General features: G+C 41.0%; 3 protein-coding genes across 7 annotated transcripts; 2 read left to right on the forward strand and 1 right to left on the reverse strand.

Annotated features, from left to right (window-relative positions):
• The first annotated feature begins 77,068 nt into the window (after positions 1-77,068).
• On the forward strand, positions 77,069-118,388 carry LOC132828277 (SAM pointed domain-containing Ets transcription factor). The gene is made up of 5 exons (XM_060845250.1): positions 77,069-77,516; positions 100,585-100,782; positions 110,201-110,248; positions 116,405-116,545; positions 118,210-118,388. Exons 1-5 carry the CDS (start codon positions 77,069-77,071, stop codon positions 118,386-118,388), a joined length of 1,014 nt encoding a protein of 337 aa, XP_060701233.1.
• A 31,512-nt stretch (positions 118,389-149,900) lies between these two features.
• pacsin1b (protein kinase C and casein kinase substrate in neurons 1b) lies at positions 149,901-454,469 on the reverse strand. Of its 5 annotated transcripts, none has more exons than XM_060845548.1 (11): positions 454,385-454,469; positions 267,104-267,227; positions 223,079-223,235; positions 192,804-193,039; positions 191,648-191,803; positions 189,240-189,415; positions 173,241-173,361; positions 169,387-169,508; positions 160,087-160,191; positions 156,776-156,975; positions 149,901-156,458 (listed from the first exon to the last, which is right to left on the reverse strand). In XM_060845548.1, exons 2-11 carry the CDS (start codon positions 267,161-267,163, stop codon positions 156,349-156,351), a joined length of 1,443 nt encoding a protein of 480 aa, XP_060701531.1. In that variant the 5' UTR covers positions 267,164-267,227; positions 454,385-454,469; the 3' UTR covers positions 149,901-156,348. The 5 variants fall into 5 exon arrangements, with proteins under 5 accessions (XP_060701531.1, XP_060701533.1, XP_060701535.1 ...); XM_060845550.1 differs by lacking the exon at positions 454,385-454,469 and adding an exon at positions 410,626-410,781; XM_060845552.1 differs by lacking the exon at positions 454,385-454,469 and adding an exon at positions 304,501-304,519.
• Positions 454,470-541,278: 86,809 nt separating this feature from the next.
• rps10 (ribosomal protein S10) lies at positions 541,279-559,588 on the forward strand. Its single transcript, XM_060845172.1, has 6 exons — positions 541,279-541,348; positions 543,129-543,278; positions 549,990-550,164; positions 553,892-553,960; positions 558,149-558,204; positions 559,504-559,588. The coding sequence occupies exons 2-6, from the start codon at positions 543,129-543,131 to the stop codon at positions 559,540-559,542; spliced, it is 489 nt and encodes a 162-aa protein (XP_060701155.1). The 5' UTR covers positions 541,279-541,348; the 3' UTR covers positions 559,543-559,588.
• Positions 559,589-568,200: the final 8,612 nt, after the last annotated feature.

The raw sequence follows: 568,200 nt of genomic DNA on the forward strand, positions 1-568,200 counted from the left end.
GTTTGACGGTTCACTGGAAACCAGATGAAACCCAGTGCTGATGGTGTCTACTGCGATCTGCCATCACCTGCCATTCTCTGGATGTAAAATGCTACTGCAAAATGGCTGGGCCAATGCCCAAGGTGGGAAAATTCAGTATTCTTGGATCAGTGGGGAGAAGCCATAGCCTGGGGATTTAAGCACAGTCAAAAGACGCTGGCTTTGTGATAAATAAGCCTGGTGGGCAGAAATCACATCAAGTCATACCTCTACTTAACGTTAAAAAAAAATCTAAGATTTCTTCAAAGGACAGGGTGGGGGAGGAGGAACAGAATGGATGGTGGGTTTTGCAAGGACTGAACTTCCTAATGCCCAACCAGATGACTCTTTCAGTCAGTGAATTGGTTTGATCCATATTGTGAAAAGGCCTGGAGCCTAATTTACTCCAGTAATCGTTGTGGTGCATCATCTATATATAGACCTGGTTTAGGCTCTTAAGAAATCATTCCATGGTTAGACAGCAGTTTTTAACAAGCAAACAAGACCCCCAGTCTTTCCAAAATATTTCCAATTTTTGAACTGTTAAAAAGCCAAACCAGGGACTCATACAAGTCAGAAGGAAATGATTCCACGTATCATTGTTTATGCTGGCTCTTGGAAAGAGTTATCTCAGGAGTTAGGTAAAAACAATGACTGCAGATGCTGGAAACCAGATTCTGGATTAGTGGTGCTGGAAGAGCACAGCAGTTCAGGCAGCATCCGAGGAGCAGTAAAATCAATGTTTTGGGCAAAAGCCCTTCCTGATGAAGGGCTTTTGCCCGAAACGTCGATTTTACTGCTCCTCGGATGCTGCCTGAACTGCTGTGCTCTTCCAGCACCACTAATCCAGTATCTTAGGAGTTTCCCTAACTATGCAATATTTCTCTCTCCATCATTTACCCAATTTGTTTTTGAATCTGTTTTCTTGATCAGCTAGAGTAATATTTTTGTGAGGAAGAATGAGAAAAGGAAAAATAAAAGGTGCAATTCTAAAGGAACGAAGAGAAAGGGGGACCAGGGATTATATGTTTAATCTGGAATACTCTGCTTGATGATGACATGGAGACAGATTCAATTATTGCTTACAAAAGGGAATTGAATAATTAACCAAAGAGAAAAAATTTGCAAGGCTTTGTGAAAAAGGTATAGGAGTGGGACTCACTGAGTAGCTTTTGCAAAACACTGGCCTAAACTGGTGGGCTCATTGGCATCTTCAATGTTGTGACCATTCTATAATGCTAAAAGATCATCACCCTGAATGTATAGAAGCTGTGATAAAGAAATTGCAGAATTTGTAGCTATTCGGCTCAGGATCTTTACTTATCACTCAAGAATACAGAAAGTAAGAACTGTGTACTGGGATGTGGTCTGGAGGAGGGGTGGGGCTGGAGTTAATCCTTCCCTGGTTGATGCTCAAGTTCTGGGTGGGATCCTAGGATCAGGAATGGGGACCCTGTCAGATGTCCTCACTTTCTAGCCCAGAGGTAAGACTAAGTGGAGAATTCCTGCCCAATTAATGTCAACTAATCTAGAATCTGACATCTTCCCAGTTTGCAAATCTTAAGTCATATTACAGGAGTGGCCATGGTTTTTGCGCTGGCGTATCCAATGCACTTAGAAAATAAATGTTGAGGAATTGAATCCAAGTGTTCCAGGACAATAAGCAGATGTTTCTGTTGAGTGTGCTCAGTTGGTGGAAGTACATGCAGCAATCTGCAATAAGAGACTTTGCATCGCTATGTCATTTCCTTACAACCAGTATTGGCTACTTACATAGAACATAGAATATTACAGCGCAGAGGCTCTTCAACCCTCCATTGCGCCGACCGGTGTAATCAATCTGAAGCCCATCTATCCTACATTATTCAATTTTCATCCATATGTTTAGATTAGATTAGATTCCAGACAGTGTGGAAACAGGCCCTTTGGCCCAAACAATTCACACCGACCCGCCGAAGAGTAACACACCTAGACCCATTTCCCTCTGACTAATGCACCTAACACTATGGGCAAATTAGCATGGCCAATTCACTTGACTTGCACATCTTTGGACTGTAGGAGGAAACCAGAGCACCCGGAGGAAACCCACACAGACGCAGGGAGAATGTGCAAACTCCACATAGACAGTCGCCCAAGGCTGGAATCGAACCCAGGTCCCTGGTGCTGTGAGGCTGCAGTGCTAACCACTGAACCACCGTGCTGTCCTCTGAGCCACCATGCCATTTATCCAATGCCCTTAAAGTTGGCAAGTCTACTACTGCTGCAGGTAGTGCGTTCCATGCCCTTACTATTATCTGAGTAAAGAAACATTTATCCTATATCTATCATTCCTCCATTTCAAGCTCTGTCCCCTCATGTTAGCCATCACCATCTGGGGAAAAAAGCTCTCACTATCCACCAAAATTTACTAAGTTCTGCCCTGCAACTTCACAGATGGAGTGCACACATTTTCTATTTTATAGAATTAAAAAGCAGTCTGTAAAAGTTGCTCATGCATCTATGCACAACTTTATATCTGTTGATTAATGCAGTTCTTAGCCAATGTTACCAGAATAAACATGTTCTGTGTAAATGAGCACTGTTCTGCAGCCTTTTTAATAACGTGTTCAATGATTAACGTCAAGTCAGCTATCGCTACGTATTTAAATGGTAACCTTTTATAAGACTAACCTTATTACATCAGTATTCTTTGTGTTCTTTCTCAATCATTCTATTACAGTGCAATACACCATTAGATTCAACAACAGCTTTTTGCCTCTCTTTTCTAAATAGTTTAAATGTATCAGGAGGTGTACAATCAATAATGTATGATGTTGTGAAGGAATATTTGCCATGAGAAAGAGGGATGCTGTAATGGCTTGGTGAGATTAAGAGGCAGTGAGAGTGCAGAGAAATGGAGGCTGTAAATGGGGAAGAGAGGGTATAGAAGGCAACCACTATGGAGAAAAAACAGTTTTATATAGATATTTTTATTGGGAATTTAACATTTTGACAAATTTACAAAAATAAGCAGAATTTTCAAGCACAAACATTAATATAAAAATAGATCTTAAATATATAATCATCAAAATTCAACTAATCCACAATCATCCAGAGTGTATAGTTGAGTCGCTTACATCCTTCAAATAAGAGAAAATGTTCTCTAATACACTCATAACAGTATGATAAAAAGGAAGTTATTTCCAAACAATAAGAACAAAAAAAAAATTAAACATGTTTGAATGGAGATCTTCCCCCTTGTTCTCAGGGGGCCTTACTACCTTTCCAACGTTCCACCATATCCTCTCCCAAACAGTGTCCCACCCTCGACCCGGGCGCTCCTTAATAGGATTTAGATATAATACCGAGCTAGAGTTAACAGTGAGCTCCGCACCCCCACCCCTCCCCACCCATACCTGAGTATATCTGCTAGCATCAATGCCACGTACAAACACACATAACTATAAAATTACAACTCCAACAGATTACAGTTAAGTATAATAACATAGCAAGGAAGACAACCCCACTCCCAGAGGCAAAAGTAAAGTAGAATAAAGTATCCATTTCTCCCCACGGAGTGTGGGAGAGGCAAGCCAACATAAATTGTCTCTTACGATTTATTTAACAGAGTCTAAAAGTTTCTTGGCCTCTTCCGATGATCTAAAATTATACTCGGATCCTTCGTGGGTAAAGCATAACGTCGCTGGGTAGCGTAAGGTGTATTGAATATCTAAGTCCCTTAAACATTTCTTCACCTCATCAAATGCCTTCCTTCTTCGTGCCAAAGCCGGGGAGAAGTCCTGAAATAACATAATCTTGGATCCTTCATGAATCATAGCTTTAGGATCCTTTCCAAGCTTTCTGGAGGCATCCAGGAGTATCTGCCTCTCCCTATAACTCTGCAGCCGGAACAGGACCGGGCGTGGGCGCTGGTTTGGGCCAGATCCGCGTACTGCGACCCGGTAGGCCCACTCCACCCTTACCCGGTCAGTTTCAGCCCCCAGGTTTAAAAGCTGGGGCAACCATCGCTCCAGAAATACTACTAACTGTCCCTTCTCTTCTTGTTCAGGGAGGCCCAGAAGACGGATATTCTTTCTCCGATTTCTATTATCCAGGTCATCCATGTAGATTTCAAAGGCCCGGACTCTCTGCTCCAGAGCTCGCACCTGTTCTGCAGCTGTTTGTGCTGCAGCCTCGGAGGTCGTGGCCTTTAGCTCCGCCCCCTTCATTCGGCCCTGTAATTCCTCGAGAGCCTGGCTGTACTTTTGTAACTTTTCTTCGAATGCATTCCATCTCTGTCTGGATTCTACAATGAAATTGACGAGTGTCGTTTCCAGCCTGGCAATCATCTCTTCAAGGCCTGTTTTTACATCAGCTGCAGCCGGAGGAGGAGAGGAGGGTGGGGGAGGGGTCCTTGTTTTCTGAGAGCTGCGGGGTCCCTTTGATTTACTCATTATCCACTCAGTATTAGACTGTTTAAATATAATATTCAGCAGCTAATTAAGATTAAAGAAATTTTTTGGGTGGTTTGGCAAGTGTGGTGGGGGCAGGAAACCCACTTTTCCCAGGTTTTGGGAAGGGCTCTGTAGACTCAGACTTGCTGAGTCGCCGCCATCTTGGATCTCCCTCGAAAAAACAGTTTTAATTGTGCCAGCAAGGCATATGCAGCTGACAGGGAAAGTGAGGTCTGCAGATCAGAGTTGAGAGTGTGTTGCTGGAAAAGCACAGCAAGTCAGGCAGCATCCAGGGAGCATGAAAATCGATGTTTCAGACCAGAGCCCTTCATCAGGAATGAGGGGCTCTGGCATGAAGTGTTGATTTTCCTGTTCCTTGGATGCTGCCTGACCTGCTGTGCTTTTCCAGCAACATACACAGCTGTCTAAGGGCCATGAAAACGTTAAATCACTGAGGTAATGAATTCCTTACAAATGGTTGTGAAACCTCTAGCTTAAGGCTGCATATGTTCAGGAGCTGTTCCTTGTGGGAAATATAGTGGATGCTATTAAATGAATACTGAACACTGCCAATTGTTTCATTTAAATTAGAAAGTTACAGCAAAAATACTCGTCACTACCAGGTAAATCATCCAGTGCACACACAGAGGAAACACATTAGTTGCAACCTTATCAATAGGGGAAAATGTGTTTAGGGTTTATTTTGTGTGTGGGGAGAGTATCAATTATTTCATTTGAAACATGTTGTTACTTTATGTCTGATTTCTTGCTATTTTAAATACCATGGTATCGAAGAAATGAATGTGTTCCAGGTGTATTGTGGCTTTAACTTTATCGACTTGATAATTATTCAGAATATCACTGAATTTGTCTAATTCTGCTCTGTATGAATCTAAAGGCCCCCATATGGCAATACAAATGCAGAAGGTATTGTTATTTTTGTGACATCATCACTTAATAAATGTTAATGAGAATGATAAAGGAAAACCAAAAAATAGCCCCCAATTTCAAAACGTAGCCCTCAAGCAAATCTCAAGTACAACCTATGAAAAAGAATATTTTGTTTGCAAATGGTGTTAGTTGAAGAATGCAACATAGAAATAGGGATAGATAAGTAAATCCCTATAACCATTCTCCCATTCAATTAAATCTAATCAACTTGTATCTCCTGTTTTAATACTGTAACCCTTAGAATTCTTTCTGAACAAAATTTCAGGAATCATCATTATTCACTTCAAGTGCATTTAATAATGGGTGACAAATGCCTACATCCCGTGCAAAAGTATAAATTAAAGAAGCAGGGCTTGAATAAAGCTGGTATTCAGCATGGGAAAAAATTGATTCATTATCAAATCTTTTGTAGGATCTAGTTACCCAGATGCAAAGGCACATTTGAAGAGAAACAAAGAAAGACTTGCATTTATCTAGCCCCTTTCATGACCTCTGACAGTCCCAAACTGGTTGACAAACAGTGAGATACTTCTGGTACGTATTCACTATTTTGTGTTGGAAATTGGGAAGACAATTTGGGCACAGCAAGGTCTCATAAACTGCAAATAACCTGTCTTGGAAGGTCATCTTGTAATACAATGTCTAGAGTCCTTTGCTCTGAGCCAGTAGCTCTAATCTTAACCTGGATTTTGATGGCTATGGAAAATGCTCTTACATCATGTTAAAACAGGTAGATTGTCCAAGTATAGATCCTTCCAATGCACTACCGACAAATGATAAGTTTGGGATAACCTTATTAAAAGATTCCACATGCAGGTTTTTGCCATAGGTCTTACAAGCGGGCTTCTTGGTCCGTAGGATTACCATTAGAATAGCTTTTGGTGGCGTTAGCTGGGGTAAATATTGACCAGGGCACTAGAGGGAATTCCACAAGCCCACTTCCTGCTCACGTTTTATCTCCAATAACTTTTGAAGGTGGAGGATCAATGAACATACAAACCTCAGTATAGAGTTGTCACCCCTTCAGGTTTCAAGTTTGCTGGATATTGCTATGAGCAATCTGAAAAACAATCTCAAGGGTGTTTTTTTTCTTTTTCTTGTTTATTCATTGTAAATGTATTGGAGACAGGGGAAAGGCTACATGTGAGGGCTGGTGTAGTTCGAAGTGGGAGGTCACATGATGTAACCTCCAGTATTATCTCCAATCAGATTGGCCAACAATGCCTCAGTATCAAGGAGCTTTCTGACCATAGCAATGCTAAATTATTTCTCCATTTAACAATCAGAACATCTTTAATGTACTTTGTATCAGATTCAGCTCATAAAGTGGTTGACTTTATATCGAAATTCAAGAGAGACTATTTTGATGCTATGCTGTACCAACAATTACCATCTTGTGGTTGGGTTTGTAGCATCCAACCTTTTTACTTGACTGTATCTCAGGACCTACAGTGGGAGTGGAAAACTACAACTGAATCTTAATGAGAAAAGATTCCTTCTTAAACAAGATGTAGTTTATTGCATGACAACAAATTGGTAACTTAGTAAATTAGTAATGAAGATTGCTAATTTGGTACAGAATCTGACAGTTTGTTTGGCTAAATGGTGGCTACATTGGTTTTTTTCTCACTGTGAAGCATTGTGAAATCTCTCGCCATATCTCACTGAACTTGCCTTATTAACCACCGACCTTGCTGCATGGCATCTTCCTTGTCTGATTCTAGTCCTACCTTGCCATATGCTATTCTCAGAACAACTCACTACTCATTGGATATCCACTGAAAGGCTATCATCCCTGGAGCTTGAGCCAGCTTTACAAAGCTGCAGTACACCCAGACAAATCTGGCATTGCTCCTGAGTAGCAACATAACTACGCACCACCATAAAGCCATGCTGCTCATGGCTTAAAGCTGGCTTGGCTGACACTCGCTCAAATATACAATCCCTTCCTCTCACTCTCATTGCTAGTTATGCACTAGGTCACTCAGCTTTCCTACCTGTAGTGTTATGGACCAGACTAGACCCCCTCTAAAAATATTTTACGAAGGTAGCCTGGATCCTAATATTTTCTTAATCCTAAGGTAGATGTGAAGTGCGTGTTCCAGATGTGATGCAACCTGTCAAACCACACAACATTAACCAAAACACAACTTATTTAAACACTGTAATTAAAATAAAAACAAAAGAAAGGGGAATTTAGAATAACTTAACTATTAGAAAACTTAACCGAATAATAGATACTGTACCTATCACCAATTAACTGTTCCAATGTAGTAGCATCCCATAAACACACTCCTTGGCAAAAAGGTAAATTCAGACACAGATTCTTATAGGCAATTGTCCAATCCAGGAGGAAATAACATCAAGAGAGACTTCAGAGAAAGTAGCAGCTAGGAATCATTTTACAGAAGCTCCTACTCTTCAGGAACCGAAACTGACTGCTACAGCTAAAAGAAAGAGCTAGGACGCTTGATCTGTGAGAACTGGCCCCTTCCCTTCCATTGTTGCAACTGTTTATAAAAAAAACCCTAAAGCCCACCTCTGATTTTTGACTTAGGCCACCTCCAGTAGCCGCTTCGGTACCTCTGCCTTTACAACCTCTCTTCAAAAATCTCAGGACAAAATAATCTTCTTAAAGTGACAGCATCATCACAGTAGCTACATCCAGCCTAAGCACCTTATAAGTCTATCCCTTAATGCCCATTCGGGACCCACAGCCTGTCATTATCCGGTTGGGAAGTGTCACATACAGGCAATTGGACAAACACAAATGAGAGATTTGACTGACAGACACCAAAACTGCAAAACCAACAGAGGCTGCTCTTCACCCACACAATGCCAACCAAATGCTGGTATCACGACCAATGGGCAGTCCAGGATGGCCTGCTGCACCCAGCTCCCATCTACTGGAACAAGGCATCAGTCAGGTTCTGCCCGGCTTATAGCTGTCCTGATGGAACTGAACTTTGTCGTCGACAATGACAGTATCTTCCTCCCCAGTGTCCTCGTTCTCCTGTTCTCCCAGCAAGTTGCCTCGTTGCCTGTCCCAATTATTCAGGACACAGCCTCCACCAGGTGATGCAGCACAGTCTGTCTGGCCTATAATGGAGAATATTGCCAGACCAGCTCAAGTAGTGGAATTAATTTTCCACAGCTCTGTTGTCTGCTCCACCATAGTCCTGGTTACAGCATGTGAATCAACTTGGTGAAGGTGCCACATGGCTGAGTGACAAACACATTACATTTTTTTATTCAAGTGTAAAAGGATGAATGTTACAGACCCAACCATAAGATGGTAATGGTTGTCACTGTATAGCATAGAGTCAGCGAACTAATATGTGAGATGATCTTGATACAAACACTTGAATAAATCTTTGATTGTTAAATAGAGAAACAATACATGAAACATTATTATGGTCAGAAAGCTGATGCATTGTTGCTAACTCTGGAAATAATCCTGGAGGTTACATCATATGACCTCCCATCTCCTTTTGTGAGTGTCTGCTGTACTCTGACCCCTTTAGTATCCCAGATCCACATCAATCATTCAAATTATCACTGCATTCAGAGGAGTCTATACTTACATGACAGATATAAAGTGATGTTTCATCTTATTCCTCAGCATCTTTTGGATGTTTTGCAAATGAGGGGATGTTTTTAACCAGCTTTCATCTCCTTTTAAGATCATTGCTGCTAGCTCCAGCATCATTGAAATGTCATTGTCAGATTTCAAAACACCAATGGTATGGTGCAAATTGCTTCTAAATAGCATTTGAATGCTTAGCATTTTTGTTCTAGGTGCATTTCAAAAAAGTGAAGAAATGATTGGAAATGGAACATCACTGTAGTTTGTAAATGCATGCTTCATGTATTTGCTCTTTCACTCTCCTAGTGTCCAGCAGACATGTATCCATCCTCATTGCATTATCATGGCACATCCCCTATTCTCATACAATATGGCTAAAATTCCATACTGTCGGGAATCTAATCTAATCTAATCTAATATCAATGCTGCACTTTGGATTAGACTGGCGCCTTTCATGAGAAGGCTCCTGCCAGGGCACTTTGTATGCCGAGATGACCACTCAACTCACAGATTGAAACAGACTGTATCTCAGGACTGCTCACTTGATCCTTTAGCACTCAGTCATTTAGTACCTCCTTAAATGCTCACAAATGCCTTATATTGGCCTTTTATATTTTGACCCCTCAGCCAGAGCTTACAGATTTACAGTATCAATATTGTCACTTGCCTTTCAGCACAGACACAAAATCAGTCATTCTGACATGCTTGACAGCAGTTATCAGGCTAGACATATTGCTGTGAGTGACAAACACACTGCATATGCTTCAAGCTAATGGCAATGTTTCAAAGTCTAGATGTTGGATCTTAGTCAAGTCAAGGGAGGCACCTTTCCATCAAGCAGTCCAGCACAGTAAGTGAAGGGTAACCTATGATATTGATCAGAGACTTGGGCATGGTTAGTTGACCACCTGCAGTGGTCAGGGTTGGGGGTTGGGGGGAAGTTTGTCCTTCTAAACCTGGGGAGTGCGCTGCAGTCAGCATTGTGAGTTCAGTGCAACCATTTCAGGAAGTTGTGGGAATTCAGTCTGAGAGCTTTACAGATATCAGTCAGGGGTCTGGACTCATCATTTGAGTCTGTCTGTTTAAGTTGGTCAAGCGGTGGGTCATGGTCAGTCCTGGGGTTCTATCTATTAAAAGTCAAAAGGAGGTTATCAGGGGTGGATGCTTTGGGAGGGACACTGGGGAACTTAATTGTGAGGATTGGAGAGAGCAGAGATCCTTTATTTCAGGCTATTCTGTCCAATGTACTGTATATTCTGTATATTCTGTACTCAATTTTATTTTGTTCGGTCTCTTCCCAATTACAACCAAAGGTCATCTGACTCCTTTTGTCATTTTAAGAGTTCCCTGATTCCTGGTGCTGCATATTTCCTCTTTTCCATAGATATCCAGATTCTTTACATCTCCCTTTTCCACCTGGACAGTCTCAGTGCCTCAGCAACAGAGGCCAACTAATCTTCATCAATCACTATCTTCACACATTGATCAACGTCTCCTTTGACTTCACTCACTTTGTACAAAGGTATTTCTATAAGATTCTATATTGGTCTGGTAATGCGTGCACTTTTGTGGGAGAAAGGAAACATAGTTTGTGCCAGTGCCACACCAAAGCCCTTCCTCGCCTATTGCGCCACTGCATTGTTGGCCAGACATCCATGTCAGCTTTGTTTCCAATTTCCTTCTCTCACCTTCATACGGTTACTGGTAGTGAACTATCTTCTAATATTTATTATAAATCCACCAAACATGGAGTAAGCAACTTCCACTCAGGCCTCTGGTCAACTGTGTGATGACCATAGTTCATAACCCTAGATTTCCTATTCCAAGTTTTATTTTTTAAAAGAGGATTGATACTGTCAAAATAACTGTGAATGTAAATCCTCTGGAATGTCACATGTTCAAGCATCAAGAAAGCTTCAAAGGGGAAAATGTACTAGAAACCGGACTGTAATTCCTGTGAGTATGAACGTGAACAAGGACAGGATTGAAAACAAGTTTTAAACCTTCTCTGTGTGTTAGTGGCCTGACATCATGTGGTGCATGGACTGATGTGCTGTAAGGGCCACAGGTTTGAGAACAGCTATTAAACACCCCAGCAACGCAGGTGGAGAAAGGGAAAACACTTATTCAATTGCAGTACTATCAGCCAGCCACTGTTGAAAGCAATTAGGACAAGAGAATTTCAATCAGTGTTCAAAGCCAAGAATCTCAAAATCAACTGTTCAACTATCAACATCAATACCATTGGAAACAGCCATTGTAACGAGTGCAATGTTCTTCCATCTTTGCTTCACACATGACTCTGAGACTGACTTGTAATCTTTTTCTAACTTTACAGTTTTTTGGACTCAGGTCTTACTGCTAAGCTGTGTGTTGGCGTTTTACTTCTTTGCACATTCAGTAACTAACAAACTCATTCTTTTGCTAACTCAAGAAAGATTAAATTGACTCCTTTTAAAACATGGCTGAAAATGTGTTGCTGGAAAAGCGCAGCAGGTCAGGCAGCATCCAAGGAGAAGGAGAATCGACGTTTCAGGCATGAGCCCTTCTTCAGCCCTTTGCTGAAAAAGGGCTCATGCCCGAAACGTCGAATCTCCTGTTCCTTTGATGCTTCCTGACCTGCTGCGCCTTTCCAGCAACACATTTTCAGCTCTGATCTCCAGCATCTGCAGTCCTCACTTTCTCCTTTTAAAACATAAACATATTTGGTCTGGTTAAAGTAACCCAAAATAGTGCTGATCCTTTGTCAATTAACTTTTTTGTGATTAATTGAGAGAATGGTTTAATAACAAAGGGAAGTCAGTTTATCCTTCTTCATTAGAAGCTTGACAGTTTGGGGTAATTTATTTGGAACTGTAATAACTTGGGGAGCATGAATCTGGCTTGGTTGTAACATTGTTATTTTAAATCTGCCCCACTCCAACATTGACCTGACTATCCTTGGCCTACACACTACTCAATGAAACTCAATGTGAACTTGAGGAACAGCAGCTTCTTTCAATTATACATTTTACAGCCTCCCAGATACAAACTTAAGTTCAACAATTACAGATTATAATCACTATCTACACTTCATCACTCAGCAGATATTGATAATGATCCTGCTATACCTGTTTACAATTTAGAGTCATAAAGATGTACAGCACAGACACAGTGTCTTCAGTCTAACTCACCGATGCTGACCAGATATCCGAAAGGCACCTAGCATTTGGCTCATATCCCTCTAAATCCTTCCTATTCATATATTCATCCTGATGCCTTTTAAATGTTGTAATTGTAACAGTCTCCAACACTTCGTCTGTCAGCTCATTCCATACGTGCGCTACCATCTGTACAAAAAAGTTGCCCTTTAGGTCATTTTTATATCTTTCCCCTCTCACCTTAAACCTATGCCCTCTAGTATTAGACTCCCCTACTCCAGGGAAAAGACCTTGTCTATTTACCTTATCCATGCCCCTCATGATTTTATAAACCTCTATAAAGGCGCCCCTCAGCCTCCGACACTCCAGGGAAATCAGCCCTAGCCTATTCAGCCTCTCCCTTTAGCTGAAACCCTCCAACCTGGCAACAACCTTGTAAATCTGTCCTAAAGCCTTTTAAGTTTCACAATATTTTTTCTATAGCAGAGTGACCAGAATTGAATGCAGTTCTCCAAAAGTGGTCCTGTACAGCCGCAACATGACCTCCCAACTCTTCTACTCAGTGCTCTGACCAATAATGACAAGTGTATCAAACGCCTTCTTTGCCACCCTATCTACCTGCAACTCCGTTTTCAAGGAACTATGAACCTGCATTCTAAGGTCTCTTTGTTCAGCAGCACTCCCTAGGACCTTACCTTCTTTAGGCCCATATTTTTGTTCTTTTACTTGCCTGATTACCATCCAGTTTTGCCTTGCATTATCATCTCTTCATTTTATCTCTCGTGCTTTTCACCCGATCCTTTTATTCTTTCCCTCATCCTTCATTTTCCTGCCCCAGTACTTGCTTAAAGCCTGTAAAATCTCCACCATTTCCCAGCTCTGATGAAAGATCATTGATCTTGAGCATTACTTCCGTTTCTGGCTCTTTAGATGCTGCCAGACCTCCTGAGCATTTCCGGTATTTTCTGTTTTTATTTCATCCAAACTGGTCACAGTTGGTGATCTCAAAGACTTTTATTATGTCCTATTACAGCTTTCAGAAATATTTCTAAGTGCTTCACATATGATGCATTCCTCTATAGTGCAGAGACTGTTTCCAATGTAGACATGTTGCTCCAAGTCAGGGAGCTTGATTATTTTCAGCAGCTGCACCTGACCACAGGGAAAATTGAGCTCATTCTGCTTCTCCTACAGCCATGCAGTCACTGTTAGAATCTTGAATGCCTCTTTAAATACCTCCAAGAACACTGTGCACTGCTAATGATCATTATGTGTTTGAGTTATACTTTACACTTGTGAATTATTATTTCTGCACTATTTTGTTCAGACTCTGATATAACAGTACTGCAGCCAACAAAAGGTAACAATCACACCCATAACATAAAGCAAAGCAGCGAACCAATACATGTTCTGTGCTTTATAAATAAATCATTCACTAGAAAAGCTACTCAGAGTTTCTCAGATTGTTCTACTGTGTGGATCTCAATCATTCTCTGTAGGAAGAAATTGGTGTTACAATGAGGACGCTTTGTTTAGGACCTAGGTTGGTGAGAAATCCTTTTTCTTTCTTGGAGCTTGTTGGGTTAGTAATTCATCACTGGTCTCCTGATATAGATCTGTTGCCAGAGAGCGCATTAGATCTCCCATAATGGAGTCATTGTCAGCTACAGCTTAGAACTAGCGCCTTCATCTCAAAATCTTGTTTGTTCAAGTCCCACTTCAGAGTCTTGAACACAAAATAACTAGGCTGAAGCTCCAGTGCAGTACCAGGCAACATTGTACTGTTGGAGGTGCATCTTTGAGATTAAACTAACGTCCTGTTGGTCTCTCAGATTGATATGGAACATCCTGTGCTACTATTTCAATGAGAATGTCTTGCTCAATATTATTCCCTCAACCATTCAATGGGGATTATATGGTGATCATCATATTTTGTTTGTGGGCTAGCTGTATATAACTTGATTATCAGGATTTGGGCATTACAACAGTAAATACACTTCTAAAATCCCTGTGATTGATTGTAAATTTGCTCAAGAATGAGGAGGAATCGATTTTTAATGCCCCTGAGATGCGATAGCCAGCACTGAGATTTACATGGGAATTATTTCAACAAACCTCAGGGAGCTAAGTCTCAGCATGTGTCAACGGCTTCAGGAGAGGAGGGTGAAGAAAAATAAGTGACATTGCCAAGGTCAGACGAGTGAAATACGTGCTTCGTTATAATGATGTATACAATTAAAGCAGATAAGGAGGGCAATATGACCTGCTCTTAAACCTTTGCCAAAGGTTTTCCTTCTTTCCTACTTGGGATTCTCAGGTGAGAAAGTGAGGACTGCAGATGCTGGGGATCAGAGCTTAAAAATGTGTTGCTGGAAAAGCGCAGCAGGTCAGGCAGCATCAAAGGAGAAGGAGAATCGACGTTTCGGGCATAAGCTTTATTCTCAGGTGAGAGTTGACCTTGCTGCCACTGACTACTCACAAGCAGGGGCAAAGGCGAATAGTATCGAAATTTAGGCAATACCCATGGAAAGCATGCCTATTTCTGTCCTGCCCGCTCTATCACACATTGCTGTGTGGCAGAACTATGGGGGACATTGAGTGTGTCACCTACCTATTGCTCAATTGATGCACGTAAATTAGTAAAGAAAGCCTACATTTTTTGTATTCACTTGTGGGCGTTGCTGGCTCAGCAAGCATTTATTGCCCATTCCTCATTGCCCTTGAGAAGGTGGTGATGAGCTACCTTATTGAACAGCTGCAGTCTATTTTCTGTAGGTAGGGCCATAATGCCCTGAAGGCAAGAATTCCATGATTTTGACTCAGCAGCAATGAAGGAACACCAATATATTTCCAAGCAAGGGTAGTGAATATTTTGGAGGGAACTTGTAGTGATTGGTGTTCCGATGTATCTACTGCCTTTGTTCTTCCAGGTGGAGGAGGCCATGGGTTTGGAAGGTCGTATCTAAGGATCTTTGGTGAATTTCTGTAGTGCAACTTGTAGATAGTACACAGTGCTGTTACTGAGTGTCAGGGTTTGGGGGGAGGGGGGAGGTGTGGGGGTGTTGGGGGGTAGAGAATGCTTGTGGATGTTGTGCCAATCAGGTGGGCTGCTTTGTCCTGGATGGTGTCAAGCATCATGAGTGTTGCTGGGGACAGGCTTTGGGAGTCAGGAGATAGGTTAATCACTGCAATCTTCTTAGACACTGATCTGTGCTTGAAGCCATTGTATTTATAAGATGAGTCTAGTTGAATGTCTGGTTAATGGCAACCCCCAGGAAGTTGATAATGGGGGATTAAGTGATGGCAACACCATTGAATGACAAGAGGTGGCTTCTGGTTGGCCAGTAACTACTCTCTAGGGGAAACACCCTCCTGGAGTTGGCCAGAAGTCCTGCCTCAAACCAATTAAAAGGCCAACAACCAACAAATTGAAGCTCACCCACTTTTATCATTTATGCGAGGGTGTGGGGAAACCATCCCCAGCATATAATCCAGCCCCTAATTACTGAGAACCATTGGAAAGTGCAGATTGTCCACTAAAACCATTTGGTCCTGTGGTGATCTGATTCTGTCCAAGATGGATGACTTTCAGGGTAGTTTTTGTTATGAGAGTGACATTTGTAGTTAACACCCCATTCTTGTTTTGATTGGGTGTTGCAGCCCACTGTATTGCATTACAGCACTTGTTTGCTGAGTTGATCTTGGATCTAAGTATAGAGCTATTAACCATACGTACAATACCCTACTTCAGTGCAGCACAAGACAGAGATCTGTTATGAGCAGCATTTGTTCTTTCTTAAGCCTAGTTGAATGATAATAGTGGAACCTTGAGATTAAATTCTCCTGCCTGCATCGTGGATTGGTTTGTTGGGCTTCTGGCACTAATGAAAGAAGTAGTGAGCATCAAGAATAGGCTATCAGAAAGAATGCTGTAAAAACTAAATGTTAATTGTTCAGCTATTTACAGATATACTTGGCAGGCTTCCCAATGCTTCCAACCAGGGGTAACACTATGAATATAAAACACATGTATTCATTTTAGTGGTGTTGGGTTTGCTGGTTTGAATGGTTTAACATACTGGTATCAAATTCCTCAAAAATAATAACCCAATTCAAATCATAATGCTTCTTCCAAGCTGACAGTACGAGAGGGAAACCATTTCTTCCACAGCTCTGGATGGCTGCTACAATAATGAATACTGCTATATGTGGACTAGTTAATAGTTTGACTCACAGCTCTTTCCTAGGAGGGCTGATTAGATGGAAGATGGGGCATTTCTCCCCTCCAATCAGATACAAGTGTCCCACTAGACATCAACCCAGTGATGAAAAACTCTTCCCTCAGCAAGGAATAATTAAATTCACAGCCTTTCAACTCAGAAGAGAATGCTACCCCTCCACCCCGACCGCTGTCAGAGTTTGCTCACCCTAATATCTGTGTTAATGCAGAATTATCTACAAATTAAAGCAGGGAAGCAGGTTATTTAGTGACCCTTCATTGCACCAGCACCTTGATAGTGAATCAGTTATCACCCTATATCCTCCAAGAAAGGGTTAGCAATACTTTCAGGACTTTATGCAATATGACGAGGTAACATGCACTTTGTTGGTGTGCCTAACATCCAGTTTAATGGAAAAATGCAAATATATTTGAGGGAAAATAAGATGAACATTTGAGGAGGAAGTGAATAGATATTTGTGATGGCAGATTTAAATGGACTTGTTAAGACCAAGTCATATTTAATAATTTTAAAACAACATAAAGGGCTGATGAGGATAATGCAGTTGATTTGATGTACATGGACTTTCAAATAAGGTATTTCATAAAGTGCTATACAACAGTTTTGTGAGTTCAGGGAATTAAAAAATAACACTATGTTTGAGACTGGAGAAAGATTCTGGAGGTCAGTTCCAGGTCCCCAACTGTTCCTGACGTAAATTACTGAACCTCAATGTTGCTGGAGAGGATACAATTCCAAATTCTGTGGCTGACATAAAACCTCCATCAGTATGTAGCAGTGGTGAAGCACTGTTTGCCACCAATCCTCCTTTGTTTTAGTGATGAGTAATAGATGTGTTCAGGCGTAAGTACTGGGACCATAGGGATGTGGATATATTTACAAATATACCCTCTCCGTCCAAATGTTAGAGTAAAATTCTTAGTTTCCAGCCATGGGCTAAGTGTAACATCAGTAAAATGCTTGGAGTGAACATTAACTCTTCAGGACCGTGACTTTATCCAACATCTCCCCTCCCTGGTATTTCTGTCACATTAAACACATTACACAAGCATATATACAAATGGGGAGAATGTACTATTATTCCATCTGAACCATGCCCCCCACCTCATCTCTCCAGTCCCCCTTCACAGTGCGTCCTGTCTGGGTATTTCCCACTTTTTACAGATTGCATTCTCTTTGGCCTTGGATGAATGATAGGTATGTCGCTTATGGACGTTGGACCCTAGTCTGACCTTGTCTGCTGGAATAAACTTTTCATATTCTCAATGTTACTGGAAGATTGATGCTCATTCAGCACGACTTCTGTCACTGACATTGACTGTTCTGTTTTAGAAGACACATGATTGAACATTTCCACTAGTCATGTGGAACCTGTGACTTCATTAATGTTGATATCTCTTAGACCCACATACTTGATTCTTTAATAAAAACAGAAAGAACTGTGGATGTTGTAAATCAGAAACAAGACCAGAAATTGCTGGAAAAGCTCAGCAAGTCTGGCAGCACCTGTGAAGAGAAATCAAAGTTAATGTGTTGGGTCCATTCTGAGAAATGGCCACTGGACCTCAAATGTTAACAGATGTTGCCAGACCTGCTGGGCTTTTCCAGAAATTTCTGCTTTTGTTGCTTTATTTTTTCTTCTCTTTGGATTCCACCAGGAGTCCAGGAAGCTCAGTGATTTTTTTTTAAAATTAGTTAAACATGACTTGCCCTTAACAAATGCAGTTAAATCTGCCGTCACAACCGTATATTCACTTTCTCCCTCAAACGCTCATTTTGTTTCTACTCAAATGTATTTACATTTCTCCCTTAAACTGGACATTAGGTATACCCACAAAATGCATGTTACATTGTCATCCTGCATAATGTCCTGAAAGTATTGCTAACCCTTTCTTGAAAGGGGGATTTGGGAAAAAAAATACTTTTTTCACTTAGTGGATGGTAGGAATCTGGATAGTACTGCCTATGGAGGTAGTGGAGGCTGGAAACCTAACAACCATTAAAAAATAATTTGAATGAGTATTTCAAATATCATAACATTCATAGAAATTGCGATTAGCATGCTTTTAGTGATAGTTACGTCAGTGCAGATGTGATGGGCCAAAGGGCCTTTTCTGTGTCAAATTAATTGTTTAGTCAGCCTATTTTATTTATGGTCAAGTTGTTCTCTGGGAAGTTATTGATTTTCTTTAACTTTTCTGATGTCACTGGGATTGAGAAGTCCTCGCAAGCTTAAAAGTGAAGTCAGTTGAGTGTGAAGGTAATGACCACAGATCAGAACCTTGAAGTACTGTTTTCTTTTAATTCATAATTCCAAAATGTTGATGTACAATGAGTGGCTGTCTGGGTAGAGAGGAATGTCACACCTAAAGGTGCAAAGAGGATTTCAAATACAAGCCCCAGCAAAGGGGGAAGAGACAAGTCAAAATCGACTGAACTGTGATATCTTCTGACTCCGTAGATAATGAAAGGATGGTAACATTCTTCTCAATAGCAAGTCAGCCTCTGTGGATTATGTCCCAAACTGCAGACACATTTTATATGTTTCACTTTGAAGAATAGGAGTTAGAAAGTAAGTTTTACATCTGCTGGAGCATACTATTGGCACTAAACATTTTAGTGTGCACCAGCTGGGTTTGAGCATTTGTGTGTTGTCAAGTTTAAAATCAAAGTACTTTCCCATAGTCACTGAAATATCTGCACAAGGGCCGAAATCCCGTCATCAAGTTCCTCTTTATTTACTTGTCAAAAAGTGTGGTGCTGAAAAAGCACAGCCAGTCAGGCAGCATCCGAGGAACAGGATAGTCGATGCTTTGAGCAGACGCATTTCATCATTCCTGATTAGATTACATTAGATTCCCTACAGTATGGAAACAGGCCGTTTGGCCCAACAAGTCCACACCGACTCTCCGAAGAGTAACCCACTTCCCTCTGACTAATGCGCCTAATGCTATGGGTAATTTAGCATGGCCAATACATCTGACCTGCACATCTTTGGACTGTGGGAGGAAACTGATGAAAAGCTTATGCTCAAAGCGTCGACTCTCCTGCTCCTCGGATGTTGCCTGACCGGCTGTGCTTTTCCAGCACCACACTTTTCGACTCCGATCTCCAGCATCTGCAGTCCTCACTTACACTGTACAAAGTATACTGGTTATGGTCAGCCAGCTCAGATCAGTCCCCTAAACTTAGGAGATTCTAAATCCCCTGTTTATATTTTATAATGCAACTATTTTTCTGAAAACATCAGTTGCACTGGTGTTCAATATCAGACAAGAATTCAATTTTCTTATTTTTGTACAGTGGTAAATAGGAATGCAGTGAGATCTTGCTCCAGAACTGGCAGTAACATGAGCATCATTCACATTTTCAACATGTGTGTAAAGTATAGCATTCTGGAGATAGTAAGAATTGCAGATGCTGAAGAGTCGGAGTGGAGCTGGACAAAGCACAGCAGGACAGGCAGCATCAGAGAAGAAGGGGAATCGATGTTTCAGGTCGGAACCTTTCATCAAGACACTTATCACGTTCCTATGTTTCTGGCAGTTACTCCACCTACATCATGTTGTTTATCTCTATCGGATGTAATTTCTGCCTCTTTGGCCTTGGTAACCAGTCTGATGGTTTATAAACATTTACTCCTGCATCAAACCAAAGTCTACAGACTGTATATTGGTTTAGACAAGCTGTGTCTCTTCTGCTTCAGCTGTATTAGTTAATTCATCTGGGAAAACATCTGGTGCCTTCTCCAGTGGAAATATCTTGTGAATTGCAGGTTTAATCTTGAATGGTCGTTGGTATTTATTGTACAGACCTCTTTACAAATTGTGATTGCTAGTACTTTACTGTGTCTTACTTCTGCACATTTTCTTGAAGTGACCTATAGTTTTGCAAATCTAGTCCTCCTTAATGATGACTTGAGATTGTGCCTGTTAGCCTTGTTGCCCCAAAGCACCGACAATGTTTGTTTTTATTTGGCTTGTTGCCCATGTAGGCTTCTCATGTTCCTCTTAAGAGTGTCCATAACTGAAAAAATTAATAGATGTTGTTGCCCTCTTGAGGTAGTGTCAGTCACTTCCTGTCATGGTCTGTCGATGAATCACTCTGACTCCTGCTTCCAGTATGCTCTGAATCGTTTTCCCTAAAGTTCAATCTTTCTTGTACTGTGAAAAGTCTGACAAAGTTTCATCAAAAGATCCAAGCATAGCTTTGTCTTGTATGAATTCTGATTTCAAAGCTTCATTTTCACAGTGTTCCATTAATCTGTAGAGGTAACTAATGAAACTGTCTATGGATTCTCCAGGATGCTGAACTCATCTGTTAAATCTTGCTTGTTCAAGAATTTTCTTAAATTGAAGTAATTATCAAAAGCCTTTAGGACATCTTCAAAAGTGCAATTCTGAAGAAGAGTCATTGGACCTGAAATGCTAACTCTGATTTCTCTCCACAGATACTGCAAGACCTGCTGAGGTTTTCCAGCAATTTACATTTCAAGGTATTCTTTCTTTGATGTTTTACCTGTTAATAACAATCTGAAATCAAATCTACTGAACATAGTGGTCTATTAACTTTCTCAGCTTCAGTCTTAGCTTTTAATTTTGAGGTAATGATATTTCTTAAGAATTGTCACCTCCTGAAACTCAGTCTTGTATTCTGTACAACCATTCACACATCCTGAATCTGTTAGGAAGTGTTATCGCTTTCCCATTTCACTTCATGTCTCTAGAGTTTTCATATTGCTCAGCATCAAACTGCAACTCAGGCCCCAATTCATAGGCACCGGTCACATGTGCCCTGTATTCACAGACATTGGCATCCGACATTTGACAATCCTTCATGACCATTGTTTAGTACATTGGCAGGACACTTAGGAAGGATGGACCTACATTGTAGGGTGCACCAGCAACCGGCATTGAATGCCCACAGCAGAGATAAACTCACAGACTGGAATAGGTTGCAGCTCAGGGCTGTCACTTCCTCACTTAGTGATCATTCGTTTAGTACCTACCTGTATTCTCACAATACCCAGGAGTTGCTGTACGTATTAGCCAGAGCTGTATCAGCTGTATTAATGTGCTGCTTTGTGCAGACATATAGACAAGCTGCTTGACAGTAGGGATTTGTGTAGGGAGGGGGTCAGGGTGGTAGAGGTCTATAGTGTTGTGTATCATAACAAGACTTCTGTTTAACACCTACAGCATGTGCCAGCTGCCTGCACAGCGAACACACTGCACGTGTCATCAACCAAATGGCCATGTCAGAAACTGGGTGGGAGATAGTCCTCAGTCCAGTTAAGTGAGGAAGCTGTTGCTAAAGAGTCTCAGTACTGTCAGTCACAGACATTGTCCGCTCACAGTCAGGGGCTTGGCCACAGTCAGTTGTCTGCTTTGATTACTCATGCTCAGGGGGTCAGTCTGAGGAGAAGACAACAGACCAACAGCAGCAGGGCAATCACTTATCGTCACTCAGGGAGCTGCACTGATAGAGGTCAGGTTTCTGGTTAGTCATATCTTGACTTATTGAACTCAGTGAGAGGTAAGGGGTGAAAACAATCCTGGAGGTTCGTCTGTCAATCTTTAAGGAGGGTGCAGGGAGGGCCTGTAGGGACAGCAGGGGATTTCTGCCAAAAGGTTTGGGAGGGTCAAGGCTGGGGATGGAAGCAGAGGCCTTTGTTGAGGTGGGGACATGGATGGAGATGAAGGGATGGGGTTCACAGCCTATGGGGGAGGTGGGACATCATCGAAGGACATTGTAGGCTATGGGAGGGGGTTTCTGGCCACCACTGTAGGCTCTACAGGACAGGCATAGAGAAGCAGGGTGGACAACTTGAGTTGTAATGTCAAGGTTCAGGGGCCAGTGAGGACAATTAGAGATGAACTTTGATTGGGTGGGTCTCCATAAAAGGGTGATGGGTAGAAATGGGCAGTTGGGGTAGAGCGAGTTAAAAGGGACATGGAGACTTGGGCCAGGAAGATGGGGTGAACCATGACTACCAGGCAGGGCCCAGTGCCGATGGCGCCCACTATGAGCTGCATTTCCTGCCATCCTTTGACATTTTCTAGATGGGAGAAGCAACTGGAAAGTGGTTAGGACAATGCCCTGAATGGGCAGAGCCAACTTTGACAAGAGAGAGTGCCCATGTCTGTTGGACACTATGACATTACGGGAACAAAAACGTGAAGCAAGCATTTGCAAACTGCAGCTAAACTTCATTTGCAATTTTGTCTTCACTAATATGCGATTCATGTGGAGTGAACATGTTAATGAGTCAACTGCTGGCCAAAGGTGGATGGCAGCATGCCATTGGTCCTCGTAAATTTAACATTGTCCTCTGAGTGATGGAGAAGTTAGTGGCAATGACTTTGAAGAGGTGAATACTGACCAAAAACATCTCATCACTTGTGGAATTTCCAACGCTGTGACTTCAATAGAATGGGCTTAGCCAACGTAACATGAAAATTAACACATTCCTGATGAAGGGCTTTTGCCTGAAACATCGATTTCGCTGCTCATTGGATGCTGCCTGAACTGCTGTGCTCTTCCAGCACCACTGATCCAGAATCTGGTTTCCTGCATCTGCAGTCATTGTTTTTACCCCATGAAAATTAACATGATCAGAACCACAACCTTGAGCAATAGCTAGATGGGCAAAATTATTTTCATGCAGTGCATGGTTAGGATCTGGAATTAACTGCTTGAAAGTGTAGTAGAGGTAGTTTCAATTGAGGCATTAGAAGGAAATAATTTATTATCTGGTGTTGTAGTTATTCTCTTGAAAAGATGAGAGGAGACTTGTGTACCATAAATAAAATAGCACGGACTGGTTGGATCATGGCCTGTTTCTGTGCAATGTATCATTTGTAAATCTATCTCATCTGACTGTACTTCCAGGAATAATTTGAATTAGCATTGGTGATACCAGATTGAAGCCAACATTTCAATAATCCCTTTTTTGTAAGTTGGATTTCTGACACATTTCTATCTCTAACAGAGTCCACTGTCCGTCAGTAACAAGCATCAGACATCCCAACTCCACAAGGTCTGAAAGGATCAAGTGTCAGATTGTACCGTACCCAAAGCACTAGCCAGCTATTCTGTTCAAATAAGCTTCACCAAAGCGCCTGTTTATTTATAAGCGGAGTAATCAAAGCATGTGGGCAGCGATTAATTTTCTGAAGTAAAAACACTCAACAATTCTGGCAGCATCTGTGGAGAAAGAAACCGAGTTAATGCTCACGTCAATGACCTTTCATTAGAACTAAATTCACTTTTTTTTTAAAGTTATCGGTACAGAATAGCCAGTCCTGCTTTGCTGCACCCTTATTCTAAAAGATTTATGGGGACATTTTGCTCCTATTGTGAGACCTTCCTGCAAATTTTTCCCTCCTGTGAGAATCAAGTTATTCAGCTTGATTTGCCATTTAAGTAGAGCACTTCTGATCTGTAATCAGAGTTTTCTGCTATGTCTTTTTAACTCTATGTTGCCCCCCCAGGATTTGCAGCTGATTTCATGATCGTTTTAAATAAACATTGAGGGTATCTGGCACAATCTCAAGAAAGACTTTGTGAGTTGCAGTTTGCTGTGTATAACAGTGGATGATTCATACAAATGTTTGACTTGGTCAACAGCACTCCAGAACAGGTTTACTGCCCCTTCTCCCAATAGTTCAAAGGCAAACGTGGGGCAAGATGGATGAAAAGAAGAGGAAGTAAATTAAAAGTCCTAAAGTTTACCCTGTCATTTCTGACATAATCTCCAACAAGAGAGAATCTAACAATCTTGGCATTACCATCACTATCAAAGTCATGGGGGATACCATTGATCAGAAGCTAATCCGTTGTTTACAATTGAATTGAATTGATTTGAATTTATTGTCATGTGCACCGAGGCACAGTGAAAAGCTTTGTCTTGTGAGCAGTACAGGCAGATCACAGAGTTAAATAGCTCAGAAAGTAAATAATAGGTAAACAGCTGAAAAAAACAAAACAGTGGGCAAGGTGAATGTTAAGAGTTTGCAAGTCCATTCAGTATTCTAACAACAATAGGGTAGAAACTGTTTCGAAACCAGCTGATGTATGTGTGCTCAGGCTCTGTATCTTCTCCCCTATGGTAGAGGTTGTAGAAAAACATTGCCAGGGTGGGATGGATTTTTGAGAATGCTGGCGGTCTTTGCTTGACAGAAGGCCTGGTAGATAAATACTTTAGACCCGGTCAGAGGCTAAGAATCCTTCAACTCCTTCCTTTCAAAAACCCGTGCAGATGACTTACAAGGCACAGGTCAGAAGTATAATGGAATGTGTTCTACTTGCCTGGCTGATTATAGTTCCAACAACACTCAGCAATATTACATCTTCCAGAACAAAGCAGTCCACTTGATTGGCATTACATCCAATCACTTTCAGCATTCACTTCCTTCATCAACAAAGTACCAGTCAGAGGTCGCAGCAATGTGTACCATCTACAATATGTACTGCAGCAACCCACCAAGTCCCCTTCAACCTGACCTTCCAAAAACAAGCCATATGACCTAGAAGATTAAAGGTGCAGAATCATAGGAACCCCACCATGTGCAAGTTCACTTGCAAGCCACTCACCATCTCAATTTGGAATTTTTTCACTATTCCTTTCCTGTTGAGAAAGTCAAAGTCCTGGAATCCCTCACTAACAGCATTTTGGGTATAATTAAGGTACAAGGACAGCAGAGATTCAAGAAGGTAGCTTACCACAACCTTTTAAAGGGCATTTAAGAATGAGCTGTGTATTAATAAATAATTAGCCAGTGATGCCCATGACCCATGAAAGAATAAAAGTCATCTGACTCTGAACTCAGGAATATTGAGACAACAACAATGTTCAGCATTTTTAAAATCGCAAACAAAATTCAAGGAATGAATTTCTGAATGACTTTGAACAGAGATACAACAAAAACTCTCCCTCAATTCCTCTGTCTCTTCTTTTCTTCCCATTCTGTACAAAATCTCTTATTATTTATTCAGCTAAGAAATGGTTTTTTTAGCAAGTTTTGTAGTTCAGATTGAAGTTCTGGATTTATGTTTGCTCACTGAGCTTGAAGGTTTGTTTTCAGACATTTTGTCACCATACTAGGTAACATCATAAAGAGTGGGCCATGCCACCAGTGCTTCACTGGAGGCTCACTGATGATGTTGCTTAGTACGGTGACAAAACGTCTGAAAACAAACCTTCCAGGTCAATGAGCAAACTTACATCCAATTTTTTTTGTCCACTTCTTGCATCATGATAAGTTGAATTGTAATCTTAGCAGAATGTGCAAGATTCACATTCCAACTCAAAATAGCAAATTGGTTCAGGTCAGGACGTTAAAAGTTGCAACATCTTGAATGAAATGTATTTGTCCTGAAGGGAGAGGAACTAGAGAGATGGCTTTATTTTCAACACAATAAGACTGCACGTCTTATGTCACATCTTGGCTAAGCCAAAAGTTTTAAATTACAAAGTTGCCTAAAGCATTTTGCGTGGTTTCATTGAAATTGTGAAGTTACCCCAAAGATTTGGCTCACCTCAAATGTCAGTAAAATTTTTATTTATCCCCAGCGGGAAAATATGTTACAGTATGATAAGTAAATCACCGAATGGTTGCAATCCCAACAAAAGCAATACAACTAATGTCAAGGAACTGAAAGGAACAACAAGGAACTGAAAGAGTCATGAGGAAGATGTACTAGAAAATTAAACTCTATAAAATGAGAAAATTGAAAATTCCATCCATGACTCATCCTACTTGGGTGGATTCTAATTCTCACTGGTCAATAGCAAAGTGTGTTGCCGAGAGATTAGGGTTGAGGTTTTGGAAGGTAGAGTTAGAATAAGAATCATATTTCTTGTGCAGTGATATGACTCCTTTTGGATCCACTGAAATTACTTTCCAGTTTTGCCCTTTTTGGCAGTGGCTTACACAATACCCAAATCCTACAATGACAATAGGGATCCTACCAACACCATAGAACCCAAATTTCTGTATCGAACAAAGCCCCAGTATCCTGAACTACCTGGTTCTCCAGCTGCTGAATGGTCAAGACAGTTGAGAGTGAAATAAACTGCAGTAACTTCAAGGGTCCTTGCATCCAGTTTCTGCTTATCAAGAACCAGTGAAACACCTTCTCCCAGTTTTCTTCCAAATTTACTCTATCCTAGGAAAGTGTAAATTGTGGAACTCCTTACTGAGCTCTTTGTTCCTATGTTCTCGGTTTTTAAAGGCCCTACTCAGGTTGCAATTAACTATTTCTTTACAGTTTTACTTGCCTCCTCACCCACTTTTTTCCAGCTAGATACTTAATGACAATCTGCTCTTTCAGCCCATTTCATTTAAAAGGAATTTCTCCCTATTTATACATTTCTTGATGCTCTTAGTGAGTTTTGAGAAGATTCGTTTGCTCAGTGAGCAAGCCTACTTCCAGAACCTCAACCTGAGCTACAAATCTTCTCAAAACTGGCTAAGACCTATGGGCGCAATACACTAAAAATGGCCCAAAAATGGGAAACAAATGCCACCCACGAACAGCTGTACTTCCTGCACGAATGTCAAAGAAAACAGATTGGAAATGAACCTTCCAGCTCAGCGAGCAAAGCTACATCCAGCTCTTTCAGTCTCCTCTCCTGCATGAATTACTAGGTCTCTAAATTCAGTCCACTCTTATTCATGCTTCTCCTATGTAAATTGATAAGGAGACACTGGATTGCCCCAGTGAGATCAGAAAAGCATAAGTGTGTCTCTTTTAGAGGGTTACAACTGATAAAGGACTAGAATTTCCCACATTACAACAGTGACTACACACTGAAAAGTACTTACATAGAATCGCTACAGTGTGGATTTAGGCATTTGACCCATCAAGTCCACTTTGGGATCCTCCAAAGTGCATCTCACCAAGACCCATCCCAACCTGGTAACCCTGCATTTTCCTGGCTAATCTACCTACTCTGTACAGGCCTGGACACTATGGGCAATTTAGCATGACCAATCCACATAACTAACACATTTTTGGACTGTGGGAGGAAATCAGAGTAACCAGAGGAAATCCACGCAGACACGGGGAGATGTGCAAACTCCACACAGTCACCCAAATGTGGACTCACACCTGGGTCCCTGGCACTGTGAGGTAGCTGTACTAATCACTGAGCCACCATGTCACCACTTTGTTTACTATAAAACAATTTGACATATCCGGTCATCATAAGACCCGGAGATACAGAAGTAGAATTAGCCATTTGGTCCATTGAGTCTGCTGTGCAATTTGATCATGGCTGATGTGTTTCTCAACCCAAACAAAGAGACCTTGGGGTGTAAGTTCATAGTTCCTTGAAGGTGAAGTCACAAGTAGACAAGTTAATGAAGAACTCCATTCACCTGGACACCCCACGCTGGCCTATTCCCCATCCTCGACCTCTTCATTTCCAACTACCCCCCACTCCAACCTCTCACCCTCACAACACGCAGCCCTCCACTCCCTCTGCTCCAATCCCAATCTCACCATTCAGCCAGCAGATAAAGGGAGTGCAGTGGTAGTTTGGCACACTGACCTCTACACCACTGAAGCCAAACGCCAACTCAAAAACACCTCCTCCTTCCGCCCCCTCAACCATGACCCCACCCCCCCATCACCAAACGATCATCTCCCAGACCATACAGAACCTCATCACTTCAGGAGATCACCCACCCACAGCTTCCAACCTCATAGTCCAGGAACCCTGCACTGCCCGATTCTACCTCCTTTCCAAGATCCACAAGCCTGACCATCCCAGCCAACCCATTGTCTCGGCTTGTACCTGCCCCACCGAACTCATCTCCACCTACCTCAATACTGCCCTATCCCCCCCCTAGTCCAGGAACCCCCCACATACGTTCGAGACGCCACCCACGCCCTCCACCTCCTCCAAGACTTCCGTTTCCCCGGCTCTCAACATCTCATCTTCACCATGGACCTCTACACCTCCATCTGCCATGACCAGGGCCTCCAAGCCCTCCATTTCTTCTTCTCCCGACGTCCCCAACAGTACCCTTCCACGGACAGTCTCATTCGTCTGGCTGAACTGGTCTTCACCCTTAGCAATTTCTCCTTCGAATCCTCCCACTTCCTCCAGACCAAAGGGGTAGCCATGGGCACCCTTATGGGCCCCAGCTATTCCTGTCTCTTTGTTGGCTACATAGAACAGCCCACCTTCCTTAGTTACAGCAGCACCACTCTCTACCTCTTCCTCTGCTACATTGATGACTGCATTGGTGCCACCGTGCTCCTGCAAGGAGGTTGAGCAGTTCATCAACTTCATCAACACCTTCAACCCCGACTTTAAATTCACCTGGACCATCTCTGACACCTCCCTCCCCTTCCTGGACCTCTCCATCTCCATTAATGACGACCGACTTGACACTAACATTTTTTACAAACCCACCAACTCCCACAGCTACCTGGATTACACCTCTTCCCACCCTACCTCCTGCAAAAATGCCATCCCGTATTCCCAAACCTCCGTCTCCACCGTATCTGCTCCCAGGAGGACCAGTTCCACCACAGAACACACCAAATGGCCTCCTTCTTTAGAGATTGCAATTTCCTTTCTCACATGGTTGAAGATGCCCTCCAACGCATCTCATCCACATCCCGCACCTCTGCCCTCAAACCCTACCCCTCCAACCGTAACAAGGACAGAACCCGCCCCCCCCCGGTCCTCACTTTCCACCCTACCAACCTTCGCATTAACTACATCATCCACCGACTTATCTGCCACCTCCAAACGGACGCCATCACCAGAGATATATTTTCCTCCCCAACCCTTTCTGCTTTCTGCAAAGACCATTCCCTCCGTGACTACCTGGTCAGGTCCACGCCCCCCCTACAACCCACCCTCCCATCCTGGCACCTTCCCCTGCCATCACAGGAATTGCAAAACCTGCACCCACACCTCCTCCCTCACCTCCATCCAAGGCCCCAAAGGAGCCTTCCACATCCATCAAAGTTTCACCTGCACATCCACCAATGTCATTTATTGTATCCGTTGCTCCCGATGCGGTCTCCCCTACATTGGGGAGACTGGACACCTCCTCACAGAGTGCTTCACGGAACATCTCCGGGACACCCACACCAATCAACCCCACCACCCAGGGGCCCAACATTTCAACTCCGCCTCCCACTCTGCTGAGGACATGCAGGTCCTGGGCCTCCTCCACCATTGTTCCCTCACCACCCAACACCTGGTGGAAGAACGCCTCATCTTCCGCCTCAGAACGCTTCAACCCCAGGGCATCAATGTGGACTTCAACAGTTTCCTCATTCCCCTTCCCCCCAACCTTGCCCTAGTTCCAACCTTCCAGTTCAGCACTGTCCCCATGACTTGTCCTACCTGCCAATCTCCCCTCCCAACTATCCACTCCACCCTCCCCCCTGGCCTATCACCTCCATCCCCACCCCCATGCATCCATTGTACTCTTTGCTTACTTCCCCCACCCTCCCCTCTGACCTATCACCTCCATCCCCACCCCTAATCACCTATTGTACTCTTTGCTACCTTCTCCCCAGCAACAACTCCCCCCCCCCTCCAATTTATCTCTCCACTCCGGAGGCTTCCTGCCTCCATTCCTGATGAAGGCCTTTTGCCCGAAACATTAATCTTCCCGCTCCTCGGATGCTGCCTGACCTGCTGTGCTTTTCCAGCTCCACTCTGATCTAAACTAAGGTAGTGAAGAAGGCATTTGCTATGCTTGCCATTATTGGTCAGTGCATTGAGTACAAAAGTGGGATGTCATGTTGTGGCTGTACAAGACATTAGTTAGGCCACTTTTGAAATATTGCATTCAATTCTGGTCTCCCTGCTATATGTAAGATGTTGTTAAACTTAAAAGGGAGCAGAAAAGATTTCCAAGGATGTCTCCGGCCTTGGAGGGTTTGAGGTGTAAGGAGAGGTTGAATAGGCTGGAGCTGTTTCCCTGGAACATCAGAGGCTGAGGGGTGACCTTATCGAAGTTTATAAAATCATGAGGGGCATGGATAGGGTCAATAGCCAAGGTCTTTTTCCCAGGATAGGGGAGTCCAAAATTAGAGGGCATATGTTTAAGGTGAAGGGGAAAGATTTTGACTATAAGAGCTAAGACTGTATAAGGCTCTGATCAGACCGCATTCGGAATACCGTGAGCAGTTTTGTGCCCTGTATCTAACAATAGTTGTGCTGGCATTTGAAGCGGTCCAGAGGAGATTTACAAGAATAATCCCAGGATGAAGGGTTTGTCATATGAGGAGCCATTGAGGACTCCGTGCCTGTACTCGATGGAGAGTTGGAGGATGAGGGGGATCTGATTGGAATTTTCAGAATATTGAGAGATCCAGATAGAGTGGACATGGAGAAGATATATTCCTAGTAGAAGAGACTAGGACCCTGAGGAGTGAATGGACAATCCTTTCGAACTGAGATGAGGAGGAATTTCTTCAGCCAGAGGGTGGTTAATCTGTGGAAATCATTGCCACAGAGGGTGGGTTCTAAGGGGCGTCTTTTTCACGCAGAGGATGGTGTGTGTATGGAATGAACTGCCAGAAGAGGTGGTAAAGGTTGGACCAATTACAACATTTAAAAGGCATCTGGATGGGTATATGAATATGAGGAGTTAAGAGGGATATGGGCCAAGTGCTGGCAAATGGGACCAGATGAATTTAGGATATCTACTTGGCATGGAGGAGTTGGACTGAAGGGTCTGTTACCGTACTGTATAACTCTATGACTCCTGCTTCTCCCTACAACCCTTGATCCCCTTACTAATCAAGAACAATCTATCTCTGTCTTAAATATACACAGACACTTGGCCCCCACCCTCTGTGGCAATGATTTCCACAGATTACCCACCCCTCTGGCTGAAGAAATTCCTCCTCATCTCAGTTCTAAAGGATTGCCCATTCATTCCTCAGGTCCTAGTCTCTGCAACGAGGAAAAAATCTTCTCCATCCACAAAACTGCTCACTGTATTCTGAATGTGATCTGATCAGAGCCTTGTACAGTCTGAGCTCCTATATTGTAGCCCTCTTGAAATGAATGCTAACATTGCATTAAACTTCTTAACTGCTAACTGAACATGGTAATATTCATAGAAAGAACTTCAGAAATACAAATATTTAATTTCAAAATATTAATTAAGACTAGTATTGACCAATCGTAATATTATTTGATAGCAATACTATTTCCCATCCTTACTGCTCAGTCCAGTTCCTGTTGAACCCATTGTCTGGGGAAAATGCCAGAAATGGCATGCTCCCCCTCCACAACCACAGTAGGGTGTAAGCATAACCACTCTAGTCAGAGGGACCACCCTCATGGATCATGTCCAATCTAAACCTTTGGACTGCTGTCTTTGCCTGGGGCAGACCCACAAGGAGGTCACCTTAATTACCCCCAACCCATCAAAGGGGTAAAGTGGTTTTCAGTTTCAACTTGCTTTCTTGAGTTAAGCAGAAAATGGATTGAAGAGTTAATCACTGGCTGGAATACACAAAAAGTCAACTGATGCAAGCCTATTGTGTTTGTACAGGTAAACAATGTGTGATTATAAATTCAGCCACTGCCTACAGCTGCTATAACCTGACAGGAAACATCAGTACAAGGTGTATTGTGGAGCTGTACCAGATAGTCCTCAGCCAAGCAATCTGACGGCGGATACAAAGAATTCTTTTATTTTTTTTCACAACGGGAAAGGTGCTGAGTGGAGGTAAGTCTGATGTCTATCAATATCCATTCATGAAATGAAGTTAAACTTTATTAAAGCAGCTCAATATAATATGGACCTGAAGCGATTTTAAATGCAATAGATTAGGAAGGACAGAGTGTTAACTGGCAGAACCTGTTGGATTATTTTGCACTGTATGTTGCAATTTTTTAATACTCTTCTGTCTTTTGTATTGATCAGAATAAATTATGTACAGACTTACACTTTGTCTTAAACTGCTTAAGAGTAAGTTGGTCTGTTCAAAAGTGTCTGAATTTATAGATTGTATAAATCAAAAGAAGGACACAATTAGAAGATTTAAGTGGCATTGGTTTAAGTGCCAGTAGTGGAGGCCATTCAGGCTCTTTGAAGGAGCTACACAATTTGTGCCCCTTCTTTATTTCATTCTCATTGCACAGCATTACTTTTCCTTTTTCAGTTTCTACACAACTGAAAGCTGCACACTTGCCAAAACCAAAAACAATGAGGTTGTCTGAAGTTACAAACTGATTGTAACTAGAAAAACGTGCCTATTTCCTGTGTTTCCCTTTACAATATTGCATCAAATCTGCAGACATGGGTCACATTTTATTCCTGTTCTCCTACACAATTAGGTGAGTCCCATTGAGAATAAATGCAATGTGGACAGGTGTCGTAAGGATGCATATTTAACTTGTCTTTACCATATCTAGTGTAGAATGTGTGTGCTATTTGAAACTAGTAGAAGTTAGCTGACTGTTAGTTGTGCAAATGTGAGCTTCTCCAGTGGATCACTGGACATGGTATAAGAGCCCACGAAAGTCTTTGTTCCAATCCTCAGTCTGTGTTGTGTTTGACTGATCTCAGTCAGAGTAGGGACATGATCATGTGGCCGACTGGTATTGGAAAGTGCTGGAAAGCATGTGTGCAGTTGCATCACACAAGGAAAGGATTCAGTTTGGCTATGATGCATCACATAGATGAATAACTTGTTGATGCCAACTCTCAAAGCTCACCCATACAGGCATTGGCTAGGGATACAGGAACCTAGCTGACAGTCAAAGTGTCAGTACCATATATAGGGGAAAATATGGGGAAGGTACCTGGCTGTCCTAATGGAGACCATGCAGATGCTTTCATATGTGGCCAACATAGTCTTTTCCTGCAGTTCCACTACAGTTCTTTCTGGAGCACAGTTAATACATACTATGCTCAAAGTTTCCCATAAAGGTGGGGTTTGTGTTCTGAGGAAGGGTCACTTGACCTGAAACGTGAACTCTGATTTGTCTCCACAGATGCTGCCAGGCGTGTTGAGCTTTTCCAGCAATTTCTGTTGTTGTTGTTGGTGTCCTCTGTTCATTGGTCAAGAGCTTAAACTTACTGCACTTTTAGATGGGGTGCAAATGTTCTATTCCAGGATTTCATGGGGTCAAATCACACTTTGAAATATCTCATTGAATTTCCAGAAACACCCGATACTAAATGCTTTGAAAAAATAAGTTCCAAAACATTAGACTGAATTAAAGTTGCATGTCTAAGTCAAACAGTCATTATCAGTCAAAGTACACAGGTTCAAATGATTATTAGACAAATTTAAGATTGATGAAGGATTAGAAAAAAAATTGACATCAAAAGTTCTTCTTACTAAGTCTGATTGACACTTGGAAATGAATGCCTGGATAGAGAGGTGGGTGAACTTTCCTATCGAGTGTTAGGTGTAGAGGCTGGAGTGGGCGCATGGTTTAGTTCAGTTGCATGTTCATGTCGAATGAAACGACACCACGGCCAGAAGCATACCCATCCATCCAGCTCTGGGTGACTCCCTTGATGTTGGCACCTTGTGTTTCTGTCATGCCCGAGAAGCACCAGTAAACAGTATGCAGTTTCCTTCTATAAGGGCTGATCTATGGGATTGTATCCTGATCACATGACAATTATGAAAACGGTAGGCCATTTGGCCCAACTTAATTCATCTACTGGCCTATCCCAGGGGGCTACTTGAATGTTGACCAACTTTTGTGTGAAAAAAGAATGCCTGATACCAATTCAAAATATTATTTTGTGCTCATTGACCTACTTACACAATTGTGTTTATAGAATTCTTTTCAGTGGCATGTGTTAAAAGGTCACCTATTGGACATCTCCTTTCAGAAAGGAAAGACTAGATACCAATTGTTGTCTGAAAGCACCGGGGGGGCTACCACCATCTGCCAAACCCCCTCCAACACTGGACTTTTAACTCTGGAAGACAATTCAGTAACATGGCCATAAGTGACAGAAACTATGTCTGTACTTCCCTAACCTCAGATAGTAATTTCTTACCCACTCAGGTACTGAAGTTCCAGTTAAACCGTTCCTCACTGTACCCACATGAGGAACAGAAAAACTTAGGTTCACTTTATATGTTGGCTTACTTACAATGTGGAAACAGGCCCTTTGTCCTAACAAGTCCACACCAACACGCAACCCACCCAGACCCATTCCCTTACATCTAACACAATGGGCAATTTAGCACGGCCAATTCACCTAACCTGCACATTTTTGGATTGTGGGAGGAAACCAGAGCAGCCAGAGGAAACCCACGCAGACACGGGGAGATGAGGTGGGAATTGAACCCAGGTCTCTGGTGCTGTGAGGCAGCAGGGCTAACCACTTGCCACCGTGCCACACGTGAAATTTATGTGTCCGTGAAATATAAATACAGAGAATCTCAATTATCTGGCATTTGATTATCCGAATATCGGATTATCCGGCAAGATTACAAAGTCCCCAGTGCTTGGCTAAATGATATTATCTGGCATTCGATTATCCGGAATTCGATTAACCGAGCAAAATACTCCCCATCTGTGTCCTTCAGATAATCGGAATAACTCTGTGGTTAAAGTGGATTGAAGGGACTGGGAGAGAATACAGATCAAGGTGAATTGGCAGGGTCTGAAGAGCTGAACCAAGAGATCTTGGGGTACAGGCTCATAGTTCCTTGAAAGTGGAGTCACAGGTAGATAGGATAGTGAAGAAGGCATTTGGTATGCTTTCTTTTATTGGTCAGAGCACAGAGTATAGGAGATGGAAGGTCATGTTGCAGCTGTACAGGACATTGATCGGCCACTTTTGGAATATTGCATGCAATTTTGGTCTCTCTGCTATAGAATGGATGCTGTAAAACTTGAAAGAGTTCAGAAAAGATTTAGTAGGATGTTGCCAGGGTTGGAGGGTTTGAGCTATAGGGAGAGGTTGAATAGACTGGGGCGGTTTTCCCTGGAGTGTCAGAGGCTGAGCAGTGACATTATCAAGCTTTACAAAATCATGAGGGGCATGGATAGGGTAAGTAGACAAGGTCTTTTCCCTGGGGTGGGAGAGTCCAGAACTAGAGGGCATAGGTTTAGAGTGAGAGTGAAAAGATTTAAAAGGGACCTGGGGGCAACTTCTCCATGCAGAGGGTGGTGCATGTATGGAACAAGCTGGCAGAGCAGTTGTGGATGCTAGTATAATTACAACACTTAAAAGGCATCTGAATGGGCAATTGAATAGGAAAGGTTTGGAGTGGTATGGGCCAAGTGCTGGCAAATGGGACTAGATTAATCTAGGATATCTGGTCAGCATGGACAATTTGGACCAAAGTGTCTGTTTCTGTGCGGTACATCTCTGTGACTCTAAGTAGCAGTCTTTTCTTTTGCCTTTGCTGAGTTGGAAGTGAAGCCCACTTATATCCATATTGCTAAGGGTCCAGACTAGACCAAATCCTTGAAAAAGGTGTTGTGTCAGTGTGCATTTGAATTGAGGAGAGGATTACACTCAAGTGTGATGTCTTCAAAGTTCAGTTACTTTCAGCCAAATACAATTAACATTTATAGATGGCTACTTGCTTTAACAGAAGAATTACTCCATTGCACTTGAACCCTTCAGGAAAGATGAGGAGAACACTACAGAGGAGAAAATACCATGGATGTGTGCAAATCAAATTTTATGCTTTCTTTCATGGGATGTGAGTGTTACTAGCTGGGCCATGCATTTATTACCAATCTCCTGATTGGCGGTGGTGGTGAGCTACTTTGGTGAAACACTGCAATCATTGTGGCCTGATTAACCTCTTACTCACACTGATAGATTTTTAAGGCAGGCTTTGGAATTTATTTTGGATAACAATGTAAAAACAACTAGCTTTACGATAATCTGTTCTGTTTATCAGAGTGATCACATTCATTATCAATGATTCATCTTTTTTATCACTAGGTAACTGGGAGAGAAAGCTCCTCTGTGATAAAAGATCAATGCAATTGATTATTAATTTTCAGATATGGACAGGGTTATCCTTAGATTGATGGAGACCTGTGTCCATTTCATCTGAGTTCACATTTCAGTACCTGAGTTTTGTAGCTGAAGGGTTTGTTATTAAAATGGAAATAGACCATTGCTTTAAAAAGGCGTGTAATAGGATTGTTTATTTTAGGGTGTTCTTAGAGTAGGCACACAGTGTTTTACAGTTATGGCCTTATCCCAAGTGTTTTTAAAAGTTGGTAAGTGCAACACTGAATTATTGCTATTCCAATCTGTTTGTATAGCTAGTCCAGCACAAATGAATTTTTGTGAGCAAACTCTGCTCCCAATCAACATTGTTTGAAGAAGTAAACATCAAAATATGTTTGTCACTGCATTAGGCCATGCGCCCTGTCACCTTGGAGTTGACCCAGAAAGCTGTTCAGGCTGACCCTATTAATTGACCTCATCTCCTGTCAGCCAGCATAGTGATGACCATGATAAAGCCTTGAGACTGCAGCATGCTAAACATGCCTTCAAGAGCATGACTGGTTGGTATGGATCCTTTTGGGCCAAAGGGCCTGTCTCCGTGCTGTAGGAATCTATGAATGTATGACTGGGACAAATCCAGACCTGTAGAAATGGCCTTTAGGCCCCACAACACAAAGGTAGCACAGTGGCTCAGTGACTGATACTGCTACCTCACAGAGCTAGGGACCCAGTCTTGGGTGATTCTCTGTGTGGAGTTTGCACATTCTCCCTTTGTTTGTGTGGGTTTCCTATGGGTGCTCCAATTTCCTCTCATAGGCCATAGATGTGCAGGATAGATGGATTGGCCATGGTAATAGTGTGTCCGAGTAGAATGTTCTTCAGATGGCTGGTGCTGAGCTGATGGGCTGAATGGCCTCTATCTGTATTGCAGGGATTCTATGATTTCGGGGAAGGCAGCCTGGTGGATGTATTGTCACCATTATGAATGGTTCATAGTAAGCTTCCTCCAGACTTTGCGATGAACTCTGCTGGAATACAAGGAAAATTTCGAGAGATTTTGTATCATTTTCTTTGTCTTCTCTGGAACACTGGCCATTTGAGAGTTGAGAAAGAGCTGGTGGGGGAGATGCTTTTTGACTGACCAGATGCCATGTCCAGTTGACAGCAACTAATTTCACAAGAGTTCTAAGAATCACTGGAGCACACAATGGCTTTCCAGGAAAGCGAAATGAGGACTCAGAAAGGGAATGATTAAATTGGAAGAAATTAAAAGCAACTTCAAATTGTTCTGAAACAAACCCTGTGATTTGCAAAGTGATCTTAATGGCCATTCTATTTTTAGCATAAATCAAACATCGTTTCACCAAATAACTTGAAGAAAGGGGTTGCACCCAGTGCCAGAAGATATGCAGGTGACCTTACTTTTTTCATCACCTCTACTGAAGGAGTAGACACAGCGTAGAAGCTACGGAGATAGTCAAAGCGCACAAAAACACTCAAACCCCATTCTGCTGTAAATATAGGTTGCCAGGCAAAATGCCAATGTGAACATTTTACAAATCAGTCAAATCCTCTAGAATCATAGAATCATAGAGATGTACAGCACGGTCCATCTCGTCCACGCTGACCAGATATCCTAAACTAATCTAGTCCCATTTGCCACTTGTCCCTTATCCCTCTAAACCCTTCCTATTCATATATCCATCCAGATGCCTTTTAAATATTGTAATTATCCCAGCCTCCACCACTTCCTCTGGCAGCTCATTCCATACACATACCACCCTCTGCATGAAAAAGTTGCCCCTTAGGTCCCTTTTAAATCTTCTCCATCTTACCCTAAACCAATGCCCTCTAGTTCTGGACTCCCCCTGAAAAGAATTTGTCTATTAACCCTATCCACGCCCCTCATGATTTTATAAATCTCTATAAGGTTACCCCTCAACTTCCAATGCTCCAGGGAAAACAGACCCAGCCTTTAAATGTCAGTCAATTTCCTTCCATCATGTCATTTTACTTTGACATCATATCAGCAAGAAGGAGGAGGACTTGATGTCTGTTAAATAATTCTGCAATAGTCTAGATACATTTTAACAATAACCTTTAATCATAAACTTGAGTAACCCATGGTGACCATGCTCCAGTTGTTGAGATCAATTAACTCAGAGAATCAAACCAGAGACTTTTTATACTCAATTGATTCTTTCGTGAATTTAATAGCTATCATATTAAAGTTAAACTTTGTTCCCAAGACATGTTTCAGCCTCTTGTTGGTGTGTTGTTTACAGCACCGGTTTGCGTTGGTAATGGCTGCAGGACATTTCCCAAACACTCATGATTCTTGAATTCTAAGGCAGAACCTCATTATCCGGCAGCTAAGAATTACAAAGGCAAGCTCCTGAGGCAGGAAGTGAGATATGTCCCAGTGCTGACAAGTTTGTGGTGTACAATTCCTCTGAGCTGACATGATGATGATAACTTAGGCTTTAAAAGGCAAAGTCATAAGGACGTAAGAACTAGAACAGAAGGAGACAGTTCAGCTCCTTGAGCCTGCTCTGCCATGAAATACAATCAAGACTGATCTCAGCTTCAAATCCACTTTCCTGCCTGCTCCATAACCTTTCAACTCTGTCAATCTCCTCCTTAAATTTGTTCAGTACGCTGGCATCCTCCACACTCTGGGGTAGTGAATTCTACAAATTCATGACCTTTTGAGAGAAGTAATTTCTCCTCTGCTCTGACTTAATTCTGCTCTCCATTATCCTAAAACTACAACCTCTCTTTCTAGAAAATAGTTGTATACTACTTTGACAAACTATTCGAAATCTACATTTTATCTTCCTTTCACTTTAATTTCTAGTTTCTTTTTCTCTTTGTTTACAATGACCTCTGACCTGTGCAGATTTTGTTTCATCCATGTATGTCTGATCCTTTCACCACTTCAATCATTTCAATCCCTGACCGGTTACTAAGATATACAATGGTGAGAGTACAAATTAATGGAGGTTAACCCTATTTTCCTTCTTCCTCCTCATATACACTGCAGCAGGGATAGGATGGCATAAAACTGTATCCAAATATGGAAGAACCCACAGTAAACTCCCAGCTTTTTTACAGATAAATAGAGCTGGCAAGATTCGCCAATGGTTGACCATATTCCTAAACTACTGTGTCATGCCACAATTACCAATTACAGATTGATTATTTACTTCAGGATTTTTTAGAGATGTTAGGTGGAATCTGTGCTCCTAGTTATGACAAGGCGGAGTGTCAGGAGTGCAACTTACTTCAGGTGGGGGAATGGTGTATCTAAATCGGCCACCTTTGGAAAACCCTCAACTTACCTGCCCTGCCACCAACCGAGACTTTTGTGTGGTTGTTGACCACTTAAAGGTCTCTTCTCATCATTGCTGGGCAAACCCAGCTCCAGATAGGCCTATCTGCAAGCAGTCTGCATGAATGGCCAAAGAGTGGAGTCCACCTGGCAGCTGGGACCAGTGAGGGGTGGGGAGAATCCCTTAAAGACCCTCAGAGTCTGATCAAGAACATAGACATGGGGCAGTGAGGTGCCCTTTGACAGCCACACCCTCTGGGCCTTTGCTTCTGACTCTCCATGAGCCCCAATTCCAGCATCTTTCTTTACCATTTGCTCCACATGATCTTGGTCACCTTTCAGAGAACAGCAGTGGCACACCTGAAGGGGGGCGGGGGGTGGATTTGATGGCCTCCAATTGTCCAGCTGCTGTCAGTGGATTCAATCGCTGCCCCCAGACTTGATGTCAGAGGGAGGCCCAACTGATGTCCTCTAAGCTGCCTGTTTGGAAGAAGACAGAGCTAGCCTTTCTCTGAAGAGTCAGCGCATGTGTCTCACCTTCTTCCAAGAGTGAGTGAGACACCTAATGAAAACAACAGATTCCATACAATGTCTTTGAAGAAATTTGTTCTGGATGTAGGAAGCTCTAATGTGGTCTGGTGGTGACTAGCTGGTATCCAAAGCCTCACCCAACTGGTCCAACTGGACAGTCTATGGCCTTTTTGATCATACAGTCAAAAACAATTCACATCTTATGCTTTTCAGAGAGTAGACTTACCACTTTGTATCAAATTAATGCTAACACTTAAATAACACTGATAAGAAAATCGAGGTTCTCAATATCCATATTGAACCCCTGAATTATGGGTTTGAGCGGAATTCTACACTGCATATCTGAATAGTTTCTGTATATTATGAGGATACTGTCCGATGTGTCTCATTGAGTGTTATTTTACTCACTGCAAAGGAGGTTTTCAACATCCAAGAGAAAGTAGCATTTAAACAATGAAGGAAATCTAGGGTAATGGGAGATAAAGAAAGAAAAGCCCTTCACAGTTAATTCAATTCATCTGCTGGTATTTTCCTCTAGGGTGGAATTACCTGAGCAAACATCACACACCTATTCATAATGTGTTTTTGGGAGTGTGCCAGGCCAGGTAGAAAATAATGAGCAAACATGAATCCACCTACTATGTAAATAAGCAGCTTACCTGCTTTGGCTGATCACCCGCAAAGTATTTCTCCCACAGAAAATTTTGCATAAATTTTAAACGGACAATTGCAATTGTATTCAGATTATTTTATGTAAAGAGTACAGGCCCTGCAAAGTGGAAAGCTGTGTGCTTTGAAATGTTAGGAGACTGTTTGTTGAATTGTTGTGTAATAAGGAACGGTTATATCCAGTAGTTATTACCTCCCCTTGTATGTATTGTATGCATATGACTAATGTGCTGACTGGCAACTATTTATTTTACCCATTCAGTTCTGAAGGAGACATTATTCCTCTCTGTTGATTTTTGAATCTTTCACAAGCTAAAGGACAATATTTTGTCAATATATATCTGCTATCATGACAACCTGGGGAAACGGTTTAACAGACGCAATAAGGTTGATGACTCAAAGTGACCCAGAACATGCCAGGTCATGTGAAATGTAGCACTTCCCTACTCAGTAGTTTCAGGGGTCCCAGCTGCATTCCAGTGACTTCAGCCTAACATTTGGCTGTAGGGTGATGCTGAAGGAATGCTACACTTTCACAGGTGCTGTCTAAACTGGAATCTCCATATTGCCCCCTTCGGTGGTTGTAACAGATTCCATGGCATGATTTTAAAAAGAGCAGGACATTCCTCACTAATATTTGCCAGTGAAACAAATCTATATGCTCATCATCTTATTTGTGGGAGCTTGAGCACAAACTGGCTGCTTTATTTCCTATGGTAGAGTGGTTACAGTTTAGAAGTACTTGATTGACTGTAAAGCTCTTTGGGGTGTTCCAGGGATATGAAAGGTGTCTTAGAAATTGAATTTGTTTTCTACGTGAAAGCTATGGGCCACAGCTTGTACATTCAGTTATGGAAATACCCAACATTGGAAAATCCTTATGCCTGAGCATAGCACTGGCAAGAGGTAGTGTCCTTGCCTAAGTCTGAAAGTCAATTTCCACCTTCTCCAATAGATTGGTTGAATATGTTTATATCTAGCACTGGTAATTCTCTAATCCTGTGTTCCAGTCAACATTCACAGCAATATGGAGTCTAAAGGTAAGAACTACAGTATTGCATATCTTTCTTTGTCCCGTTGCCTTATGCAAATAATGCTCCCAAATGGAAATTCAGGTTCATGTATTTATCCCAAGCATTCCAATACTCACATTGGAATCATAGGAAATCACAGGCATTTTGGATCTGAGTCACTAATCATTCATTTCAAAATAAATGGATAGTAACTCACAAGGTGAGCACCCATAACATCCCAAGATCAACTTTCTGTCCATTCCACTCACATTCAGGTTCTAGATCATGTTATCACCCATTCATAAGAACACAAAAAGCTGAAAGGTGCACAACTGGTGGTACAAATCTCAAGTCTGACAACACTGCGACTGAATAATGCTCAGCCTTGATTTCAAAACCCACCATGGCTCTGTCCCTCTCTGACTCTGGAATCTCCTCATAACCCTCCATGATCTTGACGCTGTTCCACTTTTGGTCTCTTGCTCATCTCCGATCTTAACCATTCTACCACTAAAGGCCAAATTACTTTCCTGCACATTTCCACCTCAACAATTCTTTCCTGCTGTAAAGCAGCTTAATGAGGCAGCTTCTATTTTAACCATGGAATCCTACTGTCTCCTTATGTGTCAAAAGGTGTGGTGCTGGAAAAACACAGCCGGTCAAGCAGCATCCGAGGAGCAGGAGAGTCAACATTTCGAGCATAAGCACTTCATCAAGAATGTGGGGGTGGGGGTGGGGGTGGTGGCCCGAGGGGGCTGAGAAATAGATGGAAGGTGGGTGGGGCTGGGGGGTAGGTAGCTGAGAATGTGATAGATAGATGAAGGTGGGGGGTGATGGTGATAGGTTAGAGAGGAGGGTAGAGCAGATAGGTGGGAAGGAAGACGGACAGGTAGGACAGTTCAAGAGGGTGGTGCCGAGAAGAAGAGTTGGGTCTGGGATAAGAGGAGGGGAGGGGAGATGAAGAAACTGGTGAAGTTGACATTGATCCCATAGGGTTGGAGGGTCCCAAGATGGAGGATGAAGCGTTCTTCCTCCAAGTGTTGGGTGGCTAGAATCTGGCAGTGGAGGAGGCTCAGGACTTGCATATCCTTGGCAGAGTGGGAGGGGGAGTAGAACTGTTTGGCCACAGTGCGGTGGAGTTGATTAGTGCGTGTGTCCCAGTCCCACTCCCCTTCCCACTCCACCAATGACATGCAAGTCCTCGGCCTCCTCCACCACCAAAATCTAACCACCCGACACCTGGGGGAATGCCTCATCCTCCAATTTGGGACCCTCCAACCCCACAGGATCAATGTTGTTTTCACCAGTTTCCTTATCTCCCCTCCCCCCACCTTATCCCGGATCCAACCCTCCAACTCAGCACCATCTTCTTGAACTGGTCTACCTGTCCATCGTCTTGCCCACCTATCTGCTCCACTCTCCAGTTATCACCCCTAACCTTCATCTACCTATTGCATTCCTAGCTATCTTCCTCCAGCCCCACCCACCTCCCATTTATCTCTCAGCTTCCTTACTGGCCACCCCCACACCCCACATTTCTGATGAAGAGCTTATGCTCAAAATGTCGACTCTCCTGCTCCTCAGATGCCACATGACCAGCTGCGCTTTTCCAGCACCATACTTTTTGACTCTGATCTCCAGCATCTGCAGTCCTCACTTTCGCCCTGTCTCCTATGTGGTTTGATATTGTATTTTGTTTGATAATCCTCTTGGGAAGAACCTTGGAACATTTTATTACTTCCAAGAGTCAATATAAATATAGGCTGTTGTTACTTTGTTGTTGAAAGCACAAGATTTACTTTCTGAGATGATCTGGGGCATGTTGTCCCAGACCAGTTTGATTTGTGATACTTTATTTGATGCACTTTCCAGAACTTTGAAGTCTATAATGGATCAGATGATTCATGTCTGCCCCCTCCACAATCCTCCAGAGTAGGTATGTCGCTATGAATAAATCATCTATTTTTAAAAATGGTTATTTGAAACAGTGAAACTAACAAGAACATTTGATCTTGCTGTTTTCTAATACAAAGGAATCTAAAAAATGTTTTTAATCTGAAGTATGACCAATTTTTAAAATAAGTACATGGGGCTGAATTTTCACCAGGGAGGTGAGAAACAGGAGTTGGAACTGTTTTTGGGTTTTTGAACCCACCTTTGGTGTGAAACTGATTAAAGTCAAAATTTTCAAGTGGGTGACCTCTTAGTTGCCATGGAGATGAATGGAGGCCCTGTCAGTTGAGATGGAGGAACAATCAGAGGACTACCAGCTTCAGAGATGCACTCAACTACGCAGGTAAGTGACCAGGAAGACTCTTCAGCCAAAAGTGACGTCTTAACAACTTTTCAAAAACTTTAATTTAAAGAGAAGCCAGGTCAAGGTGGGGATTGTTGGAGTGGGAGATTCTTAGAGTCCTAGCGACATAGAGGTGTAGAGCGTGGAAATAGACTCTTTGGGCCAACCCGTCCATGCTGACCAGATAACCTAAACTAATTTAATCCCATTTGCCAGCAGTTGTCCCATATCCCTCTAAACCCTTCCTAATCGTACACCCATCCAGATATCTTTTAAATGTTGTAATTGTACCAGGATCCATCACTTCCTCTGGCAGCTCATTCCATACACGCACCACCCTCTGTGTGAAAATTGTTCCATAGGTCCTTTTCAAATTTTTCCCCTAAACCAATGTCTTGTAGTTCTGGATTCCCCCACCTCAGGGAAAAATAAACTTGTTTACTTACCCTATCCTTGCCCCTCATGATTTTATAAGCCTCTATCAGGTTACTCTTCAGCCTCTGACTCTCCAGGGAAAACAGCCCCTCCCTATAGTTCAACTCCTCCAACCCTGGCAACATCTTTGTAAATCTTTTCTGAACCCTTTCAAGTTTGACAACATCCTTAATAAGCCAAATTAGCTGTCTGTCTTATGGGAGTGAGAAGCCTTCCCAGGACTTGAACTCACGTAGGCCTAAATGGTTAATATTGAGATCAGGATCAGGTAGCTAGTGTAATCGGGAGCCTAGTGATGTTTGTATTCCATCCACCTCTGTTCGCAGTGAGGCCTGATCTACAACTCACCGTCACATTGTATGCTGTCTGCTTTCAACCAGAGGTAGTGCATAATTAAAGAGCATAGAATGGGGAATTTTGTTTTCTCTTCCTCTCAGTTTGCTGGTGCTTGATAGCCAGGAAGCAGATACAGAGGAACCTTGATTATCCAAATGATTAAGGCAGGGAGTATTTTGTTTGGATAATCGAATGTTTGGACAATTGAATGACGGATAACACAGTTGAGCTAAGCATCAGGATCTTGTCTGGGTAGTCTGAAATTCACATAATCGAATGCCGGATAATCGAGGTTCCTCTGTATGCTCATGGAAAGAAACATTTCTCTCCAATATGGAACTGTTACAAGGCAGGAGATTGTTGTAGAAGAACATGAAAACCTGCAAACAGGACAGAAACATGCCAAAAGGCCCTTTAACATGGCTCCACTCATTAAGTAATGACTAAAAATCCATATCAATTCCATTTTCTCACCATATTTTCTTTTTCCCTTGATTCTCCTCATGACCAAAATATAATTAATATCAATCTTGAATATACTCATCAAGAAAGCATGCAAATAGCCTTCTGAAGTCAGAGCTTCAAAGATTCACAATCTGTTTAGTGAAAAAGCTCATCTAAGTCCTAAATGATTGATCTCTTATCCTGAAACTGTAAGGCATAGTCAGGGTCAACATCCCCCTGGCCTGTCAAATCCTACATATTTCAATGGGATTGTTTCTTATCCACTATATCTCAGAGAACATAGGCATAGTCTACTCAGTTTCTCTTTATGAGATGGTGCTTTGATCCAGGTATAAATCCAGCAAAGCAAATATTGTCTTTCCTTAGGTGCATTGGCCAAAACTGTACACAGTATTTCAGGTATGATCTCACTAAAGTCAGGTGTAAATTCAGCGAGAGTTCTTTGCTATTATTTTGCAGCTCCCTGCAATAAAGAACAATATGCTGTTGTCTTACTCATTGCTTACTGCATCTGCAACCGATATCTGTAACCATTAACTTTCTATGATTTGTGTGCAAGGAAATTAATAATCCCCCAACCCATTATTTATTTGTTTCTGATGTTTACCTCCTTTTGCTTTGCTCTTATCGTCGTGTCCCCATGTTGTATTCTACTTCTCTACCAATTATTTAACTAATACTGCTTTCACTTCTTCTTAGCACGTAGCTGCTGAATTTCAGTGAGTTCTTCCTAGCAATGTTCTCTGCACTAGTGTTAGTGACTAGGTGGCTAAAAAGCGCTGATACTTCAGCATGTGTTTTAGCTTATTAATATGGACCAAATGCAGTGAAATGGAGTTAGCATGGACTGACATTTTTGGTCTGCATGGACCAGTTTGGGCCAAAGGGCCTGTCTTTGTGCTGTAGGACCCTATGACTCTAATTGGATCCTTCCCTCTGAGTCTGAAGGCATAAACTCACTCCATTGACTTGAATGCAAAGCCAAGGTTGCTCCAACAATGTGGTACAGGCGTGCTACACTGTTGGAGACTCTATCTTTTTATGAAACTTTAAAATGAGGCTCTGTCTGCCTCATGGATAAATGTGAAAAATCCTATGGCACTACTTTGAAGAAAGATTGGAGTGTTATTGCTGATTTATCCAGTATTTATCGCTCAATTAGCATAGCACAAACAGACAATCTGCCTATTATTACATTGCTGTTTGTGGGAGCTGACCATGCTGTCACATTTCCTGCAGTACACCAGAGAATACATTTCAGAAGTATTTTATTGGGCATAAAGTGTTATGGGAGGTCCTGAAGACATGAAAGGCACTGAATTCATGCAAGTCCATCTTCCTTTAATGAACAGGCGCCTGTCTGCTCCTGGAACATTACTCTGGGACAGAACATCTTCTTCCTATAGCGATAACATTATTGTACTTACACTTCTCCTGGCTGAGTTACAGGAGGCTAAAGTTCCCCAGTGACTTTATTCTCTGTAAACGTTTCACTTTCCAGTTCCATTTTAATGAATAGCACAACTTGTCTGTGCTTTCATTTCAATAGTTAACGTTTGCCTTTGACACTCTCTTCTGCGTGTGATGCTATTGACAGTTAGTCAGATCCTCAAGTCCTGAACTTTGGTTTGATTTATGTTGTGCTCATTTAGGTAATGAGATGTCAGCATGGTGAATGTGACATTTCCAGTTCATTGACTAATCTAGTGACAGCAACTAGCACTCCCAGATCAGATACAACATGGTTAGATGCAGTTTAAAGCTCCTTTTAATCAATCCTATATTTATTTCAACCTACAAAGTGCAGGAGAACTGATCAGTCACACGTAAAAGGCTGTGACAATGTCTTGCATTTTTAAAAAAGAATAACACTGATGTGAGAAACCAAGTGCAGCACTAACTGAAAATTACAGTGAATATATTTATGACCACTACCTGAGGATAACTACGTCTGTAAATTTGTTTAATTATAGTGGACTTCAAGAGTTTGGGTCAGATATTGGGGATCCCAATGAAGTTTGTTTCCAGGTAAACTCCAATGGCCTGGCCTATGATATACAGAATAAAAAAATTACAATTGAAATGCCACAGAAGATAATAGATTGAATTCTAGCCAACCCCCATTAATCGTTATTTTGCTTTCCAAAATTCCATTCACCAAGCAATGAGAAATAAAATATATTATACAAAGCCCATAGTTGTAAAGCATACTTGAGTAAACAGTTCACATCCGCTTTCCCAATCATACCACTTGCATAGCATATACTAAAATAGATTTTCTAATCACATCTGACATTTGTGGTTAGAGCAAGTTTTGAATGTGTGGCAAATATCGTGTATGATACATTGCAAAGAGACATACTTGATGACAGCAGGAATCTTCTAATGCTACAAGGCAGGGATAACCTTTTGGCTTGGATTATGGTATACGTGTCCTCAATAAATGATGTGGATGAGAAAGTGAAATTGATAGAAAACCAGTCACTGCTCTTTCCTATCACTATGGCTTAATATTCTTATTTCATTATCTGGTCTCTTATCTTTGTCCCAGGGTTTGACTCACTTGATCTTTCCTCATGAGACCTGCTCATTTTCTTCTTGATTTTATATACTGCTCTCTTCTACCTCACTTTCAATCAACAAGCTCTAATTGAAGCAAACCATGAAGTAAATGTCTTGATATGCAAGTATTGACATTGTGTATAACATGGCTTTAAAGTGCATAATAATAGTGTTAAAGAGTAGTTAATGATGGCCAAAGATTAATAAATAGTGAAAATGTTTAGATTACTTTACTGCGCAATAAATTACAAAGAAAGGAAAAGTAGAGTAATTGAGTCAATGAGTCATATGTCAAAGAAGAGGCCCTTCAGCTCATCGAGTCTGTGTTGGCCCATCTATGCTAATCTCACATTCCAGCACTTGGCCATGAATATTATGACATTTCAAATATTCAGCCTAAAAATTAATATTAGAATTAGATTTAGATTTTATTGTAATGTGTACTCAAGTACAGAAGAATAGGAGTACAGTGAAAACTTACAATATCACCTCTCATTGCGCCATCTTAAAGTACAAAGTACCTAAGTACAAATCTTAGTTACAAAAAGAGGAATAAAGAAGAAAAGAAGTTGCATTACCTTACAATGATCCATAGGATAAATTAGAAATAAGACCTTGTTAAAAGTACAAACATCACAGTCAGATAAACAGACTACAGCAGCTTTCAGATTTTGGCCTGAATGGCCTTACAAGCCACTGACCGCCCACTCTGGACCCCAGTCTAACAACTGTCTCCGCTCAACTCCATGCCTCCAGCCCACTCCACTCTGGCTCTCAGCTGCTCCACACCGCTCCATACCCACAGCCCACTCCACTCTGGCTCTCAGCTTCTCCACACCGCTCCATACCTCCAGCCCACTCCACTCTGGCTCTCAGCTGCTCCACACCGCTCCATACCCACAGCCCACTCCACTCTGGCTCTCAGCTTCTCCACACCGCTCCATACCTCCAGCCCACTCCACTCTGGCTCTCAGCTTCTCCACACCGCTCCATACCTCCAGCCCACTCCACTCTGGCTCTCAGCTTCTCCACACCGCTCCATACCCACAGCCCACTCCACTCTGGCTCTCAGCTTCTCCACACCGCTCTATACTTCCAGCCCACTCCACTCTGGGTCTCAGCTTCTCCACACCGCTCCATACCTCCAGCCCACTCCACTCTGGCTCTCAGCTGCTCCACACCGCTCCATACCCACAGCCCACTCCACTCTGGGTCTCAGCTTCTCCACACCGCTCCATACCTCCAGCCCACTCCACTCTGGCTCTCAGCTTCTCCACACCGCTCCATACCCACAGCCCACTCCACTCTGGCTCTCAGCTTCTCCACACAGCTCTATACCTCCAGCCCACTCCACTCTGGCTCTCAGCTTCTCCACACAGCTCTATACCTCCAGCCCACTCCACTCTGGGTCTCAGCTTCTCCACACCGCTCTATACTTCCAGCCCACTCCACTCTGGGTCTCAGCTTCTCCACACTGCTCTATACCTCTAGCCCACTCCACTCTGGCTCTCAGCTGCTCCACACCGCTCATTACCTCCTGCCCACTTTGCTTAAGCTCTTAGCTGTTTCAAGCTAAGTTTTCTTACAAACAAAAAAACTTTAAATTCTTAGAAAAGGAAAGAAAGTAAAATGGAAAAAATTAAGATTGGAGGTGTAGTACACAGCGAAGAGGGTGACCTCAGATTACAACAGGATCTGGACCAGATGGGCTGAGAAGTGGCAGATGGAGTTTAATACAGATAGATGAGAGGTGCTGCATTTTGGGAAAGCAAATCTTAGCAGGACTTATACACTTAATGGTAAGGTCCTAGGGAGTGTTGCTAAACAAAGAGACCTTGGAGTGCAGGTTCAGAGCTCCTTGAAAGTGGAGTTGCAGGTAGATAGGATAGTGAAGAAGGCGTTGGGTATGCTTTCCTTTATTGGTCAGAGTATTGAGTACAGGAGTTGGGAGGTCATGTTGCGGCTGTACAGGACATTGGTTAGGCCACTGTTGGAATATTGCGTGCAATTCTGGTCTCCTTCCTATTGGAAATATGTTGCGAAACTTGAAAGGGTTCAAAAAAGATTTCCAAGGATGTTGCCAGGGTTGGAGGATTTGAGCTACAGGGAGAGGCGGAACAGGCTGGGGCTGTTTTCCCTGGAGCATTGGAGGCTGAGGGGTGACCTTATAGAGGTTTACAAAATTATGAGGGGCATGGATAGGATAAATAGGCAAAGTCTTTTCCCTGGGGTCGGGGAGTCCAGAACTAAAGAGCATAGGTTTAGGGTGAGAGGGGAAAGATATAAAAGAGACCTAAGGTGCAACGTTTTCACGCAGAGGGTGGTATATGTATGGAATGAGCTGCCAGTGGAAGTGGTGGAGACTGGTACAAATGCAACATTTAAAAGGCATTTGGATGGGTAAATGAATCGAAAGGGTTTGGAGGGATAAGGGCCGGGTGCTGGCAGGTAGAACTAGATTGGGTTGGGATATCTGGTCGGCATGGACGGGTTGGATCGAAGGGTCTGTTTCCATGCTGTACATCTCTATGAATCTAAGAAAAAAGCAAACAAATGGACGAGCACCGGGCTGAGGAGTCTGAATGCTGCCTCGTCTGCATCCTAAGTATCTTTTAAAGCTTATGAAGTTTCCCACTCATCCTCCCCCTAAGTCAATGCATTCCAGATTCCCAGCACATTCTGAGTGAAATATCTTTTTCCTCAAATCTCCACTAAGCATCTTACCCTATACTTTAAAACTATGCCCCCTTGTCATTGACCCTTTAACTAAGGGGAACAGCTGCTTTCCTATTCACCCTGTCCACGTCCCTCATAATCTTATATACCTCATCCAGGTCCTCTCTCAGCCTGCTCTGCTGTGAAGAAAACAACCCCAGCTTCTCCAGCCTCTCTTCATAAAGAAACTGCATCATCCCAAACAACATCTGGTGAAGACCCCCTGCACCCTCTGCAGTGTGATCCTACCTTCCTATAGCAAAATGACCAGAACTGCACAGTACTCCAACTGTGGCCTAAACAAAATTCTGTACAGCTCCGACATAACCTGCCTGTTCTTGTAATCTATGCCACACCTGATAAAAGCAAGTCATAGAGATCTACAGCACGGAAACAGACCCTTCGGTCCAACCTCTCCATGCTGACCAGATATCCCAACCCATCTGCCTACACCCGGCCCATAACCACCCCAGTAACTTGTCCTGCTGACTTCATGCCCCTGTGGATAAGCACCTGAAGATCACTCTGTTCCCTCTGAGCCCCTAGTGATCTATCATTCATTGAGCATTCCCTTGTCTTATTATTTCTTCCAAACAGTACCTTTCAAGTCTAAGCTCCACCTGCCACTAATCTGCCCATTTAAGCACCTTGTCAATATACTCCAATAACCTAAGACTTTCTTCCTCATTATTAACAACATGGCCAATCTTCATATCATTTACAACTGTACTTACGACCCTCCTCCACATTTTTATCTCCATCAGTTATGGATATCACCAGCAATAATGGACCCAGCACAGAGCCCTGTGGTATAACCCCTGGAGACACTTGCCTCCAGTCACACAAACAACGTTCGACCACCACCCTCTGTCTCCTACCACTCAGCTAATGTTGGATCCAATTTGCCAAGCCTACCAAAACCTCCAATACTTTCATTACTTCTCAAATCACTCAAGTACCTCCCAGTCCCTCTTCCTGAATTCTGTACCTACATCTTCTTTCTTCAGAGTGAAGACAGATGTGAAGTACTTGTTTAACACATTATCAATGTCCTCCCCTTCCATGCAAAAGCCCCTCTCTTGATGCCTGATGGGCTCTACTCCTTTCCTGTTCATCCTCTTCAATATACTTATCGAATACCTTGGGATTCTCCCTAATATTACCCAACAATGCCCTTTCTTTACTCTCCTACTTGCTTGCTTAAGTTTCCCCTGTACTTGCCATACGCCACTAGGTCTTTGTCGATTTGCTCCCTTTTGTAGTTGCTAAAATCTGATTCCTTTTTATCAAATCCTGAATATATCTGGGCTTATGGCTCCCACATTTCACCCTAAAGGGGAAATGTTGGGCCTGAACTCTCCCCATTTCCTTTTTGAACAATCCCCCTTCCTCCAATCTGTTCTGCTGTAGATTTTCCCAAATGTAGCTGTTCACAAACAGGCAGAAAACTAGTCACCAGGATGCATGAACTGTTCACTGTTTATGAAAGCATTTGAGAAGGTAAGGCTGGTCCAGATTATTAAGCCACATAGAATTCATGGCCAGTTGACAAGGTGGATACAAAATTATCTTGGTCAAGCCAAGGTGTGGCTGTGGAAGAGTGATTTTTCTGACTGGAGTTGAGTAACCAGTGGTGTTCCTTAAGGATCAGCAGTGGAACGTCTGTTGTTTGTAATATATAGACCTCACAGCAAGCCTCATTTACCTGTTCATCTATTATGTCTTGTGCTCGCTCAGCTTCTAGCCTTTTAACAGTCTTAGAGTAAAAAATGAGGTCCCTCCAAAGCTTCACTCTCTATATTTCTCTAACCTCCTCCCACCACTAAACCCTTCAAGATATCTGTTATTCATCAATAATAGCTTTACATGTATTTCAAATTTTAATCACTTTATCATCAGTGTCTGTGCATCAGTTGCACGGGCCTTAAGCTCTGGAATTCTCTACCTGAAACATGCTGTTTCCAGCTCTGGTTCTCACCTTCTTTAAATTGTACCTTACATCCCATCCTAATATGTCTTTTTATGGCCTGGTATCAAATCTAGTTTTGATAACAACTCTGTAAAGCACTTTGGAACATTTTACTACATGAAAGGTGCTTTATAAAGTATAAGTCGATGTTTCAAGCCTCCAGGGGAGCTTTATTTTCTGTCTTTTCAAATAGGAAGCTGGAGGTGAGTATGGGAATAAATTCTTTGTGTAAAAAAGCCCTAAACTCATATATGGTATCACATAGGAAATCTTTCTATTTGATTTTGGGTTGTAATGGGGACCACAGAAACTTCAAAACATTTTCATGCCATTTCTTAAACCTCAGTGAGCCATAATTAGTGTTGAAATACAGAAATTAATGATGCTGTTGAGGTATAAAACACTTTGTCCTTTCTAATTTCCCTGCTCAGTATAATAGTGAATGTGGTAACCTGGTGAAATAGACAGAGCTAACTGTCAGTGATGTACAAAAATTGCCAATTAATCAGTTTACACCAATATTCATTTAGTAGCCAGCAAAGTATTTATTACTTGTCTTCCATTACAATATTTGACCTTGTTTCTCATTCAGTATTTTAATAAAAAATAAAATATTACAAAATCAGGTAATGAAGTTATATATTAATCTTTGATAGATATGAATTATTCTTTGAATTGCATATGCATTTTAAAGCTTTGTTATGCAGTGGCACCAATTGACTTTACATAGACTTATTCAATTGTCTTTTGCATCATAATTATGATTCAATGACCTGAGTCTCAAGCTGCTTTGAAGCCAGCTTCTCATATCCTACTGAACCTGTTTCATGCTTTCATGTTTCAGTCTGTCAAATTGCTGAAAATGTTATTTCTAAGCAATGTCACTCTTGGCAGATTACCAAAAAACCCCTAAAGGCTAAAGAGTGAGGCAATTCTGTTTTTTTAATTAGGAACTAGATTCAGCTGTCCACCCAGAATGCTATGTAGGTCATGACTGATTCCTAGTGTCATTAACCGCAAACTTCATTCAAGTACTGATACAAAACTGCGATCTGCTGGGTTAAGGATGATTCACCTTTCACTAAAGCAGGGATTCCCATGGGGCATTGTTAAACATCGAAATGCAAGTTAAATTTCATGAACAGCAGACAGCCAATTCATTGCTAACATTTGAAAAATTAATCATAGTCTCTGATTGTCAGAATGTTTTGATTTTGAATTCACAATGCAAGTGATTTTAATCTATTCAATGTGCATCATCCTTATGAGACAGGCTATGACATTTCTTGCCTAACTGAGGTCCATGTAACTCCACACCCAGATTGCACAACACACAACCCAAGTAGCAATTACATTGCATGGATGTAAATTATGTTGCAAGGCAAACCTATTAAGTGCAGTCAGCAGGCCAGTACCCTAGCGGAGTTAAAAAAAAATCCCCAGCCCAAAATTTAAAAGACAATGGAAACTAATGACATGAGATAATGATGTCTTGTAGATTCCACAATTTAGAATTAAATACATGAGGATTAGAAAAAAATGCTAGAACTGCATGCTTTGTCTGATAGTGTTCCCAGGACTAGCTCATACTTCTCCTAAGGATTCTTAAACTATTTGGGGGCACTTTGAAAAGATCCTATATAGAAGTCCAAAATATAAATTCAAATTTCCTCCTCTTTTGTACTGAAAGCATTCTCATGGTAGTGTATGGTTTTCAGGGTTCCACTAGTCAATTGCATCATGCCCAAGTGAACTTTCTTCCTGTAGAAGCTCAGGCAGTGAATATCAACAGGGTACTCATTGATGATCATCATATCTGAACTCACACTTGTCCTGGGTGACCTGCGCACATACAATTTTCAATAGAAAGCACTGGATAAACATAGAGTGATATAGATATACAGCACAGAAACAGGCCCTTTGGTTCAACTAGTCCATGTTGATCAGCTATCCTATATAAATCTAGTCCCATTTGCCTGCACTTGGCACTGCTCCCTCCAAATCCTTCCTATTCATGTACCTATCCAGATGCCTTTCAAATGTTGCAATTGTACCAGCCTCCACCACTTCTTCTAGCAGCTCATTCCATACATGTGCCATGCTCCGTATGAAAATGTTTTCTCTTAGGTCTCTTATATATCTATCCCATCTCACCTTAAACCTATGCCCTCTTGTTTGGAATCCCCCACCCCAGGGAAAAGACCTTGCCTATTTATCCTATCCAATTAGATTAGATTACTTACAGTGTGGAAACAGGCCCTTTGGCCCAACAAGTCCACACCGACCCGCCGAAGCACAACCCACCCATACCCCTACATATACCCCTTACCTAACACTACGGGCAATTTAGCATGGCCAATTCACCTGACCCGCACATCCTTGGACTGTGGGAGGAAACCGGAGCACCCGGAGGAAACCCACGCAGACACGGGGAGAACGTGCAAACTCCACACAGTCAGTCGCCTGAGGCGGGAATTGAACCCAGGTCCCTGGCGCTGTGAGGCAGCAGGGCTAACCACTGTGCCACCGTCCATGCCCCTCATGATTTTATAAACCTCTATAAGATCACTCCCAAGCCTTCAACACTCTAGGGAAAATAGCCGCTGCCTATTTAACCTTTCCCTATAGCTCAAACACTCCAACCCTGGCAACATCCCCAGAAATCTTTCCTGAACCCTTTCTAGTTTCACAGCATCCTTCCTATTAGAGGGAGACCAGAACTGCATGCAATACTCCAAAAGTGGCCTAACCAATGTCCTGTAGAGTCACAACATGACCTCTAAACTCCTACACTCAATGCACTGACCAAAAAAGGCAAACATACCAAACTCTGTCTTCACTATCCTGTCTACCTGCAACTCCACTGTCAAAGAACTATGAACCTCCACTCAAAGTCTCTTTATTCAGCAACACTCCCTTGGACCTTACCATTAAGTGTATAAGTCCTGTCCTGATTTGTCTTTCCAAAATGCAGCACCTCACATTTATCTAAATTAAACTCCATCTGCCACTCCTCAGCCCATTGGCCCATCTGTTGTGCTCAGAGGTAACCTTCTTCATTGGTCACTGCACCTCCAATAGTGAATTAAGAGCTGAAGCTCTAGTGGTTATTTTTCTCTCTCTCTGGTGAAGGAGCACTGAGGATATTAGAGTAGCCACTCCACTGATAGATCACTGACTGAATACAATCGGAAATCCTCCTAACCCAGATGACTAAATATTATAACAAGCACTGGCTTTACCCACTGTGCCATCAGGAGAGATAACAATGCTTTCCTCAACAAGAGACCTGCAATGTTATTGTAACTGATATTGACTCAGCCTCTATGCAATTGCTAGTGATAATAGGCTTTGGAAACATCTAGCAATCATTTCAAAAACAATGGGAGAAGAAATCTAATGTTTCCTCTTCTACTCCCTTTGAACAACACCTTATAATTTTCCTATAAAATGTACGCATTCCTTTGGCAATTTAATTGACAAAAGGTAAAATTGCTAGTCTTCCACCAACTCAGACTCAAGATATTTACATAATAGATACATTCCTTTAAGGGGATATCCTCTTTAACTATAAAGGTTCACACAGGGTAATATTAAAAAACCTTTTATTAAATCATTATGCAATACAATTTATCATCATAAACTACCTGTGCACTCAGTTCATTTTACCATCTTTCTACATCATTACTGAGCTGGCAGGAAATAAAAGATTCCATCGAGCATTGACAGCTATTGAATTATGTGGGAATTTTAGTCTTTGCATAACCTTTTGCAGTGAGGTGTAATATGTGATGAATTACAACGTAAACCTGTTTAATGCTTCAGCAGCTTTATTCTTCTTGGACTAAATGTAAAAATATCCAGGGCAAAGTGACCACAAATGTTCACTCTTTTTGTCTGGCTTGGACATGCTGTTTTTCACGGGCTCCTGCACCTGTGGACTTCAGACACATTTAAGAGCCCAAAGAGCTGAAAGGAGATTTGACTTTCTGACAGCACATGGTACTACTTTATCTCTGCTGTAATCTTACTAAAGAAATAAAGAGCCTGTATTTGTATGACACATTTTACATGTTCGACACCTCAAAACTCCTTACAACTAATTAAGCATATTTCTGAAGTGTAGTCACTGTTACAGCAAACATGGCAGCCAAAACGTAACTTGTCCAAATTAGAATGGTCAGATCATCTGCTTTTTGTTGGTGATGTAGGTTAAGGGATAGATCTTGGACAAAACATTGGGGAGAAGTGCCCTGCTTTGAAGCTGTGTCACAGGATCTTCAATATACATCGGAGAGCTGATAGGTCTTTGGTTGAAAAACCTACTGAAAAGACAGCACCTCCAGCGGTGTCACACTCCAATGAAGTATCAGCTCGGATTGAATTTGAACTTATGACTTTTTGTTTCAGAGGGGAGAGTGCTACCAATGAAGTTACAGCTGACACAACTAATGTTCAATATTTAAGCAAATATTTGACCCCTACTCTAGATACTCAATACTCAAATACAACTAATTGTTGTTTAAGTCCATTTTTTATAGAATTAATGTGGTTTTGGAATCTCTTAAATTGATATTATCCACTGCACGTGCATATACATGCACACACACGTGCACAGAAAAACATACACATACACAACGTGTGCACATAAATAAAAATATACACAAAACACACAGATATGCAAAAACATACCTGCACAGACACACATGTACAAATACACTCTCATCAAGTGAAATTGTTCAGTTTGTGGAAGGCTTTCATATCTGTTTGCCTTATCAAGGAGAAGGTATATTTATTTTGATCATAGTTTGGATTAAAAGGGTTATTCCGGAAGAAATAATTTAGGGCCAATTAAAGGATAAACACTAATGAGTTGGGTTATGAGTACCTGAATCTGAACTATATGCATAGAATGAGAATCAATTAACAGTGCAGGAACAGGCCAAACTGATATATATCAATGTTTATGTTTCATATTAGCTACCTCTCATCCGAATTCCTCTGAACATAATCACCTCTTTAGCCACTAGTACCAATTTGCTGTCATCAGCTTCTGGAACCTGACTTCTGCCACTGGTGCAGCACGGTGGCTCAGTGGTTAGCACTATTGCCTCACAGCACCAGGGACCCAGGTTTGATTCCAGCTTTAGGTGACTGTCTGTGTGGAGTTTGCACATTCTACCTTTGTCTGTGTGGGTTTCCTCCCACAATCCAAAGATGTGTAGATAGGTGAGTTGGTCATGCTAAATTGCCCATGGTGTTCAGGGGTGTGTAGGTTAGGTGCAATAGTGAGGGGTAAATATAGGGTAGGGGAATGGGTTTAGGTGGGTTACTCATTGGAGGGTCAGTGTGGACCTGTTGGGCTGAAGGGCCTGTTTCCACATTGTAAGGATTCTATGATCTCTTCACTGAATCATATTTGTACATAAAGTTACTCATTAATAAGTTTCCAGAGGGTGGACTCATCAAGACTTGACTTTCTGAAGTGTATATCACATGACCGAGCATAGAGAAAACCACAATGGCCATGATGGTGACAGCAATGAAAACAAACAGATATGAGAAGATGGTGTAAGAAATCAGGTTCCAGAAGCTGGTGACAGCAAATTAGTACTGACGGCTGCAGTGATGATAGCAGTTGTGATATAAACTTTTCACTATGTTCATTGAGTATATGTGACAGTAAAGGCTATTCTATTCTATTCTATCACCTGACCTGTCTGACTGACAGTTGACGTGTTTAATTAGTGAGCAAGGCTGAAGACAATGACAGTATTGAAGGAAGGAACATTTCTGAGTTCTCACTCTCTATCCCTCTTTGTGCATCCTCACCCCCACCCCCACTCAGTGGTTAGCATTGCTGCCACACAACGGCAGGGTTTGATTCCCGCTTCAGGCAACTGTCTGTGTGGAGGTTGCACTTTCTCCCACGTCTGCGTGGGTTTCCTTTGGGTCCTCCGGTTTCCTCCCACAATCCAAAGATGTGCAGTTCAGGTGAATTGGCTTTGCTAAATTGCCCATAGTGTTAGGCGCATTAGTCAGGGGTATATATAGGGCGAGCGAATGGGTCTGGGTGGATTACTCTTCAGAGGGTCAGTGTGAACTTGGTGGACTGAAGGGCCTGTTTCTATATTGGAGGGAATCTAATCTAATCTAATCGCACACACACACACTAAGAGATTGTGGTGGTATGGTGGCAGAAAAGAACACTGGAGAACAAAAACATTTTTGACTTGTTTGCCAGCATCAGTTGATTTTGCCATCTTGATTCTTGCAAATGACAAAAATAAAGAAAAAAGAGGCACATGATGTAACAACTCTCTTTTTAATCAAATGTCACCTACAGGCACAAACCTATTAATTTTAAAGCAATAACTTATAAAGTTACAAACAGAGAAAAAGGCAAGTAAACTAATAAGCAGATAAACAGTACAGGTGGTCCCCAATTAATGAACATCTGACTTCTGAATGCTTATACGAATGAAATAGGTCCCATATTATTCTTTATTTTAAGAATTTGATGTGTGAACCTTCTATAGTATTTACAAATGGCTATTTTATATTGTGCTATATTGTGTTCTGATTTGCGTACTAATCGACTGAGAAATGTACTCAGGAACAGAACCTGTTCTTAACTTGGAACTGCCTGTACACTGAAACAAAAATCTGTACTTGCAACTTTTAAACAAACATGATCAGAATGGAAAGTAAACCTTAGAACATGGATTAGTATTCCAGTGACATTTTGTTCAAATTTCAGTTATTCGAAAAGAATCTACACTTCATTGATCAACTAGTAAAGAAAGACATGCTGCCAAATTTCTTCTTCCTTTGGGGAATAAGCATTAAGAAGAATAAGACTCTTTAGCATTTTCAGTTGATTATACAAATCCATACAAGATTTTCCAAGTTCGCAAAAACCGGGTGGAAATATTGATCAATCCATTGCCTATTTTTAATGCAAAGAACATGACTTCACCAATGCTAATCCAGCCAAAAGGATGATGGAGCTAGCCATTACCTCTACACTTACCAAATCTTTCTGAAGGGCATTTCTGGACAAACCTAAAGATTATACCATTCGCAGATTGCTAGAAGAAGGATGAATGTTTGATACAAGTTGTAGCTGGATAACAATCTCTATAGATGCTTGACTCTGTAACATCACTTGCATTAACAATAGAGTCAACAAAATATCCAAATCTTCTGTGAGATATCCAAAATATGTTCCTCAAGAGGTCATTGGGCCAGAATATACAAAGAGTCCAAGAGTTCTGAGATTATCAAAGTGCAATGTAATTCTCTGCATCATAATGTGCAGAAGGACCAACCAATGAACAATGGCAAAGATGTTTCCAAAGTCCCATTTATGGCACATGTGCACTTCAATGAAGTGCAAGAAATAACTGGAATGTTACATCCTGCAGACTCCAGTACACGTGGTTAATTTGAAATAATGCATGTATACTGTCAGAAATGTTGAAGCTTTTATTTCCATCCAACTGATACTCACCAAATGGAATGGACAATATGTGCTGTATGCCAAGTCTCATACTAGTGCAAATTCAAATTTCATTCTTTTATGCATCTTACATGTGATGTACTCAGGACACTGACACAAATAGGTGCAGTCCATATATGATAAACTAACTGCTTACGCTGGCTCTGACATCCCAGGCATTGGGGTCATCCATCTTAAATTTAAAACAGATTCTCAGGATGGACATCTGAAAGCTTTTACATCATTGAGGCAATGGGACTTACTATTATTGGTGCACCAGCATGAATAGATCTCCTAAATATTATGACCTGCCAGATTATCAAAATTACATTCCAACAGCAGAGAATATAGACTGTGGTATCAAGTCCATTCAAAATTGTTATCCATTCAAATCTCTCTCATTGAAATAAATGCAGCCAGAAAGGTCTCAGAACATATTAGCTACAGAATGACGAGTATATTGCATTTATTTCCAAAGTCCTCATGACAGCTCAGGCAAAGTATTCTAATGTAGAAAGGGAAACACTTGCTCTAGTTTTCAGATTATAAAGATTCTATATATAGCTATTCAGTAAGAATTCTGTTGTTCCTACAAAGCACAGAGGTTGGAAAGGATCTGTGAAAAGCATCTCACAAGAGCCCCTTCAGCAAAGCAACACCTACTTGTGAAAGAACAAGGGTTCCGTTTTGAAATATGAAACAAACCAGGCTCACACACGGCTATTCCTAGTTCTCACACACTTCCAAAATCTGTTAAGAAAGATATTGCTCTGGACTTACTCTGGGATAATGTTGACTCCTGGTTTAATGATGGTCTCCCCATCAATGTCATTCATTTTAGTCATAGCCAAATAAAGCCAATCCAGAAAATTATATCTGATAATGTCAAGCTGCAATTGCTCAATAAAGTTATCATTAGCAGGTGGCCTGACGGGAGTCATGTGGTGCAATGGTAATATCCCTACCTCTGAATTAGGAGGCCTGGGTCAAATCACCATCCACCTATCTGCTCCACCCTCCTCTCCGACCCATCACAATCACCCCCACCTTCATCTCCCTGTTGCACTCTCAGCTACCTTCCCCCCGAGCTGCAATCCCTCCTATTTATCTCTCAGCTCCCTTGGCGCAAAAGCCTCATTCCTGATGAAGGGCTTAATCCAGATACGCCAATTCTCTCAGATGCTGCCTGACCGGCTGCGCTTTTCCAGCACCACACTCTCAACTCTGGGTTCAAGTCCCACCTGTTCTAAAGGTGCGTAACAATGTCTCTGAACATTCGTAAATATTCAGCATGTGGCTTGGCTAGCTTCTTGTAGGTCAATGGTAATGTCTCTTCCTCTGAACCAGGGGGCCCAGGTTCAGAGGAAGGGTCCAGCTGTAGAAATGTGCAATATCCAATATGATCAGGTTGATTCAAAAATTATCACTGGGTGGCCTCAACGCAGCTACCGAGTCCCTCCCTGGGCAAACATATTGTTACTGGACAATCAAATTCAAACTTTCTAGGAATGTGCTTTTCAAAGGAAAGCATATAATCATTACATAATCTCTACATTGAGATATACACATAATAACAGAGGCCACACGGCTGCAGAAAAAAAACCCAAGGACGTGACATACAAATCTATCTACTGACTTCATATCGATGAGGACATGGACCAAGTGATCAAGTCAATGAAACATGTCAACTTCATGAAACCCAATAATCGAGATAATGTCTCATTTCTTATAAAAATTTTTCTGATCCATGGTGCAAATCCATAACTGATACTTTCAAAGTCCAAGGAGAAAACTGCATTCTGATGGCTAATTACTTCACTAAATTCTCTTTTGTGAGACAGATCAAATAAACCACCAGTGTAACCACCATATCCAGTATGTTTGATGTTCCTCAACAGGTTTTTTACAAAATGTACTCATTATTTATGGGCATCCCTGGCTAGGCCAGAATTTATTGTTCATCTTTAATTACCCACAGGGTACCTAAGTGTCAACGACATCATTGTGAGTCTGGAGTCACATTTAGCCTAGACCAAGTAAGGACTGTAGAATTCCTTCTCTAAAGGATATTAGTGAATCAACTGTATCTTTACGACAGTTGATAGTGGTTACATCATCATCAGTAAGTTAGTTTTTAAATACAGATTTTACTGAATTAGAGTTTCACCATCTGCCATGATAGGAATTGAAGCCAGATTATTAATCTTGGTTTCTCCTTTTACTAGTCCAGCAGTATTATTACGATACTGCCACCTTCCTTAAATACCCATTGTGTTTGACAATAGTCTGCAGTATGCTAGTTGATCCTCCCAAGATATGTGTGGGAAGTGATGTATCAACACATTACCTCTTCTCCTAATAGAATTATAGACTCCCTACAGTGTAGAAACAGGCCCTTTGGCCCAACAAGTCCACACCAATCCTCCGAAGAGAATCCCACCCAAACCCATTCCCCTACCTTACTACTCTGCATTTACCCCTGATTAATGCACCTAACATGCACACTCCTGAACACTATTGGGCAATTTAGCATGGCCAATTTACCTAACCTGCATATCTTTGGATCGTGGGAGGAAATTGGAGCACCTGGAGGAAACCCACGCAGACATGGGGAGAATGTGCAAACTCCACACAGGCAGTTGCTTGAGGCTGGAATCAAATCTGGGTCATTGGCACTGAGAGGCAGTTAACCACTGAGCCACTGTCCCATTGAGTATGCTATTCATATGGTGACATCCATAATCATTAGATGCAGAGCTATTTGCCAAGATTTTCAGATATCCATGAAAAACTTGCATGCTCCTACTCAAAACATTGAATTAACATCACCTGCAGCTCTCATGTTTGGAACACAGATAACACCCAACTGTATGTTGGATGCATTGTTGGAAAGAAGGAAGAAGATGGTACAAGTGTATGAGCCTGCAAACAATTATCCCAACTTGAACCAGAGCAAAGCATAATTTTGAAATCTTACTTTAAGTACCTGGATCAATGGAAACAGTGTTGTATGCTGCCCAGGTCACTCAACATTATCACAAATTATCACATTATGAAACAGGTTATACGTGGCCAACCTACAAGATGTATGGACAGAGTAAAAAAATCACACAATACTACGTTGTAGTCCAACAGATTTATTTGAAACCGCAAGCTTTTGGAGCCCTCCCACTCCTTCCTCAGGCAGTTAGTCAGAGAGGTTACATCAGACACAGAATTTATAGTAAAAGATCAAAGGGTCATACAACTTATGTGAATGTGTTGAACAAACCTAGATGGCTATTAAGTCTTTAATCAGAATGGGGGTGCGGGTTCCCATTTATTAATATGTAAACCCCTGCCCCAAGATAGTTTCAGGTTTTATCAGAATAAAGGTGACAACTGAGGTCAGACAATGCATTTTCAGTGTCAGGCCATGTTTCAAGTCTCATCCTGGAGCCTGACTGGTTTTATTTCCAAAACATGAATTTATAAAATGCCACATTGACTGACTGTCTACAGATTGTGTGCTTTTTGAACAAAGTAGAATGTACCTGCAAATTCAAATCTGCAAATGCAATTTCATCCCATAGGTTTATATGTGTGTGTATGTGTTTGTCTGAGGGAGAGAGAGTGCTTATGTGAGAGAGTTTGTGTATATATGAGTGTGTGCGTGTGTGTGTTTATGCGTGTGTGCTCTTGAGAGAGGAGTGTGTGTGTGTGTGCTTGAGAGACCTGAACCTCCATTCTAACTGATTAAAGACTTAATAGCCACCTAGGTTTGTTCAACACATTTGCATAAGTTGTATGACTTTTTAATCTTTTACTATAAATTCTATGTCTGATGTATTCCCTGTCACTAGCTGCCTGAGGAAGGAGCAGGGTTGGTGGGGGGGGGGGGAGAGGGGTGTGGGGAGGGTGGGGGGGGGGGGGTGGTTGGGTGGGGAGTGGTGGGCAGTCCGAAACCTTGCGGTTTCAAATAAACCTATTGGATTATAACCCAGTACTGTGCAATTTTTGATTTTAACCTACATGATGATTATTCTGTTATTGAAAGTATATCACAAGACAACAACCGGACATCCATTAAGCGTAAAACATGTGTCCACATCAACAGGTAACACACCACAGAGTGAAGCTACATAACCAAATTGAGATAATGATATAAGACCTAGATCTAATTACATTGTACATGTGTCAAAACATTAATCCCAGGTAAAGATAGTGTACTGATGTGTATCCTCGTGACAGAATAAGTTTTCTATTCTTCAAAGAGAAACAGGAGATTGTTGTATTATTGCACAGCTCTCAGATAGTATACCTTTAAGGCAGCTTTTTGGCATAATAAAATGACGCTGCAGTTCAAGAGATCTCCATCTTACTCTCTGTACTTTCAGTCAGCAGTTAAGCAATCAGTTAGCAGCCTGCTGGTAAACCTTTAAGTCAGCCAGTGAACCATGTATGCAATATAATAGTAACCTAAGTAGGAATATAGTACAAACCATATATGCCAGTTATATTAGTGTGTTACTATTAGTTGTTAATAAGTTTCAAAGATATCTGAATTCAGTAAGACTCTTTATGTTATGTGGGCTAACCTTGATCGCAACAAATCATTTCAGAGCACTGACCCAACATAATAAAATAAGGAATTGCATTTGCAGAGCACTATTTATGACATCAGGACCTCCCAAAACACTTCCCAGCCAACAAAATACTTACTGAAGTAGAAAATTATGTTGGCATTATATTTATTCGAATATGCATCCATCTGAAAATGATTATCTCCAGGCTTCAGTGATACAGATCCTTCCAAATATGGTTTTCCTGTTCCAAATTAGTGTCAACATACACCTGACCAGGACAAAAGGTTTAGTGACTACTGATAGAAGCAACAAGATTAGATTACCTACAGCATGGAAACAGGCCCTTCAGCCCAATCTGATCCTCCAAAGAGCAACCTTCCCAGACCCATTCCCCTACACCAAACGCTACAGGCAATTTAGCATGGCCAATTCACCTAACCTGCACAGCTTTTGGACTGTGGGAGGAAACCCACAGACACAGGGAGAATATGCAAACTCCACATAGACAGTTGCCTGAGGTAGGAACTGAACCTGAGTCCCTAGTACTGTGAGGTAGCAGTGCTAACCACCGTGCCACCGTGCTGCCCAGATGCTCATTGAGTTCAAATCTGGGAGACAACTGATGAACTTGCTGCCTTATGTTTTAAGAAAAAGAATGAACTCTGTCCCCTTAACTAAAGTATGTGGTGTTGATTTTACAAATGGAATGATTCAAAGTCTTTTTTTTTAGGCTCTTCACCTATGTATTGAGATTTGTGATCTGTGGTTACATCAACTTATAATTAGATGCATTGATTCATGGAGATTAAACGTACCAACTTTCATATGTAACTCATTTAATTACACAGTTTTGCCTCATGATTTGGAGATTGTGCTAAATGCTCCAAATGCTTAGAAATGAGGTCTCTGACTTTGAGCAACTGAATGAAACTAACCTACAGTAGTGTTATGTGGAATTCTGCGATTTTTCCAAGGTAGTTAATGCTGTTTTTGAAATTTTGCTTTCATTAATTTTTGAATAAAATTTCATAACCTGGTGACTATATCCTCAATTACTGATGTCTGAGCCAGGAATAACTGAATTTCATGCCACTGATAAAGTTCTTTTAATGTGTATCTTAGTGCAAGGATATTTATGAACTTTGCTCATGATTATTTTATCCATCTCTTATCAGAATTCATGTTGATGCTGTTCACAATAATATTCTTGATTTTAGTGCAATCTTACCCTGCCCCACTACTGAAACCTCTATTTCTCACTTGATGTCCAAGCTTATACTTTGTCTGTTTTATAAAGCTGAACTAAAAGGTTTTTTAAAGAAGTGACAAATTGACTATTGAGTCAATAACAGAAGAAATCATTGTAATTAAATAATCATTTGATTCTCCTGACTTTGCTTCTTCACTAAACACAAAATAAATTTACAAAATGAGAAAGATATTCCTTTATCTCTGCTTGTGTAAGATTAGAGAATACCTTTTAACGTTCAAGGAAGATAAAATATCTGTTTCTTAAGAAAATGCCTTTTTTGGCTCTTACAGTTTAGAGATTAGCCTTCCGGTGTTCAGAATTCATTGCTCAGACACCACTGTTCCAGAAAAAATGCCATGACATAGTTATTCAGTGATAAAGCAGACAAGATTTAACCAGGCTGTGCAATCTTTGGTCAAGTATTTCCGTGGCATTTAGCAGCACAATGATATAATTTGTTTCAGAACAAGTCCTTGCACTGCAAAATAAAACGTGCTGTGTTTTTTTTTGTATCTTATTTTCATCAGCAAAAAAAGAATGCAAGCCTTTTCTGTGTAGCCCTTTGAAATGGACACACTTTAACCCAAGCAATTCTAAGTTGAAGTGTATTGTGCTCAAACTGATTGTTTCTCAAATAATGAAGTACCTCATAGCATAACTGAGTGACAGCAATTTGCATTCATCTAATGTCAGTTAAAACCTCCTAAGATGCCTCACTGGAGTGTTATTAAATACAGTTTGACACTGGAGAGCAAGTTTTAATTGAGATTGATTATTATTTTTCCTACGTAAATCACAGTCTTGGTTTCTGTGGTTGCTGTTGGACCAATAGAAGTTGTTTGCAGGGTTTCCTGCACTAATGGATAGTCATCAAGCTGTTGCAGGATTTAAAGGAGTGAACTGCAGGGGTCAGTCCTCTAATCACTTAATCCAATCCTGGGCAAATAATGGAAAATAAAATCCCCACAGTAACACTCAGCCACTATGTGCAGCCAAAACTATGGTCTTTTAGAGATCAAACTCAGAGCGACAGACCACCTTTCAATAGCATTATTACAGTCTCAGATGTACTACCTTCAGTCACTGTGATCCACAGTAATATCCATAATCTTTAAAAGGGTGCCAAGTTTCAGCTGGCTTTTATTGAGAAAATATAATTGACATAGTTTTTAATCTGTTTCCAAAGAGCACCAGGCAACAGCTGGACATTAGCTCCAGGAAAAATCCACCCTTGCAATTCTTGTATAAATATTACCCTTCCTTTTAAGTGTAGATTTTCTCTATAATCGTTTTAGAGCTAGGAGGATGGGAGCAGTTCTAATTAAGCAGTAATTAAGGGAGTAATTTCCATGTTAGCAAGGGCAATCAGTAACCACATGCCTTCTTTGGGCGTTGTGAGGTTTTGATAATAGTTACACATTCATTGGAGATTTTAATAATGGTTAGACATTAGTGGCTGTGGTTTAATGGAGACTGTGGTATATTGCAGCTGTACAGCTGACTGTGGTATACAGAAGAAATGATGTTTTAGAGGCTTTAATTTATTGAGACTGCCTTATATTAGTGTCTATAACAGATGCTGTGATAAATCTGACTATACAGTATCTGGCTGTGTGTATCTGACTATGGTGTATCTTGTAGTGTTTCTCGCTATGGCATATCTAATTGAATCATATCCAGTTGCATTATATCTAACTATGACATATTTCGTTGTGTCAATCTGGTTATGGTAAATCTGGCTATGGTATGTCTGGCCGTGGACTATCTGGCAGTGGAGTACCTGACAATGATTATCCGGGTGTGGTATATCCAGCTGTTGAGTATCTGATAATGCATCTGCCTATGGTATATCTTGAGGTGTTTCACACTGTATGGTATGTCCCACTGTAGTATATCTGGTCATGATGTGGTGTGTGGCTGTTGTGTATCTAGCTGAGATGTAATTGGCTGTGCTATGTGTGACTGTGGACTATCTAGTTGAGCTGTATCTAGTTGACATGTATCTTCTGAGGTGTATCTGACGGTGGTATCTGTCTGTGTCGTATCTGGTTGTGGTATATCTGGTTGTGATATATCACCAGATCACAAGATAATAGATAATCCTTCCAGAATTTGCCAATGTCCTGAATTCAATCTTAAGTTTATACTATGTTTTACAAAATAAAGTAATTGCCCAGTTAAACTTTGCCATGCACTTACCTGTTTATAATATCACCCTTGAGGCCTCTCCTTTTAATACTGAAGAGGCCATCCAATTAGATTTCATCAAACATTGCTTTAATATTTGAGAGCAAAATTGTGGTTATTCTCTGCACTATCTGCCATGTGTGACAAGCTCTCATGTAGCTTAGCAATTGCAGTGGACACAGTCCATAAGGTTTAATCACATCAGAGCATCTTACTGCTTGATCACAGCTTCCTCAGACTGTGTTCTACAGGTTTGCCTAAATGGTTTCTATTTGGGAGTTGCTGCTTTGTCACATTTGGATGCATTGACTGTCAGTTATTTTTCAACTTTATTCTCAGTTATTTCTGTCCTCTATCTATTCTGTCATCTATGTTGGTGACTTGTGTGGAGCATGTTCCTACTTTGCAATATCTTACACCGCATTCCACTTCATCCAGGTACACAGACCATCAAACATTAATGTAATGGTACAAAAAGCAATCGATAAAGCTCATGTAATCTTAGCCATATTACCAAAGGCTGAATTACAAAGGACATGAAGTTATCCTCAGTTGTATGGAGCTTTGCTCAGGCCCTACCTCCAGTATTACTATCAGTTTTGGGCAACACATTGGAAGACCATAAGACCAGAAATAGAAGAGGTATTGAATTTGGAGAGAGTGAAGTACAGATTTGTCAAAAGGTTAAAATTAAATGGTTCTTTAATGAGGTTAGGTTATAATTGGTTTTAATTCCCTCAATTAAAAGGTTGAGGAGTTATTTGGTCAAGGTGTTTAAAATGATAAAATAATTCAAAAGGATATACATATATGGAGAAACTATTTCCTCTGTTTTAAAAAAAATCAAAAAGATGACAACATATCTTAAAACTAGTGAGGCCTTTTAAGAGTGAAATCAAGAGGAGTATTTCAAAGTTGAGACTCTGAAGGGAGATTACAGAGAGTTAGGTAGAATTTTAAAAAGGAGGTCCTCAAAGGTAGTAATATCTGGATTACTCCCAGGGCTACGAGCTAGTGAGGGCAGGAATAAGAGGATAGGGCAGATGAATGCATGGCTGAGGAGCCACATTTTTGGATCATTGGAATCTGTTTTGGGGTAGAAGTGACCTGTACAAGAAGGACGGATTGCACCTGAATTGGAAGGGGACTAATATACTGGCAGGGAAATTTGCTAGAACTGCTTGGGAGGATTTAAAATAGTAAGGTGGGGGGTGGGACCCAGGGAGATAGTGAGGAAAGAGATCGATCTGAGACGGGTACAGCTGAGAACAGAGGTGAGTCAAACAGTCAGGGCAGGGACAAGGTAGGACCAATCAATTAAACTGCATTTATTTCAATGCAAGGGGCCTAACAGGGAAGGCATATGAACTCAGGGCATGGTTAGGAACATGGGACTGGGATATCATAGCAATTACGGAAACATGGCCCAGGGATAGGCAGGACTGGCAGCTGAATGTTCCAGGATACAAATGCTACAGGAAGGATAGAAAGGGAGGCAAAAGAGGAGGGGGAGTGGCATTTTTGATAAGGAATAGCATTACAGCTGTGCTGAGGGAGGATATTCCCCGAAATACATCCAGTGAAGTTATTTGGGTGGAACTGAGAAATAAGAAAGGGATGATCACCTTATTGGGATTGTATTATGGACCCCACCAACAGTCAGAGGGAAATTGAGAAACAAAGCTTGTAAGGAGATCTCAGCTATCTGTAAGAATAATAGATAGTTATGGTCGGGGATTTTAACTTTCCGGACATCAACTGGGACTGCCATAGTGTTATAGGTTTAGATGGAGAGGAATTTCTTAAGTGTGTACAAGACAATTTTCTGATTCAGTATGTGGATGTAGCTACTAGAGAAGGTGCAAAACTTGACCTACTGTTGGGAAGTAAGGCAGGGTAGGTGACTGAGGTGTCAGTGGGGGAGCACTTTGAGGCCAGTGACCATAATTCCATTCGTTTTAAAATAGTGATGGAAAAGGATAGACCAGATCTAAAAGTTGAAGTTCTAAATTGGAGAAAGGCCAATTTTGACGGTATTAGGCAAGAACTTTCAAAAGCTGATTGGAGGCAGATGTTCGCAGGTAAAGGGACGGCTGGAAAATGCGAAGCCTTCAGAAATGAGATAAGAAGAATCCAGAGAAAGTATATTCCTGTCAGGGTGAAAGGGAAGGCTGGTAACTATAGGGAATGCTGGATGACTAAAGAAATTGAGGGTTTGGTTAAGAAAAAGAAGGAAGCATAGGTCAAGTACAGACAGGATAGATCGAGTGAATCCTTAGAAGAGTATAAAGAAAGTAGGAATATACTTAAGAGGGAAATCAGGAGGGCAAAATAGGGACATGAGATAGCTTTGACAAATAGAATTAAGGAGAATCCAAAGGGTTTTTTTCAAATATATAAAGGACAAAAAGGTAACTAGGGAGAGAATAGGGCCTCTCAATGATCAGCAAGGCGGCCTTTGTGTGGAGCCACAGAAAATGGGTGAGATACTAAATGAATATTTTGCATCAGTATTTACTGTGGAAAAGGATATGGAAGATATAGACTGTAGGGAAATAGATGGTGACATCTTGAAAAATGTCCAGATTACAGAGGAGGAAGTGCTGGATGTCTTGAAACGGTTAAAGGTGGATAAATCCCCAGGACCTGATCAGGTGTACCCAAGAACTCTGTGGGAAGCTAGAGAAGCAATTGCTGGGCCTCTTGCTGAGATATTTGTATCATCGATAGTCACAGGTGAGGTGCTGGAAAACTGGAGGTTGGCAAACGTGGTGCCACTGTTTAAGAAGGGTGGTAAGGACAAGCCAGGGGACTATAGATGAGTAAGCATGATTTCGGTGGTGGGCAAGTTGTTGGAGGGAATCCTGAGGGACAGAATGTACATGTATTTGGAAAGGCAAGGACTGATTCGGGATAGTCAACATGGCTTTGTGCGTGGGAAATCATGTCTCACAAACTTGTTTGAGTTTTTTGATGAAGTGACAAAGATGATTGATGAGGGCAGAGCAGTAGGTGTGATCTATATGGACTTCAGTAAGGCGTTCGACAAGGTTCCCCATGGGAGACTAATTAGCAAGGTTAGATCTCATGGAATACAGGGAGAACTAACCATTTGGATACAGAACTGGCTCAAAGGTAGAAGACAGAGGGTGGTGGTGGAGGATTGTTTCTCAGTCTGGAGGCCTGTGACCAGTGGAATGCCACAAGGATCGGTGCTGGGTCCTCAACTTTTTGCCATTTACAAAAATGATTTGGATGTGAGCATAAGAGGTACAGTTAATAAGTTTGCAGATGACACCAAAATTGGAGGTGTAGTGGACAGCAACAAGGGTTATCTCAGATGACAACAGGATCTTGACCAGATGGGCCAATGGACTGAGAAGAGGCAGATGGAGTTTAATTCAGATAAATGAGAGGTGCTGCATTTTGGGAAAGCAAATCTTAGCAGGACTTATATACTTAATGGTAAGGTCCTAGGGAGTGTTGCTGAACAAAGAGACCTTGGAGTGCAGGTTCAGAGCTCCTTGAAAGTGGAGTCGCAGGTAGATAGGATAGTGAAGAAGGCATTTGGTATGCTTTCCTTTATTGGTCAGAGTATTGAGTACAGGAGTTGGGAGGTCATGTTGCGGCTATACAGGACATTGGTTAGGCCACTGTTGGACTATTGTGTGCAAATCTGGTCTCCTTCCTATCGGAAAGATGTTGCGAAACATAAAAGGGTTCAGAAAAGATTTCCAAGGATGTTGCCAGGGTTGGAGGATTTGAGCTACAGGGAGGGGCTGAACAGGCTGGGGCTGTTTTCCCTGGAGCGTCGAAGGCTGAGGGGTGACGTTATAGAGGTTTACAAAATTATGAGGGGCATGGATAGGATAAATAGGCAAAGTCTTTTCCCTGGGGTTGGGGGGTCCAGAACTAGAGGGCATAGGTTTAGGGTGAGAGGGGAAAGATACAAAAGAGACATAAAGGGCAACTTTTTTATGCAGAGGGTGATACATGTATGGAATGAGCTGCCAGTGGATGTGATGGAGGCTGGTACAAATGCAACATTTAAAAGGCATCTGGATGGGTATATGAATAGGAAGGGTTTGGAGGGATATGGACCGGGTGCTGGTAGGTGGAACTAGATTGGGTTGGAATATCTGGTCGGCATGGACAGGTTGGACCGAAGGGTCTGTTTCCATGCTGTACATCTCTATGTCTCTATGACTCTATGCCTTAAAGAGTAGAAGAATCCTGGAGCACTTTCTCTGAAAAGGCTATGATTAAAAGATATTTTTAAGACTGAAATCAATATATTTTCCTTCATTAAGTTATTGAGTGATGTGAAGCACAGATGGAAAAGTAAAGTTGGGATAGAGGTCAATCACAATTTAACTGAATGACAGAGCAGGCCAAGAGTTTAAATAGCCTACTCCTGCTCTTAACTGTCCTGTCTCATACTCTAATTTGTAATTTCTAACTTGTTGTTTTTCCATTTCACTGTACTCCTGGCTTGGAGGACAATGGTAATGTCATTCACCACTTCATCTCCTTTCAGTTTCTGAATATAAATCCTTGGTGTGATTTAAGGTAGCAGTGGTTCTGATAGTAACGCCTGGGCACAGCACTCAGTACTTCTGCCAATGCGTCGCTATACTCAAAACTATGTCTGTTCTTTACAACCATTTTGCAAATTTCTGTTGGTTACATAATTATTCTTGGTCAGTGACAATTAGTTTTAGCTACTGTGTCACAAGAAACACCTTTGAGGGGTGCAGAGCACCTTTCGCAAATTGATGCTGAAGCCTCCTGTTAAATTGTGTTGAAACCGGTCAAATGTCGTTCAAGTTGAGGCATAGCAAAGCCAGGAGATTTTCCTCAATCTACTTGGGATGTCATTTTTCCTGAATCCATGTTGATATTGTTTGCCAGTGTAGAGTTGAAATTTGTATTATAATTCCATAGTTTCATGTCTCCATCATGTGACTGTTTTGTACTTCATGCTGTTGCTACCTGTATATCAACACCTCTCCAGTCTCCAGTGACTCTACAATAAGGTAATACTCCTTATTATCTCCAGTCTCTCTATTGTGGCAGTGTGAATATTAATTGCTGTGTCATATGCATGCCTGTTGTATGTTAATGGTTGCGACATATCAATTGCCATTGAGTAGGCCCAGACTGATCCCACTGCAGTGGCCAGTGAGCTCTATTTACTTCCTGGGGTGAGCCTGGGACCTGGCATTGGAATTGGCAGCTGTTACATGGATAGAGATGATGTCGGCAAGGTAGACCCAGTGGCAAAAGATGGCGCCTGAAGATCAGTGATTTTGTTGTTGGTTGGTCTAGTGCTGGTGGTGGCAAAGCAGTGATGGAAGGGCATCATGGCAACAAGAATGAGAGATGCGACCCTAACATTGGTTGGGTCCACCACAGATAACAGTGAGGCAGTGGCAATAGAAAATTGGCCTAGCGGCAAAAGATGGCAGCTGAAGAGTGGCAACTTCAACATTGGTTGAGTCTGGCGTAGATGGCAGTGAAAAAGAATGGAGGAGGGATGGTAGCATAGGCGTCATTGATGAAGAGTCATCTCAGGACTGATGGACTCTCTTTAAGCCATATCTTTCTTTTTTTTCTTGTTCTTAAAACTATTCAAAATGGTGCTGGATGTAGCGACAATGGAAAAGCTTTGCACTATATTTTACTGCTTTTCTCACCATAAAATATACATGACAGTAAAACCATTCATTCATTTTTAAATTTTAGGTATATCAGAGTAAAAGGTGTAGAATATGGAGGATACGTCGTTGTGACTGTCTTGTATAGCTTTGATGGTGACTAGCAGGACAATGATACACAATCCAATTGGAATCAATTATGTATTGAAAGAAGCTGTGACCTGCCTGATATTTGCACATCAAATTGGCCAAAAAACTTACAGCGTAGTAAGAAATATTTATTAAATGTGAAAAGGAATATTATGAACAGACATTTCAAGTTAAAGACTTAATTCCATCAAAACTTTCCAAACAGGTTTGAAAATTGTGATATTCTCAATTCTGCCCAAGCTTATGATTGTGGATTTTTAGATTGCAAGTCTGATATCTCTGATTATAATGGCCACAACTGCGATAACCTCCTAACTTGTATTCATTGTGTCCCTTGTGATTTGTTTAAATTCTAAATGTTAATAGTTTAACCTTCCAGCATCTACAGCTAAATTATCCATCGACAAGAGATTAAATGAACAAAACGAGTCGAGAGTTGAGAAGGTGGAGTCAAATTGAATCAGTAAAACAAATATAAGCAACTGTTCTACTTTATTTCAGCTTTGGTTTGGGACTAAGATAACTTCCTGGAACAGAATCATTGACGACAGAAAACAAAAAAGTGAGCAACCAACATCAAAGTCCTCCGGGATTCCCCCAGATCACCATTTCCTCATAACTTGTTTTCTTCCTATTTTGAGTCCTTGAATAATCTTGGTTAAGACAAAACTGTTAGTGATAGAATTGTACAGCAAAAAAGAAGACCATCCAGTCCATAATACCTGTACAGAGCTTGTAAATAGCCATTGTGCAAGTCCCAATCCCAAAGATCAGTTCCAGTTCATTTAAATTTGTTTCATTACAATAAAACTCTGCATCTCATTAGATTACTTACAGTGTGGAAACAGGCCCTTCGGCCCAACAAGTCCACACTGACCCACCGAAGCGCAACCCACCCATACCCCTACATTTACCCCTTACCTAACACTACAGGCAATTTAGCATGGCCAATTCACCTGACCCGCACATCTTTGGACTGTGGGAGGAAACCAGAACACCTGGAGGAAACCCACGCAGACACGGGGAGAACGTGCAAACTCCACACAGTCACCTGAGTCGGGAATTGAACCCGGGTCTCAGGTGCTGTGAGGCAGCAGTGCTAACCACTGTGCCACCATGCAGCCTATCTTTTGTTCTTTTTCTAATTAACTTATTTCTGTGTCCTCTGCTTACTGACTCTCACGTGGAAGCAGTTTCTCATTTTTTGTATTACTGTACTACCTCATTACATCACTAGTGGAGCCTCATGAAAAACTTCCACTAGTTTATCCAATAACTCAACCAGATCTTGCACAAACCACTCAACAAGAAAATGAATGTGAACAAAATTGAAAACCAAAGAGCCCAGGTCTGACTCTGGGTTGCTGGATGCAATGGAGGCCTTTCTGTGAGCTTAAATTTCACCATCACCAATGTGCTCAAATCTTTTTAATCTCATGCCTGTTTAATATTCAATAATTCCTTCAATTTTTATATCATTTTTAACAACTTTCATTCACTGTTTAGTCTTTTGATGGGTCCAGTTAAAATGTTATGCAATTCTGCTTGACAGACTGTCCTAGATCAATATGATATTGTGCAGTGCGTGTAACAGATTGTTCTAGATTATTGTGAAAGGATCACTAAGTGACCTGTGCACTAGCCAATAATGGATTGGCATTAAATCAGTCTCAGTGAAGCTGCAAGGTCCAAGTTTCTAAAAGCTTGCTATCTTATAGTCAGATGGTGGGGAAGAAAGGCAAGGAGAAGGCTTAAAGCACAACAGAAGAAACAAAAAGCTCTTTAGATAACCTTGCCACAGATGAAGGCATCACTTCATGTAGCAGTAAGCAATGCAGACTGAAAAATCTCTGGTTAGATATTAACTTTACTCGGTTCGATGATAAATAGACTTAACATTAAGATAGGGGATTGAGAGTAGGTTTAAACACACCCGTATTTATATCTCACCGAGATCTGTGTTTGATGGAATCAGTTTTGGCTGTGGTGCCCGCCATGGTTGAATGTCCTCTATTGGTGTTCACAGAATAAGGAAAGCCAGTTGGTTGATTCTTTAGCAGGAGTCAGCATCGTTAGGAGGGGAAAAGTTGAAGACTGAAGAAAAACTTGCAGAACCCTGAAGAGTTCTTCAAATTGTCTTCTGTGCCTTTGGTGGAAACCCAGAGAAGTAGGATAAATGGTTGAAAGTGGTGTTACGATGGAAGAGCTGGCGCTGTCTCTGCAGAAGCTGCAATGTTTAAATGACAGATTAACCAGCTGTGCTTTCACTCTTCCAGTAGTTGTGGGCGAGAGACCAATCTTAATTCTTCTAATAGCGTAAGACTCTTGGTGGTGGTAAATTGTGAATATTATGATCTTAATATTCTATTATACTAGTTTTATACAAAAATTTCTTTTCAAGTTGACCTGTGTTTTCTGTCAAGCTGCCAAACTGCAGTTACACATTCACACTGCATCATAGTTTACACCTATTTCCCTGGCTTGTCCACAGTACTGGCAGAAGATATAACCTTACTTTCACATTTGGTACTACTGCAGGTCCTGATGGAGATGCAAAAGTATTTAAGTCAAGGTTTGTAGTCTAATTATGTACGCATATAACCTAAAAGCATTCTTTAAAACTAGGTTATATTAAGCTTAAGAATGAGTAAACCTTAATTTCTAATTCTCTTTTTTTTGCCACCAACCACAATTAATTCCTATTCATTTGGTAAAAGGCAAAGACGTTGTTGTAAGAAAGAGTCGGGCCCTTTTAATTAAAGTCATGAAAAGAAAGTCAGATGTTGTCTGTTTAAGTAGCAGCTTTTCTTTCCACAAGAAAGAAACTACAGTTTGAATCCTGTATTTGAACGAACAGCCCCACTTAACGTGATCATCCATTAATACAAACTGACCCATGAGTAAAACATTCATTAAAGCTCATTCAGGACTTACTGGGATATTTAAGTGACCAACTGACCTCATAATCCCCGTTTCTAGCTTACAGCTTCCCAAAGGGTTCAATGAACAGTTTTGTTGTGAAGCAGTCAATAGTCATCAATGTATGGATAATGTTATTATACAATTAAACATTTGTCTCATCTTGTTTTGATATAGATCTGAAGAGTTTACTTGAGGTGATGGGCAGTGCTGGTCGGCGACTGACCATGCTGCAGCAGAATCGAACTGCCTTTGAGGATGCAATACTCACCAACCTGGAGAAACCCAGTCACCCAAAGGGTCTTGAGTGGACCATGGTGGAACCATCCAGTAACCCTTCAACTCCTGAACGGACACTGCCTGTCTACTTGTCCTATTTCGACATGTTGCTAACTGAAGACTATGCATGGCTATCTAAGGGGCTGGTGGAGCGGCCAGAGACTGACCACATCATGAAGACTGAGCTGCACAAAGAGCCAGAACAATGCCCCATAGTGGACAGTCAGGAGCTATGTGTACCCACAGAGCTGGACTATCAGAACAGTGTCCACTTTGAAGAAAGGTCACTAGAACAGGTTCAGACGATGGTGGTTGGCGAAGTTCTCAAGGAGATAGAAACAGCCTGTAAGCTACTAAACATTGCAGCAGGTAAATGATTCCAAAAGTAACTTAAACATTTGGGTTCAACAGCTAATCTGATCAAAATCATCATTTTAACTTTTCAAAATTAATCTAAAATATGGATTGTCTGCTGAGTTCAATCCCACAGTTATTTACTATTTATTAATTCCTTATTAAAAACATTTCAGAAATTGTCAATGAATTAATCCTCTTGAAACTCATAATTTCAATTGAAAATGTTACTGTGCAACAGACTATTCTAGTTGGTGTGAGAGAAAACAGTTGTAACCAGATTTGTTAGATTAATCGATTTATTCAATTATGTGGCACTACTGACTGATCAATGTGCTCTGATGCCCTAGAAGAGTTTGCTCCACATTCATCTGACATTGTTTCATGGCAGATTGTTCCACAATGGAATAATGTTCACTTGCTCTGTACTAGTGTGACACACTGCATTATTGTATATTAACGATAGAGATAAAGAGAATATCTGCTATTGCCCATAACATAACTGCATGCCATAGCATCTCTCCCAAGTGAGTGAATGTGAACTGATCTGCAGCACGCTATGCCTTATGATAGTTTAATGATCTTATAACATTGAGATATATTGAGCATTCGCAGTTTGGCACTAAACAATTTGATGAAGTGCACAGTAGCTCAAACAACAAGTCTAAAGTTCATTTAGTGAGGAAGGAAAAGCGAACCTTGAACAGCTGAGCGATGAAGTAACCGATTTACAACCTTCAAGTTTTGTTCAATAAAATTAAGGAGAAAAGCAATTGTGTATCATGTCATTATGCAGTATCATGTCATTATGCAGAAGGTGGGTCTGAGTACTTTACAGTAAAAGGAAGAGATGAATCTAGGAGGCACCGAGCAGGTGCAAGAGGGAAGGAAATAGTGAGGTTGGAAACAAAGGCTGAGTGAAGATGAGAGAGAGTTTGATGATGTCTGAGAGCAGGAAAAGACTTATCTAAAAAGGGGGAACTTGATAGAAAACATTAGAATGCAGGAGTAGGATGGTTGGATCCTTGTAGAGCAGAGAGAGTGAGGGGGTGAGGGTTGAGGGAAGGTTATAATAAAATAAATCGGAGGTCAAGTGAACTTTTCAGATTGCTCCTTCTTGCTTTTAGTATTTCCCTCCAAATTTAAATGCCCAATCTGGCCTATAGTCAGGTAGATCCAGCAGCTCCTTTCAGACATTTTCTCAATCCACTGAGTATATCACACAAGTTGTGTTTGCATGAAGGTATTAATTATTGTGGAGGAGACTGTACTTTAGCTCTGATCTATGGCAGTGGTCATGTTTCACTGCAATTACTCAGTAACTGTCATGCAAGTTTGTCATTGTTGTCTGGTTTGTATTTGCATGAGTTTAGTGAGTTGGACCCTGTTATTGTTTTAAAACAGAGTTTTAGACCTAACAACATGAAGCATGGCAAAAAGGGTGCATTAGAATTTTATGCTTGCTTCTCATTTTAAGTGAGGTTCATTGCAATATACTTAGTAAAGAAAGCAGACCAAAGGGTCACTGCAGGCTCTTTGAAAGAACAATCTTATTAGACCCAGTTCCCCACATTCTTCCTATAACTCTGTAATTCTGTCTCTGACAAGTATTTACGCAATTTCCTTTTGAAAAATTACTTTTGAATTGGCTTCCATCATTATTTACTTTATCATAATGACCATTTCCTTTAGAGGCCCGCATGTCATGTTAATTTGCATGTATTTAAGGATAATTTGGACTCAGTACATATAAGCGTTGACTGTGCATCAGAGTATCTGGCACATACAGTCAATTTTGATGCCTGAGCAAAGCTCAGCGTCAGGAGTGGCCTGTCTGCATTTCAGGATTGCACTGTACTAATCGAAACATAGGCTCTTTGCCTTGACTTCAATAATCAGCAGTCCCCAAGATTTGAAGGTTTAAAAAATGAAGACATAGAAACATGCTGCAGGAGTAGGCCATTCGGTTCTTCAATCCTGCAACACCATTCAATACAATTGGCTCGATGTGACATGGTGGCTCAGTGGTTAGCACTGCTGCCTCACAATGCCAGGGATCCGTGGTTCAATTCCAGCCTTGGGTGACTGTCTGTGTGGAGTTTGCACATTCTCCCCGTGTCTGGGTGGATTTCCTTCGGGTGCTCTGGTTTCCTCCCACAGTCCAAAGATGAGCAGGTCAGGTGAATTGGTCAAACTAAATTGCCTGTAAATTTAGGTAGGGGGAATGGGTCTGGTTGGGTTACTCTTCGGAGGGTTGGTGTGGACTAGTTGGGTTGAAGGGCCTGTTTCCACACTGTAGGGAATCTAATCTAAAAAAAAAGCGCTATGGCTGATCATGCAATTTCAGTATCCTGCTCTCGCTTTCTCTCCATACACCTTGATCCCTTTAGCTGCAAGGGCCTCATCCATCTCCCTCTTGCATCGATCTAATGAACTGGACCCAACAGCTTCCTGTGGGAGAGACTTCCACAGGTTCGCAATTGTCTGAAGAAATTCTTCCTCATCTCAGTCCGGAATGGAGTACCCCTTATTTTTAGACTGTGATCCCTAGCTCTGGACTTCCCCAACATTGGGAACATTCTTGCCACATCTAGCCTGTCCAGTCCCATCAGGATTTTATATGTTTCTATGAGATCTCCTCTCATTCTTCTAAATTACAGTACAAGATTAGAGTGGTGCTGGAAAAGCACAGCAGGTCAGGCAGCATCAGAGGAACAGGAAAATTGATGTTTCGGGCAAAAGCCCTTCATCAGGAATGAACCTAAATTCCATTACAAGCCCAGTCAATTCAGACTAGCCTTACACTTTTATTCCTATCTTTTTGTTTATTTTACATACTACTGAGTACACTGTTTCTCAGTTCTCTTCTTTGTACCCTGACTAGATTATATGGAAGTTAAATCATGGAGATCTATACATCTTTCTTGAATGACCCCTCCTTTATTCTGCTCAACCTTAGTGGAGGGCACCTCCCTATACAGCATGAGAATTCAATTCTCACATTTCCAATAAATAGTCTTACAGTCTTATTTTTGCTCTCTTCAAGTGAGGTCTTCAATTATTTGCTTCTTAGTTTTTAGACTGATTTTGTCCTTTGCCTCCCCTTTCATGTAATCACTATAGCTGAAAATGTGTTGCTGGTTAAAGCATAGCAGGTTAGGCAGCATCCAAGGAACAGGAAATTCGACGTTTTGGGCCAGAGCCCTTCATCAGGAATGGCTCTGGCCCGAAACGTCGAATTTCCTGTTCCTTGGATGCTGCCTAACCTGCTGTGCTTTAACCAGCAACACATTTTCAGCTCTGATCTCCAGCATCTGCAGACCTCACTTTTTACATGTAATCACTATAGTCAATATTGGATTTCCTCCATTAGGTTATCTAGCAGCCAAGTTGACAGGATATTGAACCATGTGGTGCATCATCAACAGCTTTATCCATAGCTGGCACCCTCACATTCATACTTTCAGCAAGGGTCACCAAAAAGTGACCTACAGACGGGAGATTTTGGATGGATGTGGCCTACCCATTCCAGGACATGAAACTACAGAGGAACCTTGATTATCCGAACGTCAATTATCCAAATTGTCTTTGGATACAGCTAAATGTGTTGCTAAATCCATGAAAGTTTGCCACTGGGCAGCTGTTACAGTTTATGATATTTGAACATAGTTGCAGGAGTTGACCATTCGGACCCTCAAGCCTGTTCTACCACTTAATTAAATCATAAGTGATCTGTATCTTAACTGCATTTACTCAAGTTGGTTCGATAACCTGAGAGTAGAGATATACAGGTGCTGAGGCACAGTTTATTTGAGTCTGAAGACAGGTGGCAAGCAGTATTCTACCTTACTCTCCAAGTTTCGCAATGCATCCCATCCCTTCATAAAATGTCAATCTGTTTATGCAGTGGCAAGAAGGAGGATGTACATTGCTATAACAATAATTTCTAGGTGTGGGTTAAAGACCAACATTCTGTTCAACAGGTTATAGCTAATACCCTGCATGTAACCTGTTCAAAGAGCCCAGAACAATATTCAACAGTTTCATTAACTATAGGGATTGGGAAGTGCAAAAAGAGGAACAAATGTATTCAAGGAATCAAATTAACTATTAATGAAGTTGAAAGGGCATGTGGAGTGCTGCTTCTTTATTTTCTTTATTCATTCACAGGATGTGGATATCATTGGAAAAGCCAGCATTAATTGTGCATTTTCCATTGCTCTTGAGAAGGTAGACAGCAAAGTGACTTCTGAGGATAGGTTTGAGGTAACTTAGGAGTTAAAAACATTGCTGTCGGTCTGGAGTCCCATGTAGGCCAGACCAGGTAAGGAAGGCAGACTCCTTTTTACGGCAATCAGGTTGTTTCATGCTCATCATTACTGAGTAGCTTTTAATTCCAGATTCATTTTGTTCATTGAGCAAAACAGCCGAGTGATGGGATTTCAACACATGTATCCAATTCATACCTCTAAAGACTAGTCCAAAAAAATAGCTATTATTCTATTGTATCTACTTATAAAAAGAGTTAGTACACTTCACAGTAATTTATTGTCTGAAGTACTATTCCTATCTTTCTGAGTGGGTGGCATAGTGGTTAGCACTGCTGCCTCACAGTGCTACAGACCTGGGTTCAATTCCCACCTCAGGCAACTGTCTGTGTGGAGTTTGCACATTCTCCCTGTGTCTGCCTGGGTTTCCTCCAGGTGCTCCGGTTTCCTCCCACAGTCCAATCAAAATGTACAGGTTAGGTGAATTGGCCACGCGGAATTGCCCGTGGTGTGAGATGAAGGGGTAAATGTAGGGGGTGGGTTGCTCACTGAGGGTCGATGTGAACTTGTTGGGCCAAAGGGCCTATTTCCACACTGGAGGTAATCTAATCAAGGTGGTGTATGAGTGCATGTCGATTTTCTTATCCTGGTTTGTACGCTCAGGTTTTCCTGCTGGCCAACATTCATTCCTGTTATAAAACAGAAAATGTTAGAGAAATTCAACTGGTGTGGCAGCATCTGTGAAGAGAGAAACATAACTTTCCCTTTATACTTTACATCTCTAGCATCTATAGTACCTAGGTTTTATCCATTACTGTCAATTTTTTGCTGGCCAATAGCACCAGATTAACCCTGAGCTACCCTCTAAAACAACCTGAGCAACTGTAGGCAGCTCGTATTTTCCTTCCAGAACAATTAAGGAGGGGCCAGAAGTACAGACCTTGCTCACGATACCCATGTCTCACAGAAGGCTTGCAATCTCCTTATCCCCATATTATCATCATTCCAGGATTTTAATGAACTCCAAAACAGATTTGTTTACATTTCTCAGAGTATTATCTAAAAATCATTCTGTGGCCGTAGATCACAGGTGAGGTGCCAGAAGACTGGAGGTTGGCTAACACAGTGCCACTGTTTAAGAAGGGTGGTAAGGACAAGCCAGGGAACTATAGACCGGTGAGCCTGATGTTGGTAGTGGGCAAGTTGTTGGAGGGAATCCTGAGGGACAGGATATACATGTTTTTGGAAAGGCAAGGACTGATTAGGGATAGTCAACATGGCTTTGTACATGGGAAATCATGTCTCAGAAACTTGATTGAGAACATTGAGGATTGATGAGGGCAGAGCGGTAGATGTGATCTATATGGACTTCAGTAAGATGTTTGACAAGATTCGCCATGGGAGACTTGTGAGCAAGGTTAGATCTCATAGAATACAGGGAGAGCTAGCCATTTGAATACAGAACTGGCTCAAAGGTAGAAGACAGAGAGTGGTGGTGGGTTGTTCTTCAGACTGGAGGCCTGTGACCAGTGGAGTGCCACAAGGATTAGCGCTGGGTCTACTTCTTTTCATCATTTATATAAACGATTTGGCTGTGAGCGTAAGAGGTACAGTTAGTAAGTTTGCAGATGACACCAAAATTGGAGGTATAGTGGACAGCGAAGAAGGTTATCTCAGATTGCAACAGGATCTTGACCAGATGGGCCAATGGGCTGAGAAGTGGCAGATAGAATTTAATTCAGATAAATGTGAGGTGCTGCATTTTGGGAAAGCAAATCTTAGCAGGACTTATACACTTAATGGTAAGGTCGGAGGGAGTGTTGCTAAACAAAGAGACCTTGGAGTGCAGGTTCATAGCTCCTTGAAAGTGGAGTCGCAGGTAGATAGGATAGTGAAGAAGGCATTTGGTATGCTTTCCTTTAATGGTCAGAGTATTGAGTACAGGAGTTGGGAGGTCATGTTGCGGCTGTACAGGGCATTGGTTAGGCCACTGTTGAAATATTGCGTGTAATTCTGGTCTCCTTCCTATTGGAAAGATGTCGTGAAACTTGAAAGGATTCAGAAAAGATTTCCAAGGATGTTGCCAGGGTTGGAGGATTTGAGCTATAGGGAGAGGCTGGGGCTGTTTTCCCTGGAGTGTCAGAGACTGAGGAGTGACCTTATAGAGGTTTACAAAATCATGAGGGGCATGGATAGGATAAATAGACAAAGTCTTTTCCTTGGGGTGGGTGAGTCCAGAATTAGAGGACATAGGTTTATGGTGAGAGGGGAAAGATATACAAGAGACCTTAGGGGCAACTTTTTCATGCAGAGGGTGGTGCGTGTATGGAATGAGCTACCAGAGGAAGTGGTGGAGGTTTGTACAATTGCAATATTTAAAAGACATTTGGATGTGTATCTGAATAGGAAGGGTTTGGAGGGATATGGGCCAGGTGCTGGCAGGTGGGACTAGATTGGGTTGGGATATCTGGTTGGCATGGACGGGTTGGACCGAAGGGTCTGTTTCCATGCTGTGCATCTCTGTGACTATGGCTCTAAGAAATAATCAAATTCTTTCAGCCTGTCCAATATAATTTCTCACTTTGCCTCTCTGTTCCTCATTTCTGATATACACAGGGATTCAGTGGTCTTGTATTCATAAACTATCCCAATATTAAAATCTGACCGTATCAATCAAAAACATAGGACCTGACTTTTGGTCATCAAGGTCAATTAGAAAGGAAGAAGTCAGATTGATTACAGGCTTAGTTGATTGAGCATTTTCAGGGCTGAGCCAATTGTCAAATTGGGCATCTAACTCAACCAATACAATGTTAGAATAGAGTCAATCAAGGTTGGGTTGACCTGTAAACATTAAATTGGCAATAGAGTTTAAAATGTGATAGAGTTTCTGCAATTTATGCTTTACTAATTCTACTTTACTAAATATTATGGTTTTATGTAGTAGCAGTCAATTCACCAATGTTAAAGGGTCTACAGCTGGCGCAATGGAAAGTTTGTGACAGTGCCATGCACAACCTGTTCCAAACAAACGCCACCATGTTGGCTATGGCTACAGGGCAGGTACAGGTTACACCAGATCATATCAAGTAAATGTGCTAGCACAGTGCTTTCAGCATGAAACAATTCTAAAACAGTTGGAAACAGTGCCAGGCCTTTAACATGTGCTTCCTCAGAGCATGGCACCTTGTTGATCCCATAAGCCTACCTGCTTTTATTACCTCATTCCAATGTTCACCTTGATGCCTGGGGTGCTGTTTTGAAGGGAGGGCTATGGTTCAGACATTACAGACATTCACAGTAAACATTTCTCACTACAACTAGAAACAGGAATCTCAAGAGTAGTTACCCTTCTATAACCTATAGAGTCATCATTAAAGAGATGGGCTAAGATGGCACAGATGTGGTAAAGAACCTGAATCCATATTATGCATCATTAACACTTTTCTTTGGAGTAGGGGACATGTTCAGTCAAAGTTTACAGTTTCAGTCAAAATTGTAAAAGCAAACATTACATAATGACAGCCTTGTTTTAGTCTTTCTGCCCTTGTAAGCACTTTCATTTATGAGCTGCCTGGTTCAGTGCTGAATGACAGAGAGAGTTAAGTGCACCTTCATGAAGGCTAGGCAAATGTGGTGGGCAGCTGTTGGCAGCTAAACTGATAGATTTGAAAAATTCCACCACAACATAGCATAAATATGTTTACTCTCGGTTTAGAGACAGTGGGTTTGCGGTTTTCAAGTAACCTACAGAGAGACCTAGGCCTATAATTCTCATATGTGAATGAAGTTTCCTTACAATCTGATCTGATGTCCTGATTCCCAACCCCGCCCACCAAAGTGTGTAACTTCTTGTTTGTCAGGGACTGTCCTCCACCAATAGCATTTTCACGTGGCAATTGGCCAGTTCATAAATCTGGCAAAATGCCGGGCTAGGACAGGAAATGATAATGACAACCTGCTGTTAGAGTTGTCAGGATCTCTGTAATCCTAGCATTCCTGGGATTTCACAATCATTTATCCTTGCCCACTCCCAAAAAGTCAGAAGTCACATGACCAGGTTATAGTCCAACAGGTTTATTTGAAATCACACAAGCTTTGAGAGTGCAGTCCCTTCGTCAAATTCAATGAGAGAGCAGGGCACACACACACACACAGTTTATAGGCAGAGAGATCAAAAGATCAGACAACTGATGTGTCACATAATACGTCTCTGCAGGTGACCAACAGTGCTAGACGGTGTGTAAAGCATTTATAAAGTCAATGCTAGTGGTGTACTATCATGTCAGGTTCTCGATTAGAGTGGTGCTGGAAAAGCACAGCAGTTCAGCCAGCATCTGAGGAGCAGGAAAAGCCCTTCATCAGGAATAGAGGCAGAGTGCCTGCAGGGTGGAGGGAATAAATGAGAGGAGGGTGGGGGGTGGGGAGAAAGTAGCATACTCCCTTCTCATTTATCTCTCCACCATGCAGGCACTCTGCCTTTATTCCTGATAAAGGGCTTTTGCCCGAAACATCGATTTTCCTGCTCCTCGAATGCTGGCTGAACTGCTGTGCTTTTCCAGCACCACTCTAATCTAGAATCTGGTTTCCAGCATCTGCAGCCCTTGTTTTGCCATGTCAATCAAGCAAAGTGATAGGAATATACAAGAGGTAACATCTCAGGCCCAATGAAATGATTCACCTCGTAGATTTTTACGTGTGCGAGGTGGTGGGGAGTCACACACATACTCTCTCACACACGTTTACTCTCTCAAACACACATACACATACACTTTCTCCCCACCACCGTCCAACGCTCTTTGTCACCTGCAAAGACATATTATCTGACACTCCACTCACACCAGCTGTATGATCTTCTGATATCTCTACCCTTGATCTTTCTGCCTATAAACTGTGTGTGTGCATGTGTGTGTGTGCCCTGCTCTCTCACAGCACCTGACAAAGGGGCTGTGCTCTGAAAGCTTGCGTGATTTCAAACCTGTTGGACTATAACCTGGTGTCGTGTGACTTCTGACTCTGTCCACTCCAGTCCTACATTAGCACCTCCACATCATCACTCCCCAAAAAAATCACATTATAGAGTAGGAAATTTGCAATATTTGTAATGAAATTCTGCCATTCAGCATCTATGATTTGGAGACACCGGTATTAGACTGGGGTGTACAAAGTTAAAAATCACACAACACCAGGTTAAAGTCCAACAGGTTTAATTGGAAGCACTAGCTTTCAGAGAGCTGCTCCTTCATCAGGTGATTGTGGGCTAGCGCTCTGAAAGCTAGTGCTTCCAATTAAACCTGTTGGACTATAACCTGGTGTTATGTGATTCTTAGCCAGCATCTATGTTTCACTCAATCACTTTGATAGGACACAGGAGAGAGATAGACTGGAAGTCCCAACTCTTCCTTCCCTTCTGTCCATATTCAGTGCAATGTAATTTTGATAAGACAGAAATGTATTCCCAAACCTCCATTAGCTCGTGGTCCATCTAAAAGTCAGAACCAGCATTCTTTCCTGGATGTAGTCAAGGAGCAATATTATTTAGTCACAGGTAGATAGGATAATGAAGAAGGCGTTTGGTATGCTTTCCTTTATTGGTCAGAGTATTGAGTACAGGAGTTGGGAGATCATGTTGCGGCTGTACAGGACATTGGTTAGGCAACTGTTGGAATATTGCATGCAATTCTGGTCTCCTTCCTATCGGAAAGATGTTGTGAAACATGAAAGGGTTCAGAAAAGATTAACAAGGATGTTGCCAGGATTGGAGGATTTGAGCTACAGGGAGAGGCTGAACAAGCTGGGGCTGTTTTCTCTGGAGCGTCTGAGGCTGAGGGGTGACCTTATAGAGATTTACAAAATTATGAGGGGCATGGATGGGATAAGTAGACAAAGTATTTTCCTTGGGGTTGGGGAGTCCAGAACTAGAGGGCATAGGTTTAGGGTGAGAGGGGAAAGATATGAAAGAGACCTAAGGGGCAACTTTTTCATGCAGAGGGTGGTACGTGTATGAAATGAGCTGCCAGAGGAAGTGGTGGAGACTGGTACAATTTTTAGATTAGATTAGATAAGATTACTTACAGTGTGGAAACTGCAACATTTAAAAGGCATTTGGATGGGTATATGAATAGGAAGGGTTTGGAGGGATATGGGCCGGGTGCTGGCAGATGGGACTAGATTCGGTTGGGATATCTGGTCGGCATGGACAGGTTGGACCAAAGGGTTTGTTTCCATGCTGTACATCTCTATGACTCTATGACTCTGCATACAATCGCCCCAGAAAAGCTTATTGTCAAGTCAAACACACAAGAGTCCACAGAAACGGGGAGTTTTCCTATTCTAGAGTTGAGAGTTAGCTATATTCAGAGGGCTGAGATCACAATATGGGTGGATTTGGACAGTTTCTTTGAAATAAGGACTGTTCATAGGTCATTCAGGCTGGTCCTGGTAGTTTTCACAATCAGGGCTCCAACTCCTTTGCAATTGAACTTGGAGTTTTCAGAAACAAGCTTGAGTAATCATTTAAAAGATGTAAAGTCTTTGGAAAAAGTAAGAACAACCTCGTACAGCCTACTATCTACAGCTGTGATCTTGCTGATATTGTTTTTGCAGAATGCTTCAATGCAGGCAAGGTTTGTGGTAAATGGGATTTCAAAATCAGCATATTTTCAATCACCAAATGATTGGTCATTGATACACAGTTCAAGCCAATTGAAAAATCTTTCACAATAACAAAATAGTTTCAATCAAATGATCAAAAAAAAATTAAGTATAGATAGGCATCTTTAGTTTTTCATTGTGTGTAATCAGGCTCAATAGCACTCCTTTGTTACCTGGACACACCCAGAGGCAGACAGTATTGTTCCTTTGAAGTAAAACCCTCGACAATGACAGATGTGTAATTCCACAGAAGAATACTACTTTAGATATATCCACTAAGAGTTATTTTAGAAACTTCCAGAAGCTTGAATTGTATTCAAAGAATCCCTACAGAGTGGAAACAGGCCCTAAAGCCCAACAAACCTCCAAAGAGTAACCCACCCAGACCCATTATTTACCCCTGACTAATGTACCTAACCTACACATCCCTGAAAACTATGGGCAATTTAGCATGGCCAATTCACCTAATCTGCACATCTTTGGATTCTGGGAAGAAACCAGAGAAAACCCATGCAGACATAGGGAGAATGTGCAGACTCCACACAGACAGTCACCTGAGGCAGGAATCGAACCCAGGTCTCTGGCATTGTGAGGCAGCAGTGTTAACCACAGTGCCATGTATTCCTGAGGTAAAAGTTAATTGAACTGTTAGCAATTAAAACAGAAAATGATGGAGTCTGGCAGCAGCTATGGAGACAGAGAAACACTAACATTTTGAATCCTGTGTGATTGTTCTTTGGAACTGCTAAATTTGGGTGGACACTGTCCGTTTTGGCAGAGACTGAGAACCCCATTGATTTCTTGCTTCCAAGGTCTAGGAGTAAGGAACACATCAGAATGACTGGAAACGAATTTGCAAGCAAATCAGCCAGTTATGATCCAAGTAGGAGCCAATGATTTTGGGAAGCTAAGGCCTGAAGAAGTTTAGGAGATTCGGAGACAGATTTAAGACTCAGGGAGCAATCCCAAGTGTTAAGAGTTATGACACAGAAAGAAGCTCTTCAGCCCATCATTAAATGAAAATCATTATCAGCACTAAGCTCCTGCTTTCCCCCCATACCCTTACATATTGGCTTTATCCAAATATCATCCAGTGCCCTCTCAAATACTTCCAAGTATGCTGCCTCCTCCACACTTGTAAGCAGTGCATTCCATCCCCTAGCACTGACTTAGTGAAAAAAGTTTTGCTCTCTTCACTCTTGTTTTGCCGATGACTTTAAATTGTGTTCTAGGAATGGGAAGGATAAAAAAGATTGGGGAGCCACTGACACATAATGGCGTGTTGCAAGATAAAATTTTCCAACACTACTATCTTCTATAAACTCATTTTGAGATCATCTAAATGTTACCTACATACAAACTCCCTATTAGTGCTGCCCATCCATTAACGCTAGGTTACTGAACGACATTGGCTCCCAGTCCAGCAATGGCTTGATTCAAAAATTCTAATCCTCCTGTTGAAGCTCCCCTGCCCTTTTGTATTCCTTTAGGGTGAATGGTGGCTCAGTGGTTAGCACTATTGCCTTGTAGTGCCAGAGACCTGGGTTCAATTCCATCCTTTAGTAACTGTCTACAAATTCTTCCAGTGTCTGTGTGGGTGTACTCCCACAGTTCAAAGATGTGCAGGTTAGGTGGATAACTGTGCTAAAGTGTCCAGGGATGTGTGGGTTAGCCAGCGGAAATACAGGGCTAGGGCAAGGGAGTGGCTCTGGGTGGGATGCTCTTTGGAGGGTTTGGTGTGGATTCAAGGGGCTGAATGGCCTGCTGCCATGCTGTAGGGATTCTATGATTTGATTATCTGTAAATCTAACTCCCTGCAGCCAAAACCACAGAGAGCTCTGCATTTTTCTAACTCTAGCCTAGTGTCGTCTTTTCAACTCCTTTTCCCCACTACAGGCAGCTGTGATTATAGCTGCCTCACTCCCGCTAACCCTCTCTGTTCTCTGCTGCTCCCTCCCATAACATGGCACTCCTTAAAGTACACCTCTATTCGTCACCAAGCTAATATCGGAATTTTTGCCCCAAAATCAATTCTCATCCTATGCTTGTTTTTTGGATCTTATATAACAGAATTCGTCATTATATGGGACACTAGTTCAGGGGAAGATGGGAACCTGTTTACAATGATTATCACATTTCAATAGGATGGGGGCTAATGTACTGATGACGCAGAGAGCAAGATATCCTTTATACTGCCTCACAGCGCCAGAGACCCGGGTTCAATTCCCGCCTCAGGCGACTGACTGTGTGGAGTTTGCACATTCTCCCCGTGTCTGCGTGGGTTTCCTCCGGATGCTCCGGTTTCCTCCCACAATCCAAAAATGTGCAGGTTAGGTGAATTGGCCATGCTAAATTGCCCGTAGTGTTAGGTGAAGGGGTAAACGTAGGAGTATGGGTCTGGGTGGTATACGCTTTGGCAGGTCGGTGTGGACTTGTTGGGCCGAAGGGCCTGTTTCCACACTGTAACAAATCTAATCTAAATCTAATCTATACCACATTGTCAAGGAACAGAAGGAATGAAAACAATCAGAAAAAGCAAGAAGAGAAGGTAGAACTTAAAGAGGTAAATATACAAATAAAGAACATTGGATTGTGGAAAGCATAAAGGGAAAGAGTAAGAAGAGCAAACTGACTAGTTAAATAGCAAAGACTGAGATAAAGTAATGTGGTATTACCTTGGTCACAAGATTAAAGGGAAATTAGAAGTGTTATGTAGGGTCAGAAAAACATAAAATGCATATATTGCATTGGATGCAGAAAATAAATTGAAGAATTGAGAAAATATTTCAAAACAAGCAGGAAATAATTCCAGAGAAGAATCCTGAGTGGGAAGGCCCAGGGCTCCATATTTCCAAGGGGCCTAGTGCCTGTTTTGGGGATCCATCAATATCAAACAAATGGGTCCAATGTTTGCAAGGGGACAAATGTCTACACAGTAGTAAGAACTTGGTTGACTATCGGCTAGAGGTCTCAGCTGAGAGGGAAGAATGTTGAGTTAATCAACACTGTGAAGTTAATAAAACATCCGTAACAGGAGCATCAACAAATTAAATTTGACACCATTAAACAAAGTGTTGCCAACATTAACAGACAGATTTTCATTTTCATTGCTGACAGAATGGATTTTGATTGCTCATTTGTAAAATCCTCTTACATTCCATCCCGTCAAGGATTCTGCCTGCAGTCTATTCCTCTATCTTCTCTGTCACACAATGGAATCGAAGATTGACCCCAAGGGTTCAGTTACTTACTGCAGAATTCTCAGTCTCCGACCTTATAGAACATAGAACATTACAGCGCCCTCGATGTTGCGCTGACCTGTCATACTCATCAGAAACCCATCTAACCTACACTATTCCATGTACGTCCACATGCTTGTCCAATGACGACTTAAATGTACTTAAAATTGGCGAATCTAAAGTTGCAGGCAAAGCATTCTATACCCTTACTACTCTATGAGTAAAGAAACTACCTCTGACACTGAGCTATATCTATCACCCCTCAATTTAAAGCTATGCCCCCTCGTGCTCGCCATCACCATTCTTGGAAAAAGGCTCTCTCTGTCCACCCTATCTAACCCTCTGATTATCTTATATGTCTCTATTAAGTCACCTCTCAACCTTCTTCTCTTTAACAAAAACAGCCTCAAGTCCCTCAACCTTTCCTCGTAAGACCTCCCCTCCATACCAGGCAACATCCTAGTAATCTTCTCTGCACTTTTTCCAAAGCTTCCACATTCTTCTTATAATGCGGTGACCAGAACTGTACACAATACTCCAAGTGCGGCCGCACTAGAGTTTTGTACAGCTGTAGCATAACCTCATGGTCTGGAACTCGATCCCTCTATTAATAAAAGCTAAAATACTGTATGCCTTCTTAACAACCCTGTCAACCTGGGTGGAAACTTTCAAGGATCTGTATACTGGACACCGATATCTCTCTGCTCATCTACACTACCAAGAATCTTACCATTAGCCCAGTACTTTGCATTCCTGTTACTCCAACCAAAGTGAATCACCTCACATTTGCCTGCATTAAACTCCATTTGCCACCTCTCAGTCCAGCTCTGCAGCTTATCTATGTCTCTCTGTAACCTATTACATCCTTTGTCACTATCCACAACTCCACTGACCTTAGTGTCGTCTGCAAATTTACTAACCCACCCCTCTACGCCCTCATCCAGGTAGTTTGTAAAAATGACGAACAACAGTGGACCCAACCCCGACCCTTGCGGTACACCACTGGTAACTGGACTCCAGGATGAACATTTCCCATCAACCACCACTGTCTGCCTTCTTTCAGCCAGCCAATTACTGATCCAAACTGCTATATCTCCCACAATCCCATTCCTCCGCATTTTGTACAACAGCCTACTGTGGGGAACCTTATCGAACACCTTGCTGAAATCCATATACACCACACCAACCGGTTTACTCTCACCTACCTGTTTGGTCACCTTCTCAAAGAACTCAATAAGGTTTGTGAGGCACGACCTACCCTTCACAAAACCGTGCTGACTATCCCTAATCAAATTATTCTTTTCTCGATGATTATAAATCCTATCTCTTATAATCATTTCCAACACTTTACCAACAACTGAAGTGAGGCTCACTGGTCTATAATTACCAGGATTGTCTCTACTCCCCTTCTTGAACAGGGGAACCACATTTGCTATCATCCAGTCTTCTGGCACTATTCCTGTAGACAATGACGATTTAAAGATCAATGCCAAAGGCTCAGCAATCTCCTCCCTGGCTTCCCAGAGGATCCTAGGATAAATCCCATCCAGCCCAGGGGACTTATCTATTTTCACACTCTGCAGGATTTCTAATACCTTCTCCTTGTGAACCTCAATCATACCTAGTCTAGTAACCTGTATCTCAGTAACCTCCTCGACAACATTGTCATCTTCTAGAGTGAATACTGTTGAAAAATATTCATTTAGTGCTTTCCCTATCTCCTCTGACTCCACACACAACTTCCCACTACTACTCTTTATTGGCCCTAATCTTACTCTCGTTATTCTTTTATTCCTTAAATACCTATAGAAAGCCTTAGGGTTTACTCTGATCCTATCAGCCAACAACTTCTCATGTCTCCTCCTGGCTTTTCTGAGCTCTTTCTTTAGGTCTTTCCTGGCTACCTTGTAACCCTCAAATGCCCTATCTGAGCCTTCACATCTCATCCTAACATAAGCCTTCTTCTTCCCCTTGACCAGAGATTCCACTTCCTTCGTAAACCACGACTCCTGCGCTCTACAGCTTCCTCCCTACCTGACAGGTACATACTTATCTAGGACACACAGTAGCTTTTCCTTGATTAAGCTCCACATTTCTTATGACTGGTCCAGTTCAATTTCTGCAAATCCCAGGAATATGATAGTGTGGAATTCAGTAATGGTATTGATTTTGAATATCAAGAAATGATCCTCTTTTGATGGAAATGGTCATTGCCTGGCACTTATGTGTTGTTAATATATTACTTGTCACCCATTGTGTGGTCCAGAACTTGCTGCTTACGGACATGGATTGCTGAAATATCTGAGGATTCACATATAGTGCTGAATTTTATGCAGTCATTAATGAACATTCCCTTTTGTGACCTTATAGTGGAGAGAAGGTCATGGATGGAGGAACTGAAGATGATTGGATCTACCTTGAGGAACTGCAGCAATTATTTATTTGGACTTGCGATGATTGTGCAACTACAGCTATCTTCCTTTGTGTTAGTCTTCCTTTAGGACTCTTAAAACTTCCCTTTCCTCATGATCAAAGCTTTTGGTCTTCTGCCGTCATTTCTTCTTATGTGATTCAGCGTCACTTTTTTTTTTGTTTGAAAATGCCATGTACTGCTTTTGAACACTCTGCTATATTAAAAGTGGCATATAAATTTATGTTACTGTTGTTGTTAAATGCATCAATGAACAATGATGTGTTGTGTGAAGATTACCAAGTAGCCAGGAATTTGTTGTAGGGCAGTAAAATGATAAAAGGCTCAGGGTGTAATTATAAATTAAACAGCAAAGGTTGAATGGGTTAAAGCACAATCTGAACAAAAATGATTTGCTGATGCCTTGAAACATAATCCTACATGATTTACCAATATCAGTGAATCTCATGCCGTATTTTTCACTATTAAATCAAATGAAAAATTGACAACTTGTGACATGCTACTAAAACTCCATGGCATCAGTGCCAACCTGTACCACTTCATTAATTGTACAGGATTTTATTCTCTGGATGTGTGACTGCTACAAAATGACAAACACAGATTCTTTCACATCAATGTCAAGATTAGAATGGTGCTGGAAAAGCACATCAGTTCAGGCAGCATCCGAGGAGCAGGAAAATCAATGTTCATCATCCCTGATGAAGGGCTTTTGCCCGAAATGTCGATTTTCCTGTTCCTCTGATGCTGCCTGATCTGCTTTGCTTTTTCAGCACCACTCTAATCTTGACTCTAATCTTCAACATCTGCAGTACCCACTTCCGCCTCCTTCACATAAATGTCAAGTTGTGATCTTGTGTTGGAAACGTTGGTGGTTATTTTGGACAGGTCAGAAGGAAGGCTGCTGTTTGGAAAATTGAGTTGTCCCACAGGTTCAATGAGAAGTGCTTCTCTGAGGTTGAAGTCAATGTTAATCACTGAGGGAGGATAGAATTAAGTTAGCTGCCAAGAACATCTTTTTTTCGGAGTCTCTTACCTGTGGAACAAATTGTCAGAACATGCAGTGACAATGGAGTTATGACAGCCATTCAGTATGGAATTGAATGAGTTTTTGTGAACAGTGAGAAGTCATCTCGACCTATAGCAAGTCAATGGGTTGGCTGTACAATTGATACTGGTCATTGCAGTCTCCTGGAACCTTCGCGACTTACCTTTGAGAATCAAGCAGGAGTCACCCGAAGAATTATCCCCCTGAACTTGTTCTCTTTATTGTCAATACAATCCCAGGAAATTGTATGAGATGGGTTGGCTTTGATGCAGATGGATAGTAACATGCCTGGGTGGGAACAAGTAAAGTGGATCAATTTGTCTTCTTCATGCTTCATATGTTTGCTCAATTTACCACTGCAAAGTGCCAAGTCTGCTTGAATTTGATGGAACCCTGTTACAGGAAGAATATTATTAAGTTGGATAAGGTTCAGAAGAGATTTACCAGAACGTTGCCAGGACTGGAGGGTTTGAGTTATAAGCAGAGGCTGGATAGGCTGGGACTTGTTTCATTGGAATATGACAGATTGAGGTGCGGCCTTATAGAGGTTTATAAAATCATAATAGGTGACTGGCAGGTGTCTTTCCCCCTAGAGTGAGGGATTTTAAGACTGGGGGCATATTTTTAAGATGAGAGGAGAAAGATTTAAAAAATACATGAGGGCCGGTTACGCAGTGCGTTGTTCTTATGTGGAACGATCTTTCAGAGGAAGGGATGGATGCGAATGCAGTTATGTTTAAAAGGCATTCAGATAATTAAATTAGATTGGACTACATACAGTGTGGAAACAGGCCCTTCGGCCCAACAAGCCCACACCAGCCCACTGAAGCACAACCTACCCAGACCCATTCCCCTATATTTACCCTTCACCTAACACTATGGGCAATTTACCTAACCTGCACATTTTTGGACTGTGGGAGGAAACTGGAGCAGCCAGAGGAAACCCACGCAGACACAGGGAGAATATGCAAACTCCACGCAGTCAGTCGCCTGAGGTGGGAATTGAACCCGGGTCTCTGGCATTGTGAGGCAGCAGTGCTAACCACTGTGCTACCCACAAAATTATATGAACAAGAAATGTTTGACGGGATATGGGCCATGTACATGCAGTTTTGACTAGTTTAGTTTGGGGTTATGTTCACCATGGACTGGTTGGACCGAAGTATATGTTTCCATGCTGCATCACTCTATGACTCTATAACTTATAAACATGTCAATTAAGGGAATTCGATATAGTGTCAATGATTTTAATAACTGGACTGCTTATTGGTGTGTTCTCGGTTTTTATTCTTTACGCACTGTTTATCAGGTATAATATGGAGGTTATTTTGTTGAACACTATACGATGTTCGAAAGTGCACACTGACATTTCTAATGCAGTTGATCTCCCATAGTATTGCTCACAGGAGGCTTGAGAACTTGATATTTGAGAAGGAAACTATCTTCTGTGGCATTGTCCGTGATTGGTGTGTGGATGTGTTGCTTCAGCAAGGAAGAGGAGCTGTGGAAGTGAGAAACTGTGGGAGTTGTGCATAGTTTGGGGAATGTAATGATTAGTTGAGAAATGTGGACACTTGGAGATTGGTAGGGAGTACTGAAAAGGCACGAAAGGAAATGAGGAGGACTAAACTGGGGCACTGAGCATTTGCAGTGACTGGTGCACGTTGGTGATGAAACAAAGATTACCAAGTTCAGACAAAGAAAGAAATTGCTTGTGATTAGCTGATACAATACCATGTGTCAACTGTGTACTCTCACTAATGCGTTACTAGGTTTTGGGTTCAAGACCCACATCAGGACTGAGGGAGAGCTGCACTATTAGCTGGTCATTTTCATGTATTTGGGGAGTTTGTTGTATTCAAACTGGCAGTTGACATTCCAACATGACCACCTGTCAAAGTACTTCATTGACTGTTGAACGCTTCAGGACATCCAGTTATCATGAAATATACTATTTAATTGAATGTCTTTCTTTTTCTGAAGGTTGTAAAAGGAAAGAAAGACACTGGGAGATTGGGACATTGATGTCCTGTGAAAGAATAGCTTTGAGTGGTGCAAACACAGAGAATATGGAGAGACCAACATCTGCAGCACCTTGGAGTGAGAAACAGTGAACTCTTCCAGTCCAGTATGAATCTTCTTCAGAACTGACATGCTGAGTTTCTCCAGCATTCTCTGTGTTTGGTTTAGTTTTCAGCATCCACAGTATTTTGCTTTTATTTGAACTTTGAGTGGGTTCTTGATTTCAACCCACAGATAATTCAGAGAGGAGAAATCATGCCTGGGAATCATTAAACCATACAGCACAGTAGGAGATCATTTGGTCTATTGGGTTACCACAGGATATTTGACAGAATAATCCAATTAGCCCCACCGTCCTGCAAGTTTGATTTCCCAATCTATGGCTTCATTCCTTTAGGGGTTGGAAACAAATGCTGGTCTAGTCAAGAAGTTAATGGAATGTTGGCCTTCAGATCTGCATGGTTGGAGTATAGGGATGTAGATATTATGCTGCAGTTATACAAAATCTTAGAGTAGAGTCATAGAGTCATAGAGATGTACAGCATGGAAACAGACCCTTCGGTCCAACCTGTCCATGCCAACCAGATATCCCAACCCAATCTAGCCCCACCTGCCAGTACCCAGCCCATATCCCTCCAAATCCTTCCTATTCATATACCCATTCAAATGCCTCTTAAATGTTGCAATTGTATCAGCCTCCACCACATCCTCTGGCAGCTCATTCCATACACGTACCACCCTCCGCGTGAAAAAGTTGCCCCTTAGGTCTCTTTTATATCTTTCCCCTCTCACCCTAAACCTATGCCGTCTAGTTTTGGACTCCCCCACCCCAGGGAAAAGACTTTGTCTATTTATCTTATCCATGCCCCTCATAATTTTGTAAATCTTTATAAGGTCACCCCTCAGCCTCCAACGCTCCAGGGAAAACAGCCCCAGCCTGTTCAGCCTCTCCCTGTAGCTCAGATCCACCAACCCTGGCAACATCCTTGTAAATCTTTTCTGAACCCTTTCAAGTTTCACAACATCTTTCTGATAGGAAGGAGACCAGAATTGCACGCAATATTCCAACAGTGGCCTAACCAATGTCCTGTATAGCTGCAACATGACCTCCCAACTCCAATACTCAATACTCTGACCAATAAAGGAAAGCATACCAAATGCCTTCTTCACTATCCTATCTAACTGCGACTCCACTTTCAAGGAGCTATGAGCAGATCTGGGCATCACATCTTAGTCAGGTTTTGGCCTTGGAGGGAGCTCAATGCAAGTTTGCAAAGATTAAAGGGATGAAGTTATGAGGAGAGATTATTAAAATTGGGCCTTTATTATTTAGAATTGAGAATACTAAAGGAAGATCTATTCAAGGTCGTCAGGATATTAACGTGGAAAGGCAGGGTAGATAATGATAAACCATTTCCACTTGGTGAAGATTCTAGAACTGGAGGCATTGTCTTAGAAGTAGGGCCAGGCCATTCAAGAGAGATGAAAATACTTCTACATGCAAAGGATAATAGTGGTTTGGAACTTTCTTCTTCAAATGGTGGTTGATAGTACTTCTATTGTTAAATTTAATTAGAATCTTTTTAATTAAATAGGCCACAGATTAGCTATGATCTTTGTGAATAGCAGAGCAGGTTCGAGGGGCTGAATGGCCTACTCCTGTTCCTATGTTCCTGGTCAGCACTGTCCACATCCCATAAATTAATGCATTTTTGAAATTGTAACGTTGAGGAATAGGAAATATAGTTAAGGAGAGCATTAAAACAGACAATGCTGAAAATGCACAACAGACCTAACAGACTGCATTCTCTATCCCTCCAGCTCGTGGCTCCGTACTGAACAAGTCTCTAAGACTGTCATTGACCTCATGACCTTTGGTAACCCAGAACCATCTTTGTTTCTTCACTTGTACCATTATCATGTGCTTGCTTTTTGCATCCTTGTTCCTTTTGTCATTTAATGTCTCCAGTCTTTCCCCATAACAATTGCCTTTTGCCATTTTTTTACATTACTTACAGTGTGGAAACAGGCCCTTCAGCCCAACAAGTCCACACCGACCCGCCGAAGCGCAACCCACCAATCCCTATACCATTTTCCCTGCTTGTATATTTGTTAAAGCATTTACCTCATGAACAAAATCAGTAACTGTGATGTTAACTCAATTGCTGTCTCCACCAACAGAATTCCAGAATTTTCAGTTTTTATTTCAGATTTCCAGAACTGCAGTGTAATGCTTTTCTAAAGTAAAGTCAAATGCAGCAATGTGCATTTTTTTATGAAAGCAACAGGTAGCATAAAAAAAACCTGTTCAGTTGGTGCTGAATTTAAGAATCACATTTGTTTCCTAGTATTGCAAAGTATAGTGGGAATCCGATCTGAATTAGTTCAATTATAGTCATCAAATAATGAATGTGTAGGGAGGAAAGGTAACAAGGAACCTTAAGTGTTTCCTGCAAGATGAAAGTTCTTTTAAATATGTAACCGAAAATATCAGCATTAGCAAATCCTGTAGTTCAGACGACCATACCTGACACTCACAAACTTTAATTTCCTGAGCAATGCATGGAAATAGCTCATCTACTTTACTATAGAACAGAGCAAGATAACAGATAATTCAGTTCAGATCAAGGTTATTCATCTCATTCAAAATGCATGCCTTTGTTTTCTGATGGTGACTAGGACTGATATGTTTGTCAGATGCTAACAAAATGGAGCTGAGGTAGAGAGGGTCAAGAGTGTCCAATTCCTACAATAGACGATTACCAACAATCTGTCCATGCCACCCACATTGATGCAATGGTCAAGAAGTGACAACAACACCTCTTCTTCCTCAGGAGACTAAAGAAATTCAGTATGTCCATCACCAACTTTTATAGATGCACCATAGAAAGAATTCTATCTGGGTGCTTAACGGCTTGATATGGCAACTGCTCTGCACAGTACTGTAAGAAATTTCAGAGAGTTGTGAACACAGCCTAGTCCATCACACAAGCTGAGCTTCCACCCAGTGACTCCATCTACTCTTCTCACTACCTCCGAAAGGCAGCCAACACCATCAAAGACATCTCCCACCCCAGTTATAACTTGTTCCAACCTCTTCTGTCAGGCAAGATACAGTATCAAAGCTTAAACACAAGAAACAACAGGTTCAAGAACAGCTTCTTCTTCACTGTTATTAGACTTCAGAAAGGTCCTCTGAAATTTCAAATCTCATGTTGCTCTTGCTTTTTGTGCACCTTCTTTGCAACCACAGTTTGGTAATCCTAGGTCTGTTCAATCATCCTATAATCTTTGTATGCTATGATCCACCTGTAGTGCAAGCAAAACAAAATCTTTCACTGTACCTAGGTACATGTGACAATAATAAATCATATCAAATCAAATCAAATCAAATTACTAATTCCAACAATGTTCTTGTTTCTAGATCCAATAGAATGGAGTGTGGGCAATGTTCAGAAGTGGATTCTATGGACAGAGCATCAATACCGACTGCCACAAATTGGGAAATCTTTCCAGGAGCTCAGCGGCAAGGACCTGTGCTCCATGTCAGAAGAGGAATTCAGACAAAGATCACCGATGTGCGGTGATATTTTGTATGCACACCTGGACATCTGGAAATCTGGTATGTATAAGGCAATAGTACAAGGCATGAACAGCCAATGCTCTTGTCTCCACACTCATTTAACAGGCCTCTTATCCTTCCCCCCGTTTTGGATAGCTGTAGTAGCTAAAGTACAATCCCTCCCTCGGTGAAAGTGAGGACTGCAGATACTGGAGATTAGAGTCAAGTAGGTGATGCTGGAAAAGGTCAGGCAGCATCCGAGGAGCAAGGGAGTTGACATTTTGGGCAAAAGCCCTTCATCAGGAATCCCATCCTGTCGCGCATACATTACCTATGAGTGGGTCCAGGCAGCAATTGAAGAAAGTTGTTTAACTGTGGAGGCATCACAGGCTAATATGGATTTACGTGACATCTACTTAATAGTCAGAAGCTGTTGGATCGAGATGGGAAAAAGGTTCAAAGGCTTGTTTTTCATCTCCTGACACACTGTGATCAATCTCATGGTCACTTGCTGACATTCTGTCTGAAATCAGTTCACACAACACAAATTTAATTGAACTTTCAACTCTTGCTTTATCTTTGCTTAGCTTGGAAACAGCATTTCAGGTCATCTCTCCCATCCCCTCCCCCTGCAACTTATCCTCCACCCCAGTAAATTCTGCCCACCTTGTGATTTTATTGAAGTGTCACTTTGACATTCTGGCAGAGTGAGTGGTTACCCTATGCCAACCATGATATCCATCCCATCAGACTCCTTTCACAGGGTAATGCAGGCTTCATTGCCCTGGTTACTTGTGGTGGCAGTAAGTCCAAGCCACAGCTCCAATTATGTATAAATAACTGAGCCCACAGAATTAGCAGGGCACTCTGTTCCTTATCTGGATGGCAGCTAGTGTACAGTAGCTTGGAAGCCACCATTATGAACAGAGCACTTTAATTTTATGTTGGTGATTCCTAGAATTCTTTTGCATGACTTTATGAGTAGAGTTTCACAATATAAATAATTAACATCAATTGTAATGGAGGCTGGTATCAGAGTTAAGACTTGATAAGATCTATAAAGCTTGTGGTTATAAAAACAATGCTGGTAAACCTTATTATCATAAACCCTCATTACCAGTACAGTACTGCTGTTTGAAATGCTCTCTATGTACCAACTTGCTATTACAAATATTAATTGACATTATGGAACCTTTTACAACACAGGAGGTCATTCAACCATCTGTACCTGAGAAAGTTCTCTGAACACGTTATACACGTTTTCCTGTTCTGAACTCTTTTCCACCTTTAATTTTTTTTTAGCTTTTCAATAATCTTTCTTTAAAAGCTATCAATTTGGTCACTATTTTCTGTTTGTAAAAAGAATATCACAGCTGATTGTCTTGTTCCTATTCACCTCATTGTAACCTCCCATAACTTGAACTTACTCTCCTACATTGAATAGATTTCTCTAGCCTCTCCTCATTGCAATCTTATATGCTCTTACAAAGTCACATTATAAACCCTGCCATTATTCATGCCTTTCAATATAAATTATTTTGTTAAAGTATTGCTATTGGAGCCAGCTCCATCATATTTTTATATTGCAAACCCTTTCCTTATTCTTATTACAAATCTCAGCATTATTAGACTTGTTCATTACAATCTAGGTACTGTAGATTTTCTCACCATAAACCTATACATTTAGATGGATGATAAATATTAAAATAATTGTAAGTACTTATTTATAAATCTCTATTACTTTTATTGACTTATAAGTAAAGGCTGCAGAGTCTGGGACTTTAGAGCATAGCAGGTTCATGACGGGTATAGATAGAGTGAATGGTAGGTATCTTTTCCCTAAGAATGGAGGATTTCAAGAATAGGGCCTTTTTTTTAAGGTGAGATGAGAGAAATTTAAGAACGACATGAGGGGCAATTTTTTTACACAGAGGGTGGTTTGGAATGACCTTCCAGAAGAAATGATGGATGCAGGCACAGTTACAACACTTAAAAGACATTAAGTAAGTACATGGATAGGAAAGGGTTGGAGGGACATGGCCCAGTAGCAGGCAAGTGGGACTAGATTAGTTTGGGATAGGGAACATCTCCGGGACACCCGCACCAATCAACTACACCGCCCCGTGGCCCAACATTTCAACTCTCCCTCCCACTCTGCCGAGGACATGGAAGTCCTGGGCCTCCTTCACCGCCGCTCCCTCACCACCAGATGCCTGGAGGAAGAACGCCTCATCTTTCGCCTCGGAACACTTCAACCCCAGGGCATCAATGTGGACTTCACCAGTTTCCTCATTTCCCCTTCCCCCACTTCACCTAGTTCCAAACTTCCAGCTCAGCACTGTCCCCATGACTTGTCCAGACTTGTCCTACCTGCCTATTTTCTTTTCCACCTATCCACTCCACCCTCTCCTCCCTAATCTAACACCTTCATCCCCTCCCCCACTCACCCATTGTACTCTATGCTACTTTCTCCCCACTCCGACCCTCCTCTAGCTTATCTCTCCACGCTTCAGGCTCTCTGCATTTATTCCTGATGAAGGGCTTTTGCCCAACACATTGATTTTGCTGCACTTTGGATGCTGCCTGAACTGCTGTGCTCTTCCAGCACCACTGATCCAGAATCTGGTTTCCAGCATCTGCAGTCATTGTTTTTACCAGGTTTGGGATAATACTCAGCCTAGATTAGTCAGACTGAAATCTGTTTTCGTGTTGTATGACTCTATGTACGGTGAACAAAATCCTTGCCACAATTATTTGACTCTGATTAGAATCTACAGTATTATAAGAAATGCTTTTAAGAAATCTTTGTTATTATAAACTCTGCCGTTACACATTCCTCCATTATTAAAAGGCAATTTCATGGTCTTGAGTGAAGTTTCACTGTGATGGTTAAAGGACTTCAATGAGATGAATCTTAGATTTAAATAAAAGCCAATTGTGTTGTTTCCCACACATCTGTGCCTATAAGGATGGATTATTTTTTAATTACTTCATCAAAACATGAAGGTTTTCATTTGAAAATGTAATTGAATGATCTAAGGCATCGGCTGTACTGTGCCTGTGAACTTGTAAAGGGGCAACCCATAGGACTGGCACCAACTGTGTGTGTCAGATTGACCACTCCATTGTTTTGTAACTCAAGCTACCACAGAAAGAACTGTTGGTGCGAGATGACCTCTTACTCAGTGATGAAATTGCGACTGCAACCAGCTGGTCACTTAGTTGTTTGCAAGTTTGTCATGATCAAGCAAGCAATATTGTTGGTTTCCAGCAATGGAACAGAGTGTGAGCAACTGTACACCAGAAAGCATTCGCAGTATTATACCAGGGTACATTGGCAAATTTACATCAAAGGAGGATGACTAGTTTTACATAGGGGGTGTGAGCAACTTTGCAGCGTAGCAGATGGAACTTTACAGAAGTGGGTTGAGTGAACATCTTTAGATCAAGGATTCCGAATGACTTTAAACTGGGGAGTGTGAACAAATTTACACCTGGGAATATGAATAACATTAAACCAGGGAGTACTGGTAAATTTACACCAAGGAATGCTAGTAACTTTACATCAGGAAGTGAGCAACTTTAGGGCAGTGTGGATGAGTACCTTTATACCGGATGTGGGAGAAAATATGGGTCCCGGCCTCCCCATGACATGGCCACAAAACAGACAACACAAAATGTCTGCACTTAGCCACTAAGTCTACCACAATGCCTCAAATTTTCCAAACCAGCCACCTCAGACATCACACATACCTGAGGACACGACTCATCCATCCCCAGACCAAGAGAATATACTTCTTCAGATTAACCAATAAAGATTTTCCTACTCCACAATAGCGCAGCACCTCTGATGTCCTTAGGGCACAGCTGCTCGCACTAGGAATCAAGTCTTGACAAAGGGTACCCAGACAACGAGGCACCAAAGGTACTTTGCTTGCTCCCTCAACAATACAAACACATTGATACCAGGATGAAACCCACTAACACCTCCTCCAGCCAAGGATCGGAATCTCCTGAGTCAATTAAGAAAGTCATTGTCAGACACTGGACACTTGAATCTTTTCAATGAATAAACTTTATTTCTCTTTGTTGTACAACTCACACCATTGCCCCAAACTCACCCTTCATTGTTGTTAGGGTATAAAACTCCGCTGTATTCTCTGTTCAGTGAAGAAGCTGAGGTTCCTCCTGAACAGCCGATTCAGTGACTATTTCAGTGGGGTCAAGTCTCTTCCACGATATCGCTGTTTGTTCAATAAATCCTTGTCAGTTCTCAGTCTGATCTGTGTGTTTGTGTTCTCTGATTAATTGGGCTAAATTCTCCAACACTAAAGCATAATTATTTATCAGTGATTGTTATCAACCTTACACCAGGAAGTGTGAGTTGTTTGGTACTGTATTGTGTGAATAATTTTATACCACGGCTGTTAAGGGTCTATATGGTATTTAATGGTAATTGATCTGTAATGGATTGCATTAACCTGTTCACTGATCTTTGTAATTGTGCTAGATAGCTTCAGCTTACATAGTTAACTCCACAGACAGAAAGAATATTGAGGAAAGGAGATTATATACAAATTGAAACTTGAGTAAATTGTAAGATATCTTAAGTCATGTAAGTGAAATGTTTTGGTTTAAAACTACTTCTATGTTGCCCTGACAGAAGTTAGATAAAGAAAATCTACATCAACTCAATCCAAACGTAACTAGGTTCAGGTATGTTTAACTACAATGGGATTAGAAAGAGACAGTAAACTGGGCAAATTTGTTCCAGGTAAATTGAGAAGGTGTGTGTAGACAGTGGTCACTGCACTTAGCTCTGCAACTGGAGGTCTAGATTCAAGTGCCATCTGTTATCGGGCTGTGCTATTACCTGCCTGAATGGGTTGATTAAAACTGGTTTTGTTTTAATTGGAGCAGCAATGTAACCATCATTCCTGTTGGTTCTTCATTATCATGGATAATAGGCTCAGATGCCAACCCCGATGATGAGCTTGTGCTCAAAATGTTGATTCTCCTACTCCTCGGATGCTCCCTGACTGGCTGTGCTTTTCCAGCACCACACTCGTTGACTGAGATACCAATGATAGGCTCCAGTTCTGTGTAAAGCCTCATGTCAAGCTAGAGCCAAACTTTTCCAAGTCCTTGACAGTGGTACCAGGTTCTCTGGCTGGCCTGCCAATGTATTGTGTGCAAGCCCATTCTTTCAGATTGTGACCCCACTGAAATCCTCATCCGAGTCTGTATTTGCAACAGGGTGACCTCAGCCTCTGGGCACCCAGTGGCAGTTCTGCCCCATCCCAATGCCTGGTGACTCAACAGGTGCAGATGCTGCTCCCCTCTGAAATACACGCTGTGTTAGACTCTGAGCTGCTGGCTGGAAATGCTCAGTTTTCCTTCCTTACCAGTCTCCTGTTCCTCTTGGGCTTCAGGCTCATGCACTGGTTTGTTACCAAGTGACAGCTTCTTGGTATTGGAAAGCACAAGATGGGGTGGGACCCAGGGAAGCAAAAGGTGCATCTTTAGTTTGTACACTAAAGGAGATTGTGGTTTCAGGAGAGGAGGGTTAAGGACAAAAACAAAAGGTTTGAATCCCATGTTCTTGACCCTGGCTGCACTAACGACTGTCTGTACCGGGGTGTGGGGTGGGGATGGGGGTTGGGGGGGGGAGCGGTGGAGGGGATGCAATTTGTATCTGCTTCCTGCTAGTTAGTTGCTGCTGCTTTTGTGAAGAGAAAGTGTATCAGGTGTGGTTCAATGCGTTTGGATGATGCCAGACACAGTTGCATAGCTCGGATTCTACCGCTGTTCCCTCATCATTGTGGGTGCTCCTACATCCCATGGACTACAACAGTTGAGGAAGATGGCTCAATGCCACTTTCCCCAGTGCTATTCAGGATGGGCAGTAAATACTGGCCAAGCCAGTCATAATCACAATGCATGAACATATAAAAAGAATTGTGTACAAGCTGTGAATTCTAAGTTTGAAGCTTGCAGCTATGTTAAATGTGTGAGGGTGAGGGCAGGCTAGTGAATGTTGGGGTTGAATTGAGTATGGTAGGGAGTGTTTTGGGATTTGAGATGTACTCAAAAGTGGAGAGTTTATAGTGAATTGAACTATGTGTGAGAGTACTGGTAAAAGGACATGGCATATGAGATGCATCCACTGACCATGACTGCTCAAGGTCATTGAACTTTTTGTGTAAGTGCATCCAGATTTTCAGACCTAAATATTAGCATAAACTAACTGCTCCCACTTCCTTGGCAGTGTCCCTCCCAGGACATCTTGTTTTCTGTGGAGAGAGGAGATCCATCCTGTTAATTTCCTACACCAGGGCTTCCTGTGCTGCACTGTGTGGCCCAAGGGAATGCTGTGTGGATTTTTGCAGCATTTTCCTTCTTTTTCCTGTTCATAAACTCTTCCATGAGACTTCCAGCACTTGCTGCAGACTGGATGGCCTTAACAGTGCAGCCTGGCTATAAGTAGCACTTGCCAGTTTTAAGTGGTGCTGGACCCACATGGGTAGCATCCTGACACATGAAGCCATGCATCAGCACATTGAATGCTAATGGCATGCCACTATCATTATAACGGGCAGGGAGCATGACTTTTGTCTGCTTCCTAAGTTACTTGTTAACAAGTTAATCATGCATTGCCATCTGTGGATCTATTTTCTAGGACAATCAAAGTTTAGCTGAAAGTCAGTATGTTGACTACTGATCATATCCATAAGCACCATTCATGCAATGAACTACTCAGTGTACGTAGCAACTATTGGACGTTTACTCTGCACGCTAACAGATTCGGTATTCATGATTTGGAGGTGCTGGTGTTGGACTGGGGTGGATCACCTGAAACCAGTGAAACCACCTGATGAAGAAAGCTAATGATTTCAAATAAACCTGTTGGACTATAACCTGTTGCTGTGTGATTCTTAACTAGATTCAATATTCAATACTGACAAGATTAGAGAAGTGCTGGAAAAGCACAGCAGATCAGGCAGCATTCGAGGAGCAGGAAAATTGATGTTTCGGGCAAAAGCCCTTAATTCAGTACTGACACTCAGGGCTGCACTCTGGTTTTTATTTTTTATGGTCTTATTGAGCTAAACAGTTCAGGTTACTTGACTATCAGGTTAATTTTCATGTCTCCTTACAATAGACATACACCAGACAAAGTTCAAAACTGAACAACTTCCTTGTCTACTGCTTATAATAGTCCAACAGAGCAGTTAACAAGCAGCAAAAAACCTATTCAGTATTTTCACATGAAGTAACATTTTAAAACTGTAAAACAAAGACATGACACTGAATGGAAAGGAAGAGGTGAGATGAAAGAATCATAGAATTGTTACAGTACAGATAGAAGTTGTTCAGACCATTGAGTGTGCATCAACCCTCCAAACAGCATCCTACCCAAACATAGCTCCTTACCTTGTGCCTGCATTTACCATGGCTAATTCACTTAGCCTGCACACTGTAGGGCAATTTAGCATGGCCAATCCACCTAACCTATACATTCGTGGACTGTGGGAGGAAACCCCACAGATACGAGGAGAACATGCAAACTCCACACAGACAAACATTCAAGGTTGGAATCAAACCCAGATGCCTGGTACTGTGAGGTTGAAGTCCAGAGCTTAGGTTCCAGGCAGCAGACCTGAATGAATTGTCATCAATGGTGGAGCTGTTAAAATCAGGGCATGCAAGAGACCAGAGTTGAGGGATTGCAGCCTTGTAGAAAGATCACTGAAACAGTGAGGTATAAGGCCATGGGCTATTTGAGACCAAGCATATGAATTTTAAAATCTGAACACCTCTGCAACTGGTGTCAATGCATTTCAGTGAGCATCTGGGTGCTGGGTGAGTGGATTTGGTTTGAGTTAGAGAGCTGCAGTAGTTTGTGGATTGGTTGAAGTTTATCGAACGTAGGAGATGGAAATGTCCAGTCTAGATCACAAGGTAGAAATGAAGGAGAGGTTTAGCAGCAGTTAGGTTGAGGCAGGGCCCAGCACACACAGTGAGAAATGGATGTGGACTGTTTTGATTGTCCGAGCAGAGGAAGAGTGAATCAGCAATGATGAGTCCTTGATGCCAAGTACAAAGTTCATAAGTGAGAAGACATCAGCGCTAGAAATGGCATTCAGGAAGAGTGAAAGTTGGAATATGGCATTATCCATCATGGTTCACTTTGGGAAGATCTAGCCATTATATTTTGTCAGTACTCCTAGGATGCTCGAAGGAGCTCAAAGAGTAATCCATAGACTATGTTCCTGCGTTCTTTTCTGAACACGTTGCATCAACATTCCCATTTCTCTGAAATCAGGGGTAGTTATTATCATTGCGATGCATCAGTGATAAGCAGCCAAGCTAATTCTGGGTATTAGATTAGATTAGATTAGACTTACAGTGTGGAAACAGGCCCTTCGGCCCAACAAGTCCACACCGACCCGCCGAAGCGCAACCCACCCATACCCCTACATTTACCCCTTACCTAACACTACGGGCAATTTAGCTTGGCCAATTCACCTGACCCGCACATCTTTGTGACTGTGGGAGGAAACCGGAGCACCCGGAGGAAACCCACGCAGACACGGGGAGAACGTGCAAACTCCACACAGTCAGTCGCCTGAGTCGGGAATTGAACCCGGGTCTACAGGCGCTGTGAGGCAGCAGTGCTAACCACTGTGCCACCGTGCCGCCCACTAGAGTTTGAGAAGGAGAGTCCCTCATGATAACCTCAAGCCGGTGATGGGAATCAGGAAGCTCCATTCCGAGAAAAGGTCAAGGAAGTTGGATTGTTTTTTTTCAAAACCAGTAAATGTCAAAATGATTTATCAATCTATCTATTTAATTAACATTTCCAAGCTCGTAGAAGAGATTACAAAATATAATTACAAATATAATAAACAGAGAAGGAAGAATAGATTATAATTTATGAGGTGCCAATGGTGTCCTCCTTAAGTGAGAATGTGTCTGGATCAAATCCAGCTCCAGAGTAGGTGTTGCCCTCTTTGACTTTTTGTCTTTTGAGTCAGACAAGGCTCCATTTGCTTGGAGCAGTGATACTATGACATCATTCGAAAAACAGCAGGGGTGTTCTCCTTGCTGTCCTGCCACGTGCAGCTCTCAGATGGAAATCGCTCAAACAGACTGATCATTTACCTCAGTGCTGCTTGTGATTCATTCTCTGTGTGCATGGTGGCTGTGGTTGCCACTTTACAACAGGGTCTACACTTCAAATATAGTTCATTAGCTCCAAAATGGTTTAAGACATTCCAAAGTCATGAAATATATTCTATTAAATGAATGTTTTTCTATTTTTCTACAAAGTGGAGGGGAGCTGTGGACTATGAATATTAAAGGGGATGAAATATATTTGACAAGGACTATTAAAGGGAAGGAGAGAATAAATATTGAAGAGAATGGAAGATATTGATTGGTGGATATTAAAACACAGTGCTTTTGTATTTTTCAGCTGCCTGGATGAAAGAGAAGTCATCACCAGGAGATAACAGATATAATGGCAACATGCTGCTCACGACATCTGAACGTTCTATCTGTATGTAAACTCTTCTTATATTCATTCAATTTGAGATATGCAATGCAATTGTAGCTGTGCAGGAACACTTGCAGGGAGGCCATGGCTCGGGCTGCAACTACAAAACGTAACTAGTTGGGGAACAAATGTGTGAATTATCATCTGATCAGTTTTGATCCAGTTCATTCTGCAGAGGGTTTCTCTACAGATACCCTACACTAACAGCTTGATGCAGTAACTTCTGTGGAGTGCTCTGTGCTGGAAGTGTTATGGCAAGAAGTCTTTCGTTTTAAATTTCTTATTTTACTACAAAATAAGAAAAGAAAACAATGTTTCATAAAGATTGTCCCGTTGAGGATGTTCCATATTTGCCATGGATTGAGATCACAGCTCAGCTGTAATCTTATAGAATGCTGAACAGACTTGAGGGGCTCTGCTTATATTCCTGTGGCCCAGGGAAGGAGCGGAACTGCAACATCCCTAAACAATAACTATCCAGAAAAGCCTGTGTGAAAGGCAGCCACTAGTTGCATAGAACCTCACTCTCTAACATGAAATTGGCACAGTGGCTCAGTGGTTAGCACTGCTACTTCACAACACCAGGAACCTGGGTTTGATTCCACCCTCAGGTGACTGTCTGTGTGAAGTTTGCACATTCTCCCTGTGTCTGTGTGGGTTTCCTCCCACAACAGAAAGATGCGCAGGTTAGGTGGGTTGACTTTGCCTAATTACCCATAGTGTCCAGGGATGTGCAGGTTGGGTGGATTTGCTGTGGGAAATGCAGGGTGATGGGGTGGGTCTGGGTAGAATGCTCTTCACAGAATCAGTGTGGTTTCAATGGGCTGAATGGCCTGCTTCCACACCGTAAGGATTCTGTCATTTTAATTCAAGCATAAGTACTCAATACTGCAATATACAACCATTGCTGAGTTTGAATGTTGCGTTCAGTCACGGGCATCACTGAAGAAGAACTGTATGACTGTAGTTTGTGGCCTCCCTGCAATATATTTATGTTAAGTTTCACGTTATGTGTTGCAGTAAAATTGCACTCTTCAAGAATATTATAGAGGTTTATAAAATCACAAGGGGGCTAAATAGAGTGAATAATCAAGCTCTTTTTCCTAGGCTGGGTGAGTCCAAAACTAGAGGGCATTGGTTAAAAGTAGAGGGAAAAGATTTAAAGAGGATGGTACATGTATGGAATATGCTGCCAGAGGAAGTGGTGGAGGCTGGTACAATTACAACATTTAAAAAGCATCTGGTTAGATACATGAATAGGGAAAGGGTTAGAGGGGTATGGGCTAAATGCTGGCAAATGGGATTAGGTCAGATTGTGATGTCTGCTTGATACAGATAAGTTGGACTTAAGTATCTGTTTCCATGTTGTATGGCTCTATAATGCATCCATATACATCTTCGTGTTAGGTGGAACAGACACATTCATATATATTAGCTGTGTTATGACTATTGATTTGTTTTATCTAGTTATTTTAACAACTCAACCAAAACCAATATAGTTCTGACAAAATCCCGTGCTGCCTCTTGGACCTGGGGAGGACGTATAAATAGCTTGGATCAGGAGGGGCATGGTCTCTCAGTTGGGGGTCTGTGAAAGGGTACTGTCAATACCCAGAGGAAGAAATCCCACACGAATAGGCTTCCATAGAATGTGATCTTACAAGAAGAATAAGTTAGATAAAGATTGAAAATGGTTCTTATCAATTTGCTGCTATTTTCTAATTTAACTCTCTACTCTCTATGTCTTCCTGCGGTATGTATTATATTCGTTTGGAACGTGATCTATGTGAAGGTCTTTGCTGGTGGTGTTTGCGCTGATCATTGATGGCTGCACAATGGTGACTGGCTCTCCACTGTTCCTTTCTTATTGTGATTTCCAAACCTTTACTTTCTGCCTTTCTTTAAATACAAGGCAGGAACTTAACACTTGATAGCTATGGACCTTGCAGCACTAACATGTGTGTCATTGTCCCAATCCCAATTTAAGATCTCAGAAGCAGTGGGGTCTCATGTCCATTTACTGTGCCTCAGACACGTGGTCCTTGCCCATTGTGTGCCTGTGCTCTAGTTACCTAATGAACAGCAGCATTCACAGCAACCATATAGATTTGTCCAGTAATCCTGACGCTCCTCACAGTCCATGGAAAAAAAAGATATGAGATAATTGCATGTAAAGAGAAGTCTTTTTCTAACCAAGCACTTTGATCATCAACCTCTTAGAAGGAACTAGGATTAACAAGTCTTTACAAAGTACTCAGGTGAAAGGATTCTCTGTTTTTTTTTCCTGGACTATACAATGTTGTTACTGAAAGCAGTTCCAACTTTGATGTGCTGCTGTACTTTAAATGATTCTTTGTCCTCACCAAGACCTATATTCCGGTCCACGATGGTTCGATGGTTAGCACTGCTGCCTCACAGTAACGTGGACCCCAGATTCAATTCCACCCTTGGGTGACTGTGTGGTGTTTGCACATGCTCCGAGTGTCTGTGTGGGTTTCCTTCGGGTGCCTTGGTTTCCTCCCACAATCTAAAGATTTGTTGGCGTGGTAGTTTAGCCATGGGAGATGCAGGGTTAGAAGGCTAGGGTATTGGGTCTGGCTGAAATGGTCTTCGGAGGGTCAGTATGGACTTGGTGGACAGAAGGGCTTGCTTGAAGCTGAGGGATTCTATGAAGTACTTTCCCTTAAAAAACAATAAGACAGTGATGCTGATAGGGAGAGACTGTCATTTATTCAACCCTGAAGAAAACTGAGTACTCAACTTGCAGTACACTCTCTCTTTTGCTGAACTGTGTCTTTCTCCCTCTCACAACTATACCTCCTCAACCTCCACCAAGAGAGTTAAGAATAAAGAAAGGAGACACAAAATGTCAATGACTGTTCTGGAATGCTGTACTTCAACCTTTCCATTTTCCTTCTCTCTCCTTCAACTCTTTTCTTGCTATTGCTCAGCATTTGCCTTTGCCCACGTGAAATAGTTGTGGGTGGTAAAGGAGTAAAAGGAGTAAACAAAGTACAATGTGAGAGGCAATGGACATGCTCTCCATGAGATCTAACCTTGCTAATCAGTCTCCCATGTGGAACCTTGTCAAATGCCTTACTGAAGTCCATATAGATCACATCTACTGCTCTGCCCTCATCTATCTTCTTTGTTACTTCATCAAAAAACTCAATCAAGTTTGTGAGACATGATTTCCCACGCACAAAGCCATGTTGACTATCCCGAATCAGTCCTTGCCTTTCCAAATACATGTACATCCTGTCCCTCAGGATTCCCTCCAACAACTTGCCCACCACTGAGGTCAGGCTCACCGGTGTATAGTTCCCTGGCTTGTCTTTACCGCCCTTCTTAAACAGTGGCACCACATTTGCCAACCTCCAGTCTTCCAGCACCTCACCTGTTACTATCGATGATACAAATATCTCAGCAAAAGGCACAGCAATCACTTCTCTAGCTTCCCACAGAGATCTCGGGTACACCTGATCAGGTCTCAGGGATTTATCCACCTTTAACCGTTTCCAAGACATCCAGCACTTCCTCCTCTGTAATCTGGGCATTTTGCAAGATGTCACCATCTATTTCGCTACAGTCTATATCTTCCATATCCTTTTCCACAGTAAATACTGATGCAAAATATTCATTTAATATCTCCCCCATTTCTGTGGCTCCACACAAAGGCCGCCTTACTGATCTTTGAGGGGCCCTTATCTCTCCCTAGTTACCCTTTTCTCCGTAATATATTTGTAAAACCCCTTTGGATTCTCCTTAATTCTATTTGCCAAAGCTATCTCATGTCCCCGTTTTGCCCTCCTGATTTCCCTCTTAAGTATACTCCTACTTTCTTTATACTCTTCTAAGGATTCACTCGATCTATCCTGTCTGTACCTGACATATGCTTCCTTGTTTTTCTTAACCAAACTCTCAATTTCTTTAGTCATCCAGCATTCCCTACACCTCCCAGCCTTCCCTTTCACCCTGATAGGAATATACTTACTCTGGATTCTTGTTATCTCATTTCTGAAGGCTTCCCATTTTCCAGCCGTCCCTTTACCTGCGAACATCTGCCTCCAATCAGCTTTCGAAAGTTCTTGCCTAATACCGTCAAAATTGGCCTTTCTCCAATTTAGAACTTTAACTTTTGGATCTGGTCTATCCTTTTCCATCACTATTTTAATATGAATAGAATTATGGTCGCTGGCCCCAAAGTGCTCCCCCACTGACACCTCAGTCACCTGCCCTGCCTTATTTCTCAAGAGTAGGTCAAGTTTTGCACCTTCTCTAGTAGCTACATCCACATACTGAATCAGAAAATTGTCTTGTACACACTTAAGAAATTCCTCTCCATCTAAACCTTTAACACTATGGCAGTCCCAGTTGATGTTTGGAAAGTTAAAATCCCCTACCATAACTACCTATTATTCTTACAGATAGGTGAGATCTCCTTACAAGCTTGTTTCTCAATTTCCCTCTGACTATTGGTGGGGTCCATAATACAATCCCAATAAGGTGATCATCCCTTTCTTATTTTTCAGTTCCACCCAAATAAATTCCCTGGATGTATTTCCAGGAATATCCTCCCTTAGTATAGCTGTAATACTATCCCTTATCAAAAATGCCACTCCCCCTCCTCTTTTGCCTCCCCTTCTGCCCTTTCTGTAGCATTTGTATCCAGGAACATTCAGCTGCCAGTCCTGCCCATCCCTGAGCCATGTTTCCATAATTGCTATGATATCCCAGTCCCATGTTCCTAACCATGCCCTGAGTTCATCTGCCTTCTCTGTTAGGCCCCTTGCATTGAAATAAATGCAGTTTAATTTATTAGTCCTACCTTGTCCCTGCCTGCCCTGACTGCTTGACTCACTTCTGTTCTCAGCTGTACCGTCTCAGATTGATCTCTTTCCTCACTATCTCCCTGGGTCTCACCCCCCATCTTACTATTTTAAATCCTCCCAAGCAGTTCTAGCAAATTTCCCTGCCAGTATATTAGTCACCTTCCAATTTAGGTGCAATCCGTCCTTCTTGTACAGGTCACGTCTACCCCAAAAGAGATTCCAATGAGCCAAAAATGTGAATCCTTCTCCCATACACCAGCTCCTCAGCCATGCATTCATCTGCTCTATCCTCCTATTCCTGCCCTCACTAGCTCAGAGCACTGGGAGTAATCCAGATATTACTACCCTTAAGGACCGCCTTTTTAAATTTCTATCTAACTCTCTGTAATCTCCCTTCAGAGTCACAACCTTTTCCCTTCCAATATCGTTGTTTCCAATGTGTCCAATGACCTCCTGCTGGCCCCTCTCCCCAGTGAGAACATTCTGCACCCTCTCTGAGACACCCTTGATCCTGGCACCAGGGAAACAACACACCATTCTGCTTTTTCTCTGCTAGCCACAGAAACATCTGTCTGTACCTCTGACTACAGAATCCTCTAAAACAATTAATCTCTTGGAATCCAATGTACCCCTTGTTGCATTAAAGCCAATCTCAATACCAGAAACTTGGTTGTTGGTGCTACGTTCCCCTGAGAATCCATCACCCCCTACATTTTCCAAAACAGCATACCTGTTTGAAATGGATATATCTACAAAAGACTCCTGCTCTAGCTGCCTCCCTCTCTTACCCTTCCTGGAGTTAACCCATCTATGTGACTGTATCTGAGATATCCCCCCCTTTCTATAACTGCCGTCCATCATGTACTGTTGCTGTTGCAAATTCCTCATCGCTTCTATCTGTCTCTCCAACCGATCCATTTGATCTGATAAGATTCGCATCCAACAGCATTTACGGCAGATATAATCCACAGTAACCCTTAAACTCTCTTTAAACTCCGACATCTGACAAGAAGTACATCTCACTGCAAAGGCCATTTTTGCTCCTTCACAATATACAGACCCTCTTCATTTCCTTTTTCTTCCATCCACCTATCTTGAATACTAACTATAGAACAGTAAGAAAGTATTAACTCTGAAAATGATTACCAAAACATTCTCAAAATTCAGCCTCTCTGTGCTAAGATCACTTTACAATTCATTTTATATTGACTGCCACTTCATAGGCGCTGTCCAATGATTGAACAATGAATAAGTAAAAGTGACAATGACAATCTGTGGTTGCTCTCACCAGGCAGTGATGAAGGATGGATGGACACAGAAGCAGACTCCTCCTGTTCTGGTCAACCAATTCACCTTTGGCAATTCCTGAAGGAACTGTTGCTGAAGCCACACAACTATGGTCGATTCATTCGCTGGCTGAACAAAGAGAAAGGTCAGTCTCAAGCTGTGCTTTTAGTCCTGTTGCAATGTGTGAAGCAATGCTTGACAGTTCTGTGTAACTGCAAAATGTCTAAACAACTGCGTGCAGGACAATTCATTAATGGGGCAGTCAATTTGTGTACAGCAGGATTCCACAAATAAGGTCATGCAGCATGGAAACAGATCCTTCGGTCCAACTCATCAATGCCAAGTTTCTCAAACTAAATTAGCCCCAGTTGCCTGTACTTGGCCCATATCCTTCTAATTCTTTTCTATTCATGTACCTATCTAAATGTTGTAATTGTACCTGCATCTACCACTTCAGCTGGTAGTTCATTCCACATGCACATCACTCTCTGTTTGCAAATGTTGCCCCTCAGGGCCCTTTTAGAATCTTTCTCCGATTACCTTAAAATTATTCCCTCTAGTTTTGAAGTCCCCAACCCTTGGGAAAAGAGTTTTGTTATTCTCCTTATCTATGTCCGTCATGATTTTATAAACTTCTATAAGGTCACCCCTCAACCTCCTGTGCTTCAGTTAAAAAGGTCCCAGCCTATCCAGCCCCTCCTTATAACTCAAACCCTTCAATCCTAGTAACATTCTTGAAAATCTTTTCTGCACCTTCTTCAATTTGATAATATCCTTCCTATGGCAGGGAGACCAGAACGGTACACAGTGCTCCAGAAGTGGCCTCACCAACATCCTGTACCATCACAGCGTGATGTCCCAACTCATAAACTTAATGGTCTGAGCAATGAAAGGAAGTGTTCCAAATGTTTTCTTTACCACTCTGTCTACCTGTGATGAAACTTTCAATGAACTATGTACCTGAACCCCTAGGTCTCTCTGTTCTCCAACACTCCCCAGGTCTGTACCATTAACTGTGTAAGTCCTGCCCTTGTTCATCTTACCAAAATGCGACATCGCACATTTATCTAAATTAAACTCCATCTGCCACTCCTCATCCCCGTGGTTCAATTGATTGAGATCACTTTGTTATATTACATAACTTTCCTCACTGTCTACTAAACCACCAATTTTAGAGTCTTCTGCAAACACACTAACCATGATTTCTGTATACTCATCCAAATCATTTACATAAATGACGAACAGCAGACTCAGCACCGATCCGTGCGGAATATCACTGGTCACAGGCCTCTCATCTGGGAAACAACCCTCCACCACCACCTTCTGTCTCCTACCATCAAGCCAATTATTTATCCACTTGGCAAGTTCTCCCTGAATCTCATGTGATCTAACTTTACAAACCAGTCTACTATGTGGAACCTTGTCAAAAGCACAGCAGGTCAGGCAGCAACTGAGGAGAAGGAGAATCAACGTTTCAGGCAGGTGTTCCTGGTGAAGGGCTTTTGTCTGAAACATTGATTCTCCTGGTCCTCGGATGCTGCCTGACCTGCTATGCTTTTCCAGCACCACACTCTCAACACAAATGCTGCCTTTCCAATGATGCATACATGGGAAGTTAGCAGTTGTCTGGCACATTAAAGTTGTGCTGTCCCAGTTACAGCCCCAGAGCAGTTCACACCAGAACCACATTTGAACTTTGATAATGGAAAGGAAAGCATTTTAACCTAGGTTCTTTAGTATACTTAATGCTGAAAAAAAGTTAGCTACCACTAATGAGCAGAAACCTTGTTCACCTTGTTCTTGACGTAGGTATATTTAAGATTGAAGATTCTGCACAGGTCGCTCGGCTATGGGGAATCCGGAAGAACCGACCAGCAATGAACTATGACAAGCTAAGCCGTTCTATCCGACAATATTATAAAAAGGGGATTATTCGGAAGCCTGATGTATCACAGCGTTTGGTGTACCAGTTTGTACACCCTGTGTGAGGAGAGGAAAGGAAGATTCAGAGACTTAGTGATGTTCACACCCCGAACAGGTGACTGGAAATGTCTGAACATCAAAGGCCCGATGCTTGCCTGAAGATTCAGGATGTGTTTTGCATGCACACTGCCTGCCTGTATTTGCATTTCACAACTCCTTTCAGATTGGTTTTCAATTTATTCTGGTGGTCAGAACATGCCTTTTTTATTGGCCGCACCCCCAGATTGGATTCACTAATTGTGAAATCTAGTAGCGCATTAAAACCCTGAAGTCATGTGACCACATCTGAACCTTATTTTCTTTCTCACCACCTAGGTCCTGTTCTATGATTTGACCATTTCAGTGGCCCACATGGTTTTTTCAGTAGCCTGAGGCTTCACCTTGAGATCTGTCCAGGATTTTATTTCTGCCTTTAATAATGATCCTGCATAATTTAAAATATAATCAAGGCATATGTGTCATTTTATTGGTTATCACTAGGGTAGGCACAGGAGATTCAGGGAGTGTGGCCTAGACAGTGGAGAGGGTCAGGAGAGTAATTAGATTTCTGTCTTCAGAAAAAGTCTTTAAAGATTTATTGAAAACCAAATATCTCACCAATGTAGCCACAGTGGCTCCTTAAACTAGTTTCTGTAACACGCCATGCATGGGATTATAGTAGTTCATCACACTTAATGTTTCACCCTTTGCTCTTCCTATTTCTATCAATGAGAGAGAGTAACAATGTCTGTTGCACATTCTTAGTGCCTAGAATTGAACAGGTGCCTATATAGGCTGATATTAATTTTGTGTGAGTGTGTTGGTTAAAATTGGGCCTGTACACTCTACTGCACAAGAAAAGACCATTGGCCCCAATTAGACTATGTCAAATGTTGCTCCCTCCCCTCACCCAGCTCCAATCTCATTATTCATCCAGCCTTATGAACATATCCTTCTATTCCTTTCTCCTTTGCATTTATCTAGCTCTCTTTTAAATAAGGTAAAAACAATGACTGCAGGTGCTGGAAACCTTTATTCCTGATGAAGGGCTTTTGCCCGAAACGTTGATTTCGCTGCTCCTTGGATGTTGCCTGAACTGCTGTGCTCTTCCAGCACCACTAATCCAGAATCTCTTTTAAATATGCAGACTAACTTTACTTCTTGTGATAGCATGTTCCTATCACTTTTTAGAATAAAGCATTTTCTCCCAAATTCCCTTTGAATTGTTTTATGAGTCTCATTTTTATAACATCTCATTTTATGCATATTTTTTATAAATGCATTCAACTATCCGGGGCCTATTCACTGGGATTTCCTCTATAAACTCTTCTGTCTGTCTCACTCACTTTTCCTGAATACATCTCTGCAGAACCTACCTTTATGACTAAGCTTTTGGCCAACTATTATTGCCTAATGTGGCTTAACATTAAATTCTGATTTCTAACATTCCACTGTAGCACATTGGCATGATTTATTAAAGTTGATATACACATATAAGTTTTTTTTTAACTAACTCTTTCATATCCTTATAGCCCTCTATTGCATACCTAGACTCCTCAATGTCTTTGTCCCATTCAAATGTTTCTTGTACAAAGGTATGTGGCCTCTCTATTCTTCCTAACACAATATATCACCTCACACTTATCAACATTTGGCAATTACATGCCCATTCAGTGAGCTTTTGTAATTTGTTGCAGTCTTCCTCAGTATTAACTTTAATGCCCAATTTACTACCATGTAAAAATTTTGGAATTGCACTTTCCAATTCCCAAGTCCAAATGTTAGCAAAAACATTGGTCTTGATGCCTATCCCCTTGGAACAACACTGTCCACCTTTTGTAAGTCGAATAGTGACCTTTAACTCCCATTTCTGAGCCATAGCTAGCTTGTTATTATCTTTATCAGATCTTTATCTGCTAACTACATATGACCTGATCATAGTCGTAAGTCCACAGTATGGGTAACTTGTGAGATTTGGAAACCAAATACATCACATTATAACATTACCCTTGTCTACTCTTTGTATTACTTCAGTCAGCTTGGTCAAATATGACAACTATTTCTGGTGTTTTGCTGTTACATCTTTGAGTGAAGATTCTATTAGCTTTCATTCACCTCTGTTAAACGAGCTACGTTTTAATTCCCAAGGCCTATTTTTAAATCTGTATATAAAGCCATGACACTGATTATCAGGCTCTGATGTTCTGCAATCATAAGAAAGTTCTTGGGTAAGTTATGTCTGAAATCTGAAATGTTGTGAAATACAGCAGCTTTCCTCACTCTTACAATGGAGAACAAATCACTCGAGCAAGACTAAACGTATCTGAATGTTTACCTGCTTCCAAATATGGTCATAAAGAAATGTCGCCATGTCCATGAGCAAGGCAGATGCATATTCCCAGCTAAAGAGAGAAGTTCAAGTACCAAATTTGACAGAATTTATATAATGAAAAATAATATTGTAAGTAGGCAAATTGTATAGATGTCCCATGGCTAATCCACCTCACCCGCACATCTTTAGACTATGGGAGGAAACGAGGGCACCCAGAGGAAACCTGTCACACCAAGATTTAGATTCCTAAATTTCCTCATTACAGCAAGGCTTAATCTAGGGTGTGGTCCATATGACGTATTAACATAAAATGCTCCATTTATCACGTTTTTGAAGTATATCAAATATAACATCATGCAGGTTAATGTAAAAAAAAGGCATGGCTTTGGACAAAAACTCATTTCTGTCTGAAGGTGATGCCAGTGAAACTAACTCATAACATCCGCTGAACCTGCCCACCTCCCCCTTCTCTTGACTGACCCAGAAAGTTGGGTCCACTGCAATAGTTTCTAAGAGATCCACCATCACTATTTCTACTGACTGACAACAAGACCATGAGAATGCAGGGAAATTGTTACGTGTGCACATTCATTTCTTTCCAATTGGAGATCAAATTATCAGGGCAAGCTGCCTCTACAACATCAATAAATTAGATTCTTTAATAGAAAAATTAAATTTAAAAAAATCAAATCAAAACATGCCAGAATAATCTGCAATGATATTAGACTCATTGTTGATTGAGATGGAGTTTCATGATCTCAACAACTGTGAGGGAAGACCTCTTGCTGTGGTTTCTAAACACATAATTTTCCGTCACAATTAGGTCAATAATGGACCTTTACCAGTTCTAGTTCACATTTTTCTGCATTGATACAGTTTGCTACAGAACAATGACTAAGCCTACTTTTGGCCATATCAGTCAACTGAGTAGGGCTAAAATAACCTTCATTTGACCATCATCTACATTCATGAAGTCTAATGGAGTTTAAGGTAGTTGATAAAGTGTGAGTGAATGCTGTCTAAAAGTAACCTGTGGAGTGTTTGGATCTTACTAAATTGTCCCTGACACTTGGTCACGTAGTTATGACATTAAACAATGTTAGTTAAGGGGAGAAAATGATTAAAGGAGAATCTAATCATGTTTGAAATGATAGTGAAATATAATTGGTCTAACTCCCAGCACAGACTTAGAGATCATTTTGCTCTGAACTGCTGCTGGTTATCTTGACCAGAGTCTGTCAGAGGAGTCTATTACTGAACACTGTCAGGATAAATTGTATATAAATACTGTTCACATTCCAGTGGGGGGAGTTACTGTTCACACTGCCTAAATACTGCTTTTTTTCTGAAAACAGGTTAATTTTTTTAAAAAGACACTCACTATTCATCTTGTAATTTTTCTGCACTTCAGGCTAATATGGAGACTGCAAAAACTTTATTTATGTGGTTTTAACTAAAGACAATGTTTGTGTAGCATTATAGCTAAAAATAGCTTAAAGTGATTATCAATTTTCCTACTTTGTACTTGGGTGAAATTGAACGGGTGGCTAACGATGGAGTGGTAAATAATTGAAATGTTTACACAAATTGGAAGGCAAAATTTTCGATGCTTTCCAATTAATGCCTATTGAGAACGATATGTAAATTTAGTGGACTCTGAACTGCACCTAATCCATGTTTGATATTTTCACTGGTTACAAAATGTACAATTGATACCTTCCCTGCAATCTGCTCCCCTCGTCTATGATTAACAACCTATACCCTAACCCTGTAATAAATATGTTTCAGTTCTTTTCTTGAATGAAGCTGCACTGTCGTTTAAAGGTTAGTTATCTCATCAAAAATACAAACCTTGTTTCAATATTCTTTTACTGATGTTGGTCACATGGTCATACTAATCATGGTGAAGCATTTTATTCTTGTAAATAACATTAACCTGTAAGAACTTAATTCTTTCTTTCCCCTTTAAACTTGCTTCCTACTACAAGAAGTTTGTATTGTTGCCATTGAAGTGCTGTTTCTCTGTTTACTGGACATTGTACTTGTTTACAAATATCAGTGGGTTTGTGGCTCTTTTTGAAACGAATCCATTACGTTAATGTCTGGTGGAACGGTATGCATATTCCCAAAAGGAAAGTGTACCTGACCAAAAGCTTCATGAACTCTTCTGTCACCAATGACCTACTTTCAGGATGAACATGGAGAAAAGCTCCCTGTAGGTAATGATCATCACCAATGCCAGGGTGATCATTGTGTCAGTATTGGCCCCATACATTTCTTGGGATTATTTGGATTGATGTTGACATTGTACCAAGCTATAGTCCTGACAATCCATTATTTCCCTCTCCTTCACTGAAGCCTGAAGATGGAGTCAACTAACAGCAACACACAAAAGTATGCATGCCTACAATTTGCTGTATAGCTCAAACTGTAATCTTGCAGGTCAATGAGAGGTGCAGATCAGTCAACATTGCAAAGACTTTCAGAAGATACTATTTTCAATATCTGTCCATCTGGTATTACTGAGAGAGTTTTGGAAGATTTATTAACACATGGCATGCCCAGTAAAGAATTCTGGCCTAATGGGGAATAAATGAAATTGTTTAACTTAATCTTAGCAGATTTGTGCAATTGTTTACCAGAGGAAGCCACGAAATGTGACAGTACAAATAAGATCAAAGGGAAATTAAATACATTTGCAGAAAATGTAAGTCTTACTAAATTGCCTGTGTTGGGAAAATTGATCCATGAAAAAGGAATCTTGTGTAAGACTTTATGACCTTTCCTTAAAAGGTTCTCATCTAAAATTTCCTTGAAGATTATTAGCATGAAAGATGGAGATAGTGAGAGTTAAAGTCATAGTCATGGAGGTCTATGGCATGGAAACCTGCCCAACATGTCCTTACTGCCCAGTTTTCACAATTAAACAAGTCCCATTTGCCTACACTTGGTCCACATCCCTCCATACCAGCCCCATCCACATACCTGTCTAAATTTGTTTTTTAAATGACAAAATTGTATACAGTCCTGCAAAGTTCCAATGCAGTTCTCCTCCTTCTAAATTGGCCATTTCCAACTTCCATGAAATGGTTTCTCTCACACCAAACAAACAGGCCACCCATCCATCCAGATCATTTGTGTAACAGACATTTGGTGATGAATATCAGCCCAAAACTGCTTAAAATGAAAATTCTTTTCAACAGTTTAGCTCTCAAAATTGCATAAAGATTCCATATAATAAAACTCAATTTGCAATGAGTTTATTTCACGACAAAATGAATACTTTTGAATAATTGTATGGAGCTGGGGTGGAAGACCCTGAATGGAGAATGGTGTTGATTTTTAAATGAAGTGAGGTTTGGTGAATTTTAGATTTTTAACATTTGCTTTCAACATGACAGTTTTTGTTTGATACTAGAAGTCGTAAAATTAAAATTGCGAAATACAATAATTAAAACTACATGTTGAAATTCCGAAAGGGGTTTGTTTTTAATTTCAATGTTTCCGCACTTTGGGGTATCAAAATGTCTTTGACATTAAAGCCAAACCTCTTCACAGTGTGCTCACATCAATCAGAAAGGAGACAAGAATAAATCCAATCATGAAGACAGCCAGCTGTGAAGATTAGGGAAGACTAATCTTCATAGTTTAGAAAACATACTGAACTTGATCAATTTAACAAAATGAACCTGTCAGAGAAGATAAGAAGAACTCATTATTGATTTAAAGTAGACCGGAAAGGAAGACCAAGAATATAAAAAGAAGTTAGTAAAATGTTAACAGAGAACATTTTATAGAAATACTGTACTTGATTACATTCTTTGGGAGTAAGTTGTATGGCAAGGTAACAGAAACAAAACATTGGTTGGAAGTCATGATAGGAGAATTTACTTAGTATTTTGTATATGGGAGGAATTGGCAATTTTAATGTTTAATTGTTTTGCTTAAAGGATTCATGGTATGAAACATAAGGCCCTGGCTAGTGCAGAGTTCCTTCAATTTCTTTCCTAAAAGGAGACCTTTCCAAATGGCTAATCACATCATTTATAATTGCATTGCTCTAATTGAAATAACAACATAATAAATTACTTACATATTTACACTTCTGAATGCAAAGTGTAGCAGAGTCCTGTTACAGTGACCTGCAACAAATGTTGCCAGGGCAGTCCAGAGTAAGTGAACAGTGATGTGACCTTATATGTTGCTTTCAGCTGAAAGCCAACTTTACTGGTTCAGCAACATGCCTGTCGAACAGTACACTGTATAATAGCTACCTGCTCCTCCTGGGGTGGACTCAGCTTCAGTAGTTTTGGTTGAGAATGGCACTATTTTAGCTGTAACTCTTCATTGAGCTCCCACTCAGCTCTGCTGTCAAACTGTTTCAGGCGTCATTCTCTCTGCTAACTCTATCCATCAAGCCAACTGCACCAGAATATTACAGGCACATTGCCTAATGTGTGTCATTTCTGCCATTGGTGACAATGCCAGTAAGTGAGATGGCATTTTTACCTAGGTCTAGCCATAAACCCAGCTGCTGCACTTGTAAATAAAACTCTGCTTGATGGTCATTCCAGTTTGATTTTGCCCCCAGCACCCTCAACTCCTGCCTTCTGAACCATTCTGGGGCTTCTCCTCTTTCAGGATTTTCAGATCCTCTAAGATGTGGCAAATTCAAACTTCCATTTCCTGAATTGTCTCAGTGTTGGCGCCCAGTTTGCTCCTCAATGTCTCCTGGGCAAGTGAAACACCCAAACTCCCATCAATATTCTGGGTTTGTGATTGACCAGAAATTGAACTAAAATCACCAAGTCAGTACAGTATCTACAAGAGCAGGTCAGAGGTTAGGAATGCTGCAGCAAGTAACTCACTACCTGTATTCCCAATGCCTGTCATCCATCTACAAGGCGCAAGTCAGAAATATGATGTAATACTTCCCATTTATCTGGATGGGTGCAGCTCCAACAAGACCTGACACCATGGTCCCCCCAGACGTGATCGACAATGCCCTCCACCGCATCTCCTCCACTTCCCGCTCCTCCGCCCTTGAGCCCCGCTCCTCCAACCGCCACCAAGACAGAACCCCACTGGTTCTCACCTACCACCCCACCAACCTGCGCATACAACGTATTATCCGCCGCCATTTCCGCCACCTCCAAACGGACCCCACCACCAAGGATATATTTCCCTCCCCTCCCCTATCAGCGTTCCGCAAGGACCACTCCCTTCGTGACTCCCTTGTCAGATCCACACCCCCCACCAACCCAACCTCCACCCCCGGCACCTTCCCCTGCAACCGCAGGAAATGTAAAACTTGCGCCCACACCTCCACACTCACTTCCCTCCAAGGCCCCAAGGGATCCTTCCATATCCGCCACAAGTTCACCTGTACCTCCACACACATCATCTATTGCATCCGCTGCACCCGATGTGGCCTCCTCTATATTGGTGAGACAGGCCGCTTACTTGCGGAACGCTTCAGAGAACACCTCTGGGCCGCCCGAACCAACCAACCCAATCACCCCGTGGCTCAACACTTTAACTCCCCCTCCCACTCCACCGAGGACATGCAGGTCCTTGGACTCCTCCACCGGCAGAACACAACTACACGACGGCTGGAGGAGGAGCGCCTCATCTTCCGCCTGGGAACCCTCCAACCACAAGGTATGAATTCAGATTTCTCCAGCTTCCTCATTTCCCCTCCCCCCACCTTGTCTCAGTCGGTTCCCTCAACTCAGCACCGCCCTCCTAACCTGCAATCCTCTTCCTGACCTCTCCGCCCCCACCCCACTCCGGCCTATCACCCTCACCTTGACCTCCTTCCACCTATCCCACCTCCATCACCCCTCCCCCTAGTCCCTCCTCCCTACCTTTTATCTCAGCCTGCTTGGCTCTCTCTCTCTTATTCCTGATGAAGGGCTTATGCTCGAAACGTCGAATTCTCTATTCCTGAGATGCTGCCTGGCCTGCTGTGCTTTGACCAGCAACACATTTGCAGCTGTGATCTCCAGCATCTGCAGACCTCATTTTTTACCATCCAGGACAAAGCAGCCCACTTGATTAGTATCACATCCACAAGCATCCACTCCCTGCACCACCAATGCACAGTAGCAGCAGTGCTTACTACCTGCAAGGTGCACTTCAGAAATTCACAAAAGACCCTGACACAGCACCTTCCAAACTCTCAACCACTTCCATGTAAAAAGAAAAAATGCAGCAGAATCCACTCACCATCCCGATTTGGAAATATATTGCTGTTCCTTCACTGTCACTGGGTCAAAATCGTGGAATTTCCTCCTTAAGTGCAGTGTGGGTCAATCCACATCAGGTGGACTGCTTTTTTTGGAAGTACAAACTTTTGGAGCACTGTCTGATGAAGGAGCCGTGCTCCAAAGGCTTGTACTTTCAAATAAACCTGTTGGCCTATAACCTGGTGTTGTGTGATCTTTAACTTTGTCCACCCCAGTCCAACACCCGCACCTACATTTGCAGCTCACTGTCACCTTCTCAAGGGCAAGTGGGAGGGGCCCAGCTAGTGAAATGCAGATCCTCTAAATGGATACTTTTAAAAAGAGGTGTACTAATTTCTCAGACTTGGCATCAAACACTGAGGTGGTCAACTGGATGAAGAAAATCAAAATAATGACTGGTGCCTGACCTGCACCAGATCCAACAGCTTTGTTTTTTTTTATTCCTTGGGAGATGTCGATGGATTCTCAGAGGTACATGCCTCCAGTTTGAGAGGCACTGAGTTACTGTGGCTTCACAATCCCAACCACAGGGCAGTGGCATTGAGCAGTAAGCATGGTCTACTCATCTTAGTGCTAACCCCTTCAGCTCAGAATCAGGAGGTTGTGAGTTCAAAGCACACTGCAGAGACCTGAGAACATTATTTAGGTTGATACTTTAGCATTGAGTGGGTGCTCATTGTACCTGCCTTGACTATTAGATCAGATTTTAAACAGAGCGTCAAAGTTGCCTCTCCGACAGATGTAAAAAGGTATGTACTGGCTAACATTCATTTCACAACTAAAAGATATGAAATATATTTCTGATTATTGATTACCTTGTCATTGGTGTACAAAATGGTTTTACATTGCAGCGTTTTAAAAGGCTTCATCTAGAAATCATATATAGGCATGATTTCATTCATTGTATGTGGGAGAAAGTAACCACTAAAAAAGCTCACACATAATACAACCTATCTGGCTCTATGTCGCTCGACAGGTAAGGAGCTCTGGCAATGGGCTCAGCACATAATGGTGCTCAGCATAGCCACAGAGGAACTAGACTCCCAACACAGGTGAACATATCAAAGACCTACTATCATAGACTTACTTACTATCATAAACTTATATCATAGACCTACTATATACTACTGAAAGAAGAAGATTCTCAAACAACTTCAACTTATGTTTGTATTCCATCTTTAAAGGACAATTAGGGATGGATAATCAATTCACATCCTGTCAAACTTTTATAAAAGGTCTAATTGAATATTCCAACATGTTTTCATGGTACATTGTAAATAAAATATGGTGTGAGAACACAGCTCAGGATGGGGAGTAAACATCAGAGGCCTATAATCGGTGCTCAGGGCTCTAGAGTGGCCTGCTGTGCCAGGATGGTGAGCCAGGGTCCCAGGCGACGGGCAGTACCAGAGTCAGTGACTTCTGTCCCAGCCCCATTCTGAGACCATAAGAAGTCTTCAAGTCATGTCACCAACAGATTCGTCAAAAGGGTACATTTTTAAAGTATCTTAGTGGGGGGGAAGAAAGATGAAGAAGAGGTATCCCAGAGCTTAGTTTCAAGGTACTGTAAGGTGTGGTCACTGCTAGTGGAGCTGACAATGTGTTGCTGGAAACGCGCAGCAGGTCAAGCAGCATCCAAAGAGCAGGAGAATCGACGTTTTGGGCATGAGCCCTTCTTCAGGAATGAGGAAAGTGTGTCCAGTAGGCTAGGATAAAAGGTAGGGAGGAGGGACTTGGGGGAGGGGCGTTGGAAATGCGATAGGAGGAAGGAGGTCAAGGTGAGGGTGATAGGCCAGAGTGGGGGTGGGGCCGGAGAGGTCAGGAAGAAGATTGCAGGTTAGGAAGGCGGTGCTGAGTTTGAGGATTTGACTGAGGCAAGGTGGGGGGAGGGGAAATGAGGAAACTGGAGAAATCTAGGTTCATCCCTTGTAGTTGGAGCGTTCCTAGGTGGAGGGTGAGGCGCTCTTCCTCCAGCCGTCGTGTTGCTTGTCCTTGGTGGAGTGGGAGGGTGAGTTGAAGTGTTGAGCCACCGGGTGATTGGGTTGGTTGGTCCGGGTGTTCCAGAGGTGTTCCCTGAAAGGTTCCGCAAGTAGGCAGCCTGACTCCCCAATATAGAGGAGGCCACATCGGATGCAGCGGATGCAGTAAATGATGTGTGTGGATGTGCAGGTGAATTTGTGGTGGATATGGAAGGATCCCTTGGGGCCTTGGAGGGAAGTAAGGGAGGAGGTGTGGGCGCAAGTTTTTCATTTCTTGCGGTTGCAGGGGAAGGTCCTGGGAGTGGAGGTTGGGTTGGTGGGGGGTGTGGACCTGACGAGGAAGTCACGGAGGGAGTGGTCTTTTCGGAACGCTGATGGGGAGGGAAATATATCTCTGGTGTTTGGAGGTGGCGGAAATGACGACGGATGATACGATGTATGTGGAGGTTGGTGGGGTGGTAGGTGAGGACCAGTGGGGTTCTGTCCTGGTGGTGATTGGAGGGGCGGGGCTCAAGGGCGGAGGAGCGGGAAGTGGAGGAGATGCGATGGAGGGCATCGTCGATCAAGTCTGGGGGGGACATTGCGTTCTTTGAAGAAGGAGGCCATTTGGGTTGTATGGTATTGGAACTGGTCCTCCTGGCCGACCCATTGTCTCAGCCTGCTCCTGCCCCACAGAACTCATCTCTGCATACCTCGACACGGTCCTGTCCCCCTTAGTCCAGGAACTCCCCACCTACTTTCGAGACACCACCCACGCCCTCCACCCCACTGGTCCTCACCTACCACCCCATCAACTTCCACATACATCGTATCATCTGTCGTCATTTTCCGCCATCTCCAAACGGACGTCACCACCAGAGATATATTTCCCTCCCCTCCCCTATCAGCGTTCCGAAAAGACCACTCCCTCCGTGACTCCCTCGTCAGGTCCACACCCACCAACCCAACTTCCACTCCCGGCACCTTCCCTGCAACTGCAAGAAATGCAAAACTTGCGCCCACACCTCCTCCCTTACTTCCCTCTAAGGCCCCAAGGGATTCTTCCATATCCGCCACAAATTCACCTGCACCTCCACATTCATCATTTACTGCATCCGCTGCACCCGATGTGGCCTCCTCTATATTGGGGAGACAGGCCGCCTCCTTGCAGAAAGTTTCAGAGAACACCTCTGGGACACCCGGACCAACCAACCCAACCACCCGGTGGCTCAACACCTCACCGCCAAGGACATGCAGGTCCTTGGACTCCTCCATCGCCAGACCATAGCAACACGACGGCTGGAGGAAGAGCGTCTCATCTTCCACCTAAGAACCCTCCAACTACAAGGGATGAACATAGATTTCTCCAGTTTCCTCATTTCCCCTCCCCCCACCTTGTCTCAGTCAAATCCCTCGAACTCAGCACCGCCTTCCTAACCTGCAATCTTCTTCCTGACCTCTCCGTCCCCACCCTCACTCCGGCCTATCACCCTCACCTTGACTTTCATCCACCTATCGCATTTCCAACGCCCCTCCCCCAAGTCCCTCCTCCCTACCTTTTATCTTAGCCTGCTGGACACACTCTCCTCATTCCTGAAGATGGGCTCATGCCGAAACGTCGATTCTCTTGCTCTTTGGATGCTGCCTGACCTGCTGCGCTTTTCCAGCAACACATTTTCAGCTCTGATCTCCAGCATCTGCAGTCCTCACTTTCTCCTCACTGCCAGTGGAGCAAATAAAGTAGAAGGTATTCGAGAAACCAGAACTGGAAGGTTACAATGTCTCTTGCAATAGGCTGTAGGGCTGGGCAAGTTTGCAGATTTTGGGAGGGGTATGGCCGTGGAGGGATTCAAAAACAATGATAGCAAGGTTACAAACTGATTGGCTCAACCTCTAACTGTTGCCAGGGTGATGGATGCAATTGGTTGGTAGGGAGTGGAGTTTGGAACAGGGACCAAAAGCAAAAGCTTCAAGTCTCCCGATATTCAATACCAGGAGATTCTGCCCAGCCAGCTGACATGCAAGCGTTCTGATAATAGTGCAATAGTAGGAATTCAAGAGAGTTAGTGGAGAGGTAGAACTGGGTGTTGTTTGCATTTGTATGAAGATTCACACTAGACGTTTGAATAGTATCATAGGGAGGCAGCAAATGGATGAGAGACAGGAGGCGATTGAGGATAGATCCTTGAGGATACCAGAAGTAACAGTGTAGAGGAACCTTTGCAAGTGATTTTCAGGATTAGGGGAAAGCCTGGATTCCCTATGAAACAACATCTTGCATTTATGTGTCACTTTAAGCATAATAATTTACCATTAAGTGACACATGGAGATATTAAGCCACCAGACTTGGTGAAACAAGTCGGTCTTGAGGAATCTCCTAAAGGATGAGAGAGAACCAAAGATGTGGTAAAGTTTAGGGAATTCCACAGCTTAGGGTCTAGGCATGTTGAAGGCATTCAATTATGGAATAATGAAAATTAGAAATGCACAAGATTCCAGAGTGGAGGAATGGAACGATTTCATAAGATTGTAGGGCTACAGGAGGATATGGTAGGGAATGCAAGGTTATGGATGGATAAGAACATTTGGGAAAATGTTAGAATCCCTGATTAACAAAGCTGGCAGCAGGATATTTAAATAATCATAACATAATCAGGCAGAGTCATGGTTTTGCGAAAGAGACATCATTTACTTGACAAGTTTAGTAGGATCTAACAACCAGCATGAATAAAAGGGAATGAATAGAGGTAGTGAATTTGATAAGGAGCAGTATAGATGGCTATTGTGGAAGGTAAGAGCTCATGGTGTTGGGCTGTTGGATTAGCATGGATTGACTAATTAACAGAAAATAGAGAATTGGCATAAATTAGTCATTTTCAGATTGACAAAATTAAAGTGGCCCAGCGATCAGTGCTGGGTTAACAACAAATTACAATCTATGTAACTGACTTGGATGAAGGGTCCTATTGCGTTGCAGGCAAAATTGACAATGATACAAAGTTGGGTCAGAAAGCAAGGTGTGAGGAGTCTGCAAAGGGATATATCTAGGGTCAGTGAAATGGACAAAAAATTGACAGATGGAGTATAACATGGGAAATGTGAGGCTGTCCTCCTAAACGAAGAATAGAAAAGCAGAATTTTATTTAAATGGCAAGCTGCAGAATTGTGAGCACAAAGGGATATGTGTGGCTTTGTCAATGAATTCCCCCAACATGAAATGTTAAGTCTGTTTCTGCCTCAATGGAGACTATCAGACCTGCTGAGTAATTCCAGCATTTTCTGCTTTCATTGCTCAAATGGTCACATATAGACAAAGTGGTTAAAAAGGCATTTGGCAAACTTCTCTTCATTGCCCAGACCATTGGGAAGTCATGTTGAGGTTGCACAGGAGAATGGTCGGGCCTCTTCTGGATTACTGTGTCCAGTTCTGGTCACCCAGTTATAGGAAGAGTATTATTAAGCTGGAGAGGGTTCAGAAGAGATTTACCAGGATGTTGCAGGGTATGGAAGGTTTGAGTTATAAAGAAAGGCTGGGAGTTATTTCACTGGAGTGCAAGAGGTTGAGATGTGATCTTATGGAAATTTATAAAATAATGAGGGGTATGGATAAAGTTAATAGTAGGTGTCTTTTCCCTAGGATGAAGGATTTAAATACTAGGAAACACATTTTTAAGGTGAGAGGAGAGAGATTTAAAAAAGGCATGAGGTGCAAAATGTTTATATCGAGGGTGGTTCATGTGTTGAATGAACTTCCAGAGAAGTAGTAGATGCAGGTACAATTACAATGTTTAAAAGACATTGGGATAAGGACACAAATAGGAAAGGTTTGGAAGGATATGGGCCAGGCGCAGGGATGTAGGACTAGTTTAGTCTGGGATTATGTTCAGCATGGACTGGTTGGACCAAAGGGTGCATTTTTGTGCTGTATGACCTGATGATTTAAACTCCCCTTAAATGCATCTATACAGTTTGCCTAGTCACTAGCTACTTTTATTTATGTATTCTAGGGGGAATAGGGATGTTGCTGACTAGATTACCATTTAATGCCCATCCTTAATTGCCCTTGGTAAGATTATGGTGAGCTGCCTTCTTGAACTGCTGTAATCCATGGGGTGTAGGTTCACTCACAGTGAAATTAAGGTGAGAGTTCCAAGGTTTTTACCTGACAACACAAAATGAATGGCAATGTAGTTCCAAGTCAGAATGGCTTATAGCTTCTCCTTACAGCCTTCCTTAAATAAAGGCACAATATTAGTCCTCCAGTCCTCCGGCACCTCACCCCTAGTTATAGATGATACAAATATTTCTGCTAGGGGTCTCACAATTTCCTCCCTAACTTACCAAAACATCCTGGGATATACTTGATCAGGTCCTGGAGATTTATTCATCTTTATGTTTTCTAAGATCTTCTAAGACACTACCTCTCCTGTAATGTGAAGTATTTTGAAAATATCAATATTTATTTCCCTGAGTTCTCTATCCTCCATTTCTATCTCCACGGTAAAAACTGATGCAAAATATTCATTTAATACCCATTCCATCTCCTGAAGTTCAATGCATAGACAACATCGTTGATCTTTAAGGGGCCTATTCTCTCTTCAGTTGCTCCTTTGCTCTTAATGTACTTGTAGAATGTCTTTGGATTATTCTTATCCTTATTAAGATTACAAAGAGGGAGTTTAATTTGAAAAGATGTGAGGTGTTGTACTTTGGGAAAATAAACACGGGCAGGACTTATACAATTAAAAATAGGGTCCTGGGTAGTGTTGTAGAACAGAGAGACTGAGAGCTTCAGGTACATAATTCTTTGAAATTTGCATCACAGGCAGACAGGGTGATTAAGAAGGTGCTTCTTGCCTTCCTTGCTCAGGTCTTTGAGAATAGGAGTTGGATTGTCATGTTGAGGATGTACAGGATATTGGTGAGGCCTCTTCTGGAGTACTGTGTCCAGTTCTGGTCGCCCTGTTATCAGAAGGATATTATTAAATTGAAGAGGGTTCAGAAAAAATGGAGGGTTTGAGTTATTAAAAAAGGCTGGATAGGCTGAGACTTTTTTCCCGGGTGTGTAGGAGATTGAGGGGTGACCTTACAGAACTTTATAAAATCATAAGGGGCATACATTAAGTGAATAGCAAAGGTTTTTTCCATAAAGTGGGGAAATTGAAAACTAGACGGCATATTTTTAAGATGAGAAGAGAAAGATTTTACAAGGATATGAGGGGCAACTTTTTTACACAGATGATGGTTCATTTTTGGAATGAACTGCCAGAGGAAGTGGTGAATACAAGTACAGTTACAACATTTAAAAGACATTTGGATAAGATTATGAATAGGAATGGTTTGGAAGAATATGGGCCAAATGCAGACAGGTGAGACTAGTTTAGCTTGGGATCATGGTCGGCATGGACTAGTTGGACAGAAGGGTCTGTATGACTCTCTGACTCCTTGAGGGATAGTGGTGTCCCTAAGGATCTGCTGCTGTCTTTTTCCTTCTAACTGGCAATTGTCATGAGTTTGAAAAGTGCTGTTGACGGAGTTGCTCCAGTACATATTGTAGATAATACACATTGTGCCAGTGGTAAATAACGAATGTTTAAAGTGTGGATGCAACTCCAATCAAGCTGTCTGCTATGTCCTGGATAGTGTCAAGCTTCATTCATATCCAGGCAAATGGAGAGTATTCCATCATACTCCTCACTTGTGCCTTGTAGATGCTGGTCAGGTACTGGGGAAACAGCAGGTTGGTTAGTTGCTGCAGAATTCCTAGTCTCTGGCTTGCTCTTGTGGCCATAGTATTTATACGACTGGTCCGTTTCAGTTTCTGGTCAATGGTAAATCTTAGGATGTCGAAAGTGGGAGATTCAGCAAAGTTCATGTTACTGAATGCGAAAGGAAAATGATTAATTCTTTATTGTTTGAAAGGGTCACCGCCTGCCACTTATCTGGCCAAACTTGGAAGTTATCCATACCTTGTTCCATAAGTATTCCATATGGAACTTCTGATCTTGTGATGGAAGGAATGTCATTGATGAAGCAGCTGAAGGTAATTGGGCCTAGGACACCACCCTGAGGAGCTCCTCCAGTGATGTTCTGGGACTGAGATGAATAACCTCCAACAACAACAATCATCTTTTTTGTGTTAGCTATGTCTCCAACCAGTGCAGAGATTTCCCCATGAGTCTCATTGCCACTATTGTTCAAGTGCTGCCTCGATGTCTAAGGTAGAAACCCTCACCTCAGCTTTGGAGTTCAGCTCTTTTGTCCATTCTCAGACTAAGGCTGTAATGAGACCAGAGTTGAGTGGCTGTGATGAAACTAAAACTGAGCTTCAATGAGCAAGTTCTACCTGATAGCACAATCAATGACATTTCCATCACTTTACTGATGATTGTGAATAGCCTGATGGGGACAGTAAATGGCCAGGTTGGATTTGTCCCATTTTTTGTGTACTGGATATACCTGGGCAACACACCTGGAACACCACTTCTCACTTTTCTCCCCCACACTGAATGGTGGCATGGTGGCTCAGTGGTTAACACTGCTGCCTCGCAGCACCAGGGACCTAGGTTTGATTCCAGCCTTGGGCGACTGTCTGTGTGGAGTTTGCACATTCTCCCCGTGTCTGTGTGGGTTTTCTCCAGGTGCTCCGGTTTCCTCCTACAGTCCAAAGATGTGCAGATGAGGTGAATTGGCGTGCTAAATTGCCCAGAGTGTTAGGTGCATTAGTCAGAGGGAAATGGGTTTGGGTGGGTTACTCTTTGGGGGGTCAGTATGGACTTGTTGGGCCGAAGGGCCAATTTCCACACTGTAGGGAATCTAAGCTAATCAACCATCCTTTACTACAATGTTTTCTCTCTGTCTTGAAACCAGCTGAAAAATAACTCTGCCACTTTTCACTGATTCCACTTTCTCAAATCTTATTCATCAATCTATAATGAGACACTTTACTGAAAGCCTGTTTTTAAAATGTCAGATAAATTACATCTACCATGATCCACATTTCTTGTTATCACCTGAAAAAAAACTTCAGTAGCTTTGGTGGTCAAGCAAGAAATTCTCGTTTTAAATCCATGCTCACTATTATTATTTATTTCTCATTTCTGAGTGTACTTCTATTCTTTCCTTAAGCAAGGATTCCAGTATTTTTCCAACCACTATGTTAAATTGATTGATTTATATGTCCCTAGGTATGTTCTATCCCTCTTCCTAAATACGAGTTACATTAGGAATGTACCAATACTCTTGCTCTTCCCCTTTTTCTACTGAATTGATAAACAAGAGCAGCAATGCTTCTGCTATCTCTTTCTGAGATTATTTTCAATACATAGATTCAATCTATCCAGACCAGAGGCATTGTCCTCTTTGAGTTTGATTTGTTGGTTAAAACACATCCTTTTCAATTTTAAATGCATTTATGTAATTAATCATTTTATTATCCAATGCTTTGTCTACCTATTCCATGCCTGATTAATACAAGAGGGAAATAACTATTTAATAATTCTGCCATCTTTCTCTCTCATTACCTCTCACGTACATTAATGGACATCTTTCCGATTTAGCATTTTATTTTCCTTCTTGCTTTGTGTGTAGAATACTTGACTAGTTTGTTTAACGTTCTATGATTAATTAGTTTTGTAGTCTCTCGTTGCCTTCCTAATTTTGTTACTTCTCTCGCAATCTCTGCATTCTCTCTTTAAATGCTGCTTTGTTGTCTATGTACGTGCAATGTCATTGACTCTTAACTGTCCACTAAAATGGCATAGCAAATCTCTCAATGGTGTCTAAAGGCTAGTCTGGTAAAACTAATGAAACTGGACAGACCAGCCAACATTGATCCAGCTACAGGGAATAACACCAACACACACAATCTAATCGATCATGCAAAACCACCCTAAGCAACATTTGGGGCCTTGTGCCAAAATTGGGAGTACTGTCTTATGGACGGTCAAGCAACAGTCTGACAATCATTCTTATGGATTTGCACCTTACAAAGCCCCAGACCACCATTGTGATCCCCAGACAAGTCTTGTCTCACCAACACAACACTCAGCAGTGCAGCTCAGTGACTAACTTTGGGAGGAAGTTCCTCTGGGAGTCCTTGACACTGACTCCCAACCCTGTAAAGTCTCGTGGCATCAGGTCAAATATGGGCAAAAGAGACCTCCTGTTTATCGTCACCTCCTGCCACACCCCCTCAGCTTACTAATCAGTTCTCCCCCATGCTGAACACTTATTGCCCATTCCCTAAATGCCCTTGAGAAGATGATGGTGAACTGCCTTCATGAGCCACGGCAATCTGTATGATATTTGTACACCCACAGAGCTCTTAGACAGGAAGTTCCAGAAAAGGAACAACGATACATTCCTTATTCAGGTTGGTGTGTGACTTGGCCAGAAAAATGCAAGTAGTGTTGTTCCAATGCATCTGCTACTCTTGTTCTTCTTAGTGAGTTATTATACTGCATCATATATTTGGCTGCCGCTATGTGTCGGTAGTGCAGGGAGTGAATGTTTAGGGTATTAAATGGAGTGCCAATCAAGCAGAGTGCTTTGTCCTCAGCTCCTTGAATGCTGTTGCAGTTGCACTTATTCAGATAAATGAGGAGTATTCCACCAGCTCCTCATCTGTGCCTTGTAGATGGTGGACAGTGCTGCAATATTCCCAGACTCTGACTTGCCTTTGCACAGTTTTGATATGATTAGTTCAGATCAATTTCTGGTCAATGGCAATCTGCAGGATGCTAACAGTAGGGAATTCAACAATCAAAATGTCATTGAATATCAAGGGTTGATGGTCACATTCTCTCTTGTTTGAGATAGTTATTGTTTGCCACTTGTGTGATGTGAGTGTTACTTAGCACTTACCAGCCCAAGTACTAGATGTTGTTCAGGTCTTGTTGCATTTGGACACAGACTGCTTTGGTATCTGAGGAGTCATGAATGGTGCTGAACATTGTACAATCTTTGTAGAACATGCCCACTTCTGACCTTATAATGGAAGGACAGTCATTGAAGCGGCAGCTGATGATGGTTGGGCCAAGGGCACAACCGTGTGGAACTCTTGACTGATTTCCTGTGGCTGAGAAGATAATGACCGTAACTTTTGTACTGGGTAAGGCTCTAACCCAGCAGAGGGTTTCCCTTCTGATTCCGATTGTCTCCAATTGTGCTCGGTCACCATGATGTGAAGTGCAGTTTCTCTCATGCCTCCTCAGGTTTAGCTCTTTACTCCAATTTGGAACAAGGCTGTTAGAACGTACATTTACACCATCTAGCTCCTCAAGTCTGCCCTGCCATTCGAAAACATCATGGCTGATTTACCCCTTGCTTCAGCTCCTTTCTCAGGCCATTTCCTCATTGTGCCTAACTCCACAATAGTTCAAAAATCTACCTATCTCCTCATTAAATTCCTCCATTGATTGAACCTCCACAACCCACTGGGATAGAGCATTCAAGGCATTCATTACCCTGAGGAGAAGAAATTCCTTTGCATCTCAATTTGAAATGAGTGCCCCCATTTATGCAACTTTGTCTCCTAGTTTGAGGATCCTCCACTCAGGGAAACACCTCCTCAACAACTACCCTGTCAAACTCCCTCAGAAGCTTGTATATTTCAATATGATCAGCCTCATTCTTCTAAGCTCTAATAAAGCCCTGACCTGTTTAGCCATCTGTGATAAATCAACTCTGTAACCTGAGGAATCAGCCTTGTGAATTTATTTTGAACTGCCTCCAATGCTAGTATATCCTTTCTTCAATATGAGGACTTAACTGTATAAAGTAGTCCGGGTGCGGTCTGACCAATGCTGTGTACAGTTGTAACAAGACTTTTCTACTATTAAACTCCAACCCCAAGCAATAAAGGTCAAAACTCCATTTGCCTTCTTTAATACTAGCAGTATCCCAAATACTTCAATATTGCTGCATGTGCAAGCTAACATGTTGTGTTTCATACAACACCCCCTCAACTGCATTTTTTAAAACCTTTCTTTTCATTTAAATAGACCACAATTTGATTCTACTCTTAAAGTGCATGACCATTCATGTTAAATTCCATCTGCCTGATTTTGCCCACATACTCAAACTATTTGTATCTCTTGCAGATTCCTTATGCCTGCATGACAACACAACTTCCCACCTATTTTTTGTATCATCAGCAAAATTGGATACCTTACACTCAGACCCTTTTCCCAGCCATTAATGTAGTTAGTAAATTATCGAATCTCTAGGACTGATGGCATTCCACTGGTTGCTTGCTTCCAAACTAAAAGAAGTCCCGTGAATCCCAACTCTGTCCTCTGTGTGTTAACAGATCTTTGCTCATGCATTATCCCAATAGTGTGAGCGCCTATCTCGAGCAATGATACTTTAAGTGGCACCTTATCGAATGCATTCTGAAAGTCAAAATACACCACGTCGATCAGTTCCCTTTTACCAAAGAATCCTCTGAGGATAATTTACAGATTTGTCATGATTTGCCTCTCATCTGACCACATTGACATTGCTTGACTGTGATAAGCTTTTCTAAATGTCCTGCTGTTTCTCCCTTAATAACGGACTGTAGCAATTTCCCCAATGACAGATGCTGGGCTAAATAGTCTATAATTTCCTGCTGTCTCTCCCACATCACTTAAGTGTCTAAGTCTTTCCAACTCAGACTCCAGTTCATTGACACTTTGCAGGTACGTTTGTTCAGCACAGTCTCACTGATCACATCTCCCACATGTTGCTGTCCTGACATACAACATAAGAACATAAGAACTAGAAGCAGGAGTAGGCCAGCTGGCCCTTCAAACCTGCTCCACCATTCAATAAGATCATGGCCGATCTTTTCATGGCCTCAGCTCCACTTTCCCACCCTCTTACTATAACACTGAATTCTTTCACTGTTCAAAAATTATCTATTTTAGCTTTAAAAGCATTTACTCTGGAAGCCTCAACCACTTCACTGGGCAGGGTATTCCATAGATTCACAACCCTCTGGGTGAAGGAGTTCCTCCTCAATTCAGCCTTAAATCTGCTCCCCCTAATTTTGAGGCTATGCCCCCTTGTCCTAGTTTCACCCACCAGTGGAAACATCCTCCCTACTTCTATCTTATCTATTCTCACCATAATAGAACTTAGAACATAGAACAATACAATGCAGAACGGCCCTTTGGCCCTCGATGTTGCACCGACCTGTGAGCTAATCTAAGCCCATCTCCTTACACTATCCCATCATCATCCATGTGCTTATCCTAGGATTGATTAAATCTCCCTAATCTGGCTGAGTTAACTACATTGGCAGGCAGGGCATTCCACGCCCTTACCACTCTCTGAGTAAAGAAGCTGCCTCTGATATCTGTCTTAAATCTATCACTTCTCAATTTGTAGTTATGCCCCCTCGTACAAACTAATGTTATCATCCGAGGAAAAAGACTTCCACTGTCTACCCTATCTAATCCTCTGATCATCTTGTATGTCTCTATCAAATCCCCTCTTAACCTTCTTCTTTCCAATGAGAACAAACCCAAGTCTCTCAGGCTTTCCTCATAAGACCTTCCCTCCAGACCAGGCAACACTCTGGTAAATCTCATCTGCACCTTTTCTAATACTTCCACATCCTTCCTGTAATGGGGCGACCAGAACTGTACATAATATTCCAAGTGTGGCTGCACTAGCGATTTGTATAGTTGCAGCATGACATTATGGCTCAGGAACGCAATCCCTCTACCAATAAAACCTAATACGCAGTATGCCTTCTTAACAGCACTATCCACCTGGGTGGCAACTTTCAGGGATCTATGCACATGGACTCCAAGATCCCTCTGCACATCCACACTACCAAGAATCTTTCCATTGATCCAGTACCCTGCCTTCCTGTTATTCTTCCCAAAGTGAATCACCTCACATTTAGCTGCATTGAACTCCATTTGCCACCTCTCAGCTCAATTCTGCAGTTTATCCAAGTCCCCCTGCAACCTGTAACATTCTTCCACACTGTCCATCACTCCACCGACTTTAGTGTCGTCTGCAAATTTACTAAACTATTCACCTATGCCTGCGTCTAAGTCATTTATAAAAATGACAAACAGCAATGGTCCCAAAACAGATCCATTAGTAACTGGACTCCAGACTGAATATTTTACATCAATCACCATTTGCTGCCTTCTTACAGAAAGCCAGTTTTTAATCCAAATTACAAAGAGACTCTCAATTCCATGCCTCTGCACTTTCTCTACCTGCATACCATGTGGAACCTTATCAAAGGTTTTACTGAAGTCATGCTCACCATGTCAACTGCCCTACCCTCATCTATATGCTTGGTCACCTTCTCAAAAAACTCAATGAGGTTTGTGAGACACGACCTGCCCTTGACGAAACCATACTGACTATCTGCAATCAAATTGCTGCCTGCTAGATGATTATAAATCCTATCTCTTATAATCCTTTTAAAAACTTTTCCAACAGCAGATGTATGGCTTACTGGTCTATAATTACCTGGGTCACCTTTACTGCCCTTTCTGAACAAGGGCACATTTGCAATCCTACAGCTCTGTGGTACTAAACCTGTAGACAACGGCGACTCAAAGATCAAGACCCAAAGGCTCTAACACCTCCTCCCTAGCTTCCCAGAGAATCCTCGGATAAATCCCATCTGGCCCAGGGTACATGTCTACTTTCACTCCTTCTAGAACTGATAATACCTCTTCCTTACTAACCTTGATCCTTTCTAGTCTACTACCTCATATCTCATTCTTCTCCTCTATAATATTCTCCTTTTCCTGAGTGAAAACCAATGAGAAATATTCATTTAGCACCTCTCTGATCTCCATGGGGTCCACACACAACTTCCCACTTCTGTCTTTGACTGGCCCTATTCCTACCCTAGTCAACCTTTTATTCCTCACACACCTATAGAAAGCTTTAGGGTTCTCCTTTATTCTATTTGCTAAAGACTGCTCATGTCCTCTCTTTGCCCTTTTTGACTCCCTCTTTAAATCCTTCCTAGCTAATCTGTAATGCTGTATCACTTCATCTGAACTATCTTGTCTCATCGTCACATAAGCCTCCTTCTTCCACTTAAGAAGAGATGCAAATTCCGTAGTAAACCACATTTCCCTATCCCTTTCCATTGGTAAACTAAATGTAACCTAATTATGGTCACTCTCTCCAAAGTGCTCACCTACCACTAAATCAAACCTGGCTCATTGACAAGCACCAGATCCAGTGTGGCCTCCCCTCTTGTTGGACCTTCGACATACTGTGTCAGGAAACCCTCCTGCACACATTGGACAAAAACTGATCCATCCGACGTACTCGAGTTGTAGCATTTCCAGATTAGAGTCGTGCTGGAAAAGCACAGCAGGTCAGGCAGCATCCAAGGAGCAGGAAAATCGACGTTTCGGGCAAAAGCCTTTCATCAGGAATAGCATTTCCAGTCAATGTTGGGGAAGTTAAGGTCCCCCATGATGACCACCCTGTTCCTTTCACTCCTACCCAGAATCATTTTGCCGATCCTCTCCTCTACATCTGTGGAACTCTGTGGAGGCCTATAAAAAACTCCCAGCAGTGTGACCTCCCCTCTCCTGTTTCTAACCTCAGCCCATACTATCTCAATAGACGAGTCCTCATCAAAAGTTCTCTTAACCACTGTTATACGGTCCTTGACTAAAAAGGCCACACCTCTTATATGTTTCTATAAGATCCCCCTCAATCTTCTAAATTCCAATGAATATAATCCCAGTCTACTCTGTCTTTCCTCTTATGCTAACCCACTCAGCTCCGGAATCAACCTCATGAGCATTCTCCAGTGCCAGTACATCCTTTCTCAAGTAAGGAGACCAAAACTGCACACAGTACTCCAGGTGTGGCCTCACCAGCACCCTGTACAGCTGTAACATAACGTCCCTGCTTTTAAACTCAATCCCTTTAGCAATGAAGGACAAAATTTCATTTGCCTTCTTAATGACCTGTTGCATTTGCAGCCAACCTTCTGTGATTCATGCACAAGGACTCCCAGATCCCGCTACACACCAGCATACTGCATTTTATTTTACCATTCACGTAGTAATTTTTTTTTACTGCTATTCCTACCAAAATGGCTGACTTTACATTTATTAACATTATACTCCATCTCCAATTGCCGACTCACTTGAACCATCTATTTCCCTTTGCAAAGTTCACAGTCCACTGTACGCTTTGCTCTACCACTCATCTTAGTGTCATCTGTAAACTTTGACACACTTCACGTGGTCTCCAACTCCAAATCATCTATGTAAATTGTGAATAATTGTGATCCCAACACTGATCCCTGAGGCACGCCAACCAGAAAAGCACTCATTTATCCCTACTCTTTGCCTCCTGTTAATCAACAATCCTCTATCCATGCTATTACATTGCCAGAAACACCTTGTATCTTTATCTTATGCAGCAGCCTTTTGTGCAGCACCTTGTCAAAGGTCTTTTGGAAATCTAGATATACCACATCTCCTGGGTCCCCCGTTGTCCACTTTGCTCATAATGTCTTCATAGAATTCCAGTAGATTAGTAAAGCATGGCTTGCCCTTCATGAATCCATGCTATATCTGCCCAAGAGGATCATTTCTATCTAAATGCCTTACTCTGTCATTTCTTAGACTCACCTTATTTTACCAAATAAAAACAAAATAGCTCAAATGCTGGAAAATTAAAACACTGAATGTTGGAGAAACTCAGCAGCAAGTGCAGCATTTGTAGCAAGTCACAGAATCAATGTTTCAACTTCGGGTTGACTTATTCAGAACAGAAATGGATTGGAAAATGTTCATTTTTAAGATGTTTGCTATGGATGGAGGAGGGAGCAAAGGGAACAGATAGGCTCGGTACAAAAGACAATGGGATAGTTATGGTTGTGAAAGAAACAAAGAGATGTAAATGGATATAAGTTAAGGCACAAAAGTAAGAGAATGGGACTTCTCAAGTGAAAGTAAAGCAAACAAACCTCGAATGAGTAAAAGCTGTTATGACGGTGGGGTGGGGCACCTAGGCCATCCTCTGAGGCTGTAAAACTAAATATTAAGCAGGAGAGGCTACGAAGTGCCTAATCAGAAAATGAAGTGCTGTTCCTTGAATTTGCGCTGAGCGTCATTGGAACATTGCAGCATTCCATGACAGTAAGGTGGTTTATTGAGATGGCAAGCGACTGGAGGTCAAGCTCATTCCTCAGGACAGAGTGGATGTGTTCCATAAAGTGGCCACCCTCTCTGTATTTGTTCTTATCAACGTAAAGAAGACCACACTGTGAGTAGCAAAGACAGGTGATTAGACTGAAAGAAGTACAAGCAAAATACTGCTTTCCAGGAATGTGTTTAGGGCCTTGGACCATGAGTAAGGAGGAAGTGAACAGGCAAGTATAATACTTCTGTGCTTGCATGGGAAGGTGCCCTGGGGGAAGGAGGAAGCGTTAGCAGTGATGAAGGAGTGGACCAACATATCACGAAAAGAACAGTCCCTGTGGTATGCTAACAGTGGAGGGGATAGGAAGACACCTTTACTGGTGGTATTCTGGTGGAGGTGGTAGAAATGACAAAGAATTACGCTTTGAATGAAAGACTAGTGGGGTAGAGACTAAAGGCAAGGAGAACCCTATTGTTGTTCTGAGGAGGAGGGGAAGGGTTGAGGGCACAAGTATCAGAGATATGTTGAACACAGCTAAAGACTCTTTCAACAACAGGCTGGGGGTCATGGAGCAGCAGAGTCTCAGTTGAGGCAAAGGGAAGTCCTGTCAGAGGCAACCCAGTGAAAGATGATATTATCAGAACAGATGCAATGGAGGCAGAGAAACTGGGAGAATGGAATTGAATAGAATCCTTGCAAGGTGTGAGGTAGTTTAGTGGAGGTAACTGTGGGAGTCAGTAGGTTGGTAGTGACACTGGGGGACAACCAATCCTCAGAAATAGAAACAGTGAGGTCAAGGAAGGGAATGGTCAGAGATAGATCAGGTGAAGTTGAGAGAAGTCATAGAGCTGTACAGCATGGAAACAGACCTTTTAGTTCAACTCATCCATGTCGAACAGATATTGCCAGTATTTTGCCCAAAACCCTTTAAACCCTTCCTATTCATATACCCATTCAGATGCTTTTTAAATGCTGTAATTGTACCAGCATCCATCATTTCCTCTGGCAGCTCATTCCATACCGTACCACCCTCTGCGTGAAAAAGTTGCACCTTTGTTCCCTTTTAAATCTTTCCCCTCTCACCTTAAACCTATGTCCTCTAGTTTTGGACTCCCTCACCCCAGGGAAAAGACCTCAGCTGTTTACTCTATCCATCATGAAGAGAAACTGGTTAGATCCTGAAAACTAAAAATTGTGGAATCGTTAGAAAGGAAAATACAAAACCTTAAAATTCACCAACCAATCACCTAACTGTATGCCTAATGCCTTTGTATTACACCTCTCCAGCCTTGCTGTCTCACACTGCCTCTCTTCGGCCACCCCTCATTTCTTGAAAGACCAGAGCACCCCCCCTAAGGCCATAAGAAATAGGAACAGATGCAGTTCATTTAATCCCTCAAGCCTTCTCTGCCTTTTAATATGATCACAGCTGAATCAATATTCCTCATGTCCAGTTTTCTGAGTTTCCCTATAACCCTTGATTCCCTACTGGTCATGAATCTTTTTCAGCCTTAAATATATAGAAGGACTTTGCTCCCATAGCCTCTATGGCAAGGATCCAAAGGTCCCTTCACACCTGGGATCAACCTAGTGAACCTTCACATTTTCCCACATTCTATTTCTTCTGCTTAGTTTAACGCCAACACACTTCATCAGTCTACATATATTTAGCAAGTGTGGGAAACATCAGATAGATTTGTTTTTGAAATATTTTTCCCCATTGTTAAAATTGACTCATGACTCTGAACTTTATTTTCTGAATTAGTTTTAAGTCAGTGAAAATTCTAAACTCTAGTCAAGATTGCATGTAGCACTGAATTTAACTCGAACCATCTGCTTATTACTGACAGCTACACAGTTAATTAATCAAGCAATTGGGTATGCAGGGCCCTATCATTTGGTCTTTGCAATTTTGTCACTATACAGTAAATACAGGAGGTCTGCTTATTTCTAGTGTTAAGTCCAGATTGATTGATTAGGAGTACAATAGAGACCTTAACTCAAAGAATTCGGTGAATAAGAGCACTTGGTGCAGTGAGGGGTGAGGTGGGAACAATTCTTTAAATAGATAAAAACTGCAGAAAGCTGCAGCACAAAGGCACTTGCGGGGACTTGTGTCTGAAACACAAAGCCAGCACATAGGAGCAGCAGGTAATTACAGAGGCTCATGGAATGCTGGAGTTGAAAAGCATGGCGCTGCAAAACCACAGCCGGTCAGGCAGCAACCAAGGAGCAGGAGAATCAATGTTTTGAGCAAAAGCGCTTCATTAGGAATGGAGGGAGGGGTTGCTGAGATAAATAAGAGGGTGGGGATGGGTATGTGGAGAAGGTAGCTGGGAAGGTGATAAATACATGAACGTGGGAGTGATGATGGTAGGTCAGAGAGGAGGGTAGAGCAGATAGGTGGGAAGGAAGATGGACAGGTTGGACAATTCAAGAGGCTGGTGCCGAGTTGAATCTGGGAAGAGGTGGGGGAGACAAAATTTGGAAACTAGTGAAGTTAGTGTTGATGCCATGTGGTTGAAGTGTCCCAAGGTGGAAGATGAAGCATTCTTCCTCCAGTCCTCAGGTGGCTTGGATTTGGCAGTGGAGGCAGCTCAGGATTGCCTGTCCTTGGTGGAGTGTGAGGGCGAGTTGATGTGGTTGGCCACTGGACAGTGGGGTTGTTTGGTGTGCGCCACAGATATGTTCTCTGAAACTTTCCACAAGTTGGCATCTTCGTCTCCCTAATGTAGAGGATTCCCAAGGTATAATGTTGGTTCTTGTTTCAAGAGGGTTGGAGTATAAGAGTAGGGAAGTCTTACTGCAACTGTAGAAGATGTAATGAGGCCATATCTTGGGTACTCTGAGCAGTTTGGTCCCCTTAATTTAGGAGGCATTACTTCTTTGGAGGTAATTCAAAGAAGGTTCAAGAGGATGATTCCACATAGAGAGATTGTCTTATGAGGAAAGGCTAAGTAAGTTGGACTTCACTCCCTGGTGTTTAGAAGAATGAGAGGTGATTTCATTGAAACCTATAGGATTCTTAAGGAGCTTGACAGGGTAAATAGTATCCCCCTCATGGGAGAGTCCAGGACCAGAGGGCATGGACTCAGGATAAAGGGGTACCAATTTAAGCTGGAGATGATGAGGAATTTCTTCTCCCAGAGGATAGTGAATCTATGGAATTCTTTATCACATAGGGTTGTAAAGGCTGGGTCGTTAAGTATACTCAAGGCTGGGATGGACAGAGTTTTAATCAGGAAGAGAGTGGGAAATGAAGTTTAGAAATATCAGGTCAGCCATCTTCCTGTTGAGTGACAGAGCAGACTCAAAATGACTGAATGATCTATTCCTGTTCCAATACCTTATGCCTGTGATTATATAACAACGATAGAACATTTCCATCCTCCACTGGGCTTGTGTTGCTCGCCATTAAGGATTTAGAACAGAAATGGAAAATTCACTAGGCATCTATGGACAGGACAGGCAAGTCATTGCTTTAAGTGAAGCCAGGCATTTTAATAAAATCAGAAAGAGTTTTTTAAAAAAATGTAAACTTATTCCCAAGGTCATCATAGATGGAATTACCTGTAGAATTTCTGTCAAGAAACTGAGGAAGATAGAAAATTCAGGGCAAGAATGAAATCAAAACAAGTTTGAGATTGTTACCATGTGATTCAACCCAAGCTGGTAAAACAACACATCATTTTTCTTCTGAACACACTAAATCATTGGTCTGAATATTAGCGTTAAAACCTTCACAAAATATAACTTTTGAACTTAATCCCTTTGTTTTCTAGTTCTCATTTCCCTGGTCTTTCTGTCCTTTAGCTAATGATGATTGGTCAAAGCTAGCAGTCCAAAAATAGGTTCACAATGAATCCATCGTTGATTTACCACATCATTCAATCTTCTTTCCACTGTCACTCTCAGGAATGCAAACTTAAATTCTTTTTGAATTTTGGCTTCCTAGTCTCACTGAGGGTCACTGGATCCAAAACTTTAACTCTAATTTCTCACCTCAGATGCTGCCAGACCTGCTGAGCTTTTCCAGCAACTTCTGTTTTTGGGTCCCAGTCTCATTATTGCTTTTATTTGTATTGGAATTAAACTTCACAATATAATTCAAATCAATGGAAAATTTTTTAAAAATGGATACAGTTGAAAAGCTGATGTCAATTCGCTAGGAGTTTTTTCTTGACATAGCTGGCACAGACCCAATTTCTTTCTTCTTTATTCCCTTAATGGGAAAGTACAGAGCAGGCATTTTCACAGCCTCTTGTAGGATGGGGGTTTACTTTGCTGATGTATCTCTGACTCCAGCCATTTTTCTTAGGAGTGGGTTGTGCTGCCAGCAACCCAATTTCAGGTTGTCAAAAGTACTATTTGTTAGCACTTCCTCTACAAAACAATCTTTTAATGTCAACAGGTAACCACCATGTCATCATTTGAGTACTTGAGAAAAGTGGCTGTATAACTGGGTGTTGGAATTACATGACACCTCATGGATTTAGCAACTTTATCAGCACCTACTTGTATTCCTATGTCAGCCACTTGCCATCAAATGAGAATTTCCTGATATCTCTTATAGCGCTGGACCTGATGCAGTGGCAGCTGTTTCCCTGCTGATGATGCCACCCCCGTTGCATCCCCATTACTGTTGTTACCCAGCCTTCCTCAGCAGCGCTCTCAATTGAGAGATTTATTTGGGCTATACCGTATTCAGCTCCTCTTGCCTATATTTACCTGGTGTCCCAATTGGATATCAAATTTTGAGGCAAGTTTATTGCCTTTCCTAAAATTTCACCAGAAAATGCATTATTTCATGGAGGTCTGATGATCCCAGTAAAATGTAGCTTGATGCCGTGCTCATGAGACAGAAATGGTTTGTTACGTTAATTTATTTATAGATCCCACCTTGACTTATATATTCTGTACTGTTTCCTCCTGTTTCCTGGCTGGTTTAGGTGTTTGCAATTTACAGTCTGGAAACGATCATACTCAAACATTGTGCTTTCATGCACAAGACGTTGCTGCATTTCTTTTTGAATTTTTTTTTAAGAATTAGAATCCCTACAGTGTGGAAACAGGCTCTTCGGACCAACAAGTCCATACCGACCCTCCAAAGAGTAACCCACCCAGACCAATTTCCCTACATTTACCCCTGACTAATAACCTACACTATGGGCAATTTAGCACGGCCAATTCACCTAGCCTGCACATCTTTTGGATTGTGGGAGGAAACCAGAGCACCCAGAGGAAACCCATGCAGACACAGGAAGAATATGCAAACTCCAAACAGACAGTCGCCAGAGGCTAGAATTGAATCCAGGTCCCTGGTGCTGCAAGGCAGCAGTGCTAACCACTGAGCCACCATGCTGCCCCAAATCTGAGGGGGCAAAAGGCAGATCAACAGCACACGAGGGACCACTCAGTACAAAAATTTAGAATTGCCCTGAAACATGAACCTTTTATTTCTTTGAGATGTTTATTAAATTGATCTAAATTCTTAAATTATAAGAAAGAGACTTCAGTAACAGGGAAACAAGACTGGGCCAGCTTTGATGAGGGGCCCACATTACTATTGACTTGATGGGCTAATGATCACTTTTAAAAAGATTTTCATTTCACAAGCACAAACTGAAGGTATGTGCTCTTTCCTTCACCACTTTGTTTTATCGCTCCATGATTTTGTTTGTAAATTCATAATTCAATCACAAAACACTAATGCAATAAAGTTCTCAGCTGCAAGTTATGATCAGTGCTGGATAGAGGAAATATAAAAAAGGCTAAAATCCTTACATTTTAAGATGAGTAATAAAGGTGGCAGAAACTCTTGGGGCATTAGTCAGCGTAGAAAAATAAAAAGGTTGTACACATCCATAAAATATTCTCTTTATTGATATTCTTTTGAACGGAGTAATTGACAAAAATCCGCAGGTATGTTCAATAAAGATGTCTACTTTCCTTGCCAAAGTGGAGCAGACAACAGAAGGAAGTTATCCACAAGTAATCAAAACTGTAACACTCAGGCATGGCTGTTCCACTGTCTACCTAACATGACTTGCTAACCATTCCGCCATTACAAATCTTCAATATTCTGGAATTCATCATTATTGATTTCGGTAATTTGTAGAATTCAACCAAAGACAAGTTCGAGAAGAATCACCATTTTTGTGGGTGTGCTGGGTGGGGGCAGAGGAAGAGGGCAAAGTTTACCCTCAAACAGTGAAAGGCATCTACATCAGGCAATAGCCTAAGAATAGAATCACTATTCAAGAAGTTATTTTTAGAAGTCCATAAATTGCTCAATGAATTTTTTAAAATTATGAAACTGGGAGCTAAATTAACCACACAATGCACTGTGAATGTTGAAGTGCATTTCTTTTAATGTATCCTGGAAGACCGTTGAACATAATGAATGGTTGCTGTTGTTAGGATCGAGTGTAGTTATCATAAGAGAATACAAATTGCTGCAATACATGGAGATACAAAGATGACACACATTAGATGTGGCCTGTACACCAGCATTTTTACGGCAATTAGCACTTGCTAGCAAAGACAGTACCACTCACAGTCAGGGAGTGGACCACACAATTCCTGCAGTGAAAGATAGTGTATTTGGCAGTCTAAATATAAATAGAAGCGTCTTGAACATTAAGTAGATACTTTCTCAGCCTTCCTCCAGCTTTGATCGATGCCATTTGGTACAGGTATATTTTATTTTGAAATAATTTTCAGATTCTGGAACATTCAAAAATGACAACTCAACAAAACTGCTGTCTTAAAGAGATTTATAAGTCACTTCATAACTCAGCTTAATATTTGATTGTTCTTTCCACTGGCTCGGTAAGCACTCTATTCCACTACTGTAATGTCAATGTGACACATGTGGTACTGAGGCAGGACCCAGTGGCACTCCCAGAATCCTATGCAAACAAAAAACTGGAACAGTCTCCATATCACATACGAATATGGCTCAATCACAGTTCACATTAACAGCAGGTATTGTTCAAACAGGCACTACATCAGTAGTATCAACTTCCAGCTAAAGCATGTAAACACAGGCTTTAAAGGAAGGGAGCATTCACTTCACAACAGTGAACGTACAGAGGAAATTCAATTCAAACTTATGCACATAGTACAATCACAAGATACTAGTTAAATTACAGAGTCATATACACTGATTATACAACAGCATCATATGCAACTTTTATACATGTATTTGGAATTGAATTTGCAGAATGGTATATCAATACATCTAACTGAATGTTGCACTGCCACATGTCACTACATTGACATACAAATTGACTTCATGAATTAAGCACTGATACTGCCTTTTCCATTTAATAAATAACTTGCATCGCGCACAGACTGCGCATTAAGCAGAATGGCCAGTAGCAGATATTGGAATGTATCCCAGATCACTAATGGTGTCGCTATCAACCTGTTTCCATAGCTGTTAAGATAATTCTTAAAATAGACAGAAACCTGGATTTTAAAATAAACTCCCATTATCACCCTTTACTTGGTCTTGCAAAGAATGCACAGGCATTAAATCAGTCTTAATGAAGTAAACCTCGTAACGAGTTATTATCTGATATTGAATGTGGCAAATGGTGGCAACCCAATTGTCAACTGGTAAAGATAGGGGGCAAGGTACCCCTGCATAGAACATTCATTCTAATATAAACACTCAGAAATTCCAAATGTTGCATACATGGTTGCTGAGATTTGTAAAGGTATCACATTTCTTAATTTGAGCTGCACTTACACTTTTGCAAGGGTTAGTATCCTTTTAATATTACATTTTCTTTATAGATTTTTGCTTACAAAATACTCTGCTAAATATACATTTTTTTAAACCAGCTGCAACTTTGCTTTAAACAGGGCAAAGTAGAGAATGAAAATTTCAATAGTGCAGAACCTCCTTGAGTCAACTCCAGCTATAGAAGTTACAAACCATTAAAAATCTGAAATCTATTTAACTTGGGTTCTTATACCTAAGCCCGCATGACAGTTATATTCAGGAAGTAGTAACAACGTATTAACATTCTTGAAATCAGCTACACTATATCATAGGGATTGGGTGTGAAGTTACTCAGAGTGTATTCATCCAAGAAGGTTATTACCTTCAAGGCATAGTCTCATACCATTTCAGCTTCACACAAGCCCACTCAGAAACAACTAATGAAAAGTTTGCAGTTGGTCAAATTGGTACTTGTTCTCCTCTTAGTGAAGACTAGAGTTGACCATCCAATTAGCAATCTAGACATTTATAACAGAACAAACATTTAGGTCGATCTGCTCAGGAGTTAGTTTTTCCAGATTAGTGAGCAATGGGGAATTCACAGTAGATATCATAAGCCTGGCACATCCAAGAACAAGAAACAAGAACCAAGATCTACTCAAATTCATGGCATGGAATTTTTAAAATAAAACCTAAAAAAAATCAGTATGTCTGTTGTGTAATGTGGCAAAGAAAAATACTCACGTTTTAGCATATTTTAAAACCTCAGAGAAAGGTTTAGAACCAAAAGGAGGTTTTAGGGTTACTAAATTGATTCCTTTTGTAAAATACTATCTGCCAACACAGTCACTTTCTCAATTCAAAGTCTGAAACTTGAAATATCTTTCGATTTGTTAAAGTTCTATAATTTCATATTGCTACGGTATTTACAATGCTTAATTGCTGGATAATTCAGATTTTTAAGCAGATTAAATAGCTGCACTGTTAGAAGTGTAATGCAAGCGGGTATTTACTACACGCAATCAGTGAGCACCAGACGATTCGACAATCTAATGCTTCATATGGGATCTCACCTCCCTCCCAATCACCCTGAACGTCCAATAGCCGCTGATTGACAACTCACTCCAATAGCAACAGTATTTCGAAGAACAATAGTTTTCATGGGCACATTCAGACAGGTCACAAAATAGCTACTTAACTGTTAATTAGACATCACAATCTAACTACAAGAGCACTGGATTCACTGGTCTCAAAATTAGACATGTATACAGTCCCAGGCCAAACAAATAGATAGCTCTTATATTACATTGAACAAATAGCTACGAATGGTGGGGAAGCAACTTGTTTGCTCACATACAGAAATTTCACAATTCATCCATTAAAAGGTGTGTGAATGATACATAATTAAGTTTGACAACATGATCATATGTTGCATTTGGAAATTGTCCATCCAATTGTGCTTCCGACGTGCAGTATAACACACTCATGATCCCCAAAATCGGGTGTGAACTTGCTGCGTCACTCCTATAAAAAAGCACTCATGGATTACATGTGGAACAGACAATGTGTCTCTGTGCAGAAAGCCAGTGAAGATTTGAATTTAATTAGGGAATGAATAAGTTGGAGAATGAGTGACAGCATGTGTGAATAAATTCAGGAAAGAAACAAACTTTTAAACAAGCTTGCCTACATACATATAAACACTCAAAATGGGAAAGTGTTTTGGCACTAACTTTGGCTGAGAAAACTGGGAGCAAGTGACCAAAACAGAATAAAAAATAAAATGAGACAATGAGGTAAAGTATGACACAAACTCGGAGTCTGACAATTCGTGGGATTGTGTAGGGAGTTGAACTGGTAAATCAAAATGGATCTCTCACACATTAAGTGAAGTTCATTAAATTTTCCTTCCTTTATTTCCTAGCTTAAAAAGTGAAATCGTGAAACCTCATCACTGCTGTAAATTAAGGATACAAATATTGGACTCTATTAAAGAACAAATCTTACATGTAAATAAGCTGCTGAGTTGGCGATAAGTACTGGGATCAGCCACTGACATCTGGGTCTCTGTCCTAATAAAATTGTCACATTTCCCACACACACTTACTTTCTGACTGGAGTCAAGTGGCAAGGGAATGTTTAAAAAACTCTAAGTCATCGATTAAAGAGCAACATCCCTTTCATTTTATCCATCTTTAGTAGACAAAGTTAGAGGTTTAATAAAATTAGAACTTCCACTGAACATGGTTTCATTGAATAGCTGTTAAAATTCAATTCAATCTTTCATGAAATTGCTAGGAACTGGAGTGGGGGGGGGGGAAACTTTAACTGCAGCAATTGGAGTCAGCATGCTTGTGCAAGTTTGCTCCAAAATGAGATGCCATCATTTTATACGAATGTCCAGTCCTTAATTCTTGTCTATATAAAATACACAGAAAAAGAGAGAGAAACATATACACTTATCCTTGTTGCCTCATTTGGAAAAAGCTGGGTTTTGACATTCACCATGATTTTTTTCTTCACCATATTGACTATACTAAATTATTAACCTAATATACAGTGAGATAATTCAACCTCAACCATAAAAGACTTACATAACATTTGTTTTAATGTCTACAAGGTGAGAGGCAAAGCATGGGACTGAAAACCTGTCCATTAGAAAGGTCGAGTCCAATACCTTAAGAAAAAGAATTGCAGAGAAAAAAATACAAACAGACTTTTGATATAAATGAGGAGAAGTGGGGAAAAAGGAAAGAAAGGACTTAGATATAGAAACAATTCTCAAACATTAATACTTAGATTTAGCTTGCTTTAATTCACTACGTCAGTACTTTGGGCTAGGACTGCATTAATTCCTTAGGTCGCAGTGTTTTCGTTTTAAAATATATTACATTTTCCAAAAAAAGATGTGATCGCTTCAGGAAGTTTGTGTAAAGGTCACTGGAGATGTCGAAAATGATAGCCATTCTAGAATTGTGACAACGACGCCGTCAATAAAGGGTTAGATGTTTACTCAGTACAACGAAGGCTGAAAACACGAGAAGGTCCGAGTTTGTATTTTCAATAGTTCTGTAGCACAACTGAAAAATGAATTTTGTTTCTCACTGAAATTATGCAGCTAGATTGCTAAGTATTTCCTGTTTTTAAGCTCAGATTTCAAGCCTCAACCATATTTTACCTTTTGTATTTGTGCTTGCTTTTACTTAGATATTTGAGCCCTCTGGTGACAGAAGCCAACAAGTGCAGTAAAACCCTCACTGATCCATCAATTTTACTTTGGGACTTGGACATTGAGATCACAAAGACTCATCTTCAAGCCTTTCCTTTCAGTGGCGGTTACTTTTCAGCTTGAGTTTCATTGAACTAGACACCCAGACCTGTAGGCATAACAGTGATACTCTTCACTAGATTTACTACACTAAATATATTTTTAAAAGTGTCCCCAACATTGCAATGCACAGAAGCAAAGGAAATTCAGTTAATAGCAATACCCAATTCATTCGCCACAATTCCTAACAAGATAATGGCTATCTTTTTTTAAAAAAGATAATTACTTCAACATTTAGATTAACATTTCATCCATTGCAGCAGAATTAATGCACTGACAATTAAAATAGTGGTCAATGATAGACAACATAATTACACCACACTAAATCAGCCTACTTTAGAATCAGAGTGTTTCTACATTGATTATTTTTCCTTTTAACACATATATAGCCAGTTGTATCATTACAGTTTTATCAATTTGATAATCGGAATTTCATTTACTTTAACTACCCAAGTGCTGCAAATAAACAGGTGCACAAGTGATTGGGTCCTTTAATACCAACCAGTAGATTCAAGATCAAATACCTTAACAACCAATGTTACACTCTCTAATGAAGCAGCAAAAATCTTTGGGATCCTATCGGACAAATCACTGCTCAATGAGGTAAACACAGTCATTTTCATTGGATCAATGAGAATTATTGGGTGCAAGGAACAGGACAGAGACATTCCCATGAATGGCCATCAATTGAAATTGCAACAGTCAAAGAGTTTTGTCAAAAAAATCTCACAAAGATCAACAAATAAACGCAAAGTACCAATGTCTAAAGTAGTTGGTGCGTGTGCGCGCGCGTGTGTGGGTGCGCGTATGTGCATGTGTGTGGATGAGACTGATTTATTGATTATGCACAATTAAGGGACTGACAATAGAAAAATCAAAAACATGAATCCAAGTGAAATAAATAGTGTGTGTGTGTAAGATTGATCAAGGTGAGGATGGAAATTTGGGCTTAAGATGAGGCTTCCTGATTAAAAACAAACAGGGATAACAAATGGGGTGCCACTGCAAGAACCGAAAAGAGCTCACTTTAAGTTAAATAGGTTTCTTCTTAAATAGATATTCTTACATCGACCATTAAAGGATACAGTCTTTTAAGCCCACAGATGAAAGCATGATTTGCACAAATGATAACAGGGCACTACTCTACGAACAAAAAGTACAAAATGAAGTTTGTCAAATCACAAAAACTGCATTATCTAGAACACATATATACAGCAGCAGCAACTAGCTCAGCAAGTACAATGTGCTATCAGATGACCTCGACATAATTGGCTGGATATAAACCCAGCTGTCCATTCTCCAGGCGTCCTTTGCACCAGCCCTGCTCATCCTCATCTTCGATCTTTGTTAAGAAATCACCTGAATTTGAAGGGGACAAAACAAGTAATTATAATTCCATTCTATGAAGCAGAGCTTCTTCCCTCTGTATTGTCATCAACTCACTTTCAGCAATTTGATACATGAAAAATTTCAAAACCCTAATTGTGCAAGGTCAGGACTGATTAATGGCAGATTTGTTTGATACCCTGCTACAAGAAATCATGGTCCGATACGCGTATGGATAAGCAATGCAAGAATTTGGGAAGACCTTTAGGTAGGGAAGCAACAATGGCAGATAACTGTAGTTGGCTTACTTGACACAAACAGCAAATCAAAAGATCTTTACACAGTCTCACCTGCTTTGAAGCTCAGTTCATCCTGCTCTTGACCTTCATAATCATACAGTGCACGCACTCGCACGCCTTGTCCATGGGCAGGAGATGCTTCCTCATCAAATGGATTGGTTCCCCCATTAGCATCATTTGTGGTGGGGTTATTTGTTTCATCATCAGACCATTCAGCAGAGTAAGCTTGGTTCTTCTCATAGCTACTCACACTACAACAGAAAAAAAAAAGCCTGAGCAAGACACTGACTTATGAAATGTAACCACAGCAGCCATCTAATGTCTATGGAAATGCTTCATCAAGGCAAGAAATGGTGAGAAACTGAATGCTGGAAACTCGAAATAAAACAGCGATAGTGGAAGTAACCAGATAGCCAGCACTGGGAAAATAGGCTGAAGTTCTGGACCAGGTTTTATACTAACAATGAGAAATCCCTCTCTCTCTCTCTCTCTCTCTCTACCCTCTGCCCTCCAGGAGTTGACTGATATGCTGTGTATTTCTGTTTACCTTGTCTAACATAAAGCTAAGTGGACTTTAAGGGACAGCAATACAAATTTAGCCTAAGAGAAAACAAAAAGTGTAACATGTTGCTCATTCTAGTTTTAGAAATCAATGCTATTTTAATAGGTTTTTTTTTTACAATTTTCAACTGTCAGAAAAGTCTACAGAACAGTCTGGAAAGAGAAACAGCTGAAAACATTTTTCCTCTTCCTCCATCCAAAAACTAATCGAACAGTCTGTTCTACATCTACTTTGAAGTGGATTCTTTACAAAAGAGAACAAAGTGTAATTTTCTCTCAAAAAAACACACCTCACATTACACATTGTTTCTCAGCAGAGATTACAAACAAGCATCTCTGGCCTCAAGCCAGTGGCAAAGCCCAGAAGTTTGGCTTCCTCCATCTCCACAGTTGTACATGGGCGCTCAAGCAAAGAGCGCCAAGTTAAGCATCTCCATGTTCAGAGATGGCATTCCTCCAAGAGTTAGAAGGCAAGGTATAGATAAAACTTGACCATGAAACAATGCATTGAGCAGGCTGTGTTCAGTCCTATGTTGTAATAGAGGATTTACTGTCATTCCTGTGATTTGTAATTCTGGTCGGAGAACAAAATTGGGAGGACCAGGGCAGCAGGCACATGGGAAGACCACGCCCTCCAGGATCCCTTCCAAGTCACACACACATCGCCATCCCTTTATGGTTGCTGGATCAAATGCTTGGAAGACCTAACAGCACTTCCACTGTATGGATTGCAGTTATTGGAAAGGGAGGCTCACCATAAGCTTCACAAAAAAGGTTAGGGGAAAAACAATATTGGCTTTATTGCAATGTCCCCAGTGAATAATGAATGGATGTGGTGTTGTAACTGTAGTGCAGTATCATGGCAGTGGGTTGTATTGAGTAATATGTAATAGCTTCCCTTGTCATTCTTGTAACTGCCCTTCTGCGGTATAACTTGACCCGAGGTATATAAACTCATTTGATTTATAAATGTTAGTCCAAACTGAAAGCATCTGAATTTCGCAGGAAAAGGAAAGACAAAAAAATGTAACTCAAAAACAAATGGAAAATTCACAGATCAGTCAATTTGTGAATGACCAATCGTTTACTTTCTGTTGTTGTTTTAATTGATGCTTGATTTCAACATCTTTTATTTTACCATAACTGGCAAGCCACAGTGTTTAATGTGATGGGTGTGTGAGCCTTTCCACATCCTCAAATCAGACAATTTGGAATCATAAAACCCCTAGGGTGTGGAAGCAGGCCATTCGGCCCATTGAGTCCACACCAACCCTCCGAAGAACATCCCACCCAGACCAACCCCATCCCTGTAACCCTGCATTGCGCATGGCTAATCCACCTGGATACTATGGGCAGTTAAGCATTGTGAATCCACCTAATCTGTACATCTCTGGAGAAACTAGAGCACCCCAAAGGGAAACCCACGCAGACACGGGGAGGATGTGCAAACTCCACACAGACAATCATCAGAGGCTGGAATTGAACCCAGGTCCCTGAGGCAGTAGTGCTAACCACTGAGCCACCATTTCAGGCCCCAAACTTATTTTTCCCTGCCATCAGTTGAAGACTAAATTATCTTGACAATGTTAACTCGTCTACCAAAAGCAGTAAAAATACACAGCAAATCAATCAATGTCTGTAGGGAGAAAAGTCAACCATTCAAGTGTAGTTGTTCATGTCCTTTCTCGTTTAAAAAGTGTTAAAGACCTACTGTTTATCTCAACACTTTGCTTGCATCCTAGATTTACAGCACCTGCAGTTTTGTCTCATTTCAGTCCAATTTTCAAGTTCTTTCATTAGATTGATGTGAAAAAGCACAAAGAAATTTGTGAAATTTCAGGTTGTTACCATTATCATGTACATAAAGCAAAGTTGGGTTAACGATGTGAGTTGAGCACCCATGTTTGATTTGAACGACTTAGAGACATAAAACCTTAAGTTCAGCTCATTAACTTTTCATTAAAGTAGCAAGATACAGAGCAATTCTTTCAGAAGTACACTTACATTATAGAGTATTCCATACAAACAATAAATGTGACTTTATTTTAGAGCTCTATAAGCAACCTGGGTTTAGGTCTTACAAGGCTGTCCTTCAACATCTTTGTCAGGACTCTAGACAAAGTCTAGACTTCTATTGAAATGAAGAGCGCTGCATTTCGGATCAACTAAAGGGCTAATCTGGCACTGCCGACTGTGGGAAACAAGGTTATTGGCTGAAAGTTCAAAGTCAAAGTGAGTGTGGACTGTGTGCTTCCAAAGATAATGCAGAAACAAATCAGTTTTTGGGCTGGTGAAACTCAAGTTCAGGAACATATTTATAATGGAATCATTCAGAATGCTGCTGAAAGCATTGATCAGCCAAGTACAAAAGATGTCTATGTCATCGGAAAATTGGCTAGTTTTAAGAAAAAAAAGTCTAATTTATTTGTTTACTTGTGAAATGGGAGAAGAGTTTAAACCTTAGTACTCTTCTTCCCTTTATAATTGCATTTTTATGAGAAGGTAAAGAAAGCACTGTCTTAATTTATGAGATTACATCATGCAGACAGCATTCTAGAATGAGCTCATTACACAGATTCATTTATCAGATCACACAGCAAGGAAGATAGATAGAAAGATAGTGAAAAACTTACTCAGATACAAAGATTAAGTCAAATTAAAAATGAATACATTATGAAGACTGAAGGAAACGCAGGGAAACAGTTCTATTGATAGCTTCACCAATCAGTGGGGCAAACGTTAGTAAGTGTTAGTGAAAAACTCCAAAACGCTCAAAGCAGAGACAGACAGTTTTTGCTAACTTTTTCTTTTCCTCTTTCCGGTCCTCCTCCACCTCCTGGTTGGCTTCATCTTCATCAAAAGGGTTATAACTGCAACTTCTGTCATTACTCTGGCAGATATTATCACTGTTCAGGAAGTGAGAAAAAGGACACCTGCATTTGTAAAGAATCCCTAGAAACAATTAACTGCTCACTGAAATTTCAGAATACTAGCATTCTTAAACAAGTCACAGAGTTGACTACATCATTGCACATCATTAGCTGAAAAGGACTTCGAAACACAGTTTTATAAATGCAAGGTCTTTCTTTCAATAACAAAAATTAAATTTGATGAAAAAAATAGCAATTATTGCATAGTCCCTTGGGAATGCCTGTAATGAATGCTACTATCAATATGTGCATAAGAAATGTTTGATTTTAAATACTGGTAAAGGATGGGTAGGCAGGTGTCATGGTCATTCTGGTTGTGGAATACTTGAACTAGAGCTCTTGGCCTCAATCACACTCTGCTGGACAGGGATGGCTGGCAAATAGTTTCTCTTCTGGGAGACAGGTACGTAACTGGTTGTCAAACGGAGCTTGTCCACAACTGAGCCTTATGGGATGATCTTCAGACAAGGGCTGGCAGAGGTGGTGGTTAAGGCCATCATAGAGTCATAGAGATGTACAGAATGAAAAGAGACACTGTCCATGCCAACCAGATATCCCAACCCAATCTAGTCACATCTGCAAGCACTTGGACCATATCCCTCCAAACCCTTCCTATTCATATACCCATCCAAATGCCTCTTAAATGTTGCAATTGTACCAGCCGCCACCACTTCCTCTGGCAGTTTATTCCAAACACGTACCACTGTGAGAGAAAAAGTTGCCCCTTAGGTCTCTTTATATCTTTCTCCTCTCACCCTAAACTTATGCCCTCTAGTTCTGGACTCCCCGACTCCAGGGAAAAGACTTTGCCTATTTACACTATCCATACCCGTCATAATTTTGTAAACCTCTATAAAGGTCACCCCTCAGCCTCTGACACTCCAGGGAAAACAGCCCCAGCCTGTTCAGCCTCTCCCTGTAGCTCAGATCCTCCAACCCTGGCAACATCCTTGTAAATCTTTTCTGAACCCTTTCAAGTTTCACAACATCTTTCAGACTAGGTGAAGCCTAAAACTACTTCAAGGTTTACAAGCGAATAGCTCCAAGTTAAACATTTGCATTCCCCTGCTCCATTGCGAACTACTGGTCCAGCTTTGTCACCGTGGTTAACATTTACACATTCATGTATACAGATATTTACATTCATCATCTGCCTCTCCTATCCAGGTCTCCATCTTCACATATTCAGGAACAGTTTGGCAGTTTCACAGTTCTTTCAGAACGCACAGCCTTCCAACTTGGAAAAATGTTAGGTCTTTTGCTCGAGGACTTTTGACTTTGATTGGTTTACAATCCATTTTGCTGCAGAAGGACTGGTTATCACTTGGATATCCTTTACAGGGGATGCAGTTTCTACTAAACTAGATAATTGCTACATTACCTTATTTGAAGGACCTTTAATCTCCTGAATTTTGTTTTGTAGATAAATTCTTCCCTGTTAACTTAGGTGGTTGTCCCATAACCTTATCTGGGGCATTTAATCTCCTGGACATCCATCATGGAAGATGCCTGCTCTATTGAAACAAGTACTTTACTCCTTGCAGTATCCTAGATGTTACAATTTATTTTTAACCACGTTTCTAATCTGTGGATAGTGGTCTGGTTTCCACGGAACCATGCACAGTTTCTCTAGAGATAATATTTACTGTAAATTTGCTGATACATTTCTAAGTATTTACTTTCACTTCTTGATTAGGTCGAGTGTCTTTATTTGCTATCTTATTGTACTGGTGAGCGAGACATTTTCACGTAGTCAGTTATGATACTAGAGAACTGATGCTTGCTCAGCTTTACCTCTGTAACTTCCTCTTGGAAGATCTAACATCAAAGTTCAAAGTTCAATCTCCATTTTGCTTGGAGAGCGGTTTTAATGTCAGTGACTCATTAATAAGATCAAGTAGGCTGGACTGCTCATTATCAGTATTTGCTTCCTCTGGACAACTTTGCTGACTTTTGATTTCTGATCTGTCAATTCACTTAGGTCAACATAGGTAACCTCCATTTTTCTTTTTTTCCCTGTTAGGGTCTGCCACAAAGCCTAATAAAACCTTCTGCCACTGAAGCTTTGGCTAGTTTGTCAAAAACAGTTCAGTTCTGAACAAGTTGTTCTCTTGGAACTAACTGAACTCCTTCTGCTACAATAAGGTTATGGAAGTCAAGACATGCATACAGGTTCAAAAGAAAGAACTATTGGTTAGAACTCCTTCATGGTTAGTGCTGCTTGTAGCATAGTTTTAAATCTTGGGAGTTCTTCCTCACTCCTGTGTCATTCTTAAAATTAATTACATGTCCATTAACATAGATAAACTCTGTCAAACTTGGATTGAATGAATCATTAATTTTCCCTAAAAATGCCTCAAGCATATTTTTCAGTAATCAATACTCTACTATACTGAGCTTGTGCTGGTAGTGATCTACAGGCTAGTTCGTAGCATTCTTTTGTCATAGCGGAGTGCGCTTGAGTACTTTTGCTCCACAGCACTGATAATAACTCTTTATATCAGCTGTTTGACTTACTGCGTGTGTTAACTTGTCATGTGTCTGTACAGTGCTTGTTCCTTAAAGTGAATAGGTTTTGTTAGTCTCCTGTGGTAAGATCCTCTCAGGATCTCGATCTGAGTGTCTTTTTGGTTTCTGCTTCCAGCATAATTTGAATAGCCTTCTCTAAAGTCAAGTCTTTCCTGGATTAATCTATCTGGTAGACTCATCAATATTTCCAACCAGCAATTCTGTCTCTTATGAATTCTGTTTTCAAAGCTCCATAGTCAGTTTTCTGCTGATCTGTGGAGGTTGTAAATGAAGTGGAGTTTAGATGGATGAAGGGAAGATCTCACTGAAACTTATAGAATACTGAGAGGCCTAGATACAGTGCATGTGGAGAAAATGTTTCCACTAGGAGGGGAGTCTGGGAGCCGCACACATAGCTTCAGAGCAAAGGGACAACCCTTTAGAATGGAAATGAGGAGGAATTATTTTCAGCCAGAACATGGTGAATCTGTGGAATTCAGCATCCACAGCCTCCTGTGGCAATAAGTCATTGAGCGCATTTAAGACAGAGACAGATAGAGATTGGCAAGCGGATCAAAGGTTACAGGAAAAGGCAGAAGAATAGGGTTGAGAAACACATAACCATGATTGAGTGGCAGGACAGGCTTAATGAGCCAAAATGTCTAATGACCACATTGTAAAAGAAAGCCTCGTCTCTACCATAACTGTACCTCTTTCTAAAATGCACTACCTAGTGAAGCAAACTCCACATTTAGCACCAAAAGCATTAGGGCTATGAACAAGTGTTTATGGATTAGTGCTAAGCAGTTCTACAATCAGTAGGTCACAACAAAGTTCCCACATCATTAGAAGAATAGGGTTGGTAACCATGAGTCTAACATGGGTATTATCTACGAACAACTTCATTCTGATTCATAGTTGCACCCAGCATGAGTGCAGGAGACAATGCTTATAAGAATCTTCAGTCAAATGTGGAACACCCTACTGGGCCTTTCCTGAAGATTTCCAACATCATAAATGCCAAAATACAGCCAATTTTGTGCAATATGACATTCAGAAATGGTGAGTGCACTCTGTCATGTTGACTTGGGCCATAGTGCTATGACAATATGCAAGTATCTGTGCTAATATAAACTCAGTACATCAGAGTTAGGTGCTCCACTAGCCAAGCTGTATATATACTGGAATTAACAAACAATACAGAAAAATGAAATTAACAATCTGAATTAACATGGCATCTTTAATATCGTAAAGCTGCCCAAGCTACTTCAAAAGAATACAATACGTCCAATAAATTCAGGATTGCTTTCCAGAAAATTTAAATTAAGTGAAACGTTGATTCCTTAAAAATAAACTTTAAAACTGGAGTTAAATTCCATACAGCCTTCCTTAACACATATAAAAACAAAACATTGTACCCATACTGTCTCAGATGAAATATAATACTACCTGTACGTTAAGTGGTTAAAATCCTACATGGGTAAATAGAAAAACAAAAACTAAATTCAAAAAATTATAAGAAAATAATATTCTACAATATTTTTACATTTTACAGGTTCCATCTAGTGGGAGAAGTTGGTCAATACAATTGGACTCTCAAACCAGAACTGATCAACTTCTGTCACTGGATGGAGCCTAGGATTTCAGTTCAGATTCAGAAGAGAAGCAAGAGCCCATCAGCAAGGAACGGAGGGTGGGAGTGAGACCAGGAAAAAGCGAAAATAGAGGTATGAGGCTGGGGATAGAGAAAGACAGAGGCTGGGAGGAGAAAGCGACAAGACCAGGGCTCAGCAAGATAGGAGACACGGGTGAGTGGAAACAAGGCAAGAAAGCAAGATTCCCTGTCCACAGCCAGATTTCACTCTGAAATCTGACTTGTTTAGTATTACTATCAGCTGGGATCATTTAAAAAAAAAGGGAAGGATTAGAATTTCAGCAGCAAACAAGCTGAAACAGAAATGGAATTGGCAATGTCACAGAGATAAAAAAAAGGGCAGCTTCAGAAATGACATAAAGGGAATGGACACTTTGTTCAATGTTCACTGGCAACCAATGTCACGGATGGTGTCACATGGTTTGTAGACCTTTCACAGACAGGTCACATGGTTTGACTGTGGGATAAGGCTCTGGTATTCTTGAGTGGATTCAGAGAGAATTTGAGACTTGCCGAAGAAACAATAATCCATTGCTCTCCCTTTTCCTGCAACTCTGCTCAGAAGGTCACCTTTATCACTCAGAGAGCTCCTGAAGAGGATTGTCTGCCTCACCACGTGAAGCAAAGGGAATTTAGTGAACTACAACGGTTCCATGAAGAAATGCCAATGCCAATGCCAATGCCAGCACCTTGTGTGTACAGAATAACTTCAAAACCAGAACACCATTAGCTAGGAGAGGTGATGGCCTAGTGGAATTACCCCGAGACTACAAATCCAGGACCACAGTACTGTTCTGGGAACGGAGTTCAAATACCATCATGTTGGAACTTGAATTCAATAAAGGGGAGAAAAAAAATAAATGGAGTTAAAGGTCTAATGATAATCATATAATTATTGGAAAAACCCATCACGTTCAGAAATTTTCCTTTAGGAAAGTGTCTACATGTGACTCTGGAGCCACTGTTACTTGCCCTCTGAAATGGCAGCTACTCTGTTGTATCAACCATGAAACAACCAAAAAGGAATGAAACTCTCCCTAATAGCATTGTAGGTCTGCCTACAGCACGTGGACTGCAGTGGTTCAAGGAGGCAAGTCACCACCACTTTCTCAACGGCAAGAGGAATGAACATAAACGTTGGCTCAGCCAGCCATGCCGACATCTCAAAAGGAGGAATTTTATTTTTTTGAAAATCCATGACAGCGGCACTTATTGCAAAAGAATTTGAGTACAGGGCCAAAGGGAGTTCTGCTTCAATGTTTTAGAACAATGGTGAGACCACACCTGGATTAATATGTGCAGTTCTGGTCCCCTTGCCTAAGGAAGGATATACTTGCCATAAAGAGAATGCAGCGTAGGATCACCAGGGTGATTCCTAAGCCGGGTTATGAAGACAATTGAGGGGACTGGGCCTGTATTCTCTCAAGGAGAAAGTGAGGTCTGCAGATGCTGGAGAACAGAGTTGAAAATGTGTTGCTGGAAAAGCGCAGCAGGTCAGGCAGCATCCAAGGAACAGGAAACTTGACGTTTTGGGCAGAAAGATAAGTTGACCGAGAGGGTAGACAGACTAGACAGAGAAGAATGTTTCCCCTGACTGTGCGGTCTAGAATGAGGGAATTCAGAATAAAAGACCAATGTAAATTCATTTAGAGCAGAGATGAGGTGGGTGATGAATCTTTGGGATTCTCTACCCCATTGGACTCTGGAAGCTCAGTCAATCAGCAAGTTCAAGACAAAGATTGATAGCTAGTGATATCAAAGGATGCTGGAATAGCATGTGACATTAAGATAGTGTTTTTATTACATAAATATACTTGATTCATAAAGAAATTACCTACAAATACATATACAAGGTTCTTAATCCATTCTGTATAGTATTTGTGGAGAGAAAAGCAGAAGTTAAACAACATCCCACAAAGCCACAATGCAGGTGCAAAACCAAATGTATTTTTAACTCCTGCAGAAAAAACATTTACAGACATTTTGAGGTGGGGGTCAGTCTGATAACTTAAAGGTCTCCTGTTACACTTTGGCAGAAAGACCTCAGAAAGTGGTCTTTCCCCATTGAGCCTTGGCAGCAGCTGTCCCAGGCTTTAGTGTGTCCCTCAGCATGTAGTCCTAGACCTTGAAATGCGCTCTGCAACACATGGTCAGGGTCAACTCTTTGCTCTGGAAGACCAACAAGTTTCAGGCAGACCAGAGAGTGTCTTTCACAGAGCTGATGGTCCTCCAGGTACAGTCAATGTTCGTCTTAGTACGTGTCCCAAAGAACAGCCTTTACAGCAGAGTCCAGCGTCACAGAGCTGCTTGGAACGAACCTCGACAAAAACCACTGCATCTCTCTCTAGACCTTCTCTGCATAGGCACATTCCAGAAGGAGATGCATGGCAGTCTCTTCACCCTTGCAGCCGCTTCGAGGGCAGCGTGTGGTGGAGGAGAGCGCCTGGGAGAGCGTGAAGAATCTGACAGGGTTGTGCCTTCTTTATCCCTAGCAAGGCTACGTCTTGGTGCTCGTTGGAAAGGTTTGGTAATGAGGCATTCTGCCAATGACTTTGGACAGTCTGCTGAGGGAACCACGTACCAGGATCAACCCTTCCCTTTTCTTTCAGAGTTTGAGGATGATACGTGCTGACCACTGCCTGATGGACTTGTGGTCAGAGGTGTTTTCTTTTAAAAAGCTTTCCACGAAGGGCAGATGATACCGAACAGTCCAGCTATTTGGAGCATTCTGCAACAATGATGCCAGACCTATCCTTTATGATAGTAGACAGGTAGAACCTCAGTACGTAGTGAGACTTGGTGTTTGCACACAAAGGGTCAACGCACAGCTTGATGCAGCACACACAAAGGTGGCAATCAGGGCGAGGGTGGCATTGGGAACATCCCTGCCCTGCTTTTTGTTTTTTTAAAAAAAGAGCTTTGTAAATCTTTTTTATTGCAAAAATATACTTCATTCACAAAAAAAATCTTTATCTCCATTCACAGGTACTAAAGCAGTTCTGTACAATCTTTGCACAGTGTTGAGGTTTGTACATAGCAGCCAACATGATTTGGCAGAGTAGGCTCAATGAGTAAAATAGCCTATTCCTGCTCCTGGGTTGCTGTTAGTCGCTAACCTCCTGATAAAAGTCTAGCTGGCCAAAATACTTTAAAGTGAACATTCTGCTGACTTTTTATTTTTTGCTTCTCCTCAGATTTGTATGCAGAAGTGAGAGATCGAGTGAGAGAGAAAAAGAACGTTAGCTTCTTTGGAGCGCAGTTATATATTTGCACAATCCAAACCATTTGCCAATAAACGTCTCACCTCGCTTTGAGTAAATTTGTTTTGGTAATAAACCAATTATTTATTATTGATTAAAGAAATGTAGCCAACATGATTTTCATAGTGATTTTGACACAATCTGAGACCTAAGTGGCTATATTACCAACCTAGTTAAATTTAATATTGGTTTTGACCAGCAGAGAGTGAACTATAAACAGAAATGGTGCAGCCTTCCAACCTACGTCTTAACATGTGATACCAAATAGGCACACAAACAAACACAAGTGCAACATTTAAAGAACAGGGGAATGCTAGCACAGCCATGAAGATTTAAAGATGCTATATAAAAATTATTAGAATCATTGCAGTCTTTGGTCTGAATTCGAAACTATAATTAAATTGATGACATGTATCCTCAGCAAAAGCAGAATTTGTAGATATCTAGAAGTTCAACAAAATTGAGGTTTCTTCAGTTTGTTTTTCATCAGGTATTATTGAGAGAGAGGCTGAGAAGAAAAACAGGGAGAAAGAGAACAATACTTCCAATACTGCTGTTATTATACCAACACACTTTTTTTTTGGCAGAGGAGAGAACAGAATTAAAAATCACAACACCAGGTTATTGTCCAATGGGTTTATTTAAAAACACTAGCTTTCAGAGCACTGCTCCTTCATCAGGTGCTAGCCCTCAAAGCTAGTGTTTTCAAACAAACACTATGGGCTATAACCAGATGTTGAGATTTTTGACCTTGTCCAACCCAGTCCAACATCGGCACCTCCACATCAAGAAAGTTGCCTGTTTTTTTCATATATTTCTACATCTAGTTCATTGTTTTCTTTCTTCAAGCTGGACAATCTGCAGGCATTTTCATTCCAATATATGAAACTTCTAGAAAGGTGTAAATTAAACAGGAGATACAGATCTGAAAGACTGCTTTCAGTCATTTTGATGATGTTTTCATTTCACTTCAGAAGTCTTGTTTATTGCTGGTTTCACTCAACATTGTCAGATAATTACTGTGGTTGTTTTAAGTCTGTGTTTTTCCCATTTTAAAAACATTTTAATGAATGAAAGGCCCCAGGTATTTAAAGTAGAATTCTAAAACTGATGGTTATTATAAGCTGCAGCTCAGGTCACAGTTGCAAGAGTTCCTTTTGGGGTAGAATGTCCTTGGCTTGAATAGCAAACTCTCCAATCAGGAGGAAGCGGTCATGCACACCATCTATAAGATGAACTATAGCTAGCTCATCAAAGTGATTTGATTGCTATCATCCACTGATACTAACCCTAACATTAGGCAGAACAAAAACAGGAATATTGTTAGAATACTGATACCTGCAAGTTTGCTGTCACTAAAATTATGGATCTGTCACATAAATTGTTCATTTTGTGTTTCCAAATACTGATCTTGGCTAATAGGAGCTGACACTTCAGGTAATATGCCCTTGCTATTGCTGTCCATTTCTTTAAATAAAAAAAACTTATTTCACGATATTGCAGTCCACCTTTGAGCAGATATATATGAGAATAAACATCAATAAACATGCAAACACCTCCTTTCGTAACCTTTATTATTATGTGGTATTACAGTCTTGAAATTAAGCATTGATCCTCTACCCAATGAGTGGGTCAAAGCCAAGACAGAAGAATTAAACAACACACTCACATTAAAAAGACAAATCAGATCCTTTGCATGCTACTACAATTATTAATGTTAAAGAAAATTCCACCTTTGAGTACACCTACCTGCCCCTGTCCACAGCCTGTGTCGCCTGCTCTCCTCCTGGTGAGACATTTGTTATACCTTCATTAACCTTTTTTACTTTCTCTCTTTTAGCAACTGTATGAGTCACATCTTGAGAATATTCCTGTAAGAAGTAAGTTTTGTCTTTTCAGGCACGGTAAATTAAAACCGTATAACTGCAGCAATGCAACCACATGCACATATATATATTTAAAATCTTCCATTTATATTGGGTTTTTCACAGCCAGACCATCTCAAAATGTTTTACAACAAGTGAAATTCTTTCTGATACTTTGTGTCAGCAACCTTCCACAAATAGCAATGGGTTAATGATCAGAGAATCTGTTTTTCACGAATGATAAATATTGACCAGGACATCCAGGATACCTCCCCTTCCCTTCTCACTAACAATATCATGGTACATTTTACATGCACCTTGGCAGGCAGATGACAACTCTGTTTAATGTTTCACCCACAGACAGTACTATGCCACTCCATACTCAAACTCTGGGTTCGGAGGTGAATGTGCTCCCAGCTAATTTGGCACAGTGGTCCATCACTGAGAGCAGGATTTTAATCCACCACAATCTGTAACCTTTCAACTCTAGCAAACTGTTCATTCCACCATTACCATTAAGCCAAGAGACAAACCTTGGTTCAAAGAAAAAAAAGAGGAGGGGAGGTGATGCAATGGTAATGTCACTGACCTAGTAATCTAGAGCAAATGTTCTGGGACATGGGTTTGAATGACTCTATGGCAGATGGTGAAACAAGATGGGTGGCACAGTGGTACAGTGGTCAGCACTGCTGCCTCACAGCGCCAGAGATCCGGGTTCAATTCCCGCCTCAGGCGACTGACTGTGTGGAGTTTGCACGTTCTCCCAGTGTCTGCGTGGGTTTCCTCCGGGTACTCCGGTTTCCTCCCACAGTCACAAAGATGTGCAGGTCAGGTGAATTGGCCATGCTAAATTGCCCGTAGTGTTAGGTAAGGGGTAATTGTAGGGGTATGGGTGGGTTGCGCTTTGGCAGGTCGGTGTGGACTTGTTGGGCCGAAGGGCCTGTAAGTAATCTAATCTAAAGAGTTCAATAAAAATCTGAATTTAAAAACTAAATGGTAACAGTGTGACTATCATTTATTGATGTTAGAATTCACCTCAATCAATATGCTTTGGAGAAGGACATCTGCTGTCCTTATCTGGTCTGGCCTACCTATGACTCCAAATCAACAGCAAGGTGGTTGACTCTCAACTGTCCTCTGAAATGGCCTAACAAGGTGCTCACTTGAAACAAATTATTGTGAAGTCTAAACAAAGAAATGGACTACAGAGCAAACACAGGCTTGTCAACCCTACCCTCTTCCTCACCGACACACTCAAAATTGAGAGAGCGGTCCCCACAGACGAGTCAAGCAAGAGCCTGACACGGTCACAATCATGGAATTACACCTTACAGAGGATATCTCAGATACGGTCACCATTCTGGAGATTGCCTGGTCCCAGGAGCAGGGGAGACTATCCGTAATAGTGACAAGATGGTATAAGGTAAGCAAGAGCAGCATTGACCCTGGACACTACAAAATCTTATGACATCAGTGAAATATGGGCAAGGATAGCTCCTGCTAAATCCCCACCTCCCCGATCTTTGGCTGATGAATCAGTACTGCACCATGGTGAACACCGCTTAGAGGGTGGTAAGAATGCAGAATGCATACGAGATTGGAGACTTTAATTTCCATTAACAGGAGTGAGTCAGTAGTATCATTAATGATTGACTGGCTGAATCCAAAAGGACAGAGTTGCTAGACTGGGACTGGCTGTATATTTGCACATTTACTAATTTTTCCTGCTCTGGTCAATTAGTAATAAATTCAAACATTTGAGAGTTATAATTGTAACAAAGTAAAAATAAAATCTATATGCAGGTGAAATTTAATTTGGGTACATCCAAAGTAGTGCTATAGAAGAAAAAGAGAGAATATAAGTGCACTCTAAATTGTGTTGAAAAGAAATCCATAGATTGTATTGAAACCATGTTCCCCGAATATCAATCTCTACAAATGAAATGAGGAACTCAGAGTCCAGAGAGTTATGTTTAAGCTCCTATGCATACTCAGATCAACAACTGCAATACATTTGTTCTGGCCATCAAGACAAGAAAAGCATCTCAATTCCGGAAACAGTTGGAGAGATTAATTGGATTAATGATGAGATTGCATCCTTCTAACACTGAAAACTAGGATGCTGTGTGTAAAGTGCTCTGGTTATCTGTAGTAGTGTTATGAGAAAGGCAAGATCCAGAATATTACTCTGACCTAAAATGTGAAATTAGGGCAACCAGGCAGGAGACAAAGATATATTTTGCGTGAAGAATGTTATGTGGAATAGTAGTATACTAGAGGCAAAATCCCTGGAATCATGAAACTGTTGGATACCTGTTTGTGAATTGGCTGTAAAATTCCTCTGGATGCCAAATTGCCATTGAAAGTTAATTTTGTGAAATCAAAAATAACTCATTTTTGCAGCACCTTTCATCTGTTACTTTTACACATATAGTTTGCAGCCAAACAATTACTTGTAAAGATTGGCATTGTCATTCTGTTATTATGGTAAGCACTCACATAAAGCAATGAGGTGAATTGGTGTACAGAGGGATCTTGGAGTTCAAGAAAAGGTGATAAAAAGAGGGCATATGGCATGTTTGCCTTTATTGGTTGGGAATGGAGTACAAGAGTCATGATGTAATATTGCAGCTTTAAGGTTTTGGTTAGGCCCACATTTAAGAGAATTGCATTTAATTCTGACTGCCACATTACCGGAAGGATGAGGCAGCTTTGGGGCGCAGAAGGGATTTACCAGGATGCTGCCCGGATTAGGAGGCATATGCTAGAAGGAGAGGCTAGAAAAACTCAGGTTATTTTCTCTGGATTGGCTGAAGCCAAGGAGAGACTTCATAGAAGTTCATAAAATAATGAGATGCATAGAAAGGGTTAGTGGTCATAATCTTTTTCCAGAGTTGAAAATAATGTTTAAGGTGAGAAGAGAAAGTTCAAAGGAGACGTGAGGGGCAAGTTTCTTTCTCTCCCCCCACCCCCGCCCCCCAGAGAGGTAGGAGTCTGGAACACACTGCTAGGGTTGGGGTGGTGGAGGCAGATATGATAGGGGCATTAAAGGGAATTTTGGATAAGCACAAGAATTTGCAATGAATGGAGGGATATGGACCAAGGGCACACAGAAGCAATTAGTTTCATTTGCCATCATGTTCAGCACAACATTGTGGGCTGAAGGGCTGTTCCTGGACTGTACAGTTTCATGTTCTACGAATTACACGGCTATCTTTTTTTGCCAGTGTTTTTTGAGGAATCTCTGTTGACTAGAAAATCTTTGAAGGTGTTCCTCAAAAAAGACAAATTTTTGTACACCTGAACAAGCAAATTTAATATTTCATTCTAAAGAGGAAACTTCCAATAATGTAGTTTTGTTTCAGTACTACCTGAAGATCGAGGCTGACGGAAGAAAGAGAGTGGAGATGGACTGGACAATTTTCTGATTGAAAACAAATGCTCAGCCAAGCTGATGTTCAAACGTTTTCATGTTAGAGACGGTTAGTGATCAACATAACTCAAGGCACAAATTTATATAATTTTGAATATTTGTACACAGTCAAAAATCAATTTCTTGTTTAAATTTTACGGTGGGTTGTTATGGGTTACATTGTGGCTTAATGTAACCCCAGGCCAGGGTTCAGGAATGACTCACAGCTACATACAAAATAGCTTTTCAAGATCACTACAATATTAAGAGAACACAAATAATATTTAATTATAAATGTGTTACTGTGTGAACAAAAGAAACATTACCTCAAACTGAGGCCAGTTCATTGGCATTCCAGGACCGTGTGTACTACTGAACCATTTGAGGTCGTCCTGTGTATCTGCAGTCCTGATTACCTGCTCCAACTCTCGGTAAATGTTGGCATAGCTATAGAGGACAGATGGATAAATGGTAAATAATAGTAATGCATTTACAGATATTGTAATTTGCACACCCCCCCCACATTCATAACATTGTTAGAAACACTGGGCTTCCCCGTCTGTTAAAAGGTTCATGGTTAAAACAATAGAATATAGTGTATGGAAGGGCTGGGTGGGTTTAGGTGCCTAGGAAGGGTGCAGAGGGAAAGATTAAAAATCGAAATAGCTACACTCTAGCGATGTCTTGTTTGGGAAGAAATATTAAAATGTAGGATTTTATCTGGCTTGCAAAATTTAAAAGGTGCGAGAAAACTCTTCCACTTTACCGTGGGCTACCACCCACATTAACCAAGTTGAGAAATCTAGATGGAGAAAGACTTCTGGTATAAATGCACAAAGTAGGAGAATAGGATGATGATATAAAAGTAGTAATGTTAAGGACTGCCTCATTATGAATATTTCAAGGGATTTCAGCCAATTTTAAAAGAGTAGCTAGCTAAAATCAAAGAGAAAGGTTTTGAAAGCAGAAAAAAGGTAGCTTCAGCAGACTGTCAGAAAGTGCAGATCAGAGATAGCTGTATTACTGAAGTTAAACCAGAGGAAAGACCAAATGGTGAGAGAGTATGAACCTGCATTCAGGACTGGAACGGATTTCATAAATGCTAGCAGTTTGTATAAGGAAGGAAGATTTAAAGGAGGTCTTAAAACAGAATTTTTTTTTTTAAAAATGGCATAGCATCAATACAGACAGGATCATTACGATTGTACACTTGGCAAAATGTTTTTTTTCAGGCAAAGGTTAATATCGCCATACATTTTTCTGATTTGTTGTTCATTTTAAATTGGTTTACTAGGGACACTCCTGACAACATTGCTTATCTGTATTCTGTAGACAGCTCTGCTCCCTGGTTAGTATTCCAGGAGCATTTTGTGATTGCAGTAGTCTTGTTATTTGCGCTGTTTGCCTGTCATTTGTTGTAATCTGCAATGTAAGAATTTGCCCTAGTTCTACACAAATATCACAGATACTTTGATTTCATTTGAAGGCTAGTCAGTTTATACTACCCAGTCAGCGAATCCCTCTATCTTCAAAACATTAAGTTATTGTTGTTGTCACTATCACGTGCAGAGGAACCTTGATTGTCTGAATGTTGATTATCTGAATTACAGATTATTCAAACAAGATCGTAAGGTCCTTGATGCTTGACTAAACTGCAATATCCGGCATTCGATTATCCAAACACTTCGATTATTCAAACAAAATGCTCCCTGCCAATAATTCATATAATCGAGGTTCCTCTGAATATACATCACATTGTGCAGCACACATGTTTAGGTGACATGGAGTACATTTGGAGAGAAATAAGGTACCTAGTTTAATATGTTGGAGGGAAGAGTGAAGTGATGGTGGGATGGTTAACGAGGTTTGTTGAGGTCTCAATTGTAGATAGGATTGAAGTAGTACTAAGAAGTAGAATTTGTGTTACACATTTGTTCAGTGGAACCAGCAGCAGTAATGAAGTGGGTGAGAGAAATTCCATTTTATTAAACAAACTACCTATCTCCAATGTGGTACTACTGAACATAATTTCATATTTTGCACTTCAGATCTTCACTCTGTCAATCCAGTACAAAATGTAAAAAAGTTTAAAAGGAGCTATCGATCAGAATTTACCAACAGAAAATCTTCCAGAAGATTGGGGGAGTTCCAACTTGTGAGGAGGATTGTCAGAGGATACAGTGGGATATAGATAGGCGGGAGACATGGGTGAAGAAATGGCACATGGAGTTTAATCTGGACAAATGCAAGGTGATGCATTTCTAAAACAGGAGGGAAGAATACAATAAACAGCAGAACTCTTAGTAACATCAACATAGAGGGACCTAGGTATACAGGTCCACTGTTCCATGGATGAGATGAGCAGAAAGGCATATAGTATTCTTACCTTGAATCAGTTGAGGCATAGAGCATAAAAATTGCTAAGTAGTGTTGCAGCTGAATAGAAATTTAGTTGGGGCAAATTTGGAATAGCGCATGCAATTTTGGTCACCATACTACAAGGGGAATTTGGAAGCTTTGAAGATGGTACAACAATAATTTACTAGGTTTGGGGAGTATTGACTATGAAGAGAGATTGGACAAACTTGGTTAGTTTTCACTTGATGTTGAAGGATGAGGGGTGACCTAGTCAAAGTTTACAAAATTTGAGTGGCATGCAGGTCCAGTGGTTCAGCATTGCAGCCTCACAGCACCAGGGACCCAGGTTCAATTCCATCATCGGGCAATTGAGTCTGCACATTTTCCAGTATCTGTGAGCGCTTCCCCCGGGTGCTCCAGTTTCCTCCCACAGTCCAAAGATGGGCAGGTTAGGTGGATTGGCTGCGGGAAATGCAGGGTTATAGGATAGAGGGGTGGGTATGGATGGGATGCCCTTCAGAGGGTCAGTGTGGACTCAATAGGCTGAATGGCCTGCTTTCACACTGTGGGGATTCAGTTCAAATTATGAGATGCATGGATAGTCTGAGATTTTTTTTCCTGAGGGTAGAAATGTCAATTGCTAGGGGATAAAGGTTTGAGGTAAAAGGAGGGGTGGTTTAAAGATGATGTGAAAAGTAAGATTTTTCAAAACAGAGGGTGGTAAGTGCCTGAAATGTGCTGCAAGAGATGGTGGTGGAGATGGATCAATAGCAACGTTTAAGAGAGTCATCTTGATTGATGTGTGGAGAGGCAGACAACTGAGGGATACGGACAACAAAGAGGCAAAAGGTTGTTAGTTTAGAAAGGCAGCATGTGTCGGTGCAGTCTTGGTAGGCCGAAGGGCCTGTCCTGTGCTGTACTGCTCCTTGTTCCACTGTCAATTTACAGTGACTGCATTTATTATTAATCTGGAAGAAAAAACTGCTCACAAATATCTAGCAATCTCAAATGGTATGGGTTTACCATTTCCAGATGTTAGGTTGAATCGAGAGGATCTCCAGGTATTTAACCAAAACAACATTACCAAGTTAGACAAACTGTCAATCACACTGGCATTTCTCAGCAAACTAGGAAATTAATATCAGTCTTTTACACTTCTAATTCAACTGTACAATGAATAAATTAAATGATTGAGACATTTAATTGTTCTGAAGATAGAAGCTTAAATATTATGATTAACTTTTAAAAATTGAAGCCTATCACATCATAAATGGAGGAATTTAAATTCTAGAATCATTAAATTAATTTTTCAGGTCACTGAGGCAGTTCAGCAATATTAACTTGTATGTTGTCATCACACTCACCCTACCAATCTCCATGATCATAAATTTAAAAATACCTGTTGACAACTCATTGCATGGCTTTACCCTGCTTGATGTCTCCTCCTGCCTCATATTCGTCTCAATATACTGTACCTGCTCAATAGCTCCCCACTCAATTATGCCCAATTCCCCTCATTTGAGCTCACTTTGTTGGGGAACGGGTCATTTGCTTTGACCATACATTAATATACTTAAGTCTTCTACACCTTTTTAATGCCACATTCGAGAACTTTCCCAAAAACTATTCTGCAATCTTTTACTATCTGCCTCAATCTCTCCCCACCTGGCTCAGTATTTATTTCCTAAAGTTTACAGTGAAGTATAGATCAAAACAAATTGAACTCGCAAAAAGGAAACAGGTCATTCAGTTCATTCATCTATTGTCATGTTTATTCAGAATTAATAATTATGGTAGTTGTTGCACTCGTCATGCTTTCATATTCCTTTGAACACACCTATCCAATCTATGGGAATATCTTGGGAGTTTACTTTATGTGCAAAGTTAAAAGTCAGTTTAGATAACTATTTTCACTGCTAGCAAGATCAAAACACTGTTTTCTTCTAATACTGCCAATTTGAGTCATTTTATATGCTTTGTTTTATAATTACTCATGTATTAATTTACAGTTATTATATAAGTGCAAACCTGCCAGATATTGTATTTATGTATCTGAATTAAGTTTAATTGAAGAATTAAAAATAATCGCCTAACCCAGTAGACTGGTCATATTCAAAAAGCTAGTAGTGTAAAAGTATTAATTTGCTGCTTTAAGATTCAGCATTTTTTGATCAAATCAGATAAAACATAGATAACTCATTTTTAATTCTAGCCTTGACCATCTCAATGCTGAAATCAAACAATAAACAATTACACCAAGTCAGAAAGCAAATGGGCACAATGAAAGCAATGTTTCTTTGAATGGACGCCATCTATTGGCAGACAAATTGCAACTAAAACAAACAATTCATTAAAATGATCAATGATAAAATTACATAAACATGATCTAGGATGAGAAATTGACATTGGAGGAATAAAAGGAAGAGGCTGAGTGATTCTTCGCCCGTCATGTATGGAGGGCTTCTAAAGGCGGAATCTGAAAGAATCGATCCCAGTAAGACAACTTGAAGAAAGTACAACTTTAAAAATCAGCCTGATCACCTGAGTGAATCTGCAAATGACCATTTTGTACTGAAAAGTACACTCTTCTGCTTTTAAACCAATGTTCTCTTAACATTTACTATTTGCACGTCCATCTTTAGCTTAGACTTGAATCTTGCAAAGACCAAACATTCATTTGAATGGATACAGTTGATTATGCAATTTACTCATCCAAATAAAGAGTTAAATTGGTTTACATAATGTATTAAAAATCATGCAAGACGTTTTTATAAGTGAGAGTTGGTTTAGTCTATTTGTAATACTAATTCAAAAAAGAATAAGATAATTTGTTGTCGTCTTTTTGAATTACCTCAAATATTGTGCTGAATTTAAAAGTGGTTGGGAGCAGGTCAGATGATGCAGGGACAGCTTGAAACCAGGAAACTGACAATCTGACATTGAAATTGTGTTGGGAAGCTAGATTCCACTTGTCCATTTCTGTATTTCATACCAAATATTAGGTTGCATGTGAGAAATCCCTTGGCAGAAGTGGGCTGTCCTTCTCAATACGATAAATGTTCAAGTACAGTAATACTGCCATGGCTTTGCGAATTAGCTGTGCATCGATGGTTCTCTAGGTCTTGCCATCAAAGTAAAGTAAAAATGATGCTGTGTGCTCTCAGGGGTTGAAGATGCAACAGAGAAGTATGAAAATGAGTACAGAATCCACAGCTAAATTCTTGCCTGATTATGGAAATCACATTGTTCACAATTTTGGGTTGAGAGAAAAGTTTCAAAGTTTGAAGCTTGGATGTCTGATCTCCACAACAGCCTGGGTGTCATTCATTCAGTTTTACTCAGATGTTCAGCAACAGCAAGTGCAGCTCCTCACAGACCTTATGTTCACTGAGAGCCCAAATCTCTCTTCAAAGAATGCACAGGCACATGATAAGCTTCCTCAACATGTTGGAACCCCAGACATGTCTGTCAGTTCAGGGTGTTTTGTCAGGTGGTTGCAGAGGGCCCAACAGTCATACTTTACCACTGACTGACAGACCAAGTGCAACCCTCAACATCTTTCAACTCTGGATCCTTCCAAGTATCTGCCAGTACTCACAAATGTATAAGACAGCTGACTTATGGCTTATTTGCCAGGGCAGGAGATAATTCCAACTTTACCAGTGATGATTCCTGAATGAGCAGGTGCTCAAGTCACTGGCCATCCACAATGCAGGACATCAAATGACTGAGCACTTTGCCTATCATCGAGAGGAGTATTCATCATCAGTGAAAGCTTCCTCTCCATCAAAATATGTGCAGGAGCAAAAAGACTTCAAATGACAAATGTGCAAAATTTCCAGATAGCTGCCTTTTCTCATGGGGCAGTTTACTCACCCTAATCTCTTCATATCTCAAGCTTTACCAGCTGGCTGCTCAGAGACAAGGGAGAGACAACAAAAAAAAACAAGCTAAAGATGTGAACGTAGAAGCCAAACATTGAGACCCAGGAGTGATACAATGAATTTGATATGATCACCACGTGTCACTGAACATGCTAAAGACATTCTTCAGGAGCCAATTTGGATGCTGTCCTTCTATGTTCCAGCAAGCAATTCCAGAATGATTTATATGCAATGTTATGCAGGGCACAGAATGCCACAATGAGGCACAATATCCACCCAAACTCTTGTTTGATCACATCAAGATGGAGTTAAAAGTGGATTGCTTCCCATGTAGATACTTTTCTCCCCCACTCAAATGAACCTAAGTTTGAAGGGAGTCAATTTAATCAGGCTTTTGTGAGTGAGCACAAGATTGAGTTTTATCAGTTAAAATCTATGGAAAGAATTAGCAAAGCACATGCACACAAATTAGAAATAGGGAGTTCAAAACAGTATAAGTTTTGTTTTTAAAATGTGGTTCAATTTATGAATTGTTTGCAAATACCAGGTAGTTGAACATTGCGGCCATGATAATGGAGGTAACTGGCAGTATTGGCACAGATAGCTGAAATCAAATTCAAGGTACTTTATTTTGCAGGTTGGTCAAGAGCCTGTTGTTCTTATTTTGTTTGACTGTGACTGAATTAAGGCACTCGGAGAGCTTTTTTGTTGTCCTGTTTCCTTTCTTCTGGCTTGCAAGCTGGCTGGTTTCTAGCAATCAGCCTGACAGAGACAGCTGCTTATGCAGGAGTGATCGAGGACTAGCTGATGGATTGTGACCCTCACGGCGCATTAATATCAAACCCAGGATCGTACACACAAGTACCTTAAGCTCTCTGCACAAGAGAACTTCAATCCCAATAGCATACTTCAGTAGCCATGATATGGAGTTGACACTGGCTTTATAATCCCTGAACTTGTATAATCTTCAACAGGGAGAACCACGAAATGTCTTTGTAATTGAATATAACTCAAAGGGGGTGGCTTGCTCTTTTGATATGATATTCCAGGGGTTTCTTTGTTCTCTGGGCAGCGATTAAGTTTCTATCCACTGCCACTTTTGGCTGGAACACATCTTTTAAAACTCATTTTAGAATTTCAGGTTTAAAATGTACATTGTACTTCAGGGTTCCGACCTGTGGTTGTTACAAGAGATAGGGTTGAGAATATGCGTAGGAAGAGGATGGGTTTATCTGAAAAGTAGATTGCTGTGAGGGGTCACATATTCAAGTAGGCCTGGTAATATGAACACAGTAGGATGTCATTGAATGTGCCAATGTGGTCACCTTTCCTGAACTGCTTAGGTTTTTAAACACTTTGACATTGGTTCTACACTTTTGGATTTAGTCTCTTTTTGCTAATTTCATGAGCAAACTCCAGACTCCCATCAGTACAGAGGAGTATCACTCTGTTATTCTTTCCAGCCCAACTAACAGAAATATATCTTCAAATTATCTTACATAATATTATGAGCTCCATAAATTATGCAGCCTTGTGTTATTGCAGGCTGTAGATATTATTCCAATTATCACCATCTCTGGGTGAAAATCTTAAATTCATTAGATATAAGCAGAATTAGGCCATTTAACCCATCTTGTCTGCTCCACCATTCGATCATGGCTGATATGCTCCTAACCCCCATTTTCCTGCCATCTCTCCATAGCCCTTCAACCCATTACCAATTAAATATCTATCCAACTCCTCCTTAAATTTACTCTGTCCCAGCATCCACTGCACTTTGGGTAACAAACTCCATAGAGTCATAATCCTTTGGGAGAAGTAGTTTCTCCTGAACTCTGCTTTAATTTGCTCCCCCTTTTCTTAAGACTATGACCTCTCATCCAAGAATGCCCCACAAGAGGAAGTATCTGCTCCACATCTATTTAACCATACTTTTTATTATCTTGAATATCTTAATTTGTTCTTCTAAATTCCAGGGAGTACAGGCCTAAACCATTCAGTCTCTCCTCGTACGACAAACCTCTTATCTCTGGAATGAATCTAGTGAAATCCTACTAAATTGCCTCTGATTTTTCCTCAAATAAGGGGATCAGAATTGTGCACAATAGTCCAGATGCAGTCTCACCAATACCTTCTATAATTGCTACAATACTTTCTTACCTTTATATCCTATTCCTCTAGCTATAAAAGCCAACATTCCATTCGCTTTCTTTATGATCTGCTGTACCTGTATGCTAGTTGTGACTAATGAACAAGTTCATCTAGATCCCTCTGCACCAAAGCTACCCCAAGTCTTTCCCTATTAAGAGAATAGGTCGCCTTCCCATTTATTCAACCCAAATGCATGGTCTCGCACTTATCCATATTAATCTCCATCTGCCACATTTTAGCCCACTCTCCTAACCTATCTATATCCATTTGTAAGTTCTTATTTCCCCATTGAAATTTACCATCCTGCCTATTTTTGTGTTGCCTGCAAATTTAGCTATAGAGCTTTCTATTTCTGTATCCAAGTCATTAATGTAGATTGCAAATGCCTGGGGTCCAAGGACTGAACCCTGTGACACCCCACTAATTACAGCTTGCCATCCAGGAAAAAAAAACATTTTTCCAACTCTGGTTTCTGTCCATAAGCCCGTCATCTATCCAGGCTAATAAATTACCCCTAATCTCATATGGTCCAATCTTGTGAACTAACTTTTTGTGCAGCACCTTATTAAACACATTCCAAAGTCCAGATAAATTACATCTACAGCATCTCCATTATCCACTTTGCTCATTACATCTTTGATGAACTCTAGCAGGTTAGTCAAACATGACCCACCCTTCATTAAACCGTGCTGACTCTGATGGATAATGTTTCGACTTTCCAAATGTCCTGCTATTGCTTCCTTGATAATTGATTCTAACACTTTCCCAACAACATATGTTAAACTAACTACTCTGAAATTGCCCACATTTTGGCTTCCTCAGTTTTTGAAAACGGGCATTATATTAGCCATTTTCCAATCCACTGGAACCTTTCCCGAATCTGGGGAATTTTGCAACATTGTAACCGATGGATCTACTTATCTCTGCTGCCACTTCCTTTAATACCCTAGGACGTAGGCCATCAGGCCCAGGGGTCTTGTCTGTCCTCAATCCTAATAGTTTGCTTTGTACCTTTTCTCTATCGATGTTGATAGTTCTCAGTTCTATCTTATCTATTGCCTTTGACTTGCCCGTTCCAACAAGAGTGGCACTATTGTCCTTCACTGTGAAAACTGAGGCAAAGTATTGATTCAACATTTCTGCCATCTCAGTGCTCCCCACTATTAACTTAAAAGCACTTAGCCACAGTGCAGGAGTATAGGGTACAGGGAAAGGTATTTAATAAAATGGTTCAGTAGAATGCGAATTTATTTTCTTAATCTACACCAGCCTACACTATGCAAATAGGCAATATACTTGGAAGATTTCCAATGCTTCGCAGAGCTCAGCTTTCGAAGTTCATATACTAACATCGCTGATTGCTGCACACTTACACTGACACTGACTGAACACCCTTTTTGGTGACTAGACACATGTGCATCATCAGGTGGGCATAACAGACTTTGTAGAAATATTGCAAGGAAAAGTCAGAGGATAACTCTGCCTAATATTCTAACTAAATTTATCCCACAAACAAGACAACAATAAATTATTGGGTCATTATTACAATTGTGTGTGCCAATTGGCTGTTGTGCTTTTCATTATAAAGTGCAGTTACAATGGGAAAATACTTTAATGGCTCTGAAGTGACACAGAGGCTACCATGTTCCACAATTAAGCAAAACTTTTGAACAGACAAAGCCCAGCTGTAAATGAAACCCACAGAAATCACAACAAACCATCTTGAGCACAATGCAAAGCTGATGAGGAATAGTTTTGCCTTAACATTCACGCACAACCTCGCTCTGGAGAAGGCTGGTCTATGAACTGAACTACAAATCTTCTCAAAACTCGCGAACCCGAGTCATTCCCCTGCAGAGGACAAAGCTGCATCAGTACACAGCCGGCGCCAAAGATTTCAACGGAAACAGATTGGAGTTTGAATCCAAGCAGATAGAAAACCTACATGGAGTTGAATGTCTGACATGCTCCAGTCCACTAGCCAGAAAGATAACATACACTGACCAATAGGCAAAGAAGTAGGAGGGCGTTGTAGCCATTGTTGTCTCACATTCCCATTGAGGTGGGCGAAGACTCATTCAGTGTGACTGCCATTCCTGTTGGAGGAGGGGCTACTTCAAAATGGTTTGCTGCAGAAAAGAGCTACGAGTTCTGAAACTCAAAGGAGACTAATTAAGTCCAGTGCTATCCAAGCAATAGGAGAAACTTCTAGAATGCAGATATTACAGTCAATGGTCACAAAACAATGTTTAATTTTGACACTGGGGTGGGGGGGGATGTTGACTTTTCTGACACTACAGTGGCTGAAGTTTAACCCTCTCCAATCATTAATTATTCAACTTCAATTGGATGCCTCATTGACCGTTATGATAAACAGACAGCTGGTCACTACTCTCCAGTACGAAGGAAGGAAAGATTTGTGTCATTTAGGTTCATTCCTAAATTGGAGAGCTTGTTTGAATCTCAAACTCATCCACAAGGTAGACAAATTGCAAAACTAAGGCAAATAGGAACAATTCAAGTGAGAATTCCTCAAACTATTAACAGGCCTAAGGCAAGTGACCCTGCCATAACTCGGTTTATTAAGGTTAGAGGCCAAATCAGTATCTCTGTTCATCTCGTGAAGGTTCAATAAAGAAGGTCAGTTAAGACATTGAGTCAATTGTTGCATCAAGGAGTAACATTACCAGAAGCACAGCTGGTGTTCAGGGATGGACTCACTACATATCTCCTTTGGACATGATGCAACTGAACATGGTTGTAGAAAGCAAGATTCACCCAAATGACAACTTTGGACAACAACCTGGTAAAAAGCTTGGCCCTCCTCAGACTGGCAATAAACAGCAGCTTCTGGCAGCCACCTTTGATGAAAAGTCAAAATTACTGATGACATTTATCACACCGTTTGGGGTTTAATGCTTCAATTGCTGCTCTTGGAATCAGCTCTGCAGCTAAAATTTTCAATGAGCCATGACTGAAAAAGTGACAAGTCATCATCTGCTACATGGACATCATTCTTACCCATGGATCCACTGTGCAAGATCATGGCATTCAAGTGCATGCACCATTCAGAACTCTCATTAAACAATAAATGTAAGCTTTACAACTATAATCAAGGTAGCGATTACAATGACGTGGTCTGTATTCACCTCTGAGCACACTAACAATAAAATACATTGTAGAAAATGTAAGAATTTATTTTCTTCCATCTTTGAAAACCATGGATTGAGGAGTTTAAGCATTCTCAGAATAAACATAGCCAGCGCTGCAAAACTGGAGGGACTTGGTCTTGCTTTGTTCCATTTGCACAGTGGGAACGTAGCCAAGAACAAACACTTGGGTGCTTAGTGCTAAAGCACCAACTGGTGGGAATTTTACCAGCTCTGTGGGTCAAAGACCTGACCTTAAATTTAACTGTGCTCAGATCAGTCAATTGCTCCCACTTACTAAAACAGCAGGCTAGCTACGCCAGACTATCAAAAGAAATTCTGGTCCAGAGAGCTCTGAATAGCTTAGATAGGATGGTGGGAAACTTGTTCATGGAGTTTGTTAGATAGTTGATTTTTGCCATGGCCAAGGAATATAGGAATTTGGCCGAAGGCACTGAAACTCATTCATGTATTTTATGCAAATGTATCAGTTACTAGTTTGAAGCGATACTTGGCTTGATAGCATGCCTTTTCAGAGTGCCTTCTGTAAAACAGAGATGAACGTGACATAACACAAGCTATTTCAGCAAAGGTACTAATGTGGAAGATAAAAACAGGTTGTGGAATTGTTGTTATCAGCTATTTGGAGTGTCTATCCACAAGTTAGTTAAACACGGATTTTCCCTTAATTCATGCTGCCTTTCTTTAATTAACCCAAATGATTTTAATTTTGTCTCAAATTATTGTTTCTGGGCCAGAAGTTAAAATGACTAGCCTACAGATGTTGAGTTTATCTTGGCTCCCTGTATTAAAAATGTATGTATTTTTTGAAATTCTGATTAAAGATGACTAAATTGTGGCCAGTGGCTCCAGAAATATCCACCTTCACTTCCCTTGGTATCCTCAGATGCATCACATCCTTGTGCCTTATCAAATTGGAGTACTAATACCTTGTCATTAAATTTAAATCTTTCTACTGTCTAAATTAACTGCACACTCTCATTTCCTTGATAGAAGGCCTTTATAAAGTCAGGTGCAAAATATTCACTTAATACCTTAGCAGCATTCTCTGCCCTATATGTAATTCGCATTTGTTGCCTCTAATCAGTCTCATTCCTCTTATTCACCCCTACTTAACAGTTTATCGATGTCCACAGAAGACACTGCAATTTCCTTTTCTGTTAGAAGCCAGTCTCTTTAGAGTTAAAAATTACGTAACACCAGGTTATAGTCCAACAGGTTTAATTGGAAGCAGTAGCTTTCGGAGCGCCGCTCCTTCATCAGATGGTTATCACAATATGAACTTTCCATATTCAGCCTGATTCTCGTGTAGTATCTACCTTGTATCTGTGTTGAGCATACTTATTGTGACAAAGACAGAAGTGGGAAGTTGAGTGTAGACCCTGTGGAGATCGGAGAGGTGCTAAATAGACATTTCTCATCAGTTTTCACTCAGGAAAAGGAGAATATTGTAGAGGAGAAGAATGAGGTACGAGATATTAGACTAGAAAGGATCGAGGTTAGTTACGAACAGGTGTTAATCAATTCTAGAAGGAGTGAAAGTAGACAAGTCCGCTGGGCCAGATGGGATTTATCAGAGGATTCTCAGGGAAGTTAGGGAGGAGATAGCAGAGCCTTCGGCTTTGATATTTGAGTCGTCTTTGTCTACAGTTTTAGTACCAGAGGACTGGAGGATTGCAAATGTTGTGCCCTTGTTCAAGAAAGGCAGCAAAGATGACCCAGGTAATTATAGACCAACGAGCCTTACTTCTGTTGTCGGAAAGATTTTGGAAAGGATTATAAGAGATAAGATTTATAAGCATCTGGCAGGCAACAATTTGATTTCAGATAGTCAACATGGTTTCATCAAGTGTAGGTCATGTCTCACAAACCTCTGAGTTTTTTGAGAAGGTGACCAAGCATGTAGATGAGGGTATACATGGATTTCAGTAAAGCCTTTGATAAGGTTCCACATGGTAGGCTGTTGGAGAAAATGCAGAGGCATGGAATTGAGGGTGATTTAGCAGTTTGGATTATAAACTGGCTTTCTGAAAGACGGCAGCAAATGGTGGTTGATGGAAAATATTCAGCCTGGAGTCCAGTTACTAATGGAGTGCCACAAGGATTTTTTTTGGGACCACTGCTGTTTGTCATTTTTATAAATGACTTAGATGCAGGCATAGGTGGATGGATTAGTAAATTTGCAGATGACGCTGAAGTCAGTGAAGTAGTGGACAGTTTGGAGGGGGACTTCAATAAACTGCAGGATTGGGCTGAGAGATGGCAAACAGAGTTCAACGCAGTTAAATGTGAGGTGATGCACTTTGGGAAGAATAACAGGAAGGCAGAGCACTGGGAAAGATTCTTGGTAGTGTGGATGTGCAGAGGGATCTTGGAGTCCATGTGCATCGATCCCTGAAAGTCGTCTCCCTGGTGGATAGTGCTATTAAGAAGGCATACGGTATGTTAGGTTTCATTTATAAAGGGATTGAGCTCCAAATATCATGCTGCAACTATACAACATGGTGGTGTGGCCACACTTGGAATATTGTGTACAGTTCTGGTCGCCATATTTCAGGAAGGATGTGGAAGCATTAGAAAAAGGTGTAGAGGAGATTTACCAGGATGCTGCCTGATCTGGAGGGAAGGTCTTGTGAGGAGAGGCAGAGAGACTTGGGTCTGTTCTCGTTGGAAAGAGGAAGGCTAAGAGGGGATTTGATAGAGACATACAAGATGATCACAGGATTAGATAGGGTAAACAGTGGAAGTCTTTTTCCTAGGACGATGACATCAGCTTGTACGAGGGGGCATAACTACATGTTGAGGGGTGATAGATTTAAGACAGATGTCAGACGCAGGTTCTTTACACAAGAGTGTGGTAAGGGCGTGGAATGTCCTACCTGCTAATGTAGTCAACTCAGCCACATTAGGGAGATTTAAATAGTCCTTAGATAAGCACATGGATGATTTTGGTATAGTGTAGGGGACAAGCTGAGAATAGTTCACAGGTCGGCGCAACATCGAGGGCCAAAGGGCCTGTTCTGCGCTGTATTGTTCTATGTTCTATTATTTTAGTTGCTCCTTTCTCTTCTCATCCAGGGAGCTATGTCTTGTTTGCCCTCCCTTTACCTTTTGAGAGAAACCTATCCTATTCAGTACTGCTGTTATCTTAAGTTGCCTGCCTCAAGTGAACACAGTGCCAGATTGTACAGCATGTATGCATTTGTGTGTGCGTGCACACACAAAAAACGTACATACAGCTCTGTTCAATGGTGCTTTCAATTTGCTGAATACTGGTTGGCTTTAAACAGCTGTTATAAATTGCTTTTGAGGTTTCATGTTGATCTTTTCCTGTTAGTAAAGTGCATGATCAAAAATCATAATAAATGCATTCTAAGATACTGCTGTAAGCAATTTTGCTAAATATCCCCCACTGCAACTTTGCAATACAAAGCCTTTTTCCAAAATGACTTCTATAAAAAGGTATTACTATGAATACTTTCAATTTTTAAGTCGAGCTTCTATCTTGGGTTAAAATAATGATCGTTTTCACGAGTCAAGATAGAGAATTTTAGAATCTCATTCAACAATAGAGCTCAACCATGATCTTAGCTTGTGGCAGCATTTGTTCTTCTTTCATCCCTCAGCCATATGTCTGAAAATCTACTTTCCTACAGTTTCCAAGCTGCTACGACCAACACCCAGCTGCAGAATGAGTCGGTCAGGTTTCAAATAGCACAATACATTGTTAAATATATGATGACATCAGCATGTTGGGCCAATCTCTATATACACAAACTTAAATGTTCAAATCAAAACAAAATATTAATCATGTCAAATAATTAAAGGTATAATTTTATGACAATCTCTTTTCATTACTGATATGTTGTACTGAACACATCTGGTATATCTGTACTTTTGATTCACAGAGAACTATAACTATGTACTGATTCATTAATGGAATGTTAACACATTTGTCATTAAAGTCTCAAGCATCATTGATTCCAATTATATATTTTACGTCCAACCTTTCAAAAACTGCTTATATGGATTTAGAATGACAAATGCAGGGAAGTGCAACATTGTATATTTTAGCAATAAAAACAGCAGAGGTTCAAAAGTAACAAGGTACTGGTACGAGAGACCCAGTACAAGCCCGAAAGGTTTTGGTTCTCCGCCAGAGATAAATAAAAATGGGATTGCGGGTTTTGATTCATGTAACAAAACAATACCTAATGGGACAGAGGGAAAATAAACTGAAAGCAAGGTCGTTAGATTTGTCACAGCAATTGAATAGAAGTCCAATGACCTTGACATGGAGAAGCTCAACAATTGGAATAGATCTCCAAGAAGAGTTCAAATGCAAAAAAAAGCATAGATGCTGTATAGCTGAATCAAGAACAGAAAATGTTGGAAATGGTCAGCAGGTCAAGCAGCATCTGTGAAGAGAGAAACAGAGTTAACGCTGCAGGTCAATAACCTTTTATCAGAACTAGGTTATCAGACCGGAAAATGTTCCATCGGCTGCTTTTGCCTGACCTGGTGAGTATTTATAGCATTTTCTATGTTTACGTCAGGTAGAGAGGTTGAAGCCAGTAGACAGGATTCATTTTAGAAACAGCTTGAAAATTGTTGTGGGTAAACAGGTCAACTGTTTAGAAAAGATGAAATCAAGTTGTTGAAAATCCTTTTGCATCCTAACTTATGTTGTAAGCAGTGTTTCTTTTGGAGATGGAACTTTGAATATTCATGGAATGGTTGCATAGATGTAATTAATACTCACCTGTTGTTTTCGGTGAGGTTTAGGTGTCGTTTGATGTCCTGAAGTACTTCCCTGAAGAAAACCAGTCGTTTCTCCTCAAACTGCTGACACTGTTCAAACACTTGTTCCATATTCTCCATGTACTGCGGCGTACATTTGCTCAAGTCATCCAAGGCTTTTTCGTACTTCTCTTTTGTCTGTATGGGCATTGATCCAACATAAATTACAATGAAAACCTTGGCATAAAAAAGCCTAAAAAAGAAACACTACCCATCCACTCGGTCATATACTGATGCCGAATGGAGGTATTTGGGACGTCACACCAAAAAAACCCATTCACAAAGTTTCTTGACCCAGATCTTTGAGGCATATATGACTCAAAAGTATTATCAATACATTTTCCAAGGTTTAACTAGAAACAGAGACAGAGACATTCAGGTGTTTAACATGGCTAGAATGTCTTTCAGTGTTTTTTGGAAATCTTTTGAAGCTGTCTTTCTGTTACCATCAGCTCACCTCTAGAGGGCATAAGCACTGTGAAAGGCAACAAAGGGCCACTTACTATCATACTCATACCTGTTCCAGTCTGATACTGCACACAAAATAATGCAAAGAGTCAGCAGGCAACTGAAGGATTTAGATAACGTAATCCTCTTGAGCAGCTTCTTTTATCTGAACAGATGTTGTGTTTGAAGATAATATATATTATTTATATATAAATATATTTTAAAGATTCTGGAAATCTCAGTGTGGTTATTAGCCTTCAAATTTCAACAGGTCAATTCAATTTCATTTTATACTTATTTATTCTCCTGTAAAATCACCTTTTAAAACAAGCACAAGCCAGAGATTAGCCATTTTGTACTTATAATACTGCTGACTAGATTTACATCATCCACACATGATACTACATAGCATTTATTCAGACCTAGCTTCAAGTAACATCAGATTATATTATTCCACCCATCACCTGATTGCTACTCAAATGTCATCAAATGTCTACAATTAATCAATGAAAGCCAATCCTAGCATTCCAGTTGAGGAGCCTTCAATATCATAATACACATTACTATACCATTGTTTTTGTACAATGTGGTGGATTAATCAAAAGACGACTTCTCTGTTCTCCACAATATCTTAAGAAATCTAGGCGAGAGGGACAGTTATTGTTTAACTGATCTTTAACTGCAGTGAAGGTGACAGGTACCGCTTTAATATGCAGACTGGGTCCTCATATCACCTGATTGATATTGTAATATTAACCAGAGGTCTGGACAGGCAAGCAGCATCAACTTCCCCATTAGGCTATGTAGGTGATGGACCTTGGGCAGGAAAGTTTTAAAAGTTTTATCTCAATTGTCCATTGGGCAGAAACACTTAGCCAGGCCTCAAAACAAAAAGGGCTTCCGGAGTCTCCATCCTCATGGTGCCCATTCCTATGGTTCCAGGGTTGCAATTCCTATTGCCAAATTCCTGCTCCTGCTCACGGGTCAGCTAGTGGAATCAAATGGGTACAGTTGAAACTCTCAAAACTGAAAGACAATGATGTCTAATAATTAACTATTGACTGGGCTGCTAAATACCTGGATACCTGCCCTAAATACCTGGAATTACCAAGCATTTTAGAATTTAACAATACCCCTCTAAATTGGAATGGGAAGGCTGTAACTCTAATAGATAACTATGTTATTAATGAATAAACTCCATTAATGGTTATCAAGTGTTAACTCCATCTCCTAATTGTACCATCTACAAATTCTTTTGATACACAATATAAAAAATGTATATACAATATTAACTAAGTTTGGAATTCTCTGAATAGGTGTGTATCTTAGATTCTAACCCAATATTTATACTGAATTTCATATCAAAGGCGTGCATTTACTTATGTATACAGCAGAGAAACTGGGACAAATTGGTCGAGTCCTTAGTCTTCTTGGCTCAGAGGGTAGTGAATCTGCGGAATGCTTTAGACAGGAAAACAGAGCTAAGGCTTATTAGATCAGCCACTATCTAGATGAATGGCAGAGCGGATCTGATGGGCTGAATGGCACATTTCTGCTCCTACATCTTATATTTTTATGGTTTGAAAGCAGCAACTTGCAAGGATATCGTGGCTTTTTTTTTTAAAAAAAAGCCCCAAACCTGTTTACAAGAAAGTTATGAAAATATACTTGATACCGTGACATACAACAGGATGTTAGGGCAGTTGACGAAAAGCTTAGTCAAACAGGTTGGTTTCAAGGATTGCTTTGAAGATAGAGATAGTGTTGGTAGCAAACTCCCTACATTGCTGAAGGTATGATTACCGAGTGCGTTGTGATTAAAATCAGGACTGGACAAGAGTCCTGAAGAGGTGGAGCATAAAGATTCCCAAGATGTGTTATATTTCAACAGGAGAATTATTTTCTACCACTCCACAATCTCACCTTCTGTACTTCTTGTTTACATTTTTCCACCTTGTCTAGTAGTTTCTTCTGTTGTTCAGGAGTGACAGACTGCTCTGCCTTACTGTTTGCCTCCCTTGTAGCTGCCATCTTTTCCTCTTTACAGGCCAGGTGATAACTCTTTTTAGCTGCCTCCACCTTAGAAAACAAAAATATCAGGTAAATTAAAATGTATTGGAAACAATTTTCGTGATAGGTTTGCATCAATGAGATATATCAAATTCAAAACAGATCGATTCAAAACAAAGTTAAAGCTCAACTATGAGACAAGATTTGGACTGGCTTTTTCCTACCCACCATATGTTTGGTATGGCTCAGGAATTTCTAAGCAGCCATGATCGATGCCACAGAGCACACCTCCAATAATGCCAATTAATGAAACAAGAACATATAAGCAAATACAGTATCAGGCAGAGAATGAGTAGAAAAAGCAAGATCTATATTAACCAGAAGTACTTTTATCATGAATCAATCTGTAAATTGAAGGAGGCTTTCTACTAAGTATGTGAGCATCTCTTCATTTTCTCAAGTCTGGGTGTACCATTCCTAAAGAGTAGGATATAGTTTTTCAGAGGACTGCTCATGACTCCCAGCAATACTGCTATCAATTCTCAGTGGATTAGACTTGCTCTATGAATTAGCAAATATATACAGTTTCATTGGCTTTATCAAAAGGTAAGCATTTTAAATCCAGCTCACTGCATATTTTGAAATAAATACACATCTTCAGAAGCTGAATTTATCTTGAGGCTATAATAGGACTGGAACGTAGGTAAAAATGAACAGATTTTATTGCTGGGAGAGACAGGGAAGCACAAGAACTGAAAAGAAAAGGTGGAGCACAGATATAATGCCAAACATCTGTTTAAACCCTCCAGATTGTAGATGGAAGAGAAGACTTCAGACCCCGAGGAGTCCCAGTTTTACTCATTTGGTTATAATTGGATTAGCCCAGGTCATCAATCATGCAGGTTGTTATCTCAGATATTGTAGCTAACTATACTTTAACTCCACCATACTAAATACGTCTTTCATAATCCTAACAACTTCCAGCAGCTGCATCTCTTTTACACCAAAAAATCCAGCAGCAAAACAGTAATTCAATATACTATCTCAATCTGCTTGAGTTGCACAGTACCTCTTTCAGCTTTTTAGCCCAGGGTTTCTGCGCTTTTCGGAATCCATCCTCTGCTTCTTTGGTTTCTTTGAAGCCTCCAATCATCTGTTTGTGGAAAGAATCTTTCTGCCAGTTCTTGACTTTTTCGAAATCATCACCGGCCAGTGCATTTCTCACCTCCAGATGGAGCTCACTTACTTTATCTGCTTCAGTCATCAGAGCCATCCAGGCTCTCTCCAGAGTGCCATATTGTGGACCTAAAATTAATTCAGACTGCCATCAGCCCAGCTTGTATCTCAACCACTTTCACCAACAAAGCTGTTATTTATCACCTCAACATCACAGTGCAATTCCAGTCAATGTGCAAGACAATCAAGGTTCCAAGTAAAAACAATGACTGCTGATGCTGGAAACCAGATTCTGGATTAGTGGTGCTGGAAAAGCACAGCAGTTCAGACAGCATCCGAAGGGCAGTAAAATCGACATTTCGGGCAAAAGCCCTTCCCGAAACGTCGATTTTATTGCTCCTCGGATGCTGTCTGAACTGCTGTGCTTTTCCAGCACCACTAATCCAGTATCAAGATTCCACTAGACCCCTAATACCAATCTTTTCAATTGGATGTTGAAGGAGGTTGTCATAACTTCAGTCAAAAAGGCACACAAAGTACATGGATTGAATCATAAATTTCCACAGTGGTAAAATCTAACGTTACAATCCACAAGCATAAAATCAATGTCACGCTCAACCTTGGCCCTCCTAAAACCATTTAAACACAGAAATAATGAACTAATAATGAACATTTTAAAGCAATGTAGCAGTTTCTATGGAATGTTAAGTAAATGCAATTCTGAGCATAGATTGAAAACAAGAATATATGACATATGCAACAGGTTATACAAAAGGTTACTTATTGTATTTCTACAAGTCAGCCAGTAAAACAAATGAAGGGTTAGACCTGAAACGGCAACTTCTCAACCTCTTGATCCTGCCTGCCTGGAGTTCGTCCAGCCTCCTGCTGGTCTACAATCAAGCAATAAACAACACTTCTCATCTTCATAATATAAGGTTTAAAAACTCTAGTCTACAATGTGTGCCGTGGATCTGTTTACCAAAATAGCTCTGCTTGGTCCATATTTACTGATTAGGCTTCTCTTGATACCTTTTCAAAAAGAAAACTGTTACCAACATAAACCAGATTTTCATTGCTGGATCAGGCGCAGGGCAAGGAGAAGTTCTGGGTTTGCAAAACCATCTGTTAAAAATAGCCATCTACATTTCAGAATTAGGTCCAGATGTACAAGGCAGATTGGGCATTGAGCAAAGTGACTCAAGAAGCTGCCCAGTTTCTGGAACATGCTGGTAGAAAACCAACTTGGGGACCCTGGATTTGTAATCAAAGGTAAAAATTTAAACAAAGCATCCCTCTTGCTTTCACCCTCCCATTCCATACCCGCTCATATAGCCACATGTTCATCTACCAACTCACCATGGCCCATCATACCCATTACCCTTTATATGCTCTTTGCAAAATCTCCGCTAACTCACTCTTTGGCCTTCCCTATCAGGCCCTAGTCACTATCATCCAGCATTAGGATTAACCAGGGTGCATCCCAACAGAAAATAAAGTTACCAGTCTACTTATGATACCATAAAAGAAAAAAGTAGAACGGCCAGGGAGACAAGAAACCAGATAGTCAGATTGTTTCATCAAATTCCTATGTAAACAAAGATCTCAAAATCTCACCCAAGTATTCAGATTCCCTACGGTGTGGAAACAGGCAATTTAGCTCAACAAGTCCACAGCGACCCTCTGAAGAGTAACCCACCCAGATCCATTTCCCTCTGACTGATGTACCTAACACTATAGGTAATTTAGCATGGCCCATTCACCTGACTTGCACAACTTTGGACTGTGGGAGGAAACCAAAGCACTCGGCGTAAACCCATGCAGGCATGGGGAGAATGTGCAAACTCCACACACACACACACACACACACAGTCACCAGAGACAGGAACTGAACTCTGGTTCCTGGCGCTGTGAGGCAGAGGTACTAACCACTGAGCTACCGTGTTGCCCCTATTTAATACTTTGACAGAAACATTGCCGTTCAGTAAACAGTTTGAACTGTCCATCCACAGGCAGCCAATTCTGAAAATGATTAAGTTAAAGACACTAAATCAATCAGGCAGCACAAATCAAATTAACTCTAGATGACCACATGATCTGAAAGACCCAAGCACTTTTTTTTAAACTCCACATTTTGTTTTGGACAGTTTCTTGAAAACTTTGCTGGACCCACTGAATTTATGTACTTCTTTAAGCAAAAGCATGACTTTCCACCATCACAAAGACACTCTGCTACTTCAAAAGGTCACCTTACCCCCACCAAAGGGGACCTGGGACCAGATCCAAAGGTTACCAAAGGTGGAGAAATAGAAAACATTCTACCAGTCCTCAACCCCTTGCTCTCCCTCAACCCCACACATTTCCCATACCCCAGGCAGGCCAGCTCATATAATTCAGTCCTTTCTATCCATCTCCCATACCATCTTGCATCCCATCTTATCACTATACCAACTTAGTGACAACTTCCACCCACTACCCTTTCCCTCTTCACTCACCATGCCAACTCACTTCAGCATTACAGATGAATGCAGCTCCAACAGTACTCAAGAACACTGACACCATACAGGGCATAAGCCCTTCATCAGGAACGTGTGGATTTATGCCCAAAACATCGATTGCCCAGCTCCTCGGATGCTCCCAGACTTGCTGTGCTTTTCCAGCCCACACATTTTGACTCTGATTTGCAGCATCTGCAGTCCTTACTTTCTCCTTGACACCATATAGGACAAAGCAGCCATCTTGGTTAGCACCCTAAACATCATCTACTTACACTCCCTTTGTCACCAGTGCAACAATGTACACTGCAACAACTCAGCAACAGTTCTCTGAAAGCACCTTCCAGACCCACGACTTCTCCCACCTGGTAGGACAAGGTCAGCAGATACATGGTGCTGCTCCCATCTTCAAGTTCTTGTCCAAGTTACACACCATTCTGACTTGGAACTGTATCAATGATGCTTTACTGTTCGAAGCCTAAATCCTGGAATGCCCTTTGTAGTGGCATTGTTGGTAGCCCTACACCCCAAATATTGCAGTGGTTAAAGATGGCAGCTCACCACTAGCTTCTCAAGAGCAAAGAGGATGGACCATAAATGCTGGTCTAACCAGATGCACCACCATTCATGAAAGAATGAAGAGAAATATATACAAGTTATCAGAGAAGAGTAGGAGACTTTCAGCTAAATAAGTGAAGATGAGGGGAGGCTGGTGAATGACTGATTTGAAGTTTGATAGTGATGGACAGAAAACATTGGGCTAGCTAACTACACCATGTTTATTGAACTAAAAAAGTAAGTCAACAAGTACACATGCATAGGAGGAGAAAAAATACAATTCCATTTCTTAAAAGTCTATATATTACAGATGATACATTAAGCAAACACCATTAAACATAAATACAACATATGGTACTTCTTGACAGGTCAAACTGTTCTAAGGGGTTCATATAATTTATGCACACAATCCTCTCCACAATTAACGATCCAAAAGGCATCTGACCACTCCCTCAAAAGGATTCCTAACCCTAACTGCCAAATGTGTCCTGGGTACTGCATTTTGGAGGGAGGAAGGGAGTCAGAGTGACTGTATGAAGTGGGAGAGAGCTATGTGGAGGAGAGAAGTTGTACGGGGAGTTAATTTATATTTGAGGTAAGGAAGGGGGTGTATGTCAGGGCACATACGTGAGTGCAGTAGTGGAAGAATACATTTGGGGAAGGGAGGCAACAACCAAAAGACCAGAAGATGGAGGAGCAGAAGTTAGCCAGTCAGGCCATAATGTTTGCTCTACCATTCAATAAAAGCACGGTTGATCTCATAATGCTCAACTCCACTTTTCTGTGTTACTCCCATAACCCTGGATTCCCATAGTACTTAAAATTATCTCAGTCTTGAATATACTGAACGACCAAGCGTCAACAGCCTTCTGCAGCGATGAATTCTACAGGTTCGCTACCCTCAGAAGAAATTCCTCCTCTCTCTCTCTTAAATGGGTGATTCCTTATTCGGAGATTATGCCCTCTGGTTCCAGACACTCCCATAAAGGGGAAACAACCTTTCCACATTTACCCCGTCAAGTCCCCAAGAATCTTATATGCTTCAATATAATCACCTCTCGTTCTTCTAAACTAAGGTGAGTATAGGGCCAACCTCCTCAATGTCTCCTCATTACACCTCCCTCCACACTGGAGACCAGTCTAGTGAACAGTCTCTGGACGGTCTCTAATGCCAGCATAAATAAAAACAAATTGTTGGAAAGACCCAGGTCTGGCAGAACCTGTGGAAAGACAGCAGAGTTAAATGTTTCTGAAGAAGACATTAGCCTAACATGTGCTATCTTATCTAACATTTTCTGAAAATCTAAAATATATATTAGATGCACTGTTTCTCTTTTATCTATCTTAACTGTTATCTCTGCAAAGAATTCTAGCAAATTTGCCAGACAAGGTTTCCCCTTCATAAAACCATGCTGACTGTGCTTAATTATATTAAGGGGGTTCTAAATATTCTGCTGTTACATCCTTTATAACAGATTTCAGCTAACAAACCAAAAGTCAACCACTTTTTTCTCTTCCGCTTTTTAAATAGAGGTGTTACATTGGCAATTTTCCAATACTCTGGAACTTTCCCAGAATCTAAGGATTCTTGGAAGATTATTACCATTGCATCCACTATAGCTACTTGTACTTCTATTTAACTACCAACTACTTCTTTTAACATCCTAGGATGAATCCCATCTGGATCGTGAAATGCATTGGTCTTGAGCTCCATTAGTTTCCCTAGCAGTTTTTGTCTATTGATAGCTATTATACATAATAACTCTCCTCCTTTTCCTCCTTGATTATTTAATAATTTTGGAACACTATTAATGTCTTCTACCATGAAAATCAATGCAAAGTATTTATTCACCTTCTCTTCCCTTTCCTAGTTACACATTATCTCCCCAGCCTCTATTTCAAAGAGGCTCATGTTCACTTTGATGCCCCTTTCCATTTCATATAGTTAAAAGAAGCTCCTACTGTCCATCTTGATATTACATACAAGTTTACCCTCAAAGTTTAATTTTCTCCCTTTTGTTTGTTTGAGACTTCTGTTGGGTTTTGTTTGAGACTTCCCCAATCTTCTGGCTTACATTCATCTTGGCCAAACTGAATGTTTTTTGTTTTCTTTCAATGTCATGCCATCCTTATCTTCCCTGGTTAGTCTTCTAACTTTTGCCACACTTGGATATATCTTTGCTAGAAGTCATAAGCTATTTTCTTAAACATCTGCCATTCCTGGTCCACTGGAGTTAACTCTGCCCTTATTCCCTTGCCTGAATATTTATTTAAGCTTAGCATAGTTGTTTCCAACCCAAGGTCTTCCTTGTTGAGTAAATCCTAAATTCTATCAAGTTATGGTCACTGTTTCCGAGGGGAGCTTTTACCCTGTCATTTATTAAAACTGCCTCATTACACATCAACAGATTCAAAATAGTGTGATCCCTGGTTGGATCCACAAGATATTGTAGGAAACGCACTATATTGCAAATACACACTACAAATTCTTCCTTAAGGATACCTCTGCCAATCTAGCAATCCCAAACTATATGAAGATCAAAGTCAATGATTAATGTAATGTCATTTTTACATACTCTCCTCATCTTCCAATTTATTCTCTGTCCCACCGTACACTACCATTTGGGATCCTATAGACTACCAATGTCTTCATGTCTTCATCCCTTTTTATGTCTTATGTCTACTCATGGATTCCACACCTTTTAATCCTTGATCATTTCTTGCTACCATACATGGTCATCTGTATGACCAATGGTACTCCACATCCTTTTCTTCCTGCCTGTCCTTTCAAACAAACAGTCATATACCACTGAAAATTTAGTTCCCAGCTTTGATCTCCTGGTAAGGCATGTTTAATTTCGGTGGGGGTGGGGGGGTGAAGTGAGTGGCTGGGTGTGTGAGCACATTGGCGGTTTAAGAGGGGGCACGATAGACTGTGTCTACACAGACTGAATTAACCAGCAACACCCTCACCTTTCGTCTCCTCATTGCCTCCAAAATACTATTCAGAAAGCAGGTTAGGAGAGAAAGAAAACTAGGATAAAAGGTAACCACTTCTTTCCTGAATTCTGCTGAAGGCAGTTTAGAATGTGCACTAAGGTTGAATTAAATCAACTCTAACTCTAACTAGGTCCCCTCCCGTCCCTGGTGATCAGAACTTGAGGCCTAACCTGCCTCCAAGTTCTGCTTTCCAAAAGTAATTTCATTTTGTTAGCTCTGCTGCTTGGCAGTTTATAACTATCATTTTTATTTAGTAGCAAGAGCAAGAGTGACGAGAAGGCAAATTACTGCTTTAAGAACTTACCTCATGAATAGACGGAGTGCACAAGGGACTGCTGAGTAAGTGAAGTAATATAGCTGGGTGGGTGCATTACCCAAAACGCTACTTAAGTAGTGTCTCCCATCCATTCTCCTCTTCGAACCAAATAAAAGAGTTGTGTGTGCCAGATTGGTAAGGTAACTTTTTTTTTATTCTTTATGTTTCAATAGTCTCTTTGGGAATTTAGGAACAGTGGGAATGGAGGTTTGGGCAGTTGAATGTTCCTCTTGCAGAACATGGGAGGTAAGGGTCACCACTAGTGTCCCTGCTGACTTCATCTGCAAGAAGTGCACCCAACTCCAGCTCCTCAAAAACTGTTCGGGAACTGGAGCGCACTGGTGCTCATTCTGGGGTAGGTGGGACCTCTACAAACAGGAGGGTCTACACCTGAACCAGAGAGTTTCCAATATCCTGTAGAGAGAAATTTGCTAACGCTCTTCAGGAGGGTTTAAACTAATTCAGTAGAGGGATGGGAACCTGAGTTGTAGTTCCAGTGTCCAGGAGGTTGAGAGTAAGGAGGTCAAAAACGCAGTTTCAAGGTCACAAGAGTGCACCGGCAAACAGGAAGATGGTTTGAAGTGTGTCTTCTTCAATGGCAAGAGCATCTGAAATAAAGGTGAGTGAACTTGCAGCATGGGTTAATACCTGGGACTTTGATGTTCTGGCCATTTGAGAGATATGGATAGAGCAGGGACAGGAATGGTTGTTGAAGGTTCCAGGATTTAGATGTTTTAGCAAGAACAGAGAAGATGCTAAAAGAGAGGGAGTTGTGGCATTGTTAGTCAAGGACAGTACTGTGGTGGCAGAAAGGACATATGAGGGCTTATTGATTGAGGTAGTATGGGCTGAGGGTAGAACAGTCAAGGAGAGGTCATCTTGTTGAGAGTTTTTTATAGATCTCTGAATAGTTCCAATGATATGGAGGAAAGAATAGCAAAGATGATTCTGGATAGAAGTGAGAGTAACATGGTAGGTGTGATGGGGGACTTTAACTTTACAAATATTGACTAGGAACATTGTAGTTCAAGTACTTTAGATGGGTCAGTTTTTGTCCATTGTGTGCAGGAAGGTTTACTGACAGTACACAGACAGGCCAAGAGGAGAGGCCACATTAGATTTGGTACAGAGTAAATGAACACAGCCAGGTGTTAGATTTGGAGGTACGTGACTAAAATTCGGTTATGTTTACTTTAGCGATGGAACGGGACAGGTATATACTGCAGGGCAAGAGTTATAGCTGGGGGAAAAGGCATTTATGATGCAATTAGGCAAGATTTAGGATGCATAGGATGGGGAAGGAAACTGCAGGCGATGGGCACAACGGAAAGTGGAGCTTATTCAAGGAACAGCTACTGTGTGTCCTTGATAAGTATTGTTATGAAGGTGTGTACTGTCCCTTTAAGTAGGACTGGAAGCTGGCACAGACATAGAGAGGCATAGAGTGGGCTGAAAGAATTTAAAATGTATCATCTGACTGAAACCAATAGTGCTGTTGATTTGCCATGATACACAATAAATTTGAATTTGGCCAATCAATTTAAATTATGCCCAAAGATCCCAAAATCCAATCAAATTTGAATTTAGTGTTTTGAAGACATCAAACCAATGAACTGATCCAATATTTTGAGGTATAAAACCATACATTTTGAACAGTTAGGCGGAGAACTGGCAAGAAAACCAAGTATAGACAGTGAGCCAAATAGCTCTCTGAAAGGTACCTGTCCATAAGAAAGGTTATGTAGTGAAAGACCAAACAACAGGTGACCCAGGAAACCCAGAGAAAAATCGACAATGGAATCTACAAAGGAGAATCAACAAAGCTGACTGGCGTTGAAACATTATAGCTTTGTTTGTAAATATAAATCAGGGCTTTTTTCAAAAAAGTTGGACCAGTACTGTAGAGTGGGAGGTAAAAGACAGGTTGAAGAGAAAGGAATTGTAAATAGCTGTTGTTCTAATGTTCTCTGTTGGACTTAAAGAATAAAATTGTTAAATTTTTCTTTAAATAGTGACCTCGGGAATAGTTCTTTGCCTCTCAAAATTTAACAGATTGTGGTATAAGGTGAGCTTCATTGTGTGCCAGGTTTAGCAGAGGGGGTTTACCCCATGTCATAATGGTATGTACACGTCAGGCAGGGAGGAAATGGTCAAACGAGGGAGCTGTGATTTACTAAAAAGTGGAATCTCTTGTCAAGGAGGAAGAAGGTGGCTTATGTTAAGATGATTTGGAGATGCCGGTGTTGGACTGGGGTGTACAAAGTTAAAAATCACAACACCAGGTTATAGTCCAACAGGTTTAATTGGAAGCATACTAGCTTTCGGAGCGACGCTCCTTCATCAGGTGATTGTGGAGGGTTCGATCGTAACACAGAATTTATAGCAAAAATTTGCAGTGTTATGTAACTGAAATTATACATTGAAAAATTGATTGATTAGCTGTTAACAATGGTGATAGCCCCGTGTTCTCGGTCTATGATCTGATGTTTAGATTGATTCTAATCTAAAAAGTGAGATAAGAGTTTTATATAAATTCATGCAGCTTTTGAGTTCAGGGTTCTACATGAATGTATGCAGTTTTCAGCCAAGTGCAATGTAACTCTGCAATACAAATTCACCACACAAAATATATGTGCGCATGTGGGTCTTTGTCTATCCGTGTGTCTGTCTGTCTGTCTGGGGTGGGGGTTGAGTGTGAGAATGTGTGTGCGCGCGTGCGTGTGTGAGAGCGAGAGCGAGAGCGAGAGCGAGAGCGAGAGCGAGAGCGAGAGCGAGAGCGAGAGCGAGAGCGAACGGGTGAGTGTAGTTAGTGCAGAGCGTCTTAAGTCTGTACTTGTAGGGTTACATTGTACTTTGCTCAAAAACTGCATACATTCATGTAGAATTCTGAGCTCAAAAACTGCATGAATTTATGTAAAACTCTGTTATCTCACTTTTTAAATTAGAATCAATCTAAACATCAGATCATAGACAGAGAACACAGGGGGCTATCACCTTCAACATATTGTCTAGCTATCACCATTGTTAACAGCTAACCCGAGAATGCGACTTTAAAAAGAAGGGTTTTGTGATTTACACATGAAAGAAGTGAAACTACCACTGTATTCTAACAAATGAAAGGCTTAACAGAATCAATTTTTCAATGTATATTTTCAGTTACATCACACTGCAAATTTTTGCTATAAATTCTGTGTTACGATTGAGCCCTCCTCTATCACCTGATGAAGGAGCGTCGCTCCGAAAGCTAGTGTGGTTCCAATTAAACCTGTTGGACTATAACCTGGTGTTGTGTGATTTTTAACTATGTTAAGACGAGATGTGATGGCTGAGTTCAGGGGCTCGAGTGTTTCAAATAGGCCAGGAAAGAACTAAAGAGAGCTAAGAGGAGCCAGGAGGGGACATGAGATGTTGGCAGATAGGATTTTCCTTGATCCTAAAGCTTTCTACAGGCATATCTGGAATAAAAGAATGACCAGAGTAAGATTACAACTGAAAATGTGTTGCTGGAAAAGCGCAGCAGGTCAGGCAACATCCAAGGAACAGGAGATTCGACATTTCGGGCATAAGCCCTTCTTCAGGAATGAGGAAAGTGTGTCCAGCAGAGTAAGATAAAAGGTAGGGAGGAGGGACTTGGGGGAGGGGTGTTGGAGATTACAAGCCAATCAAGGATAGTAGTGTGAAGTTGTACATGGAGCCAGAGGAGATGGGGAAGCACCAAATGAATATTTTTTGTCAGTATTCACAGTGGAAAAGAACAATGTTGTCAAGAAAAATACAGAGATATAGGCTATTAGACTAGACGGGATTGAAGTTCACAAGGGGAAGGTGTTAGCAATTCTGGAAAGTATGAAAATAGATAAGATCCCTGGGACGGGTGAGATTTATCCTAGGATTCTCTGGGAAGCTAGGATGGAGATTGCTAAGCCTTTGGCTTTGATTTTTATGTTGTCATTGTCTCCAGGAATAGTGCCAGAAGACTGGTGGATAGCAAATGTTGTCCCTTTGTTTAAGAAGGGGAGAAGAGACAACTTGGTAATTGTAGACCAATAAGCCTTACTTCAGTTGTGGGTAAAGTGTTGGAAAAGGTTATAAGTGACAGGATTTATATTCAACATTTTCCTTTCTCGATGATGAAGGATAGTCAACACTGTTTTGTGAAGGCTAGTTCGTGCCTCACAAACCTTATGGAGTTCTTTGAGATGGTGACCAAACAAGTGGATGACGGTAAAGCGGTTGATGTGGTGTATATATGGATTTCAGTAAGGCCTTCGGTAAGGTTTCCCATGGTAGGCTATTGCACATGGGAGGCATGGTATTGAGGGTGATTTAGTGGTTTGGATCAGATATTGGCTGGCTGAAAGAAGAGGGGATGGTGGTTGATGGGAAATGTTCATCCTGGAGTTCAGTTACTAGTGGTGTACCACAAGGATCTGTTTTGGGGCCACTGCTGTTTGTTATTTTTATAAATGACCTGGATGAGGGCATAGAAGGATGGGCTAGTAAATTTGCAGGTGACACTAAGGTCAGTGGAGCTGTGGATAGTGCCAAAGAATGTTGCAGGTTACAGAGGGACATAGATAAGCTGTAGAGCTGGGCTGAGAGATGGCAATTGGAGTTTAATGTGGAAAAGTGTGAGGTGATTCACTTTGGAAGGAGTAACAGGAATGCAAAGTACTGGGCTAATGGTAAGATTCTTGGTAGTGTAGATGAGCAGAGAGATCTCAGTGCCAATTTATGTAGATCCCTGAAAGTTGCCATTCAGGTTGATAGGGTTGTTAAGAAGGCATACAACGTGTTAGTTTTTAATGTTAGAGCAATTGGGTTTCGGAGCCAGAGGTCATTTTGCAGCTGTACAAAACTCTGGTGCAGCTACACTTGGAGAATTGCATACAGTTCTGGTCACCACATGAAAGGATAGATGTGGAAGCTTTGGAAAGGGTTCAGAGGAGATTTACTAGGACGTTGCCCGGTATAGATGGATGGTCTTAGGAGGAAAGTCTGAGGGACTTGAGGTTGTTTTTGTTAGAGAGAAGAAGGTAGAGAGGTGACTCAATAGAGACATTTAAGATAATCAGAGGATTAAATAGGGTGGACAATGAGAACCTTTCTCCTCAGATGGTGATAGCTAGCACAAGGGGATAAAGCTTTAAATTGAGGGGTGAAAGATACAGGACAGATGTTAGGGAGGGGTTTCTTTACTCAGAGTAGTAGGGTCATGGAACACCCTGTCTGCAACACTAGTAGACTTGCCAAATTTAAGGGCATTTAAATGGTCATTGGATAGGCATATGGACGAGAATGGAATAGCGTAGGTTAGATGGACTTCAGATTGTTGCACCAACTTGTAGAACCATCAAGGGCTGAAGGGCCTCTCCTGCGTTGTAATGTTCTATGTTCTATTTATTATTTATTTAATATATATTTAATATAGTTATTAATTTAATACTTAATATTTTTATATATTTAATATTTATTTACTTAATACCCGTTTATTTAAATTATCACATTATTCCATTGTAATTTAAAAAAGGTCTACCTGTTGTTCCAAAGATTATCTTAATGAAATTTGCTCACACAGTAAGAAAAAAATTTAAATTTGCTCCCCACTCCACAATGCAAAAGAAGGTTGGACAAGCTCACTCCCATTGCTCAACTATAACATTTCTTTCAGACTGCTGTCTCTAACATGCAGCACTCTGAAAGTGATAGATTATAATACAAGGTAAGATAACATTACTGTTGTCTTCTCTTCATCGAGCCAAAACCCCAGCATTTCAAACAAAAAAAACACTTAAAAGTCAAGTGAGGCTACATAGAACATAGAACATAGAAAGATACAGCGCAGTACAGGCCCTTCGGCCCTCGATGTTGCGCCGACCGAATCCTACCTAACCTACACTAGCCCAATAACTTCCAAATGCCTATCCAATGCCCGCTTAAATGACCATAAAGAAGGAGAGTTCACCACTGCTACTGGCAGGGCATTCCATGAACTCACAACCCGCTGTGTAAAGAATCTACCCCTAACATCTGTCCTATACCTACCACCCCTTAATTTAAAGCTGTGTCCCCTAGTAACACCTGACTCCATTAGCGGTAAAAGGTTCTCAGTGTCGACCCTATCTAAACCCCTAATCATCTTATACACCTCTATCAAATCTCCCCTAAACCTTCTCTTCTCCAATGAGAACAGCCCCAAGTGCCTCAGCCTTTCCTCATAAGATTTTCCTACCATTCCAGGCAACATCCTGGTAAACCTCCTCTGCACTCGTTCCAATGCCTCCACATCCTTCCTATAGTATGGCGACCAAAACTGCACACAATACTCCAGATGAGGCCGCACCGGAGTCTTATACAGTTGCAACATGACCTCAGGACTCCGGAACTCAATTCCTCTACCAATAAAGCCCAGTACACCATATGCCTTCCTCACAGCACTATTTACCTGGGTGGCAACTTTCAGAGATCTGTGTACATGGACACCAAGATCCCTCTGCTCATCCACACTACCAAGTAGCCTACCATTAGCCCAGTAATCCATCTTCTTGTTACTCCTACCAAAGTGAATGACTTCACACTTAGCTGCATTGAATTCCATTTGCCACATTTCTGCCCAGCTCTGCAACTTATCTATATCCCGCTGTAACCTACCACTTCCTTCCTCACTATCCACAACTCCACCGACTTTTGTGTCATCCGCAAACTTGCGTACCCAGCTTTCAAGCCCTTCCTCTAGATCATTTATAAAGATAACAAAAAGCAATGGTCCCAAAACAGATCCTTGTGGTACACCGCTAGTAACTGCACTCCAAGATGAACATAGTCCATCAACTACTACCCTCTGTCTCCTTCCAGCCAGCCAATTCCTAATCCAAACCTTTAATGTATCCTCAATGCCATACCTCCGTAGTTTTAGCATTAGCCTACCATGGGGAACCTTATCGAACGCCTTACTAAAATCCATATACACAACATCTACTGCTTTACCCTCGTCCACTTCCTTAGTCACCTTCTCAAAAGAACTCAATAAGGTTTGTGAGGCATGACCTGCCCTTCACAAAACCATGCTGGCTATCCTCGATCACGTTATTCCTATCCAGATGTTCATAAATCTTATCCCTTACCATTCTCTCTAAGACTTTGCCCACCACTGAAGTCAGACTCACTGGCCTATAGTTACTAGGGCTATCCCTACTCCCTTTCTTGAACAAGGGGACCACATTCGCTATCCTCCAGTCCTCTGGTACTATTCCCGTTGACAATGATGACAAAAATCCAGGCCAATGGCTCTGCTATCTCCTCCCTAGCTTCCCATAGGATCCTAGGGTAAATGCAATCAGGCCCAGGAGACTTATCTATTTTCATCCTCTCCAATATTCCCAGAACCTCTTCCCTGCATATTTCCAGGCCATCCATTCTAATCATTTGTGACTCCATATTCACATCAGCAACAGTGTCCTGTTCCTGAGTGAATACTGATGAAAAGTATTGATTTAGTGTCTCTCCAATCTCCTCCGCCTCCACACACAACTTCCCACTACTATCCTTGACTGGACCGATACCTACCCTAGTCATCCTTTTATTCCTGACATACCTATAGAAAGCCTTTGGGTTTTCCCTAATCCTACCAGCTAAAGACTTTTCATGTCCCCTTCTCGCTTCTCTTAGCTCTCTCTTTAGATCCCTCCTGGCTACCTTATAACTCTCTATCGCCCCAACTGAACCTTCACGCCTCATCTTTACATATGCCGCCTTCTTCCCTTTCACAAGGGATTCCAATTCCTTACTAAACCACGGCTGCCTCACAAGGCCCTTTACACCATGCCTGACTGGTACATACTTATCGAGGACACGTAGTAGCTGCTCCTTGAACAATCCCCACATCTCATTAGTGTTCTTCTCTTGAAGCCTGTTTTTCCAATCCACACATCCTAAGTCATGCCTCACTGCATCATAATTTCCCTGCCCCCAGCTATAACTCTTGCCCTGCGGCGCACACTTATCCCTCTCCATCACTAAAGTAAAAGTCACCGAGTTGTGGTCACTGTCCCCGAAGTGCTCACCTACCTCCAAGTCTAACACCTGGCCTGGTTCATTACCTAGAACCAAATCCAGTATAGCCTCACCTCTTGTTGGCCTGTCTACATATTGTGTCAGGAAACCCTCCTGCACACATTGGACAAACACCGACCCATCTAATGAACTCGAGCTATAGCTCTCCCAGTCAATATCTGGGAAGTTAAAGTCCCCCATAACAACCACCCTGCTACCTTCACTCTTTTCCTGAATCATCCTCGCAATATTATCCTCTACTTCTCTAGGACTATTAGGAGGCCTGTAGAAAACACCTAACAGGGTGACCTCACCTTTCCTATTTCTAACCTCAGCCCAAACTACCTCAGATGGCAAGTCCTCTTCCATCGTCCATTCCACTGCTGTAATACTATCTTTGACAAGTAATGCCACACCTCCCCCTTTTTTACCCCCATGTCTGATCCTACTAAAACATTTAAACCCTGGAACCTGCAACAGCCATTCTTGTCCCTGTTCTACCCACGTCTCTGTAATGGCCACAACATCGAAGTCCCAGGTACCAACCCATGCTGCAAGTTCACCTACCTTATTTCTTATACTTCTGGCATTGAAGTATACACACTCCAATCCACCCTTCTGTTTACAGGCACCCTCCTTCGAGATCGCTGCATTATTCATAACCTCCCTACACTCAAGGCCCTGTACCCTAAAGCTACAGTCCAGGTTCCCATGCCCCGGCGGAGTTAGTTTAAACCCTCCCAAAGAGCACTAGCAAACCTCCCCCCAAGGATACTGGTGCCCCTCAGGTTCAGGTGTAGACCATCCTTTTTATAGAGGTCCCACCTTCCCCAGAAAGAACCCCAGTTGTCCAGAAACCGGAATCCCTCCCTCCTGCACCATCCCTGTAGCCACGCATTTAACTGCTCTCTCTCCCTATTCCTCGACTCTCTATCACGTGGCACGGGTAACAAACCAGAGACAACAACTCTGTTTGTTCTAACTCTGAGCTTCCAACCTAGCTCCCTGAAAGCCTGTCTGACACCCTCACCCCTCTTCCTACCTATATCATTGGTGCCAATGTGGACCACGATCTGGGGCTGCTCGCCCTCCCCCTTAAGGACCCGGAAAACACGATCAGCGACATCACGTACCCTTGCACCTGGGAGGCAACATACCAAACGTGAGTCCCTGTCGCCCCCATAAAACCGTCTGTCTGTACCCCTCACTATCGAGTCCCCAAGAACTATCGCTCTACCTTTCTCCACCCTTCCCTTCTGAGCAACGGGGCCAGGCTCCGTGCCAGAGGCCTGAACCTCGTTGCTTGCCCCTGGTAAGTCATCCCCCCCACAAGTATCCAAAACGGTATACTTGTTCTTGAGGGGAATGACCGCAGGGGGTCCCTGCGCTGGCTTCCTCCTCCCACTCCCCCTCACTGTCACCCATCTATCTCGAACTTTCAGAGTAACTACTTCCCTAAAGCTCTGATCTATGACCCTCTCTGCCTCCCGAATGATCCGCAGTTCATCCAACTCCAGCTCCAGTTCCCTAACACGGGCTTGGAGGAGCTGGAGATGGGTGCACTTCTTGCAAGTGTACTCAGCAGGGACGCTAATGGCTTCCCTCACCTCATACATGTTGCAAGAGGAACATTGCACTGCCTGCACTGCCATCCCTCTTAAAAAGCTAGCTTTCTTTAAAAAAAACTAAATGTAAAGAAACCAAACAAGCAAAACGCAGCACTTACCTGCTTGCCGCAACGGCTCTTCTGCCGAAGTGCCTCGGGTTACTCGCCTGCGCGTTTAAATAGAGAAAAAACCCTACCCAGGTAACCTAGCAACACAAGCCTCCGGGTCTACCCGGCGTTTTTTAAAAAAAAACTTTTTAACAGTTTTCTGTTTTTTTGGAAAACCATTCGGAATCTTTCAATTTCAAAATACAGTCAGTCAGACAACACAGAAACAGGTCTTTCAGACCGATTTCTCAAATTAAAGAATCCCCACTTTCTTCCATTTGGCCCATATTACCCTAAACCTCCCTATTCATGTACCTGTCAAAATGTCTTTTAAATGGTGTAACTACCATCTACCACTTCCTCTGGCAGTTCATTCCACATACAGACCACGCTGTGTGAAAAAGGTGCGTCTCAGGTCCCCTTTAAGTCGGTCTCCTCTTACCTTAAAAATATGCCTTCAAATCCCAGATTGAAGAAAAAGGAACATTTAATTTGTTGTTTCACTATAAAATTATGCCTATACCTCATTCAAGATCCAACCAATTTTGCTCCAGGACAGAAAACTAGGTTGAAGCAGAGGATTTCCTTCAATAGACAAGCCAGGTATGGGATGCATAAATAATTATCGAGAATTCTTAGGAACCAAATTTAAAACAAAAATGCATGTTCTAGTTAGTTTATCCAAAGTTATGTAAATTCAAGGTGAAAATCTTGGCATGGTGATACTCTTGAGGCAATGTCCTACTCCAGACATTTGAGTACTACGTCAGAAGCATTTGTTCTACGAAATGTTATACTTAGTCTGTCCCCACTCCAGGGTTTTGAATACATAATCTTAACAAGAACTCAGTACAACGCTGAAGAAATGCTGTGCTATTAGAGATGTTAAGTTTTGGATGAAATATTTAACTGAGGCAAAACCTACTCATTTATAAAGAACCCTTGCCTTCAATACTGCTGAATTAGAGTATCTGGACATTATTTACTAATGTTTCTGGGACCTCTGGTGCATGCAGATTAATTATAATGTTGTTCTACAGTACAAAAGTGACTAAAATTTCCAAGTTATGTCAGTAGCTGTGTATACCAAGAGTTCCGAAAGTCATGAATAATGTTATACAAGTAAAAAATGAGGTCTGCAGATGCTGGAGATCACAGCTGCAAATGTGTTGCTGGTCAAAGCACAGCAGGTTAGGCAGCATCTCAGGAATAGAGAATTCGACGTTTCGAGCATAAGCCCTTCATCAGGAATAAGAGAGAGAGCCAAGCAGGCTGAGATAAAAGGTAGGGAGGAGGGACGAGGGGGAGGGGCGATGGAGGTGGGATAGGTGGAAGGAGGTCAAGGTGAGGGTGATAGGCCGGAGTGGGGTGGGGGCGGAGAGGTCAGGAAGAGGATTGCAGGTTAGGAGGGCGGTGCTGAGTTGAGGGAACCGACTGAGACAAGGTGGGGGGAGGGGAAATGAGGAAGCTGGAGAAATCTGAATTCATACCTTGTGGTTGGAGGGTTCCCAGGCGGAAGATGAGGCGCTCCTCCTCCAGCCGTCGTGTAGTTGTGTTCTGCCGGTGGAGGAGTCCAAGGACCTGCATGTCCTCGGTGGAGTGGGAGGGGGAGTTAAAGTGTTGAGCCACGGGGTGATTGGGTTGGTTGGTTCGGGCGGCCCAGAGGTGTTCTCTGAAGCGTTCCGCAAGTAAGTGGCCTGTCTCACCAATATAGAGGAGGCCACATCGGGTGCAGCGGATGCAATAGATGATGTGTGTGGAGGTACAGGTGAACTTGTGGCGGATATGGAAGGATCCCTTGGGGCCTTGCACCAATATAGAGGAGGACAAGTGCAAGATTGTCTCCTTTCCTTACTAACAGAGAAGTTCTAACTAATAGAGAAGTTCTAAATAGCAGTGCTATCAATAAGGTTACTTGAATAACAGCTGCCATTTCCCAATCTGCAAATATCCAAACAGCAAATAATAAATATCTCCACCAGGTTCCAGATGGCTGGATCAGCGAGACTTGGCAACTGCATTCCCCCATGGGTCACAATTTGGATATCCTTGATGCAGACAATGCAACCACATCACAATGGTACTATCATATGGAAGACTGACCCATTCATCTTGCTACAGGTAAACACAGTTTCGCACATGGATAAACACTGGCTGCTCTACAAAAGAGGGCACCTTGAAGAAAAAGGTGATGGATTTCAACATTCATGATTTCAACTCACTGAAATCATTGAGCCCAAGATAGCACTGAACAGTTTCAGCCATTCTATAAATAGGATTTTAAAATATTTTTATAAAGGCTGGATTTTCCATACATAGTGCTTTACTTTTAAACTTCATGTTTAATTTGGAAACCTAAGGTATTACTCTACTTATTTTAGAAATATGATCATTTATCTGCTTATATAACAAAAGGATTTTTGAAAATAATTTTGGAATTTTTTCCAACGCAAAAAATTTAATATAACAAAGGGGACAATGTTCAATTCTCTTAAAAACAGGCACAGAAGGTGAAACAGAAGGTCACCACTGCTTCTGATGCAGGCAGCTAGCCAAAGTCATACTGTCTGCTGATTTACACTGTTGTGTGCATCCAGTGTTAAACCTGCTGTACAGTGACTGAAATCTCACTAAGAAGCCCCCAAATTTGTGCAAGTGGTGCATGATTTCAGCAATCTGAGTTTCTGTAGTCACCTCCCTCCTGTACACATCAGAAACATGGATCATGTATAGCAGACTCCTCAAAACCCAGTGTTACCGTCGCAAAATTCTGCAAATCGACTGGCAGATATGCTTAGCAACATGTGTACGCTCCCAGGCAAATACTTCCAGTATCAAGGCACTGGTCAGGGACAACCAGCTACGTGGGCAGGCCACTTGTCCACATGACTGACACACCATTCCCAAAACAAGTGCTTTACACTGAGCTCTGCGATAGTAAGCAATCACTGGAAGTGCAGAGAGAAAAAAAACGATAAAGACATTATGAAAATCTCCCTAAACAGATGCAACATCCCCACTGACACTTGGGAAACAGTTGTCCTTGAATGTACAAACTAGAGTAACATCGCCCACAAAGATGTCAACCACTTTCAGCGTTACCAAGTGGAGCATATGGAAGGCAAGTTCAAGTAGTGGAAAGAATGTTCAAAATCTAACATGTCCCACCCTCCTCAAAAGAACACCTGCCCCAGCAGTGACTGAGGCGGAGTCTTCAGCATTTGACTATTTAGCCACCACAGAACCCACATCGCCAGAAATGGAAACAAGTCTTGACCCTGAGGGACTGCCAAAGGAGGAAGATGATACTGTAGTGAAATTTTAGACATCTGGTGATGCCACACAAACTCAGAACATTGCCCTCCTTTCGTATGTTAAGACCATGAGCTTAATACTGGATTTGAGACCTCAGACTTCAGGCACTCTGTTCCATAGGTGTCCAAAGGCTCCATTAGTACATTGGTGTTGTTGTTGGATTTCATTGTCAATAACTGCTCACAGGAGGTAGAGGAAATGATCCACTTTGTCCAGGCACGCAGCGTAGGCTTTGATGGTCAGGGTCAGAGTTGTATGATGGGAGAGGGTTGGGAGAGTGCCTTTATTTTCTGGATGTTTAGCCCAAGGCTCATACGCCTTGATCAATGTGTCAATAATGGTTTGTTGCTCAGACTCTGACATACAGATGCAGGTGGCCCCTGTGTACTACAGCTCGATGACAGGAGTTGAGGTGGTCTTGGTTCTGGCCTGGTGGCAAAGGTTGAACAGTTTCCTACTTATCCAGTAGGTTAGCTCCACTCCGGAGTTGGGGTAGAGTAGTGCAATGAGGAAGATGGAGAAGAGAATTAGTTTGATGTCACAGCTCTTATTGAGCTGAGTTTGCAGTTGTATTGGAACTATAGTGGATCTGTCGGTGAGGCTCCCGGATTGCACGTCAACATGAAACAAAACAGATAATGGTGAGGAATGTCTGCTGGCAGCCAAATTAGAGGAGAATATTTCACAAATGCTCTCAATTAACAGGTTCAAAACGTCTTTGTGAGATTGAGGAAAGCCATGTACAGAGGTTAGTGCTGTTCCCTGCACGTTGATTTGTCACACCCAAAAATCATGCCCATTGTGCCCGTTACTGAACAGCAGCTACATTGAAATGTGGGGAGGATCTCTTCAGCCACTGCGAGGTGGTCATTGAGGAGGATTCTCACAATGACCCTTGCCATGATAGACAGCAGAGAAATCCCTCTAATTTCCACTGTTAGACCACCCGAGTTCCCCTGGCCTACTGTCTTATCTTCAGTCAAGAGCAATGAGATCATGGATTCAGGTCAAGCGCCTCTCCTTCATATTTTCGTACTTCAGTTGAAATTCCATCTGTGCTGGATGCCTTTGTTTTAAAAAAAGGTGGTGAATGGCTTTTTTGACATCAAGGCAGGTTGAAGGTGCCCTGAGACATCAACTGTTTGTGTGTTGCAGGATGATATCAAAAGCATTTGTGATGAAGGCTGTATCTTGATTGAGAAGGTCTTTCCAGCTGGCACTAACTGCCTCTCTTTGACTCTGCGGAATAGTTTTCTGGGAACCAGATAATAGATGGCTTGGATTGCATTAAAGAAACTTCACCCATCTTGGCTGAAGGTGAGTTCCTGAGTTTATGTTTTTGCCACCCACCATTAATTCTTTAGGTCACATGTTTTTTTTTGGTTGTACTTCAACCTTGTATTGCCTGTAGGCTTGTTTCTCTCACTCAAGTTTTGGTGGAATGCCTTGTATTTACAATCCAGGAGATTTTGGATCTCCTGACAGTTCTCGTCGAACCAGTCTGGGAGGCTCCTGGTCAAGAAGTCCATCATCTAATCACGTTTCAGTGAGGACATCATGAAAACTAAATATCGTCACACTCTTCAGATTGCTTCCTTGATTACCGGAGTGACTCCCACGGATGGCTTTTCTCCCTGACTTCCAGCAAGTCACTCCTGCTTTGTGTCACTACTGCTCATTTTCCCCATCATGCTATAATCCAAGGGGAATTCATACTGCTGCACCAATGTAAAGTTTATGTAAAATCAAAGTTTATGTAAAATCAAAGTCAGGACATGTCCCCCAAACAACTTGCTGAACCCCATAAACTGCTTTTCCAGCAGCTTCTGCTTGTGTTCCATATTATTCCAGTCATTTGGTCTGTCTCCACCATCACCTTATTTTTAAATTTTTTGTAATTATCACTCTGCCTCATTTAATCAGCTTATAAAGCCATCCCTTTGGTTGTTATTCAGCTGTTGACACCTTATTCACACCGTCTAATATTCTTGGTCATCTGCAGAGACTTGTTACGCAACACTGCACTCACACCATTTGGAAAATCTTTTGATTTTTTTTCTGCCCTTGATCTCTCTGCCTATAAATTCTGTGCCTGTGTGCATCTCTCACTTCACCTGATGAAGGAGGTACACTCCAAGAGCTTGTGATTTCAAATAAGCCCGTTGGAGTATGATCTGGTGTTGTATGATTTCTGACTCTAAACCAACATTTCCAGAATCACAGGAACGAGGAAAAATCAATCAGCAACTAACTGTAAATAACTGATGATGCCTTAAAACAGCCTTGCGTGGGTTTCTTCCTGTTGCCAAACATGTGTTCACTGCATGCATTTAAGGGATGTCTTTGGCTATAGGGTTGAATTTCAAATAGCAACCTGCTGTCAAATCAGCATTGCTAGCTCACTGACATCACAATCTGCCTACTCTATATACTTTTAGCAGGCGATCACTGTTCTCTGTGCAAACAACACTCAATGTTATCCTGAAAAGCATTGCTGTTCTGAAATCGTCATACTGGATTCGAAGCATTAACTCTGTTTCTCTCTCCACAGGTGCTGCCAGACCTGCTGAGTTTCTCCAGCACACTCATGTGTTGCACTCAAAATGTTGTTTGATGCGGCTTATAAGTGTACATAGGCACTAGTTTGAAACAAAAATGGCACTTGAGAGAAAAGGCACAAAGGAACCAAATTCTAAAAATAAAACTTACAAAATAAAAAGAGGTTAAACTAGTGACATTGTTGGAAAAGGTACAAAGTAAAGCTGTGCCTGCTTGATCAGAACGCCTGGTTCAATTTCAAGTTTGGTAACATGCTCCAACTATGATGCTACAAGAAATACAATAGAAATTCTAATTGACCTTGGGTATAAGCATGCAAAATAAAGAAAATCGAGAACATTAATTCCAAATATAGAAAAAGCATTGCCAAGTTCCAGAAATAGCTGCAGGCAGGCAGTAGGTGCAACTTCAAAACACCAAGGGTTTTAGCACTTACCAAAATTGTCCATTGTTTCTGCCTTAGGTTCAATCCTAAACAGACTTGGAGCACTGCTATTTAATGTTTATATTTTGTTTTCTATAATACATCATAAATAACTTCCCCTTTGGAGGTTTTACTGGCTTTTAGAACACGTTCACAAACAATTCAAGATTAGTGTTTTTCTCATCTTCTCTGGGAGTGATCAAGCACATTACATTTGTCTTTATTGAATGCTCATACCCTTCAGTTTTCAAAATATATTTAAAATAAAATTCACAGAATATTTGGGCTAGTTGCTATGTAACCAAGTCAGAAAGCTAATAGGTGCACCCTGTATTCTTTGTGAAACTGGTTTCCATGGAAACCCAAATTATACAGCCAATCCTACACTCCATCAAGGAATTGCACACTAAATTAACAATAATAAATAGAATTGGAACATGAAGTGGAATTAATGGCAAAACAGGTTTTATTTTAACATGAATACCCCAGAAAGGATACAAGATTTAAAGGATATAATGAAGGCATATAATGTCTACACCTTTAAGACCCACTAAAGATCATCATAAGAGACAGTTGTGCAGTGGTTCAATATTTGCCAAATTTGCCTGCTCACCAATAAGATCAGTAAAACATAAAAGGTGAAAGTGAGGACTGCAGTTGCTGAAGATTAGAGTCTAAATGTGTGGTGCTAGAAAAACAAATCAGGTCAGGCAGCATCTGAGGAGCAGGAGAATCAACGTTTCGGACAAAAGCCCTTTGTCAGACCTTCCTGATAAAGGGTTTTTGCCCGAAAATTTGATTCTCCTGCTCCTCAGATGCTGCCTGACCAGCTGTGCTTTTCCAGCACCACACTCTCGACTCAGTAAAACATAAGTCAGCTCTATGAGTTAATGGGGATGACTTACTCAACGTACCAACACCCAGCCAAAGACAGGGTGGAGTTTGGGGCAAATGTTAAAATTTCAAAGATTGGAAATCTGATGTGCTCTTCACCAGAGCATTGAGAATGATGGCAGTTGAAGTTGGGGGTGAAAGGCCAGATCCAATGGTTAAGCATTTATCCACTTTCCTCCCTGCAATCACTTCAAATGTTCCACAGTTAGCAAGTTCTTCTGTCCTCACCCTCAATTTCCCACATCATTCCCCACCTGCAAGTCTAGCTGGCTGCCTCCTGGGAAACAAAGGAAATTCTGTATTTCCTAGACATTTTGAGCATCTAATTCCCAGTAAACATTGTGGACCAAGATTCCTTTAAATGGTAGTGTTAAATTTGCAGTCCTGCAAAAATCCAGAGACAAAGAAAGAGGGCAGCATTAAAGTAACTTGAAGACTTGCATCTTCACTGTTCACCTTCTTGTGGTCTACGGAGCAGGATTAATGATGACATAGTAACCTTGCAGCAATAATCATTTAAGGAAAGCAGACAAGACTTGTATTTGTACGGCACCATTTACAATCACAGAATGCTCTACAGTAGTTCTAATCTAATGAGAAACAAAAACAGAAGTTGCTGGAAAAAACTCAGCAGGTCTGGCAGCATCTGCGAAGAGGAATCAAAGTTAACATTTCGGATCTGATGATGCTTCCTCAGAACATTTATCTAATCTAATGAGGTACATTTGAAGTGTAGCCATTGTTGCGATGCAGGTGGGCAAAGTAGTAAGGATGGAAGTAACAGAGGAAAGATGACAAAGAGTAAAAGCAAGTAAAAAGCATGGCATAGTGAAACACGAATACACAATCTGTCTCAGAGATATGCCCTCAGTTTGCAAACATCCCACCAGTGGCTGTATCTTCTCAGCTACAGTGTCAAGCTTCCTCAGAATTATGTATGTTTCAATTGCATAACAGCATTGAGAAGAAATACATGACATGATCAAGGAGACCCAGCATGGTCTTACAAAGGGAAAGCCTTGCCTGACAAATTTAATAGAAATCATTGAGGAGGTAACAAGCAGGATAGAGAAAGGGAAAGCAGTGTGTGTAAAATAATATTTGGATTTTCAGAAGGCATTTATTAAGGGACTACACATGAGGCTAATTAATAGGATAAAGGAGTAAGACCCTGGGTGTTGGAGGCATATCAGCATGGATAGAGGATTTGCCAAGTACTAAAAGATAGGAAACTGGGAAAATGGGGGCAAGGTGACAACTTATAATTATTGGAGTACCACAGGGGTCAGTGCTGGGGCTACAATTATTTACAAAATGTGTTATTGATTTGGATGAGTAAAGTGCATGTTCTACAGCCAAGTTTGCAGATGACAAAATAGGGCAAGTGACAAGGTTGACAAAGAATCTGCAAAGCAACACAGACAGTAAACTGGTCAGTAAGGGTTTGGCAGATGGAATACAAATGAAAAAATTCAAGGTCATGCACTTTGCCAGGAAGAATGAAGGAACTGAATATTTTAAATGGAAAAAACTGCAGAAAGCTATAGAACTAAAGGAAGACCTTGTCCATGAATCTCAAAACAAAAACATTGTTGTGGGTAATCAAAATAGCAAATGGAATGTTGGCTTTTATTTAAAATGGAATAGAGAATAAGAGTTGTGAAGTTTTGCTAAAACTATACAAAGGCACTAGTCTAATCACAGCTAGAAAGATATACTGGTAGTATAAGCAATCCAGAGAAGGTACACTAGGCTGATACTAGGTATGGAGCGACTGTCTTATAAAAGGTGTGATTAAGTAGGTTGGGCCTGTATTAATTGGAGTTTAGAAGGACAGGATGCGATTATACTGAAACATTCAAGTTTCTTAGGAGACCTGACAGAGTAGATGAGTTAATGTTGATGCACCTTGACAGATTCTGGAAGCACAGGGCAAAATCACAGAGTAAGGGGTCACAAAATTAAGGCTGACGAGGAGAATTGTTTTTCCTCTCAGCTAGTAGGAATCTATGAATTTTTTTACTGCAGTGAGCTGTTGATGCTTTGTTATTGTGTACATTCAAGGCTGAAAAAGAAACAAATCTTTCTTCGGTAAGGGAATCAAAGGATTATATGGAAAAGGAAGAAAATAGAGTTGAGAAGTGTCAGATCAGCAAAGATCTCATTTCAGTGGCACAGTATACTCAATGGGCTGAATGGCCGACCTCAGCTTCTATGTCTAATGGTCTTATCGTTTCCCAAATTCTGTGAAAACATTGAAGTACTGTGAATTTGCAAGCAGAAATTTTGGTGGCCTTTGATGTGCCCTTGTTCAGCTATCTGACCTCTGCCCCTTTACTGACAGTCAAGTATATCACAAAACATTTCCATAAAACACTAAGTGAAAGAGTGTTTTATGGGTAGACTTTTGAATGTAACACTAAACCAAGGGGTTATCTGCTCCGTAAAAGGTATGACTTTTCACTCCGTTCTTCTTTCTCCACAGATGCTGCCTAACCTGCCAAGTTCATCCAGTGTTTTCTATTTCAGATTTCCAACATCCATAATATTTTGCTTTTATGAGTCAGAGATGTACAGCATGGAAACAAATCCTTTGCTTCAACCAGTCCATGCTGACCAGATATCCCAATCCAATCTAGTCCCACCTGCCAGCACCCGGCCAATATCCCTCCAAACCCTTCCTATTCATATACCCATTTAAATGTTACAATTGTACCAGCCTTCACCACTTCATCTGGCAGCTCATTCCATACACGTTCCACCTTTTGTGTGAAAAAGTTGCCCCTTAGGCTTCTTTTATATCTTTCCCCTCTAAACCTATGCTCTCTAGTTCTGGACTCCCCCACCCCAGGAAAAAGATTTTGTCTATTTATTCTATCCATGCCCCTCATGATTTTGTAAACCTCTATGAAGTCATCCCTCAGCCTCTGACGCTCCAGGGAAAACAGCCCCAGCCTGTTCCGCCTCTCCCTGTAGCTCAAATCCTCCAACCCTGACAACATCCTTGTAAATCTTTTCTGAACCCTTTCAAGTTTCACAATACCTTACTGATAGGAAGGAAACCAGAATTGCATGCAATATTCCAACAGTGGCCTAAGCAATGACCTGTACAGCCACAACATGACCTCCCAACTCCTGTACTCAATGCTCTGACCAATAAAGGAAAGCATACCAAACGCCTTCTTCACTATTTCTATCTACCTGTGACTCCACTTTCAACGAGCTATGGACCTGCACTCCAAGGTCTCTTTGTTCAGCAACACTCCCTAGGACCTTACCATTAAATGTATAAGTCCTGCTAAGCTTGGCTTTCCCAAAATGCAGCACCTCGCATTTATCAGAATTAAAATCCATCTGCCATCACACAGCCCATTGGCCCATCTGGTCAAGATCCTTATGTAATCTGAGGTAACCTTCTTCACTGTCTATCCCACCTCTAATTTTGGTGCCATCTGCAAACTAACCAACCATACCTCTTATGTAAATGATTTGGATGCGAGCATAAATGACAAAAAGTAGAGGACCCAACACCAATCCTTGTGGCACTCCACTGGTCACAGGCCTCCATCACCACCCTCTGTCTTCTATGTATGAGCCAGCTCTGCATCCAAATGGCTAGTTGTCCCTGTTTTCAGTGAGATCTAATCTTGCTAACCAGTCTCCTATGGGGAGCCTTGTCAAACACCTTACTGAAGTCCATATAGATCACATGTACCGTGCTGCACTCATCAATTCTCTGTTACTTCTTCAAAAGACTCAAAGCTTGTGAGACATGATTTCCCACACACAAACCCATGTTGACTATCCCTGATCAATCCTTCCCTTTCCAAATATATGTATATCCTGTCCCTCAGGATTCCCTCCAACAACTTGCCCACCACCGACCTCAGGCTCACTGGTCTAGAGTTCCCTGGCTTGTCCTTACCACCCTTCATAAACAGTGGTACCACATTAGCCAACCTCTAGTTTTCTGGCTCCTCACCTGTGATACAAATATCTCAGCAAGAGGCTCAGCAATCACTTCTCTAGCTTCCCAGAGTTCTGGGGTTCACCTGATCAGGTCCTGGGGATTTATCCACCTTTACCCATTTCAAGACATCCAGCACTTCCTCCTCTGTAATATGGACATTTTGCAAGGTGTCACCATCTATTTCCCTACAGTCTGTCTATATCTTCCATATCCTTTTCCACAGTAATACTGATGCAAAATACTTGTTTAGTTTCTCCCCCAGTTTCTGCAGCTCCATACAAAGGCCACCTTTGAGGGATCCTATTCTCTCCCTCGTTACCCTTTTGTCCTTAATGTATTTGTAAAACCCCTTTGGATTCTCCTTAATTCTATTTGCCAAAGCTATCTCATGCCCTCCTGATTTCCCTCTTAGGTATACTCCTACTTCCTTTATACTCTAAGGATTCACTCGATCTATCCTGTCTGTACCTGACATATGCTTCCTTCTTTTTCTCAACCAAACCCTCAATTTCTTTAGTCATCCAGCATTCCCTATACCTACCAGCAATTCCTTTCACCCTAAGAGGAATATACTTTCTCTGGATTCTCATTGTCTCATTTCTGAAGGCTTCCCATTTTCCAGCCGCCCCTTTACCTGTGAACATCTGCCTCCAATCAGCTTTCGAAAGTTTTTGCCTAATACCGTCAAAATTGGCCTTAATCCAATTTAGTATTTCAACTTTTAGATCTGGTCTATCCTTTTCCATCATTATTTTAAAACGAATAGAATTATGGTCGCTGGCCCCAAAGTGGTCCCCCACTGACGCCTCAGTCACCTGCCCTGCCTTATTTCCCAAGAGTAGGTCAAGGTTTCCATCTACTCTAGTAGGTACATCCACATACTGGATCAGAAATATTTCCTGTACACATTTAAATTCTTCTCCATCTAAACCTTGACCAATATTTCTGAAAATCACTGAATTAGATTTTCTAGCCATTCTTACATTGCCATTTGGTGGAGACTTCTACTCTGCAAACTTGCTGCCAAATTTCCTGCATTACAAAAAGTGACACCATTTTAAAAAGGCTTATTAGTTATGCTAATTACAAATGGTTGGGAAAGGAGCTATCTTTGCTTAAACGATAAACTGGAGTACATCAATTTTAGCTTACCGATGCTTTGAAGACATTGCATGGTGCTTTGAATAAAGACAAACAAACTCTTACTCTGTGGATTAATCTCTTAATATTGTAATTGAATTTTAGCTTTGAACATGCAATAAATTATTTGCAGAATGGGCAAGTTCCCTTTGTTAACTGCACTGAAATAAGCAAACAAAATCCCCATCCTTGGCCAACCCCACTGAAATATCTGGCACATGCCATTCCCATGCAGGGGGAGTTCAGTGTTGGAGAACACACAGACAGTAAAGGTTCCAGATAGAATAGACAAATCAGATCTACATTGATGAAAATAGCAACAGCTGTCACAAGAATGTCAGCAACAAAGTCAAAATGGCCACAAGGAAGATGGTGTCAGTAATGCTTTTGTTACAAAGTTGAAAATACATCTGACCACAAAAGCATGAGCAGGCCATGAAGCCTTAACCCTGTTTTGCCATTTAACAGGATCATGGTTGATTCCAGATTTCAAATCCCCTTTTCTGCCTGATCTTCATACCTTATGATTCCTGCATGTTCCACTAATCTTGAACTACCTCAGGCATGAATACACTTAATAACTCAGCATCTGCAGAATTCTACTGGTAGAATGATTTATAAAGCTCTTTTTGAGGAAATTGCTCTTTGTACGATCTTAAAAGATCACCTCTTATCTTGAGGAAAATCCTCTGGAAAGGATTCACTCGGATGACATACCCAATGTTGGTCCACAGACAGCCGCCTTTGAGCTATGCTGTGATCAGCAGACTTGCCTAGCCTGGTTATTGATTAAGACACTCCAAGGTTCAATGGCAGTCAAGGACCAAGTGCAGAATGTGAATAGCATGTGCTAGTAAAACTTATATAAATACCTGTAGCTATTTTGAAGAAGCACGTTGTGTATTTTTAAGAATTCTAGTACTACTTAGCCATGCAAGTAGCTAAAAAAAATTCCCCATCTACAGATAAGTTATTGCTTGAAAGCTGAACTGTAATAAATAAAATAAAGAAAACAAACCAGGATATATGACACTTGTACAAAGAGCCACCCTGTATGTGCATACACAAAATATTCCCATTAGTGATTTAGCCTTTCTGGATTTCCTCCACTTCATGCCAATTTTAATTTGATTTGGCTTAGTCATGGTAGAATTATAGATTGGAGCATAGTTTTTTTTCCAAAATTAGATTCCCTACAGAATGGAAACAGATCCTTAGGCCCAACAAGTCCACACTGACCCTCCGAACAGTAACCCACTCAGACCCATTTCCTTCTGACTAATGCTCCTATGGGCAATTTAACATGGCCAATTCACCTGACCTGCACATCTTTGGACTGTGGGAGGAAACGCACACAGACACAGGGAAAATGTGCAAACTTCACACAGGTAGTCACCAGAGGCTTGAACGGACCTGGGACCCTGGTGCTGTGAGGCAGTAGTGCTAACCACTGAGCCATCATGTCGCCTTCGTTGAAGTAAATGGTTATGATCCACAATTGTAGGAAGCATATTTCATCTACCTTATGTCTCAAATTATTTTAGATTATTAGAATAATTTCAATGATTCAAAAATAGTGGCAGAAAACCAACTCATCTACTTTAAAACCCTGATCTATATTCCACGCCCCCCCCCCCCCCACCCAAATTAGTATTACAAATGAAAATAACTCTTTATTTTAAAAAAAGTGATGTCAATTTAACAAATTGAGCGCCCAAATGGTCAACATACCTTTGTCAATGAGCTGCTTCCATCTTTTAGACCAGTCAGTCAGCTGCTGGGAGTATGATTTCTCAATCTTCGCTCGTTCATTGACACAGTTCATAAGATCATTGCACAGTCTATGTCCATCATCAATACGCTTCACCGAGCGCTTGTAATTCCCAACCTGGAAGAACATAGTAGCATCAAAACCAATAGAATTATGAAACCTTCCATTTTCAGATACTGAGCTGGTTGTTGTTCTCTCCACAGCTTATAACCTCTATGTATTAAAACATGATCACCGCCAAAGACAAATGATCTCTACTGAAAATAGTATTAAGTTGAACATTTAGCTGCCTCTTAAATGGATCCAAGCTGCTTAGAAATAACATAAATTTATAACTTTCAGACAAAGGAAGATGTGTGAGAGCGTGCATAGGCAATTACATCTCTTGTACTACTGTGGATGTAGAATCTGTCCCAAAAGGTGCAAAAAGAGAGAGAGAGAGAGATGATAAACGAGAAAAGAGTACAGATTCCAAAGCACTAACATTTTGGCTATGTAATGGAACCAATTTACTTGAATGAGTTCTGTAAAATAAAAAGGGGATTAATGAAACAGCAACATCAAGCATTCCCAATAAAAACAAAACACTGGATGTATTGACCGATGTGTAAACACGAGTACAGAAAAATAATTTACCATCTTTACACAAAATAAACCAGCATCTTAAATTGGAAACAACAATAATCAGAAGTCTTAGTTCTACTATTGAAAGCAACCTTGGTTTCATATTGCCTCTGGACAGACTCCAAAATTCCAAACCTTTAATCTTGCACAATCTGAGTCATTGATAGTAAATGCAATTTGAAGAAAAAAAATATAACAGTGCAGCTCACTCATGGGAACAGTAAAATTCCATTTCAAATATTACCCATAATTCAATTCTATGCCCGTGGCTAGAACTAATATCCACATTCACACTGTGGAGTGCCGAGCGGAATAGATTCCCACAGGTTGGATAGTGGCTCAACTGTCACTGCAGTTTTACTTTCTGATTTTCTTTTCCTTACAGATCACAAGAATTTTGAACATCTTTAAAGATAAATTTATTCATTCATTCTTGGGATGAGGACATCGCTGGCTAGGCCAGCATTTATTGCTCATTCCTAAGGGGATTTAAGAGTCAACCACATTGCTGTGGGTCTGGAGTCACACATAGGGCAGACTAGGTAAGGATGACAGCTTCCTTCCCTAAAAGACACTATTGAACCAGATGGGCTTTTCCCAACAATGGATTCACGGTCATCATTAGATTCTTAATTCCAGATATTTACTGAATTCAAATTCCACCGTTTGCCAGGGTGGGGTTCAAACCCAGGTCTCCAGGACACTACCTGGGTCTCCAGGTCACTGTTTGGCGATAATGCCAGCATGCCATTGTCGCCCAGGGATAAATTTACATGCTTTTCATAAATGTCACTGCAAATATTGGGTTTTTAACTTAAACTGCCTATCAATTACAAAAATGGAAACCTGAATTCTACTCACTGGCTCTGAAAATCCAGAGGAATGCTAATACCCATCCAGGTCAGATGAGATGGGCTTTCTTTTGTGGTTATAGGGTACATGTTCGAAAATGTTTGGCTCAATTTGAAGACTGAATAAACGTCACGGTGGCCCAGTGGTTGGCACTGCTACCTCACAGCACCAGGGTCCCAGGTTAGATTCCAGCCTCAGGTGACTATGTGGAGTTTGCACATTCTCCCAGTGTCTGCGTGGATTTCCTCCGGGTGCTCTGGTTTCCTCCCACAGTCCAAAGATGTGTAGGTCAGGTGAATTGGCCATGTTAAATTGAACATTGTGTTAGGTGCATTAGTCAGAGGGAAGTGGGTCTAGGTGGGTTACCTTCCTGAGGGTCGGTGTTTGCTTGTTGAGCCGAAGGGCCTGTTTTCCACACTAATTTAAAAAGTCTCATATCAAGACTGATTGCAACCAACTCCAGAATTATAGAATTGATATGGTGCAGACAGAGGTAATTCAGCCCATCGTATTTGTACCAAAACAGTATAATGCGCTCCTGGAGATTCTCTCATTTGGATATCCTCTCCATGGAGAAATAAGCTTGGAACAGTGCAGTTCTGCAATAATTGCATGATGTACCTGTATAGTCTTTGAAAAAGGGAGTGCCTGTCTCAAAAGCTACCCTGGAGTTATATTAGTGACATTTAAATGAAATGGAACGGAAAACCAGGATATTTTGAGGGTTAATGGATGTGAGGCTCAGTGCAGAAGACATTACTGGCGGAAATGTCTAGAGGAGGAAGAATGCATTTGCAAGGAGCCAGGATTTTCTCAATTACCATACTTTCAAGGAGTGGAAGTGTGGGGCCAGGAAGGTTAACTTCTGTAGTCCTGAGAACCTTGGCGAAAGGTACCACAGGGTGTATAATGGCTTCATTTAGGTGATCAAAAGTGGTGAAGACATCTGTATAATACATGCCCTATGCACCACAATGTTTCATGTGTTTAGTAATACACCATTTCCTCGTCATCACTCACCCAGGAACACTCTGACAGTCAGGACTTGCACATAAAATTAAGATGCTCTACCTCAACACGACATATCTCGCAGTCACATCTCACTGCATCCGCATACCTCCAGTTATTCAGTTATGCCAGGAACCTTACTTGAAAACAATGCCATACAGAGACAGAGACAGTCTGACTACTCCTGCAGGGTAAGGTGTATATACAACAAAAGGCAACAGAGCAGAAACTTATGGGACGAAGGGCACTTGCAACTCCTGAGCTGGCACAGACAAATCTTGACATTATGGGGCTGGTGCTGACAGAACCGCTTTCATCTGGCATTGATCTGAACATTAAGGATGGCCAATCTTCAATCTACCCTTAGTCCCACAGTCCTTGAAACTACAGCTCCACGTCCAACATTTCTTTCTTCTACAAAGCTGTTGAGCATGTTGTATCTCAAATCCACGTCCACTTTTCTAGGAACGCCGTGTTTGAAAACCTGCAATCACACTAATGTCCCACAATAACACATGCTATGACTGAGAAGGGTAAACTATTGCTCTGAACATGGTCACAGCTTTTGAGGCAATCGATCACTATCTTCTACCTTTGCCAACAGTGGCAGCAGTCTCCCTGGTGGAAGGAAAACGGTAACTGTCCTTACAGGAAGCCCTTATATAATTCTGTTCTTAGGAGGCCTGGCTTAAGGCTGCACCATCTTAGCAGCCCATTAATGACCAGTGGCTCACTGTGTGCAGACTGAACGTCAATGTCACCCTCTAAATCCTTGCAACCTCCTGCATCATGCCAGACTAGGTGGGGCCGGGTAGGGGGCGGTGGAGAAGAGATTGTGAGGCAGGGATTAGGCAGGTGACAGCCTCCAGAGAAGGGAGTTCACAAAGTCTGCTCAAGGAGGATTTAGAGGAGAGCTTTGATGCCATGATGTGTAGGGAAAAAAAGCTGTTGGGCGCGTATACAGAAATGCATTGGTGGTTTACCAAAAAACTTTTCACTTGCAAGAAACATGGAGAACTAGCTTCAATTTAGCACAGAATTTGAAATCCCATTTGGACATGGGTGCCACTCCATGAAAACACTTGTGGACCCAAGCTTAGTGAAGCAAAAGCAGAAGCCATGTAACATCTGCCTGCTATAGTTCTTAGGTATTTGAAAGCATAAGAGACATGATTGGACTCAGGGAAAGATTAGAGGAAGAAAGCAAGTGCTTGGTTACACTAGCTACAGTTTGTAAATAATAAATTGCAAGGAGAATATGATGGACCTTGAGGAGATTATGCTGAACAGACTGTAATACTTCAGTTTCTTGCTGCTGGACACTGTCTCAGTGATGAAAACGTGTTGCTGGAAAAGTGCAGCAGGTCAGGCAGCATCCAAGGAGCAGGAGAATCGATGTTTCAGGCATGAGTCCTTCTTCAGGCTCATGCCTGAAACGTCGATTCTCCTGCTCCTTGGATGCTGCCTGACCTGCTGTGAATTTCCAGCAACACATTTTCAGCTCTGATCTCCGGCATCTGCAATCCTCACTTTCTCCTACTGCCTCAGTGATGGTCACTGTAATGATGGCCAGCACAGCCACTTTCATGGAAGGCGCACATGAATCGGTGCCAGTTTCCCCACCACCAATCTGCTGTTCTGGTGACCTACTATTAGTCATCAGACACCGAAAGAAGGGGATACATTGTCAGTGATATGGTGATGTGTATTTGGTTGCTGTGCTTGCTCTAGTGGAAACAGTTGACTATGAAATGAGTGAGGGTCCAGCAATGGTGCTATGTGAAGGCAAGGTAAGAATATGAATAGGAGGTGAGAGTCTTGATGAATATTGTTGGCAGCTGAGCGAAGGTGCATGGAGCAGTATTTGAGGTTGATATTGCAGTTGGTAGGATATAACAAACAGTAGGTTAAGCGGAGATGAGTTTGGTGGGGCAGGAGCAGGCTGAGACAATGGGTCGGCCGGGGCAGTCAGATTTGTGGATTTTGGGCAGGAGGTAGAAACGGGCGGTGCGGGGTTGTGGGACTATGAGGTTGGAGGCGGTGGATGGGAGATCCCCTGAGGTGATGAGGTTATGGATGGTCTCGGAGGTGATGGTTTGGTGGGGTCATGGTCAAGGGGGCAATAGGAGGAGGCATCCGCGAGCTGGCGTTTGGCCTCAGCAGAATAAAGGTCGGTGCGCCAAACTACTACCGCACCTCCCTTGTCTGCCGGTTTGATGGTGAGGTTGGGGTTGGAGCGGAGGGAGTGGAGGACTGCACGTTCTGAGGGTGAGAGGTTGGAGTGGGTAAGAGGGGTGTGGTTAGATTGAGTCGGTTAATGTCGCGGCGGCAGTTGGCTATAAATAGATCGAGGGAGGGTAAGAGGCCAGCACGGGTGTCCAGGTGGATGGGGTGTGTTGGAGGCGGGAGAAGGGGTCGTCAGAGGGTGGGCGGGAGTCTTGGTTGTAAAAGTAGGCACGGAGGCGAAGGCGGCGGAAGAATTGTTCAATAATTCGCCGAGTGTTGAACTCATTAATCCGAGGGCGTAGGGGAATGAAGGTGAGGCCTCTGCTGAGGACTGATCTTTCATCCTCAGAGAGGGGACGTCTGGAGGGATGGTGAAGACCCGGCAAGGCTGGGAGCTAGGACCTGGTGTGGGACTGGAACTGGGAGTGGGGGCGGAGGTAGGGGCAGGGGCGGGGACGGAGATGAAGAAGGGCTTTTGCCCGAAATGTCGAATTTCCTGTTCCTTGGATGCTGCCTGACCTGCTGCGCTTTAACCAGCAACACATTTTCAACCCAGGATATAACAAACAATCTTACATTCACTGACCTTGACTATTCACATGAGGTCATTAAGCATCTTGTGGCACGGCAGTTCCAAGGTCACATTCTCAATTATTCCAACAGCTAACTTCTTTGCGTTGGCCTGGAAGGTTTCCTAGCCCCATAAAGTAATAGGATTTCTCTCCTCCTTTGCTCGTCTTCCTCTAAGACTTCCATCACAATCCAAGAACTTTGGAGCATGTTCTCTGATATGGTTCTCCCCACTTGCAGATTTTCCATGGTTTCCTACTCTCCTTTTACTAGTTTCAGTACCCAAATGCAGACAAATGTTGTACTGTCTATGGTCATTAGCTGCAAATTGGACCACAACTTCTGGTTCTTTTACCATCCCCTTGAGGAACATCCAGCACTCCTTCAGTAACATCCTTTAGTTTGGTACTAAGAAGGTAACATACAATTCAGGAATTGCATTGGTGGTTATGTAAACACGTGTCCTGTTAAAATTTCTCAGAGTCATTATCACTTTCCCATAATTCATCACTGAAAACTGGTTAGATAAAGTTACTGGCTTAGGCATTTCTGATCCACTGTATCTTCTTCCTAGCTGCCTGGTGGTCACCAACTGCCTCACCTCCAGCTCTTTCCAGAATTCATACGTGGGTAAACACTGATTTCCAAAGCACTTCGACAACCTCTGAACATTCTACAAGCACTTCATACATCAGGGTATCCATGATGCAGGAGGTTTTCACAAACAACAGGATGTCAGTCTGCCATACCATAATCCTCTAAATTATTTTACACTGAAATAATTAACATTAAACTCTAAGGTCAAGATTTTTCAAAGTTTTGTCTAACAGTGGGAGCAAGAGTGACAATATACACACAAAACACCTACTGCTAAGGTAACAACATTGTACTTGCCTCATTAAAAGCTGACAGGGTGAGAAACTCTCCTACATTGCCGATCAGGAGCGTTGATACTGGCAGACCAGGTTCCTGGTCAGTCAGAATCCAGCTTCTTCCAGGTCCCAAAAGCTGCCTCTGGAAGGAATCAAGTGGCGAGAAGATAAATCTTTCTATCGTGCCACACAGTGAGTAGTTGGAACCCACCAGCATTGGGAATCTAGTCACCAGACTTGTGTTAGAAAAAAAAACAGGTGAGTGGGGAGTTGGTGAGTTGAGGTCATTAAGTGGTCATTTATTGACCACTCAATTTCTGGCCTTCACAGCAAGCAAGGCTCTCAAGTCTTTGATGAACTTTTTGCCCAGCATTTGCCCAGGTGCTAAGAACAGGGCAATATTTCCTCTCCAGAGCAAACACTCCCAATTACTCCTTCTTTCCACCTTTCTCACTACATCAAGGGACAGGAGCTTTCCAGCCTAAGAATCTAAGACATTGATATCTGAAACAGTGACCTATAAAATTGAAACACTGAAGGTAAATACTCTAGCCTTCTCTCTCAAAAGTTGCAACCCTTATGCCCATCATCAACTCCAACAATGTTTTCAGGGAAGAGCACTTGTTTTAAAAGAATGATAAACATTTGAAATGGTCAACCATAAAAGATTATGGCATCAGAGACATTAGGGGACTAAAGTTGCAGTTGAACGATTGTTGTATTTCATTTTTCCTAACCAAAGGGTTAAGATCGACAGGCTGCCTGCTTTTACATTATTGTCCCACTGAAAGAACAGTTGGTCAAATGGAGCCCATGTAGTAGAAAGACAATCATTAGGGTAAATTACTTTTCTATAATTTCAGAAGCATTTATTACTTTTTACAGGGAGGTGGTAGAGTGCTTAACATCATGGTGTAAGCACAACAATGTCTCTATCAGCATCAGCAAAATGAAGGAGTTGACTGCTGACTTCAGAAAGCAGGGTAGAAGGCACTCCCCTGTCTGCATCAGGTGGAGGTGCGGAGGTGGAGATGGTCGGACAGCATCAAGTTCAGGCGTGATGATCACCAACAATCTGTCTTGGACCACCCACATGGTCACGATGGCCAAGAAAGCACAGCAATGCCTCTACTCCTTCAGCTGGCTAAAGAAATTCAGCACGTCCAAAAAGAAGGATTCCACCAATTTCTTTTATTGATGCATCATATAAAGCATACCATCTGGTTACAGTATAGTATGGTGTGACAACTGCTCTTCCCAAGACTAAAAGGCACGGTGGCTCAGTGGTTAGCGCTACTGCCTCTCAGCACCAGGGACCCAGATTCGATTCCAGCCTCAGGCGACTGTCTGTGTGGAGTTTGCACATTCTCCCAGTGTCTGTGTGGGTTTCCACCGGGTGCTCTGGTTTCTTTCCACAGTCCAAAGATGTGCAGGTCAGGTGAATTGGCCATGTTAAAATTGCCCATAGTGTTAGGTGCATTAGTAGAGGGAAATGGGTCTGGGTGGGTTACTCTGGAGGATCCGTGTGGACTAGTTGGGCCTGTTTCCACACTATAGGGAATTTAATCTACTCAGAGCTGTGAATGCACCAGAGTCTGAATCCATCACACAAACCAGCCTTCCATCCATTGACTTCATCAGTACATCCCACTCCATCAGAAGACAACCAACATTGCACATTCGCAGTGTTTGGGTGTGCTTCCTCCAGGTGCTCCGGTTTCTTCCCACAATCCAAAGATGTGCAGGTTAGGTGAATTGGCCATAGTCAGGGGTGAACATGGGGAATGGGTCTGGGTGGGTTACTCTTCGGAGGGTTGGTGTGGACTTATTGGGCCAAAGGGCCTGTTTCCGTACTGTAGGGAATCTAATCTAATCTAATCGACCCCTCGTATTGGGTTATACTCTCTTTCTTTGGGTAGCCTATACAAAAGTTTCTATACACGTACAAACGGATTCAAGAACAGTTTCTTCTCTGCTGTCATCAGACTTTTGAATGAATCTCTTGAATATTAATGTTTAACTCTGTACCTTTGCATCAGCAAAATATTGTATCTTGCACTATATTCTGTTAGCCTGATGCATTTGTATAATATGACCAGCTTGTAATGCATGTAAGACACCATTTTTCACTGTAGCGCTGTACATGTGACAGTAATAAATCAAATCCAACTTTCACACTATTGGGGCTCAGTATGATATCAGAGACTTTTCGTAACTATGGGAGCATTTACTCAAGAAAATAAAGGGCACAAAAGAAAAATATTTCAGGTACTTGTGCTTTGTAATTCAGCTCATACCATTTAAATGGGGAAAATAAATCTGTATTAACATAAGAATACGCAAAACATAAACAGGCTTAAGTTCAGTTTTACACTAAATAAAATTATTTCTATCCTCCCTCAGACAAGTTATTCTTTCTGACCCTAATGGTATGCTAAAGTGGATGTAACCAAGAGATTCAAATTACTTACATCCTCATGGGATTGGTCAAGATATCAGGAGGAAATTGGATCTGTTCCAGGCAGCACAGCACAAAGTCACAAATATTACTACACACTCTTCAGGAAGTATTTTGCATAGACAGCCTGAATTCTTTTAGACAAAGGGTCCTTTGGAATAGACAAACTGAGCCCTTTCCTCAAAGTTGTATCCATCACACATTCTCTTGAATAGAAATGAATACCACAAACCTGTTCTGAGATCTCATCATTTTATCTCACATTCAGTAACCATGATAAGGGTTGAGTGCAATTATGAAGCATATATACCTATTTGACAAGTCACTATTCTACAATGAAATGTCATGTAATGACATCTGGGATATCTATTTTCTTCATTCTCTGTCCAGTTTCTTCTTATCTTTTCAGAGCCTTCCTCAAAAAAACTATTACAAAAATTAATTATGGAATGGCAGGTCCTTTCATTGGAATGGTGTTGCGGTTATGCTCAAATGGAAACAGATTTGTTCCAGTATAAACTAACAAGCAAACCAGCTCTGTCAAAGTTTATATGACTCAATATCTCACTGGGGTTGTGTTTATTAACCAAGTCATCAGGGGAGCAACATTTGTGTCTGGTGATATGTCAAGAGGTTATAAATGACCAAGATTACTTGAACAAATAATGCACTAGCAATCTATAATCAAATCTAACTCATGACACTTTTTCAATCTATGACCTCTGAGCACGTTAATTTTATAGAATCCCCTGATAATACAATTTTATCTGACTGCAGTCAATAAAAGAAAGTCAATGCCAAATATAGTTATATAGTGTAATAAACTCTAGGCCAGCCAGATGCACTGAAATGGGCTTTTCTGACTCTACATTCCTTTGAGAATAGATCTACTGTATGTAATTGATGTGCAGAGCACTACTAGTGAATCCTTACAGAAAGTAAGTCACACTTAAAGCCAATCTTAAGTTGATGGCTAGCATGTCTGTGTAATATTTTGAATTCTTTGCCTGAAATTTCGCATGAATATTAACAGCAAGCTGTAAACAATAACTATAAATAATTCCCTCTACAATTCCACAGCAAAATCATAGCTAACAAAGTGTACAGCCAAATATTTTCAAACAAAAGAACAGTGGATACTGGGAAACTAAAACAAAAAACAGAAATTGCTGTAAAAACTCAGCAGATCTTGCAGGATCTGTAGAGAGAAAGCAAAGTTAATGTTTTGGGTCCAGTGACCCTTCTTCAGAATGAGTTGCATAAATTAATTTTGTCAAATATCTTATCAAATATCAGAAGCAACAACACAAGTAGTGATGGCGAACAGAAAAAATAATGAGAATGGAAATTCTGTTGGAGAGAGGAACAGGACTTCAACGTGGGCATACTTGAAAGAGATGTGGCCGTGATTTACATGCTAAACAAAATAACACGAACTGCAGATGCTGAAAATCAGAAAGACAAACAGAAATTGCTGGCAAAACTCAGATCTGACAGCATCTCTGGAAAGAGTTAATGTTTTGGGTCCAGTGACTCTTCATAATAGGAATGGAATGGAGTATTTCAATGTCCAATTGACATCCAATAAACAATTCATACGGATCATTTGAGGATACAAACTTCAGGAGTGTGGATGTGGTGGTCGAGCACAGAAAAAAAAACCATCAGCAGGCCTATAAACCACAATTGCTGGAACAAACATATCAAACAACATCATGGCAAGTGCAGCAAGCATCTCTTTTATACAAAGTCAAAGAGTAAAATGGCCATATTTTCATCCTCAAGGCAGCTAGAGGGACTTGGAAAAATTCCCAATTTGGAAATCTTGCCTCCAAAACTTATAACCTTCATTTCCAGGGGATAGGTACCAACTACAATGGGGCAATTTCACAGAGCAGGAAGGCAGGCTGTTTGAAGCAGACTATCTTCTCATTTGAACTGACATTTATCTAGCTACCGTCAGTTCTGAGGAAGGGTCACTGGACCCATAAAATGTTAACTCTGATTTCTCTGCACAGATGCTGCCAGACTTGCTGAGTTTTGTCAGCAACTTCTGTTTTTGTTTTGGAAGATGTTTGAAAGGCAAGTTTAATGCTGTGGGACTTTGCCTGAGCTGTACAAAGTCTCAACAGAAAGATTCTGCAGTCCTCACCCCTCATACCTCCTCAACCCCCACATATTTTCCATGACCCATTCATGGCACCTCATGCCTCTCAAACATCTCCCTCGGCCTTTCACATCTCCATGCCAAGGTAGGGTACTTCACTGTCTAACCAATCACCATACACAGTGTAAAAGCAATGAACCCCAATGCGCCAGTTGAACATTTAAAAGCAGCTTTTAAATGTAGGATTCATTTCACAATTTTTCACGATGTTAAAAATCACTGAAGAATTTTCTATTCATTTGGCATTAAGTCATGAGAAGACATGGAGACAGGACTGTTTGAAAGCACGTTGGCATCAAGAGCAAGAAAGTGACCTTTCATGCTTATACTTTGAAACAATCCCTCATGCTGGAATATGTCAGAGATGTACAACATGAAAACAGACCCTTTGGTCCAACTCGTCCATGGCGACCAGTAATCCTCACCTGTAAAGGAGTAGGCCATGTCTATCTCTGCAAAGCAGCTAGCCAGGCTGAGACACGCACGCTCACAATCCAAAAGCCTGCAACCTTAATAGACTCAAGTAAAAACTGGAGTCTGGGAATGGGGTCGAGAATTTCACAACAGAGTCTCAGGTTCCATTTTTAAAGGGATTCAAACTTAGCTTGACTCATTAGAAATCTGGCCCACCATTCCATCTTCAATTCCCTATTGCACTGTTGAGTCATTTTGATGTGGGCAACAAAAGGGGATGTCGGAACTAACCTCAGAATCTAAAGGTGATAGGTGGCAGTGTGATGAAATATAAACAATAAGCTAGACATCCTTTTCCCAATTAGAGCTATATCCCAGTTAGGATCCACACAGTAATAGGCATTCTTTAAGATCACAATGATAAGAAATCAGTGTTCAATCCATTGTCCCTCACTTTTCTCATAATCTGATGTGGTGTTGGACTGGGGTGGACAAGGAGAAAGTGAGGTCTGCAGATGCTGGAGATCAGAGCTGAAAATGTGTTGCTGGAAAAAGCGCAGCAGGTCAGGCAGCATCCAAGGAGCAAGAGATTCGACGTTTCGGGCCTAAGCCCTTCTTCAGGAAGGTGGACAAGGTCAGAAATCACACGACACTAGATTATACTCCAAAAGGTTTATTTGAAATCATAAGTTTTCAGATTGCAGCCCCTTCGTCAGGTGTAGTAAATTTGAAGTAACAAATCCCCTACTTGCTCTACCTCTGACAATTAATCTCATAATTAACAAACTTTTCAACCTTTCTTTCTCCTTACAAACTGCAAAGGCATCGTACAATATACTTTTGCAACTACCTACCATTTGCACTGTTTTGAATCCAAATACATATCACAGCTCTGTACTTCAACTCATTCTTTCCCAGATCCTCAACACTGTGGAATTCCTTCACATCTCTCACTCTATTATCATCTGGTTTTAAAACTGGAGAACCAAATAATTCTTAGATCTCAATTCATCGTGGCTCATGTTCCACTCTTTCTAACCTTGCATCAGATAAGATCTGCTTTGGTCTCTCACATAGCTTCACAAAACGTTACATCTGACTGCCAAGACAGACTTTGCCATTCTTAAACTATTGTTGTGAACATTAAGTTCATGTTTCATGTGTTTTAGAATACAACTTTGATTTGAGCAAGATAAATTTTAGGTTTGAAGGTTAAAACATTTAGAGTAAAAGAAAACAACAAACTTCCTGTTTTGCAGCTTAAGTGTGTATAAGATTCAGTATGTGGATGTACCTACTAGAGAAGGTGCAAAACTTGACCAACTCTTGGGAAATAAGGCAGGGCAAGTGACTGGAGGTGTTAGATGGGGAGCACTTTGGGACCAGCGACCATAATTCTATTGGATTTAAAATAGCAATAGAAAAAGGATAAATTAGATCTAAAAGTTGAAGTTCTAAATTGGAGAAAGGCCAATTTTGACGGTATTAGGCAAGAACTTTCAAAAGCTGATTGGGGGCAGATGTTCGCAGGTAAAGGGATGGCTGGAAAAGTGGGAAGCCTTCAAAAATGAGAAAATGAGAGTCCAGAGAAAGTATATTCCTGTTAGGATGAAAGGAAAGGCGGGTAGGTATAGGGATGACTAAAGAAATAGAGGTTTGGGTTAGGAAAAAGAAGGAAGCAAATGTCAGGTATAGACAGGATAGATCGAGTGAATCCTTAGAGTATAAAGGTAGGAGTATACCTAAGAGAGAAATCAGGAGGGCAAAAAGGGGGCATGAGATAGCTTTGGCAAATAGGGTGAAGGAGAATCCAAAGGGTTTTCACAAATACATTAAGGACAAAAGGGTAACTAGAGAGCGAATAGGGCCCCTCAAAGATCAGCAAGGCGGCCTTTATGTGGAGCTGCAGGAAATGCGGAAGATACTAAATGAGTATTTTGCATCAGTGCTTATTGTGGAAAAGGACATAGATGATGACATCTTGAAAAAATGTCCATATTACGGAGGAGGAAGTGCTGGATGTCTTGAAATGCATAAAGGTGGATAAATCCCCAGGACCTGATCAGGTGTACCCTAGAACTCTGTGGGAAGCTAGAGAAATGATTACCTCTTGCTGAGACATTTGTATCATCAATAGTCACAGGTGTGGCGCTGGAAGACAGGAGGTTGGCTAATGTGGTGCCATTGTTTAAGAAGGATAGTAAGGACAAGCCAGGGAACTATAGACCAGTGAGTCTGACGTTGTTGGTGGGAAGTTGTTGGAGGGAATCCTGAGGGACAGGATGTACATGTATTTGGAATGGCAAAGACTGATTAGGGATAGTCAACATGGCTTTGTGCATGGGAAATCATGTCTCACAAGCTTGATTGAGTTTTTTGAAGAAGTAACAAAGATGATTGATGAGGGCAAGGCAGTAGATGTGATCTACATGGACTTCAGACAAGGCATTCGACAAGGTTCCCCATGGGAGACTGTTTAGCACGGTTAGATCTCATGAAATACAGGGATAACTGGCCATTTGGATACAGAACTGGCTTAAAGCAAGAAGACAGAGGGTGGTGGTGGTGGTGGTGGTGGAGGGTTGTTTTTAAAACTGGAGGCCTGTGACCAGTGGAACGTCACAAGGATAGGTGCTGGGTCCACTATTTTTCATCATTTACATAAATGATTTGGATGTGAGCATAAGAGGTACAGTAGTAAGTATGGAGACAACACCAAAATTGGAGGTGTAGTTGACATCAAAGAAGGTTACCTCAGATTACAACGGGAATGTGATCAGATGGAGAGTCAAGATTAGAGCGGTGCTGGAAAAGCACAGGTCAGGCAGAATCCGAAAGCCGGAAAATCAATTTTTCGGGTAGAAGTCCTTCATCAGGAATGAGCCAAAGGGTTGAGAAGTGGCAGATGGAGTTGAATTTAGATAAAATGGGAAGTGCTCCATTTTGGAAAAGCAAATCTTAGCAGCACTTGTACACTTAATGGTAAGGTCCGAGGAAACGTTGCTGAACAAAGACCTTGGAGTGCAAGTTCATAGCTCCTTGAAAGTGGAGTCACAGGTAGATAGGATAGTGAAGGTGGTGTTTGGTATGCTTTCCTTTAATAGGTCAGATTATTGAGTACAGGAGTTGGGAGGTCATGTTGCAACTGTACAGGACATTGGTTAGGCCACTGTTGGAATATGGCGTGCAACTCTGGTCTCCTTCCTATCTGAAAGATGTTGTGAAACTTGAAAGGGTTCAAACAAGATTTACAAGGACATTGCCAGGGTTGGAGGATTTGAGCTATAGGGAGAGGCTGAATAGGCTGGGGCTGTTTTCCCAGGAGCGTCAGAGGCTGAGGAGTGACATTATAGAGGTTTACAAAATCATGAGGGGCATGGATAGGATAAATAGACAAAATCTTTTCCCTGAGGTGGGGGAGTCCAGAGCTAGAGGGCATAGGTTTAGGATGAGAGGGGAAAAATATAAAAGAGACCCAAGGGGCAGTTTTTCCACGCAGAGGGTGGTAAGTGTATGGAATGAGCAGCCATAGGAAGTGGTGGAGGCTGGTATAGTTGCAACATTTAAAGGGTTTCTGGGTGGGTATATGAATAGGAAGGATTTGGGGGGACACGGGCCAAGTGCTCGCAGATGGGACTAGATTAGGTTAGAATATCTGGTCGGCGTGGACAAGTTGGACCGAAGGGTCTGTTTCCGTGCTGTACATCTCTATGACTCTAGTCATAGAAAGAGCTAGAGGCATGATGTCTGCATTGTTTGTAAAGCAACTCAATCCAGGAGAGATGTTTTTATTGTGCAAACTTTACTTAAATTACTTTTAAAAGGTTGCAGCCAATCCCAAATGGTTGCAAAACCTATTTGTGTTATCTGAGCAAAAAAAAATAAAGTCAGGGCCAATTAGTTTAAAAAGAATGTTGAGGATAACCTAGAGCAGGTTAAGTAATCATGGAGAAGGACAGAGTTTAAAGAGGAGTTTCTCTGGTTTCAATTTAGCTAGGAGCTTATGGACGTCATCTGGCAGCTTGCAGAGGTTAGGTAAAGTATATAATAATTCGGTAAATTGGACTGTAAGCAGAGTAAAGAATTAATGTTATCATTGACCACATGAAAGGAGGCGAGATTCAAATCTCAGCTGGAAACCTTTGAGGAAACTATATATCTATATCCAGGAAGCTATGTCCAGTTTGAAGCTAATGGGAGAATCAATGGTCTCACCGTGTCTTATTGCAAAGGAAAGTTATCAGCTGAATAGGCTCATCATGCTGAACCATAAGCAGAATAAGAGACTGGAGCAACCAAAATCAACAAATGGGAAAAGAAAGATCTACCTCTGAGAATAGCTGGAGCTGAGGAGAAATCTTCAGAGGATTGTAGCATCCTTTTCTGCAGTCCCCCGGAAGCAAATAATGTTGTGTTTTATAAGAGCTATGGTCTCAACTGATTGTACTACCGGTCAAGTCAGAATGACACCTGCTTTATTTCATTCACTTGTAGGACATTGGCTCCACTGAATGGGCTAGCCTTTATTGCTCTGCAGAAGATGGTGGTGAGCTGCCTTCTTGAATTTAGATTAGAGTGGTGCTGAAAAAGCACAGTTGGTCAGGCAGCATCCGAGGAGCAGGACAATTGACTTCTGCCTTCTTGAACTGCTGCAGTCCATATGCTGTGGGTAGACCCACAATGCTGCTTCAGGTAGAGAATGCCAAGATTTTGACCCAGCAACACTGGAGGAATAGAGAAATGTTTCCAAGTTCAAGAAGGTGAATGGGAGTTTTATAGATTGCATATTTATATTTTGCTTATGTTATTAACATGATTGTCAATCATTGATACACATTTATACATGACTGAAAAGTGTCTTTAACAATATAAGAAACATTACACAATAAAAGAATCAGATAACAAAACAAGCCAACAAAGCATAGAAGACAGAATGATTTCAAAACACACAGCAAAACAGCTTCAACATGATTCCTGGCACTATCCATTAGAGAGATTCAAATCCTCAGAAGTTATCACTCCATGGGTCTTCCAGCACCACACTCGACTTTGATCTCCAGCATCTGCAGTCCTCACTTTCTCCAAGTTATCACCCCCATGTCAACTTTAAAGTTTCTACTTAGCTGACTCCTGACAATTTCTCTGTCATGGACTGTGGAGAAAACTTGAGTCTATTCCAATTCTGCCATCATTAACATTTTCTTAATTGGACAGCACAAACTTTCTCAGTTCTCGTACCCTGCAGATTTTTAACCAAACGCCTCCTGGTTAGGAAGCATTGCAAACTTTTTATTTATTTATTTGTAGAACATAGTCACTCGCTAAGCAAGCATTTATTGCCAATCCCTAACCATTTAAAGCATAGTTAAGAGTCAGCCACATTACTGTGGATCTTAAGTTACACCTAGAGCAGGCTAGGTAAGGATGGCAACATTTCCTTCCTCCCAACAAGCCAGAGAAAGGACATTAGTGAACCAGAAGCATTTCATTGTCAGCATTAGACTCTTAATTCCACTTTTTAAAAATTGAATTCAAACTCTACCATCTGCAGAGCAGTCCCCAGACCATCACCTGGACCTCTGGAATAATAGTCTCACAATAACACCATTGGACTATCATCTTTTTTTTTGCAGTATTGCCTAGTTCCCCAAACTACCCTGAACCTCTTCCACGACAGAAAATAGTGTTGGAGCAAATTACTGCAGATGCTGGAATCTGTACTAAAAACAATAAATGCTGGAGATCATAGTGGGTCAGGCAACATTCATGAAGAGAGAGAGCAAGCTAATGTCTCCAATCTAGATGATTCATCTTGCTCTCTCTCCATGGAAGCTGCCTGACCTGCTGTGATCTCCAGCATTTGTTGCTTTCAGAGAAAATAAACTTGCTGCTGCCCTCAACTCTGATGTTTTCTTAACTAAAAAAATGAATCTGCTTAATTCCAGAACATTCTGAACTGAAAACAAAGCCAAATGACATTAGATGTTAACGCTACCGGTCATAAATCCTGAAGTATAAGCCACCTTCCATTACCCTACGGGGTCTGCAGTCATCAGTTTCCTGGCAAATACTGGACTTCGGTCACCATTTCAGAAGGATTCTGATCTTTTTTGTAAAAAAAAAAACGCTCCAAAAAAAAAAGTAACCAACGCCCATCTGCTTCTATTTTCAAATCTAAATGTCAAAAGTCTTATTAATTTTTATAAATCATATAATGTTCGTCATGCAGTAGGAGTAAGGAGTATACCTGAATGCAGAACATACATAGTTATAAACAATATTCAGTTAAGAGACCCCATTTAATTTGTCTACATAGTATAAAATTTATTCTGTTAAAGTTAAATCTTGTGGCACTGTTCAAAACAAGCTACTTGAATATCTTTGGAAATGTTAACACTCTAACTGATAATAACACTATTAAGAACTGATCTATTAACTAGATACAGGATTTTAAAAGAATGCAACTTTTTAACAACTTCATTGGATTTATTCATGTTTTTGAAACTCAAGAATCATTAAAAAGGTCTTTTTTAGACATTTGTTGATCATTGTATAACATGACCCAAGAAGAAACTCCACAAACTAATCATTCTTTTCAAAGTGTCAAGAGTTTACCTTGGTAGAATTCATTGTTGAACTGGAAGCCATATCATTTTTACAAGCCATTAAATTAGAAGCAAACTGTTTCAATCATTGATTGAATGTACAGCTTGCAATTCAATAAAGTCCTTGATACTGCACAATAAAAGATTATCTATGAAGCATTGACAATACAGTAATCTAATTGATGACCCCAAGAAAAAAATAATTAGTGACTTAACTGTCTGATTTTTAAAAATCAAACTGGCTAAGTTTTCTTTTGTCCAATTACCGTAGTTAATTTTAAGCTCAAACCACTGAATACTTGCAGGGGCTAGATAATATTACTGTTACGAAACTGTCATAATTATTATAAGTAAAGCCTAAATGGTTTCAAGTAACCCCTAGCATCAGCATAATCTTTTTCTTCTCCACTAATACTAACTCTCTCCAGAAACAAGCCAACTTCACAACCAAATTTCTTTTGATTATTCAATTCCAACTTGCTACTGAAATATCACAATTTTTCTGAGTCCATATTTGAGATCATACTTAAACTTGAGTTACCTTCCCATCCCACGACCACTTTCATCGAGAAGGACAAGGGCAGCAGCTAAACGGGAACACCACCACCTGCTGGTTTCCCTCTAAGCCAAATCACCATCCTGACTTGGAAATATATCACTATTCCTTCATTGTCACTGGGTGAAAACCCTAGAACTTGCTTCCTAACAGCATTGTGGGTTTACCCACACCAAATGGGTTTCAGCAGGTCAAGAAGGTACTCACCACCACCCCCTGAAGGGTAACAAAGAATGGGCAATAAATGTTGACCTAGCCAGTGATGCCCACGTCCCATTAAAAGAATCTTTAAAATCCAAAGCATCATTTTAAATAGCTGATTTTTGTAGCATTTTCAAAACATTAAGAATCACATCATAAAAGGTCTACAGCACAGGAAAAAGGCCCTTCAGCTCATTGAATCCACACCAGTCAAAAACAAGCATCTAACTATTCTAAATGCCATTTTCCAGTACGTGGCCCATGGCATTGCTCACCTGGACATTGCAAGTGCAAATCTAAATGCTCCACAAAATGTTATGAGGGTTTCTGTCTCTACCACCCTTACAGGCAGTGAATTCCAGATTCTTCAAAGTTTGAGAGAAAATTTGTAGCTCAGGTGCTCGTTGTTGTGGTTCTGTTCGCCAAGCTGGGAGTTTTTGTTGCAAACGTTCCGTCCCTTTTCTAGGTGACATCCTCAGTGAGGCTTCCAAGCACTGAGGATGTCACCTAGAAAGGGGACGAAACGTTTGCAACAAAAACTCCCAGCTCGGTGAACAGAACCACAACAATTCCAGATTCTCACTACCTCTTGGATGAGAAAATGTTTTTTCACATCCTCTCAAAATCTCGACCCCTTATCTGGAATGATTTTATTCTGTCCAGTATGTTGCATAATGTGAAAATGGTAGGCATCACGTTCCATTCCAGTCCACAGGAGAACTGTGCCACAGCAAACTGACAATGAAACCTTGACTGTCATGGGCTTTGAGCACTCCAATGGGAATACAGCAGAGTCAAGTATAACAGCTCATGCTGTTTTAGAGATTTGATGCAGACAAAAATAATTCCCTAAACTACTGACCTGTTAACTGATCCTTTTGTTCTACATCTTCTTCCTTCACAAAACTCAGTGATGCATAACAAGAGGGCATCTGGTTAACCTACTGTCATGGTCATGGCAAATGCTGCTAGATCATAATTGAAAGCAGGACAAGATAACTTAACCTCCAATTCGACCTCCTTTTGAGGGAAAGCACCGAGCAAACATTGAAGGTGGCTCTCTCAAGGGACAGCATTTGTAAATTAATTTTTTGTTGGGATCATGGGATGGAATCTAAATGCTAAGATATTCAGAATCTCACTGGACAAACCTTGGGACTCAAGATTATTTCTTCATAAAAGTAGAGGGCTGACAAGCCAGTTTAAACTTCAAAAGCCAAATGATGGTTCAGAGTCCAAGTTTACAGCTAAAAGAAACTGGCAACAGGTTTTGATTGTGCACAACTCAATTTGCTTGCGGCTTTGTATTGAAAGTGTAGGTTTCTCCAAGCAGGACATGACATACTGTGGATGAATTAGGATAGCTGCCTTTTTGGTCTAACCAGAAGAGCCCCATTAAGTAAACAATATGAAATGTATTGTAGTGCTGCACTATTTACTTGAATATGATCTTCATTACTACAGAAACTGCTGACAAGACACTAGCCTCAGCTCTGTCCCATACCAACACCTTTTTAACTCTAAAAAAGGTTCTCATGCCATTACCACAATTGACTGAATGCAGTCTAGAGGAGTGAAGGATATCTAGGTGGCGTGGATGAGTTGGACTGAAGGATCTGTTTCCGTGCTGGACATCTCAATGACTCTTAAGTATTAACCCTTTCAAACACGCATACAAATTTTTTCCTAATATCCTGAAGGGTCACTGAACTCAAAATGTTAACTTTCTTTCCACAGAAGCTGCCAGATCTGATGAGTTTCTCTAGTACACTGTTTGTTTCAGACCGCCAACATCCACGATTCTTTGTTTTATTGTACGATTTATGTTCCGATTTCTTTCTCTGATTTTGCTGCAGCACTTCTCCACCTGCTGATGCTGTCTGGCCTGCTGTGTTCTTCCAGCATCTGAAGTTTTATTTTTGTCTCCTGCAAAGCTGCCTGGCCAGCATGTCCCTTTCTGAGCCCACCACATCATTGCTAAGCTGTGAATGCATGCATCACACAATGCAAGTAACATAAATCAGGCTATTTTTAACCTTCAGCATATTGGCATTATTTTGCCAAGACCTGCTGGTCAGATTTGGTCCTGAATTTTAAGTGTCCATCCCAGTTTGATGGGATGCCCTCTGCAGAGCAGCTCCAGATCTTTGTACGCACTCACAAACTTTTTCCTCCTTTCTCCTAAAAGGATTTAATACAAAGTGCTGTCAACAATGAATCAATAAGCTGGTGGCTTCAGTGTATCGTAACTGGAGGGGGGGGGGGGAACAGCAGATGATAGAGTAGAGAGGGAGAGAGAAAAAAAAATCAGCTTCCAGTCTGCTGCTTTATATGGAGAGGTACTGTTATAATACAAACTGTAATAAGGCCTTCATACATGCAGAGACTCAGATTGCACATAACAGCGTGAATTAACTGTCTGAACCAGACTGTGCAGCCCAATGATATAAATTGTTAATATTTTTAAAATTGATATAGTTAACAAACATGAAACTTAATATATATTTACTAGTGACTAACATTTACACAATTCACTTCAGGGTAACTAATGTAGAACATTTTCCAAGTGCTCCATGAAGGCATGACTAAAATACAAATATAGGCTGTGAAATACTGATAGGAGAAACGGTGCATTGGTAATGTCACTGCACTAGAAATCCAGAGGTATGAGGCTGGTATGCTCCTCTTGAGATATTTAAGGGCTTCTTGTTGATTTTTTAGCAAGTCATTTAATATTGCCACCAACTGTTTTGGTAGATGCTGCAGACAGACCTTCTGTATTTATAGTCAAAAAGTGTGGTGCTGGAAAAGGTAGGGTCAAACAGCATTCGAGGAGCAAGAAAACCGAAGTTTCAAGCATCAGGTTTCAGCAAAAATGAGGGGGAGGTTCAAAAAGGACTGAGTGTTAAATGGAAGGGGATGGGGCTGGTAGCTGGGAATGCGCTAGGTAGATTGAGGTGGGGCGATGATGGCGATAGGCTGGAGCGGATATGTGGGAAGAGGTAGAACAGTTCAAGAGGGCAGTGTGGAATTGGAGGATTGGATCTGGGACAAAGTGAGAGGAGGGGAGATGAGAAAACTGATGAAAACAGCATTGATCCTGTGTGGTTGGAGGGTCCAAGGCAGAAGATTAGAATCTGGCGATGGAGGCAGCCCAGGATTTGCATGTTCTTGATGGAGTAGGAAGGGGAGTTGAAGTGTTTAGCCACAGGATGGTGAGGTTTTTTAGTGTGTCCCTGTCCCAGAGACATTCTCTGAAACATTCCACAAGTTGGTGTCCTGTCTCCCCAGTGTAAGGGAGACCGCATCAAGAGCAACAGGCAGTAGATGACATGTGTGGAGGTGTAGGAAAATCTCTGCGGGATGTGGAAAGATCCATTGGGGCCTGGGATGGAAGTTGGGGGGGGGGGGGGGGGGGCGGAGGGGAGGAGGTTTGGGTGCAGGTTTTACATATTTTGTGGTAGCAACGGAAGGTGCTGGGAGTGGAGGACAAGTTGATGGGGGGCATGGACCTAATAAGGGAGTCACAGAGGGAATTGTCTCTGCGGAACACAGATAGGAGTGGGGAGGGAAATATATCTCTGTTTGTAGGTGGCTGAAATAGCGGAGGATGACGTATTGTCTCCGGAGATTGGTGGGATGGAAGACAAGGACCAGGGCGGTTCAGTGCTTATTGCGATTGGAGGGGTGGGGTTCAAGGGCAGAGGTGTAGGACGTAGAGGAGATGCACTGGAGGGTATCATTGACCACTTGAGGGGAAATTGCAGTCCCTGAAGGAGGCCATCTGGGATGTTCTATGGTGAAATCAATCCTCCTTGGTGCAGATGCAGCTGGGGTGGAGGAATTGGTAGTAAGGTATAGCATTTTTACAGGAGGTAGGCCGGGAGGGGGTGTAGTTCAGTTGGCTGTGGGAGTCAGTAGGTTTGACACAGACGTTAGTGTTGAGTTGGAGATAGTAGAAATGGAGATAGTGAGGTCCAGGAAAGGAGGGAGGTGTCATAGATGGTCCAGGTGAATTTGAGGTCAGGCTGGAAAGTGTTGAAGTTAATGAACTGATCAACCTCCTCATGGGAGCATGAGGCAGCACCAATGCAGTCATCAATGTTGCGGAGGAAAAAGGTAGAGAATGGTGCCGGTGTAGCTGCAGAAGGTGGACTGTTCTGCAGTTATACTGGCACCATTCTCCACCTTTTCTTCCACTACAGCACTTTGTATTAAATCCTTTAAGAAGCGAGGTCCAGGAAGGGGACCTATCTCCATTTCTGGCAGCCAACTCACAGACATAGACTTCAAACCTACTGACTCCCATAGCTACCTGGACTACACCTCCTCCCATTCTACCTCCTGTAAAAACGCTATACCTTACTCCCAATTCCTCCACCATTGCCGCATCTGCTCAGAGGAGGACCAATTCCACCATAGATCATCCCAGATGGCCTCCTTCTTCATGTGGTCAACAATATCCTCCAGTACACCTCCTCCACCCTTGAACTCCACTCTTCCAATCGCAATAAGCACTGAACCACCCTGGTCCTCTTCTTCCACCCCACCAACCTCCGGAGACAATGCGTCATCCTCTGCCATTTTCACCAACCAGAGATATATTTCCCTCCCCACCCTTATCTGTGTTCCACATTGAGCATTCCCTCTGTGAGTCTCTTGACTCCACCCCCCACAAACCCATCCTTCGCTTCCAGCACCTTCCCTTGCCACCACAAGAGGCATAAAACCTGCATCCACACCTTCCTCCAAGGTCCCAAAGGATCCTTCCACATCCGGCAGAGATTTTCCTGCACCTCCACATCCGTTATCTACTGTGTCTGTTGCTCTCAATGTGGTCTCCTCTATATTGGGAAACCAGGATGCCAACTCACAGAATGTTTCAAAGAACATCTCTGGGACACATACACTAAATAACCCCTGTTGCTGAACACTTCAACACCCCCCTCCCACTCCACCCAGGACATGCAAGTCCTGGGCTTCCTCCACTACCTCTAGCCACCCAACGCCCAGAGGAAGAATGCCTAATCTTCTGCCTTGGACCCTCCAACCACACAGGATCAATGTTGGTTTCACCGATTTCCTCATCTCCATCCACCCCCTTATCCCAAATCCAACGCTCCAAACTCAGCACCACCCTCTTGAATTGCTCTACCTGTCCATCTTCTTTCCCACCTATCTGCTCCACCCTCCACTCCAAAGTATTATCATCGCACGCCCCCCACCCCCATCTCCACCTACCTATTGCATTCCCTGCTACCTTCTCCCCAGCCCCATCCGCTCCCACTGTATCTCAGCCCCCTAGCGCTTCCCTCACATTCCTGATGAAGAGCTTATGCTCGAAATGCATGATCCTTGGATGGTACCTGACCAGCTGTGCTTTTCCAGCACCACACATTTTGACTCTGATCTCAAGCATCTGCAGTCCTCAACTGCTTCTTCCGTATTTATGTTGAGATAGGCGTGTTGGTATACTGGATTCACATAAAGCAGAATTAGAGTGATTCATTAACGTCCTTACTAAACGTCATTGCGCTTAAGACCACAATACACAAGTGATGCATTAATTTCATTGACATAATATTTAAATATCAACAGAATTAATAATTCAGCAAAAATGTATTTAAATAGCTGACACACCCTGCTAAATGCAAAAAGCCAATATCCTAAATTTGCTTTCTGTCCCTGCTATTCCACTGTATGTTTCTCTCTAATGTAATCACTGCACCTGATGCAATTCAGTGTAGGAGAGGCTTTGAAATAGCATAACACAAATGCAAATCTTCATAGCACATCACTCAGCTTTGTATGCTGTTCCAATCACAACCTGTGCCTGTCCCACATTTGTTGCTGGTAGGCTCTTAATGAGCCTATATCAGCAGCAAGTGCAAGTGATGACTGGAGGAACAGCTCTTCAGAGATTCTGACAGTTCCAAGATGGGGGAAAATATTTTTGCTGTTGGTTGCTCCTGTGATGAAATTTTCTAGGGCATTGTGGAAATTTGAGAGGATGAATTTGCCTGCCAGCCCATTTATGTTGAGTTTAAAAATGTGTTGCTGGAAAAGCACAGCAGAGGAACAGGAGAATCGACATTTCGGGCATAAGCCCTTCTTCAGGAATCATTCCTGAAGGGCTTTTGCCCGAAACATCGATTTTCCTGCTCCTTGGATGCTGCCTGACTTGCTGTGCTTTTCCAGCACTACTCTAATCTTGACAATCATCTATTCAGTCTTTGAATTGTATGAACAGATGGCTGACGTTTGTTATGATGGTCAGGCTTCATCTGTTCAGCTTCTGAAACAGATGCCCATCTGCAATAATACTTCATAGGTTTTCATGTCTGCAAATCTTTCGGATTTTACATTGCACAGGTGTGTAAACAATCTTATGCCTATTATGAGGGAATGAAGGAAGGATCTAACCAGGGTAAGGAATTGTGCCAGAAAAAAAAAAGGGTCAGAATTTCAATTAATTATGGGGTGTGGAGGAGCGAGGCGTGGGTATGGCAGTCTAGGGAGTGTTACCAGTCACCCAGTCCTTTGGAATGTAGTGTGGAGGTGAGTCTGTAGGTGAGCAGGTAGGTGGTGGAGTGGTGAGAGTTGGAAGGCTGAACTTCAATGTGACACCAACAGGGAGAGACCAAAACGTATTGGGATGTTACTACACAGGCAGCCATGGGTGAACCCACAGGTAAGTTAAATTGGCCGATAAAATTAGCTAGACCAATTAAGATTCCTAACATAGCCAATTTGATCAAATACATAAATATTAAAATATTACATATATAATTTATTACAAATAGGCTTTAAATCAGATCTGGACAATAAAATTAAAATTAACCATGTATAAAAAAAGTAATGTTTAAAGATTCCTAATTTTTCCAGTGAGCTAAAAATCAGAGATACAGGATTCAGAAGAGCTAAAGTAAAATATTTAAGTCAATCCCCCCATAAATCTATGACAAAGGAGGACACTGCTTAGTGACAAGCTAGTGAGAGTTTGTAAAAATTTAGGCTTTTAATTAAATGAAGAGAACTAACCTGAACAGGCTTGACAAGGTATCTCAGGTTTGGGAAATGCACATTTTGCTGTATATGGGAATATGATGAATCTTCAGAATTGACCACGGTGTTCTATGCTATCATCAGCACTATTGCTGTAACCATATTATTTTAAGGTATAGGGCCAATTAGTTTGGTGTGGTAGAGAAAAACCACTTGCTAGTCTAATAAGAGACTCTTGTCTTAAAACCCAACATAGTTCACTGGCTGTTAGGAAATTTGAATTATCAAGTTCAAATTCGAGAGATTGTAAACACTTATAGACACAATGAGGAGGATCAGAAATAGGTTTAACTCCTCCAAGTTCCAAAACTGTTCTGCCACCAGCCCATACGATATCATGTTGTGTAGTGCTAATGGCAGACTTGAGTATTAACCCTCACCGTTACACCCTTACACAACTTGAGGTCACTTCCCCTGTTCTGGACAATAGTGTTTGAAGGAAGCATCAACATCTGGACGAGCTTGACCTTAGAGTTTAGAATTAGGCATAGTGCTAAAATCTACAGATGTGCCATTGAACTGCTATGACTCTATATACTAGTAAATAATGGAAAAGAAATAGAAGACAAATTTGTATGGAAATAACGGAAAACTATTGAGTAATGTTAATGGGGACTCAAAGTCATCCCTTTATAGGTTGGAACAGTAATATTGTTAAAAACCAAATATGGGGAAGAATTTCTGAAATACTAGGTGAATCAACTTGACAGCTGCTACCAAATGGTAAGTTCATAAAGGAAGTGTGAGGTGAGAATGCAAGGAGGGTACAGGGACTAGAGTGTCATGTCAATATAGTACCACTTAGGTTGGTGCAGAGTTTGAACAAATAGCGTACAGTATTCCAAAAGTTGCATGCCAGATGTTTAGGGGGACAGGGAAAAGTGGGTCTGGATAAGAATCGAGGGAAGGGGGAAGTGGGCCCAGAGCAGGCCAGAGTGTTAGATCACAGGGGTGTCAGATCGGAGTCTCAAGGGTGTAAAAATGGTGTAGAGTGAGGCATGGGGTCGTTGAATAGTTTCTCAGGAGTTAGATTATGTACTTAATAGTCTAAGTTCTCCTGAGCAAATATCTACTTAATTCCATCAGAATCCTCCAAAAATTTCAGATTTAAATGGAAACTTTCAAACCATTTCAAGAGTTGAGAAATGCCAGCTGAATTTTTAATTTCCCGGACAATTCCTTTCGAGTCTGTTATGTGGAGGGTTTTGTAACTCCCATCTGCCATACAAAAAGGTATCAGTGGCCTTCAGAAAATCTAAGCCTACATCTTTGGTATGACAAGAAAGTAGGTACTGCTGAATTTGGGTCTCTGGGATGAGGCGAGACATGTGGATCAAGAGTGAGTAGGGGAAAATATAGAGGACAATGAAGGAAGGTTTAAGGATAAATAGTCTGCGTTATAGGATGTTGAGGTGCCTGTGTTGGACTGGGGTGGAGAAAGTTTAAAAATCACAACACCAGGTTATAGTCCAACAGGTCAATTTGAATGTACAAGCTTTCGGAGTGCTGCTCCTTCATCAGGTAGCTTGTGGGGCAGATGCATAGGATACAGAATTTATAACTAAAAGATCAAAAGTGTCATATAACTAATTCAGTGTATTAAACAAAGGTAGGTTGCTATACAGTCTCTAATCATTTGGAATGGGGATGCAGGTTTCGATTGATTAATTTGTAAATCCCAGAATTTCTTTCAAGTCATAGCCCTGGGATAACTTAAGGTTTTACCAGTTTTAAAAAAGTGACACCTCAGCTCAGACAATGCATTAAAAGGTGAGAGGTTGAAGTCTGTCTGTATCCCAACTGGCATCAGACTGATTCTATTTCCAAAGTAGGAATTTATAAAACGTCACCGAGTCTGCTTTTTGAACACAGTCTGTAGGCAATCAAAATAGAATGTATCTGCAAATAAAAATTCACCCCATAAATTCATGCATGTGAGGGAGAGGGAAAGTATGTGTGCGAGAGTGAATGAGTGAATGAATGAGTGACATAAAGAGAGTGTGCGCATACATATGTGGGAGAGAGAGGGAAGTGTGAACACACGTGTGGGAGAAAAGGAAAGAGTGACAATGTGTGCATGAGCATGTGCGTACATGCTTTATACAGTGTGCGCGCGCGAGTGTGACGGAGTATAAGCCTGTGAGAGGGTGTTGAATCCATGCAGACGCAATAGCAATGGATGAATCAACACAACACAGGGATGTTACCTCCCAGTAGCGGAATACTTCAATGGTCGAGGGCATTCAGCCTCAGACCTTCAGGTGAACATCCTCCAAGGCAGACTTCAGAATACACAACAATGCAGTCACCAAGCAGAGGCTGATAGCTGAGTTCGGTAACCATGAGAACAGCCTCAACCGGGATCTTGGATTCATGTCATACTACAAGTGACCCCAACATACTGTGCTCTCACACAGTCTCTCTCTCACACACACACACACACACACACACACACACACACACACACACACACACACCCAGGGGGTGCATTTGCAGATACATTCTATTTTATTCAAAACAAAATCTGTGGGCAAAGTGAAATTTTATAAATTCCTACTTTGGAAGTAAAACCAGTCTGACTCCAGGTTGGGAAACAGACTCCAACCTTACACCTTTAATGCATTGTCAGGGTTGAGATGTCACTTTTTTTTTTAAATCCACTGATAAAACCTCAAGTTTTGTCAGGGCTGTGACTTGAAAGAAACATTGTGATTTAATATGTAAAACCATCGCAACCTGCATTCCCATTTGAAGTGATTAAAGACTTAACAGCAATCTAGGTTTGAATCAGTTATATGACACCTTGATCTTTTACCTATAAATTCTGTGTCCAATGTGTCTGGACCACTTGTTACCTGATGAAGACGCAGCACTCTGAAAGCTCGTACTTTCGAATAAACTTGTTGGACTATAATCTGGTGCGGTGTGATTTCTTTAACTGTATTGTATAAGACTTTGTTACTTCATTTCAGTCTTGAAAAGCTTTCAGACTACTGTGAGATAATCAGATGATAATCGTAGTGGACTTCAGAATCCTTTCTATCTACCCCACAGTTTGTGGGGCAATTTGCTGAAAAGTAGATATACCTGGACCTTATGACGTTCCCTCAACAGATTACTTGCAAGCTTTAAAAAGGTTCAAGGCAAATGCAGCAATCTGACATATATTACTCCATTTTGTCTAAGTTTTCTGAGCAACCTCTAGACAAACAAGTGTTAATTGGAAAAGCTGCAGAATTTACTTCTGTTTCAAAAGCAGTAGGCAAAAATTTTGGAAGAAGAGCTATCTGCAATAAGACTCGTACTTCTAAGCAACTAGCTGAAGGGATGAAAACACAAGCCACATTCAAAAAATAAATATTTCTAGAGGATGCACTTGAATGTATCTATTAAAGCAGCTGAGAGATCTGCACTGCAGTACTATATATTTCACAAAATCATATCAGAAATCAATAACCAAGGTGATTGCAGCTTAAATGAAACTACATTGCATCTGCATAAATAAACAAATCTCAGTACAGATCTAATTCCTCGAAATTTAATCTGCCTCTTGTAGTGAATTACCTATTGAATTATTGGAGACAAAGCACAGTAACACTAATGAAATTGACAATATAAAGTACTGTTGCATGATAGAAATAGCCACCATTTCCCAAAGGTTACCAAAATGCTTCAAATAATTTTTTCACTTTTGACCAACAATTGGCTTCAGCAATTTTTAAAAAATAATTTTCCGGATATGGACACCACTGACTGACGAGCATTTAATATTGTCCATTCATAGTTGCCCTTAAAAAGGTAGTGTTGAACTGTCCTCTTGAACCACTGCAATCCATTTCTGTAGGTGGGCCCACAATGCCAGTAGAGAAGGATTTTGCCCCAGTGACACTGAAGGAACTGTGATATATTTCTAAGTCTGGTCATCAGTGAGCAGGTTATTGCTAAGCTGCCCACTATCATTGTTGATGACAATTTCGATCACCAGACTGATGATCATGAGTAGATTGACGGGGCAGTAATTAGTGAGGATCGATTCATCCTGCTTTTTGTGTACAGGACATAACCGGGTAACTTTCCTCATTGTCAGGTAGATGTAGTGGAACAGCTTGACTCTGGGTACAGGACATTCTGGAACACAAGTCTTCAGTACAACTGCAGAAATGTTAGCAGTGCCCGTAGCTTTTCAGTACCCATCGCCTCCAACTGTTTCTTGATACCAGGTTGGGTGAACCAAATTGGCTGAAGACTGGCATCTATGAGGCTTAGGTTTTCTGCAGGAGGCTGGGGTGGATCATTCATTCTTCTGCTGAAGATTTTTAATGAATGCTTCCTTTGCTGAGTTTCCCCAACATTGCGGATGGGATGTTTGTAGAGTTTCCACCTCCAGCGAGCTGTTCACCAGCATTCCCGACTGTACGTGGTAGGACTCACATGCGGTCGTTACTGTTACAAATATGGTCATGGACAGATGCATGTGCAGCTGGCGAGAATGAGGCAGATAATGTTTCTTCCCCCATGTTGGTTCCCTCACCACCAGATGCAGACCCAGTGTGGCAGTCCTTTAGGAATATCCCAGCTTGGTTAATAGGGTTATTGCTGAACTCCTCTTGGTGGTGGACATTGAAGTCCCCCAGCCAGAATTATATTCCGTCACCTTGCTACTTGTCCCAAGTACTGTTCAACATGGAGGAATACGGATTCATCAACCAATTGGAGCTATTCACAATAATCAGGAAGTTTCCTCCCCCATGTCAGACCTGATATATCATGAGACTTTATGGTGTCCGAGTCAATGCTGAGGACTTTTGGGGCAGCTCCCTGTTGATTGCGTACCACTGTGCCGGCACCTCTGCCATATCTGTTCTGCCTGTGAGACATAGCCAAGGACAGTGGTGTTGTTGACTTGGATGTGTGTGATCTAGGATTGAGTGAGTGTGGCTATGCTAGGCAGTTGCTTGACTGGTCAGAGACAGCTCTACCAATTACAGCAACTAGAGAAAGCCAAAACTTAGCCACACCCAAATAGTACATTTTCACAACCAGATCAAAAAAAAATCACTGACACATATGTGGGGATAAATTGGATAGATCCTGAAAGTGGGTAAAAGGATTGCCATGAGCTCATGTCAACTTAATGCTGTCTGATTATCTGCATGATTGATGCTGACAGCCAGTTTTAACTGTACTGCTGAATAGTTGTATGTGACAACAGCTCTGGGGAGGATAACTAAGAACAGTTAGTGCTATAAAACGGGCTGAATCTAACCTGCACTTCTTAAAAAGGGAGGTACACTATGGGGCAGGATTTAAACCTGACCTGGGATAACAGAGGGAAGAATGACTGAACAAGGGATAGAATAGGCTACAAGACTACTGGATGCTACACTGGAATCCCTGGTGAAAAAAAAGGCACTCAATCTGTTGATAGGTCTACAGAAATCCAATACACACTCAAAGGGCAGTGGAAACAACTGGTTGTGGAGCTTAAAACTAGAAACTAAGAGAATCCAGAAACAGTGCTGTAAGAAATTCCATGATTTCAGATGAATGGTCAATGTCAAAAGCATAGTCTCCAAAACCGAAATCCTATGAATTGCATCAGTAGCATCAACCGTAGATCAATTCATCACACTCTAACACTTGTTGCCAAACTCTATCCAGACTCATATCTAACATCTATGAACTTCACTTCAATCTCACACAGAGCTGCCGAAAGCTTTAGAGCCACATCACACAGCCCACAAACTGAATAGCTTTTCAATCTGAACAGCACTTCATCTAAACAGATTGCATGACACTTAGTGACAGATGTCCCTTTCGCCTGAAGGACAAAAGGTAGCACACAGAGGTAGCAAGAGCTAACCAGATAAAAGTGGGCACTGCATTTTGATGGAATAGCACACAAAGAAAGAACTTTGATGGGGGAGGGGTGGATGCTGAACGGAGTGTTTTGGTGCATTGGGAATACAATTACAGTTTGTGAGCGGTATCAAGGAGTGTGGGGGAGCCTTGCACCAATTTGGCACAGGGTTTGACACAGAGTCCATCCTTTCAAGCATGCAGCCAGTGACGAACACCAAACTGGGTTAGCACCATAAATGCAGTATCTGATGTCATAGGTTCTGCTGCAGCACAAGCAGAAGCCAAACACTATTTCTGTGCTGCAGTAGAAACTCTCACTGCAGTGATCAAATGCAAGGTCAGCTTGCAACCAACACTAGCTTAGAAGTTGTAAGCTCAGACATTGTTCTGGATGGCTGTGAACAAAAGCATGCAAAAGTGCTTGCAGAATGCAACAGAAATCTAACAATTTGACTTCTAACATACTGCCAGGATTGAAGCACTGCCTTCTAGGAGTGCAAGTGTTGTTACAGAGCACAAATTTGCTGTTCTCTCAGGACGACTGCATTTTGATACTTCCATCCACTTAAGTCAACTAGTTTCCTTGGTGTTGCCCATCGGCAAGTTGGCCGAGGCCACAGTCCATGCTAGGTGATCTAGTTCACAGTTAAGCTTTTAAAAAGGTCCAGAGCAGAGTTTGTCCTTCATGATATTCAGCAGCATTCTGTTATGCTGCAGCCATTGGGTTAGCACCATGGTCAAAAAGGCTGTCGTCTATCAGCCACTCTTTGGTTTCCGCTATGATTCAAATGCAACTGCAGTTGCAGATTGCTAAAGCAGCTGAAAAGTGTGTTTCTGGAAAAGCACAGCAGGTCAGGCAGCATCCAAGGATCAGGAGAATCGACGTTTCAGGCAGGAATCCTGAAGAAGGGCTTATGCCCGAAACGTCGATTCTCCTGTTCCTTGGATGCTGCCTGACCTGCTGCGCTTTTCCAGCAACACATTTTTCAGCTCTGATCTCCAGCATCTGAGTCCTCACTTTCTCCTAGATTGCTAAAAGAATGAAGGCATCACGACTGCTGACAGCACACCAGTTGTTCACTGGATTGTATTCTTGCCAGTCAGAGAGACATTGAAAGAGTGGAACCTCTTTCAGTTAAGATGACATGCAGTAGTCAAAATGCAATACACTTGCCATCAACAACATCTTCCACATTGGGAAAGTCTTCCCAACAAGTTAGCTCTGATAAAAGAAAGTGAAATGTCGCTAGCTCTCCTTCGCATAGATCCTCAACAATCCCCAATATCGAACCATGGATGGCAGTCTGCAAAATGTTGCAGATGTCTCCAGTTTCAGCCAAGAACAAGCCACACACATTAAAACTTTGTTGCCACGGTCACCTTCACAGCCACTGGAAATGTGATCAGTGTCCAGTACTCACAAATGCAGCGGATATCAGATTTCAGCAATGACGTCCTTCATAAAGCACAGATATCTTGTACATTTGGGGCAATTGCACAGACTCTACAAGAATGCGTAGGGTGACCTAACTAGGTGGATGTAAACTTCAATTATCTTAGCATCTCAACCTAATGAAAAGTTAAGAGCACATTCAAGGTATATTGACAACTATGCTCATGGTGGGCTTGTACCTGTAACATGTGCACATGCCATAAATACTCATTAACCTAAAAGAGTTTTCAATAAAATTCTACTCTTGAAATGAAAACAACAGCACATGAGGATCTTATGCCATCCGGTTCATGTTCTTTTAAAAATGACAAGCACAAGTTGGCTTTGTTTAGTTGTGACTAAGGTAAGCAACTTTCCAAAGTTCAAGCACTGGTGATACAAGGTAGTAATAGTGGAAAGGTTGCTGCTAAGGTGGAGGAAATTGGGATTAAAGGGAAGATGGTCAGATTGACTACTGTACCGCCCTTATGCATAAAATGTCCCACCGAAGGACACCATCCAATGTACTGGGAGGCACTAACACGATGGTGATTAGGATAGATTTGCCACAGATCAAGTATGACTTTCTTCATCACTTTTTGATATTATGTTAGACTTATGACACTTTTGCCATTTGCAAAGTTACCACTGCACCCTCATTTCTTTTCCTTGCAACCACCATTGATGTTTGAACAATTTGATACACAGTCTGCTATTCAATCTGTGGATAGTCCTTTTCTCCTTTTTGCAATCATCAGCCTCAAAATGTTTAGAATCCAAGACTGACATGATCAAATCACAACTACAGCTTTGATCATTTTGTTTAGAAATCCTGTACACAATGTCGTCATGTATCCAGTCCTTCACATTACAGTATCAACAAAAAAAAACTTGTTGAATCTATTTTGAGAAGGAACAACTGAACAGTGTTTCATTTAATTTACACCTTTTCCAGCTTTAGAGCATGAAAAAAAAGGTTCCTCGCTGTTGAGACAGTTGTAATTTTACTTTGCTGAATCATCCACAGCAGGTTTCGTGGATAAGAGGGTGAGGTATTGGCAGGGGGCTGGTAGAAGGTTTGAGGCCTGTTAGACCTTGGACCTGGCTTGATGTGTTTTTCTTTTAAACTGATTCACAGTATCACTATCCTACTTCTGAGTTTCCCAACTAAAGCGTGGACACATCAATGGCTCTCATATGTCAGTTGAAGGATCCCTTCAAAAGGGATCATTGAATAGATCATTGACATTGGAGATCTATCACTGCGCATCTATCCTTGTATTGTTCTGTTGACAATGTGGAAAGACTGCCAGGTATTGGATTCTTGCCTGAATTCTGAGGGCCTAAAGAAAAATAATATTGCCATAAATCTCTAGGCAAGGAAGAGGAAAAGGCATACCCAATAGATGTATCCCTCCTCTTTATGGCCACTTGAGAATGGATGTTTGAGATTTTATCTATACCAGAAGTTGTGAACAATGGGCCTGGCCACACTGCGGTAAAATGTATCAAACAGTTGTACTGTACTGTACAGTAACACCTGGCCTTTGTGGAGACATTTATACAGTGGAGAAAGAAAAACCACATGTCTAGCATAACGAATCTTGTAAATATTAACTCTAATTGTAAAAGCAGTGAAAGAAACCAATTGGCTTTGCACCTTAACTACTATCAACTTATCATAGACTCTTATAAATTTTACATACAAAATATTTATGGTTAAAAATAATGTACTCTGATAATGCAGTGTGACATGATGAATGTGCAAAATGCACCAGTGCAGATAATCATTCCTCCATGAAACCTTCAAGGAAGAGATTGTTAAGTAGTGAGCCAGACATCACAAGTGATCAAAGGCAGTGGAGGAAAGTCCCTGCCAGAGGGTACCAAGCTCTGTTCTGCTGGGTACAAATTCTGAGCCTCAAGTTCATCCACTAAGAGGGCTATCTAGAGCTGCAACAGAAAAACATGAGCAGTTCCAGCAGCATATCCATTGCAGACAAAGTTTGTAGGAAGTTGCCTCTAGAATGAGTGCATGACACCTAATACCTCTGTGCTGATGTCCATCTTCATGAATAGAGTTACCACCTACAAGAAGACTCAGATAAGACAGGCAACCAAAAGGTATGCTTGCCCTTACGAATGGCTTGCACTCTCCATCGGTCATGGGATGGAAAATAAATGCTGGCTTTGCCAGTGCATGACACATCCCATAGACAAACATTAAATAGAAGGCTTTGTTTTGGCAGTTTAGCATCTCATGAAGTGTGGAAAAAGTTTCTACTGGAATTTTCAAGGGAGCCACAAGAGGACAGGTAGACAAAAGGGCATATGAAAACAGGGACAAGGGTTTTCAAATCGCAATGGGGATTAAGATGAAGGCAGTTGGATGTGAATATCCAAGTCACTGGAAGACTTTATTGGCACCATACCGCTCCCTGACCATGTGTCCAGGGACAAGATGGCCAGGTCAACACAATGCCTATCCACAATTAGACAGTTCCCAATTAGAATATTTGAAAAGTCCTTTAAAGGCTAATTGTCAGGCACTGATTGGAAATTTCTAGTTTCCCTGAGACATCCAGGATTAGTCAAGCTGCCTGTACATAGCCTCCAACAGACCAGGGCCCAGCACTCACATGCAGGCTTTGAGGCCCTCTATGCCTTCTGGTTATTACAATGGTTGCAGGCTGCCCAATGGGTGGGAACACGCTCTACAATGTAACCTAGCTGCTGAAGACAGTTCACTTGCTTTCTTTAAGCAGAACTGTAGGACTCTGCCTCTTAAAAATTGCAAGGAATAAAAATTAGATTCCAGCTTCAAGACCCTATACTCCATTCTGAATTGGATGGATAGCCTTCATCTCGCCACTAATTAGCTAATTTAGGGATAAGGGCACTGCTTAGTTACTGTCCCTCACTGAATAGATTTATGACATATATCTTGCTATACAAATAAAAAGAACTGCAGATACTGGAAATCTGAAACAAAAACGAAGTGTCTGGCAGCACCCAGAGGTTATCCGGACCATACTTTTAGAAGCTCATTGGAAGAGTCTCTAGCCTGATGTAGCCAAGATCCCTTGTTGCTAGCCTTCTTCCTCTTCTAAAAGATAAAGGAAGTGTTCCTTGCCCTTTGTTTCCTGAAGCTTTAGTCCTCTCTGCAATGTCATGTTGTGCAAGTCAAAGCAAAAGGCTACCATTCGAGACACCTTTGCTGGTACAAACTGAAGCACAACTCAAGTGTCCAAGGACCCAAATACTACCTTCTGTCAGCTAATGGCTTGCTCCATTAGTGCTGTTATGCTTATGTAACTTCAGCTGTATCTGTGGTAGGGCTTCTTCAGGGATAGTAACCAGATGCTTGGAGAGTTACCCATATGTCCAAGGACCCATCTGCTGATTCAGTTTGCAGGTGCAAAGGGATGGGACTGCAAAATGCATCTTGGTAATTCCAGGTATCCTGCACAGCCATATATGAAAATTGTCTGAAGGTCACAGGACAGTCAAGCATTGATGAGTAGAATTCCATTTGACTGACAGATGCTCCAGGCTGATCTGGTGGTGCTCCGAGTGCTGTTCATGACTCCAAACTGTAGGAATCCAGGCACTGCAGTCTTGTTCTGACGTTCCATAATTAGCTGTTCTGGCAAATATCAAAAATGTAGTCATGCAGGATTTCACATCCTCCCATGCACATGACACAAAACATCTCTGAAAGGATTTGGAGATAAAGAAATTCAGGCCATTGTGATCTTGTCAGCCACTGGCAAGGAGAGTCCTCCTGGCCTACTTGGAAAAAAGTCTTGTTCCAGGAGGCTACATGTCAGCAACCAACCTGCTAAGATAGTCTCAGCTTTCAGGGGCATTGCTGCTCAAAACTGGTTTTTGGGATATCACTTCCTTCAAACTGAAGCTCTGCATCTCTTCTTTCTGCCATACAAGCCATTGTGCAGACAAGTAAGCACCTGTACCTTCTGTTACAACGTACAAGGTAAAACTGCATAATTTGCTCAGATACAGCAATGAAAGCCAAAAAGGAAGTGCAGATAGTTGTTGAGTACAAGTCTGAGACAGCAGGATTGACCTGTACAATTTTAGAAATCACCTTTAAAGCAGTTAAAGCACACTCTCAAAACAAGTACTGTGGGCAAAGGCCTTTCATTTTGGCAAGGAATCAGTTGTCCTATTCAGCAGTTAAAGACATTCCAAACAGTCAGCTTCAAATAGCCAACATGATCTCCATTGTACTCGAGCGTTATTGATTCCGATATCTTTCAAACATCTCAGGGTACCTGGTTGTTAAAACTTGAATAACAGGTTAAGGGTGCTTTTAATTTCTATGGGATTCTGGGTAATCCAAGATAGAGGATGGGAAAAGTTTCTGGCTGTAACAGATACTCCTTTTTGGAGGTATTTTAGGTGCTGGAGGTGATTTCCTCAAACTCCAGGAGCAGCAATTACTGTTTTATATGCTGTTATTTTGTTTTGGAACTTTGGAAGAGACATTTGGATGGGTATATGAATAGGAAAGGGTTGGAGGGATATGAGCTGGGTGCTGGCAGTTGGGACTAGATTGGGTTGGGATATCTGGTCAGCATGGACGGGTTGGACTGAAGGGTCTGTTTCCATGCTGGACATCTGTATGACTAAATATTTAAATACTAGAAACCTCCAAACATATCAATTAAATTCCAAACTGAGCAGGATTGAGTTGGATTTCCAACATGCCAGTGTTTTTCCTGATGTTTTAAACTCGTGCATGCAACAGCACCACCACCCCTATATCGCAACTCCTCCCACCAAATTATTTTCTCTAGCCTCCCAGGAGGGTCTTCTAGATAAGTGAATGGACTTCCTTGAGTGTAGCTGATGTTTTGGTTACCCTTAAGAGAGCTGCAAACCATCTTCTGAACTATAGGAAGCACAACAAACAAGTTATCACTGGCACTAGTGAGCTAGAATGGAACACATGGGAAGGGCTGGAAGGTGTAGATATGTTGAAAAACAGAGCTGGTAGGGGTGGGGTTTTCAGGACTGGAGAATAGAAGGCGTTGTTTATCATCAGCACAAACTATTCCAAAAATTAGGATTAGCATCAGTAGGTACAGAGAACCTACTAACCCATTCAGCCTTCGCCACACTTGCAAGAATCATTCACTACTGTTCCAATGTGAATTGCTTCAATTTCCTAAGTGACTCACCCTCACAGTTTCTCACATTAAGATTAACATTCGGCTAAGTGCAAGAGTGCAAATATTTTGCAGGAATTCTCACCAAGCAAGATTTCTTGGTACATCTCATCAAATACACCTCATTAAAATGCCTAGCACACCTGTATGTCATTTTTCATGTCTGATTCCAACCCCATCTTACCACACTCAGTTTCCAGAACAATTTGCCATCAGCAGATATCCACTGCCAAGAGATATTTAAGAGGCTTCTGTGCATCCAGGTGAGCACTGGCATTCCAAAGCTGCTCTGCTCAGTCATGTTCATTTCTGCAAGATGTCAGAGGAGGTGAAGGTGGGCCTGCAAGGATCTGGAGGTCTTGGTCAAGTGTGTGGAGCAAAGGAGAGGTGTCTTCCTTCCAGAGGACTGTCAGAGGCCCCCATAATACCTGACTCTGGCTGATTGGTCCAAGGTCATCTCAATGCAAAGGAAAAGCCATTAGTGCTATACGAAAGTCAATGAATTTCTCCCTTGCACTAGGGTAATGGCCACACTCTTCTCTTGCACCCACCTCCTGTCAAGACTCATGCCTCCACACACACTATTGCCTGCATTAACTTCCCTTCTTTGCTCTCTTTTCTCCTCTTCCTCCCACACCACTAATCCCGTATGGCCTCTGTTCAGCCTACTCAGTCATTCATGACATTTCACCACATTACATACACCTGAAATGGGACAAAAAGTTGGACCACCCACTTTATCACACACAAGTATCACAGGAGTAAACAGCCTATAACAGAGCAGAGAGATCCTGTATGCCTGGTAGAGTGCCAGACATTAGGTTCCTCACATCATATGAGGAGAGAAAGTTGGCCCATACAGGAGAAGACCAGGTTTGCTCCTGTGAGGATGCAAAGACATCCATGTCCTGGCAAGTACGCATCACTCTTCAGTCCACTACAATTCTCAGTACCCTGTTATAGTCTCATTCATTACTCAACCATACAGCAGGCATCACAGGCATTCATTTGACCTGCTGGTAGCACCAGTATTGCCAACACCTCTGTAGTGAAACAGCTGACTCCCTCAGAAGCTACCTCCTTGACTTTCTATGAATACAGAGACCTCAGAGGAAGGATTGGCATGACTGCCTCCTGCAACCTTCACTAGCTGGGAATCCAGTGCCTTGGTGAGGTAGTTAAACCTAAACAGGTATGGGTACACAATCCGGTAAGGATATCACTGTGACAAGTCCGCAGCCGGCAGCAGAATAATAGCCCAGGCTCGAAGGATTGCTGGATACCAGGCACCTGCTGAGCTTCAGGCAGGACAGGACTCTGTGGTAACGACCTGAACAGGAGCAGCAGACACACACGTAGGATGCAATAGTCCGGAATGTCAAGAAGCTGCAGCCAGTTGTGCGACCACCTGGCTGCCTCTACAACCAGGTTGCCATGTCGAGCCAGATTCAAACCTTTGTGGTGTGCCCCTCTCCAGGACACCCCTTGAACACCATCACCCAACCACTGGTCATCAGGACCTAAGGCATGGAGACAGGGGGACAACGAACCTGTCACACACTCCAGGTAGCCTTTCCACATGCTGCTTGTCAAAAGTATAAATGATGGCATGAAATGATCCAGAAGTTGAGCTAGGCCTTGCTCGACTCCTAGTGCGATTCGGTCACAAATTTTTCCATAGCTCACATTGCACAACCCCTGATAAATTTGGCAAAAGCGTCAAATTGTGATTAATTTCCAATGAGTCTGCACTCACCAAGAACTAAAAAGAAACTACCGACCCATTTAATGTGTTACCTTTACTCAGGAGTGAACTTCAACTGCAGTAGAAGTTGTAATAAAGTGTTTTGAACCTTCACTGGCAAAACTGAGTCAAAGCATGAAGAAGAAATGAAAAAAAGGTATTAAAGTCATTTCATTTATCACCCTACCCATCATTTTGGTTTAAAATTCAAATGCATTGCTGATTACTTTTTCTCATAAAAAAGTCTGCACAATTTACCTACTTTTCTCTTGTTGTTACTGAGATCCTAGCCCTTGCATTTATAATTTCAACAATACTCTTTCACATTTTTTTAAGTGATTCTATCATAACTGCCACATTTAAAATTTTTTTAAATTTAAAAAATTACTTGAGCCACAGAAATACCTAAATTTGTATAAATTGATGAAGTTATACATGCTACATCTGATGAACTTCAAATGCCAAATTCAAATTTTATGGTTCAAATGTCAAAAATACTTAATGTCTTTCATGGATTAAGGAAGCTCCACCAATCTATCCAATCACAGTAACCAATACCAATTCTATTACCACTTTGATTCATATTCCTTAGGATCAATACCTGACTGACTTCCTCAACATTGGTCCTGTAAATTTTAACAGAAATTTTAACAGACCCAAACACATTCAGCATGTTGTGAAGATTTTCAGATTATATAATAAAGATTGAAAGACTGAGGAATACAAACTTAGAAGCAATGTCCCAGTATAATTTCATCATGTTCTAGATCCCAGTACCACACAAATAGCCTTACGCCATCTACCCTGCTGAATTCTATCTGATCACCCCTCAACTTTCTAAACAAGGTGAAAGAATTTATTATTTTACGTGCAATCTGGTCTTTACTCCTTGTACCCAAATGATTCTCAATAAGTGGGTTGTCTGGAGAAAATGTTTGTCTAGAATGTCATAACAGCTCATGCTGATGCAAGTTAATGCATTGTTGACAGAGTATCAAGCTTGATGCTAAATCTTGTGATTCACATTTTGCTACTTGCATTCATTAAAATCAATTTACAGAAGTGCAAAAATCATTACCAAGTACAGATTAGAACACTAATTTCATGACCTACATTTATCTGGAAAGATTTTCCCTTGTCCTTCTCTCTGCCTGAAGCCGCACACATAACTGAGTATAAGTACTTTCTTGTATTTCTTTACTTCCTCCATGGCCCTTTGGAAGCTGCTGTCAATTTTCCATTTAATATGAATGATAGAACAGAATATTTTAAGATGGAAAGATTAATCAGTGCACAAATATTAGATGCACTGCATGTAGATAAAACAAATCATGCTAATTTTTTTTTAAATTGATATTTTTAACAGCAACTGCACTGTAATACACACAGGTAAGTAGCACTGGTCTGTGAATGAGAAGTGTATATTTGCAATCCTGCATTGGTCATTTCAAACTGTTTCAATATTTGGATATGGAGGTATAAAGTTTGCCTTTATTCTCTCCAATTGCAAGTAAAATGTCAGTGTCCTACAACATGGAGGAACAACTTGAGTCCTTCACTTCAGTTGGACATTCTAAATATAGTTTGTTCTTCAATAAGTGTTACATAAACTAATAATACACTTATTTAAAAAAAGCTTCTCTACAATCCTAATTTAACTAAAATGTATTTATTTGTGAAGGATCCAGATTTTACAGAAAAATAAACCTGAGAAAGGTCATATTGCCAGGTTGGATATAACAGTATTTGCTACAGAAATCTATGTAGTCACCTCTAGGTAGTCACCAGCAGATGTTTGGGAGGAGGAAGCTTGCCCCTTCTTCCAGCTAGGACAATAAATGTCATTTTTCTTTTATTAAAAAAAAGAAACATACAAAAAAAGTTTAAAAAGCAAGCTATGAAGATATTTTTTGAATTTTTTTTACTTTGGATGTTATTTTTCCTTGAGATCCATAAAGAATTACACATTTCAGTCCCCTGTTATGTTATTTTTCCAGCTCTACATAGGATACAGAATAAAATACCAAAATTCCAGTGGGTTTTAGCACTACAGAGTGGTTAACTGAAGCTCAGGGACAGTTCACCATTAGGAACAATATAACTCAAACAATTTTGGGAAATGCCAATTGCATAAAAATGCCATTTCCAGGTTTTTTTTTGTCTTTGTCCAATAAGTTTGGTAACTAAAATTAGAAAACTAGTAAATAGGAAAAAACAACAACATCATAAAGCAACTGCTTTTTGCAACACAGTGTACACTGTGCTTATTTTGTATTACAAAGCACAGCCAAATTAACAGCGTCTTTGACGGTATTTTCTTTTTCCACTCTTTGTCCCATCACTTCTCTATACTCACACTGGGATGAGCTCCTAGTGATAATCTATATATCACATCGATAATAACTTTCAGAAAGGCAAGAGATTTTAAAAGTTTGGTATTGAAGGACCACTTATTAATTGCATCATGGCATTTTGAAATTGCCACAGAATTTTATTTTCCAACATTGTTCAAATCAATATTTAGGTTGAACTGTTTAAAGTAGGCTACAGAGCAAGATTTCCATTTATGATAGACCAACTTAATTTCATAATATCAAGTATTAGAATTCTCAATATTTCTATAGCTGGTAGATGATAGAAATTAATATTCTTCAATTACAGATACAGAAATTACAAGTAATGTTTTTTAATTAAATAAATTGCTTACATTTTCCCCATCTAATATCTGGTAGTAAAGGCCAGATTGATTGTGTTAGTCCTAATGACACTCAAGCCAGTTTTAAATGTGACTGGAACCATTCTTGGATTCTGATCGCTTTAGTCCTCTTATATCTGAAAAAAAATCTATCACCCAGTCGTTCCTACAGTTGTGTTAAAGCATTTGAACAGGAGGCAGAAAACTTGTAGTTGAACTGAGTAAAAAGGAAAAGGCACCTGAAGTATACAACCCCTGCCTCTTGAACCATGAGAGTAGCAGCAGGCAAAGCGGAGGGCGAGTAGTTTCCCACAGGGATGAAAAGAAGGTCTAATATTTTCTATCAAGATACGACTGATTACAAACAAAATTACGAATAGTACTGGTTAGGATTTGCCAATAAAGCACCACTGTCTTTGGGTAGTCTCTGGATTGTGGAAGTTTGGGAAATAAAAAGTATCTGCATTAATAACACAACACATCCTTAGATGGCTACTTCTCCCTGTAGTTAAAGCTACCACAATAGATCTAGATACAAATGGTCATTTGTTCAACATCTAACCAGTGTATCAGTTGAAGTGCTAAAATAGCCCTTTACATTTTTAGGCTAGCCGAAAGAGGGAAGAGAAAAATAAAGCACACACCAGCAGGTCTTTCCCTTCTCCCCCCACCATGGTTACCCAATGACACTGGGTAAATAGAGCAAGGACAGAGAGAATTTGGCTTAGCAAAGACCGTCTCAGTACAGATTAAATGGCTTATTGACGCTCAGTCTCCAGGCTCACATGAAGAATAGCGACTTGAGCTAGACTCTGGAGGGTTACAAACCGCAGAGGATAGCTCAGCAAAGGTCAGCACCTTGAAGAAGAGAGAAATAAAACAGCAGTTGTGCTTTTTAGGAAGGCACATTCCAAATTTAATCACCCTGCTAAAGGGGTTTAAAAAAAATTCTGATAAAATATTTGCAAGCAAGCATTTACCAGGTTTTTTTCTTAATGAATAATTTAAAATAATAAGCCATTTAAGCCATCAGTGGGAGGTACCTTTAAAGGTATGTATACATTATACTCAGGCCATATGCACATAGTTAAATACCAGGCTCGGTCATGAATAGATAGTGGCGAGTGAGTTCTTGCTCACATTGGACTTAAGTACCAACGCAATATCATTCGTGGTTTCATTAATCATTTAAGAAAAGCTGCAGCACATTTTCTGCAATACACACATACTGTTCTCACCATTCCTGATGAATGAATAACAGCACTCAACCATGTATATTAAAGCGTCAGAACCCATTAACCCTTTATTAGACTGCAATTTACCAAGCCTGTTAGTAACAAGAAAACTACTGCAACACGTACTTTAAGATAAATCAGACGTAGCTTAAGTAATTATTTTGCAAAAGTCTCATCTTCCAAAGTGTAGCAAGAAAGTTGCAGTACCTCCCAGAAACTATCAGTCGTTTCCTCTAATCCACTAGATTCCTCGTACGAGCCTGACATCTTCGATACAACAGAAAGACCTTGAAATTATCTGCACCGTTACTGAGCTTCAAATCTTCATGCACTGCAGAGAGAGAAAAAAATGGCCCAAGCATTACAGAAAGCCTCATGCATACAATTAAAAAGGTCACTGCGAACCTTCACAGCTCAACACCCTCAACCCTTGCAGGCATCACACATACTATAAATCTCAAGAACAGTGCATTAACAGAACTGGACTGAGATAGGAAAATAAATGTCAAACTGAAAATGTTTGAAAAATAAGCAAACAGGCAAACCTTATCTCATAGAAATCCCCTTGGTGGTTTTGTTAATAGCTAAACCATAATTCCCACTTGGCCTGTCCTGATGAGTTTGAGCGATAGAGGCGGTGAATTAGTACCGAGGATTAATCTGTGCCTGAGCATTAGTTGAGCTACATCCTTCAGAGGGCATGTGATAGCCTGCACATAGTTCGGCTACACAGGTTCACGGGCACCAGAAGCAGAAGAATTTTAACTATACAGGTTCAGGGCAGTCACAATCGGAGCAATTTAGTGTTCCTAATGTAGCCGCAGGGATTCCAGTGACATAACTGCAACATGAACAGCTGAAGGGATATTTTTTTCTTCAAATCAGAGCTTGGCAGAACCGTTCTATGAGCTTCAAGGCAAGCTGAACGTACAGTGTTTTATAAGACTGCAAAATTTCTACTGCATTCAATTCTAGTAAAATATATTCCGAATTTTTAGCTCAATTATTTTTTAAATACAATTCAATAAAATTGTAAATTAATTAAACAAAAGCATAAATCGGAGGGTAAAATGATTACATTTCCAACAGGTACGTCAATTAAATATGACCTTTATTACAGAATCGAGCGATAACCTACAGGTTTGTGTGGATGAAGTTTATCCAGCTTGCCTATGCTTGATGAAAGGCAGATATTTAACCCTACAATTCATAATTGTCTCCATATTGTCTTGATATTAATAAGGATTACTTATTTTTCAAATCAATTGTCAAGAGCATTCATAAACTGAAATTAGATTCAATAAAGGGTCAAAATCACTGGCTTAAAATGGCTACAGCAATTACCTGACTACTCAAGTTTAACCAAGCTTCATGAAATCAATGTAGAGTAAATGAAAGCAGTTAGAATTGAAATTAACATTTTATCAAAAGGCACCAAGACCAGTCAACTCAGTCAGGTGTGAAAAAAGATTCAGAAACACCTATCTTGAAATTTACCTCTGGAAATTTTCACATTTAGAGATACAGCCCCACCTACAATTAGCTAACTGAAAAGAAATAACAAAGGCAACACTGTGGCTCTGTGGTTAGTACCAATGCCTCAGCCCCGCTGACCCAGGTTCGATTCCAGCCTTGGGCGACTGTGCAGAGTTTGCACATTCTCCCCATGTCTGCATGGGTTTCCTCCCGCAGTCCAAAGATGTGCAGGTCAGGTGCAATTGGCTATGCATAATTGCCCATAGTGTTAGGTGCATTAGTCAGAAGGAAATGGGTCTGGGTGGGTTACTCTTCGGAGGGTCGGTGTAGACTTGGTGTGCTGAAGGGCCTGTTTCCACACTGTAGGGAATCTAATCTAAAAACTTCTGAAGATTGAACACACAAAGCATATGGCATGAATGCCAAGGAGCTACATGTGGCAAAGGAGAGATTTGTGACAGCAAAACTGAAGCTGGAGAAAGCTTTCAAAAAAAAGGAAAAGCGCCTGATCACAAGACAGATAAAAAAAGAAACATCAGAATATAGAAGTCAATAAAACACATGAAATTTTTGCTACTGCTGATGGTCAAGTCATCAACTAAACAACCTTGGTACGTGATAATACTTTACATCACAGACACCCTCAGGTTTTTAAACTGTATATTCCTCCACCTTCATTTGGCAATATCGGTTTTTAACTTCTTACCTGTGTGGATGTTTGTTTTATGTTTTTTTTGTCAAGATTAGCAAATTTTTCATAAGCATCCACTCCCTCCACCACCAATGCTCAGTGGCAGCAGTGTGTACTATCTGCAAGATGCACTGTAGAAATTCATCAAATATCCTCAGACAGCACCTTCCAAACCCACGACCACTTCCATCCAAAAGGACTTGGTCAGCAGATACACTGAAATGCCAGCACCTTCAAGTTCCCCTCCAAACTACTAGCCATCCTAACTTGGAAATAAATCACCATTCCTTCCCTATCGCTGGGTCAAAATCCTGGAATTCCCTCCCTAATGGCACTATGGGTTAATCCACAGCAGGTGGACTGCAGTGATTCAAGGCAGCAGTTCACCACCACCTTCTCAAGGGCAACTAGGGACGGGCAACTAAATATTGGCAAGCCAGCAACACCCACATCCTACAAAATGAGTAAAAGACATAATAAAATTGAATTAAGTTTGCCGTATAATGGTCTCCTTCTGCGAGAAGAAATTAGTTAACAAATTTTTAAATTTGTGGAGAGAGCTTCAGTATTGTGCTGAAGAGTGAATAAATCTTCCTAAGTGAAGAGAGTAAATGCCAGATAAACTTAAAGTCAGACAGCCTGTGAGCAGAGAAACAAAGTTAATGTTATGACTCCCTGTATTGTGGAAGATTGAGAAGGGGTGAGCTGACTCACTCTTCCCCAATATTCAGCAATTTATCTTGAAGTACATTGATGGTCTTTGCCAAACACAGCAGCATTTTATCACAGCAAGATCCTACAAACAATACTAAAGATGAAGGAACATGTCCTCCAGTTTACTTATATTCTTCTATTGGACATGGGCATTGTTGACAAGGCCACCATTTGTTGCTCATCCATAGTTGTCCATGATTTGAATGGCTTGCTTGGCAATTTCAAAGAACAGTTAAGTGTAAACCATGTTACTGTGGTTCTGGAGTCACATACAGGCCAGACTAGGTAAGGCTGGCAGATTTCTTCCCATAATAGAGGACATTAAAGCACCAGATGGGTTTTCCCACTTACCAGCAATGGTTACCATTAGACCAGCTTTAAATTCAAGATTTTATTTAATTCAACTTTCACCATGATCAACATTGACACTTAAAGCAATGTTCCTAAAGCATTAGCCTAGAGGTCTGGATTACAGTCCAGTGAGGTTACCATTATATCACGGCCCTATCTCACTTAGCAGATGTGGGGGGTGGATGTTGATTGTGTAGATGTCAGAATTCCCTCTGCTTTATATCTTCTTACAATGCCAAAGCTTAGCTGAACATTTCTTTGCTAAAGTCGCACAAATATTTTCACCTTCACTTCTCTTGCTCTCCATCACCTGACACTCAAAAAGAAATTACACTGCTACATCTCTTTCCTGTCACCAAGCCTTTATTTTATTAAAAATAAATAGTCTGCGTGAACATAACAACAATCACGTTCTTAATCTGCTAACAGAAGGCACATTTCTGAAGGAAGTACCAGCCCTTCAGCTCAGGAATGAAAGGCATTTTCAAGATGTGCAAGCAGAACAGGTGGGGAGTATGCCAGCAATTCCTACTAATGGCCAGTTTAATCTATCTGATGCTATCATTTTACTTATAAGTTATTTTGAGGGAGGCAGTATTGGTGGGATGGTATGGGAGGAGGATGACAGCTACTCTCCTGCTGGAAATCTGTGGGTGATTTAATTGGCCTTATTGACGATTGAGAGCATTGACTCATGTCCCACTGAGATTGAAGTACAGCCAATGAATGGAGGTATTCAATGATGGATCATCAATTTAGATGACCCCCTTCCTACTCCCACAGTTTTAATTGTCAGAGGACCAAAGCTGTAGTCACTAGCAATCCCACAGAGATGATCACCTTCCAAAAAGATGAGCTGTTAATTGTGGATATCTTTAATTCTTATATTGCAAAAATTCTTCAGAGGGATTCAGTGTAAATCAACAACATTTCTATTAGTACTTTCAATCTTTTGTTGTTGGACAGCATTCATAGTCACTTACTTAAACATTTGCTTCTGGATTCTGCTGCTAGTAGGTTCTTAATCAATACTTCATCCTGTGTTTTACAGGGAGCTGGGAATTTAAATCCTGCCCATAGTGAGAGATTACATAGGTGGGGAATAGGCTACAATCAAGTCCTACTTTAGTTGAGATGGCTAGCTCTGTAGGATTGGTCAATGAAGATCTGGAAAAGTATCAAATCAAAGTTGAAGGTTAAATAAAGAAATGCAGCCATGGAAAGTTACAGGAGCCAGTGTTGTGATTTTTGTGGTGAGTGTACTTCCTGCCTTGAAAAAATAATCTGTTCCTGCAATATTTGAATTATTTATATAAATACTGTACTCTACACATTGAAGGAACTGAAATGACAGACTTGAGACATGTTATCTTTGGTGACCAAAAAGTTGTATTTTTAGCATACTTTTTAAAATTAATTTTAATGCACTTCTTAAAAATGAGACTTTTTCAACCAAATTTTAAATAAATACAGTTACTAAATTAGAGTGAGTAAACTGTTTATTCCTTGGTGAAATTAACTAAAAAATAACATCTGAAAGAAAATGTTTTCTCATTACTATAAATTTGATCTTTTACCAAATGTGGTGTATAATATCCAAACCAATTTGTGCCCAATCTGTTTTTTGTTTTTAAAAAAAAACTTAATTTCCCCACTCTCTACTTATAAGTAAAGTCACTTGTTTAAGTGAGACTGAACAAGAAATCAGTGACTAATGAGACCAAACAATTACAATCAATTATCTTCAAACTAATGTTTTTAAGTCTGATACTAGCTACCAAAAGTCCATATTGCACAAAGGCATATAGAAAGCAAAATATTCTTGGATAAGCAGCAAGGATGCTTTGGATATGTGCCTGCAAGTTCCCATATGGAGTGTTATGTAAGTTCCAAAGAAAGGTAGGTACTTCCCAACAGAGACAAAGTATGAGATCATTTGGATAAACTCAAACATTCTTCTTCATCTTCCAACAGTTAGCTAATGTTAAATATTCAACAACTAGCAGCAATCACTCTTTGGGCAGAGACAGATGCAGAACATGAATATTAACCAGTTAAGGGAAAGAAAAATATTCCAAAAAGGAAATTTAATCTTAAAATAAATCCAAGATGTAACTGTGACTAACTCTAACCTGAATGCACATTGAACCCAGAAGCAACATAAAAGAATTGTTTAAAAACCTGAGCTATCTCGAGAATGCAATTGAAAAGAAATTCTGGGATTTACATATCAAAGAACAGAAACCAGCACATCCCATTATAAAGGATGAAAGTTTTAATCTAAGATTGTTGACTGTATCACATCTCCATGACACTGGACTCCTTTGGCTACAAATTTTGAGTATGATCTTAACCTTCACCACCACCTGCTGAAGGAGTAGTGCCCTGAAAGCTAATGCTTCCAAATAAACCTGCTGGACTATAACCTGGTGTTGTGATTTTTAACCTTGTTCCAATTAAATAATCAGCTTGCTTTTCTCATGAAACTTCCAAGTTATCCTGGCTCACAAAATTACCTTCTGAAGTACCATCAATCAACAAATGCTTGTTTAACATTTAGGACAGTTTGCAACAGAATCAATTCCTTAAAATCAGATGACTGAGTTTCTACTGATTAAATGCCCAGCTGTGGGCATTGCTGGCTAGGCCAGCATATATTGCTCAAGAAGGTGGTGATGAGCTGTCTTCTAGAATCATTGCAGTCTACATACTGTAGATAGACCTACAATGCCTTTAGGGAGAGAATTCCAGAATTTTGATGGTTTGAAACAGATCAGATCAATAAGGGGAAAAGGAAGACATTCTCAGATAAGTCCTAAAGGTATGTAGCTTTTGACAAAAACTGAAAATTTATCCATTATGATAGACAGGGCAGAAAAAATAATTGTGGAAATCTATTTCTATGAACAAGGTGCACACCTAAATATGACTACGTTATGCACAAAGATTTGATAGGATAACCAGTTTTACTGTTAAGAGTTGCATTGTTTGAAGTTTGTGCAAGGTGGTGGGGGGGAGCAATTTGACTTCAAAATTTGAGAAAGATGTTCTGCAGTGACCTTAAATCTAATCCCCATAAGCAAATTTTTAAAAAACACACAAACAGGATTGGGTTCTCTGCAGCCCATTATTTCACAATATGCTTCAAGGGTGAATTAAATATGGGGGCTGCTATTCATCTAGATAAAAAAAAAGTCAAACCTTACCCAGCTAGAACTTTAGTCACAGGATTTAAACACTAACATTCCCTAAAGTTGACTGGACAAACCTCTACACACTGCATTATTGGGCTGAGTTAGCAGGCCTTAGTTAGACCCAGTTTGCTTGGTTTGGAAGGGGACTGGAGGAAACAAAATGGCCAGTTCCTTCTTTCCTTTCCAAGAATCCCTGCTGAAAAACATCCACTTCAAGATAAGCTTGGGTTCAGGCTGATGCACTCAACTCAAGAATAGGCAGTCAATTCTTACTCATTAGGCTCACACTTGAAAAATAGCCATCTACGCAACATCAACCCCAGATGGAGAAACAACCCCAGCGTGAACCATTCAGGAAAGATTTACTTTGTGAAGAATGATGTGGGGTTTAAACTGGCGATTTCTGTTCGCTCCTGTCTATTTCTCCTTTGGAATGGACAATGGGGCCATACGTTAGGTTGGTTATATACTATTTGGGAATTTGCAGGCACAGGTCCAAAACACTCCTGCTGCTCCATAATGGCACAGATTGGGTACAGTGATGTTTTCATGCCACAGTGGCAATACTCATGTAAATACAGCACCATTATGTGGGTTTTTGTTTTTGCAGAAGTATAATTGTTAAAACAATTCTATTGTGCATCTGCCTGAAGTCAGTTCTAATGAATGGTTCTTTTATTGTGCCGAAGAGGTCAGTTGCACTAACTAACATGTCATCCTCATTTTTCAGTCTTGGCATAAAGTAAGTTAATGTGATTTTCTATAGTTGTGTATTTGCATTTTAATCAAGAAATTTACTGGGACAATCAATACTCAATTTTAATTCAAAATATGGAGAATTTATTTCTTCCTTTTTCACCACTTCTTTCAGTAAATGTAGCCTACTGTCGGGAACTGCATAAGTACCTAGCCTTGGCACAATGTCAGGAGACACCAGTATGCTACATTAATCCACAATATTTTTATTTATGTGAACTATGGCATTGTTTTGTACAGTATTGTACGTAAGGACAGCCAACAAGTTTCATGATCAAACAACATTGGTAATTTTCAAGTGGGAGTTGGACAAGCATTTGGTTAATGAAGAGGCTGACAAATTAGGTAACGAGCTGTATTGTCAAATGACACTGTCAGCTAAAATGGACCAAAACCATCTTTTCTGGTCTTGTGCATTACCATCTTTCACCATGCAATGTCTCCTTCCAAACCTTCTCACTTAACTTGCTCTCTTTTCTTGGCTTCTTTTACCTATAACCTTTTTCGAATTTAAAAATGGGCCATTGTAAGAGTAGAAAGGTTTCGTTCAGACAAGCAGAACAGGCTCTATTCTTTTCCTCTCACTCTTCATCAGAGGAAAGCCAAATAAAAACTAGAGTTTTCAAACAGACAGGTTTTCACCAGGGTCTGCCTGCTGTAAAATGCTAAAGGCAGATCCTTTGCCCAGGGGAAAGAAAAACACAACAACTTGTGTCAATTAAGCTTCTCTTGTCCCAGATGGATGAACCACTAAGTCAGTGAGAAACAGAACATGATATAATTGGGCTGAAGAGCACATCTCCAGGGACTCTGAACTTAAAAGCACAGGGTCAAATGTTGAAAAGCCTGCAGCACCTAGTCACCGTGGCATTAACTCAGCAGCAATGCTGACAACCACATTCACATAGCTCAGAAAATTTCCTGCTTTGGAGCAATGGGATTAACATCTTACATAATGATGTAAAGATGATATCAGGGTCACATGATTAAGTTGATCAAGCTGGAATGAAGAAGCAATTCTGATAACCTGTAACAATGACAAGTCTACAAACCAAGCTGTAAGTAAAGAGTTTTCATGCACAGAGTTCAATGGATGCCAGTAGCATTATTTTGGAAAGACTGAAAGTTAGACTCCAAACATACAGCAGAACAACTTGTATCCACGCAGTTGAGAAAATATCCTGATGTTATGATTTGGAGATGTCGGTGTTGGACTGGGGTGTACAAAGTTAAAAATCACACAACACCAGGTTATAGTCCAACAGGTTTAATTGGAAGCACACTAGCTTTCAGAGCGTCGTTCCTTCAGATGATTGAGCAGTGCTCCGAAAACTAGTGTGCTTTCAATTAAACCTGTTGGACTATAACCTGGTGTTGTGTGATTTTTAACTTTATCTTGATGTTGACAGCTTTGCAAATATATAAAAGTTTGGCGTTGAATTCATATATTTTTGCTTGTGTCAATTTCATTGAGTTATTTGGAGGGCTTCTCCCTGCAAGGTCAAGTGAGTTTTCTCATGTTACGGTCCCAAACTCAGCTCATTACCTACACACTTCCACCGTCATGGCATGCCTTACACCTGATGTTAGCCTGATTTTCCTCCTCGCTGTAACCACAAGAACTTGCCTCTGCCTGGATTACCAGAATAGACTGGCATCCCTGGCACTGGAACTGTCTTGTAACACTGGCTGAACATCCACCCAGAGATGCCTTTCACTGTCACAGTAGTGGCACAGCAGCTACAAACCCACACTGCTTATTTCACATTGCTGGCATGGCTGACACTTCCTCATATGTATAACTCCCCTTTTGTGTCTCAGTTGCTATTTAACCATGAGGCCACACAGCCTGTCCTTAGCCACGTTCACCTTACTACCCTCCCTAAGTCATTGCAATTATATTCCAATGCCCACTGCAGACAATATCTTATCATTGTCCTGTAGTTGATCTTCATGTACAAGAAAACTTTCAAACATTCCCATAATGAACTTCTATTCACAATCAACAAAGGAAAGAAATCAAATGGCTGCATTTCCATTTATGTTGGAGCAGAGGTAGACTTTTCCATAATTCTGTAAGACATAGGAATAGAAGTTAGGCCATTCAGCACATTGAATCTGCTCTGTCATTCAATCATGACTGATAAGTTTCTCAACCCCATTCTCCTGCTTTCTTTCCATAACGCTTTATCTCCTTGACAATCAAGAACTATTTACCTCAGTCTTATATATACTCAATGACCTGGCCTCGACTGCCTTCTGTGGCAATGAATTCCATAGATTCACTACTCTCTGGCTGAGGATGTTTGTCCTTATCTCCGTTCTAAAAGATCTTCCTTTTACTCGCAGGCTGTGCCTCCAGGTCCTAGTTTCTCCTACCAATGGAAATATTTTCCCAACGTCTATTCTATCCAGGCCATTCAGTATACTATACGTTTCCATTAGATCTCCCTCATCATTTTAAACTCCATCGAGTATAATCCCAGAGTCCTCAAACATTCCTTATACGTTAAGCTTTTCATTCCTGAGACCATTCTTGTGAACCTCCTTTGAACATGCTCCAGGGCCAGTACACCCTTCCTGAGATGTGGGGCCCAAATCTGCACACAATATTCCAAATGTGGTCTGATCAGAGACTTTTAAGGCCTCAGGAATGCATTCCTGCTTTTATATTCAAGTCCTGAAAATAAGTGCCAATATTTCATTTGCCTTCATAACTACTGACTTAACCTGCAAGTTTACTTTGACAGTACCATGGACTAGAACTCCCAAGTCTCTTTCCACTTCAGACTTCTGAATTTTGACCCCCATTTAGAAAATAGACCATGCCTCTATTCTTCCTACCAAAGTGCATGACCTCACACTTTCCCACATTGTATTCCATCTGCCACTTCTTTGCCCATTCTCCTAACCTGTCCAAATCCTCTGCAGCCTCCCTGCCTCCTTAATGCTACCTGTACCTCTACCTGTCTTCATATCATCAATAATCTTAGCCAGAATGCCCTCAGTTCCTTCACCCGGATTGTTAATGCATAAACTGAAAAGTTGTTATCCCAACATTGAGCCTTGCAGAACACCACTTGTCGCCGGCTGCCATCCTGAAAAGGACCTTTTTATCCTCACTCTCTGCTTTCTGTCAGACAGCCAAGCTTCTATCCATGCTAGCACCTTGCCTCAAACACTTATTTTACACAGTTGCCTCCTGTGCAACTCCTTGTCAAATGCCTTCTTGATGTCCAGATAGATAACATCCATTGGCTCTCCTTGATCTAACCTGCTCGTTACTTCCTCAAAAGGATTCTAGCAGATTTGTCACGTGTGACCTCCCCTTGATGTAACCATGCTGGCTTTGTTCTATTTTACCATACACTTCCAAGTATTCAGAAATCCTTCACAATGGATTCCAGATTCTCACCCACAACCAAGGTTAGGCTAATCAGTCTATAATTTTCCATCTTTTGCCTTACTACTTTTTTTAAACATAGGTGTCACGTTAGTGATTTGCCGGTCCTCTGGTACGGTCCTTGACTCTAGCGATTCCTGAAAGATCGCTGCTAACACTTTCAAAATCTCTTCAGCTATCTCCCTGCGAACTCTGGGATGTAGTCCATCTTGTCCAGGTGATTCATCCACCTTCAAGCTAGTTTTTGTAGCACATTCTCCTTGGTGATAGCCACCATACTCATCTCTGCCACCTCATTCTCTTGAATTTTTGGGAACTTACACATATATTCCACCGTGAAGACTGACACAAAGTAATTATTCAGTTCCTCAGCCATTTCTGTGTTCCCCAATACTATCTTTTCAGCATCATTTTCCAGTGGCCCAATGTCCACTTCTGCCTCTCTCTTGCTCTTTATATATCTAAAAAAACTCTATAAATCTTCGTTTAGCTTATTTTTAATCTTCTTCCTCCTTATTTCTTTTATTGTTGCCCTCTGTTGGTCTTTATAAGCTTCCCAATCCTCTGGTTTCCCACTGCCCTTCACCACATTATATATATGATTTCTCTTTTGCTTTTATACTATCCATGAATTCCCTAGTTAGCCATGATTGCCTTATCCCTCCTGTACCATGCTTCTTTTTCCCTCGGGATGAATCTCTGATATGTCAGGATCCCGAATTACTCCCAGAAACCCCAGCCACTGTTCCACTGTCTTTCCAGCTAGGCTCCTCTTCCAGTCAATTCTACCCAGCTCCTCCCCCTGCCTCTGTAGTTACTTTTATTCAGCTGTAATACCGTTACCTCTGATTCTACCTTTTCCTTCTTAAATTAAAGTAAATTCAATCATATTATGATCACTGCCTTCTAAGGGTTCCATCACCTTAAGCTCCCTTATCATGTCTGCCTCATTGCACAGCACTAAATACAGAATTGCCTATTCCTTAGTGGGCTCCACCACAAGCTGCTCCAAAAAAACCATCTCTCAGATATTCCATACATTCCTTTTTTTGCAATCTCCTACGAATTTGATTTTACCAGTCCACTTACATAATGAAATTCTGCATGGTCACAGTAACTTTGCCTTTCCTACATGTCTTTTCTATCTCAATGTATCTTGCACTCCAGCTCCTGACTACTGTTTGGAGGCCTGTACATAACTCCTATTTCTTTAAAACTTTTGCAGTTCCTCAATTCTACCCACATTGATTCAGAGTTGCTCTGAGGAAGCCTGACCAGTTTCAAGTAGTATTACATTATCTGAACCTACTCATTTCTTAATATTGATTTAATTTCATTTCTTATTAATAAGGTAACCCCACCCCTTCCGCCCACTTGCCTATCTTTTCAATAGGAACTATATCCTTGAATATTCAGTTCCCAATCCTGATCCCCTTGCAGCCATGTCTTCATGATGCCCACCATGTCATACCTAAAAAGTTTGACCTGTGCCACAAGCTTATTTACCTTATTCCTTATATCGCGTACATTCACATATAACACCTTCAGTCCAGTATTAATCATCCCTTTCAGTCCATCAAGACTGCACAGCCATTCAATGAGATCATGGGCTGTTCTGAAATCCTCAACTCCACTTTCCTGCCTTTTCCCCATAACCCTGGATTGCATTACTGACTAAAAATCTCTGTCTTGAATATACTGAATGACCCAGCCTCAACAGCCCTCTGTGGGAAATAATTCCACAGATTCATTATCATTTGATATCATTTACTATCATCATTGGTCTTATGTAGCGATTGTATAAAAAAAAACAGGAATGTTGTGGAGTCCGTGGACCACGTATATATTGGGTGTGGGCGTTTGCACTCCTTTTTTGATTTTCTTAAAAACCTCCTCCTCTGCTTTTGGTTGCACTTTAGCCCCAAGCTCCTGATCTTCGGGCACCCGGTACGGAGGAGGGAGTGCAGGTCTGAAGACCTCCTCGTGGGTCTGCTCCTGGGCCTGGCCAAATTGGCCATAAACAGGTCCAGGTAGCGGGCTGTGGAGGGGGCCATTAGGGCCGACTGCCTGCCCCTCTTCCGTGGTTAAGTTAGAGCCCGGGTGTCCACCAACACCCTGGAGTTGTTCAGGGAGAGGTGGGCACCGCAGGGAGTGGAGTGCATTACTTACTCCTCCAACTCTATTTTGATTTAGTCCCTGCCCTCCCCTTCACTGTTTGATCTTACAACATTGCCCTTTGATGTGAAGGGCACTGCTTGTCACTGGCCACTGGGTGTTTTCCTAGCTTCCTGGTGGTGGAAATTGAATAAAGATTCGTACACCTTGTGTCTCTCACTGTGTCTCACACACAACATGGGTGCTGGGGAAAAAACAAAGCACTACCGCAGTTAGGCAGTAGTGTGGGGGTTAAACAAAAAAAAAACAAGAATGTTAGAGGTTCTGTTCATTCAGAGCTGCCTCGAGGAAGCCTGACCAGTTACAAGTAGCATGTACCTGTAAATAACGGGTGACTTAGTGACAGGATACATACTGGAGTTATTACACCAGTTAGAATCTTATGCTTCAATAAATGGTTTCTTCCCATTCTTTTAAATTTACTCAACCTCTCCTTCGAGGACATTCCCTCCATACCCGCTGTCAGCCTACTCAACCTTCTCTGATTACCTTTATACATGAGCTGGAGGCAAAGTTGCCATAGTCTTGACAGACCATTTGACTGCTCTCCTGTTAAAAAGATGTCTCGTGATGATTTAACCTGAGGCTCCACACCTCAGGTAAGGGGAAAGATTGAGAAAGAGAATCCTTATGGTAACATTAATCAGTGCACAGATTGAATCATGCTGTTGGCATCACATTGCAAACTAGCCATTCAGCCAACTGAGCTAACCGATTGAGACAAATTGGATTCAACTATTCACACCTAGATGCTGCAAGAGATATGTACATAGAATACACTGCACGTAATGGAGTGAATCTGTAGGTGTTCCCACTCATTTGGAGGTGCTTCAAGTCTCTTTAGTGTGGCTCAAACTCTCTTAATAAGTTTGAGATGATGTCTGGGGCTAACATCATGAATACGCAGCTTTACAGGTAGCAAATCAATGGACAATATGGACTGAGCGCACTTGCCTTCCCACCTATTTGTGTGTCACCTGAAAACCTGTACATAAAGACATTCACTTCCATCATCTGAGACATTCATGTGTATTGTAAATAATTCTGGCCCCAGCATTAATCCCAGTGGACACCACTAGTTACAGGGTGCGATTACAAATACTCCTCTTTATTCCAACTGTCTAATAGTTAGCCAATCCTCCAACCAAGCAAATATACTGCTCCAAACATCATAGATTCTAGTCTTATTAAGTAGTCTAATGTGTGGTACCTTATTAAATGCCTTCTGGAAGCCCAAGTATATTACATCTACTGATTCCCTTTTATTTACCTTCTCAAAGAACTGAAATAAGTTTATCAGGAATGATTTCATCATCTCATGTTTCTAAATGCTCTGCTATTAGATACTTTATAGAGTAACATTTTCCCAAAGACAGATGTTAAACCAACACCATAGTTACCTGTTTTTGTGTCCCCCTCTGAAATGCTTTTCTTTTTTGAAAACATAGGTCACACAGGCAATTTTCCAACCTTCTGGGACTTTTCCAGAATCTAGGAATTCTTGGATGATTACTGCCAGTGCATCTAATATCTCTACAGCTACTTTCTTTAAAATCCCTGAGCACAATTCATCAGGGGACGTATTGGCCTTTAGACCATTAATCTCTGGAGTATTTCGAGCGACTGAAGCTGATCCTTTTTGTTCATTTCCCACCCCCTCAAAGCCTGATTTAGTATTTTTAAAATGCTGTAAGTACCTTCTACCATGAAGACTGATGCAAAGTATTCATTCATCTCTGCCATTTCCTGGCTACCCATTATTATTTCCTCTGCCTTAGTCTCTAAGGGGCCTATGTTCAACCTTGCATCTTTATTTTCACATTTTTAAAGAAAGCTATTCCTGTCCATATTTGTTACTTACCAATTTACCTTCAGTTTATTTTTTTCCCTCCTTTTTTTTTGGTCATCTTTTGTCGGCTTTTAAAAGCATTTCTCATTCATCTCATTCACTCCTAAACTTTTCTACATTGTATGTTTTTCTTTCAAATTGAGTCAGTTTATCTCCCTCCTACAATCCTTCATTACAAGATTTTTACTGTGTATAATGAATATTTTTTCAATTTCTGCTATACCTCTTACCCAGTTCACTCTAACCCTATACATCTAATTACCTTTAAGATCAGCACAGACATTTCTGATCCAAATTTCTCATGCTTAAATGAAATGCTAAATTTTACAGTTTTATGGTCATTGTTCCCTAAGGGATCTTTTATTCTGAGATCATTTATTAAAAACTTGCCTCATTACACATCACCACATCCTTGACTGGATCAAAAATGCATTGTTCTAGGAACCTAAACTAAAAACTAAATAAACTATAAATTCTTTCTCATGGTTCCTCTATCACTTTGGATTTTCCAAATCTACTCGAAGATTAAACTCACCCGTGATTAATGTAACACTTTTTATAGGTTGTTGGTTTGCTCGCTGAGCTAGTGGATTTGTTCTCAGGCATTTCATCACCATTCTAGGTAACATCATCAGTGAGCCTCCAGTGAAGTGATGGTTGTCTGTCCTACTTGCTATTTATGTGTCTTGATTTGCTGTGGTGGGTGCTATTATTTCCAGTTCTGTTTCTGAGAGGTGGGTAAATGGGATCCAGAGCTCTGTTTGTTAATGGAGTTCTGGTTTGAATGCCAAACTTCTAGGAATTCCCATGCATGCCTTTGTTTGGCCTGCTCCTGGATGGATGCATCGTCCCAGTCGAACTGGTGTCCCTCTTCGTCTATGTGTATGGATACCAATGATAGTTGGTCATGTCTTTTGGTGGCTAGTTCATGCTCATTTAACCTGGTGGCTAGTTTCTTGCTGGTTTGTCCAATGTAATGTTTGTTGCAGTCCTTGCAGGGTATTTTGTATATTGCTTTCATTCTGCTGGCCGTTGGTATAGGGTCCTTTAAATTCATCAGGAGTTGTTTTAGTGTGTTAGTAGGTTTGTGGGCTACCATGATGCCTTGGGACTGGAGTAGTCTGGTAGTCATCTCTGAAATGCCTTTGATGTATGTTAGGATGACTCGTCTCTGGGCAAGTTGTGTCTTCCTGTTTAGGTCCGTTGTGCAAGAATCGATGAAGTGCACTTATTGGGTAATCGTTGTTCTTGAATACATTGTATAGATGTTTTTCCTCGACTTAGTTCCGGGATGTAGCAGTGTGTTGTGGCTCATTTAAATAGTGTCCTGATGCAGCTCAATTTGTGGGTGTTGGGATGGTTGCTTCTGTAGCACGTATGACTTTCCTGTAAATGGTCTGCAGTTCTCCATTGGCTTTTCATTCTACCATGATGTCCAAGAAAGGGAGTCAGTTATTATTCTCTTCCTCTTTGGTAAATTTTATACCGGTGAATATTATTTGTGTGTTCGTGGATTTCTTCTAGTTTGTCATGTTTTGTGATGAGAAAGGTGACATCCACAGAGCGGACCCAAAGTTTGGGCTGGATCGTAGGAAGTGCTAATCTCTGCATAACTGCTTCTGCTCAAAGTCTTGATATTGGCGATCCCATAGATTGCCCTATTGATTTGTCTGTATACCTTGTTGTTGAAAATGAAATGGGTTGTGAGGCACCGGTCCAGTAGTTTGAGGATGCTGTCCTTCTTGATGGAGTTGGCACCGTTGGGTTTTTGTATCCCTGGTTTGTCTAGTAGTGAGGCCAGTATATCTTTGGCGAGGGAGATATTTATTGATGTGAATAGGGCCATGACCTAGTCATCCTCTATCTTGATGTCTTTGGTGATGTTAAGGAATTCCTGGGTGGAGTGGGTGGAGTCTTTTACCAGGTGTTTTAGTTTCCATTGCAATTATTTTACTAGCCTGTATGTCAGTGTGCCAGGAAGTGAGACTATTGGCAGGAGGGGGGGGACTCTCTTTTTTGTGGACCTCTGATAGTTTGTAGAATGTGTTGGAGCCTTCTGGTTTCATTCTTTGGAGATTGATCTTGTTAATTTCATCTGTCTTGTGTAGTTTCTTCAGAGTAGCAAAATGTAATTTTCTAGTTGTCCCTTCTTGGATGTCATGGCAGAACAAAAAGCCAATGGAAAACTGCAGATCAGCATTTACAGGAGAGCCACACACACTGATCAGATACAGAGGAACCTTGATTATCCGAAAAAGATTTCAAGGTCCCGCAAAAACATAATATCAAAGAGAGAAGTGTATTCGATTTACCTGTACTGAAGAAGCTGTGAAAACACTGGCAAAAACAAAGAAACATAAGCAGCTCAAGCATCAGTGACTGTGTTTTTTTAAGTCAGGGTCGTTACACAGCCCTTTGCAAAGATAAGTGTTTACTGCATAATACTGTACGGGTATTCCCGTCACTTTACCGGGCTGTTCATTTTACAAAAATAGCCGAGATCATAAATACACATGCAAGGCGGTGCTTCTATCCTTCTATCACGAGACTGTGTCCACGGAAACTGACAAATACTGTAGAGATCATAGAAGCTGTTCAGTACGTTGTTTAATGCTATCTTCACCATTCCTTGCCAAAATGGTCACTACTACTGCATTTTTAAGAGTTTTCTCATGTTACCATTGCTATATTTTGTTCATCATGTGAAATTTGTGTCCTCTTGCACCCAATACATTAAAATTATAGATTTAAATAAATTCTCTGGTAGAGCACAGCATTAGATCAGTATGGTTTCCCTTGTTTAAGGTGAAATCGATTATCCGAATAATCAAATATCCAAATGAAATAGTGCCCGCCCATCTCGTTCAGATAGTCTAGGTTCCTCTATACTCAATGACACCCCCTGGTCAGGGCTGGGGTGAAGAATATATCCAACACTGCCCTCGTCCTGATGGCTAAACTTACGTGCGACTGCATCAGTCTGTACATAAACCCTTGGTATACAAACATCAAAGTGTCACTATGTACGTCTGTCCCTGATGTTGCAAAGGATGGGACTGGCCTCAGCACCACAGAACGTCCAAGTAGTTGGACCGTTCCATATCACCTGTACTTTGTAAAGAAATTTGCAAAGAAAAACACCTTTGACCTCAAGTCCATCAGGAAGTGCTCAGTACATCATGTCCTCGAGACTCTATGGGAAAAGGAGTGTATTTCCCTGAGCAGACTGTCAAAGTCATTTGGCACAATGCCTCACCACAAATCTCCAATAAGCACCACTTGTCTGGTAGTCTGTGAGGTCTTTCATGTACATCTGGACTCTCTCCACCACCACCATGTTTTCCTTGATGTAGAGGCTGTCATGCATCTCCTTCCGGAATGTGTCTTTACACGGAAGGTCTGGAAAGACGCAATTGATTTTGTCAAGTTTGTGCCCAGCAGCTCTGACACAGATCTCTGTGCTCTACAGTCTGTTCCCCAGGTCGCACACTGAGACAAACATTGACTGCACCTGACAGACCATCAACTCAGTGAAAGATGCATTTTTGTCTGCCCAAAACTTGTTGATCTTCCAGAGCAAGGAGTTGATCTCAATCGAGTAGTGCAGACTAGCACATTCCACAGTCCAGGGCTATGTGTTGAGGGAAGCACTAAAGCTTGGGGCATTGGGGAAAGACCACCATCTAAAGGTCTTTCTGCCAAAGCATAACAACAGTCTGTTCAAAATGAATACAAATAGGTTCCTGCATGAATAGAAAATGCCTTTGTTTTGCAATTGTGGGGAAGTTCTAAGGAATGTCAAACCCCTATGAGTGGTTTGTTTTTTCTCTGCAACGATTGTACAGAACTGTATTAGTACCCTATAAAGATTATTTATTTTTAAAAGGTTAAGGACATATTTTTACAAGATTAGAAATTTTTTTCTGACCTTCTGGCAAGTCTATATGGACCTACAGGGTCCACAGATCCTGAATGGAGGAACAGAATATTAGGGTTTGGGAAATTCGCTGAACTGACACACCATCTCTTTTATCTATGAGATCAGCCTAAATTGTTAGAATATTTTCCTCAACATTATTTGTATGGATATAAAATTAATTTTGATGGTCTCATTGCAGATCCTAGTCCACATCAGAAACACATTAAAAGGAGCTATGAATACCAAAAGAGGAATTCAATCAGACTGACTACTTTATTGAGGATGGGGTCAAGACACATTCACAATGTGCATATTGTGATTGAAGTGTTCAGTTTTAATACTAGATAGCTCAACTGGAAATAATGCTTTTTTAGAACCGAACTATTGCCCTGATGAACACAAAATGAATTCGCAAAGATCCAATTTGTACTCAGTGGACATATTATTCATAAAAGGGAACATAAATGATAAGAGTTTCATAAGATGGTTAGATTTTACATTTGTAAGTCTACTTTCTAATGTGTGCATACAATGCATTAGAGGGTAACGCCTCCAAATGACTAATTCCCATGAGTCACGTTGTGCTATCTAAGGGATCTAAATTGGATAATTTCACTTTCCTTTTCTCACCATTAAACGGTCCTATGAACTCTTAAGTCCTTACAAACCAAGTAATATCATCGTCACCTTAATTAAAAAACTTCTAAAAAGAATTCTCCTTGTCTGTCTTCTCCAACAGAATTGAAAAGCCCCCTTGGGTTACTCCCTCATTCCTGATGAAAAGTTTATGCTTAAAATGTCGACTCTCCTGCTCCTCCAATGCTGCCTGACCGGCCGTGCTTTTCCAGCACCACACTCTGATGTCCAGCATCTGCAGTCCTCACTTTCTCCAACAGAAGCACATGAAGTACATTAATTGTGAAAAACAAAACTTGGCTGAAATCCAACATCTTATAAATAGTAAGATGTTCCAATATGATTTTATGTTGTATGATTTATAAATCATAGTGTTGGCATTTGTAATAAAGCTGTGTGCCATCTTTCTGACAGAGTTTGTATGATCTTTGTTGGTCGAAGGGTAATGCCACTATTCCTCTTCCCTTATTATTTGGTTCACAGTGGTAGAGGAACAAACACTTACAAGTCTTAAGACGACATTTTTGTCTTGATAAGATGTAGTTTATTGTATTATAGCAATTAGGTACAAGTACATTAGTGAGACACATTTTTACAAAGACATGTAAGGCTTAGATGACACATCTGTTCTCTGAGATAGATCTGTTCTCCCACCTTCTACACTCAAGACTGAATGATATCATCAGATAGAATCGGTGTCCAAAATTAACTATTTCAGAACCACTACTTTATACAACAGTTGTCACTTCCCATTTTTGGGAGGTCTCTCCTCAGCTTAAAGTTTTGGAAACAGGAAAGGGGAAAGGAAAGATGCCCAAACTGAAAAGCACATTAGATATTATTTGAATAGCATTTAATGGTTATAAACTATTCACATTTTCTGGCAAGTTCAAGAGTGTTAGAGAAAGGTGCACATTACAACTATAATGGCAATGAAAAAAATATTTCCACTGCACAGGGTTCAGCGCAACAACAAACCAAACACAAAAAGCATTTTCTAGAGTAAGGGCAGCAATTTACTTTAGAACCTGTTCAGGCTTTAACATTTGATTTATATTCCATTGGATAAGTTTTTTTAAAAAAACTGCTTCATTGCTAAATTTATGTGAAATGCATACGTTTCAATGCACTTTGCACTGTAGGTACAATGCTGTCAGAAATGCAATACAATGGGGGATGAGGAAGAGAAAGGGTGGTAAAGAACATCAACAAGAGTCATAGCTTTATTAACATTCATACCATAATGATACCCATTTCAACTCACACCAAATACTTAACACATCTGGGTAAATTAAGCTTTTCATTCTTGTTTGAAACCAACGTCACTAGGAGCAACTAATATCTGTACAGTATGTTCATTGCAACTGTTGCCACTTCACTGTGCTTAGCCTTCTACTTGAATGAACAGGATGTAGTGTCTGCTTTACATGACTACCTGCCACCTCCTCAGCACTCTAAACTTAACACTGCAACAATTTTAAACCAATCAGCTAACAAGCAGCTTGCACATTGTGAAAGGTTAGCAGAACTAATGACTATTAGCTTGAAAAGACAAACATTTGAAGAAAGAGAAAATTACTCTAAATTTCTGCAGCCACTGTACATGAAGTAAACCCACAAACCACAAATGATTAAAAAGTACAGCAAGCATTGGAGGTGACCTCCATATAATAGTAGATCACAAACATCTAGGGTTACTGTTGACCCATGCAAGTGCTTCCTGACAGCTATTTTTGCAGCTCAATAAAATTAGAGTTGCTAAGAAAGGTCAAATCAGAATGAACCATTATGGTAGAGTGAACGATATAAATTACACATTTCATTATTGCACTAAATATTCTCTTAGGTCTCATATCACTGGTAATATCTACAAGCAAACCTTGTGCTCATGGAAGTCCTAAGTGCAACCCACTACAATAATTGAGTTTTTAAAAAAATAACTTGCTTGGGTGTGTATGCCACACTTTCGTGACAATTATCTGAGGTTTGTTTCGAACCCAAACTTTCTGGTTTAGAAGTAAGGATACTACCACAAGACCCTTACTATTTTGATATAATATTTCAAAATTATCCTTTTCAGACATTTATGACACACCATGTGGGACCTGAGCCCAGATAGGGACTTCTGGCCCAGAGATAGGGACACTACTATTGCATCACAAGAGACTGAAATATTTGCACAACTGATAAGTCATTACATAAACCTCAACTGCATTTCAGCTGTAGCTCCACTTGTGTAGGTGAAATGACAGAGAGTGGGAGCAAGGGTTAGACAGTGTGAGAGAAGGAGAGACAATGTGAGAGCAAAAAAGCCTGACAGAATGCAAGAGAGAAAGCAAAAACAAGAGGGATTTTCTAATTACCACTCCAAATGGTTAAGAAGTATGCACTGGAAATGTACAGCCGGTCAGGCAGCATCCGAGGAGCAGGAAAGTTGACGTTTTGAGCATAAGCTTTTCATCAGTCCTCACTTACTGCAAATGATTAGTTTGGCTTGATTGTATCAGGATGAATCTTAACTTTGAGGAGCATGTGTGTGTGTGTGTGTGTGCATGTGGGTGGATGCGGGGGAGTGGTCAAGGGCAAGCAAATTGAAAGTACATTGGATCCAGCCCACTTCTTCTACAATTAACTGCAGCTCATTAGGGTTTATGCAAGAGAGAAGCAAGTTGTCAATTTTAATATGCTATTTCCAATATTTACATGGTTTGTCAAATTTAACTGTAGGCGTATGAGCTTTCTGAACTTCCGATAAATCACCAGTGAAATCAAAGCAAGAACAAGCAGCAATTGAGGGGGCTGAAGGCGTGAAACAAAATATTAATGTTTAATGAAACCTCCCAGCTGATTTCTTGTCTGTTTATGTAGAAGATTTGGATCACAGGATTTGGGCTAAGGTTATTTTCACAATTTTGAATATTCTATATACCAGACTGCACTTTGGTGGTGATCTTTTAGATCTTCACAAGTGCCACTTATGTTGCTTTACTTTGGATCTCACATGAGAGCCAGGAAACCAGCAGCATCAACAGAATCTGTTGTGCGGGAGCTGTAAAACCTTCAATTAATAAATGTGTATTCTACAGGTAAGAGGATATCAGAGAGATCTAGACTCACAAGCGATAATGGAGCAGCACGGTGGCTCAGTGGTTAGCACTGGTGTCTTACAGCGCCAGGGACTGAGTTCGATTCCAGCCTCGGGTGACTGTGTGTGGAGTTGGCACATTCTCCCTGTGGGTTTCCTCTGGGTGTTCCAGTTTCCTCCCTCAGTCCAAAGATGTGCAGGTTAGGTGGATTGGCCATGCTAAATTTCCCATTGTGTCCAGGGATGTACAGGTTGGCTGGGTTAGCCATGGTAAATGCAGGGTTATAGGGATAGACTGTGTCTGAGTGGAATGGTTTTTGGAAGCTCAGTGTGAACTCAATGGGCCAAATAGCTTGCTTCCACATTGTAGAGATTCTATGAATCTAATTCCTGGCACACCATCTGCAGACAGAGGAGTATCTTTTTTAATAAGTCAAAACACCAGTGCCTCAAAGCTCAGGGCCTTCTGTTAGGTGATAGAATATATTTGCATCCAACAAAAATAAGACCAACTTCAAGTTGACTTGGTGGCCATCCTTTGGCAGTGACTTACAAAAATCTACACCACTCTGAAGCTCTCTGCCTTTGGTTCCTTAGAGTCAACTTTGTCAGTGCTGATGCTGGTTAACAGGTCTTCCTACAGATGTTGGTCATTATTGTCATCATGCACGAGGTAATTGAAGCTCACCCAGGAATATTCATTATCATCAAGAGCTTCTACTCCATCAAAGGTGCAGCTGGTGTGCAACCACAAGAGAGATATTTATGTTAATGTACAAAAGATTCACAGATAACCTTCAGGATGCTGTAACATTATCTGGCAAGTTAAAAACAACAGATACTAAATTTAACAGCTACTGATGACACCAGTGAGTGACCAAATAAATAAAGCTAAGAAGTAACAAGGTGCAAACTACATAACAACTAGATAGGTCACTGAGCAAATCAACACATGCTTCATGTTCCTCAACAATTTTGGAAGTGTCCTTCAACATTCACTCACCCAGCTCTCCAGAACGGTTATGGTGTGCTGCACTTTGTACAATATGCACAGCAATGAGGTTTGAACATGCAGAATGAACTAGAAACAGAACACAAGGGAGGAGGATGACTTGGAGACACATGAAGTAGCTGCAGAGCAGAGCTCAACCCACGGCAACCTTATTGGCATAAGGGTCACTTAGGTTGTACTAGTGCAGTCATCTGAAAGTCACTTGTAAAAGTTGCTCTCTCCCCCAGCAATCCTCTCCTCCCATTTTATCATCACAAAGTAATCCTACAAGCAACAAAGCATCCCCCTAACTTAACTCTCAGCATTAATTATTGTATTACCATTTGTCATCAATTAAAAATGTAAAAGCAAAAATGAGCAACACAGAAAGTATGAAAACAAAAGATTTGTACAATTCAAAAAGTAAACCCATATCAACATTCTAAAATTGTGTCACATAGCCCCAACATGTATGTCCTCAAGCATCTTTACTCTTCCTGTTCTTAGAACAGCTAGGATGCCCTTGGAGGGCCCATTTCAAGACTGTTCCATCCAAAACTATACAAGGGCAGATTTTGACACTGGGGAGAAAAGTAGCATGCAGGGTACGAACTGGCAGTGGGGATATATGGCACGGTAAGAGAAATGGAAGCGCTCTGAGCAAAGTTCCAACTTCCATACTCTTTCACCATCATCTCAAAAATTGCTACCATCATCCCTCTTAGAACATAAGAGTATAAGAACCAGGAGCAGGAGTAGGCCATCTGGCCTAGCGAGCCTGCTCCACCATTCGATAAAATCATGGCTGATCTTGTCATAGCCTCACCTACCTGCTCCCTCACCTTAACCCTTAATTCCTTTACTGTTTAAAAAATTATCTATCTCAAAGTTTTAAAAATGTTTCCTGAGAAAGCCTCAACTACTTCACTGGACATGGAATTCTATACATTCATAACCCTCTGGGTAAAGTAGTTCCTTCTTAATTTGGTCCTAAATCTTTTCCGCCTCTTGTCCTAGTTTCACATGTCAGTGAAAACATCTTCTCTACGTCTAACTTATCTATTCTCTTTATAATTTTGTATGTTTCTATAATATCCTTCTCATTCTTCTGAATTCCATTAGCCCAGTCTGCTCAGTCTCTCCTCATAAGCCAAACCCCTCAACTCCAGAATCAACCTCGTGAACCTCCTCTGCACCCCCTCCAGTACATCCCTTCTTAAGTAATGAGACCAACACTGCATGCAGTACTCCAGGTGTGGCCTCACCAGCATCCTATACAACTGCAACATAATCTTCCCGCTTTTAAACTCAATCCCATTAGCAAAATTCCATTTGCCTTTTTAATTACCTGTTACACATGCAGACCAACCTTCTGTGATTCATGCCCAAGGACACCCAGGACTCTCTGTACAACAGCTTCTGCAACCTTTTTTTTTAACCAATCAAACAATATTTCTTTCTACCATTATTCCTCCAAAATTGGATGGCTTCACATTTATTAACATTGTACTCCATCTGCCTGGCCTTTTCCTGCTCACTTAAACTATGTCCGTCTTACAGCCCATTCACACCTTCTTGATTGTAATGCACTGAATAGTACTTTGCTGCAGATCATTGAAGTATTGAATGCTCAAAGCTAGAGTTTCATGCACCATACTTAAGGTGACATTCATAGTATGTAAACCATGAGTGAGAACCAGCATGCATTATTTGATTAAAAGAAAAATACGTAGATTAGAATAGATTAGATTAGATTAGATTACTTACAGTGTGGAAACAGGCCCTTCGGCCCAACAAGTCCACACCGACCCGCCAAAGCAAAACCCACCCATAACCCTACCCTTACATTTGCCCCTTACCTAACACTACGGGCAATTTAGCATGGCCAATTCACCTGACAGGTGCTGGAAATCTGAAACAAAAGTATTGGAGAAACTCAGCAGGTCTGGCAGTATCTGTGGTGAGAGAAACAGAGTTAATGTTTCAAGTCCAAATTAACTCTTCTTCAGAGTTTGTATTAATTTGATGCTTCATACAGGGGACCATTCTACATTGTCAAATACATCACCTCAAACACCTTTGCCATCACATAACTCATGCTCAAGGCAAAATCCTCCATTCTCCTTGTAAGCATGCACTTGGTGGGATGCGACATTTGTCAGTACATCATACATTCTTTGCTGCTGCTGCTTCAGACAATCTGCAGAGGTACCCAAAGGTTCATCACTTGAATTCGGCTGAACAGATCTTGGAGGACCCAATACCTTTCACCATCTGGCAGTTCAAAGAAACTTGATCACCAATACGGATAGATTATCACAACAGCAAAGGCTCAACAGGTTGAGTCTCTACTCACTGGAATCAGTAGAAGCTAAGACACTATTTACAAAAATGAATATGGAAGTTCTATCACAGTGCAGAACTTAGATATTCCAAAAGTATAAAATCAGCTTTAAAAGCTTAATGAGAGCATTCAGTAATAATTATAAATTTAGCATGCCGTTTAAAAATCCAATTCATCTCATTCAATGAGTTGCAAATTTTTTCAAATGTTTTTACTGCGAGACAAAGCATAAAAAATGCTCAAAGTTTGGGAGAAGATTTGTAGCTCGGGTGCTCATCGTTGTGGTTCTGTTTGCCGAGCTGGGAATTTGTGTTGCAGACGTTTTGTCCCCTGTCTAGGTGACATCCTCAGTGCTTGGGAGCCTCCTGTTAGTGCTTCTGTGATGTTTCCTCTGGCATTTATAGTGATTTGTCATAATCACCAATCACCAGCCCGGACAACCAACAGACATAGCAAACTTGATAATGACAACATGTAACTGCTGAAAAAGAACACACAGCTAAAATCGATTGCAGCTGTAAAGAGAAACTGGAATGTCACACCTGACGAGATATCAAAGAAGGGATAAAACGCTCAACAAACTAAATTCATAATCTCCTTGGAGCATCTCCGACTGTGAACAGGATGTGACAGCTGTCTAGGTGAGATATATATTTACAGTTTCCCCCATTTCTATACATAGGGATTGGGTTAAAAGCAAGCTTCAAACCTGGTCTGTGTGAGTTAGTGGCCTGACATTCTAGTGTGTGGATTATGCACAATGAGGGTCACAACTCCAAGAATTGTCATTTGACATCCCTGCGGTGCAGGCAAAATAAAGGCAACATTACACTCTCACTCAGTGCTGTTAGTCAACCACAGCTGAAAGGAATCAGATCTGGAGAGTTTCAATGAACCTACAGATGGCCATTTGGGGTGCAATGGCAGTGACCCTATCCCTGAACTAGGAGGCTTTGTTCAAATCCTATCTGTTCCAGGTGTGCCATAACATCTCTGCACAGTTTGATTAAAATGTCTTAAAATTAACCTACAAGACCAAAAATCTTACTATCTACTGTTCAACAATGTCAATGCTAGTGATGACAGCCATTGCAATGACCACTCTTCACAAATACTTCAGAGATTGATTTGTATGTTGTTACTTTGTTTTGAAATATTTTGTACCTTTTTGGATTCACTTCTTATTTTAAAACTGTATGTGGGCTCTGCAACCTCTCACGTTTAATAAACTCACTTATTCTGTTAAAAGAAGCTTGGTTCAATTGACTCCTTCTTAACCAAAAGTTCATTTTGGTTTGGGAGAAATGTATACAATACTGCAAAAAATTAAACTTCTTGTGACCAACCAAAGGGCAGGTAAATACCAAGAACAGCCAGTTCACCTTCCTCACCTCGGAGGTTAATGGGCTGAGGCATCATAATAGACTGGGGAACCTCACCCGGAGACTAGCTATAATAAAAGACAAATTCTCATAAATTCAGTGATTCATACCATTCATTGTGGTATGGAGAGGCTTCAACATGACCATGTGCATATTCCAGAAATCACTCTCAGTTTGAGAGAAATGATAATAATGATGAATGGTGACAATTCCAGCATCATGAGAACCTCAAAAACTAGGGCCACCAATTGCTTTAGCCTTGGAAATACACACTCAATAGACTCTAGGCTTAATATTGCACTGGATGCACTTTGGTGACATTTCTTCAGCAGGGAGTCACCTAATAATATGATGGGATCTCTCTTTCATTCTTTCTAAGTTGACTCTCTGTTCACCTCAACACAAGCACAGCCTGCTATTGGGCATGCACAGTCACTTTATGTTTGAGGGCACCTTCTCAATTTTCACTGACCTCTCTATCAGGGGATTGAATCATATAATATATTACCTTCTGTATTGTATCAACATATAGGATTACATAGAAGCAAAAACAAGAATTCATCTAATAATTGGCAATTTGCCCTTCTAGATTTAAAGCTGGGCATTTTGAAAACCTCAGTCTCATTTCTCTTCAATGCCTTTTAATGTTTCACCATTAAGTGCATGTTTTCTATCATGATTTCCTATAAAATGCAGCACCTCACATTTCTTTATGTCAATTATCAAAATGTCTTCAAATTGCTTGGAAAAGGAATCAACTTAAAACTAATCAAGCTTGACTTTATCCTGTTCTTTTTACAAGCTCAGAACATTCCAAAGTCATTGTGGAACATTAAAATGCAATAATTGTTAATAAGTGCTTCCCCCCCCCCAAAGATAACACACATGCTTATTTCTAACTTATCAACCAATTTGCATGATTTAGACAAATCAGGGAATTTTACATCTAGATTGAGAAGACTGACTTCTCCAGGAAACTACTATTTACATCTCTCCAATACAAACAACATGCATTAATCAGAATTGTTTTTGTCCTTTTGCTAACCTCATCAATACTAATTTCCTTTGATGTATTACATTTTTTGGACTATAATGCTTAACTTTTAAAACTTTGATTTCTTTATTTTTATGCTTTGTACTAAGATTCTGTACCTTTGTACTTAAGATGGTGCTGTAAGTGGGGGCTTGTAAACTTTTCACTGTACTCATGTGAGTACATGATAATAAAGGTAATTCTATTCAATTCATTTCATTTCAATGAGATTCCTATTCTCAATGCTCTACTCCAACGCAGCATTCCATTATCATCTCAGAAGTACACCCATTGCTGAAATGGTTTCTCTTTTCCTAATTTTCACTTTTTTGCCCATAATGTGGGAATAAGAGCTTTGATAATTATGAGGTCACCTGCACTGTATTTTCAAGAAACCTTGCCACATCATATTGCACTCCAGACAGATCCAAGATGGGATGTGGTAGCGGAATGGTATTATCACCAGAATAGTAAAACCCAAAACCGCAGAATAATGCTGTGAGGACATGGATTTCAATCCCACCACAGCAGATGATGAAATTTGAACTCAAATCTGCAATTTAAAAACAAAAGCTAGCCCAATGGCAATCAAGTAACCACTATTAATTGTTATAAAAATCCTCTGGTTCACTAATGTCCTTGAGGGAAGGCAATCTGCCATCCCTACTTGACTCCAGACCCACAGCAACGTAGTGGACTTTTAACAGCCCTTCAGACAATTAGGGATAGGCAATAAATGCCAGTGATACCCACTTCCATGAAAGTATAAAAACAAACTTGATATGCAACAGGCCATCCCATAATGAAGGACCCCAAGAACTGAGGTCACAAGCTCACCTGCTGCTGAGAGCTGTTGGCCAGATGCTGACAGCTCCTCAAGACTCAGCAGCACCACCAAAGCGACATTGACTGTTTTTGGTATTGCTCCTATTGAGGGAGACCCAGATCCAATGAGTGATAGGGGGGTCCTTCATTGTGCCCACCTTTGTTCTCCCAGTGCTGGGTATCTCAGAGTGAGCGGTGGAGTACCTTCGAACAATATCTTCCTCCAACCTGGGATTCAAACTCCTCTAGATTTTCTTGTTGTGCTTCCCACCTTGGTGACCCCTCAGCTTGGTTAGTTGCCCACTTAAGGGCCCTCTTCGCAGCTCAATAAGACGATTGTATGAGCCTTCACACCATGGATAATCAGGGTGAAGGTGGGAAGGCAACAGGATCAACTGTCAATTACCAATTGCTCCTTTTTCATCAAACTCAAAAATGGGAAGGGCTCAAGATTCCATACAATAATTATGCACCTAATTAGTGCCACATCTATTTGCACAATTATAGAAGTAATCCAGAAAAGTTTATCTCCAGTTGCATCAAGATGGCAGTAAGCTGCCTTCTTAAGTGTTGCATTCTTGGTGGGTATGGTGCTTGTATCATAAGGCTAGGTAATGAAAAGTTTGTAAGAAGATTTGTAGCTCGGGTGCTGGTTGTTGTGGTTCTGTTCGCCGAGCTGGGAATTTGTGTTGCAGACGTTTCATCCCCTGTCTCGGTGACATCCTCAGTGCCTGGGAGCTTCCTGTGAAGCGCTTCTGTGATCTTTCCTCTGGCATTTGTAGTGGTTTGAATCTGCCGCTTCCGGTTGTCAGTGCCAGCTGTCCGTTGCAGTGGCTGGTATATTGGGTCCAGGTCAATGTACTTATTGATTGAATCTGTGGATGAATGCCATGCCTCTAGGAATTCCCTGGCTGTTCTCTGTTTGGCTTGTCCTATAATAGTAGTGTTGTCCCGGTCGAATTCATGTTGATTGTCATCTGCGTGTGTGGCTACTAAGGATAGCTGGTCATGTCCTTTCGTGGCTAGTTGGTGTTCATGGATGCGGATCGTTAGCTGTCTTCCTGTTTGTCCTATGTATTGTTTTGGGCAGTCCTTGCATGGGAAATTTGTACCCAACATTGGTTTTGCTCACGCTGGGTATTAGGTCTTTTGTTCTGGTGAGTTGTTGTCTGAGAGTGGCTGTTGGTTTGTGTGCTGTTATGAGTCCTAGTGGTCGCAGTAGTCTGGCTGTCAGTCCAGAAATGTTTTTGATGTATGGTAGTGTGGCTAGTCCTTTGGGTTGTGCCATGTCCTCATTCTGTTGTCTTTCCCTTAGGCATCGGTTGATGAAATTGCGCGGGTATGCATTTTTGGCAAATACATTGTATAGGTGTTCTTCTTCTTCTTTTTGCAGTTCTGGTGTACTGCAGTGTGTTGTGGCCCTTTTGAATAGTGTCTTGATGCAACTCCTTTTGTATGTGTTGGGGTGGTTGCTTTCGTAGTTTAGGACTTGGTCTGTGTGTGTGGCTTTCCTGTATACCTTTGTGGTGAATTCTCCATTCTGTATTCACTGTGCCATCACGTCTAGGAAATGGGAGAAATAGAGGCAGGGAGCCTCCAGGGTGGAGAGATAAATGGGGGGAATGGGGCTGGGGAGAAGATAGCAAAGAGTACAATAGGTGAATGGGGGTGGGGATGGAGGTGATAGGTCTTGGGGAGGGGGAAGTGGATAGGTGGGAAGGGAGATTGGCAGATAGGACAGGTCATGGGGATGGTGCTTGAGCTGGCAGGTTGGAACGGGGTAAGGTGGGGGGGGGGGGAAGGGAAATGAGGAAACTGGTGAAGTGCACATTGATGCCCTGGGTTGAAGTATTCCGAGGCGAAAGGTGAGGCGTTCTTCCTTCAGGCATCGGGTGGTGAGGGAGCGGCGGTGGAGGAGGCCCAGGACCTCCATGTCCTTGGCACAGTTGGAGGGGGGGTTGAAATGTTGGGCCACGGGGCAGAGGGATTGATTGGTGCGGGTGTCCCGGAGATGTTCCCTGAAGTGCTCTGCGAGGAGCGCAGTTTAAACTGCTAAACAGCTGGATGTAACTGCAGGAGTTTTTTTAACTTGTTATTTCAAATATGTATCCTTGAAAATCTACAGCCCCTACAGCCCCACCCCCTTCCCATTCTAAATCCTTCTCATTTGAGTGATAGTGAACAGCATTGATAACAGATGGAAGAGTGCACACGTCAAAAACAAAGTAAATGGTATCACAAATCAAGTGACCATTTCTACTTCACCAAGCTTGCCCTTAGGAAAGGCTCAACTCACTTATGCTGGCAAATAGAAAATTAGATTTAAGCAGGTACTCAGTCAAGCTAACTAAAACCTCCAGTTTGTGATTTAAATTGTACAGTGGCAACTGGCAGCCTGCAATTTTGCCTCCAGTCATTTATGTTAAGGAACCTGCACTTGAAACACAGTCATGCTTATTCTACAAATCAATTACTGAACCATATTACAATTAATAGAATAACCTGATGTGTATTTTTAGCACTGATAATTCAAAAGAATTCTGAAAATTCCGAGATCTAATGCAGAGTCATTGAATCTTACAGTATAGAGAGAGGACCTTCAGCCTATCATATCCATACCAATCATCGTGACCCCGATCGACTTTAACCCCATTTACCAGCAGTGACCCAATAGCATTTTATACAATTATGCTCCAAGTGATTTCTAAATATTTTTAGACGTTATGAGGGTTCCTGCCATTATCACCCTTTCAATTAGTGAGTTCCAGATAACCTTTCATCTTCGAGATTAATGAATCCTTATCCTCTAAAATCCCCTCTAAACCACCTGTGCCTTGGCTTAATTCTGTGCTTTCTGGTTATTGATCTCTCTACCAAGGGGGAAACATTTCTTCCCCCTGCCCTAAGTGCTCTATTATTTTGTACAACTCAGATTCCCCTCTCAACCTTTCCTGCTCTCCCAGAAAACAATCCCTGCCCATCGAAGCTCCCTTCACAGAAGGACCATTCCAAACCAGATAACATTCTGGGGAGTCTCTACTGCATCGACTTCAGTGCAAGCACATCCTTTCGATAGTTTAATGATCAGAACTGTACATAGTGCTCCAACTGTGGCCTAACATTTTACACAACTCCACCATAACTTTCTGCTCTTGTATTTAATGTCTCAACTCAAAGGCAAGTATCCCCCAAAGCCTAATTAATTACCTAATCTGTGTACCCTGCTGTCTTCAAGGATCTATGGAACCTGGTGCACATATCCACTGATCCTTGGTATTTCCTAAACCCCAACCATTTATCATATATTCTCCACATTTGTTAGTGCTCCCAAAATGCATGACCTCAAAATTTTCAGGATTAAGTTCCATTTGCCATTGTTTCCACCATCTGATTAACCAATCTATATTAATCTGTAGTCAAGGGCTTTCCTCCTTGCTATTTACCAACTTTCATGGCATCTGCAAGCTTACTGATCATATTTCTTACATTCATGTGTAAATCTTTCATACACAAATCAAACAGCAAGAGACCCATCACCAAGCCCTATGATATGCCATTGGCCACAGATTTCCACACAAAAACCCATAATTTAACAGTCAGTCTCTCGTGGCATTGCACTTCTCCAATTTTGAATTGAAATTTGCCAAGTTGTCCCGAATCCCACATGCAATTATCTTCTTGATCAGTTTCTCACAAGAAACCTTGTCAGAAATCTTACTGAAGTCCATGTAGATAGTGCAGTTAATTTAGTCTATCCTTATCACCTAGTCACTTCTTTGAAACATTCAATCATATTTGTTAGACACCATCTCCCCCAGGGAAAGCCATGCTGAATATCCTTGATTAATTCTTGCATATCCAAGTGGAGCTTAACTCTGTTTCTCTGATTTTTTTTGTGTGTGTAACCATTTCCCTACCATCAAGTTAGACTCACTGGCCCATAGCTCTCTGGTTTATCCCCAATAGCTTTTTAAATAAAGGTTCCATATTAGCTATTTTCCTATCCTCTGAAATTTGGTCAGAGAGGATTTCAATACTAATGCTAGCCCTGCATTCTTCTTCCTTGCTTCCCACTGCAGCCTGGGATACATCTTAACTGGGTTTGGAATTATCTACTGAAAACTAATATCTCCACATTCTCAAAGCTAATTTGCTCAGGTAAACCACAACTCTCCTCCTTGACTTAGAGATATAGAGAAGTACAGCACGGAAACAGACCCTTTGATCCAACTCATCCAGATATCCTAACCTAATCTAATTTCATTTACCAGCACCTAATCCATATCCCTCCAAATCCTTCCTATTCATATACCCATGCAGATGTATCTTAAATACTCCAATTGTACCAGCTTCCTCCACTTCCTCTGGCAGCTTATTCCATACACATACCACCCTCTGTGTGAAAAAGTTGGCCCTTCAGTACCTTTTAAGTCTTTCCCCTGTCACCCTAAACCATGCCCTCTAGTTCTGGACTCCCCCATCCCAGAGTAAAAACATTGTCTATTTGCCATATCCATGCTCCTCATGATTTTATAAACCTCTATAAGATCACCCTTTAGCCTCCGACATTTTAGGGAAAACAGCTCCAGCCTATTCAGCCTCTCCTTATAGCTCAAACTCTCCAACTCTGGCAACATCCTTGTAAATCCTTTCTGAACCCTTTCAAGTTTCACAACATCCTTCCGATAGGAAGGAGACCAGAATTGCACAAATATTCAAACGTGGCCTAACCAATGTCCTGTACAGCCTCAACATGACCTCCCAACTCCTATACCAATAAAGGAAAGCATGCCAAACACCACCTTCACTATCCTGTTTACCTGCGACTTCACTTTCAAGGAACTATCAACCTGCACTCCAAGGTCTCTTTGTTCAGCAACACTCCCTAGGAGGTTACCATTAAGTGTGTAAGTCCTGCTCTGATTTACTTTTCCAAAATGCAGCACCTCGCATTTGTCTAAATTAAACTCCATCTGTCACTCCTCAGCCCATTGGCCCATCTGATCAAGATCCCATTGTAATCTGAGGTAACCTTTTTCACTGACTACTACACCTCCAATTTTGGTGTCATCTGCAAACTCTCTAATTATACCTCCTGTGTTCACATCTGAATCATTTATAGAAATGACAAAAAGTAGTGGACCCAGCATTGATTTTCAGCACTTCACTGGTCACAGGTCTTCAATCTGAAAGCAAGCCTGCACCACCACGTGGTACACGTAATCCCTGTACTTTCTGTATTCCTCTAGGGTTTTGATTGTTTTGAGTTTTTGTCATTTGCCATATAAGCTTTTGTTTTTCTTTCCCCTCCTTATCCATTCCTGTGCATTTCTTGACATTTTGGACTTCTGGACTTATTCATCCAAAACTTCAACTTTATGGGAATATGTTGGCCCTGCGCTCACTATTTCCTTTCTGAATGACTCCCACTGCTCTCAAATAGATTTTCCTACGAGTCACTGCTCCCAGTCCATATTGCTCGTTGCCCAATTAAAATTGATCTTTCCCCAATTCATAATCGCGACTTTGGGTCCATCTTTATCCTTTTCCATAACTATCTTACTGAGTTATGGTCATTATCACCAAATCATCATCCCCCACTGACCACTTCAACCACTTCCCTTGCTTTATTCCCTAAAATATATAGGATGTTGAAATCACCTATTACCCAATTATATTTACACTTCTCTAAAATTTGCCTACATGTGTCTTTCTATAATAAAACAAAGAACTGCAGATGCTGGAGAACTGAAACACAAAGACAGAAAAAAAAGTTCCTCTTTTCATTCTTCTATCTCTCCCTGACTGTTTATACTTACATATTACATCACAGAGACACACACAATACATCCTGTGTTAATGTAAATCTGAACTACAAGTTGCAAATAAACAGCATTTCTTCAGAAACACAAAAGGAAGTGGGGAAACAAAAGAACAAACATGAGAGAGAGAGCAAAATAACTAGCGATGTGAGTAAAAAGAAAAGGTCAGACGGTAATCTGAACAAAATAATGTTAGGAGACAATGAGAGACAAAATGTGAGAAATCACTGTACTGGAGACATAGCATGTGGGAATAAATGTTGAGTAAAAGGAAAGATTGTTAAAAATCAAAACAAGAGTAATTGGGCAACTCAGTGAACCAAGAGTGTGAAATCAAAATGAGCCAGTACTGCCCACCACCACCTTGTTCTTACAACAATTTACCTCCTCCTGAAAGGATTAGCACATCCATGCTAAAGAGAAAAGGTCAAAAATCAAATGGCACCACGTTATATTTCAACAGCTTTATTTGAAATTGCAAGCTTTTGGAGCTCAGTTCCTTCTTTCAGGCGTATATTGATAGAATGGTATAAGACAGTTTTTATAAGCAAAAGGTTAACAACTTTAAAACTAGCTGCCCTTATTGAATCCTTTAATCAGTTAGGAGGTAGATTGTTGATTAAAATGCAAAATCCAGATTTGGTTTCAAGTCTTTGTCTCGAGATAACTAAAATGTTTTATCAAAAGGTTTTAACTAAAAGGTTTTATCACAAGAGGTGATATCTCAGGTTAGACAATGTTCTTTGGGTGCAAGGTCTTGCTCAAATCTGTCAATGGTTTAAGTTTGAGGTCTGGTTTTATTTATTTTTTGACAGAAAAGAATCTTGAATCAAAATAAAAGAAAAAGAAAACCGGACCTCAGTTTAAAACATAGACAGATTCGGAGCAGAATCTTGCACCAAATAGAGCATTGTCTAACCTAAGATATCACCTCTTGTACATTGATAAAACCTTTAATTACCGAGGGACAAAGACTTGAAAGAAATCTGGATTTTGCATTATAATCAGCAGTCTACCTACTAACTAACTAAGACTAGCTACCCTTGTTGAATTCTTTAAAGTTGTTAACGTTTTCCTTATAAATACTGTGTCTTCTACCTCTAGCATACCATGCCCGAGGAAGGAGCTGAACTCCAAACGTTTGCAATTTCAAATAAACCTGTTGGACTTTAACCTGGTGTCATCTGATTTTTGACCTTGACCACCCCAGTCTAACTCCAGTATCTCCACTTCATGGCTAAAGAGGAAGTGAGAGCTGTAGTTAAGTTTGAAGTTAAAGTCAATATGAAAAAAGGTGCTGTCCAAATAAGCAAAGGAAGAAGTATGGATGGCCAAATACAATGGGAGGAATGAGGGCGAGAAGTGGGGAGGTCACATTTCCAGATATAGAATAGAAGAATTCCTACAGTGTGGAAACAGGTCATGTGTCCCAACAAGTCCATACTAACCCTCCAAAGAGTAACCCACCCAGACCCATTCTCCTATATTTACCCCCAACTAGTGCACCTAACCTAAACCTCCCTGAACACTATGGGCAATTTAGCATGGCCAATTCACCTTACCTGCACATCTTTGGATTGTGGGAGGAAACCAGAGCACCCAGAGGGAACCCACACAGACACAGGGAGAATGTCTGTCTGTGTGGAGTATGCACAGTTACCTGAGGTGGGAATCGAACCCAGGTCCCTGTGAGGCAGCAGTGCTAACCACTGAGCCACTGTGCTGCCAGATAAATAAATGGAGATTTTCAGCAAGTAACAATTTAACCCATCTGTAGTCTCCCCAACGTAAATGTGAATGCATGGTGAACAGCTGGAAAGTACACTCGATTGAAGGAACACAGGAGCATTAGGGATCTGGGTGGTTTTATCACAGGACCTGAACAGATGTGTATCACAATTTATCCTTGCCTGGGAGATTAACAATTTTTAACAGAATGGAATATTGCTAACCAATCAAAATTTATGGGGAGAAAATGGTATCAAAAACAAATAAAAGGTGCACAAAAAATGTGAGATAAGGAGAAATAAATACTACCGCAAACCATTTGGCCCAAGCTTGTCCTGCTAGTCGACAAGGTTATTCCCAGTCTTCTAGGTTAACTCCATGTTCTCACATCATCCCCATACCCCTTAGCACCCCAAACTTTAACAACCTGGGTCTTGAATATATTCAACTGCTGAGCATCTAAAACTGAGAATTTCAAAAACTCACAACTTTTTTGAGTCGGCAATTTCTCTTCACATGTCTGAAACAGTTGACTCCCCATTCTGAAATTAACTGCTGACATTTTAGGTTTTCCAGCAAGAAACATTTTCTCAGTGTCCAGCTTTGCAACCTCTAAGTCAACTTTTGGAGCTTTCAAAATGAATTGGCTATGCTAAATTGCCCGTAGTGTTAGGTGAAGGGGTAAGTGTAGGGGTATGGGTGGGTTGCGCTTCAGCGGGTCGGTGTGGACTTGTTGGGCCGAAGGGCCTGTTTCCACACTGTAGGTAATCTAATCTAAAAGATCTTTCCAAAAACATCCATAGGCACAGCATAAATTAAAAAGTGAAACATGAAGGAGGTGTGTCTGGTCACTATTTTGAAATGTGCAAAAAATTATTGACAAATCATAGAAAATGAACATGACATGGCTTATTAAATGACAAAAAATGTATAAATATCTTTAAATCACAATCAAATCATCTTAAAATGGCCATATTCAATGTCTCCATCATGCGATGTGTAGCTCATCAAATTTACTCTGAAACACTTTGGTTATGTCATTTCAGGGTCCCATTCTGGAACAGCCTTAGCATAGCTTTCACAATATTCCTTCCACAACAATTTACCATACTGTCCACACACTGAAATGAACATTGTGAATTTTTGGGACAACCTGATGACTGAGCATTAATTGCATCCCTCAATTTGATGATAAATATTTACAAAAAGCAATTCAGAGACTTCATATACCTTGATTCGTTGGGAAGGTTTTGCTCCAGCAACCATCCACTTATTCCAATCAGCACGAGCTATAATCTTCAATAACTTGTTGAAACAGAGACATCCAAAGGTTGATGTTAAGTGCCCTGGTATAATTATAAGATAAGTAATATTTCTTCATAGGTACCATTCATACCATATTTAAACCCCAACTGCACACCACTTGAAATGCTGCAAACTAAGAAGTGACCTTCAGTTTGTTATGTTTCACTGTTGTTATCAGAAATGACATGTTTCAGGAAGGGAAGCCAGCAACCCAGAGACTGGAAGCTGTTGGAGCACAGGGTGCTGGACAAGAGTGCCAAGCCATCATGTTTCCTAGGGAATGGCAAAGGGGGTCATACCATCAGACTTGGACAGCGTGGACCTAGATAGTGGCCCACATCAGCATGCTTTCTGCATTCCAAAAGAAATGTCTATCTGTGCAGGAAGAAAATTAATAATCTTCTGCACTCAATAAGGGTAAATGCTACCATCTTTGCTCTCCTTCCTCACTCTCACTCTCATTCTGCCACTTCACAGTAAAATCATCAAAAGGTAACGGTCTATAACTCTCACTACTGCGTGAAGCATCTTCAGTCAATAGTTCTCACCCACCTCATCCTCTTAAACTATTAACCCTTCCTACCCTCTGCACTTTCTATTCACTTACTGGGAATACCTCACCAGCTGTCCGACACCACCACTAATAACTCTCCCATTCATTTTCCTCTCACTCAATCCCCTCTTTTGTCTCAGTGCAGGAAGAAATGTATCTAACAAGGCAATTGTTTGTTTAATGAGTCAAACTGGTGGTGGTTATAAAAATGAACTGGAGCATGCAGGATTTAATTGATTAAATTAGGTGATTTGATTATGGATTTTTTTAAATTAAAAAAAATGCTGATGTCACACGTCCCGACATATGGGTTAGAGATTTGGGTTCAAGTTCCACTTGCCTAAGACATTTGTCATAACATTGTCTGAACTGGTCGTTCTAAAGAAAAGAGTTTGCAGTAATGTTGGTAATTTGTTCGTTGTGTTTTAATTGGTGGTAGTGGGTTACTAAAATAAAAGGCAGTAAAAAGCTGGAATTCATGAACCTGGTGGAAATATTAGTTAATTGTTAATTTAATGGCATCTTGTCTATTAAAAAAGCAGTTTTCCCCCACCCCCTTTGTTTTGCCATCTTTCTGGGTGAGTTAGCGATTTGGACAGAAACTGGCTAGCTGAAAGAAGACAGAGAGTGGTGGTTGATGGGAAATGTCCATCCTGGAATTCAGTTACTAGTGGTGTACCACAAGAATTTGTTTTGGGGCCACTGCTGTTTGTCATTTTTATAAATGACCTAGATGATGGCGTACAAGGATGGGTTAGTAAATTTGTGGATGACACTAAGGTTGATGGAGTTGTGGATAGTGCTGAAGGATGTTGCAGGTTACAGAGCGACATAGATAAGCTGCAGAGCTGGGCTGAGAGGTGGCAAGTGGAGTTTAATGCATAAATGTGTGAGGTGATTCACTATGGAAGGAGTAACAGGAGTACAGAGTACTGGGCTAATGGTAAAACTCTTAGTAGTGTGGAAGAACAGAGAGATCTCATGTCTATGCACGTAGATCCCTGAAAGTTGCCACCCAGGTTGATAAGGTTGTTAAGAAGGCATACAGTGTGTTAGCTTTTATTGATAGAGGAATTGAGTTTTGGAGCCATGAGGTCATGCTGCAGCTGTACAAAACTCTGGTGCAGCCAAACTTGATGTATTGTGTACAGTTCTGGTCACTGCATAATAGGAAGGATGTGGAAGCTTTGGAAAGGGTTCAGAGGAGATTTATGAGGATGTTGCCTGGTATGGAGGGATGGGCTTATGAGGAAAGGCTGAGGGACGTGAGGCTGTTTTGTTAGAGAGAAGAAGTTGAGAGGTGGCTTAATAGAGACATATAAGATAATCAGAGGGTTAGATAGAGTGGACAGTGAGAGCCTTTTGCCTCAGATGGTGATGGCTAGCACAAGGAGACATAACTTTAAATTGTGGGGTGATAGATATAGGACAGATATCAGAGGTAGTTTCTTTATTCAGAGAGTAGTAGGGGCATGGAACGCCCTGCCTGCAACAGTAGTAGACTCGTCAAGTCTAAGGGGCATTTAAATGGTCAGTAGATAAACATATGGATGGAAATAGAATAGTGTCAGATAGATAGGCTTCAGATTGGTTCCACAGGTAGGTGCAACATCGAGGGCCGAAGGACCTGTACAACGCTGTAACGTTCTATGTTATACTGTAGACTGAGAATAAAATGTTTGCAAATCGCAACTTCTTTTGCTATCAAATTCAATCCGTTGATTTTGGTGTATGAAATACTTCAACTCAGGCAGGAGATGATGACATGGTGCTGGACATTTATAAACTTTGCACAAATCATAGAAATAGCTAGCAGGGTTTGACAAAGACACTCAGTAAACTGGATTAAAGGTTGGTAGATACTGCTCGTATGATCAGAGCTGCACTGGCTCCAGCATGCATGCGTCTGGGTGACTCCATATCCAGGTCGATCGAAATAAACCTTGTTTAAATGTTGTAATAAAATTAGATGATAGCCAAGATTCTACATTTTATGTTTCTTTGTTCTTGTCTGTCAACCCTATCAGCTTTCAGGATCCTCACTTTCCCATCCAATCGTGGTTTATACCTGAATTTGAAGTTTACTGAAAACATATCCAGGTTTTTTATTAAATTTATTCATTTTGTGGGATGTGGGCATTGCTGACTGGCCAGCATTTATTGCCTGCTCTAATTGCCCTTGGGAAGGTGGTGATGACCTGCCTTCTTGAAAAGCCGCAGTCCACCTGCTGTGGGTTGACCCACAATGCCATTAGGGAGGGAGTTCCAAGATTTTGATCCAGCAATAGTGAATGACTAGTGAAATATTTCCAAATCAGGATGGTGAGTGGCTTGGAGGAGAACTTGAAGGTGGCAGAGTTTCCCCCTCTAGCTGCAGCCTTTGTCCTTCTAGATGGAATTAGTCTTGGGTTTGGAAGGTACTATCTGAGGACCTTTGGTGAATTTTGGTAGTACATTTTGTAGATGGTACACACTGCTGCTACTGAACATCAGTGGTGGAGGGAGTGGGCGGAGTGCCAATCAAAAGAATTGCTTTGTCCTGGATGGTGTCTGACTCTAGACTGACTTGAGGAAACCCTGACTGACAATGGCCTCACCTGTAACCTCTACAGTTCCCCGACTGACTCATGCATTATCCCTGGATTGGTTGCATTTGAACTGAATGACTGACCGCAATCCTGGATTGATAGTACATAGATCCCCAGAATCTGGTCACAGCTAGTGATTGAATGACTGTAGCCAACTCCCTGGACTAAGATTTGATTAAGTCCTTGTCTACAGTGCCCTTGACTGCTTGTAATCCCCCTTCACCCCTCTGGAGGGCTTTCACTTTCAGACTTGGCCATTTTGTTGAAGTACAATAAGTATGCTTACTGTGTAAGCTGCTTGCACATGCTGTAGTTATGGCATTGATGTAGCACAGTCCCAGACAGCAACATGTGCCTTCTCTTAAAAGTTCAGTGTTGACAACCATAGCAAATTAACATGCCTTTCTCATCACACTAAATAGCAATATAGATCAGAAATAAAGAGAGTCTGAATGCTCCCTTTGAAATGCCAATGTGCCAAAGGACAAGGTAAGCCAGTGAGCCTCAAAGTGAGCACAAAGTGATTGAACAATAAGAATAAAAAGAGCAATGAAATGCACCATATTGAGATGGATGAGATAGGTGTGAGTCCCATTGCACAGCAACTTGGTAGGAGTATTGTAATGGTGCCTGAGTGCTCCAAAATGTGCAGTGGTGAAATGCAATATAAGTTAGCCTGAGATTAGTTATGATGACGTAGTGAGGCTGATGTGTTACCAGAATCGATGCTGAAAATGTGTTGCTGGAAAAGCGCAGCAGGTCAGGCACCATCCAAGGAACAGGAGATTCGGTGTTTTGGGCATAAGCCCTTCTTCAGGAATGAGGAAAGTCCCATCGATGGCCATGGATGAAGGGTGGAGGTAGCCGCTATCTACTGAGCATGCAATAAGACGTTGAAGAAGCCTGTAGAAGCAAGTGGTGAGACTTCGACACTGATTTCCATACTTGGAATTGGCATCATCTAGTTTCTTAATAGAAAATCAGGCACTTCACATAAATTGAGTGAGATAAGCCAATAACAAGGTGCAGATGCATGCAAATGAGGGAGTCACTACCTATTAGTAAGATTCAGAACTTGCCTTTGAAATAGAAACTTTTCTTTCTTGATGTCAAGAACAAGCTTTTTCCACGCTCACTGTATTTTCCCCAACTTCCATGCCACTTAAGGACTGGGAAAAGTCCACCCACAAGGAATGGAAATTGCATCAAAACAGCGATGATGACTGTTAACATTTCTGCCTAAAGGAAGCGAAAAGTTGGGAATTTATAGATTACAAGTATTATTTCTGTTATGGAAATTATCTCACATGGCATTCTAGAAATGAGCATAGAAAGATGGTTCCTGAGCAGAATATGAAGGAGTAAGTAGGCATTTTCTGGGTTAACAGAACATGCAACTCATTATTTCTCATTTATGTAAAAATGAACTAGATACAAGCAAAACATAAATAATATTTAAATTTACTAATCACCAATTAATTTTGACAGGAAAGAAAATGAAAATAATTTGTCAGGGCAGTAGGTTAATCAAGTGAGAGGATACAGTAAGTGCAGAGAAATGCCAAATATATTGAGGGAAATAGAAAGTTAAAAAAATCTTAAATGACAGCCAAAAGGGGTTGCAGGTGAAATTAAATGCTGGTCCACAGTGAGACTCATGAAAAGAAATCACACCTACAGATGCAAAGGAGGTTTCAACAAGACCCCTTTGAAGTTGGGATGAAGAAAATCACATAAATTGAACTGTGATCTCCTGTGACCATAAAGATAACAAGGGGCTATAATCCCCTGCACAACATCAAGCTGCCCCCACTATGAGTTATGTCTCAAAACCACAGACATAAAATTATGTTTTTCGGTTTTGAACAATACACAAGTACAGGGATTTAAAAAAGTCAAATTCAACTCTAGAGTGCTAGTCAAACTAAATGTTCTTGCATGTACTAGCCTGGATTCAAACATTAATGTGTTGTCAAGGCCACAGTCCAGAATTATCCTCTATTCACACTTGTGCTGCAAGTAAAGGGAACAGTTACACAGCTAGCAACTGGAAAAGAAAACAGATCAACAAATGGACTTTCTCAAGCAATCTTCAAACTAAGCATCAAGAAATCAACTGTTCAGCTACCAATGTCAACGCTACCAGTCAGCTGCACTGCAATGGCCACAAAGTTCAAAGTAAGACTGATTTGCATATCCTTTTCATTAAAGAAGCTAATATTTTTGGACTCACCTCTTCTTTCTGATGTGGGTGTTCATGTTGCATTACTCACTCTTCTCGTCTTGTAATTAATAAGTGCACTCAGTTTACTCAAGAAAGCCAGGAGAAATTGGCTCATTTTAAAATGCAAGTCTGGGAAAAACGAATCTACAAAGATATGGAACCCTGTTTAAATTTGTTGTAATGGAGAGGACAGGTGAATAACCAAGCAGAGCCATTCCATCCCTCCTTGCCCGGAGCTTAAGGATTTTGGGTAACCTGTATGGAACAAGTGGAGGAGTTTTGCCCTTGGTGTCATCTGTTCAGGCCAGGCACCTTCAACATATTTTAAGAAGATAGCCCAGACACTAACTTTTTCTTATTTTAAAGGTAGATGCAAAGTGTATATTCCAGATATGATACAGCTGGTCAAATCATTCTGCAAAACAAAATTTAAACCCTACAGTTGAAACATGAACAAAAAAAAACAGAAGTTAGAATAACTTAACTATTGGAAAACTCAACTGACGTGATACAGCACCTTAACTAAACGAGCTGTTCCAATTTCCACAACATCTCATAAACACACCCCTTTGCAAAAGGTAAATTCAAACATGGGTTCTTACAGGCAGGAGAGATTTCAGAGAGAAAGGTCAGCCACAACATGTCTGCTGAAGAATGGAACCTTTTGTACTGCAGCAGCATCAGCTACAGCTAAACCCAGCAGCCTCTCACTGTTACAACGAAACCAAACTAGAAATAAACCTGAACTGGGAGAACTGGCCATTCCACTGCCATTGTTAAACTGGGTCTTTCCAGACATTTTGGCACCTCTGCCTTTATGAGCTCTCAAAAAATCCCCAAGGACAAAATAACATTGTTAAAGTGACAGCTTTGTCACAGATTGTAACATGAGGCGCAGAAAAGCAAAAGATGCTTTGCGCTGATTGCAACTTTTACAAAAAGGGATATGTAAGATTACGGAGAAACTGAAGAGAAGTGGGACTGGATGAATTGATTTTGTAATGATCCAGCATGTATACTCATGGATCAAATAGTCTCTACTGTGTTTTAATTAAGTTTAACTTTGAGTCATTCCATTATCTCTCATTTATGAAGTGATTTGGGTCCCCACAACGAATAGATCTGGTTTAACCTCTACAGTCTTGCTTCATTCAGTCTTGAACAATGGTGGACAACTAAACAACTTACTGGAGGAAAAGGCGACACACATATCCCATCCTCAATAATGATTAGCCCAACTCATCAACTCAAAAGATAAGCCTGAAACATTTCCAAGCATGTTCAACCAGAAGTGCCCAGTAGATGATCTATCTCAGCCTCCAACTGAGCCTCCAGTATTACAAATGGCCTTTGGACAATTCAATTCTGTTCACGTGATAACAAGAAATGGCTGCAAAAGCTATGACATTCTAGCAATGTACTGTTGAATTGTACTCCAGAACTAGCTGCTATATGTGTCCCCTATAGCAACAATATTGACATCTATCCAGTAACCTGGAAAATTGCCTAGTTATGTCCTGTCCAGCAGAACCAATTAAATCAGCCAGTTACCACCTCATTAGTCCACTCACAATCATCAAAGTGATAGGACAGACCATTGGCAATACTATCAAGAAGCACTTACATGACAATAACCTGCTCATTGTTGCTTGATTTGGGTTCCAGCAGGCCAACTCAGATCACAGCCTTGATCCAAATATGGACAACAGAGTTGAACTCAAGAGAATAGAGGGTGACTGCCCCTTCATCTCAAGATAGCATTTGATAAATGTAGCATTGATGAGCCATTCCAAAACTGAAGTGAATGGGGATCAGGGTGAAATTTCTCAGTGTCAGGACATGTCTACAGGAAAGTCCTCTAGATAGTGTCCTTGGCCAATTCTTCAGCTGGTTCAGTGATCTTCCCTGCCATCATAAATAAGGTCAGAGGTGAGGATGTTCAGCATAATTTTTAACTCCTAAGACCTAAATAACAAGTGGTAAGTAACAATTACAAGAGCAGGTAAAAGGTTAGATACCCTGCCATGAGTAACTGCCCTCCTGAATCCTCAAAACATGTTCACCATCTCCAAGGTGCAAGTGAGGAGTGTAGTGGAATGTTCCTTACTTGCTTGAATCAGTGCACCTCCAAGCAACACTCGAGAAACTTGATGTCATCCAGGACAAAGCAGCCCACTCAAACAGTAGACTGTCCACCACATCTATATTCCTTCCCTGTACTACCAAGCATAGTTAGCAGCACTGTGTACCACCTACACAATGCACAGCAGAAACTCATCAGGGCTCACACCATCCTGAGTTAGACACACATTGACCGAATATCAGTAAAGAAATGGCAACGTTTAGATTTCCCTCTATGCCAGCATTGTACTTATACTACAGAGACTGCAGCAGTCCAAGGTAGCAGCTCATCACCTTTTCAGAGATAGTAAATGTTAGCCACAGTCCTGTGGATGTACACCACAAATTTGGAGCTAGACAAGGTACAGTGAAGATTACAAATGTTACCAGGACTCAGGGGTCATAGGTGTTAATAATAAAGACTAATTATGAAGGCCTTTTCATTGGAATAAAGATTAATAGGTTTTTAAAATTATGAAGATATTGAAATACTTAAAGTGAAAGATTGTAACTATTTCTACTGATTAATAAAAAGGAATGTAAATACAGGATTAATATCTTGAGGAAAATGAAAAGGGAATATGTACAGTAGCTAAGGAAATTACATAAGAATTTTCAGCCATACCACAAGTGATTTATGTGCCAAGTTGGAGGATACCTTATTGGGAATACTCTGCAATATGTTGCAGAGCTGAGGAAATTTCTTTCGAGGGTGTGGGCTGGTGCAGAAAGAAAGGTAGTGGAAGATTTCTAGACTCAGCTAGATAGAAGAACCAGTTCTTTCAGAATAGGGAGAGTGTCACAAAGCTGGTCCTTTTACAAGGTTATGTTGTACTTGATTTTTTTCAGAGAAGTTCTAAATGAGCCAAGCTTCCGTCATGTCTGAAGTTTGAATGGTTCATTGGGGCCCTTTTGTTTATAGCTAACAGATAATGTTTCCGGCAGAAAGCTTTCAAGTCTTTTTAAAAAACTGGTATAATCAAGGGGGCATGGCCAGCTGTCTAGCCAGGTAGGTCAGTTTGGTTCAGGGGTTAATTGAGTCAGGGTTACAGTTGAAACTGGACAATCTTCCCCCTCCTTCTGCCCTTCTGACTTCATAACCGGTAAGCTTTTTGTGTCATTTTTACTCTTTGTGCTAAGGGGGTTGTTTATTGGGACTGTTGCAAGTATTTCGGAGCAGCGTTATTAATTCAGGATAGCCTGTCAGGTTCAGATAAGTTATTCGGGTATTCTATTTTCGGTTCATTGTGTTTCATTCTGTAGTTTTGAAAATAAATTCTGTTTGTTTAAAACTCAGGAGTCTGACTAGTTATTTCACTTTGGGAATATCCACTATACACTTACCTGACACAAATAGCAAAGTTATGGTCTGGGCTACCTGCTTAAAAATGTTTTGAGGGGGTGGGTCTGGTCCATAACAAGTGTGCATCAGTTCTTTCAGAATAGTGAGAGTGTGTGTATGTGTGTGCGCGCACAGATGGAATGAGGGAAGACAGAGAGATAGACAGATATATTGGCAAAGATAAATTATAGATATATATAAATGAAAGATAATTCAAACTGCATTTCACCAAGATTAGAAATATAGCGCACAAGAGAACATTTCCAAACAGGTTAGATCAACAAGAATAATTATCTCCAGAAATGTTCAAAGTGAATCAATTCAATCAAATTACTATGTTTACTCCACTCTGAAGACCAGCAAATGCAAATTTCTCTCAGCTGTTTTGTATCCCCAATGTTCAGGACATGGGGTAAGAGCAGTAGCAAATCAGCCCTCAAAGCTTTAAGCTCCCCTCTGCCCCTATGGTTGCTAACAGGTAAATCAGCCATTCGACTGATTTCTTAATCCAAGATGCTTGAGCCAGATGCCTTCACTTTCAAAAAGACATAACCACAAAAAAGGATAATAGTGAAACTTGTGTCCATTTCAAAATTAACCAGAATAAAAGGATGAAAAAGGCAGAGGCACAGTAGAAATTTGAAAAATAAATCTACAGCTGTGAATGGGAAATGTCCAAGTGCAAGCTGTACTTCCCTGATTGTTTACCTTTTGAGACCTTGAAGAACCAAAGCTGGTCACTAAAGATGCCCATCATTAAAAGTCAGTAAGTTAACATCTTTTTCTGAACAGCTGCATATGCTTTTACTTGCCTTTATAAAGGTTACTTTTGGATTCTTTTACGTCCCAGTCTCCACAGGTTGCTCGAAGTTATGCCATCAATCTACAAGTTTTCTGGATGACATGGCCAATGTATTTGTATAGGTTTAGCTCTCAAGTTCTGTTGACACCTGTCCATTCTATCTCTTCCTGTTTGTTGGTCAGTCTCTCTATTTGTCACAGCATTATTTCATCTTTTTCCCCATGAGGTGCAATTAAATTGTAAAATCCCTCACCAGTTTTCATGCTCGACTCAGAATCAATCTGTGGGAATTCCGTAATATTGATAGATTTGGAAATTGGTCAACATTCCTTGAAGTGCAAAGACACTGCAAAAGCCTTAGCAAGTGCTCAGAACCCAACCATTAGCAAACAATTGCTGATTCATATGAAGGATTATTATGGAAAATAAATGGTGCCTTTGAGCAAAAGCTACTAACTGGAATTCAATTATAGTTGTGACAAAAATTTGACAAACTCTGGTGAATTTTAATCAATGTGCTATTGGGCATATTAAAGTTTTACAAATGCTACAAGGCTGGCCCCTCTGAAAGGGACATTGTGGGTCAGAAACAAATCAGCATAATTCTGCAAGGATGGAATTTTCCAAGTCCCTGAATGACAGACATTGGCGAGACAGTTGGGACAACAGGGTAGATCAGCAGAAATGAGATTCTTGTCAAAGGAAAAATCCCTAATATGCCAACTAGTTTTGACAGCAAGACACAAATCTTGCTCAAAACAGTGCAGAGGCACATATTTGCATGTATTAGAATGCCTTTACCTCACCTTGCCTCACTGATATGTGGTTTTCCACTCCCATCTGCTGAATAGAAATGAGATGGGAACAATTCCTGATATGAAAGCTGGAACAAGTGCCTGGATGACTAGGTGCATGCTATTTGTTCCTCTGGATGTCCAGTATCTGGAGTCCTCACTTTCTTCTGTCCAGCTTGAATTGCAGGGCATATGTCACGGCACATTCCATGGGGAAGTGTCAAACTCCACCTTGCTACTCTCATCTGTGGACACTAACATGGGACACATAACCAGAGTCTCATGACACCCCTCCAATCCAGTTTCAACGCAGTTCTCCACATCAATGCTGTGCTTTGGAGTGTACCTAACATGTAAATGGCTGTCAAGACACATTGAGTGCAGGGATAAATGCTAATTCCATGAAAGCAATTGGACAACAGAGTGTGTCTCGGAAAAATTAACCAACAGCGAAATTCACAGCTGACCTTCATGTGTGGGAGAACTCACAGCATGGGAGAAGCTAAGTGCATAGCTTTTAAGTGGACCCTTTCTGTAAATCTGTAACAGTGATCAGAGTGATTTTTTTTATTACACATTTCACTGAGACCTGCTTTTAATTAAATTTTAAAAATATAAAACAGAGACACTAAGTTAGCCTAGAGCAGCGTTTTTTTTTTAGAGCAGTAAGACAGTGTTTCTGGGTCTGTAGATTGTTAAGGAGCAAAGATGACCTTTAGTGGGGTGATGTGCTCTTCCTGTTGAATGTGGGAAATTAGGGAAGCTTTCCATGGTACTGCTGATTATGTGTGCAGTAAATGTGTTTGGTTGTGAGTCCTATTAGATCTTCGAGGAGAAAATGAGGTCTGCAGATGCTGGAGATCAGAGCTGAAAATGTGTTGCTGGAAAAGCGCAGCAGATAAGGCACCATCCAAGGAACAGGAAATTCGACGTTTCCAGCATAAGCCCTTCTTCAGGGCTTATTCCTGAAGAAGGACTTATGCCCGAAACGTCAAATTTCCTGTTCCTTGGATGCTGCCTGACCTGCTGCGCTTTTCCAGCAACACATTTTCAGTCCTATTAGATCACATGGATTGGTAGGAGCAGCAGTTAGACATAATAAGGAATTTACAGGAGCAATGGGGTGCGACGGATGGCAGTTATAAGAAGGGAGAAAAACTATAGATACAGTCAAGTAGATGAGTTAACTCCAGGAAAGGTAGGAGATGGAGGCAGGTAGTGCAGCAATCTTCTGACGCTATCCCCATCTCAAACAGCATGCTGTTTTGGAAAATGTGGGGGTGATGGACTCTCAGGGAACTGTAACCTGAATAGCCAAGTTTCTGGTACCAAGAGTGGCTCCAAAGTAATGTGGGATATGTCAGGTTCTAAGTGATTGGTTGTGATAGGGGTCTCTCTATTCAGAGGCACAGACAGATGTTTCTGCAGTTGGCAGTGAGAAATCAGAATGGTGTGTTGCCTTCCTGGTGCTAGGATCAAGGATATCTCAGAGCGGGTGAAGAATGTTCTCAAAGAGGAAAGGGACCAGGAGGTCATTGTACAAATTGGAACTAATGACATAGAAAGGGAAAAGGACTAGATTCTGAAGGAAGAATATAGAAAGTTAGGCAGGAATTTAAAATGAGGTCCTCGAGGGTAGTAATATCTGGATTACTCATAGGGCAATGACCTAGTGAGGTTAGGGATAAGAGGATAGAGCAAATGAATGTGTGGCTGAGGAGCTGGTGCAGGGGAGAAGGATTCATATTTTTGGATCATTGGAATATCTTCTGGGGTAAAAGTGACCTGTATAAGGACAGATTGCACCTGAATTTGAAGGGGACTAACATACTGGCAGGGAGATTTGCAGAAACTGTTTGGGAGAATTTAAACTAGTAAGGTGGCGGTGAGGGGTTGGGGAAGGGGGAGTTGGGATGCAGGGAGATAGTAAGGTAAGAGATCAATCACAGACTGGTACCGTTGGAAAAAGGAGCAAATCAAACAGACAGGATAGCAGGAACAAAGCAGAGAATGAGGTAGGACTGATAAATTAAACTGTATTTATTTCAATGTAAGAGGCCTGACAGGAAAGGTGGATGAACTCAGGACATGGTTAAGAGTATGGGACGAGGATGTCATAGCAATTACAGAGATATGGCTCAGGAATGGACAGGACTGGCAGCTTAATGTTCCAGGATACAAATGTTATCAGAAGGATAGAAAGGGGGACAAGAAAGGAGGGAGAATAGTGTTTTTGATAATGGATAGCATTACAGCTGTACTGAGGGAGGTTATTCCTGGGAATACATCCAGGGAAGATATTTGCACGGAACTGAGAAATAAGAAAGGGATGATCACCTTATTGAGATTGTATTATGGACTCCCTAACAGTCAGTGGGAAATTGAGAAAAAAATTTGTAAGAGATCTAAATTATCTGTAAGAATAATAGGGTGGTTATGGCAGGGAAATTTAAATTTCCAAACATATACAGGGACTGCCATCGTTTAGATGGAAAGGAATTTGTTAAGTGTGTTCAAGAAAATTTTCTGATTCAGTATGCAGATGTACCTACAAGAGAAGGTTCAAAAACTCTTTACTCTTGGGAAATAAGGCAGAGCAAGTGACTGAGGTGTCAGTGGAGGAGCACTTTAGGCCCATTATCTAAATTCTATTAGTTTTAAAGTAGTGATGGAAAAGGATAGACCAGGTCTAATAGTTAAATTTCTAAATTGGAGGAAGGTCAATTTTAATGGTATTAGGCAAGAACTTTCAAAAGCTGATTGGGGGCACATGCAGATACAGGGATAGCTGGAAAATGGGAAGTCTTCAAAAATGAGATAACAAGAGTGCAGAGTCAGTATGTTCCTATTAGCTGAAAGGCAAGGCTGGTAGGTATAGGGAATACTGGATGACTAAAGAAATTGAGATTTTGGTTTAGATAAAGAAGGAAGCATATGTTAGGAATAGACAGCAGAGATCGAGTGAATCCTTATAAGCGTATAAAGGCTATAGGAGTGTACTTAAGAGGGAAATCAGAAGGGCAAAAAGGGGACATGAGATAGATTCGGCAAATAGGGTTTAAGGAGAATCCCAAGGGATTCTATAAATATATGAAGGACAAAAGGGTAATGAGGGAGAGAATCGGGTGGCCTATATGTGGAGCTGCAGGAGACTGTGAGATACTAAATGAGTATTTTGCATCAATGTCTACTGTGGGGAAGGACATGGAAGATATAGAATGTGGGGAAATAGATGGTGACATCTTGAAAAAAACCCACATTACAAAGGAGGTGGTGCTGGATGTCTTGAAATGCATGAAGGTGGATACATCCCCAGGAATGGATCAGGTGTACCCTAGAACTCTGTGGGAAGCTAGGGAAGTGATTGCTGGGCCACTTACTGAGATATTTGCATCATTGATAGTTACAGGTGAGATGCCAGAAGACTGGAGTTTAGCTAATGTGGTGCCACCATTTAAGAAACGTGTTTATGACAGGCCAGGGAACCTTAGACCGATGAATCTGACAATTGGTGATAGGTACGTGGTGAGGGATAGGATTTACATGTATTTGGAAAGGCAAGGACTAATTAAGGATAGTCAACACAGCATTGTGTGTGGGAAATCACGGCTCATTAACTTGATTGAGTTTTTTGAAGAAGTAAAAAAGAGAATTGATAAGGGCAGAGCAGTGGATGTGATCTATATGGAGTCAAGAGTGTGATGCTGGAAAAGCACAACAGGTCAGGCAGCATCCGAGGAGCAGGAAAATCAACGTTTCGGGCAAAAGCCCTTCATCAGGAATGAGGTTGGAAGCCTTGGGGGTGGAGAGATAAATGGGTGGAGTTGGGGCCGGGGGGAAGGTAGCTGAGAGTGCAGTAGGTGGATGGAGGTGGGGGTAAAGGTGATAGGTCAAAGGGCAGGCTGGAGCAGATAGGTGTGAAGGAAGCAGGACAGATGGGACTGGTCATGAGGATGGTGCTGAGCAGGAAGGTTGGAACTGGGGTAAGGTGGGGGGAGGGGAAATGGGAAAACTGGCAAAATCCACATTGATGCCTTGGGGTTGGCGGATGATGAGGCGTTCTTCCTCCAGGCGTCGGGTGATTAGGGACTGGCGATGGAGGAGGCCCAGGACCTGCATGTCCTCAGCAGAGTGGGACAGGGAATCGAAGTGTTTGGTCACGGGGCGGTGGAGTTGGTTGGTGCGGTGCCCTGGAGATGTTCTCTAAAGAGCTCTGCGAATAGGCGTCCTGTTGCCCCAATGTGGAGGAGACCACATCGGGAGCAAAAGATACAGTAAATGATATGTGTGGAAGTGCAGGTGAAACTTTGATGGATGTAGAAGGCTCCTTTGTGGCCTTGGACGGCGATAAGGGGAGAGGTGTGGGCACAGGTTTTGCAATTCCTGCAGTAGCAGGGGAAGGTGCCTGGAGTGGAGGATGGGTTGTTGGGGTGTGTGGACCTGACGAGGTAGTTGCAGAGGGAACGGTGTTTACGGAAAACAGATAGGGGTAGGGAGGAAAATATATCTCTGGTAGTGGGGTCCGTTTGTAGGTGGCAGAAATGGCAGAGGATGATGCGATGTATATGGAAGTTGGTGGGTGGAAAGTGAGGACTGGGGGGGTTCTGTCCTTGTTGCAGTTGGAGGGGTGGGGTTTGAGGGTGGAGGTGCGGGAAGTGGATGTGATGCACTGGAGGGCAACATCAACCACATGGGAGGGGAAATTGCTGTCTTTAAAGATGGAGGCCTCCTGGTGTGCTCTGTGGTGGAACTTGTCCTCCTGGGAGCAGATGTGGCAGAGGTGGAGGAATTGGGAATACAGGATAGCATTTTTGCAGGAGGCAGAGTGGGAGGAAGTGTAATCCAGGTAGCTGTGGGAGTTGGTGGGTTTGCAGAAAATGTCAGTGTTGAGTCGGTCACCATTGATGGAGATGGAGAGGTCCAGGAAGGGAAGAGAGGTGTCAGAAATGGTCTAGGTGACTTTAAGGTTGGGGTTGACTGTGTTGGTGAAGTTGATGAACTGTTCAACCTCCTCGCGGGAGCACGAGGTGGCACCGATGCAGTCATGAATGTAATGGAGGAAAAGGTGGGTAATGGTGCCGTGTAAGTGCAGAAGATAGGTTGTTCCACGTAGCCGACAAAGAGACAGACTTAGCTGGGGCCGATGCCGGTGCCCGTGGCTACTCCTTTCGTCTGGAGAAAATGGGAGGATTAGAAGGAGAAATTATTGAGGGTAAGAACCAGTTCAGTCAAATGAATAGCTGTGTCAGTGGAAGCGTACTGTGGGGATGTCGGGAGAGGAAGAAACAAAGAGCTTGGATGCCCTGGTCATGACGGATGGAGGTGTATGGGGACTGGATGTCCATGGTGAAGATGAGGCGTTGGGCGCCAGGGAAACAGAAATCTTGGAGGAGGTGGAGGGCATAGATGGTGTCCTGAATGTATGTGGGGAGTTCCTGGACCGGGAGGATAAGGCAGTATTGACGTAAGTGGAGATGAATTCTGTGGGGCAGCAGCAGGCTGAGACAATAGGTCAACTGGGATAGTCAGGCTTGGGGATCTTGGGTAGCAGATAGAAATAGGCAGGCAGTGTTCCCAAATGTGAGGTTGGAAGCTGTGGGTGGGAGATCCCCTGAGGTGATGAGGCTATGAACAGTTTGGGAGATGATAATTTGTATCTATATGGACTTCAGTAAGGCATTCAACAGGGTTCTTCATGGTAGACTGGTAAGCAAGGTTAGATCTCACGGAATACAGTGAGAACTAGCCATTTGGATACAGAACTGGCTCAAAGGTAGAAAACTTGAGGCCTGTGACCAGTGGCGTGCCACAAGGATCGGTGTTGGGTTCACTGCTTTTCATCATCTGTATAGATGATTTGGCTGTGAACATACGGAGGTAAAATTAATAAGTTTGCAGGTGACGTCAAAATTAGAGGCATAGTGGACAGCAAAGAAGGTTACCTCAGAGTACCATGAGATTTTGATCAGATAGGCCAATGGGCTGAGGAGTGGCAGATGGAGTTTAATTTAGATAAATGTGAGGTGCTGCATTTTGGCAAGGTAAATCAGGACAGGACTTATACATTTAATGGTAAGTCTTGAGGAGTGTTGCTGAACAAAGATACCTTAGAGTGCAGGTTCATAGTTCCTTGAAAAGGTTGTTGCAGGTAGATAGGATAGTGAGGAAGGTATTTGGTATGCTTTCCTTTATTGGTCAGAGCATTCAGTATAGGAGTTGGGAGGTCATGATGCAGCTTTATAGAACATTGATCAGGCCACTTTTGGAATATTGTGTGCAATTCTCATCTCCCTCCTATCAGAATGATGTTGTGAAACTTGAAAAGGTTCAGAAAAAATTGACAAGGATGTTGCCAGGGTTGGAGGGTTTGAGTTATAGGAAGAGGCTGAATAGGCTGAGGCTGTTTCCCTGGAGTGCCAGAGGTTCAGGATGATCTCATAGAGATTTATAAAATCATGAGGGACATGGATAGGGTAAATAAACATGGTCTTTTACCTGGGGTGGGGAGTCCAGAACTAGGGTGAGAGAGGAAGAATTTAAAAGGGACCTAAGGGGCAACTTCTTCACTGTGAGGGTGTTGCGTGTATGGAATGAGCTGCCAGAGGAAGTGGTGAAGGCTGGTACAATTACAGCATTGAAAAGGCATCTGGATGGGTATTACATAGGAAGGGTTTAAAGGGATATGGGCCAAATGCCAGCAAATGGAACAAGATTAGGTGGGATATCTGGTCGGAATGGACGAGTTAGACTGCAGGATCTGTTTCTGTGCTGTTCATCTCTCTGACTCTAACTGCAGTGCACCTTCAGGCTTCTGGCTTTTCTTAGCACTCACTTGCTTTGCAACTACTTGGATACTCAAGCATTTCTCACTCAAATTTCAAATCCAATACTGATCTTGCTTTTATGCACCTCCTATGCAACTGGATTTTTGTATGCCTTGCTCTGTTCACTCTATGGTCTGTTAGTCCTTGTATATTATGATCTACCCATATTGCAACCAAAACAAAAAAACCTTTTACTGTATGTGGGTACATGTGACACACAATAAATCAAATCTTTGTCCTTTTGCACTTTGAAACAAACCTCAAACGGCTCACTATACATTTGTCTCTGCTTGCTACTTTTTTCCAGCAGAGATCAGTCAAGGGAAAGGACATGCTGCTGTACAGAACCACACTATCCTGAGTTCACACCTGCACCATATACCACAGTGACTGCAGCAAACGCATTGCATCTGCGTCAACAAAATGGCCATATCTCAAAGCCAAAGTGGGTCCTCAATCAGGCATTCAGCAAGTTAAAGGCATCATCCAACCTGTGACTAGGGCTTGGATGTGCTCAGTTGGCCATTTGGGAATGATTATAGGTCCATTTCACTTCAAAGCAGCAAGTAGGACAGTCCTGCAAATTCAGTAAAACCAGTTCAGGGAGTCACATGAAATAAGTCAGGAAGTTGTACTTATGCAGAAAAACAACATTGCATCAGAAAGTAAAAGGTTTTAAACAAACATCTGGAAAATGCTTATACTATTGCTTTTAAGAATATACATAGTAGACAGGCAGGAGGCTGGAAGGACGCAGCAAGTCAGGCAGCATCATGAGGTGGAGAAGTTGACGTTTTGGGTGTAACAATTCTTCAGGATTGGGGGTGGGTGTGGGGGGGAGCTGCAGATAAAGTGGGTGGAGGGGCAGAATAGGTTAGGTGAAGACAGGCAGAGGGTACGACCTGGTTGGTCAATGGGAGGGATGAATCCAGTTGGTGGCAGGGAGGAAAGGAAGGGAGGGGCTGGGAAGGGACGTTATTTGAAATTGGAGAATTAAAATGGGCACTGATTGGGAGGTCTGATCAGCCCTTGCAGGCCTGTCTGAGATGCTCGGTGAACTGTTCCCTCAGTTTACGTTTGGTCTCCCTGATGTAGAGAAGACCACATTAGCAGCACCTGATGCAGTAAACTTGGTTGGAAGAGAGGCAGGTGAACCTCTGTCTCACCAGGAAGGACTGTTTGGGGCTCTGGATAGAAGTGAGGGGTGTAGTGTGCCAGTAGGTTTTGCATCTTTATGGTTGTAGGGGAAGGTACCGGGGTGCAAAACAAGGACTGGTGAAGGGAACGGTCCTTGAGGAAGGCATAGAGAGGTGGGGAGGGCAAGATGTTCTTCATGGTGGGGTCTAGTTGAAGTTGGTGGAAGTGTTTAAGGATGATGCCTGGCTTGCTGTGTTCTCCTAGCCTCCTGCTTGTCTAGGCTGCTACACAAATGAATGAGGAACAAACCAGGACAGTATCAATTCTCAACTTATACTTAGCCAACCCCTACTGTGGAGCTTGCAGCCATTGGTGCCATCCTGATATGGTGAAGATGCAGGGAAACCACAGTAATTAGTCTGTCATGAACCTGACCTGCCGTGCAGATCAAAGGGCAGTGGTGCTATATACTGTCCAGATGTGGAGATTAAAACCTCATGCCATGCTTTCCAGAATTTATGCTATAAAACAACTCCTTCCACCGAGACTCAAGAGGAACAGAGGATGGCCCCTCAGATTTCCACGAAGGTCATGCTTGGGCTTTGTATTGCTATTATCCAGACAGAGGATACGGTTTGATCCTCGGAATTCCTGGGAGAGACGCATCATTTGAGGGGTAATGGGGATCTATGAAAGCTGTGACAGTGCAATGGTAAGGACACTTTTCATGGTGCTTCTTCAGTACAAGTGCCAGCCACAGAAATGCAGGAAGGATTTATTTGTGAACATCATTCAATGGGGCTTAGTTGCACAAGTAATTTTTCCCTGTCTGCAAAAGCTTTGATTCTGAGGCCAACATCCCCTCTCTAAACCCAACTGCAATTGCATCTTAATGATTTGTTTTGGAAAAAACAAACAAGTTAAGAGTACAGATAGATGGAGACTTTCACAATGTCCAATGCTTATATATTCAACCCTAACAAAGTGTCCTGCTCGTCTAGGTGACTTTGGAAAAGATCGCTATCGTTCAGACAGGGTTAGAGCATAGTGTCGTGCTAAGGATGGCTTGGATCTGTATCATCAATGTAGTATTTTGCAGCTAAAATGATATTTGTTCACACAGCTGAAAGTGAACATATGTTTACAAATGTGATAAGGTATTTACAATGAAATGTGACTGCCATGTGGACTCAAAAGGTCTTCTTTCTTTCCCTCCCACTATGTCTAAGCAGAGTCTCAGATAACAGATGGTAGATTGGAGGAACTCTGCCTTGTAGTGGAACCTGTTGACTGTAGAGGTTTGGCTGGGTGACCCGGGGAGTTTGTGGCTAGAGTGCTCAGATGTACTGAGTGTCTCCTGCCCACAGGCATGTTCACTCTTCTTTGTCTGAACTGCCACAGGGCTGAATGTAGAATGCTGGAGGTGAAAAGCCCAACCACTTCCAGAGCGTCCAGAGAGGAGGCTTGAGGGCATGTATGTATTTCTTACTGTCTGGATGCTGACTGGCACCACCCAGCTCCTTGTGAGGAATGACACCTATCGTAATGTTAATGTCCTTGTTGTCCCTGTCACCTTGTTGGTGCTGAGTGCAATGGAGCAATATCAGTGTGTATATCCAGTCACTGAATATAACAGATTTAGTTTTTCCACAGCAACTGCCCTCCTGTCCATGGAAATGGTCACGTACTTACATGCCATAGGCTGCATGTCGCAAACAGCATTACAGTCCTCCTCAAACCTTGGAGCCAATTTTCTCAGTGCATCTGACAAACCTGCCTGTTGCTCATGCCTGCTTATACATTTGTGTGAAGGTGCTAAATGGTCAAAATCTCCTGCCTGGGGCTGAGCAAGTGCCTAGTCTTCACACAGTCCTCCAAATGCCAACTGGAGTGTTTTTTCCATGACCAACAGTGGAGACATGGCATTAACTTACTCACCAGCATGTACACCTCCTTCTAATCTAGTTAAAATATCGAAAATCTTAGTATCTGTGCCAGTGGAGGATGCAGGGGGCAGCCTTGCTAGTGCACCCTCCAAGGGGTCAGTATTTCTTTCAGAAATGTACAGGAGGAGCTGTCTTGCAGATTACTGTTTTAATAGTACAGACTGTGCAGGATCCACTGCAGGTGCCAATAGAATGAATTATAAAATAGGGGTAGAAATTGAGGTATACTGAGAATGTATTTACAGTGGTGATCATGGGTGAGCAGCACAGCAATGGACAATGATTCTTACTTGGTTGCTGAGATAGAGGTTTCAGCATCACCATACATTCAGCATGAATGGTAGCAGACCCCTCTGGTTAGAGCAAGGATCTGGTCCTCCGAACAGGTGAGACAAATGTTGTCTTCGAATGAGATGAAGAGAAGGACTGAGTGAGATGGAAGTGGCTGGTATAGCTGGTAATGCTGGTGCAGACAGGGGAGAAGGTTGAGAGGTGTCCTGGGTGAGTGAGTGTGAGGATTCACACTCCGGCAGATTGCGAGTAAGAGTGGGTTAAAGAATGAGCCTCAATGGAAGTTGGTGCAGTAGCACAGAAAAAGAGCAAGTACAAGCAGAGAGAAGATGGTGGCACTAACTCTTCCTGGGGTTTCCTCCAGATCGCCAACACCACACTGACCCTTGCAGCAACTTTGGTCTCAATGGTAGGGTCTGGTGCCATGGTCTCCTCCAGCAGTCCTAAGGGAAGATGACCCTGATGAAGGGCTTATGCTCGAAACGTCGAATTCTCTATTCCTGAGATGCTGCCTGGCCTGCTGTGCTTTGACCAGCAACACATTTGCAGCTGTGATCTCCAGCATCTGCAGACCTCATTTTTTACTCTAAGGGAAGATGACAGTCCACCTCTGTACCACCCTGGTACAATTCATAGGAACCATGCACAGCAGCTCTGATAAAATCCCAGGAAGTCCCAGCAGTAGAAAGAACCTCCATCTCAGGAAAGAGAGGGAAGAAGGGATGAACAGGGCAACAGAGGCACAGTTAATGAGCTGACTGTCAGGAATAGTATTAGAAAGCCAGTTAGGACTCATGGAGAGAAAGCCGAAGTGAAACTCACCAAAATTGACACTTAGCTGACTTTTGGTTTAAAAAAAAATCAGTCCTACAAGTCAACAGTCTGCAACTGACAAAAACAAAGTTTGTTTTAATTTCTGTAAATTACCTAGTAATTGACTTTAAAATAACCGAAGCCACACAACTGAAACCCTTGGGTATACCGCTACAATCTCTCTTAGGTTCGAAAGCCAGTTGACGCCTCTTTTAAACACAATCTTAAAATAGGATCCTTTCAAAGTGTTTGGTGGAAATCTGTAATTACAACATTTTCCTTGCTGTTTGCATCAACAGGTTATTGCAACAGATATTACATAGAGCAAAAGTTTGAAAAATCTTTTGATAATTGAAGGTATTCTCTCTAAATTAATCCAAATAGTGTCACCTTCACTACAATTGATGTGGCAAAATGTTATCTTGTACTCTTACAGAGAGAAGAAAGTGATCATTGGTATATGTATCCTAGAAGCAGTTTACTGTGATTAGGGATCAATTGACAAGCACAGACACATGATAGCGTGTATTGGAGAATAAGGTGCAAATTTTAGTCAGTAACGGACTTGGTTACTTATGCAAATACTGTCTGGCTGCAAGTACAAGACAGTGTTTAGGAGAAAAATTTCTAAACCACTACCATGCTTACCAAATGTTACTTTCTCAATAAATTTACATAATCTGTTAAATAACATCCGTGTTCACGAAGTTTCCTTTTCCAACAAAATATCTTAATAAAAAGCTAAAATCACACAACACCAGGTTATAGTCCAACAGGTTTATTTGGAAACACTAGCTTTTGGAACACTGTTTCTTCAACAAGTGGTTGTGGACTTGTAAGACACAAAATTTATAGCAAAAGTTTACAGTGTGATGCAACGGAAATTATATATTGAAAAAGACCTGGATTGTTTGTTAAGTCTCTCATCTTTTAGAATGATCATGTTGGTTTCAGTTCTTTCATATGAAAATCACAGAATGTTTTTTTAAAATTTACATTCTCAAGTAAACTTTAACAATAGGTGCCATGTCAGCTCAGATAGTGCATTGAAGGTATGATGTTGCGTGAGTGCGCGCGCACGCGCGCGCACACACACACAATGCACACACACTCTCCTACAGACCGATACACTCACACAGACCCTCTCTCATACACAAGCTCTCTCTTATATGCTCACACATACACACCCACACATGCACCCTCTCACAGACTTATTCCCCTTTACAGTCACACTCACAGACACTCATACTCCACACACACACACGTAAGTTTGTGGGGTGAATTTATACTTGTAGAATTACATTTTATTTTGCTCAAAAACTGCATGAATCCATGTAAGATTCTGTAAGTCCCTTTTCAGAAATAGAGGTATTCTGAACATTGGGGCACAGGCAGCATCACACAGGGCATCTCATACCTTCAATGCATTATCTGAGCTGACTTGGCACCTATTGTTAAAGTTCACTTGAGAGTGTAACTTCAAACATTGTTCTGGGATTTTCATATGAAAGAACTGAAACCAATATGGTCATTCTAAAAGATGAGAGACTTAAACAATCCAGATATTTTTTTCAACATATAATTTCAGTTACTTCACACTGTAAACAGCTAGCCACAAAAAGACACGACCCTCTCTCTCTCGTAGCCCTACACACGGATGAAAAAAAACACCATTTCGACTGGGACTACGCATCTATCCTGGGACAGGCTAAGCAAAGACAAGCCAGAGAATTCCTATAGGCCTGGCACTCCAACCACAATGCCATAAACAAACACATAAATCTAGATGCCATTTATTAACCCCTCAGAAAACAAACAGGAAATGGCATCACCACAAACCCCAGAAACCCCATCCAGGAGAAAGATATAAATAGAAAGCATGAGACAACAGCTTCACTTCACTTGGAGGTTGCCACTGATGATGTTACCTAGCCAGGAAATGCAATGTTTGGATATCAAACCTATAGCTTAGCGAGCAAATCTACACCCTAAGCTTTTGCTATAAATTCTGTGTCTTCTAGTCTTATTCTCCACAATCACCTGATGAAGGAGCAGTGCTCCGAAAGCTAGTGCTTCCAAATAAACCTGTTGGACTATAACCTGGTGTTGTATGATTTTTGAACTTTGTACACCTCAGTCCAACACCAGTACCTCCAAATCATTAATAAAAAGCCTTAATCTAAGTCCATTTATTGAACAATGAACTTTTAAAAGTAGACGCTTGCAGGGAAAGCAAAATTTCATTAAAAAATAAATCTTCCATTCACCATTGTAGCAGCAACTGACTCCAAATTTCTTTGAGTTTTGGGAGACAACAATAGTCTTGCCTGCTTCACCTAGTCCACCACGGGAGAACGGACAGCAGTTCTGGTGGTGAGCACATTACTACTTTAAAACCAGTCAAGCAAGAGGGAGCATTTGAATGTCCAATCTGGAGATGTGTAGGGTTAACATTAGAAAAACCTGAAAAGAAAATTTTACTACCGAATGAATGAAGCTTAAAATAAGCTTTTTTGCTTCTTGCGAAGCAATTGCAGAGCTCACAATACTAAACATGTATTTGTTGTTACGGTTTAATGAAATGAGATGTACTCTAATTCTAGAAGCAAAAACAAGCACTGTAATTTGCAAAGATCACACAAATAGTGCCTTCCTTTATGAAGCTCCAGCTGTATTCCTAAATGTGCTATGACAAAAAGAAAAGACATCTGCTAGCTTAGGAAGTGGATTACGTATCTATTAATTAGATGCAAAGCAGCACAAAATGAACATTGAATGCAACCACTTTTTCAAACAGTTGCAGCTTTGTTTTGTTTTTAAATTGACATCTTCGAAAGATCCAGTATTTAAATATTTCGACAAAGCATTTGGTGGACCGGAAACAAGTTTTTAGGTGAATCTTTGGAGTTATCTGGCTGTTTTAGAGACTGAGGGAGGGGAAATAATTCCATGGAGCCACATATGCCAGTAACAGACTGAAAAGTAGTGAGTCATCTATTGTACAAAGACAAAGTCCTTTGGATGTGGGTGATCCTGCAGCAATCTAGGAAACATGTTACATGGTGTGTTAAGGCTTTAGGAGCCTGAAGAATCCTTACAAATGACATCAAGGCAGCTGTTTCCTCAAAGAGGGCATAATTCCATCTCCTCTATGCTATTTAATTTAGTGAAGAGAGAAGTGCATATGGATAGCCGTCTCTTCACAATGCAGCAGCAAGCTCTGAACCTGTGGATCTTAGATTGCACTGTATATAACATTAAGATGTAATAAGTAGAGTTCGAGAGAAACCTGAGGCTGAAGACAATTCTTGACCTTGCCTTCCCTTTGCCCAGTCGGTCTTTAATCCAAACTCAGGTACATTCCCAAGCAAAGACTGCCTAGGGAACAAAAAGGCTACACAAAAGCAAGATTCTATTTAAGATGCATGATTGCATGGCTACCTGTCAATTTATCAGGATCATAAAGTGCAACGAGCTATCCACACATGGCAGGTAGATGTTTAAGGGCAACTTGGTTGCAAGGCCCGATCTTAACTCATTCAGAACCCATTCACTTGCAAAGAATTAAAATCGGTTTCAATGTTCAAGTTGAAGAAGAGTGGCAGGAGAGTACAGGCCCAGTTTCTCAGATGTGACCAGGCATGCTGAATATTTCTAACATTTGTATTTAACTGAAGTTCTTGCTGGTCAATATTTATCCAACAGCTAACATAATCAAAATAAATTTACTTATTAAAAACTTATAGCTAAACAGGCAAATTATCAGGATGACCAAAATTGTATGCAGTATTTTAAAAGTGGCCTCACCTATGTGCTGTACAGCCGCAACACGACATTCCAAATCCTCTACACAGTGCACTGATCAATAAAGGCAAGCATACCAAATGCCTTCTTCACCACTCTGTCTACCTGTGATTCCACTTTCAAGGAATTAAGAACCTGCACCTCTTGGTCTCTTTGTTTAGCAACACTCCTCAGCCCTATCATTAACTGTATAAGTTCTTGGTTTGCCTTATCAAAATGCAACAGCTCACATTTACCTAGATTAAACTCCATCTGTCATTCCTCGGTCTATTGGCCCATCTGATCAAGGTCCCGTTATACTGAGGTAATCTGTTTTACTCCAATTTTGGTGTGATCTGCAAACTTACTAACCAAACTTCCTATACACACATCCAATTCATTTATATAAATGGCAAAAAGCAGTGGATCCAGCACCAATCCTTGTGGCACATCATTGTCCACAGGCCTCCAGTCCGATGGTGGTGGGAAACTGGAAGCTATTGCCTGTAAGAGGCAGAAAGCCTCCTCATAATGTGTAAGAAATATTTAGATGTGCACTTGTAATAGGAAAACAAATGAAGCTATGGGCCAAGTGGTGGAAAATGGGATTAGAATAGTTCGGTGCTTGTTTTTGACCATCACAGACTCAATGGGCTGAAGGGCTATTTCTATGCTGTAGATCTCAACTACTCTATGCTTTCAGTTCTGATGCAGGGTCACTAGACTCAAAACGCTTCTTTTCTCCATACAGATGCTGCCACCTCTGCTGGGTTTCTTCAGCAGTTTCTGTCGTTTGTACCATTATGCCATGAACCATCTCAAAAGGCATGATAGAGCTCTTGAAACCAGATGGAAACAAATGAATCAGAGGAAAACAATGGAGAACTGGATCAACAGAAGGCATTGTATTGGTCGCAAGAAGTTTCTCGGAGTGATTACAGGTAATCTTCTGGTTGTAAAAGAGTTCCAGTCTGGCATCTTTTTACAAGTTGATTTGTATTCAAGCTGGAACACAATAAAATACACAATGCAAAGCAACTGTTTGTAAGTTTAGGAAATGTTCACATGCTGCATTTTAAAAATTACACCCTGTATACAATCATGTTCTTAAGTCAGATGTTTGCAAATTGGGGACCTCTGCAAAGCATCAATTGTAGCATCTTTCGATTGCACAGTACTAGACAACAGCTGCACATCTAGTATGTCAGGAATAATTGGTTGAAATGCTTTCTTTACGCAGTCATAAGGATGAGAAAAATGTTGTAAATTTGAGAGTTTCAGCGGTTCAGGTTTGATGTTGATAACACAGAGATCTTTCATAAGAAGTAGTCATTACTTGAGAAATAGCCAGAAGTCAAATCACTTCATTAACATTGTTGCAATGAAACACTGTTGCATTTCAACAGGCCATCAATGAAGAAAATGCAGATGAAACTGGAAGGAAAAATGACAAAAATGGAAAATATGTGAATTTTTAACTTATGCAATCAGGACCTGATTGTTCACCTTAAAATGGAGCATAACCTCTCCATTAAAGGAAGATTCTGATATCAGATGGCAAAACGTTTGGAAAACAAAATCAATTAAAACTACATTGGTAATTTGCTCATCCATTCACCAAGTTTAAATATTTCATTTAAATAAAATCTAAGAATAAGGGATAAAGAATATGATGAGCGAATAGAAGAGATTAGTGACAGATGTGAGATTAAAAGAAATACTAGGAGAAAGTGAGGACTGCAGATGCTGGAGGTCAGAGTTGAGAGTGTGTTGCTGGGAAAGTGCATCAGTTTGAAATAAAGAGATCGAGGGTGGGTAACAGGCCAGCATGGGGTGTCCTGGTGGATGGAATGTGTTGGAGGCGGGAGAAGGGGTCCTCGGTAGGTGGCTGGGTGTCCTGATTGTAAAGGCGACAGTTTGTGCTTTCCCAGCAACACTCTCTCGACTTATAAGAAATACTGTGGGATATTGTCATAGCCCTCAGCAAGTGATTACAATGAGGTACTGGCAATGTATTTAAAATTTGAGATAAAAATAAACATTTTGCATTTTGTAGATTTGGCAAGCAGATTTAGTCAGTCAACATTAAAATAGTAAAGATGAGAAAATAATTTTGGATAAAGTAATAGAAGAAAGTGAATATGGACCTTACTGACAAGATTTCTCACTGATACTGGGAGGCAAGTTTACGAACAATAAATTTACTAACAATTTAACAATAAATTTAACTAACAATTAATCTATGTTTATTCAATATATTGTTTTAATTGCATGAAGCTGTCATCTTTTGCTATAAATTCTGTGTCTTACGATCCTGCCCTACTAGTTACCAGATGAAGGAGCAGTGCTCTGAAAGCTAGTACTTCCAAATAAACCTGTTGGACTATAACCTGATGTTGTGATTTATAACTAAATAAGTTTATAAGTTCCCTGTAAATATGAACATAATAATCATGAATACAAAAAAGAAACCATACAGTGGTGGACAAAATGGTTTGTAAAAATTTCGCTGATTGCTCAAATTCTAAATTTTCATCAGCATTGGCATGGGTTTTCCATGCTGACTTCTCATAGGAGAATATAATCCCTTTTCTGGTAGAAATCCTAAAGTTCTTTCCATAATAGGTGATCAGCCCTCAGCTAGCTATAGTTGATTGGAGCATTTGAAAGAACTGCATTCAGGCAGAAAGATTAAAGGTGAAAGGCTAAAAGCCAAAGTCTCAAAGCATTTGTAAGCCTCGAAACATAATGCAAAGCCACTAACAGCAGATTCAAGCAGGGAGACATGGCTTATACTAAAAGAGAGGGGCTTAAAAGAATGGAGTGGCCTAGGAAAGGTTATTAATAAAGACAGAAGAATGATTGTGCAATACAGTAATCAAGACTGCTTGTGTGCAGTTGTTTAAAAGGTAGCTTCTGGGTATAGTTCACAAATTTGTAGAGTCAATAGCTATTCTAGAAAGTAACAGGGAATGAGCTACCTGTCACAAAAAAATGTTACACAGTATGAGGATCATACTGCTAGAATTCATAGTTGATTGGATGAAGTACAAGTCAGTTCTGATGATCTAAATGAGGCCGTTGGTCCCAAAGGACAACTACCAAAAGTATCAAAGTCAAAATTTTCTTTTTACCAGAAGCGGCCAGTCAGCAGAGAAATGCAACACTTAAAAGTAAAGCAGGGAAGGTCAATGGAAAAGATAAAACAGGTTGAAATACACAGAGTGAGGGACAAGAGGTTAGGCCATAGATTGAGAACATGAACAAAAATGACAAAATTGCGGTGCAAGGGCAGATTGAGGTTCTTGGAACCAATGTGCCTTTGAAAGGGAGATCACAAACTACACAAGCAGCTTTTTAGTGGGATGGGGGAGGGGAAGAGCCATTGTACAGAAACAGATAAAAGGCAAAACAGATGGTGAATGTTATCAAGGTCAAGGGATCTAGCACAGGCCAGATATGCCACCAGGAGCCAAAGCCCATGTAATCAGGAAATTTCTATTTATTTAGTAAACAAATTATAACAATAGCTATAAATTCTGTGTCTGCTGGTCCTTCTCCACAGCTACCTGATGAAAGAGCAATGCTCTGAAAGCTAGTGCTTCCAAATAAGTTTGTTGGACTATAACCTGGCATTGTGTGACTTTTAACTTTGTCCACCCCAGTCCAACACCAGTTTCTCCATATTATAATTGGGCTGTCTCCAGTTGGAAGTTGTCCTTTCCATGTTTTTCAGGCATTGTGTCGGACAGGTTTCAAGCATCTTCATGATGCAGGTCGATGATATTTTTGGGAATTTGAAAACATCGTCACAAATGGGTTGAAAGCAGAGTTCAAACTGGAAGTCAGGCTTCCAGATCTTTGAAGTACATTCGACCAGAAACAGGAAAGTAGATAAAATTGAACTTTGCGTTGGCAATCTTATTTAGGAAGTATTAGCCCCATTGTAGTTAAAATAGGGTCACACAAAAAGATGCAGCAGTTTCTATGACTGGAATGGAGGAATTGTGAAGTCAAATTGGACAGCTGAATTGGCGAGGCAATCAAACAAGGCAAGTTGAAGTTTTAAGAGACGAGTAAAACTGTGAAAAATCCCCAAGGTGAAAGATATTGTTCAGGTGAGCAAAACAATGAAAAAATTAAAAATACAGAATAGCATTTTGAAATTTTCACAATTGGGCGATGCTAGGAACATGAAACACATTGGGCTGAATGTTACAGTCTTTTTGGTCAAATGTGAGTTATATCGAGTTTTTAGAGCATTTCTCGCCACAAGGCCTAGTGAGCTTTCTCACCCATCCCCACCCCCAAGGCATCTCTCATGCCTGATTTCTGCCATATGTTACTACACACTGTTCCTGGAACATGCCTGCCACTCAGCAGATATGGACAGACTGGCAGCTCTTACACCCATGCCATCTTTAAAATGGCCCTTGCGCACCCAGCCAAACACTGGCATTTTAAAGTTGCCCTGCTCATGAAGTCACAATCAGAAATGGTGGAGAAGAGTACAATCACACCGTGGATCTCCAGCAAAGGATATGGAGGTCCTGGCAGATGGAGTGGTCCAAAGGAGAAAATACCCTCTTCCTGCAATACAGGCAGAGGAGGCTGTGACATTGTATCCTGCCAACTTTGTCTGAGGTCACCAACCAGATCAGTAGCATCTCCAGGGTGTAAAGGAATGCATGTTTTATAATATAAAATAGATAAGAGAGAAGGTCAATGGCTTTCCCTGCTCTGCCAGGATAAATGCCACACTCCTCTCTGCCACTTCGCATCTGTTTCTGCACTCACCATCACCACCAAGGCATACACTCTGCCACTCAACTATTGCATCTAACATCTTCCATCACTTGCTCTTCATGACCCTCACTCTCCAACTTCCCACACTATGAATCCTGCAAGCTTCTTCAGTACACATCACATTCTCTCCCCCTGCCCCCCCTCATATATACCAGCTTACACCATCCATTGTAATCACACTTATTACCAATCTACCATTTGCTTATTGCGAAGATGACAGCCCATAACAGAGCAGAGAGAGGCCATTGGGATGCTCAGCATCTCTGTCCCCACCAGCAAGGAATTAATCCTAGCACTTTATGGGCGGCACGGTGGCACAGTGGTTAGCACTGCTGCCTCACAGTGCCGGAGACCCGGGTTCAATTCCCGCCTCAGGCGACTGACTGTGTGGAGTTTGCACGTTCTCCCCGTGTCTGCGTGGGTTTCCTCCGGGTGCTCCGGTTTCCTCCCACAGTCCAAAGATGTGCGGGTCAGGTGAATTGGCCATGCTAAATTGCCCATAGTGTTAGATAAGAGGTAAATGTAGGGGTATGGGAGGGTTGCGGGTCGGTGTGGACTTGTTGGGCTGAAGGGCCTGTTTCCACACTGTTAGTAATCTAATCTTGCAGGAGAAGAATACGACCATTCCTGCAGGGATGTGGAAACATCCATATCCTGCCAAACAAATAAATGCCACTCTCTTTCCACTAGCATTCACAGTAATCCTGCTATCGCTCTCAATAACTGGACATCACATCAAACCACTGGCCACCACAGTTTCTGATTTATCTAGCAGGTTCCATTAGCCTGCACACCATCTTTGCAGTGAAATGCCTGGCTCCAGCAGAAATGCCATCCTCAATCTCAGAAGACAAGAGCACAGAGGTCTCAGAGAAAACATAAGCAAATGCTGCCGATGGCAACTCCCACCAAACTAGATAGTGACATCATAGAGCAAACTGTAGAAATATTGAGGGTTGCTGCACATTCTGGTGACTGCTCATACAGATAGAAAATTCCCAGGCAGCTAGCACTGTGGACTGCTAGAGACCACACCTGCTAAGTCTCAGGCAGGAGAGGACCCTTTCAACTTCATTTAAATGCATAGGGAGCAGCATCAGCAGCAGACAGACATTAGTGTAATGGTATCCATTACACAGAAGTAGCATCAGGGCAACAAGTCCTGAGACCTGCTGGCTCCCTCCATGAACAGGGTGTCAGCTGCTACGTCTGATTGCCAGGCAACTTGCCTCGGTTTGAATGTGCCCAAGAGCCCAAACATCCACAACTCTTCCTTGCAGCCCATCCTATTAATTCCACCAGCTTCAAAACTCCTTAAGTCCATAACTTACCCATCCATATGCACCAACAGGTAAGGCCTCAAATTTTGAAGCTTGGCGTTATCTGGAGACTTGAACCGGTGTGGTCTGGAGGCTAAATGTTGGCATGGACTAAGGTGAAAGGATTGTAAATAGGAGTACTTCTTTCCTTTTCATTCTTATGATGCGCTCATATTTATTACTCTTAAACAGCAACATTGCAAACATTTCACTGCACTCATTCGAATGCACCTGACAATAAAGCTAATTCTTTTCACTCCTCTCACTTATCTCTCCACCCTTCAGGCTCTCTGCCTGTATTCCTGATGAAGGGCTTTTACCCAAAACGTCGATTTTATTGCTCCTCGAATGCTGTCTGAACTGGTGTGTTTTTCCAGCACCACTCTAATCTAGACTCTGGTTTCCAGCATCTGCAGTCATTGTTTTTACCTAATTCCTTTCTTGCCCTGCTGTATGAGGCAATGATGCCTGATGTGGTCATTCATTGTACTCCTCATCTCCTTGGAAGCGTTGTATTACTGACTGTGGATGACCCCCTCTACCCACAATTACACCCCACATTGCACCCTCCCCAACCATGCTTTAATGAAACCATGCTTTAATGAAACCATGCTTTAATGAAACCCCTGCCTTACAAACCCTGGTGCCCACCACTTCACAAGGATTTTGCACCCCGTCCAGTATCTCCAGTTCTCATCCTTGAAAAGTAAGCAGTTGATGCTTACTCCTGAGGTAGTAGACACACTTGCACTCCTTACTTTCTTTAGACAGCCCAAATGAACTGATTGTACATTTCCTGACTTCACTAACCCTAACCCTGAATTTGCTACTTTAGAGACAATGGAAAAACTAGCAAGGGCAGCCTATGTGTGAAGCCGCAGGAGATGAGGGAGACACTAAAGGAGTATTTTGCATTACTGTTTACTGTGGAGAAGGACATGGAGATATAGAATGTGGGGAAATAAATGGTGACATTTTGAAAAATGCCTATATTACAGAGGTGGTGGTGTTGGATGTCTTAAAACACATAAAGGTGGATAAATCCCCAGGACCTGATCAGGTATACCCTAGAACTCTGTGGTAAGCTAGAGAAGTGATTGCTGGTCACCTTGCTGAGATATTTGTATCATCAATAGTCATAGGTGAGGTGTCGGAAGACTCGAGGTTGGCTAACAGGGTGCCACTATTTAAGAAACTTGGAAGGAAAAATCAGGGAACTATAGACCAGTGAGCCTGACATCGGTGGTGGGCAAGTTGTTATAGGGAATTCTGAGTGATAGGATTCACATGTATTTGGAAGGGCAAGGACTGATCAGGGATAGTCAACATGGCTTTGTGCATGGGAATTCATGTCTCACTAACTTGGTTGAGATGTTTGAAGAAATAATGAAGAGGATTGATGAAGGCAGAGCAGTGGACATGATCTGTACGGGACAAGGTACCGCATGGTATACTGGTTAGCAAGGTTAGCTGTCATGGAATGCAGGGAGAACTAACCATTTGGATACAGAACTGGCTCTAAGGTAGAAGACAGAGGGTGGAGCTGGAGGGTTGACTTTCAGACTGGAGGCCTGTGACCAGTGGAGTGCCACAAGGATCGGTGCTGGGTCCACTGCTTTTTGTCATTAATATAAATGATTTGGATGTGAACATAGGAGGTATAGTTAGTAAGTTTGCAGATGACACAATAATTGGGGGTGTCGTGGACAGCGAAGAAGACTACCTCAGAGTACAACAGGATCTTGATTAGATGGGCCAATGGGCTGAGGAGTGGCAGATGGAGTTTAATTTAGATAAATGGGATGTGCTGCATTTTGGAAAGGCAAATCAGGGCAGGACTTATATATTTAATGGTAAGGTCTCCTTGAGAATGTTGCTGAACAAGAAGACCTTACAGTGCAGGTTCATAGTGCCTTGAAAGTGGGGTCACAGGTAAACTGGCTTTTCTTTATTACAGATATGCTTTCCTTTATTGGTCAGAGCATGGAGTATAGGAGTTGGAGGTCATGTTGCAGCTGTACAGGACTTTGGTTAGGCCATTTTTGGAATATTGTGTGCAATTCTGGTCTCCTTCCTGTCAGAAGGATGTTGTGAAACTTGAAAGGATTCAGAAAAGATTGACAAGGATGTTGTCAGGGTTGGAGGATTTGAGCTATAGAGAAAGGCTGAGTAGGCAGGGGCTGTTAAGACATCCAGCACCACCTCCTCTGTAACATTTTTCATGATGTCACCATTTATTTCCCCAGCTTCTTTATCTTCCATGTCCTTCTCCACAGGAAACACGAATGCAAGATACCATTTAGGCTGAGAGGTACATTATAGTGGTTTATAAAATCATAAGGGGCATGGATATGGTAAATAGACAAGGTCTTTTCCCTAGGATGGGGGAGTCCAGAACTACAGGGCATAGGTTTAAGGTGGGAGGAGAAAATTTAAAAGGGACCTAAGAGGCAACATTTTCATGCAAAGGGTGGTGTGTGAGCACCATAATCTTACTACAAGTGCAAAAGTCTTGATGGGCCAAACAGTTTACTTTTGTTCTTATTTTATATCTTCATTTAAGATTTCAGCACTCTGTGGCATCTATTTTAGAACTGCAGTATGGGTCCTTGGTGTCTGTTCATTCATCATTTTGTCAAGTATATCATGCCGCAGTGACTCATTATCAATTAGTATTGCTGTGTATTGAATGAGCTGCCAGAGGAAGTGGTTGATGCTGGTACAAATACCCATCCAAATGCTTTTTAAATATTGTAAATGAATGGGAAGTGTTTCGAGGGATATGAGCCAAGTGCTGGAAAATGGGAATAGATTAGTTTAGGATATCTGATTGGCATGGACGAGATGGACCATTGGGTCTGTTTCTGTTCTGTACATCTCTATGACTATGACTGGCCTTGACTCAGTCCCTGGACTGCGGAGGCTCCTGACTGCAAACACCCCAATTGGACATTTGGCTGTAGCCCATTCACTGGATTGGTATGGGAGCTGCAACTGTGCTGGGATCCCTTGTCTAATGGGAGTCTCCATGGACATCATGCAAGTTATTCCCATAAGAGTTGGATCCGTGGCTGTTTACTCATGCAGTGTCCTTGCTGCATAAGGTACATGGTGCAATGTGAGATGGCACCCTCTAGACAGAGCTGATTAGAAGGCAAGCTGCCTGCTTCTATGACAGCACTAATTAGCACAGCAAGGCAGGGTGTTTTGAGCAGGCACTAAGTGAGTGCTAAGACAGCAAGTGCACAGACCTGAGATGCAATCCAGTCCAATATGCAAGCTGTATGCCTGTATGCACCAGGTTTCCATTGTAGCTTTTCAAATATTAATTTCTGGGGCAGCCTGCAGTGTCAGTCTGGGTTTCTGAAGGTCAATGCCAATGCATAGTCAACTGTCAGGCCAGTCACGATGGCCTAATAGATGTTGAATGCCCAAGTCCATGGTCAAAGGATGAAAGATACCAGAACTGTTCTTCTGAGTTTTCCTCCCTCCCTGCCCATAATACTTGTAGAAAGTATAAGAATTGGATTATAATAAATAGATTTTTATTAGTTAATGGAAATAAACTATAATACATATTATTTGCAACAGGATTAGACAGATAGAATTGGGAAATTTGATGGTTTAATCAAATTTTCACATTTGTGTCAACTCAATAGTGAGGCATTACTTTGGATTACTTTGCCTCAAGTCAGCTGAGGTGGGTTAATTAAAGATATTTAAGATAAAAATAGATTCTTGTTAGGAAAGAGAATCAAACAATAAATAGTTGGGAATGTGGAATTTAAAATGTAAACAGATCAACCATAATCTTACTGCAAGTGCAGAAAAGGCTTGAAGAGTCAAATGATCTACTTTTGTTCCTATTTGATGTTGTCCTTTCTGTGACATCTATTTTAGAACTGCATTATGGATGTTTGGTGTCTATTCATTCATGCATTTTGTAGAGTATATCATACTTCAGTGATGCATTATCAATTAGGATCATTGCCAAATTGCTTTCTGGAATTTCTTTCATGATTTTTGCTAAGATAAATGCCATATCTACTATCTTAACAACGCCAAGAGTTGCTACCACTAAGCCGATGGCCTAGTGGTATTATTGCTACACTATTAATCCAGAGACCATGGTAATATTCTGGGGACCAGGTTTCCAAATCCTGCCATTGTACATGATGGAATTTGAATTCAATACAAGTCTGGAATTAGGAGTCTAATGATGACCATGAAACCATTGCCAAATGTCAAGAAAAACCCATCTGGTAGTTAATTCTTTTACAAAAACAACAGAAACTATTAGAAATATTGGAAAAAGAATGTTTGGAATTCTAAAGTGAAAAAAGTGGCTATATCATGTTTTAATTCAGCACTACTTTTGTTTATTATTGTTCATACATTAAATTACTCCCTTTAGGCAGTAATGTTTGTTACTATGCAATAGGCCATAGTGGGATGCCCAGGACCAAATGTGACAATGGAACCTTCAAATATTAATGAAGAGATAAATGGGTGAGCACTTGACTCAGTGTTTATAGGTGGGGAACAAGTAAATCAGTGGTGTTGAAGTTTGTGATGTGTCAATAGAAATAGAAGTCTGACTAGAAAGGTGCTTGCCTTGACAGTAATTAATCTCTAGTACATAACCAGTAGGAGGGTTTGTGGAACAAAGGATAGCACCACTGCGTCTGAGCCAGAAATTCCAACGAAAGGCAGTGACCTTTCCGATGACAAGCAATAACAGTAGAATTTATTACAATTCCACCAATAAGCCAGGATTTCCACTTAATCTATAAAAGTATCAAAGAAAATAGGAGTAAGCCATTCAGCCCTTCAAATTTGCTCTCCCATTCAATGTGAGCATGGCTGATCATCCATCTCAGTACACTATTCCTGCTTCCTTTAGCCCCAAAAATTATATCCAACTCCTTCTTGAAAACATTCAACATTTTGGCTTCAACCGTTGGTGAAGAATTCCATAGGCTGACCACTTTCTGGATGAAGAGATTTCTCCACATCTCAGTTCTGTATCCTTAAACTGTGCTTGCTGGGTCTGGACTCCCCAATCATTGGGAACATCCACTGTTTATCTTGTAAAAACTATATAATAACTGAGTATTTAATTCAAAGTTGGATAGTAACACCTCAATAGCACCTGTGGGAGCTGCCTGTGAAGTTGAATGCATTAAAAAGGACATTAATGAGATAAGACAAGTTGAAAAGTAGCATTTCAGGCACCACATTAGTGCTGTACTATGACGGATGCAAAACATTCTCTCCTTCTGCATATCTCTAGCGCAGGCACATAACTGCTCTTATTGTATAAGAACTTTGCATCCAGGGAGTTATAAAAATTAAAGACATATCAGATTCCCTAACAGAATATTGACAAAGGTTGTGAAGATTCATTCATGTCTCCTCAAAACTACAAAAAAAAGTTTGCAGCAAAAATTCAAACTTCAACGAGAAATAAAATCAGTTTGTTCTGTTACAAATGTGACTGGAATTGGAATCAAGCTGATAGTTATACACTTGCAATAATATTCAGCAATTGTTGGCAGGGCACTTAAATAATTGAATAGTTCAAATCGTTGAATACTGATAGTTTGGCATCTTCAGAGCAGTAGGTCAGGCTGGGTTCTTAGCTGCAAGGATTACAAGGAAAGCAGCTGAATAGGGCATTAGTACACAATAACAACAGCATAGAAACTGCTAATTCCATGAAAGAAAACATATCTGTTGCAAATATAGCAGCAACAGCTTTCTGTCTAAGCTCCAAGCACCCACTAAAGCACATGGACACTCATGGTGGGTTAGTGCCTAACAAGTTAAGGGGCTGTCTCACTTGAGATGGATAGTGACTATGAATCTATTTGGCGCTTCCATAAAATGTACAGAGAAGTTCTGGAACAGTAACAATGCAGAGAATTATGACTTACGAACAAGACCAACTTAAACAGAGGAGGCTAACTGTCAAGAATAAACAAGCCAAAACACCCAAAAGCCTAATACTCACTGCATCAAATTACTTGGTCCAATGATAGACACGTCATCAAAATTCAGACAGCCAAATAAATTGGCAAAAGAAAAATACACCTATTCAAATGTCACTATATCTTTAAAAATTTCTAGACATCCAAATGAGAAAGAGGGAGAAAAAAATTGTATTATGTTAAAATATCAGAATTGTTAAACAGCTTCAATTCGCTTTTGATTACAAAAAAAAGTCAACCATTCAGCACTTTGAGCTTGCTTTAGTATTCAACTGAATATGGCTAACCTTCTGCCTGATGTCTAACTTACCACACCATCTCTGGGTTCCTTTGGTATCTGAAAATCTGACACTGTCTCTTCAATATCAACTGTTATTTATGGATTGCCTTTAACTCAATGAAGCAACCAAATTAATTTCACAGGAACATTATGGGGGAAAAAATAATGCTGAACTGCATCAGGAGATATTAGGCCAGATGACCAAGTTGAAGATATGTTCCTTAAAACGTTTATCAAAATGAAGAATGTATGGCAGGGAAGCAGAAATGTATAGGGAAGATATTCCAGAGCTAGGGCCATAGGCAACTGAAGGCAGGGGAATTAAAATGGGAATCCACAAGAAGCCAGAATTAGATAAATGTAATGCCTGGAATGTTATGGGGTTAGAGGAGATTACACTTTTCTATATCAATCTCCATTTGCCATTTTTTGGCCCACTTTGCCAGCTGATTGAGGTCCTGCTGACATTTCTGATAACCATCCTCACTGTCCATGATACCACCTATTTAATTGTCATCAGCAAACTTACTAATCATGTCTTGTATGTTCTCATCCAAATCATTGATATAGATAACAAACAGTAATGGGCCCTACTCCGACGACTGAAGCACTCCACTAGTCAAAGGCCTCTAGTACAATAAAGAAAGGGATTCTGCAAAAGCAATATGAACAACTAGGGGTAAGTTGGAAAATATATCCACAAAAGATAAGGATCTCTGGTTACCACCTGAGCCATGAGCAAGCTGGTACAGGGTAAAAATTATTGAGTTAAATATGTGGCTGAAAAATTGATGTTGGAGAAATGGGATTTGATTCATGGTGTTAAAATGAATCAAGCTAGGACTGGTATTTTGCTGAATTATATACAAGAGCTGTGGAGAGAGCTTTAAATTCAATAGTTGGGGGTGCTGGGGAATCGAGAATTTGTATGAGGGGTGAATTGAAAAGTGAAAGAGAAAGGACAAAGCAGGGTAGAGATATGGGTAATTATAACCAGAGTGTAGCAGGGGGATAGAATGTACAAGCATAAAAAGGAGTGCACAAGTAAGGTCACAGCAAAGAAACGGTAAAACAAAATTAAACTTTCTCTATGTGAATGCATGCAGTATTCACAGCAAATGGATACATGTTAGTAGAGTTGATTCTGTTATAATGCAGTTATTCCATTCTCATGCAACCCCGTGTTATAAGAAAATGTGTAATAGCAGAGCCATTTAAACTAATGGGATCAGAATCGCATTATAACCAATACATGTTTTAAAAGTTCGCAGTCTAGAACAGTTCGTCAATCGTGTTCGAGTGAATTTGCATTAATTAAACCCGCGTCACAGCAGAACGACCTGCACAAAGAGAAATATGGGAGTTTAATATGAAAGCCATTTCAGAGACATGTTTGTAAGTAACCCTGCCTCAGACCTGAATATTCGAGAGTATAGGAATGACAGGAGGAAAAAGGAGGAGTGAGTTTGGTTAAGAAAGGACTGAGTTCTGTTAGTTCATTCGTTCAGATATAGGATCAGTTTGGGTGGAGATAGGAACTTGGCAAAAAAGAAAGTCACATATAGGACTTGCTAATAGTCCTCTAACATAGCTACTCTGTAGGACAGAGTGCTAAAACCAAGAAATATTAGAAACTGCAGTAATCATGAATTATTTTAATCACATGTATAGACTGGATAAATCAAATTGACAAAAGGTAGCCAAAAGGGAGGATTCACTTAGTGCATCATTGAATGCCTGGAGTGTGGAAGCAGGCCATTTGGCCCTCGAGTCCACACTGACTCTCTGAAGAGCAACTCACCCAGACTCACATTCCTACCCAATCCCTGTGACCCAGCATCTCCCATGGCTAATCTACTTAACACATACATCTTTGGACACCATGAGCAATGTCGCATGGCCAAGCCACCTAACCAGCACATCTTTATGACTGTGGGAGGAAACAAAAGTAACCCAAGGAAACTCGCATAGACATAGGGAGAATGCGCAAATTGCTCACAGACAGTTGCCTGAGGCTAGATTCGAACACGGCACTCTGGCGCTGTAAGGCAGCAGTGTTAACCACTAAGCCACCGTATCACATTTGGGATAGATTCTTAGAAGACTGCATTCTAGAACCAACTGGGAGGCAGACTATATTAGATTTGTTAAAATGTATTGGATACGGAGATTAGATTGGATCCAGTGTCCCTACTTTTGGGGTCTTCAGATTTACCTGCCCTGGATGTGTGCGGGAGGAAATTATTTGCCATTCTCTCCTTTTGTGCAAGGAAAAATATTTTAGTGAATTGGGTAGCTGAAGGCCCCCCAGGACTTTCGAACTGGCACAAGTTAGTCATGGAATATATGCCCCTTGACCTCTTCAGAACTGAATTATTTTATAAAACATGGCAACCCTTTTTGAACTCTTTCGACACAGATATTTCAGCTATACTGTCCATGGCTTTTGTCGGGCTGTGGTAGTGCTTCTGGCTGGTTTAGGGACCCCCGGAAGGAGGAATCCCGTATAAATACAGATTTTATTATATCTTGATGTAAATCAATTTTGAGCATGTATCTAGTTATTTAATTACTTTGTTATTTACTGCTAGTATTGTATGATATCCTATTTTATGTTTTGGTTGTTTGTAGGATAGATTAGTAGTTAATTGTTTTTTTTCCCCCTTTTTTGGCTATTATTTGTTTTTTTTTCTCTTTTATATTTAATTTTATATTGGTGCTTATACTTGTTTGTATTACTTCTGTAATTTTGTAAAAAATCTTAAAAATTCTCTTTTTTTCAATAAAAATACCTATAAAAATCAAGAAAAGACTGGAAATACTCAGTCTTGGCAGTATTTGTGGAGAAAGATAAATGGTTTCTTCAGGTTGAGAGTTGGGGAATTAACAATGACAAACAATGAATTGGCAGAGATTTTGAACTAACATTTCACAGTAGAAGATACAAAATATCTCAAAAATGGTAGGAAACCAAAAAGGCATAAAATTGTATAATCACAATGTTGACACAAAGAATACCATGAAAAGACTTGTGGGAGTAAGACCCTTGGACCTGACAGCCTGCATTCAAGCGTCTTACATTGCTTTCAGAGCTAGTAGATACAATGGTTGAAAATTTTCAAGATATCTTGCATTCTAGAAAGCCACAAATATAACACTTCTGTTCAAGAAATAAGAGATAGTTTGCAGAAAACTATAGGATCAAACATACTATGGTCACAGCCCTGGATAAATAGGAAAGGTTAGTGGCAGGAAGGGCTTTTGGCTGCAAACATCAGCTGCCAAATCCAAAAAAAAAGGTAACTGACAAACAGGTGATCAAGCAACATTGTGACAATGTGGGAAAAACTGAAAGAAGAAAATAGAGCTATATACGGTAACAACCGGTGTGGTTAGATGAGTAGCCAATAGATGTCATGCATTAGGATTAAGTTTACTGTACAAGACAAGGGCTCATGCATGGTGAGTAACATTACAATGGAGACAGGATTGACTAACTAACTAGGGATCAGCATGGAGACAGTGAGGACTGCAGATGCTGGAGATCAGAACTGACAATGTGTTGCTGGAAAAGTGCAGCAGGTCAGGCAGCATCCTGAAGAAGGGCTCATGCTCGAAATGTCGACTGTCCTGCTCCTTGGATGCTGCCTGACCTGCTGCGCTTTTCCAGCAACACATTATCAGCATGGAGACCTCAATTAATTACAACATACCTGGACGTCAACTTTTTGAATGCAGCAGCAGAGTGTATTGCAGGCAAATTTGCTGACAATAGACAGTTAAAAAAAGCAAGTTGTCAAGGACACAGTCGCCAAAATGAAATGGATACATTGTGATTGGGCAGAAATTTTGTACATGGAATATCATTTAGGTAAATGTGAAGTTGTCCACCTTAAGCAACAGAAATAGAATTTTATTTACTGGGGCAAGGCTGCAAAACTGAGGGATCCACATGTCCTTGTACATTAACTGCAAAACATTAACACATTCCACACTTCGGTTTCCTTTAAATTATACTTAACTCAAGCACAACATCATCTTTCCTGATTTGGATACAATCTCGTGTGTTCTTTGAAAAGAGTCTTAAGATCACAGCAGAAGATTTAGAAGGCTAGTTGCCAAAGCGCATTTGTAGATCAAAATATTATTGGGATCCTAGCTTAAAGGTATTTAATGGTATTATAATCCAACTTTTTATTTTTATTTGACAGAGTTGATAATTTTGCCAATATGCCACTTTTGCTGGACTTGTCATACCATATTTTCCACATGAACAAAAATCTCCTCCAGAGATTTTTACACTGCTTTCAATCTTGTTGGTCAAATCTGCATTAATCTACATACCACTATTGCATAGATTTTAAAATTATATTAACTGCAGGATAAATTATGTAAATCATACAGCACACTCACTCAGGTTCATTGCTCACTGCAAATTGAGCAAATAATGAATAAAGTGCAGAGCTGAATAGAGAATTGAGGTTAAATATTGTTGGGAGCTATGAACAGCAGAAAAGTTTACTTCGACATCTACAGCTTGTGTTCAACTCCCCATGCTCTGTAAAATGGTAATGCTATTGTTAATAGAATCTGATATAGTTCCTTTCTCCCCTAAAGTCAGACTGTAAATTTAGCTTATGGATTTTTCTGGGAATTTTTTTCTTGTGTTGCCAGTCAACCCAAATATTATTAAAGGTGTTAGTTTAGTTACAATTATCGCAAAAAAGAATTTTTTCCTTCTGCTGTACAGTGTCTGTAATATTTTACACCTATAATTTTCTATTTGAAATGCGAATGTGATCTTTCTTACCTCCTTGCTTGATTTGTTAGGAAATACAATGGGAATCTGGCACAATTTCTAATACTGTTTCAACTTGCTGGCGTTCTGCACTTGAAATCAAGCCCCGATATTCCCGGAGTAATCACAAAAGTTAAATATTTTATAAAGAATGCAAAGTCCCCTGTTTACTGGACTTGCAGACCCAGATTGATGGAAAGCATGAATCAGGTTTCCGTACCAAATAAGAATGACTTCTTTATTACAAATAGTTAGACTTAGTGACAGTAAACAATTATAATCCATTGGGAAAAAAACTAATTAATATCCTTTATACATTGCCCGTTGCACACAGAGAGATGGGATAAAATAGGTTATGGACAGAGAGGACAGACTGCAGGGGACAGGTCAGTAGCTTTCATTCTTGGGTTTTGTGGATGAGATGATTCTGTGCAATATGTTTTAGTCATCTTCCTCCAGTTTCTTCAACTGGTCAGAGACACAAGTTGGATTAGTTCCCTTATAAAAATTTCTGATGTATCAGTTCAGATCATAACATACATCAAATGTTACACAAAAGATAAACTGGTTTTCTTCAGGTTTACAAATGTGCTTTGACTGCAAAAAAACAGGGAGACTGGGGGAGAATTAAACAATGTATTCTCCCCTCTAATGTGTTCTTAGTTCTAAGTTGCTCAATAAACTGAGAATCGACTACATAGCTGTTAGCAGGCAAAAATGTCTCAGTCTTTGTTAAATGGTCACTAGCCCATAGACCAATCAACTTCTTGTTGCCAACAAAAACTGCATCACTATACCCTTTGGCTCAAAATCATCTGTAACACAACCTTTAATTACTGCTTATTTAGACAGCTATTTACGATGCTTGCCATGGGAATCAGGTTAGTTGCTGGCAAAACTGCCGCCACCATTTCAAACATTGGCATTTAAACTTTCTTTTCATTTCTGTCTCCAGTTTTTAAAAGGACAAAAAAAAACAGTCTTTACAAAAAACAATTTTATGGAATGTGGGTAACTAGCAATCTCTAGTCAACATTAAAAGAGATATCTGCTTGTGAGAATGGTAATTTGTACAAGCAGCAGTGGTAATACTGGAACTGCAATAAATACCATGAAGAGCTAACATTATAGTAATTAATCACAATTTATAAATTATTCAAGCTAATTTTTAATACTGAATGTTGGAGTTGAAGATAAAACTGCAAATCCAAGACTTAAGTGGATGATAGGAACATCAATAAGAACATAACAAACAACAACAAGAGTAGGTTCTTCAGCCTCTCAAGCATGCCTCATCGTTTAGCGAGACTATGGGTAATCTGTCCCAGGCCTCAGTTCCTCTTTCATGCCAGCTCCTCATTGCTCTCAACTCTTTAATATTTCAAAAAAAAATGACCGTCTTATCTATCAATATTTTATCATCTCACCACCATAACTCTCTGGGGTAGAGAACTCCAGAAATTCATTACCCTCTGGGAGAAGAAATTCCTTTGCATTTTCCTTATAAGTGATTGTCCCTTTATTCTACACCTATGTCTCTTATTTTGAAATTCCTCCACTTGTGGAAGCATCTTTACATGTTCTCTGTCAAGCCCCCTCACAATCTTGCATGTTTTATTAAGATCACCCCTCATTTTTCGAATCTCTGATAAGGTCTAACCGGTTGAGCCATTCTTACTAAGTCAATTCCTTCATTCAGGGAATCAGCCGAGTGCCATTAATGTCAGCACATTTTTAAAAATATGATGGGCAAAACTGTACACAGTACTCCAAATGCAGCTTCACCAACACCTTGTAACAAAACTCCCCTATTTTTAGAGTTCCAACCCCTAAGCAACTAAAGGCCAAAATTCTATTTGCCTTCTTAATTACTTGCTACAGCTGTGAGTTAACCTTTTGTGGTTGCATGCACACACACTGTTCTTTCGGGGAAGTGTCTTTCCATTTAAATAATGGCCATTTGATTCATCCTGCTAACGTGCAAAACTTCACACATTTCTCCATTGAATTCCATCTGCCAGGTTTTTGCCTACCTATTCAACCTTTCTTTATCCCCTTACAGATCTGATATTTCCTCTTCACAATATGAACTTCCATCTATTTTTGTAACACCCGCAAATTGGGATACATTACACTCTGCCTCCTCTAAGACAAGAATTTAAATAGGAAATGATTGAGGCTGACAGACATTTGTGGCATGCCACTAGTTATATCTTCCAAACCTGAAAAAGACCCATTAATTCCAACACAGTCTTCAGTGTGCTAAGTAATCCTAAATCCATGCTAATATTTTACCTCCAATTCCATGGGCTCCTACCTTCTGCATAATCTTTTATTTTTGTCCTTTTCAAATGCCTTCTGGAAATCAAAACACATCGAATCTCACCATTTTCCTTTATCAACTTGGCTTGTTATATCAAACAGCCCATTTGATTGGCTTCACATCTCTAAGTATCTACAAGGTGCATTGTAGAAACTCAAAAATCCTTAGACAGCCCTTTCCAAACCCATGACTATCTCAAAAGGAAAGGGTTGCAGATACATGGGGATACCACCAACTGCAGGTTCCACTTGAAACCACTCACCATTCTGACAGTGAAGTATACCACTGTTCTTTCAGTGACACTGGATCAAAATCCTGGTTCTCCTTCCCTAATGATGTGGACTGCCGAAGTTCAAGAAGGCAGCTCACCACCACCTTCAAGGATAATTAAGGATGGGTGTTAAATGCTGGGCAGCCAGCAACACCCAGAGCCCATGAATGAATAAAAAAAAGTCCACAAAAAGAACTCTAGCAAATTTGTCAAACACAATTTCCCTTTCACAAATCCAAGTTGACTCTATTCTATCATGTTAAGCTTTTCTAAAAATGCTAATATTTCTTTCTTGAATATAGACTACAGCATTTTCCCAAAGATAATCATTAGATCAATTGGCTTATATAATTTCCTACTTTCTGCCTTCTTCTCTCCCTTTTTGAAAGGGGCATTACATTAATGGTTTTTCCAATACACTGGAACCTCCTCAGAATTCAGAGTTTTAAACACTTTCACTAATGCCTCCATTGTTCCTGCATTCTCTTCCTTTAAAATCCGTGGATGTAGGTATCAGCTCCCGGCAACTCGCCTGTCTTTAGTCCCATTGGCTTGTCAAGTACTTTTCACCTTGTGATAGACAAGGTTACAAATTTGTTCTTCTCATTAGTACTTTGTTTATTTATTACTTTGGGATGTTTAGAATGTAACAATGTAAGCTTCAAAACTTCAATAAAACTTAATGGACTGAAAGAATTAGCAATACCTCTTTCTGGAAGAAACTGTTTCTTGAGATGAAAGGGACAAGCAGAAGCTGTTACAAAGGAATTAAAAGCAACATGTTTATTAACCATCCCTGGGAAGAAGCAACATAGATGTTTCTGGGGAGAGAGGATATAACAACTGCTCGATAAGCTGCTGCTAATGACAAATGGGCAATTAAATCTGCCTTCAGAAAGAATGTCCTGGGTTAAGGATTAATTGCAGGGAAAGCCATGTTTTAAATAGACAGTTAACACTGAATATAATATAGAACAGGGAGTTAGTTTTGAGAAGAGGGCAAGCTACAGACTTGAGGTCTCCAAAAGAGTGAAAGAGTATTAAAGAATCATCAATAATGTTACATCACAAACCTGAAAGAATGTGAATGGTATAAGAATCCACTTCAATGGCAGAACAATTCAATGACACAACTTCAAAGAACACTGCAGAAGGATCAAACCCTAGACACTTCTACAGACAGACACGGTTGGTGGAATCATAGGCAAATTCCAACATTAACTGGGTAATAACCAAGCTGAGTTGTGAGGCAGATGAGCTGGAAAAAGTGTCCCTTCAAAGAAGTTCTCTGCCTCCTTCAGATGGGCGCTCAGTGAGTCCCTTTCTCACTGCCACAGTGTTGTGACCTCTTCAGCCCTCCAGCTCTTTGAATACACAATAAAACACATTCGCTACTATAGCAACATGACGTTCTTCAGCTGCTGTCTTCACAACCATCTCATTCCTCAAGGCCCACAGGTACATTTTAGACCCTCTAAATTTGGACCCACCTTTGATGTTCCATACTTGCAATGCCTCCACAATTCTCTCTGCTGTGTTCTTCCAGCCTCCTGCTTGTCTACCTTGGATTCCAGCACCTACAGTTTTATTTTGTCTCTAACAAAGATGAGTTGTGAGGCTTAACTCGTTTATTTGAAGGATCTTAGTTTAGTTGCTGCATGCAATGAAGTTTGATTGTCTTGATTGTCTGAGGTGTCCTAATAAACAACCAAATATAAAAAGATACTGCTGAAAACAAGAAATGCTAGAGATTAACTCGTTTATTTGAAGGATCTTAGTTTAGTTGCTGCATACAATGAAGTTTGATTGTCTTGATTGTCTGAGGTGTCCTAATAAACAACCAAATATAAAAAGATACTGCTGAAAACAAGAAATGCTAGAGATTACAGCAGGTCAGGCAGATCCATGGAGAGGGTGCAAGCTAACATTGAGTCTAGATGATTCTTCAGAGCTGAAGTGAAGTGTGGAGAGACAGCATTTATGCTATAGTTCGGGGGGGGGGGGGGGGGTGGTGGTGGAGGAAAGATGTTAGTAGTTTACATGAAGTGATCGGAATGTGAGAGTCACAGAACAATGGTATGCCTCCTGCCCGACTTGAAAGGCCTCCTCCATTCCACTTATAGTACTGTCCTTTCAAATCTGGCAGAACCAATTTCTTAATGTTAACTACTAACATCAGCACCCTACACCCACCACCCCCACCACCCCTCCTCCTCCCTCGAACTACAGCATCCTCTCACACAATTCAGCTTTTATGAAACTGCTGTCCTTATACTTTGTGGAGCTGCTATCCCTGGCCTCTCATGTTATTTCAGAGCCATGAGGTCCTCATTTCTTTCTTTTTTAAGTGTGGTGATGGTCTCTGAATCATTCAAGTGCTCAAATGTAGGTGGAGCATGATTGACAATGGTACAACGAGAGCAGCACTAGCACTAATTGTACAATACACCATTGCCTATCAATAGATGTAAATGCTGAGCCTTCCAACAACTTGCTTCTGAAACAGTGAAGGAAGTGTTCTAGCTACAGCTTGTTTAGTTTTGCTTTCAAGAAGGGAAACTATTCAGGATAAACATAAAAGTGTAGAAGTTAAAAAAAAGTCACGTTGAATGTTAAAAATATTGAAGACACAGTATTATGCCCAACTATTATAGTCAAGTGTAACATTTCAAATGTGTTTACAGAAGGTTAACCTGCTCTTCCTCCCACTTTATTAAATAAAAGTATATAGAGGCAGTAGGAAACTGAATACATTTTCCAGAAGAGATTTGAAATGAACACTCACTAAATACAACAGGATTCTGAAGGTGGTTTCACTTATCGGTTAAAAAAACCGATTATGAGTAGGAATCAATACCTAATTTGCTCCACTGAAAATTGTCTCACACTGACAAGATACATTCAGAATATTTGGCAAGGTGAAATCCAAATGGTTTAAATTTCTCAACTTATGTGGGATAACACCTTCCAGTAGAACAGAGGACCAGCTGGTGGACCAAACAAGTCTAGAATGCACAAAAGTCACTTGTAAGCTGGAATGCTCAGACTCATTTCTCAAAATCAATGCTTAGGTCTGGAGACGGGCTGATCTCCAACTTTCATATTCAGAACAGAGAATATTTCTGCTCAATATTACAACAACCCAAATAATCAAGTGGGGGCGGTTGAGGGGTGGGGAGGGAGAGGGTCAGTGAGCTCAGTTGTCTAGAAGACAATAGGGTGATGCTGAAATACGTGATTGTTGCAGGTTCAGTTTCAGTAGCAGCTGTCATAATTCACGACAACCTGCCTCACACGTTTCACTCAAAAAATTATTTATGACAAACTGTTTATCTCAAACAGTGAAAGATGCTATAGAAATGTTGACTATGGCTAATTATTTACCTAGATCATTGTATTCATTCTCAAAATATACCAATTACCATGGGATAGACCTACCCCTGTTATACCTACTTAAAGAAAGAGATTTTCAGGATTGCTTCAAAACAAGACAGTTATGTAGTGACAGAAGCATAGATCATAAATTCTCAAGTGTGATTAATGGCATGGCCAAGTTGGTCTTCTCAGAACGCAATAGGAGAAGGCTCATTCTTCAGAATGTTAAGATGGAAGGAGGAATCATCATTATATTGGGGACTGCTCAGTGTACAAGAAAAAAAAAGTATGCTGGAGAAGAGGATAATAACAGGATTAAGATCACCTGTAATACCTATCTTTTTTGAAATTCATGGTATTAATTTAGATTCAGTTAAATAATGCACAACTAGGTGAGATACCAGCACAAGTCATTGCTCCCAAACAGAGAAATGCAGTGGAGCAATGAACTATGTACAACCTTCAGCATTGGGGTTATTGTATTGCATAGTGTGCTATGTGAAATGATTTTATATGAGCCTAGTTGATCCATTCTGATTGCCAGCTAAAACAATTGTCCTAATTGAAGAAACACTTCAGAGTGTAGGATAGATTCTAGCTGATGGTACAGTAGTGAGGAAAATGAACAAAAGCATAGCTTATTCATAAACCTACAGGGTATATTATAGATTTGTTTAGAAAAATATAGACTTGCCCATTGGTCCAACTTCAGAATTAATCCATCTCAACCAAGAACAACAAACAGAAATCTTCCTGACAATAGCTAAATTATCTCCCACATGGGTATGTTTCGCAAAAAAAAGTAAATCAAGCACAAGTATTTGGAAGTGAAACAGATTGAATTGATAAAAGGCTTTGCAACATCCTTTCCTGCACATACATCCAAGTACCTGCTCCTGATTTTACAAAATTAAACATGAAATAAAACCTTCTATCATCTACATAAAACCTGTAGGGTATGCATAAGTCAATGGTTCCGTCAGGTCAGAAACAATTTAGTATAAAACTGCCTGCAAACACAAGACTGATTTTACACAAAGCCAAATTATTGCAAAACAAAATTTATAATTTTGTAAATTAGATTTGCTATAGACTCATTTAAATACAAATTATAATGAAATCTGCATTCTCTTGGCTAGGAGATGTTTTCATTGTGCATTAGTCATGGGTGAGCGAGTGACATTTGGTAGTGATTGTATCAAACACAGATGAAAAGATTCTTGGACATATTCACAGCCTAAATTCCCAGTGCTGTTTTCCATTAGCCAAATGAGGGCAAATGATAAAGCCTGACACATTTCAAAACAGTGACTGCCTCAACACTATCAGTGTACCTGTAGGAAGGTGAGGAACAGAATTTTGGAATTAAAAACAACAGAACATTAGAGGTGCCGTAAGGCACCACTCCATGGTGTATATGGCCTGTTTGAAGAAATGAACAGAAAGCTGTATCCACTCATACTTGGTCGAGGGTACTGTGGGAGAGCAAGAAGTTGGAGATTCAGGGTGTGATTTGGCTAGTTTTATAAATATTTTTCTTCCTGACTTGCTCAATGATGCTATGACCCCTCTGGAGCGTGAACCCGTGGCTCCTTTCCCAGAGGGAAGGACGCTACCACAGCACTACAAGAGCCCTTTGGCTGCTTCCATATGTTAAAGGGAAAGGTCTAGCTAGCTGTCAATGAGGATTCAGTAACAGATTCAGCCACTTCTTAATTAACTTGCTCTTTCCCTGGAAGCCTCATTAAAACCATGCATAAGGCTGGCAACTACTGAAGAATTTAATTGTAGATTTCAATTTAATAAAAGAATATTAGATATGTACAAAATAAAAAATTAGACTTTCTTACCCAACAACTGCATTTGCTCAGTCATTTCAAAACAATGTTTAAAACTTAAGAATTTGTATTTTTCACATATTTTCCTATTGACCACTTATTTAGTTTCCTGCTGACCAATCGTTCAGTTTATTTGTCGATTACAGCTTTAAACCCAAAGATCCCATTGTGGAAAAATAAATATGATTTCAGAGATTATTAGAACATCCAGTTACAGTATGATTAAACCGTGTAGTGTAGAATTTAACAGTGTATTTACTAATTTATTATACTATGGAAACAAATTAAAACTTTGAAATTAACACAAATGAAGGATCATTACTCAAGTTATACCTTAAAAAGAAAGCCATTAGTATTGAACGTTACATTAACACTAAATATCACAGCAATAGTGCTTAGAGTAAGCTTGAAAGTAGTTGACATCCTTTCTCTGCTCCCCTGTGATCTATCCAGCATATTACAGAGGAGGAAGTGCTACATGTCTTAAAATGCATAAAGATGGATACGTCCCCAGAACCTGATCAGGTGTACCCTAGAAGCTAGGGGAGTGATTGCTGAGATCCTTGCTGTGATATTTGTATCATTGATAGTCACAAGTAAGATGCCAGATGACTGGAGGTTGGTTAACGTGGGGCCACTATTTAAGAAGGGTGGCAAGGAATAGCTGGGGAAACATAGACTGGTGAACCTGACAGCGGTGGTGGGCAATTTATTGGAGGGAATCCTGAGGGAAACATGTATTTGGAAAGGCAAGGACTGATTAGGGATAGTCAACATGGCTTTGGCTTTGGCTTTGTGCATGGGAAATCATGTCTCACTAACTTGACTGAGTGTTTTGAAGAAGCAACAAAGAGGATTGATGAGGGCAGAGCGATGGACATGATTTATATGGACTTCAGTAAGGTGATCAACAAGGTTCCCCGTGGTAGACTGGTTAGCAAGGTTAAATCACATGGAAAACAGGGAGAACGAGCCATTTGGATACAGAACTGGCTCAAAGGTAGAAAACAGAGGGAGGTAGTGGAGGGTTGCCTTTCAGATTGGAGACCTGTGACCAGTGGAGTGCCACAAGGTTGGGGTTGATTTCCCTGGAGCATTGAAGGCTGAGGGGTGACTTTATCGAGGTTTATAAAATCATAAGTGACATGGATAGAGTGAATTCCTGGTGAAGGGGCTTTTGTCCGAAATGTCAATTTTCCTGCTCCTTGGATGCTGCCTGACCTGCTGTGCTTTTCCAGCACCACACTCTTGACTCTGATCTCCAGCATCTCACTTTCGCGTGAATAGACAAGGTCTTTTTTCCCTGGGGTGGGGGAGTCCAGAACTAGAGGGCATAAGTTCAAGGTGAGAGGGGAAAGATATTAAAAAGAACCTACAGGGAGCTTTATCATGCAGAGGGTGGTGCATGTATGGAATGAGCTGCCAGAGGAAATGGTAGAGGCTGGTACAATTACAACATTTAAAAAGCATCTGGATGGGTAAATGAATAGGAAGGATTTAGACGGATATGGGCCAAGTGCTGGAAAATGGGACTAGATTAATTGAGGATATCTAGTCGGCATGAACAAATTGGACTGAAGGGTCTGATTCCATGCTGTATATCTCTGACTCTCATAACACCTACTAGTCTCTCATTCCACAAAGAAAATCAACCACAATAGGGCAGAAAAAGTTAAGATGGGTGGTGTGCTATTTATTATTCTGGATTAGTGGTGCTGGAAGAGCACAGCAGTTCAGGCAGCATCCAAAGTGCAGTGAAATCGACGTTTCGGGCAGTCAGGAATAAAGGCAGTGAGCCTGAAGCGTGAAGAGATAAGCCAGAGGAGGGTGGGGGTGGGGAGAAAGTAGCATAGAGTACAATGGGTGAGTGGGGGAGGGGATGAAGGTGATAGGTCAGGGAGGACAGGGTGGAGTGGATAGGTGGAAAAGAAGATAGGCAGGTAGGACAAGTCCGGACAAGTCATGGGGACAGTGCTGAGCTGGAAGTTTGGAACTAGGGTGAGGTGGGGGAAGGAGAAATGAGGAAACTGTTGAAGTCCACATTGATGCCCTGGGGTTTAAGTGTTCCGAGGCGGAAGATGAGGCGTTCTTCAAACAAGGTAAAACAAGGTCCAAGTGAGTGAATGATATGACAGCAAAGAGCCCAGAGATGCATTCTGGACCAGGCTATGAGCTGGACACATGTTCATGAGTGTACACAGTGTCCTTGCAGCAACATTATAATGATAATTCTCAGTGCAGCCTGAGCTGCAGTAATGAAGGATTGCATGGATCAGACAAATTCCAGCGAGTTCTTAGAGGCAGGAACATGTTAGATCTTCTTGTCTGTGGACATGCAGTGCATGTGGCCCATGCACACGGTGTGTGTCCTATGATTTTGGTGCTCAGTTTCTACCATGGAGGACATTTGGTGCAAGCGGAGAGTTACATCTGCTAGGTGTATATGACAATAAAACCAGAACAAAGTTGAGTTTGTCAAGAGGAGTGGTTGAGTATTAATGGGTATGTTGGGCAGTTAACAAAGACATTTAACAAGCAATAATGACTGTCTTTTGGCATCGTGCCACTGTTGAGAAAGAATCTCACCACGCCACTTATGAAAATCATAAAAGATGGTACGAGTGGATTAGATTAGACTTACAGTGTGGAAACAGGCCCTTCGGCCCAACAAGTCCACACTGACCCGCCGAAGCGCAACCCACCCATACCCCTACATTTACCCCTTACCTAACACTACGGGCAATTTAGCTTGGCCAATTCACCTGACCCGCACATCTTTGTGACTGTGGGAGGAAACCGGAGCACCCGGAGGAAACCCACGCAGACACGGGGAGAACGTGCAAACTCCACACAGTCAGTCGCCTGAGTCGGGAATTGAACCCGGGTCTACAGGCGCTGTGAGGCAGCAGTGCTAACCACTGTGCCACCGTGCCGCCCATTACCACCGTGCCGCCCATAATCTTAACATCGAGTTGGGCCTCTCCACACTTGTTGTCCAATTGTGCCACACATCTCATCATAGGCCATGTTGCTCAGACCCCAATAAGATTCCACCCATGGTGTCGAACCAATTAGTACAGGTAAAGTAATTTGTCAAAGTAAAATTCCTACAAAAATGATGTCGCATTTGATTGAAATATCAAAGATTTCAGTTCTTCTGATTGAAGTAAATAAACACCCACATAATCTTCTTCTTTGTGTGTCACTGCAGTGAACTGGAAATAAGGCTGAATTATCAAAGGTGTGGTTATATAAATCTTAAGAAAAGCTATGTTTTGGAAAGAATTCTTTCCCCTCCATATGAATTTTGTAATGCAGGCATTTATCCTCAAAATCTTCCTCACAGAACACACACACACACACACACACACCCTCCCCCCAGCCCCCCTCGCCCCCGCCCATAGTGGTAAACATGGATTGCATGAAAATGCTTCCAAATAATTCAAACCTGATACAGAGCTGTTTACCAATAAAATCACAAGCAACAACAAACTCTCCAATCTCCATATCTAGTTCAAATAGAAAGCATAGGCTACTTTATTTGAACCACTCATATCAAGATAAAATTGAATCTTTTTTTCCCTAGACCAGTTGAACACATTACCTAAGAATATGGTGGAAGCAGTTTTAATAGTAGCTTTCAAAAGAATTAGAAATACATTTTAAAGAGTAAAGATTCACAGAGCCAAGGGAAAAAAACAAATGAATGGCATTATTGGGTAGCTCCAAAAAAAAAGTGTTGGCACAGGCATAATGGTGCGCATAAAATCAGAGTGCAGTGGGAGGCTATAAATAAAATGATTCTGCACAGCGCACTGGTTTGATTAAATTCTGCCTGAAGTAATATTTTAGAATACAAGACAGCACAGTCACTCCTTGAACTGCTGACCAATATAGATCAGAACTTATACTTGGCATGTGCTAATTCCAGGAGGGAATTAACTCACTGAGATGCACTTTCATTTGAAATTTCTTTTTGGTATTGATTTCGAACTTTTGAAGGGAAGAGAATTGCAAGCTTCCTTCAAATATACTGAAAAATGTGTTTATGAAGTTTGACTGTGGATCATTGTACTATGCTGAACTTAGACTTCAGCACTAACAATCCTGAAAATTAAGTAAACTCCATAATTTTACAATCGATTGCACCCCAGTGTAAACTGATAAGAGTGATGAAATACAAAGTACAAGCCTATTTTAAAAACAAATAAGTGGTAGGAGTGAGGTCTCCAGGTTAATAGAAGTCCTAAATTTGTGGTTTTTAAAACATTTCCATTTGTTGCCAGAAAACCTGAAAAGTCTAAGTTAAGCAATCTGTTATTCTAACCCCTCAAATTTAATTCAGTGTAGACTAGTTTTTATCTGAACAAAAATACTTATGAGATTAAATATAAAAAGATGTTTTCTGAAAAATTATCATTTAAACAGCAGTCATTAAGCCAGAAATTCAACTTAAATTCTTTTAAGCAGTGTGATGCCAGCAGCGTGGGTCAATGCCCAGCACTGGTTTGAGATTACCATGAAGGACTCTCCTTCTCAAACTCTTGCCTTGCCTGAGGTCTGGTGGCCCTCAGGTTAAACCACCACCAGTCACTTCTCTCTCTAGTGAGAGAGTAACCCCTATGGTCTGATAAGAAGACTATGACGACACAACAAACGACTAAGATTTTCTTCAAGGTACTCTCGTCCCATACTGTTCAGCAACTTTGCCGTTTCCACACTGTAACATGGTATCAGTCATTAATGCTCACAATATAACTTCAGTGAAGTAGGCCACATCGGCAACAGGGAAGGATGGATAAATAGCTTGTATAACTACACAAATCGGTAAATTAGTTGGGAAAATTACTTCAAGAAGGTGACGGTTAACACACCACATTGCTTCAAAGCAGTAAGGTAAATTTTATTTCCTGTTAGGGTATTTATTGATAATTCCTAGTTCATTGAAAGACATTTGGTAAACTGAGATGTTATCTGCTATGAATTGTAATCTTACATACACCAACCCAAGGGAAAAGAAACAGGGCAGGTTCTCTTGAAGAAGTCAGTCAAGAACCTGTTGGGCTCCTAGAACAATCTGGGCTAAATTTTTCCTTTTTTTTTGGCTAGGTGCTATTTTCATGGAATTTCATGAAGATTTCTCACCTTGGCTCACAGCAATCTTTCTCAAGCAGTTTTCCAACTTAACCTCATTGGTTGTACTTTACAACTCCATGCTTCCTTTCTCATACAATATTGCAATAGAGGTGGAAGTGCTTCCTACTCTTGGGGCATTGACACTATACTTACACACACCACTTCAAATGCTGAAAGCCAGGAAACAGCCTTCATACGCTGTTGTTGGATTGTTTCAAGTAACGTGTCCAGAAAGGGAGCTGGCATTATGCTTCAGTGGAAAAGGGACCTGGACATTTTGGTGAATGGGGTAGCGGAGAGGAAGGCCATCCTCCATCAAAGGGTGGCATACCACCAAACACAGCTATTTGGGACTCAGATAGTTCCAATCAGTGCAAAAGGAAATGCCCAGCAGTGCCACAAGAAATTAATGTTCTTCTTTGCTCACAAAAGGTAATTGTCACCATCTCTCTGCTTCCTCACATTTGCTCTAATTTGGCCAGTGCAGAGTAACGTCACCAAGATTAAATAGTCTCACAATTGCATACAACATCTCCCATTCAGCAGCTCTCATTCACCTCATCCTCCTTCCCTCTGTAATTCATTTTAGGACACTTTGCTTCTATACCACCACTAAAAGTTCTTCCATTCATGTCCACCTCAATTCCAACTTTTGTCTCATCTTATGGGCAAGTGTCTCAGAACTGGTTACAGGGATCTAGTAAAAGTGGCAGCCTGGTTAACATTTGGCTCCTCACCACATGAGAGTATCCTCAAGGTTAATTAAGAGGACAGAAATCAATCATGTAGGAATACAGGGACCTTGTTGACCAGCAACCCAATAAGTTTTCATAAGACCGTGCTGCACTGCTCTGCTATTGCCATCATGTTAACTTACACTTAACACATTCAAGCTTCTAACCCTGTGACATAACTAATGGTATTTCTTCTTTTGCATAAACAGTAACATCTATTCAGGCAACGTACTGAACATGCAGCCCCTCAGCCAATCTCCAATAAATCGACTTCTCCAGAAATCAAACACAATACTATCATGCTATTAATACAGAAGTGTGAATAATTGGCTTAAAAGCTAGTATTTTCTGTAATATTATTTTGCCAACTGAAGCATAAACATTTTCCTGTTATACCTTAACCATTTATTCCCCTTTCATCCTCCCCAAAGGGAAAATTTCACAAATGATCCAAAGCAGAAAAACAATATTCTAGATTAAAAACATAGGACTAGAGAGATGAAAAGAGTCAAATAACTTCATACAAACAATCTAGCACCGAAGCAGATAGACTGGAAATGCCACAATGGCAATGTCATTTGACTTGGACTAACTGAAACATATGGAAGCAGTCTTGGTGCTGAACTGTTCCAATTACTTAAAGTTATTCCAGTTTCATTTTAGAATGCAAATTTATTTGGAATACATGTTATATTACCCAAATTTAACAAAGTTTGCAAAGTATGTTGTGTGAAGTCGTGTGAGACATGAATAATATCAAAAACCTCAAATTGTGTATTATTTATGCTCCAATAGAAAAGTAACTTGTTGAAAACGTCAAATCTTCCCCAACTGGCAGTGTGCTACGAACATTGTAAACAACTAAAATCACGTCTCACAGTGACTTATTAATTGGTGATAAATACCTATATATGAAGGAAATGAGGAAGGGCTGGGAGTTTGCTCCACATCAAGACATGCACATAATCCAAGTGAAAACCAGTTACATAGCTGAGGAGGTTCTGGATTTTGTGATGTAATTGAGTTACTCATCTAGTTTATAGTCAGTTTTATGCGCATTATATGCAAAAGACAAAATCTCCAAACCAAAAACAAAACTGACTAGGCCTCCACTTTTTAAATTGCAGTAGGTAGCATAGTCTGAAAATCACAATCAGATTTTCAAATGCACAGCACTTCACCGGTCGATTAACTGTAATTTTAATGAGCATTATATAAAAAATAGTGGGCCTCTTCAGTCAGCATGGCTTTAAACTATAAGTTACACTAAAGACTGAACTAGACTACAAATATGCATACTGTTATGAAGTATACTGAACCCTTTGAGAGAGTGAATGCTGGTTTGCACAGACCTTATAAGTACCTGTCATATAACTAGTTAGCAATCTCAGCATACTGGAAAATTGAAAATATGTAACATTTGGATGTGAAATAGATACCTGAGTTGGTTGCTGTTTTGGCAACAATTCAAATTTAATCAGTTTAAATTATGCCCCAACATACTAAAACCCAATTGAGTTTGAATTTATTGTTTTTGCCAACCTCAAACCAATGAGACTATCCAATGTTTGGGGTACAAACAAAGCAGGCATTTTGAAAGTCACATAGACCAACTGCCATCGAGTAAAATTGCCTTTCAAAAACACTATCAAAAAGATACTTTTTTTCATATGAAACATCTTCATAGTAAAAAGACAGAAGATGACCCAGGAGATCTTCAACTGAAAGAAGAAAACCGTTGTATGGTTTTGAGATTAAGTTGATGTAATTTAATAAGTTTTTTTGTCTTTTATTGGAACAGTATATTGTAATAGAATTGGAGACAGATAATAAGCAGTTAAGAGAAGGGGAGTTTGGAGTTGTAAATAGTTGTTCTTTAATGTTCACTTTTAGAATTAAATAATAAATTGATATTATTTTCTGTAAATAGTGGAATTTGGGAGTTCTTTGTTACTCATATTTTACAGATTACGAGGCAAAGTGAACTTTTCTGGGTGTTTGGTTGGAACCAGAAGGGTACACCGCCATATCATAACAGTGTGGTCAGAAAGTATGTCACGATTTTAAAAGGCAGGACTGTAATGGAATAATTTCCAATCAACTAGATTGGTGCAACACTACCAACAATCGAAGCTCAACATAAAAATAGAAGACAAAGCCCGCTTGACTAACACTCCAGCCACCGTCTTCAACATTCACACACTCCAAATCCAAATTGGCCCAACAAGGATAAGATAAAAAAGGAAATCACACATCATGCTGTTCTTGTCATTTCTTCACTGTTGCTAGGTAGAAATCATGGACCTTTCTCCCAACTGAAGCTGACAGACACATCACCACATACAAGGGCAATTAGGTATGGGTAGCTAAATGCTAATCTTTCCAGCAATGCCCATATCCCATGAAAGAATTGAAAACTGTCCCCAATTTCAGATTACACCAAATCTGTCTCTTGTATTTAATTTTACCACTACTTGCATTAAAAAATTAATTTTTAAAAAATCTCAAAAGATTGATATGGGTTCAATGATTCATTGGACCCTGCATTATTCATGCTCATTAACGTGCACACTAGTTAATGTCCGTTTTAGATTCAGGCATATACTGGTGATCTTGGGAGGATCTTAGCTATAACTGGATACATTAATACATGAGGTCTTGCAACTATCAGGAATGGCATCAGGAATTACTGCACATGTCACTGGTGCACATAAAGTTTCTCCCAGCAAGATGGTGGGTACATGCCACTTTGTTCCCAAGCCAGGTTAACACTATAAATAGGCCTGTTCAAATATCACAACTTTAACAACAAAACAATATTTTTGTCTAGATTTGTTGACCAAGTTGAAAAGATTTTGTGAAAATACAGACTGATTAGTTCAGTTGGTAGATAATGTGGCTCACAATTTTGAATGTGATATTGTGCAAAAAAGTTCCTTCCTTAAAATATTAAAATTTTAAACACTTTCATAAAATTGACTTTAACAATGATAAACTCCACAGTTAAGAACATCCAGCTTTGGTTTCCAGGACTGGCTCTCATCCAAACTAATTAGTTTATGGGATGGGGCAAGTGTAAAGAATATCTACATATCACTCAAAGATACCTTTTATCTATTCAATAGTTAATCAACTATTTGAAAAGCAGTATTTTATTTAATAATTCACAAACCTTTATCTTGAAGAAAACATTCCATCATAAGGCTGTAAAATAAGATCACTGAAGATAGATATATTAATTCTAAAGATATTAAAGCAAATAATGTTCTTCTACTAACAACAACTCCTTCTCGGAATAGATTTCCTGAATTTTGGCTAGGTATGGTGGCTTAGTGGTTAGCAGTGCTACCTCACAGCTCCAGGGATCTGGTTTGATTCCAGCCTCTGATGACTGTGTGGAGTTTACACATTCTCCCAGCGTCTGTGTTGGTCTCCTCTGGGTGCTCTGGTCTCCTCTCACAATCCAAAGATGTGCAGGTTAGGTGAATTGGCCAAGCTAAATTGCCTGTAGTGTTCAGGGATGTGTGGGTTAGGTACGTTAGTCAGGGGAAAATGTGGTGGAATAGGTATGGGTGGATTGCTCTTCAGAGGATCAGTGTGGATGTGTTGGCTGAATGGCCTCTTTCCACACTGCAGGGATTCTGTGATTTAAAAAAAACCTTGTCTAAAAATATGACAGAATTTTAAACTGAATAAATGTCAAAAAATCTTTTAAAATTACAACGGTTATTTCTGCCATAAGAAGCCGGCTATTAAAAAATTCACTGACTATTTATATCTGTTATCCATTACCTCAGGTTGTTGTGAAATTAGTCAGGTATAAGACACCAATTTACATTTAAAAATGCACAGTTCAGCAACAGAAAGCAGGGTTCCACCTATTAGCGTCTCTTTCTGCAGTTATACACTCCAACATTGACATTCCATCTGAGCAAGTACAGTAAGTGCTTCCCTGGTGTTGCACAAATAAATTCAGTACATTCTAAAATGGGGCAATATTAGGATGCATTATCTGGTCTAAATTATACGTTTCACCCAAGAAAGCTCCAACTCAAAGCTTGAAATACAAAATGAAAAGAAAATGGTACCCTTGAATGATGGGATCAGATTCTATATTTTGTAGGCAGGACTTTAAAGGTGCCAGAGGTGCTTTGTGCCAAGGCAAAGGATGTGACTTCTAATTTGAGAGACAGCCACCAATTACTGTACGACCTAATTACCACTGCAGTTTTGCTCTTTGAAACAGCAAGTTTTCCTCCAAATCTCAGTACTGTGGCACAGGTAGGATTAGAATTTCAGCACAAAGGAGGCTCCTGAATGCAAGCCTGTACTCTACCATTAGAATGCTGGCATTCACAATTCAGTATTTTGAAAGAATTAATATCCAAATTAACTGGTAGTAGCTCTTTAAAGGGGACTATAACAAAAATTAAACCTTCATAAAGGAAACTTACAAAGTTGGGCATTCGCAATGTAGGTGGGGTGACCCAGTGATACCACCAAATATGAACCACTTTCTTAATTTAGCAGTGAAATTGGTCGGTAGGATTATGGTAAAGGATCAGCTGCGCTTGCGACTAAATTTAAACATTTATAGAACATTGCAACTTCATTTATGGTTGAATATTTGCAGTAATCAGATAATGGTTCTGTTTTCCCATAAACCAGAGATTCTCAATTCCTTTTTATAATACAGCATGGAACACTTAGGTAACAAAAATTGATATGAAACCTGCCATTCCTTTCCGAACTAACAACTTTCTAACTCAGAGGGTTAGATATCATGATGATCAAAGTGCAAACAACTAAGCAGCTATTTTAATCAATAAACTGAATCTCAATTCCCAAATTAGAATGAACAATCTGTTGATTTGGCTGACTACCACTGATACCATAGGCTGGGTCCATGGCCAAACGATTCTTCCCTCAATGGCACACATGTTCCTCTGAAATATTTGAGTTCAAGTATGGATATTTAAGTCAACTTGATATTAATCAGTCAATTAAAAACAAAACTGAATGTTAGAAATCAGTATTAAAAACAAATTGCTGAGAGAATCTCAGAAACTGAGTAATAGAATTAATTCAGAGTCATAAATAACACTTCTTCTGAACTAAATTAAATTGATTTACCACAATTCAAATCTTAAAAGCACATACAGCTATATATTATGGATTATTAAAAAAACTTAACCAATGTGATTAGGAAACATTTTATAACAAACAATTGATACAAGCTTGTTTCACAGTTTATGCAGAATTTAAAATATCAAATCTAACAAAAGTGGTTGAGGTTAAAGTTGAAATTTTCAAAAATTGAAATAAAAGGTGGTGATTTATGTAACTTTGGATAACAGCAATCATATAAACCAATTGATTAGCACACGTAAATTAAATCTGTCACAAGATCCAGTCGGGGTTGTAAATTAACATTCTATTCAAAGAGTCCTACAATGGTCTGAACCATAATATCAATCAATATTCCAGTTCAATGTTTCAGATATTTTATTATTTGTCCAAAGTATACTCCAATTAATCTCTTAGCAATTTGATTTCTTGCCATTTCTGCAAGCAGTCTTTTTCTATTTCCTTGTACAAATTCAAAAAGCTAACTCCTTGTATCTAGTGCTATAGTATGGTGTGTTTCTTTATTTTAAAAAAACAAACATATAACCAGACAGATAGTCTTAAGTTTAACAGCAACCAGTTCATTGTACATTTTCAATTCTAACATTTACCAGGTGATTTAAAAAGATTAAATAAGGATCAATACATACTGACTCCTGCATTAATCACAGCTGGATAGAAATTGAAATTTCTTTTAAAAATTAGTGTTACAATCTTTCAGAGAGCAAAAAGCACATTTCATGTGGTCAGTCTCAACCTCCTTTTGAGCTGGACAGTTTTTTTTCTCAAAAAAAAGGAAACAGCAGATATAATTAAATGGAACACAGAATACATCACCACTGATTTTTACATCCTGAATTAGTCACACCTAAAGGTTAATTTAATTATAGGCTTTTTTGCAAATAACAATAAAGTCATAGTTTTAATGCAACTTCATAAAACATTGGAAGATAAATGCAAGAATGCGGTGTAAAGTATTAACTAAACACCATATCCATTATCACCTGTATCTTAAATGAATTGGAGAGTAGCATTTCTAAATAGGCAGCCAGACTCATTGCCAGTAAAAAAAACAGAGAATGTTGGAATTCAGAAACAAAAACAAATTACTGGGGAAACTTTAAGTCTGGCAGCATCTGAGGAGAGAAAGCAATGCCAGAATTATTTCTTTTAAAAGAAGGTTTTTAGATTAGATTACTTACAGTGTGGAAACAGGCCCTTCGGCCCAACAAGTCCACACCGATCCGCCGAAGCGCAACCCACCCATTCTCCTACATTTACCCAACACTACGGGCAATTTAGCATGATCAATTCCCCTGACCTGCACATCTTTGGACTGTGGGAGGAAACCGGAGCACCCGGAGGAAACCCACGCAGACAAGGGGAGGATGTGCAAACTCCACACAGTCAGTTGCCTGAGTTGGGAATTGAACCCGGGTCTCTGGCGCTATGAGGCAGCAGTGCTAACCACTGTGCCACCGTGCCGCCCATAAGGTACATGACTGAAATACTCAGGGTCCCATTTTCTGTACTCCAGGACCTTTACTCAAAAGGATGATTTTAGGTTCCCATCATCATCCCAGAAAACTTACGTATTTTTCCAGCAACTCCAAAAGCAATATACTGTTTCCTAAAAATCTTGTTTCTTTGAATTTGTAGCCAGGTGTTCAAGACACTAAATTATATCATTCACTCTGGAATAGATTTCACATGTACTGAAATTCTTCTGTAAATCAAACAGTTTTATTTTGCTTTGTTGAATATGTAATAAAACCAAGGTGATTGAACCAGGTTGATACTCCATCTGTTTTACAGGCTGTAGCAGATACAGTTAGAACAGCAAAATACATTTTTGTGTGACACCATAAAAACAGTTATAGGTCACAAAAGATAACTGTTCATCAGTTTTCAACTGAAGAAAACAGAAAACTGGCAGTTCAGAAGAATCAGTGTTCAGCTCAAAAGAGAAAACTGTTTCCACTAGCATTAGAGTCCAGTTTAGTTCAGAACAGTCACCCTAGGTGAAAGATTTTAGTTTGAGAAGTCTCCAAACTGAGAGTTTATTCAAGATTTCAGGTTATCCGAACTTATATCAGGACACCAAGAAGCTGTTTTCCACTGACAAAACTGAAGAGCAGGATTAGGTCATTCAGTCCTTTGATCCTGCTCCACCATTTGATGAGATCCTGGTTGATTTGACTGGGCCTCAATTTTGGATTAGCAGTGCTGGAAAAGCACAGCAGTTCAGGCAGCATCCGAGGAGCAGTATTTAATTTTCTCGGATGCTGCCTGAACTGCTGTGCCTTTCCAGCACCACTAATCCAGAATCAGGTTTTCAGCATCTGCAGTCCTTGTTTTTACCTACTTGACTGGGCCTCAAGTCTACTCTCCTGTTCTACCTCTATTCCCTTTGACTCCCTTGTTAATTCAGGATCTATTGAACTCAGCCTTAAATATTCACCACTTTTATATCCACTGCTCTCTGGGAAAGAGAATTCCATAAATTAATAATCTTCAGAGGTAAACAAGTTCCTCATCAAGTCTTAAAATGGGAGACCTCTTATTCTTAAGCAGTATTGGCAAATGCCAGTATTTCTCATGAATAGAAGCATCTTCTCATCCTATACCCAGTTAGTCTCATTCATCTAAAACATAATGGATACAGGCCTAGTTTGTCCAAACTTTCTGCAAAAGACAACACCTTCACCCTAACAGCACTGTGGTGAAACTGCCCACACCCCTACCATCAACTGCGGTGATTCAAGGTGGCAACTCACCAAACCTTTAAGTACGACTAGGAATAGGCAATAAATTCTAGCCGGTGACTCCCAGATCCTGTTAACAAATAAACCAAAAACGTTGAGTGCACTTTTTCTATACTGCCTCTAATTAAATTACACCTGCTGTTTAATTTTAAAAAAGACCAAAATTGTGCACAGTACTCCAGATATGGATTCACAGACATCTTATAAAACAATAATCAAACCTTCACTGTTTATATTCCCTATTTTCTTTACAATAAACATCCATTTGCTTTCCTAATGACATGCTTTACCTGCATATTAATTGTTTGTGATTGCTTTAAGATAACACGTAGAACTGTGTAATCTCTATTTCAATAATTTGCTGCTTTTCTATTCCTCCTGTCAAAATGAGGAGTTCACATTTTCCAACATTATATTTCATGAGCCAAATTTCTGCCTGCTCATTTAACCTATCTGTATCTTTTTGCAGACAGTGTTTTCTCTTGACAAATTAGTGACCTACCTATCATTGTTTCATCAGCTTGAGCTTTTAATTTTGTGCAGTAACCTTTGATACAGCACCTTATCAAAAAGCCTTCTGGAAATCCAATTACATCACAACAGGTTCCCTTTTATACACACTGCTTGGTACTTCCTCAAGAAACTTCTAATAAGTTGGCCAAGTACAATTTCTCTTCACAAAACCGTTAAAACTTTCCACATTTCCTGCTTTAACCACTTAATAGTAGATTCTAGAATTGTCTCGATGACAGGTGTTAGACTAATTGGCCTGTAAACTTCCTGTCTTCTGTTTCATTTCTTTTCTGAATAGAAGAGTTATATTTGCTTTTAGCCTGCTTGGCTCTCTCTCTTATTCCTGATGAAGGGCTTATGCTCGAAACGTCGAATTCTCTATTCCTGAGATGCTGCCTGGCCTGCTGTGCTTTGACCAGCAACACATTTGCAGCTGTGATCTCCAGCATCTGCAGACCTCATTTTTTATTGGAAAACTACAATCAATGCAACTGTGCTCTCTGCAGTCATAGCTTATAAAGATGGATGTGGGGCATCAGATCCTGGAGACTTTTGAACCTTTAGGTCTAACAGTTAAGTCCCTTTGCTGAATTATAATTATTTAAGATCTTCTTTACTCTTTCACAAGTATGTTATTTCTGTCTACTACAGTGAGGACAGACTGAATTTATTTAGTTAAATTCAGCCCAATTTGCAGATTTGGCAAATTTCATGGAGGATGTCAGTGCAAGAAAACTAACTTTCTTTAGGACTCACTTTATTTCCAAACGTGCCTCATTATTCACACACCACAGTCCCTTGGCACTCCACTCTATCACATTCTCCCACTCGTCACTGCTGGGAACGTCTGGCGCTATCTTTAGAGATCAGCCTGGCAGTCACTGCCAGCCCACAGCTGCCCTGAACAGTTTGTTTTACTTGCCACAAAATGTTAGACAGAGGGTAATTTGAAAAACATGCTTTTCCAACCGATCTGGAACTACCCTAGTAAAGATGACAGAGTCTGCAAAAGGTTAAGTGAGTGGGCAACAACCGAATAGATGTAATATAACATGGAAAAATGTAAGCTTTAAATAGTACTCAGCTTCTCTTCTTCCTGTTAAAGTATAAATGATGAGGAGGAGCTGGTGTTGGACAGAGATGGACAAAGTTAAAAATCACACAACACAAGGTTATGGTCCAACAGGTTTATTTGGAAACACTAGCATTCAGCACTCCTTCATCAGGTAACTATGGAGCAGGATCATAAAGGCACAGATTTATAGCATTAAATCTCAGTGTCATGCAGCTGAAATGATATATTGAACAAACCTAGATTGCTGTTAAGTCTTTCATCTTTTAGAATGGGTTGCAGGTTTCGGTTCATTGATATGAACTGCTGATGTGTGATTTGGTACATGAATCACAGAGTTATCATACAGGTTCAGTAGGTTGAGAAGGCAAATGGAATGGAGAATACAAAAAAAGGGAAGTCATGCTAAAAATCATACAAGGCGCTAGTTATTCCACACCTAGAATATTGGTTAACAGTTTTAACATTATCTAAAATGAAAATGTTTTGCTGAAATTAGAGGCAGTTCAGAGAAAGCTCAGTAGGTTGATCATGGGTATGGATTAGAGTGGTGCCTGAACTACTGTGCTTTTCCAGCACCACTCTAATCCAAAATCTGGTTTCCAGCATCTGCAGACATTGTTTTTACCCTTGATCATGGGTATGGTGGGATTATCTTGAGGAGAGGTAGAGTGGGTTGGGCCTGCACTTGTTGGTGTTTAGGTGAATGAGAAGTGACCTATTGAAACATACAACGAGTCTTAGGGAACTTGACAGGGTAGATGCAGAAAGGCTGTTTCTCATTTTTGGGAACTTATAGAACCAGGGAGGGGGCATAATCTCAGAGTAAGTGGTCATTCACTTAAAAGACTGAGATAAGGGGTATTTCTTCTCTCAGAACACAGTAAATCTGTGGAATTCTTTACTGCAAAGAGCTGTTGAAGTTGGGATAAGAATACTCAAGGTTAAGATGGACAGATTTTTAAACCAGTAAGGGAATTGAGGGTTACGGGTGAGACAACTCTGAGGCCGGTACCCCATCACCAAATCATCCTTTATTTACACATGAAGAATCCTTAACTTTAGTACAGTTGCAGAGTCAGTACCATAATGCAAGCACCTCTGACACTTGCCCTTTTTATCAGTCAGCTAGGCTCCCTGATTGGACCAGATTAACAGGCCCAATCAGGGAACTTATTCTATGAGATCCTGCTGGCTGACCTACGTCTTACCCCTCCGAGTAAGAGAATATAGGCCAGTCCTTTCTCTTGGACAGCTTCGTGGGGAGGTTAAACACCAGCAGATTTCTCCAACTCAGCATCTGAAAAGGAACAGCATGTAATGCACAGGAGTTCATCTCTTGTGCCAGGAGCGCTTCAGTAGAATCTCATTTCCTTCTTCCAGCAGCCAAGGCATCAAGACAGCTACATCCATCATGTCTATCCCTGATTCAGAGGACTCGATAACACTTGATGGAATGGGTGAACCTGTGGGTTCAGCCTTTCTGACTGTTCTGAGGGGCAGGGCACGATTTGCTCTTGCACCCTTTGCAAGTTTGCAGCCTTCACATAGTCCACATGCTTATTCAGAACTGTTGCATATACCCATACTTTATACAACTCTGGTCCTGACCTCTCATCGACGATGCCTTTTACCCATGCAGAGCCATTTCCATAATTTTCTACACTAAAAACATTGTCCCCTGTATCAAATAGTCTCTCAGCTGGTAGAATCTTATGTCTGGCTTTGGCATTCTGGATGCCATTTCACGTTCCTCTCCAGACCCTCCTCAGGTCCATGAAGATCAGATTTAATATGGTGTGAAATCTTGAATTCATTAGCAGTTCTGCCAGTGCTATTCCTGTAGTTGTGTGTGGTGATCCTTCAAAATTTGGACTGCTTTTTCTGCCAGGCTATTGAAGGATGAATGGTATGGAGCTATCCTTGTGTGTGGAATCCCATTTGACTTTAAGAAATTATCAAATTCCCTGCTAGTAAATAAATGGCCTGTTACCTGTGACCAACACTTCTGGGAGTCCATGGATTGCAAAACAGGTGTGCAACTTTTCTATCATTGTCCCAGTGTTTGACAAATGGATCCTATGTACATCCTACCACTTTGTGTGGATGTCCACAATGACTAAGAACACTGAATCCAGGAAAAACCCTGCATAGTAGTCATGTAATTAGGTCCGGGGCTTACCCGGCCTTTCCCATGAAGATGGGAGAATCTGCTTGTGGTAACTTGACCACCAGACATAGCATTTTGCCAACATCTTCATTTTGGAGATCCCTGGATGACCCTGGAGGCGTTCAGCCAGCAACTGGTAGCATCCTTTGCTTGGGACAATCACTCTTGCTCCCCATAACAAAATTCTGGCCTCTCCGGTGAGCTTATGTTTCTCAGTCCAAAAAGGTTTTCAGTTCTGATTGTGACAGCCCTTTGGTTTCCCCCATTACTAGCTGTTTCAGTTTTGACAGGCCTAGATCTTTCTGCACCTAAATCTGATATTGTCAGCTGTGACTGGGAGCTGTCTACAAAGTTTAATATCATTACAGACTCTTCCATTGTCGGTACCGATGATGTATCTGCTAATGGGATGCGGCTCAATGCATCTGCATGTGTGACTTGTTCTCACTTATAAGTACAAGCATTTAGTATTGGAGCCCACTGTTGAATTTGGCCTACAGATATGGGCAGCACTGCTTTGCCCTCTTTAAGCAGACCAAATAGGGGTTTGTTGTCCACGATTATTGTTGTCTACCACAACAAAAAGGTATTGGTGGAACTTCTGGACTCCAAATTGATTGCCAAACCTCCTTTAACTATCTGGCTGCATTTATGCTCTACATTAGCCAAAATCCAAGTTGCATACGCTATTGGGCATTCCTCTCCATTGGGCCTCCTATCAGCTATTACCATCCCAATGCCATACAGGGAGGCATTGCTTGTCAACACCAGATCTTTCTTAGATCAGTGTGCCAACACCTTAGAAGATAATAGCTGTTTCTTTACCACATTGAAAGCTACAGCTTGTCCATGTGACTATTTCCAAGGCTAACTTTTTTTTAAGAAAGGAATTGATGCAAAGGTGCCAAAGGATGAACTTTGCATAATAAGTTACGAGCCCAAGAAATAACCTAAGCTTCTGGACAGATATGGGAGCTGGGGTACTTTTGATGACCCTCACTTTATCTTCCAATGGGTGTAAACTGCTCAGTTGACTCTGTAACTCAAGTAGATCACTTGGGAGACCTGGAGCACACATTTTGTCCCTTCTTAGGCATATGTTTGCCTTGGATTTTGTTCTATGGTATTTTTCTAAGCTCACTGAGTGTTCCTTATTAGTTCTCCATTATTAGGACATCATCAAGGTAAAGGCAACCTGAGGTAGATCTTATAAAATGCTTTCCATTGCCCACTGGAAAATTGCATGGGCTGATGATACCCCCAAATGACAGTCTTAAATATTGGTACAAGCCTTTATGGGTATTAATTGGAGCATTATTCTGGGAACCCTGGTCTAAATGCAATTGCAGATAAACATAGTTCATATCCAGCTTGATGAAGGGCAGTGCCCACCCACCCCCGCCAGCTTTGCATATCAATCCTCGATGCGAGGGATTGGGGATTTATGCAGCTGCAAAAGGTAATTACCATTTGTTTGAAATCCCTATAAAGGCAAACCAACCCATTGGCCTTCAAAAGAAAAAGAGAACCAATACATTGGTGCTGCTCATTCACAAACCGGAGTGGCCTGATAATTCCTTAGCTTTTCAGCCTTCTGGTTTCTGCCTCGACTGTTGCCCATAAGGCAAATTGCACTGGGCAGGCCTTGCAAAATTGTGAAATTGCTTCCTGGTCAACATGCAAGGTGGCCCTGGTTACTCTGATTGTCCCTAGACCCTCCTGAAGACTTCTGGGTATTCAATTAGGACTTCACTCAGGCAACCATTTTCTAATTTAAAAATGTTGAGCCAACCTAGGTCAATCTATTGCAACCAATTTCACCCTATCAAGCTTAGGCCTGAGCCTTTTACTACAATCACTGGTAACTGAATCAGCTGCTTCTCAGAGACTGGAACCAAAACTGTACCTTTAATCTGTAAAAGATTCACAGTCTAGCTGAGGTCTTGTGCAAAATTAACTGCTGGAGTCTAGAGTGAAACTTGTTAAAAACTGGATCTGTGATTACTGATATAACTGCTCCAGTATCAACCTCCACTCAAATTGGATAACCATTTAACCAGACATTTTTCTTCCACTGGTTCTAATTTTCTTGTTGCTAAGTAATTTAATTGTCCCAAACCAGACATAGGTGGACTTCCAGGGTATTAATTCTTCTGGATACCCTCCTAGGTATCAGTCTATGAGTTATCTTACTCAATTTAGGTCGAGTAGGACTCTTTTGCTGTCTCAAATCCACATACCAGCAGCAACTATAATGGCTTATGACCAGGATCCTGAAGAAAATTTTAACCTTATTGATAAGATTTGGCTTCATTTTGGGGTTTCTCTGTGGGCCGACCTAGAGCCAGTCTGATCAGAATATGTCCTGAGTGAGGCTATGCAATTGCCTGCACACAAGTGGTGTTTCTGAAGCTCAGTCGACCTGGCGAAGGTGTACATTTCCATCGGAATATCCTGTAACTCATATGCACCACTTGCCGTATTTTCCAATGATAAAGCCAGTTGTAGCACCCATTTGAAGCCCAAGTGGGCTTGATCATTAATCCCACATATCACTCGGTCTCTCAGCATCTCATTAAGGATTAAACCAAAGTCACAGCCTATCATTTTAACCTAGTCAGAAATCCTGATAGAGATTCCCCAGTCCTCAAATTGCTAAATAAAAATGATAGGCAAAAACAATGACGGCGGATGCTGGAAACCAGATTCTGGATTAGAGTGATGCTGGAAAAGCACAGCAGCTCCGGCAGCATCCAAGGAGCAGGAAAATCGATGTTTTGGGCAAAAACACTTCAACAGGAATAAATAGCTTGGGGTCATAATATTCCTTAACCATGTCTGTCAATTCTTTAAAGATCTTAATATCTGGTGCCCCAGGGAAAGTTAGGCTCCTAATAGCAGAAAAAGCTGCAACTCCACAGACTATCAGAAGAATTATTTATTATTTCTCATCTGCCACAATGTCACTTACCCTGAAAAAGTAACGCATTCTTTCCACATATTGGGCCCAGTCCTCAACAGCAGGGTCGAATAACTCAAGTGTTCCAAACAAAAGCATAATGTAAGAATTGCTTACCCTAACTCAAAGATGACTGTTGCGAGCAAATTTCTTCAGGATCATGTTTTATTCCCATCTCCACTGAAATAACTCCACAGCGGCTGGTATTACCAAGACTCTTATTATTTACACATCAGCAGTCCTTGACTTTAGTACTGCCTCAGAATCGGGTATCAGAATGTCAATATCTCTGACATTCACCCTGTGTGTGTCAGCCAGGGCTCCCTGATTGGGGCTATCAATCCGGTCCAGTTAGTGAACTCATTCTACAACGTCCAGCAGGCTGACCACACTACAATCACCCCAAATGAGGAAAAAGGCAAGAAAGCAGAGTTGAGGATTATCAAATCAGTCATGATCTCACTGGATGGCAGGGCATACTTAATGGACTGAATGGCCGAGTCCTGCTCTTCATGATCACTTGTGATGACTTGATGGCCTCAGTGATATAATCACTGGATTATTAATCTAAAGACCCAAGGAAACCTGGGTTCAAATCCTTCATACAGCAGGTTGTAAAATTTTAATTCAATCAAACTATGATCTCTTGCTCACTCTACTGTTCTAAACTGTTTAAGCAATTGTCCACTAACTGAGGCTCGATTATACTGATTTACAAATTTGATGCTGGACTAATATTTGTGCTTGCAACTACACATCTATCATCATCATGAAGACTGCCTAGTTCCACCTTTGTAGCTTGCCTCTGTCCCAACTCAGCTCCTTCGCTGCTGAATCCTTGTGCTTTCGTTAATCTCTGACTAGGCAATTCTAGTACATTGCCTGCAAGCTGTAAGCATTCTATCTTCCACAAACTTTGTTATTTGAAGGCCTGCTGTCCTGTCCTAAATCACATCAAGTTTTTTTCCAACCATCATCTTAGGCCTTAAACTCTGGAGAGCATCCTGAAAGTCCCTCTTCCCTATTTGAAGGGATGCCTTCAAAAAAAATTACCTCTTTGTTTGCCTTCCTTCACATGCCTTTCTATGGCTCTGTGGCAAAATTTGTTTGATAATAGTCCTGCAAAATACCATGGAACATTCTATGAGGATGAAGGCACTATAGAAGTTCTTGTTGCAAAAATATCTAATGAATGCTGTTGCTGTAAAACTAAGGAGTGCAGTAGCATGGTGATTATATCACTAGACTAGTAATCCTGCACTATTGATTCAGAGAAAATATTTCAAATCCTCTCAACAGCTGGGGGATTTGAATTCACTTTAATAAATAATTTAAAATGCCAGCATCGGCAATGGTGGACATGAAATGATTGCGTTGTTGTAAAAATCCAAAACAACTGATATTCTCTAGGGATGATAAAATCCTGCTCTTACCAAGTCTGAACTGTATGTGGTTCTAGAACTACAGCAATTTTGATTATTTGAGCTCACCTGTAAAGACCCTCATGTGTATTCAAGACAGGGTAGCTTACAGCCACCTATTCAAAAAGCAAATGGGGAGGACCCAATAGATGCTGACTGGGACAGTGATCCCCAGCTCCAGTCAATGGATTTTAAAAATGCAAGCCTGCTGTGTTTGTGACAATTTAACTTAAAGAGCTGTATGACTCTCTGAAAGAATAGCTTACTGCTAGTATTTAATCTTAGTGACAATGAATGTTGTCGATACAACTTTCATTCAGTGTGTTATCAGTGTACCTGACATAGTCCTTGATGTTGATAGCGTATCATTTAATTACTAGTGGTTTCTCATCATGTGGTCCATAATTATTTATTTATGCCTCAAATCTAGCTTTGACTATGCACAGGTCTATATTTAGGAATAGGAGTATATTGATGCATGGAATAGATCATTCCTACATTTGAGTACACTCCCTCCTGCTGCTCACTAAGAATGGGTTGTGTAAGATATGGGAAGTATGGCACACAAGATTCACTCTACAGGATTCCACATCAACAGTTACATTTTAGGCACCCGCATACAGGCAAGGACCAGCAAAGTGATTTTGTAGCCTGTCAGCTATTACATCAGTTAGGGTACCAATTGTGTCTGTCTTTTGCCAGCGCTTGTAATCTGTTACTTGTTTTAATTGGGTGATTTGATGGTGAGTTTTTTTAAAAAAAGCCAATTTCTTCCCCAGTGCCCAACTCATTCAGTAAAACAGGAAACTCAAGATCAGGGTCTTAGGTTCAGAGTCAGTGTTACTTGGTGCTGTTTTTGAGGGGTTCTTATTTTGCAGCGGTAATGTGCCCTCCTCTGAGACAAAAAGATCCGGCTTCATGGCCCGCTTGCTCCCGAGGTGACATACCTTGCCTGAACAAATTGATTTTAAAAGGTATAAGTTGTTACTGGACTTTGGGGACACATTTGTAGTATCCCTTCCTCTGGGCCAGAGAGCCCAGTTTCAAACCCACCTGCCCTAGAGATGTGTTATAACAAGTTTGAAAAACTTGACTAAAAATAAAGCCAAGTTGGGTTATTAGCCTCTGGATAGGGAAAGGGTGCAGAAGGCAACAGTGGAAACTGATGTATATACTCAACTATATGCTAACAGCAAAATCCTTATAAATCAGAAAAATTTATATTGCCTAGTTCATTATGTAGATAGCAGTGTATGAAACACCTGGGGACCCATCTTTTACAAGGCTAAAACAATAGCATTTACAGAAGTCATGACAGGCATCATGTAGTCAAACCTGTAAAAATGCCTCCAAACTACTCGGTGATTCCAAATGTAAACCATAATCTAATGATTACTACCTTCAGAAAAAAAGGAGTGAAAATTGGAAGAGGTAAAAACATATAAATTGAGACCAAACTAGCTTTACAAAAATGTGTGACATTAGAGATTCAATATTCACAAAGATCACAGTCTCTGAATCTGGCATCATTTGTACTTGATGAGATATGATTATTGTCAAGACTTTTAAACGATGGAAAGTGATGTTTAGCTACAGCTCTTTGATATACTGAAAATCTACAACGAGACAAGGAGGGCAGAGAAGTGAAGCAAAAGGTTTAGACACCAGAGCCATGACATGGAAGAGCACCTGGGCTGTTTCTAAAAAAAAATCTAATTTAAAAATTCACCTCTATATTCTGATGAAATACACAGACAATTGCAAAGCTACTATGGCTGAAATGATCAAACTGAGGTGAAATCTGTACAAGGCTTCAGCTTCAAAAAACCTATGATGAAACTCGACAAAATAGATGTTAGTATCTAGTGAGTATATAGCTGACTTTTTTAAAAAATACACAAACGATATCAGAATCGCAAGCTATTTTAAATTCATTTCCAATCTCACTACCCCACAACCAAGTCCGAGCACAAATGTTGTCATCGGTCTTGTTTGATATTTCATTAATCCAATTTGACTGACACTTGCAAAAATTGCAAAACCACTTCACTTCAATAGGTTCTGAAAACGTGAGAATGAACCAGAGTCCTCAAAAAAGGTTCTAAGTAGATAATTGAATTACTGCAAGAGGATTAATTCATTAGAAAAATTAAGCCTTACCAGTAAATGGCTTTGCCTCAGTTCTTTTAAATGGATGCCTTTGCACTGTGCTTTTGCTTTAAGCAAAGTGGAACAGTAAACCAAGCCTGGTGACTGACACCGTCAGTGCTTGACATGAATTTAGTGATGAAGTCAGCACACTTTACAATGCAACTGTGAATCCACAGGGCAGCAGCAACATCTCCTTCCTCCCATCCAAAACCTCTAAATCATTGTCTCCATGGTTACAAACAATACACAGCACATCACAGAAGCTATGAAGCCTTGTGCAGAGGAATATCAGTGTAGCAAGGAAATTCTTCACAATTTGTTTAATAAACTTAATCTGTTGACTGAAATATTCATGCTAGCAGCTTAAGTCAAATTGCCTTCAACTCCCACAATTCCTCAAATCAGAATGGGTTCACAGCTACTGCCATTGCAGCTGCATCAATCCATTGAGGAATGCAGAAGAAGTCTCGTGTTACATAATGAAAATGAATAATTTTATCACATTCAAAAAATGCTGCACAGTGCACCACACAATTAAAAAAAACATTCGCTTTTTGCAGAAAATCTTTCTAAATATCATAAAGCTACAATCTTCAATTTTAAAATTACATTGTTCAAAACAAGTGGATGCTTCAAAATAATTCTCATTTTCTCTGATCAGTGAAGCCCAGAGTGTTAATTACAGGCAGAGACCTGTTAGTGATGCTTAGAAATCCACTAAGGGAGGTTCAGCCGACACTGTAATTCATTCCTAAGCCTTTTCTTAGAGCTCATAGTGAGAAGCTCTTTAATGGTAGCTATATTTCTTTTAAGTCTGGGACAATGCCAGAGGCAATGATTGCATGATATTAGTACATGATGGATAGTATACACACATTCTTTAAAAAAACCTTCCAAAATGAAAACCCTCCTCACGCTGAACAAAAAGCAAGACAGTGGCTGAAAAAACATCTGAAAATAAAGCCAAATTTTGTTGAGTATTTTATAACGGAATCATAATCAACCAATCACACCCCATAGAGTCTGGTTCAAGGCCTATTTTATTAAAATATCCTACAGAATGAACTTCAGCTAAAAGTCTCAGGAATAATAACTACATTTTGCAGATGATATGGAAAGTGTTTATTTTAGGAACAGGAGAAAGCCATTCAGCTCCTTCTGCTATTTAATTAAATTTAATTTGCATAAATAGATTAATTCCAAGAAATAGACCATTCAGCCCTGCAATCCTCCTCCACTGTTCATGATGATCATGGCTGATTGGTTTCAAATTCCATATTCAAATCTACTGATACCCTCCCCTCCCAAGAGCCTTTGAATCCCGTACCTAGCAAGAACCTATTCACTTTGGTCTGAAAAATATTCGATGACCCCGTCTTCAATGCATTCTAAGGCAGAGTGCTCCAAAGTTGCACAACCCTGACCAAAAGCCTTTCGTCGCAGTCCCAAAGAGGTGACCCCCCCCTCATTTTAAAATAATGCCCCCTAGTTCTGGGCTGAACAACAGAGGTATACATCCTTTCCACAACACCTTGTCAAGACCATTCAGGATTTCAAACACTTCGAATCAATTCAGTCTTCACTCAAACACTGGTGGAAACAACCAAGCCTGCCCAATCTACCATTATAAGGTAACGCTCCCATTCCAAGTTATCAATCTAGTAAGCCACTTCCAATGTTATTACATGCTTCTATAAATATGGAGGCCAAAATTGCAGACAGTAAATCAAGATTATATTCAATGGGCCAGGATTTTGCTGCTCACACAACCTCCTAACGTTATCTTCACAAGACACTTTACCTATCTTGATGTCTTTGGAGTTACTCCATCTACCCCTAAGTATATTATACGTTATTTACAGCAAATTATATCCTCTATTCCTGATGCATAACAAAAAAATGCATTACATTTATCTGTAATAATGCAGGAAAGTATTGTATTTTCTGATTCATGGTAATCAGTGCAGGATTTGTTAAATTGTCATTGTTTATGTCCAGATTTTACATATGAATGTGGAATTTATAGCCATATAGCCCCTTGCCTACTCTGCCATTCGGTAAGATCATGGCTGAACTACTTACTTACATTTCCACCTACTAACCTTTCACCTCGTTGTATATCAAGCATCTATTTATCTCTGCCTAAAAATATTCAAAGACTCCAATTGTGCCACTTTTTGAGGAAGAGAATTCCAAAGACTCAGTCATCTGAAAGAAAAAGCAATCTCATCTTAAATGGGCAACTCCTTATTTTAAAACCATGACCTCTAGTTCTAAGTTCTGCCATAAGCAGAAACGTCACCACCAACAACACCAGCCCCCCCCCCCCCCCCCCACCCCACCTCAAGAACTTGTATCTTTCAATCAAGTTGTTTCTTATTCTTCCAAACACCAGGGGCTTATGAGCCTGGCCTGTCCAACATTTCCTCATGAGAGAGCTTACCAATTTCAGGCATTAATCTAGTAAACATTATCTGAACTCCTTCCAACATATTTATATAATTTCTTAAAAAGGAGACCTGTACACTATTGTTGGTAGCCTTTTTTATGTCCTCTTCATAACTTAGTTTCACGTCTTTCTTTGTGTCATCAGCAAATTTAGCAACCATACATTTGGCCCCTTCATCCAAGTCATTTCAATAATTGTAAAGGATTGAAGCCTCAGCACTGCAATGACTTCAATATCATCTTTGGGTCCTCCGTTGACTGAACGTTCTGATACATGATATCCATGGATGTCGGCAAAACTGGCAATTTATGTTGTTGGTGTTTGGGAGAGTCTCTGCACCTGCATTGCCTCTTTACTTCCTCTGGGTCTGTCAGATATTGTGACTGGTGTAGGTGGTCCTCAAAAATGCTGAACCAATGGATGGTCAGCTGCAGTGTTTCCCCAAGAGAAGTGATCTGCAATGCAGCAAAATCTCCACAAACAAGATAAGCACACCTTTTTTTCAAAAAAGAAAAGCCTTAACAATAGCCCTAATGTAGCATAAGCTGGAAACATGTACTGCAGTCCAGTCTTGTATGATTAAACTCCTAACAATAACTTTGCGCAGACTTGACACTCCCTAATCTTTTGACTCTTGCCAGGCTGTGAATTTCGGAAGTGGAGTATTATGTCCCAGTAAGGGAGAGCGTGTATGTATTAGGGAAAGAAACTCTTGTGTGTCTTTGAGTAGTTTGCTTTGGAGACACTTCTGTATGGGGATTTTTCTTCTGTACATTCTTGATGAATGGCTGACCAAAACCAGAAAACATTTTGTCATATATTGAAACAATTAATGAAAGCAATCATGAAATGCTTATATGTTAATAATGTTTGAGAATATTTGTAGGTCAGGTTGATAAGTACGTAAATTAGCTCACTGAGCTGGAGCATTTGTTTTCAGATGTTTCATCATCATACTGGGTGGTATCGTCGGTGGGAGTCTCTGGTGAGGTGCTGGTGGTGTGTCCCGCCTCTTTATTTATAGGGTTTGGTTTCTTGGGATGGGTGATGTCATTTCCGGTTCTTCTTTTTTTCAGGGGAGGGTAGATAGGATCTGGGTCGATGTGTTTATTGGTGGAGTGTTGGTTGGGGTGCCATGCTTCTGGGAGTTCTCGTTCATGTCTTTGTTTCGCCTGTCCCTAGGATGTGTGTGTTTGTCTGTATGTATAGAAACTAGTGATGGTGTGTCATGGCTAGTTGGTGTTCGTGTATCCTGGTGGTGAGTTTCCTGCTAGTTTGTCCGATGTAGTGTTTTTTTTACAGTTCTTGCATTGTATCTTGTAAATGACATTAGTTTTGCTGGTAGTATCAAATGGATCCTTTAGGTTAATTAGTCGCTGTTTGGGTGTGTTGGTGGGTTTGTAGGCTACCATGATGCCAAGGGGTCTGAGTAGTCTGGAATCCTGCAGATAAGGGATGCATGACTGTTATGCTGTGATCTCCAGCATTTTTTTGTTTTGAGTACAGTTTCTAGTATTTGCAGTAATTTGCTCCTATCTTTCCATCATCTTCTAGAGGGGACTCCCCATTCCAAAGTCGATGGGACTGGGTTACCAGGGAAAAGGAAATGCCTTGGGGAACCAGAAGTGAGTGAAAAGAGCTGGTAGAGATTGGGAGCTATCTGAAACTAATCCTCGTGTGCCTAAAATTGTGGACTTGTCTCCTTGTCTTTTGTTTCTTTGCAGCGCTGAGAGCCAAAATAGCTTTCTTTTCATTGAGGCACTGCTGATTAAAGTGTGCAAGAAATTTTAAAGATTATGAAAGCAGAAACCCGAGCACATGCACCAGCAGGTTCACAAACAGCTTTTTCCTGACCATTATTGGAAGGATGTTGTGAAACTTGAAAGGGTTCAAAAAGGATTTACAAGGACATTGCCAGGGTTGGAGGATTTGAGCTATAGGGAGAGGTTGAATAGGCTAAGGATGTTTTCCGTGGAGGGTCAGAGGCTGAGGGATGACCTTATAGAGGTTTATAAAATCTTGAGGGACATGGATAGGGTAAATAGACAAGGTCTTTTCCCTGGGGTGAAGGAGTCCAGAACTTGAGGGCAAAGATTAGGGTGAGAGGGGAAAGATATAAAAGAGACCTGAGGGGCAACTTTTTCATGCAGTGGGTGGTACGTGTAAGGGATGAGCTGCCAGAGGAAGTGGTGGAGGATAGTATAATTTAAAAGGCTATATGAATAGGAAGGGTTTGGAGAGATATGGGCCGGGTGCTGGCAGGTGGGACTAGATTGGGTTGGGATATCTGGTCGGCATGGGAGAGTTGGACTGAAGGGTCTGTTTCTGTGCTTTGTACATCTCTATGACTCTAAACTAAGACCACATAAACAACCAATAACTGTTACAATTATCTAACATTTGCTTTGTGTTGTAAATATACTGGAAGACTTGCAAGGCTGACAATATTTACCATACTTTTCCTGCAAACTGACTATTGTTTTGGAATCCCTGTCCCAACCGTGGGAAGTTTTAAACATTGAGACCTGGATTGTAACTGTCCAGGGGTTTTCAGTCTCTTGACCTCAAAGAAAATAAGCTTTATCTTTTGCAGCCTTTCTGGCCATGGCCACTTTTTGGCACTGGATTGCCCTGGTAGAAGCTTACCACCTAGTTAAAATTGCAATGGAATTTCAAATTATTATAGGAACCCAGCTTGCAGGTTCAATAGCTTAACTTAGGATCAGTATCCTTGAGACTGCAGAAGAGCTGCATTGAGGCAAAAAAGCATAGAAAATCTAGAATAAACATAGTTGGGATTCTAACAATGATGCCGAAGGTGAACGTGTGTTATATTGTACTCCTTGTACAAACAACCACAGAGGCTTAAACTGGGATGCAAAATGATGTGGAGAAAGATAATGAAAAATTTGTAAATTGAAGTGCAACATTCTGAAGTATTTTGGATGATACAATAAAAAGGAGGAACCAGAATAATTGAAAATATCAATTTGTATATCAAAGATTTTCAACTGCAAGTTATAAATCAAACCTGCAAATAATGCTACTGTATATAGTGGAACCGGAAACAGTTTTGCAAATGGGTCAGTACATGATTTTGTCAAGGTGACGGAATGGGGCAATTTATCCTAAAAAACAAAGAAAGAACAAAGAAAATTTACAGCCCAGGAATAGGCCCTTCAGCCCTCCAATCCCGAGCCGATCCAAATCGACTGTCTAAACCTGTCACCCAAATCCTAAGCATCTGTATCCCTCTGCTCCCCACCTACTCATGCATCTGTCCAGGTGCATCTTAAATGAATCTACTGTGCCTGCCTCTACTACTCTGCTGGCAATGTGTTCCAGGCACTTACCATTTTCTGTGTAAAGTATTTGCCGCATGTATCCCTCTTAAACTTTTCACTCTCACCTTGGAAGCATGACCTCTCGTTATTGAATCCTTCACCCTGTGAAAAAGCTTATCTCTATCTACCCCATCTATACCCTTCATAATTTTGTAGACCTCAATCAAGTCCCCCTTTAATCTACTTTTTTCTAATGAAAACAATCCTAACCTACTCAACCTCTCTTCATAGCTAGCACCTTCCAAACCAGGCAACATCCTCGTAAACCCTCTCTGCACCCTCTCCAAAGCGTCCACATCCTTTTGATAATGTGGCAACCAGAATTGTACACAGTGTTCTAAATGCATCCAAACCAATGTCTTGTACAATTTTAACATGACCTGCCAGCTCTTGTACTCAATACCCTATCCTAAAGAAATTAATCCAATTTTAAAAAATCAGGGGAATAATACATGTTACAAAATTAGACAGATAATCCTGAATTATTGGTAACTTCTGTGCTCCAAGATTTGTTTCTGTATAGGGCTTCAAATACATTGTTAGAAAAGTTTCATCTGTGCTCCAAGTTCCATTCTAGCCAACTCTAGGTGATCAGCTGCAGTAAATGGTAATGAATTTCAGGCCAGAACCCATTACCGAATGGAACATATCCAAAGCAAGGTTGGAGTAAAGTGCCTTCAAATATTTGGGATAATGAGCAAGTTATGGAGACAGGCCTGACCTAGCAGAATTCAGATAATCTACTTCGTGGCTCAAATGGAACCTGAAACAAAAGGAAAGTTGGCTAATAATACTTGCAAAGCTCTATACAACAGAAACAAACCATTCAGCACAAGACGTCACCAATAAATCAAAGGAATGTTAAATTTTATAGCTTCTGTTGTTTTTTCCCTTCTGTTAAATTGGATCAGCTCTTCCTGGTCCAGCAGAAAAAAACATCTATTGACTTTCAACAATACCTATTGAGGCAGAGAGTGCACAACTTAACCTGCACAACCACGATTCAGGTTGTTTAGGATAGACAAGTGTGCCACTTTTTAAAGCAAACCTTCCTCACCGAAAGGGTGGAAATTCTAAGTTGTGGTAAAAGTTTTACTTTTTATTCCCCAAAACATCTAAAAAGGTGCTATTTCAAGTAATTGCAATATTTGGGTTTTATTGTAAGAAAAAGCTCAATTTTATAAAGGAACAGAATTGGTTTTGTAATATCACAATATACAGAACAGAATTAAGCATTTGGTCCAAAATGGTCCATGGGTGGTGATTTGCTCAACCAGAGGCTTCCCATACTCTTCCAGCTAATCAAACTGATGGCCCTTAGAACAAAACTGGAGTATTGCTGAAAGGGAGAAAAAGATACGCTGTCAAACCTTTTTGATTTACACTTATCAGAGCAGGCATTCAAATACCAAATTTCAAAGGGAACAAGAATTTGCATTGCATGAGAAGAGTGCTGATTTGTTAATAAGTCAACGTTGATCATTTCTCTGCAATAAACTTTTATTAATTTCCCCTCTCTATATTTCATTTCTCTTAAATACACCTAAAATACTCTTCATGACAGCAAGTTCCACACACTGATCACTCACACAAAAAAATCTTTGCTAAGTCCTCTATTGAATTTAGAGGTAGTTCTTAGATGTATTTATTATTAACACACTAACTTGCAGCTTTCACCCATGAGGCTAGGAATAGTCACTATGTTATAGTTCAAGCCCAAACAGTAAGTTAGTTGGTGGGGTCATTTTGAGAGCCACAAGAAGGAATTGAACTGAAAGAAGAATATCAAGTCAAACATAAAAGCAGCAACAGAACTTCAGTTAAAAAAAAGAGACATGACACTGTTTCAGAAACAGGTGTATCCCATTTCGTCCTCGCTTGTTCCACCATTCAAAAAGACCATGACTGATGTGTGACCAGCATTCACCGACATTATAACAAAAAAGTACTTACTTTGCCTGCAGTAAACCATAATTCTTCCTGAAGTTCTTTCTAAACCTTCTGCATATCATGTGAGCAGTAAATTCACCTATGCACATTTGTATATTATTATTCCTGTTGGCATTTCATTTTGATTGATACAAAATTAGAGCATCTATGTGTTCCTACGAGGCAGCATGATTTGGCTATAATCTTGCTGAAGAATTAGGGAACAGTATTTTCAAGAATGTTTACCTCTGTATGCAATAGCGTGATTGTAGCAGAGATCAGTTTATGTGCTTTGTTCTGCGCATCCGACGTCCGTACCAAAGTCACTACTCCGTTCAGCACATATTTTTCATCAACATGGTCAGAGAGTTATGATGATACACCTCTGGATAATGTGGGAGTTGAACAAAGACTTCTTGGCTCAGAGGTAGCAGCGTTACCACTACACCCCACAAGAAGCTCTCAGTTGACTGCAGACCGATTGCTAGTGTATTAGATTAGATTAGATTAGATTACTTACAGTGTGGAAACAGGCCCTTCGGTCCAACAAGTCCACACCGACCCGCCGAAGCACAACCCACCCATACCCCTACATTTACCCCTTACCTAACACTACGGGCAATTTAGCATGGCCAATTCACCTGACCCGCACATCTTCGGACTGTGGGAGGAAACCGGAGCACCCGGAGGAAACCCACGCAGACATGGGGAGAACGTGCAAACTCCACACAGTCAGTCACCTGAGTCGGGAATTGAACCCGGGTCTCAGGCGCTGTGAGGCAGCAGTGCTAACCACTGTGCCACCGTGCCGCCCACAATTGTAACTGTTGTTACAATTTGATATACTTTGGTGTTTTGCATAACTGTTGAAAGTTTCAAAAATCTACAAGAAATGTCAACATAATTATTGAAGTACATTGACTACAAAAGTTTCCACACAAACTATTTGTCCCAGACTTGGATACACGAGTAAACCTTTATCTTGGAATAGAGCATGGCTGGAGAATTCACAAAGGTCACCCAGAGCAGGACAAATTATCACAACGAGAGGAACAACAGGGCAGAAGGAGTCTCAGTAGGATGACATATTCAAACAGCATGCTCAGGAAGTTTAACCCTCAGAGGATAGTCAAAAATGGATCAGTCTGCAATTTACTAACAAGCTCACCATGGTAATGAACCAGTGACATAGCCGTAACTCTAACGTTAGAACAGGGGATATCACTAATAGCCCCTGTCTATGAACTTCTATCTGAATGGGTCCATATGGGCTGGTGGATATATAAGCAATATCTAGCACAGTTTGCCATTACCTGTTGCATAAATGGAGGTCACTGAGGCTCTACAGCAAGCATGAGGGTTTTTGGGAGGGCAGTCTTCCTCAGAGCAGGATATTACATTGTTATACATACACTGCTTTGTTGCCTCATGTCACCTTTGCCATGTAGACAAACCAAAGGGATTCCACATCTGAGTTGGTGGTGAGACCCCAGGCTGCACATTATAGGGCAGATCAATATCCAGCAGTCCTGGTGTGTTAATTCTATGGCAGCTTTATTTCACCCAACCTGGCAGCTTCCAGGGGAAAAAGGGGTCAAACACTGACAAAATGACTCAGGAGTTTGATTCTTAACCCATACTCATGTAGGATGCTCGTATTTTGTGGCAGCAAAGGTTTCTAATACAACAGATGGTTCACATGTTGAAATAATGATCCATACTGCCTGGATCACTGAAGGAATCTTGCAGCATTCAGCTAAACGGGTCACCATATTTGTCATGCTGTGCTGTATATTGATCATTATGATAGTGCAGACTTTGCCACAATCCTTTAGGGAAGGAAGAGCAAGAACCACAAAAGAAATAGGGCTTTATGTGAGGAACTAATTCAAGTCGAGGGAATGACAAAAGGCCTTGGTGGATAATCTTGTGGAACTCTGGTCCTGGCTTCAGATTACATTATTTCATGGGGGTATAGAGGTCATGAATGACTGGCTAACAGGCAATTTTAAGGGGCAGAGATCGAGTCATGAAAGTGACAGAATAGCAGAGTAATATTCCATGAACTACTGCTACTCAACCAGACATGTAATGATTCTGACAATCTGTGGGGCTGCTGTAACACTCTGGAAGCTCCTGTGAACACCGGTGAGCTGGCACCTACACATATTTAACCCTGCCCCAGTTTCAGTGCAGTTGTGCATGGTATAGACTTTCCAAATGCGGAAATTCCAAACTTCCTCAAGTGACCATGCTCCAAACAAGACTCAATTAACTCCACAGAAGCCAGTATCGGTTAATGAAGTCCATTTACTGACACATGGAGAGTTCTTGACACTGATCCAGCTCCTTTAGAGCTACTCTCATGGTTAACAGAACCTCTGACATTCCTGTTTATAAATTGGTCAGCCAAGGCTCCCTGATTGGACCAGATTAACAGCTCCAATCAGAGAACTCATTCTATGAGGCTCACATGGCTGACCTTGTTACAATCACTACATGACACAGCAAAATATCTTCTCAGAAAGGGTTGGTCATGCAAAGAGTACAATTTTGAACTTATTACCTCATGTCCAAAACTGGAATGACAAATAGTTCAAATATTTTGAATTGTTATTAAACATTTTTAACTCAAACATAACTCTGACCTGGGAATTTCACAGAGTAACCTTGAAGTACGCAGTCTACTATGGGCAGAATGGTTTCTGCTGCTGTACTGCACTATAAATTGTGTAAATTTTGGCTCCCATTAATGCATTATGTAATACTGCTGAAGGAAGAGAAGAGATTAATTCCCGATTGTAAAAGCACAGTTTTCAACATTAAGAAGCCTGTACTAACAAAATCTATCAAAACAAAAATATTAAGTGGGAAAAGAGATGCATTTCCCCAATTCCGTCCCGGCAAAAAAATAAATTTTGTACCTCAAACCTTTTGCTTCCTTCAGGCTTTATGTGGTCAATTTACTTTTTCCAAAAAAAGTAGGAAAGGTGTTTCTACAGTTTAAACTGCAAGTACCAGTGCTGTAAATGTACATATTTAGATTCAGAGCTATGTTAGTAGCCAGCTTCCTTTAGGCTGGCATGTACTTATAACCAATATTTAATATCTAGTTATTGGGAAAGTAAACAAACCAAACAAAATAAGTCAAACGAGAAAGTCAGTAGAGTGCAGGACAGAAGATGCCATTTCAGGCACCATACAATGTTCCAGTGGTAGAGCATTTTAAATACTATACATAGTTTTAGTGAAGTCATAGAAATTCTGGGCAGAAAGATACAAGAAAAAGTATTGCAGTAAGATGGAGAACCATGCAAAGTTGAAAGCAGGTGTGTCAAAAGGAGATGTGTAAAAATCTATGCAAGGGTCAATTTCAAAACATACAGTTTAGATATGTTGTGTACTACAGTTAAACCAAACCAGGATAAATGAGTGTGAGAGAGCATTTGAATTAGCTTGTTACATATACTTACGGAGTACAGTGAAAAGTTTACAAGTTACCCCTTATGGGGCCATCTTAGGTACAAAACAAACCTAGGTACAGATTCTTAGGGAAAAAAAAATTAGAAAAATAAATAAAAAGAATTCACAAGAACAGTCCTTCAAACACCAGCTACACTGGCACTTAGCCTCAAGTCCACTCTGTGCCATGACTCCAGACCATGCCAGGCTTCACCTAGTGGCTCTTAAGACCACTCTAGAATCATCTAGAGATTGGAATTCCAAGCTGAGGCCTTGCTGGGCCAAAATATTGCCATGTGGGCCACCAAGAGACCACCACTCTGGATCTATGCTGATGCAGGACGTCCAGGTCATTGCTATGAAAGAAGAAAAAGAAAGAGAAACAGACAGACTGGATGAGCTCTGGCTGAAAAGTCCTACTCTGCCGCCATCTTGCATCTGACAGATAGCATGCAAGCCAGCCTTCATTATGACCTCAGTCGCTGCTGAAACAGAACCCATGATGTTTGTGCCACTCTGTATTGCAAACCAGCTGTTCAGCTAACTGACCACCTGTTTGAACAGAAATGGTAAATTAGTTAACAAAATATTAATTCAAAATGGGCAGTTAAAACAAATTCTGTAAGCTTCCTTGGAATAAAAAAGAAGTTATGTTTGAATGACTTTGTTATTCCCATGAGCACTTGTCTGATGTAAACACTTGCATGGCCTGCTCATTGCAGCACACAAAGTTTCATCTTACATCTTGTAAAATCTACTCCTTACCTCCTCCAATGTGATTTTATAAATAAAAACGGCAGGAACTAAGCAAGAGAGACGTATAAATTGAGTCTGATTTTCTCCCCACACTTGGTTCTGGGTTGGAGCTAACATGCTTTTGTTATTCAGCATTAAATAAGCATAGCAATTGAAGTAGTAAGTGTATGAGTAAATTACTGTTTTCACTTAAAATTACATACTCCAATTCCTTTTCCCTTGATCTGCTAAACAAAAATTTAATGCAGTGGTGTAACAGGAAAAAAAGACAAGATGAATTATTAATCTCTGAGTTTAAAGAGGAATATAGACACATAAGCGTGAATTTTAACATGGCCTACATGAGGGATGGGTTGCAAAGATAATTGGAGAAATTAATTTAGGATCTCTGATTGGAGCTGGCTTACAAAAGTAATGTACTGACTGTGTTTTATGGAGGTGTGACAAGTGCAGATAATATGTTCACAGGTGGTGGACCAACAGTTTAAGTCTTTCAGGAGAAGAATGAGGTACGTGATATTAGACTAGAAAGGATCGTGGTTAATTATGCACAGGTGTTATCAATTCTAGAAAGAGTGAAAATAGACAAGTCCCCTGGGCCAGATGGAATTTATCTGAGAATTCTCTGGGAAGCTAGGGAGGAGATAGGGGAGCCTTTGGCTTTGATATTTGAGTCGTCATTGTCTACAGGTTTAGTACCTGAGGACTGTAGGAATGCAAATGTTGTGCCTTTGTTCAACAAGGGCAGCAGAGATGACCCAGGTAATTATAGACCAGTGAGCTTTACTTCTGTTATAAGAAAGGTTTTGGAAAGGATTATAAGAGATAAGATTTATAATCATCTGCAAGCAACAATTTGATTTCAGATAGTCAACATGGTTTTGTCAAGGGCAGGTCGTATCTCACAAACCTCATTGAGTTTTTTGAGAAGGTGACTAAGCATGTAGATGAGGGTAGGGCAGTTGACAGGGTATACATGGACTTCAGTAAAGCCTTTGATAAGGTTCCACACGGTAGGCTGATGGAAAAAATGCAGAGGCATGGAATTGAGGGTGATTTAGCAGTTTGGATTAGAAACTGGCTTTCTGAAAGAAGGCAGCGAGTGGTGGTTGATGGAAAATATTCAGTCTGGAGTCCGTTTACTAGTGGTGTGCCACAAGGATCTGTTTTGGGACCACTGCTGTTTGTCATTTTTTTTAATGACTTAGACGCAGGTATAGGTGGATGGATTAGTAAATTTGCAGATGACACTAAAGACGGTGGAGTAGTGGACAGTTTGGAACAATGTTACAGGTTGCGGGGGACTTGGATAAACTGCAGAATTGGGCTGAGAGGTGGCAAATGGAGTTCAATGCAGCTAAATGTGGGGTGTTGCACTTTGGGAAGGATAACAGGAAGACAGGATACTGGGTCAATGGAAAGATTCTTAGTCGTGTGGATCTGCAGAGGGATCTTGCAGTCCATATGCATAGATCCCTGAAAGTTGCCACCAAGGTGGATAGTGCTGTTAAGAAGGCATACAGTGTGTTAGGTTTCATTGGTAGAGGGATTGAGTTCTGGAACCGCAATATCATGCTGCAGCTATACAAAACGGTGGTGCGGCCACACTTGGAATATTGTGTACAGTTCTGGTCGCCCCATTACAGGAAGGATGTGGAAGCATTGGAAAAGATGCAGAGGAGATTTACCAGGATGTTGCCTGGTCTGGAGGGAAGGTCTTATGAGGAAAGGCTGAAAGACTTGGGTCTGTTCTCATTGGAAACAAAAAGGATAAGGGGGATTTGATAGAGACATACAAGATGATCAGAGGATTAGATAGGGTAGACAGTGAAAGTCTTTTTCCTAGAATGATGACGTCAGCTTGTACGAGAGGGCAAAACTACAAATTGAAGGGTGATAGATTTAAGACGGATGTAAGATGCAGGTTCTTTATGCAGAGAGTGGTAAGGGCGTGGAATGCCCTACCTACTAATGTAGTCAACTCGGCCACATTAGGGAGATTTAAACAATCCTTAGGTAAGCACATGGATGATTTTGGGATAGTGTCGGGGGAAGTGCTGAGAATAGTTCACAGGTCGGTGCAACATTGAGGGCCGAAAGGCCTGTTCTGCGCTGTATTGTTCTGTATTCTATGTTCTAATAAGGCTGGAAACTCTTGTTTAACAGATTTGAAGGTGTAGTTGAGGCTTGCTGGGTTTCATGACAGCTTATGTCCCATGAGAAACCAAAAAGCATTCAATAAAAGTATAGCTTTGGATGAAAAAAAAATCACCTTGCCCACAAAGAACCAGTGTTCCTCCCAGTCCCCATCATGAGATCACAAGTCTCTGTACTAAAACCTCGCCCTCAGAATTAATGATTGGATCACGTCCATGTATGGGGGTCCAAACACTCCAGAGATTCAGATCAGACCACCCTATTCCTAGCCTGCTTCAGAGAATGATTAACATTAATCAGTCAGGCTATCCTCCAGACAGGGAGCTTGTCAGGGCCAGAACTGTCACATGCTGTACATCTCTATAACTCTATGTGGGGAAAAAGAGACTGCCAAATTTCCCATCCAAAACTCTAGTCCCTGTTCTCATACACTTGGTCTTTTTTGTGCTAAGGACTATTCACAGAATCAAGTAAGGAAACCTTTTAGAACATGTTATTTTGCTATCATAATGCCAGAAAGCTTCAAAAATACAAATTCACATGACATTTCACATGATTGAAGTAATGCATTGTATCAGTAGCATATAAATCGGACTTAACCAATGATACCACATCCACCTCCTCAGCTATATCATCTATCCCAGTGAACATTTGTATACCTTTTCAGAGGATATATTGATTGTATGATCAGTAAAGAAAATAAAATAAATGTAAATAAAAATTAAGTCCAGATGCAAAATTTGAGGTCCAACTTTTCTTTAGTGGCTTGAAAGGAAGTAATACTGTTGTAAATTGAACAAACAAGAGATGATGGTAGACCTACATGCAGATGCTGTTATGTCAGTGTCATATGGCATGATAGTTTATGCAAGGCAGTTCAGGTAAGGTAGTAAGCTTTAACAGTGAACCAATGCTTTAATCACATTAAAGTTGAAGGCAGGAAAACAAAGTCAAATATAAACTAAACAAATGAAGTACACAACAGACATTCTACTGTTGGACATTTGGGGAAAAATTAGCAGATGCAAAGCATGGACAACTTTAAGCATTTATCTTGGATCAATTTTATGCGCAGACTTAAAATTATTTATGCTACAGGCATACCACAGTTACAATCTTGATCTTTAATGAATATTCAAGTGAAAGCTCACAAATATTTCTTTGAACCCAACCCTTATTACTGCCAATTCCTGGAATTAAATCATGCCCACTTTGACATTCAACTTTCCTGTTCATTGGCAAGATTTTAGCCATTAGAACAACTTAAATATAACTCTAATATTTCTATTTGAATCAGAGGTCCCAGGCACTGGGCAGAATTTGGGGAAGGGAACAGAACAGGAAAAATAAAAATAAAAATAAAATCAACACGACTCTTGATCCCAACTGCAATCCATAATATGCCTAGATTTTAAAATTTATTCAGTGTTAGGCATTACCGGTTAAGCCGGTATTTATAGTTCAGTCTCAGTTGTCTTGGAAAAGCATCTTGAATCACTACAGTGCTTGGGGTATAGTGTCACTCATCGATGGTTTTAGCAGGAAGAGCATGAAGGATTTTAACTTGCAACGTGAAGCAGGATGGCGTGAGACTTGGAAGACAACGAGTAAGTGACTGTGTTCTCAAGAATCTGCTGCCCTTGGCCTTCCAGTTGATCAAGGTCATGGATTTGGGAGAGGTGCCAAAAGGTACTTTGGCAAGTAGTTGCAATGCTTCTTGTAGTGAACACAAACTACTGTCAATGGTGATGGGAACTGAATGTTGCTGGTGGTGGGTGGAGTACCAATTAAGCAGGCAGCTTTGTCCTAGATGATATCCAGTTTCTTGAGTATTGTTGGAGCAGTATACTCATTCAGGTGAGTGGAAAGTATTTCATCACATTCCTGATTGGTGGCTTGCAGATTTTGGGCAGGTATAGGGGTAGTCAGAAAATCAGTTACTCACAGAATTTCTAGCATCTGACTTGCTCTTGGAGCCATAATATTTAAATAGCTGGTCCAGTTCAACTTCTAGTTAATGGCAAGTCTCAGTACGTTTACAGTAGGGGAATCAGAAATAACAAAGCCAGTGTCAATGGGCATTGGTTAGATTTTTGATTGGGTTTGAATTGAGAAATGGACTGTTTTAAAAACCAAGCATTGTGGAAAGGATTACTGCACTTTTAAAATGCAATTTAAAATGCAATATAAAAAAATACACACCCCATCACTTGACTGACTTTCAAATTGAATGATTTAGGCAATTATAGACATCTTAGAAATCATTTAAAAAAGAAGTACAATTTTTTGCTGAATGCAGAGAGTGCAAATGGTAGTCTAAGCTTTCTCATGATAAGTAGCAGCTAATCGTTCATGCTTGGTATCCTTTAACGATTCAACAATACAATTCAACATGGTCAATTGTTTGCCAGCTGTCTATCATGCTGCAGACAGCAACAATTGTGGTTTTGTTTTAAGAAATGACTTTAAGTGTGGATTTGTTAAATTTATAGCTCAGAATGCATACACTTCGATTTCCATTCAAGCTATTCTAACAGATACTCACCAAATGATTGACTAGGTTAAAGAATGAAGGTATGATGCAAACTAAGTTAATGCATGGATCAGGGGGAATGGGCAAAAATAAGAAAAGGAAACAATAGTGAAGAATTGCAATGAGCAAATTCAGGAGGATAGCTTAGAGAAGACCTTGCAAAAATGAGGCATGATTAGGAGGTAAAAAGGACTGTGCAGTGAGTAGTATGAAAAGGGAAACAATATTTGTGGCTTAAACAAGTACATTCATTGTTAAAGCTTCTATGTGCTGGAACACTTTCCTTTCATAAATTACACCAAGCAATTTGATTACCCTAGTTAGGTTAAATGATTCTTGGATCCAAACAAAACTGATCCTGGATCCAAGAATTTGTATTTTCCAAGAACCCGGGCCACATTTTACAATATCTTACACATGAATTAGCTAATGTCTAAAACACACAATGCTGTCTGCAGGGCATCTAATGTCAACTGTCTGAATCATCTTAAGCATCTGTGCCTAGTACAGATAACACATCTGAGACAGATCTGTGACTATATATAACTAAGAAAATCTAGCTATCTACATGGAGGAAAAAATGTGATTATAAATAATTGACACATAAGAAAACACAATACACAGGTGAAGAAAGTCAATAAATGACAATAGCTTTTACTGTACAGTATTGTTAAGCTGCAGCTTTATTTAAGTGAAGTGGCTGATGATACCAGTTGTTGTACAATGAGTGGTTAATTCTAGACACATCATAATACTCCTGTAGGGAGCTGGTTAAATCATGTTTTATGGAAGTTAAGGCAGGTTATGTCTTTAATATTTTCCACCCCCCCCCCTCTCTCTCTCTCTGTCTCTCTCTCTCTCTCCACCATGGTATCTCAGGCTTCATATCCTATGCGGCAGCTGAAGGAATAGCAAATAGTGATAAATGTCAACGGCCTTACAAATACATTTTGTAGGTGCCAATCACAAAGGTACTGGAAAGACAAGAAGTCAATGCAATTCATTGTCTATTATTCTGCTGAGAAAATTACCCATGATGGTGCTTGACAAGCTGGGCAAATATGGCATGGGCAGAGAGGTGGCAAGAAGGAGCAAAGGAAACAGAAACAGATTGTTGCAGATATTTACACAGCAATAGCTTTGGACATGAATTAGCTATAATTAAAGTTTAGTTCTCTACCTTTATTCCTATAATGCAGGAATATCCCATTTATTTAGAAAATATGTAGCAAGCAGGCAGCAAAGTGGACTTCAATTAAATAGTGTGCAGGTTATGTCATAGCATGATATACGGGAACATAGTGATTGTTGTTTGCTGCATAGACCTTTCAACTGCACAGCCTGTTTCAGAGGCAAAATCTTAGTAAATGTACCATCTGCACAGATTTCAATTGAGGTTTTTTCCCGCAACAGGAATTACATTGAAAATAAAATTTATTGTACACAACATCCTTTGAAGCATATGACATTCGTGACAAGATGCTCTCCAAATAGATGGTTTTCTTTCTCTTCCTCTTGGATTTGACATTTTACAAATCAGAGTTTGGGCAGGGAGTGTGGAAAAAAATTGAATGTGAACACAAACATACAATTGCTCTACAACAGTAGCTTGGTAGAACGTGATTCATGTAAGTCATGATGCTATAACTGATCATATTATTCTGACATCAGAAAGAGAGAAGGCGCCAGTCTAGAATAAGACATATGGAGAGTAAGGTCATAGTCATTCTAGTATTGATCAAACTCTCTCATGTAAAAGAGATTAATAAAAAAGGAGTGTTACAGTACATAAGGAATTCAAGGGCTCTAAGAGTTAAGGAGAAGTGTCAGAGCAGTGTATGTGCAGGCAACCATCGCCCTGAGATACATTTTTTGAAAACAAACTGTGGATACTGGAAACCTGAAATATAAACAGAATGTTGGAGAAACCCAGCAGGTCTGGCAGCATCTGGGAGGAGAGAAACAGAGATTTATGTCCAGAATATGTGCTGGTACTGGTTGTATTAAGTTAATGCAAGAAAAAGAAACATGGTGACAACAACGGAATAAAATCTCCAGAGCCTGTTAAAACAGAGTCCAAAGGACTCAGCTGAAAAAGGAAAAACTCTGAAGACAGACCAAGACCTTAAAAGGCCTTGATGAAAGAAACTCTGAAGAAAAGAAAATTTAAAAGGAAAAATCCCAAAAGGAAGGAAGGGAAAGACTTCAGGAGACTTCAAAGCCCAGCCGTAAACTTGGAAGAGAGAATAACAGGATCAAAATATTGACAGTTAGAAGAATTTAATTATTTATCTACTTCAGTCTGTAGATATGGCAGCTCTAGTTAAGACCTTGTCATTACCTCAACTATTTGATAACAGGGAAGGTATGCAGCAAGGCCAGATGTGTAAACACAAGAAGCAATAGGTTCAGCACTATTCAAAAGGCCTCAGTCTTACACATGAAGCAGCATCTCCATTAAGTTAGCATATTTTATATGCTGTAGGCCCAATAGTTGATGTCATTCTGCTGAGACAAACCATGAGGAAAGTACTATGGAATATGATATATTGATTGAGCATCTGCTGCCCTCATTAGACCTCCACCATCCCCACCCCACCATTCCCCCCTCCCACCCTCCCAAAGAAAAAGATAGAATGGGAGAGACTTAGATCAGCAATGAACAGCAAAGGGAAGAATTAATAGAAGCCTCTTTAAGAGATTTACGTTTATAGCAGAATTTTGCACGTACAGAGCTTTGAAGGATGAATTAGATTAGGTATACCATAGTAGACAGTGCGAGAGACAAGAAATCACCACATTTTCTTCAATTCAAGGAGGATCTAATGCTGAAATAAGCAATTTAAATAATTATGCAGGCAGGCTGGAGGGCTCAGAGGAGTTTAGAATCACAAGTAGAACAAATACCCAGCAAAGTAATGCAATGTTACAAGTATGGCCCGTTGAGGAATATATAAGATAACAACAGCTTCATAATTCCTGAAACAGAGAGAAAAGTCCTACAAAAAGGAAAATTTCCAAAGAAATGGAAACCATGTGACAAAAAGAAAAAACATTCAAGAAAATATAAAACAATAAGCTGAAGTCAATGTTCTTAGGTGCAACCTGTCATCTTTCAATCAAGGACATGCAATGATTGCTCTCCTTGGGTTCACTTGAAGAAACAAACATGCAAATCCACAATTCTTCAGTTTTTGTGCACTCCAGGTCACAATTAAAAATTTTCAATCTGAATATTTCACAATGTCGACCAGATGTCCTGGTGTGAGTGTTAACTGATTTCCCACAGTACATAAAAGAGGCAATTGTTTATTCACCCAAGGGCTTCCTCGTGTTTGATAATCATGTAGCCTGGCAGTTTCCAATTCCCTACCCGGTTTCTGTATGTCTGTGATCCCTTCAGTTTTTTTTTTGAAAACAAAAACACAAGAAACAAGCTGCTTGTCACTACTTAACTTTTACCTAATAGACTGTTTGAACTGAAGGGGTTCAAAATGTGCTAAGCAATCAAAACAAATGTGGACCATCAACTTTAAGATAGAAGACTTCAGCACAGAATTTAAACTCATCAAAGACACAACCGTTTTAATTCTGGCAGATAGCTTTGCATGATTGAAGTCAGAGTCAAACAAGCTAAAGTAAACATAGCGGCTCAGTGCTTAGCACTGCTGCCTCACAGAGCCAGGGACACGGGTACAATTCCCACCTCGGGCAACCGTCTGTGTAGAGTTTGCACATTCTCCCTGTGTCTGTGTGGGTTTCCTCCGGGTACTCCAGTTTCCTCCCACAGTCCAAAGATGTGCAGGTCAGGTGAATTGGCCATGTTAAATTGCCCATAGCGTTAGGTGCAGGGGTAAATGTAGGGGAATGGGTCTGGTTGGGTTGCTCTTCAGAGGGTCGGTGTGGACTTGTTGGGGCAAAGGGCCTGTTTCCACACAGTAGGTAATCTAATCTAAAACTCCCAAGGTTTAGGAGGCACAGATCTTAAGGTGCATGCATAAACAATCACAAAGCTTCATCACAGAGGACAAAATGTCAACGCATCAGAAATTGAGTAGAAATGTATGTATTCACCCAGGTATCTTAGAGAATGGATGCAGGATTTCAGAATGAAGACTGGAGAATTTTGGCAAGAATAGTCAAAACTATTTAAAAAGATTTAGACAGATTGAACCAAGAGTCTCGCACCATCCTGTAAGAAGCTGCTGAACCCATTGGCTTGTATACTATGAAAACACATTCCTCAATCTTGTGATGGACAAAGTAAAATCCTATTTAGACAGCATGTTTGAAAGTGGTATCATATCACCAGTGCCAGAACTAACGTAAATGGTGCTCAGGACAGGTAACTGTTCTCAAGCCAAACATTAAGAACTAATGCTATGAAGTTGAAGGCATGTACTGTACCTTTAAGAGAGAGTGAATGCTGTTTTGCGGTGAGAGCTAACAAGCACCTGACATATGACTAACTAGCAGTCTCAGAGGTGTACTGTAACATTGAAAATATTTAACATTTGGCTGAGAAACGGATATCGGAGTTTTGGATGCTGTTTTTACACCAATTTGAATTTAGCCAGTATGCCCCAGGATACTAAAACCCACTTGAATTTGAATTTATTGTTTTTGTCAACCTCGAACCAATGAGATAATCCAATGTTAGGGGTATAAAAAAGCAGTCATTTTGAAAGTTACAGAGAGAGACATTGCCATTCAAAACACCATCAAAAAGATATCTTCTTTATATGGAACATCTTTGCAGTTAAAAAAAAGAAGACGACACAGGGAAATCTTTAGCCAGAGGAAGATGGCCACCAACAATGACAGTCGCTGTATGGTTTTTGAACTTGATGTAGTTTTAATACAGGTTTTTATGGGAACAGTATATTGTTATAGAGTTGGAGGCAGATAACAAGTGTTTGAGAGAAATGAGACTTAGAGTTGTAAATAGTTGTTATTTAATGTTCACTTTTAGAGTTAAAGAATAAATTGATATTTTTCTTTAAATAGTGGAATTTGGGAGTTCTTGGTCACTCATATTTTAACAGATTATGAGGCAAGATGAGCTTTTCTGGGTGTTTGGTTTAATTAGCAGAAGGATTCACCACCATGTAGTGACATTAAGAATTAAGAATTGTGTGTTGATCTCACAAACAAAAGGAGTTAAGAAAGAAATCCATCCTATTTAATCTATAAATAACTCGCTTGTCAATTTTGCAAGTATTTCACAAAAAAAACTGTCTGCTAGCAGATAACATTAGAGTCAACCTTTAGAGCCAAGATTGCCAACGACATTACACTATTCAGTCAGTATTGCTTCAACCATTTATCACTTGGGACCTCCACTGAAGACACATTCCCAAACATCAGGGTCTCAAATCCTGGAATGGAGAAATCAATTTTCGACATGGATGACACCCTGGTGCGTGGCAAAGCAAAGGACCGAACATGAGCAGAGTCTTAGGGATGCATTAACTCTCCGGAAGACTGGAGGTTGGCTAACATGGTGTCACTGTTTAAGAAGGGTGGTGAGGACAACCAGGGAACTATAGACCAGTGAGCCTGACATCGATGGTGGGCAAATTGTTGGAGGGAATCCTGAGGGACAGGATGTATTACGAAAGGCAAGGACTGGTTAGGGATAGTCAACAAGGCTTTGTGCGTGGGAAATCATGTCTCACAAACTAGATTGAGTTTTTTGAACAAGTAACAAAGAGGATTGATGAGGGCAGAGTGGTAAGTGTGATCTATGTGGAGGTAAAAACAATGACTGCAGATGCTGGAAACCAGATTTTGGATTAGTGGTGCTGAAGAACACAGCAGTTCAGGCAGCATCTGAGGAGCAGTAAAATCGACGTTTCAGGCAAAAGTACTTCATCAGGAATACAGGCAGAGAGCCTGAAGGGTAGAGAGATAAGTGAGAGGAGGGTGGGGGTGGGGAGAAAGTAGCATAGAATACAATAGGTGAGTGGGGTAGGGGATGAAGGTGATAGGTCGGGGTGGGGGGCAGGATGAGTGGATAGGTGGAAAAGAAGATAGGCAGGTAGGACAAGTCATGGGGATAGTGCTGAGCTGGAAGTTTGGAACTGGGGTGAGGTGGGGGAAGGGAAAATGAGGAAACTGTTGAAGTCCACATTGACACCCTGGGGTTGAAGTGTTCCGAGGTGGAAGATGAGGCGTTCTTCCTCCAGGCGTCAGGTGGTGAGGGAGCGATGGTGAAGGAGGCCCTGGACCTCCTTGTCCTCAGCAGAGTGGGAGAGGGAGTTGAAATGTTGGCCACAATGCGGTGTGGTTGATTGGAGCGGTGTCCCAAAGATGTTCCCTAAAGCGCACTGCTAGGAGGCGTCCAATATCCCCAATGTAGAGGAGACCGCATTGGGAGCAACGGATACAATAAATGATATTGGTGGATGTGTAGGTAAAACTTTGATGGATGTGGAAGGCTCCTTTTGGGCCTTGGATGGAGGTGAGGGAGGAGGTGTGGGCACAGGTTTTACAGTTCCTGCGGTGACAGGGGAAGGTGCCAGGATGGGAAGGTGGGTTGTAAGGTGGGGGGGGGGGGGGGCGTGGACCTGACCAGGTAGTCACGGACGGAACAGTCTTTGTGGAAGGTGGAAAGGGGTGGGGACGGAAATATATCCCTGGTGGTGGGGTCTGTTTGGAGGTGGTGGGAATGTCGGCAGATGATTTGGTTTATGCAACTTCAGTGAGGCATTCGACAAGGTTCCCCATGGGAGACTGATTAGCAAGGTTAGATCTCATGGAATACAGGGAGAACTAGCCATTTGAATACAGAACTGGCTCAAAGGTAGAAGACAGAGGGTGTTGGTGGAGGATTGTTTTTCAGACTGGAGGCCTGTGACCAGTGGAGTGCCACAAGGATCGGTGCTGGGTCCTCTACTTTTTGTCATTTACATAAATGATTTGGATGCAAGCATAAGAGGTACAGTTAGTAAATTTGCAGATGACACCACAATTGGAGGTGTAGTGGACAGCGAAAAGGGTTACCTCAGATTACAACAGGATCTTGACCAGATGGGCCAACGGGCTGAGAAGTGGCAGATGGAGTTTAATTCAGATCAATGCGAGGTGCTGCATTTTGGGAAAGCAAATCTTAGCAGGAATTATACACTTAATGGTAATGACCTGGGGAGTGTTATTGAACAAAGAGACTTTGGAGTGCAGGTTCATAACTCCTTGAAAGTGGATTTGCAGGTAGATAGGATAGTGAAGAAGGCGTTTGGTACGCTTTCCTTTAGTGGTCAGAGTATTGAGTACAGGAGTTGGGAGGTCATGTTGCAGCTGTACAGGACATTGGTTAGGCCACTGTTGGAATATTGCGTACAATTCTGGTCTCCTTCCAATCAGAAAGATGTTGTAAAACTTGAAAGGGTTCAGAAAAGATTTACAAGGATGTTGCCAGGGTTGGACGATTTGAGCTATGGGGAGAAGCTGAACAGGCTGTGGCTGTTTTCCCTAGAGCGTCGGAGGCTGAGGGGTGACCTTATAGAGGTTTACAAAATTATGAGGGTCATGGATAAAATAAATAGACAAAGTCTTTTCTCTGGGGTGGAGGACTCCAGAACTAGAGGGCATAGGTTTAGAGTGAGAGGGGAAGGATATAAAAGGGACTGAAGTGGCAACTTTTTCACGCAGAGGGTGGTACGCATATGGAATGATCTGCCACCGGAAGTGGTCGAGGCTGGTACAATTGCAACATTTAAAAGGCATTTGGATGGGTATATGAATAGGAAGGTTTGAAGGGATATGGGCCGGGTGCTGGCAGGTGGGACCAGATTGGGTTGGGATATCTGGTCGGCATGAATGGGCTGGACCAAAGGGTCCGTTTCCATGCTGTACATCTCTATGACTCCATGGCTCTAATTGCAATGACATCTTCAGGACACACTTTCCAGAGGTAGGCATCACATGCATCCAAGGAAGACAACAGTCAATGAACTTCCAGCATCGAAGTGTCTAAATGATATACAATTCTTTATAAGTATGATGAATCAAGTGAGAAAGATTGTCTCCAACTTAAATCTGTCTTATTAAATCCAAAGAACTATAAAAAAAAGTTGCAGTGTGGAAAGAAGCCATTCAGCCCATCATGCCTGGCTAGCTGAATAAACTGGTCGCCCATTCTAACCCCACATTCTAGCATCTGGTCCACAGCCTTGCAGGATAGGGTGCTTCAGGCATAAATCCAACTTCCTTTAAGATACATTGATGGTTTCTACCTCAACCACCAAAGTGGGCATTGTCTTGAGGTAAAGATTTCTTCATGTCCCCACTTATACTTCTACCAAGCACTGAAAGTCTCCTCTGTTAATTGATTACTCTGCTAGTGGAAAGAGATATTCTGTTTACTTTAAATTAGAGCTGCATATTCTGTACATCTCAATTAAGTGACCCCTCGACTTCTTCCATTCAAAGTAAAAAAATCTCTAGCCATCTAGATGGGTAAATGAATAGAAAGGGTTTAGAAGGATATGGGCCAAGTGCTGGAAAATGAGACTAGATTAGGTGAGGATATCTGGTCATCATGGATGAATCGGACTGAAGGGCCTGATTCCGTGTTGTACATCTCAATGACTCTATATAGATTTCCTCATAAGTAGGGGGGGTTTACTTATATGGATATGAGGAAATCTGATTATCTGAAGATATACTTGGCATTACCATCCTTTTCCTTCGGAGGGATGTGTTTACAGTGTGCCCATCAAGTCTGGCTTTTGAATGCCTTCCATTAATTTGCCACTGATTTTCTTTAGCAGCTAAATACAGTCCACTTTTGCCAGAATTGGGTCCATTCTCATTGGGCTGGTTATGTGTTGGCTGAAATGTTCTCTTAAATGCCAATCAAATCTTTTTGCCTTTCATATCATTTTTTTAGTCCTATTTGATATTTGGGTCATTCATCTTACCAATTATTATTAGCTAATTGTTTTCGTACTCAGGTTTACTCACATATTTGTTCCTCTAACTCATTTTTTGGGGTGCATAGTAGCATGGTTGTACCTCTTGCTTCTATCATTAATCTATTCTTACTTGACATTTTATTTAGTAGATCATTCCTTCTCACAACTGTAAATGACTATTTATCCACCTCGGGCTCTTGTGGCAGTGTGATAATATCTCAACCGCTGAACCAGCTGATCCAGAGATGCTTCATAACATCTCTGAACAGGTTGCTTAGAAAATATCTGCTACATTCTACCTTTTGATCAGCTAGCTCAGTTGGCCAGGTAGTTTAGAATGCCGAATGACACCAACAGTGTGCAATCTAAAGTTACCATGAAGGTCCCACCTTCTTAACCTCACCCAAGGCTTGGTGATCCCCAAGTCAAACTGACCACCAATCATAATGACAGGGAGAGAACAACACTGTGGTCTTCTGGGACTGTGATGACTTTGCCTTTACTTTTACTATCCTGATTGAAAACTATATCCAGAGACGATGTGCTGCCACCCTTGTCCCTCTTAGGGAAAGTCCACAAAGGTCTCTCCCCAAGATAAAAGTTAGCTTGATAATTTATAGTCTTAATTCTCACATTCCATTACAATGCTTTTATTATTCATTTGTTACTATCTTAGCACTAGCACACATGCTTCCCAATGGGATATTTATGTTCTACAGGTCTCCTTTTTCATGTTCTTATTAGTAGAGATGTTTGTTATCACTAGGAGCTAATAATGTCTTCTACCTATTTTCTTTTAAGCACCAGGGGACTGTTGATTCCAGCTGTTGAGGTCATTCAATTGTACATATTGACATTCTTGGCTAAGTTCCCATAGAATTGGCTGCATTTCCACCATGCCGAGAAAAAATCAATAAAGGCAAAGGTTTTCATCATCTGAGTACTTACCAGTATGTGATGGTAGCTGTGTTGACAGTGTCATTTTAAAAAAGATAATTTTGTCCTGGGTTTTTTTGAAGCAAGGTCATAAAGGCAGAGGTACTGAAGAGTCTAGTTCAATAATGGAAAGGGAGTTGCCAGTTCTCCTTGTTCAGGTTCTTTCTAGTTTGTCTTAGCTGTAGCAGTCACAAAATGTGAGGTTCCAGGGGAAGTTGCAAGCTTCAATAAAATACTTCTCTGACATTCTTCTGAAATCTCTTTTGATGCTACTCCCTCCTATCTGTAAGAATCTGAATTTATCTTTTTTCCAAGGGATGTGTTCAAGGGATGCTATTGTACTGCAACTGTTAATTAGTAATAGTTACTGTATTGGATCAGTTAATTTTCCGAAAGTTAGGTTACTCTACATTCCATTTTCTTTTGTTCATGTTTCAACTATAGTGTTGAAATAAATTCTGTTTTGCCTAAAGCTACGTGCTTTAACCAGCTGCATCACACCTGCAATATCCACTTCACATCTATCTTTAAAATAAAAGAAAGTTAGAGTCAAAAATACCTTCTTGAAGTGTTTTGAGGGGGCCTGGCCTGGTCTATAAATAGTCCCACATTGAACAATGGGAAGATGTTAGGTTACACTGATGTGGAAATGCCAGTATTGGACCGGGGTGGACAAAGTCAGAAGTCACATGACATCAGGCTATAGTCCATATAGGTTTAATTAAATCTACACGTGTTCAGAGCACTGCTCCTTCATCAGGTGGTGAAATCTGACTTCACTTGACGAAGGAGCTTGACTACTATCTCATTAGATCATTTTCATCACAGAATCCCTACTGTGTGGAAGTAGGCCACTTGGCCCAGAATCCACACCGACCTTCCAAAGTACTTCCCACTCAAACTTATCCCTATTCCCGTAACCCTGCATTTCCCACAACTAACCTATACATGCCTGGGTACTATGGGAAATTTAGCATGTCCAATCCATCTAACCTGTACTTCTTTTGACTGTGAGATAAAACCAGAGAACCTGGAGGAAACCCATGCAGGCACAGGGAATGTTCCAACTCCACAAGATAGTTTCCAGAGGCTGAAATTGAACCCGGGTCCCTGGTGCTGCGACAAGACTACTAACCACCGAGAGACCTTGCCATCCCTGAACTTGGTGTTGTGATTTGTAAGTTAAGTTACACTGGGAAGTGGATAAAAAAAATTAGTCCCTTAGGGTTATAAAATCTATGATACAAGGATGGGTAACCTGGTAGCTGGCCTTTAAAAATAGCAATACATTTACAAATATCAACATTTTAAAAATTTGTGAAAGCATAAATAGACGTCATTTATTGGCTCAATTGCTAACAGACAAAGTAGCATGGTACAGATTATGGACGTTCCAGCATCGCTATTCTATTGCACTGAATTAACTGATTTCAGGTGAGGCAGCAACAAACAAGCTATATGTGGCCTCAATGCACTGGAGTTATGGCAGGAGCAAACAAAGACAAAACAGTCAAGTTCCTGTTTCTGAGCACTATCCATTGACTCCTAGAAGTTTTTATAACAAACAGATACTGAGAGAGCACGTTTGTCTTGGATGAGGTGCCTTTGAAATTCATGGAGCCTATGAACTGACAGTCACTGCCCAAATTTTTACTTCAGGTTTGGACATTTGAACAAAAGACTAGTAATTGTGGCAATATGGACATCACAACTCAAATCAAATCAGCTTGAGAGAGAATTATTGAGTTGAGGAAGAAAATACAGTGCAGAAATAATTCACTTACAAGTTATAGAGTCACAGAGATGTACAGCACGGAAACAGAGCCTTCACTCCAATTTGTCCATGCCAACCAGATATCCAAACCTACTTTTGTCTCACTTGCCAGCACCCGGCCCATATCCCTCCAAACCCTTCCCTATTCATATACCCATCCAGATGCCTTTTAAATGCTGTAATTGTACTAGCCTCCACCACTTCCTCTGGCAGCCCATTCCATCGACACACCACCTTCTGTGTGAAAACGTTGCCCCTTAAGTCTCTTATATATCTTTCTCCTCTCACCCTAAACCTATGTTCTCTAGTTCTGGACTCCCCCATTCCAGGGAAAAAGACCTTGTCTATTTACCCTATTCATGTCCCCCATGATTTTATAAACATCTATAAGGTCACCCCTCAGCCTCCAACGCTCCAGGGAAAACAGCGCTTGCTTATTCAACCTCTCCCTACAGCTCAAATCCTCCAACCCTGGCAACATCCTTCTAAATCTTTTCTGAACCATTTCAGGTTTCACAACATCCTCCTGATAAGAAGGAATCCAGAGTTAACACTGAAGATTTAACAAAAGTGGTTTCCCAGCCCAATTACGATAAAATTTGCTGTTGATAGCTGTCCAAATGTACATACCTCGAAAGTGAATACTAAACACAGCAAATGGCTGTTATGATAAATTTAGAGAACCACTGTAAGCAAAGAGGATACATTAGAGTGTGTGAATGCAATTATAGTTAGCATGTTTAAAAGTTGGAAGTTGGGGGTTGGGCGGGTGGGGAGGGCAAGAATAAAACGTATTCCTCTTAGTTGCTGTACCTGACAAGTGATCATTTGTTTAGCATATTCAGTTCATGCACCCAAAAGCAATATTTTTTGTACTGCAATTCAATCCAAAAAGTGTAAACAAAAAGCCTGTATGCACTGAAGTTGAGGGACAGAGCTTGCAATTACTTCTACATCCTTAAAATCACGACTTCTAGTCCAAGTTGGCAGCCGAGTAGGATACTTCAGCTGGAGCTCGTCCGCTCTGCCTATTCCTCCTTTTATTAAAAAAAATCCTCCCTTCTCTCCCAGCCTACGATGACTCCCAGCCTGGCAGCCTCCTACAGTGGCTCGGTGGAGCGATCTTTCAGCCTCGTGACCCTCAAGGTGAAGCCTGGTGTGTCCGGAGCCAGGGCCCAGTGCAGACTGGAGGTTGGGTGCCAGCTGGTGGAAGACTGCTGTTCAGGATTTTTATTTCTGCAATGCTGGACATTTTGTTTCTCTATTTTCTCAGATCTTTTAAGAAAAGAAGCTGTACTTTGGTACCTTTGTATCTAAAATGGTGCTGCAAGTGGTGCCAAATGAACTTTACACTGTTCTCATTGAGTATGTGACAATAAAGCTAATACATTCAGATTAAATATTGGTTAAAATATAATTGAGATGACCAAATCAGTTTAGTCAATTGTCAACACAAAGTGATACAGGCAAAAACAAGATATTCAATGCTCTACACGTTAACTTTGGAGCAACAATAAGATCCACACAAAATGGACAAATGTCATTAAGATTTATTTATAAATAAATTTACTTTCCTATGATTTTCAATAATTATTCTAAGGTTATGGGCCCATATACTATAACACAGTCTTTGTAGTTGGTAGCTGTTCTTTTTTATCGCTATATTCCTTGCACCAATTACAGTTGAAAAGATGAAAGAAATTGCCTTTCTGACATAGAGTCATAGAGATGTACAGCATGGAAACAGGCACTTTGGTCCAACCTTCCATGCCGACCAGATATCCCAACCCAATCTAGTCCCACCTGCCAGCACCCGGCCCATATCCCTCCAAACCCTTCCTATTCATATACCCATCCAAACGCCTCTTAAATGTTGCAATTGTACCAGCCTCCACCACTTCCTCTGGCAGCTCATTCCATACTTGTACCACCCTCTGCGTGAAAAAGTTGCCCCTTAGGCCTCTTTTATATCTTTCCACTCTCACCCTAAACCTAAGCCCTCTAGTTCTGGACTCCACGACCCCAGGGAAAAGATTTCGTCTATTTGTCCTATCCATGCCCCTCATAATTTTGTAAACCTTTATAAGGTCACCCCTCAGCCTCTGATGCTCGAAGGAGAACAGCCACAACCTGTTCAGCCTCTCCCTACAGCTCAAATCGTCCAACCCTGGCAACATCCTTGTAAATCTTTTCTGAACCCTTTCAAGTTTCACAACATCTTTACAATAGGAAGGAGACCAGAATTGCACACAATATTCCAACAGTGGCCTAACCAATGTCCTGTACAGCCACAACATGACTTCCCAACTCCTGTACTCAATACTCTGACCAATAAAGGAAAGCGTACAAAATGCCTTCTTCACTATCCTATCTACCTGCGACTCCACTTTCAAGGAGCTATGAACCTGCACTCCAAGGTCTCTTTGTTCAGCAACACTCTCTAGGACCTTACCATTAAGTGTATAAGTCCTGCTAAGATTTGCTTTCCCAAAATGCAGTACCTCGCATTGATCTGAATTAAACTCCATCTGCCACTTCTCAGCCCGTTGGCCCATCTGGTCAAGATCCTGTTGTAATCTGAGGTAACCCTCTTCGCTGTTCACTACACCTCCAATTTTGGTGTCATCTGCAAATTTACTAACTGTACCTCTTATGCTTGCATCCAAATCATTTATGTAAATGACAGAAAGTAGAGGACCCAGCACCGATCCTAATGGCACTCCACAGGTCACAGGCCTCCAGTCTCAAACGCCTTACTGAAGTCCATATAGATTACATCTACTGCTCTGCCCTCAATCTTCTTTGTTACAACTTCAAAAAACTCAATCAAGTTTGTGAGACATGATTTCCCACGCACAAAGTCATGTTGACTATCCCTAATCAATCCTTGCCTTTCCAAATACATGTACATCCTGTCCATCTCAGGGTTCCCTCCAACAACCTTCCCACCACTGAGGTCAGGCTCACCGGTCTATAGTTCCCTGGCTTGTCTTTACTGCCCTTCTGGGCATCCTTTCAGCAATGTAATAAGATTCATTACAAGAGAAAAAGGGCTTTGGTTGTACAAAATTCATACTTGCTGCTTTCATGTATTCCTCTACCACCTCAATATAATGCAGGTTCAGGAAAACCAACTGTGACCCTCGCAGAATATGAATCATGTTTTTATCTGGTACACTTCCAAAATACTGTGCAGTTAAAAATATCCTTACTTACCAAACTAGATCAGACTGCACTTATTCCATCTAATTAAATTATCTTCAACTTTCTCTAAACTTGTAACCATTTTCATATTAATACTCAAATCACACTGAGGATTTAGGATTTTACAAGGCAGGTATACAGCTTTAGCTCTATTTGTTGTGTTGCGCCTACCACAGTATTTTAACTGTTATCTAACAAATAAACTGAAAGTCAATTCTTAATAGTGAGAAATAATAATATTTAACAATTATGATAATAAAATAATTTACAAGCTACCAATTTACACTGTAAATCTAATAAACTATCTTGTGCTTTAATTTACCTCTGGATGATCATATACCACCACACTAGACCTTAGCCTTGATCCACGTGGCGATAATTGTCTGGTCTTTTTCTCCTGCTAGTCTCAGGGGTGTCTTCTCTTCACCGTGGTTGGACTTGAGTTACTGCTTGAGGGTGATGTTGCAGTGACTTATATACTTAGAAGTCTTCACATCCTTCTGGGAGAGTCACTGATATCCATAATAGATTGATCAGACCCAATCAGGCCGTGACATGTCGACGGTAGGGTGGTCCTTGAGCAACCATTCCTGGAGGTGTTTGGAGCACATAGGTCAGGTAGCCCTTTCCAAATAAGTGTGTGAGGTGCTTCTTCGTCTGATAAACAACACAATGTTTCTGGTTTTCCTGCGGATGGCATTCATGTCAATTTATTCAATTCCAATTCAAATGTACATTGTATTGTCTGCAGCTGCTGAGCCAATTATATACTGTCTGCCTGTAGCTGCAGCCTGTCTGGATTATGCAGCAGTTTATATCACTGTCTTTGAGCACATTCACTTTTGGCCAAGCTTGCCTCAAATTTCCCAGCATGCCTCATTTATTATCCCTTTTCTCATAAGTCCATAATTTTGAGAAGTCTGTCCAGCCACAGTTCTAAATAAATTTCTACCTGGAATCCAAAATTGATTCAAGTGAAGAGAACCCTGTACAACATGAATGACTTAAGGGATATCAACAATGAAAATTTTTCAACTCGTATTGTAAATATTCCAAAAGTACTTCATGGGAGCAATACTTGCCACTCAGCCATATATGGATTTATTAGCAAAATGAGTGAATACTTGTTTAAAAAAAATCTTAAAGAGAGAAAAATTGACTTATTAAGGGAACTCCAGCCTTCAGGCCCAGACAACTCTAATACATAGTCATCATAAGTGTAGTAGTTAAGCTGTGAATGCATGCTGCAGTTAGAAAGAAACAAAGAGAGTGGGACAGATCTCAGGTGTAGAAACTTTAGTCAAACTCACCCATAACTGTACTGAGTAACAAATTCTTACAGTAAATTGAGAATCAATAACTCTACAGCAACCACTTTGTAAAAAGGCTAAAAAAAAGTAACAACATTCTACAGTTCAAGTCATACAAACCTGTGGAATGAACCTGTTATCCACCAGGCACATTTGAAATCCCAAGCAAGACAATATTGAGCCATTTCCCAAAAGGCTACATTTTGGAGTACTTTTCATGAACAAAGTCACTTTGATTCAGATGATGTAGTTTCATCAATCAATTATTATGATTTAGGGTTCTACCTGAAAGGACTTCAGTGTTTTACTATGTTTTATGTTTCATTTTTATTCTGTACATTACAACAAAAATAAAACACAGAAAAGGTACTCCATAAAAGACATAATTCTAAAAGGAATCCCCTGCATTAAAAATAAATCAGGTTACTATGAATAAATTAGGGTGTAAGTTTGCTCGCTGAGTTGGAAGGTTCATTTTCAGATATTTCATCACCATAGTAGGTAACACCATCAGTGAGCCTCCGGTGAAACACTCATAATATGGTCCACTTTTTATTTATGTGTCTAGGTTTGCATGGGTTGGTGATGTCATTTCCTGTGGGGATGTCATTTCCTGTTTGACTGGGGACAACATATCTATCCTAGGACAACCCAAACAGAGGCATGCGCGAGAATTCCTAGAAGCATGGCACTCCATCCAACACATTGAACTGGATCCCACTTACCACCCCCTGAGAAACAGAACAGGAAATGACATCACCACAGGAAATGGCATCACCATCCTAAGGAAACCAAACACATAAATAAAAAGCGGGCCATACTACCAGTGCTTCACCGGAGGCTCACTGATGATGTTACTAGTATGGTGATGAAACATCTGAAAACGAACCTTCCAGCTCAACAAGCAAATTTACTTACAGAACCTCAACCTGAGCTACAAATCTTCTCGCTAGGAATAAATTGATTCCAAGCTTATAAATCAGGTGTTACATTTTCAGGTGAGAAGGAGTAAAATTCAACATGTTGCATAATAATCAGTGTCACATACAAAATGCAAAGCAAAGTTCTTTGATTCTTTAATTCATGAAATCAAGGTCCACCTCTATCAGTAATTAGGATATGCCCAACCATCCTCATTTTACTTCAACATGTTCAAACAAGATAACCTAGTTTACTGAATATAGATACAGTTCTTAAGATGTACTTTTTGTGCTTTACATGGATCAAAGTACGTGATTTACAAATCAACTGCTTTATATATTCCTCCCAAATGAAAAATACCCTTGAATCAGACACAAAGGATAGGACAACCCACCAAAATGAAATTCCACAAGGTTGATACATTAAAGTTATTCCTAAAAGTTTAAGTAGACCAGTCATACAATGTTGATTTGAAAAATTAATGTTGTTTCTTACCACTCTAACTCTTCAGTTAACCCTTAACCTTTCACCATAGCCTAAGTTCAAGAGCAGTATGGTCAATCACCAAGTTGTATTTCTTGAAAAAAACAATCATCACCCAAAATTTGTTGACATACTACTAATTCAAAGATTTAATGAAAGAAACGTTATAAGAAAGGCAAACACACTGTTTTTTGATATATCCAGGAAACAGAGGAGATAACTATCTACCAAACAAACAGCTAATGAGCTCAGATGAAAATAATATCCTGAACAAATACGACATCTTTGGTAAAGAGCTAATCTATCTAACACATGCTTTTGGCTGGGTTAAATTATTGATCATCTGAGCACATACCTCTGTATAGGTGAAATGACTGATCACCCAGCAATACTCGGACCTGGGAAATGGCTGATTTCCCCAACAAATATTATTAACTAGTTTTGTGATTGATAACATCAATCTCACCAGCCTAAATAGATTCATCTGGCTTTGATCAATAGACAATAGACAATAGGTGCAGGAGTAGGCCATTCAGTGCTTCGAGCCTGCACCGCCATTCAAAATGATCATGGCTGATCATTCCTAATCAGTATCCGCTCCCTGCCTTATCTCCATAACCCTTGATTCCACTATCTTTGAGAGCTCTATCCAACTCTTTCTTAAATGATCCAGAAACTGGGCCTCCACTGTCCTCTGGGGCAGAGCATTCCACACAGCCACCACTCTCTGGGTGAAGAAGTTTCTCCTCATCTCTGTCCTAAATGATCTACCCAGTATTTTTAAGCTGTGTCCTCTGCTTTGGCACTCACCCATCAGCAGAAACATGTTTCCTGCTGCCAGAGTGTCCAATCCTTTCATAATCTTATACGTCTCAATCAGATCCCCCCTCAGTCTTCTAAACTCAAGGGTATACAAGCCCAGTCGCTTCAGTCTTTCAGTGTAAGGTAATCCCTCCATTCCAGGAATTGACCTCGTGAACCGTCTTTCCTCAAATTTGGCGACCAGAACTGCACACAGTACTCCAGGTGTGGTCTCACCAAGGCCCTGTACAGCTGCAGAAGCACCTCTTTGCTTCTATACTCAATCCCTCTTGTTATGAAGGCCAGCATGATATTAGCCTTCTTCACTACCTGCTGTACCTGCATGCTTGCCTTCATTGACTGGTGTACAAGAACACCCAGATCTCTCTGTACTGCCCCTTTACCTAAATTAATTCCATTGAGGTAGTAATCTGCCTTCCTGTTCTTGACACCAAAGTGGATAACCATACATTTATCCACATTAAACTTATTCTACCATGCATCTGCCCACTCACCTAACTTGTCCAGGCCACCCTGTAATCTCCTACCATCCTCATCACATTTCACCCTGCCACCCAGTTTTGTATCATCAGCAAATTTGCTAATGTTATTGCTGATACCATCTTCTATATCATTAACATATATTGTAAAAAGCTGCGGTCCCAACACGGATCCTTGCGGTATCCCTCTGGTCACTGCCTGCCATTCCGAAATGGAGCCATTTATCACTACCCTTTGTTTCCTATCAGCCAACCAATTTTCAATCCAATCTAGTACTTTGCCCCCAATACCATGCGCCTTAAGTTTACTCACTAACCTCCCATGTGGAACTTTATCAAAAGCTTTCCGGAGGTCCAGGTACACTACATCTACTGGATCTCCCTCGTCCATCTTCAGAGTTACATCCTCAAAAAACTCCAGAAGATTAGTCAAGCATGACTTCCCCTTCATAAATCCATGCTGACTCTGTCCTATCCTGTTACTACTATCCAGATGTGCCGTAATCTCATCCTTTGTAATAGACTCCAGCATCTTTCCCACCACTGACGTCAGACAAACTGGTCTATAATTTCCTGCTTTCTCTCTCCCACCTTTCTTAAAAAGTGGTATAACATTAGCCATTCTCCAATCCTCAGGTACCGATCCTGAATCTATCGAATTCTGGAAAATCATCACCAACGCATCCACGATTTCCCGAGCCACCTCCTTCAGTACCCTGGGATGTAGAACATCAGGCCCCGGGGACTTATCAACCTTTAGACCTAACAGTCTCTCCAACACCAAATCCTGGCAAATATAGATTCCCTTAAGTTCAGGTCCTTCAGTCACTGTTACCTCAGGGAGATTGCTTGAGTCTTCCCCAGTGAACACAGATCTGAAGTACCCATTTAATTCTTCTGCCATTTCTTTGTTCCCTGTAATATATTCCCCTGTTTCTGTCTTCAAGGGCCCAATTTTAGTCCTAACCATTTTTTTGCCTTGCAAATACTTGAAAAAGCTTTTACTATCCTCCTTTATATTATTGGCCAGTTTACCTTCGTACCTCATTTTACCTCTGCGTATTTCCTTCTTAGTAATCCTTTGATCAATTGCGATGTAATGATTTTAAATCAACCTCTTTACACATTTTAGGGCACACATCTGTGGCAGGTAGGATCTGAGTCAGATTCTTCCACCTCAGAGTTACAGACTCTTGTTATGAAGTTGAAGACATGTACTATATCTTTAAGAGAGAGTGAATACTGTTCTGAACTGAGAGATATGTGGGCTATGCATATGACTAGATAGCAGTCTCAGAGTGTACTGGGAAACTGAAAATACATAATATTTGGCTGTAAAATGGATACCTGAGTTTTGGTTGCTGTTTTGACAATAATCAAAATTTAACCCATTTAAATTATGCCCCAGAATACTAAAACCCAAACAAGTTTTAATGTATTGTTCTGTCAACATCAAACCAATGAGACAATCCAATGTTGGGCTGTATAAAAATGTGGACATTTTGACAATTGGTCAGAGATTGACCGCTTGAGAGAGTGACAGATAAATAAATAATTGTAATAAGTATTGTATTGGAACAACATATTGTTACAGAGTTGGAGGCATATAAGAGAAATGGTGTTTTAGAGTTGTAAGTAGTTGTTTAATGTTCACTTTTAGAGTTAAAAATAAATTGATGTTATTTTCTGTAAGTATTGAGATTTGGGAGTTCTCTGTCCCTCGTTTTAACAGATGGCAAGGTGAGCTTTTCTGGGTGTTTGTTTTGATTGACAGAAGGGTTCACCTCCATGTTTAATACTCTTTAACTGTGCTATATTGTCTTTCAACTGTTTTATAAGCAAGCAAATTAAATTGGGAAGTTAGATTGAACTTGCACTAGTTCATGAATGCTAATTTATATGGCCAAAAAAATGGAGAGAGGTTTGAGAGAGGCTGAATAGGTGAAAGCCTTTCTCCCAGAGACTGAGGGATGACCTTAGAGGTCATGGATAGGGTGAATAATGAAAACCTTTTTCCCAGAGTAGGGTACACCAACCCTCCGAAGAGTATCCCGCCCAGACCCATTCCTCTACATTTACCCCTGACTCATGCACCGAACCTATATATCCCTGAACACTATGGGCCATTTAGCACGGCCAATTCACCTAACCTGCACATCTTTGGATTGTGGGAAGAAACTGGAGCACATGGAGGAAACCCATGCTGATGCAGGGAGACTATGCAGACAGTCGTCTGACGCTAGAATTGAACCCAGGTCCCTGGTGCTAACCAATGAGCCAACATGCTACCCCAATCTGTCTGGCTCAGTGCTTCAGCCTGAGTTATTGATAATATATTAATGATTTAAAATGAGGAAACTATCTGTAATATCTCCAATTTGAAGATGACACAAAACTGGGTGGGAAGATGAGCTGCAAGGAGAGTGCAGAGATGCTTCAGTGTGATTTGGGGGAAAAACATTGAGTGGACAAATGCATAAAAGACAGATTATATAGTAGATAAATATAAGGTTATCACTTTGGTAGCAAAAACAAGTAGGCAGATTATCTGAATGGCAACTGATTGGTAACGAGGGTGTGACTGAGACATGGGTGCCCTTGTAGACTGGTTGCTGAAAGTAAGCATGCAGGTACACTATACAATAAAGATGACAAATGCATAACCGAGTGGATTAGAATACGGGAGGGGATAAAAGGTACAGATTAGACAAACAATGAAGTGACACTGCAAACCACAATGCAATGAGAGTGCAGGGAAAGCAGCTGATAGGTGAGTCGGATGGAGAATATTTCAAATCAAATAGAAATAAGGTCTTCAGTTTGTGATAAGTCTCTAGTCTTTTCTTCTTGCTTTTGCAAAATAGCTTAAGTATACGATATAATTATTTATACAGTGAAATTATGACAACATTTAAAAAGCAAGGAATCTAGAATAACTAATTTATAAAGTAAATTAAATACCATAGTGATGACAGGGCAGGTGAAAGTGTTGCTGCTACTGCAGCACGTGGAAGGTTATCCAGAGAGAACACATCTGTGTTTAAGTGTTTGCAGCTTAAGGAACCAGAGATCAAAGTTGTGGAGTTTGACTCAGAATTGCAGACCACGCACCACAAAAGCAGAAATACAAAATACCTGGACACTGCTCCAGGAAGCAGTCACACCCTTCAGATTAGGTAGTTTATAATTTGGTCTGTGATCAGAGACGAAAGGATGTGACTGCAGCTCAGGTAGGCATGGAGACCTGCAATGGGATAATTCAGGGTCAGCATGGTTTCACAAAGAACAAATTTACTAGGAGTCTTTGAAGAGGTAACAAGTACAATAGACAAGGAAACAAGAGATTGTAATAGATTTTGGCTTCAGAAAGGCATTTACTAAGATAAACCATATTAGGCTGCTTCATAAGATTAAGAACTCATGATATCATGGTTAGTATCTCAGCAGGATTGGTTAACTAATATAAAACAGTTGGGATAAGGTAGGCATTTTCAGAATGGCAGCCTGTAATTTGTGGAGTGCCATCAGTGCTTGTGAGATATCTCCACAGAGGATGGTATCCCATCACCAACTCATCCTTGATTTACACACAAAGAGTCCTTGACTCTAGTACTGCCTTTTAAGAGTGCCAGATTCTCTGGTACACCGCTTTTTATCTATCAGCCAGGGCTCCCCAATGGACCAGATTAACAGCCCTAATCAGGAAATTCATATTCTATGACATCCAGCAGGCTGACCTCATTACAATCGCTATATTCCTCCTCCTCTAAATCCAAGGGCATAGGCTGGTCCTTTTTCTTGGAGAGTCTCCTGGGGTGTTTATGCACCAGGTGTCCAGAATGGGCAGAGTGTAATGCAAAGGAGCTCGTCTCTTGCACCAGGAGTGCATTGGTAGAATTTCACTCTTCTTCCAGTGGCAAAGACGTCAAAGTGGCTACATCTATCATGCCCATCTCTGATTCAGAGGACTTGTCAATGTTTGACAGGGAGGAAATCCACGAGTTCTGGCAGCCTTTCTGATTGTTCCAAGGGTAAGAGGACATGTTGCTCCCGCACTGTTTGCAAATTTGTGGCTTTCATGTGGTCCATGTGCTTATTCAGGACAGTTGCTACGACCCAAACATTATACATCACAGGTCCAGCTGGCTGACCTTGTTCAGATTACTGCACTTGGTCCACATTACTTACAACGTATATTAATGACTTGGATGAGGGAATCGTATGTATGATAGCCAAGTTTGCAAAGACACAAAAATAATGGTGAGGATGGCACAGTCTGCAGTTGGACATGGACAAGTTAAGTGAATGGGCAAAAAATTTAGCAGACGGAATGTAATTGGACAAATGGGAGTTTGTGTGCTTTGGCAGGAAGAATAGCAGAAATTAATATTATTTAAATAATATTTCACCAGAAAGACTGCAGAAAGCATTATTATTTGGGTATTCTGATGTATAAAATCTCAAAAGTCTAGCATCCCAAGTTCAGCAGGTAGTAGAGAAGGCAAATGGAATGGCCTTCATTTCAAAAGGAATGGAGTATAAAAATAGTGAGGTCTTGCTAAAATGATACAGGGCACTAGAATATTGTCAGGAGAAAGTGAGGACTGCAGATGCTGGAGTTCAGAGCTGAAAAATGTGTTGCTGGAAAAGTGCAGCAGGTCAGGCAGCATCCAAGGAGCGGGAGAATCTATGTTTTGGGCATAAGCCCGAAGATTCCTAAAGAAGGGCTAATGCCCGAAACGTCAATTGTCCTACTCCTTGGATGTTGCCTGACCTGCTGCGCTTTTCCAGCAACATATTTTTCAACTAGAATATTGTTAACGGCTTTGCTCCTCGAAAGAGGGACCTACTGGTATTGGAAGCAGTCCAACATTTCACAGGTTTAAGGTAATTGGCAAACAAAGCAATGGCAACATGAGGAAAGCGTTTTTCATACAATAAGTGGTTAGGGTCTAGAATGTACAAGTCAAGAATTTGGTGTTGGCACGTGCAAATGTGTCATTCAGGCAGGAATTGGATTGCTATCTGGAATGGAATTCAGTGCAGGGTTATGAAGAGAATACAAAGGAGTGCCACAAGGTGAAATGTTCCAATTGCAAACCAGATATTGCAGGCCAAATTCGATAATCATCCTATGATTCCGAAGAAAAAAATGGACCATTTATTTTTCAGAATTATATCTTTCTTTTAGCTTTTTCAGCAACCCAGAATATGAATGCCTCAGGAGATCTATTGCTTTGCAGATATAAACTCTTGCATTCATAACATTGCAATAGTCATTGCAGTTGTTACATCTGGTGCAATTTGAACATGGAACCCAAAAACAGACATTTACAGTACAGATTGCTTTTCAGTTTATTGTACCGGTCTTCCTCTGCCAGGTTTTACTGTATTAGCCCATAACTATAACCACAATATTATTTTTAGTTTAAAAAGTGGATTAGCGTTTATCTAAATTGGTACGGTAGAGAATGAGGTTCAAGCACATTAACTTCACCAGAAAGCCTACATTCAATAGGCAATGTGATTAAGCTGAATCTCATAACTTTTAGAACAGCATCAATCCACCACAACCTGGAAGGGAGTTCTGTCACAAACTACATTTACAATTCATTTAAACCAGAAAAAAAAGAACAGATGCAACTGAAGCCAAATTACTGGCAATTTCTTGTGGTCGCAAAAACAAAATTATGTATAAAAACTCACATGGCAGTGTTAAAGATAATATTAAATTTGAAAAAAAAATCATATCAGTAATAAAATAATCAAGAGCCTTCCATTTAAAAGTAGAGATGTTTCAAATATATTATTGAAAATACATTAAAGAATGTTCTATCTTCCCCCTCGGGACTTCAAACAAATCAGCTTTCCATGCTACATTCTGTCACGAAAATTGACTTTTTATTAAGATATTTAATATTCTCTCTCTTCCCCAGATTTAATTTAAAGTTTATACAAGAATGATAAGCATCAAGGTTACAGGAAAATCATTTATTCAGCGTTCTATATCAATGCACAAATGCTAGAATAAAGTCTGGTTGAAGATTTGTAGCTCGGGTGTCCGTTGTTGTGGTTCTGTTCGCCGAGCTGGAAGTTTTTGCTGCAAACGCTTCGTTCCCTGGCTAGGGAACATCATCAGTGCATTGCACATTAGAATACATTGCACATTCATGAAAAGGCCAATTTCCATTCATGTTAAACTTCTGATACATGTGTTTTCAAATTGATTTGTTAGTACAAAATTACAGATACACTCTTCAACTAATGCTCTTTCACTGAAAGTACGGTCTATCAAATTTATAGAAACAGACCAGAGATTGCAACATGCAAACTATTGTAATTGTGCTGTACGAGATTCATGAGTCAGACAATTCCCCAGGTGTTCTCGTGGTTCCGCTTTCATAATTCTGTCAAAACCTCAACTGTATTGCACAGAAATGTGTTAGTAATATATTTTTATACATTTTATTTTTATCATACCTGTACTTATTTAATCTTTCTTTTTATCCCTAAGAAATTTTTAATAAACACTTGCAATAAATTAACCTTTAATCTGTTTAAACCAAAAAAAAATTCACTGCTGGTCTATCTAACTTGAATCACAAAAGTTAAGATGGGCACATGAAGTTTATTAATTTACGGTTCACTGACCGCATAGTGGATACACCTGGTTATCGTGACTGTTGGCAAAGGGGCTATAATGAACAGAGTGTGGTGACGAGAGATATAAATGGTAAAGGTAGGAAGTAAAGTTGGATAGAGGAAGTCAAACAGATTTTAGGGAGACCCGAGGGCACGGGAATCAAAGCTGAGCTGCTTCAAAAGTGAAATGACGTAAGGACTTCAAGGTTAAATTCAAGTTAAGGACAGTTGCACGTATGCAGCATTCTCAACAAGGAGATGATCTATAAGACACAAATAGAGATATGTGGATATGATTCAATTGCCATCAATGAAGCATGACTGCAAGGTGGCCAGTGCTAGAAACTGAATTATCAAGGATATTCAACATTTAGAGAAAGACAGACACAAGGAAAAGGATGCGGAGTTGTACTAATAAGAAGAGATGGGACCATACATTATAAAGGAGGATCTTAGATTGGAAGAACAAAGTGGGATCTGTTTGTGTGGAGCTAAGAATCAGTAAGGGGAAGCAGATATTGTTGGAGTTATTTACAGGGCACAAAGTAGTTGTGGTTGTGTGGAGCATTATATTAATCAGGAGATTAGAGAAGCATGTAAAATGGTCAACGCAGTTATCACATATAACAATTGGATAGAACCTGGGTAATCTTTCCTGATGAAGGGCTTATGCCCAAAACGTCAATTCTCCTGCTCCTTGGATGCTGCCTGCCTGCTGTGCTTTTCCAGCACCACACTCTCGACTCTGATCTCCAGAATCTGCAGTCCTTACTTTCCCCTATAAACTTGGGCAGCATGGTGGCTCAGTGGTTAGCACTGCTGCCTCACAGCACCAGGAACTCAGGTTCGATTCCAACCTTGGGCGACTGTCTGTGTGAAATTTGCACATTCTCCCTGTGTCTGCATGGGTTTCCTCTGGGTGCTCCGGCTTCCCCCCACAATCCAAAGATGTGCAGGTCAGGTGAATTGGCCATGCTAAATTGTCCACAGTGTTAGGTACATTAGTCAGCAGGAAACGGGTCTGGGTGGGTTACTCTTCAGAGGGTCGCTGTGATCTTGTTGGACCGAAGGGCCTGTTTCCACACTGTAGGGAATCTAATCTAAACTGGGTAAACCAATTAAGTACAATAACTGTGGGGACAAGTTTATGGAGTGAATCAGGAATGAATAGTATGTTTAGCCATCGAGAGGGCAAGTTATTTTAGATCCAATATTGTATTAAAAAAATGGACAGTTAAGAACATTTCGGATTGAGTGACCACTATATGATAGAATTTTATTTTATGCCTGAAAGTGAAATAGTTCATTCTAAAGCAAGACTGTTAAATTTGAATAAAGCACATTATGAAAGCATGAGGCACAAATTAGCAGAGGTGGGATTGGGTACATGACTTTACATAGGAAAAAATAGTCTTTAAAGAACTAATAAATGACTTACAGTAACTATATGGTACTTCAAAAGGTGCAAAAACTCAAAGTCAGTCAACCATGGCTGATAATTTTAGATTAGACTTACAGTGTGGAAACAGGCACTTCGGCCCAACAAGTCCACACCGACCCGCCGAAGCGCAACCCACCCATACCCCTACATTTACCCCTTACCTAACACTATGGGCAATTTAGCATGGCCAATTCACCTGACCCGCACATCTTTGTGACTGTGGGAGGAAACCAGAGCACCCGGAGGAAACCCACGCAGACACGGGGAGAACGTGCAAACTCCACACAGTCAGTCGCCTGAGTCGGGAGTTGAACCCAGGTCTCTGGTGCTGTGAGGCAGCAGTGCTAACCACTGTGCCACCATGCCGCCCAATATTGTGTAAAATAATTGTATAACATTTAAAATCTTATAATGTTCCAGAAACAGCAGTAGTTCTGAAGCTTGGGAACTTTTATAAATACAACAAAGGACATCCAAGAAATGATGGATAAAATATGGATAGAATTTAAATGCAGAAAGATGCTCTCAAAAGGTTCTGAAAGGTATATTTTAAAAAAAGAAATTCTTCTGCTAAAATGAATGTGGGACCAGGACAGGCAGAGTCACGGGAATTTATAATGGTGAGAGAGGAATGCTAGAGAAGCTAAATAATTATTTTGTCATTGTCATATAGGTCTACAGCACAGAAAAAGATCCTTTCACCCATTGAGACAGTGCCAGTTAAAAACAACCGCCTAACTATTCTAATCCCATTTTCCAGCACTTGACCCAAAGCCTTGTATGCCTTGGCATCACAAAGTGTGTCTGTTTTCACTGAGGAAGATACACAAACCTTCGAAAACTACAGATCTAAATGGCCAAGGAGAATGAGGAGAAATGAAGGAAAGTAAATTAGTACAAAGATTGTTCTGGAGAAATTAATGGGGTAAAAGTTGTTAAATCCCCAGAGACTGATGGTCTGCACCTCAAATGTTAAAGGATGTAGCTACAGAGACATTGAATGCCTTGGTGATTATCTACCAAAATTTGATAGATTTTGGAATGATTCCTGCAGACTAGAAGGGAGAAAATATCATCACACAATTTAAGAAGGAAACGAGAGAGAACTTCGGGAATTTATAGACCTGTTAGCCTGACATTAATAGTCGGAAAAGTGCTAGAATCAAATATAAAGGATGAAATAAATAGTTACTCAAATGACAATGATCGGACTCCCATCCAATGAACAGAGATTCGGCAAACTAAGCCTGAATTCTCCAGAGTTTTGAAAAGTGAAAGGTGATCTTAATGAAACCTACAAAACACTTAAAAGGGAGAGATGAGCAAAATGCAGGTAAGATGTCTCCCCTGGTTGAGGAGTCTAGAACTGGGAGCTCAATTTAAAAATAAGGGGGATACTAATTAAGCCCAAGATGAGAGTTATTTTTTAATCTCAGGGGGTTGTGAACCTTTGGAATTCTCTATCAAAGTGATGCAAGTTCAGTCTTTGAGTATGTTTAAGGTAGATAAATTGCTGATTACTAGTGACATAAAGAGTTCTGGGGATGGAGGAGATTAAAGGCATTGAAGTGCTCAATCGGCAATCATCATATTGAATGGTAAGGTGACTTAATGACCAGCATTTATTGCTCATCCCTAGTTGGCCTTGGGAAGGTGATGGTGAGCTGCCTTCTTAACCTGCTGCAGTCATGTTCTGTAGGTTGGCTGACAATGCTCTTAGGAAGAGTATTCCAGGATTTTGACCCAGTGACAGTGAAGGAATGGTAATCTGTTTCTGAGTAAGAATGGTGAATGGCTTGAAGGGAAACTTGCAGGTGTTGGTGTTCCTATGTATCTGCTGCTCTTGTATTCCAGATGGAAGTAGTCATGCATTTGGAAGATGTAGTCTCAGGATCTTTGGTGAATTTCTCTGTTCATTTTGTAGATCATACATATACTGTTGCTACTGAGCACCAGTGGTGGAGGGAGTGAATGTTTGTGGACGGTGTGCAAATCAAGCAGGCTGCTTTGTCCTGACGGGATCAAGCTTGAGTCTTGGTGGAGCTATACCCATCCAGGCGAGTATTCCATCACACTCCTGACTCATGGCTTGTAGATGGTGGACAGGTTGTGGTGAGTCAGGAGGTGAACATTTAATGCAAAGACAGTGAATGGAGGCAGGCTTTTCGCCGAGCCAACCTATACGGACGACAGCTTCTGCTTGGTGCTCACCCAGCCTGATATATTGTAAGCCCTGGAACCAAAACCACCAATTTCTGGGCCAGTTCTTCCCAGGTTGTGTTTGCAGAGTCACAAAGTACCAGGGTGCTTGAAGCTACTCTGGGAAAACAGAAGCAGATTGGTAAGGTAGTAGTGGTAGGTGATTCAATAGTTGGAGGAATAAACAGTCTAGATTGCAGCAGAAATCGTGAATCCCAAATGGCCTGTTGCCTCTCAGTTGCAAGGGTTCAGGGCCAACTGAATGGAATGACTGGATAAACGTCTGGAAAGTGAGGGTGAACAACTGGTGGTAATGGCTCATGTGTGAACAAACAACATCGGAAGAGCTTGAAGATCTTGCAGGATCAGTTTCAGGGGCTGGGGGGTAGGTTGAAACACAGGATCTCCAGGACATGAATCCCATAAATACAACTTGTACCACAAGCTTCATGGTTCAGACAAAAGCTGATCAGAAAGGGAATTCGGTGGTTTGAGGGGGTGGTGTAGAAGGGAGGGTTTAGATTTTTGAGACATTGAGATCATTTTTGGGAAAGGAGAAAGCTGTTCAGAAGAGATAGTTTTTTTCTGCTCAGGTGAAACCTAACTTCCCACCTAACAGACAAAATAGTATGGTGGGGTGGATTTAAACTTTTAAGTAAGGGGGTGGGTTGACAAGTAAGCCTGATGATGGAAGTACTACAGCGAACAAATGAAAGAAGATGGTGAATGTGGAAAAAGGAGGGAAGGCTTTGGTGTTGACAGTGAACAAAGAAATGATTGCTTTCCAATGGGCAAGCAAGAGCTAAAGGGCAAGGTTAAACTGTATGTATAACACATAGCAGGCTGAATAAAACTGGAACTGGAAGCAGAAATTGCTCTAGAGGGATATGACATAGCAGCATTGACAGAAACATGGCTCAAGCCAGAACAAGACAGGATATCTAATATCCCAGATTATCAGGCTATTGGAAGAAACAGGGTTGGTTAAAGGGGAGGTGGTGTAGCAAGTTGATCAAAGATAGTATCATTGCCCTTGAACAGATTACAGTCCCTGAATTAAAATCTATATGGTTATAGGAGAGAAACAGGAAAGGAGCAGTGACCTTGTTGGGTATCTACTATCTACCTCCAAACAGTGGAAAATAGGAACTTTTGTAGCTGAAAATGTGTAGCTGGAAAAGCGCAGCAGGTCAGGCAGCATCCATGGAGCAGGAGAATCGATGTTTCGGGCATGAGCCCTTCTTCAGGAAGAAGGGCTTATGCACGAAACATCGATTCTCCTGCTCCTTGGATGCTGCTTGACCTGCTGCGCTTTTCCAGCAACACATTTTCAGCTCTGATCTCCAGCATCTGCAGTCCTCACTTTCTCCTAGGAACATTTGTAGGTAAATTATGGAAATCTGCATGACAAGAGCAGGACCTATCTACTTAATGGCAAGGTCCTGGGAAATGTTGTTGAACAAAACAGACCTTGGAGTGCAGGTTCATAGTTCCTCGAAAGTAGAGTCGCATATAGATAGGATCATGAAGAAGGTATTTGGTATTACTTTCCTTTATTAGTCAAAGCATTGAGTACAGGAGTTGGGAAGTCATGTTGTGGCTGTACAGGATGTTGGTTAGGCCACTTTTAGAATATCGAATGTAATTCTGGTCTTCTTCCTATCGGAAGGAAGTTGTGAAACTTGAAAGAGTTCAGAAAAGATTTACAAGTATGTTGCTAGGGTTGGGGGTTTGAACTACAGGGAGAGGCTGAATAGGCTGGAGCTGTTTTCCCTGGACTGTCAGAGGCTGAGGGGTGACCTTATAGTAATTTGTAAAATCATGAGGGACGTGGATAGAATAAATAGACAAGGTCTTTTCCCTTGAGTAGGAAGTCCAGAACTAGAAGGCATAGGTTTAGGATGAGAGAGGAAGAATTTAAAAGGGACCTAAGGGGCAACTTTTTCACAGAGGGTGGTGTGCATATGGAATGAGCTATCAGACGAAGTGGTGGAGGTTGGTACAATTACAACATTTAAAAGGCATCTGGTTGGGTATATTAATAGGAAGAGTTCAGAGGGATATTGGCCAAGTGCTGGCAAATGGGACTAGTTTAGGTGAGGATATCTGGGCGGCATGGACGCATGGACCAAAGGGTCTGTTTCTGTGCTGTAGTGCTCTATGACTCTACCACTCCTAGTAGGGCTGTGATAGTCATTAATTTCAATTATCTTAGGGCTAAGTGGGAAAAAGGAAGAGTGTAGGGCACAGAAGGGGAGAATTTCCTGTCAGGGAGGGAGCTATGACGGATCTGGTCCTAAGACATGTAGCAGGCCAAATGGAGAACATCAGAGTGAGGGAGCATTTGGGAAAAATGCAATCATAATATAATGTTCAATATTAAGTTGGAAAAAGGTTAAAAAAATCAATGATTATGATTCCAGCCTGGAAAAGGGCAGATTTCAGGAGTTTAAAAGTTGAACTTCAGTATATGGGTTGGAAACACTATTTGGTAGATAAAACAGAGAATGAAAAATGTGAGAATTTCCTAAAAGATGAACAGGGTAAAAGCCAAGTACATACCCATGAGAAATAAATATGTAGCATCCAAAGCAAGAGTAACCTGGATAATTAAGGATATTGATGAAAAAATAAGGAGAAAAAAAAGGTGTGTGGTGCATTCCAGCTTAATAATAGCAACAGAAATCAAGAATATCTCAAATGCAGGAGAGAGGCTATGGCTGGAATAAGGAAGACTAAGAGGAAGCATGAGGAAAGGATGGTAGTTTGTGCTAAAATAAATAGCAAAACATTCTTCAAATATTAATAGTAATAGATTAGTGAAGGATACAGTGGGGCCCATAAGGAATAATCAAGGTAAGCTGCTTACTAAAGCAAAGGATAAGACAGAGGTGCTAAATGAATATTTTGTTTCTTACCTTGCTAAGTTAGAAGATAGTAACAACAGCCTTGTTGAAAATGTGCATGTTAAAGAAATGAACAGTATAGTGATAGATAAATAAGAGGTGCTAAAAAGGCTGACAGCACTCCAGGTAGAAAAGTCAACACACCCAGAGAAAACGTATCCCATATGAGAGAGCAAATTGCTATCTGTTGACAGATATTTTCCAGGCATGTCGCAACACAGGATTAGTCCCAGAGGACTGGAGGATTGCAAATATGACACTGTTGTTTAAGAAAGGGCCAAAGGAAACTATAAACCTGTCAGCTTGACATCAAGTGGGAAAGCTGATGCAGGCCATAATATGGGATAAGTAAATATACACTTATTGTTCTCTAGGTTAATACTTGACAGTCAATATGGCTTTGTCAACGACAGGTCATGTCTGATAAATTGAGTTCTTTGAGGAGATGACACAAGTAGTGGATGAGGGTAGTACCAAGGATGGTGTATGGTTGGACTTTCAGAAAGCATTTGATAAGGTGCCATGTGGTAGGTTGATGGCAAAATTGAAAATATTTGGAATTGATGAGTCCTAGGCAGCATGGATTAAAAGATAGGAAACTGAGGATAGGGAGATACAGGCATTTCTCAATTTGAAGAGGAGGTGAAAGTGATTTTTCCCAGGGATTGGTGTTGAGACCTTCTGATTTGTACCAAGGATTTGGAGATGAGTGTTAAGGGGAAAATCTCTAAATTTGCAGATAATAGTAAACAGGTCATTCTGGTATACGCATGTTTCATTAATACAAATTGGCTATAATGCAATTGACGAATTGTGGACACTGGATAACGCAAACTTTGTACTGAACAGGTATAGCAATTTTGTACAGTGCGATTTTCTATAGCGCAGGGGTGCAGAGGAACACAAATGTGTTGTTATAGCAGAACAACCTGCAATGAATTGTGACAATATTGTTGAGAGACTTCAGTGGAACATTGACAAGCACCGGACAGATGAACTTCAATGCAGAGAGATGAGAGGTAAAGCATTTTTGGTAAATGAAACATGGAGAAACCATACAGGTCTCAATGGTACAACTTTGATGAGAGTACATGAATAGAAAGACCAAGGTAAACGTGTCGGGTTTTCTGAAGGTGGCAAGGCAAGCTGGAACAGTAGTTAATGCGGCTTATATGATATTTGGGCTTATAAATAGAGGCGTAGAGTATAAAAGCAAGGCAATGATACGATACCTATATAAATCATTAGTCAGACCACATTTGGAATGGTATGTTCAGTTCTGGGCATCTTATTTAAGGAAGGATGTTAAAGCCCAGGAGAGTGTTAAAGGAGATTTACTAGAATTATATCAGGAATTAAGGGTTTACATGCAAGATAAGATTAGAGAGATTGGGCTGATTCTCCTTGGAGTAGAAGAGATTAAGAGGTGACCTTTACTGAGGTGTTCAAAATTGTGAAAAAGTTTAGCAGGGTGAAAAAAAAGGATGTTCTGTTTTCACTAGTTGATATATCAGTAACCAGGGCTCACAAATTTAAGATCGTCAGCAAGACAGCTAGGACTGAGATGAGATGAAACTTCTTTACTAAAAGTTGTTAGAATTTGGAAAGCACTGCCTGGGTGAGTGGTAGAGGTGGATTCCACAAATTTTAAGAGAGTTGGATGAAGTTTTAGATGGCTGAGGAAATAGGACTGGAGAGTGGGACTAGCTGGGCAGCCCTCTCAGGAGTCAGTAGAGACACAATGAGTTGAATAGCCTCCTTCTGTACGTTAAAATTCTATGATTCTAAGTCCAAATCCAAGTCCAGGACAGTTATCCCAAAGAGATTGAGTGAGTGTCGATTAAGATGCTGAAGGTTATTGTTGAGAAATCCAGGTATTGATATTCAATGCAAATGCAAACCTATCACCAAAGTACTTAAGGGGGAAAGGCTGGATGAACCAGTAAGTATACCTGGCTGCCATTTTGCCGATGTGTATCCCTAAAAATACATGTGAGAAATCTGTTAAGAGTGATTGACAGCCATTTTGCTGACTTTGTCAAGACCCAGAATTATCAAGACAGGACAAGCAACTTTATGTAGAACTAGAAAGTCCATCATTTAAAAACCTGCAAAGTTACTAGGCAGAATCAATGGTGAGTCAGTTGTAAAGTATGTTAAGAATGGGAAAGAGAGATTTTTGATGTCAATGAAATAAAAATCAAATTTTCCACCTAAAGTTTGAATGGCTACATGAGAATCTTGCTGGTAAGCAAAAAATAGCCCTATTTGCATCTATTGACATTCCATGATGATCTAATCGGGCCTCATTCATATGCAGTTTGTTATTTTCCTAGGAACGAGAGAAATAATCCCTGACATGAAAGTCTGAGTGGCAAACTGGCAGCTTTAATTCATCGGTTTCTTGTCTGGGCCTCCAAGTTAACCAAAATTTCAAAACAACTTAGGTACATTCCATGGCCACATAAGGCAGTGACTTCATGCATTCTTTCTACATGGAGGCTAGCACTGAACAAGAACCACTGTCTTCACATCATCAGGGTACATCAGCAACTTACGTATAATGCATTGCAGCACTTTAGTACTCTACTTCACAGATCACCAATACCTTCTTGTGCCACTTTGCACACAGGGACTCACATCCACCTCATACCAGGGTATTTCTCAGAGCTCCTACCTTGCTTTCTTAGTGCTCACTCATTCAATATAACTCGATACTCACAACATCTCTGCATTGCCTTGCCTTTTTTGCAGAGGATTGCCTCATTCACAACTCTCAGTAATTCTGTTCTGCCTTGCCTTTTAGTCCATATGGAAACCAGACAGCTTGTCACTTTTGTCAGTAATAATCAGTCAAAAGAGTAGGCTGTACAGTGCCATTTTACATCAATGTCACACCTGGAACACTGTCAGCAGCTTATGCTGCAAAGCACTACATGTTGGCTATGTCTGAAAGTGTAATGGGAGTAGACCCCAGTCAAATCCAGGGCACTTTCATCAAGTCAGGGAATATCGACTGAGGTAGTCAAGGGCATCTTCCAATATCAGTCCAGTTGGATATGGTCAAGTAGGCCTTTGGGGCAGTCAGGATCGGAGGTCCATATGATGAACAGCAGGAAGTGGGTCACAGTCAGTCCTGCAAGTCAGTACAATCAAAGCAGCAGCCGTAAGTTAGTCAGGGAGCTACATACATATCAGTTGGTAGTGGGCCATGGTCACTCAATGGGGGTGCATTCACTGACAGTCAATTAAGTTTATCAGGGACCATTAATAAACTTCTTTGATTGTCAGTGAAGTTGGGGGAGTCGATTGTGGCGATTGGAGGAAACATGCTGGTTTGTAGTTGTGTACGTGGAGGCAACTCAATGTTGGAGTGGGAGAAAGTAGAGAATGGAAAACTAGGGAGTACTTTGTGAGGAGTGTGTCATGACCACTGTGGTTTTGATGGGGAGACTCTGTTAATTTTATTTGGCATAACTAAACCATATGTCTAGGGACCAGGGTAAAGTGGGGAAATGATGAATTAGATTTAAAAAAAAGTGGTGGGTAAGAACATGAGCAAGATCAAACTTAATTGGTTTGACAAAAAAGGGCAAGACAGAAAGGAACAAGAAGATTTGGGGGGTTCATCTAAAACTTTCAGACTGTAAACTTTCTACTGTACTCAAATTAATACATATGAGAAAGTCATTCAATTCAATTCATAGCAAGTATGTGGAGTAAGTACTTTTCTTTCAAAAATTTGTGAGGGAATGGGCTCTACTTGTGAACAACGAAAGGTCTTACAAGGGCCAGGTCAAAGGCATCTGCTGTGACAATTCTGCATGTGAAGCTCTTGCATTGACAAATTATCCTCAACTAAAAGTCTTGGCCACACAATTAGATTACTTACAGTGTGGAAACAGGCCCTTCGGCCCAACAAGTCCACACCGACCCGCCGAAGCGCAACCCACCCATACCCTTACATTTACCCCTTACCTAACACTACGGGCAATTTAGCATGGCCAATTCACCTGACCCGCACATCTTTGGACTGTGGGAGGAAACCGGAGCACCCGGAGGAAACCCACGCAGACACGGGGAGAACGTGCAAACTCCACACAGTCAGTCGCCTGAGTCAGGAATTGAACCCGGGTCTCAGGCGCTGTGAGGCAGCAGTGCTAACCACTGTGCCACCGTGCCACCCACAAATCTTGACTACTTCATTCAATGGTACAAATTAATCCTAGTAATGGCCGTGAAGCTTCAGTAATATCAGGCAATCTAAAGTTTCTCTCACATTCCACAATTTGTTGGCCAAAGCGACCAATGCAGGATGTCTTCGTCAACATTTTTCAATGGAACGGAGATAAGGATTTACTGAGATGAGAAGGAAATTCTTCAGCCAGAGGCTGGTGAATCTGTGGAATACCACACCATAGAAGGCTGCTGAGGTCAAGCTACTGAGTCTATTTAAGATAGAGATAGGTTCTTGATTAGTAAGGGGATCAAGGGTTATGGAGAAAAGGCAGCAGAATGGGGTTGAGAAACATGATCAGCCGTGATCAAATGGCACAGCAGATTCAATGGGCTGAATGGCTTAAGTTTGCATCAACATCATATGGTCTTAAGAAGTGGAGTTGTGTGAAGTTTTCTTTCATAGAGAGTGTAAATGTTTTGATGCTGCAGAGACCAGCATTCCTTATTTAATTTCAACTGTAAATGCACTTTTCCAGGTTGACCATTTTGCACATCTTCTGTTTAATAAAAGTAAATGTACAAGTTGATCAAATGTTCCCTCATTCATTCACAACAAAGTCTCATATTAGTATACGTGCTGAGGAAAGTGTAAGGGAGCACATTTTTTCAGTTTGGGAGATTAAACTGGAATGTAAATCAGACACAGCTAACTAACAGAAAAACCAGAAAGATCTTGCAACTTGAAAAGTCAGGTGGAACTGAGATCCTTCTGCAGTTATATGAGACTATATTGCTTTTGGGGTGGTGAGGTTGTTACACTACTTAGACAAATCAGCACCAGGAAATTGAGTTAAGGAAAAGCTGCTCGACAACAGCTCTCAATTTGACTGATGTGTTACTTGCTACAGACCGGCTAGAGCAGTGCAGCCAAAAACAACCAGAGACAGCAAACGAACATCTCTCCCTTCTCAGCATGAAAAATCAAAAAACAAAACGAGAAACTTAAAAGAATGAATTCTAATACAAGACCTAGGTCCACCTGATCAACTAATGAACTGAAGAATGAGCATCACATGGTAGACAACGATGTGTCATCATTGCTAAAATCAAAATGTCAACCTGTGGACTGGGCTTTTGTTCTGCAGAATTGTATGCACATTTAGGATTCCAGAGGGGTGTAGTTTAAATCACGTATTAGAAGATTTGTCATTCTCTTCTCCTTCTCTGCCTTTTGTTAAAGAATGAGTCTATCTGTAATGAATAGAGTTGTATTCCGGATGACAAATCCTGCTGTAAGTTGCTTCTTTCCAACCCTCCAACACCCCCCTCCCCCCCCCAAAGAAAAGTAGCAGTCATTTAGGCAAATTGATCAACTTGGTATTCTAAATTTTATATTTACACAGTTGTGATGGTTTGTAGAATTGCAGGGCTCCATAGTCGGCACACACTTCCCAGTTAAATCATGACAAAAGATAGCTATCCTTCAGACAGAGCAAGAACATCATTTGGCACTAAGGATGGCTAGCTTCATTCCTATAGCTGCAGCTAAAATAACACATAGCTGATGAAGAAAAGTGAACATATTTACAAATGTGATAATGTATTTGCAATGAATTTTCAGCCATGCTCCACATAAGGTGCTCTTATTCCTTTTCCTTCCAGTGCATCTAGGTGCAATCCCTCAGTCTATGGCTGGTGTGGAGCTCGTTTTCCTTGTACTGTTGGGAGGACGACCCTAAGAGCTGTTATGGCAGTGATGTGTGGCAGTGATATGCTCACCACATTGTGCCCACTTCAAACCTAACTAAACTACCAATCAAGGTGTTAGAATCTGAGCTGGTGGAGGATGCAAGGAGTGTGCTTGCCAGTGCATCCTCAGTAGTCAGAGATTTCTTCTTCAGGGATGGAAGAGGAGATGTTAACAGGAAAAGTTGCTCTTTTAAGAGAGCAGAGACTGACCAGATGCTGCTGGTACCTGTAGAGGTTAAGAAAGGGAATGAGTTGCAAAATATGGCAAGAATGTGTTCACAGTGGTTGCAATGGAAAAGCAGCACAGTACCTTACAATGAAACATACTTGGTTGTTGGGTCATGGATCTTGGTATCACCACAAGTGCAGAAAATGTGTTGCTGGAAAAGCGCAGCAGGTCAGGCAGCATCCAAGGAACAGGAAATTTGACGTTTCGGGCATAAGCCCTTCATCAGGAATCACCACAAGTGCACTCTAACCTCCTCTGTGGTGGTTGTCTTGTGGGCATAGTTGTCCTCTATGGCATGAGGAGATGTATGTCCAGCACACCACCACCTGTCTTGACTCTTTCAACCGTTTTGTGGGCTGTTTTTCTCCCTGAAGTGAGCTCAAGGGAGGGATGGGTGAGTTGATTCAGGCATTGGTGTTGGCACCATGGGGGGAAAGCATGAGCTGACCTGAGTGTGCGAATGGAAGTGCAGGAAGGTTTAGTAATCTGGGGAATGGTGGAGATAATAAGCATTGAGTAAGATGCTGCATGCTATGGTGAAAGTGGGAGACCATGTGTCTTGGTGGTAAGCAATTGCAGTAATAGAGTTACAGTGAGAATTACAGCGGATGTAAGGAAGAAGAGAGAAGATGATAGTATCTAATTTTGAAATATGCACAACCATTATATCATTAATTTTCTTAGCGAGTTTTGAGAAGATTTTTTAGCTCATGTTGAGGTTCTGGATGTAGGTTTGTTCACTGAGCTGGAAGGTTAATTTCCAGATGTTTCGTCACCCTGCTAGGTAACATCTTCAGTGGGCCTCCAGACGAAGCACTACTGATGAATCCTGTTTTCTATTTATATGTTTGGATTTATTTGGGTTACTGATGTCATTTTGTGTGGTGATGTCATTTCCTGTGGTGATGTAATTTTCTGTTCTTTTTCTCAAGGGGCTTGTGTTTGTTTTATATCGTGCAAGAACTGTAACAAACACTACATTGGACAAACAGTCAGAAAACTAGCCACCAGGGTACATGAACATCAACTAACCACAAAACGACATGATCCTATCTCACTAGTATCCTTACATACAGATAAGGAAGGACACCACTACAACTGGGACAACCCATCCATCCTAGGACAAGGCAAACAGAGAGACACACGAGAATTCCTAGGAGCATGGCATTCCAACCGGAACTCTATCAACAAAGGCATCGAGTTAGACCCCCATCTAACACCCCCTGAGAAAAGGAACAGGAAATGACATCACCACAGCAAATGACATCACCAACCCAAAGACATCCAAACATATAAATAGAAAGCAGGAATTATCAACAGTGCTTCGCCCGGTGGCCCACTGAAGATGTTACCTCGTAGGGTGATGAAATGTCTGGAAATGAACCTTCCAGCTCAACGAGCAAACCTACATCCATTAATTTTCTTCCTGCATGGCTGGGTGTTCCTCTGAACCATGGACCACATTGATCTGGGATGGCAACTTCAGACCAGACTGGCCAGGTCGGTGGCATAATCCCCTCTGCTGGTCCACAGGAAACAGGATAACCCTGCTGTGCAGCATCCATCCACCAGGACCTCCAGGTCCCTGTCAACAAATTGGAGGGTCAATCTGTCTCTGTCAGCCATATCAGAGGCAATTCTTTCTACACTAATTGTGAAGAGCTTTTTCTGGCTTGCAGCTTATGAATTTATGAACAGTTGAGATTTAAATATAATCCCAGTGGAGAGCATTCCGGAAAGATCTAGGTGGTGGTAAGCAGCTCCTCAGTGTTTGAACATTGAATGGTGTGAGCATGGTACCATAGGTACTTGGTGTATATATGATGAGGGAACAGCAGAGAATTGAGAGAATCATCAGAGCTCACGGACAGGAAACCCTCCATGAAACTCCCTTAAAGTGACCCTTTAATTTTCTACTCACCTATCAGATGTGATTAGCTGTAGCAATTATAGAAATTTATCCTCAGGCCTCATTCCTTCCAGGTAAACATGTGAAAATGCCAAATATCAAATACATCATTTATATCGATATGTCGTAAGTACATAGTCTTGAACTGCAACATTCCCAAAAGTAATGAAACTCATGTTAATCTTAAACTTTTGATCTTTATCTGGCCTTTGATCATGCTGTTAGAGGATATTCATTCAGCTCCTTCAAAGTTAATTGATATAATTATGCTGTGATAACCATCAGTTGGTGCAACTCCCAAGCACAGAAATCAAAAAACTCCCTCAGTAAAATCATACATTCCTTAAAATTTGGCTGTGTGATACCCATTTGTTGGGTGCAGAATCGTTTATTAAATCCCATTATGGCAAGTTGGAAGCATTCATCCACTTCAGACTGAAGATACATGGATTTCATGGACAAATAAGGATCCCAACATGTGCTTGATGCCTTTACCCAAGACATCTTTGGGCTTAGCGAGCCCTCACCACCACAGGTTTTTCTCTGGAAAGCATCTCAAGTGATCACTTGCAGGGTAAAGGATACTTACTTGTTCTTCTAAATCTCACATTAAAATAAATTCTTATCATTCCTGCTCCCATCCTTGATCCCTGATCTTTACTATTCCTGATTTTTGATTCCCACTGTTCCCATCTTCTCCTGGTGCATCAAGATCTAGGGACTTCACGCTTAAACAGCATTTATAGTTCTGGAATTTCATTTTTCGTTATTTCATATGTGACAAATGGCCTGACAGTTATCTTTTGACAGCTGTCTCTGGATTGCCTTTGTAAATGGTGGTGCCAATCTCAACTCATAGAAAGTGTTCTAAATACCACATGTGTATAGCACCTCAATCTGCAAAACATACATAACAGAGACTACATATGCACATTGAAAATATCAAAAACAGACCCACTGGAAGCAAAGCTTAAAGAATCTAATGCATTTTAATTTAAATGTATTGTATCTGTTTATTACAAACATTATCTAACTCTTTAGGAGCAGAGCCACTTATCAGGATAAAGTAAACTGACAAATTTCATCTCAAATTCATCAGTCTATTTCTAATAATAATAATAATAATAATAATTTCCTAACTATTCAGAACAAATGTCACTGTCCAAGTATTAGTCTGAGTTGTTACCCACCAAAAGCACAACACTTACTAAACATCAATTGACACTGGGCTAAAATACAAAGCTATCCTATTATCAGTTTTGTTTCATCCCTAGCCAATTGCAGCTATTTTTACTTCAACAGGAACAGCAATGCAGGTTTGTAAATAGCACTGACAAGCAGTGTAACACTCAAGCTAACATTTCCCAAAGGTGGCAAATCAGCTTCATGGAGAATATTCTTACAAAATCTGATGCACAACCTGAAGCAAAATCCAGCCATTTTTAATAACATAAGAGATACAAGTATAATCAGTTTGAGTGATTTTAAATGATAAGAAAGCCATCAAAATTTCTGAGAATTAGTTTTGTTTTCATGCTGCAGTTGCAGCCAGTGTAATCAGCTTGAAACTAACCTATTGTGTGAAATATCCATCATCTGTTTATACTAGGCTCCATGTCCTTGAGCTGCATACTTTGACATTAATCGGGTTGTTTTAAAGAGGTAGAGTAATCTAATAGCGATGGCTGGAAATTGGTAAATAGGATAGCATACCAACAGCACACTACTTGTTTGCTGTACTCAACAATTCCATTGTCAGAGGCACCCATCCCCCGCATCCCCCTTCTTCTTACTCCAAACATAAGACTGCCTGAAGACTGCTGGAAGTTTCTCTACAGAAAGAACATCAACTACAAAGTTAACTGTGGAAATTTTCCTTTTAAACATACCTTTCTTTCCTAAAAGAAAAAATTGGTACCACAGGAGTTGAAACATTAGATAAGGTAAAATTAAACATAGGAAATACTTCATAGATTGACAGAGCCTAAAGTAAACAAAAGTCAAGCTGTCCAGATAGGACGCACCCTGGATGTAAAATGGAGTTAAGGGTGGAAATATATGGAGGCTTAGCCACAATCTTCCACTCCTCCTTTGGTATTGGGATGTGACCATAGAAGGGGAGAATTGCAAATACTTCACTGTACTGTTAAGACAACTCTTCAGTATTAATATTCTTTTAAGAATGCTTGCTTAAAAGATGGTGGACCGTAGTTAATTTGAAAAGACTGGGAAGATACTTGAATCTATTTTTGAAAAGATCAATTAAAGGACACATTGGCATTTTGAGGATGCTATTGCTTGGAAGTTACATGGCTTAAGCTAATTGCTTGGATTTATTTATTGGAAATCATATGCCTAAGGTTATGGTTTTACAACTGTTTGTGGTTCAGCTGGCATAATCTTTACGGAGAGACAGAAAAAATTACTCAGCTCATTATCTGCCTTGCTGAGAAAACTCTTTTGATGGTTAGGTGTGATAACTGAAATACGGATGCAGCTACATTCTGAAAAGCCTGTGAAACAGTTATTGGACATTTCCTGGACAAACTGCATCTGAAAGGTCTGAGTGACAGCTGCCTGTGTTTATTGACAACTGTATACCAAGACACTGAAAGTCATTTTACCATTTCAAACCTGAACTGTGTATATGCAAGTGTGCCTGTGTGTTGGAGGTGATTTAGAAGGGTACATATTCAAGCTCTATGCTAATGTAATTTGCATCTCTGGTGAATAAGTCTTGTTTTATGACAAATCAATAATTTTATTGTTTATCAAAGAAAGTTGGTTTGTAGATATTTTTATTCTAATTATTGAATGTATAATTCCCCATATTGGTAATTAGGTGAAATGTTTAAGCTATGACTGGTGAAATAATTGGACTAGAGAGAAACAGCACATTCTTCCAATCTCAGTTGTAACATAAATACCCTCAGGATAACCAAAAGCTAGAAAACTGGGTGGCATAATGCTGCGGTTGCAATGCTGTCTCACATCACCAGGGACCCGGGTACAATCCTAACCTAGGGCAACCGTGTGAAGTTTGCAAATTCCCTCTGTGTCTGCATGGTTTCCTCCAACAGTTCAAAGATGTGCTGGTTAGGCGGATTGGCCATACTAAATTGCTCATAGTATTTAGGGGTGTGTAGGTTAGGTGCAGTAGACATAATAAATGCAGGATTACAGGGATGGGTGAGCAGTCTGGGTCTGGGTCTGCATGGGATGCTCTTCAGAGAGTTCTGCCAACTTGATGGGCCCTAATAGTCTGCTTCCACACTGTAGTGAGGTTATGATTCTATGTGTAATTGGATGTGTCGTTAAAAAGTAAAAAGGATGAGCCAGTTTCTTGTGCATGAGTTTATACTATCAAAATGGCTATGTTAGATGAAAATGAGTTAGTGCAGGAGTTTGTGATAGATTATGATTCTTGAAAAGGATTGTCCATTGCATTTTGCTGAGTGTGTTATAGCCCTTGCAGATAGTTATTTGATCTCAAGCTAGGAAACATGAAATTCAAAATCAGTGACCAGAAATATTGAATATTGAAGTAAGAGAGACAAAGGAATGAATATAATTGAAAGATAAGATTACACTGGCACAGATTAAAACTGGATAAACAAAAGAGAGAGATAGAATTTCAGAACAAGGAAAATAAAAGACTTGAGAGGAAAAGGAAAAAGTACTTCAGAGAGAGAAAAGAAAAAAGAAAAATCATTTAAGAAAAGGATCTAGAATTGCAAAGGCAAAAAGGAAGAGGCATGAAACGAGAAAGAGCATGAAAATGGTATTCCAATTAAGAAAGCCTGGAACTTAAAGAAAGAATAAAACCTCTAAGTCAGAGGGATGTTTTGATAAAAAGATCCGATTCCAGCTCAAGACCCAATAGGGAACAGTAAATTTGTGCAAGCCCTCCCAAAGTTAGTTGGAAGGGTTATGGAGATTTTTAAAAGTTCTTTGAAGAAATAGTGAAACAGATAAGTTGATCAAAAGAAAACTGAACATTAGTCATGCAAAAATAAACTGGTTGATTGGCAGTGCACATGGAACTTATGCCATGCATTTTGAGGAGGCTTCCATGGATTGAGATGGCAACAAAAAAAAACACAGACTAATCTCTTTATGTACAAATTGGTCCATTAGGCACACAGCAGAAGTTTTGGAACCTCCAGAAACAGCCAGGACTGACATATAGAATGAGAGAATCCAAAAAGTTAATTTTGGTAATTGAATGTGGACACTAAAGGCCATTGTTATGAGGCCCTTAGGAAAATAGTTCTCCTGGAGAAACTTAAAAATTCATTTCTTCCATCTACAATAATCCAATAATCAATCCAAAGGTGGATGTACGTTTGCTCACTGAGGGGGAAGGTTTGTTTTCAGACGTTTCATCTCCATTCCAGGTAACATTATCAGTGAAGCACTGGTGTTATGGCCTGCTTTGTATTTATGTGTTTAGGTTTCATTGGGTTGGTGACATCATTTCCTGTGGTGGCATAATTTCCTGTGATGATGTCATTTCTTGTTATTTTTCTCAGGAGGATGGTAAATAGGATGCAAGTCAATGTGTTTGCTGATAGAGTTCCGGTTGGAATGCCATGCTTCTACAAATTCTTATGTGTGTCTGTGTTTGGCTTGTGCTAGGATGGATGTTTTGTCCCAGTCGAAGCAGTGTCCTTCCTCTTCTGTATGTAAAGATACTGGTGAGAGGGGGGTCATGTCTTTTTTGTGGCTAGTTGATGGCATTGGTTTCTCATTCTTGAGCCTGTTTTAGCATATTGCACCCATAGGTATTCGCGATTTTTGAGAAAATTTGTAACTGAGGTTGAGGTTCTGGATGTAAGTTTGGTCACTGCATTTCTTAGCAGCATTAGAAACAACACTGAAAGACAACCAACTCACAGAAGAAATCCAGCAAACTGTCAGACAGACAATCGAATCAACATTAAGTAGGAAAAAGGAAGAAAACTCACTCAATACACAAGAAAGAGAAGCACTGGAAGGACTAAAAAAAGATAAAAACATTGTTATCTTATCTGCAAACAAAGGACGCTTGACAGCCATTTTAAATCAAAGAGACAACATTGAGAAAGCTAACACTGCTTGCAGTACCAATACTTACTTACCAACAAGTGGTGATAGACCCGATCCCATAACTAGAGAACCGAATCACAGGCCTACTCAAAAATACTTCAGAAATCTAGAGAAATAAGTAAGACCAACTTCCAAAAAATGAAACCAGATGGATCCAACACATCATGCTTCTAGGGATTACCCAAAATTCACAAACCTGGAGCCACCCTCAGACCCATAGTCTCACTACCTGGAACACCAACTTACAGGTTAGCCAAGGAGCTACACCAAAGACTAAAACACTTAGTGGAAGACTCACGTCACTCCAACCACTCCACCCAAGAATTCCTGAAGACCAAAGACACAAAGACAGAAGAGCATGAAATAGTGGTCTCCTTTGACATAACAGCCCTATTCACATCAATCTTTATCAACCTGGCTAAGGAAACACTGACTAAACTATTAGAAGAACCAAAGAGACATACATCAAACACCACTAACTTCATCAGCAAGGGCAATATCATCAAGCTAGTGGACCTATGCCTTACCACACACTTTACCTTCAACAACAAAACCTACAGACAAACTAACAGAACTCCCATGGGACCTCCGATATCAGGGTTCTTAGCAGAGGCAGTAATGCAGAGACTTGAAGAAACAGCTCTGCCAACCATCCAAACTAAATATTTGGTCCGCTAAATGGATGACATTTTGTCATCACTGCATGAAACAAATTAGAGGAAACCTTCAAGACAATCAACAATACCCTCACTGGCATAAAACTCACTGAAGAGGTGGAAACAAACAACAAACTGCCATTCCTAGATGTGGCAGTAGAGCAAACAGCTAATGGGAAACCTCAAATCAGCGTCTAAAGGAAAACAACACATAAGGATCAAATGCAGAAGCAATCATCCCAACACCCACAAACGAAGCTGCATTAGAACATTATTTCAATGAGCCACAACACACTGTAGCACAGAGGAACTACAGAGAGCAGAGGAAAATCACCTATACAATGTATTCAAAGAGAATGGGTACCCAATGAACACAGTCCACCAATTTCTCAGCAACAAACCCAAACAAGCAGACGAAATGCAACCAGGAACTCTAGCCACTGTTCCCTACATCTAAGACATCTCGGAAATGACTGCCAGACCAATCAGACTTCTTCGCATCATGGTAGCCCATAAACCCACTAACACATTAAAACAGCAGCTAATTAACTTGAAAGACCCTATACAGACAACACACAAAACTAATATCCTTTAAAAAATTCCTTGTAAGAACTGTAATAAACACTACATTGGACAAACAGGTAAAAAACTAGCCGCCAGGATACATGAACATCAACTAGCCACAAAAAGACATAACCCATTCTCATTAGTAGCTTTACATACCTATAAGGAAGGACACCACTTCAACTTGGACAACACATCCATCCTAAGACAAGCCAAACATAGGCACGCATGACAATTCCTGGAAGCATGGTATTCCAACCAGAACTCTAACAACAAACATACTGACTTGGATCTCATTTACCACTCCTGAGAAAAAGAACTGAAAATGACATCACCACAGGAAATGATGTTACCAACCCAAGGAAACCTAAACACATAACTAAAAAGCGAGCCATACCACCAGTGCTTCACCGAAGGCTTACTGATGATGTTACCTGGTATGGTGTCAAAACGTCTGAAAACAAACCTTCCAGCTCAGCAAGCAAACTTGCATCCAGAACCTCAACCTAAGCTACAAATCTTCTCAAAATTCACTAGAATCCAAAGGTTTCAACAGTCAGACAGGAAGATGAGATCGTTGATGATTATCAGGTAAAACACACATGACTTATTGGAGTATACAAGATGAATGAAGAAAAGGGACGCTGACTAGGGGAATGATAGATCATCATATAATTTCAGTTGCATCACACTGTAAACTTTTGCCACAAATTCTATGTCTTATGATCTTATTCTCCACAACTACCTGATGAAGGAGCAGCCCTCAGAAAGCTAATGCTTCTAAATAAATCTGTTGGATTATAACCTAGTGTTGTGTGATTTTTAACATCAAAAACAAGATTTCAATATTTATGAAACTTATACCCTAGTGAATATATATTTTAAGAGTACAAAAGACAAAGCTGTCAAAGATTACTTGTCCCTTATGCTTGGTTGGAATGCTTCAGGAGATTTTAAGCTCTGAGTGGTGGACCAAACTGGGTCACCATGGACATTAAGGAGTTACTCCTAGGTGCATCTGAGTATCAATTGGTGCTCAAATACAAAACCTGGATGATGGGGATTTTTTTTCAGGAGTCATTTTTTTCAGATTGCCATCACTGCCTGTAAGCATAATGTGCCAGACAAAATATTGCTTCCTATTAGATAATTGTCTACGTCAGCCCATCAGCCTCAAGGAAGTTGTTGAAAACGTGAAGGTGCTTTTCCTACTCATGAACATAACTTCATTGAGCCCATGGATAAGGGAGCAAGAGCACATTCAAGGCCTACAACTTCTACAGTAGTTTCTCCTATCAAAGCAACAAATGGCGATCATGCACCGTCAGAAAATGGTGGCTAGACATCAGTACTCTCAAGGGCATTGACAATGTTGCACTTGATTGGGAAGAAGTCATGATGACGTGCCTGAACAATATGTGATGGAAATTGTAACCAGAGTGCCATTGGCCTAATGACATTGACCAAGATTCAGCATGAAATCATGACCTTGCAGAGGCAGGCTTGCTTCGATCCAGGCAGAGCTGACCTGGTGCAACTACTCGATTCCATGCAGAAGAATTGTTGAACAGATGCAGCTCAAGAATCAATGAGCTGAAGAAGATGTTGCTGAAACACCACCATCCACTTGAGTTTTGACAAAGAAAAAAAACGTTTTCCAAATCACAGACAAGGTGATGGAAATGATGTCATCAACCCAAGCAAACCTAAACACATAAATAAAAAGTGGTCTGACTGTTGAAATCAAAGCACAGTGCCAAAGCAAGCAGAAGAATCAACTATGCTAGTAAATTTTAGAGATATTATGCGAAAAGCAAAACAAAAGCGAACTGCCCAATAGTCCTTGGCAATGTTTTTTTTAAGTAAAAAGTGAGGTCTGCAGATGCTGGAGATCAGAGCTGAAAATGTGTTGCTGATTAAAGCGCAGCAGGTCAGGCAGCATCCAAGGAACAGGAAATTCGACGTTTCGGGCAAAAGCCCTTCATCAGGAATGAGGAAAGTGTGTCCAGCAGGCTAAGATAAAAGGTAGGGAGGAGGAACTTGGGGGAGGGGCGATGGAGATATGATAGGTGGAAGGAGGTCAAGGTGAGGGTGATAGGCTAGAGTGGGGTGGGGGCGGAGAGGTCAGGAAGAAAATTGCAGGTTAGGAGGGTGGTGCTGAGTTCGAGGGAATTGACTGAGACAAGGTGGGGGGAGGGGAAATGAGGAAACTGGAGAAATCGGAGTTCATCCCTTGTGGTTGGAGGGTTCTCAGGCGGAAGATGAGGCGCTCTTCCTCCAACCATCGTGTTGTTATGTTCTGGCGATGGAGGAGTCCAAGGACCTGCATGTCCTTGGTGGAGTGGGAGGGAGAGTTAAAGTGTTGAGCCACGGGATGGTTGGGTTGGTTGGTCCGGGCGTCCCAGAGGTGTTCCCTGAAGCATTCCGCAAGTAGGCGGCCCGTCTCCCCAATATAGAGGAGGCCACATCGGGTGCAGCGGATGTAATAGATGATGTGTGCGGAGGTGCAGGTGAATTTGTGACGGATATGGAAGGATCCCTTGGGGCCTTGGAGAGAGGTAAGGGAGGAGGTGTGGGCGCAAGTTTTGCATTTCCTGCGGTTGCAGGGGAAGGTGCCGGGAGTGGAGGTTGGGTTGGTGGGGGGTGTGGACCTGACGAGGGAGTCACGAAGGGAGTGGTCTTTGCGGAACACTGATAGGGGAGGGGAGGGAAATATATCCCTGGTGGTGGGGTCCGTTTGAAGTTGGCGGAAATGACGACGGATGATACGCTGTATACGGAGGTTGGTGGGGTGGTAGGTGAGAACCAGTGGGGTTCTGTCCTGGTGGCGGTTGAGGGGGTGGGGCTCAAGGGCGGAGGAGCGGGAAGTGGAGGAAATGCGATGGAGGGCATCGTCGATCACGTCTGGGGGGAATCTGCGGTCGTTGAAGAAGGAGGCCATCTGGGATGTACGGTATTGGGACTGGTCCTCCTGGGAGCAGATGCGGCGGAGACGAAGGAATTGGGAATATGGGATGGCGTTTTTACAGGGGGCAGGGTGGGAGGAGGTGTAGTCCAGGTAGCTGTGGGAGTCAGTTGGTTTATAGTAGATGACTGTGTTGATTCGGTCGCCCAAGATAGAAATGGAAAGGTCTAGGAAGGGGAGGGAGGAGTCTGAGACAGTCCAGGTGAATTTGAGGTCGGGATGGAAGGTGTTGGTAAAGTTGATGAACTGTTCAACCTCCTCGTGGGAGCACGAGGCAGCACCGATACAGTCATCGATGTAGCGGAGGAAAAGGTGGGGGGTGGTGCCAGTGTAGTTGTGGAAGATGGACTGTTCCACATATCCTGCGAAGAGACAGGCATAGCTGGGGCCCATGCGGGTGCCCATGGCAACTCCTTTAGTTTGGAGGAAGTGGGAGGATTGGAAAGAGAAGTTGTTCGGGGTGAGGACCAGTTCAGTCAGTCGAAGGAGGGTGTCAGTGGAAGGGTATTGGTTGGTGCGACGGGAAAGGAAGAAGCGGGCTTTGAGTCCTTCGTGATGGGGGATGGAGGTGTACAGGGACTGGATGTCCATCGTGAAGATAAGGCGGGGACCGGGGAAACGAAAATCATGGAAGAGTTGGAGGGCGTGGGTGGTGTCCCGAACGTAGGTGGGGAGTTCTTGGACTAAGGGGGACAGAACCGTGTCGAGGTACGCGGAGATGAGTTCGGTGGGGCAGGAGCAGGCTGAGACAATGGGTCGGCCGGGGCAGTCAGGTTTGTGGATTTTGAGCAGTAGGTAGAAACGGGCGGTGCGGGGCTGTGGGACTATGTGGTTGGAGGCGGTGGATGGGAGATCCCCTGAGGTGATGAGGTTATGGATGGTCTATGAGATGATGGTTTGGTGGTGGTAGGTGGGGTCATGGTCAAGGGGGCAATAGGAGGAGGCGTCTGCGAGCTGGCGTTTGGCCTCAGCGGTATAAAGGTCGGTGTGCCAAACTACTACCGCGCCTCCCTTGTCTGCCGGTTTGATAATGAGGTTGGGGTTGGAGCGGAGGGAGTGGAGGGCTGCACGTTCTTAGGGTGAGAGGTTGGAGTGGGTAAGAGGAGTGGACAGATTGAGTAGGTTAATGTCACGGCGGCAGTTGGCTGTAAATAGATCGAGGGCGGGTAAGAGGCCAGCACGGGGTGTCAAGGTGGATGGGGTGTGTTGGAGGTGGGAGAAGGGGTCGTCAGAGGGTGGTCAGGAGTCTTGGTTGTAAAAGTAGGCACGGAGGCGAAGGCGGCAGAAGAATTGTTCAATATCTCGCCGCGTGTTGAACTCATTAATCCGAGGGCATAGGGGAATGAAGGTGAGGCCTCTGCTGAGGACTGATCTTTCATCCTCATAGGGGGAAGGCCTGGAGGGATGGTGAATATCCGGCAAGGCTGGGAGCTAGGACCTGTTCTGGGACTGGAGCTGGGAGTGGGGGCGGGGTTAGGGGCAGGGGCGGGGACGGTGATCGACGTAGAGGCGGGGTTAGACGTGGTGATGAAGCTCGGTGTGGGGGTGGGGTTACGCGTGGTGACGGACGTCGGCATGGGGGCGGGGTTACGCATGGTGACGGAAGTTGGCGTGGGGGCAGGGTTACGCGTGGTGATGAAAGTCGGCGTGGGGGCGGAGACACCTGAGGCGTTGTGGTCGTGCAGGTTAGTGATGTCACTGGGGGCGGAAGTGGCTGCGGCGACGGCAACCGAAGGGGCGGAAATGGTTGTGGCAACGAAAGAACCGTTGTCATTCCCGATAGCCGCGGGGGTCACGAATCCGTCGGCGATCTTCCTGGTGATCGTGGAAGCGGTTGTCTGGGCAGCGATCGCGGAGGCTGCGAGGTCGGTGGGGGCGGAAGTGACATCACGGTCGTCGGCGGCTGTTGGTGCTGCGGGCGCTGTAGCGGCCGCGTGTGTAATGGCGTCCGACAGATTGCAGAGGCCGATGGAAGATTCTGGAACAGTTGAGGAACCACGAGTGTGGGGGTAAGTACATGAAAGTTTTTGGTACTTACTGTCTTTAATTTCTGATATGGCTAGGAAGAACTGTTTGTTTAGTGTATGGATTCTTCTGTAGATGAAGAACAGTAGAGGTCCTTTGCAAGTTTGTGAGAGTGTTGTCCTGAGCTGGGGTAGGGCTGATTGCAGAGAGTGTAAGTGGCGGCGCATGGCTGCAAGGGTGGAGCAGAGGATCCGGAGGGAGGTCTGTCGCTGGAGGCTTCGGATTTGTTGTAGGTACAGGTTGTCCTGATTGGGTCCAAATTTTGTTGGTTGGAATGTAGTCCGGAGTCCGTGCGGGATCAGTCGGTTCCGTAGGCAGGTGCTGAGGAAGGAGATGTGGCTGTGTAGCGGGTCTGTTTGAGAATGTGACTGAAGAGCTTCTGTGTAGAGGAGATGACCTGGGGGGGTGCAGTGAGAGAGAGACTCACTGAAATCCTTGTAGCGGGAGGAAGAGAGCTTCTTCAAGGAAGGCATCCTTGCAAGAGGATTCTGCTGAGGAAGGAGATGTGGCTGTGTTTTTTTAATAAAAGATTTTAGTGATTCTGACATATCATCCCATTAATTGCTTTAAATTTGAAACCCATCGTTTTAAAGATCCTCAAAACTCAATGATAAAAAGGGTGCTGCACCACCATAGTTTTCAACCCAGCCAAAATGTCCACGAATGAGGCTCTAAAATCACCTCCACTGAAATGCTTTAGGGATGTTCTCGAGCACTTCTGAATATGTCAAACATCTCCAACAACAAATGAAAATGAGACAAGGTTAATTTGGGAAGGCATCAACACAAAGATATTGATCTTCCAAGCAACACATTCCACATATCAAGAGTGGAAGCAAGTTATCCCAAGACAAAGGGATTGCTTAAGAGAAACTAGTGAGTATTGTCTAATTTGAATTTATACAGCATTTGTTGCGTTCAATAATTTGTTTTGCCAGTTATTTCAGCTAGGAATGCAGAGTGTTAACGTTATGTGACAATATTTCAACTTTTACATCAGTTTTCCCTGGCAAAAATTGACCCTAACTCGAGCATTAGCATTGATTTGTGTGGGAAATTACACTTCACTTGACATCTTTTCACTTAAATATTGAGAGTTTCAGAAATGCAACCCGACTTTAAGTGAAGACACCCTGTAGTAGTTGGAGGGTCAAGTAAATGCCAGGTTATGGGCAAAGGCAAAGAAATAATACTAATTGGATAACTCTTTCAAAGATAATGAACTCAGATTAATATCAGTCCTTCTTGTTAACCAAGATATGTTCAACAGCAGTACTGTATGACATGTCATGCCTCAAAGGGATAGCATGCTAGAAAACAAGCCTCACTATTCCTGGAGTCATCACAAAAAGTTAAAGATTTTAATCAAAGTATGAAAGATTTCTCAATTTACCTGTCTATTTGGACCCAGGCAAAGAGAAAGCACAGACCAGGTTTCTGAACCTAACAAGTATTTTTATCTATTACAAATAAATGGATTCTACCTATAGATACATGTTTTGAACTGTCAACATATTTCTAATTGTTAAAACTGTAACTTCCTTAAAATACTCACTCTTACAGTTATGAATGAAGGCAAAGAAATAGGAAGACAATTCATGGGTTCCTATCCATAACGTTCATTGAGGTGATTTTTTTTTTGCCTGGTCTTGTAGTTCTTCAGTCTTTTCCCTACTTTTCACTTCCATGCAGGAGGCACAGATGATTGATTCACAATTTATAAAATGTCTTACTTAGTAGTTATAAGCAATAGGTTACTTGCAACTGATGGGGAAGACAACTGGCTTTCTTCATGCTTTGGATATCTTGTACGGCAGAGGTACACAATATCTCCCCTTCCAGAGGTCCAAAGGCTTCTGGAAATATCATTCACACCCACAAGCTATTCAGCTGCCCAGGAACCAGTTACATAATTGTTGGAAAGCAGATGGTCTTTATCACCTACAGCTGTTCACAACCTAACAAAACCAAGCAAGTATTTGCTACCAGCTGAATCTCACAATGCCAATCTAGTGCCAACCCATCTGTTCAGGCTGTGGGAAAAGTTGGTTCCAAAGCAAAAGCGTAAACACCACTTTGAATGAATTTCAGTAAATATCTTTTAAAAAGTGGAGCAATTCCTTCCACAATCCTTGGTTTTTCCATTGCAGTCCACAACCAAAAATACAGACAGGTAAAATGTTACAGTCTTTACACAACATCCAACCTGACTTCCTAAAGCTCAGCCAATGTGCAGAAAACTCATCCAACACCTAAGTTCGTAAAGAATAACTCCTCACTGTTGACATCCCAGGAATCCCATAAGGTTCCAGCATCAGATAACCTATCTTTGTTCTTATACCACTTCTGCTATCCTGGCATTCTTGTGGTTTCCCTACTGCAATTGTTCTCTCACATATCTAATTATCACAGATTTCCTATCACAGGTTAATTTGAACCTTTCTGCTTTCTTGGGGTTTTTTTTTAAATTTAAAGAAGTTCCAAACATTCCCATACTTCCCAAATTCCATATTGTTACAAAGTTGAAAGAGAGAGAGAGGGTGCATTTGAGCTGAGAGATTGACAGCACACGCATGTCTGGGACTAGCTGACAGGTGCAGAGAATGCTGAGAATTGATAAAATGTAACCATTAGCTTGGGGCTGTGTTTTAATGTTAAAGCAACCAGGTTTGAATTTAAAATTATGCCCAGGTTACCAAAAACCAGTTAAATTTGATTGTATTGACAACATCGGACCATTAAGAGGATATGAGTCTTGGGGATTTAAAAAAGGAAGGGCACTATGAAAATTAGTCAGAGCTGAAAATTTAAGTTCTTTCAAAATACAAGAGACTTCAAAGAGTCTATTTTCTTAAAAGCAAAATGGCTGAACTTACAAGTACAAACAAAATGAAAGGCTGCACAGTGAGCACATTACACACAGTTTTGGTCCCCTTGTCTGAGGAAGGACATTCTTGCTGTTGAGGGAGTCCAGCAAAGGTTCACCAGACACATTCCCAGGATAGCAGGATTGACATATGAACAAAGACTGGATTGTCTGTGCTTGTACTGACTGGAATTAAGAAGTATCAGGGCGATCTCAGAAACATAAAAACCTGATGGGACTGAACAAACTAGATGAAGGAGGAAAAATCCTGACGTTGAGTAAGTCTAAAACTAGGGTTTACATTCTAATACTAAGGTATTAGCCACTCAGGACACAGCCATTCTCTCCCACAGGAAGCTGTTGGGGACAGTTCATTAGAAAGATTCAAGAGGGAGCTGGACATGGCCTTTTCAGCTAAAGAGATCAAGAGATATGGAAAGAACACAGGAATGGGATACTGAGATTGCATGATCAGCCATTATCATATTGAATTGTGGTGCTGGCTCAAAGGTCTACTCCTGCGCCTAACTTTATTGTTTCTTTGTTTCTCTTGCTCTGTCTTTAAAAAGGACAATAACAGGTTGCTGATCCATTTTTTAAAAAGTCCAATGCTTTGAAAGCACAGCTCCCCTAGAATCCAATATAGCTTGAAAATACAAAATCAGCTTTCTATATTAAGGAGACCTATGTGTATCCAGACCTTAGTTCTTGCATTCCATGTCTCCAAATTTGGCTTGTAGAGTGAAGCCCATGTGATGCCATCATTCTTTTGATAGAACCGCCATCTGCAGGCAGAAATCTATCCAACAACCCTGCAATTTGTAGATGCCCAGCCTATAGTTCTTAAGGCAACACTATCAAAAAGGACAAAAGCCCATAAAGCAGCAGCAACAATTAAAAATAATGGGAAAGATAAAAGCAGAAAAGCTAGTAAAAGAAATAAATACTGTCCTGCACTCTTCTTTTACGTGAGTATACATGAACGTATAAATGTTAATTACAGGTATCAAAGTTTGGGGATTAAAGGTGTGGGGTGGAGCCGGGGGCGCGGGAAAGAGATGTATAAGAAAATGGTTCTGACATAGTTAATATGAAGGCTGCATTAAACCCCACCCAATTTGATGAGGTCATAAGGATGAGGAAAAGTAGAACACGTAGGAATCCCAAAGGAGGTAAGACTTTTTTTTAGATTAGATTCTCTACAGTGTGGAAACAGGCCCTTCTGCCCAACAAGTCCACATGGACCCTCCGAAGAGTAACCCACCCAGACCCATTTCCTTCTGACTAATGCACCTAGCACAATGGGCAATTTAGCATGGCCAATTCACCTGACCTGCACGTCTTTGGACCCTGGGAGGAAACCGGAGCACCTGGAGGCACAGGGAGAATGTGCAAACTCCACACAGACAGTCTGCCCAGGACTGGAATCGAACCTGGGACCCTGGTGCTGTGAGGCAGCAGTGCTAACCACTGAGCCACCATGCCTCAAAGTCTCAGTGACAATATTTATCATACCACTGTAATTTGTACCCGATTTCAATCATGTAATAAAATACATCCTGTTTAAGTCAAAAGCCTCTTCTTGTTATCTAATGGTTTTCCTCTACTACACAAGAAAAAGCTGATCCTGCAGATCTCAACCTTAAAAAAAGATGTTGGTAACAAATCTACCTTATGGTGACCAACAGTTACAACAGTGGTGGTCATCTAGGGATTTTGTTTAGCCATATCATTATAATATTCTTATCTTCCTTGAAGATTTCATCTCTTCATATCAAGAAATCGGACAGGATTTTCACTGTCAACTTCTGAATTCTGACATCAGATGCAAAGGGAATTCAGATTTCTAAACTAAGAAATGGTCACTCAGATTCTATCCAAACTCTTGGAACCTGCATCCTCCCTCCAAACAGTTAAATTTAAAAATAGATTCATAAACCAAGCCACCACTACTTAAGGGACAGTCTCTGCATAACATGGCCTTCAGCTGCTGCATTTAGCAGGCAGGGAGTGGGGCCTCTTAAACCGTCCTGGAGGGTTGGTCCCCCAGTCTACCACAGGGATACTGCCTCAAAACAGCTAAACTGCCCTCTGCTATCTGTTGGGGACCTGAGGCCAGCACAAGAATTCAAGTTGGTCTCCATTAAATATCCTTCTTAGGCCTTTAAATAGGTCAGCTGGTTACCCACTTCTTGCAGGCTTCTCTTACATTTGCAGTAAGACATGGCCAACATTCCGGCTTGGGCTGGCAAGTAGCAAGTAACATTTGTGTCACAAGTGTCAAGCAATGGCCATCTCCAAAAGGAGAGAATATAAATGTCATCCCTTAATAATCATTACTATTACTAATCCCCCACTATCAATATCCTGAGAGTTACCATTGACCAGAATCTGAACTGGACAAGCCATATAAATACTGCGGCTTCAAAAGTAGGTTACAACCGAGAAATTCTGTGACAAAAAACTCACCTTTCTCCCTGTGTCTGTCTACAAGGCACAAGGAGGTGTGTAATTTCCACTTGCTTGGATGGGTGCAACTCTAACAATACTCCGGAAGCAGGTCACCATCCAGATCACAGCAGCCTACTTGATCAGCACGCTATCCATCACATTCAATATTTACCTCCTTGAGTGCCTTCAAACCTGCACTTTTACCACCTAGGACAACAATAGCAGTGATGGCAACACCATCACCTGCAACTTCTAAAGCCACACACCATCCACACTTGGAATTATATCATTCCTTCACTGTCATTAAGTCAACACTCTGGAATTTCCTTCCTAACAGCACTGTGGATGTCTCCACAACCCAAGGATATGTTTCAGGAAGGTAGCTCAGCTTCACCTTTACCAAGGCATGAGGGATATGCAAGAAAAACTAGCCAAGCCAGCAAAGCCTAGATCCCATGAATGATGCTTTAAAATAAAAACAAATAGGCAGATGGCAACCATAATCAACTTAACTAAGCATTAACGCAGAGCAAATAGAGACAGCAAATTTAAATTGCAAGTAAAGTTAGAAATAAATAGAATGTGAATAATGTTATAGCAGTATCATGCTCTAGCTACTCTTAAAGAATAGTTTGGTTACCTCCAGAACAACAATAGAAAATTTCCATTAAGTATAACAAAGCATAGGTTAGCAGGTTTATAATGAATCATTCCCAGATGAACCAGAACAGTGAGAAATCCAGGATAACAGCTATTTATTAAATGTGGAAATGCAGGTCATAGTATTCCTGGCAAAGAAAACAAAATGGATCATTTTTTTCCCCTAATACACCCACAGACTGCTCTTCAGCTCACAGATTTGTACATAAAAGTTGACAACTTACTTAGCACTTCGGAGGAAGGGTCACTGGACCCAAAGCATTAACTCTGATTTCTCTCCATAGATGGTGCCAGACCTGCTGAGCTGTTCCATTTTGTTTTTCATAACTTTCTCTCTTAATTAAAGTATTTCTCATCATGACAGAAGGTAAAGGCCTATTTTCAGCTAATTTTACTTTCTTTCCTCAGACAAAGTTACAGAATCATACAGCACAGAAACAGACCTTTCAGTTCAACTCATCCATGCTGACCAGATTTCCTAAACTGAACTCGTCCCATTTATCTGTGCTTGCCCCATATCCCTCTAAACATTTCCTATTCATGTACCTGTCCAAATGTTTTTTAAATGTTGTAACTGTACCTGCCTCTACCACTTTCTCTGGCAGCTCAATCCTTACATGCACACCCTGTGTAAAAAAGTTGGCCCTTAAGTCATTCTTAAATCTTTGCCTCTCACCTTAAACCTATGCCCTCTAGTTGTGGACTCCCCACCCTTGGGAAAAGACCATGACTATTCACCCTGTCCATGCTCATGATTTTATAAACCTCTATAAGGTCACCCAACAGGCTCTGAGGGTTCAGGGAAAAAAGCTCCAGCCCATGCAGCCTTCCCCTTTATATCAAACCCCTCTCTATATTTTTGCCCCTAGTGTCCAGGGATGTGCAGGCTAGGTGAATTAGCCATGGTAAATGTGGGGTTATGGAGATAGGGTACGGTGGTGGGTCTGGGTGGGGTACTCTTTGGAGGGTCAATGTGGACTCAATGGGCCGAATGGCATGCTTCCACTATAGGGATTCCGTGACACGATGAATTTATGAAATTTTTCTTCAAAGAAACAACTGACTACAGTGAAAGGAATACCTAACTAATATACCTGCACTTGTTACATTCGTTTTACTTCCAGGTTCATTTTGAAGCAAAGCCTGCAGAATGATCATAGCTTGTACATTTGTATAAGACAAGTTGTTCCAGAGTTGCTCCAATGTAACTGGATTTAGTTTAGAACTTCCAATTAAATGTGGAACTACTTCCTCCGACAAGAATTTCACAAAGTAAGATAAATTGTGAAAGACCAATTTACAACATTATCTTTTCTTCAGATGAGACTACTGTGATATACTGACCAAAATTATTTTGGAGATCCTACAGATTTTGCATACTTGCAGTTATCAGATAAACAATGAAGTCATTATCTAATTTCCATAGATTTCAAATATTGCAAAACAGAACCATAGTGAATGAGATTCTAGCAACATTTTTTTCAGTAACCAATTGGTTCTTAATTCTGACAGGCAAGCAGTAAGTAAACGGACGTACCTTGTGAAAAATAGCCAAGAATTAGATTTGACAGACTTCAGTGCTTAATCACCGTCAAATCTAATGGAACGTGCACAGCTTCACAACCTGAAACACAGAATGCTGATACTAACCACTGGTTCTCAAAACAAGCTTTTTCCTAAACAAAGTCACATGGAAAATGCAGCAGATGAGAGTCAAAGATCAGCAAGCAGATTACGCAGGAATTTCACAACCACCAATCGGGTTGTTTAAGCTATCAGGGGACTTGTAATGATCCAAAGGTGAAATGTTAATGTGGAATTGCCAAAAAAACTATTTGAATAATTGCAAGCAGGGCGGATGATGAGACAACTTTTAGAGTAAATTACTTTTCTGATCAATGTAAAATTAATACTAGAATTGAATTTAATACTGATTAACTCATTCAGATCGGGGAAGAAGAAAGAAATTTTAATAAACTAAACCTTGACTTATCAAGGACACTTACTATTGTGGATGAATGTCACAGATGAATGATTCAACACTGAGAACCTTCTTATTTATTAGGGACGAGTATTTTCTGGGAATACCTATGCCTTCAGAAATGTTTAGTCATTAATTTTACTCCCACCACATTTTTCTCCCCGTTGTTTACATTTACTTAGTTTTTTATGATTACAACTTATGATATTATGCTTGGAATGCAAAGTGTATGAACATTGTATCCAATACGGTCAGTTTATCATTAAAATATAGAGTAATTTGTAAGGAGAACTCAGTTATCTGTGAGAATCATCAGGTGATTATGGTAGGGGATTTTAACTTGCCAAACATAGACTGGGACTGCCATAGTGCTAAGGGCTTGGATGGAGAGGAATTTGTCAAGTGTGTACAAGAACATTTTCAGATTCGGAATGTGGATGTACCTACTAGAGAAGGTGCAAAACTTGACCTACTCTTAGGAAATAAAGCAGAGCAGGTGACTGAGGTGTCAGTGGGGGAGCACTTTGGGGTCAGTGACCATTGTTCAATTAATTTTAAAATAGTGATGGAAAAGGATAGATTGGATCTAAAAGTTAAAGTTCTAAATTGGAAAAAGGCCAAGTTTGACAGTTTTAGGCAAGAACTTTCAAAGGTTAATTGGGGTGAATGTTCACAGGTAAAGGGATGGCTGGAAAATGGGATGTCTTCAAAAATGAGATAAAGAGGGTCCACAGAAACAGGTTCTTATCAGGGTGAAGGGCAAGGCTGGTAGATGTAGGGATTGCTAAATGATTACAGAAATTGAAGTTTCGTTCAAGAGTAAGAAGGAAGCATATGTCAGGTATAGACAACAGAGATTGAGTGATTCCCTCGAAGAGTTTAAGGGCATAAAGAATATCCTCAAAAAAGAAAGTAGGGGGGCAAAAAGGGGACATGTGATAACTTTGGCAGATAGGGTTAAGGACAAATGAAAGGGATTCCACAAATGCTTTCAGGACAAAAGAGTTTCTCGGGAGAGAATAGGGCCCCTTAAAGATCAGCAAGACAGCCTATGTGTGGAACTGCAAGAGATGGGAATAGATACTAAATGAGTACTTTACATCAGTGTTTACTGTGGAGAACAATACAGAAGGTAAAGAATGTGGGGAAATAAATAGCAACATCTTAAAAACTGACCAAATTTCAGGGATGGAGGTGCTGTACGTCTTAAAGTGCATAAAGGTGGATAAATCCCCAGGACCTGATCAGGTGTACCTTAGAACTCTATGGAAGCTAGGGAATTGATTGCTGGGCCCCTTGCTGAGATATTTGTATCATTGATAGCCACCGGTGAGGTGCTGGAAGACTGGAGGTTGGCTAACATTGTGCCACGACTTAAGAAATGTGGTAAGAAAAAGCCAGGGAACAAAAGACTGCTGAGCCTGACATCGGTGATGGCATGTTCTTGGAGGGACTCCTGAGGGACAGATTTTGCTTGTATTTGGAAAGGCAAGGACTGATTAGGGATAATCAATTTGGAAATCATGTATCAATAACTTGATTGAGTTTTTTGAAGAAGTAATGAAGAGGACTGATGAGGGCAGAGTGGTGGACATTATCTATATAAGACTTCAGTAATGCATTTGAAAAGGCTCCTCCTAGTTAACTGGTTAGAAAGGTTAGATCACACGGAATACAGGGAGAACTAGACATTTGGGTACAGAATAGGCTTGAAGGTAGAAGGTAGAGTGTGGTGGTGGAGGGTTGCTTTTCAGACTGGAGGCCCGTGACCACCGGTGTGCCACAGGGATCAGTGCTGGATCCGCTGCTTTTCGACATTTATATATGTCAGGCTCATCAGTCTGTTGCTCTCTGACTTTTTCTTACCACCTTTCTTAAGTAGTTGCATCATGTTAGCCAACTTCCAGTCTTCCAGCACCTTACTTGTGACTACCAATGAAACAAATTTCTAAGCAAGGGGTCCAGCAATCACTTCCCTAGCTTCCCACAGAGTTCAAAGGTATGCCTGATTAGATCCTGGGGATTTATCCACCTTTATGCATTTCAAGATGTCCAGCACCTCCTCCCCTGTAATGTGGACAGTTTTCAAGATGTTGCTACAGAGGAACTTCAATTATCTGAATACTGATTATTTAGATTTTAGATGATACAAAGAAGATTTCGAGGTTCTGCAAAAACGTTACATCAAAGAGGTAAGCGTATTCGATTTGACTGTCCTGAAGAACAAGTGAGAATGCTGGCAAAAACAAAGAAACACAAGCAGCTCAAGCATCAGCGAGTGGATTTTTTTAAGTAAGGGTTAGTTACACAGCCCTTTGCAAAAGTAAGTGTTTTACAATTCAGGGTATTCCCGTCACATTACTGGGCCGTTCATGAAAAGAAATTGCCGAGAACGTAAACACACGTGCGAGGCGATGCTTCTGTCTTTCCATCGTGACACTGAGCTCCTGGAAACTGACAAATGCTCTTGTGGATCTAGAAGCTGTTTGAGACCTTGTTTAATGCTGCAATTTTATATACAGTTTTATGTGACGGTAAGTCCTTCCCAGTTTACCTTGTAATTTGCAGAATGCAAAGTTTAGTTTAAATAGCAGACTCATTAAAATGATAGGTTTGAACAAATTCTCTGGTAGAGCACAGCATTAGATCAGTATGGCTTCCCTTATTTAAGGTAAAAAAAATCCGAATAATAATTATCCGAATGAAATAGTACCTGCCCATCTCGTTTGGATAATCGACGTTCCTCTGTATTTATTTTGCCATGTTCTCTATCCTCTATATACTTCTCCATCGTAACCACTGATGCAAAGTATTCATTCAGTATCTCCCCCTATCTCCTGCGGTTCCAAACAATGGCTGCCTTGCTGATCTTTAAGTGATCCAATTCTCTCCCTAGTTACTCTTTTGTCCTTAATGTATTTGCGGAATCTCTTTGGATTCTCCTTAACCCTATTTGCCAAAGCTATCACAGGTCCCCTTTTTGCCCTCCTGATTTCTCTTTTGAGTATATTCCTATAAACCTCAATTTCTCTAATCATCCAGCATTTCCTACACCTACCAGCCTTGCCCTTCACCCTGACAGGACTCTCTTTATCTCATTTTTGAAGACATCCCATTTTCTAGCCATCCTTTCACCTGTGAATCTCCACCCCCAAACAACTTTTGAAAGTTCTTGCCTAATACCATCAAAATTGGCCTACTTCCAACTTAGAACTTTAACTTTTAGATCCAATCTATCCTTTTCCATCACTATTTTAAGATTAATTGAAATATGGTCACTGCTTGCCTTGCCTTATTTCCCAAGAGTAGATCAAGTTTTGCACCTTCTCTAGAATGGGTGTAGTGGACTGGAAAGAAGGTTACCTCAGAATATAATGGGATCTTGATCAGTTGGGCCAATGGGCCAAGGAGTGGCAATAAACAAAGAACAAAGAAAGAAAATTTACAGCTCAGGAACAGGGCCTTTGGCCCCCAAGCGTGAGACGATCCAAATCTACTGTCTAAACCAGTCACCCAATTTCTAAGCACCTGTATCCCTCTGCTCCCCAAAATGGAGTTTGATTTAAATAAATGTGAGATGCTGCATTTTGCAAAGGCAAATCATTATACACTTAATGGTCAGGTCGTGGAGAGTGTTGCTGAACAAAGTGTAGGTTCATAGTTCCTTGAACGTGGAGTCTGAGGTCAGCAGGATAATGGTGAAGGCATTTGGTATGCTTGTCTTTATTGGTCAGTGCATATTTATTGGTCATTTTTAGAATACTGCATGCAATTCTGGTCTCCATGCTAAGGAAGGATGTTGTGAAACTTGAAAGGGTTCAGAAAAGATCTACAAGGATATTGCCAGAGTTGGAGGGTTTGAGCTGCAGGGAGGGGCTGAATAGACTGGGGCTATTTTCCATGGAGCGTGGGAGGCTGAGAAGTGACCTTCTAGAGGTTTACAAAATTATGAGGGGCATGGATAGGGTAAATATAAAAGGTCTTTTCCCTGGGGTGGGGGAGACCAGAACTAGAGGGTATAGGTTTGAGGTGAGAGGGGAAAGATTTAAAAAGGACCTTGGGGGATACCTTTTCGTGCCGAGGGTGATGCAGGTATGGAATGAGCTCCCAGAGGAAGTGGCTGAGTCTGTACAAGTACAACATTTAAAAGGCATCAGGAATAGGTATATGACTAGGAAGGATTAAAAGGGATACTGGCATATGGAACTATATTTATTTTGGATATCTGTTTGGCATGGAAGCTTGGACCAAAAGGTCTATTCTGTATAGCTCTATGACTCTAATACATTATTTTTGGAAATATGTTTATTTTATTACAGGCTGAAACAGTTTACTCTGTTATCTTCAGTATAAATTTCTTGTTTAAAATGGATACATAGAGATCACAAAGAGCAGAAACAAATGTACTGAACTAGAAGGAATGATTGGAGAAATAGTGCTCATAGCCTTAGCTGCCAGGTAACATAGCCATTCTCCTCAAATGAAACTCATGGAGCAGATTACTGACTAGCCTAACAGTCGTTATGCCAATGTAGATAGGAGTTGCATAAGGGGTCTCAACGGAATGTCCATCATAGCAGATTCCAAGGAAGTTGTCAGGGAAGTTGAATTTTCCACTGGGCAATTCCATAATGCCTGCAATCCTCCATGTAAACTGGAGACTTCAGATGGTACGAAAAAATTAAGTAAAATATATTTACTCTGGAAAATTTAGACAATTAAATATACAGTCTAACTCTTGTTAAACTATTAAACAGACCCATACTTACTTCATGCTCTCCATCTACATCTCTCCCGATCACTCACCTCTCACATACACTTAGACACCCCATACCTGACCCTGGCACCACAGGACATAACACCCCCAGCCCAGGACCTGACAACCTGCCCCAGGGCCCAAACTCTCTTACACTGGATCTGGCACCTCCTCTTCAAGACCCGACCCAACACCCCTTTTCCAGGGCATCCATCCTAAGAGAGACATACATGCCCAGATGTACCGGAACCCAACACCCTGCCCAGGTCCAAGAGCATCTCCGTGGGAGCCAAAATCTTGCTCTGGGACCTAACACCCTGCTCCTAGACGAGACACCTGGGACGCAACACCCTGCCCTTGGGCCCAACACCTGGGACCCAACAACCTCACCCTGGACAAGACACCTGGGACTCAACACTCTGCCCCTGGACTAGACACCTGGGACCCAATACTCTGCCCCTGGACCCAACACCTGGGAGCCAACACCCTTCCCCTGGACCAGCCACTTAGGACCCAACACCCTGTACCTGGACCAGACACCTGGGACCCAACACCCTGCCCCTGGATCCAACACCTGGGACCCAACACCCTGCCCATGGACTAGACACCTGGCACTCAACAACCTTCCCCTGGACTAGACACCTGGGACCCAACACCCTGCCCCTGGACCAGACAACTGGGACCCAACAACCTTCCCTTGGACCAGACACCTGGGAACCCAACAACCTGCCCCTGGACCAGACACCTGGGATCCAACACCCTGCCCCGGACCCAAAAACCTGGGACCCAACAACCTTCCCCTGGACAAGACACCAGGGACCCAATACCCTGCCCCTGGACCAGACAACTGGGACCCAACACCGTGCACCTAGACCAGACACCTGGGACCCAACACCCTGCCCCTGGACCAGACACCTGGGACCCAACACCCTGCCCCTAAACCCAACACCTGGGACCCAATATCCTGCCCCTGGACCAGACACCTGGTACCCAACATCCTGCCCCTGGACCAGACACCTGGCACTCAACAACCTTCCCCTGGATCAGACACCTGGGACCCAACACTCTGCCCCTGGACACAACAGCTCAGGCCCAACAACCTGCCCCTGAACAAGACACCTGGGACCCAACAACCTGCCCCTGGACCAGACAACTGGGACCCAACACCCTGCCCTTGGACCAGACACCTAGCACCCAACAACCTTCCCCTGGACCAGACACCTGGGACCCAACACCCTGCTCCTGGACCAGACACCTGGGACCTAACACCCTGCCCCTGGACCAGACACGTGGGACCCAACACCCTGCCCCTGGGCCAGATATTTGTGACCCAACACCCTGCCCTGGACCAAACACATGGGGCCCAACACCCTGCCCCTGGACCAGACTCCTGGGGCCCAACACCCTGCCCCGGATGAGACATTTGGGACCCAACACCCTGCCCCTGGATCATACACCTGGGACCCAATAGCCTGCCCTAGCCGAGACGCTCAGGACCCAACACCCTACCCCAGAACCAGGATCCCCTACCCAGGACCCAACACCTTGCCCCTGAACTGAGATCCCTCACCCATGTCCCAACACCCTGCCCCAGAACCAGGATTCCCCACCCTGGACCCAATATCCTGCCCCAGAACCATGATCCCCCACCCAGGACCCAACACCCTGCCCCGGAACCAGGATTCCCCACCCTGGACCCAATACCCTGCCCTGGAACCATGATCCCCCACCCAGGACCCAGGACACTGCTCCGGAATCAGGATTCCCCACCCAGAATCAAAAACCCTGCCCCAGAACCAGGATCCCCCACCCAGGATCCAGCATCCTGCCATGAAACCAGAAACAATGCCATGCACTGGAACTGACCCCGACTGTACTCTGTCACCAAACCCAATCCCTACTCCACTGCCATTGGAGCCATCCACTTATAGGACATGATTCAAATGACCCCCAAACACCCGCCTGCTGCTACTGCTGGACCTGACCCCAAAAAACATACCCACCTCATCAGTTACCCTAAGGCTCATTTCCCCACCCCATAAACCTGCTGTCGCACTTGACTTGACACTCCTGCCACAGACCTGACTATCCATTCCCTTCCCGGCCAAACCGCGCCAGATTGGACCCCACATGACTCACGTCCCCAAGCCAGTTTGTCAGATCTAATATCCCAGACCAGATACTCAAGAATAGCATTTTAAACATGAAAGTAAGCTTTTCCCACTCTCGATGGTTCAGTGGGTAAATCAGATGCATTTAAAGAAGGCCATCACTTTAATTGTTAATCCATAATAATTTCAGTTAAACTGATTATGTGATTCTCCATTAGTCTCAGTGCCCAATTTAAGGAGAAATGAGAAAACAAAAATCATCCAGAATTTGTGCTTTGATTGCCAACCTTTTGGAAAGAGGACATGTGGAATTAGTTAAGGGCAGGATAATGCAACAAAAAGAACTGTCAGGCTTTCTGTGTCAGTGTTACAATTATTTTTGAAATGTTGTTTATGATAATGCATTTCTATGTCCATCTTTAAAACCAAACTAAATTATTTCAAAAGAAGACAGCTTTGCTAGGCAGTTGACTTTCTGGAATTATTATGAACATTTTTACCCTCTCTTCCCAGTTGTATTGTATTTCATTTCTATTTAAGGTACCTTGGTGGTCTTAGCGTCTAAAATACTAGATTTTTTTTCCACTCTCCAGTAAGATCCCAGCAAAAGATCCCCACCCACTAAGAGATATGTAAGAATAATCTGAGATAATTAGCAGTAGATACTTCCACCTGTAGTTGGTTTAGTTTTCCATTACAAATAATACACTGTAAGCTTCCAGATCTCTAAGGGAATCTGAAAGAGTTAAGCCCTTATACATTTAATGGTAAGGTCCTAGGGAGTGTTGCTGAACAAAGAGACCTTGGAGTGCAGGTTCATAGCTCCTTGAAAGTGGAGTCGCAGGTAGATAGGATAGTGAAGAAGGCGTTTGGTACGCTTTCCATTATTGGTCAGAGTATTGAGTACAGGAGTTGGGAGGCCATGTTGCGGCTGTACAGGACATTGGTTAGGCCACTGTTGGAATATTGCGTGCAATTCTGGTCTCCTTCCTATCGGAAAGATGTTGTGAAACTTTAAAGGGTTCAGAAAAGATTTCAAGGATGTTGCCAGGATTGGAGGATCTGAGCTACAGGGAGAGGCTGAACAGGCTGGGGCTGTTTTCCCTGGAGCGTCGGAGGCTGAAGGGAGACCTTATAGAGGTTTACAAAATTATGAGTGGCATGGATAGGATAAATAGACAAAGTCGGGGAATCCAGAACTAGAGGGCATAGGTTTAGGCTGAGAGGGGAAAGATATAAAAGAGACCGAAGGGACAACTTTTTCACGCAGAGGGTGGTACATGTATGGAATGAGCTGCCAGAGGATGTGGTGCAGGCTGGTACAATTACAACATTTAAGAGGCATTTGGATGGGTATATGAATAGGAAGGGTTTGGAGGGATATGGGCCAGGTGCTGGCAGGTGGGACTAGATTGGGTTGGGATATCTGGTTGGCATGGAAGGGTTGGACCGAAGGGTCTGTTTCCATGCTGTACATCTCTATGACTCTATGACCTGCTCTTGTACCCCTCCTGAACATCAAGCTCTGGAATCTTCTTGGCAGCTGCCCACAAATTAGCAGAAATCAGGAGCAAACACAACAAATAGAAACAGTGAGACTCACAGAAGTTTGAAAGCTGTATGCTGTGCCGCAAAACAGTTACACAAATTTTCGGATATGTAGAGACACTCTTATCAAAACCAACACCATAACGTGCGACCATGAGATTTTTCCATCACAAGTAATACGTTGCATGCTTCCAGGTTTCTAAGGGAATCTGAAAGAGGTAAGCCACTGCTCTTGTACCCTTTCTGGACATCAAGCTCTGGAATCATTAGTAAAAAGTGAAAGTATAACTTTTATATTGCTCATTTAGAGCTTATTGTCCAGGTAATGTCTGAGGTGGGGGGGAGAACAAAGAGGAAAGAAGATAATCTGTAGAATTAAATATCCAATCTACAGTCCCTCAAACAGAATGGTGCAAGGCTCAGTTTAATCACTTAATGAAATCAAACTGAAATATAAATGCTAGGGCTGGAATCTTTGGTTACCCACTGCAGATGAACTCATCTGTTAACTGGTTCAAGCAAGCAAAAGAACAGTCATACATTTAGAAAGCACTTATCAGGTTTCATAGGAGATTATGTGAGACTGGATGGCAGGATCAAAGAAACTACAGTGATTGCAATTGTTATAAATTCAGCTTCCAATTAAGAAAATATGTTTCAAGGATAGAGTGAAGATTTTTCTGTGACCTTATTTAAGTGGTTACTCCAGGCATGTTATAAGGTCCGGTGATCTGACGGAATTTAGTTTTGAATGTTTTTAGTATTTATCCAAGGAGTTTTTCTGTGTTTCTGCAGATATATAACAACTACACAAAGCAGAGCTGAATTAGAGAACTGTTCAAGAAACATACAACACCAGCTCTTCGTATTTCCACTTACAGAGGATCAGGACAGAACTTACACATCATGCTGACTCCAATCCATGTCACTAGATCAGGGGTGACTACTTCTCCAGTCAAGCTGTCAACATGAATTCTGCCATAAAGACAGACTCTCTGCATCTGCTGAAAAGGAAGCTGAATCTGCATAGCAGAATGTTACACATTTCAGCAGCATAAAACATTAAATACCCAGCTACAGACAGCAGAACTGCCCTGAAGACTTCTTCAACATTTTAAACAAGAGTTCGACTTGATCAAGATCTTCACTAAGTGAGTGACAGTGGCTTCAAAGAAGTAGAAATTGCCATTAGTGGGTTCTCTCCTTCTAACCAACTATCTATCAGGGTCTTCTACCTCTTCCTTATCTCTCCTAGCAGTTCCAGATGTCAGAAGTAATAGTGGCTCAAGGAAGGGAAATTAAGAAAATTTCCTGTTATTACTTCTCTGCCATTATTCATGTAACTACCATCTTCCCTAGTATAATGAAGTAAGAATACGAAGTTAGGGTGAGAATGTAGCAATGGGCCTTACAGACATTTTTAATCAACCTTACCATACATGTTATGACATATATCTGAGATAGGTAAGACCTGAACCTGGACCAGGATCTTCTGGCTCGAGGTAGGGTTCTACCACTGTGTCACAAGAGCACTTTAAGATGTTAGACTAGATATTTTCTGATCAGTTTCAGAAGGTTATTACTCACCTCTGCAGCAAGTGCAACATGAACTCAGGCCTCCTGGTCCACGGGTAGGGACCCCACCACCATGTCAGAAGATCCCTTTATCAAGCCTTACATTCTGACTAACCACCATTAAATTGCCTATAGTGAAGGAAAATCCCATCCACAACATCAAGTTAATAGCTTTGAGTTCATTGGCAGAAATCTTTTTTTTGTTCCACAAAATTTGACATTTCTTGAAGTATTATCAACCAGTTAAAGTTTAGTAGAATATTGTTTCTTTGATTTTGTACAGAGATGCTTACAGTATTTTGAATGATTGTTAGTCCTTTTTTTAACTGACAATTTTAAAATCCAGGCTTTTTTTTCCAGATGCTCCTCACATTTTATTTTCACAACTACTGCACTTTAGTAGCACCTTTCATATAATAAATTGTCCTGGCACTTTACTGGAGCATTATCAATCAAGTTTGTTACAAATTCATATAAAGAGATATTAGGGCAGGTGGCTAAAGGTTTATTTATATAGGTGGTTTTAATGGGTTTTTAAAAATCTAAAATGGACCGCAAAAACCCAAAGCAATTCAGGAAAATTCAACAGTCAATAAAACAAGTAATGAGCTAATTCAAAATGGGAGAGCTGAGTGAAGTGAAAAGCCACCATTATTTACACATTCCATTGCCTCAGTATCAGTTTCAAAAGTGCAAACGGTATAGCTCATTACAAGAGCAGGAGGACTTTGCACAATTATTAATGTAATGCTTCACTGAATCAAGCTCAAGGTAACCTACTTGTATGCCACAGTCACTTGTTTGAAACATGTTTATGCACGTACTCCTCTATTAGTGTTATAAGTATTTTTATTAACAAAATAACCTGTAATGAATAAGGAAGGAAATTTTAAATATCTGAACATGGAGGGAAGAACAGTATCAAATAGGGTTTGATGATTAAAAGTGCAGTTTATTTTTAAATCTTCATTTACTTGCAGTGTATATTAACTATTAATAGTGGAGGAGGGGGAGAATTACATGTAGGATATACCTAAGTCCTCATTCTTCAGGCGTATGTCTGAACTCAGATTGTCTGACAATTCTCCTGAGAAAGATCATTCACTACAAATTGAGTCCTGAGGTATAGATTCATGGTGTTCATGATACCATCATGCAGGTAGAGTAAATATATCTTCCCTATGAATTGGTACATTTAGGCATTAAAGAGAGAGAGGGGGAGAAAAATAGCAGTCTGTACTGGTTTTTTTTTGGGGGGGTGGTGGGGAGGGCGGGGTGAGGTGGATGTCTCTGTGAATTAGCCAGGCTAGGAAGATTAGTGACACTGTAACCATGACAATTGTACAAGTAATTAAGATAACTAGAAACAGAAATGAGGGAACATTTCTCTCATCAAATGAATAGACAGAGAACCAACTAAACATATTCATAAATGGAGAGAGATTGCAAACATCAGTCAAACTGGTTTCAACTCTAAGCCATGCACTCAGTCATGTCTATGACTAGATCCGCCTCTCATCAGATCAAACTCAGCAAAAATTCTTTAAATTCTGCAGGTGCTCAATCGATTTTCAGTTCAATCAATTGTCAACCATCATTGTTTTTACATTTTATCTTTCTGTGGTGAATGCATTACCAAAACAAACTACTAATCACTGCAATAAAACTGTGATTTGTGGCCAGTAAGTCTTGTATCTTTTGCAGTAAATTAGCCTCTTTTGTTTTCTGTGTTGTGCGTGATATTTTTCTTCTGCTGTTCTGCGCCAGTGACTCATACCTCAAATGTTGCAACAGTTTCAATGCAGAGTCATACACTTTCTCTTCAGGGATTTGGGAAGGAAAGCAATAATTAATATGATGTTTCAGAAAGATTGATCTATCAATTTAAAAATGAATGAATGTACCTTCTGTACTTGCTTGTTAATGGCTTAATTATGACAAATGAAAGGATGGCATGCTGTATAGGCATAGAACAGCAGACCAGAATTAATAATAACAGTAAATTATTTTAAGGGAAGAAAATAAAACCACAACACAACCTCTGAAAAATGATAGAAATAATTTCAGCAGAGTTTAAGCTGCTATGATTCAAAGTTTTGAATGCTGAAATGCATCAGGTTTTGTTCAGCTAAATATTTACTCTTTTCTTCTTCTGTTCTGATGATGTTGAATCTTGCTAATGACTATAGATCCACAAATGCAAGACTTTTTATATTTCCCAAAAAGTACAACCACCAAAAATAGATAAATTAATGGACCATTCAGCCCAGTTGCTGTTGTGCAATCTTGCTGTGTACAAACTGACTGTTGTGTTCAACAAAGTAACAATAATGACCACACTTCAAAAGTAATTAATTGGATATGAATCATTTTGGAATGGCCTGAAGGTGTGAGAAGTTTTTAATCCATTTATTTTCTTAAATCACCAGATGTAATTATTGGCATGATTAATTTTCCAGCTGATGATAGTGGTGTGATTGAAGCTGTAGCCTTGTTGAAGTCTATCCTCTTTTCTTGCAAAGTTTTCTGGAGCCAATTGTGGAACCCCTATGTCACAGTTTACCAAGATCAATCAGCAGCATAGACTATGAGTCAAACTTTGAATCTTCTCTCTGGTTTAATTCAGTACCACATACCCCAACTACAGTGCAGTCATCAGTACAGCTCTAAAGAGGCCCTACTGAATATAAAAATATTGGATATTGTTCCTTTTAACAATAATCATAAATTGCATTTAAATTTCTTCTTCTTAAAGCTATTTTTACATTTTTCATTTACTTTGTATTCTGCATCCCTCTTTCTGGTTCAGGAATGATCTGGAACACTGATGATGACTGTCTGCCAATATAGTCTCTTTTCAGAAAGTAGATGCAAAGAAATAATATCGAAATGATCATACTTTAGGAAACAGTCTTTGCAAATTTCTGATGTAGTCAAAATTTAGTCTCTTGTACTGCTCCAGGGAGTAGGGAAGAAAGACAGACAAGTGAACTTAATTGGCCAGGAGGTCAAAATTCTGAAGCCCGACAGCAGAATCAAGATGTGCAACTTATCCCCCAGAACTTTAAAAATGGGTCGAGCTTCCTAATGGCAAATCGGGAAGACCTTATGCATACACTTGCATCTCAGGAATACTCATTAAAAATCCAATTCATAGAATTAAATTCCCCTTCTGAGGTAAGCTCCCCACAAATATGCAATATTTACTTTCCAATCTTGGTTGCATATAAAAGACAGACAGTGACTTTCCAGGCTTTGAAGGGAGTAATCACTGCTTTGTCCTCACTATGGAAAGTTTATTTATGCCATGCATAAAGTTTATTCATATCTGGTGGCAGCGTATGAGTTACACAAGGCAGGGAAGATGACCAAACTAAGGAGACTGGATTGTAATGGGCATAGGTCAAGGAGGCATTGCAAGGATATCAGTCTGTCTGGGAAGGAAGAAGGCTCATGGTTCAACCATAGACATCCACTCCAAAAGCCCAATGGGTGCACCTGTTGTAAATATATATATAAAAAACTTACCTGGAAACTAAATTGTCGAGTCTGAGGGGCGTGTCCTCGGCGCTTGGAGGTCACGTGGTCCTCTGATGCGCGCGCAGAGGATGATCACGTGATGCTCCGAGACGCAGGCACGGTCACGTAGTCTCCCTGTTTCGCGCTCCGGGAGGTCACGTGATCGGCCATTTCGCGCCCCGGAAGTGGGCGAGACTGCCGTTTCGCGCTCGAAAGGAGGCCGCATGGTGGTCCTTTGTCTCCGAAAAGGAAAGGTCACGTGAGGTCGGACAGCTGGAAATGTGAGGAGGCGGGGAATGGAGTCGGAGCAACAGCCAATTAGAAGACAATTTCACTTGAGTGATGGTATGATGTTTTCTATGGTATAAAAGACTGTGTCAGGGACAGATATACGTCTTTTGTTCTTTCTGAACTGACTGACTGAGTAGTTTGTCAGGAACAGAAAGGTTTAGACCCAGAGCTCTGTATACTTTATCCACTTACTGCTAGAATAAAACTAAAAGTGTAAGATTAGATATTTTTTCCTATTGCTTTATTTAAAGAGCATGCAGGACTTGGCTCACACATAAAAGATTATAAGTTTGTAGATTGAGCCGAAAGTCCGACACTGTCAGTACATGCATACAGGCTCACAAGTGAGAAATGTCGATTGTGAATTATGTAAACATTTTCAACACTGTTACCGTCCTTGTAACTTTAAACATAACTATACTCTTGACAAATATTCCATCTCCATCATATAGTCTCATATCTGCTGATTGTAACTTTTGATATTTCATCCACAGTATCTGTCTGATAGGACAGCTGATAGGACAACTCATATTTGCATCAAATTTAAAATGAATACGATGTCCATTGACATAAACAAGTTCTTTGAATCCCAAATGGTCTAGTCCAGTTAGAATTTTATAGATTTCTATGAAACCTTACTTATCCCTGTAAACCTCATTGACTAAAATCCTAACTTGTCCAATCCATCTTCAAATGCCAGTCCTGCCATCCCAAGAATCAGTCTGGTAGACCTTAACTGCACTCCTTCCAGAGCCAGAACGTCTTTCCTCAGATAAGCAGACGAGAACTGCACAATATTATATGTATGGTCTCTACAAGGTCCTGTACACCTGCAGCAAGACGTCTCTACTTCTGTATTTGAATCCTCTTGCTACGAAGGTCAACAAGCTATTCGCCTTTTTCACCATATGCTGCACCTGGATGTTTACTCTCAGTGACTGGTGCACCCAGGTCCCATTACATTTCTTTTTTTCCAATCTATTGTTATCCAGATAATAATGTGATTCCCTGTTTTTGTTACCAAAGTTAATAACCTCACATTTACCCACATTATACTTCATCTGCCATGCATTTGCCCATTCACTCAATTTGTCCAAATCACACTGAAACATCTCTGCATTCTCCTCACAGTTCTCCCTCCCATTTAGCTTTGTGTGATCTGCAAAACTGGATATGTTACATTTAATTGCCTCATACAAATTACTAATATACATTATGAATTGCTGGGGTCCATGCACTGATCCCTGCAGGATATTTTCTTTATTCATTCACGGGAATGATGGCATCGCTGGCCAAGCCAAGATTTATTGCCCATCCTTACTTGCCCAGAGGGCACTTAAGAGTCAACTACATTGCTGGGGTCTGAAATTACATGTGGGCCAGACCAGGTAAAAATGACAGTTTCTTTCTCTAAATTACATGAGTGAACCAGATGGCTTTTTCCAACAATCCACAATAGATTTGTGGTCATTATTAGACTTTTTTTTAATGAATTCAAATTCAATAAAAATTCAAGTTCAAATTCCTCTATCAGCCATGTTAGGACTCAAGCCCAGGTCCCCAGAACATTATTTGGGTCTCTGAACTAACAGTCGAGTAATAATACCACTCGGCCATCACCTCCCCTTAATTATTCTACTCATTAATTATATCCCACTATTCACTGGCTGTCACTCAGAAAATGAGCCATTTATTTCCTGTCCACCAGCCAGTTCTCTATCCAAGTTACTACACCACCCCCAGTTCCATGCACTTTAATTGTGCATGCTAATCTCTTACGTGGAATCTTGTCGAAAGCCTTCTGAAAGTCCAACTAAACTAAATCTATTGATTTTCCCTTATTAACGCTACTAGTCACATCCCTGGAAACTTCCAGCAACTCTATCGAGAATGATCTCTCTTCCATAAATCGTTGCTGGCTTTACCTGTCGCTATTTTCACAAATGCTCTGCTATTAATTTTTATGATGGATTCTAGCATTTTCCCAACTACAGTTGTCAGGCTAACCAGTCATAGTTTCCAGATTTTTCTCTACTTCCTTTTTTAAATATTAATTATTCTCTAATGCATAGGAACAAGTTCTGGAATGCATAAAACCTCGAAAGATGACCACCAATACACTCACCATTTCTGGAGCCACTTCCTAGAGTTAAGGAGAATCCAAAAAGTTTTTACAAATACATTAAGGACAAAAGGGTAACTTTAGAGAGAATAGGGCCTCTCAAAAATCAGCAAGGCAACCTTTGTGTGGAGCTCAAGAGATGGGGGAGATACTAAACAAGTATTTTGCATCAGTGTTTACTGTGGAAAAGGGCATGGAAGATCTAGAATGTAGGGAAATAGATGGCGACAACTTGAAAAATGCCCAGATTACAGAGGAGGAGGTGCTGGATGTATTGAAACGCATAAAAGTGAATAAATCCCCAGGACCTGATCAGGTGTACCCTAGAACTCTGTGGGAAACTAGGGAAGTATTTGCTGGGCCTCTCGCTGAGATATTTGTGTAATCTATAGTCACAGGTGAGGTGCCGGAAAATTGGAGGTTGGCTAACGTGGTGCCACGATTTAAGTAAGGTAGTAGGAATACTGTTTAAGAAGAGTAGTAAGGACAAGCCAGTTAACCATAGACCAGTGAGCCTGATGTCAGTGGTGGGCAAGTTGTTGGGGAGAATCCTGAGAGATGGGATGTACATGTATTTGGAAAGGCAAGGACTGATGAGGGATAGTCAGCGTGGCTTTGTGCATGGGAAATCATGTCTCACAAACTTGATTGAGTTTTTCGAAGAAGTAACAAAGAGGATTGATGAGGGCAGAGCAGTAAATGTGGTCTATATGGACTTCAGTAAGGCGTTTGACAAGGTTTCCCATGGGAGACTGGTTAGCATGGTTAGATTTCATGGAATACAGGGAGAACTAACCATTTGGATACAGAACTGGCTCAAAGATAGAAGACAGAGGGTGGTGGTGGAGGATTGGTTTTCAGACTGGACGCCTGTGACCAGTGGTGTGCCACAAGGATTGGTGCTGGGTCCTCTACTTTTTGTCATTTACATAAATGATTTGGATGCGAGCATAAGAGGTATAGCTAGTAAGTTTGCAGATGACACCAAAATTGGAGGTGTAGTGGACAGCGAAGAAGGTTACCTCAGATTACAACAGGATCTTGATCAGATGTGCCAATGGGCTGAGGAGTGGCAGATGGAGTTTAATTCAGATAAATGCAAGGTGCTGCATTTTGGGAAAGCAAATCTTAGCAGGATGTATACACTTAATGGTAAGATCCTAGGGAGCGTTGCTGAACAAAGTGACCTTGGAATGTAGGCTCATCGCTCTTTGAAAGTGGAGTCACAGGTAGATAGGATAGCGAAGAAGGTGTTTTGTATGCTTTCGTTTATTGGTCAGAGTATTGAGTATAGGAGTTGGGAGGTCATGTTGCGGCTCTACAAGACATTGGTTAGGCCACTTTTGGAATGATGCGTGCAATTCTGGTCCCCTTCCTATTGGAAGGACGTTGTGAAACTTGAAAGGATTCAGAAAAGATTTACAAGTATGCTGCCAGGATTGGAGGATTTGAGCTATAGGGAGAGGTTGAATAGACTGGGGATGTTTTCTCTGGAGTGTCAGCACTTAGGCGTGACGTTAACGAACTTTATAAGATCATGAGGGGCATGGATAGGATAAATACACAAAGTCTCTTCCCTGGGGTGGGTGAGTCCAGAACTAGAATACACAGGTTTAAGGTGAGAGTGGAAAGATATAAAAGAGACCGAAAGGGCAACTTTTTCATGCAGACGGTGGTGCATATATGGAATGAGCTGCCAGAGAAAGTGGTGGAGACTAGTACAATTGCAACATTTAAAAGGCATCTGGATGGGTATATAAATAGGAAGGGTTTGGAGGGATATCAGCCTGGTGCTGACAGGTGGGACTAGATTGGGTTGGGTCTCTGGTTGGCATGAACGAGTTGGACCAAAGGGTCTGTTTCCGTGCTGTATATCTGTATGACTCTATGACTCCATAGGATGTAAATGATCATGCTCAGGGCATTTGTTGGCCTTTAATCCCATCAATTTCCTCAACATCATTTCCTTACTGATACTGATTTTCCTCGGTTCCTCCATCTCACTACGCACTCTGTTCCCTATCATTTTTGTGATGATATTTGTGTTCTTCTTTATGAAGACAAAACCAAAATATCTACTGAATTGGTGTGCCATCTCTTTGTCCTCATTATAACCTCTCCTGTATCTGATTGTAAGGACCGACTGTTATTATTTATTCTAAGGAAGACTGTCAAAACAGTTTTGAGCTCTTAATTTGTACATCTTCTGCCTTTTATGCAGCTCTGTATTTATACACATCTTCTGGAAGTGACCTACAGTCTTTGCACATTGGATTCTTTTGTCATGGCTTGGCATTGCCTGTGCCTATGAGACCTCAGATTCTTATTTCATCTTTTAATTCTTCTTAATGTGGTCATGAATCTTACTGTAAATGACGGTAAAGGCATTTTTAATTTGCATCATTTCAATACAGCTTGTAAACCGTTCTTCACAAGCTTGCACATTCTTATAATTCTTACATTCATCATTGTTGATTTAAATATTGCTGTAAAATTTGCTATGTTCTGTATTACAGCAATGTTAAAATAATTTATTCATCTTCTCATCTTTTTAAACGTGCATCGGAGTAATACTGTATAAAATCTTCCAATAAAACTTTAAATTCTACTAACTAACTGTTCAATAGTGTTTTAATGCTTCATAGCTTTGAAATTTTCTTTCGTTCAAATTTGTGTCCTCCTTACTGCCCTTTTTAATAATCAAAATGGTGACTTTAACCTGTTTTAAGATTTTCCAGCATTCTAGAACCAAGATTGAATTTTTTCACTTTCCACTGGACTAAATGTACACTTTCCAATCTTTCACACTCCAGAACACTTAGAGTCATAGTCATAGAGATGTAAAGCATGGAAACGGGCCTTTCTGTCCAAACCCGTCCATGCTGACCAGATATCCCAACCCAATCTAGTCCCACTTGCCAGCACCCAGCCCATATCCCTTCAAGTCCTTCCTATTCATATGCCCAACCAAATGCCTCTTAAATGTTGCAATTGTACCAGCTTCCACCACTTCCTCTGGCAGCTCATTCCATACACGTGTGAAAATGTTGCCCTTTAGGTCTCTTTTATATCTTTCCCCTCTCACCCTAAACCTATGCATTCTAATTCTGGACTCCCCAACCCCACGGGAAAGACTGTCTATTTACCCTATCCATGCCCCTCATAATTTTGTAAATCTCTATAAGATCACCCCTCAGCCGCCAATGATCCAGGGAAAACAGCCCCAGTCTGTTCAGCCTCTCCCTATAGCTCAAATCCTCTAACTCTGGCAACATCCTTGTAAATCTTTTCTGAACCCTTTCAAGTTTCACAACACCTTACTGATAGGAAGGAGACCAGAATTGCATGCAATACTCCAACAGTGGCCTAACCAATGTCCTGTACAGCCGCAACATGATCTCCCAACTCCTGTACTCAATACACTGACCAATAAATGAAAGCATACCAAATGCCTTCTGCACTAATCTATCTACCTGCGACAACATTTTCAAGGAGCTATGAACCTGCACTCCAAGGTCTCTTTGTTCAGCAACACTCCCTAGGATCTTACCATTAAGTGTATACATCCTGCTAAGATTTACTTTCCCAAAATGCAGCATCTCATATTTATCTGAATTCAACTTCATCTGCCACTTCTCTGCCCACTGGCCCATCTGATCAAGATCCTGTTGTAATCTGAGGAAACCCTCTTCGCTGTCCACTACACCTCCAATTTTGGTATCATCAGCAATCTTACTAACTGTACCTCTTATGCTCGGATCCAAATCATTTATGTAAATGACAAAAAGTAGAGAACCCAGCACCAATCCTTGTGGCACTCCACTAGTTACAGGCCTCCAGTCTGAAAAACAACCCTCCACCACCACCCTCTGTCTTCTATCTTTGAGCCAGCTCTGTATCCAAATGTCGAGTTCTCCCTGTATTCCCTGAGATCTAACCTTGCTAATTAATCTCCCATGGAGAATGTTGTCAAACACCTTACTGAAATCCGTATAGATCATATCTACCTCTCTGCCCTCATCAATCCCCTTTGTTACTTCCTCAAAAAACTCAATCAAGTTTGTGAGGCATGAGTTCCCATGCACAAAGCCATGTTGACTATCCCTAATCAGTCCTTGCCTTTCCAAATACATGTACATCCTGTCCCTCAGGATTCCCTCCAACTTGCCTACCACCGATATCAGGCTCACCAGTCTATAGTTCCCTGGCTTGTCCTGACCACTCTTCTTAAACAGTGGCACCACGTTTGCCAACCTCCAGTCTTCAGGCACCTCACCTGTGATTATCGATGATACAAATATCTCAGCAAGAGGCCCAGCAATCACTTCACTAGCTTCCCATATAGTTCTCGGGTACACCTGATCAGATCCTGGGTATTTATCCACCTTTATGCGTTTCAAGACATCCAGCATTTCCTCCTCTGTAATTTGGACATTTTGCAAGGTGTCACCATCTATTTCCCTACATTCTATATCTTCCATATCCTTTTCCACAGTAAATACTCATTTAGTATCTCCCCTATTTTCTGCGGCTCCACACAAAGGCTGCCTTGCTGATCTTTGAGAGGCCCGATTTTCTCCCTAGTTACCTTTTTGTCCTTAACGTATTTGTAAAAACCCTTCGGATTCTCCTTAATTCTATTTGCCAAAGCTATTTCATGTCCCCTTTTTGCCCTCATGATTTCCCTTCTAAGTATACTCCTACTGCCTTTATACTCCTCGAAGGAATCACTCAATTTATCCTGTCTATACCTGACATATGCTTCCTTCTTTTTCTTAACCAAACCTTCAATTTCTTTAGTCGTCCAGCATTCCCTATACCTACCAGTCTTTCCTTTCACTCTAACAGGAATATACTTTCTCTGGACTCTCGTTATCTCATTTCTGAAGGCTTCCCATTTTCCAGCCGTCCCTTTACCTGTGAACATCTACCTCCAATCAGCTTTTGAAAGTTTTTGCCTGATACCGTCAAAATTAGCCTTTCTCCAATTTAGAACTGCAACTTTTAGATCTGGTCTATCCTTTTCCATCACTATTTTAAATCTAATAGAATTATGGTCACTGGCCCCAAAGTGCTCTCCCACTGTCACCTCAGTCACCTGCCCTGCCTTATTTCCCAAGAGGAGGTCAAGTTTTGCACCTTCTCTAGTAGGTATATCCACATACTGAATCAGAGAATTGTCTTGTACACACATAACAAATTCCTCTCCATCTAAACCCTTCACACTATGGCAATCCTAGTCTATGTTTGGAAAGTTAAAATCCCCTATCATAATCACCCTATTATTCTACAGATAGCTGAGATCTCCTTGCAAGTTTGTTTCTCAATTTCCCTCTGACTATTAGGAGGTCTATAATACAATCCCAATAAGGTGATCATCCCTTTCTTATTTCTCAGTTCCACCCAAATAACTTCCCTGGATGTATTTCCAGGATTATCCTCCCTCAGGTCAGCTGTAATGCTATCCCTTAGCAAAAACGCCACTCACCTCCTCTCTTGCCTTCCTTACGATCTTTCCTGTAACATTTGTATCCTGGACCATTAAGCTGCCAGTCCTGCCCATCCCTGAGCCATGTTTCTGTAATTCCTATGATATCTCAGTCCCACATTTCTAACCATGCCCTGAGTTCATCTGCCTTCCCTGTTAGGCCCCTTGCATTGAAATAAATGCAGTTTAATTTATTAGTCCTACCTTGTCCCTGCCTGCCCTGACTGTTTGACTCACTTCTGTTCTCAATTGTATCAGTCTCAGATTGATGTTTCCTCACTATCTACCTGTGTCCCAGCCTACACCTTACTTGTTTAAATCTTCCCGAGCAACTCCAGCAAATTTCCCTGCCAGTATATTAGTCCCCTTCCAATTTACGTGCAATCCGTCCTTCTTGTACAGCTCACTTCTACCCCAAAACAGATTCCAATGATCCAAAAATGTGAATCCTTCTTCCATACACCAGCTCCTCAGCTATGCATTCATCTGCTGTATCTGTCTATTCCTGCCCTCACTAGCTCATAGCACCAGGAGTAATCCAGATATTACTACTCTCGAGGACCCCCTTTTTAAATTCCTGCCTAACTTTCTGTAATCTCACTTCAGAATCTCAACTTTTCCCCTTCCTATGTCATTGGTTCCAATGTGGACAATTACCTCTTGCTGGTCCTTCTCCCCCGTGAGAACATTCTGCACCCTCTCTGAGACATCCTTGTTCCTGGCACCAGGGAAGCAACACACCATTCTGCTTTTTCGCTGCTGACCACAGAAATGTCTGTCTATACCTTGGACTAGAGAATCCCCTGACAAAAATTGATCTCTTGGAACCCGACGTTCCCCTTGTTGCATTAGAGCCAGTCTCAATACCAGAAACTTGGCTGTTTGTACTACGTTCCTCTCAGAATCCATTCCCCCTCCCCCCCCCACCTCCATTTTCCAAAACAGCATACTTATTTGAAATGGTTATAGCCACAAAAGACTCCTGCACTAGCTGCCTCCCTCTCTTACCGTTCCTGGAGTTAACCCATCTATGTGACTGTATCTGAGACTTTCCCCCATTCCTATAACTGCCATCTATCACATACTGTTGTTGTTACAAATTCCTCATTCCTTCTAACTGTCTCTCCAACCGATCCATTCGTTCTGGTAAGATTCACAACCAACAGCATTTATGGCAGATATAATCCACTGTAATCCTTAAACTCTCTTTAAACACCCACATCTGACAAGAAGCACATTTCACTCTACTAAAGGCCATTTTTGCTTTTTCACAATCTATAGACCCAGGAAATAACACCATCTTATTCCTCTATAAACACTGCCCCAGATTAAATTAATAGTTATGGCTTATATTTTAAGTTTAATCAAGAGACATATCTCCAAAAACAAATAATCAAGAAAGAACCCATCCTACTCACTACTGCAGCCTTCCTGTAAGTCACACTTAAAACAACAATACACTTATCAGCTTCTGTGCTGTGAACTTCACCCAACAGTTCCTCCAAGATCAATTGTGAATTGTTACTTTTCCCAGATGCACTCCAATGTCCAGCGATCCATGAATTCAAACAGCAAAGGCAGCGTCAGTTTCTTTCTTTTTATCTCTCTTGCACTGACCTCACCATGTGCTTCCTTTGTCTGTTCTTCTCCCTTTAAAACTGCTGTTGTTTTGACTTTTTTTTCCAAAATTCCAAAACAACGCAACAGCATATAAAACAGTAATTGCTGCTCCTGGAACTTGAGGAAATCACCTCCAGCACCTAAAATACCTCAGAAAAGGAGCAGCTGTTACAGCCAGAAATTTTTCCCATCCTCCATCTTGGGTTACCCAGAATCCTTTTCCTTCTGCATAACTTTCTAAATCAACTTCTGGCTGTGGCCTTCATAAATTTTCCTGCTGAAATCACAGCTTAATTAATGAGTCCCAGTCCTATTAATTCTTATACTTTTAATTTTTCTTCTTCTGCTTGACCTTTTGCCAAAATATCCCTAAATTTACTCTTCTCCATCTGAAATACATTCCACAATCTCCTATGAATTATTTGTCTGGTCACTTCACTGCTCCTTGCAGCTGTGCAATTGGAGCCCATTCATAATGGTGGCATTGTTCATTTTTGTGAGATGAGCATTTTTTTTCACTCCCTTGTCTTCCCTTTCAGGGCTTTGTGCCATTTTCATACAGTTTTTTTATTCCCTTTTCATCAGCATTGTTTCTATGCTCCATAGACAACTTCCTTCATTATAGCTTCTGTCTATTTGTCAGTGTGGTTAGCTTTATCTCTTTCCCTAGGTCACACTGTTGTCCCTGCACTTTCTGATTTTTCCAAGGTTACAGTTAATTATTAGTGAGTTTTCATGTTTCAATGCTGACTACCTGTGACTTTTTTTAAAAGGTATTGCTCTTAAGCTGGTGAACTAACTTTTCTTCTGAACAATTTTTCTCCTTTCTTCAGCATAAAATGGATTATGTTTGCCCACTGATGATCGTCATGTCATATGGTTTTGTAAAATAGAATTCTAAGCCTAACAGCTGCTCATTATGTTGTATTTTCAGGTACCACCACTGCCATCATGTGGTATTCCTATCTGGCTAGTTCCCCAACTCCAATCGTCCTTGCTCTATGCCGAGTCTGGGGTTTGACTAATTTTTAGTAGTAGAGGACAGACCACTGGTGTGTTAAAACAGAAGAGTCACTTGTCTTATACAACAAGATAGCAATGATAGCAATATTTACTGTATGCAATAATTATTCAGAACCATTACCAATGTCTCTCAGGAGCTGTACATGATCCATCTGTTCCCTTTAGGTACTTATGCAGAGCTAAACTGTTTAAACGACTGGGAGACATCAGGAGATGCAGTGCAGCTCAGTGTAACATGAAGACAAACTCCTTCAGAGTCATTACTTCATTCAATAGGTAGTTTTGCTGAAATCAAAAACTGTCCACGGTTCCCTTCCACATTATTTAAATCCCTGCGAGCCTACTTCCCGAATAATACAATATCCTTGTAATTGGCTGAACAGGTAACATGCATCAACCAAATTGACCGACAATAAAATATTTTAAGGATTAATATTGAGTAACTGTTAGATTTTCTGTCATAAATTCATTTAATTATAAGTTTTGGTGCAGCTTCAGGTAATAATGAAAATAAATTGATACTTTTGTATTAATATCAGTGGGAAACACCTGACAGGAGGTTATTTTTTTTCCTGTTATTTTGGAACAATTCACTCTAGTCTGAAATTTTAAGCACAATCAGCACAATCTCCTTCCATCATTATAGACCAGCTCTCTGTTGTTTTGTACTATCAGGACTTCACAACTGATCTTCTGTCTACATCTCGGATACCCCTACAAGCATGTTTTACCTCCTGTCTTTAGATAATGACCTACCCTGCATAGTCCAGCGTCCTTCCTTGGTTTCCTCAAGCAACCCGAGGTCTGCCATAACTGGGTCAGCCCTGTTCCAATCCACTTGCACTACCATCATCAAATTTTAACATATCAATGCCTCTCCTTGCATGGTCCAACAAAGCTCCTCATGAAAGATAAGCAGCACTTACTCAGTTCAAATTCACCAGGAAGACTTCTTCAACTGCTGCACACCACCATCACCCAGTTGTCTATCTGAAGGCACATTTTTCTCATACGCTGGCAAAATAGTGTTTCAGTGAGCATGCAATGAGATGCTGCTGCATTAAAAATGGGTTTTCTGTAGCTTGCTATTAGGAAACTTGTTCCTCTTTCAAACCAACACCAGCTTAATTCTCTACTTGCATCATCCAACACAATGAAATGCACCAGTCTAAGTAATTTCCTGCTGCCTGCTACAGCACAAGATTCTGGCCTAGTTTCTTCTAGCATCCCCTGGTCTGGATGAGTGAAAGCATAAACTCAGTTTAGTCATCCATCGATGATAATGATCAGTAGCTCTTTAGCCTCATTCAATTCAAATACCCTCTTTTCATTGTACCTTTCCCACCTAAATAGCTCAGAGAGATTACAAACGTGGAGAATTGAGTAACCCACATGCTGCATCATGCTGAATTAGTCTAAAAAGTTCAATTTTTCACATCATTTCAATGTATTGTGCATGACTGGTGCAGTTACAAGGTTGACTCATTATAATAATTCCATTAGATGTTCCTGTATTTCTTTCAACGCAAAACTGCAGGATTTAGTTCATATAATCAAGTTGTTACTGCTGTCTCAGTATCATTAAAATGTAGAGCACATTCAGAGGCACAGTTCAAAGCAAGTGTCATTTAAATTAATCTCATGCCAAACAAGAAGCCTGCATAATCTGAAATTGGATTTTCAGAAAAAAAACATATTTTAGATAATTACCTTCATGTGAAGACGACTTTGTTTTACCTCTGGTTAAAACATTAAACAGCCAGTACAAGCTAATGGGAAGTCTATCCAATCCCTACTTCACACGTCCTATCCACTTCCACAGTCAAAATGTTAGTACAATGCTACCAGTCAACATCAGTCAGGATATCACTTCACCCATTCACAAAAATTACAAAGAGCTGCATTGTATAAAAAAAATCAGTTACTTAAACACCTCACTGTTACACCAAATTACAAACTACCTGTAAATTAAATAATAGTCATCAGTATTGATTTAGCACTTTGATTGGCCAAAACCTTTCAGCCAGAACATGTATTGTAATTCAGATGGACATCCCATCAATTGCTTTAAAATCATAAGACTATAATACTTCAAGATAGCTTTTGAGGCAGGATCTAAAGAGGAACTGTGTTTTCACCTTCATTCAACCGACACAATTAGTGGAATTTTGGATGTAACTACAATACTTGTAGTTGTAGATGTAAATACAATAACTACAGGACAAGGTTGTAATTCTGTGCTGTGCCAGATTGTGAATATAATTGCAGGACTACATGACTGAGAAAGAAAACATTCTGGGTTTTTCAACTTTCTAAAATATAAAATTCTTCCCCATAGTTTTGGCATGCTAGACAATAGGAATGCAATTTGAATGTCCTTTTATCCTGGATTGTTAAAAAGGCTGTGATGAGAAATGTGTTCTCTGTGATCTAGTTGCAAGAGCTTTTACAAGGATATAAGAAGGACAGCAGCTAAACTGAATGCTGGTCAATGACAGACAGAGAAAGGATGTCTTGCTCCCAGATTAACTCACCACTTCACCGGATGTCTGCTGAAAATAGCACCCTTTCAACTGCACCGTCTTTAAAAGTCTATGTATACTTGGACAAACACTGTCAGTCATTTTGGTCAGCCATAGTAAACAGAGGGTAATTCCTTCCCTCCACCCCTATCACTTTTTCAGCAGGGTCATGAAGGATATTCTGCATGGGTGGTGGGACATGGAACTTCCCTTCCCCAGAACAACTGTAGAAGCCAAAACACCAGATAACAAAGCCTGGTCCAAGTTTGCCATTTGCGTCAGTGTGCACTCAGCCATCTGCAGGAATGCCCAGCACTGTAAGAAGAAGATCAATATCCTTCTCTGCCATCATCTCCTGTTCAATACCTCACATGCACTCTACTTCTGCTACTCTACCCACCTCCCACCAAGGCCCAAGCTCTACTACTCTCACTATTAATTGCAATATCTTCTTTTACTCTCACCCAGCCCAAGTCCTGAAATCATTAACCCTGCAAGTCATCTACATTTCTTACTCACACGTTCAGGATTCATCCTCACTTGCATCAAAAGTAAGTGCTTTGCCACCCTCTTTCACTTTCCTTAATATTTGCCTCTTTCTCATTCCAGGAGAAAAGCAGCTCCAATAGGACAGAAAAAGTCAAGACAGGTGATGGGCCTTGTGAGGAGGGCAGCCTAACTGACTGGATCAAGTGGCTAACTGACCATGTCCTACACCTTGTCTAGTAGCGGTAGCTCCCCTTGGTGTACTGTGCCAGGCACCTATGAGCTAAGGCAATCACTCTTGACTTGAGTGCTGACAACCATGACAGGCTTCCTGCCTGGCTGGATGCACTAAATGGCAAGGCAAGACTGAAGTATTACGAGCGTGCCAGCTGTACTGAGGGTGCAAAGTGCACTAAGTGAATGCAATGCAGGAATGCTGCGAGTAGGTTCAAAGTGAATGAGTGCTATGACAGCGAGTGAAGAATCTGGAGATATAGCCTGGTCCAGTCCATGAGCTGGGTGCACGTCCCTGAGCACAGTGTCCTTTCAGCTGCATGACAATGACAGTTGGCAGTGCAGCCTGAAGTGTAGCATTGAAGTGCAAAGCATCTTGTAAGTGGATCAAGAGATGTGTCATGAGGGTTCTTAAATGCTAGCACATGTTGGATGCAAAAGTCTGTGGATGTGGGATGCACATGGAGCACGCCCCAAGATCTTGGTGCCCACTGTCCAACAAGGAGGCCCTTTGGAGCTAGCAGACAGCTGAAGTCACCATGTTCCCACTCTGACTTCCATGTCAAGGTTTCTCAATGTCCAGCTTGTTTGGTAGGTTTGGTAAGATAAGAAGCTGGATCTTAACTTGATGGGATGTGGCAGTAAAAGGTATTTGACAAATCTTGCCATCGCTTGACCCTTTAATATTTCACCCTTTGTTTCTGTCTTCACAATAGAAATGTGAATTACACACAGTACCTGAAACTATATGTAACCCAGAAGCCAATAAAAGTGAGGAAATAAATGTAATTAAGATCAACAGAGAAAACGTATTAATAAACTTAAGGGGCTGAAAGCTGATGAATTCCCAGGATTAGAGATCTACATCATAGGGTTCTAAAAGAGTTGGTTGCCCATGCATTCCATACACTAATCATAATTTCCAACATTTCCTAAATTCTAGAACAGCCTCAGCACATTGAACGTGGGACATTCATAATAGAAAAACAAAATATATTTCAAAAGTGTGAGAATTTTAAATGCTGATCATTAGAAAGCGTATGTAATGAACACAAGAAGTTACCATGCAGATACAGCAAGAAGTAAGAAGGCAAATGGTACAAGGGAATGGAAGAACAAATACATGGAAGTCTTACGACAATTGTATAGGGCTTTGCTGAGATCACATCTGGAGTACTGCATCGTTTTTATTTCTGTATCTAAAGGACATATTTACTTTGAAGGCAGTTACAATGAAGTTTCTCTGAATTGAAATCAGGTTTGAGAAGGTTGACCTTTGTTGTGAGGCTTAGCAAAGAGATTTTTTATTTTGTGGAGGTAGAAGAATAGTTGATCATATTGAAACATTCCAGATTTTACATTAGATTCCCTACAGTGTGAAAACAGGCCCTCTCGCCCAACCAGTCCACACCGACCCTCCGAAGAGTAACCCACCCAGACCCATTTCCTCTAACTATTGCACCTAACACTATGGGCAATTTAGCATGGCCAATTCACCTGGCCTGCACATCTTTGGTTTGTGGGAAGAAACCGGAACATTCGGAGGAAACCCAAGCAGACATGGGGAGAACGTGCAAACTCCACACAGACGGTCGCCCGAGGCTAGAATCGAACCTGGGACCCTGGCACTGTGAGGCAGCAGTGCTAACCACTGAGCCACCGTGCCGCCCTTGAAGAAGCTCGTCAGGATGGACACAGAGATTGCTTCTTTGGCTGAGAAATCTAGAATACCAGGACAAAGCCTCAGGTGGGTGATTGATCTTTTAAGACTGAGATGAGGAGAAATTTCTCTCTTCAAGATTGAGATGGACAGGTTCTTGATCTCTCAGGAAATCAAATTATTTGGAGGGCAGTCTGCATAGTAGATTTGAGAAAGAAGATCCACTACCATTCTCCTAAAAGGCTGAGCAGGCTTGAGGACTGATATAGTCTACTCCTGCTTCTATTTCTTATGTTTATTTATGCTGAGATTATGAATGACACATTCACTGACTCAGAAAATATTTCCCAATTTTCTTGGTTCCTTTCATGATTGAGGAAGTGAAAAGTAAGCTCCAATCTAGCACTCAGCCATCTGGACCAGAAGCCATCAGTTTGTAGTTTGTGACAAATGATAGGAAGTTTTGGTGTCAGCAAAATCTTAAAATGTATCTGAAAATAAAACACTGCGATTTCAAAGATTATATGTTATATTTAACTTTTTCAGGAACTTTTTCATAAACGTGGCTGCGGGTGGCATTCGAAAACTGAGTTAATCTTAAAATCTTCTCTCACATGAGCAACTGAAAATGAGGGGAAAAAAACCTGAAATTGATTGACATCCTCCAAATAATTACTCTACAGGTGCTTTGTTTCAGGAATTAATAATTAAGCAAATAAGCAGAATTAAGCAATAGCCTGGCTAAAGTTGGTGGGCAGAATTTACTTGTGGGCTATGGTGAGATTAATGACAGAATCAGACAAGAACTCCAGTAAGGCCTATCTCAATGTCGGGAGCATCGTATTTCATCTTTAACTCTTTTGCTGGCTGGTGAGGCAAATTTCTGGATAGTCAGTGGCGAATTGTAAACTAAGGGAAGTAACATCTGGGCCATGAATTGAACAAAGATGGATTTTCTCTTATAATGTATGATTTCTGTTATTAATATAGTCACCGGAGTATAGCACCTTAAACACTTTTCCTTGTAGATTCGATTAGATTCCCTACAGTGTGGAAACAGGCCTTTCGACCCAAGAAGTCCACATCGACCCTCCAAAGAGTAACCCAACCAGACCCATTCCCTCTGACTAATGCACCTAACACTATGGGCAATTTAGCATGACCAATTCACCTGATCTGCACATCTTTGGACTGTGGGAGGAAATCAGAGGAAACCCACACAGACCCAGGGAGAACATGCAAACTCCACACAGACAGTCGCCCAAGGCTGGAATCGAACCTGGGACCCTGGTGCTGTGAGGCAGCAGTGCTAACCACTTTGCCACCATGCCACCCATAAAAATACTGGTGCCAGTAAATTATTATTCTCTTCTATTCTAGCTCACCATATTACTATTAGGCTGACCAAATGCACCAAATAAGCTAGATGTCGAAAATTTAGATAGCAGGTCCTGTGACTTCAGCTCACCACTGGCTGCTAAGAGCCTCTTTGTTGATAAACACCAAATAGCATCTCAGGATGTAATTCACATGCACCCCATCTTTACAGACATTGGCATGGGATATTTTCCAACCCCTCACAATCATCATAGCACCTCCCTGATCAACTTGCAGGTTGCTTAGGAGAAACATAGACTTGCATTGCAGGGTGCACTGATAACATGAAAAGCTGCAGCAGGGACACTTTGCATGCAGAGATAGGTACCCAGCTCATGGATTGGACCAGGTCACATCTTAGGTGTGCATTTGTTCTCTTAATGCCTATCTGCATGCTTGCAGCATCCATGTCATGCCTGTTAGCACAATAATATTTCAGCCAGGGCCAAATGCTGTCAGTACTGCTGTACTGATGAGCTCTTTTGTGCAGACACACAGACATGCTACTTGTCAGTAGAAACTTGCCTGGAGGAACATCATGCTATATATCACACTGAAACAGAAATATAACACCTGCAACATATGCAGATTGCCTGTGCAGCATGCAGCAAACACACTGTACATATATTTAACCAAATGGCTGTATTGAAAACTGAGTGGGGGCTAGTCCACAGTCTGGACAAGTGGGTGACCGCTTTTGGTCAATGGTCTTGGTATTGTCTGTCAGAGGCACAGTTGGCACACAGGCCAGGAGCTTGATCATGGTCAGTCCTCAACATGAGCCACTCATGGTTAGGAAATCTATTCCAGAATTGGCAGTGCTGTAGGGTCAGCTCTAGCAGTCAGAGGTCGTACACTGGGGGGGCTCCAAATGCAATAGCCAGGTTGTAGTCAGTTATGTCTAAGAGCCACTTGTCCAAATTGGTCATCGCTCCGAGGCAAATTTAATCTTGACTGTCCATTCATCAACCGTTAAGAAGGGTGAAAGGGGGTCTCTAGGGGCAGGGAGTTGAAACACTATCAAAAGGGGTGGGGAAGTCAAATCTGGGGAAGGAAAAGCAGTGGCATATTTGGAGGTGGGAACAAGGACAATAATTGAGGAAAACTCAAAACAGAGTTGTATGGAACAGCACTGGAGGGCACGTTGGCTATGGAATGGTGAGTGTTTGACAGTGACCACCACCATGGCATCCACAGAGGAAGTGTAAGGTGGGCATCATTAATGTGTAATGTCAAGATTCAGGGGGCAGGATGGGCAATTGAAGCTGGTTCAATGTGGTAGGTGTCCACATTGGAGGGATGGGTGGAAATGAACTTGACATTGAAAGATCAAATACATTAAGCCATGGATTTATAAAATCCAGCGACACTTTATTTTGTGCTCTTTGGTGGAAAGGATTTACCATTTAGACTGCAACAGAAGATTTGACAAATTGAGTAGGAGAGAGGAAAGACACTTAATAATTGGATTGAAACCTTTTGCACCAAGTGGCAGTCATTTCTCATCCTGTAATATTCTCCCATCGTCACTTTCAAAATAAATAAATAATGACATGTGAGATGAGCCATCATTATTAGTTTACATGTCAGTGACACTCATGAGTTGTTAGATCTGGTTAGGGCCTTTAAGCTCCAGCAAATACAAAAGGTCTGCAACAGCAAAGATTCTCCGCAACCCTCTGATATGCATGCACCCAAAAAAATATTAATTATATTCACAAGAAGGAACTTGCTAACTTTAAGAAAAGTCTGACTTAAAAAAAATAGAATCCAACTGGGGTTTATGAAATGTTAAGTAGAGGAAAAAAAATGTGTCAATATTGAGGGTTCAGATTTATTAATTTGCTGATTCTATGTAAAGCAAACTAATTTTAACAGTTTAGGTAGGCTGACTGATCAGAGATACATTCAAGCAAAGTTATCAATCTTTTAACATTTCAATTAAGTGAGAAACTCAGCTGACCTTTTACACACCTTTCTGGTCTCTGCAGTCTGCCAATAAACTGGATTATAAACTTTTGCATTTGACAGCACCAATTAATTAACTAAAAACTTTTAATTAATGATATTGCATTGACCCAGTCAGCTACTAATTATGATAGAACATGAAATATTCAAATGTGTTCATTGCTTATTTTGGAAACTGACACAATACATTATGGTAGTTGCACTGAATTTTGTTTTTACTGTTGAGAGTCAAAACTGGCAAGACTTCACTAGTTCAACTTAATTTGATATTCAATTTTTATTTGACTCTTATAATTTATGAAATTCTATTTTGCATTTGTTGACTTTGTGTCTATAATGAAATGCTTGTTTTAAAAATCTTGGCTGCAGCTTACTTCATCCTGATTTTAAAATTAAATGCAATAAATCCTTGCTTAATAATAAATTTACCCAGTAGGACTTGGCAGCTTTATCTCTGGCATTCGTGAACTCTAGTTGTAAGCTTGCAGCAAAGAAGACAAAAAAAAACAGTAAATTAAATACATATTTTTCTCTCTCAAAAGTATGAAAGTCCAGATATTATTCAAATATACTGCAATGAGCATTGGTCACTAGGAAACCTCATATCCTTGTAAGATATAATTTTTCAATTTCCTCAAAGTAGCACTGATAAACCACAAGACCATAAGTCTGTCTATGTTATAAAGGTCATTGAAGTTCAACAGGAAAGTCAGTATGAAACAGATTGAAATATGATTAAGGCCATTTACATTATATTAAAGAAATGGAAGTTTTAGTTAAATTTAGTATAAAGATAATGAGACCATCAGATATCGTAGCAGAAGTAGGCCTTACAGCACACCAGGACTGCTCAGCCATTCAATAAGGTAATGGTTGATCTGCTAATCCTTTAGTCCACTTTCCTGCCTTTTTTCCATTACCCCTGATTCCTTTTTCATTAAAAATCTGTCTATCTCAGGCTTAAACAAACTTAACAACTCTGCCTCTACAGCCTTCCACGGTAAAAATATTCCAATGATTGACTAGTGCCTGAGAGAAAGACTTCCTCCTCATCTGCCTCAAATGGACAACTCCATTGCTTGAGATTATGCTCTCTGGTCTTTGTTTCCCCTTGCGGAAGAGTCTATCTCTCTGCATTAACTCTGTCAAAATATGCTAGAATCTTAAAACAAATTGGTGGAAAATCTCAGCAGGTCTGGCAGCGTCTGTGTAGAAAAATCAGAGTTAGCATTTCAGGTCCAGTGACCCTTATTCAGAACCCTGTTCAGCTCTGAAGAAAAGTCACTGGCCCCAAAACATTAACTCTAATTTCTCTCCACAGATGCTGCCAAACCTGCTGAGATTTTCTACCATAGAGTCATAGAGATGTACAGCACGGAAACAGACTCTTCGGTCCAACTCATCCATGCTGACCAGATATCCCAACTTAATCTAATCCCACCTGCCAGCACCCAGCCCATATCTTTCCAAACCCTTCATATTCATATACCCATCCAGATGCCTTTTAAATGTTGCAATTGCACTAGCCTCCACCACTTCCTCTGGCAACTCGTTCCACATACACACCATCCTCTGCGTGAAAATGCTGCCCCTTGGTCTCTTTTATATCTTTCCACTCTCACCTAAACTATGCCCTCTAGTTCTGGACTCCCCCACCCCAGGGAAAAGACTTTTCTATTTGCCCTATCCATGCCTCTCATGATTTTATAAACTCCTATCAACCTCTCCAAATAGCTCAAATCCTCCAGCCCTGGCAACATCCTTGTAAATCTTTTCTGAACCCTTTCAAGTTTTACAACATCCTTCCTATAGGAGACAATTTCAGTTTTTGTTCCAGCATCCACTTTTTTTGTCTAGTTTTTTCAATTTTCAGACGTTTAACCCCCACTCTTCTCAATATGATTTGGAGAAGCTTGTATTGGACTGGGGTGGACAAAATTAAAAATCACACAATGCCAGGTTATAGTCCAACAGGTTTATTTGGAAGCACTAGCTTTCGGAGAGATGCTCCTTCATCAAGTGGTCATAGAATAAGACCATAAGACACACAGAATTTATAGCAAAAGATTAGTGTCATGCAACTGAAATGATATAATGAACAAACCTGGATTGTTATTAAGTCTGTCATCTTTAAGAATGGGTTGCAGGTTTCAGTTCATTAATATGTAAATCCCAGAACTTATTTTAAGTCACCTTCTCGAGATAATTTCAGGTTTTATAATAAAAGGTGATATCTCAGCTTAGACAATGCATTAGAAGTGTGAGGTTAGTCTGTATGTATCCCAATCTTGAGTCAGATTGGTTCTATTTCCAAAGTTGCAAATGTGTTGCAGGTCAAAGCACAGCAGGCCAGGCAGCATCTCAGGAATAGAGAATTCGACGTTTCGAGCATAAGCCCTTCATCAGGAATAATTCCTGATGAAGGGCTTATGCTCGAAACGTCGAATTCTCTATTCCTGAGATGCTGCCTGGCCTGCTGTGCTTTGACCAGCAACACATTTGCAGCTGTGATCTCCAGCATCTGCAGACCTCATTTTTTACTCTATTTCCAAAGTGGAATTTATAAAATATTACATGTATTGACTGCCTGCAGATTGTGCATTTTTTGAGCAAAATAGAATGTATCTGCAAATATATTTCTGCAAATACAAATTCAGAACACATTACAAACAAAAAGTAGTGATTACAATTTACAAATAATTTTAATTAGAGACCATTTTGGTGTATAATGAGAATAAACACAATTCACCATTACAATATAAACTGTTTTTTTCAATATTTTGTGGAATGTGGACATTGCCAGTGAGGGCCAGCATTTATTGCCCATCCTGAGATACCCTTGAGAAGGTGGTGATGAGCTACCTTCTTGAACCGTTGTAGTCCATCTGCTGTACATAGATCCACAATGCCATTAGAAAGGGAGTTCCAGCAACATTGAAGGAACGGTAATATATTTCCAGTCAGGATGGTGAGTGACTTGTAGGTGTTCCTATGTACCTGTTCTCCTCATTCTTCTAGATAGAAATGTTTGAGAGTTTGGAAGGCGAGAAGCCTTGATGAATCTCCAAAGTGCATCTTGTAGATGGTAAACACTCTGCTACACCGCATTGGTGGAAGATGAGTTAGTTGATTGTAGATGTGATGAGTCAAAACATGTGGTGCTGCAAACAGAGAGCTTGTCAGGCAGCAACCAAGCAGCAAGAGAGTTGACATTTTGAGCATAAGCTCTTCAGCAGGAATCCTCATGATTGTGGATGTGATGCCAGTCATACAGGCTACCTTGTCCTGAACGGTATCAAGCTTCTTGAATATTGTTGGGGGGGCATCCATCCAGGCAAGTTGGGAATATTCCATCACACTATTGATTGTGCCTTGTAGATGGAGGACAAGGTTTGGGGAATCAGGAGGGGCAGGATTCCTAGACTCTGACCTGCTCTTGTAGCCACTGTATTTATATGGCAAGTTCTATTCAGTTTCTGGGTCAATAGTAACCCTCAGAATGTTGATAGTGGAGGAATTCAGTGATGGTCACACAACTGAATGTCAAGGAGTGAAAGTTATATTTTCTTCTGTATTTACCCAGATGGTATTTATCCAGCATTTATGTGGTGCAAATGTTACTTGCCACTTTTCAGCCCAAACCTGGATATTGGCCAGGTGTTGTTGCATGTGTTGGTGTACAAGGAAGTTATTACAGCTTTCACATTAGAGTTTCTACTCTGTATTAAAGCCCACCAGTGAACAAATCAGCATTATTGTAGAGAAAGTGCTCTTTTACCAGATAATCTTAATCAGCATCTCGGTTTACCATTACAAAATCTCATTCTGCGTTGAATTGAGAGATCCTTTCATGCTATCTCCCCATTCCTTCTGAAAATGCTGACTTACTGCTATATTACAGCTGATTCCTGATTTTCAAATGTCCTACTTAAGAACGATTGTACTTACAAACGCGATCCCGTACAAAGGTGTAATTTTAAAGACCTAACGTATGGACATTTCCTGTACTTGTGAATGGCTACTTTCAATTGTTATGCATTCTGCTCTGATTTGTGGACAAATTGACTTGCGAATGTACTCTGTTTCCAACTCAGGACTGTCTGTATTGAACGAGGGACAACTATTCTCCGGTGTCTCACCCAGTTGTTATTCCTCCTTTGTGGGGCTTGATGGTGAATTGTCAGCAGACTATTCAATTGCAGAGAGCATTACATCTGAATTGAACTTTATTCTTACCTTATATCAAAACTCACATAGGCCTGAAAATTTCTTCCTGGATCAGGAATGTAGTTAGGATATTTTTGGCTCTGCAAATCTGTCCTGCAAAGAAATTTCCTGGAAGTTGGAATTTTAGTCGCAAGGTGGCCAAGTTCTCAAAGAGTCAGACTTCAGAACCATGAATAAGATCGGAGGCTTCTGGGTGTGGAAATGGTAAAGGCAGAAAACCTGCCTGATGTAGTTTGGTACTATATTGAAATTTGAAAAACAATGAAACATAAAACAGCCCTCCAGCTCTAATCCTTCACTCTTTCAAGGTTTGCCATGTCCCATCTATGCCAACCCATGCAAGCATCCAGTTTCATAACCTCTCGTAACCTATATAAAACTGTTCACCTCCATATCTCCTTATACTCTCTGTGCCAACTTACACATGTCCACCCACCCCTTGTCCTTGCAAAGCCCCTCTGCCAACTTAGTGTCAATTCACGCCAATCCACACCCCTATCTACCATTTGTTCTTATACCTATCACACCAACTCAGCTGGTATCCATCATGGGAAGACCTCAGAGTCAATGCTGAGATGAAATAATAGCTCTTGATGTCTATAGCAGACTGCTTTTGAAAAGAAAAACTCTTATTCATAAAAAGAATCTACTCACTACATTTACATTCCTTCAATTACATAAAATCAAATAAGAACAAACATTTTATGCAAGTTCATAATTCTTTATCAAAACAAGGACTGGAATTCATGGTCCCACTTGAAAGCAAGATACTATAACCAGGATGTTGCCTGGAATGGAGAATAGGTCGTACGAGGATAGGTTGAGAGTGCTAGGCCTTTTCTCATTGGAAGGCGAAGGCTGAGGGGTGACTTGATAGAGGTTTATAAGATGATATGGGGAATAGATAGAGAAGACAGTCAGAGACTTTTTCCCTGGGTACAACAGAGTGTTACAAGGGGACTTAAATTTAAGGTGAAGGGTGGAAGGTATAAGGGGGATGTCAGGGATAGGTTCTTTACCCAGAGAGTGGTGGGGTCATGGAATGCGCTGCCTGTGGGAGTGGCAGAGTCAGAATCATTGGTGACCTTTAAGCGGCAATTGGATAGGTATATGGATAGGTGCTTAAGCTAGGACAAATGTTCGGTACAACATCGTGGGCCGAAGGGCCTGTTCTGTGCTGTATTGTTCTATGTTCAATGTTCTATAACCACTTGGACCTGTCAATCAAACTGTGAAATGGCAGGCAGACTACTCTGATAATGAAAGGTTGGTTTTATTCATTTATGGGATGTCAGTGTTACTGGCTTGGCCAGAATACACAGTCTATCCCTTATTGTTAAGGATCAGCCAAATTCCGATGCATCTAGAATAGGATGATAGATTTTCTTCCCAACAGAACATCAGTGAATCAGGTGGATTTTAAATAACAATTGACAATAATTACATGGTCACTTCAGATAGCTATTTTGTCCAGATTCCTATGATGGGATATGAAACCATATCAATCTGAGGTTCTGGACTACTAATCCAGTGACATGAGCGTTACAGCACTTCAGTCATACAGCACTAATCCAGCCCATAATGAGAGAGATTGAAATTGCAAACAAATTGTTTGGATTTATTTTTCAAAATGTAAAGGATAAGAATCTGAATGCATTGACAGCTTGATAGTTCCTTTGCACAACTGGCTTTGGTAGTTCCTCTTGACGGTTATTTAGACACATTTGAAAATACAAATGGGCATGATAGTTAGTGGATTTATGCATGTTTTAAGCATATTCTTGCCTATTTTAAAAAATCTTAAAGGACACCTTATTGCACCGATAGGCACTGACCTAAGCCAAACGACACCTTGCCTCCGAAAAGAATTAGCCTGCAACTACATCCAGAAGGCACTTTGTCTTTCCAAAAAATGGTTCCCCGTCTCCAAAGGGTTCTGCAAAGCTCAGGAGCAGTCTAAGCCCTAGCTGACTTTGTTTTGCTTATTCAGCCTCCTATCATCTGAAATTTGGCCATCTTGACACTGTATCCACAATGAAGGGCTGAGTCCAAGACATGGGCAGCCAACCCAAGTGGCTTTTAACCTGTCAAGCAAAATTTGGATGTTGGCAATAATCAGGGGTAAATGAAGAAGAAATGTAGGGAAAACGTGAGGTGATGTGTACATAATCCCAAGATTTAAAGCACTCCTAACCTCATCTTGGTACAATAATCAGGTTTCCATGAGCAAATTTTGAGAAGATTTGTAGCTCAGCTTGAGGTGCTGATGTAGGTTTGCTTGCTGAGCTGGAAGGTTCATCTTCAGACGTTTTATCACTATACTAGGTAACATCTTCAGTGAGCCTCCGGATGAAGCACTGGTGCTGTAGCCTGCTTTCTATTTATATGTTTGGGTTTCCATGGGTTGGTGATGTTCTTTCCTGTGGTGACATAATTTACAGTTCTTTTTCTCAGAGGGTGGTAAATGGGATCCAAGTCGATGTGTTTGTTGACAGAGTTCCGGTTGGAATGCCATGCTTCTAGGAATTCTCATGCCTTGCAAAATCCAGGCAAGAACTGTAACAAACACTACATTGGACATGCAGGCAGAAAACTAGCCACGAGGATACATGAACATCAACTAGCCACAAAAGACACGATCCACTCTCAATAGTATCTTTACATACAGATGAGGAAGGACACCACTTTGACTGGGACAACACATCCCATCCTCAGACAAGCCAAATAGAGGCACACATGAGAATTCCCAGAAGCATGGCATTCCAACCACAACTCTATAAACAAACACATTGACTTGGATCCCATTTCTCATCCCTGAGAAAAAGAACAGGAAATGACATCACCATAGGAAATGATGTCACCACAGGAAATGGCATCATCAACCAAATGCAACGCAAACATATAAATAGAAAGCAGGCTACACCACCAGTGCTTTGTTCGGAGGCTCACTGCAGATGAAACCTAACATGGTGACAAAATGTCTGAAAACTAACCTTCCAGCTCAGTGAACAAACCAACATCCAGATCAGGTTTCTATTTATCAATAAATGTTCCAAATTTGGCTGTGTATGAAGGAAGAGGAAACAGGGTGAAGGAAGTAGACAACCTTTGCAAAAGACATGGGTACATGTATGTGGCAAAAGTGTCAAGCAAAAGAGATGCATTTTGTTTTTAGTAGCAGAGGAGGTTAAATTCCTGCACTGAGCCCTGGTGACACTGCCTTGAATTCATGTCTGCAATTAATATGGCATAGAGTCACAGAAACATAGAGATATACAACATGGAAACAGACCCTTCAGTCCAACTCGTTCCTGCCACCCAGATATCCTGAATAAATCTAGTCCCAATTGCCAGCATTTGGCCCATATCCCTCTAAACCCTTCGCATTCATATACCCATCCAGATGCCTTTTATATGTTGTAATTGTATCAGCCTCTACCACTTCTCTGGCAGCTCATTCCATACACGCATCACCCTCTGCGTGAAAAAGTTGCCATTTAGGTCCCTTTTAAATCTTTGGGTCAATTATTTCATGCAGAGAGTAATGCATGTATGGAATGTGATTTTATGAATAATATCCTGATATTTATATGCAACACATTATCACATTCAAGAAACAGACCTTAACCTCATTAAATTCTCCTCCCTCACCCATTCCAGCTTCCCCCGCCCTCCCCCCCCCCCCCCCCACCCGCATACCTTAGTTTTCTATTTTCTCTAGGTTTCATGTTACCTTGATATCACATTACCTGACTAATGATTAAACAATCAGATGCTCAAACTGTAGATGGGTTACTGAGAATATACACTTTAATAGAAGGTGCAATGGATTCATATTCAATCAACTTGCCTCTCAATTACATATCTCTCATCCTTCCTGCACACCTATCCATTTTCAATTTCTTTCAGCAAGTTTGTTTTATGGGGCACAATGAAGATAGTATCAACGTTCAACTGAACTGCACGTTGTAAAAACATGAGATAAGTAATCACAGTTCTAGTGCAGAAGACTAAAACTAAATGATGAATTTTGATACCAATTTTCCCTCACAACTTCAGAAATAAGACTCTTGGAATTATGCATTCCAATCTCATGGTATAGCATGTTCCTTTGACATGAAACATCAATGTATTATCAATGTGATCAAGAAAACACCATGTTGTAATATTACTCTATCAAGTGAATTCCATTTTTATCTTTGGAACCGTTAACCAAAATTGGTTTGGCTGTGTAAGATCCTCTGTTGCAAGCAGTATATCTTTAAAATTAATGAACAAACTGTGCTTGCACCACACTCATCACAGAAAGTTACTTACTGGAAAATATCAAGGGCTGCTCAGCATCATCACATAAATGGCCGCTGAAGTATATCCTTTTAGCACAGACATCAAATGCAGCAGCTACCTTTTCTGCATGGCTTCTGTGTTGCACTTTCTGGCTTTGTTGCTAATTCCCTAAGGGAAACATATCATCATTCCCAGCAGGATGTAACACAGCACCTGTAAAACCGCATAGAGAAGGGGTCAACTTACAGCCAGTCAAAACCATGAAAAATTTACACTGTTTCTCAGGCAATCCCTTGACTGATTCTATTACATCCATTTATTTCTGAACATGGATAAATGATTAAAATCTCATGAGGTTAGCCAGTGTAGCTGTATACAAGGAGTCATCAAGGCTATCACTAAATGTTAGTTACAACAAATCATCCCAAAGGCTCAAGATGTAATTAGTTGTTAAATTATGAAATGTGTGCTGAAAAATTATTTCAGTCCCGTACTCAGATCGTTTATGTATAGTTGTTATAACATTTATTGTTTCATGGAATGTGCGATCACTGACAAGGCTTGCAAGGCCATTTCAGGAGACAGTTAAGAGTTGATCACATTAGTGTGCATGTGAAGCCACATGTAGGACAGGTCAGGTAAAGAAGGCAGATCTTTTTCCTTTTAACCAGGAGGGTGATTAACTACAATCAATTATAGTCTTGTTGCCAACATGTCTTCAAAGCAGAGATTAATAGATTCTTGAAGTCTCGAGGAATTAAGGGCTACGGGGAGAATGCGGGTAAGTGGAGTTGAAATGCCCATCAGCCATGATTGAATGCGGAGTGGACTCGATGAGCCGAATGGCCTTACTTCCACTCCTATGTCTTATGGTCTTATTATTGGACTAGCTTTCAATTCCAAATTATACAAATTAACTGAATTTAAAGTCTTCCAGTTGTTGCCATGGCATGATTTAACCCACAGCAGTAGCGGGATCTCTTGATTGCTAATCCTTTTGCCACCACAACCTCATCATCTCCCTTCTAAAAAGAGATAAAGTCATAGAGTCATAAAAACGTACAGCACAAAAACAGACCCTTTGGTCCAGCCTGTCCATGCTGACCACCTATCCTAAGCCATTCTAGAGGGCCCCTCAAAGATCAGCAAGGCAGCTTTTGTGTGGAGCTGCAGGAGATAGGGCAGATACTAAACAAGTATTTTGCATCAATATTTACTGTGGAAAAGGACATGGAAGATATAGAATGTAGGGAAATAGATGGTGACATCTTGAAAAATGTCCATATTACAGAGAAGAAAGTGCTGGATGTCTTGAAATACATAAAAGTGGATAAATACCCAGGACCGCATCAGGTGTACCCTAGAACTCTGTGGGAAGCTAGGGAAGTGATTGCTAGGCCTCTTACTGAGATATTTGTATCATCAATAGTCACAGGTGAGGTGCTGGAAGAGTGGAGGTTGGCTAGAGTGGTGCCACTGTTTAAGAAAGGTGGTAAGGACAAGCTAGGGAACTATAAACCAGTTAGCCTGACGTCGGTGGTGGGCAATATGAGGCACTGCATTTTTGGAAAGCAAATCTTAGCAGGACTTATACACTGTTTAAAAATCTGTTACTGGAAAAGTGCAGCAGGTCAGACAGCATCAAAGAAACAGGAGAATTGACGTTTCGGGCATATGGCCCCAGGGAGTGTTGCTGAACAAAGAGACCTTGGAGTGCAGGTTCATAGCTCCTTGGAAGTGGAATCACAGGTAGATAGGATAGTGAAGAAGGTGTTTGGTATGCTTTCCTTTATTGGTCAGAGTATTGAGTACAGGAGTTGGGAGGTCATGTTGCGGCTGTACAGGACAGTGGTTAGACCACCATTGGAATATTGCATGCAATTCTGGTCTCTTTCCTATCGGAAAGATGTTATGAAACTTGAAAGAGTTCAGAAAAGATTTCCAAGGATGTTGCCAGGGTTGGACGATTTGAGCTATAGGGAGAGGTTGAATAGGCTGGGGCTGTTTGCCCTGGAGTGTCCGGAGCTGAGGGGTGACCTTATAGAAGTTTATAAAATCATGAGGGGCATGGATAGGATAAATAGACAAAGTTTTTTCCCTGGGTTGTGGGAGTCCAGAACTAGAGGCCATAGGTTTAGGGTGAGAGGGGAAAGGTATAAAAGAGATCTAAGGGGCAACTTTTTCACGCAGAGGGTGCTACGTGTATGGAGTGAGCTGTCAGAGGAAAGGTGGAGGCTGGTACAATTTCAACATTTAAAAGGCATCCAGATGGATATATGAATAGGAAGGTTTGGAGGGATATGGGCCATGTGTGATGGATGGCACATTTATTTAATAGTTATGAAATATCTGCACTTTGATTTGCATATGCTGCAAACTGATCAGTTTTGATTTTAGAGAGTGGCGAGTTAGGTTGGGAACTTTTGTTCATCTAAGATGGACTGCTCTTGGCTAGTTCCATTGGTATCCATCCAATCACCTACATCCTTGCAATTATGGATATTGAGCAGAAGATGTAAATTGTTTCATTCTCAAGCTAGTCATAATTTGTTTAAATATGGAGTTCAACCTGGATAAATGCGAAGTGGTGCATTTTGGAAGGTCCAATTTGAATGCTCAATATAGGATTAAAGACAGGATTCTTGGCAGTGTGGAGGAACAGAGGGATCTGGATGTGCAAATACATAGATCCCTCAAAGTTGCCACCCAAGTGGATAGAGTTGTTAAGAAAGCTTATGGTGTTTTGGCTTTCATTAACAAGGGGATTGAGTTTAAGAGCCGCGAGGTTTTGTTGCAGCTCTACAAGTCCCTAGTGAGACAACACTTGGAATACTGTGTCCAGTTCTGGTCACCCTACTATAAGAAAGATACAAAGGCTTTGGAGAGGATGCAAAGAAGGTTTACCAGGTTGCTGCCTGGACTGGAGGGTTTGCCTTATGAAGAAAGGTTGAATAAGCTTGGACTTTTCTCTCTGGAGAGAAGGAGGAAGAGAGGAGACCTGATCGAGGTGTACAAAATAATGAGAAGAATAGATAGAATTCATAGCCAGAGTCTTTTCCCCAGGGCAGGATTGTCTGGTACGAGAACTCATAGTTTGAAGATATTAGGAGGAAGGTATATAGGAGACATCAGAGGTGGGTTCTTTATGCAGAGAGTTGTGAATGCATAGAATACATTGCCAGTTGAGGTTGTGGAAGCGAGGTCATTGGAGACATTTTAGCGACTGCTGGACATGCACATGGATAGCAGTGAGTTGAGGGGTGCATAGGTTAAGTTACTACATTTTACATTAGGATTAAATCTCAGCACAACATCATGGGCCTAAGGGCCTATGCTGTTCTGTGCTTTTCTATGTTCTAGAAATACTCATTAAAAATCTCCCCCATCTCCTGTTGCTCCACACATAGACAACCATACTGAACTTTAAGGGGACCTATTCTCTCCCTAGCCACACTTTTACTCTAATTCTAGCTGTAGAACATCTTGAGATTATTTTTAACCTTATTTGTCAGATCCATCTCATACCCTCTTTTTGCTCTTTTGATTTCCCTCTAAAGTGTGCTCCTAACTTTCCAAGGGATTCACTTGAGCCTGATAGTTTCAGCCCAACATATGCCTTTTTCTTTTTCCTGACCAGACCCTCAATATCCCTTGTCAGTCAGGATCCCTTCAACCTAACAGGGACATGCTGTCCCTGGTCTCTTGATATGAGCCTCCCATTTTTCAGCTGTTTTAGATTAGATTAGATTAGACTTACAGTGTGGAAACAGGCCCTTCGGCCCAACAAGTCCACACCGACCCGCCGAAGCGCAACCCACCCATACCCCTACATATACCCCTTACCTAACACTACGGGCAATTTAGCATGGCCAACTCACCTGACCCGCACATCTTTGTGACTGTGGGAGGAAACCGGAGCACCCGGAGGAAACCCATGCAGACACGGGGAGAACGTGCAAACTCCACACAGTCAGTCGCCTGAGGCGGGAATTGAACCCAGGTCCCTGGCGCTGTGAGGCAGCAGGGCTAACTGTTCTTTTCCCTTCAAACAAACTCACCCAGTTGACCCCTGTTAGATCCTGCCTAATGATCCCAAAATTAGCCCTGCTCCAGTTTAGCACCCTAACCTGTGGACCTGTCCTCTCTTTATTCATAACTATGTTAAAATTAAGAGCGCTATGGTCAGTGGAACTAAAGTGCTGTCCAACTGACACTTCAGTTACTTGCCCGACCTCGTTTCCTAAGGGGAGGTCCAGTGTTGCACCCTCCTGAGTAGGGCCCTCTCCATAGTAATTTAGGAAACTTTTATGGAAATTTGCCAAATTCCACTGCATGCAGGCCTTTTAAACTCTGGGTGACCCAGTCAATACAGGGGAAATTAAAATCTCCAACCAATATAACTCTAATATTCCTACAGGTATCTGCAATTCCTCTACACATCTGCTCCTCTAGTACCCACTAGCTATTTAGGGACTTATAATACAGTCCCAACAAAGTAACCATCCCCCTCTTGTTTCAGGTTCTAACCATTTGGCCCCATTTGATGGTATAAAATTTAAGAGTGGTACTCCGATGGAATCACCAACTGAGAGATCACTGTCCATCCTTTAACAGCTGGTATTTGAGGGGATCTCCATTTTTGAATTAATACTGTGTTTTTCAAATAATAACACTCAAGTATTATTTTTAACTGAATTTCTGGAAAGTCTGTTTGGTATTACTCTTTCGATTCCAAATTTGTTTGTTGCATCTCTGTTGGAAAGGTTAGAACATCTCAGCCTCATTGTATTTGTCTTAATGCTTTTTAGTTAAATTTTCAAAAACAAATCCTGCCAAGTGCTATAACTGAATTTCCAAATCATCTTCATGTTTCATTGTATGCTTTTCTTTCTGTCTAATTCTATTGTCCTGAGATCTAATTGTAACTGAGCCAGGAAACAATTCAGGATGCTATTTTTGTAACATTTCAGTTTCTTTTGCTTCCATTGATTGTTTCACCACTCTTGATAAAGCCAATATTCTAAGACCTCCAGTGGTCTGAATTTCCTTGTAAATCTTTAAAAAATAATTTTAATGATTGTCCCAACTCTCACTTCTTAGTACATTCCAAGGAAGCACATTCTCTTTGCACATCTACTACAGTTTTATTACCTTATACTACTTATGTTGTCCCCTTTTTAAGAATTACAAAGATAATCCTACTACTATAGTCAGTCTTCCAACTAATTTAAGTAATTGGCTTCGCTTTTTTGAAACCTTATTACAATGAAAATATGTAAATGTATTTATATCACCTTCTGGTTCCAGCTTTTCCCCTTTATTACTTTAACATCCTTCTGTCTGTACTCTAAAACTAGTTAATCTTTCTTCCATGGATTTTATATTCCTCCAAATTCCTTGTAGATATCCATGTGACCATTTCCCACCTGTAACTGTCTATGAGGGATATCATAGATACCTGCCAGAGCTTTTGTTTCTCTGATCTTGAATATCTGATGCTCATCTCAATAAGTTTCTAAATTACCAGGAAGGCTATTTCTGAATTCTTCCAGGATCACAATTTCCCTTATCAGTCTCAATTTTTTTTCTCTATCTTGAATGATATAAAGCATTGATACCAAGGCATTTCTTTTTCTTTTGCAAATTCCATAAATGTCTGACTAGTGTAATGGACTAGGCCAGACCACTCAAAACATTTTAAGCCGATAGCCCCAGACTATAACTTTGCAATTTGTTTCGGTAAGTGTACAGTGAAAATTACCTGGAGTAAGATAGTTAGGTGGATTACCAGATTTTAAAACAGACAAAAAATGTATTCACAAAATTACACAATGAAACACAAAGAACAGAATAAAGAACCCCTACAGAACTCAAACTATCCAACTAGACTTAATTATGATGTTCCGAATATACACAAAGTCCCAATAAGCAAACTCCCTTTAAAATACAATTTAAATGGAACACATGCTTACAGGATGAAGTTGAAAGGCAGAAAAGAGAGAGATTTTTCACACAGCTCCTTGTTGAACTTCTCAGTTCAAGACTGAACTAAAACCGCTCAGCTCAGGTCAGCTCAGCTAGAGAGCTGACCACTCCCCTCTCTTTATACAAGTCACTTCTAAAGCATGACCACTTTGGCTTGAAGTCTCATTTGTTTACATATAAACAAAAGGCCAATGGTTAGCACTGCTGCCTCACAGCACCAGGGTCCCACGTTCAATTCCAGTCTTGGGCGACTGTCTGTGTGGTGTTTTCACATTCTCCCTGTGTTTGTCTGGGTTTCTTCCCACAGTCCAAAGATGTGTAGGTCAGGTGAATTGGCCATGCTAAATTGCCTATAATGTTAGGTGCATTAGTCAGAGGGGAATGGGTGGGTTACTCTTTGGAGGGTCAGTGTGGACTTGTTGGGCCGAAGGGCCTGTTTTCACACCGTAGGGAATCTAATCTCAAAGTCCATTTCATCTCTGTACCGTCCAGATTGATTGGAGCCCAGCCCAGTTTATTGCCCCTCTTAAAAATGTCAAGGACAGAGTCTCCTTGAGCCAAGGAACAGCTTTTAGGAAAAAAAGGACTAGCTTTGTGACACTAGGTTTCTGTCTTACAGTCTTAAATTTGAAATAAAAAGCTTCTGACACAAGCTCATAAGTAGGGTGTAGCTGTACCAGTCAAAACACTCTGAAACATTTAGGTCCAAATCTCTTTTGTCTAGAAACATTTTGACTTAAAGTTTTCATCTTGCTATCAAATCCCTCCATGGCTTTGCCCCCTCCCTATTTTTGTAATCTCCTCCAGTCCGACAATTCCACCAAGCCGTCTGTGCTTTTCTCATTCTAGCTTTTGCCTATTTCAGATTTAGATTGCTTCACACTTAGTAGCAATGCATTTACTCCTAAAATCTGGAATATTGTTCTAATAACAGTGTGGCCTGTTTCCACACTGTAAGTCTAATCTCATTCTTTAAGACTCATCTTAAAACTTACCTTGTTGAGCCTTTAAGATATGTTACTACATTAAAGGAACCATGTGAATACAATTTGATATTGTTCTGCAGACTTTTGGGGGCCCTCTTGTGACGCAGTGGTAGCATTCCCCCACCCATAGACTGGGAGGCCCAATTTCAAGTCCCACCTGCTCCAGAGGAATGTAATAGCATTTCTGAACAGGTTTAATCGAAAAATTGGTAAACTTTAAAAAATATATACAGTGCACCATTTAGACCACAATGTAGCAATGAAATTGACATAGGCAGCTCAGCCCTGGATTCAAATCACACTTGCTCAAAACGTTTGTAACAGAATTTCTGGATAGCTTGATTAATTTTTTTAATACCACATTTAGAGCTAAGATGGCAGTCACAATCATATCACTGATACATCTTAGGAACTTTAATATATTACAATTATCTCCACTAATCGATCAATAGCTAAAGAATTCCCAGAGGAGAGTAAACTATACAATTTTCCTAAGCTACAAGTCCAAATGAAATAACAGAATTCTGTTAAATACTAAATGGGAAGTTCAAATCTGTAATATGTTTGCCATCTTCACTGCATTGCTATCAGCATCAGGATGCCATTACAACAGGTGACACAACCTGGCATAAAACATATGATTTTCTTCAGGTAACAGTTTGGTTGTTCTAAAAATAAAACACAGCTGGCAAGTAATGTATTTTTATGAAGCTACAATTTATTTTGTCTTTGAATAGAACAGGCTTAACACTTGAAACAGCATGTGGCTGGCTTTGTAATTCCAAGCACCATTTTGTGTGCTACTTAGCTGAGTGAAATTCTCATTTTCTCAAAAATAAATGTGTGTGAACTTTCAAGACTGGTAACCTTTTGATGCTTAAAGTGAGATTAACGGACAGATCCATGGAAATTTATTCTAAGTGGATAAGGAAAGAAATAGCTTTTTCCTATACGTGAGTTATTTGTATCTTGCTAGCTTTGCAACAGTAAGCTTTAAATTAGATTTCAGGATATATGTAGCATGCAGTTTGTAACTCACACCTTTATTTCAATCTACTTAAGAGGCAAAAATATGAATAGACATGAAAATGACTTCACACAATATATCCAGAAGAGATTACAATTACATGGAATAACAAAGAATAAAGACAGTGAAATGCAACAACATAGCATATCTCCAACCAGTCACGTAAGCTTAGTTATGCACAGAATGAATGTGAAAGTACAGTAACAATTCAAAACTTGTTTCCTAATGGCACCAAAGGTAAATGACTGCTGCTAGCTGTACATGCCATCAGCTCACTTCTCCATTTCAGTCATGATAAAATAACGGATTGCAAATGCTTGGTGGCTGGATTAATCTCTTATGGGTTTATTTGTGAAAATGTAACTATAGATAACTATGCATAGCTGTCGTAACAAGGTCTTGGCACAGTGTCTCTCTCTCTCACACACACACACACACACACTGTCACTCACTGATTGCTGGAGAAAGTCAGTTTCTCAGCATTCTGAAGAAGAGTCGAATGCTGCACCCGAAACATTAACTATCCCACCTCCATCGCCCCTCCCCCAAGTCCCTCCTCCCTACCTTTTACCTTAGCCTGCTTGGCTACTCTCTCTCATTCCTGATGAAGGGCTTATGCTCGAAACGTCGAATTCCCTATTCCTGAGATGCTGCCTGGCCTGCTGTGCTTTGACCAGCAACACATTTTCAGCTCTGTTCATCTCTCCACAGGTACTGCCAGACCTGCTGAGTTTCTCTTTTTGTTTTTTTTAAAAGATATTTTTATTGAAAATTCAACATATTTTTACAAGTTTACAAACTAAAACAACCTCCAAGTATCAACATTGATATACAATTAAATCTTAAATAAATAATAACCAAAGTTTAATAAAAGAAAAATACCAAGAAGAAAAAAAGAGGAAAAAATAACAACAAAACTTAACTAACTACCAATCTAACCTACAACTAACTAGAGTGTATAATTAAGCCTCTTACATTAATCAAATAAGATTAAGACAAAACTGACGGATAATACAGAAATTGGGTAGTGTGAAAAATGCTCAGAATGTATTAACATCAAATATAATAAAACCCGTATTCATACGGGATTCCTCTCCCAAGGGGCCCCGGACCAGCCAGGTTCGCCAACTCAATTAAAAAAAAGCCCCTGTTAGGATGGCCAAAAATATCTGTATTTATGTAATTCAAGAAGGGCTACCATATTTTATGAATCATGCAGTCTTTTGGTGCACCATATTTGTAAGGAAGTCAAGGGGAATACATTCCATAACTAATCTGGGCCAATTTGAAGGTGCAGGGGGGCCCTTAGCTACCCAGTTTACCAAAATATTTTTCCTTGCACAGAAAGAGAGAATCGAAAATAATCTCTTCCCGTGCACATCCAGGGAGGGTAAGTTCAAAAAGCCTAAAAGGAGAGATACAGGGTCCACTCTAATTTCCATTCCTAAGATTTCTATCAGAGCACTTGCTACTTTAGCCCAATATCTATGGATTTTATGACAGGTCCATAAGCAATGCACAAGAGTGCCCACCTCTATTTTACACTTGGGGCACATTGGAGATGCTCCTGCCTTAAATTTGCCAATCGATCCAGTGCTATAAGGGCCCTATGAAATATCTTCAGCTGAATGGCCGGAGTTCTGTAGCAGATGGTGATTCTTCTAGCATTTTTCCAAATGTCATTCCACGTTTCTATAGAGATTTCTAGTCCCAAATCCTGATCCCATGTTTTAAGCAGGTTGTCCATATCTCCCAATACTTCATTGTATAATAAGTGATAAATAATACTGACAGAAGAGAGCCCCATTGGTCATAGCACTCTACGTTCTCTATCTAATTTATAAAGACTATCTAATAATGTAGTCTTCTTCTGTATATAATCTCGAATTTGAAAGTATCAAAAGAGATCTTCATTAGGTAATCCAAATTTCTGACACAGCTGTTCAAAAGACATCAGGACCCCTTCTTTAAACAGATCCCTTAAACATGAGTTACCCCTGGATCTCCAGAGTTTGAAAGTGGCATCTGTAAACCCCGATTGAAATCCCGATGCTCCCACTATCGGAGCATAGGGAGATGTTTTATGTGAGTTGCCCTCATTTTTCCGCATTATATTCCAAGCTTTAATTCCAAGTTTAGTATTATAGGGTTTTTACAGTCTGAAAATAAAAGGTTGATAAGTGGGCATTTTACTTGAGAAGCCCCGATGTCCAGCCAGATTGATTGTGGGTCAGATAAGACTCAATCAGCTATTTAACTTAATAGGGAACTTAATTGATATTTCCTAAAATCTGGGAAATCCAATCCTCCCCTTGCCTGTGGAAGCTGTAGCTTCTTCAGCTTAATGAGGGGCCGTCTATGATTCCAGATAAAGGAACCCAACCAGCCATAAAATTTACATAGTGCCAGCCTCGGCAGCATCACCAGAAGCATTCTCATAGGGTATAGGAGACGGGGCAGGACATTCATTTTAATTAGTGTAATTCCACCTAGCCAGGACATTGGAAGGTGTCCCCATCGCTGGAGGTCCTGTCTTCTCCTTTCCAGTAAATGCACAAAGTTAGCCTTGTACAGCTGGCCAAATACTGGGGTAATAAAAATACCTAAATATTAAAAAAACCCTCCAGGGACCACCGGAAGGGAAAGTGGGATCCATCCAATAAGTGGGATATACTAGCAAGGCCACCAAGGACATAGCCTCCAAATTTGAGAAATTAATTTTGTAACCTGAAAATGCACTAAATGTATTAATAACTTGGATTAAGCAAGGCACGGACATCAGGGGATTACTGAGAAATAGAAGAACATCATCTGCATAAAAGGTAATTTTATGTTTACCTGTACCAATCCTCGGGGCCGTTATATTAGGGTCAGCCTGTATAACTTTTGCTAGTGGCTCAATTATTAGCGTAAATAGCAATGGCGAGAGAGGACATCCCTGACAGCAGCCCCTATCCACACTGAAGCTATCCGAACCTAACCCATTGGTAATCACAACTGCCTTGGGATCACTATACAGTGTTGAGACCCATTTAGTAAACACCTTTCCAATGCCAAACCTTTCCAATGTGTAAAACAGATATGACCATTCAACCCTATCAAATGCCTTTTCCATGTCTAATGAGACTACCACTCCTGGTATCTTTCCCTGATGGCAGGCTTGAATCATATTCAAAACTCTTCTAACATTATTAGATGATCTACGGCCCTTAATTAGCCCCGTCAGATCTTCCTTTATAATATGTGGCAATATCCTTTCTAGCCTCAATGCTAACATTTTAGAGAGGATTTTAAAATCTACATTTAGCAAGGATATTGGTCTGTATGACGCACAGTCTTCTGGGTCTTTTCCTTTTTTAAGGATAAGAGAGATATTCGCCTCTTTCAGCGAAGGCGGGAGACAGCCCTGACTGTATGAATAGTTATATGTGTCCATAAGTGGATCAACCAATATTCCTGTAAATTCTTTATAGAATTCAGCTTGAAAGCCATCTGGGCCAGGTGCCTTACCCCTCTGAAGTTGCCTGGTTGCGTCAAGTATTTCTTGGATTGTTAGGGGAACATTCAAGATCTATACCTGTTCCGGAGTTATGTCCAGAAAAGTCAGGTTTTTAAAAAATGACTGCATCCTCCTAGTCCTGTCTTCGCAATCCTGTGATTTATATAAATCAGAATAAAATTTTCTAAAGATTGCATTAATCCTTTTATGATCATGAGTCAAAATACCTGTACTTTCCTTGATAGACATGATAGTTTGAGGGGCCTTCTTTTTCTTTGCAAGGATTGCTAAGTATCTACCAGGTTTATCGCCAAATTCATATAACCTTTGTTTTGCAAATAATATTTCCCTCTTAGCCATTTGGGTAAGCGTGGTGTTTAGAGCTGTCCTAAGGGCCATAATCCTTCGCAATTTGATAATAGAAGGTCTGTCAATGTATGCTGTTTCAGCTGCTTTTAAGCGAGCTTCGAGCAGACACTGTTGTTCTCCCTTTAATTTTTTCTGGGTCGCTGAGTATGAAATGATCAAATCTCGCACGTAGGCTTTGATGGTCTCCCACATCATTGATGGGTTGCTAGCTGTACCTGAATTAATTTCTCAAAAAGTTTTAAAGTCTTGAGAGAAGTACTTTGAAACTTTACTGTCTTTCATCAGGAAGGGGTCCATACGCCAATGCCGGGGGGATGTCTCATTGTTCCTCGCCTTGATTTCCATATCTACAGCAGCGTGATCGGAAATTGCTATATTGCCTATTTTACAGGATGATATGGAATTTTAAAAAATCGAGGGGGCAAAAACATATCAATTCTGGTATGATGTTTATGTGGATTGGAGTAAAAAGAAAAATCTCTGCCCTGTGGATGAAGGCATCTCCATACATCTACTAATCCTAATTCTTTGTTCAAATCCACCAATTGTCTAGATCTGGGAGACACTCCCGCAGTACTCTTGGGAATCCTATTTCTGGATCCATAATACAATTAAAGTCTCCCCCTATAATTGTATGATGACTACTGAGAGTCATCAATTTTGAGAAGGCTTCCATTATAAATTTAAAAGGATGTGCCGGGGAGCAATACAAATTTAAAATCCCATATTCCTCTCCACTTATAAGAGCTCTAATCAGAATATATCGTCCAGATTTGTCTTTTATCTGATTTAGGATTTTGAAAGGGAAATTATTCCGAATAAGAATAACAACTCCCCTGCTTTTTGAGCTAAAAGAGGAAAAAAAGACCTGATCAAATCCACCCTGTCATAATTTCAAGTGTTCCTTATTCAATAAGTGTTTCTGCTGTAGGAGAGCTACATCAACTCTTTCTTTCTTAAGATTTGATAATATTTTCTTCCTTTTGACTGGTGAAGTACTCCCCTTGACATTCCAGGTGCACCACTTAACCGACCGATCAACCATAATCGTCCGGGAATATCCGAGACCCCTCAGGAGGGGAGATCCTATCCAGAACATCCCGAGCATAAAGCATATAAAATTAACAAAAATAAAGGCTCTCCAATACATTCACAACAGTAAATAAAAAACTATTTCTAAATTTAAAAAATATAAAAATGTATTTAAATGGAGATTTTCCCCCTTGTTCCCAGAGGGTATCACTTCCTTTCTGAAAGTCCATCATATCCTCTCCCAACCAGTGCCCCACCCTTGACCCAGGCGCTCCTCGGTAGGATGAAGAAAATTCAAATATACTACAGAGCTAGAGTTAACAGTGAGCACCCTACTTCTCCCCCTCCCCCCACCCCACCCAGATCAACACCTGGATATATTTGGTAATGTTAATACCATTTATAAACATATATAACTATAAAATTACAGCCTCAACAAGTAATAATTAAATATAATAGTACAAAATAACAAGGGAAAACAACCCCGCTCCTAGAGACAGAGATAAAATAGAATAAGGTAACCCTCTCCCCCCACCAACATTAACTAGACCGCCCGGCCTATATATATGGAATAAAAAAAGGGAGAAAATCGTTAAGTAGAGAACAAATAAATAAATCCCTCTCCCCACCCCCCAAGATAATATTAAACAGTAAGGTTAAAAAAAGGGGATTAATTTATATAAAGGAAAAGGGAGGGGATGTAAACTGGAGTGGGGGGGAAGAGAACCAACATCAATGAACTCTTACAATTTATCTAAGAGAGTCCAAAAATTCCTTGGCCTTTTCCGGCGATCCAAAGTTATACACGGATCCTTCATGGTTAAAGTGTAATGTGGCTGGGTAAGAGTACTGAATATTTAAGTCCCTTAAACACTTCTTCGCCTCATCAAACGACTTCCTCTTTCGGACCAGAGCTGGGGAAAAGTCCTGGAATAACATGATCTTGGATCCTTTATAGATCATGGCTTGGGTATCTTTTCCAAGATTTCTGGAGGCTTCTAAGAGTATCTGCTTCTCCTTGTAGCTCTGCAGCCGGAACAGGACCGGGTGTGGGCGCTGGTTCGAGCCGGACCGCATATTGCAACCCAGTAGGCCCATTCCACCCTTACCTGGCCTGATCCAACCCCCAGATTTAAAAGCTGTTGGAGCCACTGTGCAAGGAACACTGTAAGCTGGCCTTCCTCTTCCCATTCGGGAAGGCCCAGCAAATGAATTTTTTTTGACGACCTCGATTCTCGAGGTCATCAATGTGATTCTCTAAGGTCCGGACTCGCTGTTCGAGAGTCCAGACCCGATCCACGGCCAATTGTGCTGTAGTTTCGGAGGTTACGGCCTTTAACTCCGCCCCTCCAACTCAGCACTCAATTTCCTTGATATCTCGGTCGTGCTTTTGCAGCGAGGCCGAGAGTGAGTCCCAATGGCTTCGGGATTCTTCAATAAAAGCATCCATCTTTGCATCGAGTTTGGAGATCATTTCCACGAGGCTCGCCACCAAAGGTAAGTCCCTCGGGGCGGCTGCGGTCGTCTCTGCTGCAGCTAGCTAGCAGAGAGCTGTGGGTTCCCTTCCCTTTCGTCATTTTCATTGGAGGTTAAATTGTTTAAATTCAATATGAAACAACTCGTTACATTAAATAAAAACAATTTTAAGTGATTTGGTGAGTGTGGTGGGGGCGGGTGACCCACTTTGCCCAAGTCTTGGGAGGATTACTGTAGACTCAGACTTGCTGGGTTGCCGCCATCTTGGATCCCCCTCTCTTTTTGTTTTAGATTTACAGCATTTGCAGCAATTTGCTTTTACTTTGGGGCTGTTAGTTCACTAGGTGCTCACTCATGTTTCGGCATGGTTGGCACAGAGATCCCCTTGCAAATTAAGTGAAGATGCATAATAGTCAATGTGGATGTGTGATGTACTGACATAATGGCCTTTCAATCTTATATCGCTATACAAATAAAATGGGGGATATCCATGTACCTGTGCGGCAACATCATCACCAACAGCAGTGGTATTGCTGTTGAATCAACCTGATTAACAACCCTCAGGAAAACTGACAGCTGCAAAAAACACATAGGGCTGAAAATCTTAGCAGTCTATTTTGATGCAGCTGCACAAGATCCATGCTATGAAGCCACTAATGGAAGATTAAAACAAAAGAACTCAGTTTTTGTTTCGTAACTTATACCAACAGAAGATATTTGCATCACTGATACTACACCAATGGTGCAATTATGCAAGCTGGTAGAATTCAAGATTTTAATCAGTGATAATAGTCATAGAGAAATAAAGTTTGCTTGCAGCAACCTAACTGTGCTACAGCCTTAGCATCATTATGGAGAAATCTTAGTTTTTGAAATCGGCATTTCCTGCTTAGAGATTTCGAAACTGCAAGATCAAATGATACTTTGCATTTATTTGCTGCTGTGATGTTGCCAACAAAGTGCATAAAATCAATCAGCCGGTTTGTCCACAGCTGCTGAGATTACAGGAAATGCTAATTACAAGCCACCAACAAACAGTTCAAATAAAACTCGGGAGTGAAAGATTTGATCTGTATGATATTCAGTCCTGTCACATAGTAATTCTATCTCAGATTACCATTAGGCAAGTCATTCATTATCAAGTCTCTTCCTTCCTTCAGATCATACCCTAACTGGAAAGCTCTTCTCAGCTGGATAGTACTATTTTATGCCATATTAATTATACAAAATACAGCTATTGGAACAAGTACAATTGGCATACATGTATTTAAGGATCTATCTTAAGACTTCATTAGCATAACTAATGTGTGAACATCATTAATGTACCATGTTGTTAGACTTTGGTAAGAAATTTTCAAATTCATAATGTCTCTACAAACTGGTATTTAGTAACTCACAATTATGGAATAACAGTTTATAATAATGAAAGCTCCAAAGTAGAATTCACTAAACTGATGCTTAAAGTTCAAAATTGAAAGAAATTGCCAGTGAAAAATAATCTGTGCTGAATTTAAATTGCTCATTGGTTTCTGTAAGACAAATCCAAGGAGGAATTAGGAGAGAAGCTGAGATGGGGCATACTCAAAACCAGGAATTACTCACTCTGAAGATAATCTGAATAGAACTGTGACTCAGTTTCTGGATAGGAAAAAAGATGATAATGCACTGAAAAGCATGGGACTACACTTGATGCTTTGATTTCACAAACATATGGCTTAACTACTAATTAAACCAATGCTGTTTTCAGAATTAATATTGTCCACATTTAAGCATTTCATGTTGAAGAGTTTGGGTGCTGGTGCTTAAAGCACTCACATAGGGTGCTGTAAAGATGCTACATGTGAAATCCTGTAAATTTTGCTCTGAAGCTTCCTTTATTAATTTCTGCTCAATGAGGTTTCAGAAGTGTTTTTGGATCTTATGCACTGCCACTTCTCCCCTGTGATTAATAATTTGTACATCTGTACTTTAAACTGTTTTGATGAGATGATGAATTCAAATTACCAGCAGTTCAATTTTTAACAATAACTTGCATTTATTTCGCACCTTCAATGTAGTCAAATGGTGGAAGCTGGTAAAACTACAACATTTAATTCTCCTGCTCCTCTGATATTGCCTGACCTGCTGTGCTTTTCCAGCACCACACTCTCCACTCCAATCTACAGCATCTGCAGTCCTCACTTCCTCTTAGAGGGATATGGGCCAAGTGCTGGCAAATGGGACTAGATTAATTTTGGATACCTGGTTGGCATGGAGGAGTCGGACCAAAAGGTCTGTTTCCATGTTTACATCTCTATGACGATGACTCTACGACTAGCCGGGTCACTCTGCTCGTTAGCAGCCCGATGTTCACCAAAACTACAAAAATAAAAGTACCTTTTGGCTTCCTTAGGGAATTATATAAAGCTTATCACCTTTTGGAAACCAGACCCTACTGTAGAATTCGATTTTAAAGAGAACAGTAATAATTAATAAAAAAAATTTGTAAGAGCATTTTAATTGAATGATTGCAGTTAGAACAAAAACTGCAGCACCTAAAAGAAACAGAGAACATCCTGGAATTGTGTAACAGGTGGAAATCAAATTGTTAACGTTGCATTCATTTCTCATTGCAATGAACAATAACATTCTATTAGCTATCCGAATTGTCTGCTGTACTGGTATACTAATATTTTGCAGTTCATGCACTAACACACTCAAATCCCTCTGCATTTCAGAAATCTCTCTCAATCATTAAGATAATATGCTCCTCTTTTATGAGTACCCATCATGACTATGATTCAAGAAACCAGACTTGAATAAGGCCATTAATGTATACAGTATGAGAATAAGATGCTGATTTGCTGAGCCATCTTTGGCAATAGAAATACATCAGGTACAGTTTACTGTCAACCTGAACGGTATGTAGTCTCTCTCAGGTTTTTGATTCTCTGGTCAGCGATATCTTGTGGTTATTACATAAGTGGTTTTCTTCACAAATAGGATGCGGCCATCAAGCAAATAGTACATTTTGCCTGCCATATTAATGAGCATTATTATTATGAGTTTTAGTTTTGGTGTGATGCTTGGTATGCAGGCCATATATCCCAACAACTGGCAGACCGTATCATATATTACATCCCATTGATATTCACAGTGGGCATTGTGCTGGTCATGTTCAAGTAGTCCACGCATTAAAACTTCAAATACCATGTTGAACAATAAGTATCATTCTGCTATTGTATAATATTTACTAAGTCATCCAGATTGTACTAAGAGTTGTATAAGATTATCAATGGGCTCACACTGTGTGATGCATATAGAAGTTACATCTATTCATACAGAGGACCTTGCTTGACGTGGGCATCATATATTCATATGTACTTTTCATCTATTTCATTGGGAAAGGGCTTATGGAAAGAATGATTTTCTGCTGAATTCCTAAGGTAACACACCTGCTTCGGTGTAAGTTAACTGATCTTGTGGTATTTCCATGCCAATGATGGTCAAATCACTCAGCATCCTCCTCTCATGCTACCTAAATTAATGTCCCTTTTTACAAATCTGGTTTCTTGCATCCTAGTCCTGACGAGTACAAGTTGAATAACTTTAACTTTGTGCATTCTTTTAGCAATATTTAAATTCTTTTTATTCTTCCTGCCAAAATGGACAATTTAACATTTTTCCACATTATGCCCACTCTCAACTCATTCACTTAATTACATGAAAGTTGGTGCACTAGTACTTGGGGGCAAGTCAGAACCTCATTTCACTGATACTGATTTGAGTCCAAAGCTGGAGGCTGAGAGGAAGAAGTGATCCTTTATCCAGAGGGTGATAGAAAATGGCCTCCTTGACATGTAGCTTGAACACCACACTGTTCAGCAACCCTTTACATCTCTTCTTCTCATTTCCTGCTTCTCGTGATGAACTGAATCCTTCCAGGGCTTTACCAAAGTTCATCCTCTCTATAGAACTGTGTTATGCAGTGTGTATGCACAGTGATCAAATACTTTTCAGGAGAGTATTGGAAGGCACCACCCAATCATTCCAGGCATTGTAGTCCTTAGAACCCCAATGTCTTGCTCAATGTTTGTCCTACTGTATATATGTTTGTATTAACTGTGTACCTCTGTTCAGGGTATATACAGTCCAGTGAGTTGTTATTACTACAAGAGATAACAACCCTTGTTCCCTCAGATCAATCCATGCATATTGGGGTTTGGAATAAGCTATGTGGCAGCCTTCAAGTATACAAGGGGCCAGGAAAGAGTAACACATGGAAAATATTTCTGGATATGTTTCAGTTGATGCTGTGGAAGCTTTTTCTCTTGATGAATCTGAATGGATAGTTGTTGGGTGCCTTAATGGCCAGATAGCCATGATACCCTGCACATGAGGGAATCTAGGGATGATCAAGAAGCTCTCTGACCCTCTAAAGTTTTATCCATCATTACATTATGTATTGTTCAACCATGACCATCAGGTCAACAATGACCTGGAAGATGCAATGGTAATCAACTGCTTTCAAGGTACAATCAAAGTCTACAGGCTGATCTTGGGATAAAGCCAGAAATGAAGTTCAAGGTCACTCTGATTTAGATATCTACCAACCGAGAATGGCAACTTGGATTTCAGGTGTGAGATCTTTGGCAACAAGATCACATTATAGAGACCACTTTTATTTATTTTTGAACTATGGGCTAAAATGAGAGAAGATAGTGTTTTGAATATGTTTAGCCATAAAAGAAATTGCAAGTTGATCCACAAACTTCCTTCATTAAAGCAATGGGAGCACATTCTAGACAGTATGGCACTGTGTTCAAGGTAATTTTGCCTCGAGACAGTCTTCTGATTAGTTTTAAATCAGGACCAATTGTTGTTGGCTCAGCAGCATTCGGCATTGTAACAACAACTTGCATGGTTCCTGGGCAAGTGGTCATAGCCTTGTGTGTGGATAAAAAAGCAGAAATAAAAGAATGAGAGTATCCAGTATACTTCTCTCTCCCTCTTTCTTTTGCGTAGAAAAGCAAAAGAAAATCCCTATTAGATCGCTCCTCACTAACTCTAACCCTTTCTCTGGACGTTGTTCTCTCTGCAAATCCCTTGTTGAAAGGAGAAGCAGAAAAAAATAATTTCAGAAGGCCTGAAAAGGCAAATTATGAACAAGTGAAAAATAGACTGAGAAGTGGTATATCCACAATCTTGAGTCATTTTAAAGAAAAACAGAAATTGCAGGAGAAACTCAGCAGGTCTTGCACTGGTGCTTTGGTGGAGAGAAAGCAGAGTTAATGTTTTGAGTCCAGTCACCCTTCTTCTTTTTGTTTCTGATTTCTAGCATCTGCAGTTCTTTGTTTTTTTTTGACACTTTTTAAAGAATTGGAAGAAGTCAAAAGGAAACTGAAAGAAAAGAACTAATCATCTGTGCTGGATTGGTGCCAGAACTATTTTTTGGTGACCTTTTTTTCCTTCATCACCCTGAATATCTTATCACATCTCTTTGTGTGTCAGTTTGTATGGGTACTGGAATTTTAATAAAGGGATGGACTTTAAGTTATAGAGTTACAACTTTACAATTCAACTTGTCTATTTTTGCCATTGGTTTTTTTTGGGGTCATGTAAAATATTTATTCAGTTGGCATGCATTAGAATGTTAGGGAAGTCACAATTATTCTTTGTCTCTGGTTTGTCTGTCTCACCACTGTCTACACTAATGGAATTGTCCACAAATTGTCTGAAATTGATACTTTGTTTTCTGAAAAGCGCAATTAAACATTTTTTTTTGCAAGCAGCACTTTTCTATTGAACATTTAGCACTAATATTTAGATCGGAGCTCCATAATTACCAGCGTATTTGAAAAGGGATTTGTGAACCAAACAATTTCAGAAGGCCTGAAAAGGCAAATCCTGAACAACCCAGATCTATAATGTTCAAGACAGAAGTGACAAAGTATTCAGCTCCTGCTTGGCTGACAACATTCAACTACACCACTGAGAACAAAACAGTCTGCTATATAAGCAGCCCTTACTCTAGATGCAACAATCATTCCTTCCACTGGATGCCTTACAAGCTTATTTAAACAGCCCACCCCCACCTCCTAGAATATGAGCACTAAGACTGCAAAGGAAGCAATACAGTGGGAACAGCATCATCTCCACATTCTCCAAGTCACACACCATTCTGACTTTGACACATATTGCTGGATGTTCATTTTTGTTGGATCAAGACCCTGGGATCCCATTCTAATCACATTGACTGATGGAGTTCAAGGAGACAACTGACCATTATCCTCGCAGGGCTTTGCCAGCAATTCCTAATAACAAATACAAACAAATCAGATGAGAGGCCACTTAATGATTCATACCTGTGATTCATGAAAACCAATGACTAAATAAAAGGGGATAAATTGGAAAAAAGAAACCTGGGGTGGAGGGAGGTCCACAGTTTAAAAGTAGTAGCTGACACATGATAACTTAAATATGAATTAAACTCATGATAAATACATGATTTTATGTAACTAAGATCCAGACACTGCGTGATTAGAACTTCTGAAATTCTGGGCATAACTACGTTTTGAAGTTCTCTGTCTGATTCTTCCACGTATAGTTATTGAATAACATAAGAAATTCTATTAACAGAGTAGCACTCCTTGTCCATAATACCATTTGATTTGAAAACATTGCTAACATTTGATTAATATTCCATTATAACACTGGTCTTCACTTATATTGAATTAATATTAGTATAACATTTGACCACCTGAAGAGAACTATTATTTGGCCTGTTCACACTCCCCCACACCATTTGTGTGATCTTTTGATCTCTCTGATCATAAAGTCTGTGTCTGGATGCTCTCTTCACGTCACCTGACAAAGAGGCAGCACTCCAAGAGCTTGTGATTTATAACCTGGTGTTGTATGATTTTTGAGCTTGTCTATCTAGTTATAGCATATATGGCAAACTATGGAAAAAATAAACATGTAATTTCTTCTTTGACAGAACATGCTATTAGTTGGCTTTATGTCAGCCACCTTATTCTTCACTCCATTATTGCACCATATATGTATATATCTATTTATTAAAGTATGAAAATACAAATGATATGTAATGTATTATATAACAAGAATGAATATGATGAGGTGGTGATGCATATGGTGATGTAAAAGACTGTAACTTATATGGTAATACCTAGAATTACCATGTATATGAGTAATAGACAGTGATCATATACAGTGCAATACACTTCTAATTTGATCAAGCCAGATTTTATGGATTTCCCAGCAATTTCCCCCAATCTCAAAGACATGGTGAGTCACCAAAACTTCAAAACGGATCACAATACTTCATTTTTGTCAATCTGTTCTTGAAACCTCCCCTTAAGAGAAGTTCCATCGTTGACACTCCCAACTACTACTCCTGTTCTAGTTGGTCAACCTCCTTTCCTGTGTTTACACCTCTCTGGCCCTGTAATTTTCACAGATTGTGATCTTCACAGCCCCTCCCTCAAATGTACAGAACTATTTGTGGTACAGAGCTTCTCTGGGCCCCTGTAGTGCCCAAGATTATTCCTGAGCCATAACACCAACATTTAGCTGTCTACTAACTGCTAGGATGTCTTCCCAAGTTCTAATGGCACAGTCAACTTCTTGTCTCCTCTCTGACTGCCCCACAACAGAACCTATGTAATTCAGTTTACTCTTCAATAATATAGCTAAAGCAACACTGCCTAATATGGAGTAAACATCTTTCTCCCTTTCCATCTGACTGTAATCTTTGAACTCTTCTTCAGTAACCCCCAACCATCCTGAGTAGCCTTGCAATAAGCCCCTCCACTATTGCTGGGCAGAACTGAATGTTTCACCTCACAATGCTTAGAACGGTTCTCCATAAGTCACACAGTCATAAATCACTGGCTTATTCAGTCCAAAGAAAAGGATACAAACAGAGGATTTCATTAGAGGATGTGGAGTTGAGCAGAATCTGACTCTCTCATAGCCACAAAAATGGAATAAAAGAGAGCCCAAAAGCTGCTTATTGCAATCAACCTGTTGTATTGTCTCATTGAGGCAAGCATATAAACTTTATAGTGACACTTCATTGCTGTGATTGTGCTTAGCTGTTAAATCTGTGTTGTTGTGCTGTCTCAGCACTGAATAGTTGTATCAGCATAGCTACCATTTGTTCCAGCTGGCTTGTCTCTCTTAAAAGGGGAATTGTACTGACCACAAGGAAGCTGCTGCTGACTATTCTTACATTATGTAATTGTAAGGCGAAGTACTCTAGATGAAGCAACAGGGAAAAAGGAGGGCTACGTTGTTCTCAAATGCAGCACCAGGATGCTGACAAGAAGTCATGCTTCCACAGGGCGCAACGAAGCTCACAAGGACTACACTCTGATGGGTAAACGAAAAGATGACCGAATAGTCAACTCACAGAATCTCACCCTGAAGACCTGGCAGCAGTTCAATCATTGCATGTACATAGTCAAGGCAGTGATTACATTTTTAAAAGTAGTTCCAAATCACAACCAACTGCTCAATGTATGACCAATGACTAATCGAAGTCAAGGCTTGAGTTTTCTATTCAAATGCTCCACTTCACCTTACATATCTTCAACTGATGGAGAAAGTGAGGATTGCAGATGCTGGAAATCAGTCAAAGAGTGTGGTGCTGGAAAAGCACAACCAGTCAGGCAGCATCTAAGGAACAGGAGATTCGATATTTAGAGCAGAAACCCAATGATTCCTAATGAAGAGCTCCTGCTCCTCAGATGCTCCCTGACCAGCTATGCACCACACACTTTGACTACCTTCAAATGATGCCAATCTTGCTGCTTCCACAGACCTGTTTAGTTGTGGAAGACATTGCACCTAAACAGTTGCCATACAGTCACTGAAGTGCTTCCCTCTCTCTTGCAGGACATGGTGTTCTATAACTAGGGCAGACCAAAACAAGAGGAAGACAAGCACCATCTGCCTTTATACGTCAATGGAGTGCAACCTTTTGTAGTTGTAATCCATTTCCTTGTTGCGAAGCTGATACACTGCATCACAGGGGTGGCTCTGGAAGAATGCACACACACACGCTTCCTCATACACATACAGACACACACAAACCCTCTCACAGGCTTATACTCCATCACACCCACACTTTAACACACTAAAACAGACACTCTCTCACATGCACTCACACTCACTCTCTCTCTCTCTCATGCATATGCACATACATATAGTCTATGGGACTAATTTACGTTTGCAGATATAGTCTAGTTTACTCAAAAAATGCACAATCTGCAAGCAGTCAATGCAAGCAGCCAATACATGTAATATTTTGTAAATACACTTTGGAAATACAACGAGACAGATTTAAGATTGGGATACAGACAGACTAATCTCACACCTTTAATGCATTGTCTGAGATGAGATGTCACCTTTTGTTATAAAACCTTAAGTTATTTCAAGAAGGTGACTTCAAAGAAGTTCTGGGATTTACATATTAATGAACCAAAACCCATTCTAAATGATGAAAGACTTAACAACAATCCAGGTTTGTTTAATATACCATTTCAGTTACATGACACTGTAATCTTTTGTTATAAATTCTCTGTTTTATGGTCTTATTCTCCATAACCACCTGATGAACGAACAGCACTCTGAAAGCTAGTGCTTCCAAATAAACTTGTTGGACAATAACCTGGTGTTGTGTGATTTTTAACTCTGGAAGAAGTCACTGCATCCAGCAGCACTGAAATTATTCAATTGTTTTTGTTTGTTCATAAGGTCTGTGTGTCACTGGTTAGGCCCAATCCTAACTGCCCATAGAGTAAATCACATTGCTGTGGATCCAGAGTCATTTGCAAACAACATCAAGTAAAAATTACAGATTTCTTTCTTTAAAATACAATAATGAACCTGATGAGTCTTTCCAACAATTGACAGTGGCAACATGGCTGCCAAAAAGCTAGCTTCAATTAATTCCTGATGGGTGGCATGGTGGCACAGTGGTTAGCACTGCTGCCTCACAGCGCCAGAGACCCGGGTTCAATTCCTGCCTCAGGCGACTGACTGTGTGGATTTACATATTAATGAACCAAAACCCATTCTAAATGATGAAAGACTTAACAACAATCCAGGTTTGTTTAATATACCATTTCAGTCACATGACACTGTAATCTTTTGTTATAAATTCTCTGTTTTATGGTCTTATTCTCCATAACCATCTGATGAACGAACAGCACTCTGAAAGCTAGTGCTTCCAAATAAACTTGTTGGACAATAACCTGGTGTTGTGTGATTTTTAACTCTGGAAGAAGTCACTGCATCCAGCAGCACTGAAATTATTCATTTGTTTTTGTTTGTTCATAAAGTCTGTGTGTCACTGGTTAGGCCCAATCTTAACTGCCCATAGAGTAAATCACATTGCTGTGGATCCAGAGTCACTTGCAAACAACATCAAGTAAAAATTACAGATTTCTTTCTTTAAAGTACAATAATGAACCTGATGAGTCTTTCCAACAATTGACAGTGGCAACATGGCTGCCAAAAGGCTAGCTTCAATTAATTCCTGATGGGTGGCATGGTGGCACAGTGGTTAGCACTGCTGCCTCACAGCGCCTGAGACCCGGGTTCAATTCCCGACTCAGGCGACTGACTGTGTGGAGTTTGCACGTTCTCCCCGTGTCTGCGTGGGTTTTCTCCGGGTGCTCAGGTTTCCTCCCACAGTCCAAATATGTGCAGGTCAGGTGAATTGGCCATGCTAAATTGCCTGTAGTGTTAGATAAGGGGTAAATGTAGGGGCACGGGTGGGCTGTGCTTCGGCGAGTCGGTGTGGACTTGTTGGGCCAAAGGGCCTGTTTCCACACTGTAAGTAATCTAATCTAATATGTTATTTAATTCAAATTTCACCAGTTGCCACAAGGGGATTCAAACCCATGTCCCAGAACATTCAACTGGCGTTCTACATTACAAGTCCAGTACCATTACCACAACTTACAAGAAATATTCATTTTTATTTGCATTGCTGCCTGTATTATTGGTTTTCTTGTTGGTGCCTTTTACTTCAGGTTTTTGACTAAGAGGATACTGTGATATGTAGCAGATGAAAAGGAAGGAAGAAATATGCAGTGCAATAGTGGTAATGGCATAATACCCCTGGGCTCATTGGGATTCTTGGCTAGCCTATCCAAAGGAAAGGGGTCTGAGAAATCCTCTTCTTTCTTAGGTAGCTTCCCTAAGGCTGGTTGTATTGGTGCATGTTTGCTTGTACAGGATTTAGCACATACCCTCTAATGAGTATCACTGAGAACCTTTGCTGCTTAAAATGCTGATGCATTGTCCTTGATATTCATCATGGTTACATAGCTTCTATGGGGTCAGCCATGTATACAGGAGCTATTTCTCATTTCTAAGAAGCTAGCTTCTGATTCGCTGTGGTTGCCCTTACTAGCAAGAACAGCAGACTGCCTAACCATGAAAATGTTGTGGCTATGCCAGGGTGGCTTGGTTCTATAAGTAGTGTGACAAACCGATTTGCATGTCAATGGAGTGAAACCATTTGTGGTTCGAATCCCGCAGAACCACAGTAATGCATCTGATTAGTCTCTTGCTTCAGTAAGAATCCAGTTCTCTAACAAAGCCATGCGGCCATACTTCTGACATCTTTGTCGTTGGAAAGAAATCAATGGACTCTTCTTTCTTCATATCCATCATTTCCATCATATTTTGAAAATAGCAAAATAAGAAGATGCCACCAAAACAACCAATTAAAAATCAGAGAGGACTTTGGGAAATTGAACCATCCTGCCATTGATATGATTGAGTTAATAAAGTGAATTCTGGAGAGTGCTAACTTGAATTGTATTATGGCACAATTTAAAATGTTTAAATAAGTGGGAGACATTAGTGCAAACTAAACTTTAATAATTAAGATATGTTTAGAATTAAATATATTACATATGGTCAGATATAATTACTACCACCTTTGGGAGTTGGAACAGATGCACTTGCTGCATCTGAATGATACAGTAGAACTGTTTGACTCTACAGTGGAATGGATGGAGCCAATATAGCTTGAACATGAACACCTTATTGCTAACCAGTTATTGTATATTTATTGAATAAGTTTTATTTGATAACAGACCAGTTTATTAATTGCATTTTTTTTTAAAAACTACTTAATAGATCTTTTTATTTACAACCTGATATACATAAAGTACATAATTGGCCTTGTGGTAACTGAGAAATGTATTTTTTTATATATTGTGACCCACAGAGTAGTGGGACTGGAGTAACAGAGAACTCCTTGAGCCTTGGTTATAACAACAGAAATGGAAGTTATGTCCAGATGAGATATGAATAGCTACATAACAATCATCCTACTGCCCTCCTCTTCAGCATTCTGAAGGGACTGTTCCCTTTTCGACACCCTCGTCCACTCTTCAGCACCCATCCAACAGCCTCTTCTATTCGTTATGGCACCTTTTGAGCAAGAACAGGAAATGCAACACGTAGTCTTTCACCTCCCCACTATTCACCATTCAAGACTTCAAACACAAGTGAAAAACAAAGGAAATTGAAATAACGATTTACCTTGCTTGTCTTTCAATCTAGTAAGCAAAAGTGAGGACTGCAGATGCTGGAAACCAGAGTTAGATTAGAGAGGTGCTGGAAAAGCACAGCAGGTCAGGCAGCATCTGAGGAACAGGAAAATCGACGTTTTGCACGAAACGCCGATTTTCCTGCTCCTCAGATGCTGCCTGACCTTTCAATTTAGTGTACTGTACTGTAATCGCTGTTTGTGACTTGGCCTTCTGAACAATAGGAAGAACAAAGTGTTTACTGCTTTCCAGAACACATCCATTCAGTTTGTAAGCATGACCTCTAGCTTTTGGTTGCTTGTCATTTTAACTATCCTTGTTCCTGCTCTGATCCTTTGTCAAATCCTATTAAAGTAAGGCTCAATGCAAGTCTGAAGGGGAGTTCTTTATCCTTTGATTCAGCATTCTATAGCCTTCCGGACTGATTATCAAGTTCGACAACTTTAGTTAATAAAGTCTGCCTTCATCTTGATCTTTGCCTTCTTTCCTTTTTTGTTTTGTTTTATTATTTGGTCTTGTCTTGTTTCTTTCTTTATCTCTTCATGTTGTATTCAGAAGTTTACGTCAGACATTTGTGCCTCACCTGGACAAAACTTTTGTTTCTGTATTATATTCATTACCACATTCTTTGACTGTTGTATCATGAAATCTTTTGATATTTATTTGTTCCATTCCTTTGTACTATTTCAGACCTTCCCTTTTGTTATTCCTGCCTCCTCCACACTTCCACTGGCTTGAAAATTGTTGTATTTCTATCTTTTTTTATTTCCAGTGATGAATCTGGAAATTGCGACCTGAAACATTAGCTCGGTTTCCCTTTCCAGATGCTGCCTGTCCCGCTGACCATTTTCAGCACCTTTGTTTTTTTTAAGTTTTCAGTGTCTGGAATATTTATCTAATAGGTTCACACCAATGTTTTTTCTCATTACTCAAATTTTTAATGATTCTAATGTCAACCATGCAGTTCAGAGAGGAAAGCCTAGGATTAGATTATTTATCTGCCCTTCAGGCAGGGAGTGATGTGGGCATAGGAGAAAAAAAAGGTCCATTTCAATAACTATAACCAAGAGAAAAAAAATGATTACATCATGCAGTTTTATCAGGCTGTGCATCTTTTTTTTTAATTTGTGGTTCTTTTATGTCACCTTGGTGGCTAATCAGTAAAATGACCATTACAAATCCGTTAGTGAAATGTTTGACACAATTCAATTAAAGCATTTCAATGACACCATATTCCATAATCTGAAGCTTAAGCATATTATTGTTAACAATATTCTTGTACGTGGAGAGTAATTAATTGATCTCTCTCAAGTAAACATCATTGATAGTAATCAGTTATCGCAATAATGCATGCATCTTTATTAAACGTATTCCAGAGGACAAAATGACACAAGATATTGGACAACTAAAAGGAGAATTATACAAGATTCTATAAGTTATTGGTAGGGATATTCGGTCATATGATTTTAGAAGACAAATTTTGTTTAATTAATGGGATTCTGTGCAATCGTTTGGAGATCACATTGAATAGCAACTGCATTTATCAAGCATCAGTAACAAGAAAAATGTATCAATACACCACGAGGAAAACCTAACATTTTTCTCTCCCACAAACACCCTCGATTATCAGGTCATGGGGGTGAATGCCGACATAATCACTGTACTCTAAATAGAGCATTGCAAATCAATGAGTTCTACAACTGATCATTGCAGAGAATTTAAAACAATTTGTTCAGAAACAAACTAACATCTATTGGTTTAAAATTTTCACCAACTTTCATAGTTATCAAAGCATAACTACAAATAGAAAGGGGCAGAATTAACACTGTCAAAGTCAGTGTGTGATATTTATTCAACTGCAAATGTTTTCACTTGTGGCTTCTTTGATTCTGCTCTTCCTTTATACAAAAAGAAAGCTCTTGTCTTTGTTTGCAGGTACTAATGAATGGCATCATCTGAGGGAGAGTATACTAGTCTTTATGAAGGCCAGTCTTCCTGAAGATACTTATTTGATCTCAGCCTAATGAGCACCTGCTTAAATACAGCACTGGCATCACATGCACTTTACATTCTGGACAATTCGCATGTTGAATCACTGACCAAAGTATGAAGGATGCTATTGACATAGTTTACCAGCTACATCATGAACTCATTTGTAAATGATATTTTCACCCAGCCCAATACAAGAAGTGCAATACTCTCAGCTCCCAAGAGATCCAGACTGCTATGCACCTGCTGCTGCCTGGGGAAGAATTAGTCATGCATGTCAAGTCAGAGGGAACAAAGGTGGTGACCAAGTACACCAGCTCCAAGTGAAACACCACATTGTACTGAAAAATAAAGACCTCAAAATGAAGCAACCAGTGAATGCTGATGTGCTTATTTCAGGAAATTCTAGGTGCACTATGCAGTCTGCCAGCAAGCTTGTGCACAGGTCACAGTGTACAGAGAAGTCAAGCTCCAATCTGTATTATGTCTTTGCACAGAATGGAGAATATTTTATCCAACGTGAACAAAGTACAACTCCATCAAGTAGACACTGCTGCTCACCATCAAGGAACCTCTCCTGACAACTCACAGTCGCACTGAAAGCCCAATTCTTTCTGTCCAAATTAAAGGCAGATGCTGGCAAAAGAAGATGGGGAGGCAAAGTTATGAAACATACAGCAGGCAACCAAAAATCTGCATATCTACTCGGGGATTAAAATCCTTTTCAAGTGATACAACTGATAGACAAGTAATAGGGAGCTGCAATGAGGTGAAGCTGAGTGTCCCTTTACACCGATTCTTCTGCTCAAGGGGAAGAAAATGTGAGTGTTTCCCCTCGTCTAGTGGCCTCAGTTACCTTCCTGATACAGTGGTGGATGGCAATTTTGGGATTTGTCGCTTATGTCATCTATTCCAATCTGAAAGGAGTCTGTGGCATAAAAAGGATGATGGTCACCTTGGCAGACATAGGCAGTGTTGCTCATGACATAGCTGAAATTATGACTGCAACAAATGTTCTAACTCAATGATAGCCTCCTCTAAGCAATAGTATCCTGTACATTGGTGCTGAACGTAAATGCGATAGAACTTTCTTGAATACTCACTATGGTTATAGGCTACAGCCTCCTTACTTTTGTGGAATCTGCTCCTACGTCTGCTGCCTTCCTTGCACCTCTCCCTCATATTCCAGTCCCAAAGGCACTGGATATCCATGACTGCAGTCAAACTAATACGGCAGCCATTCTGCAATACCAGCAAATCCCGTCCATGTGCAAGCCAATGGAACATTCCATTAACACCTAAAATTTTACCAGCAGCTTGAAATTTAAAAAAAAACTAGCAACCAATCTGGAAATGCTGTACGTTTCTTTTAAATGTGGCTGCGAAGAGGTTCTTAGATGAAGTTGAAGGCATGTACTGTATCTTTAAGAGAGAGTGAATGCTGTTCTGAACTGAGAGATTAGAAGCACCTGTGTATATAACCAGATGGCAGTCTCAGAGTACACTGAAAAATTGAAAATATGTAACATTTGGCACTGAAATGGATATCAGAGTTTTGGTTGCTGTTTTGACAACAAATTCAAATTTAACCAGTTTAAATTATGCTCCAAGATACTAAAACCCAATCAAGTTTGAATTTAGTATTTTGCCAACATCAAACCAATGAGACAATCCAATGTTGGGGATATAAAAATGCAGGCGTTTTGAAAACTGGAGAGAGAGCAACTGCTATCGAGAGAGATCCAAGAAATTCAGAAAGTCACCATCAAAGGTACCTTTTCATATGAATCATATTCACAGTAAAAAGAAAGAAGGTAACCAGGGAGTTCTTCAGCCAGAAGAAAAAAGATACCAAAGATGACAGCCAGTGTGTGGTTTTGAAATTAAGTTGATATAACATAAATAAGTGGTTTATTGGAACAGCTTTTTGTTATAGAGTTAGAGGCAAATAATAAGCAGTTAAGAGAAAGGGGGGGCTTTGGATTGTGAATAGTTGTTGTTTAATGTTCACTTTTAGAGTAAAAAAAAGTGATATTATTTTCATCAAATAGTGGAATTTGGGATTCTCTGTCATTCATTTTTAACAGATTATGAGGGAAGGTGAACTTTTCTGGATATTTGATTTAATTAACAGAGGGATTCACCACTGTGCCGTAACACCTGTTAATACATGTGTTGCCACAGTTCTGGTGCAGGGCAAACTCAAAATTGAAAAAATGTCTAAAATGAGCACAAATGCTTGATTTCTTTGTCTGCTACATTGGTACTTAGACGTCGAAAAGATGGACTCAGCACCATCAAACATGAAGGAAAAAGAATGAATTGTGAGCACTCCAGCATGTCAGCTGTTCTGACACTAAGTCAAAGAGACTGAAATGTCACTAAAATAAAACAAAGAACTGGCGATGCTGGAAATTTGAAGCAAAGTTCTGAAAAAGGTTCACTGAACTCGAACCGTTAACTCTACTTTCTCTCCACGGTTGCTGCCAGACCTGCAGAGTTTCTCCAGTAATTTCTGTTTTTGTTTCCATCTAAAATGTCATGAGTTTGATTTTGAATCAGGCCAGTTGACTTCTCCCCCACTGACCTTGGGTTGCCCATTCCAGATTGTTAAACACTGACCTCAGCAATAAATTCAAAAATCAAACAACATGAGCTTATAGTCCAACAGATTTATTTGAAATTATAATTTCAGACTTCCACTCCTTCTTCAGGTGTGGTATGATAGGGAGGTAGAAGATACAGAATTTATAAGCAAAAAATTAACAACTTTAAACTAGCTGCCCTTGTTGAATCCTTTAATCAGTTAGGAGATAGATTGCTGGTTAAAATGCAAGACACAGGTTCCTTTCAAGTCTTTGTCCCTCGATAATTAAAGGTTTTATCATTGTACCAGATGTGATAACTCAGGTTAGATAATGCACTTTAGGTGTGAGGGCCCTCCAGCTTCAAATCTGTCTATGTGTTAAGCTGAGGTCTAGTTTTATTTTTTTGACAGAAAAGATTCTTGCACGAAATAATTCCCATGTGTGTGAAGACAGAGAAAGAGAGTATGTGTGTATTTAAGAGTGTGAGTGTGAGTGTGCATGTGTGAGTCTGTGTGTGGGAGTAAATAGTGTGTGGGGTTACCTGTAGTGTGACATGAACCCAAGATCACAGTTGAGACCATCCTCATGGGTATAGAAGTTAGCTATCAGCCTGTACTCAGCGATTTTGTATTGTTATATGTCTCAAAAGATTGGAGGCTGAATGTCCCCCAACTGGGAGGGAATCCCCCCTGTGTGTTGATCATTGTGTGGTGTCCATTCATCTGTTGTCATAATGCTTGCATGGTCTTGCCAATGTACCTTGCCTCGAGGCATTCTTGCCTGCATTGTATAAGATGGACAACATTTGCTGAATCACATAAGTACCTGCCCTGTACATGGTGAGTGGTGTTCTCACATGTGACAGTAGTATTCGTGTAGATGATCTGACATGTCCTGCACAGTTTGTCATGACAGGGTTGGGTGGTATTGTGGTTGATGTTTTCCTGGAGGTTGGATAGTTTGCTGCAAACATTAGTTGGTTTAAGGTTCGGCAGTTGTTTGAAGGTGAGAATTGGAGGCATAGGGAAGGTTGTGGTGAGGTATTCATTGTTGTCAATAACGTGTTGAAGGCTGTGAAGAGCGTGGCGTAAGTTTCTCTGCTCCAGGGATGTACTGGATGACAAAGGGTAACCTATCGGTCATATCCTGTGTCTGTTTCTGAGGACGCCATTGTGATTCTTCGCTGTGCCAGCATAAAGTATGCCTTGGATGTACACAGGAATAGGTGTCGAAGTGAAATTCCCCACGGTCAAATAGCTGGCCCACACTTAGTTTCTAAGGATACGTATAAAGATTTGGTCCTCAGGACAATTGCTGCCCGAAAGGTCAGGAAGAAACGTGACAAAAAAAAAATTGATTTTAAATCTTTTTTGTTAAACCTACTCATTTGTAAACACTGGTCCAAATGCTCTCAAAGATGGAGTCATTTTGTAGGGTTTCTAACAAATTTATTACCTTCAAACTTTAATATGAGCTAATTAAACAAATATAATAATTTATAAACTATAAAAATTCCACTTTACTGTGGTACAATAATCCATAATTTGCTATTTAACATCAAGGTTTGGGATGTTATAAATTCCAGACCAAGGAACATCCATGCACTTTCAAACACAAACGGTGCTGATATTCGAGAAATTAATGCCAATAATACCTATCTTATCTGACGCAGTCCTCAAAAATGAATATTTAATAAATTAACTTGCAGATTCCATTAGATTATTCATTGGTTTTAAAGTATTAAAAGCAACACGAGAAATATTTGGTCAACCATGTTCGCCGAGCTGGGAGTTTTTCTTGCAAACGTTTTGTCCCCTTTCTAGGTGACATCTTCAGTGCTTGGGAGCCTCCTGTGAAGCACTTCTGTGCTGATTCCTCCAGCATTTATACTGGTTTGAATCTGCCGCTTCCGGTTGTCAGCAGCTGTCAGCTGCAGTGGCCGGTATATAGGGTCTATGTCGATGTGTCTGTTGATCGAATTCGTGATGAGTGCCATGCTTCTAGGAATTCCCTGGCTGTTCTGTTTGGCCTGTCCTATAATGGTGGTGTTGTCAGCTACTGACAACCAGAAGCGGCAGATTCAAACCAGTATAAATGCCGGAGGAATCAGCACAGAAGTGCTTCACAGGAAGCTCCCAAGCACTGAAGATGTCACCTAGAAAGGGGACGAAACGTTTGCAAGAAAAACTCCCAGCTCGGCGAACAGAACCACAACAATGAGCACCCGAGCTACAAATCTTCTCACAAAATTTGGTCAACCATTTTATAAGTGAGGTTAGTATTAGGCCAAATGCCAGCATATTATGCCAAGGCTATGTTCCACTGTATTCTTATGGAGACAAAACAAAACCTGCAAAGTATTCAGCTCTGAATCTCTCAAAATGTAAAACAATCCAAATGGAGTCTGACCAAAGTTTTGTGTTGTTGTGCCATTGAATAAAATTACAACAATTTCTCAGCCTTGTTGATTACTTATTATAGACATGGATATCCAACTCCTCCAAAGTTCCCAGCTTCCTGGCATCTAGAAAACTCTCTTGGATTGGCAATCCTTTGTTCCAGCAGCACAATGAAGCATAGTTGCAGGGACTTGAGGCATTGGATGAAGGAGCCTAGATGCAGGCTTGTGGCTGTACTTGAGGCAGGAGGTGTTCCAAAGACCACCTAATTTTATTGAGATAAAATGGACTTTATGTTTTGTTTTTCTGGTTTTATATTCTGTGTTTTGGTTTTTCTTGTTTTGAAATTGCAATAGTGTGTGACTATTTATAATAAATACACATGACAATAAATAAATAAAATAAATCATATCAAATGTAGTTAGAGTGGGCAACATCACACCTCCTCACATTGATCTTGATTTGACACAACATTTTCTGATTTGGCTGTGTCTCTTTGCAATTTTCTGCTCTCATATACACTTCACACTGTGTCTCCTAATTTGATGTTGGTTATAAAATTGAACATCCAGCTACTTAATTCTCCCTTGGTGCCATTGATCTGTATGATGAAGAACAGAGGTGTCAGTGCCAATCCTCTGGGGAGCACCAGAGTGCATTTCCTTTACACTGACTGACTCCTGTTGTGAAACAAATTATCAACACATCATAAAGTTAGAAACAATTCTGTTTTTGTACTTTGCTTCCATAGAACTCCTTTGCCCTACAGATTTCCAAAGCCCGCCCATTTAGAAAATAATCTATGCCAAAATTCTTCTTACCTAAGTGCATAACCTCACACTTTCTCACACTGTATTCCATTTGACACTTGTTTGCCCATTCTCCTCACATGTCTAAGTCCTTCTACTGCCTCCCTGCCTCCTCAACACTGCCTGTCCATCCACCTTTCTTTGTGTCATCTGCAAACTTAACAACAATGCATTCAGTTCTTTCAGCCAGATCGTTACTGTATAACTTGAGCAGTTGTGGTCCCAACACTGACCCCTGCAGAACTCCACTAAGTCACCAACTGCATTCCTGAAACAGACCCCTTTATCCCCACTCCCTGCCTTCTGCCACTCAGCCAATCCTCAATCCATACCAGTACCTTGCCCTGAACACATGGGCTTATCTTATTTAGCAGCTTCCAGTGCAGCACCTTGTCAAAGGCCTTCTGGAAATCCAAATAAATTATGTCCGCTGGCTTCCCTTTATCTAATTTGCTTGTTACCTCCTTGAAGAATTCAAACAAGATTGTCAGGCATGACCTCCTCTTGATGTGTACTAACTCCACACTATTTTACCATGCGCTTTCACATACTTTGCAAATATCCCTAAAAATGGACTCTAAAATCTTACCAATGACTGTTACACTAGCCACTTTCAAGTTCTCTGGGATGCTCCAGGACTCCAGTGATTCTAGAAAGATGATCAACAATGCATCCACAATCTTCTCAGCTATTTCCTTCAAAACCTTGGAGTGTAGTTCGTCTGGTCTGGAGAATCCTTGATTCACTTATTAATTGAAAATCTGTCTACTTCAGCTTTCAAAGTACTTAACAACACAAGCTCTACAACTCTCTGCAGTAAAGAATGTCACAGATTCACTCCCTCATAATTTAAATTCCTCTCCATTTTTGTCTTTAATGGGTGATCCAGTCTTTGAGGTTATGCCTTCAGTTCCTGGACTCTCACAAGGAGAACCTTTTATGTGTTTCAATAAGTTCCTGCCTTTCTTTGAAATTCCAATTCCTACTCAACCTCTCCTCATAAGAAAATCCTTCAGTGGCCAACTTAGTGAACCTTTTCTGGGCTGCCTCCAATGCTAGTATAAAATTTCTTCGAAACGGAGACCAAATCTGTTCACAGTACTGTCGGTATGGTCTGACTAGTACCTTGTACAATTTTAGGAAGAACGCCTCATGTTTATACGCCATTCCTTTTGAAATAAAGGCCAATAAGTGACTTGTTTCTTAATACTCTGTTAGGAGTCGAAATGCATGTTAATCTCTATACATAATATTTTCTTCTGCTTACATGTGTTCACGTTTTTTGGGGAGTGGGTATTTAATACATTTATAGTTTTGGGGTTGTGAAAACAAACTTTTATCCTGTTTTGGTTTACACTTCCAAGAAAACTTGTTTATTTTATTCTTTAATTTCATAGCCAAAGGGCAAGAATAAAATACTTATTCTTAAAAATACAAATTGTTGCTAACAGCAAGCAGTGAGAGAAGGTGCAAATTAAATTTAAACACATCTCTTTGTTTATAACAAATTCAAATTTCCCCTAGGTTTTATAATTGTGACCCCAATGTCATAACATGCGCATGCAAGGCCTGAAATGCACAGTGATAATGTTGACTATAAATGGGAGGGAAATTTTCAAAATTTAGGTTCCATGGACCTCATATCACCCAAATCAATTCTGAGCAGGTGCGATAATGGAAAATCAAGCCAAAAGTGTCAAACCCACAATAATTTTTTATACCATCTGCTTCACCAATTGCAATCATCAAATTGTAGAATTCACATCAACTATAACCCCAAACTGTCATAAAACAATTTTTTTAGGAAGCTTCAGATTCTACCAAAGCCTTTAACTGAATGCAATAAACTGGTACGCTCATCAGTAATTTTTTTTTGTTAACGTTTCCAGTGTTCACAATTTTTCTTATTTCCACAAATTATGGTCATGCTTTGCTCACCAGGATGCCCTCAGACAGCAAGATTACAAAGATCCTCTTGTGTCGGGAAATATTGATGAACATCACATTGTTTTCTAGTGCTTCATGGTGGCTACACCCAGAAATAGCACAACCTGCGAGCCACAAATACTGCATTACCTTTAAAATTTAGCATAAAATGGATATCAAAGGATTACTTCAAACAGTGTGGAAGGAAAAATAAACAATTACAAAGAGAGCATTTTCAGGTTTTAAAATGCACCCATATCCTCGAACATTAATGAACGTGAAGCTCATGATGTGGAGGTGTCAGTTTTGGGCTGGAGTGGACAAAGTTAAAAATCACATAACACTAGGTTACAGTCCAACAGGTTTATTTGGAAGTACTAGCAAAAGATCACAGTGTCGTGCAACTGAAACAATATATTGAATAAACCTAGATTGCTGTTAAGTTTTTCATCTTTTAGAATGGGTTGCAGGTTTCAGTTCATTAATATGTAAATCCCAGGACTTCTCTCAAGTCACATTCTCAAGATAACTTACGGTTTTATAAAAAAAGGTGGCATCCAGTTCAAACAATGCATTAAAGGTATGAGGTTAGAGTCTGTCTGTATCCCTAACTTGAGCCAGACTAGTTCTATTTCCAAAGTAGGAATTTATAAAATGGTACACAGATTGTCTGCATTGACTGCCTGCAGATTGTGTGTTTTTTGAACAAAATAGAATGTAACTGCAATTACAATACATTCTCTCTCTGTCTCTCACACATACACGCAGACCCTCTCTCATACACATGCTTTATCGCAAACACACACACATACACACCCACGCACAAAGACTCTCACAGGCTTATACACCATCACACCCATGCACACGAGAGAACATATAAAACATAGAACATGACAGTGCAGTACAGGTTCTTCGGCCTTTTGATGATGCGCCGACCTGTGAAACTTATCTGAAGCCCATCTAACCTACATGCCCTTATACGTTCTGAGTAAAGAAGCTACCTCTGCCCTATATTTATCACCCCTCACTTTAAAGTTATGTCCCCTTGTGTTAGCAATCACTATCCAAGGAAAAAGGCTCTCACTGTCCACCCACCCTATCTAATTGCCTGATCATCTTATATGTCCCTAATAAGTCACCTCTCAACATTCTTCTTTCTAATGAAAACAGCCCCAAGTTCCTCAGCCTTTCTTCATAAGACCTTCCCTCCATACAAGGCAACATCCTGGTAAACCTCCTCCACACCCTTTCCAATGCTTTCTCATCCTTCCTATAATGCAGCGATCAGAACTGTACACAATACTTCAAGTGCGGCTGCACCAGAGTGTTGTACAGCTGCAACATGACCTCACGGCTCCGAAACTCAAACTCTCCACCAATAAAAGCTAACACACCATATGCCTTCTTAACAACCCTTACAACTTTTGAATGGCAACTTTCAGGGATTGATGTACGTGGACACCGAGATCTTTCTGCTCATCCACACTACTAAGAATCTTACCATTAGCCCAATATTCTGTACTCCTGCTACTCCTTCCAAAGTGAATCACCACACACGTTTCCACAAAAAGCTTCACTTGCCACCTCTCTGCCCAGCTCTGCAGCTTATCTATGTCTCTCTGTGACCTACAACATCCTTCAGCACCATCCACATTCCACCGACCTTAGCATCATCGCAAATTTACTAAGCCATCCTTCTACGCCGTCATCTAGGTCATTTATAAAAATGACAAACAGCAGTGGCCCCAAAACAGATCCTTGGGGTACATCACTAGTAAATGAACTCCAGGATTAACATTTCCCATTAACCATCACCCTCTGTCTTCTTTCAGGGAGCCAATTTCTGATCCAAACCGCAAAATCACCCTCAATCTCACACCACCGTATTTTCTGCAATAACCTACCATGGGGAACCTTATCAAACACTTTAGTGAAATCCACATACACCACATCAACCACTTTACCCTCATCCATCTGCTTGGTTACCTCCTCAAAGAACTCACTGAGGTTTGTGAGGCACGACCTATCCTTCATAAAACCGTGTTGACTATCCTTCATCAAATTATTCCTTTTTAGAGGATTATAAATCTTATCTCTCATAATCCTTTCCCACACTTTATCCACTGGTTGATAATTACCAGGGTTGTCCCTACTCCCCTTCTTGAACAAGGGTACAACATTTGCTATCCTCCAGTCTTTTGATACTATTCCTGTTGACAATGACAACATAGAGATCAAAGCTAAGGGTTCTGCAATCTCCTCCCTAGCTTTCCAAAGAATCTTAGGATAAATCCCATCCAGACCAGGCACCTATCTATTTTCACACTTGCCAGAATGGCTAACATGAACCTCCTTCTGAACTTCAATCCCGTCTTGCCGAATAGCCTGTATCTCAGTATTTTCCTCAGACTCCATACACAACATCCCTCTACTGTCCTTGACTGTCCCGAATCTTAGGCTTAGTCATTCTTTTATTCCTGACATACCGATTGAAATGGTTGGGGTTCTCCTTGATCCGACCTGCCAAAACTTCTCATGTCCTCTCCTGGCTCTTCTCAGCTCGCTTTTCAGGTCCTCCCTGGCTAACTTGTAACTAACTCTCAAGGGCCCTAACTGAGCCTTCACTTTACACCCTCACATAAGCGTCCTTCTTTCGTTTGACAAGAGATTCAACTTCTTTAGTAAACCACGGTTCCCTCACTTGGCCATTTTCTTCCTGTCTAATAGGTACGTACCTATCAAGGACACACAGGAGCTTTACCTTTTACCGCCTTCCTGTTTTTACTGAAACATCTAAACCCTGGAATCTGTGACAACCATTCCTGTGCTATCTACTCTCCAAAATGGCCACAACATCGAAGTCCCAGGTACCTACCCATGCTGCAAGTTCACCTACCTTATTTTGAATGCTTCTGTTATTGAAGTAGACAAAGGTTCCCCATGGGAGATTGGTTAGGAAGGTTAGATCTCATGGAAGACATGAAGAACTAGCAATTTGGATACAGAACTGACTCAAAGGTAGAAGACAGAGGGTGGTGATGGAGGGTTGTTTTTCAGACTGGAGGCCTGTAACCAGTGGAGTGCCACAAGGATCGGTGCTGGGTTCACTACTTTTTGTCATTTACATAAATGATTTGGATGTGAGCATAAGAGGTACAGTTAGCAAGTTTGCATTACACCAAAATTGGAGGTGCAGTGGACAGCAAAGAAGGTGACCTTGGATTACAACGGAATCTTGATCAGATGGGCCAATGGGCTAAAGAGTGGCAGATGGTGTTTAATTTAGATAAATGCAAGGTGGTGCATTTGGGGAAAGCAAATCTTAGCAGGACTTATACACTTAATAGTAAGGTCTTAAAGAGTGTAGCTGAACAAAGAGACCTTGGAGTGCAGGTTCATAGCTCCTTGAAAGTGGATTCGCAGCTAGATAGGATAGTGAAGAAGGTGTTTGGTATGCTTTCCTTTATTGGTCACAGTATTGAGTACAGGCGTTGGGAGGTCATGTTATGGCTGTACAGGATAATGGTTAGGCCACTTCTGGAATATTGCATGCAATTCCAGTCTCCTTCCTATTGGAAGGATGTTGTGAAACTTGAAAGGGTTCAGAAAAGATTTACAAGGATGTTGTCAGGATTGGAGGATTTGAGCTATAGGGAGAGGTTGAATAGGCTAGGGCTGTTTTCCCTGGAGCATCAGAGGCTGAGGGGTGATCTTATAGAGGTTTAAAAAATGATGAGGGGCATGGATAGGGTAAATACACAAAGTCTTTTCCATGGAGTGGGGGAGTCCATACCTAGCAGGCATAGACTTAGGGGGAGAGGGGAAAAATATAAAGGAGACCTAAAGAGCTAACCTTTTCACACAGAGGGTGCTGCATGTATGGAATGGACTGGCAGAGTAAGAGGTGGAAGCTAATACAATTGCAAAATTTAAAAGGCATCTGGATGGGTATATGAATTGGAAGGGTTTGGAGGGATATGGGCCGGGTGCTGGCAGGTGGGACTAGATTGGGTTGGGATATCTGGTCGGCTTGGACAAGTTGGACCGAAGGGTCTGTTTCTGTGCTGTACATCTCCATGACTCTATGATTTTAAACCACTTTTCTGCCTGCGGGTGCACTCTTGCAGCCTTGAAACCTTATTTACGACCTCACTACTCTCAATCTCCTGTACACTGGAGCTACAATTCAGGTTCCCATTCCCCTGCTGGCTTAGTTTAACCTCTCCCAAAACAGCATTAGCAAATTTCTCCCCCAGGATATTGAAGCCCCTCTGGTTCAGGTATAAACCATCCATTTGTAGAGCTCCCAACTACTCCAGAATGAGCCCCAATTATCCAAGTATCCGAGTCCCTCCCTCCTGCACCATCCCTGTTGCTTCAACTCCTCTCTCTCCCTATTTCACGCCTCGCTCACATGTGGCACAGGTGACAAACCAGAGATAACAACTCAGTTTGTTGTAGCTCTACGCTCCTTGAATTTCCGCCTTAAATCCCCATCCCTTCTCCTATGTCATTTGAGCCAATATGGACCACAACTTGAGGCTGCTCCCTCTCCCCCTCAGGGATCCCGAAACACAATCCGAAAAATCACTAACTCTGGCTCCTCTGAGGCAACTCACCAACTGTGAGTCTCTCTCGTTCCCACAGAATCTCCTATCTGTCTCCCTAACCATTGTGTCCCCAGTGACTAATGCTCTGCTGTTCTCCCTACTTCCCTTCTGAGCAACAGGGACAGACTCTCTGCCAGAGACCTGTACCACATGGCCTGGTAAGTTGATCTCCCCCAACAGTATCCAAAACGGTATACTTATTATTGAGGGGAAAGGCCACAGGGGATCCCTGCACTGTCAGTCAATTCCTTTCCATCCCCTGACTGTAACCCATCTACCGTTTTCCTGTAGCTGATGTGTGACTACCTCCCTGTAACTCCTCTCAATAACCCCCTCTGCCTCCTGAGTGATCCAAAGTTCATCCAACTCCAGTTCCCTTATGCAGTTTCTGAGGAGCTGGATTGGGCGCACTTCACTAGTGGTGATCCTCACCTCCCACATTCTACAGGAGGAGCATTCAACTGCCCTAAACTCCATTCCCATTGTTCGAATTCCCAAAGAGACTATTAGAGACAGTAAACAAAATACTAATAACTTACCAACCTGGCCCACAGAATTTTTTTAATTAATTAGAAGAGGAAGGGGATAGGTAGGAGACACTACCTGAGTAATGTTTCAGGTAAAGCAAACGCCCAAAATATATTACCGTACTTATCCAGTTGTCATGTGTCCACTCCTGCTCAGCGTGCATTCTGCATTACATGAAGTAAGCTTTAAGCAATTAATTTACCTTCCTGGCAGCCCCCTGGTCCTCACTCCCGCTGTAAAATGGAGGCCCCTGACACTTGAGGTAAGCTTTTTAACAATTAATTTATCTTTCTAGCAGCTCTCTGGTTCCTCTCTCCTGCTGTAAAACATTCTACCAAGCACGCACAGATGCAAACACACTCTCGTGCACTCGCACGGCCACACTCACACTCTTTCCCACACACACTCTCCACCACCGTCAAACCAGCCCCCCCCCCCCCCCCCCCACACACACACACACACACACACAAGTCTATGGGGTGAATTTGCATTTGCAGAACAGTAATTTCAGGTACATTCTATTTTGTTCAAAAAGCACAAAATCTGCAGGCAGTCAATGCAGGAAGATTGGGATACAGTCAGAGTCTAACCTCACACCTTTAATGCATTGTCTGAGCTGAGATGTCACTTTTTTAAAAAAAACCTTAAAGTTATTTCAAGAATGTGACTTGAGAAAAGTTCTGGGATTTACATATTAATGAACCAAAACTTCCAACCCATTCTAAAAGATGAAAGACTTAACAGCAATCTAGGTTTGTTCAATATATCATTTCAGTGATTTTTTTGCTATAAATTGTATCTTAACATCCTGCTCCACAGCTACCTGATGAAGAAGCAGTGCCCCCAAAACTAGTACTTCCAAATAAACCTGTTGGAGTATAACCTGGTGTTGTGTGATTTTTACCAATCAATTCAGTGCAATACTATGTTGCAATATCACACAATCACATAAAATCAACCAATTTTTATTTATCCTTATTGAGTTATATGTTAATTTCTAATTCATAAATTTGCAATGTTTATATTTGTGCTTTAAGAAAATTCAGTTGTGTGGTTTTTATTACTGTTGATGCTCTTCTCCTATTAAATGCATGGACACTTACATGATTGGCACCAAAGCAGTGAGTAGCTCAGCCACGGCCGCACTGTAATTATTCTTCAAATGTCTGACTGTTATTCAACAATTATTTTAAACATGTATATGTGGAAGCCAAGAAGACTCAATTGTGACACAATTGGCTCATACATGAACAGTTACTTAGGAAAGATAAAGGAGGCTGTTAACACAATGTAGACCTTTCCAGCATTGAGGAACGAATTCCATCAGGACCGGCAGAGAAGGCAGAAAGTTGGCCCGTAAATAGGGTGAGGAATGAAAACTGTGGGATCACAGGCATAGGATTTTAATAGATTTAAAGACTTTCTTTTGGGAAATGCTAAGAATTAGCCACATATTCTAAATGCTAAGAATTAGCCACATATTCTAAAGCAAATCGGAATCACAAGCCTAAGGCAGAACACAATTCTGCAATGTTGGACTTTTATCAGTATCTTGAATGCTGGCTAGCCTATGATCAGTAAGTCTTGCTCCCCAGCTTGGGATTTTGTTTTTAGTCAGCTTACCGTCTGACATTCGCAGTGATTTATCACCAAGTTCCAAGTTAAGTTACCATACAGGTGGAAGTGTGTTTCATTGATCCAAAGAGCACTCAGCTCCAAGCCTCATTCCAGCTTAGTCTAAACTCAGATACAAGAACAGAATCCCGATACTGAGAAGCGAGTAAGCAGCGTTGACAATCAGGTAACATTTGAAGTCAATAGGGATCAGGAGAAAATATCCAGTGATTGGAATTGCACACAGCATAAAGGAAGATTGTTGTAATCATCAGAGGCCAACATCCCAGCCTGGGAGACTCAGGAAATCTGTGAGCACTGTCCTAAGCCCACTCATTTTTAGTCACCTCATCGATTATTATCTTCACATTACAGAAATACCACAGTTCGCTAACTTTTACACAACATTTACCTCACTTTGCAGAAAATGTAGCAGTCTCTGTTGCTTGCAGTAAAATCCGCAATATATTTAAAGCTGTAATGGATTCTTGATCACTAAGGAAATCAAAGTGCAGCAGTGATTGTAACTAGTTCAGCCAGGTGGAATTCATAGAATATGAGTTCCCTGATTGGGGTTGTTAACCTGATCCAATTAGGCACCCCCTGGCTGACAGATATAAATAAGAGTGTAAGAGGTTCTGCTCATTTGAGAGCTGGGCCAGTGTCAACTTCTATAATCTTTAAATAAAGGGTGTTTTGGTGATGAACTAGCAGCCTCTATGGCATTATTTCACAAGGATTAATGGGAAATAGCAGAAAATTGCTTATGAGGGGAGTCAGATAAGCTATAATCCTATTGAATTGCATTGCAGATGTGAGGGGCTGAACAGCTAACACCTGTTCCTCCACTTCTTATGGTCTTATATCTACCAATGCAGGTCAGCTTATGATGTACTAGACATTTTGATTTTCTAGACAACGAAGCCAAGTGATATACATTGTACTTACCTAGCATTCTAGATCATAGTGATTTAAAAAAATCTGTGAGCTTCTTGCAATTATTGTTTGAAGTCAGTATAAAGAATGCAGAATAGAGTGGCTTAAAAGGCAGTTTGTAGTCATTTAAAAAAAACTTGGAACACTGAACAGCTTTAATAAGAACCAATAGTGCTTCATTGGTTTAGTCGTCTTAGCTGAGAATGGTTAATGGTTGCCTGCCATATCCTGTAAAGTCTGCATTTCTTAACAGAGCAAACTTGAGGGCTGTACCAGGGGAACAGCCAGGTGAGAGAGAGTCATAGCATTGTCCAAAGATTTTCAAGAGGAATCATTTTGGTTTTTAAAAGCAATCACTCTCACTCATTTATTATGTTATTCCCAACCCAATTCTCCGACTCCCCCCACCCCTCCCGTCCACACTTCCCTGGCCACCCCACAAGCAGTTCTGAAAATAGACAATCTGATGATTTTGCTGCACTTTGGATGCTGCCTGAACTGCTGTGCTCTTCCAGCACCACTGATCCAGAATCTGGTTTCCAGCATCTGCAAGTCATTGTTTTTACCAACCTGAAAGATTAGCCTGTCCTTTCAATTATGTCATGCTACATTTTAATTAGATTTCCAGAAAATTCACATTTGAGCCTACATTGGTGTGGAAATATTCTCAGCATCTTCCCATTTGATCAGAAATATTCCCATTTGAGCCCATATTTATGCAGGATTCCCAACATATCCTCATTTTTGAGTTTGTACTTGTGCAGAAATATCCCTGCTGGAGCCTGCCTTTCCTTGGAGAGATTCCCTCTCTCCCTGTTCTGAAACTATGTTGGATTTCCCATGGCATCAGCCTGAGTTGCTGTTCAGCGCCACTCACTGTCCTGGTGCTGCTCCAACAACATCCACCAAGAACTACAATTCCCAGCAGGCACAGCAACCCAAAACACCACCCTCACACCCAAATAAAGCACAGCAACCGGGATAAAGCTTTCCATGCTGGCTACAACACTCTAACTCTGCTGTACTCATGTTCAAAAGCAAACACCGAGAATCCCCTTACCTCCTCCCGCCACATCCACAAGCTCCTTTAAATTTTACGTAACGGCTGTCCCTCGAGACCCAGCTGCCCAACGCGCCCAATTATTTACACCGATTAGTAAAAAAAAATACATTTTATATCTATCAAGTCCGATTTTAAAAAAATTATCAAACTCAGCTATTTCTAATTATTCGAGAATTTATTTCAGTCAGGCAGCTGGCGCTGGCTCTAACATACAGGACCCTCGGCGAAGGAGGAAGAGGCTCCGAGTGCGCATGCTCGGTCTTTTCCTGCTTCAGCCCTATTATTAAAGTTCAAGGTATGTAAAGAAGGACTGTCCAAATCCTTAAATATCTTTAACATCCTGCTCGGATGAACCTTCAAAACCTCAATAATGCTTCAAACGCGTCATCTGCATTTATTCACTCACTCATTTCTACAACTTCATGAGTACTTATTGAATAGTTTATACGTTATTTCCCAGCTGCTGCTGCTGTGGTGGTGATGATATAGAGAGGTTAGGCCTCAGGCTCTGTTAATTGACTGAATAAAAGTTACAGGAAGTTGTGCAGTTTTAAAGACGTCAGTTTTGAGCAGTTATCGTTAGTACTGAGTTAATGTTTTATGCAAGCTTTCTGGTTTCATGCGGGGAAAGTGACCCTCTTGTACCGCTGTTCCAAACATGAGTTCCTGTAATAGGTTGTTGAGCCTTTTATTAATAAGCATTGTGAAAATGCACTGAAGTAAAAAAGAAAATACGCGATTTAGAGCAACTTTACTGGTTTTATACCTGGATGTGCGGACTGTCTATTGAGGAACTTTGAATAGGCTGAAATTGTTTCAACCAGAATTCAAAAGAGAAAAGGGTGATTTGATTCAAATCTATAGATTCTTAATGATCTTGGCAAGGGGGAAATAGAAAGGGCGGGTGATTCCAGAAATAGAGGACAGTGTTTTTAAAATTAGGATAACTTTTTTAAAAACCAGTGTTTTCCCCCCTGGAATGTGTGACATTGGAATATTCTGCCTCGGGAAGTGGGAGTCATTGAATATTTTTAAGTGAAGGTGGATTGATCAGTCATGTTTTACAGGTACTGGTTAAAGAAGAATCAAAGTAGGTGGAATTTGGAACACACCAGCTGTGAGCTTATTGATTGGTAATGCAGGGTTTGAAGGGATGGCTGACTTGTTTCTAATTTGTCCGCTTGGAGCCATATTCTGAAGTTGCCTCTTAAGTAGTTTGTTAAGGGTGCTATTTGAAAGATGGATTGTATTTTATCCTCAGATGTAACCAATTTAAATTACCAGAACAATCTGTTTTGATTAATTTACTTTGTTTCAGCTTCATTGTGAAAGCTTTGATTTGAAAGCAGTTTCATCAGCAGTATAGTTTGTACCTCTAATCTGATAGCCTCAGGACTGGGCCTTCGGAGCAGAGAAGCTACCAAATCATGGGAGGTATTATATCCAATACAGAAACCAGGTTCCTGGTCTGTTAGTGGTGCTGGAAGAGCACAGCAGTTCAGGCAGCATCCAAGGAGCAGCTCCTGGTCTATGTGGTCCCCTTACACTGAGAAGTCCAGGAATGTGACATAACACTCGTGTTTCTGGCTGTCTTTGCTGACATTCCTGCAGAGATTGAGGTACTGAAGAAAGACAACTTTGCAGAGGCACTTCACAATACCTTATTGAAAGTGATGGGGGAGCAAATCTTAACTAGGACACTGATACTGTGAATTTGGTTTGTAACCAGCAATGGTTTTATCTATACCTAGCAGTAAAACTCCTGTTACTGTTTAATTTTCTTAAAATAAACTTCAAAATTGTACTGTAGGCAATGAGATGGAGGTTGTTTCAAATAGGAGGTAGTCTGTGTGCTAGGCCACACATGCTGCCAATGTAGAGTATGTCTGCGAAGGGAGCTACAACCTACAATAAACTCCTGCATTGTACTTGACCAAACGCATAAAGTAAATGTTATAGTGAATATAGACCTATATTAGGCTTAATATTGGCAGTGATTCACTAATATTAGGTTATGACCAAGCTAGTTTCTGTGGATTTCCAATATTGAAGACCCCTTTTCTGTTGTATTTCAGATGCTGATGCCCAAGAAGAATCGTATTGCTATCTATGAGCTCCTCTTCAAGGAGGGAGTAATGGTGGCCAAGAAGGATGTGCATATGCCAAAACATCCAGAATTGGCAGACAAAAATGTCCCTAACTTGCACGTAATGAAAGCCATGCAGGTATCGTATTTAAATAACAACGGTTTATAAAGAGCCCATAAATTTTCCAGGAGCTTTGTGGAGAGGTTATGAAACAAATTTGACACTGACTCTGTTAAAGAAATGCTAAGGCGGATGGCCAAAAGCTTACTCAAAGAGATAGGTTTAAAGGTGAATCTTAAAGGAGGAAAGTGAGGCAGTATTGGGTAAATGGAAGATCTTTCAGAGCTTGAGGTCTTGGTAGCTGAATGCATAGTTACTATTAGTGGAAAGATTTAACATTGTCAGTATTCAGAGAGTCCAGTGATCTCAAAATCCTTTAAAGGTGGAGAGGGATAATGTCAATCATTGCAAAGGGGTGATCTTCCTTTGATCTTCGGGAGATCTTCGACTTCCAGTGAACCACGATATCATTGATGGCGGTCTTCAGCCAATTCCATTCACTTTTCATGATATTAAGAAATAGCTGAAAGCACTGGCCTTTGCAAAGGCTTTGGATTCTGGCAATAATAACAAGGATTTGTGCTCAAAAAACAACTGCACCTTTAGATTGGCTGTTCCAGTAAAGGGTTTAAAAGTGTAATGCTGGAACAGTACAACCAGTCAGGCAGCATCTGAGGAGTAGGAGAGTTGACATTTTGAGCATGTGCTGCTCATCAGGATTGAGGGAGAGGGTGGGGCTAGGGCAACCTAGCTGGTAATGCGGTAGGTGGAGGGTGATGGTGATAGGTCAGAGAGGAGGGTGGAGCAGCTAGGTGGGAAGGGAGATGGCCAGGCAGGGCAGTTCACGAGGATGGTGCTGAGTGAGAGGGTTGGATCTGGGATAAGGTGGGGCAGGTAAATGAGGAAATTGGTGAAATCAACATGGATCCCATGTGGTTAGAAGGACTCAAAGTGTTAGCTAGAATTTTGTGGTGGGGGAGCCTCAGGAGTTGCATGTCCTTGGCGGAGCGAGAGGCGATGTTGAAATTTTCGGCCACCGGGCAATGGAGTTGTTTAGTGCGTGTTTGAGACTTTTTCTGAAACATTCCGCAAGTTGGCGTCCTCTCTCCCTAATGTGGAGACCACATCGAGGGCAATGGGTGCATTGGTGATGTGTGGAAGTACAGGTATATCTCATCAGATGTGGAAGAGGTGAAGAGGGAGGTATGGGTGCAGGTTTTGCATCTTTTGCAGTAGCAGCGAAGGGTGGATTAGTGGGGGGTTGTGGACCTAACAAGGGAGTCAGGGAGGGAATGGTCTCTGTGGAAAGCAGATTGGTGGTGGGGGCTGTTTGTAGGTGGCAGAAATGCTGGAGGATGAAGCGTTGTATCTGAAGGTTGGTGGGGTGGAAGGTGATACTGGGGTCCTGAGCTTGTTGTGATTGGAGGGGTGAGGTTCAAGGACGGAGGTGTGGGAAGCAGAGGAGATGAGGTGGAGGACATTGTCGACCATGTTGGAGAAGAAATTGCAGTCCCTGAAGAAGGAAACCATTTGGGATGTTCTGTGCTGAAATTGGTTTTTCTGGGAGCAGATGTGGCAGAGGCGGAGGAATTTGGAGTAAGGAATAGCATTTTTGCAGGAGGCAGTGTGGAAGGAGGTGCAGTCGAGGTAGCTGTGGGAGTCGTTGGGTTTATATATATGACATGTTGAGTAGGTTGCCAGAAATGGAGATGGAGAGATCCAGGAAGGAGAGGGAGTGTCTGAGATGGTCCAAGTGGACTTGAGGTCAGGGTGGAAGGTGTTCGTGAAGTTGACGAACTGTTCACCCTCCTCTTAGGAGCAAGAAGTGGCACTTATTCGGTCATCGATGTAGCGGAGGAAAAGATGGGGGTAGTGCCATTGTAGCTGCGGAAGATGGACTGTTCCATGTCCCCAACAAAGAGGCAAGCATAGCTGGTGCCCATGGCTACCCCTTTAAGTCTGAAGGAAGTGGGAGGATTCGAAGGAGAAATTGTTCAGGGTAAGGACCAGTTCACTCAATTGAATGAGTGTGTTAGTGGAAAGGTACTGGTTGGGTTGGTGCAAGGAAGAAATGGAGGGTTTGTATGCCTTTGTCACGGCACATGGGTGTCCATGGTGAAGATGAGGCGTTGGGAGCCAGGGAAACGATAGTCATGGAGGAGGTGGAGGGCGTGGGTGGTGTACCGAATGTAGAGATAAGTTTGGTACAGCAGGAGCAGACCGAGATGATGGGTCGACTGGGTCTGTTGGGTTTGTGAAGTTTGGGAACAAGGTAGAACCGGGTGGGTGTGGGATTTCTGGACTGAGGTTGGGGGCTGTTGGTGGGAGACCCCTCCCCTGAGGTGTTGAGGTTGTGGGTGGTGAGCAAGATGATAGTTTGGTGATGTGAGGTGAGATTGTGGTCGAGGGGCCAGTAGGAGGAGGTGACTACAAGTTAGCATTTGCCTTCAGCAATGGGCCAAATTACCCCTCCCCCTCACCTCTATCCAAGGCCCCATAGGATCCTTCCACATCCGACAGAGCTTTACCTGTACTTCTAGGCACATCATTTATCTTGTCTGTTGCTCTCGGTGATAGTGTCTACATTGGTGAGACCAGATGCCAACTTTTGGAATGTTTCAGAGAACATCTCTGGGGCTAACTCATTAAACAACTCCAGTGCTCTGTGGCCGAACACATCAGCAGCCCTTCCCACTCCGCCAAGGACATACAAGTCCTGGGGATGCTCCACCACCAAACTCTAGCAACCCGACGCCTGGAGGAAGAACATCTCATCTTCTGCTTTGGGACCCTCTAACTACAACGGATCAATGTTGATTTCACCAGTTTCCTCATTTACCCTGCCCCATTTTAGCCCAGATCCAACCCTCTAACTCAGCACCGCCCTCTTAAACTGTCCTGCCTGAACATCTGCCTTCCCACTTCTTGGCTCCACCCTCTGACCTATCACCATCAACCCCCACATTCGTCTACCTATCACATTCCCAGCTACCTTCCACACACCCCCAACCAACGCCCCCCCGCCCCCCGCGCGGCCACCAGCCACCAGCCACATCCCGTTTATGTCTCAGCCTCCTTGGCCCCCTCATTCCTGATGAAGAGCTCAGGTTCAAAACATTGGCTGTCCTGCTCCTCGGATGGTGCTTGACTGGCTGTGTTTCCAGCACCACACTCTTCGACTCTGATCTCCAGAATCTGCACTCCTCACTTTCTCCCTGTTCCAGTAAAGGGACAAATGTGACATCTATTTGGAAGTGTGTAAAATTGCCTGTGTAGGTCGGTCCACAAATAACATCCCAGCCAATTATCACCCCCTCCACTGACACCCTCATTTGCCTGGCAGAACTGGTCCTCACCCTCAACAGTTTTTCATTTGATTCCTCCCACTTCCTACGAACCAAAGGGGTAGCCATGGGCCCAAGCTGCCTCTTTTTAAGATTCCTGGAACAGTCCCTCTTCAACTACGCTGGCACCATCCCTCACCTCTTTCTCCTGTCTCGTGCTCCTGCGAGGAGCTTGAGTAGTTCACCAACTCCTTCCATTCTACCCTCAAATTCACCTGCACCATTTCTGACACCTCCCTCCCCTTCCTGGACCTCTCCATCTCCAGAAATCGACTCACCCCTGATACCTTTTCACACCCATCAACTCCTCAACTATCTCAACTACACTTCCACTCATCCACCCACCTGCAAAAATGCTATCCCATACTCCCAATTCCTCTGCCTCTGCCACATCTGCTCCCAGGATGAGGTGTTCTATTCCAGGGCATTCCAGATATCCACCTACTTCAGGGACCATAGTTTCCCCTCAATAATTAACGATGCCCTGAAAATATCTCCAACACTTCTGCCCTCAAATCCGCTCCCCCAACAACAATGAGGATAGAGTCCCCTTTGTTCTCGCATACCATCCCACCAACCTCTGAATCCAATGCATCATTATCTGACACCTTTGCCACTTATAATCAGATCCCACCACCAAAAAGGCATTCCCTTCCCCATCCCATCCGTTTTCCACAGGGATTGGTCACTCTGCAAATCCTTTGTCAACTCTATACTCCTCACCAACTTCTCCATCACACCCAGTACCTTTCCTTGCAACCGCAAGAGTGCAATATCTGCCCACGCACCACTTCCCTTCTCAGCTCTGTCCAAGGCCCTACACAATCCTTCCAGATCCAACAGAGATTCATGTCATTTAACCTCGTCTGTTGAATCTGTTACTTCCAATATATATTGGGGAGACCAAACACGGATACGTGGACCAGTTCGCTGAGCATCTGCGCCAACTCAGCTTTGTGGTTACCATCCACTTTAACTCCCCCTCCCACTCCCCTGACAACATGTCCTTGACTGTTGGAGTGAGGCCAAACAAAACCTAGAGGAACAACACCTTATTTCAACGGAGAAGTTTAGAGCCCAGTAGCCTCAATATTGACTTCACCAGCTTCAAAGTCACTCCTCCCCAGCCTCATCCCATGTCTGGCCCTCCCACCTCCCTGATCTGTTCTAAGCTGGCCATTTTCCTACTCATCTATCCACTCCACCCTTCCCACTGACCAATCACAGTAACCCCCGACCTGTATCCACCTGATCATCCCACTCACCCTTCCCCCAGCCCCATTCCCCTCAGTCCATATACAGAGGAACTATGGTTATCCAAACAACACAGCTGGGGAGTATTTTGTTAGATAATTGAATGCTGGATAGTACAGTTTAGCCAAGCATTGAGACCTTGCGATCCTGTCGGATAATCCAAAATTTGGATAATCGATTGCCGGATAATTGGGATTCCTCTGTAGTTTTGGGCTCCCTTCTCCTTTTCAGCCCTGATGGGTTTCACCCCGAAATGTTGACCTTCCTGCTCCTCAGATTCTGTCTGACTTGCTGTGCACTTGTAGCTTCATATTTTTTGCCTCTGATTTCCAGCATCTGCAGTTCTTACTGTCTCCCAATTATCACTCCTCCCTCCTGTTAAACCGCAGCAAAGAGGTGGAAGGTGTGGTTGACAAGCGCCAGTTACAGAGCAAAAACCTGCTCACTAGTTCTGAATTTGGGTTCCACCAGGGTCATTCAACTCCTGACATCATTTTAGCCTTAATCCAAACATTAACAAAAGAGCCGAATTTAAGAAGTGAGGTACGATTGATTTTCCCCTTGACGTCAATGGAACATTTGATCAAGTGAAACGGAGGGACCCTTGCTAAATTGAAGTCAACAGGAATTTTGGGAGGGTTAAGGTTTGGAGTCGGACACACAAAGGAAGGTGATCGTGGCTATAGAAGGCTATACGTCAAAGTCCCTGGACGTAGTTATAGGCATTCTTCAAGGTGGTATTTTAAGACCAATCATTTTCGGCTGCCTCATCCTCAGGTTAGAAGCAGGGATATTTATGGATTGCGCAGTATTCAATGCAAGTTACCTGTTAAAATAACTGAACCAGTGTGTAATCATATATGCAGCTAGAGCTGGACTACCAGATTTTGATTAACAAATTGCAAGAGGGCATAGGTTTAGGGTGAAAGGAGAAAGATATAAAAGAGACCTAAGGGGCAACTTTTTCATGCAGAGTGTGGTGCGTGTGTGGAATGGGCTGCCAGAGGAAGTGGTGGAGGCTGGTACTATTGCAACACTTAAAAGGCATCTGGATGGGTATATGAATAGGGAGGGTTTGGAGGGATATGGGCCGGTTGGGATATCAGGTTGGCTTGAACGAGTTGGTCTGAAGGGTCTGTTTCCGCACTGTACGTTTCTATGACTCTTAAGTGACATTTGTGCCACACAAGTGCCAGATGATGACCGTCTCCAACATGAGAACGTTTAACTATTTCCCATTTTTCAGTGGCATTACGGTGCTGAATCCTTCAGTGTAAGCATTTTGGGGATTACTGTTCATCAGTAGCAACTAGGCCAGCCACATAAATACTGCAGCTGCAAGTACAGGTCAGGCTATTAATTCTGTCGTATTAACACACCACTTCGCTTCCAAGAGCCAATAGATCATCTGCAAGGCCAAGGTAATTGTAGTGTGGCTCTGGCAACCCTGAAGAAGCTCAAGCTATCCAGGGTGAAAGAGTCTGCTTGATAGCTATTTCAACCATTGACTCAAACATTCTCTCCCTCCACCAGTAATGCACAGAGACAGCAGTGTATGCCATACACAGTACTGGAGCAAAATATTAAGCCTTCTTTGGTAATATGTTTCAAACCCATCACCCCTAACATTTAGATGGATTAGACAGCATGGGAACATCGTCATCTGCAAGTTTTCTTCCCAGCCACAAACCATTCCCTGACTTGGAACTGTATTGCTATTCTTCCAATGTCACTAAATTGAAATCCTAAAACACTCCCAACAGGACTGGACTTAACTGCACCAGATAGATGACAATGGTTCACCACCACCTTTTCAAGGGCACTTCAGACTGGGCAGCAAGTCTTGTTTTTCCAGTGATGTCCGAGATCCTTTGAAAGAATGAAAAACCTCATAAATCTAGAGTCCAGAAAAGCCTGTTGCAAAGCGGTTCATTGCACAGTAGGGAATCAGTAAACTTGAGGGCTATAGTGATAAAAGAAAACATGTTTTTTGATATGAGAACATAAGGATAGGTACCTGCTCTAGCCTGAAGGCTGCACATCTGTCTCAAGTAATTGCTTTACTCCAGTTAGTAGTTCAGAATCTTGTACATTGTATTTTAAGCATGGAGGATTCAATTTGAATGATAAGTTATATATCCGATATACTAAAAACAACCTGACAGTTAAATTGTTTCTTTTTAATCTACAGTCTTTGAAATCTCGTGGTTATGTAAAGGAGCAGTTTGCTTGGCGACACTTCTACTGGTATTTGACAAATGAGGGCATTCAGTACCTGCGTGACTATCTTCACCTTCCTCCTGAAATTGTTCCTGCTACTCTACGTCGCCAGACTCGTCCTGAGACTGCCAGGCCAAGGCCTAAAAGTAATATACTTTCTGGAGAATTAATCCTGCAGTTGTTAACATTAGACAAGCTTGACAAAAGCCCAAGATTATATAAATATTTAAATACAGCATTATTTCATTAGCTTTTTTTATTTCATTTATATGTGCCTAACATTAACCTGCTACTTTGAAAAATAAATGTTCAAAATGGCTCTGGAATCTGAGCCACCGAATCGTAGAATCATCCAGCATGGAAGCATCTGTTTCTGGACATGCTGTCTTGTCAGGTCATTTTACCTTGAGATTGAATGGGGCTCACTGCAAAGATAATGTATGGGAAAAAGAAAATGGAATAAAATAGGTGTGGCTAGGCTTTAGGATTACGATCTTAGAGGCTGCAACAACTAAGATCTGTTTTTTTTTAATGCTTTGTTATAGCAAGATTGGTGTATAGTAATTAGTAATGCCCATTTTCTGCATTATATCTTGCCTTGCTTTCCAGCTGAAAAGACAAGAGTTACATGTGCAGAAATCAGGGAGGCACAATGGCTCGTGGTTAGCACTGCTGCTTCACAGCACCATGGACCAAGATTTGCGTCCACTCGTGCAGACTCCACACAGGCATTCTTGTGTCTGCACAGGTTTCCTCCAGGTGCTCCAGTTTCTTCCCACAAACCAAACATATGCAAGTTAGGTGCATTGGCCATGCTAAATTGCCCTTAGTGTCCATGGATGTCTAGGCTAGACGAACTAGCTATGAGAAATGCAGGGTTACAGGATTGAGGTGGATTGCTACTCTTTGGAGGGTCACTGTGGACTCAATGGGATAAATAATCTGCTTTCCACACTATAGGGATTCTGTGCAACAAGATTCCCCATATAAATTACTGAAAACTGGTTTCTCAGTGTTGCTGTTGTGTATTCATCCAAAACAAGTATGTTGTCATTACATATGTAGAAACGGTTATGAATTATATTTTTAAACTTGCATTTATCCAGAATGGCTGAGTTTTAATTTTAATGCCCACTTTTGTACACTGAGGAGAGAGCAAATTCTATCCCCAGAATTTGGTGCTCAGGTTAATTTTAAAACTGAGATTAGTAGGTGAGGGTATCAAGGTGAATAGATGACATTGTGCTAGCATTAGCCATGAACGATGGAATAAACTTGAGGGGCTGAATAGCCTACTCTCCTAATGCCTCAGTACCTGGAATAATTGGGAAGTTTTATGCAATGTTGCTGTCTGTTCTGGTGGTACTACCCTGATGTCTGCACAGCTCTGTTCTTGAGTAATAATATTGGAAACTCATTGAGCTTTGGAGGGAGAATGATGCATTGTAAGTACAGAAACAGTACAGCTCATCCCTTGATTATATATTTAACTCTTTCACTGCTTCTCCGCAAGCAGAGAAGTTGTGCTCCTCCACTTCATCCACATCAAAGCAGCCAGTTCAGAAAATTGGTGAAAATCAATTAATGGAGTTTTAGGCTATTCTAGTCATGGAATGTATATTGCATGAAATATGTTATCAAATGACTTGAACCTTACTGTGATCAAGTGTTTGGCAATTGAAATTTTGTATTTCATAAATTTTAAAATTCTTTGATCACTTAGGTGAGGCTGTGATTGGCAGTACATGGTGCTCACTTTATTTTGCCAATGTTTCATCTTTAAGTTGTGACCCAATTTGGTGGTGGTATCACCAAGCTTACACTTCTGTCTGATTCATTGGCTAGTCTGTTTGTCAAGCAAATCTTTACCTGTTAGGTGGCTGCATTTCAAACCAATTTAGTGAGGTGCTGCATTTTGAAAAGGCAATTAAGGGTAGGACTTGGTTATTCAGCCTATCCATGTCCCTCAATATTTTATAATTGCCTGTAAGGTCACCTGTCAGTCTCTGATGCTCCAGGGAAAACAGCCCTAGCCTGTTCAAGCCTCTCCCTATAGCTCAAATCCTCCAACCCTGGTGACATCCTTGTAAATATTGCCTCTGAACCGTTTCAAGTTTCACAACCTTTTTTCGACACCAAAATTGAACACAGTATTCCAAAATTGGCCTAAGCAATGTCCTGTATAGCCTCAGTGTGATCTCCCAACTCCCATACTCAGTGCACTGACCAATAAAGGCAAGCATACCAAATGCTGTCTTCACTATCCTGTTTCTCCTGGGACTCCACTTTCAAAGACCTATAAACCTGCACTCCAAGGTCTCTTTATTCAGCAACACTCCCCAGGACCATACCACTAAGTGTATAAGTCCTACCCTTAATTGCCTTTTCAAAATGCAGCACCTCACATTTATCTAAATTAAACTCCAAGTGCCACCCATTGGCCCATCTTATTGAGATCCCATTGTACGCTGAGGTAATTATCTTCGCTGTCCACAACAGCAGCAAATAACAAAAAGCAGTGGACCCAGCACCGATCTTTGTGGCACAGGTCTCCACCCTCGACCACCACCCTCTGTCTTCTACCTTTAAGCCAGTTCTATATCCAAATGGCTAGTTCTTCCTGTTTGCATGTGATCTAACCTTAGTTAGATTAGATTACTTACAGTGTGGAAACAGGCCCTTCAGCCCAACAAGTCCACACCGACCCACCGAAGCGCAACCCACCCATACCCCTACGTTTACCCCTTACCTAACACTACGGGCAATTTAGCATGGCCAATTCACCTGACCCACACATCTTTGGACTGTGGGAGGAAACCGGAGCACCCGGAGGAAACCCACGCAGACACGGGGAGAACATGCAAACTCCACACAGTCAGTCGCCTGAGGCGGGAATTGAACCCGGGTCTCAGGAGCTGTGAGACAACAGTGCTAACCACTGTGCCGCCCTTGTTAACCAGTTTACCATGTGGAGCCTTGTTGAACATCTTACTGAAGTCGGTATAGATCACGTCCACCATTCAGTCATCTTCAATGCACCTTGTTACTATTTTAAAAGACTCAAATCAAGTTAGTGACCTACAACGAGGCAAAAAAAAGCCCAGTAAAAGCCGTGCCTACTAAGACTATTTTTCATCCTTCTCCTAATATCGTAGACTTCTAAAATTAGATTGCATTTATTAAAGTCCTAATATTTACATTTAAAATTGTGTTACCAAGGCACACTCACATCAAGCTGTAATGTAAATGAGTTTCATGTTTGTTATAGTGTGTTCCTGGAAGAATGGCAAAATTCAAATAGTATCATTTACCTACCCTCCTTGTGGTGGTTAGGTAGAATTTGCTGCAAAAATCCTTATACATTTGGGACTATAAAACTATTGCACCACTGGCCCAATTACAATGCATTAGCTTTGCTGTTAGTTGGCCTCCAGTTAAGATCTACTATGGGATTCAGCTGTTACTATAATAACTTCAATCTTGGCTGAATGGTTACACTCGGTGGTGTTCATAGATTTGGGTTCCATACTATCGACCTTAGCTTGTAATTAATGCTGGCATTTATTGAGAGATGCTGTACTGTTATTTACATGGTGCTTAACTTTTGGAGAAAGACCAAGACTTAAAGAAACAATTATTATCTTGGCATTTTGTTCAACTAACCAATGCCAGTAAAATAGGTAATCTTGTCATTTCTTTGCAGTTTGTGATTTTGCTTGGTATACGAGGGTATTAACCCACATTACAAACATTTGCAGTGTTTCTCAAGCACTCTTTCTTATATTCTGATGTTTAAAGTGGTGTATAAATTGAAGTCCATTTTAATCTTTTGCCCTTCAGATATAGTGTGTTAACATTCTGGAATATTTGCAGGTCTGGGTGAGGACCGTCCATCTCGTCTTCGTGAAACTGACAGAGACAGTTACAGGCGGGCTGCTCCACGTAAGTATTGATCATCAGCCATAGAGTTGTATGGATGATGTCTAACTTGATGCAATCTAGTTTTTGTGTGTTCTGATTCCAGGTTTATAATTTACCAATAATGGATCAATCGGGCACAGTCCAAAGAAACTTAACATGTACGTGAGTATGTAAGTTAGCTCGCTGAGCTGGAAGATTTATTTTCAGGCATTTCGTCACCGTACTAGATAACATCATCAGGGACAGTCTCTGCGTTTCAAAGGAGACTCTCATTGATGTTACATAGTATGGTGACGAAACATTTAAAAACAAATCCTCCAGCTCAGCAAGGCAACTTGCATACTTATCATCAACCTGAGCTACAAATCTTCTCGAAAACAGCTTACACATGAGGCCCCCCCGCCACTTGAGGAACAGTGTACATTGTTTAAAATGAAAAGCAGCTAGCCATACCGGAAGATGGCTGATCTTTTTGAGTTTGTTTGCGTTTAACTGGTTAGTTTGAGAAATAATTGATTTAGCCCAGCTAATGTATTTGCTTCAGTCTATCTTTATAAAGAATTCTTGAATTTTCCTTGCACACTTTTGCTATGTGGGCCCAATTTCAAACCTTCTAAATTTTTTTGTTGGGTTTTATAAATTTTCTTGGAGTGGAAACAAGGACTAGGGTGTCTAATTTATTTAATAAAAAAAGCAAACTTACCCCAAGCTGGAAATCTCAAATAAACTAAGTACTGGAGAAACTCATCAGGTCTGGCAACAGCTGGGGAGAGGGAAACACAGTTAACATTCTGACTGATAGACTCTGAAGAATATATGTTTCGGACATAAGCCCTTCATCAGGAATGTTAGGGTAGGGGCATTATACTTCAGTAGGGAGATGTCAGGTGGGTGTAAACTCAGAATTTGGAGAACAGAACTTGTGCCCTGAAGTTGTGAAAATCTGTATCAGAAGAATATCTGTATTGGAAGACTGAAGAGTGCCTAAATGAAACTGGGGTGGTTGTTCTAGTTTGCATTGAGCTTCATTGAAACACTGCAGCAGACCCAGAATGGAAATGTTCATGTGGGAGCAATGTGGTTAATTAACATAGGAAGCAACTGGAAGGTCGAGTCATTCTTATGAACAAAGTGGACATGTTCTACAAAGTGGTCATCCAGTCTGAATTTAATTGTAAGTTTTCTCATCTGTTCGTGCAAATGAAAGTTCCTGAACTGTCACTTTGGGTTTTATCTGAGACCTCTTTGGATTTTAAATGCATATCTGTGTGTGCAGCGACATATTTCGTGTATTATACCTTAGAATTATTTTTCTCACCTTGCCTCATGGTAACTTTTGCACTGAGGTATGATCCATAGACAGTGGCCTAATGGGAATTTAATGTCAACATTTGAATGGGGGTGAATTTGAACGTTATTGTTCTTTGTGGCTAAGCAGTAACATGCTGAATGGGACCTTTACTCATCAAGATGATGGGAAGTTCTGTATATCAATCCATTACACCAGTTGTGGAGAACTATTTGAGTGAAGTCAGACACTATTTTGTATTAACACGTCGTTCCAAGTGAATTACTATCAGTAGTTAAAAAGTAGATTAGCAATGGTACAAGTGGATTCCAGTGGCTGAGTGAATTAAACTTCAATGCCTTATATCGCTATTTGATGATTTAGCCCATTAATCTTATTTTACCTTACAGTATCTAATCTGCAGACTTTCTGCATGAAACCTATCTTTCGCATGTCTCTTGATGCCTTCAGTTAGCAAGAACCGACAGTTTTAAAATGAACAATTGTTCGAAAATCGATTCTAAACTTTTAGGATTCCAAACTTCTCCATAGCATGTAGAAATGTGTCTTGATTTAACGGCTGAAAGGTCTATAAAAATCTTTCAAGTTAAAATGCATTTGCAGAAAAGTAAAACCATTCTGCTTCTACAGTCAAACGTTGGATGTCTCCTTTTATTCAACTGATGCCCCTTGGCTTGGGGTCAGATTGGCTTGTGTTCACTGCCTTTAGAATGTGAATACATTCCATGTAAGATGTTTGGATATGAAGCCTTATAAATGGAAATGGAATTAGGCTGGGTTGGTTGTTTTTCAGCCAATGTAAACATGATGGGCAAAGTGGCCCCTTTTTGTGCTTTAGATTTTCTACATTTTCTAGATCCTCTAACTAGTTGAAAAGGATAAATGTAAGTGGCAGTGTTTTCTTGTGGATCTTAAATGTCTTCGATCAGCTCCTTGCCTGATCTGATGTTTTCTAGGGGTTGAGGGGTGTTGTTTATTTATCTTCAGATTTGGCTGGATGTTGCTTACGTCTTTGCTGGCATTGGCAGGATGTTGTCTTTGGCAAGGAGTGAAATTTTGTAGTCTTGATACGAATGCTGCTTTATGGCTTTCCTGTTTCCTGAAGAAATGAACCTGTTTCATTTTCATACCATTGTCAAGGTTGGCTGTAGTCTGTCTTCCTCCACCTATTGTAGATATCGCAGAGGCCAGGTTTATTATTGTTCTAGTGGTTCTGTTCGCCGAGCTGGAAGTTTTTGTTGCAAACGTTTCGTCCCCTGGCTAGGAGACATCATCAGTGCTCTGGAGCCTCCTGCGAAGCGCTTCTTTGATGTTTCTTCCGGCATTTATAGTGGTCTGTCCTTGCCGCTTCCGGGTGTCAGTTTCAGCTGTCCGCTGTAGTGGTTGGTATGTTGGGTCCAGGTCGATGTGTTTGTTGATGGAGTTTGTGGATGAATGCCATGCCTCTAGGAATTCCCTGGCTGTTCTGTCTGGCTTGCCCTATGATAGTAGTGTTGTCCCAGTCGAATTCATGTTTCTTATTGTCTGAGTGTGTGGCTACTAGGGATAGCTGGTCGTGTCGTTTCGTGGCTAGTTGGTGTTCATGTATGCGGATTGTTAGCTGTCTTCCTGTTTGTCCTATATATAGTGTTTTGTGCAGTCCTTGCTTGGTATTTTATAAACTACATTAGTTTTGCTCATATTGGGTATTGGCTCCTTTGTTCTAGTAAGTTGTTGTCTGAGCGTGGCTGTTGGTTTGTGTGCCGTTATGAGTCCTAGGGGTCGCAGTAGTCTGGCTGTCAGTTCTGAAATGCTCCTGATGTATGGTAGTGTGGCTATCCCTAGTAGCCACACACTCAGACAACAAGCAACGTGAATTCGACTGGGAAAACACTACTATCATAGGGCAAGCCAGACAGAGAACAGCCAGGGAATTCCTAGAGGCATGGCATTCATCCACAAACTCCATCAACAAACACATCGACCTGGACCCAATATACCAACCACTACAGCGGACAGCTGAAACTGACACCCGGAAGCGGCAAGGACAGACCACTATAAATGCCGGAAGAAACATCAAAGAAGCGCTTCGCAGGAGGCTCCAGAGCACTGATGATGTCTCCTAGCCAGGGGACGAAACGTTTGCAACAAAAACTTCCAGCTCGGCGAACAGAACCACTACAACAAGCACCCGAGCTGCAAATCTTCGCACAAACTTTATTATTGTTCTTTTCAATTTTTATTGATAAAGATGGAGTTTGTTGGAGTGTTACAATTTTACTTGGTCCTTTCTGGCCATGAAGTAATCTGAAGTCTGGCTTTGAATATGGTTATGGCTATATTCTGTATATTTTGTGCGACTGTAAATTATTTGCAATGTATTGGGAAATGTTGACCCAAACTTGTGTGTTCTTGTGATTTTCTATATTGAATATTAAGTCACAAAAGAGCACCCTTTGAAGTCCCATGATTGTTAACGAACTTTCCTCTATTAAGTAGTAGCTCACTTGAAAAGTGGACCTTTTCAACAAGTTACAGGGCAGGATACCCAACAAAGACCTAAAGTTTGTTGATAATCAAAAGAATACTTGCCCTTTGTGTAAATAGTAGCTTCAGGGACATGCAGAGAATTTGGGTCCGCTTCTTTATTTTAAATCAACTCTATCCACTCTGTCTTCCACTCACTTGGGTCAGCACATTGCCCTGAATCATCAGGCTCCAGCTCGGGTTTCTGGGTCAGATTTATATCAGAAACTGACCTTGGCGCTGCTGTGTCAAGTTACTGTCAGCACAGGGTATAGGGACTGTTGATTTAAAACTGGTGAATGCTATCCATTTGAGAACTGGGTTTGATGTTTGTAATGGATGCTTTGATCTATGCCAGTAGGAAAGTGTTATAAAGACCTTTATTGTTTTTACAGTTGGTGCAGACAAAAAGGCTGAAGCTGGTGCTGGTGCAGCTACAGAATTCCAGTTTGTAAGTATTGGCTTTTTTCTAAAAGTGGGATGCACAGTAATTTGAAATTTGATCCAGTGGCTGAAGAAAGTGAAAAGACTTTTTCCAGTTCCAAAGCAATGAATAAGTGATGTTTGTATACAAAGTCAATGGGACTGTCCATTGTAACGTTGTTAGTTATAGAGCCTTAGAGATGTATAGCACAAAAACAGACCCTACGATCCAACTCGTCCATGCCAACCAGACAGCCTAAATGAATCTAGTTCTATTTGCCAGCATTTGACTCATGTCCCTCTAAACCCTTCCTATTCATATCCTATCTAGATGCTTTTTAAATGTTGTAAATGTGCCAGCCTCCTCCGGCAGCTCAATCCATACATATACTGCCCTCTGCGTGAAAAAACTGCACCTTAGGTCCTTTTTATTTGTTTCCCTTCTGACCTGAAACCTATGCCCTCTAGTTTTGGACTCTCCCACCCTGGAAAAAGACTTAGGATGAATAGTCAATCTGTATCCCCCATGATGTTATAAACCTCTATAAGGTAATCTTTTCATCTCTGACAGTCCAAGGAAAATAGCCCCAGCCTGTTCAGCCTCTCCCTGTAGCTCAAACCCTCCAACCCTGGCAACATCCTTGTAAATCTTTTCTGAACCTTTTCACGTTTCACAACATTTTGCATTTGTATTTTTTGTGCTGTTTAAAAATAAATTACATACTTCAAGTTGCACTTTAAAATCATTTGATTGATTGAAGTGCAAAATGATTCTGTCCCTTGTATCAGATAAAATATTTTTATTATTCTTTCATAGCATTTGCCATGGGATTAGCTCAGGACTGGGGACAGTATTTCAAAATTAATGTTCACCCTTTCAGGGTTGAGATTTTTTTGTTTTGAGGATTGTATGACTTTAGAATCTGTGCCGAAGAAGGCACAGAATATTTTTAAGACCGGTGGGTTGATTCTTGTTAGAGGAATTCGGTATTGTCAGAGGTAGATGGGTAAATGGGTTTCAAAACAAACTGATCAGACATGATCTTAGTGAATGGCAGAGCAGACTTGGGGAGGCCGAGTGGCTGCTGCTCGTTTGTATGCTTATGCATCCAATAACAGTATTACTAATCCACATACTCCCCATAAAATCTGTTGTTTACAAGTAAACTATATTGTTCCTGTACAGACAGGGAGTTAGCAAATAATGTAGTTTTGTTTGATGCTTTGCGAACAGATCAAGTGAATCATGTCTTAGTGTTTTCTTAAGCTTTACTCGTGAGATGTTTCAGACATTCACAAACTGATAACTGTCCCATTTGTTTTACAGAGAGGTGGATTTGGCCGTGGTCGTGGACAACCTCAATAAATGTGTACAATTTGCTGTGTAAAATAAAGACAATTGAAAAACATAATTATGAGATCAGGGTAATCATTTATCCTACTCAAATGTTTCTACTTAATTTAAGCAAAGTTGTTGTTCTTGGTGAGGGTAAAAAAAAAATTGAATACTGTTATTCTAGCTAGAAGGATGAAGACAGTGGGAACTCTTCCACATCCGCAGAACAGGCCACCCTGACTTGGAAATATTTCCCATGTTCCTTCGTTGTCACTGAGTCAATCTTGAAGCATTAGAAAGGAGACCTGGCTACAAAACAACAGATTAGTCTTTTGTTACATCAGATTGCTTGGTTAAATCTGAAATAATGTTTGGAAATAAAACAGTCAAATGTAGATTGGAACAATGGCATGTGAAATTAGGAGGAATATGTAATGAAAGATAGAAAGCAAAGGTTGCATGGTAAAAGGGGGAATGTCTTTTGCCTAGAAAAGGTGAGAATGGATATTTCATTAGATTTACTACTGGGAATTACCACTCCTACTGTATAGGCACAATCTGACCTGGGTTAGAGTGGTGCTTGATAAGCACAGCAGTTCAGGCATTATCCATGGAGCAGGAAAATTGATGTTTCAGACAAAAGCCCTTCATCAGGAATAGCCTATTCCTGATGAAGGGCTTTTACCCGAAACGTCAATTTTCCTGCTCCTCGGATGCTGCCTGAACTGCTGTGCTTTTCCAGTACCACTTTAATCCAGAATCTGGTTTCCAGCATCTGCAGTCATTGTTTTTACAATCTGACCTTGAATACTGTTTGCATTTAAACCTAGGTATTATTTATAGAACTGTACCATGAAGTGATGTCACACTTTAGTCTTACGTACTTGGGAATCAAGTTAGAAAAAGGAAATATTTCAACTTTAAACTGAAATTAAGGAAACAATTAAAGACTTTATGCTGGCATATACAATCAAAAATGAGAATATGACTTAATATGTTTTGCCCATTTTATATCTTACTCCTCTCATCTTTAAACTTATGTTCGCTAGTTTTGGATTCCTCTACCTTGGGAAGATGACCATGGATATTCACCCTATCATGTCTCCTATGATTTAATAAACCTCTAAGGCCACCCCTCAATCTCCAACAATTTGGGGAAAATAACCCCAGTCTATTCAGCCTGTCCTTATAGCTCAAATCCTCCAAACTTGGAAATATCCTTGTAAATGTTTTCAAAACCTTTCAAGTTCGACCATATCTTTTCTAGGGCGACCAGAACTGAACGCAGTATTCCAAAAGTGGCCTAATCATTATCCTGTACAGCCACAGCATGACCTCCCAACTCCTATACTCAGTGCACTTACCAATAAAGGCAAGTATACCAAATGCTGCCTTCACTACCCTGTGTACCTGTGACTCCACTTTCAAGAAACTATCAACTTGCATCCCAAGGTCCCTGTTTGGCAACACTCCCCAGGACCCTACCATTTAAGTGTGGAGAAAGTGAGATCAGAGTCAAAAAGTGTGGCGCTGGAAAAGCACGGCCGGCAGGCAGTATCCGAGGAGCAGGAGAGTTTGTGTTTAGAGCATAAGCTGTTCATCAGCCTGACCGACTGCTTTTCCAGTGCCACACTTTTTGACTCCTACCATTGAAGTGTGTAAGACTGCCCCTGAGTTGCCTTACCAAAATACACCACCTTTATCTAAATTAAATTCCATCTGCCATTCCTCAGCCCATCTGATCAAGGTCCCGTTACCTCTTTCAGTGTCCACTGTACCACAAATTTGTGGTATAATCTGCAAACTTGTCATTCCTCCTCTATTCACATCCAAATCATTAATACAAATGACAAAAAGTAGTAGAGCCAGCATTGATCCTTGGGACGCACTGCTGCTTACAGGCCTTCAATTTAAAAATCAATCCTCTACCACAAAGCCAAATTTGTATCCAAATGGCTAGGTCCCTGGACTCCTTGCTGCCAGTCTACCGTGTGGAACTGTTGAACACCTTGTAGTCCATATGACAATGGCTACCAGTATGCCTTCTTCAATCATCTTTGTCACTTCAAAAAACTCAACCAAGTTAGTAAGACATGATTTCTTATGCACAAAGTATGTTGACTATCCCTAATCGGGCTCACTGCTCTATAGTTCCTGGGTTTTCCTTACCACCTTAAAATAATGGCACCACACTAGTCACACTCCAGTCTTTTGATACCTCACCCATGGCTGTTGATACAACTATCGTGGCAAGTGCCCCAGTAAATCACTTCTCTAACTTGCCACACTTGATCAGCTCCTGGGGATTTATCAACCTTTTGTTTTGAGCACCATCTCACCTCTAATAGAAACACTTCAAGATATCGCTATTTATTTCCCCATGTTCTCTAGCTTTCATGTCCTCCACAGCAAATAGTAACGTAAAATACTTGTTTAGTATCTTCCCCCATCTCCTGCGGTTTCACACATAGGCAGCCTTGTTCATCTTTAAGGGGCCCTATTCTCTCCTGAGTTATTCTTTTGCCCTTCATCTGTTTGTTGAATCTCTCTGGATTCTCCTTCACCCTTTTTGCTTTCCTGATTTCCCTTTTGAGTATATTCCTATTGTGCTTACAGTCTGAGGGATGCAGTCAATCCCAGCTGTCTATACCTGCCATTTGTCTCCTTTTTCTTGACCAAAGCGTCAATTTGTAGTCATCTGACATTCCCTACACCTACCAGCCTTGCACTTCACACTAATAGGAACATGCTGCCTCTGGATTCTAAGTCCTACAGCATGGAGACAGGCCCATTGGCTCAAACTGGTCCATGCTAATAAAATGTCCATCCATGCCAACCCCATTTCTCTGCACTTGACCCAAATCCTTCTAAGCCTTTCTTATCCATGTATTTGACCAAATACCTTTTGAACGTTGTTAATGTAACTGCCTCAATCACTCCCACTGGCAGCTCATTCCATCTGAATACTACCCTTTGTGTGTAAAAAAAAAAGTTGTCTCTCAGGTTCCCTCTTGTTCTTTCCCCTCTAACCTTAAACTGATGCCCTCAATCCTCCATTGCCCAACCCTGGGGAAAAGACTGACTCCTTTTACCTCATCCATACCTCTCATGATCTGATACACTTCAATAAAATGCCTTCTCAGTTTCCCATGCTCTAAAGAAAGAAGTCCTAGCTTGTCCAACCCCTCCCTATAAACTCTCACGGTTGAATCCTGGCAATATTCTTGTAAATTTCTTCCGCACTCTTCCTAGTTTAGTAACATCCTTCCCACAGCAAGGTGACAAAAACTGAACACTACTCCAAAGTGCGGCCTCACCAGTGTCCTGCACAACTGCAACATAACTTCGCAGCTTCTATACTCAATGCCCTGACTGATGAGGGCCAGTGTGCCAAAAGCTGCCTTCACTGCCCTGTCTACCTGTGATTCCACTTTCAGAAAACCATGTACCTGAACCCAGATCCCTTTGTTAGACTACACTCAAGGCCTTACCACTCACCATGAAACCCCTGTCTTGATTTGACTTTCCAAAATGCAAGACCTCGCACTTATATATATTAACCTCCATTTGCCATTTCTCAGCCCACTTACCCAGCTGATCAAGGTCCTGCTGCAGTTTCTGACAACCTTCCTCACTGTTCACGATACCACATATTTTGTGTCATCTACAAATTTCCTGATCATGCCTTGTACGTTCTGATCCAAATCATTGCTATAGATAACAAACAATAATGGGCCCAGTACCAACCCCTCAGGCACCTCCACTAGTCACAGGCCTCCAGTCTGACCAGCATCCTTTCACTACTACCCTCTGCTTCCTACCATCAAGCCAATTGTGTGTCCAATTTGCCAGCTCCTGATGGATTCTATGCCATCCAACCTTCCAGAGCAGCCTACCATATGGGATCTTATCAAAATCTTATCAATATCTTATTAAAATCCACATCTACTGTCCTGCCCTGATCAACCTTCCTGGTCACTTCATCAAAGAACTCTTAAATTTGTGAAGCATGATCTCCCACTCACAAAGCTATGCAGACTACTCCTAATCAAACCCTGTTGTTCCAAATGTGTGTATAGTTTATATCTCAATCTTCTCAAGTAGTTTACCTACCACAGATGTTAAGATTACTGGTCTACAGCTCCTAGGTTTGTTTTTGTAACCCTTCTTGAATAAAGGCACAACATTCACTACCCTTCGGCGTTCTGGGGCATGACACATGGCTACCAATGATGCAAAAGTATCAAATAACAGACGTGGGTACTGTAGATGCAGGAGATTAGAGTGGTGCTGGAAAAGCACAGAGGTCATGCAGCATCCGAGGAGCAGGAAAACTTGAGTTTTGGGCAAAAGCCCTTCATCAGGATTGGAACAGCTAAGTGAGACAGAGGTTTGACAGGTGGGACAGGCGGGTGTCCTGCAGATGTTCTCTGATAAGGATTTGCACCAATCAGCCCCACTGCCCCGTGGCTGAACATTTCAACTCTCCCTCCCACTCTCCTGAGGACATGCAGGTCCTAGGCCTTCTCCACTGCCACTTCCTCACTACCCAACGCCTGGAGGAAGAACGCCTCACCTTCCACCTCGGGATGCTTTAACCCCAGGGCATCAATGTGGATTTCATCAGTTTCCTCATTTCCCCTGCGCTCACCTTACCCAAGTTCAAACCTCCCAGTTCAGCACCTTCCTCCTGACCTGTCCCACCTGTCAATCCTCCACTCCACCCTCCCCTCCTATCACCTTTACACTCACCTACTACACTCTCAGCTACCTTCTCCCCAGCCTACCCCCTTCCATTTATCTCTCCATACCTGAGGCTCCCAGTCTCATTCCTGATGAAGGGCTTTTGCTCGAAACATCGATTTTTCCTGCTCCTTAGAGGCTGCCTAACCTGCTGTGCTTTCCAAGTACCACACTAATCTTGATGCAAAAATATCAGCGAGGGCCCCCGCAATTTCTTCTCTAGCCTCTTATGTTGTTCTTGGATATATCTGGTCAGGACCAGGAGATTTATCTACCTTTATACGTTCTAATACATCCAACATTTCCTTTACTGTGATTTGGACTGACTCCAAGATATCACCATTAACTTCCCCAAGTCTTCATGTCTTTCTCCATGGTAAAAGCAGGAGAAATATTCATTGAGGACCTTGTTCATCTCCTGCAGTCCTCTTTGGTCCTTGAGGGGACCTATTCTCTCTCCAGTTAGACCATAAAACCATAAGACATAAGAGTGGAAGTAAGGCCATTCGGCCCATCGAGTCCACTCCGCCATTCAATCATGGCTGATGGGCATTTCAAGTCCACTTACCCGCATTCTCCCCATAGCCCTTAATTCTTTGTGATATCAAGAACTTATCAATCTCTTACTTGAAGACATTTAGCGTCCCGGCCTCCACTGCACTCTGCGGCAATGAATTCCACAGGCCCACTACTCTCTGGCTGAAGAAATGTCTCCACATTTCTGTTTTGAATTTAACCCCTCTAATTCTAAGGCTGTGTCCACGGGTCCTAGTCTCCTCGCCTAAAGGAAACAATTTCCTAGCGTCCACCCTTTCCAAGCCATGTATTATCTTGTAAGTTTCTATTAGATCTCCCCTTAATCTTCTAAACTCCAATGAATACAATCCCAGGATCCTCAGCCGTTCCTCGTATGTTAGACCTACCATTCCAGGGATCATCCGTGTGAATCTTTGTTGGACACGCTCCAGTGCCAATATGTCCTTCCTGAGGTGTGGGGACCAAAACTGGACACAGTACTCCAAATGGGGCATAACCAGAGCTTTATAAAGTCTCAGTAGCACGACAGTGCTTTTATATTCCAACCCTCTTGAGATAAATGACAACATTGCATTCGCTTTCTTAATCACGGACTCAACCTGCATGTTTACCTTTAGAGAATCCTTGACTAGCACTCCCAGATCCCTTTGTACTTTGGCTTTACGAATTTTCTCACCGTTTAGAAAGTAGTCCAGGCTTGTATTCTTTTTTCCAAAGTGCAAGACATCGCATTTGCTCACGTTGAATTCCATCAGCCATTTCCTGGACCACTCTCCCAAACTGTCTAGATCCTTCTGCAGCCTCCCTACTTCCTCAGTACTACCTGCCTGTCCACCTAACTTCGTATCTTCGGCAAACTTTGCTAGAATGCCCCCAGTCCCTTCATCCAGATCATCAATATATAATGTGAACAGCTGCGACCCCAACACTGAACCCTACGGGACACCGCTTGTCACTGGCTGCCATTCCGAAAAAGAACCTTTTATCCCAACTCTCTGCCTTCTGTCAGACAGCCAATCCTCAATCCATACCAGTAGTTCACCTCGAACACCATGGACCCTCACCTTGTGCAGCAGCCTCCCATATGGCACCTTATCAAAGGCCTTTTGGAGGTCTAGATAGACCACATCCACTGGGTTTCCCTGGTCTAACCTACTTGTCACCTCTTCAAAGAATTCCAGCAGATTTGTCAGGCACGACCTCCCCTTACTAAATCCATGTTGACTTGTTCTAATCCGACCCTGCTCTTCCAAGAATTTAGAAACCTCATCCTTAATGATGGATTCTAGAATTTTACCAACAACCGAGGTTAGGTTAACTGGCCTATAATTTTCCATCTTTTGTCTTGATCCTTTCTTGAACAAGGGGGTTACAACAGCGATCTTCCAATCATCTGGGACTTTCCCTGACTCCAGTGACTTTTGAAAGATCTCAACCTAAGCCTCCATTATTTCCTCAGTCACCTCCCTCAGAACTCTAGGATGTAGCCCATCGGGGCCAGGAGATTTATCAATTTTAAGACCTTTTAGCTTTTCTAGCACTTTCTCTTTTGTAATGGCAACCATACTCAACTCAGCCCCCTGACTCCCTTTAATTGTTGGGATATTACTCATGTCTTCCACTGTGAAGACTGACGCAAAGTACTTATTAAGTTCTCCAGCTATTTCCTTATCTCCCATCACTAGGCTTCCTGCATCAGTTTGAAGTGGCCCAATGTCTACTTTTGCCTGTCGTTTGTTTCTTACGTATTGAAAGAAACTTTTACTATCATTTCTAATATTACTGGCTAGCCTACCTTCATATTTGATCCTCTCCTTCCTTCTCTCTTTGTTATCTTCTGTTTGTTTTTGTAGCCTTCCCAATCTTCTGATTTCCCACTGCTCTTGGCCATTTTATAGGATCTCTCTTTTTCTTTAATACATTTCCTGACTTCCTTTGTCAGCCATGGCTGTCTAATCCCTCCCTGGATAATCTTTCTTTTCTTGGGGATGAACCTCTGTACAGTGTCCTAAATTATACCCACAAACTCCTGCCATATTTGCTCTACTGTCTTCCCTGCCAAGCTCTGCTTCCAGTCTATTTTTGTCAGTTCCTCTCTCATGCCCTCATAATTACCTTTGTTTAACTGTAACACCATTACATCCGATTTTGCCTTCTCTCTTTCAAACTGCAGACTGAACTCTACCATATTATGATCGCTGCTTCCTAAGTGTTCCCTTACTTTAAGATTTTTTATAAAGTCTGGTTCATTACATAGCACTAGGTCCAGAATAGCCTGCTCCCTTGTGGGCTCCATGACAAGCTGTTCCAAAAAGCCATCCTGTAAGCATTCCATGAATTCCCTTTCTTTGGATCCACTGGCAACATTATTTACCCAGTCCACCTGCATATTGAAGTCTCCCATGATCACCGTGACCTTGCCTTTCTGACATGCCTTCTCTATTTCCCGGTACATGTTGCGCTCCTGGTCCTGACCACTGTTAGGAGGTCTGCACATAACTCCCGTTATGGTTTATTTGCCTTCGTGGTTCCTCAATTCCACCCACCCTCATTCTCCTTTAATATTCTTAGAGAACCTCTTTGGATTTACCCTAATCTTCTCTGCCAAGGCTATCTTGTGCCTCCTTTTCGCCCACCTGATTTCTTTCTTCAGTAAACTCCTTTATCTCTTATATACCTCCAGGAATTACCTTGATCTCAGCTGCCTGAGCCATATCTTAATTTTTCTGGATCAAAGCCTCAATACTTCTTGTCATCCAGGGTTCCCTATTCCTGTCAGCCTTGTTTTTCACTCTCACAAGTCCTTAAACTTCAGCTATCTTACTTTTAAAAGCCTCTCACATGCCGGAGGTCACTTTGCCTGCAAACAAACTATGACTATCAACCCCTGCAAGCTTCTAATTGCGTCAAAATTTGCCTTGCCCCAATTTAGAATTTGAAAATGTGGAGCAGTTTTATCCCTCTCCGCAACTATTTTAAAATTAATGGAACTATTGTCACTGATTCCCCCACTGTCATCTGTTACATGTCCTGTCCTATTTCCCAACAGTAGGTAGAGTTTTGCCCCTTCCCAAGTAGGGAGCTTTATTTTTTTTTCTAACCCCCACACTACCGCCTAACTGCGGTAGTGCTTATTTTTCCCCAGCACCCATGGTGTGCGCGTTCAGGTGTGAGACACAGTGAGAGACACAAGGTGCATGAATCTTTATTCAATTTCCACCACCAGGAAGATAGGAAAACACCCGAGCGGCCAGTGACAAGCAGTGCCTTTCACATCAAAGGGCAATGTTGTGTGATCAAACAGTGAAGAGGAGGGCAGGGATTAAATCAAAATAGAGTTGGAGGGGGAAATAATGCACTCCACTCCCTGCGGCGCCCATCTCTCCCTGCACAACTCCAGGGTATTGG

This window comes from Hemiscyllium ocellatum, chromosome 26, assembly GCF_020745735.1.
Source record: "Hemiscyllium ocellatum isolate sHemOce1 chromosome 26, sHemOce1.pat.X.cur, whole genome shotgun sequence".
NCBI classification, from domain to species: domain Eukaryota; kingdom Metazoa; phylum Chordata; class Chondrichthyes; order Orectolobiformes; family Hemiscylliidae; genus Hemiscyllium; species Hemiscyllium ocellatum.

What these genes read in the sequence shown, in the direction of transcription:
- LOC132828277 (XM_060845250.1), top strand. Translation starts at nt 77,069, where the DNA reads ATGGGCAGTGCTGGTCGGCGACTGACCATGCTGCAGCAGAATCGAACT. An exon ending in GCTACTAAACATTGCAGCAG is followed by an intron (nt 77,517 to 100,584) that starts GTAAATGATTCC and finishes TCTTGTTTCTAG; the next exon opens with ATCCAATAGAATGGAGTGTG. An exon ending in AGGAGATAACAGATATAATG is followed by an intron (nt 110,249 to 116,404) that starts GCAACATGCTGC and finishes TGCTCTCACCAG; the next exon opens with GCAGTGATGAAGGATGGATG.
- pacsin1b (XM_060845548.1), bottom strand. Translation starts at nt 267,163, where the DNA reads ATGTCAGGCTCGTACGAGGAATCTAGTGGATTAGAGGAAACGACTGAT. An exon ending in GAAGCAGCTCATTGACAAAG is followed by an intron (nt 193,040 to 223,078) that starts GTATGTTGACCA and finishes AATTAATTTTAG; the next exon opens with GTCCACAATATGGCACTCTG. An exon ending in CAGGCTGTGGACAGGGGCAG is followed by an intron (nt 160,192 to 169,386) that starts GTAGGTGTACTC and finishes CTTCCTGAACAG; the next exon opens with TGATAATATCTGCCAGAGTA.
- rps10 (XM_060845172.1), top strand. Translation starts at nt 543,129, where the DNA reads ATGCTGATGCCCAAGAAGAATCGTATTGCTATCTATGAGCTCCTCTTC. An exon ending in TTACAGGCGGGCTGCTCCAC is followed by an intron (nt 553,961 to 558,148) that starts GTAAGTATTGAT and finishes TTGTTTTTACAG; the next exon opens with TTGGTGCAGACAAAAAGGCT. An exon ending in CAGCTACAGAATTCCAGTTT is followed by an intron (nt 558,205 to 559,503) that starts GTAAGTATTGGC and finishes TTTGTTTTACAG; the next exon opens with AGAGGTGGATTTGGCCGTGG.